This window comes from Sus scrofa, chromosome 6 (assembly GCF_000003025.6).
Source record: "Sus scrofa isolate TJ Tabasco breed Duroc chromosome 6, Sscrofa11.1, whole genome shotgun sequence".
NCBI lineage: Eukaryota > Metazoa > Chordata > Mammalia > Artiodactyla > Suidae > Sus > Sus scrofa.
Genome location: NC_010448.4, coordinates 160603496 through 161126359, shown reverse-complemented (window position 1 = coordinate 161126359; position 522864 = coordinate 160603496). Strand labels below are relative to the sequence as shown.

General features: G+C 39.9%; 4 protein-coding genes and 3 long non-coding RNA genes across 19 annotated transcripts; 3 read left to right on the top strand and 4 right to left on the bottom strand.

Moving 5' to 3' along the window:
- On the top strand, positions 27363 to 140810 carry C6H1orf185. The gene is made up of 7 exons (XR_002345416.1): positions 27363 to 27656; positions 27732 to 27822; positions 35674 to 35772; positions 106681 to 106786; positions 113332 to 113467; positions 138768 to 138804; positions 139973 to 140810. It is a non-coding gene; the product is annotated as a chromosome 6 C1orf185 homolog (long non-coding RNA).
- RNF11 (ring finger protein 11) lies at positions 214647 to 250492 on the top strand. Its single transcript, XM_003482086.4, has 3 exons — positions 214647 to 215306; positions 246581 to 246750; positions 248378 to 250492. The coding sequence occupies exons 1-3, from the start codon at positions 215184 to 215186 to the stop codon at positions 248547 to 248549; spliced, it is 465 nt and encodes a 154-aa protein (XP_003482134.1). The 5' UTR covers positions 214647 to 215183; the 3' UTR covers positions 248550 to 250492.
- TTC39A (tetratricopeptide repeat domain 39A) lies at positions 271862 to 319726 on the bottom strand. 7 transcript variants are annotated; one of them, XM_021096670.1, is made up of 18 exons: positions 319592 to 319726; positions 301192 to 301296; positions 295512 to 295643; positions 294594 to 294670; positions 293391 to 293458; positions 291455 to 291519; positions 289282 to 289381; positions 287672 to 287737; positions 285812 to 285920; positions 285344 to 285411; positions 285204 to 285263; positions 284358 to 284519; positions 279387 to 279478; positions 277408 to 277528; positions 275172 to 275283; positions 274636 to 274750; positions 273429 to 273545; positions 271862 to 272919 (listed from the first exon to the last, which is right to left on the bottom strand). In XM_021096670.1, exons 1-18 carry the CDS (start codon positions 319642 to 319644, stop codon positions 272796 to 272798), a joined length of 1746 nt encoding a protein of 581 aa, XP_020952329.1. In that variant the 5' UTR covers positions 319645 to 319726; the 3' UTR covers positions 271862 to 272795. The 7 variants fall into 7 exon arrangements, with proteins under 7 accessions (XP_020952329.1, XP_020952331.1, XP_020952330.1 ...); XM_021096672.1 differs by lacking the exon at positions 319592 to 319726 and adding an exon at positions 309403 to 309521; XM_021096671.1 differs by lacking the exon at positions 319592 to 319726 and adding an exon at positions 308954 to 309073.
- Positions 310011 to 315186, top strand: LOC102158077. The gene is made up of 4 exons (XR_002345206.1): positions 310011 to 310308; positions 312005 to 312090; positions 312367 to 312561; positions 312924 to 315186. It is a non-coding gene; the product is annotated as an uncharacterized LOC102158077 (long non-coding RNA).
- EPS15 (epidermal growth factor receptor pathway substrate 15) lies at positions 333844 to 472542 on the bottom strand. Of its 7 annotated transcripts, none has more exons than XM_013999405.2 (25): positions 472290 to 472542; positions 438614 to 438655; positions 435189 to 435278; positions 433496 to 433543; positions 429985 to 430080; positions 426806 to 426871; positions 425191 to 425316; positions 422770 to 422829; positions 413688 to 413891; positions 412721 to 412866; positions 410553 to 410709; positions 405574 to 405659; positions 387705 to 387777; positions 374289 to 374450; positions 373690 to 373887; positions 364390 to 364593; positions 362222 to 362338; positions 361984 to 362074; positions 358933 to 358968; positions 357387 to 357520; positions 352700 to 352769; positions 343379 to 343455; positions 341906 to 342068; positions 338764 to 338954; positions 334017 to 336451 (listed from the first exon to the last, which is right to left on the bottom strand). In XM_013999405.2, the coding sequence occupies exons 1-25, from the start codon at positions 472320 to 472322 to the stop codon at positions 336305 to 336307; spliced, it is 2817 nt and encodes a 938-aa protein (XP_013854859.1). In that variant the 5' UTR covers positions 472323 to 472542; the 3' UTR covers positions 334017 to 336304. The 7 variants fall into 7 exon arrangements, with proteins under 7 accessions (XP_020952326.1, XP_013854860.1, XP_013854859.1 ...); XM_005665438.3 differs by having other exon boundaries at positions 413802 to 413891; positions 472290 to 472472; XM_021096667.1 differs by lacking the exon at positions 364390 to 364593 and having other exon boundaries at positions 333844 to 336451; positions 413802 to 413891; positions 472290 to 472465.
- LOC110261231 lies at positions 500858 to 503071 on the bottom strand. The gene is made up of 2 exons (XR_002345205.1): positions 502247 to 503071; positions 500858 to 501223 (listed from the first exon to the last, which is right to left on the bottom strand). It is a non-coding gene; the product is annotated as an uncharacterized LOC110261231 (long non-coding RNA).
- Positions 503090 to 522515, bottom strand: LOC100736720 (calreticulin-like). Its single transcript, XM_021097626.1, has 8 exons — positions 522347 to 522515; positions 518003 to 518079; positions 517872 to 517897; positions 514979 to 515090; positions 513998 to 514141; positions 510115 to 510207; positions 504713 to 504925; positions 503090 to 503562 (listed from the first exon to the last, which is right to left on the bottom strand). The coding sequence occupies exons 1-8, from the start codon at positions 522513 to 522515 to the stop codon at positions 503464 to 503466; spliced, it is 933 nt and encodes a 310-aa protein (XP_020953285.1). The 3' UTR covers positions 503090 to 503463.

The following is a 522864-nucleotide window of genomic DNA, read 5'->3' as shown; positions in this document are numbered from 1 at the left end:
GACATTCCCAGGCTGGGGGTAAAATTGGAGTTATAGCTGCCAGCTGACGCCGCAGCTACAGTAATGCAGGATCTGAGCTGAGTCTGCAACCTACACCACAGGTCCCCAAAAAGCTGGATCTCTGATCCACTGTGTGAGGCCAGGGATCAAATCCGCATCCTCATGGATACTAGTAGGATTTGCTTCCGCTGCGCCACAACAGGAACTCCCAAAAGTAGGGTCTTGAAGAATTATTTGTAATCTATGTTATCAGCAGTATTATTCACTATGGCTAAAATGTGGAAGCAACCCAAGTGTCCATTGATGGATAAATGGATAAACAAATGTGGTACATACATACAATGGAATATTATTCAGCCTTAAAAAGAAAAAAAAATCTGAAATATGGTATACCATGGATGAACTTTGAGAACATCATGCTAATTGAAATATCAGACACGAGAAAATAAATATTGTATGATTATACTTACATGAGATACATATAGTAGTGAAAATTTTAGAGACAAAAAGAATGGTGGTTTCCAGGTTGTGGGAAGAGGGTAGAATGGGGGGTTATTGTTTAATGGGTATAGTACTTCAGTCTTACAAGCTGAAAAGAGCTATGGAGATGGATAGTTGCCTGGCATAGCATGTGATGGTTATACAACATTATGAATTATTTAATACCATTGAACTATACACCTAAAAACGGTTAAGACTGGTAAATTCTATGTCAAGTATATTTTACCATAATAAAAAAATGAACAATGCATATATGTATGCATGTGTGTAGAGAGAGTGAAAGAAAAGAGTGATAAGGAAATAGTACCAAAATAGTAAAAATTAGTGAATTTGAAGATATAAAACTTTGTACTATGCTTTATACTCTTTTTTGGCTTGAAATATTTCAAAATAATATATTTTTAAAAAGATATCAATTCCCCATAGTCATCAAAAATTCCTTTACCAGTGTCTCTGCATTAGATGAATATATGATTTGATGATAAATAGTGAGAAAAGACTATTGGAGGAAAGAGGCAGTAACTGAAGTGTTGCAAAATTCAGAGTAAGTCCAAAAGAATATAGGATTTCTGAATAGTTAAATCACCAACACAGAATTTATAAATGGCATCTCTTAAGAATAATATCCAAATGACATTCCATTAATTAGCATTAATAGAATAGATAATATTGGAAATAGATACTAGATTAAAATCTGGGAGAGTATATACATTTTAAAAGTAAGTACTTAAAGTTCTTTTTATAAGGTTTCTTGATAACTAACCCAGAAATGAGGCAGAAAACATATTAGACTTATATCCCAGAGAAAGAAATGGCAAAATCTTGTGGTAGGTTAAGTCATGTCAAATAAAGAGCTGGGGAAATCAAAGAAGACTTCAAATTTCAACCTGAGCTAACTAATAACAACTGTACATCATCACAGAAAAAATGCAAAAAGATACGAGTTTAGTGATACATTTTTAAAATGACTTTTAGGTGTCTGTAGGGAATCCAATCAGAGCACTTTCACACTTCCTCTTTTCCACTGTCAAAAATTTCACTTCATTTTTCCCATTTCCTAGTTTCCTTCTTTAGTTGTTTTCTTAAATTTCAATGTATTCCTGCTGAATACATCTGACTATTTTTGGAGATTCTTCCCACTCACTCATCAAATTTTCCTTTGGATTTTTCCTTCAAAATACTTCCTTAAAATGATTATATTAGATATTTCATCAACAAAACCATTATTACTATGGCTATAGTGAACTCCAATTACAACAGCCTAAACATTATTAATGATTACATTTGGTTGACTATAAATAATAGTTAATTGTTATAGACTATACCAAATTCTATCTACTGTGCACACATTTTTTTTTTTTAATAATTGGTTTCTGCCATTTGGGTAATTTTTGTTGTTTTAGACAGTCTTAGTTGCTCAAGTTGCCATAACAAAGTACCATGGACTGAGTAGCTCAAACAGCAGACATTTACTTAATCACAGTTCTAGAGGCTGTGAGGCCAAAATCAGGATTACTAGTATAATCAGATTCTGGCGAGAACTTTTCCCCACTTGCGGAAGGCCATCTCTGGGTTTGTCCTTACACGGTGGAAAGAGAGAGGAGCTAGCTCTCTGGTGTCTTGTAAGAGCACTTATCTCATCATGAGGCCTCCTTTCATGGTCTCATCCAAACCTATTTCCCTAAAGCCTCATCTCTAAATATCATCACCCCAGAGGTTCAGCCTTCAATGTATGAATTCTGGGGGGATACAATTCAGTCCATAGCAAAGACCTAGGCTACATGTACTATTAACTAACACTAATTAATGGAATGCCACTTGGATATTTAATTCTGGCAGTAAAGATGGGACAAGAGGTCATCAAAAAAATCCATTAATTTGTAAAATATAAAAGGTTCAACTTATGTCTTAGCAATTTTGCATATCCTTTCATTGTTTAATAGTTTCTCTGAATATGTTTACAATCAAAAAAACACTTTAATACTATAATACCACAAATATAATAATCTGAACAACATGTGAAATGCATAAATGAGTATTACAGAAAGGGAATGAAAATTTGATGGTAATTTTGTCACATACAATGGTATGCTGAGCATTTTCCTCCCTTTTAATTTTCAAATTCTCATGTTAACATGTTAACCATGGCACCATCTTGTGGATATTTATTAAATAGCTGAATTGTGCAAACATTCATGTAAAGATACTGAAAATGAAGGTATTTCTGAGAAAAAAAGAAAGTAATCTTACTCAATCTTTATTTATTTATTTATTTATTTTGCTTTTTAGGGCTGTACCCGCGATATGGAGGTTTCCAGGCTGGGAGTCCAGTCGGAGCTGTAGCTGCCGGCCTACACCACAGCCACAGCAACTTGGGATCCCAGCTGTGTCTGCGACCTACACCATAGCTCACAGCAACCCGGGATCCTTAACCCACTGAGTGAGGCCAGGGATGAAATCCAAACCTCATGGTTCCCAGTCAGATTCGTTTTCACTGCACTACAATGGGAATGCCTCAATCTCTTTTAAAGAGCTTCAACTATATAGGTAAATACTCTAACCAACTCCAGCATTACTTTTTCTTTTTAAAGCATTTTCTTTGCTAACTGCTTATATAAAATTTCAAACTGGCCACTTGGTTCTAAATACACCATATAGATTATATTTTAGTGTGTAGAAGATGTGTCTGTATGTTTCCATATATAAATATAAATTTTGTGTATGTTACTGTTTTTTTTTTTTTTTTTTTTTTGTCCTTTTGCTATTTCTTTGTCCCGCGGCATATGGAGGTTCCCAGGCTAGGGGTCCAATCTGAGCTGTAGCCACCGGCCCATGCCAGAGCCACAGCAACGAGGGATCTGAGCCGCGTCTGCAACCTACACCACAGCTCACGGCAACGCCGGATCGTTAACCCACTGAGCAAGGGCAGGGACCGAACCCGCAACCTCATGGTTCTTCGTTAACCACTGCGCCACGACGGGAACTCCTGTTACTGTAATTTTATATTGATTTAGGATAGGATCTGTTAAAATATAGGAATTGATACAGAGTAGGCTTGAAAAAAGAAAAAATGTTTATTAGATCTAAGTTTAATAACTCACTGGCCATGAGTTATTTATTTTTATTTATTTATTTATTTATTTATTGGGTTTTTTTGCCATTTCTTGGGCCGCTCCCGCGTCATATGGAGGTTCCCAGGCTAGGGGTCTAATCAGAGCTGTAGCCGCCGCCGGCCTACACTACAGTCATAGCAATGCTGGATCCGAGCTGCATCTGCGACCTACACCACAGCTCATGGCAATGCCTGATCCTTCACGAGTTATTCATTTTAAATTTAATTTTTCTGAGGTAAGATTAAAAAACTTGTAATTGTCGGAGTTCCTGTCGTGGCGCAGTGGTTGACGAATCCGACTAGGAACCATGAGGTTGCGGGTTCGGTCCCTGCCCTTGCTCAGTGGGTTAACGATCCGGCGTTGCCGTGAGCTGTGGTGTAGGTTGCGGACGCGGCTCGGATCCTGCGTTGCTGTGGCTCTGGCCTAGGCTGGTGGCTCCAGCTCCGATTCAACCCCTAGCCTGGGAACCTCCATATGCCACAGGAGCGGTCCAAGAAATGGCAAAAAGACAAAAACAAACAAACAAACCTGTAATTGTCAAGTGTTAGAGAAGACATACCACAACACACTAAGCTCTGACAATATCAAATCAAAAGCTATATGTTATTTTCAAATGGATTTAAATATTTATTGACTGTGATAGGAAATTATACAGAATATGGTGGTATTTTAATTAGAAAAGTATTGGGAGTTCTCTTGTGGCTCAGCAGGTTAAGGATCCCACACTGTCACTACAGTGGCTCAGGCTTCTGTGGTGGCACATGTTTGATCCCTGACTCAGGAATTTCCACGTGCCATGGGTGCAGACAAAAAAAAAAAAAAAAAAAAAAGAGAGAGAGAGAGAGAGAGAGAAAGCATTAATCACACAATGTTGTAATGACATTCAGAGAGTATACAGAAAAATCATTGGCATAATTAATGCAATTTTTCAAAAAGATTGAAGTGTTTTTCTATAATATTTTCATTACAAAGGTTCAGAACTTAAGACTTTACAATTACCTTTAATTGTAGTGTTTATAGTAGATCCCACTATAGGCTAGGCATTTAGGTACATTCTCTACTATAATCTTTCCCACAATCTTTTGAGTTGGTACTATTATTTCTACTTTGTAGATGAGGAGAATTGAGACTCTGAGTAATTATATAAGTCACTAGGATCACACAACTAGTAAGAAGTCATAGTCATAATTGTGGGTTTTTTTTTTTTAGGATTGCACCCGTGACATATGGAGGTTTCCAGGCTAGAGGTTGATTTGGAGCTGAGCTGCTGACCTACACCACAGTTCACAGCAACACCAGATCCTTAATCCACTGAGTGGGACCCAGGATCGAACCTGCATCCTCATGGATACTAGTTGGGTTAGTTAACCAGTGAGCCATGAGGGGAACTCCAAGAAGTCATAATTGTAATCCAAGTCTTCAAAGCCCACATTCTTGTCATAACACAAAACTGCTTCTTAGAAATTCAGATAAATATCAGAAATTTTAATCCAGAGATTAAAATATAATTTAAAAATCTGTTTACTGAAAGTCTAAGGGTATACCAAGATAACTGTTTTAATTTTCCATATGTTTAATTTTTAATGGACTCAATATTATTGCATTTTGAGAAAAAATTCTTCCAAAAATACAATAAAAGTATAGGGGAATTCCCTGGTGGCTCAGCAGGTTAAGGATCTGGCATTGTCATTGCTGTGGCTCTGGTTACTGCTATGATGCAGGTTTGAACCATGGCCTGGAAACTTTTGCTTTTTTTAGGGCTGCACCTGTGGCATACGGAAGTTCCCAGGCTAGGGGTCAAATCTGAGCTATAGCTGCCAGTCTACACCACAGCCACAGCAATGTGGAATATGAGCAGCGTCTGTAACCTACACCACATCTCAGGGCAACACTGGATCCTTAACCCACTAAGTGAGGCCAGGGATCAAACCCGCATCCTCATGGATACTACTTGGATTCATTCCACTGCACCACAACAAGAACACCCTAGAAATAACCTCTTAACCATTATTTTTATTAAATATTATAGCTTAAAACTTTTTACAAGTCTTTAAAAAATTAAAAAAATATTAAAGACCTTCAATATGAGATCTAAACGCTAAAAAATTGAAATGCATAATACAGTATTGTTAACTATCAGCACAATGAATGCTGTATGATAGTTATTGAGAATATATTCATCTTATGCAACTGAAACTTCAGATCCATTGAACAATTCCTCATTTCCCTTCTCCTCAGCCCCTGGCAACCACCTTTGTATGCCCCATTTCTGAGTTTACTACTTTAGATATCTCATAAAAGTGGAATCATATTGTATTTTTCCCTCTGTGACTGCCTTATCTCACTTAGCATAATTTCTAGGTTTATCCATGTAACAGGATTCTTTCCTTTTTTAAGGCTAAATAACATTCCAATATATATACTGGAATATATAATATTCCATTATATATATATATATATGGTATAACATTCCATCATATATATACACATACATATATATATATATACATATATATTTATAAATATATATATAACCTGTACCTCACATTTCCTTTATCCATTCATCTGTTCATGGATGGATAAAGTTTATTCATTGCAGCAGAGTTTGTATTAGCAAAGGATTGAAAGCAACTTGATATTCATCAGTTGAGATTTCTTGCACATCTTGGCTATTGTGAATAGTGCTGTAATGAACACTGGAGTGTTCATCTGAGATCCAGATTTCAATTCTTTCTGATATATACCCCGAAATATGATTGCCGGATCTTACAGTAAATTCATTTTTATTTCTTGAGGACTCTCCATACTTTTGTCCATACTGGCTGCACTGTTTTACATCACCACTGTAAAAGCATTCCAATTTCTTAATGACAGCCATCCTAATAAGTCTGAAGTGATATCTCACTGTAGTTCCGATTTACATTTCTGATGATAAGTGATACTAAGCATCTTTTCGTATACCTATTGGCTGTTGAATATCTTCTTTGGAGAACTGCCTATTCAAGTTCTTTGCCCATTTAAAAAATGTTTTTTTTGCTGTTATTTTGCAAAGTTTTTTATCTGGTTTAAAAGTGAATCTCCTATAGACAAATGGTTTGCAAATATTTTCTATTCTGTAGGTTGCCTTGTCACCATGTTTATCAGTTTTTTTTTCTTTGCTCTTTTTTTTTCTTTTTGTGCAGAAGCTTTTTTAGTTTAATGTAGTCCCATTTGGCTAATTTTGCTCTTCCTGCTCATGGTTTTTTGTGTCATATGCATGTCAGTATCATATCATATCAATCATCGCCAAGGTCAATGTTATAAAGCTTTTCCCCTCTATTTTCTTCTAGAAGTTTTGCAGTTCCAGGTCTTAATGTTTAAGTCATTAATCCATTTTGAGTTCATTCCATAGATTTATTCACATATGTGTGAAATGACATATGTAGAAGTTTACTCACTGGAGCAGAGTTTGTATTAGCAAAGGATTGAAAGCAACTTGATATTCATCAATTTAGAGCTAGTTATGTTCATATATTCATGGGATGGAAAACTCAGCAGCCATACATATGAAACTGCTGACACTAGTTGCCTGAGGAGAAGGGAACTACAATGGAAGGTAGATATTTCATTATTCACTCACTTGAATCCTTTGAATGTTGAAATGCTTGAATTTACAAGCTCTTAAAAATAAATGAGTTAACTCCCTGCTCCCCAAGCTGTATGCGTCTGCCTGCTCTGATTCCCCAAGGATATTAGACCCAAAACGGGCATGTCTAGGGTGACATACACTCACCCTGGAGATCCAGCTACATGGTGTAGATGATCTTGGCAACACAGTGGCACCCTGGTCCCTGGCCTCCTCATGCCCCAACTCTTTGTAAGATCAGCCTTTACGAGCTCTAGGTTCTTCAGTGTAGATAGGGTCAAGATTGCAGCCTGCAATTTTAAAATGCTAATTTTTTTTTTTTTTTTTTTTTTTTTTTTTTTTTTTTTGTCTTTTTGCCTTTTCTAGGGCTGCTCCTGCGGCATGTGGAGGTTCCCAAGCCAGGGGTTGAATCAGAGCTATAGCCGCCGGCCTACACCAGAGCCACAGCAATGAGGGATCCGAGCTGTATCTGGGACCTACACCACAGCTCACGGCAACGCCGGATCGTTAACCCACTGAGCAAGGCCAGGGACCGAACCCGCAACCTCATGGTTCCTAGTTGGATTCGTTAACCACTGCGCCACGACGGGAACTCCTTAAAATGCTAATTTAAGTCCAACATGGACCCAGAGTGGAGCAGTGACTTGTCCAAGGTCACACAACTCAGTACAGCCCCAGAACTATATCACCTGCCTCCCAGACTGTGGTCTTTTCTTCTGCCCTTCATTGAACACTTTTGTCCTTTGGAAATAAATAAATGAATGAATTTCTAAATGTTGGAGTACTCCAGCCCTCAGTTCTTAGAACACATCATTTTTCATAACTCCAACCTTGACCTCTCCCTTGAACTGCAGTCCTGTTTATCTAACTGCTTCTTTGGCATTTTCACTTGGGTATTCAATAATACATCTCAAAATTATGTATTAAAAACTAGGTTTGATATTTACACTGTGAAATAAAATTCATTTTAATGGCAAGACAAGAAAAATTTAAACATAAAAAATTTTCTCTTCTCTTTGGCCTTCTCCTACCCCTCTATTGTGTGTTGTGTACCTGTATTATACATGGACCAAACCTCCCCCATTAGCAGAAATACCTGCTTAATCATAAAAAGCAACATTCTCCTAGGTCTAGTAAGACTACTCCTTATAGGATAACATTCCTTCTTAATCTTGTAAGGGACCATGATGACCCATTACCCACTACTCTTTAGATCATGTAACCTGTCAATAATATGTCATTTAACGTACAGCCCTCTGTCTCAAAAACTTATATAACTGCTTTGATCTCTAACCAGTAGAACAATTCTCAGAGCTTTCTGAGAGGCTTTTCCTGGGGTTATAATCCTCAATTTGGCTCGAATAAAATTTTCCATTTCTTTTTAGATCAACTGATTAATTTTTTCATGAAAATCCTCAAACCAATTCCTCCTGGCAACTCAGTACTTTCAGTTAAACAGACAAATAAACTTGGTGTTATCTTACGTTTCCTTTCTCTTACATCTCATGCTCAATTAGAGAGAAAATTCTATTGGCTCTGTCTTTAAGATATATCTAGGAGTTCCTATTGTGGCTTAGCAGGCTAAGAACCTGACTAGTATCTATGAAGATGTGGATTTGGTCCCTGGCCTTGCTCAGTGGGTTAAGGATTGCCGTGAGCTGTGGTGTAGGTTGCAGATGCAGCTCGGATCCCGCGTTGATATGGCATAGGTGGGCAGCTGCAGCTCTGATTCGACCTAGACCAGTAATTTCCATATGCCACAGGTGCAGCTCTAAAAAAGAAAAAACAAATATATGTCTAGACTTTTATCATTTTTACAATCCCACCTGTAACCACCCCTGTCCAAACTGTTATCATCTTTTTTCTCAACTAGTTTAGTATCATCCCTTAAGTTATCCCTTTGCTTCTGCTCTTCTCTCCACAGAACCACTTCCTACCGCCCAGACTCTATTCTCAATATACCAGCAGAGTAATCCTGTGAATCTTCATAGAGCCAGATAATGCCACTTCTCTCTTCAAAACTCTCCAATAAATTTCTGTCTCAGAGTAAAACCGAAGTCCCCACTATGATCTAGATGGGCTTTATGATCCAGCATTCCTCTTTTTACTAAACTTATAGTCAACAACTCTACATTTTTCTCACTCTACTCCAGCCATACTGCCCTCCTTGCTGTTCCTTGATATGTCAGGGATGCTCCTGTTTTTAGGGCCATTTGAATCTGCTTTTCCTTCTTCCTGAAATACAATTCCTCCAGAAGTAACATAGTTACTTCTCTCACTTTCCTTAGGCCTTGACATGAAAGCTATCTTCTCAGTGTGGTCTTTTCTAGCCAGTCTATCTAGTCTCTAGTTCAATCCATGTTGCTGCAAATGGCATTAGACATCAGGTTTTTTTTTTTTTTTTTTTTTTTTTTTTCCATTTCTTGGGCTGCTCCCGCGGCACTTGGAGGTTCCCAGGCTAGGAGTCGAATCGGAGCTATAGCTGCCAGTCTACACCAGAGCCACAGTAACGTGGGATCTGAGCCACGTCTGCAACCTACACCACAGCTCATGGCAACGCTGGATCCTCAACCCACTGAGCAAGGGCAGGGATCGAACCCGCAAACTCATGGTTCCTAGTTGGATGCGTTAACCACTGCGCCACGACGGGAACTCTAGACATCAGTTTTTAAAGTGGTGTACCATTCTAGAAATCACCAAGCAAGGCATGGAACTAGCCAGTTAAGCTTTTGTTTTATTTTTTTTTTCACAATTTTATAATGTTCTTACTAAGAAGCAATGTGGCAAGAAGAAAGAAAGAGGACTCAGGAATTAGTCCATGGTTGGAAATTTTTTAAAAATCTTAAACCAATCTTGCTGACTGAAAACCAGGGTCCAAAATATATATCATATATAATTGTAACATGATATATTATAGTCATCATTTATATATTTTATTATATAAATATACCTTTATATATTACATATAAACATATGCTTTTGTATTATAATAAATATTAATTACATAGCAATGACATTATATTAATTATAATAAATATATTATAAATAATATAATCTACATATGTAGGGAGAATATAGATTTATGTATACAGTTTATTATATGAGATTTATAATATATAGATATAAATACAAAGATAAAAGCCTCAGTACCTAGGGCAGACTGTAGATGGAGCTTCTTCCTATGTAAAATACTACCTATTTTATGAAGATTAGGATTAGTATGGACAGCTTCTAGAAATGTTTTGGTGGTAGAAGTTTATCAATAAAGGTACTAGATGAATGAATAAAAAAATTATTCTATTTTAGTTCAAATTTATACTGCATAACCTGATATGTAAGACAGACTATTAGCCAGAAAATTCAGACAGTTCGAAGAGCTACTTCAGAGAGGTTATTTGTTTTCTAGTAAGTTGAGGAAAAATGGATTATTAATTTTTTCCTTTCGATAATTTAACTCAATAATTAATATTCAGGGTTTGGAGTCTTTCAAACTACTACTTGGAACCACAAGTAACTAACAGTAAAATTGCAGACTCAAACAAAAATATAGCATTCTATTATGTTCATTATTTTCCTATTAGCAATCATTTAAGATTTTTATTTTGATATTTGAAAGAGTATTCTCATTCTGTCCATGAGTATTTTGAAATGAGATGAAGTTTTATATCAAAGGTCAGATAACTTAGTTGCTAGTATTTTCCTGACCTTATCTCTCCAGATCAGGGAAAAAACTGGACTAAGGAGAAGGTTCTGGAATCACTGCAGCCATACAGAAATTCCAAATATACACATAAGCCTGAATTATTTCTGTCACTACTTCAGCCTGAATAAGCAAGTGGCAGTACCACAGCCAGTATTTAGGTGGATATGAATGGTGCAAGCAGACTATGTATGGGACACTGGCTGCATAAGCTTACCTCTATTTCATTTCATAAGTCTTACAATATCATGATCTTGTATTTTGTGCAATTAAAAAATCTGAAGGACTTCCTGTTGTGATTCAGCGGGTTACAAACCTAACTAGTATACATAAGGATGTGGGTTCAGTCCCTGGCCTCACTCAGTGGGTTAAGGATCTGGCATTCCTGTGAACTGTGGTGTAGGTCACAGGCATGGCTCAGATCCCACACTGCTGTGGCTGTGGCATAGGCTGGCAGTTGAAGTTCCGATTTGACCCCTGGCCTGGGAACTTCCATATGCCACAGGTGCAGCCCTAAAAAACAAAACAAAACAAAACAAAACTTGATACCTACTAATTTCACATCAAAGTAGGCTTTTATCATACTCAAAAGAGTCTTATTATAGGACTGGACAGAAAGTTTATCACTTATCCCTTCGTTACATATGTGTGGCCATTTTTTCCCCATTCTGACACACTCATACAAGTGACAAGAGAAAATATAAAGAGCTCCACTGAGAAGTGGCACCACTATCTCTTAATAAAAAATTACAAAGTTGGAGTTCCCGTCGTGGCGCAGTGGTTAGCGAATCTGACTAGAAACCATGAGTTTGTGGGTTCGATCCCTGCCCTTGCTTAGTGGGTTAAGGATCCGGCATTGCCATGAGCTGTAGTGTGGGTCGCAGCTGCGGCTCAGATCCCATGTTGCTGTGGCTCTGGCGTAGGCTGGTGGCTACAACTCCGATTAGACCCCTAGCCTGGGAACCTCCATATGCTGCGGGAGCGGCCCAAGAAATGGCAAAGAGACAGAAAAAAAAAAATTACAAATAAAGACTAACTTTATAGGTTTTTCACCTTGTCAGATTCTTCCCATTATACATCATGTGGCAAATAGAGTGGCATTTCTAATGAGTGACAAATACTAAGGCTACTGACAATCTTTGGTTGTATAGTTACCAATACCTCTAAAAACAACAGAAAAACAATGTATGAAAAAGAAAACGAATAGACAAAATGTGATTGCATTTGTATAGGCCTTTTAGAGTTTCTTTGTCAAAACCAAATTTTAATACCCCGGTGCTCCCTCTTTCTGATGTCGCAGGCCCTAAGATGCACAATTTTTTTCTCCTCTGAGTAGTAGCTATGACGACAATCTCATCTCTTAGGATTTTCTTCAGAAGTAGCACAGTGTCCTCAGTTATTATCCATTTTTTTAACCCATAAGCTCCACTACCAGCAATCCACTTGAAGCTTCTTTTTTCTTTCTTTTTTTTTTTTTTGTTTTTTTGTTTTTTAGGTCCACACCCTCGGCATATGGAGGTTCCCAGGCCAGCGATTGAATTGGAGCAGTAGCTGCCGGCCTACACCACAGCCACAGCAACTTGGGATCCCAGCTGTGCCTGTGACCCACACCACAGCTCATGGCAACACTGGATCCTTAACTCACCGAGCAAGGCCAGGGATCAAACCTGCGTCCTCATGGATACTAGTCGGGATTGTTCACTGCTGAACCATGATGGGAACTCCCACCTGAAGCTTCTTGAGGCTATAGTACACCTGTTCAATGGGTTGTCCTCTAGGAAGAGGGTTCTAGCAGGGTGGCTGAAGCCCCAGCTATCTACAGAGATGGTTATTCAACAGACAGGAAAACTGCATTTCCTTGCCATGCCAAGTACTATGGATACAGGAGGTCCTTGATGTTCTTTTTAAGATCTAGCATCTTTCTTCTATTACATTTTCCACTCCTTAGATGTACCAGGCCAGGAGTCCATCAGGATCTCAACTGCTCGAGTAGTTTGGTAATTTTCAAACAAGATAATCTCCAATTTGCAATTTAAGTGGGAAAGAGAAAAGTTTGGGCAAACGATATTGAGGAAAACAGCATCTTACCTCATGTTATAGACATAAAAACAAAGTTTAAAATATAATGTTATATATACTAATTGTCAAATAGTGGCATGTATATCCTAAATGCTATAGAAGTAAAGATTTGAGCTACATAATAAGGGACAAATGATAGCTCAGTCTTAAAGGAAAGGTTGATAAGGAAGGAAAGATAGACAAGATACAGATAAGAAAATCAAGAAGGGAATCATAGTGTGTATACGCATGTCATATGTTGGGAGACAAATTTAAATGTAGTTGAGTGGAATAGGTTTGTAGAGGCCAGACTATAGAGGGCTTTGAAAACCATGGAATTTTTTTTTTTTTTTAGGGCCACACCTGCAGCATATGGGAGTTCCCAGGCTAAGGGTCGAATTGGAGCTGTAGCTGCCACTCTACACCACAGCCACAGCAATGAGGTGCATTAGCGACCACCACAGCTCACAGAAACGCTGGATCCTTAACCCACTGAGTGAGGCTAGGGATCTAACCTGCATCCTCACAGATAATATTTGGGTTCATTACTGCTGAGCCTCCATATGGGAAAGGAACTCCCCGTGGAATATTTTTTTTAACTCAATGAATTGTATTACATTTATAGTTGTAGAATGATCATCACAACGCAATTTTACAGCATTTCCATCTCAAACCCCCAGTCCATTCCCCTACCCAATCTGTCTCCTTTGGAAACTGTAAGTTTTTCAAAGTCTGTGAGTCAGTACCTGTTCCGCAAAGAAGTACACTGTGTCCTTTTTTAGATTCCACATGTAAGTGATAGCATATGAGGTTTGTATCTCACTGTCTGACTAACTTCACTTAGCATGATAATTTCTAGGTTCATCCATGTTGCTGCAAATGTCATTATTTCAGTCCTTTTTAATGGCTGAGTAATATTCCATTGTGCATAGGTACCATATCTTCTTAATCCACTCCTCTGTCAATGGACATTAGATTGTTTCCATGTCTTGGCTATTGTACACAGTGCTGCAATGAACATTGGGGTTCATGTATGTTTTTGAGTCATGGTTTTCTCTGGATAAATGCCCAGGAGTGGGATTGCTAGATCAAATGGTAATTCTATTTTTAGTTTTCTGAGGAATCTCCATACCGTTTTCCACAGTGGGTGCACCAATTTACAATCCCACCAACAGTGTACTAGGGTTCCTTTTTCTCCACACCCTCTCCAACATCTATTTTTTGTAGACTTTTTGATGATGGCCATTCTGGCTGGTACCTCAGAGTAATTTTGATTTGCATTTCTCTAATAATTAGTGATGCTGAACAACTGTTCATGTATTTTTTGGCCATCTGTATGTCTTCTTTGGAGAACTGTCCGTTTTGATTTTCTGCCCATTTTTTAATGGGGCTGTTTGTTTCTTTGATATTGAGCTGCAGAAGGTGTTTATACATTTTGGAGATTAATCCCTTGCCAGTTTTTCATTTGCAAATATTTTCTCCCATTCTGTGGATTGTCTCTTTGTTTTGCTTAGGGTTTCCTTTGCTGTGCAGAAACTTTTAAGTTTAATTAGGTCTTATTTGTTTATTTTTGTTTTTATTGTCATTACTCCAGGAGGTGGATCTGAGAAGATATTGCTGTGGTTTATGTCGGAGAATGTTTGGCCTATATTTTCCTCCAAGAGTTTTATAGTATCTGGTCTTATATTTAGGTATTTAATCCATTTTGAGTTTATTTTTTTGTGTATGGTATTAGGAAGTGTTCTAATTTCATTCTTTTACATGTAGCTGTTCAGTTTTCCCAGCATCACTTCTAGAAGGGACTGTCTTTTCTCCACTGTATATTCTTGCCTCCTTTGTCATAGATTAGTTAACTATAGGTGCATGGGTTTAATTCTGGGTTCTCTATCCTGTTCTACTGATCCATGTTTCTGTTTTTGTGCCAGTACCATACGGTTTTGATGACTGTTGCTTTGTAGTATCGTCTGAAGTCAGGGAGCCTGATTTCTCCAGCTCCATTTTTCTTTCTCAGGATGGCTTTGGCTATTCCGGGTCTTTTGTGCTTCCAAACAAACTTTAAAATATTTTGTTCTAGTTCTCTGAAAAATGTCCTTGGTATTTGATAGGGATTGCACTGAATCTGTAGAATGTCTTGGGTAGTATAGTCATTTCGATAATATTGATTCTTCTAATCCAAGAGCATGGTATATCTCTCCATCTGTTTATGTCATCTTTGATTTCTTTCATCAGCATCTCATAGTTTTCAGAGTACAGGTCTCTTTAGGTAGGTTTATTCCTAAGTATTTTATTCTTTTTGATGCAACGGTAAATGGGATTGTTCCCCTAATTTCTCTTTCTGATGTTCCATTATTAGTATATAGAAATGCAGTCGATTTCTGTGTATTAATTTTGTATCCTATGACTTTGCCAAATTCATTGATGAGCTCTAACAGTTTTCTGGTAGTGTCTTTAGGGTTTACTAAATACAGTATCATGTCATCCACAAACAGTGATAGTTTTACTTCTTCCTTTCCAATTTGGATTCCTTTTATTTCTTTTTCTTCTATAATTGCCATGGCTAGGACTTCCAAAACTATGTTGAATACTACTGGAAAGAGCAGACATCCTTGTTTTGTTTCTGATCTTAGTGGGATTCTTTTAGCTTGTCACCATTGAGGATGATGTTAGCTGAGTGTCACTGGCCCACACCATGGCTATAGCAATGCCAGATCTGAGCCACATCTGTGACCTGCACCACAGCTCAAAACAATCCCAGATCCTTAACCCACTGAGTGACTAGGGATTTTACGTGCATCCTCACGGATGCTAGTCAGATTTGCTTCTGCTGAGCCACAATGGGAACTCCCTATTTTTCTTTTTAGATATTGTGCTATTCATCTTAGTGTGCTTATTCTTTAAATCTTCTAGCTCTTTGTTATACATTTTTTATAACTTCTCAATATGTGCTTCCATTCTTTTTCTGATACATTTGATCATCTTTATTATCATTACTTTGAATTCTTTTTCAGGTATACTGCCTAGTTCCTCTTCATTTAATTGTTTTTTTGTTTTTTTTTTTTGTTTTTTTTTGGTCTTTTTGCCATTTCCTGGGCCGCTCCCACGGCATATGGAGGTTCCCAGGCTAGGGGTCGAATCGGAGCTGTAGCCACCAGCCTACGCCAGAGCCACAGCAACGCAGGATCCAAGCCGAGTCTGCGACCTCCACCACAGCTCACGGCAACACCGGATCGTTAACCCACTGAGCAAGGGCAGGGATTGAACCTTCAACCTCATGGTTTCTAGTCGGATTCGTTAACCACTTCGCCATGACGGGAACTCCCATTTAATTGTTTTTGTGTGTTTTCATCTTTCTTTATCTGAGAGCTATTTCTTTGTCATCTCATATTGTCTAACTTTCTATGTTTGTTGTTTCATTGAGAGTAGGTTTGTAAATGCGGCAGCTGGTATCCTGGAGTTCTTGGGGAGTGGTGGTGCCTCACATGTACCCAGAGCATGTGATGGGAACGTGAGTATGACGGTACCTCACCTGGAGCCAGATGGCTACTAGGGAAGAGGTCCACGAAGGAGTTAGTGGTGGTTCACAGTTCATGGAACTGCTCTTGTAGCAAGGGAGGCAGCAGTGGCTCCCAGGACCTCTCCTCTTAACTGGCAGCTCTCAGGACCCTTTCCTGAAACTGGCAATGTCAGCAGCTGCTCCTGCAGTCCCTGCATTTGCCATGGAGGCTCTCAGGACCACTCTCTGTAGCTATTGGGATGGATGCTGTTCCCTTTGTCCCTCTCCTTGTTAGGTTGCTTGTGGGTGTGCTCTCTGCAGTTGTAGTGGCAGGCAGCATCCCAATGTCCCTCTTTGCTGGGTGGTTTGTGGGAGTGCTCTCCGTAGCTGTGGGGGCAGGTGCCATTCCAATGGTCACTCCCTTTGCTGAGTGGTTTAGAGGAGCACTCTCTGTAGCCACCAGGATGGGTGCTATTTCCATGGTCCCTCCCTTTGCTGGGTGGCTCGTGGGAGAATTCTTTGTAGCTCCAAGGTTGGGGGAAGGGGTTTTTCCCTAGCTGCGTCTAGGCAGCAGCTGCTTGCACTATGGCTCCTGGAGCTGGAGCAGGTAGTTTTCTGCCACCTGAGAGGCACATGGGGAACAAGCCTATAGTGGTAAATCCTGACACTTCCTTCTAGCACCCCCAAACAATGGTGTCTGGCCTCCAAGCCCACCTGGGTTTCCTCAGCTTATACCCTCAAATGTGATTACCCTAGACTCTAGTCCCTCTAGGCTGTTTCCACACGGCCAACCTGGTTTCATTCCCATGGCTGAGTAATATTCCATTGTGTTTTGTGTGTTTGTGTAATCTTCTTTTTGTGTGTGTGTATGTGTGTGTGTATTTTTGACATTTCTTGGGCCACTTCCATGGTATATGGAGGTTCCCAGGCTAGGGGTCGAATCAGAGCTGTAGCTGCCAGCCTACACCAGAGCCACAGCAACGCAGGATTCGAGTCTCGTCTGCGACCTACACCACAGCTCCTGGCAATGCCGGATCCTTAAACCACTGAGCAAGGCCAGGGATCAAACCCGCGACCTCATGGTTTTTAGTTGGATTGGTTAACCACTAAGCCACGATAGGAATTCCCTGTGTAATCTTCTTAATTCATTCATCTATCATTGGGCGCTTCAGTTGCTTTCATATCTTGGCTATTGCAAATAATGTTGTAATGAACATTGGTGGGCATATATCCTTTTAAATTAGTGTTTTTGTTTTCTTTGGGTAAAATAAAATTATATATATATATATTTTATGGTTGCACCAGCAGCTCATGGAAGTTCCTTGGCCAGGGATTTAATCTGAGCTGTAGCTATCAGCCATGCTGCAGCTGTGGCAATGCCAGATCCATTAAACCACTGTTCCAGGCCAGGTGTTAAAGAACCCACACCTCTGCAACCACTGCAATTGCATTCTTCTTTTTTTTTTTTTTTTTTTTGTCTTTTTGCCTTTTCGAGGGCCGCTTCCCACGGCATATGGAGGTTCCCAGGCTAGGGGTCCAATCGGAGCTGTAGCTGCCGGCCTACACCAGAGCCACAGCAGCGCAGGATCCGAGCTGTGTCTGCAACCTACACCACAGCTCACGGTGACGCCGGATCCTTAACGCACTGAGCAAGGCCAGGGATCCAACCCGCAACCTCATGGTTCCTAGTCAGATTCGTTAACCACTGTGCCACGACGGGAACTCCTGCAACTGCATTCTTAAACCACTATGCCACAGTGGGAACTAAAATATAATTGATTTTTGCATATTGATCTTGTGTCTACAACCTTGCTAAACTAGTTTATTAGCCCCAGTAGTTTTTTCATGTGTGTTCACATTTTTAGGATTTTCTGTATATTTGATCATATTCTTTTTCAATTTAGATACCTTTTTTATAAAGTTAAAATATGGTTAACATACAATATTATTCTAGTTTCAGATATATGGCATAGTAATTTGACATTTGACAGTATGAAATGTCCACTGTAATAGGTCTAGAAACCACCTGTTCCCATATGAAGTTACTACAATCTTACAAACCATATTCCTTGTGCTATATATTATATCCTTGTGGCCTATTTTATAACTGGAGGTTTGTACTTCTTAACCCCCTTCACCTATTTCCCTCTGGCAACCATCTGTTGAATCTTCATCTATGACTCTGTTTTTCTTTCATTTGTTTGTTTTGGTTTTTAATTCCACGTATGTGAGATCACTCAGCATTTGGCTTTCTGGCTCTGACTTATTCATTTAGTTTAATACCCTTTAGATCCATTCATGTTGGCAAGAAATGGAGAGATTTCTCTTTTTATGGCTGAGTAATAGTCTGTTGTGTTTTTTGTGTGTGTGTGTGTGTGTGTGTGTAATCTTCTTCATTCATCTATCAATGGACACTTAGGTTGCTTCCACATCTTGGGTACTGTAAATAACGTTGTAATGAACATTGGTGGGCATTATCTTTTCAAGTTAGTGTTTTTGTTTTCTTTGGGTAACCACCCAGAAGAGCAATTGCTGGATCATACGGTGGTTCTATTTTTATTTATTTATTTTTGTCTTTTTAGGGCTGCACCTGTGGCATATGGAGGTGCCCAGGCTAGGGGTCTAATTGGAGCTACAGCTGCTGGCCTATGCCATAGCCACAGCAACGCTAGATCTGAGCCACATCTGCAACCTACACCACAGCTCACAGCAACACTGGATACTTAACCCACTGAATGAGGCCAGGGGTCGAACCCTCAACCTCATGGTTCCTAGTCAGATTTGTTTCCACTGTGCCACAACGGGAACTCCCACAGGTATTTTATTATTGATGCAATTGTAAATGGAATTGTTTTCTTAATTTCTCTTTATGATAGTTCATTATTAGTGTATAGAAAGGTTACAGATTTCTGTACATTAATTGTACAACCTGAAAACCTACTAAATTCATTTATTAGTTCTAACAGGTTTTTTTTTTTGGTATCATTTTCAGGGCTTTCTATATATAGTATTAGGTCATCTGACAACAGTGACAGTTTTACTCCTTCCTTTCCAATTCAGATGCCTTTTTTTTTCTTTTATCTGAATGATGTGGCTAGGACTGCCAATACTATGTATGTTGAATAAAAGTGGCCAGAGTGGGCACCCCTCTTATTCCCAATCATAGAGGAAATGGTTTCAGCTTTTCACTATTGAGTAGATGTTGGCTGTGGGTTTTTCGTAAACAGCTTTTACTGTGTTGAGGTATGTTCCCGCTATACACTTGTTGAGATTTTTTTTTTTTTTTTTGTCTTTTTGGTCTTTTGTTGTTGTTGTTGTTGTTGCTATTTCTTGGGCCGCTCCCGCGGCATATGGAGGTTCCCAGGCTAGGGGTTGAATCGGAGCTGGAGCCACCGGCCTACGCCAGAGGCACAGCAACGCAGGATCCGAGCCGCGTCTGCAACCTACACCACAGCTCACGGCAACGCCGGATCGTTAACCCACTGAGCAAGGGCAGGGACCGAACCCGCAACCTCATGGTTCCTAGTCGGATTCGTTAACCACTGCGCCACGACGGGAACTCCTGAGATTTTTTAAAATCATTAATAGATGTGGAATTTTGTCAAAAGATTTTTCTGCATCTATTGAGAGGCTCACAGGATGTTTATTATTCATTTTTTAATACGGATGTATCACATTGATTGATCTGGGGATACTAAACCACCCCTATATCCCAGGGATAAATCCCATTTGAACATGCTATATGAACTTTCCATTATATTGTTGAATTTTACTGTTGGATAACATTTTGCTGATTTTTGCATGTATGTTAATAAGTGATGTTGGTCCATAATTATTTTATTTTATTTTTTCTAATTTTATTTTCCCACTGTACAGCAAGGGGATCAAGTTATATATACTACATTTTTTTTTCTCCACCCTTTGTTCTGTTGCAACATGAGTATCTAGACAAAGTTCTCAATGCTACTCAGCAGGATCTCCTTGTAAATCTATTCTAAGTTGTGTCTGATAAGCCCAAGCTCCCGATCCCTCCCACTCCCTCCCTCTCCCATCAGGCAGCCACACGTCTATTTTCCCAGTCCATGATTTTCTTTTTTGAGGAGATGTTCATTTGTGCTGGATATTAGATTCCAGTTATAAGTGATGTCATATGGTATTTGTCTTTGTCTTTCTGACTCATTTCAGTCAGTATGAGAGTCTCTAGTTCCATCCACGTTGCTGCAAATGGCATTATGTCATTCCTTTTTATGGCTGAGTAGTATTCCATTGTGTATATATACCACCTCTTCCGAATCCAATCCTCTGTCGATGGACATTTGGGTTGTTTCCATGTCTTGGCTATTGTGAATAGTGCTGCAGTGAACATGCGGGTGCATGTGTCTCTGTTAAGTAGAGTTTTGTCCGGATAGATGCCCAAGAGTGGGATTGCGGGGTCATATGGAAGTTCTATGTATAGATTTCTAAGGTATCTCCAAACTGTTCTCCATAGTGGCTGTACCAGTTTACATTCCCACCAACAGTGCAGGAGGGTTCCCTTTTCTCCACAGCCCCTCCAGCACTTGTTATTTGTCGACTTCTTAATGATGGCCATTCTGACTGGTGTGAGGTGGTATCTCATGGTAGTTTTGATTTGCATTTCTCTTATGATCAGTGATGTTGAGCATTTTTTCATGTGTTTGCTGGCCATCTGTACATCTTCCTTGGAGAAGAGTCTTTTCAGGTCTTCTGCCCATTTTTCCACTGTTTGATTGGCTTTTTTGCTGTTGGGTTGTATAAGTTGCTTATATATTCTAGAGATTAAGCCCTTGTCCATTGCATGGTTTGAAACTATTTTCTCCCATTCTGTAAGTTGTCTTTTTGTTTTCTTTTGGGTTTCCTTTGCAGTGCAAAAGCTTTTCAGTTTGATGAGGTCCCATGGGTTTATTTCTGCTCTTATTTCTATTGCTTTGGGAGACTGACCTGAGAAAATATTCATGATGTTGATGTCATAATTTTCTTTTTATGTGGTGCCTTTGTCTTGGTATCAGAGTGATGCTGGCCTTATAGAATGAGTTTGGAAGTGTTTCTTCCTCTTTAATTTTTTTGGGATATTTTGAGAAGAACAGGTGTTAACTCTTCTTTAAATGTTTTGTAGAATTCACCTGTGAAGATGTTTAATCCAGGACTTTTGTTTTTGGGAGAATTTTTTAAATTACTGTTTCAATTTCACTACTGGTAATCGGTCTGCTCATATTTTATATATTTTTCCTGATTTTGTCTTGGGAGATTGCATATTTCTAGGAATTTACTCATTTCATCTCTGTTCTCCACTTTACTCACATATAATTGTTCATATACTATCTTATGAACCTTTGTATTTCTGTGGTGTTGGTTGTATCTTCTCTTTAATTTCTCATTTATTTATTTATGCTCTGTTTTTTATTGATGAGATTGGCTACCAATTTATAAATTTTCTTTACTTTTCAAAGAATTAGCTCTTAGTTTTATTTATCTTTTATATTGTTTTGTAGTCTCATTTATTTCTACTCTAATCTTTCTTTTTTTTCTTCTACTAACTTTGGATTTTTATTCTTTTTTAGATCCTTTAGGTATAAGGTTAGATTGTTTATTTAAAATCTTTCTTGCTTCTTGATGTAGACATTTATAAACGCCCCTCGTAGAACTGTTTCTGCTATGTCCAAAAGATTTTGAATCATTGTGTTTCCATTTTAATTTATCTCCAGGTATTTTTTGATTTCCTCTTTAATTTCTTTGGTGACCCAGTGATTGTTTAGCAGCATATTGTTTAGCCTCCACATGTTTGGGGATGTTTTTGTTTGTTTGTTTGTTTAGGGCTGCATGTGCAGCATATGTAAGTTCCCAGGCTAGAGGTTGAATCAGAGCTGCAACCTCTAGCCACAGCCACAGAAACACCTGATCTGAGCCATGTCTGCAACCTACACCACAGCTCACAACAACACCAGATCCTTAACCCACTAAGCAGTGCAAGGGATCAAACCCATGTCCTCATGGACACTAGTCAGGTTCATTACTGCTGAGACACAATGGGAATTCCAAATCTCAATAGATTTTAAAAGACAAACATTATATACAAAGTATATTCTCTGCCCAACAGCAAGAAATTAAAATCAACATAATGAAATCTGAAAAATTCACAAAATTGTGGAAAGTAAACAACTTACTTTTTTTTTTTTTTGCTTTTTAGAGCCGCACCTGCGGTACATGGAGGTTCCCAGGCTAGTGGTTGATTTGGAACTACAGCTGCCAGCCTACACCACCGCCACAGCAACACTGGATCCAAGCAGCATCTACAACCTACATCACAGCTCATGGCAACGCCAGATCCTCCTGAGTGAGGCCAGGGATCAAACCCACAGCCTTATGGTTAGTCGGATTTGTTTCTGCTGCGCCACAACAGGAACTCCAAGCGACTTACTTTTAAGCAACCAATGTATTGAAATAGAAATCAAAGGAATTAGAAAATGCTCAAGACAAATGAAAACAAAGCTACAACTTGTGTGATCCAGAGAAAGCAGTGCTAAGCAGGAAATTATAGCTATAAATACATTAGATAGCAAGAAAGAACTGAAGAAACAACCTAACTTTAAAATTTAAGGAATCAGAAAAAGAACAAAGAGCTCAAAAGCTAGCTGAAAGAAGTAAATAATAAAGATAAAAGCAGAAATAAACAACATAGAGAATATTAAAAAAGTAATGAAATCAAAGGTTAATTCTTCAAAAAGATCAGCAATGTTGAGAAACATTTAGGTAGATGAACTAAAAAAAAAGAAAGAGAAAGCTCAAATTACTAAAATCAGAAATGGAAGTGGAGACATTATTACTCACTCTATGGAAAAAAAATATTATGAGCAGAGTTCCTATGTGGGTCAGCAGGTTAAGCATTCAGCATTGTTGCTGCAGTGGCTTATTGCTGCTGCGCCATGGGTTCAGATCCTGGTGTAGGAACTTCCACTTACATAAATTCAAAAAAAAATTATAAGAGAGTATTAAAAAAACTGTATGCCAAAAACTGGGGTAACCTAGATGAAATGGACAAATTCTTATGAACACAAAACCTACCAAGACTAAATCATAAAGTAATAGCAAATCTAAATAGAGCTAACTAGTAAGGATACTGAATCCATAATCAAAAATCTTCTAACAAAGAAAAGCCCTGGACCTGATGGCTCCATTGGAAAACTCCACCAAACATCTATAGAAGAATTAATACCAATCCTTTGGCACATCAAATCCCTTTTGAACATCAAAAGACACAAAACACAGAGTAAAAAAGCAGCCCACGAAAGTGGGAGAAAATATTTACAAATCATGTATCTGATAAAAGATTTATATCCAGAAGAGAGAACTGCATAAACTCAACAACAACAACAACAACAAAACAAATAATCTAGTTCAGTAACGGGCAAAAGCCTTGAACGTCAATATTTCTCCAGTTAATACATACAAATGAGCAATAAATGTATGAAAAGACCTTAATATCACTGGTCATTAAGGAAATGCAAAGCAAAACTACAATGAGATACTACCTTACACTTATAGGATGGCTAATATTAAAAACAACAACTAAATAAACAGAAAACAAGTATTGATGAGGATGTGGAGAAATTGGTACCCTTGTGCACTGTTGGTAGGAATACAAAATGGCACACACTATGGAAAACAGCATGAAGTGTCCTCAAAAATTAAAAATAGAATTACCATATGGTTTGGCAATTCCACTTCTGGGTATATACCTAAAGGGACAGAAAGATGGATCTCAAAGAGACATTTGTACACCAATGTTCACGGCATCATTTTTCTCAATACTCAACATACAGAAACAAGTTAAATGTCCATCAACATATGAATGGCTAAAGAAAATGTGGCATCCATACAATGGAATATTAGTCAGCCTTAAAAAGGAAGGAAATCTACTATATGTTGCAACATGGTTAAGCCTTGAAGTCATTATGCCAAGTGAAGTAAGTCGGTCACAAAAAGAAATACTATATGATTCCACTTATATGAGGTATGAGTTAAAATCATAAAGAAACAAAGTGTAATAATGATTTGCATGGTCTAAGGAAGGAGGAGAATGGGGCATTATTGTTTAATAGATACAGAGTTTCAGTATTACAAGATTAAAAGTGCTGGAGTCCTCCTGTGGCACAGTAGATTTAGAACCTGGTGTTGTCACTGCAGCGGCTTGGGTCACTGCTGCAGTACAGGTTTGATCCCTTCTACATGCCATCGCATGGCCAAAAAAGTAAAATAAAATAAAGAAAAAGGGTTATGGGGATAGATGATGGCGACAGCTGCACAACAATGTGAGTTTATTTAATACTATAAAACTATACACTTAAAAACAGGTAAGATGGTAAATTGTATGTTATGTGTATTTTACAACAACAAAATAAGGCAAATCAAGTAACTTATCAATATCCTTCAACAATTTCCATCTCATTCAGAATAAAGTAGAAGTTCTCATTATGACCCACAAAGCCCTTCGTGATGTGAACCCCCTCACCATGCCAACCTCATCTTACTATCTGTCTACCTCTCCCATATTCTGTTTCTGCCACACTGGCCTCAGGGCCTCTGCATGTGGTATTCCATCTCTTAGAATGCACTTGTCACAGATACCTATTTGGCTCTTTCTCCTGTCTCCTTCAGGTAAAGACCTCCTTGGCTAACCTACCTAAAAATGCAATAATCCCTACCACATACATCTTATCACCATCCACAACTTTACTTTTCTATTTAACACTTAACACCTAACATGCAACATGTTTTGCTGATTTATATTTATCTTGTTTATTGCCTGCATCTCCAACCAGAATGTAAACTCCATGAAGACAGAGACTTTGTCTAATTGATCTTATGTCTCAAACAAAGTAGATCAACAAATTTGTTGGATCAATGAATGAAAGGAGTAGTAAATAAGTTAACCTACATTTTCTATATATTCAAATATGATTCATGAATTTTCACCAGTCTATGTGTTTTTCTGTTTACAGTTATTAAATGCCAGCCTGTGCTTGATAATTATAAGGTAAAACACTGCCTATTTCATGAGCTGTTCTCTTCTCTTTGATGACATAAATGGGGCTAAATGAACTTGGAAGCAAAGGACAAAAACATACAGAAGTATACATGCATAGGCTTTGGAAACAAATAGATTTACATCCCAGATACTCCACTTAATAGGGTAGGGTTTTTAACCTCTACAAGCCTCCATTACCGTAAAGACAGTGTGAAATAGTGGAAAAAGGACACTGGTTTAGGAATCTGAGAGTCTTGGATTCCAATGTAGTTGTGACTTTGGGCAAGTTATTTAATACATTGCTGTCTCAATTTCCTTGTCTACTAAGTGAGGATAATATCTCTTTCAGAGGGTCCTAGTAAAACTGTAAAGCACCTGACACAGAAGGTAACCAGTAAAGGTTCATTCATTAGGATGATCATTAATTTTCTGTGCAAGGTAACTTTTTTCTTTGGTAAGAAGGCACCCTCTAGAGGTAGCAGGTTTGTTTGTTTGATCACTTTACTCTCATAATGAGCTAGGGCGATTGTTTTTCAACATTACTAATAACCCATTTGGCTAGGGACTAAAGCCAGAAGCATATTCCAATTTGCAAGATTTTGCCCACAATATACATTCCTAAGGGAATAGAAGGCATTAGTAAACACTGTCAGCTTACATTTCTTTTGCATCCACTTTCTGTTTTCTATTACAGGTGGAATCTCATTTTAATGAATACCATTTTAAACATCTGTTTCTACATAGTGAGGCTATTTTTGTGTTCTAGGAGATGGGCCATGGGAACTGTGCTTTGTTGACTTGGCTAAAACAAATTCTAAAAAAAAAAAAGAGAGAAAAATTTCTTTCTTTACAAGTACTGTCTATGTAGAAGTTAAGTATTTTAATGAGAGGTAATCATCATTTGTAAATGATGTATCCTGGTCTTGGCTACTTCCAAGAAAACAGAACAAGAGCTAGTGGGTAGAAGGCAAAAGGGATTGGAAAGCAAGAGAAGGTGAACAAAGCCCTTAAGTGAGATCTGTTAGAAAGTACAAACCTTAAGCCAGAACTCCTCTTATAAACATAACCCCTCCTCTTCGAGGGCATACCTCACAAGTTACCTCCTCTACAAAGCTTTTCCAACTCCTTCCAGACAGATAATTCAGTTCTGTTTCCTGTACTCCCACTTGTTCTGAATCTGTGTAGTAGCATTTACCAGTATTCACCTTACACCTTTAAAGAGAATTGTTTTGGGCTCTGGCCCTTTCCTCCACGGAGATTATGAGCTTAATCTCTAATACAAAGATTGATTCAACTTCCTATGACCAAAACCTAGCACAGAGCTTAACACATAATAGATATTTAATAAATTCTCATTGAATTCAATATATATGAAGAAGTATTGATATGCTGAATCCAATATTTTCACCTATCCTGGATGCTCTTTGACAGCAAAAAATAAATATGCTTCATTCCCACAAGACTCAGTGCCACATACTGGTTGAAAAAAATACTGAAATTAATATGACAAAGCTGGTGAAAACCAAAATCAAACTTTTGACTTGAATTTCTTTCAGAACTTGTATGCACAAGTATATCTACTGCATGATGTTGAATTCAATACTAGTAGTAAGCTACTAAAATATATCTGGTGCTCTGGGAAGACCCAGCTACAGGCTCTCATTCTCACCCCCACGCGGGGTAAGGCGGGTGTGTGTGAGAGAGGGCGAGCCAGTAACAGGTACGGCTTGGGTAGAGGAAAACCGGCGTAGCTCCCAGGGCAGGGACTCTGAAGGGCTTGGCACGCCTTTGGCATTTGGGAGGCTGCAGGAGCCAGTTACCTCCAAAGAATGAAAGGCGCGAACTGCGGCAATGGACTCCAAGAAGCCGTCTGCAAGCACGTGGAAGGCTTGGTCCCTTTCCCTCCGATAACACCGGCTCAGGGGCTGGTGCCAACTTGGGCCAGCCATTCTGAACCAAGCTCCAGCTTTCCACCTCCCGGCCCCAGGTCTCTCGCGGTCTTAGCTGGGCTTGGCACCGCTTTCCTGCCGGGTCTACACTCTCTGCCCACGAGGCGGCAGCTTCCGGCGGGCGGCGGAGGCACACCTCGGTTTCCGGAGAGCGAAGCTTGCGCCGCTTTGGTGGTTCGCGTTTTGGGTCCTTTTGCTCCTCCGTTTCCCTAGCAGGTCTTCTCTTTTTCTCCTTGTCTGCTGTTTCAGCAAGCTTCAGATCCTCTGGAAGAAAAAAATGCCTCTGCACCTCTCGCTCCCGGGGAGTACGGCGTCTTCCGTGGAGTCTCCTACTGTAGGTGTGAGTTAGCTACGTGGCACCCACTTTTACCTTCGTTTTCTTTTGTTCCCTTTCTGTGCATCCACTGGGGCTTTAGAATTTTGGAATCAACTTCCCTCTCTGACCTAGAGTTCCTGAAAGAGCCTGTGCTTTAGTTGACTCCTCTGGTTTGCAATGGGAGCCCTTTGCCCAGTTTGTAAGGGAAAGGCCCGAAAATTCTTAGAAGCCTGAAGGAAGTGCTGACTCTAAATTTAAAAAGTTGCCCTATTCATGGAGTTCCTGTTGTGGCTCAGCAGTAATGAATCGGACTCATATCCATGAGGACGCAGGTTCCATTCCTGGCCTCGCTTAGTGGGTTAAAGGATAGGGCCATGTTCTGAGCTGTGGTGTAGATAGCAGATCCCACTCTGATCTGGCCTTGCTGTGGCATAGTGGATTCAGCCCCTAGCCTGGAAACTTCCATTTGCTGGGAGTGCGGTCCTAAAGACAGACAGACAGGCAGACACACACACACACAGACACACACACGCGCGCGCGCGTGCGTGCGCCCTATTCTGGCCTTTCAGAATGGTCATTGGAATAGTGAGATAATGTTCTTTTCCTCTTTCTTACATATGAACATTTTATGAAAAGAAAATGGTTTCTTACCACATGCTAATTAAAGTAATGATCGAGAACCTTTCCTTCATGTATGAGCTTATTTTTGTCAGGGCTGTTATGGAAATGAAGTGTGAACACTTTCAGGGTACAAAGTAATATCTATGGCTAAGTTATTCCCGAAATTAAGATTTGCTGAATTTTACAAAATAGTACAGGTATATCTCAGAGATATTGCAGGTTCAGTTCCAGACTAGCACAATAAAGGAAATAGGGCAATAAAATGAGTCACTTGAGTTTTTTCGTTTTCCAGTGCATATAAAAATTACTGCAGTCTATTAAGTGTGCAGTAGCATTATGTCCAAGAAAATAATGTATCTTAGTTAAAAAATAGTTTATTGCTAAAAATGCTGACCATCACCTGACAATGCAGGGTTGCCACAAACCTTAAGTTTGTGGAAAAAAAAATGCAGTGTCTGTGAAGCACAATAAAATGGGGTATGCATGTATAGCATAGACAGTGAAAAAAGCAACTATTCTACTTGAATATATTTTCCATTATTATAATCCATCAAATATGTTTTTCAAAATATAGTTCATTTTATTTACTGTCAATGATCAGTATTCAAAATCTTTGTATATCTACTCTTTTCTGCGGTTATGCCACATGTAAACTTAATTGAGCCTATCTAATTTGCCTGACCAGTAGGAAAAAGAAAGCTCAAAGTCAGTTAGGAGGTGATATAAATGTAATAGAAGGAGTTACCATCACAGCTCAGTGGTGAATGAACTCAGCTAGAATCCATGAGGATGCAGATTTATTCCTGGCCTTGCTCGGTGGGTTAAGGATCTGGTGTTGCTCTGAGCTGTGGTGTAGGTGGCAAAGGTGGCTTGGATCCTGTGTTGCTATGACTGTGGCGTAGGTCAGCAGCTGCAGCTCCTGTTTGACCCCTAGCTTGGGAACCTCCATAAGCTGCGAGTGTGGCCCTAAAAAGACAAAAAAAATAGAGTGTAGGTTATGTAGATTCAGATGGACCTAAGTTCACTATTTATTAGCTGAGTATGAATTTAAGCAACTTCATTATCATAAGTTGGGTTCCCCCACAACTGAAACCCTGAGACAAGGACTGGGTACAAAGAACTTTATTTAGGAAGCATGATAAGGAAGAGAGGAAATTTTTTTTTTTTTTTTTGTCTTTTTGTTGTTGTTGTTGTTGCTATTTCTTGGGCCGCTCCCTCGGCATATGGAGGTTCCCAGGCTAGGGGTTGAATTGGAGCTGTAGCCACCGGCCTACGCCAGAGCCACAGCAACGTGGGATCCGAGCGGCGTCTGCAACCTACACCACAGCTCACGGCAACGCCGGATCGTCAACCCACTGAGCAAGGCCAGGGATCGAACCCGCAACCTCATGGTTCCTAGTCGGATTCGTTAACCACTGCGCCACGACGGGAACTCCGAAAATTTTTTTTTAAAGTCTGTTAATGATCACTAACAGCAACTGAAATGAGTTCTACTGGCAGTCCTCTGAGAGTCTACAGAGAATAGAACTCAGAACTGTCCCAGTGAGGAACAAGGAAACTGGGATATTTATCCACTAATTCCCTTCCCTCAGCAGTTGAGGATAACTCTTGGGATTGTTAACTCTCTGGTACTTCCCCCGGCAGCTCTCCTTTGAGTATAGCCCACTGCTAGAGAAAATCCTCAGGCAGAAAGACAGATGGTTGAGATAGGAAGCCGCTGGGATGGCCTTCATGGGAACTGACTCTGAAGCCGCAGGTAGCCTCTGTGGTGGGTTGGGGGGGTGGGCACTGAGGATGTCTAACTGTACTAATCGCACCTCCTTTTTTCGATTTTAAGCATACATTGATATTTGATTGTGGTATCACTCTATTTGTGGAACATTCCCATTTCTTCTAGTTTACTTCTGTTCACACACATCACCTGGAAGATGTTCCTAAACGTGGTTACCTACCACCCTGCTCCTTTCCCTAGAATTATTTATGTCTCCCTATTACACCATAATGAGAACAAAGAGTGTAATTTATCTTTCAACAAAAATGTATGAAGCACTGTGACAAACTAGGGAATATAAAGATTAAAAAGAAAGCCCCTTTTGGGATTTTATAATTCAGGCTGAATATAAACCAAAAGTTAAACAACTTTTTTTTTTTTTTTTTTGTCTTTTCTAGGGCATACAGAGGTTCCCAGCTAGGGATCTAATCAGAACTGTAGCCGCTGGCCTATGCCACAGCCACAGCAACGCCAGATCTGAGCCATGTCTGCAAACTACACCACAACTCATGGCAACACCAGATCCTTAACGCACTGAGCAAGGCCAGGGATGGAACCCACAACCTCATGATTCCTAGTTGGATTTGTTAACCACTGAGCCATGATGGGAACTCCCCTAAACAACTTTTAAATACATGATGATACTCAGATAAAGGTAAATGCAAGATTTTAAAGAAGCAAATAGGAGGAGTTAATTAACCCCTCCTGTGAAAATCAGAAAGAGCTTCAGAAGAAAATGTACTTAAGCTTACAATTGATGAATAAGTAGAATTTAGTCTGGAAGGATACAAACCAAACTGTTTATAATAGTTATCTGTGAAGAGGGAAGTGTGTGTGTGTGTGTGTGTGTGTGTGTGTGTGTGTAATTTGGAGGGAAGAGGGCAAGATAAAGGAATATTAACTTTTTATTATATGCTTTGTGTTGTGTGAATCCTTTATAAAGAATGTGTACTCATTTGCTTGTGTAATTAAAGAAAAAAAATTAGCTTGATAAAGGGGGCTGAAGAGAGAACCAGAGAGAAAATAGCAAAGGCAGAGACCTGTTCAGAGGACTGCATCATATTTAGGGAGGTACATGTAGAATAGTATGGCTGTACATGTACCATACTACTAAAGGAAAGTGTCAGGAAATAATGAGACTAAAGGAAAGTGTCAGGAAATTAAAATAGAGAGTTAAATTTGGGCCAAAGCAGATTTGTAGGCTATTGTAGTAGTCAAGTGGAAAAGCATGAGAGCATAAACTAACAAAGGTGAGAGAAGAAGGAGCAGAGGATACCAGAGATAAGAGATAAAAGCTATGTAATTTGGTGCATAGATATAAAAGGTAAATGAGCCTATATCTCAATTGAGTTCTGTGAGAGAATGATGCCTTGTGCATTAAGACATCCATTATATTCAATGAATTAATTTCCGGTTATCTAGAATAGTTTAATTATGTACTGATTCTTGGAAAAATTGAGAAAATGGTCATTAAAATAATTTTCTGTGCTTAGAAAAGAGCCTGGGTTGAAAAAGGCCTTGGTAATTGTGTGGAAGATGGTTGCTTATTATTGGCTAAAATATGTCCTGTATGTACAGAAGTAAATTTGCGTTTGGTTTTCAGTATATTGCATTTGAGGTGTTTATGGGACATTTAGGAGGCGAGATGTGATAGCTAGTTGAGTAAAACATTCTGAATCTTATACTAGGCATATAGACTGGAAAGAAAGTTTCATAAGTCTTCAGGACATGTAAGTTACAGTTAAAGACACAGATTCAGATGGATCACGCAACTAATGTGAGAAAACACAATTTAAAACAGAATCTTAGGGAATTGTGACATTTTGGAGATGAGCATTAGAAGATGAACCTGATAAGACTAAAGCAAGAACCAGAGGAATTTTCTCGTGGCACAGTGGGTTAAGGATCAGGCATTGTCATTGCAGCAGCTTGGGTTGCTGCTGTGGCCTGGATTTGATCCCTGGCCCAGGAACTTCTGGATGCCATGGGCATGGCCAAAAAAAAAAAAAAAAGCAAGAACTGGAAACCTGAAGAAAATTGTGGTATAGAAGCTGAGGAGAAAAAGGATTATAAGAATGGAATGATGGGAGGGTCAACAGTGTCATTACTGCAGAACTGTGTCTGTTGGCCATGGTAATATGGAGATCAGTGTGGACCTTAGGGAGAACAGCTTTAATCATATGGGCAGCAGTAATATCAGAGTGACTTGGAAGGCGAGAAAGCAGAAATAGTGAGATTGAACAACTCTTCCAAGGTGCTTGGCTATCAAGAATGATAAGAGGTTTATTTGTCTTGAAGATGGAAGAGACTTTTATTTTTTTATTTTATTTTATTTTATTTTTTTGTCTTTTGTCTTTTTGTTGTTGTTGTTGTTGCTATTTCTTGGGCCGCTTCCGAGGCATATGGAGGTTCCCAGGCTAGGGGTTGAATCGGAGCTGCAGCCACCGGCCTACGCCAGAGCCACAGCAACGCGGGATCCGAGCCATGTCTGCAACCTACACCACAGCTCACGGCAACGCCGGATCGTTAACCCACTGAGCAAGGGCAGGGACCGAACCCGCAACCTCATGGTTCCTAGTCGGACTCGTTAACCACTGCGCCACGACGGGAACTCCTGGAAGAGACTTTTAAAGAGTAAATTTATATGTTAAGGAAAAAGATAATAAGGGGATGGAGAAGGAATAGTACAGAAGGAAGAGGGAAGTGATGATTAGTGATTCTGAGCTCAGGTGAAACCTTAAATCATAGATAGAAGGGGGATTCTTCCACAGAGCCTGGAAAGAATGAAATAAAGATGAGTACTGATGCAGATTAATTTATGTGGTATGGAGGAAATTAAAGGAGTTTTGGCCTAATGGTTCCAATTTTCTCTATGAAATAGGAAATTAGATCATCTGCTGGCCTAGTGGGAGGAAACAAATAAAAATTTGAATAAAGAGCTGAAATTTTGGAATAGTTACTGAAAAGAATGAAAAAAAGAGGCTAAGATTTATTGAATGTCTAATACGCCAGCCTCTGTGGTGAATGCTTTATATACATTATTGCATTTAATTCTAACAGTCATTACATACATCAAGGGAGGGTCATTTCTCATAGCTAGTAAGTAGCAGAGTCAAAATTTGAATCCAAAGTCTTTCTGGCTTCAGATCCTATGACTAATACACTTCTGGAGTTTAACAAAACCCAAGGGAGTGCAGTTAAACTTGTGGACTACAGGATCTAGTACTGGATAGGAAAAGAAGTAGGGCTGAAAGTAAAGCCAAGGAGTTGGTAATAAATTGAGGGGAAATGGAACGGTCAAAAGCTAGGAAATAGTATGAAGTAAAATTTAAGTTGTAGTGGTAATAATAAGCTAGTAAAAGCTGAAATAATGATCAGAGAAAAGCGTATTATGGTTAAAGAGTAATAATAGGAGTTCGAATTTCAAGGTGAAAAAGTTTGGAACTGAGCTGGGATGGAAGTGGGAGAGGGTGTGGAGAGTGTTTATAACTAGCATTTATTAAGCTTTTAGAATGCTGGATACTGTACTGAGCATTTTATATGCCATATCTTATTTAATACTCACAATCCTTAATAAGGTATATACTGTCATTATTTCCCTTTGGTAGATGAGGTGATTTTGATTGTTACTTGCCTAAATTAAGCTGATGAAATCAGATTTTATAAGGAGCTTCATTTTATGATTAATTTTACTACAGTCTTAGCAGGTTTTTTCTAATGGTATTTTTTTACTCTTAGAATTTTCCAAAGTAATTTTAATCATAATAATTAATGATTTAATATTAATAACAGTGATTTAAAACATCTGCTTAATTATGGTTGTATTTTATTATGTTTTTTATATCAAATAAAAGGGAATCGATATCAATACTGAACTAAACGACTTATCTTGGGCAGCTACCATGTTCAAATTAAGAGCAGGCCACACTTTAAAGAATTTAAGTTATTAAAGGGTTGGGAAGAAAAATTATTTTATGGATGTTAGAAAAGCAGAGTTTCAACAGAAAATATTAAAAAAGGCAAGAACTGGCAATAAAAACTTTGATTTGAAAATATTTTAAGACTCATTTAATATATGGTAAACAAAAAGGATATCAGTGAAACCGTAAAGAAATCTGTTTAAAAACGATAAACACACATGAAAAGATAAACACACAAAAAAACTCAGTTCTATTTCAATGGCAAAAATGATATTGTTGGCAACTATAAGAAATTTGAAGAAATAAATATAATATGTATCAGATTACATATTATGAAGGAATTTTTAATTACCTCAGAAAGAAGGCAGTTGAAAAGAATACCAGTTCAAATATTAACAGTGCGATCTGACACATTGGTTGGCAAATGCATTAAGAAAATCTTGGGATAAAAAAGACTTAGTAAGCATCTCACTATTAAATTTAAGCAGCTTTCTTTAGGACAGTGAAAACAATCATTTCAAATTAAAATTGAAAAAAATAATGTTTTTAGTGCATTGCTAATATTTCTTAAAGATAATTCATCAGAGATTCAGCACGTAGTAACCATATGATCTGTTTGGTTCCCTACATTAAAAAGTGTTCTGTGCTTTAAACATGAAAAAGGAAAAAACATCCATGTTATGGAGGACTATGGTTTTTAAGTAGTTTAATAAATGGTTAAAACACTTGGCAAGTACTCTCAGAGAAATCATTTACCAAAACTTACCCCAAAGGAAAGTAAAAGTCCTTCATTTTTCCAACTTCTGTTAAACAAAAATCAGCTTAAGTTCAAAAAAGTCACCAAGTTACAGAAAATGTAAGTTTGATTGTAATAGAACAAGCATACGCAAGGTAATTCAAGAAAGCTTTATAGTAAAATTAACAACAGATTTTCAAACAGTTTATTTTAAAAAGCAAAAGTAGAGCAGCAGCTTCAGAATTTGTTCAAGAAAATTTAAAATACCTATGTTCATTTAAATTGGCAAAGATTATGAGATTTAAATATAATCATATGATGGCATCTTCAGAACATTTTGAAAATTTCATTCAGATCTGTAAGATAATAAATTTCTAAAGCCAAATGGAAAATTTCACAAAAAAATCAAAAGTTTTATAAGGTATATGTAAATTGATAAGTGGCAGGAATTAATCATAAAAGAGACAGGTACCTAAAGTAAAAAATATTTTGGAAAGCAGCAACATGTAAATTTAGAAATGTGATCTGAAGTCAACATCATATTTAAATAATGTAAATAATATCAAAAAGAGTAATCACTACGTTTATGGGAAAATTCATGTTAGTCTTTTAAATGTTGAATGCATTAATGCTAGAAAGTTGTACTCTTCTGATACATTTATTCTTTTTTATTAACTGCAGAATTGCAGCTAAAGCAGGAAACACGGGGATCTTTTTCACAAAATGTATGCTTTTCTACTGATGGATTTAAAACTTGAAGACTAAGAAGTCTTATGCCAGATAAGTAAGATGAGGAAACCAAGAGTTAATTTTATACTCTCCTTAATACTCATCATCAAAATTGAACTTTCATAAGTACTCCTTCACAACTTTAAGTAAAAGAAAGAAGTATTCCACAGATGATGAAATTGTCACAGTTACTATTGGTAAGATTTCAATCACAATATTTCCTCCTCTGTATGATTGCACATTATTAGTGTTTTTTTTAACATTATTTGTTAATACTCAAAGATTTGAACAAGTAGTCTGTAGTCTGTATGTTTGTCCAGTGATTTCATAGAGTATACTTTTGACAGGCAGTTTTATAATTTTTATAAAAAAAATTTGTCATTATGTTGAAATATTTCCCAGGTTGGTGAAGTTTCTGAAGACATTATTTTTCCAATATGTAATGTAAAATATAAAGGAACTATCATAAGGAATATGGACATCTGAGACCTCCATACATATCTTGAGTGACAAATGAAGGATCAAAGTACTTTTTTTCCCTCCCCACCAATTCTAACAGTTATATGTGTGACAGTACTGCCCATAACAGGACTCCTTTACTTTGTTGTTATTGTTTTGCCCATGCCTGAGAGATGTGGAAGTTCCTCCGGCAGGGATTGAACCCATGCCACAATAACGATCCGAGCCGCTACAATGACAGCGCCAGGGCCTTAACCCATTGTGCCACAAGGGAACTCCCTAACAGGACTCCTTTAAATAAGAGTTTAAGCAGAGTATAAGAGAATCTCACAGTGAGGTTGTAACAAATCTTCTTTTTGGGAACAAGTTATTGGTGAAAAAATTTTAAAAATAATTTTGGGATGTTTATTGCTATTTCTTTTACTATATTGAACATAATAAACGTGTGCTGACAGTATATTCTTTACCCATGTAAATTTTATAAAATTGAATAATATTTGCAGGATTGGTAAGTCTATTTAGAAGGCCAGATGAGGTCTAGGAGAGATTTTCCTTTTTTCCCCGTCGTCTACTCCAAAAATATCTTAACATTGATTGAAAAACGGAGTGAAAATGCTCCATTCTTTTCCGATTAAACAAATAAGGAAGCCTAAACAAAGTTCAATTAGTTTTGTACTCTAGTTTCATAATGATAAAATCCAAGTCATGCAGAATATATGTGGGAGAGCTGAAAAATTGAGCATGGCGCCCCTAAATCCAGCTCCCCTTGTGCAAAGCATGTGCCTGGAACAGAATTGCTTCTCTTGGACATTCTCTGTACCACAGAGACCTTTCTCCTCCTCAAAGTATCTTCTCACCTCTCCCGGTGCCTGGCACATTTTAATCCCCCCATCACTTCCCCTCTATCCCAAGACACTCCAGTTTCCCCTCCTCCCCTCTGTTCTAGGTTGTAGCTTTTCCTCTAACCTGGTTTTATGTCTAGGAAATCAGGCCTCAGTCATGCAATGGTGCATTGTCATTATCATCTCTCTTGCCTTTTTCCTCTGCTGAATAAAGTGTGGAGTAAACTTCAAGTTTTTCTTTCCATCCTCTTTTATTTATTTGGTTTTAGTTCTTATTGGATATTAAAAAAATCAGATATTTCACTGTGAAGATTAATTTTCTTTCAGTAGCCCTCTTCAGACATGCATACAGTATTCATATTCTTACAAACATAATTTTTAGGTATTTTTTATGCTAAAAGAGTATCTGTGTCTACTGACCTTGAATTTTATTGCAAACCTGTCTTCTGTTAACTTTGCCTTTGCAGGTACCATGCCCAGTTGTCTCTTCCTGATTCCTTTTTTTTTTTTTTTTTGTCTTTTTTGCCTTTTCTAGGGCCACTCCATCGGCATATGGAAGTTCCCAGGCTAGGGGTCTAATTGGAGCTGTAGCCGCTAGCCTAAATCAGAGCCACAGCAATGCGGGATCCGAGCCACGACTGCGACCTACACCACAGCTCACGGCAACGCCGGATCCTTAACCCACTGAGCAAGGCCAGGGATGGAACCCGCAACCTCATGGTTCCTAGTCGGATTCATTAACCACTGCGCCACGGCAGGAACTCCTCTTTTTGATTCTTTAGTGTCGTTTTGTTTTTCCTTGATAGAGTGCAGTTAGGGCATTCCTCATCTAGCTCTAAAAGAATTTGTAATTTAGTGAAAGAGGTTAATCTCTCAGCAGCCCTGGTTCCTGATTGGAAATGAGGCTTAGGCAACTCGTTTTGAAGTTTAGCCCATATAGCCAGCACATGATTTTTAGATTGTGTTTATTAGGTAGGGATTGGGCAGGTGTTTATTGAAATTAAGGAAGGACTAAAGTGACCAAAGTGCTCCTGAGGCTGCCAGTATCTTTCAGTTTCTACTTCTGATTTTATGTGATTTTGTAAGACAGATACATATATGAGGTAGGCTGATAGTACTATAGATAAACTACAAACAGCTGAGGTGGGAGCGGAGCAGCAGAATTAATTCCAACTGGTGAAATCTAGGATAGCTTCCTAGAAAAGATGGCATTTATACTGAACCTTTTAAAACAGGCAAGCTTTTGTTTGTCTTTAATCCATTTTAAATTTATTTTTGTGCATGTGTGAGAGGAGTCCAGTTTGATTCTTTTGCATGTAGTTGTCTGGTTTTCCTAATTAAAGAGGCAATCTTTTTCCCATTGTATATTCTTGCCTCCTTTGCCACAGATTAATTGCCATGTAAATATAGTTCGTTTCTGGGCTCTCTATTCTATTCCATCAATTTATGTATCTTTTCTTTTTCTTTTCTTTTCTTTTCTTTTCTTTTCTTTTCTTTTCTTTTCTTTTCTTCTCTTCTCTTCTCTTCTCTTTTCTTTTCTTTCTTTTTTTGCCCCAGTTTTGGCTGCCCTGCGGCATATGGAGCTCCCAGGCCAGGGATCAGATCCAAGCTACAATCTTTTTTTAATTTATTTTTTTATTTTAAATGATTTTTTTCCATTATAGATGGTTTACAGTGTTCTATCAGTTTTCTACTATATCAAGTCACAGTCTTGACCTAAGCTACAGCTGTAGCAATACCAGACCCCCAACCCACTGTGGTGGGCTAGGGATCGAACCTGCCTCCCAGCACTCCCAAAACGCTGCTAATCCTGTTGCGGCACAGTGGGAGCTCCTGTATATCTGTTTTTGTGCCAATATCACACTGTTTTTATTATCATTATTATTATTATTATTTTTAATAGTTATTTCCACAATACAATTTTTTTTCTGCTGTACAGCATGGTGATCCAATTACACATACATGTACACCTTCTATTTTTGCACATTATCATGCTCCATCATGAGTGACTAGACATAGTTCCCAGTGCTACACAGCAGGATCTCATTGCTAATCCATTCCAAAGGCAATAGTTTGTATCTATTAACCCCAAGCTCGCCAACCACCCCATTCCCTTCCCCTCCCCCTTGGCAACCACAAGTCTATTCTCCAAGTCTGTGATTTTCTTTTCTGTGGAAAGGTTCCTTTGTGCCATATATTAGAGTCCAGATATAAGTGATATCATATGGTATTTGGCTTTCTTTTTCTGGCTTATTTCACTCAGTATGAGAGTCTCTAGTTCCATCCATGTTGCTGCAAATGGCATTATTTTGTTCTTTTTTATGGCTGAGTAGTATTCCATTGTGTATATATACCACATCTTCCTAATCCAGTCATCTGTCAATGGACATTTGGGTTGTTTCCATGTCTTGGCTATTGTGAATAGTGCTGCAATGAACATGTGGGTGCACGTGTCTTTTTTAAGGAGAGTTTTGTCTGGATATATGCCAAAGAGTGGGATTGCGGGGTCATATGGTAGTTCTATATATAGATTTCTAAGGTATTGCCATACTGATCTCCATAGCGGTTGTACCAATTTACATTCCCATCAATAGTGCAGGAGGGTTTCCTTTTCTCCACACCCCCTCCAATATTTGTTATTTGCAGACTTACTAATGATGGCCATTCTGACTGGTGTGAGGTGGTTGTTTTGATTATTATAGCTTTATAATATAGTTTGAAACCAGAGAGCATGATACTGCTGGCTTTATTCTTCTCTCTCAAGGTTTGTTTTGGCTCCTGGGGTCTTTTGTATTTCCATAAAAATTTTAGGATTATTCATTCTAGTTCTGTGAAAAATGCTATTGGTGTTTTGATAGGGGTTTACATTAACTCCGTAGATTGCCTTTGGTAGTATGGTCATTTTAGCAATATTAATTCTTCCAACCCATGAATTAGGTATATATTTCTATATTTTCATTATCTTCAATTTCTTTCATCCATGTCTTATAGTTTTCTGAGTACTGGTCTTTTACCTTCTTAGATTTATTCCTAGGCATTTTGTCTTTTTGATGCAATTGTAAATGGGAATGTAATTGTAAATCTTGTTCCTGATCTTAGGGGAAGTTTAAAACTTGAAAACATGAAACTTCTAGGAGAAAATATAGGCAGTAAGCTCTCTGATATTGATTACTGATGTCCTAGTAATATTTTGGGGGAATGTGTCTCCTCTAGCAAGAGAAACAAAAGCAAAAATAAACAAGTGGGACTATATCAAAACCAAAAAGCTTTTGCACGGCAAGGGAAACTATCAACAAAAAACAAAAGGCCACCTACTGAATGGGAGAAGATATTTGTATACAATATACCTGATGAGGGAGTAATATCCAAATTATACAAAGGACTCATACAACTCAACATCAAAAACAAATTAAAAAATGGCAGAAGACCTGAATAGACATTTTTCCAAAGAAGATACACAGATGGCCAACAGGCATATGAGAAGATGCTCAACATCACTAATCACTAGGGAAATGCAGATAAAAACCACACTGGGGCACCACTCATACCTGACAGAATGACTTACCAAAAAGACAACAGAGTTAAGGATACAGCATTGCCATGAGCTGTGGTGTAGGTTGCAGACATGGCTTGGATCCTGTGTTGCAAGTGTTGTCAGAGATATGAAAAAATGGGAACGCTCATGCACTCTTGCTGTGAATGTAAATTTGTGTAGCCACTATGGAAAACAATATGGTTCCTCAAAAAATTAAAAATAGATGTATAGTAATATGATCTAGTAGTTCTACTCCTGGGTTATTTATATAAAGAAAACAAAAACAGTAATTGGAAAAGATAATAAGCACCCCCCCATGTTCATTGCAGCACTATATTCAATAGTCAAGATATGGACATAACCTAAGTGCTGATCTATAGATAAATGAATAAAGAAGATATGATAGATAGATAGATAGATAGATAGATAATCACAATGGACTGTTGTCATTTGCAACAACATGCATGGACCTAGATGGTATTATGCTAAGTGAAATAAATCAGACAAAGACAAATACTGTATGATTTCACTTAAATGTGGAACCTAAAAAATGAAACATGAACAAACATAAAAAAAGAGAAACAGAGTTACAGATATAGAGAACAAATGGATGGTTGCCGGAGAAGAGCAGTAGGAGTAAGAGAAGAAATAAGAGAGATTAAGAGTTGCAAACTTCCAGTTGAAAAATAATTTAGTCATAGGTATTAAATGCACAGTGTGGGAAATATAGTCAATAACTAGATAATATCTTGGTATGGTAACATATCATAACTAGACTTATTGTGATCATTTTGAAATATATAGAACTATGGAGTCATTATTGTTTTTATTTTTTATTTTTTTTGGACACCCTGTGTCATATGGAGTTCCTGGGAAAGGGATCAGATCCCAGCTTTCAGTTGTGACCTGAGCTGCAGCTGTGGCAACGCTGGATCCTTAACCCGTTGTGCTGGGCAGGGGTTCGAACCTGCACCCCAGCGCTTCAAAGACATCACCAAACCCGTTGTGCCACAGAAAGAATTCTTAGAATCATGTTATGTAAGAGGAACTAACATAGTGTTATAGGTTATCTATACTTCAGAAACAAACATACATATAAAAAATGATATCAGATTTATGGTTACTGGAGGCAGGAGGTAGGGAGATAGGGAAATGTATAGATGGTCAAAAGGTACAAACTTCCAATTATAAGATAAATGAATACTAGAGATGTCATGTACAATATGAAAATGAAATTAACACTGCTGTATGTTACGTGTGAAAGTTAAGAAAGTAAATCTTGAGTTATTATAAGAAAAATATTTATTTTTAGGTTTCTCTTTTTTCTATTATAGTTAACATTGTTCTGTCAATTTCTGCTATGTAGCAGTGACCCAGTCTTACACACACACATATATATATGTTGTTTTTCTCACATTATCCTCCATCATGTTCCATCACGAGTAACTAGATATAGTTCCCTGTGTTAATCAACAGGATCTCATTGCTTATCCATTCCAAATGTAAGCGTTTGCATCTACTAACCCCAAACTCCCAGTATATACTACTCCCTCCCTCTCCGCAACCACAAATCTGTTCTCCAAGTCCATGAGTTTGTTTCTTTTCTGTGGAAAGGTTCATTTGTGCTGTATATTAGATTACAGATATGTGATATAATATGGCATTTGTCTTTCTCTTTCTGACTTCAGTTAGTATGAGTCTCTAGTTGCATCCATATTGCTGCAAATGGCATTATTTTGTTCTTTGTTATGGCTGAGTAGTATTCCATTGTGTATATGTGCCACATCTTCTTAATCCATTCATCTGTCAGTGGACATTTAGGTTGTTTCCATGTCTTGGCTATTGTGGATAGTGCTGCAATGAACATGTGGGTGCATGTGTCTTTTTCAAGGAAAGTTTTGTCCAGATATATTCCCAAGAGTGGGATTTCTGGGTCATAAGGTAGTTCTATATTTAGTTTTCTGAGGTACCTCCATTCTGTTTTCCATAGTGGTTGTATCAATTTACATTCCCACCAACAGTGTAGGAGGGTTCCCTTTTCTCCACACCCTCTCCAGCATTTGTTATTTGTGGATTTATTAATGATGGACATTCTGACTGGGTGAAGTGGTATCTCATAGTAGTTTTCATTTGCATTACTGTAGTAATTAGTGATATCGAGCATTTTTTCATGTGCCTGTTGGCCATCTGTGTATCTTCTTTGGAGAAATGTCAATTCAGGTCTTCTGGGTTATTGTTTTTTTAAAAAAATATTTATTTATTTATTTTGCTTTTTAGGGCCACATGTGCGGCATATGGAGGTTCCCAGGCTAGGGATCAAATCGGAGCTGCAGCTGCTGGCCCATGCCACAGCCACAGCAACGTAGGATCTGAGCCGCATCTGCGAACTACACCACAGTTCATGGCAGTGCCAGATCTCCAACCCACTGAGTGAGTCCAGGGATCGAACCCACAACCTCATGGTTCCTAGTTGGGTTTGTTTCCACTGTACCACAATGGGAATTCCAGTTTTTTGTTGTTGAGTTGTGTAAGTTGATGAATATTTTAGAGATTAAACCCTTGTCAGTTGCATCATTTAGAACTATTTTCTCCCATTCTATAGGTTGTCTTTTGTTTTTGTTTTTGTTTTACCATTTCCTATGCAGTGCAAAAGCTTGTCAGTTTGATTAGGTCCCATTGCTTTATTTTTGTTTTTATTCTGTTGCCATGGAAGACAGACCTAAGAAAACATTTGTACTGTTGATGTTGGAGAATGTTTTGCCTATGTTCTCTTCTAGGATTTTTATGGTTTCTTGTCTTATGTTTAAGTCTTTAAGCCATTTTGAATTTATTTTTGTGCGTGTTGTGAGGGTGTGTCCTAGTGTCATTTATTTACATGTAGCTGCCCAGTTTTCCCAGCACCACTTGCTAAAAAGACTGTGTTTTTCCCATTTTATATTCTTGCCTCCTTTTTCAAAGATTAATTGACCACAGGTGTCTAAATTTATTTCTGGGTTCTGTATTCTGTTCCATTGGTTGTATGTCTCTTTTTGTACCAGTACCACAACTGCTTTGATTACTGCAGCTTTGTAGTATTGCCTGAAGTCTAGGAGAATTATCTCTCCTGCTTGGTTTTTGTTCCTCAGGATTGCTTTGGCAATTCTGGGTCTTTTATGTATGGTTCCATATAAACTTTTGGATTGTTTGTTTTAGTTGTCTGAAAAATGTCATGGGTAATTTGATAGGGATTGCATTGAATCTGTAGATTGCTTTGGGTAGTATGGCCACTTTAACAGTATTAATTCTCCAGTCCTGGAGTTCCTGTCATGGTGCAATGGAAATGAATCCAACTAGGAACGATGAGGTTGTGGGTTTGATCCCTGGCCTTGCTCAGTGGATTAAGGATCTGGCATTGCCGTGAACTGTGGTGTAGGTTGCAGATGTGGCTCGGATCTGGCATTGCTGTGGCTGTGGCACAGGCCAGCGGCTACAGCTCCGGTTAGACCCCTAGCCTGGGAACATCCATATGCCACAGGTGTGGCCCTTTTTTAAAAAGACAAAAACACACACACACACAAAAAAAAAAACCCAAAAAAACCCAAACAAAAAGCAATATTAATTCTCCAGTCCAGGAGCTTGGAATATCTTTCCATTTCTTTGAATCTTCTTTAATTTCCTTTATTAATGTTTTATAGTTCTCATCATATAATTCTTTCATTTCCTTCATTAGGTTTATTCCTAGGTATTTAATTTTTGGGGGTGCAATTTTAAAAGGTATATTTTTATATTCTTTTTCTAATACGTTAATATACGTAAATGGAACTATTTCTGAATGTTAATCTTGTATCATGCTACTTTGCTGAATTTGTTGGCCAGTTCGAGTAGTTTTTGTGTGGAGTCCTTAGGATTTTCTATATATAGTATCATGTCATCTACATGGAGTGACAGCTTTACCTCTTCTCTTCCAATTTGGATACCTTTTATTTCTTTAGTTTGTCTGATTGCTGTGGCTAGGACTTCCAAAGTATATTGAATAAAAGTGGTGAGAGTGGTCATCCTTTTCTTACTCCAGATTTTAGCAGGATGGCTCTCAGCTTTTCTCCCTTGAGTGTTATATTGACTGTGAGTTTGACATAAATGGCCTTTATTATTTTAAGGTATATTCCCTCTATACCCACTTTGGTAAGAGTTTCTATTACAAGTGGATGCTGTACTATGTCAAATGGTTTTTCTGCTTCTATTGAGAGGATCATGTGGCTTTTGACTTTTCTTTTGTTAATGTGGTGAATAACGTTGATTGATTTGCATATGTTGGACCATCCTTGTGAACTTGGGATGAATCCCACTTGGTCGTGGTGCATGATCTTTTTTATATGTTGTTGGATTTGATTGGCTAAGATTTTGTTTGAGAATTTTTGTGTCTATATTCATCAAAGATATTGGCCTATAATTTTCTTTTTTGGTAGTATCTTTGGTTTGGGTATTAGAGTGATGGTGGCTTCATAGAATGTCTTTGGGCATGTTCCTTCCTCTTCACTCTTTTTGAAAAGTTTAAGAAGGATGGGTATAGTAAGTTCTTCTTTGTATGTTTGGTAGAATTCACCTGTGAAACCATCTGGTCCTTGACTTTTGTTTATAGGGAGTGTTTTTATGACATATTCAATTTTATTTCTAGTGATTGATCTGTTCAGTTGATCTGTTTCTTCTTGATTCAGCTTTGGCAGGCTGTAAATCTCTAGAAAGTTGTCCATTTCTTCTAGGTTGTCAGATTTGTTGTTATATAATTGTTCATAGTATTCCCTTATGTTTTTTTGTATTTCTGCAGTAGCTGTTGAGATTTCTCTTTTTTCATCTCTTATTTTCATTATTTGAGTTCTTTCTCTCCTCTTCTTGGCAAGTCTGGCCAGAGGTCTGTCAATTTTGTTTACCCTTTCAAAGAACCAGCTCTTGTTTTTATTGACTTTTTTCTGTGGTTTTTTGAATCTCTATTTTGTTGATTTCCTCTCTGATCTTTATGATCCTTCTGCTGACTTTAGGTTGTGTTTGTTCTTCTTTTTCTAATTCGTTTAGGTAGTGGGTTAAGTTGTCCATTTGAGATTTTTCTTCCTTTTTGAGGAAGGCCTGTGTCACTATGAATTTCCCTCTAAGCACTGCTTTTGTGGCATCCCATAGATTTTGAATGGTTGTGTCTTCATTATCTTTTGTCTCAAGATTTTTTTTTTTGTCTTTTTGCCATTTCTTGGGCCGCTCCCGCAGCACATGGAAGTTCCCAGGCTAGTGGTCTAATCGGAGCTGAAGCCGCTGGCCTACACCAGGGCCACAGCAACGCTGGATCCAAGCCATGTCTGCAACCTACAACACAGCTCACAGCAACGCCAGATCATTAACCCACTGAGCAAGGGCAGGGATCGAACCCGCAACCTCATGGTTCCTAGTCAGATTCGTTAACCACTGCACCACAACGGGAACTCCCTGTCTCGAGATATTTTTTAATTTCCGTTTTGATTTCCTCATTGACCCATTGGTGTTTTAGTAGCATGTTGTTCAGTCTCCGTGTAGTCAATTTTTTTCTCATTTCTTTTCCTGTGGTCGATTTCTAGTTTCGTGACATTGTGATCAGAGAAGTTACTTGAAATAGTTTCTATACTCTTAAATTTGTTGAGGTTAGCTTTGTGCCCCAGTATGTGATTGATCCTTGAGAATGTTCCATGTACACTTGAGAAAAATGTATATTCTGATTTTTTTTTTTGTCTTTTGTCTATTTAGGGCTACTCCCACGGCGTATGGAGGTTCCCAGGCTAGGGGTCAAATTGGAGCTGCTGGCCTACACCACAGCCACAGCAATGCAGGATCAAAACCATATCTGCGACCTATACCACAGCTCATGACAACACCCTGTTCCTTAGCCCACTTGAGCAAGGCTAGGGATCAACCCCGTGTACTCATGGATACTAATCTGGTTCGTTAACCACTGAGCCATGATGGGAACTCCTATATTCTATTTTTTTTTTGATGTAATATCCTGAAATGTCAAAGAAGTCTCACTTTTCTACTGTGCCATTTAGGATCTCTGTTGCCTTATTGATTTTCTGTCTAGAGGATCTGTCCATTGATGCCAGTGGGGTGTTAAAGTCTCCTACTATTAATGTATTCTCATCAGTTTCTCCTTTTGTTTCTGTTAGTATTTGTGTATGTATCTGGTTGCTCCTATGTTAGGGGCATATATATTGACCATTGTAATAGCCTCTTCTTGAATGGATCCTTTTATCATTAGTGTCCTTCTTTGTCTTTCTTTATGGCCTTTGTTTTAAATGAAGTCTATTTTGTCTGATATGAATATTGCAACTCCTGCTTTCTTGTCTTGTCCATTGGCATGAAATATCTTTTTCTATCCCCTCATTTTCAATTTGTGTGTGTCATTTGCCCTAAGGTGAGTCTCTCGTAGGCAGCATATAGTAGACTCTTGTTTTTTTAATACAATCTGCCACTCTATGTCTTTTAATTGGAGTGTTCAATTCATTGATATTTAAGGCAGTTAGTGATAAATACGTATTAATTGCAATTTTAAACATTGTTTTCCAGTTTATTCTATGTTTCTCCTTTGTTCCTTTCTTTTTGTAGTTGGATGATTTCCTTTTATTTTATGCTTGTGTCCTTTTTTTTTTAGAAGTTTTTGGGAATGTAATGTTTGGTTTTGATTTGTGGTTGCCCTGTTTTTCAAGTATATTAACCCCTTCCTATATCTGCTTGCTTTAGCCTGATAGTCATATAGACTCAAACGCATTCTAAAAAAAAGAACCTAGATTTTCTTACCTCCTTCCCCACATTTTATGATTTTGAAGTCCTTTATTTATATCTTCATGTTTGTCCTTTTGCTATTCCTTGTGCTTATCATTGCTTTTACAGTGCTTTTTTTTTTCCATTTTAGATCTGTATACTGGCTTATTTAAGTGATTTCTTTCCAGTTGTGTTTTCCTCCATCCTTTTTCTTCTTACTTCTTTGTTATTTAGAGGAGCCCTTTCAGTATTTCTTTTAGACTGGGTTTAGTATTGCTGTACTTCTTTTAGTTTTTGTGTCTTGGAGAAATTCTTTATTTCTCCTTATTTTAAATGCTCTTCTTGCTGGGCAGAGTATTCTAGACTGCAAAATTTTCCCTTTTAGAACTTTGAATATATTTTGTCACTCTCTTCTGGCCTGTAGTGCTTCTGTAGAGAAATTAGCTGATAACCTTATGGGGGTTCCCTTATAATTAACTCTTTGTTTTTCTCTTGATGCCTTTAGAATCCTCTCTTTAACTTTTGCCGTTTTTATTATAATATGTCTTGGTGTGGGCCTGTTTGGGTTCAACTTGTTTGGGGCCCTCTGAACTTCCTGTATCTTGATAACTGTTTCCTTTAGATTTTGAAAGTTTTCAGCCATAATTTCTTCAAATATATTTTCAATCCCCTTTTCATTTTCTTCTCATTCTGGAATCCCTATTATGTGTAGATTGGCCTGCTTTACATTATCCCATAGATCTCTTACATTGCTTTCTTGTTTTTTCATTTGGTTTTCTGTCTGCTGTCCTGATTGGGTGATTTCCATTATTCTATCTTCAGGCCACTAATTCATTCCTCTACATTATTGATTCTGCTCTTCAATGCCTTTAACTCAGCTTGTATCTCTGCAAATGAAGTTTATAATTTTTCTTACCTCTTCCTTATATTTTATCTTTCCTTTCTAAAGTATTCTGCATTACTGTTCATATCCTCTGTTAATTCCTTCAGTATTTTCACTGTCTCTCTTTTTTTTTTTTGTCTTTTTTGCCTTTTCTTGAGCCACTCCCATGGCATATGGAGGTTCCTGGGCTAGGGGTCCAATCGGAGCTGTAGCCACCGGCCCATGCCAGAGCCACAGCAACGTTGGATCCAAGCCGCGTCTGCCCCCCACACCACAGCTCACGGCAACGCCAGATCCTTAACCCACTGAGCAAGGGCAGGGATCGAACCTGAAACCTCATGGTTCCCAGTCAGATTTGTTAACCACTGCGCCACGATGGGAACTCCTCACTGTCTCCTTTTTGAACTCAATGGCTGTTAGACTGCAGAGGTCTGTTTCATTATTTGCTCCTTCAGGTGAATTCTCCTCTTCTTTTAACTGGGAATGTTTCCTGAGCTTCTTCATTTTGCTTATATTTTTCTTATTCTGTGAGTTTAGGGAAAAGCACTACTGTAGTCTTGGAGGGCTATTTCTATGCATGAGTGCCCCTGGGTATTTTGTTAGGGCTTACTCTTTATTTTTAGGGTGCTGCATGTGCCTCCAGGGAGATGGAGGCAATGGGCAGGGCTAGTAGCCAGTGTCTGGTTGCTGGTCTCTTGACATTGGCAAGGACCGTCAGGAAGGTGGTGCATGCTGCTCCTAGATGCAGGACCCTTGGAAGTGACTGTGATCTGGCATATGTAGGCAGTTCATGGAGCATTTGGCAATGGCAGCAACAGGGCAGGTGTGTTCCCAAGGAGTGAGAGCAACAATGGGTGGTGTTCGGTTGCACTGCCTTCTTCTTTGCTGACCTCTGAGGTGACTAGGGCCGCAGGTGGTACCTGTTCACAGACCCCTAGTGGTGGTGGGCCATGCCTCCCTCTGGTGTCTGAGATGACTGCTGCGTTTGTCTCTGCCGGCTGTAGATCTGACAAGAAGTGTCCCCTCCTCCCCTCCCCTGAGAATCTGCCTGTGTGCAGGGAAAGATACTACTATGGTGGTCTGACCCTCCTCGTCTTGACCTTCCCAACAGTGGTGCCTTGCTTCTCCTGTGGGCCCAGACCTCCTCCTGGGTTCCCTTGGCTGTGGCATTCTGCTCCTCAGCCCATGGCTTTCAGCTCTCCAATCTTTCTGTACTGCTCCCTAGCCCATCAGGCTCTCTCCACACAGCCAACCCTAGTCCTCTTCCCAGCACTGACCTCTGAAACCTGAGCCTCAGTGCCCAGCCCCTGCCCGAGTATCTCAGGCTGTGGTGTGAGGGGGTGGTGGTGCAGATGGTCTGTGTGGCTCTTACTCTGGATTGCCCTCCTCAGTCCAGCTGCTGTGCTTTTCTCCAGGGCTTTGAGCTCCTTCCTTCTCAACTTATCTCCCTGTCATTTAGGTAGCTTCCCAGGGTGTGGGTTCCTTTCATCTTAAACAGCTCCCTTTCAGGAGTGCTAGTCCCATTGTCATTCCTTTTCTCTCTCTCTTTTTCCCTTTTGTTCTATCCAGTTATGTGGAGACTTCCTTGCCCTTTTTGGAGGTTTAAATTCCACCAGCATTCAGTAGATGTTCTGTGTGAATCGTTCTACATGTAGATGGGTTTTTTTTTAATGCGTTTGTGAGAGAAGGTGAGTGCCACATCTTACTCCTCTGCCATCTTGATCCTTCCCTCCAGGTTGAGATGAAAAATATTTTTCCTATTTCTTTAATTTTATATCTGTATGAGATGATTAATATTCACCAAACTTGTGGTAATCATTTCATGATGCCTCTAAATCAAATCATTATGCTGTATACTTCAACTTGTACAGTGCTATGTCAATTATATCTCAATAAAACTGGAAGAAAAAAATAGGCAAGGTTTCAACACGTAAAAAAGTGAGTGAAAAGCATTCCAGAGGATGGAATGAGGTAAATGATCACCAAAAATTGAAAACCTAGAGCTAATTCAGAAAGTGGTAAGTATCCTGATGTGAAAAGAATATGTGTAACAAGCAGATAGAGTTTGAAAGATAAGTTGAGGCAAAATCTAATTTGGTAACTAAGGTAGCAGTGCTCTTAAATATTAAAGCATTTACTTGAATCCAAATCCTGCATCTCCAGATCCTATCTTCATTCTTTAGAGCATGTTGCCTGCTTAAAAATAAGGAATTGGTAATGTCTTGGCACATAGTTTATATGCTTTCTTTATTAATGTGTTGACCTAGACCCAAGAGCCATTGAAAGTATTTGAGAAAGGTTTTTTCTTTTTTTCTTATTGTCATCATGTATCTCAGTCTACCTCACAGATCTCTTTCTAGTGTGAAATTAACCGTTGTGCTTTTTTTCCTCCATGTGTAAAAAGACTTCATATCTTGGATATCTATACTCTTCCATTCTTGAACAGAGATAAACTGCCCTTTACCAAAAGGAGAGCTAAGTTGGTTAGAGATTTGGGTATGATATACCTTCAAAGTAAATGTGAATTACATAGAAGAATTTATTTAAATATATATGTTTAATACAAAAATAGCATATTAGTGTTGTGTTGCTACATGCTTAGCACCTTAAAGCAACACAGTTTTGTTATTTCGTAGTTATGATAGGTCAGAACTCTGGGCTTGGATTAACTAGATTCTCCTTAGGGTCCTCCAAGGCTGAATTCAGTGTCTTGGCTGGGACCGTCATCTTATTTGAGTCCGAGGTCTCTTCCAGTTTTACTGGTTCTTAGTAGAATTCAGTCCCTTACATTTCTAGGATTTAAATCCCCACTTTGTAGCTGTCTGTCAGCCAGGAACCAGTCTTGGCTCCTAGTGGTTGACTACCATTCCATGGGACATGGCCCTCTCTACAACATGGCAGTTTGCCCCTTCAAGGGTAGCAGGAGACTCTCTCTAACATCTTCCAACTGTGACCTCTAAATCCTCTTTAGAGGTTACCTGATTAGCTCAGGATCTCTCAAAATAATCTTTGTCTTGATTAACTTAAAGTCAACGGATTATGGGTCTTAATTATATCTGCAAAATCCCTTGACCTTTGCCATAAAGCAATGTAATCACAGAAATAACATCCCATCATATTTACAGGTCCCACCTGCCTCCAAGGAGAGAAGATTATACAGGGCATGTACACCAGAAGAAAGGAATCTTAGGAGCCATCTCAGAATTCTGCCTATCATAATTAGGATTGAGATATAGGAATATTAATTTATAACAGATTAGTGGACTATTGAAAGGACTGTTCTGGGGTTTTTCTCTCGCAATCACCAAGGGCAAAACATTGGATTATAAATTGCTGTGTTCAAAAGACACTGTACTATGCATGAAATAAAAACAAATGGGAGTGAAAAGGGAAAAAGAATGTATAAGAACTGATTTGTCTTAAAGCTGCTAGAGAATTTTTAAGTAGACTGAAGAGAAGAGATGGAATTTGGAAGAAGATACAGAGTAATACAGAGTTCTGCTCCCTCCACTCTGCTCTAGGGAATAGTGTAAAGTGTGTGTGTGTGTGTGTATGTGTGTGTGTGTGTGTGTGATCTGAGGAATCCTAAAGGAGTACAGACACATAGCCTGCTTCTTTGACTAGATTTCTAATAGATAGTAGCCTAAGAGCAGCATCCAGCATTGTTTAGAGAACGAAAGAATGAAGAACCAGAAAAATGGTGGAGTGGCAGCTCTCATTGGGAAAAAGCAGGGACCCTGAGGAAAGCCTGAACCCTGGCTGAATGAGAAGGAAATGTAAAATTCCCATATGCAAATGAGAGGAAGGGAAATGAGAATTGAAGGAGAAAGATGATAATGCACCAGGAGATCTTAATGATGAGGGAGAGGCAAAATGACCCTATGGTATAGGACTTCAGGATGGACTCCTAGATGGAGAATAAGACTGAACCTTCCTCATCAGACACTGCCTATACAGAAAGAAGGGACTACGAGAACATCAGTTATTGTACTAACAGCTTAGGTAAAACCAAGATGGACTACATCCATGGCAGTGAGAACTTGAGTAAATAATCCTAAATTAATTTTTTTAAAGTGATAGAATTGAAATAAAACTACTAGAAACCATCTAGGTTAAGTGTTTTGCCACCAGTAGTCAAACTATAAAGTTTAATTTTTGTCCCCCCCCGAATTTTGTAGATTATTACATGCTTATTAAATATACTGTTAACACAAAAATTCATGTAACAGAGTGCTATAAAGAACTCTTAATGGTGTACGATAACTCTCATCTTTAAACAAATTTATTATTAGTCATCACTTTCTTGAATTCTAAAGGGAAAATAAAGCAGTAGATCTCAGTAATAAAGTTATATACATGTTGCTTAATTCTGATCATCAAAGATTCAGTTTTGCTTTGAAAATAAAAATTTAAGTGACCTATTATTAGTGTTTTTAATCCTACTGGTATTAGATTCATCTTTATAGTCATTAGGACAGTTATAGCAAAAAAGAACTCCATCGTATGTCTGTCTGTTCTTTCTTCACACTCTGTAACATAGACAAAGTTCTTGAGAGATTTCAGTTCAAAGAGGGGCCTTAATAAGCCTTTTATTTATTTTTGTTTCATTGAGATACAGTTGAAATACAGTATCATGTAAGCTTAAGGTGTACAAACATGATGACTCAGTACATGTATGTGTCATGAAATGACTTATCCTAGTATACTTAGCTAACACATCTGTCACCTCTCATAGTAACCTTTTTGGTTTGTGGTGATAACATTTACAATCTACTCTGTGTAACACTGTTGTTAACTCTAAGCACCGTGTTGTACATTAGATCCCTAGATTTATTCCTCTTCTAAGTGAAAGTTTGTACCCTTGACCAATATGTCCCCATTTCCCCCAGCCACCAATCCCTGGTAACCACCATTCTACTCTGTTTCTATGAGACTGGAATTTTAAAGTCCTACATATAAGTAAAATCATATAATGTCTGTCTGTCTTCAATTTACTTCACCTAGTATGATGCCCTCAGAGTCCATCTATGTTGTCACAAATGTCAAATTTTCTTTTTCTATATAGCTGAATAATATTCCATTATGTGTTTTACTGCATTTTCTTTATCCATTCATCCACTTTCGGGTGCTTCACTTGTTTCCATGTCTTGCCTATTGTGAATAATGCTGCAGTGAACATGAGAGGTTCAGGTATTCAAGATATTTCATGTCCTTCAGTTGTATGCTAAGAAGGGGATTGCTGAATCACATGAGAGATCTATTTTTAATTTTTTAAGGACCCTCCATACTGTTTTCCAGTGGATGTACTAATTTATATTCCTACTGGCAGTGTGCAAGTGTTCCCTTTTCTCTACATCCTCACCAACACTTGTTATTTCTTGTCTCTTTGGTAACAGCCATTCTTACGGATGTGAGGTGATATCCCCATTGTGGTTTTGATTTTCATTTCCCTGATGATTAGTGATTTTGAGCATCTTTTCATGTATTTGCTGGACATTTTGGATATCTTCTTTGGCAAAATGTCTATTCAGATCCCCTGCCCATTTCCGTATTAGATTATTTGTTTTTTACTGTTTTCTATGAGTTTCTTATATATTTGGAAAATAAATCCATTAGAAGTGGTAAGAAAATATTGTATCTTATTGTGGGTTGCCTTTTCATTTTGTTTGTTTTTTCTTTTCCTATATAGAAGGATTTTAGTATGATGTAGTCCCACTTGTTTATTTTTGCTTTTGTTGCTGTGCTTTTGGTGTCCTGTTGAAAAAATCATCACCAAGATCAATGTCCAGGAGCTTACCCCTGTTTTCTTCAAGGAGTTTTATAGTTTAATGTCTTAGATTTAAGTTTTTATACATTTCAAATTAATTTCTGTGAGTGGTGTAAGATAGGCGTCTGATTTCATTCCTTTCCAGGTGAATGTCCAGCTTTCCAGCTCTACTTATTGAAGAGACTAGCCTTTTCTCATTGAATATTTTTGGCTACTTTATCAAATTTTAGTTGACTGTACATGCATGGGTTTATTTCTGGGTTTTTAATTCTGTTCCATTAATCTATGTGTGTGTTTTTATGCCAATACCATATATTTTTTAAAAGTATAGTTGATTTACAATATTTATAATATTTACAATGTTATAAGGTTATTATCAAATAAGGTTTATATTTCCCTCTGCTATACAGTATATTCTTGTTGCTTATCTATTTTATACATAATAGTCTGTCACTTTTAACCCCATAATCTGATACCTCATCTTGCCCCTCCCGCCTTTCCACGCTTAACTAGTAACCACTAGTTTGTTCTCTGTGAGTCTCTTTCTGTTTTGTTTTATATATATAAAAATATATATATATATATATATATATATTTTTTTTTTTTTTTTTTTTTTTTTTGCTTTTTAGGGCCCCACCTGAGGTTCCCAGGCTAGGGGTCAAATTGGAGCTGCAGCTGCCAGCTTTCACCACAGCCACAGCAAAGCAGGATCTGAGTTGCATCTGTGACCTATACCACAGTTCACAGCAATGCCAGACTGTTAACCCACTGATCAAGGCCAGGGATCCGACCCCATCCTCATGGATACTAGTCAGGTTCATAACCACTGAGCCACAATAGGAACTCCCTGTTTTGTTATACACTTTTATTTGTTTTATTTTTTTGGATTCTATATGTAAGTAATAACATAGAATATTTGTCTCTGACTTATTTCACTAAACATAATACCCTCTAGGTCCACCCATGTTGTTTCAAATGGCAGACTTTAATTCTTTTTATGGCTGAATAGTATTCCACTGTATGTGTATATCACATCTTTATCCATTCATCTGTTGATGGACACTTGTGTTGCTTCCATGGGTATTGTAAATAATGCTGGATATAAGAGTATGTTTTTTTTTTAATTATAGTTTTTTTGTTTTATTTGGATATAATACCCCAGACTGGAATTTCTGGATCATATGGTAGTTTTAGTTTCAGTTTTTTGAGAAATATCCATAATGTTAGTGGGAATATAAATTAGTACATCCACTGGAAAACAGTATGGAGTTTCCTTAAAAAATTAAAAATAGATCTTTAACATAATTCAGCAATCCCACTTCTTGGTGTACAACTGCAGGAAATGAAATCACTATCTTTTTTATCTTAGCCATTCTTACAGGTGTAAGATGATCTCATTGTGGTTCTTTTATTAATTTTTATTTTATATTGGAGTATATTTGACTTACAGTGTTGTGTTAGTTTCAGGTGTACAACAAAGTGATTCAGTTATCATACCTATATTCTTTTTCAGACTCTTTCCCCATATAGGTTATTACAAAATATTGAGTAGTATTCTTTGTGCAAGCAGTCTTTGTTGATTATCTGTTTTATATATAAGAGTGTGTATGTGTTAATCCCAACTCCTAATTTATCCCTCTCACCACCTTTCTACTTTGGTAACCATAGTGTTTTTTTTCCCCATGTCTGTGAGTCTGTTTCCATTTTGCAAATAAGTTCATTTGTGCAATTTTTTTAGATTCCACATATAAGTGACAGCATATGATATTTGTCTTTCTCATCTGATATACTTCACTTAGATTTGATAATCTCCAGGTCCATCCATGTTTCTGCAAATGGCATTATTTCATTCTTTTTTTATGCTGACTAATATTCCATTATTCACATGTACTGCATCTTCTTTATCCATTCTTCTGTCAGGGAACATTTAGGTGGCTACCATGTCTTGGCTTTTGTAAATAGTCCTGCAGTGAACATAGGGGTGCATGTATTGAATTGCAGTTTTATCTGGATATCTGCCCAGGAGTAGCATTGCTGGATCAAATGGTAATTCTTTTTTTAGTTTTTAGAATCAACCTCCATACTGTCCTTCATAGTGGTTATACCAGGTTACATTCCCACCAACAGTGTAGGAGGGTTCCCTTTTCTCCACACCATCTCCAGGATTTATTGTTTGTGGGCGTTTTGATGATGCCATTCTGACTGGTGTGAGGTGATAGCTCATTGTAGTTTTGATTTGCATTTCTCTAATACTTAATGATGTTGAGCATCTTTTCATGTGCTTTTTGGCCATCTGTGTATCTTCTCTGGAGAAATAAATATTTAGATCTTCTGCCCATTTTTTGATTGGGTTTTTTGGTTTTTGTTATTGAGCTGCATTAGCTGTTTGTATATTTTGGAAATTAATCCCTTGTAGGTTGCTTTGTTTGCAAATATTTTCTCCCATTGTGTGGATTTTCTCTTCATTTTGTTTGTGGTTTCCTTTGCCTTGCAAAATTTTAAAGCTTAATTAGGTCTCATTTGTTTATTTTTGCTTTTATTTCCATTGCTATAGGAAGTGGATCCAAAAAGATGTTGTTGGAGTTCCCGTCGTGGCACAGTGGTTAACGAATCCGACTAGGAACCATGAGGTTGCGGGTTCGATCCCTGCCCTTGCTCAGTGGGTTAATGATTCGGCGTTGCCATGAGCTGTGGTGTAGGTTGCAGACGCGGCTGGGATCCCATGTTGCTGTGCGTCTGGCATAGGCTGGTGGCTACAGCTCCAATTCGACCCCTAGCCTGGGAACCTCCACATGCCGTGGGAGCCGCCCAAGAAATGCCAAAAAAAAAAAAAAAAAAAAAAAAAGAGTTCCAGTTGCTCTGTAACTTTTGGAGTTCCCGTCGTGGCACAGTGGTTAACGAATCCGACTAGGAACCATGAGGTTGTGGGTTCGATCCCTGCCCTTGCTCAGTGGGTTAAGGATCTGGCGTTGCCGTGAGCTGTGGTGTAGGTTGCAGACGCGGCTCGGATCCCGCGTTGCTGTGGCTCTGGCGTAGGCCGGTGGCTACAGCTCCAATTCAACCCCTAGCCTGGGAACCTCCATATGCCGCGGGAGCGGCCCAAGAAATAGCAACAACAACAACAACAACAAAAGACAAAAAGACAAAAAAAAAAAAAAAAAAAAGATGTTGTTGCGTTTTATGTTTCCTCTAAGAGTTTTATAGTACCCAGCCTTACATTTAGGTCTTTAATCCATTTTGAGTTTTTGTGTATAGTATTAGAGACGGTTCTAATTTCATTCTTTTTTTTTTTTTTTTTTGTCTTTTGTTGTTGCTATTTCTTGGGCCGCTCCCGCGGCATATGGAGGTTCCCAGGCTAGGGGTTGAATCGGAGCTGTAGCCACCGGCCTACGCCAGAGCCACAGTAACAGGGGATCCGAGCCGCATCTGCGACCTACACCACAGCTAACGACAACGCTGGATCGTTAACCCACTGAGCAAGGGCAGGGACCGAACCCGCAACCTCATGGTTCCTAGTCGGATTCGTTAACCACTGCGCCACGATGGGAACTCCCCCTAATTTCATTCTTTTACGTGTAGCCATCCAGTTTTCCCAGCACCATTTATTGAAAAGACTGTCTTTTCTCCATTGTATATTCTTGCCTCCTTTGCAGATTAATTGACCTAAGTGAGTGGTTTTATTTCTGGGCTTTCTGTCCTTTTCTATTGTGTATATTTCTTTTTCTGTGCCAGTACCATACTGTTTTAACTACTTTAGTTTTATAGTATAGCCTGAAGTTGGGAGCCTGATTCCTCCAGCCCCATTTTTCTTTCCCAAGATTGCTTTGGCTATTCAGAGTCTTTTTTGTTTCCATACAAATTAAAAATTTTTTTGTTCTAGTTCTGTGAAAATACCATTGTTAATTTGATAGGGATATCATTGAATCTGGAAATTGCCTTGGGTAGTATGGTCATTTTTTTTAACCTTTTATTATTTTTTTTTTCTACTGTACAGCATGGTGACCCAGTTGCACATACATGTATACATTCTTTTTTCTCACATTACATGTTCCATCATAAGTGACTAGACAGAGTTCCCAGTGCTACACAGCAGGATCTCATTGCTAAGCCATTCCAAAGGCAATAGTCTGCATCTGTTAACCCCAAGCTCCCAGTCCATCCCACTCCCTCCCTCTCCCCCTTGGAAACCACAAGTCTGTTCTCCAAGTCCATGATTTCCTTTTCTGTAGAAAGGTTCATTTGTGCCTTATATTAGATTCCAGATATAAGTGATATCATATGGTATTTGTCTTTCCTTTTCTGACTTACCTCACTCAGTATGAGAGTCTCTAGTTCCATCCGTATTGCTACAAATGGCATTATGTCATTCTTTTTAATGGCTGAGTAGTATTCCATTGTGTATATATACCACATCTTCCTAATCCAATTGTCTGTCAGTAGACATTTGGTTTGATTCCATGTCTTGGCTATTGTGAATAGAGCTGCAATGAACATGTGGGTGCATGTGTCTTTTTTAAGGAGAGTTTTGTCTGAATATATGCCCAAGAGTGGGATTGCGGGGTCATATGGTAGTTCTAAGGTATCTCCAAACTGTTCTCCATAGTGGCTATACCAGTTTACATTCCCACCAACAGTGCAGGAGGGTTCCCTTTTCTCCACACCCCCTCCAGCACTTGTTATTTGTGGACTTCTTAATGATGGCCATTCTGACTGGTGTGAGGTGGTATCGCATGGTAGTTTTGATTTGCATTTCTCTAATAATTAGGGATGTTGAGCATTTTTTCATGTGCTTGTTGGCCATCTGTATATCTTTGGAGAAATATCTATTCAGGTCATAATCAATGATGTATGTTCTTATACATATCTAAAATAATTTTTGTGTGTATCTATTGTAGATTTTTGTTTTGCATTTACCAAGAGGTTTTGGTATTGCAGTCTGTATATATACAAGATTGTTTTAAGTTACCAGTCTTTTAATTTTTTTTTTTTGTCTTTTTTTGCTATTTCTTGGGCCGCTCCCGCGGCATATGGAGGTTCCCAGGCTAGGGGTCTAATCGGAGCTGTAGCCACCGGCCTACGCCAGAGCCACAGCAACACAGGATCCGAGCCGCGTCTGCAACCTGCACCACAGCTTACAGCAATGCCAGATCCTTAACCCACTGAGCAAGGGCAGGGATCGAACCCGCAACCTCATGGTTCCTAGTCGGATTCGTTAACCACTGCGCCACGACGGGAACTCCGTCTTTTAATTTTAAATGCCTTTCCAATATCATTCATTTGTACTCTCCTCTTTTCACGATTGCTAGTTTTGATATCACATTTGTGTGTAGCTGATTTCCTACCTTTACTGTTATGTTTGCCTTTACCAGTGAGCTTTCCCATTCATAATTTTGTTTCTAGTTATGGCCTTTTCTTCTCCACCTAGAGAAGTTCTTTTATCAGTTGTTGTAAAGCTTATTTGGTGGTGTCGAATTCTTTTAGCTTTTGCTTGTCTATAAAGCTTTTGATTCCTCTGTAAGATCTAAATGAGAGCCTTGCTTTGTAGAGTATTCTTGGTTGTAATTTTTTCCCATTCATCACTTTAAATAGATAGTGCCCCTTCCTTCTGGCTTGCAGAATTTCTGCAGAAAAATCAGCTGAGAACCTTACGGGGATTCCCTTCTATATTATTTGTTGATTTTCCCTTGTTGCTTTAGTGTAATTTAATTTAATTTAATTTAATTTTTGTCTTTTTAGGGCCACTCCTGTTGCACATGGAAGTTCCCAGGCTAGGGGTTGAATCAGAGCTGCAGCTGCCAGCCTACACCACAAGCACAGCAACATGGGATCAAAGCTGTTTCCGTGACCTACACCATGCTCACAGCAGTGCTAGATCCTTAACCCACTGAGGCCAGGGATAGAACCCACATCCTCATGGATATTAGTTGGGTTCGCTACCGCTGAGCCATGATGGGAACTCCCCCTTGTTGCTCGTAATATTTTCTCTTTGTCTTTAATTTTTGTCTATTTGATTACCATGCATACTGATATGTTCCTCTTTGGTTTTATCCTGTGTGGGATTCTCTTTGCTTCCTGGATTTGGGTGACTGTTTCTTTTCCCATGGTAGGGAATTTTTCACTTATTATCTCTTCAAATATTTTCTTAGGCCCTTTCTCTTTTGCTTCTCCTTCTGGAACCCCTATAATGCCAATGTTGGTGCATTTAATGTTGTCCTAGAGGTCTCTTAAAGTATCCTCATTCATTCTTATTCTTTTTAATTCATTCTCTTCCCTGGCAGTGTTTTCCACCATTCTGTTCTAGCTTACTTATCCATCCTTCTACCTTGTGTATGCTGCTGTTAATTCCTTCTAGTGTATTTTTAATTCCAGTTGTTGTGTTCAACTGTTTTTTTCTTTATATCATCTAGCTCTTTTTAAAAAAAATTTTTATTATGATTGATTTACAATGTTCTGTAAATTTTTGCTGTACAGCAGTGACCCAGTCATATGTATATATATATTCTTTTCCTCACATTATCCTCCATCATGTTGCATTACAAGTGATTAGATACATATTTCCCTGTGCTATGCAGCAGGATCTTATTGCCCATCCACTCTAAATGCAAGAGTTTTCATCTGCTAACTCCAGACTGCCAATCCCTCCTACTCCCTCCACCTGCCCCCTGGCAAACACGAATCTGTCCTACATGTCCATCTTTTCTGTTTTGTAGATACATCATTTGATTCCACATGTAAGTGGTATCATATGGTGTCTGTGTTTTCCCTTCTGACTTACTTCACTCAGTAAGAGTCTCTAGTTCCATCCATGTTACTGCAAATGACCTTTTTTTTTATGGCTGAGTAGTATTCCCTTGTATATATGTACCACATCTTCCTGATCCATTCATCGTTGATGGGCATTTAGGTTGTTTCCATGTCTTGGCTATCGTGAATAGTGCTGTGATGAACATAGGGGTGTGTGTATCCTTTTCATTGAAATTTTTGTCTGGATATATGACCAGGAGTGGGACTGCTGGATCATATGGTAGTTCTATATTCAGTTTTGTGAGGTATTTCCATACTGTTTTCCATAGTAGTTGTACCAGTTTACATTCCCACCAACAGTGTAGAGGGTTCCCTTTTCTCCACATCCTCTCCAGCACTCTTTATTTGTTGACTTGTTAAGGATGGCCACTTTAACTGGTGTGAGGTGGTACCTCATTGTATTTTTTATTTGCATTTCTCTAATAATTAGTAATGTTGAGCATTTTTTCATGTGCCTGCTGGCCATCTGTATGTCTTTGTTGGGGAAAAATGCTCATTTTTCAGTTGGGTTGTTTTTTGTCATTGTTGAGTTGTATGAGTTGTTTATATATTTTGGAGATTAAACCTTTGTCACTGAGTCATTTGTGAAAATTTTCTCCCATTCTGTGGGTTGTTTTTTCTTTTTTTAATAGTTTCCTTTGCTGTGCAGGAGCTTTTGAATTTAATTAGGTCCCATTGGTTTATTTGTGTCTTTATTGTCATTATTCTAGTAGGTGAATCAGACAAGATGTTGCTGTGATTTATATCAAAGAGCGTTCTGCCTATGTTTTCCTCTAGGAGTTTTATATTATCTGGTCTTACATTTAGGTCTTTAATCCATTTTGAGTTTATTTTTGTGTATAGAGTTAGACAATATTCTGATTTCATTGTCTTATATGCAGTTGTCCAGCACCATTTATTGAAGAGACGTTCTTCCCCTGTATGTTCTTGCCTAGTTTGTCATAGATTAATTGGCCATAGGTGTTTGGGTTTATTTCTGGGCTTTCTATCCTGTTCCATTGATCTCTATTTCTCTTTTTGTGCCAGTAGCATACTGTTTTGATGACTGTAGCTTTGTAGTAGAGTCTGAAGTTAGGGAGCTTGATTCCTCCAGTTCCTTTTTTTTTCCTTTTCAATATTTCATTGGCTATTCGAGGTCTTATGTGTTTCCATACAAATTTTAAAATATTTTGTTCTAGTTCTGGAAAGAATGTCATTGGTAATTTGATTGGGATTGCATTGGATCTGTAGATTGCCTAAGGTAATATTGTCATTTTGAGTATATTGATTCTTCCAATCCAAGAGTGTGGCATATTTTTCCATCTATTTGTGTCTTTGATTCTTTCATCAGCATATTATAGTTTTCAGAATATAGGTCTTTTATTTCTTTAGGTAGGTTTATTCCTAGGTATTTTATTCTTTTTGATGTAATGGTAAATGACATTGTTTCTCTAATTTCTCTCTCCAATCTTTCATTGTTAGTATATAGAAATGCAATCAATTTATGTTTATGTATTTTGTATCCTGCAGCTTTGCCAAATTTATTGATGAGCTCTAACAGTTTTCTGATAGTGTCTTTAGGATTTTCTAGGTATAGAATCATGTCATCTGCAAACAGTGATAGTTTTACTTCTTTTCCAATTTTGATTCCTTTTATTTATTTTTCTTCTCTGATTGCCATGGCCAGGACTTCCAAGACTATGTTGAGTAACATTGGTGAAAGAGGACATCCTTGCCTTGTTCCTGATCTTAGTGGAAATGCTTTCAGTTTTTCACCATTGAGAATGATGCTGTGGGTTTGTCATAATTGGCTTTTATTATATTGAGATAGTTCTCCTCTATGCCCACTCTCTAGAGAGTTTTTATCAGGAATGGGTGTTGAGTTTTCTCAAAACCTTTTTCTGCATCTATTGAGATGATCATATGGTTTTTATTTTTCAGTTTGTTGATGTGTTGTATGACATTGATAGATTTGGGACATTGAAGAATCCTTGAATTTCTGGGATAAATCCTACTTGATCATGGTGTATGATCTTTTTAATATATTTTTTTTTGCAGTTTGATAATATTTTGTTGAGAATTTTTGCATCTGTGTTTATCAGTGATATTGGCCTGTAATTTTCTTTTTTTGTGATAACTTTCTCTGGTTTTGGTATCAGGGTAATGGTGCCTTCATAGAATAAGCTTGTGAGTGTTCCTTCCTTTGCAGTTTTCTGGAAAAGTTTCAGAAGAAGAGGTGCTACTCTTCTCTGAATGTTTGGTAGAACTCAGCTGTGAAGCCATCAGGTCCCAGACTTTTGTTTTTTGGAAGTTTTTAAATCACATTTTCAGTTTTAGTACTTGTGATTGGTCTATTCATATTTTCTATTTCTTCCTGGTTCAGTCTTGGTAGGTTATACCTTTGTAAGAATTTGTCCATTTCTTTTCTTTTCTTTATTTATTTATTTTTTGTCTTTTTGCCTTTTCTAGGGCCACTCTTGTGGCACATGGAGGTTCCCAGGCTAGGGGTCCAATTGGAACTGTAGCCGCCAGCCTACACCACAGCCACAGTAACACCAGATCCGAGCCGTGTCTGAACCACACCACAGCTCACAGCAACTCCAGATCCTCAACCCACTGAGCAAGGCCAGGGATCGAACCCGTAACCTCATGTTTCCTAGTCGGATTCGTCAACCACTGAGCCACGACGGGAACTCCTGTCTATTTCTTTTAGGTTGTCCATTTTATTGGCATACAGTTGCTCATAGTAGTCTCTCATGATCCTTTGTATTTCTGCAATGTCAGTTGTAGCTTCTCCTTTTTCTTTTCTAGTTTTATTGATTTGAACCCTCTTTCTTTTTTTCTTGATGAGTCTGGCTAACAGTTTATCAATTTTGTTGATTTTTTCAAAGAACCAACTTTGAGTTTCATTGATCTTCTCAATTGTTTTCTTTGTATCTATGTTATTAATTTCTGTGCTAATCTTTATGATTTTCTTCCTTCTACTAATTTTGGGCTTTGTCTGTTCTTCCTTCTCTAGATATTTAAATTGTAAGGTTAGGTTGTTTATTTGCATTTTTGCTTCTTTCCTGAGATAAGATTGTATTGTTATAAACTTCCCTCTCAGAACTTCTTTTGTTGTGTCCCATAGGTTTTGGATTGTTGTATCTTCGTTGTCATTTGTCTCTATGCATCTTTTAATTTCCTCTTTGATTTCTTCAATGATCCATTGGTTGTTTAGTAGCATATTGTTAGGCTTCCACAAGTTTGTGTTTTTTGCTGTTTTTTTTTTCTTGTAGTTTAATTCTAGTCTCATAGAATTGTGATCAGAAAAAATGCTTGAAATAATTTAAATTTTAAAAAATTTATCAAGGCTTGATCTGTGGCCCAAAATTTGATCTATCCTGGAGAATATTTCGTATGCAATTGAAAAGAAAGTATATTCTGCTGCTTTGGGGTGAAAAGTTCTGTAGCTATCAGTTAATCTATTTGGTATAGCATATAATTACACCTTTGTGTTTCCTTGTTGATTTTCTTTCTGGATGATCTGTCCATTGCTGTAAGTGGTATGTTAAAATCCCCCACTATTATTGTGATACTGTCAATTTCTCTTTATGGCTAGTAGTTGCCTTATATATTGTGCTGCTCCTATGTTGGATGCATATATATTTAAAATTGTTACTTCTTCATGTTGTAATAATCCTTTTAAAAATTTAATTTATTTTTTATTTTTTATATTACTCAATAAATTTATTACATTTATAGTTGTACAGTGATCATCACAACCCAGTTTTATTGCATTTCCACCCCAAACCCCCAGCACATCCTCCCAGCCCCAACCTGTCTCCTTTGGAAACCATAAGTTTTTCAAAGTCCGTGAGTAAGTATCTGTTCTGCAAAGAAGTTCATTCTGTCCTTTTTTCAGATTCCACATATAAGTGATAGCATTTGATTGTCTGACTGACTTCACTCAGCATGATAATTTCTAGGTCCATCTATGTTGCTAAAAATGCCATTATTTCATTCCTTTTAATGGCTGAGTAATATTCCACTTTGTGTATGTGCCACATCTTCTGGATCTACTCCTCTGTTGATGGACATTTCGGTTGTTTCCATGTCTTGGCTATTGAAAATAGTGCTGCAGTGAACATTGGAGTACATGTGTCTTTTCAAGTCATGGTTTTCTCTGGATAGATGCCCAGGAGTGGGATTGCTGGATCAAATGGTAATTCTGTGTTTAGTTTTCTGAGGCATCTCCATACTGTTTTCCACAGTGGTTGCACCAATTTACAATCCCACCAACAGTGTACTAGGGTTCCTTTTTCTCCACACCCTCTCCAGCACTTATTGTTTGTAGACTTTTTGACGATGGCCATTCTGGCTGGTGTAAGGTGGTACCTCAGAGTGGTTTTGATTTACATTTCTCTAATCATGAGTGATGTTGAACATCTTTTCATGTTTTTTTTTTTTTTGGCCACCTGTATGTCTTCTTTGGAGAAGTGTCTGTTTAGATCTTTTGCCCATTTTTTGATGGAGTTGTTTGTTTTTTTGGTATTGAGCAGTAGGAGGTGTTTATAAATTTTGGAGATTAATCCCTTGTCAGTCGATTCATTTGCAAATATTTTTTCCCATTCTGTGGATTTTCTTTTTGTTTTGTTTAGGGTTTCCTTTGCTGTGCAGAAGCTTTTAAGTTAAATTAGGTCCCATTTGTTTATTGTTGTTTTTACCATCATTACTCTAAGAGGTGGATCTGAGAAGATTTTGCTGTTGTTTATGTTGGAGAGTGTTTGGCCTATGTTTTCCTCTAAGAGTTTTATAGTATCTGGCCTTATATTTAGGTCTTTAATCCATTTTGAGTTTATTTTTGTGTATGGTGTTAGGGAGTATTCTAATTTCATTCTTTTCCATGTGGCTGTCCAGTTTTCCCAGCACCACTTATTGAAGGGCTGTCTTTTCTCCACTGAGTATTCTTGCCTCCTTTGTCATAGATTAGTTGGCTGTAGGTGCATTGGTTTAATTCTGGGCTTTCTATCCTGTTCCACTGATCTATATTTCTGTCATTATGTAATATATTTGATCATTATGTAATATTCTTCTTTGTCTTTTATAATATTCTTTATTTTAAAATGTATTTTGTCTAAAATGAGTATAGCTACCCCTGCATTTCTATAATTTCCATTTGCATGTAATGTTTTATTCCATCCCCTCACTTTAAGTCTGCATGTGTTCTTAGATTTGAAGTGGGTCTCCTGTAGACAGCATATATATGGGTCTTGCTTTTGAATCTGTACAGCTAGTCTCTTCCTTTTAGTTGGAAGATGTTTACATTCAGTTAGTTATGGATAAGTATGTATTTATTGTCATTTACTTAATTTTTTTTAGATTGCTGTTTTGGGTCTTTTTTCTTCCTTTTTTTTTGTCTTGTAATTTGCTGGCTGTTTTTAGTGTTACATTTGGCTTGGTTTTTCTTTTTTATGTGTGTTACCATTATAGTTATTTGACTAGTGTTTCCCCTTATATTTTGGTATATCCATCTATATGTGTACAGAAGTGTTTTTGTCTTGCTGATCTCCCTAATTTCAATTGCATTTTCAATGTTCTGCATTTGCCCTCTCCTCTTCTCTTGCTTGCTAGTTTAGATATATTTGTCAGTGGATGATTTCCTATGTTTAAATTGTCTTTGCCTTTACCAGTGAGCATCTTCATTTTTAATATTCTTGTTTCTAATTGTGGTTTTTTTCTTTTCTGCTTAGGGAAGTTCCTTTAGTAGATGATATAGAGCTGGTTTGGAGGTGCTGAATTCTCTTAGCATTAACTTGTCTGTTAAGCTTTTGATCTCTCCATCAAATCTGAATGAGGGCTTTGCTGGGTAGAGTATTCTTGATTCTAGGTTCCTCCTCTTCATCATCTCAAATACGTTTTGCCACTTCTTTCTGGCTTGTAGAATTTCTGCTGAGCGATCAGCTATTATCCTCCTGGAAATTCTCTTATGTGTGACTTGTTGCTTCTCCCTTGTGGCTCTTAATATTTTTTCTTTGTACTTAATTTTTGTCAGTTTGATTAGTATGTGTCTTGCTGTATTTTTTTCTGAGGCTTATTTTGTATGGAATTCTCTGTGTTTCCTGCACTTGAGTGAGTCTTTCCTTTCTCACATTTGGGAAATCTTTGTTTATAATCTCTTCGCATATTTCCTCTGGCCCTTTCTCTCTCTCTTCTCCTTCTGGAACCTCTATGATGTGAATGTTGGTGCATTTAACATTGTCCCAGCGGTCTCTTAGGTTCTCCTTAGTTTTTTTCTTTCTTTTCCCTGTATTCTTTTCTGTAGCAGTGATTTCCACCACTCTGTCTTCCACCTCACTTATTCATTCTTCTGCCTTCGTTAACCTCCTATTGGTTCCTTCTAGATTATTTTTCATTTCAGCTGTTGCACTATGCATTTTGCTCTTCAGATCCTCTAGCTCTTTGTTAAACATCTCTTTTAAGTTCTCCATCAGTGTCTCCATTCTTTTTCCAAGACCTTGGATCATCTTTACCATCATCACTCTGAATTCCTCTTCAGGTAGATTGTCTGTCTCCTCATCATTTAGTGGTTCTTGTGTGTTTTTGTCTTGTTCCTTTGTCTGGAAGCTGCTTCTTTTTCATGTCATAGTATCTACCTCTCTGTTTATTGTCCCCCTGACAGTTGATGTGTAGATGTTGACGCAAGTGCCCAGTTGTGGAGTTCTCAGGGGTGGTAGTGGTTCACGTGTACTTCTTTGCTGGGTAGGCTCTAGGGACTGCTCTCTGTAGATTTAGGAGCAGGTGCTCCTGTTCTCTCGGCACTTTCCTTGTTTGGCCACTAGGGAATCTTTCTTACAAGGTGGTGGGGGCGGGGGGAGGCTTCTCCCTAATTGTTGTTCACAGGCTCTCTCTGTCGTTGGAGAATGTGTGTTTCTGGCAGTCCTTCCCCTTGCCTTGCTGCTGGTATGAGTGCTCTCTGTGGTCCTGCAGATTAGAATCTGGGTTAGTGGGCCTCCTCTGGTTCCCTTGGTGTGCAAAGTGTGCCACTGACATCAGCCTTCACAGGACCACTGGCAGGGGTCCTACATCTTGTGCTTTTCGCCTCTCATGGGAATGGGTGCTGCTGCGCCGGCACAAACCTCTGTAGATTCTCTCGGTAGAGCTGAGATGTCTGTGTTCGCCTGTGTTTTCCCCGCCCAAGCAGGTCACTGCTTTTCTAGGGGGTGGGCGCTGCTGCCAGCAGTTTTTCTGGTGTTCCTTTGCTGGTACAAGGCTTTGTAGATTCTCTGGGCAGAGTCCAGGCACCTGTGTCTTCCCTGATCACCAGGGAGTGGGCGCTGGTGGCCCTCTCGTGGGAATGGGCACCTCTTCTCTGGGAGGAGCTGAGAGCCCTGTGTTTTCCCCGCTTAAGCAGGTTGTTGCTTTTGCAGGAAGTGGGTGCTGCCACCAGCAGCTTTTCTAGTGCTGTCCTGCTGGCTAGAGCCTCTGCAGATTGTCTGGGTGGAGCCAAAGCACCTGTGTTTTCCCTGATCTCATGAGGGATGAGCGCCACCACCACCACCACCACGGGCTGCTCTTCTGGCACAGGTTGGGCTCCACCCACTGGCAGGAACCAGGAACTTATGTTATTCTCCCAGGTGGTTACTCCACATGCTCCAAGAAGTCTGTAGCCCTGAGGGCGGGGCTACTTCCCAGCCATTGCTAGACAGTGGCTACAGTCAAGTGGTTCCTAAGCTGAGGCAGGCAATGTCCTGCAGCTTGAAAAAGTGGGTGTAGGGAACAAGGCTCTAGTGGTGGATACCGCCCCTTCCTTCTAGCACCCCCAAACAATGGCGTCTAGTCTCTGAGCCTGACTGGGTTTCCTCTGCTTAGATGCTCTCCGTTGTGGTTGCCACATACTCTAGTCCCTCCAGACCGTTTCTGCAGGGCCAACCCTGGTTTTTCCCCCATGTAGCCGGCCTCAGCTCCCTCCTCAGGTCTGATCTCTAAGGCCAAAGTTTTAGTTCCCAAAAACATTGGGAACTGCTGGTACCCACCTACGGTTGTCTGTTGCCCACAGCATTGCTGGTACCTGCCTACGGTTGTCTGTTGCCCATAGCACTGACCATTTATGGAAGACTGTCTCCTTTTTAACTGCTTCAGACCATTTGTCTACAGTTCCTCTTCCATTTTTGGCTTACCTTGTCATTGGTGGGGGAACTTCGCAGGGTGAAGGAGCTGTTCCTCTCTCCAGCTCCCTCCTGGGGGAGCAGGTACCTTCTCGTTTCTTCTTGCTTTTTCTCCTGTTCTTCTTCTTTCTTATGTCCTATCTGGTTTTGTAATGTTTTTCTTGTTTTATCGTAATCTTGGGTCTTTTGTCAGTTTTCCGCAAATTTTCTGAGTGAACAGTTCCACATATAGTTGTATTTTCAATGTATTTGTGGGGATAGATGAGCCTTACGTCCTGCTGCTCCGCCATCTTAGACCTCCTCCTTGTCTAGCTCTTTGTTTAACAGTTCTTGTATCTTCTTGGTCTGTGCCTCAATGCTTTTTCAGAGATCTCGCATCACCTTTACTGTCATTACTCTGAATTCTTTATTTTTCCTTTTTATGACTGCAGTTCTGGTATATGGAAGTTCCTGGGCTAAGGGTTGAATTGGAGCTGTAGCTGCCAGTCTATACCACAGCCACGCAATGCCAGATCTAAGCCACATCTGCAAAGTATGCTGCAGTTTGCAGCAAAGCTGGATCCTTAACCCACTGAATGAGGCCAGGAATCAAACCCAAATCCTCACAGACATTATGTCAGGTTCTTAACCCTGAGCCACAATGGGAACTCTGTGAATTTTTTGGGGGGGTATATTGCCTATCTCTACTTAGTTCTTTTGGGTGTTTTTTTTTTTTTTGTCTTTTGTCTTTTTAGGGCCACACCCACGGCATATGGAGGTTCCCAGGCTAGGGGTCTAATCAGAGCTATAGCTGCTGGCCTACGCCACAACCGCAGCAATGGCCAGATCTGAGCCACATCTTTGACCTACACTGCAGCTCACTGCAATGCCAAATCTATAACCCACTGAGCGAGGCCAGGGATAGAACCTGCAGCCTCATGGTTCCTAGTAGGATTGGTTTCTGCTGTGCCATGATGGGAACTCCGTGGGTGTTTTTTGTGTTTTACTTTTTAATCTTGTTCCTTCCTCTGGAACATATTTCTTTGCTCTCTCATTTTTCTAACTTTCTGTGTTGGTGGTGTCTGTTCCATAGGCTGCAGAATTGTAGTTCCACTTGTGTCTGGTGTCTGCTCCCAGTTGGTGAGCCTTGTGCAGAGGTTTGTGCAAGCTTCCTAATTGGAAGGACTGGTGCCTGCCCACTGGTGGATGAAGCTGGGTCTTGTTCCTTGAGTGGGCATGTCTTGGTGTCAAGATGGCAGCCTTTAAGAGAGCTTATGGCAGTAAGCACTCTTTGGCACATCTACCACCAGTGTCTTTGTCCCCACAGTGAGTCAGAGATATCCCCTGCCTCCACAAGAGACCCTCCAGGATCAGCAGGCAGGTCTGGCCCAGGCTTCTATGAAGTCACTGCTTTTTCTCTGGTTCTGGTACTTATGAGACCTTGCGTGTGCCCTCCAAGAGCTGAGTTTCTGTTTTCACAGTCCTATGGAGCTCTTGCGATCAAGCCTTCCTGGTCTTCAAAGCCAAGTGTTCAGGGGGCTCCTCCTCCCAATGCAAGACCCCCAGTCTGGGAAGCCTGACTTGGAACTCAGAACTGTTACTTTTGTGGGAGAACCTCTGCAATGTAATTATTTTCCAGTTTGTGGGTCATCCTCCTGGCAGGTATGGGATTTGATATTATTGTGAATGCACCCTCCTACTGTCTTTTTGTGGTTTATTCTCTGGGTGTAGGATACCTTTTTGAAGGTTCCAGGTTTTTTTTTTAATCTATTGTTATTCAGCAGTCACTTGTGATTTTGGTGTTTTCGTGAGGGGAGGTGAGCTTAAGTCCTTCTTTTCCACCTTCTTGTCTCCAACTCCCTCATTGTGGTTTTGATTTATGTTTCTCTGATAAGCAATGTTGAGAATCATTTCATATGTGTATTAGCCATCTTTATGTTTTCTTTGGAAAAATGTCTATTTGGTTCTTCTGCTCATTTTGGCAGGGTTGTTTTTTTTCATATTGAGTTGTATGAGAATGTTTATATATTTCGGTTATTAACTCCTTTTTATTCATATTATTTGCAAACATTTTTTCTCTTTCTGTAGGTTTTCATTTCATTTGTTCATGGTTTTCTTTGCTGTGTAAAAGCTTCTGAGTTTGATTAGGTCCCATTTGTTTTATTTTTGCTTTTATTTCTTTTGCTTTAGGAGACCAATCTTAAAAAATATTGCTATGATTTATATCAGAGAGTGTTCTCTGTTCTCTTCTAGGAGTTTTGTGGTTTCAAGTTTTAATATATTTTGTTTATTTTTGTATATAGTATGGAAAAATGTTCTAATTTCATTTTTTTATGTGTAGCTGTCCAGTTTTGTTAGCACCACTTATTGAAGAAAGTTTTTTCTCCATTATGCATTCTTGCCCCCTTTTGTAGATTAATTGACTATAAATGTGGGTTTATTTCTAGGCTGTGTATTCTGTTCCATTCATATGTGTGTCTGTTATTCTGCTAGTATCATGCTATTTTGATGACTGTAGCTTTGCAGTGTAGTCTGAAGTCAGGGAGCATGATACTTCCAGCTTTGTTCTTAAGATTGCTTTGGTAATTTGTATCTTCCGTGGTTCTGTATAAATTTTAAGGTTATTTTTTCTAGTTCTGTGAAAAGTGTCATGGGTGTCTTGATAAAGATTATATTACATCTGTAGATTGCTTTGGGCAGTATGGCCATTTTTAACAGTATTCATTCTTCCAATTCATAAACACATGCTGTCTTTCCATTTGTTTATGTCATCTTCACTGTCCTTCATCGCTGTTTCATAGGGTTTTTTGTTGTTGCTTTTTATTTTGTTTTGTTTTGACTGCACCTGAGCCATGACGGGAACTCCCCTTATAGGTTTTAAAGTATAGGCTTTTCACCTCTTTGGCTAAGTTTATTCCTAGGTATTTTATTCTTTTTGATGAGATTTTAAACAGGATTGTTTTCTTGTTTTCTCTTTCTTTTAGTTCACTATTATTGTATAGAATAGCAAAAGATTTATGTAAATTAATCTTGTATCCTGTTTTTGTTATGCTGCCTCTAGATTTACTTCTAATACAAGTAATAGAATACTTGTGAAAATAGCACATTTAAAAAGTAACCTCATCTCTATCCGAGCTCATCAGCTATTACATCTCCTAACTGGGATTACAAGTTAACCAGAAAAATAAAAATCACTTATAACTATGATGGCAGTTCCATCTATTAAATTGTTTAGCATTTCTTGGCTTGACATAATGTAGTCAGTCATGTTTTCTGGCAAATGGGTAAATTTCTGCATAATCTATAAAGAGTCTTCTCTATGCCATAACATTTTTTTTTTTGGCTGCACCTGTGGCATGCAGAAATTCCTGGGCCAGGTATATAACCTGAGCCACAGCAGTGACAATATTGCTGGGTTCTCAGCCCACTGAGCCACCAGGAACTCCTAACTGTCAGAAAGTTTTGGTCCAGGGCAAGGGATGGTAGGAAGTAAGGAAAATATTTCTTCATTTGTGCTTACTTTTATGTTAGATTTTAATTAGTCCTTCTACCTTGTTTCTTTGCTTATCCAATGTGCTTACTCCTTTGTAATAGTCTCCTCAAAACAATAGTTTAAATTGTGTGAAATATTTTTCTTTGTTTATTAATATTGTCATATTAAAATTAATGTTAAGAATAGAATTTTGTTGATAATAAAAGATCAAATGGTAAAGTTTCAGGTTTAGCATTATTAGCTGAATAAATGTCTCATTGAAATTGTGCTATAATAAAACTGTAGTTGGGGTAGCATACAGTCGCTTTTGCTGATCTGTGGCAGGTCAAAAGTAACAAGACATAGTTGTCTGTGAGGAAACTATAGACCCTATTGATAACTATTACTGACACTTGTTTTAACCACATTACCTTGAATGAGGTATGCGAGGCCAGATGCAGATCAAAAGAGATAAACCAGGAAGAGTTTTAAAGTTTATTATACTCAGAACTCCCTGGAAAGAAGAAATATGGCATACAGGCCCATTCAAGGGGAGCACCAGGGCAGGGCATGAGGCAGAGGGAGAGTGGAGAACAATACGCAAGTGCCTCCGTTTTGGTTTCTGTGGGAAGGAATACGATGAATCAGACTAAGCAGACCTAGGATGGGCTGGTTTGAATAATTACTTCAGGTTTTGAAACACAGGGACTATTCTTGGTTGTCTGGTACTTTGGAAATGTGAGAGTCCTGTAAGGGAAGTGGTTGAAAGTATGAATATAATTGGCTCCTCAAGAAAGGGATCCGACCAGCCTCTAGTCAAGGCCTCAAAACTAGGTTGAAACAGTCTTTATGAAAACTATATTATAACAGTGAATATATGTAAATCTTTCACCTATGTATTTTAATGAACAGAATTATGTAAAATATTTAATATATACAAACACATCTATAAGGTTGCTTGCAATAAGGCTTGCTAATGGTATTGATCTGATTCTCTAAGATTCGAAATTTTCTGTTGTAGAATAGATTAGTCTACTTTATTTTTTCCCCTTTTGTTCTTTTACAGTTTTGAGGAGGTTAAATTAATTGATAATCATATGTTTAATCATTTCATAATATATAATGAGTATAATAACATAATTGCATTTTTTTTTGTCTTTTTGCTATTTCTTGGGCTGCTCCCGTGGCATATGGAGGTTTCCAGGCTAGGGGTCCAATTGGAGCTGTAGCCACTGGGCCTACGCCAGAGCCACAGCAACGCAGGATCCAAGCTGTGTCTGTGACCTACACCACAGCTCATGGCAACGCTGGATCGTTAACCCACTGAGCAAGGTCAGGGACCGAACCTGTAACCTCATGGTTCCTAATTGGATTCGTTAACCACTGCGCCACGACGGGAACTCCCATAATTGCATATTTCTTATCAGGATTAGTAAGGAGTAGGAAAAAAAGGAGTAGTACTTTGATAATATTTCATGGCTTTGTAAAAGTGGAGTTCAGTCAGTTCAGTAACAGTTTACCGTAGACATTGCAAGGAAATAAACAGTCACATATTAGGTGGCAATCAGAGGACCAGTCTTAAAGTGTTAATTTAGGATAGGAGAGATCTATAAGCTTGAAAATCCCATTCAAGAGATACTAAAAGTAAAATAAAAATATCCTGGTTAAGAAAATGAAAAACTAACTCAAAAAGCCATATGGATTCGTCTGTTCATTATTTGTGGACCCATATGTTTATTATATGTAATAGCCAAGATAGAAGCAAACTGAGTGTCCATTAATAAATGAATGGATTAAGATATGTGGAGATATACACACACACACGCACATATAAAATACACACACATCACACACACATATGTATGTAATGGAATATTACTCAGCCATAAAAAGAATGAAATCTTGTCATTTGCAACAACATGGATGGACCTAGATGGTATTATGCTAAGTGATATATAAGTCAGAAAGTCAGATATGATATGATTTTATGATTTCACTTATATGTAGAATCTAAAAAAGAAAACAAATTAACAAACAAGAAAAAACAGACATATAGGCACAAACTTGTGGTCACCAGAAGGGAGAGGGGTGAGGGGGTTGGGGGAAATAGGTGCAGGAGATTAAGAGGTACAAACTTCCAGTTTTAAATAAATAGCTCACAGGGATGTAATGGACAGCATAGAGAATATAGTGAATAATATTGCAACACCTTTGTATGGTAATAGATGGTTACTAGGCTTACTGTAATGATAAATTCAGAGTGTATAAATTTTAAATCACTATGCTGTTTACCTGAAACTAATATGATATTGTATGTCAACTATACTTCAATTTAAAAAAAAAAGAATGCCCTTGAGACTTTCTTCTAAACTGGCTAAGCATTTATCTTGTACTTGTAGTTTTGTTCTCTGTGCCCAGACAGCAGTGGTAATTGCTCCTCTAGTAGAATTTGAGTCTGCCTCTTGATTTATAAGCATTTGAGTCCCTTGTTTATTGTTACTCTTAGCTTATGCATCCATTAAGTTCTGACTTAAGTCCTACCTTCTCCTCAGTTTTTTGTTATAAGCAGCTATGTTATGTCAGCCATGTGTAATATACTCTATTGGCTTTGAGATGAGTTTCTAGTTAATCCCCCATCAGAATTTTGTCTTTGTTCTTTTGAGACCCTTTTCCTTCTTACAGGCTCTCCTGGAAAGCATCATCATCCATAACTAGAAGGGAATAGAGTTCAGAAATGAAAAAGCACTAATCTCCAGCTTTTTCTTATATGTTCTGTTATAGATTATCAATACCAGTTTATGAGATTGAGTTGTAAATCATCCTATAAAAACATAGAATCTTGGCTGTTTTGTATAATCAATTTTTTTTTTTGTCTTTTTGCCTTTTCTTGAACTGTGGCATATAGAGGTTCCCAGGCTAGGGATCGAATTGGAGCTGTAGCCACCAGCCTACGCCAGAGCCACAGCAATGCGGGATCCGAGCTATGTCTGCAACCCACCCACAGCTCACGGCAATGCCGGATCGTTAACCCACTGATCAAGGACAGGGATTGAACCCGCAACCTCATGGTTCCTAGTCAGATTCGTTAACCACTGTGCCACGATGGGAACTCCTGTATCATCAATTTTACATCACTCATTAGAAGCAAATTTTTGTCCCTTTGGATAAAAAATTATATTTAAATAACTTATTTTACCTTTTTAGTGGTGCTTTTTAGTGTTTTGAATAGATAATAAATGTACATGGAAAAGAAGTCAAACTATACAAAGGGATACGCACAATTAGAGAATTTAAATTGCATGAGGAATTTGTTTTCTCCTCAAAATTCAATTGAAGACTTTCCAGAATAATACATTACTATTTATTAGTAGTAGTATCGGTATATTTGCATATCTCTCAGATATTTGTTTGAATTTGATAAGCACTAACAACACTTTGAGAAGTTAATGAAAATAATGAAGTGCTATATATTTTATTCCTGTGCCAAATGTCATAAAACTATTTATCAAAAATTATAAAAGATTTTCTCAAAAGCTATTAAATAAATTAATGCCCACCAGAGGATGCTGCAACCTCATGAAGAAGAGAAAACAATAACTTCAATGGTATCACACCTATCTAATTCAAGTCAGGGAAACTAATACTTAAGTACTCATCCTAACCAGTAATATATGCTTATCTTTGGCTTCGATATGTTCATTTTTTGGAAGAAAGTTTACAATAAAGAGAATTTAGAAAAATGCAGAGTAAACTTTAGAGATTAAAATTAGAGGACTGCCTTAGTGAAAGGCAGTAGACTCTTCTTGTATTTGTATAATGAGCTTAAATAACAAAACTGCTTGTATTATTTTGATGCTCTAATAATACAATGTTCAACGCCTTCTACTTCTAAATCCTTAAACAAGACTCCTTAGCATTGTTTTGTAAAAAGTGGCCATATTGATTGAATCGGTAATAAATATAGGCAATATCCCTTTCAAATTGATAATTTAAATCTTTTTATGGATGATAGTATGAAAATACGTATTATCTTGGGGTACTTTTCCAGCCTCCACTTGGTCATAAGGTGATTTTTTCAAGACTTTTATTACTCTCTGAAAGTATCTTACTTGCTTATATATTTATTATTTGTTCTCTTCTACTAAAATATGAGTCCCAGGACCCTCATCTTGTTCCTCAAAGTATTACTGGTTTCAGAATGGAAGATGCTCAATAAATGATGGTGGAATAAATGAATCATGTTCCCATTGTATACCAGTGGTTCTTCAAATGGTAATATAAATAAATCATAGTTCAATCCCTGTTGTGTACTATACTGAAAGAAAAGGATACATTTAAAAGTGCCCAGGGACACAGAGGTAATAACATGGGGCCATATTCTTTGAAGTACTAAGAGAGTTCTAGTGAATTTAAAAACTGTAGAACTAACTTTCAGAAAATATTTAAAGTAGTTTTCAGTAAAAGTCATATAATAGAACTGATAAAGATATAAAAGATAAGAATTAGAAGGAGAAATAAAGACAAAATTTTTACATTTTAGTTAACGTAATTCCCGTAATCAAGCATGAATTTTAGTCTGAACTGTTTTATATTCAAGGCAAAGAAACACTGGGTATATAATTCTTATATCAGAAAAGTGAAAATGTCAGTTGGTCTAAAAGGACTCTTTCTTGATGTTGAATTCTAAAAGTTTATCATAAACCTCTGCAAAGAATGAGAGGAACCAAATAAAATATGAAATGAAAGAGGAGAAATAATAACCAATACCACAGAAATACAAAAAATAAATCATAAGCGAATACTATGAACAGTTTTATACCAACCAATTGGACAACCTAGAAAAAATGGACAAGTTTCCAGAAACATACAGTCTGCCAAAACTGTGTTAAGAAGAAACACTAGCAGCAAAATAGAACCTGTGATTAAAAAAAAACTCCTTGCGAATAAAAGTCCAGGACTGGATAAAGCCACCATCACTCTGATACCAAAACCAGACAAAAGACACTACTAGAAAAGAAAATTACAGACCAATATCTGTGATGAATGTAAATGCAAAAATCCTCAGAAAAATATTAGCAAACTGAATCCAACAATAAATAAAAAGGATTGTACACCATGATCCTTCATGTTGGATTCATGAAGTTGGATTCATTCTGGAAGTGCAAGGATGGTTCAATGCACACAAATCTATCAATGTGATGCACCACATTAACAAAAGGAAAGATAAAAACCATGTCAGTAGACAAAAAACATTCGACAAAATTCAGTGTCTATTCATGATTTAAAAAAACTCCCACCGAAGTGGATATAGAGGGAACATATCTCTTAATACAATACATTTACAACAAACCCTCTGCCAACATAGTATTCAATGGTGAAAAGCTGAAAGCTTTCCTGCTAAATTCAGGAACAAGACAGGGATGCCTACTCTCACCTCTTCTATTCAACATGTTATTGGAAGTCCTGGTAACAGCAGTCAGATAAGAAAAATAAATAAATATCCAGATTGGAAGGGAAGAGGTAGAACTGTCACTGTTTGCAGATGGCATGATGCTCTCTAGAAAGAACCTGCAAAGTCTACTCCCCAAAGTTATTAGAAGTAATAAATGAATTCAGCAAGGTAACAGGATATAAGATTGATATACAGAAATTTGTGACATTTCTTCACACTAACAATGAAATATCCAAAAGAGAAAGCTGAAAAACAAACTTGTGTTAAAATTGCATCAAAAAACCCCTAGGAATGTACAAAGAAGAGGAAAGACGTATATGCTGAAAATTATACGACATTGATAAAGGAAATTGAAGATGTTTCAAAAATGGAAAGATATCCCATGCTCTTTGATTAGGAAATTAATATTGTTAAAATGGCCATGCTACCCAAAGCAATCCACAGATTCAATGTTATCCCTATCAAAATACCTATGACATTTTTCACAGAACTAGAACAGATAATCCTAAAATTTTGTGGAACCGCAAAAGACCTAGAATTGACAGAGAAATCCTGAGGAAAAAGAATAAAGCTAGAGGCATCACCTTTCCAGGCTTCAGATAGGACAAAGCTGCAGTAATCAGAATAGCAGGGTATTGGCACAAAAACAGACATACAGATCAATGGAGCAGAATAGAGAGCCCAGAAATAAACCCACACACTTAATCCGCAATAAAGGAGTCAAGAATATACAATGGAGAAAAGATAATCTCTTCAGCAAATGATGTTGGGAAAGCTGGACAGGCACATGTAAATCAATGAAATTAGAACATTCCCTCACACCAAATAAAAAAATAAACTGAAAATGGATTAAAGACCTAAATATGAGACACAGCATCATAAGAGTCCTAGAAGAGAACATAGGCAAAACATTCTCATACATAAGTCATAGCAATATTTTCTTACATCAGCGTCCTAAGGCAAAAGAAATAAAAGCAAAAATAAATGGGATCTAATCAAACTTAAAAGCTTTTGCATGGCAAAGGAAGCTATCAACAAAATGAAGGCAGCCTACAAATAGGAGAAAATGCTTGCAAATTATGTGAAACACAGGATGTTAATATCCAAAATATACATAAAGCTCAAAGAACTCAATGAATAACCTAATCAAGTAATGGGCAGAAGACCTAAATAGACATTTCTTCAAGGAAGGCATACGGAAGGCCTACAGACGCATGAAAAGATGCTCAACATCACTAATTATTAGAGAAATGCAAATAAAAATCACAGTGAAGTATCACCTCACATCTATCAGACTATCATCACAAAGTCTACAAATAAATTCTGGAGATGGTATGGAGAAAAGTGAACCCTCCTATGCTGTTGGTGGGAATGTAAATTGGAACTATGGAAAACAGTATGGAGTTTCCTTAAAAAACAAAAGTATACCTACCGATATGATTCAGCAGACCCAATCCTGGGCACATATCCAGAAAAGATGAAAATTCTACTTCAAAAAGATACATGCACCCCAGTGTTAGTAGCAGCTCTATAGCAAAGACGTGGAAACCATCCAGGTTCCCATTAGCAGATGATTGGTTTAAGAAGAAGTGATATTGGAAGTTCTCCGTGGTACAGTGGGTTAAAGAACCAGCACTGCTGCAGCTGTTGCCTGGGTTCAGTTCCTGGCCCAGGAACTTCCATATGCCACAGGTGCAGCCGAAAAAAGAGAAGTGATATATATATATAAAAGTAGTATGTAGAAGTGATATGTATATAAATATATACATGTATATTTCTGCCCACACTGGAATATTACTCAGCCAAAAAAAATGAAGTAACCATTTGCAATTTGCAATAACCTGATGGACCTAGAGAATATCATACTAAGTGAAATAAATCAGACAAAGATAGTCCTATGATATGACATATGTGGAATCTAAAAAATTGTACAAATGAATCTATATACAAAACAGAAACAGACTCATAGAAAATAAACTTTTTTTATGGTTACCAAAGAGGAAAAGGAGTGGGGGAAGGATAAATTATAAGTATTTTATGTATAGTAGTATACATAAAATAGATAAGCAGCAATGATTTACTGTAATATAAAGAACTAAATATATTCAATATCTTATATAACCTATAATGGAAAATAATCTGAAAGAAAAAAAATACACATATATATATATATAAAACAATCACAATGCTGCATACCTGAAACACAGTATTATAAATCATCTATACTTCAATAAAAAATAAAAATAAGAAATTTGTCATAGAATTCTTATGTAAGGAACACTTAGATAATATAGTTAATGTATAGATGATTACTCCCCATGTAATCATTTGTGTATTATATCCTTTCTAAAAGAGAAAGACAAAATGTTAAAATATAGCATGAAATTAAAGATGTTTCTGTAGAAATATTAACCTGTTTTGGCTTAGATATATGTTCTCATAGTGTCATTATTAGACTATAAGTAATATTTGGTTATTATAACCATACTATTTCATTTGTTTGCACTGACTTTATGAGCAGCTAGATATTAGTCAAAGCTGTCTGATGAGGATACAGACTAATTTATTATTTATTGAAGGAAAATCCATATGTTTTATGTGTGTTTGATATATACATAATAAAAGTGTATAATCTGTTTTGAAAATTAAGGAGGTTGACTTTTACTCACCAAATTAATAACACAGTTGATAACTTTTTCCAGCTTTTAAAATGTTTTTCATTTTATTAGCTAATTTAATCTTTTCAACCTATAGGCATCCAACCCCACCCCTGCAGTAGATATCAAGAGGCAGAATCAGAATTTATCTCAGAAATTCTGCTTTGAAGTCTGGTTCTTTTCCCCCTTCAAAAACGGATGAATCCCAAGGTTATCTGCAGTGATGACTATGTTTTCTTCTGTATTCAAGTAGCAAGGGGTTTTTATTTGTATTTTTGATTTGTTGCTGTTGTTTTTGTCATTGAATATGGAATATATTATTTTGGCCTGAACTTTTTTCTGAAGAATTGTTATAATTTTGCATTAATCATTAAAGATTTGCATATAGTTTCTACCCATCTATTTTTTTGTTTTTGTTTTTGTTTTTGAGGACCACACCCATGGCATATGGAAGTTCCCAGGCTAGGGGTTGAATCAGAACTATAGCTGCCAGCCTACACCACAGTGACAGCAATGCAGGATCTGAGCCACATCTACGACCTACACCAGAGGCTCATGGCAATGCTGGGTCCTTAACCCACTGAGCAAGGCCAGGGATCACCCCTGTGTCCTCATGGATGCTAGTCAGATTCGTTAACTACTGAGCCATGATGGAAACTCCTGCCCATCTAATTTTTAATATCATGTCCAGATAGACACTGCAGGATGAGCTAGTGATAAAATTTACCCACCCCATGTAAAGTTACGTCTATAATGAATAAAATTAGTACTATCCATTTGAAAATGGGTAGCATTTTTCACAAGTAGAAATGTTTGACATATTTAATAGTTAACTCTTAACTCTTTTTTCCTGATGGTAAGTCTAGGACATTAGCTTTCAGTTGTGTACTGGTCTTTATGTCAGGAATGCAACACAATTTACAACAAAGTCTTAGAGCAAGAACACATTCAGTAACATAATAGAAATAAGAAATAAAGATTCAGAATTGGCAAAATATTTTTTAAAATAGGCAATATTCATATTAACTATATTTAACCTAAAATTTAACTGTGAGCTTCCTAGAAAACAAAATGTGAAAGGAAACATGCTCAACTGCATTATTCTCCTTGATGAAAAGATTTTTTTTTCTTTTTTTGGTATAGATTTTTTTCTTTCTTATGATCAGAACCTTTAAGATTTACTCTCAGTAATGTTCAAATAATATAAGACAATATAATTAACTGTAGTCACCATGCTGTGTATTATATTTCCAGACTCATTTTATAATTGGAGGTTTGTACGTTTTGACCACCTTCATCCATTTCACCCACTCTCTACTTCTGGCAACCACCTATCTATTCTCTGTATTATGGGTTCCAGTTTTTGCTTTTGTTTTCTTTATTTTCTTTCTTTCTTTCTTTCTTTCTTTCTTTCTTTCTTTCTTTCTTTCTTTCTTTCTTTCTTTCTTTCTTTCTTTCTTTCTTTTCCCCACTCTACAGCATGGGGACCAAGTTACACATACATGTATACATATTTTTTCCTCCCATTGTTGTGTTGTGATGTAAGTATCTAGACATAGTTCTCAATGCTACACAGCAGGATCTCATTGTAAATCCATTCCAAGAGCAATAGTTTGTATCCATTAACCCCAAGCTCCCAATCCCTCCCACTCCCTCCCTCTCCCCCGGGGCAGCCACAAGTCCATTCTCCAAGTCCATGATTTTCTTTTCTGTGGAAAGTTTCATTTGTGCCTTATATTAGATTCCAGTTGTAAGTGATATCATATGGTATTTATCTTTCTCTTTCTGACTGATTTCACTCAAGATGAGAGTCTCTAGTTCCATCCATGTTGCTGCAAATGGCATTATTTTGTTCTTTTTTATGGCTGAGTAGTATTCCATTGTGTATATATACCACATCTTCCAAATCCAGTCATCTGTCAATGGATACTTGGGTTGTTTCCATGTCTTGGCTATTGTGAATAGTGTTGCATTGAGCATGAGGGTGCATGTGTCTTTTTCAAGGAAAGTTTTGTCTGGATATATGCCCAAGAGTGGGATTGCAGGGTCATATGGAAGTTCCATGTATAGATTTCTAAGGTATCTCCAAACTGTTCTCCATAGTGGCTATACCAGTTTACATTCCCACCAACAGTGCAGGAGGGTTCCCTTTTCTCCACAGCCCCTCCAGCACTTGTTATTTGTGGACTTACTAATGATGGCCATTCTGGCTGGTTTGAGGTGGTATCTCATGGTAGTTTTGATTTGCATTTCTCTAATAATTAGGGATGTTGAGCATTTTTTCATGTGCTTGTTGGCCATCTATATTTTCCTTGGAGAATCGTCTATTCAAGTCTTTTTTCTTTTTTTTTTTTTTTTTTTTTTCTTTTTGCCATTTCTTGGGCCACTCCCGCGGCATATGGAGGTTCCCAGGCTAGGGGTCTAATCGGAGCTGTAGCCACCGGCCTACGCCAGAACCACAGCAACGGGAGATCCAAGACGTGTCTGCAACCCACACCACAGCTCACTGCAATGCCAGATCCTTAATCCACTGAGCAAGGGCAGGGATCGAACCTGTAACCTCATGGTTCCTAGTTGGATTCGTTAACCACTGCACCACGACAGGAACTCCCCTATTCAAGTCTTTTGCCCATTTTTCCATTGGGTAGTTGGCTTTTTTGCTGTTGAGTTGTATAAGTTGCTTGTATGTCTTAGAGATCGATCAAGCCCTTATCTGTTGCATCATTTGAAATTATTTTCTCCCATTCTGTAAGTTGTCTTTTTGGTTTTTTTCATGGTTTCCTTTGCTGTGCAAAAGCTTATCAGTTTGATTAGGTCCCATTGGTTTATTTTTGCTCTTATTTCTGTTGTCTTGGGAGAAGCTTTTGTTTTCTTTAGATTTCACATATAAATGAGATTATATGGTATTTGTCTTTGTCTGACTTACTACACTTTGTAAGCCATTTGTGATTAAGTTGTCACGAATGTCAAGATTTCTTTGTTTTATGGCTGAATAATATTCCACTGTGTGTGTGCATATAAATATATATAAATAAATATAAATATATATACACACACACACACCCCCCACACACATTTTTTTTACCCCTTTTTTCACTGATGGACACTTAAGTTGCGTCTGTGTCTTGGCTACTGTAAACTGCTGCAGTGAACAGAGAGGTGCATATATCTTTTAGAGATACTGTTTTTGTTTCCTTTGGATAATACCCAGAAGTGGAATAGCTGGATCGTATGACAGTTCTATTTTTAATTTTTACTATTTATTTATTTGGTCTTTTTAGGGCCACACCCATTGCATATGGAGATTCCCAGGCTAGGGGTCTAATCGGAGCTATGGCTGCCAGCCTACGCCACAGCCACAGCAACGCAATGCTAGATACTTAACCCACTGAGCGAGGCCAGGGATTGAACCTGCAACCTCATAGTTCCTATTCAGATTCATTTCCACTGTGCCATGACGAGAACTCCTATTTTTAATTTTTAAAGGGATTTCTATATTGTTTATCACAATGGCTGCACCAGTTTACATTCCCACCAACAGTGCACAGGGATCCTTTTTCTCCACATCCTCACCAACACTTATTTCTTCTTTTTGATTATAGCCATTCTGATAAGCGTGAGGTGATAGCCCCAATGGAGTTTTGATTTGTATTTCCATGATGATTAGCGATTGAGCACCTTTTCATGTACCAGTTAGCCATCCTTCAGATCCTTGGCCCATTTTTAATTAAATTGTTTGTTTTTTGCTGTTGATTTGTACAGATTCTCTATATATTTTGGATATTAACCCCCTATCATATTTGCAAACATATTCTCCCTTTCAGTAGGATGCTTTTTCATTTTGTTGATGATTTCCTTTGCTGTGCAGAGAGAGCTTTTTTGGTTTGATGTAATCCCACTTGTTTATTTTTGCTTTTATTGCATTTGAAAAATTTTTTTAGTTTTTCACATAGGATTTTTTTTTTTTTTTGTCTTTTGTCTTTTTGTCTTTTGTTGTTGTTGTTGTTGCTATTTCTTGGGCCGCTCCCGCGGCGTATGGAGGTTCCCAGGCTAGGGGTCCAATCGGAGCTGTAGCCACCGGCCTACACCAGAGGCACAGCAACGCAGGATCGGAGCCGCGTCTGCAACCTACACCACAGCTCACGGCAACGCCGGATCGTTAACCCACTGAGCAAGGGCAGGGACCGAACCCGCAACCTCATGGTTCCTAGTCGGATTCGTTAACCACTGCGCCACGATGGGAACTCCTCACATAGGATTTTATTAAGAGACTAATGATATGGCAAAATGCATATCCAATAAAGTTTTTATAGCAAATACAATAATATTTCTTGTCAATTCATGCAACTACTGAACCAGGTTATTTAAAAGCAAATTTAAGAAGGAAAATTGGTATATCATCTTCTTTTATATAAGATTGGAATTTTATGCAATTCCTGTAACTATTAGGTTTATAACATTTAAAAATGTTTGTAAGTGGGAGAAAATTCAAATCTAAAGCATGAAATGGACAGAGGTAATCTGAAGTTAAGGATAGTAGACAGAATTGAAAACTGACTATAAGACCTAGATATATACATCATTGAGAATAGAATTCTCATTATTCATGGTAGTTATGTGTGGTGAACACTGAATTAACAAATATTTAAACATTGTTCCTAGGGGAAAATATAGGGTTAAGTTCCTGGAAGCCTCTGTTTACAACATTTTCATCGAACAGTTACTATATTATACTCCTTGTGTGTGCTTTTCTTTAAAGACACTTCATAAGGTATCATGCTGATTCATTAACATTGAACTCACAGCCAGCAGCAGCACTACAGTGCATACTCAAATGAAATCTATCTAGCACCCACATTACCTCCTTAAAGCATATCACAGCCACATTTGCACTTAGGAACACTAGATGGTGTTCTGCATTATGTTTGGGAACCATTTTATTTTATTTTTTAATTAATTTTTTTTTTTTTTTTTTTTTTTTTTTTTGTCTTTTAGAGCCTCACCCACAGCATATGGAAGTTACAAGGCTAGGGGTCGAATCAGAGCTGTAGCCGCCAGCCTACACCACAGATCCTTAACTCACTGAGTGAGGCCACAGATTGAACCCACGTCCTCATGGATACTAGTTGGGTTTGTTACCACTGAGCCACAGCAGGAACTCTGCTTGGGAACCATTTTAAATGAAGAAATCACCAACAAAAAGAAAAAAAATTGTGGTGCAGTATAGATCACAAAAAAGATGTTGTTTATAGTATGAGAGCTACAACAAAAAGACAGACTGTTGCCTTGTTTGACCTCAGGTAAAAATATGCACTTCAACTCAAAATTTTCACCACTCTTGTGATACGCATCTTTGTAAACAAGTGCAAAACCCTGTGGTTATTGATTTTGGGGTTACAGATACATTTTAGTGTGTAGATGAATTCACAGATAGAGAATCAACAAATAATGAGGGTCAACTATAATATCTTTAGCAAGGTTTCAGATCCATATTTCATTGTAGAATTTAAATGGTTCTAAAAACTAACAAAAAAACCCCTCCTGCTCTTCTATTTATTTATTTTTTGACATGTAGCATTTAATTTCTTTTTTATTGTGTTCAAATTATCTCTTTCATCTCTTCTTTAAAAATATTATAATTTATGGAGTTCCCACTGTGGTGCAATGGGATCACTGGTGTCTCTGCAGTGCCAGGACACAGGTTCAATCTCTGGCCTAGCACAGTGAGTTAAAGGATCCAGCATTGCCATAGCTGTGTGTGACATAAGGTCACAACTATAGCTTGGATCTGATCCCTGGCCTGGTAACTCCATATGCAGCAGGGTGGCCCAAAAAGAAGAAATATTTACTATAATTTTTATTTTAAAAAACTTCTTGGAGTTCCCATCATGGCACAGTAATGAATCTGACTACCATCCATGAGCACACAGGTTTGATCCCTGGCCTTGCTCAGTGGGTTAAGGATCTGGCACTGCTGTGGCTGTGGGTAGGCCCCCAGCTGGATCTCGTATTGGACCCCTAGCCTGGGAACTTCCATATATGCAGGCATGGCCCTAAAGAGACAACAAAGTAAATAAAATAAAATAATACTTCTTGAGGAATAATTGAAATATATTTTTAACACCTTTTTTTTTTTTAATTTTTTTTGTCTTTTGTCTTTTTAGAGCCACACCTGCAGCATACGGAGGTTCCCAGGCTAGGGGTCAAATTGGAGCTGTAGCCCCTGGCCTACGTCAGAGCCACAGCAACTCAGGATCCGAGCCGCATCTGCAACCTACACCACAGCTCACTGCAACGCTGGATCCTTAACCCACTGAGCAAAGCCAGGGATCAAACCCACAACCTCGTGGTTCCTAGTCAGATTTGTTTCTGCTGCGCCACGATGGGAACTCCTATTTTTAACAAAGTTTTGACATGGATAAATACACATCACAATCAAGATAATGAGCCTATGCATTACCCCCAAATGTTTTTGTGTACCCTTTTGTAATTCCCCATTCCCACCCTTCCTGTCCCCCATCCAAGTAACCACCCTTCTTCTTTCTGTCACTATAGATTAATTTGCATTTTCTAGAATTTTATGAAGTGGGGTCATATAGCATGAAGCTTTTTATTTTGGGGAAGCTTCTTTCTCTTAGAAGGATTTTTAAGAATCTATTCTTACTGCAGGTATCAGTAGTTTATTTCTCTTTATTGCTAAGAGGTTTACATTGTATGAATGTTTTACAATTTGTTTATTCATTTATCTGTTGATGATCACTGAAGTTGTTTCCAATTTGTAGTAGTTTTCATTGCTGCCTAAAAACTTACTACAATCTTAGCTGCTTAAAACAACACCCATTTATTAGTTTTTAGTTATGTAGGGCATAAATCAAGGCACAGTGTGGCCCGATTCCTCTAATTACAGTATTATAAGGGTGAAAGCAAGGTGTCATTAAAATCAGTGCAAGGAGGCTGCATTCCTTTTTAGTGGCTCTAAGGAGAAATCCACCTCCTACCTCATTTAGGTTGTTGACTGGCTTTAGTTCCTTCTAGTTGTAGAACTGTTGGTCCCTGTTTTCTTGCTGTCTGTCCAGGGCTGCTCTCAGCTGCCATAGGCTGCCTTCACTCTTTGTCACATGGCGCCCTCCGTCTTCAAGCCAGTAGCAGAGAACTTTCATGCGTAAATCTTCCTCATGTTTCAAATCCCTGATATACCAGTCTGACCTCTAGACCTAGATTTAAGGGACTCAAGTGATTAGGTCAGGCCCATTCAAATCTTAATAATCCTTATCTTAAGCTCAACTGATTGGGAACTTTCATAACAGCTACAAAATCTTTTCATAGTAGTACCTAGATTAGTCCTTTTTTAATATCTAGGAAAAGGTAGATTCATGTATACCAGGGGCTGGGAATCTTGGAACCATCTTAGAATTCTGCATCAGTTCTTGGCTATTACAGATAAAGCTGCTATGAAAATTGTATGGACATATATTTCCTTTTCTCTTGGTTAAATATGTAGGAATAAGGTGGGAGAATCAGGTGATAGGTATATGTTTAATTTTTCATATTTTCTAAAACTGAAATTGTTTTCTAAAATAGTTTTAAAAATAGTTTCTGTTTTCTGGAGTTCCCGTCGTGGCGCAGTGGTTAACGAATCCGACTAGGAACCATGAGGTTGCGGGTTCGGTCCCTGCCCTTGCTCAGTGGGTTGACCATCCGGCGTTGCCGTGAGCTGTGATGTAGGTTGCAGACGCGGCTCCGATCCTGCGTTGCTGTGGCTCTGGCGTAGGCCGGTGGCTACAGTTCCGATTCAACCCCTAGCCTGGGAACCTCCATATGCCGTGGGAGCGGCCCAAGAAATAGCAACAATAACAACAACAACAACAAAAAAAAAGACAAAAAAAAATAGTTTCTGTTTTCTGAAGTGGTTGTACCACTCATTTGTACATTCCTACCAGCAAAGTATGAGAGTTCCAGTTCCTTCCCATCTTTGCCAATTTTTGGTATGGTCAATTTTAAAAATTTTGGCTGTCCTAGTGATGTGGAGAATATTGATATGTTTATTTGTCATATGTCTATCTTGTTTGGTGAAGGGTCTGTTCATATAATTTGCTCCTTTTTGAGTTGTTCGTCTTATTGTTGAATTTTGAGAGTTCTTTGTATATTCTGGATATAAGTTCTTAATCAGATATATGCTTTGCCTAGATTTTCTCCCAGTCTGTGACTTGTCTTTTCATTCTCTTAGTAGTGTCTTTTGAAGAACACGTATTTTAAAATTTGATTTGTCTGTCTGTTCTTTTCTGAATTGTGCTTTTTGTGTCATATCTAAGAAATCTTTGCCTAGCTCAGTATCACAAAGATTTCTCTCCTATGTTTTCTCCTAGAAATTTATAGTTTTAGATACAGTTAGGTTTTATCAATTTTGAGTTAAAATTTGTATGAGGTATTTTATCAGTTTTAGATACAAGTTAATTGTTTTTGCATATTGTTATCCAGTTGTTCCAGCACTACTGCTTTGCTTTTGACACTTTGTTAAAACTCAATTGTCTTCTTATGTGTAGATGTATTTCTGAATTCTCTATCCTGTTCCATTTATCTCTTTGTCTATCTTTATGCCAGTAGCATGCTGTTTTGTTTACTGTTTTAATTATAATAATTCTTGAAATCAGGTAGCTCTCCCTCCAATTTTTACTCTTTTTTTTTTTCAGAGATGTTTTAACTATTCTTGGTTCTTTGCATTTCCATATGAATTTTAGCACCACCTTATCAATTTTTACAAGAAAGCCTTTTGGGATTTTGATTAGGATTGTGTTGAAACTATAGATCAATTTAGGGAAAATTGACATTCAGTATAGTAGTATGTCCTTCAAACCATAAGCAACATATCTGTTTATTTAAGTCTCCTTTTATTTGTCTTAACACTATTTTGTAGTTGCCTTTGTACAGATTTTTTGTATCTTTTATCAGATTTCCCCTAAATATTTCATATTATTATGCTGTTGCCAATGGTAATTTTTGAACATTTCAATTTCCAATAGTTTTTGATAGTATATAGAAAAACTTTTTCTTTTGTCTTTTTAAAAAAATTTATTTTATCGTGGTAAGAACACTTAACGTGAGATCTAACCTCATAGAATTTTAAGTGTGTAATACAGTGCTGTGGACTGTAGGCATGATGTTGTACAGCAGCTCTCCAGAACTTACTCATCTTGTGTAGTTAAGACTTTATGACCATTGATTAGCAACTCTACCTTTTCTTCCTTCCTCCAGCTGTTGGCAGCCATCATTCTACTCCTTTCTTGGTCTTTTCTAGGGTGGAACCCATGGCATATGGAGATTCCCAGACTAGGGGTCTAATTGGAGCTGTAGCTGCCAGCCTGCACCACAGCCACAGCAATGTGGGATCTGAGCTGCGTCTGTGACCTACACCACAGCTCACAACAACACTAGATTCTGAACCCACTGAGCGAGGCCAGGGATCGAACCCGCAACCTCATGGTTCCTAGTCGGATTTGTGAACCACTGAGCCGCAATGGGAACTCCCCATGATTCTACTCTTTGAGTCTATGTTTTATTTATTTGTTTGTTTAGTTTTTTGGTTGCGCCTGTGGCATGTGGAAGTTCGAGGGATCAAACCACACCACATCAGTGACCCAAGCCTCAGCAGTGGCAATGCTGGATCCTTAACCTGCTAAGCCACTAGGGAACTCTAGAGTTTGACTGTTTTAGATGCCTCATATAAGTGGAATAACTCAGTATTTGTCCTAATTTGACTGACATATTTCACTTAGGATACTGTACTTCAAGTTCATTCACGTTGTCATAAGTTCCAGGATTTCATTCTTTTTTAAGGCTGAAAAATATTCTATTGTGTATATGTATATACTGCATTTTCTTTATTCACATGTTGATAGACATTTAGTTTTTTTCTTTTCATTTTAGGTATTGTGAATAGTGCTATGACAAATGTTGGGGTGTTAATATCATTTTGAGATCTTGTTTTCATTTCTTTTGGGTAAATACCCATAAGTAGGGTTGCTGAATCATGTGGTGGTTCTAACTTTAATTTTTTTATGATTTTTATTTTTTCCATTTTAGTTTGATTTACAGTGTTCTGTCAATTTCTATTGTACAACAAAGTGACACAGTCATATATATATATTTTTTTTTCTCACATTATCCTCCATCATGTTCCATCACAAGTGACTAGATACAGTTCCCCGTGCAGGATCTCACTGCTTATCCACTCCAAGTACCATAGTCTGCATCTATTAACTGCAAACTCCCAGTCCATCCTATTCCCTCCCCCTTGGCAACCACAAGTCTGTTCTTCAAGTCCATGAATTTTCTGTTGATAACGTTCATTTGTGTCGTACATTAGATTCCAGATATAAGTGATAGCATATGGTATTTGTCTTTTTCTGACTTACTTTACTTAGTTTGAGAGTCTCTAGTTGCATCCATCTTGCTGCAAATGGCATTATTTTGTTCTTTTTTATGGCCAAGTAGTCCATTTTATATATATACCACATCTTCTTAATCCATTCATCCGTTGATGGACATTTAGGTTGTTTTCCATGGCTTGGCTATTGTGAATAGTGAGTGCTGCAGTGAACATATGGGTGCATGTGTCTTTTTCAGTGAAAATTTCGTCTGGATATATGCCCAGGATTGGGATTCCTGGGTCATATGGTAGTTCTATATTTAGTTTCCTGAGGTGCCTCTGCATTGTTTTCCATAGTAGTTGTACCAGTTTACATTCCCATGAACAGTGTTGGAGAGTTCCCTTTTCTCCACACCCTCTCCAGCATTTGTTATTTGTGGACTTGTTAATGATGGCCATTCTGACAGGTGTGAGGTGGTACCTCATAGCAGTTTTGATTTGCATTTCTCTAATAATTAGTGATGCTGAGCATTTTTTTCATGTGCTTGTTGACCATCTGTATATCTTCTTTGGAGAAATGTCTATTCAGGTCTTTTGTCCTTTTTTCAATTGAGTTATTGCTTTTTTTGCTGTTGGGTTGTATAAGTTGTATATTTTAGAGATTAAGCCCTTGTCAGTTGCATCATTTGAAACTATTTTTTCCCATTCTGTAAGTTGTCTTTTTGTTTTTTTCATGGTTTCCTCTGCTGTGCAAAAGCTGGTCAGTTTGATTAGGTACCATTGGTTTATTTTTGCATCTGTTTCTGTTGCCTTGGGAGACTGACCTGAGAAAACATTTGTAAGGTTGATTTCAGAGAATGTTTTGCCTATGTTCTCTTCTAGGAGTTCAATGGTATCTTGTCTTACATTTAAGTCTTTAAGCCATTTTGAGTTCATTTTTGTGCATGGTATGAGGGTGTGTTCCAGTTTCATTGATTTGCTTGCAGCTGTCCAATTTTCCCAACACCACTTGCTGAAAAGGCTGTTTTTATTTCCCGTTTTATATTCTTGCCACCTTTATCAAAGAGTAATTGACTGTAGGTGTCTGGGTTAATTTTAATTTTTTGAGGAATATCTGTATTTTTCTTTTTTCCTTTTTTTTTTGTCTTTTTGTCTTTTTAGGGCCACACTCATGGCATAGGGAGGTTCCCAGGCTAGGGGTCCAATCCAAGTGGTAGCTGCCGGCCTGTGCCAGGGCTACAGCAACACGAGATCTGAGCCACATCTGCTGCCTACACCACAGCTCACAGCAACGCTGGATCCTTAACTCACTGAGAAAGGCCAGGGATCAAATCTGTGAGGAATATCTGTATGTTTCATAGAAGCTGTGCTATTTTGCCTTTCCACTCACAGTGTACAGAGTTCCAGTTTCTTTGCATCCTCTTTTGTGTTATTGTTGTTGTTGAAAATAGCCATTCTAACCAGTGGGAGGTCACATCTTGTTGTGGCTTTGTTTACATTTCCCTAATGGTCAGAGATGTTGAACATCTTTTCATATGCCTATTGGCCATTTATTATCTTCTTTGGAGAAATGTCATTGAAGTCTTTAGCCCATTGTAAGTTGGGTTATTAGGTTTTGTTGCCTTTGAGTTGTAGCTTTTATAAATTGGAAATTAATCCCTTATTGTTTGCAAATATTTTTTTTTCACTCTGCATTTTGCCTTTCACTCTGTTGATTGTCTCCTTTGCAATGCAGTAATTTTTAGTTTGATATGGTTCCATTTGCCTATTTTTTCTTTTGTTATCTATGCTTTTACTGTCATATTCATGAAATAATTGCTAAGACTAACGTCATAAAACTTTTTTTGTATTTTCTTCTAGGAGTTTTACACTTCCAGGAGAAAATTGGTTTTTGTATACTGTTCTTGTATCCTGCAGTCTTATTAAACTCGACTTAATTGTTTTACTAGTTTATTTAAAATTCCACAGGAATTTCTATATATATATGATTATGTTCTCTATGTGTCTTAAACATTTCAAGCTGTTATAACAAAATACCACAAATGAGGTGTATTATAAACGACAGAAATTTATTTCTCACAGTCTGGAAGCTGCAAGTCTGTGATCAGGGTACCCATAAGACCAAGTTTTGTGTCTTGTGAGAGCCATCTTCTTGCTTTTTTTCTGTCCTCAACTGGTGGAAGGAGCTAGGGAGTGCTGTGGAATCTTTTTCATCAGAGTGCTTATCTGTTTCATGAGGACTCCACTTACAGGATGTAACGTGTAGCAATCTCTTGAAGGCCCCACCTCCTGAAACCATCACATTGGGCATTAGGATTTCGACATGTGAATTTGGGAGGCACAAAAACATCCAGACCAAAATGCTAAGAATGTAAACACCTATGTTTTTCTTTTTCTTTTTTTTCAGGGCTGCACTTACAGCATATGGAAGTTTCCAGGCTAGGAGTCAAATTGGAACTGTACCTGCCAGCCTACACCACAGCCACAGCAACATGGGATCCACACTCCATCTGTAACATACACCACACCTCACAGTAACACTGGATCCTTAACCCACTGTGCAAGGCCAGGGATCAAACCCGTGTCACCATGGATACTAGTTGGGTTCATTACTGCTGAGCCACAACAGGAACTCCTGTTTTTTCCTTTTTAATCTAGATGCCATTTATTTCTTTTTCAGGCTGGCTGCACTGGCTAGAACCTTCAGTGCAGTAGTGAATAGAATTAGAAGTATGAACATCCTTGTATTGTCTGATTTTAGGGGAAAAGCATTGAGTCTTTCACCATCAAGTTTGATTTTTTTAAATAAATCATCTTTATTAGTTTGGGGAATCTGATAACTAGAGATCAGGTTAGAGATTCCCTTCTGTCCCAGCTACTGAGAGTTATTTTTAAAAATCAGGAATGGATGTTTCAAATTTCAACTTGTGTCTATTGACATAGATTCCATATTGATCACATGGATTTTCTTTTTTACCTTGTTAATATGGTGAATTGCATTGGTTGGTTTTTTAATGCTAAACCAACTCTGTCTTCTTGGGATAAACTCCACTTAATCACGATGTATTATCCTTTTAACAAAATATTGGATCTAACTTGCTATTATATAATAAATCAGAAAGTATTCTCGGAGTTCCCGTTGTGGCTCAGTGGAAACAAATCTGCTAGGGAGCACTGTGGAATGAATCTGCTAGGGAGCACTAGGAACCATGAGGTTGCGGGTTCAATCCTTGGCCTCGATCAGTGGGTTAAGGGTCCGGCGTTGCCATGAGCAGTGGTGTAGGTCACAGATGTGGCTTGGATCCTGCATTGCTGTGGCTGTGGCATAGTCTGGCAGCCATAGCTGCGATTAGACCCCTAGCCTGGGGCCTGGGAACCTCCATGTGCTATGGGTTCGGCCCTAAAAAGACAAAAAAAAAAAAAAAAAAAAAGAAAGAAAGTATTCTCTTCTCTTCAAATTTTTGGAAGTGGTTGTGTAGAGTGCTAGCTAGTGCTGTTTTTTTTTTTCCTTAAGTATTTGGTAGTATTTACCAACGAAGCACCTGGACGTGGAGTTTTCATTGTAAGAATTTTAACTACAATTTCAATTTCTTTGATAGATGTGTTATCTTCTTATGTTATCTCTTTCTTCTTGAGTGAACTTTGAAAATTTATATCTTTTAAGGAATTTTTTGTCTAAGTTGTTAAGTTTATTAGCATAAAATTGTTTATAACATTGCCTTATTATTCTTTTAATATCTTAGAATCTGTAGTAATGTCACCTCTCTCGTTTCTGTTATTGATAATTTGTGCCTTTTTTCTTCTTATTGATCAGACAGGCTAGAAGTTTATCAATTTTATAAATATCAAAGAACCAGCTTTCTGTTTCATTGATTTTCTCTACTGTTTTTGTTTTCTATTTCATTGGTTTCCACTTTTGTTTTTAAATTTTTTTTTCTGTTTACTTTGCACTTAATTTTCTCTGCTTATTTTAGATTTTAAGATTAGTCATACATTTTTCCTAATATTGTAGGTTTTGGCATTGATTTCCCCCTAAGTCCTGCTTTAGTAGCATCCCACAAATCTTGCTATGTTACGTTGTGTGTCCTTTTTTTTTTTTTTGCCATTTCTTGGGCCGCTCCCGCGGCATATGGAGGTTCCCAGGCTAGGGGTCAAATCGGAGCTGCAGCTGCCAGTATACGCCAGAGCCACAGCAACGCAGGATCCGAGCCGCATCTGCAACCTACACCACAGCTCACGGCAACGCCGGATCCTTAACCCACTGAGCAAGGCTAGGGATCAAACCCGCAACCTCCATGGTTCCTAGTCGGATTCATTACCACTGCGCCACGATGGGCACTCCTGTGTGTCCTTTTATTTGCGTTGAGTTTTCTGTAAATGTCAGTTAGATCCATGATGACCAAAGTTCCCTGGGGATAATCGCAATCCAGGTCAAACCTAAATGTAGAAAGAACATGGAGAAAGGTCTTAGGGAAGGTTTTATGACATCACTTCCACTCAAATTCCATTGATTACTGGTTTTATGATATCACTTCCAGTCAAATTCGCATGGCTTCACCTAATGGTATGGGAAGCTGGGACACGTAGTTTCGCTTTTTGCCTGGGAAGAAGAGGAAATTATATTTGGACAAACAACCAGAGAATCTATGTTCTGTAGAAGAGCTTGTATAAGATAAGAAATACTTGAATCATGGGTATACAGTAAAAATTATAAAGTTATTGGGGCCAGCTGTTCTCTTTGGGGAAACTTTGTAACTGCTGATTCAATTTAATGGATACATATTCACTTAGATTTTCTGTTGCTTCTTGAGTCACTTTTTGTAAGTCACTTTTTAGGTATATATAATTTAGTATAAGTTTTAGAATATATTAGCATAAATTCATTGAAAGTATTTTCTCATTTAAATCTCTGCTATAACTGTAGTCATGTTCTTTATTCATTTTTAGTGTTTACTTGTGCCTTCTTTTTAAAAATTTGGTTAATCTTACTAGAGATTTGTTAATCTTATTAGTCTTTACCTAAAATATTAACATGTTTTTATTAATTTTATTTATTTCCTTCCTCTACATTATTTGGACTTATTTTGCTGGTCTTTTCAACTTATAATTTGAATGCTAGGCTCCTTATTTTTCAGCTTTTTTCCCCCTAATATAGCATTTAGGGCCATACATTTCCCCTGAGTTTGTCTTCATCCTTGTTGCTGCAAGCATTTATACAGAGGGCTTCATTGTTGTTTAGTTTGCTGTGTATTTCCAAATTTCCATTGATTTCTTCAAGGCATGGGTTATTTACACTGTGCTTTGAAATTTGCACAAGTATATGAGCTTTTCTTAGGGTATATATTAGGTTATTAATTTAAAATTAATTATATTATTGTCCGGGAATGTGGTATGTATAATAATGATTCTGTAAAGCTTGTTGAGTCTTGCTGTATGGCCTGGAATATGTTTGAGACGTTGACGAGGCCTGCTTGTCAACCCAGGTCCCGAAGTCAGCGGTGCTGCAGAATAAGAAGAAAGAGACAAAGAAATAGAGTGGGGATCAGGGGGCTACCGCCTTCAAGAGGCAATAGCCACCCTCTGAGCCAACTCATGATTTTATTTACTATTTTCTACTTCCTTGTACGTGCAGGGGATACATCTGTATTTTACTTCAGACTTATTGGAGGCAAGATATGCTAGGACAGTCATTCCTAAGCACATAAAGCAATCATAAATGTTTTAGCCCTCCCAGGCCGTAACTTGTTCTTTGCTTCAAGCCATCTATGGCCTCTCCCATAAATCCCCCAAGGCTCTAGTCCTGAGAATGTCACTGCTTTAACAATCTTGTTTTCAAGATGCCGTTTTTTGATGTTCTCTTTCGTTTTGCCTCAAGGGTCATGAGAGAGTCACAAGACTTTGTGTAAAATATAGACTGACCTCTACAGCCACTCTATGGCGCCAGTCTTTTCTTTCCATTCTTTGTCACGTTGCATATTCATGCCTCCAACAAGATGTCTTTTTCTTTACTATGTTAGTAATTCCTTGTATCATTATCTCATTTGTTCCTTATTCTAATTCTGTGAGACAGATAATATGACTCCTGTTTTTCAAATAAGAACATTAAAATCCAGTCAGCCTAGTAAATAATACTTCCACGTTCATATATCAAGTTAGTTTTTTATCAGTCAGAACAGCCACCAACTAAAAAATTCAATATGGGTCACCTTTTTAATACAAGTTGTATATGAGCCCTGCTTCTATTTCGTTATAGATTTTTAAACCTCAGGGCAAGGATTCACTCTTAGTTAAATGGCTTTTTAACCCTCGTTTGGTGCCTCAAACAGTATCTCACACATATTTGGTGTTCAATAGCTGCTTATTGAATTGGCGTTTCACCTGACACTGAAATCTGACAGTTCTGAAAGAATATAATAAATAAGTAATTTGTGAATACTCAAACAATAAAACAGAACTTTTAGTTCTGGAATCACTGCAAAAAATAATCTGAAAATACTTCTGATGCCGATATGACTGGTTAAATATTATAGACATAGATATGGATGAGTAGCATCTACGTCTATATATGTATACTTATATATCTCTATGTATATGTTGTTCCACGTAGAGAGAGAGATGTTAAAGGATATGCTGGTATCTACATAGAATTAGTTTAAAAGATGAATGCACTGAGAAAGAGGGACCTATAAAGGCAATAAAGTTATAACAGAGAAGTTGGAGGGGGGGAACCAAATGAATTTAGGTTATTTATGCCAAGGTAAGAGAGAGGGAATGGTCAATAGTGACCTTTCAATTTTGTGTTAATGCAGGTATTAATGACCTTGGGAATAGCAGTTGTGAAGATGTGGAAATTCTCATACTAAGAGTTGTGTCTACAAATGATAAGGATCAGTTGTAAATGGGAGGTTGCAGTGGGTAGAGGCAAAGTTTTGTTTATCTTAAGATGGAAGATGGTTTAAATCTTTGGCTAGCTATTTGTTACTCATTCTGTAGGATTCAGCTCAGGTCTTCTCTAAAACACTATTCCTGCACTTGGTCAGACTGCCTTTGTTGTCTTAGTGCTATCAATAGGTCATTATCATAGCAATTAGAATTGTTTAAAGAATATTGTTTAAACGTTGTCCTTTCCAGATTGTAAACTCTATGGCCATGTATTACTTATCTTTGAATCATCAATTCTTGGCAAGGGTTTGGCAGTAGAAAGTTCTCAAATCATGGAGTTCCCGTCATGGTGCAGTGGTTAACGAATCTGACTAGGAACCATGAGGTTGCAGGGTTGGTCTCTGCCCTTGCTCAGTGGGTTGACGATCTGGCGTTGCCTTGAGCTGTGTTGTAGATTGCAGACGCGGCTGGGATCCAGTGTTGCTGTGGCTCTGGCGCAGGCTGGTGGTTATAGCTCCTATTCAACCCCTAGCCTCGGAACCTCCATGTGCCGTGGGAGCGGCCCAAGAAATAGCAAAAAGACAAAAAAAAAAAAAAAAAAAAAAAAAAAGAAAGTTCTGAAATCATGTTTAACTGTTATGGAGCCTTTTTTTTTTTTTAAGTGTCCTATCTTTTTATAGATCTTCCTGTATCTGTATTTCTATTTATTTTTTCCATTTATAATGCCTATAGCACTTTTTTTTTTTTTTTTGTCTGAGTCCGCAGCATGTGGATATTCCCAGGCCAGGGATCAAACGTGGGCCACAGCAGCAGCATGAGCCCCTGCAGGGACAATGCATATAATACTTCTTAATTGCACTTATTCTTTTTTCACATATATGACCTTCCTATTAAACCAAGTACCTATATTACTCATTTTTGTAGCCTAGCATCTAGCACTGTGCCTATCACTTACTCACTGAATCATTTCTCAAATAATCAGCCATTATTTTAAATTCTGAGGATACCATAGTGAAAAAGATTTATCTTCTGGTAGAGAAAGAAGACAACAGACAATAAACCAATAAGTAAAGAAGTTTACTTATTAAAAAAGATTACTTATGATAATTATTAAAGGCAAAGAAACTGTGATATAATAGAATGACTGTCGGAAATGAGGAGTTACTACTTTAGATAGGATACTTAAAGGCAGAGTCAAGCAAGTAGAAATACTACCTTTGTATATAATGTTTCTTTAAATTATGTGTTAACTAAACCTTCAAAGTGAGAGGGGAATCTTAATGATAGGAGCCAACCCTTTTCATTTTACAGACTGATTTAGAGAGAAAGTGTGACTTGTTGGAGGTATCAGGAAATATGTAATTTGTCTTTCTCTTGGTAAAGTGATTTCAAAATTCTTTATACCTCATTGCAGTTCCCCTAAGATGTAAATGGCCCATTTAAACCAAGGATTAGAATGGTGGTCTACTAATGGCACCCATCTTCTTCCCTAATGGCTAAATACAAAAAGAGTAAAGAGGAGGGCAGAGATCTTCAAGAGAAAGCTAAGAGGGCTGTAAACACAGTGGTAATAATAAAGAAACTGCTCCATGGAGATCTAAGTAAAGGAGTCAGGAATAAGAACATTAAATTTTTTTGTTCCTGTAGTTCATTGGTGGCCTAGCAGTTAAGGATTTGTCATTGTCACTCCTGTGGCTTGGGTTCAGTCCCTGACCTGGGAACTTCCTGCATGCCATGGGTACAGCCCTCCCAAATATTTTTTTTTTTTGTTCCTGATTTTTCTAAGATATTCTTGGTACAAAATTTGAATGTTCAGAAAAGCCTGGAATTGAAAAAAATATTTATTTATTTATTTATTGTACTTTTTAGGGCCGCACCCACGGCATATGGAGGATCTCCTGCCTGGGGTCAAATCAGAGCTACAACTGCCGGCCTACACACAACCACAGCAACTCCAGATCCAAGATGCGTCTGTGACCTATACCACAGCCCATGGCAACGCTGGATCCTTAATACACTGAGCAAGGCCAGGGATCAAACCTGCAACCTCATGGTTCCTAGTTGGATTTGTTTCCGCTGTGCCATGATAGGAACTCCTGGAGTAGAAAATTATAACTAATCCCTTACTCCAGGAATAGCCAGTGTTAATTATTTTGCTATATAAATGTATTTCTTCCTTTTTCTTTCCTTTTTTTTTTTCAAAATTGGAATCATATTGTTTTTATATTTTTAAAATATTTGAGAAAATAAGAAAAATTTTAAAAAGACAATAACAGACAGTCATGCAATCTACTAAATAATTTTTTTCCATATAAGCTTCAGATTTTTTAATTTTTTAAAGAAATAAGACATTATAGATTAAAGTCTAGGCTTATATTCCATCCATATTCTCTTCCCTTCATCTCCTCCCTGATAAAACCAATATCATGAGTAAGGTATGTTTTAATACTTCTCTATCACATTAGGTTTTTTTTAATTGAAATTTCATTTTTATTTTTTTACAGAATAAAATACATACATTTAAACACAATTACATTCACACAGATTATTATATCATGGATCTTAAGAAACAGATTAAGTGACTCCCTCTGGAGAAATGGAATGGAAAATATGTTGAGACAAATAAGAAATTTATTCTATACTTTATCCCATTTTATATGGCTTTCATCTTTACTATTTAGTATTATCTATTACATTTCAATTTTTCTTTAAAAATTAGCGTTATATTAAAATTGTTATGCAACTAAAATTTATAAATAAGAAAGCCTTATATACCATTAAATATTTTATATAGCATAATAAAAAGAATAACAACTGGTAAGAACAAAAATAATATACCCTCTGAAAATAAGTAACATATAAAATTCATAAGTTGGTTAAAAAACAGTATAACTATATAAATATGTACTCACAATTTGTTACATCTTGTTGATTTTTCAATATAGGCATTACAACATTCTAGGTGATGTGATAAACAAGACATTATGGACCTTACATTGTGCCATGGAGAGAAATGGTTATTAATAATACATTTGTAGAACTGTATTATTTAATTGTACAGTTGCATTAATTATAATTATCATAAATTCTTTGATCGAGAGGAAGTCAGAATCAGATATAAGAAGAATTCAGAATTCCAAGAATGATGTCAAATGACCCCCTTTATGGTGGATTATGCACTTATTTACTATGAGATATATTTCTTCTCCACAGATTCCTTGTTTGTGTATCAACTGTAGATTTTTGGTTTGCAGTTATTCTGAAGTTTTGATATAAGAGTCCTATATGTATATGAGATTGTTTTAAGTTGTTGTTCTCTTAATTGCAAGTTCATCTCCAGTGTCCTGCATTTGTATCCACCTCTTCTCATGATTTCTGATTTTGGTGGTATAATTGTACATGGATGATTTCGTATCTTTACTGTATATATACCTTTACTGGTGAGCCTTGTCATTTGTGGCATTTTTGTTTCCTGTTGCTGTCCTTTCTCGTCTGCCTAGAGAAGTTCCTTTAGTATTTGTTGTAAGGCTGGTTTAATGTTGCTGAATTCTCTCAACTTTTGCTTATCTGTGAAGGTTTTGATTTCTCCTTCAAATCTGAATGAGAGCTTTGCTGGGTAGAGTAATCTTGGTTGGAGGTTTTTTCCTTTCATCACATTAAGTGTATCATGCCACTCCCTTCTGGCCTGCAGAGTTTCTGCTGAAAAATCTGCCAATAACCTTATTGGAGTTCCCTTATGTGTTACTTGTTTCTTTTCCCTAGCTGCTTTCAAGATTTTCTCATTGTCTTTAATTTTGGTCAGTTTGATTAATATGTGTCTCGGGGTGTTCCTCCTTGGGTTTATTTTGTATGGTACTCGTTGTGCTTCCTGGATTTGAGTGAGTGGTTCCTTTCCCATGTTAGGGAAGTTTTTGGCTATTATCTCTTAGAATATTTTTTCTGTCTCCTTCTCTCTCTCTTCTCCTTCTGGCACCCCTGTAATACGGATGTTGGAGCATTTAATGTTGTCCCAGAGTTCTCTGAGACTCTCTTCATTTGTTTTCAATCTTTTTTCTCTTTTCTGTACTGCATCCATAATTTCCACTAATCTGTCCTCCACTTCGCTTATTCGTTCTTTTGCCTCCTGTATTCTGCTGTTAGCTGCTTCTAGTGAATTTTTTATTTCAGTTATTGTATTTTGCATCTCTTCTTGTTTAAGTTTTATATGTTGTATCTCTTTGGTCAGCATTTCCTGTAAGTTATCCATCTTTGCCTCCAGTTTATTTCCAATGTCTCGCATCATCTTTAGCACCAACAGTCTAAAGTCTTTTTCCTGGAGGCTAAGAACCTCCTCCTTGCTTAGCTAATTTTCTGGGGTTTTTCCTTTCTCCCTCAACTGAATTATAGTTCTCTGTCTTTTCATTTTGATAGGTTTTTGGTGTGGTGACTATCTTACAGATGATAGAGTTGTAGCCTCTCTTACTTCTGATGTCTGCCCCCCTGTGGCTGAAGTCAGTATGGGGGCTTGCTATAGGCTTCCTGATGGGAGGGGCTGATGCCTGCCCACTGGTAGGTGGAGCTGATTCCTATCCCTCTGGTGGGTGGGGCTTAGTCTCTGGATGGGATTAGAGGCAGCTGTGTGCCTGAGAGGTCTTCAGGTAGCCTGTTTACTGAGGGGCGGGGCTGCGATACCACCTGGATTGTTGTTTGCCCTGGGACTTCTCAGCACTGACTGATGGGTGGGGCCAGATTTTCCCAAAATGGCCACCTCCAGAGAAAGGCAGCTGCCAAATATTCCCGAGAGCTTTTCTTTCCATGTCCTTCCTTCAGAACAAGCCATATTCACCCCTGTTTTCCCAGGATGTCCTCCAAGAACTGTGGTCAGGTTTGACCCAGATTCCCATGGAGACTTTGCTTTGCCCTGGGACCCAGTGCACGTGAAAGTCCATGTGCACCTTTTAAGAATGGGGTCTCCATTTCCCCCAGTCCTGTGGATCCTGCGCACAAGCCCCACTGGTCTTCAATGCCAGATGCTCCGGGGCTCTTTCTCCCAGTGCCAGATCCCCACACGTGAGAGTTTGATGTGTGGCTCAGAATTCTCACTCCTGTAGGTGAGTCTCTGTGAACGAGCTAGTTTCCAGTCTCTGGAGCTTCCCACCCCAGAGGTATGGGGTTGTTTATATCGTGAAATTGCTCTTCCTACCTCTTGATGTGGCCTCCTCTTTTTCTTCTGGAGTAGGGTATCTTTTTTAAGGTTTCTGGTCCATTTGGGTGAAGAGTGCTCAGTCTTTAGTTGTGAATTTTGTTGTTTTTAGGAGAGAAGTTGGGCTCCAGTCCTTCTATTCCACCATCTTAATCCCATCTCCTAATAGTTCTATATTTAGTTTCCTGAGGTACCGCCATACTGTTTTCCATATTGGTTTTACCAATTTACATTACCACCAATAGTGAAGGAGAGTTCCCTTTTCTCCACACCCTCTCCAGAATTACAATGGTGCTCTCATTGTAATTTTGATTTGCATTTCTCTATTGATTAGTGATGTTGAGCATTTTTTCATGTGCATACTGGCCATCCATGTGTCTTTGGAGAAATGTCTATTTAGGTCTTCTGCCCATTTTTCAGTTGGGTTGTTTGTTTCAGTACTTGTGATTGGTCTATTCCTGTTTTCTGTTTCTTCCTGATGTACCTTTGTAAGAATCTCTCCATTTCTTCTAGGTTGTCCATTTTATTGGCATATGGTTGTTTTTAGTAGTGTCTTATGATCCTTTCTATTTCTGTGGTGTCTGTTGTAAGGTAGTTTCTTATAAATTTCAATATGTACTTGCCACATGATCCCATTGAAATAAAAACTTACGTTCAAACAAATGCCTGTATGTTAATGCATAGAATGCTTTATTCCTAACAACTTCAAATTGGAAACAACCAAATATTTCTCACCTAGGAAATAAACTGTAGTACATCTGTAAAGTAGAATATTACTCAGCAATTAAAAAAAAAAACTGCTGATACATGGAACAACATAGATGAATTTCAGATGCATTATGCTGTTTTGTTCTGTTTTATTTTTTGTCTTTTTTGGGGCCATGCCATGACATATGGAAGTTCCCAGTCTAGGGGTTGAATCAGACCTGCAGCTGCTGGCCTATGCCACAGCCACAGCCATGTCAGACCTGAACTGAGTCTGCAACCTACACCACAGCTCACAGCAATGCCAGATCCTTAACCCTCAGAATGAGGCCAGGGATCGAAGTCACATCCTTATGGGTTCTAGTTGAGTTTGTTACCACTGAGCCACAATGGGAGCTCTGCATTATGCTAAGTTTAAAAATGTACAGACTCAGGAGTTCCCATTGTGTCTCAGTGGTTAATGAATCTGACTAGGAACCATGAGGTTGCAGGTTCAATCCCTGGCCTTGCTCAGTGGGTTAAGGATCTGGCATTGCCGTGAGCTGTGGTGTAGGTCACAGACGCGGCTTGGATCTGGCATTGCTGTGGCTGTGGTGTAGGCTGGCGGCTACAGCTGTGATTCGACCCCTAGCCTGGGAACCTCCATATGCCGCAGCAGCAGCCGAAGAAATGGCAAAAAAACCAAAACCAACCAAACAAACAAAAAAACAGACTCAAAAGACAACATGCTGTAATATTCCATTAATACTCTAGAAAAGGTAAAAGTATAAGGATAGAGAATGGGGATGGAAAAGAATCAGTGGTTGCCAGCAGTGAGTACTTAACCACTAAGAGGCTGTACAGGGAAATGTTTGGGGGTGATGAAATTTTTCTGTAACTTGATTGTGGTGATTAAACACTTTTTATATTTGTCAAAACTTGCAGAACTACATGTACACGTAAGGGAATTTTACTATGTGCGAATTTTAAAATGTTTTTAAAGAAACCTTCTTAGTCTACATTTCTGAATATTATTTCTCTGCTAATTCTCTATTCTCTCTTTTTATGTTTTATACTCTTAATATTTTCCAAATCTCCTTTTTTTTTTTTTTTTTTTTGTCTTTTTAGGGTTGCACCCATGGCATATGGTGGTTCCCAGGACAGGGGTTGAATCAGAGCTGTAGCCACTGGCCTACACCACAGCCACAGCAATGCCAGAGCGAAGCCACATCTGCAGCCTACACCACAACTCGTGGCAATGCCAGATCCTTAACGCACTGAGTGAGGCCAGGGATCAAACTTGTGTCCTGTGGATACCAGTCAGATTCATTTCTGCTGAGCCACGATGAGAACTCCCCCATAATTTCTTTATTCCACTTTTCATTTCTTTATATAGTTGTGAGAATCTCTCAGTATTATCTTCATTTTATTCTTTGTTTTTAAAGAAGAATTTATCTTAGAATGTTTTAATACAGGTTTTCCCTTATGGTGTAATAGGTTAAGGATCTGGCATTGTCATTGCAGTGGCTTAATTCACTGCTGTGTTGTAGATTCAATGCCTGGCCCAGGAACTTCCATTTGGGCATGGCCAATTTTTTTTAAATTTATAATTTCCAAGATTCCTCCTTGCTTTTTTTTTTGAGTTGGTCATTTACTGTGCCAGAGGATGGCTTGGTATGAGTACTGTCTCACTGATTTACTTTGCTTCTTCTAGTTAATCCCTGCTTCCAGGTTTTAGTACCTAGCTTGCCTGTGGTTTTAGCTCCTACTCATTTCTTTGTGTGGCTTTTCTTCTTTTGTCCATATCTTTTATAGTTAAAACTATATCTTTTATAGTTAAAAAGACATGGATTTTATCTATCTTGCTTTTGTCACTTAATACTGTCTGATATTTCCTTATATCATTATATCTGTGATTCTCAACTGAGGGCAGTTCTGCTCCTCAGAATAATTTGATAATACCTGGAGATATCTTTGTTACAGTGCACAGGACACTGCCTCACAACAGTTTATCTGGTCAAAAATATCTCTATCTTTTCATATATAACACAGCATAATTTATTTAATTGACTCCCTAATGTGAGGCATTTGGAGGGTTTTTTTGTGTGTTTAAGTATCACTTTGATAAATAGCCTTATATTACCTTTTGTACCATTAATTCCTAAATGTACATATTTCTGAACCAAAAGAAAATTAAGATTTGAGAGGTACCATTGAGAAAGCTGGAAATTATTTAGCAAACAATAAAAATACAGGAACAAACAGTCTTTATCATGTCATACCTTTAGTGGAACTTATAATATGTGCACACATAAATATATTCTATTAGTTTTTACTTTTTAACCTCTTTTCCCCACCAAATAATATACTCCTAAATTGTCTTAAGACTCCTAAAGTTCTATACAGCCTCTGTGAAAGATTTCTACAGCTTGATTTCTGCTTAGGTAGCAGATTTCAGAATCTTAATGGATACGAGACCAATCTTACTATAAATATCTCATGCTTTCTTTATTCTTTTTAATACACACCAGTATTAAGATGTTTGGTAGCAGGAATAATATAATAAAAAAAAGAGAGTACTGCTTTTAATTACTTCACTTACTTCTTTCCCTCGGCCTTAATTTTATCATCTATAAAATGAAGGAGTTATGCAGTCCCTATGGGCTTTTCCGTTATAAACCTGTGATATACTATCATTTACATTGCTTACATTTAGCTTTTGGCTATGATCTTTCACTGTTTCTGGGATGAAGTAGGGATGAAATATTTAAAGATTTCTAAGATTTAAAAAAATTCCTCCTGTTTGTCCTTTATTACCCTCATCTATCACCTGGTAGTGGTTGATAATACAGATCTTAAAATGGGAAGTTTCTTATGCTGGAGGACAACAAAGGATGATAGTGGAAAAATAGCCTAATAATTCATAGCTGGACTGGAAATGGAGGAAACTGGATAAGAAAAAAGGAGGTGACAGCTGTAAAAAAAAAAAAAAAAATCCCACAAAACCTAGGAATTAAATTTTGGCAGGGTCAAAGAAATGTGCCCTGGGCCCTAATCAGCATAAGGCTCCATGTAATTCTCAAACACAGTTTCTTGAAGTTTATTAGGATGGGACAGGATCAGAATTCAGATCTCCCTACTTGCTAGTTAATGTGTTAAACACTACTCAATGTAATATCATTTGAAATATTGTCATTTAATTTTACATAGAGAACGAATATATATGCATGAAATAATCTTTTATGATTTATCTGTATAGGTTTTTTTAACCACTTAACCTATTTTCTGGCTGCTGGTGCTGTTACTTTGGGAATTGGTTTCTTTGCTTTGGCATCAGCTTTGTGGTTCCTGATTTGCAAACGAAGGTAAGATTTATTAGAATATTTAACTTTTTTTTTTTTTTTTGTCTTTTTGCCTTTTCTAGGGCTGCTCCCGTGGCATATGGAGGTTCCCAGGCTAGGGGTCTAATTGGAGCTGTGTCTGCGACCTACACCACAGCTCACAGCAGCACTGGATCCTTAACCCACTGAGCGAGGCCAGGGATTGAACCCACAACCTCATGGTTCCTAGTCAGATTCATTAACCACTGAGGCACAACGGAAACTCCAGAATATTTAACTTTTTTTCTTTTAAAAATTCAGTGAATGGCTTTCTCAAATGGTGTTAAATTTAATAGCTATAATGGTACTGATTATGTATTTTGATTGGGGAGAGAAACTACAAGTTTAAAATAGCATGAAAAGAATATCCTTGAAGTATAATAGTCTAAGTAATATAATAGCAGTCTTCATGCGTTAAAATTTTAAGGAATAATGAGATGTAATTTATTCTGTAAAAGACATGACTTTGAATTATAATAAAAGGCTGTAAAATTAAAAATTTTTCTACTACAAATTTGGAAGTCAGAAACATTACTGAAAGCGAAAGGCTCTCTCTTTACTACATATTTAAGAAAAGAGCTGACAGAATGCTCTGGTATGATCTAAATGTAGTCTTTTGCCAGAGATGGAAAAAAGATACTTGATACCTCAGTTCTTCCCAGCTCTAAAATTTGGTGTTTTTAATGATTTAATTGGTTCAGTACTTACTTTATCTGATGTTAAGAATGTAAATTGTAATATAATCTTCCCATACACTCTTCCAGTATCCCATTTCAGCAAATGGATGCATATTATCTATACATTTGCACAAGTCTGAAAACTGGCAATTATTCACTAATTCATTCTTAAAGCAAAAATTTATTGGTGCCTGCCATTGTTCTAGGTACTGAGGATACAACTGTGAACAAGTCAGATGAGGTTCCTGTTTCATAGATTTGCAGTGCCACTGGGAGGAGACAGATAATTAACGAATAAAGTGGTCAGGCAATGTCTCTTCAAGCGGGTCGTATTTACGACTTGAATTAAAAGAAAGAGCCAGACATCTGCCGCCCTTGTGGGAGAGCTTTTTTTCTACACTAATGGGATAGCAAGTGGGAATGATCTTGATATTGTTCAGTAAACAGAAGGAAGTTCAGTGGGAATATGGCTGAAGGCAGAGAGGGAAATGATGAGATCAAGGAGGTAGATAGGGGTCAGATCACATAGAAATTTGCAGGCTAGAACATGGAGTTTAGGTTTTATTTTTCTGCCATCAGAAGGTTTTAAGCAAGGGAATGACAATATCATCATAACGATAGCTAACATCAAGTATTTACTACATACTAGAAGACTACAATGCCACCTACAGATGTTTACATTTTGATAACACTTTTTACATTTTGAGATGTAGATTTTAAGTCTACGATGTAGAATTCCAAATATATATTCCCATGTAACCATGACTCTAGTCAAGAGACAGAACTTTTCCATCATGCTGCAAGGTTCCCTCATCCTCCTTTCCAGGCATCACTCCCCACCTTCCACCTAGAGGTAATTAATGTTCTGATTTTTATCACCATAGATTAATGTTATCTATTCTTGAACTTTATATAAATTAAATCATATGGACTTTTTTATGTCTGATTTTTTTTTACTTAGCATAATATTTTTGAGATTCACTTGTGTTACATTTATCTGTATTTCATTGTTTTTATTAATGAGTAGTATTCCATTGTATGAATTTACCTCAGTTTGATTATCCATATCTCTGTTAATTGGACATTCACATCATTTCCAATTGTAGCCCTTTGGAATAAAGCTGCTATGAACAGTCTGGTATAAATCTTTTTGTTCATGTGCTTTTCCTTCTCTTGAGTAAATACCTAAGAGTTGAACTGCTGGGTCATATGTTTAACTTTATAAGTATCTGCTAAACAGTTTTCCAAGATGGATGTATACTACCATCAGCAATGTGGGAGAGTTCTGATTCACATTTTCAAAATAACTTTTCTTATGTCTGAGAGACAAGTTAGGAGGCTATTACACAGTCCAGGTTAGGGATGATAGTGTCTTAGACTAATATGGAAGTAGATGAGATGAAAAGAAAGGGTTGGGGAGTTCCCATCGTGGCGCAGTGTTTAATGAATCCAACTAGGAACCATGAAGTTGTGGGTTCGATCCCTGCCCTTGCTCAGTGGGTTAACAATCTGGCATTGCCGTGAGCTGTGGTGTAGGTTGCAGACGCGGCTCGGATCCTGAGTTGCTGTGGCTCTGGCGTAGGCCAGGGGCTACAGCTCCAATTTGACCCCTAGCCTGGGAACCTCCGTATGCCATGGGAGTGGCCCACGAAATAGCAAAAAGACAAAAAGACAAAAAAAAAAAAAAGAGAGAGAGAAGAAAAGAAAGGGTTGGTATATGTTTTGCAGGTAAAGCTAGTAAAGCTAGAGGTGAGGGAAGCGAAGTGGCAGAGTTAATGCTGACACCTACCATGAGCAACTGAAAGTTGATTGTGCCGTTTATTGAGATGAGGAAGTAAGAGTGGGGAACAAGTTGAGGGAGTAATGATAATCTAGGGGTTGTATTTTGGGTGTAAGTTTGAAAGCCTATGAGACATCCAACTGGAAATGTCAAAGAGATAGTCAGATACACATGTATGAGCTTCAGGAGAGAAGTCCAGGCTGAGGATTTAGGTTATCAACATATAGAAAATATCTAAAGTCATACAACTAGATGAGACTAACCAGGGAGTGATTGTTGTAAGAGAAGAAAAAAGCATAGGACTGTTTTCTTCAGTTTACCAACATTTAGAAATCTTAAAAAAAAAAGAGTAGGAAGAATCAATAACATCTGAGAAGGAAAAGCTAAAAAGTGTGTGGTATCAAGGAAGTCAAAATTAGAAAATATTTCAAGGAGGAGGCAATGGGCAGTTATGTTGAAAGTACTTAGGCAATTGAGAAAGACAGGATGGAGAAATGATTTTTGGATTTAACAACATGGAAGTTATTGGTGGCCTTAAACAGTTTAGTGGAGTGATGGTTCAGAAGCTTACCTTTGAGTAAAACACAAGAATTGAGAAAACTGAGACTAGTATGTACATCTCTTTTAATACGATTTTTCTTTGAAGGGAAATTGATAAAAGGGGAAGGAACTGGAGGAAAATGGGAGGTTAAGGAAGGACTGATTTATTTTATGTATTTATTTATTATTTTTTTTATTACTCAAATGAATTTATCACATCTGTAGTTGTATAATGATCATAACAATCTGATTTCACAGGATTTCCATCCCACAGCCCAAGCAGATCCCCCCACCCCCCAAACTGTCTCCTCCGGAAACCATAAGTTTTTCAATGTCTGTGAGTCAGCATCTGTTCTGCAAAGAAGTTCCGTCTGTCCTTTTTTCAGATTCCACATGTCAGTGAAAGCATTTGATGTTGGTGTCTCATTGTATGGCTGACTTCACTTAGCATGATAGTTTCTAGGTCCATCCATGTTGCTAAAAATGCTGGTATTTCGTTCTTTTTGATGGCTGAGTAATATTCCATTGTGTATATGTACCACATCTTCTGGATCCACTCCTCTGTTGATGGACATTTCGGTTGTTTCCATGTCTTGGATATTGTAAATAGTGCTGCAATGAACATTGAAGTACATGTGTCTCTGCGAGTTGTGGTTTTCTCTGTGGTTTTCAGTGGGACTGCTGGATCAAATGGTAGTTTTATGTTTAGTTTACTGAGGATCTCCATACTGTTTTCCACAGTGGTTGCACCAATTTACAATCCCACCAACAGTGTACTAGGGTTCCTTTTTCTCCACACCCTCTCTAGCACTTATTGTTTGTAGACTTTTGGATGATGGCCATTCTGGCTGGTGTAAGGTGGTACCTCAGAGTGGTTTTGATTTACATTTCTCTAATAATGAGTGACGCTGAACATCTTTTCATGTGTTTCTTGGCCATCTGTATGGGGAAGGACTGATGTATTTTGACTTTTCCTCTGAAAAGACATGGAAGCCATGCTTGATATCTCCCTCTCTCTTTCCCACACCTACCAAATTTGAACCATCACCTACTTCTATTTATTTTACCTTATAAATTGCTCAAGTCTATCCATTTCTCCCCATTACCAATGCCACCACATTATCCAATGTATTAACCCCCACAGAGGCTCCTAGAGTAGGAGTTATAACCGATCCTTTACCTTCATTGTGTCCTCATTTACTCTCTTCTTCACACTTTAGCCAGATAGTTTCCAAATTCACATCTGATCAAGTCACCCTTCCACCCCATTCCCACTATATTATAAGTGACTTCCTGGTGCTTTTAGGATAAAGACAAAACAACATGACTTCTAAGGTACACGATCTGCTCATGCATACTTTCTAATGTCATCTCCCACTTTCCCTCTTGGTTTCTGTACTTTAGCTATCCTGTCCTAATCTGGTCAGTAGGTCCTTATACCTGATATTCTCTCTGACTAGCATATTCTTACTCCTACAACTCCCCTGCTCCACTACACTGTATCTAATAACTTCCCCCATTTCTTCGGATGCCCAATTCAATCATCCCTTCCTCAGAAAAGCCTTCCCTGACTTCTCTGACCAGGTTAATTCTATTTCATATCTATTCACACAGTAGCAAGGTAGCTTTCCTTGATAACACTTTCCACAGTTGTAATTTTTCATTTCTTGTCATTATTTTATTAATATCTATCTCCCTTACTAGTGTTTAAGCTCCATGAGAGCAATGACAGTTCCCTGAGGGTAGTGCCTGTGCCTTTTTTCACCTGCCACAATATATACAATATCCAGCATAATGCCTGCCACATAGTAAGTACTGAATGAATATTTGCTAAGTGAACTGAATTTAAAAAAAATGAATGGATTCTGGAGTTTCCGTTGTGACTCAGCGAATAGCAAACCCAACTAGTATCCCATGAGGATATGGTTAGATCCATGGCCTCACTCAGTGGGTTAAGGATTTGGTGTGGCCGTGAGCTGTGGTGTAGGTTGCAGACGTGGCTGAGATCCAGCATTGCTGTGGCTGTGGTGTAGGCCAACAGCTGAAGCTCTGATTCAACCTCTAGCCTGGGAAGCTTTATATGCCACACATGAGGCCCCGAAAAGTGAAAAAAAGAATGAATTCTAATTGTTAATACCTCATTAACTAACATAATATGATCTCAAATTAATTTGGAAAATTTCTAGTACCTCAGAGAAAGGAAATGGCAATGAGAATTCTTTTTTTTTTTTTTTTGTCTTTTTAGGGCCTCATCTGCGGCTTATGGAAGTTCCTGGACTAGAGGTCGAATTGGAGCTGTAACTGCTGGCCACAGCCACAACCACAGCCACAGCCACAGCAACAAGCTGTGTCTGTGACCTACACCACAGCTGACGGCAAGGCTGGATCCTTAAACCCACTGAGCAAGGCCAGGGATCAAACTGGCATCCTCGCGGATACTAGTCGAATTCATTAACCACTGAGCCACGACGGGAACTCCAATGAGCATTCTTTTTTTAAATAGTTTAGAATTACTATTAAAAAATGCATTCCGGATTAAGAAGATGTGGTATATATACACAATGGAATACTACCCAGCCATAAAAAAGAACAAAATAATGCCATTTGCAGCAACATGAATGGAACTAGAGACTCTCATACTAAATGAAGTAAATCTGAAAGAGAAGGACAAATACCATATCATATCACTTATCTGGAATCTAATATGCAGCACAAATAAACCTCTCCACAGAAAAGAAACTCATGGACTTGGAGAATAGACTTGTGGTTGCCAAGGGAAAGGGGGGGAGGGTAGGATGGACCTGGGAATCTGGGGTTAATAGATGCAAACTATTGCCTTTGGAATGGATAAGTAATGACGGAGGATGATGTGAGAAAAAGAATGTGTATGTGTGTGTGTGTGACTGAGTCACTGCTGTACAATAGAAAATTGTCAGAACACTGTAAACCAAGTATAATGGAAAAAATAAAAATCATTTAAAAAATATATTCCTTTATATTTAACTGTCTTTAATCAGCTGGGGGTTTGCTTGCTGCTTCATTATTTCTAACTCTCAAAATTGTTTATGGTTGCGTGCATAAAGACCACAGGTACTCTTCCCTTGTAAGTCATCCGTTTCAATTCAGTTTCTTTCCACTCATTTTTGCCAGAGCTATTATTAAATATAAAATTGGCCAAGTTTTATTTCATTTCATCCCCTTTGCCATTAAAGGCAAATCTATGAAAAGAATAGTTGACATTAAAGTCAATCGGTTACCTCATAACCAGAGAAAAGGTTATGAAAAACTCTTGGTTAATCTTCAAAATGGAAATGTCAACCCTGTGAAGAAGTAGCTTAGCTTACATTCTATGAAAAAAATAGGTGTAATTAAATCAATAACATATGAGAAGGGAATATATGATTTGTGCTTTTATAAATAAATATGTAGTAATATATTTGTTCTGATTTAAAAACTTTTGTGTAGAATTGTTGGAAACTATCAATTGGTTTATAATACATGTTTAATAATATCCTCTGTAAAATATTTTTCAGAGAAATATTTCAAGATACCAAACTTAAAGCAACTGATGAGAGATGCAAGCAAAGACCATCAAAGGCGAAGATTAAATCTCATTCTCAGTGTGTTTTTATTTCTCGAAATTTTCATACTGGAAGTGTCCAGTTACAGGTAGAGTTTAATGTTTTATAGCAATCTTTTCAAATAATTTCTCTTGACACCATATCATTAGCATTGTTGTCTTTAAATTTAAGAGTATCCACTGTCATTTTTAAATTTGAGGGACAATAACAAGGAGCTAAATTTAAATTACCCAAAATAATGGGAGTTTATCTTATAGGAAACTGAAAAACTAAATGAAAATATCTCCTTCTACAGTTGCTTCTCTGTATCTCTGGCCCGAGAATCTATATTCCTCATATTGGAATTGTTATAGGGATAAAGATAAATGGCATAAGAAAAACAAAGCAAAATTGCCGGACCTATAAGAAGGAAGAGATTTGGAGATAAGAGGATACTCAGATAACCAAGTAACCTAACCAAACCAACTAATTGAAATTTAATACAATTGAACAAGGTTTTATTAAGTCCTCATTACATTCTGAGCTCTGGGCTCTCCCTATTGAGGATAGTAAGATACCAATCCTACCTTGGAAGTGCTAGGGCAGTATCAGTGGGAAATGCAGACACATTTAACTTTGTATTACCTATACCGTTGTATGAACGTGTAAAACAAGGGAGACCCTGGCAGAAATGAAAAACTATGATATAGCTAAACAGTGTATTATTAAATTTTATGATTTTGGACTCCATGTCTAATTATATTCTTCCCTTGTTGCTTGTGCTATTACATTTCTGAGATTAATCCAGGTTGGTGCATGTTGTTCATTACTTTTTTGTTGTCTTATGGTATTTTATGGAATGAATATGTCAAATTTTATGTTAAGGACATTTGGGTTGTTTTCAGTTTTCTTTTTAAGGGAAATTTTCATAGGGAATGTACCTAGCGGTGGAATTGCTAACTCATGGGGTTCGTGCATGTTCAATATTACTAGATAATTTCAAATTATTTTCCAAAGTAGCTTTATCAGTATACATTCCCCTGAGGCATGCATAATTGCTAGGATTGCTCCATATGAACAAATTGCTCCATATGAACAAATACTTACATTTTTAGGCTTGTAAATGTTTAACAATCTGATGGATGTGTAATAATATCTTACTGTAGTTTTTCTTAATAGACTATTTTTTAAGTGGTTTTAGGTACACAATAAAATTGAGAAGAAAGCATAGAGTTCTCACATATCCCTTGCCCCCACATAAGTACCACTATCAACATCCTACACCAGAGTGGTACATTTGTTACAACTGTTGAACCAACATTGACACATCATCACCCAAAGTCCAGTGTTTACATTAGGATTCACCTTTGAATCCTATATTCTATGGTTTTGGACATATATGTGGAGACAGACAGACACATACACACACAGGGACAGACAGAGAGACAGAGACAGAGAGTTGCATTATAGTATCATATACAATAGTTTTACTATTCTAAAAATCTTTTAGTTTCATGACTATTCATCCTTCCCAACCAGTTATCATTTAACTCTTTCCATAGTTCTGCCTTATATAGTTGGAATAATAAGGCATGTTGCCTTTTTAGGCTTCTTTCTCTTATTAATACTCATTTAGATTTCCCTGTCTTTTCAAAGCTTGATAGCGTATTTATTTTGGCACTGAATAATATTCCATTGTATTTATCTACCTCAATTTATTTATTCACTCACTGAAGGACATCTTGGTTGCTTCCAGGTTTTGGCAATTATGAATTAAGCAGCTATAAATATTCATGTGCAGGTTTTTGTGTGGACATATTTTCAGCTCATTTGGGTAACTACCAAGGAACATGATTGCTGGATTGAATGGTAAGAGAGATTTAGTTTTGTAAGAAACTGCCAAACTGTTTGCCAAAGTGGCTGTACCGTTTTGCATTCACACCAGCAATGAGTAAGAGTTCCTATTTCTCTACATCCTCACCAGCACTTGGTGTTGTCAGTGTTTTGGAATTTTGCCATTATAATAGGTGTATAGTAGTATTTTGTTGGTTTAATTTTTCATCTCCCTAATGATGCATGATGCTGAATATCTTTTCATATGTTTATGTACCATCTGTATGTATCTTTTTTTAGTGAGGTTCAGCTCTTTTGCCCATTTTTAAAATTGGGTTGTTTGTTTTCATATTGTTGTAGTTTAAGAGTTCTTTTATATTTTAAATACTAGTGTTTTATTAGATATGTCTTTTGCAAACACTTTTATCCAGTTTGTGGCTTGTCTTCTCATTCTCTTGATATCTCACTATAGTTTTGATTTGTATTTTCCTGCTAAAATATGAGGTGATCGTCTTTTCTAAAGTTCATTGGCCATTATGGTTTTCTCTTGGTAAAATGTCTATTCACATCTTTTACCTCTTTAAAAAGAATGGAGGAAGGGATATATATATATGTGTGTGTGTGTGTGCGTGTGTATATGCACACACAGTTTATATATATATGTATACACATAGTTTGTATATATATATGTGTAGTTTATATATATAAACTGATTTATCTTGCTCTATACCTGAAACTAACACAGCTTTGTAAATCAACTATACTCCAATAAGATTTATTAAAAAACTTTTACCGCTTTTTCTATTACTTTGTCTTTATATTACTAAACTTTAAAAGTTATTTATATGGATACATAATATTTTTTCAGTTATGTTAATTTTGATATCTTCATCAATTTTGTGGCTTTTGTTTTCACTGTTCTTTTTAAATTGAAGTATAGTTGACTTCCAATATTGTATTTCAGGTGTATAGCAAAGCATATATATATCTATATATATATACACACACACACACACAAAGTGATTCAGCATTTATATATATATATATATATATATATATATATATATAATATGTATTATTTTTCAAATTCTTTTCCATTGCAGGTTATTAGAAGATACTGAATATAGTTTCCTATGCTATTAAGTAAATCCTTGTTGTTTATCTATTTTATATATATGTAGTGATATGTATCTTTTAATCCCATACTCCTATTTATCCCTCCTCTTTGTTAACCATAAATTACCCTTTGGTAACCATAAGTTTGTTTTCTGTGTCTGTGAGTCTGTTTCCGATTTTGTTTTCACTATTTTATCTTGTGTTCTGATGAACAAAAAAATTCTTTAATTTTCAATGTAAACTAATTTCTTAGCCCTTCCTTTTATTACATTTTTCTTCCCTACTCTAAAGTCATAACGATACTCTTCTATGTTGTCTTCTAAGAGTTTTATAGTTTTGACTGTATAGATCTTTAGTCTGTCTAGAATTGATTTCTGTGTTTGGTATAAATAGCAGTCCAATTTAACTTTTTCCCCATATGTTTGCCCAGCTGCCTAGTAGCATTTATTGAAATTCTTTTGGAATTTTGAAGGGAACTGCAGTGCAATTTTAGATCAAGTGGGTAAAAACGAATTCTTTATAATATTAAGTTTTCTAATCTATAAGCATAGTGTTTCTCTGTTTTTACGTTATCTTTAATATCTTTCAGTGAAACTTCATAATTACTTTATAAAAGACTTGCACATCTTATACTAACCTTTATTACAGGAAATTGTATATGTTTATGCTTTTATGATATGATTTTAAGTAAATTGCTTTGGAATAACAGATTTAGAGGACAGTTCCAAAGGTAATACAGCACAGAGTTCTCTTGAACTTGACTTATTTTACCCCTGTGTTAAACGTCTGCTTACCATGACCCATTTGTCAAAACCAGGAAACCAACATTGGTACATCGTTATTAACCAACCTCCAGACTCTATTTGGGTTTCTCCAGTTTTTACTTGAATTTACTTTTGCTCCTTCAAGTCCTAATCCAGAATTTCTTCTGCTCTGTCACTGTATCTCAGACTTTCCATGTTTTGCCTCAGAGCTTTTACAGTTTTAAGGAGTACTGGTCATGTATTTTGTAAAGTGTTTCCTCAATTTGGATTTATCTTATGTTTTTCTTGTTTTTATACTGGGTATATGGATTTGGGGAAAGAATACCACTGAAGTGGTTTTTAAAATATTGGTGTTTAATTACCTACAATGGAATGCAAGACCTTAGATGTTCCACTCACTGCATGCTGACAAGTGTATTTTTCAACAACGCCCAAACAAGAATCAGAATGTTTTTATGGGAGTTTCCATCGTGGCACAGTGGTTAAAGAGTCCGACTGGGAACCATGAGGTTGCGGGTTTGATCCCTGGCCCTGCTCAGTGAGTTGAGGATCTGGCGTTGCTGTGATTTGTGGTGTAGGTCGCAGACGTGGCTCGGATCCCACGTTGCTGTGACTCTGGCGTAGGCCGGCGGCTACAGCTCTGATTAGACCCCTAGCCTGGGAACCTCCACATGCCACGGGTGCAGCCCTAGAAAAGCAAAAAGACAAAAAATATATGTATATATTTTTATGATCTGAATAAGTTCCCTCATGTCCCCTTCTAGTTTCTCTAACCGTTCCACGTAAGCGCTTTCTGATTTCTGTCAACAAAGTTTAATTTTTATCTGTTCCTAGATTTTATCCAAATAAAATCATGTAATATGTATCTTTCACATATGGTTTTCACTTAATACAATTTTGAGGGATTCACTCATGTTACCTTATGTGTTAGAAACTGTGTTCTTTCTTGCAGTAAGTAGTGTTCCATTTTATGAATATACAATAACATGTTTATGTATATAAACATTGTTTTATTGATGGACATTTGTTCAGTTTTTAATTAGTATGAATTGATTTATGTACTTTTAGTAAATATATATTTTCATTTTTCTTGGAAAAGATAACTGACTATGGAATTGGTGGGGCTTGAATAAATGTATGTGTATCTTTATAAGAAACTACTATGGAGTTCCCGTCGTGGCGCAGTGGTTAACAAATCTGACTAGGAACCATGAGATTTCAGGTTCGATCCCTGGCCTTGCTCAGTGGGTTAAGGATCCGGCGTTGCCGTGAGCTGTGGTGTAGGTTGCAGAGGCGGCTCGGATCCAGCGTTGCTGTGACTCTGGTGTAGGCTGGTGGCTGCAGCTCCGATTCAACCCCTAACCTGGGAACCTCCATATGCTGTAGGAGTGGCCCTGGAAAAAAAAAGGCAAAAAGACAAAAAAAGAAAAAAGAAAAGAAAACTGCTTATAATTTATTTCCCTCTTATCAACAATAAGTGAGTGTTCTAGTTGCTCCACATCCTTGTCAGCATTTCATGTTACAAGTGTTTTTTATTTTAGCCATTCTAATGTGTGTGAAGTGACATTTCAATATGCTTTTAATTTACATTTTTCTGATAACTAATGATGTTGAGCACCTTTTCATGCTTTGCTTGGCCAGTTTGTAAATTCTTTTAATTTTTAAAAAATCTTTAAATTTTAAAAATTTATTTATTTATTTTTTTGGCTATGGCTGTGGCATGTGGAAGTTCCCAGGCCAGGGATCAAACCCAGTCCTCAGCAGTGACAAAACTGAATCCTTAACCTCTAGGTCACCTGGGAATTCTATGTGCCTAATATTTTTGTGGCCTACTTGCTCAAGTTTTTGCTCATTTTTAAAATTGAGTTATTGGTTTTGTTTTGTTTGTTTTTTAAATAAATGACATGTAGGAGTTATTGATACAATTTGGATATCAGTCTATTGTAAGATATATATATTGTGAATGATTTTTTCCAGACTGTGGCTTGTCTGTTAATTTTTATAATGGTATCAGTTTGTAGGCAGAAAGTTTTAATGTTTATAAAGACCAGTCTATGGTTTTTTTCTTTTAAAAGAAACTTTAAAAGAAATGTGTATCCTATGTAACAAATATTTATCTTCCTAATTTTGTAAAGATACTCTAGGAGTTTCCGTCATGGCTCAGTGGTTAACAAATCCGACTAGGAACCACGAGGTTGTGGGTTCAACCCCTGGCCTTGCTCAGTGGGTTAAGGAGCCTGCATTGCCATGAGCTGTGGTGTAGGTTGCAGACGCAGCTCGGATCCTGTGTTGCTGTGGCTGTGGCGTAAGCCGGTGGCTACAGCTCCAATTAGATCCCTAGCCTGGGAATGTCCATATGCTGAAGGAGCAGCCCTAGAAAAAGGCAAAAAGACAAAAAAGAAAAAAAAAAGAAAAGATATTCTATATTTTCTTTTATATTTGCTATATGATATTGGGTTTTATGTTTAGGTCTGTGAGGTAATAAAGGTCAAGGTTCATTACTTTCCATGATGATATCCAGTTGCTCCAGAAAATTTTGTAAAAGAGACTTTCTTTCCCCATTGAACTAATTAGTCACTTAGAAAAATCAATCTACTGTACATGTGGTTGGTTTATTTGTTGAATTCTGTACTCTTTTTAGTGAACTATTTGTCCTTAAATAATGCTACACTGTCTTAATTACTGTAGCCTTATAGTTAAGGAAGCATGTATGGTGTAAGTCCTCCAGCTTTATTCTTCTTTGTTCAAGAATATTTTGGCTATTCTAGATGCTTTATTTTTCCATATAATTTATTATTTATTTATTTAATTTTTGATTTTTAGGGCTGTAGCCATGGCATATGGATGTTCCCAAGCAAGGGGATGGAATCAGAGCAACCGCTGTCATCCTATAATAGCTCACAGCAACGCTGGATCCCCAACCCACTGAGTGAGGTCGGGGATTGAACCTCTGCCCTCGTGGATACTAGTCAGATCCGATTCTCCTGTGCCATAACCAGAATGCCTCAGTATAATTTAGAAAGCAGCTTATTTAGTTCTTCTAAAAGGCCTGCTTGGATTTGTATTGGACTGGCATTGAATCTATAAGTCATTTTAGGGAGAAGGGATATCTTAACAATGATTCTTCCAATCTATGAGGATAATATTACTCTACTTTTATTGACTTCTTTAATTTATTTGTGTTCTTTTTTATGGCATTCTCTTATTTTATTGGGAAAAAAGAAATTACACTACATACCATGGTTTGTTCTTAATGAATTCATATTGGAACCTAGTATTTACTTCATTCTTTTCTGTATATAGTATTCTTTTTTTTCCCACTGTACAGCATGGGGATCAAGTTATCCTTACATGTATACACTTTTCCCCCTACCCTTTATTCTGTTGCAATATGAGAATATAGACATAGTTCTCAATGCTACTCAGCAGGATCTCCTTGTAAATCTATTCTAAGTTGTATCTGATAACCCCAAGCTCCCAATCCCTCCCACTCCCATCTGGCAGCCACACGTCTATTCTCCAAGTCCATGATTTTCTTTTCTGAGGAGATGTTCATTTGTGCTGGATATTAGATTCCAGTTATAAGTGATATCATATGGTATTTGTCTTTGTCTTTCTGGCTCATTTCACTCAGTATGAGATTCTCTAGTTCCATCCATGTTGCTGCAAATGGCATTATGTCATTCTTTTTTATGGCTGAGTAGTATTCCATTGTGTATATATACCACATCTTCCGAATCCAATCCTCTGTCGATGGACATTTGGGTTGTTCCCATGTCCTGGCTATTGTGAATAGTGCTACAGTGAACATGCGGGTGCATGTGTCTCTTTTAAGTAGAGTTTTGTCCGGATATATGCCCAAGAGTGGGATTGTGGGGTCATATGGAAGTTCTATGTATAGATTTCTAAGGTATCTCCAAACTGTTCTCCATAGTGGCTGTACCAGTTTACATTCCCACCAACAGTGCAGGAGGGTTCCCTTTTCTCCACAGCCCCTCCAGCACTTGTTATTTGTCGACTTCTTAATGATGGCCATTCTGACTGGTGTGAGGTGGTATCTCATGGTAGTTTTGATTTGCATTTCTCTTATGATCAGTGATGTTGAGCATTTTCTCATGTGTTTGCTGGCCATCTGTACATCTTCCTCGGAGAACAGTCTATTCGGGTCTTTTGCCCATTTTTTCCATTGATTGATTGGCTTTTTTGCTGTTGGGTTGTATAAGTTGCTTATATATTCTAGAGATTAAGCCCTTGTCTGTTGCATGGTTTGAAACTATTTTCTCCCATTCTGTAAGTTGTCTTTTTGTTTTCTTTTGGGTTTCCTTTGCTGTGCAAAAGCTTTTCAGTTTGATGAGGTCCCATGGGTTTATTTCTGCTCTTATTTCTATTGCTTTGGGAGACTGACCTGAGAAAATATTCATGATGTTGATGTCAGAGAGTGTTTTGCCTATGTTCTCTCCCAGGAGTTTGATGGTGTCCTGTCTTATATTTAAGTCTTTCAGCCATTTTGAGTTTATTTTTGTGCATGGTGTGAGGGTGTGTTCTAATTTTATTGCTTTGCATGCAGCTAAGTGTTCTTTTAGTTTAGTTCATGGTTTTCAGTATAGAAGTCCTTCACATTTGTTTTATATTTATTTATAGGTATTTTAATGCTATGGTTAAATAGTATTGATTTAAAATTTTTATTTCCTGGTTGTTTGTTGTTAGTAAATATAAATACAATGGATTTATTTTACATTATTATGAATTACAGATCAAAAAGTTACCAAAAATTTACAAATATGCCCTGTATACCCATCACTCACGTCACTCAATAATATATTTCATAAGTATAGTTTATGAAAAGTACACTTTATACTTTGTTATAAATATACATTATCAAAACCAGAAAATTTAGACTATAAATGTTACTCAAAGTTTACCAGTTTTTTCATGTACTCACTTGTTGTTGTCCCTGTACATAATTCTGTGACATCATATGTGCAGATTTGCATGACCACTGCCACAATCAACATACAGAATTGTTCCATCACCATAAAGGATCTCCCTCATGTTCACTCCCTTCCTCCTTTTCCCTAACCCCTAGAAACCACTGACCTGTTCTCCATCGCTATAATTTCATCATTTCTGGAATGTTATGTAAATCGAATCATATAGCATGTGGCCTTTTGAGATTGGCTTTTCTTCACTAGGCATAATACCCTTGAGATTGCTCCAAATCACTGCATGTATCAGTAGTTTTTTAACTTTTTTATTGCTGAGTAGTATAATATCATGTGGATATACCACAATTTGTTTAACCCTTCATCAATTGAGGAATGTTTGGGTTGTTTCCAATTACAGGCTATTACAAATGATACCATGAACATTTGTGTATGAGCTTTTCTATAAATGTTAGTTTTAATTTCTCTAGAATAAATGCCCAGAAATGCAGTTAGTGGGTTTTGTGGCATGTTTAATTTTTAAAGAAACTACCAGATTAATTTCCAGATTGTACTATATTACATACCCACCAGTAATTTATAAGAGAATCATGTTTCCACATCCTCATTACTATTTGGTCTTAGCAGTATTTTAAATTTTAGCCATTCAAAATATGTTTACTAATTTAATTTGCATTTCTTTAATAGGTAGTGATGTTGAACAGCTTTTCATATTTGCCATTGATATAACTTCTTTGGTAAAGAGTCTGTTCAAGTCTTTTATGCATTTTCTAAGTGGATTATCTTTCTATGTAATTTAGAGTGTTATTTGTATATTCTCTATACAAATCTTTCTGTCAGACATATGATTTACAAATATTTTCTCCCATTTGATGACTTGTGCTTTCATCCTCTCAATAGACAGTTTTGCAAAGTATACGTTTTTAATTTTGGTAAAGACCAGTTTATCCATTTCTCCTTTTTGGATCATGCTTTTAGTGTCATGTCCAAGAACTCTTAACCTAACCCAAGGTCACAAGGATTTGCTTCTACGTTCTTTTCTAAAAGTTTCTTAGTTTTAGGTTGTTTTATGTATACTAGCTTTATTGAGTTATGATTCACAAACCATGCAATTTGCCCTTTTAAAGTATATAATTCAGTGCGTTTTTTCTTTAGGTATTCACAGAGTTGTAGAACCATTTTCATAATCACTTTACAACACTTGTATCACTTCCAAAAGAAACCCAATACCCTTAGCAACCACTGCCCTCCGTTTTTCCACAACCCTCCAAGCCAAGACAACCACTAATCTACTTTCTGTATCTATAGATTTGTCTATTCTTGACATTTCTTTTTTTTAATGTTTTTTTTTTATTTTCCCACTGTACAGCAAGGGGATCAAGTTATCCTTACATGTATACATTACATTTACATTTTTTCCCCACCCTTTGTTCTGTTGCAACATGAGTATCTAGACAAAGTTCTCAATGCTACTCAGCAGGATCTCCTTGTAAATCTATTCTAAGTTGTATCTGATAACCTCAAGCTCCCAATCCCTCCCACTCCCTCCCTCTCCCATCAGGCAGCCACACGTCTTTTCTCCAAATCCATGATTTTCTTTTCTGTGGAGATGTTCATTTGTGCTGGATATCAGATTCCAGTTATAAGTGATATCATATGGTGTTTTGTCTTTGTCTTTCTGGCTCATTTCACTCAGTATGAGATTCTCTAGTTCCATCCATGTTGCTGCAAATGGCATTACGTCGTTCTTTTTTATGGCCGAGTAGTATTCCATTTGTATATATACCACATCTTCCGGATCCAATCCTCTGTTGATGGACATTTGGGTTGTTTCCATGTCCTGGCTATTGTGAACAGTGCTGCAGTGAACATGCAGGTGCATGTGTCTCTTTTAAGTAGAGTTTTGGACATTACTTTTTCCCCAAAGATTTTCTTTATTTTTTTTTCTAAAAGTTTTGTAGTTTTGCATTTTATATGTAAATCCATGATTCATTTTTTTTTTCATTTTTTAAAAAAGTTTTGTTGAAGTATAGTTGATTTACAATGTTATGGTAATTTCTGCTGTACAACAAAGTGATTCATTTATACGTATACACACATCCATTCTTTCTCATATTCTTTTCCCATATCGATTATCACAGAATATTAGGTAGAGTTCCCCATATTATACAGCAGGTCCCCGTTGGCCAGTCATTCCATATAACACAGTGTGCATATACCAGTAGAAATATACAACGTATGGTCTCTTGAATCTTCCACCTTTCATTTAGCATAATGTATTCAGGGTCCATCTGTGTTACTTCATTTATCAGTAACATTGTTTTATTTTTCTATGGCTGAAAATATTCCATTGAATTGATATATAACGTTTTGTTTATACATTTATTGGCTGAAGGGCATTTGGGTTGTTTCCACTTCTTTTATTCCTTTTGAGGGATGCACCTGCAGCATTTGGAAGTTCCCAGGCTAGGGGTCGAATTTGAGCTGCACCTGTCAACCTACACCACAGCTGCAGCAACTCCAGCTCCTATCCGCATCTGCAACCACAGCTCATGGCAACACTGGATCCTTAACCCACTGAATGAGGCCAGGGATTGAACCTGTGTCCTCATGGATACTAGTTGGCTTCTTAACCCACTGTTCCACAATTGGAACTCCTCCATTTCTTGACTGTTATGAATAATGGTGCTATGAACATTCATATATACAAGTTTTTGCGTGTATATAATGTTTTCATTTCTCTTGAGTATATACATAGGAATGGAAAAGCTTTGTCTTATGGGAACTCTATGTTTAGTCTTTGGACAACTGCCAGACTGTTTTCCAAAGTGCCTGTACCATTTTATAACCCCAAAGGCAGTGTATGAAGGTTCTAATATGTCATATCCTCGTTAACATTTATTTCCTGTCTTTTCTTTATTATCGTTATTTTAGTGGGCATCAAGTTTTATCTCACCATGTTTTGAGTTGCATTTCATTAAAGCCTAATGATGTTGAAAACCATTTAATGTGCACATTGGATATTTGTATATCTTCTTTAGAGAAATATCTATTCAGAAGCTTTGTCCGTTTTTTTTTTTTTCCATTTGGGTTATTGAGTTTTGTTTCTTTTGGGGTTTTTTTGTTTGTTTGTTTGTTTGTTTGTTTTTCTTTTTACGGCTGCACTTGTGGCATGTGGAGCTTCCCAGGCTAGGGGTCGAATCAGAGCTACAGCTGCTGGCCTACGCCCCAGCCCCAGCAATGCAGGATGCAAAATGTGTGCTACCTATATCACAGCTCACGGCAGTGCCAGATCCTTAACCCACTGAGCGAGGCCAACAGTCAAACCTGGAACTTCATGATTCCTAGTCAATTTTGTTTCTGCTGCACCACATGGGGATTTCAGGTTGTAAGAGTTTTTTATATACTCTCAATACAAATTCTATATCAGATGTATGATTTGTAAAAATTTTCTCCCATTTTATGAGTTGTCTTTTCACTTTCTTATGGTGGTGTTTGAAGAATGAAAGTTTTTAATTTTCAAAAGTCCAATTTATCCATTTTTTGTTGTTGTTGCTTGTATCTTTGGTGTCATAGCTATAATCATTCCCTAAACTGAAGTTGTCAAGATTTATGCCTATGCACATGAAAAGATGCTTGACATCACTAATTATTAGAGAAATGCAAATCAAAACTATAGTGAGGTTCTACCTCACACCAGTCAGAATGGCCAGCATTAAAAAGTCTACAGAGTTCCTGCTATGGTATATAGTGAGTTAAGAATCCAGCTGCAGCAGCTTGGGTTACTGCAGAGGCACAGGTTCAATCCCTGGCCCAGCACAGTGGGTTAAAGGATCTGGCATTGCTACAGCTGTGGCATAGGTCACAGCCGTAGTTCATATTCAGTCCCTGGCCCAGGACCTTCCATATGCTGAGGGTGTAGTCATAAGAAAAAAAAAAAGTCTACAAATAACAAATGCTGGAGAAGGTGTGGAGAAACAGCAACCGTCCTACACTGTTGATGGAAATGTAAGTTGGTGCAGCCACTATGTAAAATAGCATGGGGATTCTTAAAAAAAAAAAAAAAAAAAAAAAAAGAGTTGCTCTGTGATCCAGCAGTCCCTCTGCTGGGCATATATCCAGCAAAACCAGAGTTCAAAAAGATACATGCACACATATGTTCAGAACAGCACTATTTACAATAGCCAAGACATGGAAACAACCTAAATGATGTCCATCAACAGATAAATGGATAAAGAACATGTGGTGTATATACCCTGTGGTGAAAGCTGCAACATTAATCTTAACTTTAGAAAACGCTTTCTCAAGCTAGGAATTATAGCAGTGTTACTTAAAATTAAAATGAGCTTGAGCCTATCTGCCGTAGCTCAGTTATAGAAAGGCAAGTCAATTATTTCTGTTGTAAAAGATTTCCAGTTTCTAGGAGTCATAGTTTCTCTCACGCTAAGACTTTTCTGAGGTAAATCCTTTTGTTGTTTTGTTGATAACTTTGATAACCTTAAGAGTGTAAGTTTTTGAGGAATCCCAACGTTAAGACTCAACCATTTTCAGCATTATTGATTGAATATATCAGTTTATATTATGTGCTAAATTACTGTGCTGTGGACTTCCCTTGTGGCACAGAGTTGAGGATTCACTGTTGTCACTGCAGTGGCTCAAGTCACAGCTGTGGCATGGGTTCGATCCCTGCCCTGGGAACTTCCACATGCCATGGGTGTGACCAGAAATAAATAAATTACTATGCCATGTGCTGTTTTATTGTTTTGGGGAAAAACCTGTGTACACACACACACATACACACACACACACACACACAAGAATACTGCTCAGCCATAAAAAAGAATGCAATAATAGCATTTGCAGCAACATGGATGGACCTACAAATTATCTTATTAAGTAAGTCAGAAAGAGAAAGACAAATATCATATGATAGCACTTACATGCAGAATCTGAAATATGGCATAAATGAACCAATTATGAAACAGAAACAGACTCACAGACGTAGAGAATAGACTGTGGTTGCCAAAAGGGGAGAGGAGAAGGAGAGATGGAGAAAATATGAAAAAGAATATATATTGCATATATTAAATATATATAACTGAATCACTTTGCTGTACATAAGAAATTAACATTGTAAATCAACTATATTTGAATAAAAATAAATTTAAAATTTTTATCCTTGGAGAAGATGATGGAGAAGTAGGACATGAAGCTCTCCTACTCCCACAAATACATCGAAAAAATACCACATGTAGAACAATTTGCACAGAAAATTTGCTGAATGCTGACAAAAGACCTCAGAATTCTGAGAGTGCTAGAAAATCTTCATGAAACTGAGTAGGACAAAAGAAAAATGGAAAAGAGAGAGAAAAAGAGAAAGGAAGCAGGATGGGACCTACACCCCTAGGAGGGAGCTGGAAAGAATAAAAGCTCCTACTCACTGGGAAGTACCCCTACCAGCAAGATCTGCTGGAACAGAGGAAGAACTTTAGAGTCTTTGAGGAGAATACAGCATTTGGTTTGAAGCAATTAAAACAGAAAGAGTTCTCCACAGTCAGTGCTACTGCCCTGCACTTCCCCACTGTCCACTGGAATGGCAGGGGTTAGAAACTGAAACTTGGGCTTTGGAGATCAGACTCAAGAGAGCTAGGGTTGACCGTAGGGGAAAAAACTGGAGTTGGCTGTGCAGAAACAGCCTAGAGGGACTAGAGTCTAAGGTGATTACATTTGAGGGTGTAAGCTGAGAAAACCCAGATGGGCTTGGAGGCCAGGTACCATTGTTTGGAGGTGCTAGAGGGAAGGGTTGGGATCCACCACTACAACCTTGTTCCCTGCATGCGCTCTAAGGCAGTAGGACACCACCTGCTCCAGCTCCAGGATCCATAGCCTGAGAAGCTGCTGCCTAGCAACAACTCGGGGGCAGCCCCCACCCTTGGGAATACAGAGACCATTTCCACAAGCTGCCTAGCAAAGGGAGGGTCCATGGGAAGAGCATCCAACCCTGAGGCTACAGAGAACAGTCCTGAAAGCCTCCCTGGCAAAGGGAGGGACAGCAAGAGCAGCTGATGACATTGTAGCCTGCAGGAAATGATCCTGATGGCTGCCTGGAAGTGGGAGGGGTCATGGAGCTGCTGCAACCCCCCACCTCCACGACAAGAGCAGTCCCATAAACTGTGAACCACTGCCTCCCTCATGGACCCCATCCCTCACAGCTATCTGGCTCAAGGAGAGGTAGTGTGATACTCCTGCTCCCATCACATGCTCTGGATAAATGTGAGGCACCACCACATGTACTGGGCACCAGCTTCTGCATCTACACACCTACTCTCAAGGAGACAATAAACATAGAAAGTTAGACAATGTGAGATGACAAAAAAATAGCTTTCAGACAAAGATGAAAACACACAAAAGCCATTAAATGAAGAGGAGATAGGCAATCTACCTGAAAAAGAATTCAGAGTGATAATAGTAAAGATGATCAAAGATATCAGAAAAATATTGGAGGCATAGATTGAGAGGTTACAAGAAATGTATAACAAAGAGCTAGAAGATTTGAAGAATAAGCACACTAAGATGAATAGCACAATATCTAAAATTAAAAATACATTAGAAGGAATCAATAGCAGGATAATGGAGGTAGAAGAACAAGTGAGTGAGGTGGAAGACAGTGGTGAAATCACTGCCACAGAAAAGAATAAAGAAAAAATAAAAGAATCAATAGTCTAGGAGTCCTCTGGGACAACATTAAACATAAAAATTTTCACATCATAGGGGTTCCAGAGGAGAAAAGAGGACCAGAGGAAATATTTGAAGAGATTATAGCTGAAAACTTCCCTAATATGGAAAAGGAAGCACTCACTAAAGTCGAGGAAGCACAGAGAATACCATACAGGATAAACACAAGGAAAAATAGCAAGAAACATACTCATCAAACTGAAAAAAAGTTCTAGCCACAAGGGGAAGGCAATAAATAACATACAAGGAAACTCCTCATAAGAATAACAGCTGATTTTTCGGCAGAAATTCTGCAAGCTAGAATAATGGCAAGATATATTTAAGGTGATGAAGGGGAGGAACATTAGAACCAAGCATGTTCTAACCAGCAAGGATCTCACTCAGATTTGATGGATGGAGTTCCCGTCATGGCTCAGTGATTGACAAACGCAACTAGCATCCATGAGCATGCAGGTTTGATCCCTGGCCTCACTCCGTAGGTTAAGGATCTGGCATTGCCCTGAGCTGTGGTGTAGGTCACAGACGGGGCTCATATCCTGTGTTGCTGTGGCTGTGGTGTAGGCTGGCAGCTACAGCTCCGATTCAACCCCTAGCCTGGGAACCTCCATATGCCGTGTGTGTGGGGGGGTGGTCCTAAAAAAACCAAAAGACAAAAAAAAAAAAAAAAGATTTGATGGAGAGATTGGAGAGATCAAAAACTTTTCAGACGAGTATAAGCTAAGAGAATTCAGGACCTCCAAACTAGGTTTACAACAGCTACTAAAGGAACTTCTCTAGACAGAAAAGAAAAGGCCACAATTAGAAACAAGAAAATTACAAATGAGGCATTCCCATTGTGGCTAAGTGGTAACTAACCCAACTAGTATCCATGAAGATGTGGGTTCAATCCCTGGCACCACTCAGTGGGTTAACACTATAGCATTGCTGTGAGCTGTGGTGTAGGTCATAGATCTGGCATTGCCATGGTTGTGGCATTAGGCCAGCGGCTACAGCTCAGATTTGACTTCTAGCCTGGGAACCTCTGTATGCCACAGGTGTGGCCCTAAAAATACCAAAAAAAAAAAAAGTAAGAAATCACCCTTTGACACATATATCAAAACTAGCAAGCATGAGAAGAGAACAAATGCAGAACATTGAAAATGCACTTGAAGTTAAGAGATCAACTAAAACAATTCTGTACATATTCAGATTACTATATAAAATCTTGTGATAGAACATGTCGGAAGATAATATAAAAAAGAATGTATATGTATGTACTGAGTCACTTTGCTTTATAGCAGAAATTGACAGAACATTGTAAATCAACTGTAATAAAAAAACTTTTTTAATCTAATAAGAACCAAAAACCAAAAAACTGCATTAGACAGACCATAAAAAAAGAGAAAACCAAATACAACACTAAATATAGTCAACACATCAAGAAAGAGAACAAAAGCAGCAAAGAAAAAAGATCTAGGAGTTCCCGTCGTGGCTCAGTAGTTAATGAATCTGGCTAGGAACGATGAGGTTGCGGGTTCGATCCCTGCCCTTGCTCAGTGGGTTAATGATCTGGCGTTGCTGTGAGCTGTGGTGTAGGTCGCAGACGTGGCTCGGATCCTGTGTTGCTGTGGCTCTGGCGTGGGCTGGCAGCTATAGCTCCGATTCGACCCCTAGCCTGGGAACCTCCATATGCCGTGAGAGAGGCCCAAGAAATAGCAAAAAGACAAAAAAAAAAAAAAGAAAAAGAAAAAAGATCTAAAATAAATCCAAAACATTAAGAAATTGGCAATAAGTACATATATATCCATAATTACAGTGAACGTAAATGGATTAAACGCTGCAACCAAAAAACATAGACTGGCCTAATGGGTACAAAACAAGACCCATATATATGTTGATTATAAGAAAGGGGAAGGAAGAAGGTATTACACGCAAATGGAAATCAAAGGAAAGCTGGAGTAGCAATACTCTTATCGGGCAAAATAGACTTTAAAATAAAGGTCACAAGAGACAAAGACACTACATGATGGTCAAACGGGCAATCCAAGAAGAAGATATGACAATTGTATATACACATACACCCTACATAGGAACACCACAATATATAAGGCAACTGCTAACAGCCATAAAAGGAGAAATCAGCAGTAATTTAGTAATAGTGGGGGACTTTAACGCTCCACTTATCTCAATGAACATATCATCCAGACGGAAAATTGAAAAAGGAACATAGGCCTTAAATGACATGCTAGGCTGGATAGACTTAATTGATATTTACAGAACATTCCATTCCAAAGCAGCAGAATATACATTCAACTCAAGTGCATGCAACATTCTCCAGGATAGATCACTTCTTGGGCCACAGATCAAACCTCGGTAAATTTTTAAAAATTGAAATTATATCAGGCATTTTCTCCAACCACAACGCTATGAGACTAGAAATCAGCTACAAGAAGTAAATAGCAAAACCCCCAGAAACTCCTGGAAACTAAACAATATGCTACTAAACAACCAGTGGAACAGTGAAGAAATAAAAAGGGAAATTGAAAGATATTAGGAGAAAATGACATTGAACATAACAAAATCCCAAATCTATAGAATATAGCAAAGGCAGTTCTGAGAGGGAAGTCTAGAGCAATGTAAGCTTATTTCAGTAAACAAGAAAAATCTCAAATATCCTAACCTTACACCTAAACAACTAAAAGGGGAAGAACAGACACTGCCCAAAATTAGTAGAAGGAAAGAAATCATAAAGATCAGAGCATAAATAAAAGAGACCAAGAAAACAATAGAGAAGATCAATGAGACCAAAAATTGGTTCCTCAAAAATATAAAAAATAAAAAAATAAATGTTTAGCTAGACTCATCAAGAAAAAAAAAGGTTTTAAATAAAATTAGAAATGAAAAAGCAGAACTGTCACTATAGAAGTACAAAGGATCATAAGTGACTACTATAAGCAAATATATGTTAATAAAATGGACAGCCTAGAAGAAATGGACAGATTCTTACAAAAATACACTCTTTCAAGACTGAACCAGGATGAAACAAAATATGAATAGACTAATCACAAGTACTGAAATTGAAACTGTGATTGCAAAACTTCCAAAAAACAAGTCCGGGACCTAATGGCTTCACAGGCAAATTCTGTCAAACATTCATGGAAGAGTTAACTCCTTTTGAAACTCTTCCAGTATTTGCAGAGGAAGGGAACACTCCCAAACTCAAACTGGACAGCTGGAAATCTACATGTAAAATAAAGAAATTAGAACATTCTCTAACACCATACACAAAAATTAACTCAAAATGGATTAAAGACCTAAATGTAAGGCCAGATACTATAAAACTCCTAGGGGAAAACACTGGCAGAACATTCTTTGACATAAATTGCAGCAATATTTTGTTTGATCCACCTCCAAGAATAATGACAATAAAGACAGAAATAAACCAGTGGGACCTAATTAATCTCAAAAGCTTTTGCACAGCAAAAGAAACCATAAACAAAAAAATGAAAAGACAACACACAGAATGGGAGAAAATCTTGGCAAACTATGCACCCGATAAAGGCTTAATCTCCAAAATGTAGAAAACAACTCATACAACTCAACAACGGCAAAAAAAAACCCCGAACAACCCAATCAAAAAATGGGCATGCAGCTAGAGATTCTCATAGAAAGTGAAGTCAGAAAGAGAAAGATAAATATCATATGATATCACTTATGTGGAATCTAAAATACGGCACAAACATACCTATCTACAGAACAGAAACATTCATAAACATGGAAAACAGACTTCTTGTTGCCAAGGGGGAAGGAGGAGGGAGTGGGGTGGACTGGGAATTTGGGGTTAGTAGATGCAAACTATTAACGTTTAGAATGGATAAGCAATGAGATCCTACTCTACAGCACAGGGAGTTATATCCACTCTTGGAATAGACCATGATGGAAGATAATATGAGAAAAAGAATGTATATGTCTTTGTAAACACACACACACACACACACACACACACACACACACACACACACACACACACACACACACACATGACTGGGTCACTATGCTCTACAGCAGAAACTGGCACAACATTGTAAATCAACTACACTTTAATTAAATATAAAAATGGACCACTGTGGAAAACAGTATGGAGATGCCTCAGAAAAGACAAGAATTACCATTTGATCCAGCAATCCCACTCCTGGGCACCTATCCAGAGAAAAACATGACTTGAAAAGAAACATGTACTCCAGTGTTCATTGCAGCACTATATACAATAGCCAATAGCCAAGACATGGAAACAACCTAAATGTCCGTTGACAGAGGAGTGATCAAGAAGATGTGGTACATATACACAACGGAATATTACTCAGCCATTAAAAGGAATGAAATATCAGCATCTGCAGCAACATGGATGAACCTAGAAATTATCATGCTAAGTGAGGTCAATCAGACAATGAGACACCAACATCAAATGCTATCACTTACATGTGGAATCTGAAAAAAGGACAGATTGAACTTCTTTGCAGAACAGATACTGACTCACAGACTTTGAAAAACTTACGGTTTCCAAATGAGACAGTTTGGGGGGTGGAGGATGCACTGAGGGTTTGGATGGAAATGCTATAAAATTTGGTTTGATGATTGTTGTACAACTATAAATGTAATAAAATTAATTTAAAAAAATGGGAGTTTCTGTTGTGGCTCAGCAGTAACGAAACTGATTAGTAACCATGAGGACCCAGGTTTGATCCCTGGCCTTCAGTGGGTTAAGGGTCTGGCATTACTGTGAGCTGTGGTGTAGATTGCAGACATGGCTCTGATCTGGTGTTGCTGTGGCTGTGGCATAGGCCAGAAGCTGCAGCTCCAATTCAACCCCTAGCCTGGGAACTTATATTTGCCATGGGTGTGGCCCTAAAAAGATAAATAATAGAACTACCATATGACCCAGCAATCCCACTCTTGGGCACATATCTGGACAAAACTTTCCTTGAAAAAGATACATGCACTCATATGCTCATTGCAGCACTATTCACAATAGCCAAGACACGGAAACAACCTCAATATCCCATCGACAGATGAATGGATTAGGAAAATGTGGTATATATACGCAATGGAATACTACTCAGCCATAAAAAAGAACGAGGTAATGCCATTTGCAGCAATGTGGATGGAACTAGAGACTCTCATACTAAGTAAGTCAGAAAGAGACAAATAACATGATCTCACATATCTGAAATATATGGCACAAATAAAGCTTTCCACAGATATAAATAAATAAATAAATAAGTATGCATATGTTTTATTCTGTTTAATAGTTTTAGCTCTTATATATAAATGGTCCATTTTGAGCTAGTTTTTTTTTTAATATGGTTTGTGGTATGGGTCCAGCTTCATATATTTGTGTATATGTCTAGTTGTCCCAACACCATTTGTTGAAAAGACTGTTCTTTTCCCATCAAATTGTCTTATCACCCTTATCAAAAATCAAGTGATTGTAAATAAGAGCATTTGTTCGTGGAATTTCAGTTCTCTTCTGTTGATCTACATATCCATCCTTATACCAATACCACTCTCTCAATACTGTAGTTTGTAGTAAGTTTTGATATTAGGAAAGTTCTCCACTTTTTTTTTCAAGATTGTTTTGGATATTACCATTTTACTTTGCATGTTCCTACCTTTGATCCATTTTTAGTTATTTTTTTACGGTTTAAATCAAATTTGTTTTGGGGGTATTGATGTCTAATTGTTCCAGCATTATTTATTAAAAAGACTATACTCTTCCATTGAATTTCTTTTGCAGCTTTTGTCAAAAAATCTGTTCAGCATATATATGAGTCTCTTTCTGGATTCTGCTTCTCTTCTTTCATTGACCTATGTGTCTATCTCTGCCACACTCTGGCTATATAGTAAAGTATAAAATTAAACAGCATAATTTCTCTAATTTCATTCTTTTTCAACATTGTTTTATGTTTTCCTCTTCTTGTGAGTGTCTATAAATTTTAAAGTAAACTTATCTCTAGCTAGAAATAATCTTGTTGAGATCATTATGAGAATAACAACTGTAGATTAGTTTGTAGTGAATTGCCATCTTTATTACAATTGACCTGTGTTCTGTGATCTTTATAAATAAATGTATTTATTCTAGGAGTTTTTTTGAGGACCGCAAAAGGTTTCTTCATACACAATTATGTCATCTGTGAAAAATGTCAGTTTTATATCTTTTCCAATCTTTATGCTTTTATTTTATTTTTTCATCTTATTATATCTGGTAAGACTTCCAGTATAATGATAAATACAGGTAGTGAGAGCAGCTACCCTTTTATATTATGATCTTGAGAGAATACATCAACTCTTCATCATTAAATAGGAGGTTAGCTTTAGGATTTTAATAGCATATTGTCAGATTGAGGACATTCCCTTCATTTCTAGTTTATTGAGAGGTTTTTCTGGTTGTTTTTTAGTTTGTTTTGCCACAAAGTTTTACTGAATTTTGCTTTTTCTGCGTCTTTTGAAATTGTTCACGAGGGTTTTTTCTTTTATTTTCTTAATATGAATTACATGAATTTCAAGTGTTAAACCAACCATATATTCCTGGAATAAACTCCACTGGATTCGATTTAATAGTATATTTTAATTTTTGCATCTATGTTGAGGGATATTATTTTGTAATTTTCTTATCTTGTAATATTTTATTAGGTTTCAATATCACAGTAATTCTGGTCACAAAGCAGTTGAGAGATGTTTCCTGTTCTTCTACATTCTGAAAAAATTTTGTGTTGTAGAATTCTTCAAGAGAATATTTTTTCCTGTGAATTTAGCCCTTTTAATAAATATGTGACTATTTAAATGTTCTACTTTGTATGCTTTAGAAGTCTTTTTCAGTGAATTTATCCATTTTATCTAGTTGTTAAATTTATTAGCAGAAAGTTTTAAATCGTTTCCTCTTATTATCTTTCTAAAATCTATAGAATCTTAGTGGTGGCACTCTTTTTATTCCTGATTATATTTCTGTTTTCTAAATCAGTCTTGCCTGGAGTTTTACATTTTATCATTCTTAGATTTTTATTCTTTTATAGTATAAACATTTAATATTTAAATTTTCCCCTAAGCACTTTTGTTGCATCCCACAACTTTAATGTTTTGTTTTCATAATTATTTAGTTTAAAATAGCTTAAAATGTTCTTTATTTGTCCTTGAATGATACTGACATTTTTGAAGAATATAAGCCAATTTTTTTGTTGTTGTTGTTACTATTTCTTGGGCCGCACCCGCGGCATGTGGAGGTTCCCAGGCTAGGGGTCGAATCGGAGCTGGAGCCACCGGCCTACGCCAGAGCCACAGCAACGCGGGATCTGAGCCGCATCTGCAACCTAACACCACAGCTCACAGCAACGCCGGATCGTTAACCCACTGAGCAAGGGCAGGGACCGAACCCGCAACCTCATGGTTCCTAGTCGGATTCGTTAACCACTGCGCCACGACGGGAACTCCATAAGCCAATTATTTTATAAATCATAGAATGTTCCTAATGTGGCTTTTCCTTATGGCAGATTTAGTTTATCACATCTGAAAGCATGCACTGTACATCTGCTCTTTACTACTGATTTTATTTGTTCACACAATCAAGGTGATGTCTGTTCTTCCCTCACTGTATTATTTCTGTTTGTACTCTTGCAATTAATAAACGATCTGTGTGATAACACTTTGAAAACATTTAAATATCCTTCTCTCATCAAACTCTACTTACTATCTATATATTGTTGCTTGATCTAATCTTTACAAAACTGTAACAAAATGAAGATTTTCTTTTTTTTTCTTTCTTTCTTCTTCTTCTTTTTTTTTTTTTTCAGGGCATACGGAGGTTGCCAGGCTTGGGTTCCAATCGGAGCTACAGCTGCCGGCCTACACCCCGGCCACAGCAATGCAGGATCCCAGCCACATCTGTGACCTACACCATAGCTCACACCGCCAGATCCTTAACCCACTGAGAGAGGCCAGGGATTGAACCCATAACCTCGTGGTTCCTAGTTGGATTCGTTTCCACTGTGCCACAATGGGAACTCCAAAATGAGGATTTTCTAATTCTACCAATCTCATCCATATTTGACATTTGGCTTTCTACTGTAAGGAAGAAACTTTCCCTCCTTCCTCATTTTATTTATTTATTATCAATATAGATTCAATGATTTCTATTTTATTCAGCAGATTATAATCCATTACTATCATTATTTTGATGCTCAAAATTTCCTAAATTTAACCAGTGATCCACTTGTTCAATATTATTCCTCTGTCTTTTTATGTCCCCATCATTTTTTGAGTCCTTATTTCTGATACTATAGCATCTTTTCTGAAAGAATACTCATTGTATTACTATCTATGTATAACATATTTAACTATTTCCTTACTCTTAGAATTTTAAATTGTAGATTTAAAAAATGCTAAACAGTGTTAGGATGATGAACATTCTGGTAGCTGAATATTTACACAAACCCAAAATTATTTACCTGGCATAATAAATTTCTAAAAGTGCAGAGTTCCTGTTGTGTAACTGCAGAAATGAATCTGACTAGTGTCCATGAGGATGCAGGTTCAATCCATGGCCTTGCTCAGTGGATCGGGGATCCAGTGTTGCCATGATCTGTGGTGTAGGTCGCAGGTGCAGATCCTGCATTGCTGTGGCTGTGGTGTAGGCCAGTAGCTGTAGCTCTGATTTGACCCCTAGCCTGGGAACCTCCATATGCCGCACATGTGGCCCTAAAAGAAGGGCAAAAAAATAAAATAAAATAAAATAATAAATTTCTGAAAGTGGATTTGTTAAATTGCCCTCCAGAAAAATTTTACGTATTTATATGTAGCAATATGTAAGAATGCCCATTTTGTCATTCCCTTCGTTGCCTAGAGTTTTAATCAATCTGTGGCCCTCAGACCAACAATATCAGCATCACCTGGGAGCCAAGGTGAGTTAGAAATGCAGAATTTCAGACCCTACCACAGACCTACTGAGTTAGAATCTACATTTTAACAAGTTCCCCCAGGTAAAACATAGATAAACACACATGAAAATCTGAGAAGCAATGTTCTGTTTATTCAGGAGTCACAAATTCAATTGGTCCTAAGTCCAGGCAAGGTGAATCAAGGAGCCTATACTGGCATTTATATTAATAAAAGGTGAAAATGACTGAAAAGTAAAGTAGGTTGTGTGAACGTGCTTATGTGTTATCCTACATATATGAACACCTTATGTATATTTCTATCCTAACAAGCCTTTTGGACTACTAGGACAATGAAGATCAGCATAGTGTGCTAACACTGTTCCCCCAGAACATAGAAGACAGTCTTATTACTTCTCCAGCTTCATCTTCACTCACGGCATACCAAACACGCCGTGCACTAGCCCATTGTTTATCTAGTGATCTAAGGAAAAGCTGAACTGAATCAGAACCACTTGTGGAGTGTGTTACAAAGCAGACTCCTACACCCCACTGAATCAGCATTTAATAAGCACACCAGGTGATTCTGATGCCCTGGGTTTGAGAGCAGCTACACCACTGTGCTACCCAGAACACATCTGGAATGTATTGTTTGATCAAATATTTTATTTGCTTCAAAAGAATAGCTGCATTTTTATAAAAGCCTTCAGCCAGAATTCACTTTGTTGTTGTTGTTAGTTAATAGAATAAGTAAGTCTAGGAATTATAATCACTTTTTTAAGCCCTCTCTAGTTCTAACCAAGAGACTTAAGTTAGTGAGGATGGAGAGAAATAATCCTGTTGAACTTTATTTCACCCTTTCATTCCCTATCCTGGAGACTGCCTTCTTGAACCAATTCACATTCTTCTCAGATGATAGCTCAACACATTTTCTTTCCTGTAAATATATTTTGGTGAAATAAATTTATATCATGGGAAAAAACAGGATTCTATCAAAAATTCAGTATGATGTTAAAAATGTATTGTTATTCTTATATAGGTATATATCAAATATATGAAAGAAATTGTTTTAAAACTATTCATTTTTAAAACATAAATAACATTTTTTTGTGTAGGAGGAGCAAAGAAGAAAGGAAACAGCACGTATAAAAGGTATTTTTCTCAATTTATTAAAAGAAATCATAATCAGCTTCTAGCAATTCATATCTTAAAGAATCAAGAGACTATCCTAAATGTTATCTAAATATTTTTTAAAACCATAAAAAAATTCAAGGGAAACTTTGATTTATTGGTATATGAATGGGCATTTTTTTAAGAAAATGAACCTTGCAGTGTCCTATCAAGTTAAAATGTGAACTATTAATTTTTTTTTCATATGTATACCCAGAGATATCATAGTCAATGCCATGTAGTAATGATGGAGACTCAAAAGACATACATGAGGGTTTTGTAACCTTTGCATATTGACCTATTACCTCAAAATATTACCCTCCTACATAATTGTAGAAATGCCAAATATAAAATGTAACAAAGTATTTTAGACAACTTTAAAATAAATGTTATATAGTAATATAAAAAAATAATATGTAAAATATTATAAAAATATTTTATAATGTATAAATGTGATATTTTCCAAAACTTAACATTTTTTATTTACCAACTGTGGAGCATAAATAATGTAATGAGAGAAGCTGAGACTTAGGGTAACACAGTTCTATATTGAGGTCCACTTCGTATCTGATTTTGGTGGGTCAGATCTCTAAGTCTCAGTCTTAGCTTTTGTGAAGTGGAGCTAATAACTACCTCAAAGAATAACTGAGAGGATAAATGAGATCTGGAAGTATATCGAACTGCTCTGTAAATTGTAAGGCACAATGTTGGTCATTACTTGGTATAAAGTGAACTCAGGCCCTTTCCATTGTGGATCAAACATTTTGTAATCTACCTGCTTAAGAAGGCATTATTTTAAAATATAGTTTTGAAAAATAAGATAATATTTAGCTATTTAAGAACCTACCCACCATTTCTGATTTTAAGGGACATTCCAGAACTGAGATTTCTAGCCTGTTTAGAATTTTCTCCTATTAAAACAAGTTGACTTTATTTAGAATAGACTTTTATACTCTTGATTATCATGAAAATGTTTCTGATTCCCAGTTACATGTACAGATGATGATAGTAACTCAGAATTTTCACTCTAGCATCATCATGTTCATTAAAACCATTAACAGAGTTTGAATTTTAAAAAGTAACATTATTCTTATAATTAAGATTTTGCTTGTGAATATGTAATATTCATAGTAAATCTAATTTTTTACAGCAATTAAAGATCACTCTAAAGATGAATTCTGCCTTGCAACAAAAAAGGTCATTTGTGATCCCTCAGAGACTAGCTCGGCAACAAATCCCAGCAGTGTTACCTTAAGCTTATCAACATTGCCATCTGATTCTTATTACAGCCAAAGTATAGAAGTAGCTGATGACTGGTTTTCTGATGATCCTCTAGCAAAAAAGAGTCCTCCAGTGCCTTTTCTCGGGGAGCCTCTAATGGAAAAAGTATTTTCATACTTATCAACCATTCCACTAGAAGAATGTACTGGAAATGTACTAAATATGACACTTTATGATGATCAGAAAGATGGCAGCATTAAGGAAATATTTACACGAAGAAATACAGAGGTTGAAATACAAAACCTTCAACATAATATTGAATGACTTTTTTCTTTTGAAACTTTGTGTACTCTGAAATCATGTAAAGTTAAAACTGAATTACCAACTTCCGAGTCTCTTAACATGCCCATACTAATATTGCTTTTCTTGTTCTTTATGATAGAGTGGTTCTACTTACCTTGCCGATTATTTCTAGAAATGAAATTATAAGAACTAGAGCAATATCAAAGGACATAGTAAATAATACAAATGTATTTCAACACATAGAAGAAATAATTTAAGAAATCTTCAGCACAAATACATTTTTAGTAAAACATTCACAGCATTTCTTTATACTTTAGATATTTTTAGTTTTATTTCAATGTGGGTAAGGCTGGGTAGAATACTTCCATCACCGCTGCTGAATTTTAAATAAATCACCATTTAAATCTTTATCTATCTATCTATCTATCTATCTATCTATCTATCTATCTATCTATCTATCTATTTGGGCTACAGGTGCAGCATATAGAAGTTCCCACGCTAGGGGTTGAATCAGAGCTACAGCCACCAGCCTACTCCACAGCAACTCAGGATCCGAACTGTATCTGTGACCTATACCACAGCTCACAGCAGTGCTGGATTCTTAACTCACTGAGTGAGGCCAGGGATCGAACCCACATCCTCATGGATACTAGTTGGTTTTGTTTCCACTGAGCAACAACAGGAATTCCACCATTTAAATCTTTTTATGTCATGATTTTTTTTCTTTTCTTTTTATTTTTTTTATATAATGATTTTAATTTTTTTTCCATTACAGCTGGTTTAGTGTTCTGTCAATTTTCTACTATACAGCATGGCGACCCAGTTACACATACATGTATACATGTCATGATTTTTGTAAGCAGTATAATTTTGCACCTCTAGGGGACCCTGGAACACTGTGAAGAATCCAGAAAATAATTTTCTTTCTTTTTTTTTTTTTTCTTAGAAATCCTTAAGGGGGCAGGCACGCTGCAATTAATAGCAAAACCTCTACGCTGTATTGTCACTGCTGCAGTCTGGGTTGCTGCTGTAGTGCTTATTGGAGCCTTGGCCCAGAAACTTACACATGGTGTATATATGTGCTATAGGGCTGCCATGTCCAACCTTGTGGTTTAGGAAGAAAAAAACAGCAAATCTGCAGTGAGAGAGAGCAGTGAAATATTTACAAAGTGAAGAAAAGATATAAGAGGTCAGGAGAATGTGATTCTTGGCTTTCTCACAGTGCTACATTCCCTTATTCCATGAATCCTGCTCTTGCTTAGTAAGGCACACTTGTATCCTAACTATAAATTCCCTTTTTGGCTTGAGCTAAGAAGATTTGACTTCTTTTACTGGCCATCATTCTCAAGGCCTGTTTTTAACTTTTTTCCTTAGCTTTGGTAAAGTATCCTTGTAATTTTTAAATTATGCTTTCTGTATAAAACAAGAATTTGTTTCTTGTGCTATAACTGAGGCATCCTAACCAAATTCGTAGTCATTATAAATGAGAAGAGATCTTCACACTTAAAGTAATTTTTACACTGTAGTGATATAATAAATTGATAATTTTCACAACCTAATACATTTACTTGTTTATTAAAATGTTACTTTGTATCATAGGTATATTTGTTGTTCTCTTTGAAAAGCCTAATGAGTATTACATGTGAAATTACAAGTCTAAAATAATCTTATTTTCAAGAACTGTGAAGGATTTTTCACCATCTGTACCAGCTGACAAGTTAACTTGCAACAGTTTCATGTCTCTTAGGTCAGTGACAAAGGACAGTTTATTATTCATAGCAATAGCAATAGCAGAGTATCTTCATTTTTGCATCATTTCCTGATCCTAGTTCTTACAGGGCAGTGAGAAGAGGCCCAAATAACACCCACCTGGTGGACTGCATAACAGGAAAGTGACTCTGAGTTTGGGGAACCAAGTATTTTATAATGGGCAGTAAGCATGCCTACCCTTTACACCATAGGAAGCCACAATATATTTCAGGACTATTTGCTTAAAAAGAGTTTGGCATTCTGTGTCTCTGCTTACAAGCATGAAGAAATACAAGAGATCCATAATTAACATTGCCATACAATATTGGTTACAGTTTTTTTTTAATCATAAATACCTGGAAACTAACTCAAGTGTGCTTAGGAAAAATTACACTATTCGTAAATAGATTTCAAATAATGGGTAAGCAACTAAATACAGGAAGCATAAGATTGTAACTGGGCCTCAGAAGCAGATAGAACAGGCTCAAAATCCATCAGGACTTTCTCCTTTTCATACTAGTCAAGTTTTGATGAGGGAAAATGAATCACTATCACATATGAGAAAGGGATTTATTATAGGAATTATATCTTAGGTAGTTGTAGGAGAAGCTGGGGAAATGAAGGTTTAGGAGAGAAGTTGGAGAATCAGAGGAGTCATCAGTCAGATAATCCAAGAATCCACCTTGTCCAACTGCCACAATGAGACTGAGGAGGAAAGGCTTCTGGGAATGTCTATAGGAAGCTGTACCTGGGTAGCAACTGCCTTGACAGTATTCTGCCAAGCATCTGCTGGTAACCCGGGGACCACTGTTTGTCAACAGGGTCAGCAATTAGGAGTAAAATCTGGCCATTTGGAAGAAGAACCAGAAACATGGCAGAGGAGAGTGAGGACAATTTGGACCCACTATTCTCTCTGCTGTTACCACATCTAAGCATGATGACCTTCACAGAGTAATGGCTTTGCTAATTCTGCCTTCCAAATATTACACAAATTCCTCTCTTGGCCAACTTTAACCCAGAATCATACGGGGAAAAAAATACTGGGAAACAGAATTCTAGCTTAATGAGTTAACAGAGTACAAACCACTTTGAGTCCACTCATCATCATCAATTTGGCATTTATTAACACAGCTGTATTTAAAACTTCTGTTTAAAAAATATCAATCATGTTCCTTGATGCTAGATCCCTTCTATAACAAGCAGTGCACCAAAACTCTCCCCAGTGGAGGATTCAAACCCCACATGTCACTTTATCCATCTTTGTGTGAAGTTCCTCATCTAGAGAGAGAGAGATCTCCACTGACATTCTGTAAACTAAATAGTGAAATATAAAGTTAGCCACTGTTCACATGTGCTAGATAGTAAGAGAATGAGATAAGGAAAGGAAAGAAAAAGAACTGGCATATATATTCATTTCAAAGTCAGATTGAGGGAGGGGATTAAGATGGCAGAACAGAAGGACTGGAGCTCAACTTCTTTCCTAAAAAAAAACAAAATTTACAACCAAATGCTGAGCAATCTTCAACCAAATGCACTGGAAACTTTCAAAAAGATATCCTACCCCAAAAGACAAAGAGGAGGCCACATCAAGATGTTGGAGGGGATATTACGTGGTATAAGCAACCCCATACCTCCCAGGTGGGAAGCCCCACAGACTGGAAAGTAACTGGTATGCAGAGACTCACCTACAGGAGTGAGAGTTCTGAGCCCCACGTCAAACTCCCATGTGTGGGAATCTGGCCCTGGGAGAAAGAGCCGCGGAGCATGTGGCATTGAAGGCCAGTGGGGCTTGTGTGCAGGAGCTCCACAGGACTGGGGGAAATGGAGACCCCATTCTTAAAAGGGGCACACAGACTTTCACGTGCACTGGGTCCTAGGGCAAAGCAAAGTCTCCATAGGAATCTGGGTCAAACCTGACCACAGTTCTTGGAGGACCTCCTAGGAAAACGGGTGAATATGGCTTGTTGTGGGGGAAGGACATTGGAAGCAAAGCTCTCAGGAATATTCCACAGCATGCCTTTCTCTGGGGGTAGCCATTTTGGGAAAATCTGACCCCACTCATCAGACAGTGCTGAGAAGTCCCAGGGCAAACAACAATCCAGGTGGGATTACAGCCATGCCCCTCAGTAAACAGGCTGCCTACAGACTCTCCAAGCACACAGCTGCCTCTAATCTCACCCAGAGGCAAAGCCCCACCCACCAGAGGGATAGGAATCAGCTCCACCTACCAGTGGGCAGGCATCAGCCCCTCCCATCAGGAAGCCTACAGCAAGCCCCCATACTGACTTCAGCCACAAGGGGGGCAGATATCAGAAGTAAGAGGGGCTACAACTGTATTATCTGCAAAAAGGTCACCACACCAAAAACCTATAAATATGAAAAGACAGAGAACTATAACTCAGATGAGGGAGGAAGAAAAACCCCCAGAAAATCAGCTAAGTGATGAGATTCTCAGCCTCCAGTAAAAAGACTTTAGACTGTTGATGCTGAAGAAGATGCAAGACACTGGAAATAAACTGGAGGCAAAGATGGATAATTTACAGGAAATACTGAGCAAAGAGATGTAAGATATAAAACAAGAAGAGAATGCAAAATACAATAACTGAAATAAAAAATACAGCTAACAGCAGATTACAGGAGGCAGAAGAACGAATAAGCGAGGTGGAAGACAGATTAGTGGACATTACAGATGCAGAACAGAAAAGAGAAAAAAGATTTAAAACAAATGAAGAGAGTCTCAGAGAACTCTGCGAGAATGTTAAATGCCCCAACATCCATATTATAGGGGTGCTAAAAGGAGAATAGAGAGAGAGGGGAACAAAAAAATATTCCAAGAGATAATAGCCGAAAACTTCCCTAACATGGGAAAGGAACCACTCACTCAAATCCAGGAAGCACAACGTACAGTACCATACAAAATAAACCCAAGGAGGAATACCCCGAGACACATATTAATCAAATGGACAAAAATTAAAGAGAAAATCTTGAGAGCAGCTAGGGAAAAGAAACAAATAACACATAAAGGAACCCCAATAAGGTTATTGGCAGATTTTTCAGCAGAAACTCTGCAGGCCAGAAGGGAGTGGCATGATATACTTAATGTGATGAAAGGAAAAAACTTCCAACCAAGATTACATTACCCAGCAAGGCTCTCATTCAGATTGGAAGGAGATATCAAAAGCTTCACAGATAAGCAAAGGCTAAGAGAATTCAGCAACACTAAACTTGCCTTACAACAAATACTAAAGGGAATTCTCTAGACAGAAAAGAAAAGGCTGCAACCAGAAACAAAAATATCATAAAGGACAAGGCTCACCAGTAAAGGTATATATACAGTAAAGATACGAAATCATCCATGTACAATTATACCACTAAAATCAGAAATCGTGATAAGAGAAGGGTACAAATGCAGGACACTGGAGATGCACTTGCAATTAAGAGACCAACAAAACAATCTTGTATACACAGAGAGTCTTATATCAAAACTTCAGAATAACTGCAAACCAAAAATCTACAGTCAATACACAAACAAATAAGAAAAATCAACTCAAGTACAAGACTAACGATAGTCATCAAACCACAAGAGGAGAGAACAGAAGAAGAAAAAAGACCAACAAAAACAAATCCAAAGCAATTAATAAAAATGACAATAAGGACATACATATCAATAGTTACCTTAAATGTTCATGGACTAAATGCCCCAACTGAAAGATAAAGACTTGCTGAATGGCTACAAAAACAAGACCCATTTATATGTTGTCTTCAAGAGACCCACTTCACTTCTTGGGACACATACAAATTGAAAGTGAAGAAAATATTCCATGCAAAAGGGAATCAAAAGAAAGCTGGAGTAGCAATACTCATATCAGACAAAATAGACTTTAAAATGAAGAATATTTTAAGGGACAAGGAAGGTCACTACATAATCATCAAAGGATCAATCCAAGAAGAAGATATACCAATTTTAAATATCTACACACCCAACATAGGTTCACCACAATATATAAGGCAACTGCTAACAACCTTAAAAGGAGAAGTCGACAATAACACAATAATAGTGGGGGAATTTAACACCCCATTTACTGCAATGGACAGAGCATCCAGACAGAAAATCAATAAGGAAACACAGGCCCTGAATAAAGCATTAGACCAGATGGACTTAATAGATATTTATGGGATATTCCATCCCAAAGCAACAAAATACACATTCTTCTCAAGTGCACATGGAACATTCTCTAAGATTGATCACATCCTGGGCTACAAATCCAACCTTGATAACTTTAAGAAAATTGAAATCATATCAAGCATCTTTTCTGACCACAATGCTATACAACTGGAAACCAACAACAAGAAAAAATCTGCAAAAAACACAAACACGTGGAGACTAAATAACATGCTACTAAACAACCAGTGGATCACTGAAGAAATCAAAGAGGAAATTTAAAAATACCTACAAGCAAATGACAACAAAGATACGACACTCCAAAACCTATGGGATGCAGCAAAAGCCATTCTAAGAGGAAAGTTTATAGCAATACAAGCCCACCTCAGGAAACAAGAAAAAGCGCAAATAAACAAGCTAACTTCACATCTAAAGCAGCTAGAGAGAGAACAGACAAGACCTAAAGTTAGTAGAAGGAAAGCCATAATAAAGATCAGAGCAGAAATCAATGAAATAGAAACAAAGAAAACCATAGAAAAGATCAATGAAACGAAAAGCTGGTTCTTTGAAAAGATCAACAAAATTGATAAACCCCTAGCCAGACTTATCAAGCAAAAAAGAGGACTCAAATCAATAAAATTAGAAATGAAAAAGGAGAAGTAACAACAGATATCACAGAAATACAAAGGATCCTAAGAGACTACTACATGCAACTATATCCCAATAAAACAGAAAACCTAGAAGAAATAGACAAATTCTTACAAAAGTACAATCTTCCTAGACTAAATCAAGATGTAATAGAAAAGATGAACGGATCAATCACGAGATCTGAAATTGAAACTGTGATTAAAAAACTTCCAACAAACAAAAGAAGAACAGGACCAGATGGCTTCCCAGGCGAATTCTATCAAACATTTAGAGAAGAGCTAACACCTCTCCTTCTGAAACTATTCCAAAAGATGGCAGATGGAGGAACACTCCCAAACTCATTCTGTGAGGCCACCATCATCCTGATACCAAAACCAGACAAAGATACCACAAAAAAAGAAAACTACAGGCCAATTTCACTGATGAACATTGATGCAAAAATCCTCAACAAAATACTAGCAAACTGCATCCAACAATACATTAAAAGGATTGTACATCATGATCAAGTGGGATTTATCAAGGGTTCTTCAACATCCGCAAATCCATCAGTGTGATACACCACATTAACAAACTGAAGAATAAAAACCATATGATCCTCTCAATAGACGCGGAAAAAGCCTTTGGCAAAATCCAACACCTATTTCTGATAAAAACCCTTCAGAAAGTGGGCATAGAGGGAACCTACCTCAACATGATAAAGGCCATATATGACAAACCCACAGCGAACATCATTCTCAATGGTGAAAAGCTGAAAGAATTCCTGCTGAGATCGGGAACAAGAGAAGGATGTCTGCTCTCGCCACTATTCTTCAACATGGTTCTGGAAGTCCTAGCCACAGCAATCAGAGAAGTAAAAGAAATAAAAGGAATCCAAATTGGAAAAGAAGAAGTAAAACTATCCCTATTTGCAGATGACATTATACTATACCTAGAGAATCCTAAAGACTCTACCAGAAAACTGTTAAGAGCTCATCCACGAATTTGGCAAAGTAGCAGGATACAAAATCAATGCACAGAAATCTGCAGCATTTCTATATACTAACAATGAAAGAGCAGAAAAAGAAATTAGGGAAGCAATCCCATTTACCATCACATCCAAAAGAATAAAATACCTAGGAGTAAACTATCTAAAGAGACAAAAGACCTGTACTCTGAAAACTCTAAGACACTGAAAGAAATCAAAGATGACAAAAATACATGGAAAGACATGCCATGCTCGTGGATTGGAAAAGTTAATATTATGAAAATGACTATACTACCCAAGGCAATCTACAGATTCAATGAAATCCCTATCAAATTACCAAGGACATTTTTCACAGAACTCGAACAAAATATTTTAAAGTTTGTTTGGAAGCACAAAAGACCCAGAATAGCCAAATACATCCTGAAAAAGAAAAATGGAGCTGGAGGAATCAGGCTCCTGGACTTCAGACTATACTACAAAGCTGCAGCCATCAAAACAGTATGGTGCTGGCACAAAGACAGACATATAGATCAGTGGAACAGGATAGAAAGCCCAGAATTAAACCCACGCACCTACAGCCAACTAATACGTGACAAAGAAGGCAAGAATATACAATGGAGAAAGGACAGCTTGTTCAATAAGTGGGGCTGGGAAAACTGGACAGCCACGTGGAAAAGAATGAAATTAGAACACTCCCTAACACCATACACAAAAATAAACTCCAAATGGATTAAAGACATAGATATAAAACCAGACACTCTAAAACTCCTAGAGGAAAACATAGGCCAAACACTCTCTGACATAAACGACAGCAACATCTGAGATCCACCTCTTAGAGTAATGACAGTAAAAACAAAAATAAACAAATGGGACCTAATCAAACTTAAAAGCTTCTGCACAGCAAAGGAAACCCTAAACAAAACAAAAAGGAAATCCACAGAATGGGAGAAAATCTTTGCAAATGAATCGACTGACAAGAGATTAATCTCCAGAATTTATAAACACCTTCTGCAGCGCCATACCAAAAAAACAACCCCATCCAAAAATGGGCAGAAGATCTAAACAGATAGTTCTCCAGAGAAGACACACGGATGGCCAAAAAACACATGAAAAGGATGTTCAACATCACTCATTATTAGAGAAATGCAAATCAAAACCACGATGAGGTACCACCTCACACCAGCCAGAATGGCCATCATCCAAAAGTCTACAAACAATAAGTGCTAGAGAGGGTATGGAGGAAAAGGAACCCTATTACACTGTTGGTGGGATTGTAAATTGGTGCAACCACTGTGGAAAACAGTATGGAGATGCCTCAGAAAACTAAAAATAGAATTACCATTTGATCTAGCAATCCCACTCTTGGGCATCCATCTAGAGAAAACCATGACTCGCAAAGACACACGTACTCCAATGATCATTGCAGCACTATTTACAATAGCCAAGACATGGAAACAACCTAAATGTCCATCAACAGAGGAGTGGATCAAGATGATTTGGTACATATACACAATGGAATATTACTCAGCCATTAAAAGGAACGAAATACTGGCAGCATTTTTAGCAACATGGATGGACCTAGAAATTATCTTGCTGAGTGAAGTCAGTCAGACAATGAGATACCAACATCAAATGCTTTCACTGCCATGTGGAATCTGAAAAAAGGATGGAATGAACTTCTTTGCAGAACAGATACTGACTCACAGACTTTGAAAAACTTATGGTTTCAAAAGGAGATAGCTTGGGGATGCAGTGTGGTTTTGGAATGGAAATCCTATAAAATTGGTTTGTGATGATCATTGTATAAGTATAAATGTATTAAATTCATTGAGTAATAAAAAATTTTCCATCTCTTAAAAAAAAGTCAGAGTGAAATGCCTGTAACTACTACATCATTTTTTGTGACTTGTCACATGATCACAGCTGAGACAGAAGGTAAAATACTGCTGGATTACCAGGAGTAAGAAAAGAGTCACTCTCTTATTCACCCCTCTTTCTCGGACCTGAGAATCCTGGTCAAGAGATAACAAGCATAATATCTTGATATCTGAAAATATACCACAGCCTGGAGGATATTGTCTGGGCCATGAAAAACTGGGGTCTTCAGAAAGCTCCATCCCACCACACACCATTCAGTCAGGTTCTGGTTTCAAGTAATGAGAAAAAAATGGTAAGAAAAGTTAATTTTATGAACATTACCCTACTGACACACCTCATTTGATGTAAAGTAAAATTATTTTCTGGTCAGAAGCCATCCTGTGTGAATATCATGATGGTGAATAAGGTATCCTGAAGTCCATGGATAGTGGTCATGGGAGAAGCACTGCAGTCTGGAAAGGCAAATCCATATCCAAAGTGAGTGCATAGTACGGTGATAACACAGGTGGTATCTTTCACATGGTAGAAGTGATCCAAGGGGAGTTCCCATTGTGGCTCCACAGTGTAAGAACCTGACTAGTATCCATGAGGTTGTGGCTTTGATGCCTGGCTTTATTCAGTAGGTTAAGCATTCAGCATTGCAGTGAGCTGTGGTGTAGGTCACAGATGTGGCTCAGATCTGGCATTGCTAAGGCAGTGATGTAGGCCAACTGCTGCAGCTCCCATTTGACCCCTAGCCTGGGAACTTCCATATGTGGCAGGTGGAGCAATAAAAAGAAAAAAAAGTGATCCAAGTAATCAGCCTGTTACTAGGTGGCTGACTTATACTCTCCACAGGGAATGGAGAGCCAGTGTTAGTCTCTGCTGTTAGTGGATTGGGCTCTCAGAAGTGGCTGTAGTCATTATCAGCCTTGGAGAGTGGAAGTCCAGGTTCCCAATCCCAGGAGAAAATTTCATTCCTTGTTCATGAGTCCAATGGGCAAGGACAAGTGTTTCTGTCTGACATCCATGAAAACAGATCATTTTGTCCACTTAATTATTAACATCTTCCTGTTACTGCCTTTCAGGAAGCATTTACAAGGAGCTCAAATTTATCTTACATTTTGTGTCCATACAGAGACATCCATCTGTCTTCCTTAGACTCCTTGTCACTAATTTTCCAACTGTACTCCTTACAAGTCCCCAGCCATCTAGCCAAACCATTCGTCACTGCCAATGAATCACTGAAAATCTATAGTCTGAACGTTTATTCTTTCAGGCTACACAAATAAGTCACTGCTCAAAATTACGCCTACTGAGATATTTTTTCACTACTGCCCATCAGAGCCATACATGAGCAGGACTATGGTACTCCAGCTGGGAATTTGCAGTGGCTACTGGCATATCATGCAGAGCTATCTGTGAAGCAGACTGAAGTATTTCTTCCTCAGAAAACTTGAATAGACATTTTTCAAAAAAAAAAAAAAAAAAAGACATGCAGAAGGCCGAGCACCTCAAAAGGTGCTCATTACTAATCATCAAGAAAATGCAAATCAAAATCATAATGAGATATTGTTACCTCACACCTATGAGAATGGCTCTTATCAAGAAGACAAGAAACAAATGTTGCTGAGGATGTGGAGAAAAGGGCACCCTTGTCCACTGTTGGTAGGAATGTAAGCTGGGATAGCCATTATGGAAAACAATATGGAGGACTCTAAGAAAAATGAGAAACGAGTTCCCGTGTGGCACAGCAGAGATGAATCTGACTAGTATCCATAAGGATGCAGGTTCGATCCCTGGCCTCGCTCAGTGGGTTAGGGGTGCGGCGTTGCTGTGGCTGTGGTATATAGGCTAGCAGATCTAGTTCTGATTTGACCCCTAGCCTGGGAACTTCCATTTGCCACAGTGTGGCCCTAAAAAAAAAAGAAAAGAAAAAGGAAAAGAAAAGCTATAGAACTGCTAGCAATTCCACTCCTGGATAAATATCTAAAGAAAACAAAACCACTAATTTAAAAAGATGGATGTGCCCAGTGTGTGTTTGTAGCATTATGTACAATAGCCAAGATATGGAAGCAACCCAAGTGTTGTGCCCATCAGTAGATAAATGGATAAAGAAGATATGTTATATATAAACAATGGAACATTTCTCAGCCATAAAAAAGAATGAAATTTGCCATTTGTGATAATATGGATGAACCTAAAGAGTATTATGCTAAGTGAAATAGGTCAGACAGATAAAGATAGATACTGTATGCTTTCACTCATATGCGGAATATTAAAAATAAATAATTGAACAAAGAAAACAAAACAGATTCATAGATATAGAGAAAAAACTGGTAGTTGCCAGAGGGGAAGGGAGTGGAGGATTGGGCAAAATAGGTAAAGGGGATTAAGAGGTACATGCTTTTAGCTATAAAATAAAGTCACAGTATGTAATGTACACACAGGCAATAATATTGTAACAACTTTGCATAGTGACAGATGGTAAATGGACTTTGGGATTGTTTCATAATATATAAAAATATCAAATTACTCTGTTGTATACCTGAAAGTAATGTTATTGTATGTCACAACTTGATTAAAATAGATATATAATATACAAAAAAATTATCTGACCCCTTTTAAGTATGTATCCATATACACAGACACATTTATTTGTAAAGGCTTTCATTGTGGATGAATTGGATCAGTTTTGGAACCTAGGCTATTTGCCAAGCTGAAGCCATAGGTTGTGAAATAATTTTTTTTTTTTTTATTTTTTTTTTTTAGGGCCACACCTGTGGCATATGGAAGTTCCTGGGCTGGGGTGGAATCGCAGCTACAGCTGCCAGCCTACACCATAGCCACAGCAATGCAGGATGTGAGCCGCACCACAGCTTGCAGCAACACTGGATCCCCGACCCACAGAGCGGGGCCAGGGATTGAACCAGCATCCTCATGGATACTAGTCAGGTTCATTTCTGCTGCACCACAATGGGAACTCCTATCTCTGAAAGTTTTGATGTCCACTTTAGCTAACCTTAAATACACTGAATTAAACCCACACAAGTGAGACTATAGTCTGTTTACTGATGCTACAGTCTATTTTCTGGTGACCAAAATATCAAAATGCAATTAATACAGTGCTTATAAAGCCTTTATTATTACTCCTGCCCCTAAAGATGATACAATTCTGTGTGGTCAAGTATTTGTACTCATTCTGGACTGAGGCATTTCAGTGTCCTTGGTTTTTTAATATAACTCTCTTTACAGCCATGTTGAGAGTAAAAATAAATAATTTTTGCTGTCTTTTCAACTATTTCTGGATAAGAGATTTTAATAAAAACAAAAATTGGTTTTGCTTATAATATAAAACATGGAGTTGATCTTTCCAGGGTCAGAGATAATTAATATTTTTACTATATACTTTGATAGATTATTTTCTTACCAAACTGGCTAACAAGTATTTTTACATGTTTGTAAGCAAATGTACTTTCACAGCATACCCCTTGTGTATATGTAAAGATAAATATTTAATTCCACTGTTCCCTTTTAACTGACAAAGAAAGAAAGTGAAAACTAGAAACAATGGTAAAACTTTACTTGCTGTTCTGGTCCTGATTGTAACCACCTTCGGCCAGTCACATTCCTACTCAAATAAACCTTCCCAAGAGAATACAACAGGATGAGATTCTGAAATCACTTTCAGTATTCCCTTTAAGGTATTTGCTGGTGCATCAAGTAGTAAGTGTAAAACTTTTATTTGATAATTAATATAACTGTGGATGGCTTATTATTTTGTTTTTAATTATGTGGATTATATTTAGGCAATTCAAAAGTGTGTTCTTGGCTTTAGATGCTAAGTGATATTGCACAGTTGTCACTTTATTGAATGTGTACAGCAGTCCCATGACATTTATAAAGTGTACCCTTGTGTAGCTTCTGGTTCTAGAATTAAAAATGATCTGTTATCATACATACAAAAAATTATTTGTATATCAGTCCCCACTGTTAGATGATGAGCTTCTTAAAAGTAGGGCTTGTCTCTTTTTAATGTTTCTATATCAAAGACTTATTAGTACAATGATGCATGGTGCCTAGTAGAAGTATAATCATTTGAGAATTCAGAATTAGTCCAGTTAGCTCTTACTCCAAAATATATTTGAAGTATATTCTCTTCTGTCTCATCTGTTGCAGCTCTAAGTCATCATTTTATCTTGCCTAATTACTGCAAGTTTTATCATCTCCTTGATTTTTTTCCTTTTCTTTGAACAATTCATTCTCTATACAACATCCAGAGTAATATTTCAAAACATAAATCAGATTATCACAATCCCCTTATCAATGTCTATTTTGGTACCGTTAATTTTCAGTTCCTTATCATTTTCTGTTCAGCTTTATATGAGGCAACTCTTTCCTGCCTCATTGACTTCATTTCAAACCACCTTCCTGTAGGAATTCTCCTGTGACATAGCAAGTCAAGAATCTGGCATTGTCACTGTAGCAGCTCGGGTTTGATCCCTGGCCAGCGAACTTCCATATGCCATGAGTGTGTCCAAAATAACCAATCAAAACAAAACAAACCACTTTCCTATAGCTTAGTACATTTCTAACCACCCTGGCCATTCTGCTTCTCAAATATATCACGCTTATTTCTGCATTAGGCCTTTGTGTTATTCCTTCTGCTTTTAATGATCTGCTTATAGAGTTTTGCATGACTGACTCCTCAAATATCACTTTCTTAGAGGGATCTTAGCTGATCTTCATGCAGAGTAGGATCACCTAGTGTGGTATTGGGTTGGAATGTGAGGTATGTATATATGTATATGTATTTTGTGTGTGTGTGTGTGCGTTTGTTTATTTACACTGATACCTCTACTACTATTCTTAGTATTAGCATATTCATACTACATATATTAATACTGATACCTCATTCCAGTGGCAGTGAGCACAGTTGATGCCCAGATCTTGGTTTCTAATAACTATTCCCTATTCAATGGAAACGACATTCCTTAAAGAAATGGCTAATGCTAGGATGGGAGCAAGGAAAGTACAAACTGAGCATGGAACATTTTACTGTGCCTAAAGTAAGGAAGTGCTCATAAATTAATGGGACCATGCCAAAAGGACACCCAAACCAGCATGAAGGGACTCCACTGGCAAAATTCAGGAAAATTTGAAATCAAAATGAACAATAATAGACTATAATATACTGAATAAAAAAGAATCCTGAGTCCATATTGATAACTTTAAAAAAAATTTAAAGGGGATAATGACCAAAAGCTGAGTAATAAATGTAGAAAGAATGATAAAATTAGGAAATCACTATTTTGCAACCTCTTTATCAATAACTGATTTATGCAACAAGTCAGTGTACACATTAAGATTGTTGAGAACATGATATCCACAGACTCAGTCGTCCACAGATTATATATAAAAAGAGAAGAAAGTACACTTACAATGGGAAAAAAATGATCAAAGTGATCAAACAAGTGATCAAACCAAGTGATCAAAATTATATCACGCCAAATTGGACCAACTGACATTATTTGCCACTTGATAAGCTGTACTGAGGACACACCAATTCTGATGTAGTATTCCTGACCCTATTCCCAAATTTGAATTATTCAAGAAAACAATAAAATAAATCCAAATCAAGGGATGTTCTATAATACAGCTGGCCTGGATTCTTCAAGAATGCTAATGTCATGAAAGACTAGTGAAAGGCTAAGGAATTGTTCTTTATTAAATGATACTAAAGAAACATGTCAACTAACATGTGGTGCTTGGTTGGATTCTGGATGTCACACACACACACACACACACACACAGAGCTATAAAGAATATTGTCAGGACACTTGGGGAAATTTGAATATGAACTGTAAGAATAATATTGAATCAATGTTAAATTTCATATGTAATAATTTTATTGTGATAATGTAGGAGAACATCCTCATGCTTAAGAGTCACATGTTGAAGTATTTAGGAATGCTGTATTTCTATAACATAATTATTCATTTTACCATCCAGAACTAGAAGCCCCAGTCACTACCTGATAATAAAAGGATAAAATAAGAGTTTTAATAAGATTGGCTTAGAAGTGATATGTAAATGGACTTCAGGGAAATTATTTAAGAACTTGTGTACTATGGAGTTCCCATTGTGGCTCAGCAGTAATGAGCCTGACTAGTATTCATGAGGATGCAGTTTTGATCCCTGGCCTTGCTCAGTGGGTTACAGACCCAGCATTGCCATGAGCTGTGGTGTAGGTCACAGATGCAGCCTGGATCTGGCATTGCTGTTGCTGTGGTATAGGCTGGCAGCTGCAGCTCCAATTTGACCCCAGCCTGGGAAATTCCATATACCATGGGTGCAGCCCTTAAAAAAAAAAAAAAAAAAGGAACTTGTGTAGTGTAATAGAAGCAATCTTAGATGAATCTTAATCTATGACCAGTGTTTTCTTGGCAGAGAAGTAGGAGAAGAGCAACACAGGCAGAAGAGTTAGCATTACACAGGTAAAGTGAGCAGAGAGATTATTTGAAGATTAAATTGTAGTCTAATGTAGCATTAGTCAGAGTCTTGTAAGGGACAGAATGATGGGCAATAAGACTATAAAAATAGATTACAGCCAGTTTGTGGAGGACTTGGAATGCTAAGTTAAGATTAGGCAATAGGTGCCATAAAATATTTTTAAGGAGAGAAAGATTCTGGAAATAAAATAATAGAAGAGTATTGAAACTTTTTTCTATACCCAAGATCAAAATTGAAATTTTTAAAATTCAAGATATAGAAAGTTTTCATTTTAAGTCTATAAATAAAAAATGCTGGAGAGAGTATGGAGAAAAGGGAACCCTCCTACACTGTTGGTGACAATGTAAATTTGTACAATCACTATGGACAGCAGTATGGAGGTTCCTCAGAAAACTAAATACAGAACTACCATATGATCCAGCAATCCCACTCATGGAATATACCTGGACAAAATAGTGATTCAAAGGGGTACTTGCACCTCCCTCCACAATGTTCCTTGCAGCACTATTCACAATAACCAAGACATGGAAACAACCTAAATGTTCATCAGTAGATGATTGGGTTAAGAAGATGTGCTATATATGTACAATAGAATACTACTCAACCATGAGAAAGAATGAAATAATGCCATTTGCAGCAACATGGATGCAACTAGAGATTCTCATACTAAGTGAAGTAAGTCAGAAAGAGAAAGATAAATACCATATGATGTCACTTGTATGTGGAATCTGAAATATGGCACAGAGAATTCCCGTTATGGCGCAGTGGAAACCAATCCGACTAGGAACCATGAGGTTGTGGGTTCAATTCCTGGCCTCGCTCAGTGGGTTAAGGATCTGGCATTGACGTGAGCTGTGGTGTAGGTTGCAGACATGGCTTGGATCTGGCATTGCTGTGGCTGTGGTATAGGCCAGTGGCTATAGCTCCAATTAGACCCCTAGCCTGGAAACCTCCATATGCCACGGGTGCAGCCCTAAAATAAATAAATCAATAAATAAAAAAGATAAAAAAATGGCACAAATGAATCTATCTACAAAACAGGAACAGACCCATGGACAAGAAGAATAGACTTGCAGATGCCAGGATGGAAGGGAGAGAATGGAGTGGGAGTTTGAGGGTACTAGATGCAGACTGTTAAATTTAGAATGAATAGACAATGAGTTCCTACTGTATAGTACAGGGAACTATATCCAATCTCCTGGGATAAACCATAATGGAAAGGGATATTTTAAAAATGTGTATATGTGTATAACTAAGTCACTTTGCTATACAACAGAAATTAGCACAACATTGTAAATCAACTATAATTAAAAATAAAATAAATAAATAGCAAGTTTTCATTTTAAAGGGTAAATACTATTTCCCTGTCATTTTTCCTAAATTTAGATTATTAAAGTCATAAATGACATTGTATGCTTTAATAAAACAAAGTAACACAGAAAATTTCAGGAAATTAATATTCTTGCAGAGATCTAAACTTGCCAGCTGGTTTATTTCTCCTCAGATAGGTATTTCATATATCAAAATATTTTGTACCTTTCCTCAAATATGCTAAAAGATGTATTTTTGAGTGTTCAGTCTGATTATTTGTGTAACTTCTGAATATTTATAATTGTGTTTCATTTGCAGGGTTTCTAAGTTCAGAGGGATAATGATTATTTTTTTAGAATCTGTTTTTTAATTCTTCTATTCAGAAGCACAAAAGAGTCTTTGTTTCGGTCTTAACAACACTATTTTTTTATTAGGATTTTACCAATATGCCTCTCTCTTTGCTGGTGTTATTCTTATATACACACATAGAAAAGCTAGACCAACAAAAATACAATGAAAGAGGCATTTCTCACTTACTAAATTAAGCAAACAGGAGGTTTTGAAACATAATAAACAAATTTTTTCATAGAAATCAAATCAAATACTAGAATATGCAGTTACACTGAAAATAAGTAGTACCCTTTCCTGGATGATGGAAGGAAGAACCGATAAAATCAGTTGTAGGAGGAACAAAAGCTTGGAATCTCCACTAATGTGAGGTCTTTCAAACAGTGAACTACTTAAATTATTTAATTTCTGAGTCCTTTTGGAAATGTATTCTTCATATTTGATGCATATATCTTATACATTGATGCTATACAGGATTGTATACCAAAATAGGCAGTGTATACAGTCTTGACTTAGCATTTTAAATGGTAATTTTGAGTACATTAAATTTTGACTGAGGCCTAAATTTAAATGTAATTATTCCCTCTCCCCATCTACCATTAGGATTCAACTGTATACTTACCTCTTCATTCCTAAAAGAGTTTCATTTAAAAGAACAAAAAGAGGGAGTTCCTGTTGTGTCTCAGTGGGTTACAAACTGGTATCCATGAGGATGCGATTTTGATCCCTGGCCTCTCTCAGTGGGTGAAGGATCTGGTGTTGCCAAGAGCTGTGGTGTAGGTCACAGAAGTGACCCACATCCCACGTTGCTGTAGCTGTGGCATAGGCTGGTGGCTGCATCTCTGATTTGACCCCTCACCTAGGAACTTCCATATGTTGTAGGCGTGGCCCTAAAAAAAAAAAAAAAAAGAACAAAAAGAGAAAAATACAAACTAAGAGTTTCATTTAATTTGTTAATTTTTTGTGAAAATTATTTCTGGCAGCATTTATTTTCTAAAGAGAAATGCCAGTGTTTATTTACCAAAGTAATAGTAATACTATTTAAAGTGTTAACCTAGGAATTCCTGTTGTGGTGCAGCAATAACGAATCTGACTAGTAATCACGAAGAAATGGGTTCCATCCCTGGCCTCACTCAGCAGGTTAAGGATCTGGCAGTGCCACGAGCAGTGGTATAGGTTGCAGATGCAGCTTGTATCCCATGTTGCTGTGGCTGTGGTGTAGGCTGGCAGCTGTAGCTCCACTTGGACCCCTAGCCTGGGAACTTCCATATGCCACGGGTCCAGCCCTAAAAAGCAAAAAAAAAAAAAAAAAGAAAAAAAAGAAAAAAGAAAAGCGTTTACCTAATGGCTTTCTATTCTGTTTTATTGATCTATATACAAGTACCTACTGTTTTGCTTACTGTAGCTTTGTAGTGTAGTCTGAAGGCAGGTAGGCTGATTTCCTCCAATTCCTTTTTCTTTCTCAGCATTGCTTTGGCTATTCAGGGACTTTTGTATTTCCATACAAATTAAAATTTTTTTTTGTTCTAGTTCTGTGAAAAAAATGACAATTGGTACTTTGATAAGGAGTGCATTGCATCTGTAGATTGCCTGGGCAGTATATTCATTTTGACAATATTGATTCTTTCAATGCAAGAACATGATGTATCTTTCCATCTGTTTGTGTTATCTTTGATTTCTTTAAACAGCATCTCATAATTTATGGAATACAGGTCTTTTGCCTCCTTAGGTAAGTTTATTCCTAGGTATTTTATTCTTTTTGATGTGAGAGTGAATGGGACTATTTCCTTAATTTCTCTCTCTGATCTTTCATTGCTAGTGTATAGAAATTTGAGAGATTTCTGTGTATTAATAAACCCACACATCTGTGGTCAACTAATCTATGACAAAGGAGGCAAAAATATACAATGGAGGAAAGATAGTCTCTTTAATAAGTGATTCTGGAAAAACTGGACGGCTACATGTAAAATAATAAAATTAGAACACTTTCTAACACCATACACAAAAATAAACTCAAAATGCATTAAAGACCTAACTGTAAGACTGGATACTATAAAACTTAGAGGAAAACATAGGCAGAACATTCTTTGATAGAATGTGCTGCAATATTTTTTCAGATTCACCTTCTAGAGTAATGAAAATAAAAATAAACAAATGTAACCTATTCAAACTTAAAAGCTTTTGCACAACAAAGGAAACCATAAACAAAACAAAAAGACAACCCACAGAATGGGAGAAAATCTTTACAAATGAAGTGACTGACAAGAAATTAACCTCCAAAAGATACAAACAACTCATGCAGCTCAATATCAAAAAACCAAACAACCCAATCAAAAAATGGGCAGAAGACAAATATAACTTCCCCAAAGAAGACATACAGATGGTTAGAAAATGCACGAAAAGATGCTCAACATCTTTTATTAGAGAGACGCAAGTCAAAACTACAATGAGGTATCACTTCACACTGGTACAATGGGCATCACTGAAAAGCAATCCCTCCTACACTCTTGGTTGGAATTGGTACAATCACTTGTGGAGGTTCCTCAAAAAAACCAAAATAGAATTACTATATGATCCTGCAATCCCACTCCTGGGCATAATAGTCAGAGAAAATCATATTCAAAAAGATGCATGAACCCAAATGTTCATTGTAGCACTATTTACAATAGCCAAGACAGAGGAAGTGTCCATCAACAGAGGGGTGGATAAAGAAGATGTGGTACATATATACAATGGAATATTACCCAGCCATAAAAAAGAATGAAATAATGCCATTTGCAGCAACATGGATGGACCTAGAGATTATCATACTAGGTGAATTAAGTCAGGGAAAGACAAACATCATATATTTATCATTTATATGTGGAATCTAAAAAAAAAGGATACAAATGAACTTATAAAATAGAAACAGATTTACAAACTTCAAAAAAAAACTGGTTCGGAAGGGGACAGGTGTGTGTGGGGGGATTGGCACAGGCACACCGTTGTACATGGAGTGGATGGTCAATGGGGAACTGCTGTATAGCATAGGGAACTCTACCCAGTATCCTGTGATAACCTACGTGGAAAAGGAATATGAAAAAGAATGGATATGTGTATTTGTATAACTGAATCACTTTGTTGTACAGCAGAAATTATCACAACATTGTAAATCAACTATAATTTAATAAAACTTTTTAAATGAAAGAATAAATATAAAGCAGTTTACCTATTGGAACTGGAAATGTATATTTTCAGAAACTCATTGGGTTAACTTTTGATAATACTTTGGCGGGATATAAGTGCTATTGTTCCTCAGGTAAATATGAATAATAATTAACAAATTAATGTTAAAATAATATTCATCTTAAATAATACATGTTAAAATGCTTCCATATGAAAGAGTATAAGACATGATAGCAATACCTAAAAGACGAAGAAGCAAAATTAATAATAATTGTGCACAAACAAAAAAACTTCTGCAAAAGAAAGCACTGTTATTATTTTTGTTATTGTTGTCATCAAGGGGAAAATGTACAGCCCAATGTTTTATATTCCCAAGGATTATCATTATACAAAAATATAGCGAGTAAAGACTTGAAAACAATGGGAAGAAAAGGAGAATACTTGTTGAGTTGGGATTTAGAGATTGTTTCTATTTCTAAAAAATTTTAGAATTTAATTAGCAATAAACATTATTGGAGTTCTCTTGTGGCACAGGGGATTAAGGCTCCGGTGTTGTCACTGCAGCAGCTGGCTCAGTTGCTGCTGTGGGCCACATCTGATCCCTGGCCTGGGAACTTTGGCGTGCCAGGGACACCACCAAAAAAAAAAAAAAAAAAAAAAAAAAGAAAGAAAGAAAGAAATGTTATTAGAATTCTATTTATAAAGCAAGTTAAAGATCAGCCTTGGATTTCCCATTGTGGCTTAGCAGAAACAAATCCAATCAGTATCCATGAGGACGTGGGTTTAGTCCCTGGGCCCCACTCAGTGGGTTAAGGAACCAGCTTTGCCGTGAACTGCAGTGTAGGTTGCAGATGCAGCTCAGATCTTGTGTTGCTGTGGGTGTGGTGTAGGCTGGCAGCTGCAGCTCCAATTCAACCCCTAGCCTGGGAAAGTCCATATGCCTCAAGTGCAGCCCTATAAAATAAATTTTTTTAAAAATCAATCTTTATTTTGCTATGTTAAAGAGAGAGGGAATATATATATATATTTGCTTTTTAGGGCCGCACCTGCAGCATATGGAGGTTTCCAGACTAGGGGTCAAATTGGAGCTACAGCTGCCAGCCTATACCACAGCCACAGCAACACAGGATCCTTAACCCACTGAGTGAGGCCAGGGATTGAATCCACCACTTCATGGCTACTAGTTGGATTTGTTTCTGCTGCACCACAACAGGAACTCCAAGAACATACTTTGAAACTTTTAAAAATATTGAAAATAAAGAAAATGAAATCTTAAAATATTCTTTAAAAAACACTTCAATCAAACTGTTCTTTTAATCAAAGAGACTGTCCATCTTCCTCAGGGCGGGAAGAAAACAAAGGATTGAGATGAAAGCACTCTTTGATTTGTCCAAAAAGGATTTAGGCACTTAAAAATTCCATATGCTTTTATAACCTTTTGATTTATTTAGTCTTATGTTTCTTGGCATAGTTGAAACTCCCATAGCTGGTCTTCGTAAGAGGTGTGTGCTTACATTAATAGAAGAAAGGAACATGTGTAAAAGGACTGCCACATTAATTTTCTATTTTGGATAATTTTTTAAGAGGCTAATAATGCTTTTTTTGCTTTTTACTTTTTTTCTTTATTCAACTTTTGAGAGAAATTTTGCAATTTTTCATTTTTCAAAAGCTTAAAATAATGTCTTGGATGCAAAGTTTGAATCATGTAATAAAGAGTATCACGTTTTCAGAACCATAGGCAAAAACTTGCTCCTGGGATCCAGATATGAAGGGGACAAGAGAGACAACCTCAAAGATGGAGAAGAATCAGCTGCTGCTGCTGAATCTCTCCTAAGTTTTGTTTTGTTTTACTTTTTAGGGCTGCACCTGCGGCATATGAAGGTTCCCAGGCTAGGGGTCCAATCGGAGCTACAGCTGCCAGCCTACACCACAGCTCACAGCAATCCCGGATCCTTAACCCACTGAGCCCTTGCTCAGGGATTGAACCCTCAATCTCATGGTTCCTAGTTGGATTTGTTTCCACTGCACCACAACGGGAACTCCTGAATCTCCTGAGATCTTTATTGACCCAGAAAGTCAGTCACAATCCTGAGCCACAGAGACCGAAATGGAGGCCCTTTTCATTTTGACATTCTCCTTTGCCTCAGGTGAGAACTTCCAGAATTATCCTTCTGTGTATTTGAGGAGGTGATGAGGGCAGACATTTGGCAGGAGGTTGTGAGATGGAGGAGACATGGATTATACTTTCTAGTTTCGCTTGGTATGGTGCTGCAGTGAAGAACTTTTTGGAGCGGCAAACAGAAAATCCCCCTTCTTAAATGAGGAGAAATGCAGGTATGGTAAATGTGTATCCTTATGACTGCCAAGCCCTTTCCCCTTCTTTGAAATCTCCCCCAGCTTCAGCACTTTTTGTAGGGGTTAGATGGCCAGGGCTGTACTAGGTGACCCTTCCTCAGCATCCTTTGGACTACAGCAGAAAAGATCAGAGTTCACACCTGGTCCAAGTTGAGTCAAATTCTTTTTCTCTTAGAAATTTCAAGTTGGCAGTCAAAGGTGATAGGATTCAACTGGGGAAACCAGAAGTTGTCTGCATGTACTACCAAACTGGAGGGTTGCTGGGCTTTTTCAGGATGTCTGTGTGAGGGTGAGGGCAGGTCAGGGCCAATTAAGGCCAGGCATTCTGAGTTTGAATTCTGCCTCTCCCACTTACTCCATGTGTAACAGGGTGCCTAGTAGTCTTCTCCAAGGCTAAGTTTCCGAATGAAAAAAGATGCAGTAAAAGGTACTTAAAGGTGCTTACCTTACAGCACTGATGAAATAAGTGATATGAAATCATTGCAGTTGGCCATGGGGAATGTTTTTGTAATGAATAAAATAGAAAATATCAGACCACAGAACACATAGTAAGGCTCAGTATTTTTTGTGAAATTTTGCTTCAGATGTATATTTATATAAATGTGTGTGTACACTGGATCAAGCTGTAAAGTGTATTTCTTACTATAGGTGTGGTGTTTTTTTCCTTACATTTAAAACCAGTGCTGCTAAGCATATGATCCAGGGACACCTACATTAGAATCATCTGGATGCCTGTTAAAAATAGAGATTCTTGAACTCCACTGCCCAGAATCAGAATTTCTGAGGGTACAGTTCAGGCATTTCAGCTAGTTCTCCAGGTAAGCCTCACACACACTGAAACTTGAGAACCAGTGCTTTAAATCTACAGAAAGCATCCAAACGTTAGCTGTTATTATATAATTAAACTCATTCCTTCATTCAAATACAGCTGTGCTAGGAGCTCTGTGACAGGCATAGAGGAGGGGGTAGTTAATCTATTTTGAGTAACGTAGCACCTATCAACATAGTGCTCTGGTATTTTGGTTGGTCTGAAATGTTTTGTTGCATTTGACTTCTTGTTTATAAAAGTAATTATCTCGAGGGCAGAAACTCCCAACCATGATACCTCAAAGAATTCAGAGAGGTTCCCAAGGTGTTGATCCCCCAGTTCTCAGAAAGTTGAATTATGAGAAGGCTCCCCATATTTACCCCAGTGTGTCATTTCGGGGAGAACTACCAAAAGCACAGAATGGTTAAAAAAATGTGATTAATAGTCCAATGTGGATTAGAATTGATATACGCTAAACTTGCTGCTTAAAATGTGGTCCATGGACCAGAAGCACTGGCATCATTTGGAAGTTTGTTAGGAATGCAGAATCGCAGGCCCACCCCATACCTACGTTGAGATTTGAGAAGCAATGTAATCAGTTACCTAACTATTGCCAAAAACTTTACACAAAGGTAATAATTCTCTGAAGAATAATTACTTAAAGTCTACCCACTGTCCCCTCAGCAAAAACACTGGTATATTGGGCTGACTCTAAAATCATGTAACTGTAGGTATGTTTGAAAATTCAAAGTAGAGGAAGATTTGTTCACAATAAAAAACATTCATAAATCTATTCCCTTTACTTCTCTAAAACATAAAAATACACATATTTTACAAAATTGGATTCACACCATATATAAAGGATTTATGTCTTACTCTTTTCAATTAATTTATCACAACTATTTTTAGAAGTGCTTTAAGAAAGTAGATAGAAGATACCTATTTAAGAGTCCCTTCGTACTGTAAATAAGGTAAAATAATGAATGTAGGCAGGCCATATATATGACATCCAATTCTAAAATGTCAGCATTTAACTATTACATTTAGAATGGATAAGTAGGAGTTCCCGTTGTGGCGCAGTGGTTAACGAATCCGGCTAGGAACCATGAGGTTGCGGGTTCGGTCCCTGGCCTTGCTCAGTGGGTTAAGGATCTGGTGTTTCCATGAGCTGTGGTGTAGGTTGCAGACGTGACTCAGTTCCTGCATTGCTGTGGTGTAGGCTGGCAGCTAGCTGGCAGCTGTAGCTCCGATTGGACCCCTAGCCTGGGAAGTTCCACATGCCATGAGCGTTGCCCTAAAAAGCAAAAAATAAAAAAATAAAAGAATGGATAAGCAACAAGTTCCTACTATATAACACGGGAAACTATATTCAGTCTCTTGGGATAGACCATGATGGAAAAGAGTATTAAAAAAGAATATATGTATATGTACACACGTATATGTATGACTGAATCACTTTTACTATACAGCAGAAATTGGTACAACATTCTATATCAACTATAATAGTCAGCATTTAAAATGGCAACAAACAAAGGGTGGGGGGAAAAATGTATACATGTAAGGATAACTTGATCCCCTTACTGTACAGTGGGAAAAAATAAATTATATTTTAAAAAGGCCTTAAATATTATTTTGTTTAAGCTTTTTAGTTACGGTTAGAGAAATTTAAGCCCAGGAAGCAAAAGTGACTCATCAAAGTAATTTGTTCAGGTAAACAAATTTATTGATTTAACTATTACTATGTTTCAGGACCTGTGGCAAGGTTGCCTGGAATTGTAGGGTTCCAGAGACATGGGATTTTCAGTGCTAAACTGGCAAACTCCCAAGGAAACCTAAAGGTTGGACATCTTATTGCCATTGATTGGACATCTTATTGTTCTGGCATTAGAGACAGAACAGTTTATGAGATCTGGCCTGTGCTCTCAAGTTGGAGAGACAGCAGATCACAGAAGTATGGTGTAAGAAGTATCAGAAGAGCACTCAGACTGTGAATGAGACCCTGAGATCCTGAAACCCATAGGACAAGAAGGGAGTTAATGAAATAAATCCAGAGTGGGGATAGAACGGTTCAGAAAGCATTCTGCACTGCAAGATCACTACAATAAAAGATAGTACTGAAAAATAGTACTAAGAATTTACTGTGCCAGGCAGTATGCTATTTATCATATCCTTCAGTTTTCACAACCCCATAGGTTTGGATTTGTCTTAACAAGTAATAGAGATGCCACTGGAGGGTTTTAGTACGAGAGTTAATATGATTGTGTACTTTAAAGATAAAGGAAAACTCTGGCAATATGTCAAATGCCTTTTAAAAAACTCACTACATATATGCTATTTTGAAATATCTATAATTAACATCATTCCCCAACCCCAGTTTCATAAAGGAGATTCCAGATTCCCATTACAGTTTAAAACCAAGTTTGTCTAATACTTTGACTTTTCTATTCTGTTTCTATTTCTTCTATTGGCTTTCTACAAATATACAAAATTCTGTAAGAAAGTTGTGTTATTGGGTTTTATAACCCAGTCTCCCTGTTGACTGTGTATCTGTAAAACAGCAGCCATTTGACATCCAGCAGAAATGACTGCTTTAGATCTTTACAGTAATTCTTTTTGTTTTGTTTTTAGGAAAATCAGAGGTCTTTGCCCCTGGATTATAATAACTTATAAAATGTTCAAGTGCATATACGACCCAGTTATTGGGTCATGTAAATTGTAACCAAAGAAATATTTTCATACTTACAGTCACCATTCATTGGCGTTGTTCCATTCCTTCCTCACCAAGCCATTTGCATTCATTAAGTGGACAGCTGTTTAAATTTCATTATAGAATTATCCAGACTTTCATTTCCTGTTATGCCCATAGCCATAAAAGTGAGCTTTATTATTATCACTTATCAGTAATAATTAGGAATGTCATGTCTCTACAACTTGTGGATTGCCTAAGTCCTTGACAGGTTGGCTCCCAACTGCTCCAAATGAATGCCTGGCAGAAGCAGCCGTGAGAGGTGCACCATGTGAGCCAACCCCTGTAGGACAGTAGGCAGAGTCATTCACTCATTTAACAAATACCCAGTGGCCCTTGCTCCAAATCAGCTCTGTGCTTGGGAGAGAGATGCTAACATAGACCCTGATGGATCCCAAGATTCCCCTGGTCTGGTGAGGGAGATATTTGACAGCTGAGGCAACACCTCTACCTTAAAACAAACCTTAAGTGTAATTACAGTGGTACATGCCATAAAAGCAGAAGAAAATACCAATTATAATTGAGATAATTCAGGTAGACATCTTGGAGATGATACCATTTGGCCTGAAAAGGACCTGAGTTCCATGATGGCAGGATTATTTTCTGTTTTGTTGACGATTCTATCCTAAATTCCTACAGCTGTGACTGGCACATAATAAATGCTTAGCTATTGAATGAATGAGTAGATCTTGAAATCAATATGAACTTTAATAACAAAAAAGGCAAGGAAAAAGCATTTCCCTTTTGAAAAGGCTTGTCCTCAAAACTATGATTTATTACCATTTGTTCACTCTTGATTCCCCACTATCTGTGCCCTGTCCTCTGCTCCAGAGTTATCGCCATGTATCTCATCTTGAGCCTAATGTTAGGGTATATAGATGTCCGGTGTGGAACTAGACCATCTGTATTTCACCTATCTGTCCAAGAAATACAACATATTACGTTATGGTGTGAATTGTTCATGTACCAGCTAACAAAATATATGTTACTAATGAACGTACTGATCCTGTATATATGTTTTTCAAATTGGGATCCATTCAGTTTTACATAACAGAAAATTCAATTCAAATTGGCTTAACTAATGGGATTAAGCAATAGGGCAAAGTTCAGGGCGGTTCAGTCAGAGCTTTTCCTCAGTTGCTCTTCAGCTGTCTCATCTCTGACCACCATGTATTTAGACTGTAACCCTTGGACTGGCTTCCCCAGTGGGCACAAATTAGCAGCTAGTAGAAAGGAAATGACATGCTTTCTTGCTCATGTGCAGGGAGAGAAAGCATTGATTCTCAAAACTAGTGAAAAGTCCCAAACTTGACCAAACCACCACTGAACTGCTTTCTCTAGACAGAAACTGCCAGATTTGACTGATTTACACATGATTTACCAGAACAAATCGTTGTTATCAAGGTGCTTAAGACTACTTGGCTTCTGTCCGTCAGAGACACCGCTAGAGCTGTGGTTGGCATCAAGCACACAAGGAAGGAGTAGCTCCCAGAGGAAAATATGATTAGGAAGGGGAATGGGAAGGCAGATGCTAGATAGGCAACTACATTACTTTTTTGATCGGCAAATATACATCAGCTATTACTAGCATTTTTGTGGAGGTCATTTGGAATTCCTACCAGCTGTAAAACTACAAACACATCTGAGCTTTCTTTTACCATTGCCCCATCACATATTCAGCTCTCTTGCCCCACTTTTTGCCAGAAAACTCTTATTGACCGTTAAGAATTACACTTCCCTGGGAAGGTTTCTCTGACTCTCACACTGGTCAGGCAGTGACACAACACTCTCACAGGCCTCTGGTTTTCCTCCAGGGCAGCATTCGAAACACTGAGGATGTGTTTGTTTCCATGTTTGACTTTCCCACAGGTGGGGTTCTTCTCAAGGATTGTGTTATCAGATGCTGCGGCTGCAAATAACAGAAACGTAACGCAAACTGACTTAAAGAGAATTTATTATCTCTCAAAGTAGAAATTTCTTTTTTTTTTTTTTCCTTTTGCCTTTTCTGGGGCCGCTCCCATGGCATATGGAGATTCCAAGGCTAGGGGTCTAATTGGAGCTGTAGCCACCAGCCTACGCCAAAGACACAGCAACGTGGGATCCAAGCCATGTCTGCAGGCTACACCACAGCTCACGGCAACTCCAGATCCTTAACCCACTGAGCAAGGTCAGGGATCGAACCCACAACCTCATGGTTCCCAGTCAGAGTTGTTAACCAATGAGCCGCAACAGGAACTCCAAGAAATTTCTATTTCTATTTTCTAGGGAAGGCTCTAGGATTGGTTGATACAGTAGTTCAACTCTGTCATCAAGAATCCATGTTCTTTCCGTTTCTCTGCCATCTTTAGAGTTAACTTCATACTCCTTCATCCTTCAGCATCACATAATCCAGAGAAAGATGAGTTCTATTTCTTTGGAATAAGGAAACATACCCCAGAAACTCCCTAGAAGACTTTCCCTCATCTTCCCCTGAATCAGTCACCATCAAGAGGAATAGTATTACCACAAAGAGTTCAGTTAATTATCCAAAGTAAGGGGGAAATTGGCAGCTATTCATGTGAATCACTACAGAAAGGTCTTGTTGTCACTCATCCCCTTGACTCTTGACACTCTGTAGCTCTGTGCATCTGCCTTTGTGACTCCATTTCCCACCCTACCCAGAAACTCACCAACGTGGTCACACCCTAGACCCTAACCTTAACCAATAAATGCATCCCTCCATAATTACAGTTTCAAGCAAGCATCTCACTCTCTGATGGCCTGTATTTCCATTTCACTTTAACACTCCAACTCCAGCAGTCTTTCATTCATTAGTGGTTATTAGGACCACTAATGTCTAACTTATACTCACAGATATTCCTACCACCTTTTCACTGTCCCTCACCCCTTTGTGTCCTCATTTCCTTCATGTCCTCCATACCCAGCTTAAATTTCATGGCCCATGATTATAATCACCCCCTGGCTTATACTATCAACTTCCTTGCCGGACTTCAGTGCATGAAACGTTTAGGTGCAGCTACAGCTCTGCCCATGCCAATCTCAGCTTATTCTGTGCACCAAGACCCTTAAGTGTGGCTAGTCAAAAACACACAACAATGTCAATTAGTCTTTACTCTCTCTCTCTTTCTTTTTGGCCTTGCTCCCAGCATGTGGAATTTCCCAGGCCAGAGATAGAACCTGCACCACAGCAGCAACCCAAGCCACTACAGTGACAACACTGGATCCTTAACCCAAAGCACCAAAAAGGAACTTCATGTCTTACTCTTTTCTTTCTTTTTTTTTAATTTATTTTTTTCCCACTGTGCAGCATAGGGATCAAATTATCCTTACATGTATACATTTTTCCCCCACCCTTTGTTCTATTGCAATATGAGTATCTAGACATAGTTCTCAATGCTACACAGCAGGATATCCTTGTAAATCTATTCTAAGTTGTATCTGATAACCCCAAGCTCCCAATCCCTCCCACTCCCTCCCTCTCCCATCAGGCTGCCACAAGTTTATTCTCCAAGTCCATGATTTTCTTTTCTGAGGAGATGTTCATTTGTGCTGGATATCAGATTCCAGTTATAAGTGATATCATATGGTATTTGTCTTTGTCTTTCTGGCTCATTTCACTCAGTATGAGATTCTCTAGTTCCATCCATGTTGCTGCAAGTGGCATTATGTCATTCTTTTTTATGGCTGAGTAGTATTCCATTGTGTATATATACCACATCTTCCAAATCCAATCCTCTGTCGATGGACATTTGGGTTGTTCCCATGTCTTGGCTATTGTGAATAGTGCTGCAGTGAACATGCGAGTGCATGTGTTTCTTTTAAGTAGAGTTTTGTCTGGATATATGCCCAAGAGTGGGATTGCGGGGTCATATGGAAGTTCTATGTATAGATTTCTAAGGTATCTCCAAACTGTTCTCCATAGTGGCTGTACCAGTTTACATTCCCACCAACAGTGCAGGAGGGTTCCCTTTTCTCCACACCCCCTCCAGCACTTGTTATTTGTGGACTTCTTAATGATGGCCATTCTGACTGGTGTGAGGTGGTATCACATGGTAGTTTTGATTTGCATTTCTCTTATGATCAGCGATGTTGAGCATTTTTTCATGTGTTTTCTGGCCATCTGTACATCTTCCTCGGAGAACAGTCTATTCGGGTCTTTTGCCCATTTTTCCATTGATTGATTGGCTTTTTTGCTGTTGGGTTGTATAAGTTGCTTATATATTCTAGAGATTAAGCCCTTGTCCATTGCATGGTTTGAAACTATTTTCTCCCATTCTGTAAATTGTCTTTTTGTTTTCTTTTGGGTTTCCTTTGCTGTGCAAAAGCTTTTCAGTTTGATGAGGTCCCATGGGTTTATTTTTGCTCTAATTTCTATTGCTTTGGGAGACTGACCTGAGAAAATATTCATGATGTTGATGTCAGAGAGTGTTTTGCCTATGTTCTCTCCCAGGAGTTTGGTGGTGTCCTGTCGTATATTTAAGTCTTTCAGCCATTTTGAGTTTATTTTTGTGCATGGTGTGAGGGTGTGTTCTAATTTCATTGCTTTGCATGCAGCTGTCCAGGTTTATCAGCACTGCTTGCTGAATAGACTTTCTTTTTCCCATTTTATGTTCTTGCCTCCCTTGTCAAAGATTAACTGACCATAGGTGTCAGGGTTTATTTCCGGATTCTCTATTCTGTTCCATTGGTCTGTCTGTCTGTTTTGATACCAGTACCACACTGTTTTAGTGACTGTGGCTTTGTAATATTTCTTGAAGTCTGGGAGTGTTATGCCTCCTGCTTGGTTTTTGTTTCTCAGAATTGCTGTGGCGATTCTGGGTCTTTCGTGGTTCCATATAAATGTTTGGATTGTTTGTTCTAGTTCTGTGAAAAATGTCATGGGTAATTTGATAGGGATTGCATTGAATCTGTAGATTGCTTTGGGTAGTATGGCCATTTTACAATATTGATTTTCCCAATCCATGAACATGGAATATCTTTCCATTTCTTTACATCTTCTTTGATTTCTTTGATTAAAGTTTTATAGTTCTCAGCATATAAGTCCTTTACCTCCTTGGTCAGGTGTATTCCGAGGTATTTGATTTTGTGAAGTGCAATTTGAAAAGGTATTGTGTTTTTGTATTCCTTTTCTAATATTTCATTGCTGATATACAGAAATGCGACTGACTTCTGAATGTTAATCTTATATCCTGCTACCTTGCTGAATTTATGAATCAGTTCAGGTAGTTTTTGGGTTGAGTCATTAGGGTTTTCTATGTATAGTATCATGTCGTCTGCGTACAGTGACAGTTTTATCCTTCTCTTCCTATATGGATGCCTTTTATTTCTTTTGTTTGTCTAATTGCTGTGGCTAGGACTTCCAAAACGATGTTGAAGAGCAGTGGTGAGAGTGGGCATCCCTGTCTTGTTCCAGATTTGAGTGAGAAGGCTTTCAGTTTTTCTCCATTGAGTATTATATTTGCTGTGGGTTTATCATAAATGGCTTTATGTTCAGAAATGTTCCCTCTATACCCACTTTGGTGAGGGTCTTGATCATGAATGAATGTTGGACTTTGTCAAATGCTTTTTCTGTGTCTATTGAGATGATCATGTGATTTTTGACTTTTCTTTTGTTAATGTGGTGTATGACGTTGATTGATTTGCGTATGTTGAACCATCCTTGTGAACCTGGGATGAACCCTACCTGGTCATGGTGTATGATTTTTTTGATCTGTTGTTGGATTCGGTTGGCTAAGATTTTGTTGAGAATTTTTGCATCTATATTCATCAATGATATTAGCCAATAGTTTTATTTTTTGGTGGTATCTTTGTCTGGTTTTAGAATTAGGGTGATGGTGGCATCATAGAATGTCTTTGGGAGTATTCCTTCTTCTTCGACCTTTTGAAAGAGTTTAAGGAGGATGGGCATCAGTTCCTCTTTATATGTTTGATAGAATTCACCTGTGAAGCCATCTGGTCCTGGACTTTTATTTGTAGGGAGTGTTTTTATGACTTCTTCAATTTTATTTCTAGTGATTGGTCTGTTCAGTTGGTCTGTTTCTTCTTGATTCAGTTTTGGCAGGCTGTATGACTCTAGAAAATTGTCCATTTCTTCCAGATTGTCAGATTTGTTGGCATATAGTTGTTCATAGTATTCTCTTATGATTTTTTGTATTTCTGCAGTATCCATTGTGATTTCTCCTTTTTCATTTATAATTTTGGTTATTTGGGTTCTTTCTCTCCTCTTTTTAGTGAGTCTGGCCAGGGGTTTGTCAATTTTGTTCACCTTTTCAAAGAACCAGTTCTTAGTTTTATTAATTTTCTCTATTTTTTTTTGAATCTCTATTTTATTGATTTCTTCTTTGATCTTTATATTAGGTCTTTTTTGTTCTTTTTCTAATTCATTTAGGTGGAGGGTTAAGTTGTCAATTTGGGATCTTTCTTCTTTTTTGAGAAAGGCCTGTATTGCTATAAATTTACCTCTGAGCACTGCTTTTGCAGCATCCCATAGATTTTGAGAGGTTATGTCTTCATTATCATTTGTTTCAAGGTATTTTTAAATTTCCTTCTTGATTTCCTCATTGACCCATTGGTTTTTTAGTAGCATGTTGTTTAGTCTCCATGTAGTAGGTTTTTTCTCATTTCTTTTCCCATGGTTAATTTCTAATTTCATGGCATTGTGGTCAGAGAGGATACTTGAGATAATTTCTATGCTCCTGAATTTGTTGAGGTTAGCTTTGTGTCCCAGTATGTGGTCGATTCTTGAGAATGTTTCATGTGTATTTGAGAAGAATGTGTATTCTTATTTTTTTGGATGTAGTGTCCTGAAGATATCAATGAAGTCTAACTTTTCTATTGTTTCCTTTAGGATCTCTGTTGCTTTATTGGTTTTCTGTCCAGAGGATCTGTCCATTGGTGTGAGTGGGGTATTAAGGTCTCCTACTATGATTGTATTCCCATCAATTTCTCCCTTTATGTCTGTTAATATTTGTTGTATGTATCTGGGTGCTTCTGTATTTGGGGCATATATGTTGATGATAGTAACTTTACTCTTTTCTTAATAGGTCTTTAATGCTGAACAGTAAAGCTGCTCAACAATCACAGTACATTTCACTAGTCCATTTTGTCTTTCACTCTCCTAGATCACTCATCTCCTAAAACCCCCAACACCACCTTTCATGTGCTCAATTTTTGCTGCTTATTCTGCTTATTTTATTGAGAAAAGAAAGGTGACTAGAAGAGAACTTATTTAGCTTTCTACCACAACGTTTAGCCACCCAGCTGTGTCTGTGCCCATACCCACTGCTTTCTCAATTAATGTGGATTCAGTCTGTGAAAATAACAGACCCATCCCTCTTCATGTAGTAGAACCCACCCCTTGTCAGTAACTCAAGGTTATTGTCCCAGCAATTCTCCCATCTTCTATTGGCATCACCAATATTTTCTTTTTCTGCTAACTCGGTTGTTCTCAACCACAGGTGATTTTGCCCATTCCCTTCCCCAAATCTCTCAGGGAACATTTGGCAATATCTAGAGACCCTTATGGTTATCACAACTTGGGAAGTGGGAGGTTGGGCGGAGGGAAGCTCCTGGCATCGAGTGGATAGAATGCCAGGGATGCTATGTTTGGAATCTTATAATGCAAAAGAGAGCCCTCCATAACAAAAAATTATTCAGCAGCAATTGTCAGTTGTGCCAAAGTTGAGATCATTCCTACAGGCACACACACACACATACACACGTGCTGCCATTTCTCCCGTATTAAACTCCTGTCCTAGAGTTGCCGTTGTGGTTCAGTGGGTTAAAAACCCTGCTAGTATCCATGAGCATATTGGTTTGATCCCTGGCCTCACTCAGTGGGTTAGGGATTCAGCGTTGCCATGAGCTATGGTGTAGGTCACAGATGCAGCTTGGATCTGGCAGTGTTGTGGCTATGGCTGTGGCAACTATGTGGCTGGCAACTATGGCTCCAAGTCAACCACTAGCCTGGGAACTTCCATATACTGCAGGTGCAGCCCTAAAAAGACAATCAATCAATCAGTAAACTCCTATCCCTCTCCAAACCCCACATTCCCTTCCATCTTCAACCCTATTGTTCCTTTACTGCAAAACTCCTCAAAAGTCTTCTCTAATCTCACTTTCTTGCTTCTAATATCACATAAACTTTTCCAGTCTGGCTATGCCACCAATGTTCCATCAGAATTTCTCTGTCAAGGTCACCAATGACCCCCATATTTCTAAGTCCAACAGTCAGGTCTCAGCAGCACATAATTGATCACTTCCTTTTCCTATAAACATTTCCTTTATTTGATTCCTAAAGTCTACCCTCTCCTTTTTTTCTTTCTAATTTTAATAATTCTTCCTCAGTAATCTTTTCTGGTGTCTTATGTCCTGACCTCTAAATCTTGGAGTTCCCAGAGCTCAATCCTTAGACCTTTTTCTTGTAAATACTCACTTACTTGGTCACCTCATGTAGCTTCAAATAATCATCTACATGCTGATCAATCCCAAATTTTTTATCTCTTACCTGGACCTCTCCCCTAAACTCCAGACCCATGTAAACAATTGCTTACTCATCATCTCCACCTGAATATTTAATATGCATTTAAAGCTTGGCATGTTCAAACTGGCTCCAGATCTTTACCTTAAAACCTGCTTCTTCCTCAGTCTTATTCACCACAGTAAATTACAATTCCATCTTTCCATTTCCTTCGGGTCAATCTTGATGTCATTTTTGACTTCACTGTTCTAGACCTCGATTTGATCCACCAGAAAACTTATCAGTCTCTATCTTTACAATACAGTGTATCCAGAATCAGACCGCTCACTACCTCTACTGCTATCATCCTGATCCTAGCTACCCTTGTCTCTCTCCTACAATCCCCCCTAATTGGTCTCCCTACTTCTACCTTTATCTTCCTTCAGCCTGTTATTAACATAGCAACCAAAATGGAAATGTGACATCATAAAGTAGATGATATCACTTCTTGGTTCAAAAACCATCCAGTGACTACCCATTTCTCTCAGAATAAGAGTCAAAATTCTAACTGGACAGTTGCATGTAAATCAATGAAACTGGAACACCCCCTCACACCATGCACAAAAATAAACTCAAAATGGCTTAAAGACTTAAATGTAAGACAAGACACCATCAAACTCCTAGAAGAGAACATAGGCAAAACATTTTCTGATATCAACCTTACAAATGTTTTCTCAGGTCAGTCTTCCAAAGCAACAGAAATAAAAGCAAAAATAAACCAATGGGACCTAATCAAACTGACAAGCTTTTGCACAGCAAAGGAAACCACAAAAAAAAAAAACCCAAAAAGATGACTTACAGAATGGGAGAATGCAACTGACAAGGGCTTAATCTCTAAAATATACAAACAACTTACACAACTCAACAACAACAAAAAAGCTAACAACCCAATTGAAAAATAAGCAAAAGACCTGAATAGACATTTCTCCAAAGAAGATATACAGATGGCCAACAAGCATGTGAAAAAATGCTCAACATCACTGATTATTAGAGAAATGCAACACCAAAACCACTATGAGGTACCACCTCACACCAGTCAGAATGCCATTATTAATAAGTCCGCAAATAACAAATGCTAGGTGCAGAGAAAAGGGAACCCCCTGCACTGTTGGTGGGAGTGTAAAATGGTACAACCAATATGGAAGACAGTATGGAGGTATCTTAGAAAACTATGCATATAACTATCATATGACCCAGCAATCCCACTCTTGGGCATGTATCCAGACAAAAGTTTCCTTGAAAAAGACACATGCACCTATATGTTCACTGCAGCACTATTCACAATAGCCAAGATATGGAAACAACCCAAATGTCCATCGACAGAGGATTGGATTTGGAAGATGTGGTATACATACACAATGGAATACTACTCAGCCATACAAAAGAACAAAAAAATGCCATTTGTAGCAACATGGGTGGAACTAGAGACTCTAGTCAGAAGTAAGTCAGAAAGACAAAGACCACATGATATCACTTATATCTGGAATCTAATAAATGGCACGAATGAACCTATCTACAGAAAAGAAACAAACTCATGGACTTGGAGAACAGACTTGTGGTTGCCAAGGGGGAGTGGGAGGGAGTGTGATGGACTGGGAGTTTGGAGTTAATAAGATGCAAACTATTGCATTTGGAGTGGATAAGCAATGAGATCCTGCTGTATAACACAGGGAGCTATATCTAGTCACTTCTGATGGAACATAATGGAGGATAATTTGAGAAAAAGAATATATATATGTGTGTGTGTATGTGGTGTGTGAGACTGGGTCACTTTGCTGTACAGTAGAAATTGACAACACTGTAAACCAACTATAATGGGAAAAAATTAAAATCATTTTAAAAAGTTAAAAAATTAAAAAAAAAAAAACTCCTGATACTCCTCAGAGCAAAGATGATATTTGACTTCTCTGTGTCCCTAGTACTTAGGCTGGGGCCCAGCTTCTCTATAAAGGGTACTTGGACTAAACTTTTGCCTATTTCTACCTTATTTACAGCCATTTTAATAGACCTCATTCTCTCCATATTACCACAAAGCCACCATAATACCTTAGTAAATTTATTAGTAGACATTTCTCTGTGGTGTTGTGATTAAGAGCAGAGGCTTTGGAATCCAACAGACTGAGTCCTGGCTCTGTAACTTAAGTGGTTATATAACTTTGGACAAGATACTTAACCTCTATAGTATCTTCCCTTTCTCTACTGGTAAAATGGAAATAATGCCACAGAAAGTTACGGTGAAGATTAAACTCTATAATGTATACTCATCTCTAGACTTAGTTATCTACTATCGTTATCTCTCTATTATCTCTATTAACATGCACATAATAGTTCAATGCATGATAATGCTAATATTCTCTAGCCAATGATAATAATAATAATACAACTATGAGTATCATGTGGGTCAGGAAGTATGTTTCTAGCATCTAGAGAGTACAGCCTTTGTGAGGGAAGGAAATGATGATGGGAATGGTGATGCCAGTTTAGGACCACATTATGAAGGATAAAGGAGTTTAGCCTTTATTCTTTGGATAATGAAGAATAATCAACTGGCTATGTAACACCTTAAAGCAAAGAGCAAGTTAAAGATGATGTTTGTGGGTACCAAATGAGAAAGGCCAGGAGAGCTATGTGGGGCCGTGTTAACAACTCACTGAACTTCACGGTGACTGACATCAGTAATGCGCTCAGGCTATAGTTACATGATGTCAGCTTTTCAAAAGAAAACGGAAAACTTCAGTCAAACATCTGGTTGTTTAGTCTACTGAACATCAAAGAACTGGCTGTTCTGAAACTTTCAGATGTTTGGCTGGAGAGTTTAGTTTTCATCTTCTTCTAAGGGGCCTGGTAGACACAATCACTATGATTTTTGTCAGCTTTAGGCTCGAGGGTTTTTTTTTTTAATTATAAAAACATTTTTATGACAACATAAAAGGAATTTTTTACAAAGAAAAACAAAACCTTTCTAATTCTACCTCTCTAAAACAACTGGTTTTGTTTTTGCATAATCCCTTTAGAGTATATAAAGTTTACATTGCTTATCCACAGTGAACATATGTTTGTATCCTTTGCTTTGCACTTAGGGTTATATTGTAATATTTAAATGTTAACATAAGTCATGTTTGAAAATAATTACTATATAATATTATTAACTGATGTATTAGACATCTACTGAATTTTAACATCTTGAGATTGTTGGAAATTTTTGTTGCTTCTAATTTTTAATTAAAATGAATAACTTTTTTGTTTATTGATTTTCCCTTTAAAAATTTTCATATGATAACCTATTAAAGGTATTAAAGTATTTTTATGACTCAATATAGATTTATATATTCCAAAAAATTATATTAATTTGTATTGATAACAACTATGAATGAGTTGCCTAGTTTACCACAATCTTATTAACATCGATGTTATAACTTCAATGCTTTAAATTTTGACTAGTTGAACCAGTTCTAACATAACATATAAGTAAAATGTTATTATACATGTTATATATGTAATATATAACACATATATGGTTTCTATATAGTATGTATATATATTATAATCTATACATGTGCTTATCTCTTCTCTCCCAAAAGATAAAAAAAATGAGAACAAATTATTGTTTTAAAGGCATCAACTCACAGTGAAAGAGAATGAAAGAGAAGTTGTTTGTAGACACATTTTTAGGAGTGGGGAAAGTTAGCAGAATTGAGAAAGCTGAAGTATATGCTAAGAGGAGATTCCAATGAGAAGCCACAGAAACAAATAAGAATAATATATTATTATATATCTTACTAGATGTTCAGACATTGTTCTAAGCATTTTACCTATACAAACTCATTTAATACAGCATCCTTTGAGATAGATACTATTATTTTAACCACTTTACAAATGAGGAAATTGAAGCATGAGGTCAAATAATTTGTCCCAGGTCACATAGCCAGATTTCAAGCCCAGGCATTGTTATTCCCTTAACAATGACGTTGTACTGACTCTTGGGAAAGGCTGAGTGATTTGAGGCACTGGAACTATGGAAGGCAGTGGGGAGGTGTGACGACTGTAAAGAGAGAAGTTAGACCAGAAGGTTCCTTCTCCCAACTCAATCAGCCAGGCTGATATATCTCTCTACCCTGGCAGGAAACCAGAGATTTGACCTAAGGAAAAAATGAGCCTGAGGGGCCAAAGCCCCAATGAATTAGGCCCTGTAGAAGGAGGAGAGAGGTACCAAGAGGAAACAGGAATTAAATGAATGTCTACTTACTGAATGGCCTTTGGCCCCCTTGCCCTACTCAGCTTAGAGTACTTGGATGGGCAGGCAGTCACACCTGCTTCTGTTACTCAAGAGAAGAGAGTAGAGAAACTGACCAGTTTCAGAAAATAGGACTGTAAGTACTGAAACTTTGGGGTCCCCAGCAAGATGATTAGGTAGCCTCCATATTACTCTATAGTGAAGCCACCAATCAACAAATTCCATCTATTCACACAGAGCTTCCATGTGACTTTTTAGTAACTTACTGCTGAGTATGAAAGGCTGCAAAATTTCACCAGTTATTTGAAAAGAGAGTGCAAAGTGAGAGATAACAAAAAGCAACAAATGGAAAATGAAACTCAGGGAAACAAATTAGGAAAAAGAAGAAAATTTTTATTTATTTATTTTTTTATTTTTATTTATTTATTTTTTTTTTTGTCTTTTGTCTTTTTTGTTGTTGTTGTTGTTGCTATTTCTTGGGCCGCTCCCGCGGCATATGGAGGTTCCCAGGCTAGGGGTCGAATCAGAGCTGTAGCCACCGGCCTACACCAGAGCCACAGCAACACGGGATCCGAGCCGCGTCTGCAACCTACACCACAGCTCACGGCAACGCCGGATCGTTAACCCACTGAGCAAGGACAGGGACCGAACCCGCAACCTCCTGGTTCCTAGTCGGATTCGTTAACCACTGCGCCACGACGGGAACCCCCAGAAAATTTTTAAATGATCATCAGTGTATCTCGATAAAAACAGATATTGCATTCATGAAACAAGACTCATCGAAATGACATTAAATTTCTCACGGCAAAAACTAGAAATAAAGTAGCAATGCCTTAAAAGTTCTGTGCAAAAATTATTTTCAACCTAGAATTCTATATCCGGAGGACTACTAATCAAGTGTGAAGATAAAATTGAGACCTACTGAGACTTGCGAAGACTTTTTAAAAATTACTTTCTATACTTCTTTTCCAGGAAGCTACTATATGATACGTGCCACCAAAATGAGGGAGTAAAGGAATTCCCATTGTGGCACAGTGGAAATGAATCCAGCTAGTATCCATGAGGATGGGGGTTCAATCCCTGGCCTTGTTCAATGGGTGGGAGATCCAGCGTTGTTTTGAGCTGTGGTGTAGGTCGCAGATGCGGTTGTAGCTCTGACTGGACCCCTAGTCTGGGAATTTCCACATGGCACAGGTGCAGCCCTAAAAAGCAAAAAAAAAAGCAAAAAAAAAAAGGAAAGAAAGAAAAAAGAGAGAGAACAAGAAATATGGGATTGGTAAAACAGGACATGTAACACAGGAGAGAGGCAAGGAGAATCCCTATAAAGATTATCAATGGAAAGCCCAGGATGACCACTATTTAGCATGTATAAAGATTGGAACAGGAGAATGTAGGGCTCCAGGACTTATATCTTCAGGAAAATATATGGAACAGATAAATTATCAGATATATTTGATATTGTATGAAATAGTGACACAGATAACTAAGCAGATGAAAAAATAGTTATCTCCAGTAAGAAAAGTATGCACAAGAAAGAAATATAATTGCACCACAGTGCTTAGCTTAGCAGTAACTAATACATACAGTAATTCAAAAAGTGAATTTTTATTTAGTCAAAAGTTATATTTTAACTACTTAAGGGAAAGAAAATAGGAGTCTAGGGTGGTGGAAGAGGGCTGAATCCTCATCTTCCAAAATAGGAATTTGAAAGATAATGTCTAAAATTGATAAATCAAAAACAATCAATATAAGCATATTTGTTTTTCTGTTTTGTTTTGTTTTGTTTTAAGGCCAGCATATGGGACGTTCCCCAGGCTAGGAGTCCAATAGCTGCAGCTGCAAGCCTCACCACAGCTACAGCAATGCCTTATTCTTAACCCACTGAGCAAGGCCAGGGATCGAACCCGCATCCTCATGGATACTAGTTGGGTTGGTTACTACTGAGCCACGACAGGAACTCCACATATTAGTTTTTAATGGAAATAAATACCAGAAGAAATAGCTAAAAGAGTTTGGGTAGGGGGTTTGAGGTTAAGGATGGATGGGACTGGAGATTAGGGGTTTTCATTAGAAGCCTTATAGCATTATTTGACTTTATAAACAGCTTGAATGTATTACTTTTATTACTTTTTAAATTTTAAAATAATTTAAAAACATCATCTCATTTTCATTTGAATTTCCTTAACTGAAGCTTTTTTTATTATAAGTTTATATGCTCACTGCCAGTTATTTAACAAATATTTATGTATGAATTTGGTGTCTGGCCTAGAACTGGAAATAAATAAATGACCAAAATTACAGCTTTACAGAGTTCCCCAGTGGCTTAGTGGGTTAAGGATCCAGCATTGTCACTTCTGTGGCCTGGATTTGATCCCTAGCCCAGAACTTCGGCATGCTGTGGGCACAGCCAAAAAAAAAAAAAAAAAAAAAAAAAAAAAAATTACAGCTTTATCCTTAAAGATACAGCTCACAGCACAGGTAAGGGAAAAAGAAAAATAATCGACTATTTAGTATTGCATCAATCTATCAAAGTATTGCATCTATCAAGTTTTTCTTCAGTCTATGAAACAGATGACAGTTACTATAATGGAGAAATAGGGAGGCATTACGCAAGCGGAAAGGAGTGCATATCTAGCTGTGCCTTGGAAGGGGTGGATCTGAGAGGCTTCACAGAGGAGGATAATGTTTCCAGGCAAATGGAATTGATGTGAAAAGGGCTGGAGGTGTCAGCATGTTCCTTTATCCCATTTGTGAAGACTGGAAAATAGGATGTGCGGAATGTGGGATCTGCCTCAGCTTTTGTTCAGTTTTATCTGTGTTGAATCAAGTTTTGTGGCCTCCTGTGGACATTTTCTGATCTCAGAAAAGTTCCTGTTATTAAAATGCAGCTGGTGTCCTGTCTTTGAGGAAAAAGGAAGGCAAACGGCTATGGATGGCACATTGTCACAAATGGGAAGGCCAGAAAAACACTCAAGTGTTTAAACTTTTTTGGTACGTGTACCCTCTCATAGTCTCAGTGTGTCTGATTTGTCCTGTGTGGAAGACCACTGAGTTATAGGCAGAGTTCCTGACCTTCCAAATTATGAAAATAGGCTTTTTATCCAAGCCTCTCCAAACAAAACCAGCAACATCTAATTATCTTTCACAATATTTTGCCCAGTAGGAAACAGACATTAGCTATGAAGATAAGCACTAGTCCACACGTTCTTCAGTTCCCTTTCTTCCTGTCCCCACGACCAGCATCCTAATTCAGGCCTTGCTCTCAGACACTGCAACTGAGCCCTGACTCCCTTCTCTGTGCCTCTAGCCTCTTGCATTCAGTCCACTGTTCCTTGCTACCAGATTACTCTTTCTAAAATACAGACCTAATCATGGCATTCCTTTGATTTAAAAAAAAAGGAAAAAGAAAAACAACTTCAATGCCTCCCCATAGCCTACAAGATCAAGTCCAAACTCTTTTGTCTAGCATCCAAGCCTTTTATTAGCTGGCCACAAACCACATTTCTAGCACCCTCTTCTATCATTCTTCTTTCATTTTCTCTCTCTACTTCCTACCACACACACACACACACACACACACACACACACACACACACACACACACACAATGTTCTTTATCTAAATTTCCTTAAACTTCCCTGAAACCCTATTCTTAGAGCACAGTGAACTTTCATGCCATCAAACATGTGCATGTATTTTTCTCTCTTAAATGCCCTTTGGCCCTCAAATCTTCTCCCTATCTTAAGGCCCAGTTTAAATGTCCCTAGTTATGGTTAAAAGCAGATTACTAAATACGTGACTGGAACAAATTACCTAGGCTCTCTTTGCTTTAGAAATAAAAATAGAAAATAATAGTACCCAAATTGATGTAAATGTGTAATAGAATTCATTTTTTAAGTAAAGAGAAAAATGTATAGCAAAAAAAAAAAAAAAGAAAAGAAAGAAAGAAAATAATAGTACCTGTTTCACAGGGTTGTTGCTGCGAGATATAAGTAGCACGTGTCAAATACTTGGAACGATGCTGCATGTAGTCAGAGCTCAATGAATGTCAGCTCTGGCTTAAAATAATGATAAATTAATAATAAATAAACGAATTTTTTTGTCTTTTTTTTTAGAGCCACACCTGAGGCATATGGAAGCTACCAGGCTAGGGGTCCAATCCAAGTTGTAGCCGCCAGCCTACGCCTGAGCCCCAGCAACTTGGGATCCAAGCTGCGTCTGCGATCTACACCACAGCTCACGGCAATACGGGATCCTTAACCCACTAAGCGAAGCCAGGGATCAAACCCCAATCCTCTTGGATACTAGTCGGGTTTGTTAACTGCCAAGCCATGACAGGAACTCCAGAATAAACAAATTAAACATCCTCTTTTCTGAGAAGCTTTATTCACTTCTCTAAGAAAATTAATAATTCCTTCTATTTCCCCCAAGGGAAATTAATCATAAGCAATTTATATTGCTTATGACATTTACTATTTTCTTTCTTTTCTTTTTTTTTTCGTTTTTTGCTTTTTAGGCCCATGCTCGCAGCATATAGAGGTTCCCAGCAAGGGATGAATCAGAGCTGCAACTGCTGACCAAACCACAGTCACAGCAATGCCAGATCTGAGCCACATCTGCAACCTACACCACAGCTCACGGCAATGCTGGATTCTTAACCCGCTGAGCGAGGCCAGGAATGGAAACTGTATCCTCATGGACGCTAGTCAGATCTGATTCCCCTGAGCCACGACAGGAACTCCTGCCATTTACTTTCACATCACGTCCACTTTATACAATTTCAACCATGTAGAATGTGTTCAAAATGATTTTTAAAATAAAGTTATATTTACTTCTGAAGTCTTTTAAAATGTAGGTTCAAAGCTGTTAGGCATAAATTCAAATCCAGAATCAGCCATCTACCAATGATATGACCTTGGATAAGTAACAAAACCTGTTTCTATATGTATAAAAAGAAGAATTATGTCATTCATCTGGCTGAGGATTCATTAATAATTTTCTTTCCAAGTTCTCCTAGGATTTACAGATTAAGCCTAAAACACTTGACCAGGCACACAAGTCTCTCCGCCATTTGGTCCTTGTCTACATTTCCAGCTTCATCTCACCCATTCTCTCTGTACTTGCTACTTTAACAATTCTGAAATGCTTGCAGTTTCATAAGCTGTCCAGGTTTTTGCCTCTCTGTATGTGCTGTTCATGCTGCCTGCAGTGTCCTTCCCTTCACTTCTGCTTACCCAGTTCTTTGTCATTCAAAACTCATTAAAATGTTTATTGACCTAATATGTGTTCTATGTACCTCTGGTCATTCAACTGATGTCTAAAGCACCCACTGCCTTCAACTACATCAGAACTGGTAATCAGAGCTGTTGAGGCCCTTAGAGTTCACCTAACCTAGCCCAGTACTGCCTAAGCTGAAGCAATAGTTCTAGAGGGAAGAGACTGACCCAAGGTCATGGAGCTCTCAGTTTTCTACTGCTGTGTCACAGACTATCCCAAAGTTCAGTGGCTTAGATCAACAACCATGTTATTGTTCCTCACAATTTTGTGAGTCAGGAATGTAGTCAGGGCTAGGCTAGTTGCTTCTTCTGCTCCACATGGAGTCAAGTGAGGTCACTCAGTGGTATTCATTTTGCTTCACTCAATTCCTTGAGCTTTGGCAGGAATGGCTGGAAAGCTGGCTTGATTTGGCCCCTTCTCCACCTTCAGATAGTCTGAGTGTGCTCTCTCCAGCTGAGTTCACGGTAGCTCAGGGCTCAAGGAGAAAATGTTCTTAGGAGACAGGAAGTGGAAGCTACCAGTGTCTTTAGACTTGGGCTTGGAAACTAGCACGGTATCACCTCTGCAGTATTCTATTGGTCAAGACAATCATAGAGCTCATTCAGACTCCAGAAAAAGAGACCTGTGTCCCATCTGTCAATGGGAGAAGGATCAAAGAATTTACAGTCATCTTTAATTTGTCACCACCTGTCCTCTGGCCACAAGTTATTTACACTGTTCCCACATACAAAATACTTTCACATCCTTAAAGGACCTACCCTTCAAAACTCAGCCTATGATAGTATCAGATTCAGGATCAAGGTCTATGATCTCATCATCCGAATAAGTTACAGGCATGGATGAGCTTCCTCAGATGTAGTTCCTGCAATGAAGCTTCTTGAGCATTGTTCCTTTCCATTGAAGAGCACTGAACTAAAGAGAAACATTATCATCCCCACATATACCCAACTATAATGGTGACACAGGCATAAAGTAACTGCATTAGATACTCCTGTTCAAAAGGGGGTGGTGGTGGGTAGAAGTAATGGAAGCACAAGGAAGCCACTGGTGCATAGAAATTCTGAAACCTAGACAAACACATGAAGCCAGCTCTCTGATTAAGACCTAGTTCTGCTCCCTGGGAGTGAGTCTCTGTGACTTGATTCTGCCCTCTGAGTCACCCTTCTTTTTCTGAAAGAAATAGCCCATTTTTATGGTTGAGTAGTTTTCTCAGCCTGCTCTCTGCTAATGGTAGACTGGGAGTCCAAAAATTTCTTTTCATTTCATATTGTCTCTGTTAGTTTCAGGCTAATGCAATCCTTTTAAAATTTGAGGAGTTTCCTGTGTATCAAATTATACTCTGCTCCATCATCCAAAAAACACACTCACAAATCCCTTTCAGATACTTTCTCAACCTTGGGCCCCCTGTGAACCTGCTGTGCACTCTAAGAAATTATACTGTTTAACACAGACGGTCCATGAGGCACAGCATTGAGATCCTTAGATTTTTTTCCTCTAGGAATAACCTTGAAATGTTCTATGAGATAGTGCCTTAAATCCTTTTGACCTACACTGTTGGTGGGAATGTAAATCGGTGCAGCCACTGTGGAAAACATTACTGTGTTTCCTCAAAAAATTAAAATAGAACCATGATATGATCCAGCTATCCCAGGTCTGGGTATTTATCCAGAGAATATGAAAACACTAATTAAAGGAATTCCCATTGTGGCTCAGCGGTAATGAATCCAACGAGTATCCATGAGGACAAGGGTTTGATCCCTGGCCTCGCTCAATGGGTTAAGGATCTGGCATTGCCATGAGCTGTGGTGTAGGTCGCAGACATAGCTTGGATCCTTCATTGCTATGGGTGGCAGAGGCCAACAGCTGTAACTCCAATTAGAGCCCTAGACAGGAAATTTCCATATGTCATGGGTGCAGCTCCAAAAAGAGAAAAAGAAAAAGAAACCACCAAGATCTTCTTTTAAAAAACCCACTAATTATAAAAAGATACATATACCCCTATGTTCATCACAGTGTTATGTATAATAGCTAAGATACAGAAATAGCTTAAGTGCCCATCAACAGATGAATGGATAAAAAGAGATATGGTGTGTATGTATGTGTGAATACTACTCAGCTATAAAAAGATGAAATCTTGCCACACGTGAGTGGACCTTAAGAGTATTGTGCTAAGTGAAATAAGTCAGAGAAAGACAAATATGTGATTTCATTCATATGTGGAATATAAAAATAAAGCAAAAACAATCACATAGAATGGAGAACAAAGTAGTGTTTAAGCAGAGGAGAAGGGGTGTGGCAGGGAGGATGAAATAAGTGAAGAGAATCAACTGCATGGTGATGGGTGGAAACTAAACTTTGGTGGTAAGCACACTGTAATGTATGCGGAAGTTCAAATATAATGTGGAGTTCCCGTCGTGGCACAGTGGTTGACGAATCCAACTAGGAACCATGAGGTTGCGGGTTCGGTTCCTGCCCTTGCTCAGTGGGTTAACGATCCGGCGTTGCCGTGAGCTGTGGTGTAGGTTGCAGATGCGGCTCAGATCCCGTGTTGCTGTGGCTTTGGCGTAGGCTGGCAGCTATAGCTCCAATTTGACCCCTAGCCTGGGAACCTCCATATGCCGCAGGATGGGCCCAAGAAATGGGCCAAAAAAGACAAAAAAAAAAAAAAAGAAATATAATGTTGTATACATGACTTATAAACCAACCTCAATTTCAAAATACTTCTGAGGTCTTAACTAAAGACTTTACAGTTGCATCCTTGACTTGTCTTTACCCCGTGGTCTCATTTTGCTGGCAGCACCTGAGATTTGATCAGGCCTTTTTTTTTTTCCTTTGAGATCCTGTGCTGGCTGGAAATACAATTCTTGGCTCTTCTTTAGTTTACCTCTCTCTTCTCATATTTTATTATAAATAACTAGAACAAGCCAGGTGACACTTTGGACTCTCTGCTGGAAACTCCCCAACCAGATCCTCAAGTCCACTAGGTACCTTTCTATTTTCCATATTACCACGAGTAATCATGTTGCCAAACTTCCGCTAGTTTTCAATAACAATTCTTTGCCTGTTCTGAAAATGATCACCAATAATCTCCTCTAGGTCCTTCTGCTTTCACTAATAGATGCCCCAAGGTCTTTCAAGTTCCCACCCTTTGCCCTATCTCAAAGCCAGTGTCACATGTTTATAGAGTTTTTGGTTATAGGAGTGCCCAGTTCCCAGTTATCAACTTCCGTCTGGTTATCAGTTGTTGCCTAACAAACTATCCCCAAACTTAGTAGCTTTAAAAAAAATCATTTTATCTCTAGATTTTTGGGGTCAGTATTTGGTGTAAAGCTTGAATAACCAGTTCTTAAGTTCCACGTTAAATGAACTGGGGTCAGTTGATGGCAGTTGGGCTAGTCTCAAGGATCCAACACAGCTTCACTCACATGACTGAGATAATGGCAAGGACAGCTGGAAGGCAGGATTTGGCGAAGCCCTTGTCCCTCTCTTGAAGCCTGGGCTCAGTCAGCCCCTTCATTCTGCATGTAATCTCAAAGCCTATTCATAAGATGTGTCCAGAAGGGATGTCAAACATCTCACATGACACCCAAGGATCCAAGAGGCCGTGTTCCAAGAGATGGGAGATGGAAGCTTTGCATTTTTTAAGTTCTGGGCTTGGAAACTGGCAGTGTCATTTCTGCCATATTTTATTTATTAGCTAAAGCAGTCATAGAGTCTGCTCAGATTCAAGGGGAAAGGACATGGAAGTCATCTCTTTTTTTTAACTCAATGGATTTTATTATATTTATAGTTGTACAATGATCATCACAACACAATTTCACAGCAGTTCCATCCCAAAACCTCAGCCCATCCCTCCCTCATGCCAAACTGCCTCCTTTGGAAACCATAAGTTTTTCAAAGTCTGTGAATCAGTATCTGTTCTGCAAAGATCATTGTATGCTTTTTTTAGATTCCACATATAAGTAATAGCATAGGACATTTTTGTCTCACTGTCTGACTAATTTCATTTAGCATGATAATTTCTAGGTCCATCCATGTTGCTGCAAATGTCATTATTTCAGTCCTTTTTATGGCTGAGTAACATTCCATTGTGTATATGTACCACATCTTCTTCTTCTTCTTTTTCTTTCTTTTTTTTTTTTTTTTTTTTTTTGTCTTTTGTCTTTTTGCCTTTTCTAGGGCCACTCCTGGGACATATGGAGGTTCCCAGGCTAGGGGTCTAATCAGAGCTGCAGCCCCCGACCTATGCCAGAGCCACAGCAACTCAGGATCTGAGCCACGTCTGTGACCTACACCACAGCTCATGGGAACACCGGATCATTAACACACTGAGCAAGGCCAGGGATCAAACCTGCAACCTCATGGTTCCTGGTCAGATACGTTAACCACTGCGCCACGACGGGAACTCCGTGCCACATCTTCTTTATACACTCCTCTTTCGATGGACATTTAGGTTGTTTCCATGTCTTGGCTATTGAAAATAGTGCTGCAATGAACACTGGAGTACGTGTGTCTTTGCGAGTCATGGTTTTCTCTGGAAAGATGCCCAGGAGTGGGACTGCTGGATCCAATGGTAGTTCTATGTTTAGTTTTCTGAGGAATCTCCATACTGTTTTCCACAGTGGTTGAACCAACTTACAATCCCACCGACAGTGTCATAGGGTTCCTTTTTCTCCACACCCTCTCCAGCACTTATTTTTTGTAGACTTTTTGATGATGGCCATTTTGGCTGGTGTAAGGTGGTACCTCAGAGTAGTTTTGATTTGCATTTCTCTAATAATGAGTGATGTTGAACATCTTTTCATGTGTTTTTTTGGCCACCTGTATGTCTTCTTTGGAGAACTGTCTGTTTAGATCTTCTGCCCATTTTTTCTTTTAGGCCCGCACCCGTGGCACAGGGAGGTTCCCAGGCTAGGCGTCTAATTGGAGCTGTAGCTGCCAGCCTATGCCAGAGCCACAGCAACGCCAGATCTGAGCCGCATCTGTGACCTACACCACAGCTCATGGCAACGCTGGATCCTTAATGCACTGAGTGAGGCCAGGGATCGAACCCACAACCTCATGGTTCCTAGTCAGGTTCATTTCCACTGTGCCACGACAGGAGCTCCTTTTTTTTTTTTTTCTTCTGTACATTTTTTGATGGGGTTGTTTGGGTTTTTTGGGGGGTATTGAGCTGCAGAAGGTGTTTATATATTTTGGAGATGAATTCCTTGTTGGTCACTTCATTTGAAAATATTTTTTCCCATGTTATGGGTTATCCTTTCATTTTGTTTAGAATTTCCATTGCTGTGCAAAAACTTTTAAGTTTAATTATGTCCCATTTTTATTGTTGTTTTTACTGTCATTACTCTAAGAGGTGGATCTGAGAAGATATTGCTATGGTTTATGTCAGAGAATGTTTGGCCTATGTTTTCCTCTAAGGATTTTAAAGTATCTTGTCTTATATTCAGGTCTTTAATCCAGTCAGTTTATTTTTGTGTATGGTGTCAGGAAGTGTTCTAATTTCATTCTGTTACATGTAGCTGTTCAGTTTTACCAGCACCACTTATTGAAGGGACTGTCTTTTCTCCACTGTATATTCTAGCCTCTTTTGTCATAGATTAGTTGACTGTAGGTGTGTGGGTTTAATTCTGAGATTTCTATCCTATTCCACTGATCTATATTTCTTTTTTTGTGCCAGTACCATACGGTTTTGATGACTGTAGCTTTGTAGTACAGTCTGAGGTCAGGGAGCCTGATTCCTCCAGCTCCATTTTTCATTCTCAGGATGGCTTTGGCTATTCTGGGTCCTTTGTGCTTTCAAACAAACTTTGAAATATTTTGTTCTAGTTCTATAAAAAATGTCCTTGGTAATTTGATAGGGATTGCATTGAATCTGCAGATTGCCTTAGGTAGTATAGTCATTTTGATAATATCGATTCTTCCAATCCAAGAGTATGGTATATCTTTCCATCTGTCTGTGTCATCTTTGGTTTCTTTCATCAGCATCTTATAGTTTTCAGAGTACTTTTCAGAGACAAGGTCTTTTGTCTCTTTAGATAGGATAATTCCTAGGTACTTTATTCTTTTTGATGCAATGGTAAACAGAATTGCTTCCCTAATTTCTCTTTCTGATCTTTCATTGTCAATATATAGAAATGCATTTGATTTCTGTGTATTAATCTTGCATGCTGCGACTTTACCAAATTCATTGATGAGCTCTAATAGTTTTCTGGTAGCATCTTTAGGATTTTTTAGGTATACTATCATATCATCTGCAAACAGTGATAGTTTTACTTCTTCCTTTCCAATTTGGATTCCTTTTATTTCTTTTTCTTCTATAATTGCCATGGCTAGGATTTCCAAAACTATGTTGAACACTAGGGGTGAGAGTGGACGTCCTTGTCTTGTTCCTGATCTTAGTGAGAATTAGTTCAGCTTTTCACTATTGAGAGTAATGTTAGCTGTGGGTTTGTCATATATGGCTTTTATTATGTTGAGGTGGGTTCCCTCTATGCCTACTTTCTGGAGGTTTTTTTTTTTAATCAGAAATGGGTATTGGATTTTGTCAAAAAGCTTTTTCTGCATCTACTGCGAGGATTATATGGTTTTTATTCTTCAGTTTGTTAATGTGGTATATCACACTGATTGATTTGTGGATATTGAAAAATCCTTGCGTCCCTGGGATAAATCTTACTTGATCATGGTGTATGATCCTTTTAATGTTTGCTGGATTCAGCTTGCTAGCATTTTGTTGAGGATTTTTGCATCTTATGCTCATCAGTGATATTGGCCTATAATTTTCTCTTTTTTTGGTGGCATCTTTGTCTGGTTTTAGTATCAGGGTGATGGTGGCCTCATAGAATGGTTTGGAGTATTCCTTTCTCTGCAGTTTTTTGGAATAGTTTCAGGAGGATAGGTGTTAGCTCTTCTCTAAATTTTTTTTTTTTGTCTTTTGTCTTTTTTGTTGTTGTTTTGTTGTTGTTGTTGTTGTTGCTATTTCTTGGGCCGCTCCCGCGGCATATGGAGGTTCCCAGGCTAGGGGTTGAATCAGAGCTGTAGCCACCGGCCTACGCCAGAGCCACAGCAACGCAGGATCCGAGCCGCGTCTGCAACCTACACCACAGCTCACGGCAACGCCGGATCGTTAACCCACTGAGCAAGGGCAGGGACCGAACCCGCAACCTCATGGTTTCTAGTCAGATTCGTTAACCACTGTGCCACAACGGGAACTCCATCTCTTCTCTAAATTTTTGATAGAATTTGCCTGTGGTCCTGAACTTTTGTTTGTTGGAAGTTTTTTAGTCACAGTTTCAATTTCAGTACTTGTGACTGGTCCATTCATCTTTTCTATTTCTTCGTTAAGTCTTGGAAAATTGTACTTTTCTAAGAATTTGTCCATTTCTTCTAGGTTTTCTGTTTTATTGGGATATAGTTGCATGTAGTAGTCTCTTATGATCCTTTGTATTTCTGTGATGTCTGTTGTAACTTCTTTTTCATTTCTAATTTTATTGATTTGAGTCTTCTCTCTTTTTTTCTTGATAAGTCTGGCTAAGGGCTTATCAATTTTGTTGGTCTTTTCATAGAACCAGCTTTTAGTTTCATTGATCTTTTCTATGGTTTTCTTCATTTCTATTTATTTCTGCTCCGATTTTTATGATTTCTCCCCTTCTGATAACTTTAGGTGTTCTCTGTTCGCTCTCTAGTTGCTTTAGATGTAAAGTTAGGTTGTTTCTTTGAGCTTTTTCTTGTTTCCTGAGGTAGGGTTGTTATTGCTCTAAACTTCCCTCTTAGAACTGGTTTTGCTGCATCCCACAGGTTTTGGATTGTTGTGTCTTTGTTGTTGTTTGCTTCTAGGTATTTTTTAATTTCCTCTTTGATTTATTTAGTGATCCATTGGTTGTTTAGTAGCATATTGTTTAGTCTCCATGTGTTTGTGTTTTTTGCATTTTTTCCTTGTTGTTCATTTCCAGTTGTATAGTGTGTAGTCGGAATAGATGCTTGATGTGATTTCAGTTTTCTTAAATTTACCAAGGCTTGATTTGTGGTCCAGAATGTGACCAATCCTAGAGAATGTTCTGTGTTTGCTTGTGAAGAATGTGGTCCAGAATGTGACCAATCCTAGAGAATGTTCTGTGTGTGCTTGCAAAGAATGTGTATTCTACTGCTTTTGGATGGAATGTTCTATAAATATCTGTTAAGTCCATCTGGTCTAATGCAGCATTTAAGGCCTGTGTTTCCTTGCTGATTTCTGTCTGAATTATCTGTCCATTGCTGTATGTAGGGTGTTAAAGTCCCCTTCTATTATTGTGTTATTGTCAATTTCTCCTTTTCAGGTTATTAGCAGGTGCCTTATATATTGAGGTGATCCTATATGGGTGTATATGTATTTACAATTGTTAAATCTTCTTCTTGGATTGATCCTTCAATCATTATGTAATGTCCTTCTTTGTATTTTATAATATCCTTTATTTTAAGGTCTCTTTTTTTTCTGATATGAGTGCTGCTACTCCAGCTTTCTTTTGATTCTGTTTGCATGGAATATTTTCTTCCATCCTCTCACTTTCAATTTGTATGTGTCCCTAGAACTGAAGTGGGCCTCTTGAAGACAGCATATGTATGGGTCTTGCTTTTGTATCCATTCAGCCAGTCTATGTCTTTTGGTTGGGGCATTTAGTCCATTTACATTTAAGGTAATTATTGATGTGTATGTTCTTATTGCCATTTTACTAACTGTTTTGGATTTGTTTTTGTTGGTCTTTTTTCTTCTCTTGTTCTCTTCTCTTGTGGTTTGATGACTATCTTTAGTGTTGTATTTGGATTGATTTTTCTTATTTGTGTGTGTATCTATTGTAAACTTTTGGTTTTCAGTGACCATGGCATATTTGATATAGGAGTCTGTATGTATACAAGATTGTTTTAAGTTGCTGGTCTCTTAATTGTAAGTGCATCTACAGTGTCCTGCATTCATATCCTCCTCTTCTCACGATTTCTGGTTTTGGTAGCATATTTTTGTGTGTGTATGATTTCCTACCTTTACTGTGTGTGTGCCTTTACCAGTGAGTCTTGTCATTTGTAATATTTTTGTTTCTAGTTGTGGCCTTTTCTTTTCCACCTAGAGAAGTTCCTTTAGTGTTTGTTGTAAAGTTGGCTTAGTGGTGCTGAATTCTCTTAGCTTTTGCTTGTCTGTAAAGCTTTTGATTTCTCCTTCAAATCTGAAAGAGAGCCTTGCTGGGTAGACTAATCTTGGTTGGAGGTTTCACCTTTTCACCACTTTAAGTATATCGTGCCACTCCCTCTGGCCTGCAGAGTTTCTCTGCTGAAAAATCTGCCAAAAATCTTATCAGGGTTCCCTTGTATGTTATTTGTTTCTTATTCCCAGCTGCCTTCAATATTTTTTCTTTGTCTTTAATTTTGTTCAGTTTGATTAATATGTATCTTGGGGTGTTCCTCCCTGGGTTTGTTTTATATGGTACTCATTGTGATTCCTGGATTTGAGTGAGTGATTCCTTTCCCATGTTAGGGATGTTTTTAGCTATTATCTATTCAAATATTTTCTCTGTTCCTTTCTCTCTCTCTTCTCCTTCTGGCACCCCTATCATATTGATGTTGGTACATTTAATGTTGTCCCAAAATTCTTTGAGACTGTCATTTCTTTTCAATCTTTTTTCTTTTTTCTGTTCCACATCAGTGATTTGCACTAGTCTTTCCTCCACTTCACTTATTTGTTCTTCTGCCTCCTGTAATCTGCCATTGGTTGCTTCTAATGAATTTTTACTATGGTTACTGTATTTTGAATTTCTCCTTGCTTAGTCCTTAAATCTTTTATTTCTTTGCTCAATGTTTCATGTAATTTATCAATCTTTGCCTCCAGTTTATTTCCAAGATCTTGAATCATCTTAACTATCACCAGTCTAATATCTTTTTCACGGAGGTTTGTATTCTCCACATTACTTAGCTATTTTTCTGGGGATTTTTCTTGTTCCTTTATCTGTGTCGTAATTGTCTGCCTTTTCATTTTGTATAGACTTTTGGTGTGGTCTCCTTTTTGCAGACAACAGGGTTGTGGTTACATCACACAACCCTGTCTTGATTCTGATGTCTGCCTCCCTTGTGGCTGAAGTTGGTATGGGGCCTTGCTGCAGGCTTCCTGATGGGAGGGACTGGTGCCTGCACACTGGGGTAGAGCTGAGTCTTATCCCTCTGGTGGTTGGGGCTTTACCTCTGGGTGATATGAGGCAGCTGTGTGCCTGGGAGGTCTTTAGTCAGCCTGTTTGCTGATGGGTGGGGCTGTGTTCCCACCTGGATTATTGCTTGGCTTGGGGTTGCTCAGGTCTGATGGGTGGGGCCAGATTTTTCCAAAACGGCCTCCTCTAGAGGAGCACACACTGATGATTATTCCCGAGGCCTTTGCCTCCAATGCCCTTCCTTCATAACGAGCTATGGTCACCTCCTCTTTTCCCAGGAGATCCTCTAAGAACTGCAGGAAGTTCTGACCTGGATTCCTATGGAGTCTCTGCTTTGCCCTGGGACCCAGTGCACATGAAAGCCTGTGTGTGCCTTTCGAGAATGGAGTCTCCATTTCTCCCAGTCCCGTGGAGCTCCTGAGCACAAGCCCTGATGCCCCTTAATGCCAAATGTTCCAAGAGCTCCTCCCCCCAGTGCCAGATCCCCAGGCATGGGAACCTGACATGGGGCACTCCCATTGGTGAGCCTCTGTGATACGGTTACTTTCCAGTCTGCGGACTGCCCACCCAGTGAGTGTGGGGTTGCTTATATCACGTAATCACCCCACCTACCATCTTGATGTGGCCACCTCTTTGCTTCTGCAGTAGGATATCTTTTTTGATAGTTTGCAGTCTATTTGGTTGTAATTTAGTTGCTTTTATGAGAGAAGGTGAGCTCCAGTCCTTCTACTCTGCCGTCTTAATCCCATCTCTGGACATCATCTCTTAGTAGGAGGAACATCAAAGAATTTGTGGCCTTAATCTGCCACATAGAGAAAGTTAACAGGAAAACAAAGAGTTGAAACCAGAAATTCTGTCTCCAGACACATGCATGTATCATAACATTCATTCTGTCATTCAGTCATTCGTGATTTGAGAAACATTTCTGAAATGCAGCTGTTAAGTACCATGTTAGAAGCCAAGACAAGATATAAGTATTTTTTAAAAGGTATAAACTCTATTCTAGGATAGCCCACAGTCTAATGAGGTCAGTCAAGGTGTTCATAGGTAATGCTAGATGCTATTGATTAGGGAACACAGAAGAGAGAGAGAATATTTGCAGCTGGGAGGAGGGAGCATTGGGACAGCTTCCTAGAGAAATGAACTTAGGGCTGAATTTTAAAAGCTGAAGAGAATTTGCCAAGAAAAGACAGTGAAAAACTTTCTAGGCATGGGCCAAGAAGCAGAGTGAGAGAGCATGGTATGTTTGGGAAACACTGAGGAGTTCACATTACTGACATTGAGAATATGCGGATTATAAACCTGTAATTATTTTTAATGTTTTTTTAATGAGGCAGTCAAAGCAGCTGATTGGAGACTTCATTTCAACTTAATGTTTTCCCTATTGATGATTCTAAGAGTTGTGACTCCAGAGTTTTCTTGCTAGCTTGCTTGCTTTTGTCTTTTGGGGGCCACACCCACGGCACATGGAGATTCCCAGGCTAGAGGTCAAATCAGAGCTACAGCTGCTGGCCTACACCACAGCCACAGCAATGCCAGATCTGAGCCGTGTCTGTGACCTACACCACAGCTCATAGCAACACCGATCTCCAACCTACTACTCAGTGAGGCTAGGGATTGAACCTGCATCCTCATGGATATTAGTCAGATTCTTTTCCACTAAGAAAACTTCCAGAGTTTTCTTTCTGTGTTTCTATTTGCAACCTGTGTTTCTATTTCCCACCCTGTTTCTTTATTAAATCATGGCAATAGGAGTTCCTGTAGTGGCGCAGCAGAAACGAATCCAACTAGGAACCATAAGGTTGCAGGTTTGATCCCTGGCCTCACTCAGTGGGTTAATGATCCAGTGCTGCCGTGAGCTGTGGTGTAGGTTGCAGACGCGGCTCAGATCTCATGTCTCTCATGTCGCTGTGGCTCTGGCGTAGGCCGGCGGCTACAGCTCAGATTCACCCCCTAGCCTGGGAACCTCCACGTACCATGGGTGGGGCCCTAGAAAATACAGAAAGACAAAAAAAGAATCATGGCAATAGGATTAGAAGAAAATAAGGTCATTTAATGTTCTCTATTTACATCCAGAGTATAAACTATCTTCCAACATGTGTGAAACTCTGGGTAATGGACTATATCATAAATATTAATCATGCCTTTTTATATGGTTATTTGAAGACTACACCTTAAGCCTGACCTCAGTCCTTACTGGAGTGGAGATTGATGTTGTGCAACTAAGAGGTTATTTTACTTGGCATTGGACTCTGATGTACGAAGTCAGTGACCCATTCCAGTACCTGTCCCCTGCAATGCCTTTGTGAAAATTGAAACATATACATCCTCTGGGAAGATACAGCCCCACCCCAGGTTTCTGTGGCTTAAAGAGTAGAGCAGGGCCTGAATTTCAGCTGCCACTTGTTTCCTGCCTCCGGCACCTTTGTGACATGGACAAAATGTATGACTCTATGTTCTGGCTTTGCCTGGTTATTGGTGTTCTGTTGTTAAATTCAGAACATTGCCTGTGGACATAGACCGGAGAAGCTAGTTTCCGTCCCCTTTTCCCCACATCCCTTGATTATAACATATTCTGTGACTTACTGTTCCAACACTAAGCAAATCCTTATCCTTTTCTGTCCTTATATTTTAGAAAAGCTCCAGGCACTGTTCCTTCCTATCCTGGAATGTAGATCCCATTTAAACAAGTTTGGCAAGGATAATATCCATACTTTCAACTGCCTCGGGAAAATGACTTTAAAAAAATTTTTTTCAGTACATAAACTATTTTGAAACACCAGTATCAGGAATAAAGAGAAACAGGGAGTGAGGACATGGCTGGCAATCCTATCTCCTATCACATAAACTATTTTCATTTTTCCACATTACCTTAGTGACCATTGTCTCGAAGTTTCTAAAGTCCAAACTCTGTCCACATGTATGTCATTTTTCATTGTTTTAATGACAGAACACAATTCATTTTATTTTCTGTACTTTTTACTAAATAGAATTTCCCAAGAAAATTTTATGTTTTACTTGTGCATATATCCAACAAATATTTACAGCTTTTATTAAAGTATAGTTGATTTACAATATCGTGTCAATTTCTGCTGTACAGCAAAGTGATTCAGATATATATATTATTAAAGGCATGATTAATATATATATTATTCTTTTTCATACTCTTTTCCATTATGGTTTATCTCAGGATATTGACTGTAGTTCCCTGTGCTATACAATAGGACCTTGTTGTTTATTTATTTTACATATAATAATTTGCATCTGCTAGCCCCAAACTCCCAGTCCATTCATCCCCCACCCTCTTCCCCCTTGGCCACCCCAAGTCTCTTTTTTATGCCTGTGGGTCTGTTTCTGTTTTGTAGATAAGTTCGTTTGTGCCATATTTTGGATTCCACATATAAGTGATATTATATGGTATTTGTCTTTCTCATTCTGACTTACTTCACTTAGTATGATCATTTCTAGGTCCATCCATTGTTGCTGCAAATAGCATTATTTCAAAATTCTTTTTTATGGAAGAACAGTATTGCATTTTATATATGTATCACATCTTTTTTAATCCATTTATCTGTCAGGGGACTTTTAGTTTGTTTCCATGCTTTGGCTATTGTGAATAGTACTGCTGTGAACATAGGGGTACATGTATCTTTTCGAATTATAGTTTTGTCTGGATATATGCTCAGGTATGGGATTCCTGGATAATATGGCAATTTTTTGTTGTTGTTGTTCATTTTTTTTTTCTTTTGTCTTTTTGCAATTTCTTGGGCCGCTCCCGCGGCATATGGAGGTTCCCAGGCTAGGGGTCGAATCAGAGCTGGAGCCACCGGCCTACACCAGAGCCACAGCAACGCGGGATTCGAGCCGCGTCTGCAATCTACACCACAGCTCACGGCAACGCCGGATCATTAACCCACTGAGCAAGGGCAGGGACCAAACCCGCAACCTCATGGTTCCTAGTCGGACTCGTTAACCACTGCGCCACGACGGGAACTCCTCATATGGCAATTTTATTGTTAGTTTTTTGAGGAATCTCCATGCTGTTTTCTATAGTGGCTGGACCAACTTACATTCCCACCAATAGTGTAAGAAGGTTCCCTTTTCTCCACACCCTCTCCAGCATTTGTTTTATTTATAGACTTTTTTCTTTTTTTGGCCGTGCCCACAGCATATGGAAGTTCCTGGGCCAGGGATGAAATCGAAACCATACCTACAGCCTACACTGCAGCTGCAGCAATGCTGGATCCTTAACCCACTGTCCCACAGTGGGAACTCCCATTTGTGGACTTTTTAATGAGGGCCATCTTGACTGGTATGAGCTGATGGCTTATTGAAATTTTGATTTGGATTTCTCTAATAGTTAGCAATGTTGAGCATCTTTTCATGTGCCTATTGGCCATCTGTATGTCTTTGGAGAAATGTCTATTTAGATCTTTTGCCCATTTTTTGATTGGTTTGTTTGGTTTGTTATTGTTGAATTGTATGAGCTGTTTCCGTATTTTGGAAATTAAGCCCTTGTTGGTACCATCCTTTGTAGATGCTTTCTCCTATTCCATGGGTTGTCTTTTTGTTTCGTTTGTGGTTTCTCTTGCTGTGCAAAATCTTGTAAGTTTGATTAGGTCCCATTTGTTTATTTTTGTTTTTATTTCTATTTCTTCGGGAGACTGACCCAAGAAAGCATTGGTACAATTTATGTCAGAGAATGTTTTGCCTATGATCTCTTCTGGAGTTTTATGGTGTCGTGACTTATGCTTAAGTCTTTAGGCTATTTTGAGTTTATTTTCGTGTATCGTGTATGAGTGTGTTCTAATGTCATTGTTCTACACGTGGCTGTCCAGCTTTCCCAACACCACTTGAAGAGACTTTTTCCCATTGTGTATTCTTGCCTCATTTGTCAAAGATTAATTGACTATAAGTGTACTATAAGTGTATGGGTTTATTTTGGGACTATCTATTCTGTTCCATTGATCTATATGTCTGTTTTTGTGCCAGTACTATGCTGTTTTGATCACTCCAGCTTTGTAGTATAGTCTGAAATCTGAAGAATTATGCCTCCAGTTTTGTTCTTTTTCCTCAGGATTGCTTTGGCAATTCTGGATCTTTTGCGGTGTCATATAAATTTTAGGATTATTTGTTTTAGTTCTGAGAAAAATGTCATGAGTAATTTGGTAGAGATTGCATTAAATCTGTAGATTGTTTTGGGTAGTATGGCCATCTTGACAATATTAATTCTTCTAATCCAGAGCATGGGTTATCTTTCCATTTCTTTGAATCATCTTTAACTTCCTTTATTAATTTACATTGTCCTTGTAATTTTCTAGACTCTATTTTATTTTTACTTTATTTTTTTAGGGCCACACATGCAGCATAGGGAAGTTCCCAGGCTAGGGGTTGAATCAGAGCTGCAGCTGCTGGCCTAGGCCACAACCACAGCAATGAGGGATCTGAGCCGTGTCTGAAACCTACACTACAGCTCACAGCAACACTGGATCCTTAACCCACTGAGGAGGCCACGATCAAACCCACATCCTCATGGATGCTAATTGGGACCATTACTGCTGAGCCACAATAGGAACTCCTGTCAGACTATATTTTATTTATTTTTTATTTACTTATTTTTTGTCTTTTTTTGGTCAGGGGCACACCCACAGCATATAGAGGTTCCCAGGATAGGGGTCTCATCAGAGCTACAGCTGCTGGCCTACGCCAGAGCCACAGCAATGCCAAATCTGAGCCTCGTCTGCGACCTACACCACAGCTCACGGCAATGCCAGATCCTTAACCCACTGAGCAAGGCCAGGGATCTAACCTGCATCCTCGTGGTTCCTAGTTGGATTTGTTTCTACTGTGCCATGATGGGAACTCCAGACTCTGTTTTAGATGCTGAGGATTCATTATTGAATATGACAAAGCCCTTACCCTATGGACTTAATTCCACTGAGAGAGACATACAATGAACAATACATATACAGTAAAATGTCAGGTGCTATAAAGCAAAGCAAAGCAAGGCAAGGGAACAGAGAGTAATGTTTTAGAGAATGACCATCTTAGAAAATACCTCTTGAAGTAAATGCACAATTACTTAATCATTTCCCTATGATCAAACATTTAGATCATTTTTTCTGAGATTGTGAAATAAATATATATATATATTTAATTAAAAATTTTTCTTTAGAATTAAACTCCAAAAGAGTATGACAGTCTTACTGTAAAGATTGTAATCACCATAATTCATTTTCCAGAGGGCAAAATGTTATCAAGAGAGGATTCTGGGAAGATGGCAAAGTATAAAGCACCAGGGTTCTGCCTTCCCACTGAGACAATTTCTGCACTAGCAGAATCTGCTTCATGTAACTATTTGGAACTTTGGAGTCTGTTGGAGGGCTGCTTGCAAATTCCAGAGGAAGAGTTGGAAGGTAAACTGTCATTAATTTCAATCAATTCCAGCTCTTATCACAGAGGCAGGTATCTATCCCCCACCCTCAGCAGTAGCAGCTGTGGCACATGTTCCTAGAGCAGCTTGAACACAGCCTGCAGGAGCCAGGGTGAGCAAAAATGGACCCCGTCCTCCAAATATTGGGGATCTGGGCTCTGATCACTGTTTGCTTCTTCTGGTCAAAGAGGTGCAGACAAAGAGGCAGCAGTAGTTGCTGCACCTCCCACCCTGTTGCAAGCCCCTATTCATATAGCTAACTTCCAGGAAATTTAAAGAGCTGGCACTCCTTTTTGCTGCCTCGCTCATTTTTCTCTTTTCCTTCTGATCAAATTGAAGGTTAAATATAAGGTTCCACAACAAGAGTTGGAGACTTCAATAACCCACTCCCAATAATGGATAGAACAACCAGACAGAAGACAAGTAAGGAAATAAAGGACAACAAAATAAACCAACTAGATCCAACAGACATAAACATAACACTCTGCAACAACAACAACATATATTCTTCGTGAAGTGCATGTTGGACATTTTTTCTAGGCTATACCACGTGTAAGGCCACAAATTAAATCTCAATAGATTTAAAAAGATAAATATGTCAAGTATCTTCTCTATCCACAGCAGGCTAAAGTTAGAAACCTAAAACCAAAGGAAAATTGGAAAAGTCACAAAATTATGCCTATAAACACGCTTTTAAACCATTAATAGATTAAAGAAATCACAAGAGAAATTAGGAAATACTTAGAGATGAAGGACTAAACACAACACAACAAAACTTATAAAACCCAGTGAAATCAGTGTTAAGGGGAAAATCTGTAGCCATAAATATATTAAAAAACAAGAAAGATCTCAAATCAACAACGTAACTTTACAACTTAAGGAACTAGAAAAAGAAAAGCAGGAGTTCCCATTGTGGCTCAGTGGTTAGTGAATCCGACTAGAAACCATGAGGTTGCGGGTTTGATCCCTGGCCTTGCTCAGCGGGTTAAAGATCCGGTGTTGCCGTGAGCTGTGGTGTAGATTGCAGACGCGGCTTGGATCTGGTGTTGCTGTGCCTCTGGCGTAGGCCAGCAGCTATAGCTCTAATCAGACCCCCAGCCTGGGAACCTCTATATGCCATGGGTGCGGCCCTAGAAAAGACCAAAAAACAAAAAACAAAAAAGAAAAACAAACTAAACCTAAAGCTAGCAGAACAAAAAAGAAATAATATAGAGCAGAGATAAATAAAACAGAGAATATACAAACAATGGGAAAAAAATCAATGAAACCAAAAGTTGCTTCAGAAAAAAATTAACAAAGTTGACAAACCTCTAGCTAGAAGGACCAAAAAAGAAAGAAGATTCAAATTACTAAAATCGGAAATGAAAGTTGGGACATAACTATAGATTCTACAGAAAAAACAGATTACTATTAACAAGTATATAATAACAAATTGGATTATCAAGATGAAATGGCCCTGGATTTCCTGACACGGATTAAGAATCTGACTATAGGAGTTCCTGTCGTGGCACAATGATTAACAAATCCGACTAGGAACCATGAGGTTGCAGGTTTGATCCCTAGCCTTGCTCAGCAGGTTAAGGATCTGTCATTGCCATGAGCTGTGGTGTAGGTTGCAGACGCGGCTCAGATCTGGCACTGCTGTGGCTCTGGCATAGGCCGGCACCTACAGCTCCAATTGGACCCCTAGCTTGGGAACCTCCATATGCTGCAGGAGCAGCCCTAGAAAAGGCAAAAAAAAAAAAAAGAAAAAGAAAAAGAATCTGACTATAGTGCCTGGAGTCACTGCAGAGGTGCAAGTTCCATTCCCAGCCTGGTGCAGTGAGTTAAGGATCTAGCATTGCTGCAGCTGTGGCAAAAATGCAAAAGTTGCAGCTCTAGCTTGGACTTGATCCCTGGCCTGGGAACTCCATATGCTGTGGGTGTGGCCAAAAAAGATGATAGAGGCAAATGACTAGAAAAATAACCCAAGACTAAATAGACCTGTAGAAGTTCCCATTGTGGTATAATGGGTTAAGAATCTGATTGTGGGAGTTCCCATCCTGGCTCAGTGGAAACAAATCTGACTAGTATCCATGAAGATGCAGTTTTGATCCCTGGCCTTGCACAGTGGGTTAAGATCCAGCATTACCGTGAACTGTGGTGTAGGTCACAGACACGGCTAGGATCTGGTATGGCTATGGTTGTCGCATAGGCCATTATCTACAGCTCCAATTTGACCCCTAGCCTGGGAACCTCCATAAGCTGTGGCTGTGGCCCTAAAAAGACAAAAAAAAAAAATTGACTGTGGCAGCTTGCATCACTTTGGAGGAGCAGGTTCAGTCTCCAGCCCAATGCAGTGGGTTAAAGGATCCAGCATTGCTGCAGCTGCAGCTGCAGCTTGGATTCAATCCCCGGCCCAGGAATTTCCATATACTAGTGGTGTGGCCATTAAAAAAATAATAAAATAAAATAGACTTATAACTAGTAAGGAGACTGAATTCACAATCAGAAGTATTCCCACAAAGAATGCTGTAGACCTGATAGCTTCACTGGTGAATTCTACCGAACATTTATTTAGAGAAGAACTAATACCAATCCTTCCCAAACTTTTGCAAAAAAAAGTGAAGAGGAGAGAATACATCCTAACCCATTCCAGGAGGCCAGCATTACCCTAATACCAGAACCCAACAAAGACACTACAAAAAAACAAAAGATCAATATCCCTTATGAATGTTAATGCAAAAATCCTCAACAAAACACTAGCAAACCAAATTCAGCAACATATTAGAAGGATTATACACCAAGACCAAGTGCAGTTCATTCCTGGAATACAAGGATGTTTCACTATATGAAAAACAATCAATATAATACATCATATTAATAGAATGAAAGAGGAGAAACACACATGATCATCTCAACTGATACAGAAAAAGCATTTGACAAATTCAACACCCATTCATGATTAAAAAAAAACAACAACACTCAAACACTGTGAATATAAGGAAATGACCCCAACATAATAAAAATTGTATACAAAAAACCCACAGCTAATGTCATACTGGATGGTGAAAGACTGAAAACATTTTTTGTAAGTTCAGGAACAAGGTAAGGATGGATGCCCACTTTTACCAATTTTCTTCATCATAGTATTGAAAGTTCTAGCCAGAGCAATTAGGTAAGAAAAAGAAATAAAAGCATCTACATTGGAAAGGATGAAGTAAAAGTATCTCTATTTGCAAATGGTATAATCTTATATGTAGGAAATCCTAAAGATTCCACAAAAACCCTGTTAGAACTAATTAATTAATTCAGCAAAGAAACAGGATACAAAGTCAATACAAAAAGCAGTTGCATTTCTATATACTAAGAATGAACAATTTGAACATTACAAAAAACCAATCCCTTTACAATAGCATCAAAAAAGAATAAAACACTGAGGAATTAAATTAACGAAGAAGGGTTAAGTACAATGAAAACTACAAAACATTGCTGAAAGAAATTAAATAAGATGTAAATAAATGGAAACACATCTTATATTCTTGGAATGGAAAATTTAATATTGTTAATATGTCAATACTACCCAAAGCAATCTGCAGACTCAGTGTAATTCCTACAAAAATACAAACTAGCTATTTTTTGCAGTAATCGAAAAAAGCATACTAAAATTCATATGGCATCTCTAGGGACCTAAGTAGTTAAAATGATCTCGGAAAAGGAGAACAAAACTGGAGGACTCTACATCTTACTTTAAAAACTTAACTACAGGAGTTTCTTGGGGGTTTTGTTTGTGCTGCAGCAATCAAAACAATGTGGTACTGGCATAAATACAGACATATAGGCCAATGGAATAGAATATGGGCCCAGAAATAAACCATCATATACATGGTCAAATGATTTTTGACAAGATTGCATAGTCCACTCAGTGAGAAAAGGACAGTCTTTTTAATAAATGGTTCTGGGGAAAATGTATATGAAAAATAATAAAGTTGGACCTATAGCTAACACTGTATTTTTCAAAATTCCAAATGGATCAATAACCTAACTGTAAGACCTAAAACAACAAAACTCTTATAAGAAAACATGGACAAAAGCTTCACAACATTGAACTTGAAAATGATTTCTTAGCTGTGACACCAAGAGCATAAGTAATAAAAGAAAAATCAGACAAATTGTACTTCATGAAAATTTAAAAATTTTGTGTATCAAAAGGTACTACAGTAGAGTAAAAAGGAAAACAACCAAATAAAAGAAAATATTTGCAAATCATTTGTCTGGTAAGGCAATAAAAAAACATAGAGAACTTCTAAAACTCAACAATAAAAAACCCACCTGATTCAAAAATGGGCAAAGTACTTGAATAGGCATTTTTCCAAAGAAGATAGACAAATAGCCAAGAAGCATATGAAAAGATGCTCAGCATCATTGATCATTAAAAAAGTGTAAACCAAAACCATAATGAGATATGATCTCACACTTAATATGTGTGAGGCATAATGATGATGTCTATCAGAAAAACAGAAAACAGCCAGTGTTGGCAAGGATGTGGAAAAATTTGAACCCTTGTGCACAGCAATAACTGGAGAGTTATTGTTTAATAGGTATAGAGTTTCAGTTTTACAAGATGAAAAGAGTTATGGGAATTGATAGTGGTGATGGGTGTACGATAATGTGAAGGTATTTAAAATCTCTGAACTGTACACTTAAAAATGGTTAAGATGGAAAATTTTGTGTTATGTGTATTTTAGCACAATTTTTTAAAATTGGAAAAGAATGTTATCAAGAGTCTAGATATGTTCTGTTTGCAGTTTCCCAGTGGGTCATGGCATTTCTCTCTACTATGCCTTTATCCAAGTTCTCCTTTCTGCCTGAGTCCTTTGGTTTCAGTCCTCTCCAGCTGCTCTCAGTCATTCTATAAAACTCAAGGGTCAAGAATATATATATGTTTTTTGTCTTTTTCTAGGCCTGCACCTGTGGCATATGGAGGTTCCCAGGCTAGGGGTCTAATCAGAGCTGTAGCCATCAGCCTATGCCACAGCCACAGCAACTCCAGATCCAAGCCATGTCTGTAACCTACACCACAGCTCATGGCAATGCCAGATCCTTAACCCACTGAACGAGGCCAGGGATCGAACCTGCAATCTCATGGTTCCTAGTCGGATTCATTAATCACTGAGCTACAGTGGGAACTCTGAAATAACTATACTTCTAAGAAAAATGTTCTACAATTTCATAATATCTCTTTACTATCTGGCCTCACTTTGCTAGAAATGAACAGATCTAGTAGGCAGAAAATCTGTAAGCACATAGTTCAACTCAGCAATGTCATCAATCAAATGGGTATATTGGATATCTATAGACTACTTTATCCAACAACAGCAGAATACATATTCTTTTCAAGCTCTCATAAAACATTGGCCAAGACAAACCACATTGTGAATTAGAAAATACCTCAACAAATTTAAAAAAAATCATACAATGTCTGCTCTCAAACCACAATGGAATTAAATTAGAAACCAATAACAGAAAGATAGCTGGAAAATCCCTAAATAACAAAAACATGAGTCAAAGAAGAAAGCTCAGTAGAAATTAAGCAATATTTTGAACTAAAGGAAAATGAAAACAGGACTTATCAAAATCTGTGGAATATAGCAAAAACACCATTTAGAGGGAAATTTAGAGTATTGAATGCATATACTAGGAAAGAAGGAAGATCTAAAATCAGTCACCTAGTTTCCACCTTAGGAAACTAGAAAAAGAAGAGAAAATTAAATCCAAAGTAAATAGAAGAAAAGAAATAATAAAAATAAGAGCAGAAATCAATGAAATTGAAAACAGGAAATCAGTAGAGAAAAATCAATGAAATCAAAAGTCAGTTCTTTTAAAATATAATAAAGTCAATAAGCCAAGCTAACTAAGAAAAGAGTGGAAACAAATTATTAACATCAGATATGAGATAAGGGACAACACTACAGATCACATCAACATTAACAGGTTAATAAAGGAATACTATGAATAATCTTATGTCCACATATTTGATAACCTGGATGAAATGGACCAATTCTTTGAAAAACACAACCTGTCAAAACTCACACAAAGAGTAATAGACAATATGAATAGGTCTATATCTATTAAAGAAATTGAATTAATAATTAACAACCTTACAAGAAAGCACCAGGCACAGATGGGTTTACTGGTGAATCATTTTAAATATTTAATTAAGAAATTATGCCAATTCTTTTAATCTCTTTCAGAAGATAGAGCAGCAGGAATACTTCCTAATTCATCCTATGATGCATTACTCTATTACCAAAATCAGAAAATACATTACAAGAAAAGAAAATTGACAAGTATCTCTCATGAGCATAGATGCAAAAAAATCTTCAAAAAAAATTGCTAAATAGAACCAATGCATTAAAAAAAAAAACACAACTATATACTGAGTGACATTTATCCCAGATATGCAAGGCCACTTCAACATTTGAAATTAATTAATGTAATCCATCACATTAACAGGCTACAGAAGAAAAATCGCAGGAACACATCAATAGATTTAGAAAAAGCATTTGACCAAATCCAATACCCATACATGATAAATATTCTCAGTAAACTAGGACTAGAAGGAAACTTCCTGAACTGTATAAAGAATATCTATTAAAAAAAACAAACTTAAAGTAACATTATACTGAATGGTGAGATGCCAGAGTTCCCATCTTGACTTAGCAGTTAGCGAACCCAACTAGCATCCATGAGGATGCTAGGGGCTCAGCACTAACAAGACTGAGTTAAAAGCTCTAGCGATCTTATCCCTAGCCTTGCTCAGTAGGTTAAGGATCTGGCGTTGCCGTGAGCTGCAGTGCAGGTTACAAACATGGCTTGGAATAGGCTGGCAGCTACAGCTCTGATTGGACCCTTAGTCTGGGAACCTCCATATGCCATGGGTGTGGCCCTAAAAAAACCAAAAATACAAAAAAAAAAAAAAAAAAAAGAATGTTGAGATGCCAACATTGGTGAGAAGCTTTTCCACAGAGATAAGGAACAAGGAAAAGATGTATCATCTCACCACTGCTTTGCAGCATTGCATTTGAAGTCCTAGGTATTGCAATAAGATAAAAGGAAATCAAAGTTATATGGATTGAGAGAGTGGAAATGAAATTGACTTTTGTAAATAAAAGACATGTCATCTCTATGGAAAATCCAAAGAATCAACAACAACAAAAAAAGCCTCCTGGAACTAAGAGGTGATTATAGTAGGATTGGAGGATATAATGTCAACATATAAAAGTCAATCACTTTCCTATATAACTAACAATGAATGAGTAGAATTTGAAATTAAAAACACAATATCAGGAGTTCCCTTTGTGGTGCAGCAAAAACAAATCCGACTAGTAACCATGAGGTTGCGGGTTCGATCCCTGCTCCCTCAGTGAGTTAAGGGTCTGGTGTTGCCATGAGCTGTGGTGTAGGCCGCAGATGCGGCTTGGATCCTGTGTTGCTGTGGCTATGGTATAGGCCAGCAGCTGTAGCTCCAATTCAACCCCTAGCCTGGAAACCTCCATGTGCGACAGGTATGGCTCTGAGAAGCAAAAAATAAAAAATAAAAAACCACAATATCATTTACATTAGCACCCCCAAAATGAAATACTTATGTACATATCTAATAAAATATGTACAAGATCTACATTAAAAAAACTACAAAATTGTGATTAATGAAGTCAAAGAAGAACTAAGGTAAATGGAGCAATAGTCCACGTTCATGGGTGGCAAGACTCAATATTGTCAAGATGTAAGTTCTTTCCACTTGATCTATAGCTTCAATGCAATTCCAATCAAAATCCCAGAAAGTTATTTTGTGGATACCCACAAACTGATTCTGAAATTTTTAAGGAGAGGCAAAAGGCCCATAATAGTCAACAGATTATTGAAAAAGAAGAGGGAAGTTGGAGGACTGATGCTATCCAAATTCAAGACTTACTGTAAAGTTGCAGTAATGAAGAAAATACGATATTGGTGAAAGAATAGGTTAATAGAACAGAATAGAGACCCAGATGGTCCCACACAAATACAATCAACTTATCTTTCACAAAAGAGCAAAGGAGGAGTTCCCGTTGTGGCACAGTGGTTAACGAATCTGACCAGGAACCATGAGGTTTCGGGTTTGATCCCTGGCCTTGCTCAACAGGTTAAGGATCCAGCATTGCCATGAACTGTGGTGTAGGTTGCAGACGCGGTTCAGATCTGGCATTGCTGTGGCTGTGGCGTAGGCCAGAGGCTACAGCTCCGATTGGACCCCTATCCCGGGAACCTCCATGTGCCACAGGAGCAGCTGTAAAAAGGCAGAGACAAAAAAATAAATAAATAAATAAATAAGAGCAAAGGAAATACAATGGAGAAAGGGTAGTTTTTTCCAACAAATGTTATTAGAACAACTGGACCCACATGTGAAAAAATGGATCTAGACCCAGGTCTTATACCCTTCACAAAAATTTACTCAAAATGGATCACAAATAAATGTAAAATGCAAATATATAAAACTCCTAGAAGATAGCACAGGAGAAAATCTAGTTGGCTTTGGATTTGGTGATGATTTTTTAGATACAATCCATGAAAGACTTGATGAGCTGGCGTTCATTAAAATTAAAAAATTTTGGAGTTCCTGATTTAGTGCAGTGGGTTAAAGATCCAATGTTGTCTCTGTGGTGGTACAGGTTCAATTCCTGACCCAGCACAGTATGATAAGGATCCAGCATGGCCACAACTGTGGTGAAGGTTACAACTGCAGCTCACATTTGATCCCTAGCCTGGGAACTTACATATGCCTCAGGTGCAGCCAAAAAAGAAAAAAAAATAAGTTAAACTAAAAATTTCTGCTGTGCAAAAGATGCTGTCAAAAGAATGAAAAGACAAGCTTCAGACTGGGAAGAAATATTTGCAAAAGATAATGTCTGACAATGGACTGTTCTCTAAAATGTATAAAGAACTCTTGTAACTCAACAACAAGAAAATAATCCTTTTTTTAGGATTAAAAAAAAAAAACCTCACCAGTTACAATATACAAATGGCAAATAAACATATGAAAGGAAAATTTCAGGGAAATGGAAATTAAATGAGATACTATTACACACCTATTAGAATTGCTGGTAGGATTGCAAAATGGTACAGTCACTTTGGAAGACAGTTTAGTACTTTCTTGCAAAACTAAACATACTTTTATCCATACAATCTAGTAATTCTGCTCCTTGGTATTATCCAAATTAATTGAAAACTTATGTTCAAGTAAAAACCTGCAGACTGTGGGCATGTAAAATGGTATAGCTACTGTGGAAAAACAGTACGGCAGTTTCTCAAAAAATCAAACATAGATTTACCATATGATCCAGGAATTCCACTTTTGGATATTTAAACAAATCAGAGTCTTGAGGAGATATTTGTACTCCATGTTCATAGCAGCAACATAATAGCCAAAATATGGAAACAAATATAAATGAATGCATAAGCAAAATCTTGTACGTACATACAGTGGAACATTATTCAATCTTACAAAGGAAGGAAATTCTTCAATATGCCATACCATGGATGAATCTTGAAGATACTATGCTAAGTGAAATAAGCCAGTCGTAAAAGGACAAACACTATATGATTATACTTATATGAGATACTTAGTTTGAGTGGTCAAAAATCACAGAGACAGAAAGTATGGTGGTGGTTGCTGGGGCTAAGGGGAGGGAAGAATGGCGAGTTAAATTTAATGGATGATTTCAGTTTTACAAGATGAAAAGCATTCTGCAGATGAATGGTGCTAATGTTTGCATGATATTATGAATTTATTTTAATACTGACCTGTATACTTAAAAATGGTTAAGGTGGTAAATTTTAAGGTGGTATATTTTACTACAATTTAAAACACTGGAAAAAAGAAAACCCTGTAGACAAATGTTTATAGCAGCTTTATTCATAATTACCAAAACTTGGAAACAACTAAGATGCATTTCAGTAGGTGAATGAATAAATAAACTATGGGACTTTCAGAGAGTAGAATATTATTCAGTGCTAAAAAGAAATGAGTTATCAAGCCATGGATAGACACAAAGTAACCTTAATTACATATCACTAAGTGAAAGAAGCCAATGTAAAAGACTACATGCTGTATAATTCTAAATATATGACAATTTGGAAAAGGTAAAACTGTGGAGACTACTAAGTAATCAGTGGTTGCCAGGAGTTAGGGGCAAGAGAGAAGTGAATAGACTGAGCCCAGAAGGCTTACAGCAGTGAAACTATTCTATATGATGCTATAATAGTAGATAGACATCGTTATAAATTTGTCCAAAGCCATAAAATGTACAACATCAAAAGTGAACCCTAACATAAGCAAGGATTTTGTGTGATAGTTCATCAATTGTAACAAAAGTACCAGGTGCAGGATTTTGATAATGGGGGAGGCTATGCATGTATGAGGAGGAGTATATGGTAAATCTCTGTACCTTCTGCTCAATTTTGATGTGAACCTAAAAATGGTCTAAAAAATAGTCTATTTAAAAAAATCTGGTGCAACAGAAGATACTAGATTCTCATATCTGCTTCTGCGTTAGATCTGTCAGAGAAAACCAGAACAAGATAAGTTAAAGCAATGAAGGCAAATTTTATTCAGGAACTATTGCAGTAGGGGAAAAGAGAACTCAGCATGGAACTGGACTCCATTCTGAATACAAAAAGGACAAGTGGAGATTTATGGGCAAGGAACAGGGTGGGACATAATAGGGAAAATTACAAAGAGGAAACATCAGGGATAAAAGGGAATTTTGGCTAAACCCATTGATAGGATTTTTGCTGAAGGCAGGCCAAGGTGGCCAGATACTGAAGGAGGGGAATTCTGGCTAAACTGATTCAGCTAGATTCTTTCTAAAACTAGAATAAGTGGGCCAAGGACAGAACCCAAGGTTAGGGCCTTGAGGGCTTAGGGAGCTTGTCTAGAGTTGGGTCTTGGAAAATCTTTGTCACTTCAATATTCTTGTTACTTTTTCCATTTAAAATTAGTTCTTGGCGTTCCTCCTGTGGCACAGTGGATTAAGAATCTGACTGTAGCAGCTTAAGTCGCTGTGGAGGTACAGATTCGATCCCCAGCAAGTGGGTTACGGATCTGGTGCAGATGCAGCTCAGATTCAGTCCCTGGCCCAGGAACTTCCATATGCTCCAGTAAGGAATTAAAAAAAGAATAAAGAAAAAGAAAAGAAAAAAAAACCCTCTGGCTTACGAAGAAAGATTATTGTATAGCTACTTCCTTACAAACATATATGTGGATGCCAAAGGCATTTTTTCAAGATAAGTCTTCCCCCATTCCCCTGTTTTTATACTCTGAGAAAGGAATATCAGGATGAAAAAAGATGTAGTTCCTTTCCACAACTGGCGTATAATAAAGGTAACTGGTATATAATTCAAATCCTGGCTCTACCCCTCAATAGCCATGTGAAGCCATGTTTCTATTCCTGTAAAACAGGAATGTCAATACAAACCTTTCAGTGCCCAGGCTAATAAATGGAAATTATGACTTTATATCTATCTATCTTTCTTTCTATCATCTCTCCTCCCAAAACCTTTGATGAGGGTGGCAAAAGAACTTGTCTGTTTACTTTTCTTTCCAGCTGGACTCTGGGCTCCATCAAGAACAAGCTATGTTTCCCTAGTGCCTAGTATAGGGTCTAGTGTGAAAAAGAAAAAGAAAAAAAATCAGTAAATGATGAATGAAAGGAAAGAGAGTCAAGACTCACTTTTTGTCTTCTTGTCGAATGAATAACCATTAGGAACATTCTCATCCTTCTTATTTCTTTCCTTTACATACATTGCTTCTTGGGCTCTTGGTTCATTCAACTAAGAAGAGAGACTACTCTCCCTTAAGCAATGTGCCAGGCCCTGCACAGAGGAGAGACAGATGATTCAGCTTGATCAGACTGTAATAGAGAAAAGCTCAGGGAGAGGCAACTAGGCAACCAGACTCCACGATTAGGAGAGGCTTCCCAGTGGAACCAAAGTTGAGTCCAGGAAGGACAAGTGGGGATAATGTTTAGCTTGATGGGAGGTATAAGGTCAGAAGTGGGCGGAAGTGAGTTTCTGTCAGAGAAACAGTGTGGGTAAAGCCTTAGCGTTTTAACTTTTAAAAGGTAAAAGTTATCCCTTCTAGATAACTGGACTACTTTATTTAGGCATCCTAGAGTGTAGAATATGTCAGGGAACAATGTCTAATGAGATCGAGGAGGTAGCCAGATTTGTAAACCATTTAAGAATTAATGCTTAGCCATAACAGCATTGGGAAGCCATTGAAGATTTTAAAAAGTTTAAATTCCCCCTAGGGACATCAGCTTTACATTTTAAAAAGAAAACTGGACTGAACAAATAGTGGATTGAATAGGGGCAATGGTGAATGCAGGGGGAAGGGTTCCAAGTACAACAATAGAAATATGATGGTAACTTGTACTATGGTGGTGGGAATGGAAAGAAATAGAGCATTCAAGAACTATGTCTAGATACTCATGTTGCAACAGAACAAAGGGTGGGGGAAAAAACCTAATTGTAATGTATACATGTAAGGATAACCTGACCCCCTTGCTGTACAGTGGGAAAAAAAAAAAAAAGAAATAGAGCATTCAGTTAGTATAGTTGGAAGAAGAATCTTTCTGGCTGTGATATAGGAGGATCAGGAAGCGATTGGGGAGCTAGGAAAGTTTCCTTAATGAGTCTGGACTTTATTTGAAGGGATAAATGGTAAACCTTTTAATATGTTAATAATGGGAGTGATCCATTCAAATACGGGTTCATAAATAGATAACTAGGCAGAAGGTCGTGAGAAGACTGACAAAACAGCGTACAGGTGTGAAGTGAGGCAAGCGGGGAGGGAGCAGTGGATGTGGGGAGGCAAGGAGACCCAAGAGAGCTTTCAGAGGTTTCGGTCCCCAGCTAATTGTCGGAGAAGCAGAGACTGACGCAGCCCGGGGAACAGCTGTTGGGAACCGGGTAGGCGGGGCCGGCGCCGCCTACACCTCCCAACGCCGGGGGCGGGACCAGGGCACGCACGGCGGCGTGACGCAGGGCCGCAGCTGGCCTCGTTCTGGCCGCCGCCGCCGCTTTGAGGCGGTGTAGGATGAGGCCCGCGGCTGCGGCTCCGGCGTCGGCGGGGGCAGCAGCAGCTGAGGCAGCAGCTGAGGGAGCCGCGACGGCCGCGCCCCCCCCTCCTGACCTGGATTAGGCCCAACAGCTTCGTGGCCGCCGCCGCCCCGCGGGGGGGCGGGGTGGGGAAGTTCTTCGTCTCCCCGCCCCCCCCCCCCCCCGCCGCCGCCGCCGCCGCCGCCGCCTCGTAGGAGGCAGCCGCCGCCTCGTAGGAGGCAACCGCCGCGACCCCAGCCGAGCCCGCGGCCCAGCCTTAAGCCCCCAACCCCGGGGGCTGGCATGAGCGGCCCTTCGGCGGCGCCGGGGGGCGGGGGAGCCGCTGCCGCCTGAGCCCCGGCCTGCCACTCGACCCCACGTCGCTGACCGGGGCTGACCGCAGAGCGTGCGAAGGACCCCGCCGCTGCTTTCTTCCTCCCCTAGATCACACACCCCAACCCCAGAAGATGGGGAACTGCCTCAAATCCCCCACTTCAGATGACATCTCCCTGCTTCACGAGTCTCAGTCCGACCGGGCTAGCTTTGGCGAGGGGACGGAGCCGGATCAGGAGCCGCCGCCGCCATATCAGGTACGGAGGGTGTGTGTGGGGAAGGGGGGTGCGAGGAGCAGAGGCAGCTCTGGCCGAGGTCGTGGGGGCTTCGGGCTGTCACTGCCCTTGGTTTCGGTAAGACCTGGCCTCAGGGGCACTGACACGCTTAGGACTGAATTTGAGGGCGACTGCTCTTCACTTCCAGAAATAGGGGGACTCTTTCACCTCGATGTGGGGATGGTACTTCTGTCCTTGAGTTCTGAAATTCGGATATATGATTATGTCCCCTTGGCCGGTGGCTAGTGGTTAGCTTGTGGAGTTTGGAAGTGACATTTTCCTGCCTTTATGTCTGAGTCGTGGAGTCTGAACTGTGAGGTTTGGAGACGATTGCCACATCGCATCGCCAGGTGCGATGAATTATGGGTTGTGGATAGGTGGTTAACCCCCACCTCATTTATACTTCCAAGTGTGACCATCCTTTCCTCCCTACCTTGTTTGGATTAATTGGATCTGGTAGGATTAATTGGATCTGGTAAGCATTCATTTCTCCCTCAGCTCGGGAGATTTTCAGGTAGTTTTTTTGGTTCGAGCAGCACCAAGGATTACTTGTTTATATATATAGTAAATTAAAAATTTTAATCCTTAATCCTTTTGCTCCACCCCTATGACACACCTTTTAAACGCGCTGACTTAATAGAACGTGATTATCTTGAACTCTGGAAACCTTTAAACCTTACTTGAGAAATACCTTCTCTTACTTGTGGTTCTCCCTTTGTATCAAAGGCTTCTCTCCCAAACAGCTTCATTGCCTTTTGCACAGCAGTCAGCAGCTTCAGCTGTCTTTACACAATTAGTAAAGAGCTAAAGACCTCTTTAGAAAATTCAAAATAGATACGTAGATACTATAATACATAATATTTATGTATATATATAAACCTTTTGTCTAGTTTTTCAGTTTTAAATGATGTTGATTAAAAACTTTTTTCCCAGAAGGACTTGGATAGTTAAGTGCCTTAATTTTTTTCCTGAACAGGGTTTAGTTTTCTCCTTTGTTGTTTCATGTGGTGACATCATTATCTAGTGTTGTTCTTTTCTCATACCTATGTAAATCAGTGCCTCATCACACCAGAAAAACCTGATCACATATGCTAGTTTCCTGAATAAAACCCTTCGGAAACCTTTCATATATACCAGTAAAGTCCAGTCTTACTGTGGCATACAGAAACCTCCATGGTTTATTTTTCACATTCATATTCCTGGCCTATCAAATACAGCAGTCTGTTCACACCTCTCTGCCTTAGCTCCTTCCTCTGCTTGGAGCCCTTTCCCCAAGGTCGGCCAGGTGAACCTCTGATCCTCTTTGAGAACTCATCTGTATCTGAAGTCCCTACATTCCCCTCCCTTACACCTTGAATCCATCACTCCCTTCTTTGTGCCCCCGCCCCACAACCCTCTACACTTCCATAAGCAGCATATAGAATACTTAAGTGTTATCCTTGTTTAGTTAGATGTGTGTCTCATTCTTGAGGCATTTCTCTCTTCCAGTATAAGCTGCATGCAGGTAGGGTCCCCATGGTTCCTGTGTGTTGTATGCCCACCGTCTGGCTCAGTAACTGTGAAATAAATGACGACTGTAAGCCTTTGAGAATAGAGACAATGTCCCCAATGAATGAATTAATGAATTTGAATTCAGTATTAGTTTTGTAAGTTTATACACCCATTTCTTCCAAAGAATTCTCACAAGAGAAGTCTTAAAAAATTCAAAATAAATCTGGATGTTGTTCTGAATCTTTGAAGCAAGTACATTGTTTATATTTCACTCTTGGTTTTCTTCATAAATGCTATAGGTCATTGTGCTTATTTCAGTTTCATAAGCATATTTTCTTAGATGTTTGATATTTATTTCAAAATCTCCTGTGTTCCCTAGCCACCTTCCAGGAAAGTCAAATATCTTTGACTTACTGCCCTCTTTCTCTTATGTCCTTATGGTAATACAGTGTTAAGGATAACTTTTTTAGAATTTGTGGAGATCGTATTTGCCTATTCGAGGAGGATAAGGTAGAGTTTTTGTTGGTATCATGAAGAAACTTTTTTTGAAACATGTTATTTGTGACAGTGGGAGTTTTTTGTGGTTGCCCCTTCTTGAAATGAATAACCCAGATACTGATATGCAAATTTAGTATCAGTTGGAACGGAGTAATTTCTTTAAAAGACAGGAGCATAAAAAGAAACTTTCGTAGAAAAAAATTTTGTCTTACTTAAAGGAATGGTAAATTTAAAAACGGTAAATTCAAACGATCTAAAAGATCTAAGAAATACCAATCCAAGGTAAATGATTTACATTTTCATTAAACAGAACTTTTTTTCTTCAAAAATAATGTATAATTAACAGGACTATGGAAATAATTGGATTATTTCTTTAAAAATGGTTGCAGCTACCATAGGATTTTTTTTTAATTGTAGAAGAAACTAATTATATGGAGTTCCCGTCGTGGCTCAGTGGTTAACGAATTGGACTAGGAACCATGAGGTTGTGGATTTGATCTCTGGCCTCGTTCAGTGGATTAAGGATCCGGCATTGCCATGAGCTGTGGTGTTAGGTCGCAGACGCGCAGACGCGGCGGCTTGGATCCCGCATTGCTGTGGCTCTGGTGTAGGCCGGAGGCCACAGCTCCGATTAGATCCCTAGCCTGGGAACCTCCATTTGCCCAGGAATCGACCCTAGAAAATGCAAAAAAGACAAAAGAAGAAAAAGAGAGAAACTGATTATACAACTGATTATAAAAGAAGACATTTGGTATTTTTCTGTAGTGAGCAGTTGAAGGATATCCTTTGTGTTGCACAATGTACATATATGCCAAGAGCTCTATATAGTAAACTTCTAAAAGTTCTTGTTATTTCCTATTAGCAGGATCTGAGATTTGTTTTATCTATTTATTTTTAAAAGTAAGCACTGCAGTTATGGTCAGAGTTTATGGCAAGTACATATTTCCCTTTTGGGTTTCTTTAGTAGCCTCCCAGCTGGTCTCCCTGTGTCCCACCCTTGCCTTGCTTTTAGTCTATCCTTGTTCCTAGGCTACTCCAGGGCCTTTGCCGTGGTTGTTTCTGTACTAAGATTACTCTTCCTCAGGGTGTCATCCTGGCTGACTCCTTCACCTTCAAGGCTTTACTCAAATGACACCTTCTTAAACCCTCTCTGATCACCCTGTTTAAAGTTGTGCATGCCTTACTTAGCACCCTGGAATTCTCTCCCTTACCCTGTTGTATTATTTTCCCCATAGCACTAATCACTTTCTAAGATATTATCTTATTATCTGACTCCTCCCACTAGGTGGTAGACTCCCCAAGGGAAGGCTTTTTTTGGTTTTGTTTTTTGTTTTTCTTCAAAGTAGTTTCTCTGGAGTTCCTGTTGTGGGCAGCGGAAACAATCCGACTAGGAACCATGAGGTTGCAGGTTCAGATCCCTGGCCTCTCTCATTGGGTTAAGGATCTGGCATTGCTGTGGCCCTGGCGTAGACCAGCAGCAATAGCTCTGATTGGACCCCTAGCCTGGGAACCTCCATATGCTGTGGGTAAAGACAAAAAAAAAGACCAAAAAAAAACCCCAAAAAAGTTGTTGTTTCTCAAGTGCCTAGAACAGTGCCTGGCACACATTAGGTACTTAGTTATTGATTGAATGATTGGATTTCTTTTAAATGAATTAATGTATTTATTTTGAGGCAAGTGCAGTTCAATGTCTTAATGAACTATGCATATTTCTAGTGCCTTTTCCCTTTATGGATCATTTCTAAGGAATAAATCCTAAAAAAAAAGTCCCAATAATATTAAATACATAAATTAGTTTAAAATAATTTGATAAAACAATTCACTGTTGATATTCTACAGCAAAATGTTTATCTTATGAGAAAGTACTCAAATCTTTGTCCTTAAAAAAATTTGAGGGAAGGGGGTTAGAGCTTTTCTTGAATTAGAAGGTAAAAAACAAAGAAATTTGGCGTACCCTCTATTCTTTACTTCCTGAATGTTTAAAAGTATACAGAGGAAGTCTGCCCATCAAGGGCAGTCCTAGAAGAGTTGTGAGGAGGGTAAGTCTTGAAAGGCTGGGGAATGAAGGAGAAAGGGCCAGGTAGGTAACCCAACCCTGAAAGGTGTTAAGTGAGCAGACTGAGATGCCATTGTTACTCTGAGACCCCCATTTCTTACAGATTGGTTCAAGAGTGGCACTGTTAAAAAGTTAACATTCATCGACAACAACAAAAACAACTTTACATTATTTTTATTTGAGTATATATGTATGTATATAAATGAAGTGGTGTCTCTCAGTTTTGCAATAGTTACATAGTTTGAGATTTACTAATCTCTTCCTTCTGCCCTACATTTTGTGATTAATACATTTGAGCTTTTAAAATCAGAAGAAAATAAGTGACTGCTAATAGTTCATATCCTGGTTGTCACATGTAAAACATCAAGAGATTTTATCAGATTATGTTGTATTTTGAGGAACTTCTTTCGTAAATAACAAAACAACACTTTGGTTATTTCAAATTGTGACTGAAAGGTACTTTTTTTTTTAAGGCTTAGTCCCTCCTGTAGAACTCATTAAAAGTAATCCCTCTTCTTTCAAAATCTAGAGTATACTTATTTTTCAGCATTCAAAGCTGTAATAATACCTTGTTTTTCTGCTATCTTATGAAGTTATATTCAGGTAATTGAAGGGTTTTTTTATGTATTAGTATTTTGGTTACCATTTTGTTGGCAATTACTTCAAAATGTATCTCACGTATCTTACTCTTTTTGAACAAATTATATAACTTAAAAAAAAACTCTTTGGGTGAAATTTTATCCCCGTCTTCTTCAAGTTTACCTTTTCACTGAGGTGCACATCAACTCCAGCCTCTTTAATAAAGTCTTCATTGACCATTTTCTCCTTTTCCTGATTTCTTCAGATACATTACTTTTGGTTTGTAATGTTTATCTGGAAATCATATATATTACATTACTAATTAGCTCTTGGTGCTTTAACATTTCTTATTTTTTTAGATTACAATTTTCTTAAAAGTGAGAATAATGTGTTAAGATTTTAAGTCTCGGAGTTCCCGTCATGGCACAGCAGAAACGAATCCGACTAGGAACCATGAGGTTTTGCGTTCTATCCCTGGCCTTGCTCAGTGGGTTAAGGATCCGGCATTGCCATGAGCTGTGGTGTAGGGCGCAGATGTGGCTGGGATCCTGCGTGGCTGTGGCTGGGGTGTAGGCCGGCAGCTGTAGCTCCGATTAGACCCCTAGCCTGGGAACCTCCACATGCCACGAGTGTGGCCCTAAAAAGACCAAAGATAAAAAAAAAAAAAGATTTTAAGTCTCTCAGCAGAGTGGAAGGCTCCTTACCTACTGTAGATACCTGGTGTCTAATTTAGAACTCTGCCTTCTCCCTCTTACACCATCACCACCTCAATTGAAGTCTTCATTACCTCTCTTGGTAACCTAATTGATGTCTCTTCTCCCCATTCATTTCATTCTTTTTTTTTTTTTTTTTTTTGTCTTTTTGTTGTTGTTGTTGTTGCTATTTCTTGGGCCACTCCCTCGGCATATGGAGGTTCCCAGGCTAGGGGTTGAATCAGAGCTGTAGCCACCGGCCTACGCCAGAGCCACAGCAACACGGGATCCGGGCCGCATCTGCAACCTACACCACAGCTCACGGCAACGCCGGATCGTTAACCCACTGAGCAAGGGCAGGGACCGAACCCACAACCTCATGGTTCCTAGTCGGATTCGTTAACCACTGCGCCACGACGGGAACTCCCTCATTTCATTCTCTGCTGCTCAATAAATTCTGTCTCAATGAGGCTCCCTTGCTCTTAGTCCTTAATGATTCTTCATGATCATTACTGAAAATCTCATTCATATATAATCTAGCTTCTTATATACTGTTCCAGCTTTTTGTAGTCTTGTGCAAAACCTATACTCTCAATACAACAGCTTGCTGTATTCTGTATATGCCTTTTGCTTTGCATCCTCTGCCTTTTGCTCATTCTATTCCCATTTACTGCCCAGCATACTATTCCTTTAATAGTTCCTTATATATATATATATATATATAAAATTTCTAGCTTGCAACATTCAGCTCAAATGTTATGAGTCCATTTCTGATCTCCCCTAACATGAATAACTTCTTAATCTGAACTCATTTAGCAATTTAGCACTTTTGTTTATTACTCTTAGGACACTTTATGCTTCCTATTTGATTTTAATTATTTATAACAATGTCACCTCTGCCCTACTTGGTAGAATACAAGTCTTATGATTCACCTTTGCATTGTTAGACCTATGCTTTTCACATAGCAGGCACTCTAATACTTGAGTAACTGAAAATCAGTTAACTGTGTTTTTCTGTGAGTATGAAGTTTTATGGTTGTTTGCTTCATGTGAATTGTTCCCAGAATCCTTTGCTTTAGTGTTTGGCCTTTGTACTTCAAAAGGGTTCTTTCTGCCACTTTTCTTTCCTACATTAACTTTTATTTGACTATATTCAGTTTTGTCCTGTCACTTCTAATTTATAATGTGCTTTTGAGTCCAGTCTGTGTTCTGTGTAGTTCAGCTTGCCTCATCTTTTTTTTTTTTTTTTAAATAAATAAGCAAAGATGTTTGCTTATTTACTTGTAACCATTGTTGCAGGGGGTTGGGTTTTGTTATATGCATCATCTCCCACTTTGGTTGTCCTTTAATTAAAGCTGATTCTTTGCCATTAAGAATGTATGAGCACCTTTAAGAGTAGGACAGTGTGTGTCAGAGTTTAATTCTAGAGCTAATTATAGGGTAACTTGAGAAGATAGGGGTAATGAGTACTTGGTACATAGATCTGAGAACTTTTCTAAATAGAAAAATTGTCACAGAATGGCTACTAGGTTCTTCCTGACTTTTTTCTTCAGCTTGTACCATTTCTGTCTTTTGTCTCTACTGTGCCAAGTTAAATTTCTAGAAATGATGGAGTAAAAAGAGGATGATTGTAACTACAATTGGAATTAGATGTTATATTTCTTTGTCATCTTGCCTCATCTTTGCCTTTTTTTAAAAAATTTTAAGCCATTTCTGAATATAATTATCTTCTGTTCCTTCAAGCAGAGAGTTAAGGATGATGTATTTCTGTCCTGTATCAAAGAGCTTATTAAAAAATAGGCTGTAAAAATTTCTAGAAGTTGATTCCCTGTAACTTTTTTTTTTTTTTTTAATGGCTGCATCCACAGTGTGTGAAAGTTCCTGAGCCAGGGATTGAATCTGAGCCATAGCTGTGGCATTGCTAGATCCTTTAACCTACTATGCCTGAGTGGGCATCAAATCTTTGCCTCTGCAGCCACCCGAGCTGCTACAGTCAGATTACTTAACCCACTGCAACGCAGTGGGAACTCCCTTTTCAATAACTCTTAATATTGAATTTAACAGATACTTGTGATATTGTTAACATGCTCAGAATTCAGGATTTTGGCATTTTTAATATAAATGAAATTAAGAGTGAGGTGGTAAAGATACTAAAGACTCATAGTGGAAATGTGAGGAGAAGCCAGCTTGTAGGTAGCCAAAGTGTGTGCGTATTTTTCTCTCTTTATGGCCTCCCCTGCGGCATACGGAAGTTCCCAGGCTAGGATTTGAATTGGAGCTGCAGCTTCGGCCTGTGCCACAGCCATGGAAACAGTGGATCTGAACTACCTCTGTGACCCATGCCACAGCTTGTGGCAATGAGATATCCTTAACCCACTGAGCAAGGCCAGGACCCACATCATTACAGAGACAGTGTTGGTCCTTAACCCACTGAGCCACAATGGGAACTCCAACATGTGTGCGTTTTTAATGGCAGAAGAGATTGCTTATGTACGATTGAAAGTAAAGTGATAAGGGAGAACTAAATATATATTCTGCTCTTGGGGAATCTCCTCAACCTTTTGGCTTTGATATTTGATTTGACTTTATGGTATGTTGCTTTTGAGCTCCTTACTGTAACTGATTAAAAATATTTTGAGTTCATTTTAATATGAATGCACATATATCTGTCTTTTAATTAAATAGCCAACTTAGAGTGTGCTCCCAGGGGACAGTTGAGTAATTATGTTGTTACTTAGTCCAGAGAGCATACTGTAAGGTAACTAAGGGCTCTGAAAGTGTGGAAATGAAAAAAGTGATCCTTCAGATATATTTGTTCCTAAATATGTTAAAACTCTTTGAATTCTTACGAAGCTGAATAGCTTTAAGAAGATTGAGACTTTTATAACTGACCCAAGTAGTTAAAATTACATGTAATTGTGTATAACAGTTTAACTCTTAGTTTACCATAAACTGAGCAGCAAGGCTTTAAGGATAAAAACCAGGACACTTGATAACTCATTTCTTCTACAGATCAGTATGTAAAATGAGTCCTTTACCCCTAAGGAGCTACCACTTTTTTTTTTTTTTTTGACTGCACCCATGGGTTAAACCTCTTTTCAGGCCAGGGATTGAACCTGTGCCGTAGTAGGGACAACATTGGATCCTTGACCCCACCAGGGAACTCCCAGGAGCTACCACTTTAAGGGGACAAGATTAACGTATGTATACATGAAGCATTTTATATTCAGTGTAAAACAGCATAATTAAGTAAATACCAAGGAACACAACTGCTGGATTGTGTAATTAAGTAAATACTAAGGAACGCAACTGCTGGATTGTATATGGTAAGAGTAAGAAACTGCCAAAAGTCTTTTAAAGTGGCTGTGTCATTTTATATTCCCACCAGCAGTAAAAGAGAGTTCCTGTTGCTCCATCTACATCCTTACCAGCATTTGGTATTGTCAAGTGTTTTTGGATTTTCACCATTCTAATAGGTGTATGGTGGTATTTTTGTTTGCTTGTTTTAATTTGCAGTTCCCAGTGTTTCTCAGTGTGTCCACCTCTACCCCCTAAGGTGGGACAGGATGGCAAGAGGAGAGTGGAGTTGGATATTTCTTTTAGATTTTTATTTTTTTATTTTGATTTTTTGGCTTTTCTAAGGCCACACCCTCTGGCATATGGAGGTTCCCAGCGAGGGGTCTAATTGGAGCTGTAGCCGCTGGCCTACACCACAGCCACAGCCACACCAGATCTGAGCCATGTCTGCAACCTATACCACAGCTCACTGCAACGCGGGATCCTTAACCCACTGAGCAAGGCCAGGGATTGAACCCACAACCTCATGATTCCTAGTCGGATTCGTTAACCGCTGAGCCACGATGGGAACTCCAAGAGATGGATATTTCTTTTCCTCCAGGTGGAAAGCTAGAGCCAGCCGGATTTACTTGACTATTTCCTTTCCTCAGATAGTTTAGGCTAATAAAACCCCAGTAGGTTGGCCCTGGCAAAGTAGTTTATCCTGAGGGCAGGCCTTGTTAAGAATAGAATGCTCTGACTATATCAAAATGGTTCTTTCCCTCTCCTCCTCTTGGGAGGATGAGGGGATTTTTTTTTTTTTTTTTTTTTTTTTTTAAGGGCTGTACCTGGTGCATATGGAAGTTCCCAGGCTGGGGGTCTGATCAGAGCAGTGGCTACTGGCCTACAGCACAGCCATAGCAACTTGGTTTCCGAGCCACATCTGATCTACGCCACAGCTCACAGCAACGCTAGATCCTTAACCCCTGAGCGAGGCCAGGGATCGAACCCGTATGCTCATGGATACTAGTCGGTTCATTACTGCTGAGCCATGACAGGAACTCCAAGGGGATTTTTCTAGTATTCATTGTGAGGACCTTGTAAAGTTCATGGGATTAAAACTTACAGATTTGGGAGTTCCCGTCGTGGCGCAGTGGTTAACGAATCCGACTAGGAACCATGAGGTTGCGGGTTCGGTCCCTGCCCTTGCTCAGTGGGTTAACGATCCGGCGTTGCCGTGAGCTGTGGTGTAGATTGCAGATGCGGCTCGGATCCCGTGTTGCTGTGGCTCTGGCGTAGGCTGGCAGCTATAGCTCCGATTCAACCCCTAGCCTGGGAACCTCCATATGTCACGGGAGCGGCCCAAAGAAATAGCAAAAAAAAAAAAAAAACAACTTACAGATTTAATGTGGGGTCTTGCTGGAGTTTTTTTCTTTTTCTTTTGCCTGCATCTGCGGTTTGTGAAAGTTCCCAGGCCAGGGATGGAACCTGCACCACAGCAGTGACCCAAGCTACTGCAGTGACAATGCCAGGTCCTTAACCCACTGAGGTACAAGGGAACTCATCGCTAGAGCTTTTAACTCAGTCTTGTTAACGCTGAGCCCCTAGCAATCATACAGTCCTCAGCAGAATTAGAGTTTTCGGTTTTCCTACCCCAGCACTGGTTCTGCTCACAGGTTTCTGCTCTGGTAAGTTGTGATTTTCTCTATCCATCTGTCTCTTATTTAGGGGTCAGCAGTTTGTTCCTCTGTGACCTCAGATCTCTGACAGAGCTAAGAAGAGTTTTTTTGTTTTTTTTTTTTTCTTTTCAATTAGTTCTGGATTTTTTTGTTTTTGGTGTAGGTGGTATGGTGTCTTTTAAGCTTACCTGCCAGATCAGAAACTGGAAGTTTTTAATTTTCAACATAATTCTATGAAAGTGAATGTTATTCCCATCTTATGAAAAAAACAGGCTTAGCAGTAGAGCTAGGTGGCAGAGATAATTGCACAGTATGGCAGAGGAATAGTAGAATCAAAATAGATAATGATACATTTGACTCAAAGGTAGTCATGAGATGGGAACCTGAGAGTCCTTTTCCAGTAGAGTGAATCTGTTAGAAGAATGGGATGTTAGAATGAAGTGATTTATACAGTGGTTATTGAGGTAATGAGACTCCTTTGTAATAAAATGGGTCTTCTAAAAATATCTCAAATCATAATAAAGGTAGGTTTCATATAGCACAGCAGTGTTCTGCAAAATCGGCAAAAATACATCTGTGCATAACATCTATTTTGTCATTTGAAAATAAACAGCCCTGCCACTCAGCAAGGTACTAAAGTTAGCAAAGTGTGTTTTTGGTTGGTGTTCCAATGTCCTCTTTCTATCCTCAATTGGTAATTTCCCCTTTCACTTTCTTTTCTCCCTTAGGTGATCAGGGCTCCTTGTCTCTTTCCTAAATAAGAGATGGTACTTTTGTCATTAATTGCACCAATTCCTGCTTAAGGCTAATATTGAGAGTGTGTTTATTTAGCATTATCTCTCCAGTAGTCATTTGTATCCTAGTTTCTTGCCTCTTACTGTGATATTTTTTGAAATGTAGAAGTATTGGAAGTAGATTTGAAGCTAAGAGGGCCCTGAGGCCATGGGTACTGATAAGTAGTCCATTGAAGGTAATGGAGGAACAAGGAGGTCTAAAAAAAAAAGACTTAAAAAAGGTGAGGTATTAAGCTCACACAGGAGAATCATTGGATCCAGTTGTAGAAAGTACAACTACAATTTAAGTGGAATTTTCCAGTTCAGACAATTTATTTTGGATAGATAAGTTTTGGATAGAAAACCTTCTAAAATAGGTTTTATGTTTTTACAATTTGTTTTGGATAGAAAACCTTCTAAAACAGGTTTTATATTTTTAAAATTTTTTATTCCAATAAACTATCTTTGGTAACAATGTCTTTTTTTAATTTTTTTTTTTTTTTTGGTGTTTTTTGTCTTTTTAGGGCCACACCCGTGGCAGATGGAGGTTCCCAAGCTAGGGGTCCATTCGGAGCTGTTGCTGCCAGCCTATGCCAGAGCCACAGCAATGCCAGATCCGAGCCACGTCTGTGACCTAAACCACAGCTCAAGGCAGTGCCGGATCCTTAACCCACTGATGAGGCCAGGGATCGAACCCTCAACCTCATGGTTCCTAGTTGGATTCGTTTCCACTGCGCCATGACAGGAGCTCCAACAGTGTCTTAACTAAGACTAATTCCCAAACTGGCTCTTTGCAGACTTCTCAACCCTCCCTTTTCATTCTCACTCCTTAACACAAATCACTGAAGTTTAACTTCTTTTTTTTTTTTTTTTTTTCCTTTTTTTAGGGCTGCACTGGCAGCATATGGGGGTGCCCATGCTAGGGGTCAAATCAAAGCTTTATCTGCCAGCCTACACCATGGCCACAGCAATGCCAGATCTGAGCTGTGTCTGCAACCTACTCCACAGCTCAGGAACGCTGGATCCCCAACCCACTGAGCAAGGCCAGGGATCAAACCTGCATCCTCATGGATGGTAGTCACATTCGGTAACCATTGAGGCTTGATGGGAACTCCTGAAGTTTAACTTCTCAACAGGTTTTCATTTTACTGATTCAAAATTATTAGATCAGTTTACTCTGTAGGTACCTCAGAGTCTTAAATTATGTAGGAATATTTGTGTTACTGGGTAAAGTCCATTCTGCTTTTAATTCTTGTACCTGCATTTTATTATTTTTTTTCCACTGTCTTCCCATTGTTGGATGGTTCTTCATCTGTTAATGCATCTCTCCTTGCAGCACTTTTTCTTTTAATATTCTGCGTATTGGGAAGCTAGATAATTAGGCTTGTCATGGTATTTCCTAGCAGCTGCCTGTAGAGCCCAGAGGCCTCTAGTATACAGGCATTCTCTAAGTTGCAGGTCCTGAGCGCCTATCTCTGCTGCCAGAAACCGCAAAGCCTTTGGGGTTTGAGCCGCAGAGTTCTGATAGGTGTGTGGTATAGGAATTCAGTTAAATTTTGCTGTTTCAACACTGTTAGGTAAATTGTAGACCTCATTTAAGATTAGGTAGTGTGAAATGGAGTCATTTTTAAATGTCTGAAATTCTCGAGTCTATTGAAAATTAACTTCAAGCATAATTTCTTTATCTGTGGACTTCAGACTTTATTTTTTTGGCAAATCACAATAAATAAGTACATTTTATACCATGTTTCAGTTTATAAAAACGGAGGCAAGTTTCTTAAAACAGTATTATCCCTTACTATTACATATTCTCTTTCATTTTCTAAAAAGTCTTAGCTTTGACCCTCTAAAACTGACTTTATAATCTATAGTGTTCATGACCTGCAGTTCGGAAGAAGACTCCAAGGTACAGGGAACATAAGGTTATGAAATACAATTAAAATATTTTATATATTTGGCATTTCAAACAAAATCTCTAGGAATCCAAACTTGCCTCTCTAAAAAGAGCATTTTAGAGAAGTGGGGACATGTTTGTTCTCTGGGAATAGCCATTAAGTTGCTTGTTCCAGGACCTTTGCATTTATTATCTTTATAAGGATTTTGGACTTTATTCTAGAACAGTGGCAAGCTAGCCAGTGAAGGATTTGGGGGGGGGGTAATTAAATTTGATTTGCATTTTTAAAGGGGTCTCTGAGAACAAGTTGGAAGAGGGTATTATTTAGGAAGCCACTGCATTGGCAGATACTGTTAGCTTGGGTGTTAGCAATAGAGATGAAGAGTTATAGACAAATTCTGTTGAAAATCAAGAGACAAAACAGCAGAACTTAGTAATGGATTGTATGGTAAGAATTTTTCCAGGAGATTTAAGATGCAGACACATCAGGAACAGATTGTTTTGGAAGAAGATTGACTGAAGGAAGGGTAAGGAATAGGACAGTAATGGGATGTGGAATTGAAAGTGGTTCACTTTGTTTAGTGAGAAATACTTAGTTATGTTTTTAAGCTGATGGGAAGAATCCAGTGAAAAAGAAGTTGAAGAGAGAAGGCAGCAAAAATCTGTAGTATAAGGTTTCTGAAAAGGTAGAAACAGATGGACTCCAGGGGTAGTAGGATTGGCCTACACTGAAGAAAACAAAATCTTTAATGGGTGAGTCATCTTACCTTCTAACCACTCAGTTCCACATCCAGTAGGCAACTAATGTTAATGGTTTTTGTGTATCCTTTAAGAGATTTTATACATACGCTAACAAATACAGATAATCCTTCCTGACCCATTTACACCAAAAATAGCCCACCATACACACAGTTCTGCACCTTGTCCTTTTTTTTCCCCACTTAACTTTATCTTAAAGCTTTTTCAGTACATAAAGCTTCATTCTTCTCTGCGGCTGCATAGTATTCATTGTGCATACTGTTATTTATCTAACCAGTTCCCTACTTGATGTACATTTAATGCCTCTGTTTTAACAAGGCGGAAAGATTAGCACATGGGCAAGACAGTTTTTTTTTTTGGTCTTTTTAGGGCCTCACACAAGGCATATGGAAGTTGAGTTGAGTTGGAGCTGCAGCTGCTGGCCTGTGCCACAGCCACAGCAGTGACAGATCCAGGCCATGCCTGCAACCTGCAGTGCAGCTCACAGCAATGTGGCATCTTTAACCCACTGAGCGGAGCCAGGGATTGAACCTGCATTTTCATGGATACCAGGTTCCTTACTGCTGAGCCACAGAGGGAACTCCAGCACTGTATGTTTGACTCTGGGAGAAGTTAAGGGGTCCAAATGATCTGGTACACAGAGCTAGGCAGTCCATTTTGGGCCAGCAGATTCAATTTTAATATTTAGGTTAAAGAGGTAATAGCAGGAATTTAAATACCTCACCTAGGGAAATCAGGCCAGGTCAGTAAACTAGATGGAGGTAAGGGAGTCACTGGATTAGTTGGCGACAACAGCCAGGAAAGTTCCTTAAACTGTGTGTTTCATCAATCAAAAGTCACTTTTAGAAATCACTGTTTAATATTGAAGAATTAGGACTATTTTGGGTAGCATCAAATTGGGGCCCTTCATTCAAGGTTAAATGGATCTAGTCTATCTAAAGGGCAGGGAGCCCTTTAGGGCAAAGATTGTGTTTGGGGGAGTTCCTGTCTGGCTCAGTGGTAACAAACTTGGATCCTGTGTGGCTGTGGCTGTGGCTTAGGCCAGCAGCTGCAGCTCCAATTCGACCCCTGGCCAGGGAACTTCCGTATGCCTCAAATGTGGCCATAAAAAGCAATAAATAAATAAATATCATGCCTGATGTGTATCGCTATCTGGAGATTGTCCCTTTTTTCTATGTTGTCTTCCTTTTTTCAGAGGGTCCAATAAACGCAAATCATTAGTTCTAGAGACTTGTTCTGTTACTCAAAGAGTTTATTAAATTCTAACCCACTTACCAACAGCAAAAGCAAGGCAGTTGTATTCTACTAACACTTTTGTCTTTTTGCCATTTCTTGGGCCGCTCCTGTGGCATATGGAGGTTCCCAGGCTAGGGGTTGAATCAGAGCTGTAGCCACTGGCCTATACCAGAGCCACAGCAACGTGGGATCCAAGCCATGTCTGCAACCTACACCACAGCTCCCAGCAACACCGGATCATTAACCCACTGAGTGAAGCCAGGGATAGAACCACATCCTCATGGTTCCTAGTCGGATACGCTGACCACTGAGCCACGACGGGAACTCTGTACTGACACTTTTTAATTGTATCTTTCCCTAGTTGAGCTGATTCCTCTAACATTTATGAAATTAGAATAGTATGATGCTTTGTATCACTTTTTACCAAATACCCAGATGTATAGCCTGAGAACTTCCATGTGCTGCAGTTGCAGCCCTAAAAAGCAAAAAAAAGAAATTGTTTGGATTCATAATCTCTGTAATAAGTCATTACTGCCTAGTTTCTAAAGAATTTCAGTTTTCGGAGTTCCCGTCGTGGCGCAGTGGTTAACGAGTCCGACTAGGAACCATGAGGTTGCGGGTTCGGTCCCTGCCCTTGCTCAGTAGGTTAACGATCCGGCGTTGCCATGAGCTGTGGTGTGGGTTGCAGACGCGGCTCGGATCCTGCGTTGCTGTGGCTCTGGCGTAGGCCAGTGGCTCCAGCTCCGATTCGACCCCTAGCCTGGGAACCTCCATATGCCTCGGGAGCGGCCCAAAGAAATAGCAAAGACAAAAAAAAAAAAAAAAAGAATGTCAGTTTTCTATGTTTCGGTTATTGGTTATAGAACTTGTAATTTTAATATAAAATAGAAAAATTGATAAAGCCTAAATTATAAATTTGTTTGCTGTGACTTAAGGCATCTGTGAATAGCTGTATAGTTTTTCAGTTAACTTTAATGGGCCTGGGAGGTTGCTCTAACTGTTGGTAGCATGGGCCAAGAATAAGATCAAACATGAAACAGTACAAAAGTTATTAGGGTGGTAGGTGTTAGAGGAGGCTCGAAGTGAGACAGCTATCTTTTGGTTACAGTTGTGTGAGAGGCCACATTGAGAGACTGGATTTCCTTTATCTCCTTGTTTGAATTTTTTTTTTTTTGTTTTGCTTTTTAGGGCTGCACCTGGAGCACATGAAGGTTCCCAGGCTAGGGGTCGAATCAGAGCTACAGCTGCCAGGCTACACCAGAGCCATAGCTACACCAGATCCAAGCCGTGTCTGCCACTTACACCACAGCTCACGGCAGTGCCGGATTCTTAACCCACTGAGCGAGGCCAGAGATCGAACCCGAAACCTCATGGTTCCTAGTCGGGTTTGCTCTGAAGACGGGAACTCCTGAATTATTTTCTTATATTCCTCAACTGTTTTTTTTAATTGTTTGTTTCTGTGGCAGCCATTCAAGTTCACACAAGTGTCTTTTAACCCTTTCTTTGTGTAATAACTCTTGAGAAACTGAAAACGTAAATCCTCTTCGGATGCATTGAGTTTTGCATGCAATTTCAAGGAGTTTATGAATCCTTTTATGCTCAGACTGCAGTTAACAACCTCTGGTCTAGCTCAAATTTCTTTTCTTTCTTTTGTTGCCTTCTTCGGTATATGTTTTTAAAAACCATTAAAACTAAATCCATTGTTTGTATTCTCCTGTGCATTTAGATTATTTCTTGATATTCCAGGATGCATTTCTTGATTCTTGATGGTGGTGGGGGTAGAGGAGATGGTGAGATGTGTTCCTCACCTAGGAATTGTACCAGAGATCATTTTATGAAAAAACAGTGTGCTGATGGTTTCAGTTGGAAAATAACTTGTAAATATCTGGCTGATGAGTAGATAGCCTTGCTTAGGGCAGCTTTACATTTGGGTTCTAAGATTAGTAACTCTCTAGTAATCTTAAACTTTGTTTTACTTATATTTGTATTAGGAAGACTTTTTTTTTGAGATTTATTACTAAAAGGACTTAAGCACTCTGTATTTCATATTTTGCTACCCTCCATTTCTCTTAACTAGAGATTTCCTGATGACCTGACCCCTGGAATTGAGCTTGAGGAAGAATCTAAAGATTAAACCTGATTTTCCAGTTTAAGACTCATAGGTGCTGGTACTTGGCATGATCTGAGGAGTCTAGTGGACAGATAACAGCATCTCACTATTTTTTTTTCTTTTTTTGGCTATACCCATGGCATGAGGAAATTCCTGGGCCAAGGATCAAACCTGCAATGTAGTTGTGACTTTTGCCACAGTTAATGGCAACACGAGATTCTTAACCTGCTGCACCACAAAAGAACTTCCAGCATCTCACTGTTTATTTAATACAATCTCAACGTTGAGGTCCAGAGCATTCTCAGTATCTGTGTCTTAAAGAGGCAATTAATAGTTTTTCTTGTGTTAGGGAGTATTGTGTGAAACAGTGTGAACAGTTAGAAGGCAAATATTAGGGATATGGTATTGAGTAAATAGTCCATTAAAAAAATAAGAACCGGCTGTGTAGAAGATTCAGCAGCTGATTTGACTAGAGGATGTAGGAAAACCTATAGGGTCATACCAATTTTTTTTTAGGCCTCCTGAAGAGACCCTGCTTGCTTGAGATAAGCAATCTTAAAATCCTTACTTCTTTAACCTCCACTCCAAAATATTTCACTAGGCTTCTTGGAAAAATCTCACATTAAAATAGAGACCTTGGAGTTCCTGCTGTGGTACAGTTTTAAGGGTCTGACTGCAATGACTTGGGTTGCTGCTAAGATGTGGCTTTGATCTCTGGCCTGGCGCATTGGGTTAAAGGATCGATCCAGTATTGCTGCAGCTGCTGCTTGGATTCAGTCCTTGGCCCAAGAACTTCTATATGCCACAGGTATGGCATGAAAAAAAAAATAGGCCTTTTTAAAAGAATTTTCAGCGCCTGGTGCTGGGACACCAGCATATTCACATACAAGGAATGAAGTTGGACCCCTTTTGCTCCCCTTATACCAAAATTAACTCAGTGGTTTATATATGTAAATATGGGAGTTAAAACTATAGAACTCTTAAAAACATAGAAGTGTAAGTCTCTTTGACCTTGGATTAAGCAAGGCCTTCTTAGATATGATACAAAAAGCACCAATGACCAAAAAAAAAAAATTAAATGGATATCATCAGAATTAAAAACTTGCTTCAGAGGATACCAGGAAGTGAAAAGACAGCCCATAGAATGCAAGAAAGTATTTGCAGGAGTTCCCACTGGCATAGTTGGTTAATGATCCAGCTTGTCTCTGTGGAGCCACTGGTTTAATTGCCAGCCTGGCCCAGTGGGTTAGGGATCTGGAGTTGCTGTAGTTGTGGTTTGGATTCGATCCCTGGCCACCTGGAATTTTCATATGCTGCAGGTGTGACCGAAAAAGGAAAAAAAAAGTATTTGCACATATGACAAGGAACCAATGTCCAGGATATATACAGAATTCTTACAACTCAGTGAAGACCAAATCCCAATTTTTAAAAGAGGTTCTCCAAAGAAGATATACAGATGACAAATCAGCACATGAAAAGTTGTTTGACACCATTTGCTCTCAGGGAAATGCAAATCAAAACCACTGATTATAGGGTGGCTATAATTTAAATTTAAAAAGAGAAACAGACATAAGATTTGGCAATGATGTGGATAAATTGGGAGTAATCGCTGTACGCTTCTGGTAGGAATGTAAAATGGTTCAAGTGCTTTGGCGGTTCATCAAAAGATTGAACATAGAATAGCAGTTCTGCTCTTAGGTGTACACACAAGGGAAATGAACACACGTCCACACGGAAACTTGTACACAAATGCTCACAGCAGTATGTATATTCATAATAGCCAAAAAAAGTGGAAACAACCCAAATGTCCATCAGCTAATTAATGGCTAAACAGAATGTGGTATATACATACAATGCAATATTATTCAGCAATAAAAAGGAATGAGGTTCTGATACATGCTACAACATGGGTGAATTTTAAAACCATGCTGACTTTTTAGGTTGCCAAAGACCATATTAGTATTATTCCATTTAGATGAAACATCCAGAAGAGGCAAATCTATAGAAATGGAAAGCAGGCTAGTGGTTCCTTAGGGCTGGGGAATTTGGGGGGAAATGGGGAATGACTGCCAAATGATGTGGGACTATGGGAGATGATGAATATGTTCTGAAATTGTGATGATGGTTGTATGAACGTAACCAAAAACCATTGAATTGTATACTTTAAATGGATTAATTATATTGTGTGAAATATATCTCAGTAAAGGTATTATAGTAAATGTAGGCCTTTAACCTTATAGTATGAATGTAGCAATACAAAAACAACTCAGAACAATCTAGTTGCCAGTGGGAATAGGAGGGGGGTGGGGCAAGATAGGGGTGTGAGATGAAGATATAAACTACTCTAAAATAAACAACAAAGATATATTATACTGCATAGGGAAATACAGTCATTGTTTCGTAATAACATTGAATGACTGTGCTGTATACCTGAAACTAATATTGTAAATTGTAAATTAACCGTGGTTCAACAACAAAAACCTATTAGATTCAAGAAATATTCTCCTAGAGAGTTTTGCAGAACTCTTATCTTAGAACTGAAGTTTGCCAGTTTTTAGAGGAAATTCATTTTTATTGGTGATGTTAGCCCTGGTCCTTCAAGAAAATAACTTAAAGGTATCTGTTATAGAACTCGGTGCAATAAATGCAATAACAGACTTCCTGAGCTTCAGAGGCAGTCCTTGGCTGCTACAGACATTCTTTTTGGAATTAATACCTTTTTAAGTTTTCATACTTTAACTCCTTACAGGTTTAAGTTTTCATCTTTTAACTTCTTACGGGCTATGCATATTCTGACTCTGGTTTTGCAAAGAACTCTTGGGTTTATTACTGTTAGCTTTCAAGTAGTTTGAAATGGTTCCAACAATAACTCACGTGCTCCATCAGAGAAATATCTTTTGGCCTACAGCCACCCTGGATATCTGCCCCACTGGTAAGCAATTCATTGTCAGTGAGTGGGTACCATTTTCTCTCTGGAAACCAGGTTGCTTGGGGAGAAGGAAAAGGTGGTCATTTAGTAAAGAAAATAGTCATGGTGCTTAAGAGACTCTATTAGACGAAGTTAACTCAGAGGAAAGGTGCTTTATTTAAATGATGTATATGTGGATTAGAATTAGAAAGCTGTCAGGGAACTAAGGCAGCCACTTTCTTCCATTTCTCTTACCCCAGGAGCCTTAGGGTCTGTCTGTCTGGTGTTTTTTGTTTTTGTTTTTGGTAAGATTTTTATTTTTTCTATTATAGTTGATTCACAATGTTCTGTCTATTTGTGCTATACAGCAAAGTGACCCAGGCATACATATATATACATTCTTTTTCTCACATTATCGTCCATCATGTTCTATCACAAGTGACTAGATATAGTTCCCTGTGCTGTACAGCAGGATCTTATTGCTTATCCACTCCAAATGCAAGAGTTTGCATCTACTAATCCCAAACTCCCAGTCCATCTTACACCTCCCACTCCCCCTTGGCAACCATAAGTCTGTTCTCCAAGTCCATGAGTTTGTTTCTTTTCTATAGATAAGTTCATTTGTTCCGTTTATTAGATTCCAGTTATAAGTGATAGCATATGATATTTGTGTCTCTTTCTATGACTTACTTAGTATGACAGTCTCCAGTTGCTGCAAATGGCATTATTTTTTTCTTTTGTATGGGTGAGTAGTATTCCATTGTGTATATATACCACACCACATCTTCTTAATCCATTCATCTGTCAGTGGACACTTAGGTTGTTTCCATGTCTTGGCTATTGTGAATAGTGCTGCAATGAACATAGGGGTGCATGTATCTTTTTCAATGAAAGTTTTATCCAGATATATGCCCAGGAGTGGGATTGCTGGGTCGTATGGTAGTTTTGTATGTAGTTTTCTGAGCTTTAGGGTTTTTCATTTGTGGGCTTTCCTAATGTCTGCTTCACTCAGCATCTCTTCTTTTTTTTTTTTTTTTTTTTTTTTGACCGAGTCCAAGGCACGTGGAAGTTCCCCGGCCATGGGACCAAACCCTGTGCCACAGCAACGATCCAAGCTGCTGCAATGACAGCGCCAGATCCTTAACCCACTGCACCATAAGAGAACTCCTCACTCAGCATTTCTAATCAGTCTTTAATACCATCAGTTTCCTCAAAACCTCAGTTTGCACATGCCTCTTAGTTGCTACTCAGTGACCTTTGAGGTCAATTGATTCATTTTTTGAATTGTAATTCTAAGAGAAGACAATCTGTTGGTTCAGCCTCTCTTCACCAGTCAGGAAGTGCAAGTCGTCAAATGTTGACTATCCTGTGGGTCCACTGGAGTGTATGCTTGTCCAGGCAATTGCCAGGTCAGGAGCAGTTTAGGGATAGTAGAGCCATGATTGAGGTAATCATCTTCTCTTATTTGCTGTCTCTGTATCCCCCTATTATATGGGATTTAGGCTTTATAAGGACAGAGACCGCATCTGTCTTGGTTTACCGGTATTATCTCCCTTGCCTAAAACCATCTGAAATGTGGTTGTGTATTCAAGAAATACTGTAATTTGTGCCCAGTCTCAAAATATGACCTTGATTTCTGTTATCTTGACCTTTGGATAGATTTAATCTAGTAATTTACTAATGCTGAGTGCCTGTGGGGATAATGCCTACCAGCCCTGCACCAGTTAGGATACTGTGTATAACCCTGTGTAAGTGCTTAGTGAATATCTATGTAGTAAATGAAAAAAAGCCAACTTTTTCTTTCTTTCTTTCTTTCTTTTTTAAAGCAAACAAAACCACAACCCTGGAAACAGGGCTCTTTTCCCACGCAGATCACTCTGGTTTGTATATTTTCTCATTAAACGTATCATTTGTCAATATCTGGGATGCTGGCCTTTTTTCCCTCTGTATGTGTAATTGTTATCCTTCATGGTTCAAGAACTGCATTAATGCTGATCTTTGGGGTTTGGTTGGCTCGTTTGTTGGTTTGGGTTTTTTTTTTTTTTTTTTTTTTTTGGTTAAGATTCATTGACTATCAGAGTTAGAATATGCATTAAGACCATTGATTCCAAATCCTCCATTTTATGGCCTTAAGTTTCAGTCTGGCAAAATTCAGAAAAAACATTCCCAGTAGGAGACTGCAGCTGGGGAGGGGGTGTTGCCAGCAGCAGCTTGTAAGGCTGTAAGGAGAAAATCAGAAGAGCTGACTCTTATTTCCTACTGGAGCAAAGGATACAGCTTTTGGTGACAAGCTGCATTCTTTAGCAGTGACTTTATTTTTCCTTCGCCACAAACCAGACTTGTACTATTTCCAGCCTCAGCACATTATTTAGGCACTTCCCCACTGCATTGTTTTATTTAGTTTCTGAAATTGTATCATATTCCCTAAACTGGGTCCAACTTTTAATTTAGCGCCTTACTTCAGATAGACATGTTTACACTTTAATCTGTTTCTGTCTTTCTTGATTTGTAGACCCCTTGAGATTGTGGTCCATTTTATTTTTCACAACATTCATCATTGTATAGATGCTTCATTATTTATTAACAACTGGAATGCTTCAGATTTTTCTCATCAGAAGGTCAAACCTTGTTTTTTTGTGTGACTAGCCCTGTCTTTTGAAAATTTTGCTCAGCCTCAGCATATTTTGTAATCCTTTGTTCCTTTATTATTCTGACCCTTTCTGTGATACTGCGTTTCTTTCCCTGAGTGACATTTTAATTTAAAATTACTGTCTTTCTTTACAGCAAATGCTATTCCTTGGATTCTCCTCAGGTTTTGTTGTTTTTGTGGTTGTTGTAAGACATTTAAGTAGATGATGGGGATAAAGGGAGGGGGGGAAGAGGTTTCTACCTTGGATGACTAGGGGTGTCATTATAAGAAGACCCAGATAACGAACGCTGTCACAGTTGGTACTTACATTTTCTTTCCTTTTTTTTTTGGTCTTTTTGCCATTTCTTGGGCTGCTCCCACAACATATGGAGGTTCCCAGGCTAGGGGTCCAATCCAAGCTGTAGCCACCAGCCTACGCCAGATCCACAGCAAGGCAGGATCCGAGCTGCATCTGCAACCCACACCACAGCTCACGGCAACGCCGTATCCTTAACCCACTGAGCAAGGCCAGGGATGGAACCCACAACCTCATGGTTCCTTGTCAGATCCATTAACCACTGAGCCACGATGGGACCTCCTGGTACTTATATTTTCTTAGCTATTCCTTATAACACTCTTTTTAAAGATAGGTATTCTATTCATTTTTGATGAAGAACCTTAGGCTTAGTAATTTGCCTATAGTCACTTACCTAATAAATGCCAGAGGTAAATTCTATGATACGTCTCTGTTCCTTCCACAGTACTTTGCTATTATTAACCTAGGTAGAGGGCATAGAAATTCTCAGTTTGAGAAGGATTGTGGAAGTAGAAAGAGACATAGTTCAGCACATAACATCTCTGTGTCAAAGGTGTTTTTCTCTGTGATAAAGAATAAATGTTCAAAATATTCTTTTAAATTGTTTTGAAAAAAGAAATAAAACACATGTACTGTATAACTGCCACTGTCAAAACACACCTTTCCACAAAGCATTTCTAATGTACATCAGTATATAAACTATTTGAAAACAAAGGAGTCAATGCAGGCACTATCCGTCCATCACTTAACATTATTTAGAATGTCAATTCCATTGGAGGAGTCATAGATCTTAGCATATAAATATAATCACATCTATGATTTATTACTGCAAAAGAATTCCCTTATGTTAAAGGGAAAAGGTGCATAAGTTCATAGGAAAAGGCACAGACTTCCAAGAGTTCTCTCCTAATTAAGTCATGTAGAATGTGCTTAATTCTCCAGCATTGAATTGTGCCAACATGTGTGAGGTGTTGTCTACCAGGGAAGCCCAAAAGTACTGCCTAGCATATACTAAAATTCCAGACTCTCAAAGGGAAAGCAGGTGTTGAGCATAAATCATATTGTTCACACAGAGAGTTTAGGGACAGTGAGCCATCAACATTCAAGGGAATGTTGAAAATTTGTCTTGGAATCCAAATCTTTTAAATTGCTGTTTTTATATCTTGTTTGTTCAGTATCTTCTAGCTGGCCTTGGAAGCAAGATTCCATTTTGCTTAGAAAATGACATTGGATCTCTAGTTACTAAACGATTAATAACTCATACTTTAGATCATTTCAGATAAGTATGATGGGAATTTGTGCATGTACGGTAAGAGGGGTAAGGCCATCTTTAAAATATCAGGAGTTCTTAGTCACTTCCTTCCCTATAGAGGGTTTCTGAAAAGTTGCATGTGAACTGAAATTAGAATGGTGAATCATTCTAAGTATCTAGAGGGATCTTTTGGTTTAACAACAACAACAAAAAAAATGCCAAGTAGAGTACCTCCGTAATGTGTATGAGATTTTTGCTTATCTATTAATATGTTTCTTCATGAGGTAGAGCTTTCCTTCTCTGTTCTACTTTCTTTGTTCTCTGTACCCATATGTGAACCATAAGACTAAAGAAATCTAGCCTTTTTAAAAAGCACATGCTTAAAGATTATTACTTCTCAAACAGTTTGGGTCATTTTATTTGTAGTTGGTATGTGTCAAGGATTTAGGAGTCCCTTATTACCCATAGTCTTATACTAGTTGTTCTTCTGACTTCATATGAGTCATAACTTGTTGTGGATAGCATCTCAAGACTGGTCAGTTGGACTGGGACTGAGAATCAGAAAAGTAGACTGGGAATTGTAATTCAAGGGTTGAAGATCTGAGCTGGTAGGGGTTACAGCAGAGTCCAATGAACTTCTTATATTCAGAGACTAGCCAGAAAGCCAGGACCAAAGCCAGGGGCAACAGCAGCTTGAAGTCTGCAAACCAGAGTTATTTGGGAAGAAAGCAAAGGGTTAGAATAACTTATAAATGTTGATATTTACAAAGCTCTCTGGTATTATTTTATTTGACTGTATCATCACCCTCTAAAGTGGTGCTATTGTCTCCTTTATTCAAAGATATTAAGAGACTTGGTTTATGTCACTACAGTAAGTATCAGAGACTCAAAATCTTATAATTTAATTTTTCAGACTGAAAATCCCATATTTGTAGGTAGTCGTGGTTTTAAAACTGTGTTCCACTGATTGCTAGGGTTCTACAAAGGTACTTCAGGTAGGGATGAGGCTGGGGGACTCTCATCCCTCCTAGGTCACATTCCATCCCAGTCCCATTCCACTATTTGACCTTCTCCAATTTTATGATAAGAACTACCTAAAGGTAGTTCCCATTGTGGCTCAGTGGTAACAAATCTGACTAGTTATCCATAAGGACACAGGTTCGATCCCTGGCCCTGCCCAGTGGGTTAAGGGTCCAGTGTTGCTGTGAGCTGCTGAGTAGATCATAGATGTGACTCAGATCTGGCATGGCTGTGGCTGTGGTGTAGGCCAGCAACTATAACTCTTATTCACCCCCTAGCCATTTGAACTTCCATATGCTGCTAGTATGGCCCTAAAAAGACCAAAAAAAAGAACTACCTAAAATAGCCAGCAAGAGTTCCAGGACCGGCAGAGAAAGCATGATTAGATAAAATTTGGAATTTATTTTTCTATTTAGTCATCTGCTTTACAGACACAATTTAGAGATTGATTTGATCAAGTTCCTTGAAGTTTTTCTTGTTTTAATTAATGGCTGCACCTGTGGTATATGGAAGTTCCTGGGCCAGGGGTTGAATCTGAGCCTCCGCTACATCACAGCTGTGGCAGTGCCGGATCCTTAACCCACTAACTGGGTGGGGATTGAGGTACAGTCTGCAGTGACCTGAGCTGCTCTAGTTGGATTCTTAACCCACTGTGCCACAATAGGAACTGGTTCCTTGAAATTATTAAATTCTAAAAATTGTTGCAATTATAAAATCTTTTTGCAAGTGAAAAACCTTTCTTAGAAATTCCCTCCCGACCCCCCCATTTTTGGCCACCCTGAGGCATATGAAGTTCCCAGGCCAGGGGTCAGATCTGAACCACAGTCATGACCTAAGCCACAGTTGCAGCAACACCGAATCCTCAACCCACTGTACCAGGCCAGGGATCGAACCCACGTTCCAGTGCTCCCTAGATGCCGCTGATCCCATTGTGCCATAGCGGGAACTCCTAGAAATTCCTTATTTTGATGGCTGTCTTAAATGTCATTTCAGTATAATGTAAATGGACAAAACCCAAATCATTTAATTTAAAATCTTCTTGCTGTCCATCAACCAAGCATGGTATAGTGAAAATTGCGGGCTTAAAAGGAAGCCCAGAACTTTCCAACATTGTCAGTAATCATGTGACTATAGGCAGACTTGGGCCTATAAAATGGGAGAGTTGTTCTTAAGTGAATTCTGAGATTCTTTTCTGAAAAGTTTTGCTTACCTCTGCCATAGTCTAGTTCCATTTCTTCTTTTTTTTAAAAATTAATTTTTCTCTTTATAGCTGGTTTACAGTGTTCTGTCAATTTTCTGCTGTACAGTATGTTGACCCGATTACCATTTCTTCTTTTTTTTTTTATCTTTTTAAAAAAAGGTTTTTTTTTAATGGTCACACCTGAGTCATATGGAAGTTCCCAGGCCAGGGGTTGAATTGGAGCTGCAGCTACCAGCCTACGGCACAGCCATAGCAAAGCCAGATCCGAGTCATGTCTCCAACCTGTGCCACAGCTTGTGGCAACTCCAGATTCTTAGCCCACTGAGCAAGGCCAGGGACCAAGCCTACATACATCCTCACAGAGACTAGTTAGGTTCTTAACCTACTGAACCACAACAGGAATTCCATCTTTTTAAATTAAATTTTATTTCATTTTCTTCTTCTTTGAGGCATAGTTGACACTAAAATTGAAAATTCAACACATTTTTTAAAACTTTGGAATACTTTCTATAGTTATATAATAGTAGGGCTGTAATAATAGCAGGTAACATTTATTTAATGAGCTTTTGTATGTGTATCTCTTGCTGTACCAGGACAACACTTGGAATTCTCATCTAATTCTTACAGTAGTCCAAGTACCTTACACATGGAGGAACTGAGGCTCATAACAGTTGAGTAACTTGGTCAGTGTGTTGTGACTAATAAGTGACGGAACAGGGACAGTCTTTTTTACTATGAACTATAAAGCCCTTCTGTATTCAAAGTTCACCTACTAGGTATAAATGCTCCAAGAGATGAATATCTATCCAAACCAGAGGTGCTAGTTCTGGCTGTGCTAGAGAAATGGAGTCAGTTTTGTACTTACCTTCCTCTGTGAAAACTGAAAGAATTTGACAGTCTTCTCTCTCTTGATGACTGCACTTGTTAACTGAAATTTCACTGTATAATTGTTTGAATACTTTTATAGGTAGACACCTATGTAATTAAGCTGAGTCTAGAGGCAGAGTCTATCAATTTTGAGTGGCAGGGAGGAGGATTGGAGAAACCTTTCTGTCAACAACCCACCAGACAAGGTAAAATGTGGACCAATAGCCCTTCAGGAGAAGGTTGGGAAATAGCACCAACAAAGGCAATGAGATGGACACAGTGTGAAACTTACAGGAAACAGCTAATTGGGCTGTAGTCATAGGTATAGCTCTTCAAATGAAATGTTAATTATAATAGCTACTATTTATTGAGTTACTGCCATTCTGAAGTTCACTGTCTTTCTTTCCATTTAAGTCTTATAGCAGCCATATAAAGTAGGGTAATCAGATAGGTTAAATCACTTGAACATGGTCACTCTAAGTGGCAGAGGACTACCTTAGACTCAAGATTATCTTCATCCAAGAGCCATATTTAATGATAATGTCATATCATTACATATAATATGAACTAAAGTATTTGGATGAAGAATATAGTTCTGATAAGCATTCACATGCTTGGTTATTATTTCCTAAGTAATGAGCTACAAGTATGAAAGTAGCCATTGATTTTATGTGGAAATTCATAAAACATGAAACTTTGAACTACTGGCATTTTACTTGTACCAAAGAATATAATCTTGATTATTTGATAAAGAATTTACTGTGTTTTGAGGTCTTTATAAATTTGTTCTCAATCTCAGAGAAAAGGCATAAAGTCTTAAGTTGAATTGCCTTTGATAAGAAACTATTGTCGGAAAAGGGGTTTACTAAATTAGTCTGACAAGACGAATGGATTAAGAAGATGTGGTACATATATACAATAGAATAGTACTCAGCTATTAAAAAGAACAAAATCATGCCATTTGAAGCCAACATGGATGCAACTAGAGATTCGCATACCAAGTGAAGCAAGCCAGAAAGAGAAAGACAAGTGCCATATGACATCACTTATCTAAAATACGGCACAAATGGACATATCTACAGAACAGAAACTGACTCACAGACATAAAGAACAGACTTGTGGTTGCCCCAAGGGAGGGGGAGGGAGTGGGGTGGACTGGGAGTTTGGGGATAGTAGATGCAAACTATTGCACTTGGGATGGATAAGCAGTGAGGTCCTACTGTATAACAGAGGGAACCTTATCCAGTCTCTTGGGATAGACCATGATGGAAGATAATGAGAAAAAGAATGTGTATGTGTGTATGTATGTGTGTGTGTATACATATATATATGTATCTATATGAGTGGGTCACTATGCTGTACAGCAGAAATTGACACAACACTGCAAATCAGCTATACTCTAATAAAATAAAAATGCAAGTTGAAAAAAAACTTGTTTGAATAGGGAAAATGTTTGAGAAATATTTGAGAATGAACAGTTCTCTTGGGAAAATATTTGAGAATGAATCGTTAACATGCATATTTATTTGTAAACTGCATGCATGTACTATTTTACTATTAAACCAAGTGCATAAAATACAATTTAAAAATCAAAATTTTTAAAAAAGAGGTTACCTAAAGAAAAAGATATTTCTGCTATGTAAAAAAAAAGGGGGGTGTTAAAATAATGCTAATTTAAAGGGGCATAATTATATCTTTAAGAGACACTGTGGTAAAGTGTATTTTTCTTTTTTTTTTCTTTTTTTGTTTTTTGTGTTTTTAGGGCTGCACCTGTGGCATATGGAAATTCCCAGGCTAGGGGTCTAATTGGAGCTGTTGCTGCCAGCCTATGCCAGAGCCACAGCAACACCAGATCCGAGTTGAGTCTGTGACCTACACCACAGCTCATGGCAACACCAGATCCTTAACCCACTGAGCAAGGGCAGGGACCGAACCGCAACCTCATGGTTCCTAGTCAGATTCGTTTCTGCTGCACAATGGGAACTCCTCTTTTTCTTTGAATTAAATATTTCAGTATTTGAGCTTAATTTATCTATGTCTCTGGGATTTTCTCCTAAGATTTCTCTTTGAAAAGGATATTCATACTTGAGGCCTTGTAAAGTCTTTCATTATGGGTGCTCTCTCTGTTATTTTATTTTGAAACCCAGAAGCCTTTGGCTCAAAACAGCCTCATTTGATGCTAGTTATGGATATTTATGGAAGATATTTAACAGAATTTTTTTAAAGCTTAACACAAATTTAGCAATTATTCCTGGAATCATAATCTCATAATTGTAAATGTTGGCTGCCATTGTAAACAAATACTTAAATATTAGAGATCCTACAGGATGAATGGAAATAAGGTTTGCTAATGTAATGTGAGTAGGTAGTTGTGATTTTAACATAAAATTTCCTGTGAAAATTTCATACATGGATTCAGAGCGTTATGCCTAAGTCAATTTATTCAGTAGAGATGTTGCCTGAAACACCATATTAGATGGCTCAGAAATGGCTCTAGCCACAGTGAATTCACTAGGTCAGAGATGCACTATCTTCTTGGCATTCATTAAGGTCTCAGATGTCTCAGAGTTTTTTCTAGTATCTTTTCTAAAGTAGCATCCTCCATCAATCTAGGTACTTTTTTTTATTTACTCTTCATTCTCCATTACCTAGCATGTAATAGATATTTAAGTATTTGTTGAAAGAATTTATAGAGTGTGAATAAAATTATTTCATGACAGTAACAATTGACTCTTGAACAACACACGTTTGAACTGCATGGGACCACTTATGCAGATTTTTTTTTTTTTCCAACAAATACATGCTATAGTACTGCATGATCTGTGGTTGGTTGACTCCTCAGATGTGTATTCTATTTGAAAGGAAAGAGCTCAGTGGATTATCATATCCAAATATAAGTATCCTAAAACCTAAAAGGAATGTTACAGAAGTTTATTGCAACATCGTCCAGTCTTTCCAAATAAATAATAATTTTAAAGTTATTGTTTAGGAGGAGTTCCCATCGTGGCGCAGTGGTTAACAAATCCGACTAGGAACCATGAGGTCGCGGGTTCGGTTCCTGCCCTTGCTCAGTGGGTTAAGGATCCGGCGTTGCCGTGAGCTGTGGTGTAGGTTGCAGACGCGGCTCGGATCCTGCATTGCTGTGGCTCTGGTGTAGGCCAGTGGCTCCAGCTCCTATTCGACCCCTAGCCTGGGAACCTCCATATGCCGAGGGAGTGGCCCAAGAAATAGCAAAAAGACAAAAAAAAAATTTAAAAATAAAGTTATTGTCTATATGGAAAGAAACAAGTTTGCAAATAAGGAGACTCTGTAATGGCCAATTCTAATGTAAATAATGGTATACTGAGGTCACAATACTCTGTTATGGCCTATAGAATATTGAATACAGGGAGTTCTTGTCATGGCTCAGTGGAAATGAATTTGACCAGGAACCATGAGGTTACAGGTTCGGTCCCTGCCCTTGCTCAGTGGGTTAAGGATCCGGCATTGCCGTGAGCTGTGGTGTGGGTTGCAGACACGACTCGGATCTGGCGTTGCTGTGGCTTTGGCGTAGGCTAGCAGCAACAGCTCCGATTAGACCCCTGGGAACTTCCATATGCCATGGGCACAGCCCTAAGAAGACCCCCCCCCCAAAAAAAAATATTGGATACGGTCCTACAATATCGAATATTGAATATGGCCTACAGAATATTGAATTATTGGTTAATTAATTACATTGATTTATCTGTGTGTCAGGAATGAATATATCTAGGTTATATGGTCTTCCTGTAGAAATACTTCAGGTAACATTTCTGAAAAACATGCTAGTTTTTCAGTAAAGTTTTGTGTTTATATCCGTTAAACACGTGATATGCTAGAAGTTAAGGCAGGGTAAAACAGAATCTCACGTTTCTGCATACTTATCCGGTCTCCTTCTCCCAAAGCTCCCTACCCCAGCCAAAAAAAGAAACAAAAGGAAAGCATTACTGCAGGATACATATTTTTTAAAAATAATTCTTTTCTCCATTTTTTAAAATTTAGGAACAAGTTCCAGTTCCGGTCTATCATCCAACACCTAGCCAGACTCGCCTAGCAACTCAGCTGACTGAAGAGGAACAAATTAGGATAGCTCAAAGAATAGGCCTTATACAGCATCTGCCTAAAGGAGTTTATGACCCTGGAAGAGATGGATCAGAAAAAAAGATCCGGGAGTAAGTTTAATTTATACATGTTTTTAAGGTCTATCTTCAGAGATTTGTTTTTAAAAAATATTATCCTGCATTTGGAAGCAGATATTTAATCAGTTTGTGCAAGAAAATATTTAGAGGTAGCAATTAAGAAATTTTCATATTAAAGTAGGTAAGAAGTAACTGATGGTGCAACTTCTGTTTTTTATGTTGCCTATGTCCATTTGGATGACAGTGTCAGTTAAAAATGATTCACCTAGTGATAATAAGTGTGAACTAGTGCCAACATTGCTGGTGGCCTTTTCGTCTAGGAAAGAAATTTGGCAATATGTCAAGAACTTTTATTTATTTATTTATTTGTCTTTTTTTTTTTTTTTTTTTTTTTTTTTTTTTGTTGCTATTTCTTGGGCCGCTCCCGCGGCATATGGAGGTTCCCAGGCTAGGGGTCCAATTGGAGCTGTAGCCACCGGCCTACGCCAGAGCCACAGCAACGCGGGATCCGAGCCGTGTCTGCAACCTACACCACAGCTCACGGCAACGCCGGATCGTTAACCCACTGAGCAAGGGCAGGGACCGAACCCGCGACCTCATGGTTCCTAGTCGGATTCGTTAACCACTGCGCCACGACGGGAACTCCTCAAGAACTTTTAGACCTAAACTATTTGAGAGAGTTAATTCTAGAATCTGTCCAAAAATACATAACTCACTCCAACCCCTAGAGCTTTATGTACAAAGATATTCACCGTAAGTTGGGTTTTTAAATTTGTTTTGATTTGTTTGTTTGTTTTTTGGTGGTTTTTTTTCGGGGGGGGGGGGGGGCTGTGTCCACAGCATACAAAAAGTTCCCAGGCCAGGGACCAAACCAGTGCCACATCAGTGACCTGAGCCGCTGCAGTGACAATGCTGAATCCTTAACCCACTGCACCATAAGGGAACTGCCAGCATAGTTTTATTTAGTGGAAAACTACAGTAGAGGAATAGTTAAGTAAATTGAGGTGTAGGATATTTTGAACAGTTATGCAGCCATTAAAATTGTTTGCTAAGAGTTTTAGTGATATGAGGAAAATCTTACCTAGAGTATTGATTTCTGAAACATTGCAGAGTTGGGTTCTTCTTGAATCTGTAGAAAGGTATAGTGAGCTTTAAACTGGGGTTAATGAAGAGACCTTTAGGCTGCAACAGCCCAGTAAGTACACTGAAATTAGTGGTTCTGTTTTTACATATAGTAATTAAAGTGAAAACTGTCTTACTCCTGGATTTACACTAAAAACTCCTTTCAAGTAAACAAAATTAATCTAACATGATTCCTACTTACTAAGCTTCACATTCTCCTTCAGGTGTCTTCTGTCATCTGTAGCTGTTTCACAAGCACAGTGCTAGCAATGGACCTGATCCCCATGTGATACTGTTTTTGTTGCCCTGTTCATTGCTCTCAAAGGCTTTAAATTCCCAGGTGATTGAAATAAGAGATTGTGCTAGGTAACACTTATTAGGAAAAAATTCAGTCTGCTTGCTTAGGTAGTAGGATGATAGGCAGGATATTTTCTTCTGTTCATTTTAACACTGTCTTTATACTAGGTATGTTAAAGAGTTCTATGTAGATCACATCTTTAAAAATGCGTTCTGATTTCTTTGCCTTCGCCCTCAACAGGTGTGTGATCTGTATGATGGACTTTGTTTATGGGGACCCAATTCGATTTCTGCCGTGCATGCACATCTATCACCTGGACTGTATAGATGACTGGTTGATGAGATCCTTCACGTGCCCCTCCTGCATGGAGCCAGTTGATGCAGCACTGCTTTCATCCTACGAGACTAATTGAGCCAGGGTCTCTCATCTGACTTCAAGTGAACCATCATTTTTGGTGGTTTTGATCTTTTGTCACTGAGCCCAAAGAGCCAGGGATTAGGAATTAAGATCATGCACAAAAGTTTCCTAAAAATTCCTGAATGGCTGCAGATGTTGGGGAAAAGTACGTGATATTTTAGAAACTTAGGGGGGAAAGTAGGATGGTATTTTTATGTAAAGCCTTGACCCAGTGTTTAAAAATATAATTGTATCTAGATATTGCTCCAGTACATAGGAATTGTGTAAAGTGTTACAGCAGCTGTATATGTTTAAATTGTGTGTCTTGAAGATTAGGAAAAAGATAGTGGTTGTTTTTCCTAAATGAAATAACTTTCTTCCCCTCACCTAAATTCTTTTCAGAAGTTGCTGGCATTTGGGTCAAGGTTTTATTAAAAGCTACATTTTATAACACTGGCACAAAAAAAAGTAGTTTCAAGCTTGTTTGCACAGTTCTTTTTTTCCATTGGAAATGGAATTCATTGCCTTAGGTCTTTTAAAATAGTGTATTATCGTTGGGGCTGGCTCTGTGCTTGAAAACCAGTTTATTTATAACCTGTTATAAGTGCTAAATCTGTTTGCAGTTAGGAAATGCAGAATTCAAAGTGATCTCCTAGCTTGTAAGCAAACTGAGATGCACTATCCCTTTTCTATTAAAAAAAAAAAGTTGAATGAGTTAATGTGTCAAGAAACCAACTCTAGTAAAGTGGGGTTTAATATTACCCTTTCCTGTATGTGTTTTATCTAATTTTGGTTGTTAATATGGTGATAATTAAAAGTCAAGGTAAACTTTAAATATTAAGATTTCTGAAATTGAGCTTGAATTATGCCACCATGCTTATGTAAAAATGAAAGTGGCACCATGATAAAACTGAGAAGTTTCTCAGTTGTAGCAATTTTGATTTATTCTTTCCTGTGACCTTCTTCCCTGTTGTCTTGAACCATAGCAAAAGGATACTGCATCTCTTATCTGTAGTGCTGAGGTTTTTGAAGTTATAAAAAACACATCTCAGTCTCTCTTTCTTGGAAGGAAAGTCCTGCTAATTGACAGTTCTAAGCAGAGAGAATTAAGATAATTGTGTTTCATGTTTTGCACACAAATGCAGAATTTGTATAACCACATGACTTCATAGTTGTGATCTCAAAGAAGGAATTTCTCCTTTATCTTTTTCTTGCAGTTCATGTAAGAACACTCTGAATCTCTGAGCTTCTGAAGTGTTAGAGGTAGATAGAGACGACCTAGTAAAGATGTAGTTGTAATGTTTTATCCATTTAGCATGGGTTTCTTTTTCTTTATGTACTCTAAGGTGACATATTTGTTCAGCTCAGTGATATTACAGCTAAAGAAGTCATTCATTAGCAAAAAGAGAAGCAATCTCAACAAATCAGAAATGTTTCTTATTATTTTATATTGAGTTGAATATTTGCCTCTTAACACTTTTCTACATAGAAAACACAAGTCTCTTGAAGGGTTCTTCATAATTGCGTTGTAGAAGAATTTAGTATGTCATAAGCACTTCTTAAAGAATTGACATTCAACTGTAGTAGTATCTGTGTTGGTTAATTTTCTTCTGAGCCCCATTATGAGTTTGAGAAAAATTGAAAGAAATTAGATCATCTGGTTCTGTTAAATTGTTACATGTATCTTGCTTAAGTTTTTGTTCATTAATTTATATCCACCCAATTACATAAAGCAAATTTGGAGGAAACATCTGAAGTTGTGCAATATTTTCAGTGATATTACTTTATGTTTGTGTTTTAGAAACATGTCTGTCATCAAGTGTTACAGTCAAACTTTTTTTCTAGATTGTTAAAATTAGTAAATGAGCTTTTTTTTTTAATCATCTTCTATGTTGCTGTTAGTCTCTATTACAAGGCTTCTTTCACAGAAGTTTGGCAATAATATTGAAGGAACCAGGATTGAGCTGAATGCCTGTTTTTTTTTTAAAATAGATACTTTGTATTCTTTAATTTTGATCTCCACATACCATGTTAAGAAAAATAAATTTTGGCTTTTACCAAGTTAAATAAAGTTTTAATGCAGTTGTAAAGTTAGAATTGATTACATAAGAATACTCTCCCAAGATATCTAATCCTTTCTTTATAAAACACACAGGTATAAATTTAATTTTTTTTTTTCTTTTTCTTTTTTAGAGCCACACTTGTGGTATTTGGAAGATCTCAGGCTAGGGTCAAATCAGAGCTGCCGCTGCTGGCCCATATCACACCCATAGCAGTGCCAGATCCAAGCCGTGTCTGTGACCTATAAGACAGCTCATGGCAATGCCAGATTCTCAACGCACTGAGTGGGGCCAGGTATCAAATCTGTATCCTCATCATTGCTAGTTGGGTTTGTAACCTGCTGATCCACAATGGGAATTCTCTAATTTTAAATTTCTAGGTATATATACTTTGGGGGAAGTGTTTTTTATGACTTGGTAATACTATCTAATCATAAATTTATAAGCGCTATAGCTTCTTAATTTTCTACAGGCAGATAATAGGCGCAGCATATTTAGATTTGGGAAAGCTGTGTTCAGGCTTGGCTGTAGGGTTTGAAATGTCTGAAAAGCATGACCAGGAAAAAAATAGAAGACTCTTACTCTTTTAAATGTAAATGAAACAAGTTGAAATACTTTTAGAAACTTATAGTTTGGTTCACACAAACTTTTAAATCCTATGAGTGTTCTTTTATAGGGCATCTCTTAAACAGGTATTAGAAGACTCTCCCACTCCTTTTGGTGCCTGTGTGTTATAAAACAGAATACAGTGAACATCAAGGTAGCAAATTCTCTGTGTACAAAACTCCTTCTTAAGGAAGCATGCATTTTTAAAAAGGAAGAACAATGAAGGAGTCCAAAGCAGAGCTGCCTGTGGTCCTGAGACTGAAAATGGCAAACAGAAAAGAAGGTAAGTTTCTTTGGCATAATTCAGAAATGCGGGCAGTTGGCCATGTTCGCTTACACAGGCGTTGGCTAGCAATCAGTTTTTCAGAGTCAACCGATGACACTTGCTTCTGAATACATTATAGCTAATATAGCAACCTCAAGTAATTTTTGTAAGCCTTTAATATTGAAATTGATAGACCTGAGAAAAGGTGGGTTTTTGGTTAACATCTCCTGAACATCATTACCGATTCTCCCACTCAGTGTTTAAGGTGAGATTTTCATGAGAGCTATCAAGAAATGGTCTCTGAAAGAGTTTTTTCTCAGTTCTGTATTGTCAGACTGTGTATTTGCTTATGGTCAAGCACTGGTTTAATGCTTGGAATACAAGTTTAGACAGGGCTTTAGCTTCTGGTAATTCAAGTGAAACATAAAGGTTTAATGGAATAACTGTAATTGCATTATATAAACACCTTAAAACAGTACTTTTGCTAAGTGATTTGAAAGAGACACTAAGTTAATTTTATGTGTTTAGGGAAAGTTAATGACTCTTAGCTCTTTCTGCACATAAAGTATTGGTTTTAACTAGAGAAAAATAACCATCTTTTTTAAGTTTCCAGGAATTAGTTTATAATACCTTGTTTATATCAAAATGGCATAGAAATTAGTGAATGGATAAGGCACCTGTATCTGGGGAATATAAAATACACTTTGTAATTCCTATTCTGAGGACCTCTGAGTCTTTTTAAAAACGTCCCACAATAAGATGATTAACCCTGTTAACCTAACCAGTTCTTTTCCAAACCATACAAGGGTATTTTAAAAAATAACAGAAGTACTGGATGCTTGTTTGTTCAGATATTGATTATCCTGATAGGAGTATCCAGATGTTGCTTTTCCATTTTTCCTTTGGCTGTTTTCTTGCTTTTTAGCATAGAAACAGAAAATCCATATGAAGTCCTTTGCAACCCATTTCCTGATCCATAAAATTTTTGTTAGAGGTTTTTAATAAAATTTTACAAAAGGGGCTTGGATTTATCTGCACATTTTAATTGTCCACATTGTTCTTATTCGCTTAATTACCCTGAGCAGTAGACATTAGCCCAGAACAGTAACCAGGTCCATCTGATTAAACTAAAATCATTTACTATTTCATCAAGCTTTTAAGGAGACTTGAAGAGAGATACTAACTTTCTTTTGTGTTTTTGTTTCCTGAGAAAAATTACTGTCCATTGGAAGATTTGGTCATCTTTGGATGCTTTCCATAGGAAGTTTGTTTTTCTCTGCATATGAATAAAACAGCATTATCAATAAGGCACAGATTTTAGGCATCTAAAACTGTGATAAAAGGATGAGTAGTGCCTGTTTGCTTTGAATACCTCCTGTAGTGTCAGTGCTTACAGATTAGATTTCTTGGAGCTGAGAAAAAGAAACTGAGGATTTACCTCAAGAGTCTGGTCATAGTGGTGAACTAGGAATGTTTATGAGAAGATTTGGTTATCTTAGCAAGTGACCGCCCCAGCTTTTCTCTGGGCACCACATAGTAGTTTTAGTCAATTGTGATGCAAAAGTCCAAGTCTTAGGTATTGTGTGAATTGGGAAGCCTAAGCTTTGCTATCAAAAAGACATGTAGAATGGCTTTCAGCACTGTCCATACCAGAGGTATGGAAATAAACGGAATTCCACCAATTCAGAATCAGAGCTAATTTCTTCAGCTTTGAAACGGTGCAGAATAATGATCCTCTATGAGGGTAGCTGAACTCAGCGGACGTTACGAAGTTAGTAGTTGCAATTTTAGGGTATGCAGTGAAGGGAAGTTGTTTCTCACAAACTATTTGTCCTCATGGCCCTTGATAATCATTATATAATGTCACTTTGATTCAAGGAATAACAGCCATTCTTCTCAGTAGTGAGATGAGCATGGCATTTTCAGATTGGTCATTGTTATAAATCTTGTTCTTAGTATTATTTCTGATTCTTTGAGTTAATGGCATTAAAGTTAACTGAAGTAAGAAACATTTATGGGAGTTCTCATCGTGGCGCAGTGGTTAACGAATCCCAACTAGGAACCCTGAGGTTGCAGGTTCGATGCCTGGCCTTGCTCAGTGGGTTAAGGATGTGGTGCTGCTATGAGCTGTGTGTGGGTTGCAGATGTGGCTGTGGCACAGGCTGGCAGCTGTAACTCCAATTAGACCCCTAGCCTGGGAACTTCCATATGCTGTGGGTGTGGCCCAGAAAAGAAAAGAAAAAAATTTATGAGTTTTGATTTTGAAAAACTTGGGTTTCTAATATCTCATGGAGAGTAAAGAATATGAAATGCCAACTCACACTAAGCCTGATTATCACTTAGTATATATTGAAAGTATTTTTGCCACAAGTCTGGTAGTTGATGAAATGAAAATGAGGTGTTTTTATAAAAAATTAACACAAAGCAGAAACAATTGGTTCTGTTGGCCTTTGGCATGGCATCAGCTTCCCAGCTTCCATGTTTATTCCTATATATTATACATTCTTCACTCAGCAGTTAAAATAATTTTGAGTAAATAGATGTTATTCCTCTGCTTAGAATCTTAATTGCTTCCCATTTTTCAGAGGATAAAATCCAAACTTCGACATTTTTGTGTGTGCTTGCTAAAATGCCAAGCTCTTTCTTGTCTCAGGTCTTTTGTAGCTTCTGTCCTGTAGTTCATTTCCCCAGATAGTTCGGATAGTTGGTTTCTTATCCTCTGGACCAGCATCTCCTGTTTATTTACTCCGTGGCTATGATTTTTAAAAAAACTTACTATTATAGCTGATTTACAATGTTCTGTCAATTTCTGCTGTACGGTAAAGTGACCCAGTCATACATATACATACATTCTTTTTCTTAGATTATCCTCCATCCTGTTCCATCACAAGTGACTAGGTAAAGTGCCCTGTGCCATATAGCAGGATCTCATTGCTTATCCACTAGAAATGCTACATTTTGCATCTATTACCCCCAGACTCCCAGTCCATCACATTCCCTCCCCCTCTTCCTCCCTCCCCCTTGGCAACCATAAGTGCTTCATGTCCCTGAGTTTCTTTTCTGCAGGTAGGTTCATTGGGGCTGAAAGTAGATCCCAGATGTGAGTGATATCATACGATATTTGTCTTTCTTTTTCTGACTCATTTATTACGAGAGTCTCTAGTTGCATCCGTGTTGCTGCAAGTGGCATTATTTTGTTCCTTTTATGGCTGAGTAGCATCCCATTGTGTATACTACCACATTTTCTTAACCCATTCATCTGTCAGTGGACGTTTAGGTTGTTTCCATGCCTTGGCTATTGTGAATAGTACTGCAGTGAATATAGGCGTGCATGGATCTATCTCAAGGAAAGTTTTGTCCAGACATGTGCCCAGGAGTGGGATTGCTAGATCACATGGTAGTTCTGTATTTAGTTTTCTGAGGTACATCCATGCTGCTTTCCGTAGTACCAGTTTACATTCCCACCAACAGTGCAGGAGGGTTCCCTTTTCTCCACACCCTCTCCAGCGCTTGTTACTCGTAGGCTTGCTGAGGATGGCCATTCTGAACAATGTGAGGTGGTACCTCATGATAGTTTGGACTTGCATTTCTCTAATAATTAGTGATGTTGAGCGTTGTTTCCTGTCCTTGTAGGCCATCTGTATGTCTTCTTTGGAGAAATGTCTGGTCAGGTCTCCTGCCCATTTTTCAGTTGAGGTGTTTTGTTTTTCGCTGTTGTGTTGTATGCGTTGGTAGCATATTTTGGAGCTGAGGACCTTGTCAGTTGCATCATTTGAAACTATTTTCTCCCATTCCTTAGGCTGTCTTTTTGTTTTATTTATGGTGTCTTGCTGTGCAAAAGCTTGTAGGTGTCATTAGGTCCCATTGGCTTATTTTTGTTTGTATTTCCGTTGCCTCGGGAGCCTGACCTAAGAAGACATTGGTATGATTTACGTCAGAGAATGTTTTGCCTCCATTCTCTTCTGGGAGTTTTTGGTGACTTGTCCTATGTTTATAAGCCATTTTGAGTTTATTTTTGTGCGTGGTGTGAGGGTGTGGTCTGGCTTCATTGATTTACACACAGCTGTCCGGTTTTGCCAGCACCACTTGCTGAAGAGACTCCTTTTTTCCCATTTTATATTCTTGCCTCCTTTGTTGAAGAGTCATTGACCACGGGTGTCTGGGTTTATTTCTGGGTGCTCTGTTCTGTCCCATTGGTCTGTATGTCTGTTTTTGTACCAGTACCACACTGTGTTGATGACGGCAGCTTTGTCATAGTGTCTGAAGTCTGGGAGAGTTAGGCCTTCTGCTTGGTTTTTGTTCCTCGGGATTGCTTTGGCGATTCTGGGTCTTTTGTGTATGGTTCCATATAAATTTCTGGATTGTTTGTTCTAGTTCTGTGAAAAATATCGTGGGTAATTTGATAGGGATTGCACTGAATCTGTAGGTTGCTTTGGGGTAGTATGACCGTTTTGACGACGTTAATTCTTCCAACCCAGGAGCATGGAGCAGCTTTCCGTTTCTTTGAATCCTCTTTAACTTCCTTGATAGAACGTTTTGTAGTTCTCAGCACCTAAGTCTTTCACCTCCTTGGTCAGGATTAGTCCTAGGTGTTTAATTTTGGGAGGTGCGATTTTAGAAGGTATTGTGTTCTTATGTTCCTTTTCTAATATCATTGGTAACACAGAAGTGCAACCGACTGCCGAATGTTAATCTTGTATCCTGCCACGTTGCTGACTTCATTGATCAGTTCAGGTAGTTTTTGTGTGGAGTCCTTAGGGTTTTCTATGTGTTGTATCATGTCATCTGCATGGAGTGACAACTTTACCTCGTCCCTTCCAGTTTTGGATACCTTTCATTTCTTCTGCTTGTCTGCTTGCTGTGGCTAGGACTTGCAATACTATGTTGAATAAAAGTGGTGAGAGTCTTGTTCCAGGTTTTAGCGGGAAGGCTTTAAGCTTTTCTCCCTTGAGTGCTATACTGGCTGTGAGTCTGTCCTAAAGGGCTTTGATTATGGTAAGGTATGTTCCCTCTATACCCACCTTAGTAAGAGTTTTTATCACGAGTGGATGCTGGATTTTGTCAAATGCTTTTTCTGCATCTGTTGAGATGATCATGTGGCTTTTTTGACTTTGCTTTTGTTGATGTGGTGAATGACCTTGATTGATTGCATTTGTTAAACCATCCCTGTGAACTTGAGATGAATCCCGCTTGGTTGTGGTGTATCATCTCTTTTATATGTTGTTGGATTTGGTTGGCTGAGATTTTGTTGAGAATTTTTGTATCTGTATTCATCAAAGATATTGGCCTATACTTTTCTTTCTTGGTAGTATCTTTGTCTGGTTTGGGTATTAGAGTGATGGTGGCTTCGTAGAATGTCTTTGGGCGTGTTCCTTCCTCTTCACCGTTTTTGAAAAGTTTAAGAAGGATGGGTATAGTAAGTTCTTCTTTGTATGTCGGGTAGAATTTTGCGCATGAAGCCATCCGGTCCTGGACTTTTCTTTGTCGGGAGTGTTTTTATGACATCATCAACTTCCTTTCTAGTGATTGGTCTGTTCAGTTGATCTATTTCTTCTTCTTTTCTTTTTGTCTTTTGTCCTTTTAGGGCTGCACCTGTGGCATTTGGGGGGTCTAATTGGAGCTATAGCTGCTGGCCTACATCAGAGCCACAGCAATGCCAGATCCAAGCCGCGTCTGTGACCTACGCCACAGTTCACGTCAATGTCAGATCCTTAACCCACTGAATGAGGCCAGGGATTGATCCCACAACCTCATGTTCCTAGTCGGATTCATTTCCTCTGAGCCACGATTAGAACTCCAAATCTATTTCTTCTTGATTGAGTTTTGGTGAGCTGTCTGTCTCTCGAAAGTTGTCTGTATCTTCTAGGTTGTCAAATTTGTTGGCATATAATTGTTCATAGTATTTTCTTATGGTTTTTTGTACTTCTGCCATATCTGTTGAGGTTTCTCCTTTTCATCTCTTATTTTAATTGTTTGAGTTCTTTCTCTCCTCTTCTTGGTGAGTCTGGCCAGATGTTTGTCAATTTTGTTTATCCTTTCAAAGAACCAGCTCTTGGTTTTTCTAATTGATTTTTTTTTCTATTGTTTTTTTGGGTCTCTATTTTATTGATTTCCTCTCTGATCTTTATGATTTCCTTCCTTCTGCTGACTTTACATTTTATTCTTCTTTTTCTAAAACTTCTAGGTGGGTAAAGTTGTCAATTTGATTTTATTTCTTTTTTGTGCAAGGCCTGTATTGCTATGAACTTCTCTCTAAGCACTGCTTTTGTGGCATCTCATAGATTTTGAATCGTTGTGTTTACAGTATCATTTGTCTCCAGGTATTTTTTAATTCCTTGTTGACCCAGTCACTTGGTTAGTTAGTGCGTGTAGTCAGTTTTTTCTCATTTCTTTTCCTGTGGTTGATTTCTAGTTTCATGCTATTGTAGTCAGAGAAGTTACGTGAAATAATTTCTGTACTCTTATATTTGTTGGTGTTAGTTTTGTACCCCTGTATATGGTCAGTCCTTGAGAATGTTCCATGTGCACTTGAAAAAAAATGTATATGCTGTTCTCTTGGATGCTGTGTCCTGAAAATGTTAATTAGGTCTAACTTTTCTATCGTATCCTTTAGAATCTCTGTTGCCTTATTGATTTTCTGTCTAGAGGATCTGTCCATTGACATCAGTGGGGTTTTAAAGTCTCCTATTATTGTATTCCTGTCAATTTCTCCTTTTATGTCTGTTAGTATTTGTTTTATGTATTTGGGTGCTCCTATATTGGGGACATATATATTGACATAATATTCTCTTCTTGAATGGATCCTTTTATCATTAAATAGTGTCCTTCTTTTTCTTCAGGGCCTTTGTTTTTTTTTTGTTGTTGTTTTTTTGTTGTTTTTTTTTTTTGTCTTTTTTTTGTCTTTTTGTCCTTTGTTGTTGTTGTTGCTATTTCTTGGGCCGCTCCTGCGGCATATGGAGTTTCCCAGGCTAGGGGTTGAATCGGAGCTGTAGCCACCGGCCTACGCCAGAGCCACAGCAACGCGGGATCCGAGCCGCGTCTGCAACCTACACCACAGCTCACAGCAACGCCGGATCGTCAACCCACTGAGCAAGGGCAGGGACCGAACCCGCAACCTCATGGTTCCTAGTCGGATTCGTTAACCACTGCGCCACGACGGGAACTCCGGCCTTTGTTTTAAATTCTGTTTTGTCTGATATGAGTATTACAACTCCTGCTTTCTTGTCTTTTCCATTCACATGAAATGTCTTTTTCTATCCCCTCACTTTAAATTTATATGTGTCCTTTGCCCTAAGGTCTCTTCCGGGCAGCATATAGTAGAGACTTGTTTTTTTATCCAGTCTGCCACTCTGTGTCTTTCTATTGGAGTATTCAGTCCACTGGCGTTTAGGCTAATATTAAAAAATAATGTATGTATGGCCATTTTAAACCTTGTTTTCAAGTTGACTCCATGTTTCTCCTTTGTTCTTTTCTTTTTTTGGTTGAATGATTTCTTGTTATGCTTGTGTCCTCTTCCTTTTAGTTTTTGTGAAGGTATTGTTTGCTTTTGGTTTATGGTTGCACTGTTTTTCAAGTATGTTAACTCCTTCCTATATCTGCTTGCTTTAGCCTGATAATCATATAGGCTCAAATATACTCTTAAAAAAAAAAAAAAAAAGAGCCTAGATTTTCTTCCTTTCCTTCCCCACATTTTATGATTTTGAAGTCCTTTTTTTAATATCATCATGTTTGTCCTTTTGCTGTTGGCTTGTGCTTGTCATTGCTTTTACAATACTTTTTTTTCCCTTTTAGATCTGTATACTGGCTTATTTAAGTGACTGCTCTCCATTTGTGATTTCCTCCATCCTATTTTTTCTGACATCTTTTTTATTTAGAGGAGTCCTTTCAGTATTTCTTTTAGAATGGGTTTAGTATTGCTATACTCTTTTAGGTTTTTTTTATAAATTCTTTATTTCTCCCTATGTAAAATGATATTCTTGCTGGGTAGAACAGTCTAGACTGCAAATTTCCCTTTTAGAACTTTGAATATATCTTTTTTTTTTTTTTTTTTTTTTTTTTTTTTTGGTCTTTTTAGGGCCTCACACACAGCATTTGGAGGTTTCCAGGCCAGGGGTTGAACCAGAGCTGCTGGCCTACACCACAGCCACAGCAATGCCATGTCTGTGACCTATATACCACAGCTCATGGCAACATTGGCTCCCCAACCCACTGAGCGAGGTCAGGGATTGAACCCCCGTCCTCATGGATACTAGTTGGGTTCGTTAACCACTGAGGTACAACAGGAACTCCAAAACTTTGAATATACCTTGCCACTCTCTTCTGGCCTGTAGTATTTCTGTTGAGAAATTAGCTGATATCCTTATGGGGGTTCCTTTATAATTAACTCTTAGTTTTTCTCTTGCTGCCTTTAGAATCCTTTCTTTATTTTTAACATTTGCCATTTTTATTATAATACGTCTTGGTGTGGGCCTGTTTGGGTTCAACTTGTTCAACTTGTGCTTCCTTATCTTGCTGTTTCCTTTAGATTTGGAAAGTTTTCAGCCATAATTTCTTCAAATATATTTTCAATCCCCTTTTCTTTTTCTTCTCTTTATGGAGTCCCTATTATGCATAGATTGACCTGCTTTATATTATCCCATAGATCACGTATATTGCTTTCATGTTTTTTCATTTTTTTTTTTTCTGTCTGCTATTCTGCTTGGGTGATTTCCATTATTCTATCTTCCAGGCCACTGATTCATTCCTCTGCATTATTCATTCTGCTCTTCAGTGCTTTTAACTCAGCTTGTTTCTCTGCAAATGAATTTTCCAATTTTTCTTTGCTCTTCTTTATATTTTCTAGTTCCTTTCTAAAGTAATCTGTATTACTGTTCATATCTACTCTTCATTCTTTCATATTCACTCTTAATTGCTTTAGTATTTTCACTCTCTCCTTTTTGGACTCAGTGTCTGTTAGACTGCAGAGGTCTGTTTCATTATTTGCTCCTTTAAATGAATTCTCCTGTTCTGTTACCTGGGAACGGTTCCTGAGCTTCTTCATTTTACTCAGATTTTTCTTATCTGAGTTTAGGGAAAACAACTACTTTAGTCTTAGAGGGCTGTTTATATCCATGAGTGCCCCTGGGTAGTTTATGAGGGCTTAATATTTATTTTTGGCATGAGGGCTGCTTTGGTGTGTCTTCCCTCAGTGTGTGCAGGCTGTTATCCCCTTGACAGGGTGCTTTATGTGCGTCCATGGAGATGGTCAGTGGGCCAGGCTAGTAGCCATTGCCTGGTTGCTGGGCCCTTGACAGTGACAGAGACCTGCAGCGAGGTGGCACAGGCTGTTCCTAGTTGTAAGGCCCTGGGAAGTGACAGTATTCTCAAGCAGGTGTAGGCAGCACCCTGAGTGTTTGGCAGTGGCAGCAGCAGGACATGTGTGTTCCCAGGGGAGCGAGAGCAACAACAGGTGGTGCTTGGTTGCAGTGGTTGCCCCTGTGGTGTGCCAACTTCTGAGGTGACTGGGGCCGAATGTGTGCCTGTTCACAGACCCCTAGTGGTGGCGGGCCATGCCCACCTCTGGTGTCAAAATGACTGCCGTGGTTTGCCCCGCTGCCTACAGACCATGCAAGAGGCACTACATCACACTTAGCCTGCACAAGAGGTACCTGGCCACCCATAGCCTATGCCAGAAGTGCCCCGCTCTTTGAGAGTCTGTGCATGCACAGGGAAAGATATTCCTATGGTGGTCCACCCCTCCCTCTCTCGCCCTCCCCAACAGTGCTGGCTTGCTTCTCCCGAGGCTTGCTTCTCCTGTGGGCCCAGACCTCTTCCTCGGTTCCCTTGGCTGTGGCACTCCACTCCCTAGCCTCTCAGGCTATCTCCAAACGGCCAACCCTAGTTCTCTCCCCAAACTGACCTCCGGAGCCTGAGTCTCAGCACCCAGCCCCTGCCCGAGCGTCTCAGGCTGTGGTGTCCTGGGAGGTGGTACCAGTGGTCTCCGCAGCGCTCCTGCTGCTTTGCCCTCCTCAGTCCAGCTGCTGCGCTCTTCTGCCAGGCTTTGAGGTCTCTCCGTCTCAGCCGATCTCACTGTTGGTTCAGCAGCTTCCCAGGGTCTGGGTTCCTTTCCTCTTTCACAGCTCCCTCTCAGGAGTGCTAATCCTCTCCTGATTGATTTTCTCTCTCATTTTTCTTTTTGTTCCACCAGTTATGTGGAGGGTTTCTTGCCCTTTTTGGAGGTTTCAGGCCTTCTGCAAGCATTCAGTTGATGTTCTCTGCAAATCATTCTACATGTAGATGGGGTTTTTTTTTTTTTTTTTTTTGATGTTTCGTGGGAGAAGGTGAGCACCACGTCTTACTCCTCCACCATTTTGATCGCTTCCTCTATAATTTACTTGTATTTGTCTCCATGGGTGGAGGACATTGGGTACTCAACAGGTATATTTATTTATTGCTTTTCAGGGCCACACCCGTGGCCTGTGGAGGTTCCCAGGCTACAAGTACAATTGGAGCTACAGCTGCCAGCCCACGCCATAGCCACAGCAATGCCAGATCCAAGCCGCATCTGCAATCTACACTACAGCTTAAGGTGACACCAGATCCTTAACCCACTGGGCGAGGCCAGGGATTGAACCCACAACCTCATGTTCCTAGTCAGATTGGTTTCCACTGTGCCACGATGGGAACTCCATCAACAGATATTTATTAAATGAAGGGAATAAGAGAAGCCCTAAGGAATCCGAGCATTTCTGATAAAGAGGGAGCCACCATCTAGGAGGTTCTCCTTGGAAAAGAGGGATCTTTTAATGATTTTTAAGGGTGACAAGGAGAAGGGCAAAGACAAAGCTCTTCCTGAATGGGCAGCTTTCTGATAAGCCTTATCTCTAACCTGTACTGCCCTCATCCTCCCGTTCACCTGGGAATGGGCAGGTCAGAGTTCTTGTCTATCAACTTTGAAAGAAAGAACATGTAGTGGATACATGTTTTTGTCTGCCCAGTACCCCATCTTTTTTAGTAATAACCCCCAACTCAGCATGTAACCCAAGATGAACTAGTTGTTGTACCTCACTCCCTTTCCAAGGCAGTGGTTCTCGAACTTCAGTGTGCATCAGATCCACCTGGAGGACTTGTTCAGGTTGCTTTTACTTGGCCTCACCCCTACATTGAGGGGGGTGTGTGTGTGTGTGTGTGCGCGCGCGCGATAATTTGCATTTCTAACAAATTCCCTGATATATCTAATGCAGATTTGGGAACCACTGGTCTAAGGGATGGACATTTGAGCCAAGTCAGACTAATCAGAGTCCTTATCTGATATTTTTAATACTGCAGGTAGGAAAAGGAGCTCTTTTCTTCTGGTTGCAAAGCTTTAAAGTTTAAGGTCTGAACTGCCATGCAGAGAAGCCAGTTCACAAGAGTAAACCTAACACGAGCAAAGCCAAGAGATGGAGAAGGCCTAATGGACACACTTAAAGCCCTTGATTCATTCATCCCCAAGGCCAAACTCACCACTGTCTTCACAATAAATTTATCCTCTTAATATGCCTAGGGGCTGTGATGGGCTATTTATTTGCTTAGGTGATTTCTTTTTGTCCTCAGCAGCCCTGTGAAGCAATCAGCATTAGCACCATTTTATAGGAGAATAAACTGATTCTCAAAGCTGTAAAGTAATTCCAACCAAATTTGAGTTCAGTCTGTACTTTCATGCATTATCTCATGTAATTAATATATTTTAAAGATAGTATTTTCAGTAGATCAGGCTTTTCTCTTTTATGAATTTGCCCATCACCTCTTTTCCATAGATAGTTGTCTGAAAGTCACCTCTAGCCCAAGGGTAACAGACTTCTGGTCCATGGAACACTTTGACCCACAGATGTGATGTTTGGCCAGCAAGCACTCATAAGGGCTTAAAATTCTGAGGGGGTCTTCAACATCATATGCTTCCCAGTTTGCCAGTGTACCTGCCTCTCATTGTCTTACCAGACCTCTTCTATCATGTTTTGCTACCCCCTCAAGCCTCAGGCCAGACCCTCTGCATCTGTTCATTTCCCAGCTCTGGAGTAGCTGCCTGGAATTCTCCCTATGCTTACTGGGACTAGATCATGCCTTTTCCTTCAACATCCTAATGATTTTATGGACAAATAGGGTTGCTTAAAGATTGACTTTTTTTTTTTTGGCTTTGTCCATTTTGACCCTGCCCCTGCCTCATGATGCCAGGTGCCATGGGGAAAAGCATGCCACACTGACATATGCCTTATGTGCTTCAAGCCAAGGATTTCTGGTGTTTGGGTTATGAGCTAGTACCCTCTCCATATCAGCAGTTTAGCAAAGCACGAGCTTCAGGGTTCAACTGCCTGGCTTCAGAGATTGCTGCTGCATAATAGCTGTGTGATCTTAGGCAAATTCATTAACCTATCTCACAGTTTTTTTCATCTGTAAAAGGGGCTACTATAGAATAGCCCTCCTTCATAGGATAGTTTTGAGGATTAGATACATGTAAAGTGCGTAGAATCACAGTAAGTGGTCAGCACTTAATTAGTATCATTCCATCCAGAGTTTTGTGTTATGAATGAAGTGTTCTTTAATGATGTGAAGAATAACGAAACCATCCAATCCAGTCATTTGTGAGGTGTCAGCTGTGATGTATCTGATTAAACTCGAATGTCAACTTTTTTTTCTTTTATTTATGTATTTTTTTTTCTGCTGTGCAGCATGGGGACCAGGTTACACATAACATGTACACGTACCTTTTCCTGCCATTGTTGTGTTGCGATGTAAGAATCAACTTTCAGAAGTACATAGCGATCTTCTGTAATTGTTTGTCTTCCCAAAGTAAGGGCCCTATTACATCTTGTCACTTAAGAGCTGACTAAACAGTAGAAGCAGCTCATAGATTGCTCACTTAGAAATGGATTTTTCAAGCCACCAAATGAGGCTCCTTGTCTGTGGACTTACTCTCTTGGCAGTAATGAACTTTGTACCAGATTTCCACAGAGCTGTGCCACTTGGAAAGATGCATCTGAGGATGAGGGTGAGAAATTCCCATTTGCTGCTTGGTTGTCAGAATCTAGGTACCTTTCATTTATTACTGAATTAGTGCGATGGTGCTAAGGACCTAAGAAAACTGTTCAAAAGGCACAGACACTGTGAGTTTTAAGTTTGAAGCAAACAAGACAGTTGTCCACCCTATATCATCTTATTTTTTTATTACTCAATGAATTTTATTACATTTATAGTTGTACAACAATCATAACCAAATTTTATAGCATTTCCATCCCAAACCCCCAACGCATCCCCCCACACCCCAACCTGTCTCTTTTGGAAACCATAAATTTTTCAAAGTCTATGAGTCAGTATCTGTTCTGCAAAGAAGTTCATTGTGTCCTTTTTTTAGATTCCACATGTAAGTGATAGCATATGATGTTGGTGTCTAACTTCACTTAGTATGATAATTACTAGGTTCATCCATGTTGCTGCAAATGCTGTTATTTCTTTCCTTTTAATGGCTGAGTAATATTCCATTGTATATGTGTACCATATCATCTTTACTCCTTGGACATTTAGGTTGTTTCCATGTCTTGGCTATTGCAAATAGTGCTGCAATGAACACTGGAGTACATGTATCTCTTTGAGTCATGGTTTTCTCTTGATAGATGCCCAGGAGTGGGATTGCTAGATCAAATGATAGTTCTGTGTTTAGTTTTCTGAGGAATCTCCATACTGTTTTCCACAGTGGTTGCACCAATTTACATTCCTACCAACAGTGCAGGAGGGTTCCCTTTTCTCCGTACCCTCTCCAGCATTTATTGTTTGTAGACTTTTTGATGATGCCTATTCTGGTCAGTGTAAGGTGGTAGGTACCTCACAGTGGTTTTGATTTGCATTTCTCTAAAAGTGAGTGATGTTGACCATCTTTTCATGTGTTTTTTGGGCCATCTGTATGTCTTCTTTGGAGAATTGTCTGTTTAGGTCTTCTGCCCATTTTTTGATGGTTTTTTTTTTTTTTTTTTGGTATTGAGATGCAGAAGGTGTTTATAAATTTTGGAGATGAATCCCTTGTCAGTTGCTTCATTTGCAAATATTTTCTCCCATTCTGAAGGCTGTCTTTTTATTTTGTTTAGGGTTTCCTTTGCTGTGCAGCAACTTTTTAATTAAGTCTCATTTGTTTATTTTTGTTTTTATTGTCATTACTCTAGGAGATGGATCTGAGAAGATATTGCTGTGGTTTATGTCAGAGTGTGTGGCCTATATTTTCCTCTAAGAATTTTATATTTAGGCCTTTAATCCATTTTGAGTTTATTTTTGTGTCTGTTGTTAGGGAATGTTCTAATTTCATTCTTTTACATGTGGCTGTCCAGTTTTCCCAGCACCAGTTACTGAAGGGGCTATCTTTTCTCCATTGTATATTCTTGCTTCCTTTGTCATAGATTAGTTGACTGTAGGTACCTGGTTTAATTCTGGGCTTTCTATCCTATTCCATTGATCTGTATTTCTGTCTTTGTGCCAGTGCCATATGGTTTTGATGACTGTAGCTTTATCTGAAGTCAGGGAGCCTGATTCCTCCAGCTCCATGTTTCTTTCTCAGGATGGCTTTGGCTGTTGTGGGTCTTTTGTGCTTCCAAACAAACTTCTAAAATATTTTGTTCCAGTTCTGTGAAAACATTTCCTTGGCACCCCTGTCATCTTAAAAGAAATAAACTTGGGAGTAACTCCAGAGAAAAGTATATTTGGGTTTTATTCCTTTGTTGAATGATTCAAACACTCAGCAGACTGGGGCTTTTTAAAATTCTCCTGGTGCCATTCTTAACTTGCTGAGAATATCCCACCTGGACCTCAGCCAAGTGTTTGGTTAGCATTGACCTTTTAGGGTCCTGGCTTTGCTATCAGGTTGTGGCTTTTTTTGCTGTGAATGACGATAGCTGTCTTGGAAACACTCCCATTCTAACTTGAGAGATAAGGAATAGGGAATCCTGCCAACACATGGGAGAACTGATAGGGACCAGCACACTGCTGGAAGCCACCCTTGCCAGTTCAAGGCTTGGGACCAGTTGCCAATGGCCTCTTCAGACCATATGACACATTTGCTGCTTCCCAACAACTGAGTTCCTCCGTATGGCACAGGATTCAGACTTCCTACAAATGAGGATTATTTGCTCTCTGGGGTCCTGAGCTACTGTGGAGGCCCCTGATTGAGGAGGCCTATCACTTTTGGTAAGCTGCTTGGGAACACAAGGCTTAGACAAAAGGTAGGAAGGATATGTCTGTTGCCCCTTTTTTAGAGATGAAAGCCCAGAAACAGACTTGACCAGAAGTAGAACTGTTGGCAATAGGAAAGACCCTTAATCTAGTCTAAATTACTAATTTTTATAGGGTCCATGACTTTCCCAAGGTCATTCTGAAAAGCATTAGCAAAGGAGAAACTAGAATTCAGGTCCTATTATTTCTAGGCCAAAACTTTCCACCTAATCAGCTGCCTCTTCAGGGCATATATGAGCTGGAAAGGTCTTCAGTGTTAGAGAAGCAATGACCAGAAATTGTTGAAGACATAATGAAGAGAGCGTGACAGAATTGTCAACTTCAGAGGCCTCTACACAAGGATATGGTAGGGTCAGATACCCAACTTTTTTCACCTGCTTTCACATACATTTTTTGATAGATTAGCTCAAGCAGCAGGTGGGATAAAGAAGGCAAACGCTGCAGATTTCCCTTATCAGCCAGACTGCAGCCAGGGCAGCAGGTAGAGGTAAAGGTGAGGGGAGCTAATTAATGGAGCCTAGCACGAATCGCAACAAGGAAACCATCCTGGCATAAAAATTTAAAAATAAACACACCTAAAATGGACAAGGAGATGAAACTTTTTTGTAAATGGCAATTTTGCAAATTACATGTTAGGTATCCTGTGACTAGTGCTGCTTTTCTACTGTAGTAGGTAGCATTCTAATGTGAGGGAGCCACAGCAGGCCACCCTCCCTCAGCAGCCTGGCTCTAGTCACACCTTTCACCCTGCCCTGTCCAACCTGGAAAAAGGCTAGGCTCCTAGCATCCAGGCTTTGGAGGAGAGACCTTGCAAAGGACTTGCCCACTGTTACAAAGCATTTGTTGTCTAACAATATGAGAAATCTTTTTTTTCATAGCATTTCTGCTCTAACATTACTAAGTGCAAAAGAGGATCTTGGGTGAGGACTTTCTGGTTTTCCTAATGAGAATACACTCTACCTAAAACCCATGACTTCATTCAGTATCAGTCACAGGAAGCTGGTTGTATTAACCCACCCAGTCCCTGGCAAATGCTCAAGAGTATAAGACAAATGCTCAAAAGTATTTAATACAGCAGGCTGGAAGATGGAAAAGTTGTCTGCAGTTGCCACTTACAGAAACTGCATTCCTGTGTTTGAGGAATCACATTTTCACAGATGAATATTTTTACCAGGGAAATGGTTAAGTTGAAGATGCTATTGTTAGATTGTGAATGGTAAGACTGGTGTCGTCACTGAACTTGAGCCCTAAAATTGAGATGGATTTAGGGGCCAGAAAGTGTTGCAAATAGCCTGTACTCAGCTCCAACTCATGCTTGCCTTGTGGGGATGAGGCCCAGTGTTGCCATTAAAAAAAATTTTTTTTTATTAGAGTTGATTTACAGTGTTCTCTCAATTTCTGTTGTAAAGTGACCCAGTCATACATATACATAACATTCTTTTTCTCACATTATCCTCCATCATGTTCCATCATAGGTGATTAGATATAGTTTCCTCTGCTATACAGCAGGATCTCGTTGCTTATCCACTCCAAATGCTATGGTTTATGTCTACTAACCCCAAACTCTCCGTCCATCACACTCCCTTGCCCCTTGGCAACCATAAGTGCTTCATGTCCCTGAGTTTCTTTTCTGCAGGTAGGTTCATTGGGGCTGAAAGTAGATCCCAGATGTGAGTGATATCATATGATATTTGTCTTTCTCTTTCTGACTCATTTATTATGAGAGTCTCTAGTTGCATCCGTGTTGCTGCAAGTGGCATTATTTTGTTCCTTTTATGGCTGAGTAGCATCCCATTGTGTATACTACCACATTTTCTTAACCCATTCATCTGTCAGTGGACGTTTAGGTTGTTTCCATGCCTTGGCTATTGTGAATAGTACTGCAATGAATATAGGCGTGCATGGATCTATCTCAAGGAAAGTTTTGTCCAGACATGTGCCCAGGAGTGGGATTGCTAGATCACATGGTAGTTCTGTATTTAGTTTTCTGAGGTACATCCATGCTGCTTTCCGTAGTACCAGTTTACATTCCCACCAACAGTGCAGGAGGGTTCCCTTTTCTCCACACCCTCTCCAGCGCTTGTTACTCGTAGGCTTGCTGAGGATGGCCATTCTGAACAATGTGAGGTGGTACCTCATGATAGTTTGGACTTGCATTTCTCTAATAATTAGTGATGTTGAGCGTTGTTTCCTGTCCTTGTAGGCCATCTGTATGTCTTCTTTGGAGAAATGTCTGGTCAGGTCTCCTGCCCATTTTTCAGTTGAGGTGTTTTGTTTTTCGCTGTTGTGTTGTATGCGTTGGTAGCATATTTTGGAGCTGAGGACCTTGTCAGTTGCATCATTTGAAACTATTTTCTCCCATTCCTTAGGCTGTCTTTTTGTTTTATTTATGGTGTCTTGCTGTGCAAAAGCTTGTAGGTGTCATTAGGTCCCATTGGCTTATTTTTGTTTGTATTTCCGTTGCCTCGGGAGCCTGACCTAAGAAGACATTGGTATGATTTACGTCAGAGAATGTTTTGCCTCCATTCTCTTCTGGGAGTTTTTGGTGACTTGTCCTATGTTTATAAGCCATTTTGAGTTTATTTTTGTGCGTGGTGTGAGGGTGTGGTCTGGCTTCATTGATTTACACACAGCTGTCCGGTTTTGCCAGCACCACTTGCTGAAGAGACTCCTTTTTTCCCATTTTATATTCTTGCCTCCTTTGTTGAAGAGTCATTGACCACTGGTGTCTGGGTTTATTTCTGGGTGCTCTGTTCTGTCCCATTGGTCTGTATGTCTGTTTTTGTACCAGTACCACACTGTGTTGATGACGGCAGCTTTGTCATAGTGTCTGAAGTCTGGGAGAGTTAGGCCTTCTGCTTGGTTTTTGTTCCTCGGGATTGCTTTGGCGATTCTGGGTCTTTTATGTATGGTTCCACATAAATTTCTGGATTGTTTGTCCTAGTTCTGTGAAAAATATCGTGGGTAATTTGATAGGGATTGCACTGAATCTGTAGGTTGCTTTGGGGTAGTATGACCGTTTTGACGACGTTAATTCTTCCAACCCAGGAGCATGGAGCAGCTTTCCGTTTCTTTGAATCCTCTTTAACTTCCTTGATAGAACGTTTTGTAGTTCTCAGCACCTAAGTCTTTCACCTCCTTGGTCAGGATTAGTCCTAGGTGTTTAATTTTGGGAGGTGCGATTTTAGAAGGTATTGCGTTCTTATGTTCCTTTCCTGATGTCGTTAGTAACACAGAAGTGCAACCGACTGCCGAATGTTAATCTTGTATCCTGCCACGTTGCTGACTTCATTGATCAGTTCAGGTAGTTTTTGTGTGGAGTCCTTAGGGTTTTCTATGTATCGTATCATGTCATCTGCATGGAGTGACAACTTTACCTCGTCCCTTCCAGTTTTGGATACCTTTCATTTCTTCTGCTTGCTGTGGCTAGGACTTGCAATACTATGTTGAATAAAAGTGGTGAGAGTCTTGTTCCAGGTTTTAGCGGGAAGGCTTTAAGCTTTTCTCCCTTGAGTGCTATACTGGCTGTGAGTCTGTCCTAAAGGGCTTTGATTATGGTAAGGTATGTTCCCTCTATACCCACCTTAGTAAGAGTTTTTATCACGAGTGGATGCTGGATTTTGTCAAATGCTTTTTCTGCATCTATTGAGATGATCATGTGGCTTTTTGACTTTGCTTTTGTTGATGTGGTGAATGACCTTGATTGATTGCATTTGTTAAACCATCCCTGTGAACTTGAGATGAATCCCGCTTGGTTGTGGTGTATCATCTCTTTTATATGTTGTTGGATTTGGTTGGCTGAGATTTTGTTGAGAATTTTTGTATCTGTATTCATCAAAGATACTGGCCTATAATTTTCTTTCTTGGTAGTATCTTTGTCTGGTTTGGGTATTAGAGTGATGGTGGCTTCGTAGAATGTCTTTGGGCATGTTCCTTCCTCTTCACCCTTTTTGAAAAGTTTAAGAAGGATGGGTATAGTAAGTTCTTCTTTGTATGTCGGGTAGAATTTTGCGCATGAAGCCATCCGGTCCTGGACTTTTCTTTGTCGGGAGTGTTTTTATGACATCATCAACTTCCTTTCTAGTGATTGGTCTGTTCAGTTGATCTATTTATTCTTGATTCAGTTTTGGTGGGCTGTAAGTCTCTAGAAAATTGTCCATTCTTCTAGCTTGTCAAATTTGTTGGTATATAATTGTTCATAGTATTCTCTTAATGATATTTTGTTATTTTGCAGTATCTGTTGGGATTTCTCCTTTTTCACTTCTTAGTTTGAGTTCTTTTTCTCTTCTTGAGGAGTCTGGCCAGACGTTTGTCAATTTTGTTTATCCTTTCAAAGAACCAGCTCTTGTTTTTTTATTGATTTTTTTCCTATTGTTTTTTGAGTCTCTGTTTTATTGATTTCCTCTCTGATCTTTATGATTTCCTTCCTTCTGCTGACTTTAGGTTTTATTCTTCTTTTTCTAAATCTTCTAGGTGGCGGGTAAAGTTGTTAAATTTTTTTTTTCTTTTTTTGGGGCAAGGCCTGTATTGCTATGAACTCTAAGCACTGCTTTTGTGGCCTCTCATAGATTTTGAATGGTTGTGTGTTAATGTTGCCTTTTTTTTTGGCAGCGCCCATGGCATGCAGAATTTCCTGGGCCAGGGATCAAGCCTGTGCCACAGCAGCAACCCAATCCAACACTGGATCCTTCACCTGCTGTGCCACAAGGGAAATCCAGATTTTTTTTTTAAATAAGAGACCAAAAACAAGATTTGTGAATGATAGTAACTTATTCTAAAAATTTTTGAACATTATGTTTTCTAAATAAAACATGCCCGGGTCATATGGCTTCTGACCCAAACTTTCTGCCCTGCCCAAGAATTCAAGCAACATGTATTTTATTGAAATAGTTGTTGGATGGAGTTCCCATCATGGCACAGTGGAAACAAATCCAACTAGGAACCACGAGGTTGCAGGTTTGATCCCTGGCCTCGCTCAGTGGGTTAAGAATCCAGCATTGCCGTGAGCTGTGGTATAGTTTACAGATGTGGCTTGGATCTAGTTGCTGTGGCGTAGGCTGGCAGCTGTAGGTGCAATTCGACCCCTAGCCTGGGAACCTCCATATGCCATGGGTGCAGCCCTCAAAAAGATAAAAAAGACAAAAAGAAAAAAAAAAGAAATAGATGTTGCATGATCTCTTAAGTGTATAAGTTTTATTACTTAAATATCTCTTTTTACTTAAATCTAAAACATATACAATAGGCCAAGAATAACCATTCTAAGAAAAAATGCTGTCTGTAAATAAATGTACCTCCAAGTGAAGTACAGAAGAGTTTTATGTTCGTTTATAAATGAATCCCAGTGGTTTCAGTTCGGCACACAGCAAGGATGCAGACTGGTGTCTGAGAAACTACCTGCCAAACTTCTTGGCTTTGGCACAGAAAGAGTCTCACTTGGGGTTCCCCTTCCGTCAGGCCCTGGAATCACCATTCCTTACTAGTGGAGACTGATTTTTTTTTTCTACAGATGGACTCAAAATTATCTCACTAAAAAGACATGTTTGATTTTTTTTTTAAATTGTAAAGTTAGTTAAAAGGATGTGAAAATGAAGCATAAGAAGGAAGATGGTAAGGTAGCAGGAGTGTGTGTGAAACCTCTTGACGCCCCAGAAGCCTCAAAGCCGGTCGTGCAGATCCTCCTCTGGGGCCTTCCAGCCCTGGAAGCAGAACCCTCCCTGAAGTCTGAACAGCACTTTGGCCTTTGGCATCATATAAATTTACCCCCACATCAGTATGGGTTAAAACAATGATTTACATGTGGCTAGTTGGTGGTTTTTTAAAAGCCAGCTTTGATCCCATCAGTGTATTTCTAAGGAAAATGTAAACGCTTCATACATTCTCTTAAACATCACAGTGAAACAAGTACCCGTATACAGGACAGGGCAAGCAGAGGGCCCCACCTAGTCTGGCCTTCGCAAACGCCCTTGGCCACACTGGTGAAAATGCCGGCTTGGCTTCTGCACCCATACCTATGTCGTGCCATCCCACTGGAGCACCGGTGGACCCTAAAGGCAGGGGGAGGGGATCTTTTTGAAACCTTTCCAGGAGCTCCGTCCGGAAACTACAGGGACACTGACGAGACCATGGATCTGTTGCCATTCTCTAAGGAAGACTTGGCTTGGAGTGTGGCTGCCTGGATTCGAAAATGTGTCCTTGACTCCATGGAATAATTCTTATAGTTCTGCCTAGGAGAGAACAGAGAATCAGACACGTGAGGCTGCTCCAGCAAGTGCTTTTCCTTTCGTCTGAACTGTGGGAGCCCACTAGCCAAGAAATACTTTTAGAGGCTTAAATCTCTACCGCGTTGGGCACTACTTGAGTATTAGGGATTACCTGTTACCATGCCCTCTGGAACCATTCTTGATCCTGCTGGGTCCCTAAGCTTGAAGGAGTGGTTTCGAGAAGTAGATCCATGGGCTGGAAGGCAGGAGGACACCTGCACCTTCACACCAGCCCGGCTTGTGGTGTGACTCTGGGTACCTCTATCCCTGCTTCTGGGGCTTCAATTCCTCATTGATAAACTGAGGAAGAATCCTCCCTATGGCAGGTGGGAGCTGCATTCCCCAGGGACATGGGCTGCCCATACTGCCCTTCCAGCGCCCTCCTTTACTGCTGCCTGGCTGCCTCTGCCCCTGCCTGGGCCATGCTCAGGGGGAACCAAGGACAAACCAAGGTTAATCCGCTGCCAACTCACTTGGCAGTTTCCAAGAGTTTTACGGCCTCTTCATTTCTGCCTTGCTCCATGAACAGCAGGGCCAGCTCCAGCAGGGCATTTGGGATCAGGTAGTGATCGTATTTAATCTTCTTTTCACTGCAGGACAGAGGAGTACATGGCTTACTCTGCTCTTGAGACCTCCTTCAGGCACCTCCCTCAGACTCCTCCTGAGCCTCTCCCAGACCCAGGGTCTTGGATTGCCTGCTCTGAATTCCAGTAATGGGAAGGGTCCCGCTACCTAGCTCCAGAAAGGCTTGAGATCCACAACAGATCTTTTTAATCGTCTGCACCTGGGCCCCTAATCCGTGATGGCCTATGGCTCATATGGCATGTCCTTAGCCCATCCCACCTCAGTCCCCAATCCTCCCTTTTCAGGTTTATTGAGAAGGCTACTGTCTCCCGCTGGCCCCCCCTCACCCACCCTTCATGCTACCATAGAGAGAGAGACATCTCTCTCAAGACCCAAATCTTCCCTGCCCAGGATCATTCTGAGCTCTTTTCTGTCTACAGGGTAGAGTTCAGACTTGTAAGCGAGACATCCGAGCTCTTCTCAGTCTCACCCGCTGCCCGCCCCCCACCCCCGCCACCAAACCGCCCCATTTTGTCTGCAACCCCTTCCCTCTACAACTTCTCCCAGGCAAGGAAGGACCTGATCACTGTCACCAAGCTCAGGTGTCTTTCCTGTGTGCAGGCATCTGCACATGCAGTACCTACTCCACTTCAAACTCCTTCTCCCTTATTTCTCTACCTGATAAACTTCCCAGTTTAAATGGCATCCCTGGAAAGCCTTTCCTAGTATCTCTCATTAGGTTTAGGTCCCTCCTGCAGGCACCTCCTGTCCTCTTCTTTCCTCTAGCACAGCCCTCACCACACCAGATCGAGTTGCCTATAGCTGTCTCTAATGTCTGCATGGCCCAAGCACAGAGTTGTTAAATTAGGACATTATGGACGGTTCCTCTCCTGTAGGTGGGCAGTCTGGTGGCCCTGGAGGACAAGGTCTGAACGATCTGTGCCCAGCAAGGGTCCTGGCATAGAGTAGACACCAGTACATGTGCAGGGAGCAGAGGTAGGCTGGCATCAGGCACTGGAGTGTGCATAACGAAAGAGAAACCCAGAAGATTCTACCCCGGAGGCCCAGACCCAGCAGTTCGCCATCTGGAGCGGGAACAGCCACAGAGGCACTTACTTGGCAAAGATGCTCCTGAAATTCTCCTCTGCCTCCTGGACGCGGCCCAGGTATTTGAGACACAGGCCTTTGAGCAGCTTCACCAGGCACTCGTCATCCACGGAGTACTCATTCTCTGAGAAGAGGGGAGTAAGCAGAGAAGATGGGTTTGTTCGTCTCTTCAACAGTTACTCATGGAGCCCTTACTTTGTGCTGAGCCCTGGGGACACAGGTGACTCAAAAATGGTCCCTGTCCTCAGGGAGCTCACATCTAGGAAGGAAAGACAGGTACTGAGACAATGACAATACAGTGAAATCAGGACTGAGTGAAGGAAGCCCCGGGGGTTGTGGGAGCTCAGAAGAGGCCTTGACCCTACCTGGGGACAAGGAAACAGCTTCTTGGAGGAGCTGCCATTGAAGCTCAGTCTAGAAAGGCAAAGGATGGTTACCAGGGTAAAGAAGTGAGGAAGGACAATTTTTTGGTACAGGGGACCTTCAACTATAAAGACCTGTGGTCTGACCCAGCCTGGCAGGTTCAAGGGCCTGGGGGTAGTCACCTGGGCCCTCTTCCAGCATCTCTTCAGCCTTGGTGATAATCTCAAGTATGCCGTCTGTGAGTTCCGGCTGCTTCCCAATCACAGCGTAGCCATTCCAAATGTACATCATTTCCTGGGGGCAGGGGAGCAAGTCAATCCTAGGTTTCCTCCCCATGGGGCCTCAGTTTACCCATCTGTAGAAAGGGCAGCTCAAATCAGAGGATAGCTAAAGGCCCTTATAGCTCTATCTACCAGTCTCAGCCCAGCCTCTGAAGCTGTGTGTGGGCTTAAAGGAATTATGGGGCAGCCTTATCTCTTACTTATTGAGGTCTCTCTTTAACCTAATGAGGATTTAAGATGGACCCATATTCTCACTCTTCAGCTCATAGCTGCAAATAGTTTTCAGTTACATTTATGCTCATGGCTTTGTGGGGCACTATTCTGCTCTCTTGCAACCTTTCTGTGTCCAAACTCTCCCCATCCTTCAAGGACCAGGTCATGCCCCACACTCTCCAAGAAGTCCAGCTCCTTCCTCCAGTTAACAGGGCCTCCTGTATTGGAGGAACCATAATTTACTTAAGTGCTTCAGAAACTTAAGACTATGTCACCTCTCCTATTCTGCCAAAGCATTGGGCTTGAGTTAACATCTTGAAAACTATGAAACATACCTGATTCCCTTCTTTGCCTTGACTGCCAGGAAGCTCAGAATACTAAAATTTTCATTCTAGTAATTCTGTTAGTTTAGATAAGCATTTCCTAAACAAACCAGGCAATGGATATGAAAATGATTTGTATACATACAGTTTTAGAAAGACTTTTGTTACGGTTCTTATTGTATTCTAGGGAGGGATTTTAAGTTTAGACAAGTATTTATCAATCATTATATGGTCCCAAGTTGGCAAACGGTCCATTAAAAAAAAGAGTTCTGTGCCAAATCAGGGAAAAACTGCATTGTCAGGCTTCTTGGAGATGTACCATGCAAATTTGCATATAAAGACTCTACGAAAGTCTATAGCATATAAACTTTGTTTAGGCCAGTCTTTCCCAAGTGCATTTAATCACCAACATAATTTTCTGCACAAACAGCATTGGAGATTTTAGTTTTGGAAATTCTCCCCTATATGTTTAGTACAGTCGCTTCCCAACCCTTCCTCACATCTCCAACCATTTGATAACAGCTTTGTTGTATATTTTAAACTATAAAATATTTCAAAATTGGTTTAAAGATCTTCAGGATACAAGCGCTAAATAAATTCTATATAAAAACTGAACTTCTTGATTGCTAAAGTGTTGTATCAGCTGATTCTCACAACTGCTCTATGAATTAGGCAAGGTATCCATTATTCACATTCGGGGAAACCCTGTGCGGGGCCATACAGTCGGTGAATGGCAGAACGAGGTCTGAAGCAGCACCCTCTCCACCCTTCTGGCTGCCCTGCCTGTTTGAATAACAAGAACTCTTAACAAACTAGAATCTTTTCTGACGCCTGCTCAGATCATGCATGGAAGTAGCATCATAACAGTGATTCAGAATACTGGCTCTGGAACCAGGCTGCCTGGATTCAGATTTCTGACTACCTCACTAGCAGTGCGACTTAGACAAGTTACTTTATCCTTCTTCTTATATCCTAGCTACTTATTAGATATTTTATCTTTCTACTTATTATCCCCTCTATAAAATGGAGATAACACCAGCACCTACTCAGAGGGTGCTGCTGTTGTGAGGAGCAAGTGAGGCAACAAGGCGATGGGTATGAGGAGCCTTGAATATAGCAAGGGCCCACTAACAATGCCAGCCTTTACTGTTATTTCAGAACTGACTATAACATGGTCCTGGCCTCAGAAAAGCTTGGTCCAGTGAGGAAGGGGCAGTACCAACAATAATTATGATCATGTGACAAGACAGGAACGGACAGGTGGGAACACAAACAAGTGAGTGATGCCTCTGCCTGGGCACAGGGGTGTGGGGCTGTCTTGGAGGGCTGCTCTTTCTGTCCTGAGATACCTGCAGCCTGCTCACCTGTCTCCCCACCCTCTTCCCTAGCAGACCAGTGCCTTCTCAGCGGTGGAGGCAGGCTCAAACTCCTCTATGTCTCCACTCAGTGCCAGGTGAATTGCGAGCTCCTCTCCAGGCCCCTGAGGCATAAAGGTCATTTTCCCTCATTGACTCCCCCACCCCAGGGTCAGTGGCTATAACCTTGGCTCTCAGTTAATCCCCACGATCTTAAACGGGAGCCATTTAAGACCCTCTACTCACCAGAGCAGGAACTGGCAATGAGATAGGTTTGGGGGAGAGGTAGCGTCTGGACTTCCGGATGGCAAACTTCTCTGTGGGTAGAGACTTCCCAGCGATCTTGAGCTTCAGGCCTGGCACAGCTCTGCAGAAGAGATGAGGAGGGTGAGAGAGGGTGAGAAAAAGCTAAAAAGTTCTGGGAGTCCCCAGTCTGCCTAGCCTCTGCTTGGCTGCTCTCTGGGCCTCAGTTTCCCATCTATATAATGAGAGTGCTGGACTCAGGGCCTGCCCCAAGACCTGCCCACTGCCTATGGCTAGGCAGAGAGCCCCCCCACGCAAGCAGGCAGAGGTGAGAATGCACACGACTCCCCCAGACCTGCTCTGCCTTCTAGCTGTCTCTCCTCTACTCCCAGACCCCTTTCCTGAGGGCCCAGCAGAAGTCCGACCCCAGGTTCACAGAGGAGACTAACACAGAGAAAGAGAAGGCCCTGCCCAAGCCTGCACAGTGCAAACTTTAACTTTGGCCATGTGAGCTGTGGCCTCTTCAACTGCTTCCGGGTTAGAGTAAGACGGGGTATGCAGCTGGGCAAGCCTCCACATCTGGGGCCTCGCCCACCCTCTATCGCTGCCACAGTCATGAGGTATGGCTGTGACCTTCAGACCTGAGCTGTCCAGGCCCAGGAAACAGCTGGACCTCGCTGTGAGGCCCCTGCCACACACCTTCCCCACTCACTCACTGTGGAACCTCTCTGGGCCAACTTCTCACCCCTGGAATGGAGATGATGATATGAAGGGGAACAGAAGTCATCACCCCAAATATGCCTCTTTGGCATAGAGATTGTTTTAGGTTGATGGTTTTTAAGAAACAGCAGTCACAAAAGCTCTGAAAACCTGGTAGAAATTACTTTTTGGAGGAGACATTTCTACCTATAAAAGAAGTCTGCATTTGCAAGGCTGTCTCTCTGTACCAGGAAGCAGAGGATAACTAGAGCTCTAGAACTGTATTAATGGTGAAGGCAGAAACTTAAACTTAATACCCTATCTTACCTGAAAACCTCCTGTAACTGGTTCCCCGTCCCCCAAATCTTTTGTCTTTTCACTGAGACAGTATTTAAAGTAATGGCTTGGGCTGCTTCAGAGAATTACTCAGTTTCCTTCATCTCTCCACTGCATACAGGAGTTACTAGACTTTTGTTTGCTTTTCTCCTGTTAATCTGTCTTATCAGGAGGGCCTCAGCCAAAAACCTAGAAGGATGGAGGAGAAATTACTCTTCCTTCAGAGGCTTACCCTCACAGACCTTCTGGAAGAGTTACACAAATGGAGAAAGAATCACGTGGTGAATGATGTGCCCCGGGGTTGTGACAGCCCACGAAGCTTGAGCTACCACCATTTCCATGTCTGAAAGTTGGGGCTGACTCCCGGCAGGACTAGAAGAAAGCCTTGGCTCCATCCTCAGCTGCCATGGCTGAACCCTGCGCCAGGCCTCTCAGAGGAGGCAAACACAGCAGTGCAGATAAGAATAAAAGCAGCCTCCACTTAGTGGCTCCAGGCCCTATGCCAGGCTCTTTAAATCTATTCTCTATTTGATTTGCCACGAACCTTGCAAAGCAGAGGTTGTTATTCCCGTTTTGTAGATGCTGGAATTGTCCAAGATGACACAGCTAACAAATGGCAGAGGCTAAGTCTAATCCTGTTTGTTTGATTCCAAGTCTGTGGTTTTCTGAGTGTATCAGGTTAACTCAGCAGAAGGAACCTCTCTGGACTTCAGTGTCCACATCTGTCCTACCCCCAGATGAAAGTGCTTCCGTGTAAAGGATGTTGATAAAACCACTTTTGCGAAAGAAAACCTCTGAACAGACGAAGGACTAACGAGCAGCGGCAGTAGGAGGGGGTGACAGGCATGTGGGGGGACCCTGGCAGAGGGTCAGGGGGCGCAGAGCCCAGGAGATGACAACCACACCACCTCCCTCTGCTCAGGGGAGGGTGCAATGGTCAGACCCACCGAAACAACTCCACCTCGTCATCCCCGAATGGCTTGTGGTCGTCCTTCCCGAACATGCTGAGGTAGGCGGCTTTCATGTAGATGTAGGTGGCCTGTGAGCGGAGAGTAGAGTCAGGTAGGAGCACCCCGCCCTCCAGTCACAGTCCCAAACTGCGCAGACACCACACCGGGACCTCACTGTGGCCCAGGGAGAGCTAACAGTACATTATCCTCAAGCCCAGCGGAAGAAACCGGGGAAGAAGCGGAGGCAGCTGAGGACTTGAGCCGGGAGTGAATTCCACGATGCGCCGTGTTTAGGCAGCTGCTCTCCCCACTCGGAAGCAGCAGGGTGGACTCAAGAGCTAGTGGGTGTATGAGCCTGTGCTGAGGACAGGGGCGCAGAGACGGGGTCGCGGGGCTCCTGGGAAGCAGCTGTGGCAGACTGGGCCCTCGAATGCCGAGGGTACGATTCACAGAGACAGAAAAAGGGAACAGCCTGTTCAAAGCCAGAGACGGCAGAGATGTCTAAGTAGGACACGAATCAGCGGCAGAAAGCCTGGGATGTGTAAAAGAAGAGGTATGAGGCCAGAAGAATGAGCAGGAACCCGGGTCAGGGCTCAGCTCAGGGTCCCTTGGTGACACTGCCTACTGTGTGCCAGGTACTTTACGGGCATCACCTCACTTGATCGCAAAGACGATGCCCGGAAGCAAGCTGTATCCCACCTCTGCTCCCTGGGACCGCAGAGCTGAACAGGGACAGAAGTGGGAATGACCTCGGATTGGTGTGGCTTCAGGGGCCTTGCCAACAGGATCCACAGCTGCCAGTGACAAGGGAGGGGCCGCTCCGCAGAGTGCCCCCCCTCCACCTCCGCCCCAGAGAATCCATCCCTGAAAGCCGCACCCCTTTGCCTGAAGTCTGTGCCCGGGAGCCTGGCTCGGTGCTGCCCTCCAGTGGCGGAGTCTTGAATAACAGTCACCTGGGGCTGCTACCCAGGAACCAGCTCAGAAAGAAACGGAGGGGGAAGGAAGCAGGCCATCCTCGAGTCCAGTCTTTGCAGAAGGTGGAAAGCCACATGCACCTGGCAACCCCCCTCAGGGTGAATCCCAGGGCTACTCCCATTCCACTCTGCCCTCAGCACCTCAGTCTGCCCTTCACAAAAAGAGGAGAAGCTGGTCAGTGCGGGGTGTGCTGAGCAGCAGCTCCCTCAGTGAAATCTGTTCCCTGTCCCATCTCTAACCTGGCGGTGTCAACTGTGCCGGCTCCCTCTCCCTGCCCTGCTAGTGAGCCACCAAGTCCTCAAGATTTTACCTGCTATTTGGCTCTCAAATCTCACGGGCCCTGCCCCATCCTTCACCTGTTATTGCACCAGCCTCCACGCTGTCTCCCTGCTCCAGGCCACCAGCGATGCCTTTCTACTGCCCTAGTGCACGTGGTCTGCCAACGGATCTGCTCCCACTCCTGCCCCCGCAAGCCACTCTCGCAGCATCGCCACTCTGACTTTTGAAACTCAGATCATGTCAATCACTCCTGAAAGTCTTCCCCTCATGTCCCATCGCACTCAGGATAACAGCCAAATTCCCTGTCATGGCCTGTGGGGCCCTATCCAGCCTCCCCCCAGCTTCCTCTCCACCGTCATCTCCCACTGCTGCCCCCTCATTCATATCTTCTGGCCACACTGGTCTCCAGGCTGTTTCCAGAACACATCAACTCACGGCTTCAGCTTCCTCCTCCACTCCCCCTGCATCTACCGTGCTCTTTGCCTGGAACATTCTTAACTGAGATGGCCACATGGCTTGCTCCTTCACCCCATTTCTTCTCAGACAGCCCTCCCTGGCCACGCTGTTCCATCATGCCCTCCATCATGCCCAGCATCCTTACCTGGACTCTTTGCTTTTTAGGACCACACCCTCGGCATAAGGAGGTTCCCAGGCCAGGGGTCGAATCAGAGCTGCAGCTGCTGGCCTACACCACGGTCACAGCAACACCAGATCTGAGCCTCCTCTGCGACCTACACCACAGCTCACGGCAAGGCCAGATCCTTAGCCCACTGAGCGGGGTCAAGGATCGAACCCCCATCCTCATGGATACTAGTTGGGTTTGTTATTGCTGAGCCACAATGGGAACTCTAAGGACTGAGTTTTCTTTATGGCACTCACCAGAACCTGACATTGTCTCACACTGCACAGGTATTTGTTTCTTGTCTCCTACCATTAGAACACAAGCCTTGAGGGATCCTTTGCTTGGTTCGCTGCCATGTCCTGCCCGAGAATGGGATCTGGTGTGACTGCAGGAGGATCTCTTAAGGCACGAATCTAAGCCACAAGCATCAGGGGGATTCCCTACTGTCAGACTAGCGCCCAGACAGCCGCTCATGACCTGCTTTCCTGGCTCCTCCTCTTCTGGCCACTTATTTCCCATCATTCCTTAAACTCACCTAGGCCTTGGCCTGTGCTGTCCCTGTCCCTGGAATGCCACTGTCCCTTCTCTGCCGGGCTCATCCTCAAAGAGCCTTCTGCTATGCCCCCTGGACAGCACACCCCCAGTGAGTCAAAGAGAATTAGGACGCATGCAGTGACCGACAGCTGCGAGACCCACACATGTCCAAGTCATCAAGGGAGGTTACGGAGCCACACTGATGGAAACAGCAGCCCCTTCTCTGATGCGAGTCACCAGAGTTACCTGTTTGCCTATTGACCCCATATACTTATTGTGCTGGATAATCCTACCAGGCTTTGTGCAGTCAGACGGCCCTTGTTCTCAAGAAGCTTCCATAAATGGCTTAGCGGGACGGTCTCTCCGCAGTCCCCTTGCGTGTTCACCCACAAACCTTCATCTGCTGGCCCAGAACCTCTTGGCAGCACCCTAGCTTCCGAGCCTTTGGCCCTGGTTGCTCTCTTGGTTTGGGATGCCCTCCCACTTCCTCCCCTCCACCACCCTAACTCCTCCTCCTTCAAGGTTCAATTCAGACGTCTGCCTTTCCAGAGGCCTCCCCTGTCCTCCTTGCTGGGCTGCTCAGGGCTGCCTCTGAGCTCCCCTCAGATGCCCCCCTTACAGCACTGAGCACACAGGTGTCACCAGCTTGTTTCTGGCCATTCCAAGCTGCATGCAGTGGGGAACACATGACAGGCCCACAGGGACAACTCGGCATGGTACAGGCAGGGAAGGGTGCTGAGCAGAGGGGCCGACATAGATGGCTGTGCCCACAGGCCACCTCCCTAGAGCTGGAGGTTGGTGGACGCTGGTGGCCGAGTGCTGGAGATTAGGAATGAATGAGGCCCCAGCACTGGGGGAGCCACACCCCACTTTCCAGGAAATGCTTCTGAGGAAAGCATTGCAGAGGGAAGGGGGCTGGCCACCCAACGTTGCGCAGGGCTGGAGGCTGCACCGACGTCCTGCCAGGCTTCCCGACGCCTGGGAGGCCTGGCCCTCCCTCTGCTTCTCACAGCTGTGTGGACCGCAGGCCTCGTCTTCCCCAGGGAGGTGGGCCCAGCTGCCTGCCTCACTCCACACAAGCCTTCTAGGTCCCTTTAGTATAAAAAGGTTCCCCAAGGGTGTGTTGGGAGTGGGAGAGAATGAGGAATGAATGCTGGGCCCACAGGGGCTGGGCCGAAGGAAGTGCCTTCAACAGCAGGGCGGTCTCGGGCCAGCTGGGCCTCCTCGGGGGATGTGAGGAGCAAGGGGAAAGCAGAGGCCTCTGAGTTACGCAGACCCGCCTTCAAATCCAGTGTCTGTCGTCAGCAGCTGTGTGGCCCAGGAAAGTCACATGCCCTCTCTTAGCCTCGGTGACCCGCAGGTGCCTCTCGGAGATGACGTCTCCTTCACTGGCTGTGACGTGGAGGGACGGCCAGTGCTGGGCACACAGTCAGAGCTCAGCCTACCTGCCCTGACCAGATACTTCCCGTGAAACTTGGGCCGCAGGCAGGGAGACTCAAAAGGAACTTCCAAGCAGAGGTGGGGAAGGCAGGAGAGACAGGGATTTAAGGCCACTGAGACCCAAGTGCTGTGGATTTGACAGTACCTGATGCCCTGTGATGATCTAGATAATTCTAAGAGTGCTGGATCAGAATTCTGTGCTAGGATCACTCTGTGATAATGGCCAGGACTTACTTCACCGCTTACCACGATGTTCTAACCTATGCTGAGCATCTGTTCTGCTTTGTTCTGCCTACGTGGCAGCTCTTTAATGCCCACCCCCAACAAACACTTATCCTGGGGACATCGCCTCATTTTCCTTCTGAAGAACTACCCCTCTCCCAGCTCCTGATCTGTGAGGAGAATTCCCCCACCTCGTCTGCGGGCACTGACGCAGGAACCAATGAGGCTGTACTGTGGGACTGTGGGTGAGGATGTGAGTTGGAGGCAGGCAGACCATTGCCACCCCTCTGGCACATGGAGAGAACCTGTCTGCATCACAAAGATGTCATAGAGAAGAGCACAGTACCAGATGGAAAAAACAAGCCCAGCTGACATAATCTGAATTCCTGGATTCAGCCCTACCTGAAGGCAGATGCACCTAGACTCTTCAGTTACATGAACCAATAAGCCTTCTGTATTTATACTCACCAAATTCAGTACTATGTCCACAGCTCCATGTGACTTTTTACATTTAAACTAATTCAAATGCAAATTGAAACCATCCAGTTTCCCAACTGCAATAGGTAGGTTTCAAGGGCTCAGTGTGCACAGAGGGCTGGGGGCTGCTGCCCTGGACAGGGCGGACATAGAACATTTCTACCCTAACAGAAAGCTCTGTTGGGCAACACTCACCTAGACGGTGGGAGCCTCCCCTGTGACTAAAAGTCTCCTTAGACACACTGCAGTTCTAAAAGTTCTCTGCTCCTCATGGCCTTGAGTTCCTTCCAACCCCGAGGCCTAGTGGAATTCACGGTGTTGCTTAAATTCTAGCTGAGCCGTCTGTGTTCACTGTGGGTGGTGGCCCTTGGTGTGGGTTGGCCCGGCCCCACCTCCCCCGACACCGGGTGTCAGCGCACCTTGGACCAGGAGTTCTCCTTGCTGAGCAGGTCTGCGTAGAAGTAAGACATCTTCCACTGGCCCTTATAGGTGAAGCACCACATCAGCTCCCAGTAGCACATGTGATGGAACTGCTTCCAGTGCTGCTGGGCCTCACAGCACTCCTCGAACCTCCGGATGGCCTGTGGGCACCGCTCATCAGCCTCGGTGCTGGCCCCGCATCTGCACCCACACCCACGCCTGCCCGCACTCCGCGCCCTCCGTCCCAGCCTCCTGCCGCCCACAGTGACGCAGGAAGTGGTAAAGTCAGACAATGATGCCTATTCCTCAGAGCAAACTCTGAAGGTTTCAGCAGCTCCGGAGAATTGACCCATCCCAGCAGGGCCGGCGGGAGACCCCGGAGCTCCCAGTCAGGAGTCCAGCCCAGGCCTTGGCTTCGTGCTGGGGACTCTGCCAGGACTGTGGCCGTCCCAGCTTTCACCCCCTTGAAGGCTCCCTGCCCCTGCGCAGCCCAGACCCCTTAGCCAGGCCGGCAAGGGGCCAGCCTCACCCTCGGCACCCCCTCCCCCCTTCACCAGGTTCCAGCCCGTCGCCACGCCCGGGAGAGCAGGTCTTCCCTCGCCTCTGCCTTCCTCGGGGATGCTGCAGCCCCACGTCTCCCTGTCACACCCTCCTCGCCACAAACGCCGCCGCGTGCGCCCCGTCTGTCTTCCCCGACTGTCTCGTCCAAGGGCCTCTCCCGCCCCCGCTCCTCTCTGCGGGCCCCTCGCCGTCTGCCCCTCCCCGAGTCCCCCTCTGTGTGTGTCTCCCTACTGCCCTGGGGACCCGACAGGCCTCCAGCCCTGGCCTGGACGCCCACGACTCACCACGTCGATGTTGCCTTTAATAGCTTCGATCCGCCCCGCAAAGAACAGGAAGATGGCGCCCTGCAAGGACAGGCGCGTGGGTCCCCGGGGGTCCGCGGGGCCCACGTGGGCTGGGGAGCCTGCCAGCAGGTGGGGCTCACCTTTGGGTATCGCTTCAGGTAGGGCTTCAAGAGCTTCTCTGCCTCCTCGATGTTGACGTTCCCGGTGCCTAGAGGAGGTGAGGGGACAATAGCACACGTCACCATCCTCCCTGGTGACCCTCCCAGCAACCTACCAGGGGCTTCCCAGCGTCTCCGTTTCCCCTCCAGGAACGGGGGTGATAGTTCCACCGCCAGGGTGATGCAAGGGCTGAATAGCTAGTAGAGCCTAAGCATCCTCACACCCCCTACAAGGTGGGCGGGGCCACCCCCACTTCGCAGATGAGAAAACTGAGGCGGGAACCCAGTCGCACTGTGAGGAGGTGAATGGTCTGAGGCCAGGCCCAGGACAGTGGATGCAGTTTCAGTGCCCCGTCCCCGGTCCTGGAGGGCCCGAGCAGGGTCTGCAGCCCCCAGCCCTCTCACCCCCTGCTCTCAGAGCCCACCAACGCCCAGAGGCCCAGCACCTACCGAGCACGAAGGTGAGGAAGGTGTGGTAGCAGAGCAGCAGCATGACACAGAGCACAGCGCGGAAGCTGTGCCCCGCTGCCCCCTCCTCCAGCTGCAGCAGCCCGTAGTCCTGGGGAAAGACAGGACAGGCTGAGGCCAGCAAGGCTTGAGCTCCCCAGGGGAGGTTGCTGGACAGCGGTGGGGGCCATGTGGCTGTGGCAGGGACCAGACAGACTGGACTCCAAGTCTGGAGCACTGGCGGCCGGGCCAGGGGCTCCCAGGCTGTGCAACCCCTGACAAGGGCCCGCCCCTCTAGGTGCCTCAGCGACCTTGCTGGGGACAGAGGATACTGCTGCAACGGCCAGGGCGAAGGGTCCCGGTGTCCCCGCCTCCACAACACCCTCGTCCCCACCTGCTAGGTCCCAGTGGTTGGTGCCAAGGCCCCGAGCAGCCCCAAGTCTGGTGGGGAGTAGGAGGCAGCTAGCCCTAACCACAGGCTTGGGGCGCAGATAGGGCCCTGAGGACTGTCCCCTGTCTCGCCGCCTGTAGTCCGGCTCTCCATCCTCCAGCGTGTTCCTGTTCTTTCTAATGTACAAACCTGACACGGCTCCCCCTGCCTTGGACCCTCCAGAGCCCCCTCACCTTTGGGATAAATGCCACGACGGAGCCGGTGCAGGAGGCTTCTCTTGCTCTGGCCTCGCCACCCTCTCCTCCTGGCCAGGCAGGCCACACTGTCCCCTCTCTCACGTTCTTCCCTCCCATCACCGTCCTGAAAGCCTACCTATGACCCAAGGGCCTCCTTAAGAAAACGAAGCTGAAAGGGGCCTTCAGAGCCTCTAACGAGGGTTTCCTCAGGCCTGGGCCGTGGACCACGGTGGCAACGGAGCTCGTACAGGTCGGCAGACAGGCATGAGGAAGCACAGAGTCCTGGGCGAGGGTCTTTCCTCCCCAGAGCCCGTCTGTCCCCCTGACGGTGTCCAGGAAAAAGATGTTGGTGTGTATCCCTGTGCACAGACACACAGCCAGGCTGTGAGCTTTCTCAGAGTGCTTGCTCCTTGCAGGATTTGTTGTTATGATTCTGCTCTTATCGTACCATGTAACGTGTTTTCTGTGGAGTAATACTTTCTTTAAATAAATTTAAATATGAACCACATTTGAAAAAACAATACATAAATAATAAAATAGATGTCCATGGACATGGCAAAAACCAGGAAGGGCCAGAGAAAGCCCAAGTTTGAGAAACACTGACCTGATCTAGAAAAAAGCCCCTTGTTCTATAGAAAAGAGGCCCAGGGGAGGGCAGATTTTGCTCAGAGCCACAGGGGGAAGGGGGCTGGGCCTGACTTACCCAGGGCTCCTGACTCCCAGGTGAGTGCTCCTCGCACCACACAGGGCCTCTTCCACGAGGGAGCCCTTCCCGATCTACCTGGCATTCAGCTTCCTGCCCGCAGTAAAACCTCTGGGTGCTTGAGTCCTCTGGTTCCCGCCCTCAGGGCCCAATGCACAGGAGGGCTTCCCTCGGGTACTTTCCAGAGCAGGGAACGGTCCCAAGCGAAGGGGAGAAGGACCAGGTCCTGACACCTTCCGGCTCAGAGACTATGACCCCAGCCCGCTGCATGGAGCTGTTCTTCACACCCACCCTCACCTGGAGCCTCTCTACCTGGGAGGGGCCAGGCAGGGACTGTTGGCCCCCTCTGCAGGAGAGGAGACTGAGGCCAGAGGTTTGGGCCTTGCCCAGGGCCACCCGACAACGGAGACTGAACCAGGACTGGACTGAGATGGGGGCACAGATAGGGCTGTGTCCAACTGCACCCTGTCCAGCTGAGTTCCAGCCCTCAGGCCCTCTGAGGGGGCTGGGAGCCCCAGAAGGAAGGTGGTTACCTTGTTCCCTGAAAACCCCACGAACTCCAGCAGCCGCAGGATCCGAGTAGGAAGCATGGACAGCGTCTGCGGGAAGAGGGCGGTGGGCATGGGAAGGGCTGGCAGCTGCCGCTCCCAATCTCCAAACCTCCAGAGCCCGGGGGGTAAGTCCCAGAGGTGCAGGCCCTGACTCTGGAATGCCCACGAGGAGGCCCCAGGTTTTCTTTTTTTGTTTGTTTGTTTTTTAGGGCTGAACCTGCGGCATCTGGAGGTTCCCAGGCTAGGGATCCAATCGGAGCTATAGCTGCCGGCCTACACCACAGCCACAGCAACGCCGGATCCGAGCCGCATCTGTGACCTACACCACAGCTCACAGCAATGCCGGATCCTTAACCCACTGAGCAAGGCCAGGGATCGAACCCACAACCTCATGGTTCCTATCAGATTCACTTCCACTGCACCATGATGGGAACTTCAGGCCCCAGGTTTCTGAAGGCCAAGTTCCTGAGACAGAGAGACATTACACGTGACAATTAGGAGCAGACTGTGTCTAAATTCTAGTGCCACCAGTCCCAGCAAGGTCACCTGGGGCAGTCAGGTTTCATCGCTATGCCTCCGTTTCCTCATCTGTAAAGTGGAAATATTAATACCCCCTACCAGATAGATGAGATTTCTTTATGTCAAGCATGTAATGGGGCCTGCACCTAGCAGTTAGCTATCAATGTTATTACACCGAATCCCTACTTTGTCCTAGGGCCTCTGTCATTGCCTTTGATCCTCAGAACAGACCCGCAAAGGGATTACTGCTGCTTTCGACAGATGGAGAAACAGAGGCACAGATAAACGACAGGATATGCCTAAGGGTACACAGCTCGGCAGAGGTGGAGCCAACTCCTGAACCCAAGACAGTCTGCCTATAACCCGCTAAAGTAGCTGATGTACTTGGCAGCTTGTATTTCTCAGCACTTGGGCCAGGATCACTGCTCCCATTTTACTTATGAGGAATCTGGAACCCAGAGAGGAGCAAGGACCCACCCCTGGAAGGACAAAGCCACCCCCTGCCATCACACATGCACTTCGAATAAGTTCCTGGCCACCCAGGACCAGGCACGACTCCTCCAAGCCTCCCTACCTCAGCTCATACTGTTCCCTTTGCCTAGATGCACTTCCTGCCTGGAAAACTTCCCCTGTGGATCCTTTAAGATCCAACTCAAATACTATCCCCCGCCCCCAGAAACCCTCCCCTACTCTCCCCAGGAAGGAGTCCTAGCTCTCTGCTCCTTGTGGGTCAGCTATTCCCAGGCCTGTCTCCTCGGCCACTGCTCCATGTTCACCCACCAGCTCTCCAGGGAGGAAAAGGCACCATAAACGCTGCCACCATAGTGGATTCCAAGTTTTCAACTTGCCTTGGGAAGAAATGCCAGGAAGGGACTCTGGAGCCTGCACCAGCACCGCGCCCCCGCCCCAGCTGTAAGCCCCCCAGGCTGGCAACATGTCTGCTTCATCACGGGGGCCCCGGGCTGGCCTAGGGCGCAGGACAGTAGCCCAGCAGACACCATGTGTAGGGCAGGGACATGCAGGAGAGATTAATCTTGAACCCAGACAGACACGGGGAGGGCACGCCCACTCACCAGGTTGAAGGCTCCCACGCCAAGCTTCACCCCTCCTTCAAAGTGCCCGTGGTTCTCCCCCCTGCAGTACTGCGAGGACTGCACGAGGCTGTCCAGCTCCCTGCAGAGGGGGTAAAGGCTGCTTCAGCCCGTTTAGGGGTGGGTCCACTCCAGCTGGGCTGAAGCTGCCCCCATTCCCAGCTGATCTCACAGCTCCTTGGCAGTGGGTGTTTCACAGTCTGGCAACCCAGAGCACGGAGACTTGAGGACTTTCTGGCCGCATCTCCCACCATGATGACACGCCCCTTGCTCTTGCATTTCAGCCGTTGCACACCCGCCTTACCCAACATCTAGGCCCTTGCTCGTGCCCTGCGTTGTGTCTAGAACAGTTTCTTAGCTCTGCACTCCTGACATTTTCAGCTGGGTAAGTTCTTTGTTCGGGTGGGGGCGGGAGGCTGTCGGGTGCGTCCTGGGATGTTCGGCAGCATCCCTGGCCTCTACCCACTGGATTCTAGGAGCAGCCTCCCCCAAGTGTGACAACCAAAATGTCTCGAGACGTTGCCGAATGTCCCCTGGGGGAAACTGCCCCTGCTGAGAACCGCTGGGCCAACGCCAACACCACCTCTCAGAGAAAGTCCTCCTGGAGTCTCTGGTTGGAATCCAACCCTCTTTCTTCTGGTCCCCAAGGGCACAGAGCCCACAGCCCAGCCCACCTGGGGCAGTCAGGGGCTTTGGCGACGAGCCTGCCCCCTTCCCGGGCCGTGAGGATCTTGGGGATGTCCACCCAGCAAACACAGGCTGAGGCTCTTTGTGCCAAACACTGAAGGACAGCAGGGAGCAAAGCCACCACGCTGCTGTCCTCACAACTCTCCCACTCTAGGGGCAGATTCCTGCTGAGTCATGTGAGGATGAGGAGGAACCCTGGGGCCCGACCTAGGCTGGGGCTCTGGGAAGGTGTCCTCAAGGAGCTGGCAGTGGAGCTGAAACCTGAGGGATGAGGCAGAGTCAGCCTGGCACAGAGAGTTCTTGGCCTCATGTCCAAAGGCCTTGCAGTAGGAACAAGCTGGCATGTTTGAAAAGCTGAGGGAAGGCCCAAATGTCTTGGGCAGAATGGGACAGGAGATGTGGCTAAGAGGACAGGGGGATGCCCAGGAATGACTCAGCAATGACCCAGGGCTTTATTCTAAGAGCGAGAGGGGTCCCAGGGGTTGGCAGGGGGTGACCTGACCAGGTTTGTGCTTTACAAACATCACGCCGGCAGCTGGGGAGACCAGAGGGGCCAGCACCCTTGTCTGGTTCCCCTGAATGACAGCAGCAGAGACCCACAAAGTAACGTGGTGCCCACGTACCCATGGTGTGTTAAACCCCAGCAGTACTTTGACATCAGACTCACAATCTCTCTGCAGGGAAACAGCCACATTAAGTGGGGAAAATAAAGATGACAGTCTCAAGTCAATTCAACTCTTAATGGGAAAGGAGTTTTAATGCCAAAGTTGGGGAGACCAAGAGCTTCTCTAATGTTGGAACTGTAGATACAGATTGTGGCACCATGTTGGGTCAAAGCCCTGGGTTGCGTCTATATGCTTTTGCTCCATAAACACAGCCTATGCATGACCCAGGGCTGAGTCAGCATGGAAGTGATCTGGCCCTCAAGGAGCTCCCAGTGTGGGGAGGGTGTGGGTGTGTGTGTGTGTGTGTGTGTGTGTGTGTGTGTGTGTGTGTGTCGGAGAGGGAGGGAGGGAGGGAGGGAGGGAGAGAGGGAGAGAGAGAGAGAGAGCGCGCGAGCGAGAGCGCGTCAGCCATCCTTGTGTAATGGAAGTGAAGTTCAAGGAAGGCTTCATGGGGAAAGTGGCATTTGGATGGGGCCTTAACAGCCATGTAGGAGTTCTACTGCTGTGCTCAAAATTACTGTTCCTGTGTCTTCCCCCCACCCCAACCAGACTGAGCTGTTTGTACAGAATGTTTTCCCCTAGCTCAGAGTCAGGCACAGAGTCAGCACTCGGGGGGACCAAATGAACAGATACACCCCTAAAAAAAAGTAGAATAATATTCCAGAAAACTGAGTTTCTGAGGGTGCAGAGATCTATCTGAGGTCACACGGCATTCTGAGTTTCCATCTACCTCCCACAGAGCAGCCTGAGGGGCACAGAGTAGGGGTGCCGCCGCCCCAGGCCCCCCAGCCAGCCCCACTCACTTGTAGGTCTGGTAGCTGTTTCGCACTTTGATGCCGCCCTTGATGAAGCTCACCATGTTCTCGTCCTGCGGGGGGAGAGATGCTAAGAGCGGGGCCTGGGTGGGGAGCCACCGGCATGAGACAGCTCGGGCAAGGCTCAGGGTCCTGCCTGCCCCTCTCTGGGCCCAGCTTTAGGAGGGGCCCAGCTTGGGTGGGGTCAGAGGTCAGCCAAACCAGGGACTTGAGATGAGGATCTTCCTTGCCGAATAAGACCTCCAAAATGCCCCGGGCTGGACCACGACCTCCTTCCCCAGGCTCACGTATCCACATACTAGGTACGTGGAGAAAGCCTGGCGGAAACGCTCCTTCTCCAGGTGGAGGAACTGTGGGGATGGAAGAGAGACGTTCCTTTTGGGATCGTTTGTGTTTTTCACATCAAGCAGGTATTTAACACGTGTAATTTAAAGCACCAATACCTGGAGCCCACGTGGCAGTCCCACGCCCAGGTGGACTCCCAGGAGAAATGGATGAGCACCTTCAAGAATGCTCAGAGCACCACTGTTCACAGCAGCTGGGAAGCAGAAACAATGCGATGTCCCCAGCAGGAGGATGGATAAACAAACCGGCGTATTCACGGGAGGGAGCCTCACACAGCTGCATGGGTTGCGGGAGGAAAGCAAGTCCCCCTCCGCTCGCGGTCTTCAGGAGCGCAAAGATAACTAACACATGTCAACAGGCGCTTCGACCATGAATAGGAAGCTGAGAAAACTATTTTAAAAAGTAGGGTGGGGGTGATAAATCCAAAACTCTAGGAAGTGGTTTCCCTGGAGAAAGGGAGGCAGAGGGCAAGGGGACTTGCCAGCAGGGCTCTGTTCTCTGGTTGGGTGGGGAGTATTATTATGTATAATAACAGAGCAAATAAACGAAGGAAGGGAAAGGCCATTTATGGTGCAGTTATTACAGCGATCCTAACAAAGAATTAGGATTAAGCCAATTCTAATCAACTGGAGTCCAAAAAGAGAAAAATAGCTATTTAAAACAGCACCTCGGGAGTTCCCATTGTGGCTCAGCGTTACACGCCCAACGAGCATCCATGAGGATGCAGTTCGATCCCTGGCCTCGCCAGTGGGTTAAGGGTCCTGTGCAGTATGGCTGTGGTGTAGGCCAGCAGCTGCAGCTGCAGTTCGACCCCTGGCCTGGGAACTTCCATATGCCACAGGCCACTTTTTGTGGCCCTGAAAAGTGACACGCAAACAAAACCCAGCACCCCAACAGTAAAATTGACATGTGCCTCTCCCCCCCCAGTACACCTATTTACAGACGGTTATTTGTTGTCATTGTAATCCAGGCTCTTGGGGCAAAATCACGAGGTGATGGTGATTTCCACCGTGGTGAGAGGAGCACGGGCTGACTCGGCCAGACCGGGTTCAAACCCCAGCTCTGACACCTGCTGACCACGGGACCTGGGAAAGCAGTTCCTCCCTCTAATCTTCCCCTTCACAGGTCTGGTTAAATAATGATTAAATAATACATGTGAACGTAGGTTAAAAATACACATGCAGTATGTATAAGGTATGTACTAACAACAGGCCTATGACATACATACAAAACCTGGTATGTTGTAGGTCAGCTCCTTGAATGAATCAAGGTTGATTCATTCAGACTTGTTTGTTGAATGAATCAACTGTAAAGCAGGCGTGGTGACAACGGCTGTCCCCGTGACAGGGAAACAGCAGTCACGAGACGGAGGGGCATCTCTGGCAGGGCACCGTGTGGAGGGGAAAGCCCTTCGCCCCTGCCACTGAGCCTGCCCGGGGCCAGGAGTGTTGGGGTGACTGAGCCTTCGTCCTCGCCTCGACTGCGAGGGGCTGAGGCTGCCTGAGTCCCTTGGGGCTAAGACACGGTGAACCGTCTCCTGAACACCCCCAGGCTGTCCGTAAAAGGACCGGGCTCCTACCTGCAGGAAGGTCAGGGCTGCTCTCTGTAGCAGGCACTCTGCGTAGCAGACCTCAGCGTGGATCTCCTCTGCGGGGAGAAAACGAAGCCCTGCAGCCTCCTGGGAGTCTCAGCAGGAGGCGAGGGCCCAGCGGGTCTCATCCCACTTCCCAAAAGGCAGCGGGAGCCTGAGCCAGCCTCCTCCACCCACCTTCTGTCACAGGTTCCCTCACCTCACGGCACTCACCATGCCCCAAATTACTTACATTCCTCCACCACCCCCAGCCCCACCCACAGCACGTCAGCCCAGGGCCCTGGGCCTTGCTCTCTTGTCCTCCTGCGCTGGGTGGGATGGATAAACTCGGGGCAGCTCCAGTCCCTGGCGGTAAGGAAGGAGACCTAACACAGCTCGAGGAGTCAGCAAAGCCTTCCAGGAGGGCACCGGGGTTGAAAAAGGGATGGAGGGATGAGGCAGGAAGAGCTCTTCTGGCAGAGGCCCAGGAGAGCCAAACTACTCAGATATTCGCGGACAGCGGAGCCACAGAGGGCAGAAGTAGGGTGAGAGGGAGCGATGGGGGCAGAGGTCTGGCTGCCAAGGGCCTTGAACACTGGTGGAGGACCCCAGATGCGGTCCTGTGGGCGGGAGAGAGCCATGGAAGGCGGGAAGACGAAGGTGGCACTGCCACATGCTTTGCTTCGAGCTGGAACCTTCGGGGCTCTGGAGGTGGGTATGGCTGTCAGCCCCTGCCTCCAGGACTGCCACATGAGGTCATGGCACAAAGATGCCACATGGCTCAGGCAGCCCAGACCTTCTCTCCCACTGCCCTCGGCTGTCTCCTCGCAGTGTGCCAGCCCCTCACATTCCCTCTGGGGCATGCGTGAGATCACCACGACAGGAAACCACAGGACCTAACTGCCCACTTGGTCCTAAGCCCACCCTGGCTTGAGGCGCAAAGGGCATGACTTTGTGACAGCATTTTCGTTCCTCGATTTCCAGGCCTTCGGGAGGTCAGGCTGTCAGGTACGTCTCCCCTCCCCTCCCCCTCCCCCAAGACCACTCCTCAAACGGGCCCCACATCGGACCTGCCCAAGTCCCAGCATCTCGACTGGGCCTGGCCCCCCTGGGCGACCACCGGGAGGACAACTGCCCCTTCCCCACCAGCAGCCCAGCCCCGGCTTGGAACCAGGCAGCAAGGCTGAGAGGACATCATCCCGGGTGCCACACCTTCCGTGAACTGGTCCAGGGTGGGCCGGTGCACCAGGCTGCTGAAGGAGTCGGTTACAGAGGACTTCCTCCGGTGCCTGAGGAGGTAAAGGCGCGCGTGTCATTCAGGGAGGGGGCGGGGAGCCCTGGGCACCTCCGACCACACCTCCCGCGCCCCTCCCCATAGACGCCACCTACCAAACGCCTGGCAACTCCCCCAAATCCAGGCTTTCTCACACCCTTGCCTTGCCGCTGCCTCTTCTGGGAGCCCCCTTGCCCTGCTCCTTCTGCCCTGGCCAGTTTCTAGTCACCCTACAGACTCAGTTCTGGCATCACCTCCTCCAGGAAGCCTGTCCTGCTCCTCCGGCTGAACCCCCAAACCCCACAAGCTTCCTGGCATCATGCCAGGAGGTCACTATCTGTGCCTATCTCCCCAGTCAGGCAGTTCAGGGGCCAGAAGGGCCGGGGTCTGATGATGGCCAGTGCCCAGCACCAGGCCTGGGCTGGGGCAGGTGGGAGATGTCCCGGTAAGTGAAGACTCCACCTGTGTGCCAACGCATTCGAGCAGCTCACGTGTACTGAACACCAACTGTGCCCCAGGGTCCATAACTGATGTCTTCATTCAGTCTCCACAACAACCCTGTCATCCCACCCACTTTACAGATGGGGAGGACTGAGTATGGAGAGGGACCCGCCCAAGGTCAGAGAGTCATTAGGTGCCAGGGCCAGGAGTCATCTCCCGATCCAGCCTGGTCCCTGGAAGCCCTCAGGGATGGGCTCACACGACATGGCTCCCCGGACACTGCTAACAAGAGACAGTTTTCAGAACTTGGGGACACACCATTTTAGCCAAAAGGAGCAGCACTAATAGCAGCATTTTGGGCACTGGGATAGGCCAAGGTGACAGAAGGCTGGGCCTGCCCTCCCCATGGCCCCAACCTCTGACAGAGCGACTGCGCCTCCTTCATCATGTTGCCAGCCAGTAGGATGTCCTGGGGGTCAAAGGTCATCATGGCCTGCATCTCCAGGATGGTGGCGTATGTCAGCGAGTGGTACATGCTCTCCTTGGTTCTGCCAGAGAGAAGGGACATGAGCGCATCAACTCCTAGAATCCAAGGGAGTTGGGGTCTGACCCTGTGCCGTCACCCATCCCCTCCCCCATCTCGGGTTGGGGGAAACGCAGGTCCAGAGGTGGGAAGGGACCTGCCCAAGGGCTGACCCTTCCACTGATGCTCAGAAGGCCTCGGACCCTGGCTCCTCTTCCCGCTGAGTGGCCTGAAATGTCTTTCCAAATCATCCACTCCATACGGATGGCAGGAGCAGGGCTGCTGTCAGGGCTCCCAAAGGGCTGAGGCCATCGTCCCCGCACCCGGGGCCTATCCTCACCCTCGGCCCCAGGTGCCACAGGCTGAGCCAAGTCCTGTCTGTGGGGTCTCTTCTACCCTCAAGCTCCACCCTGGGCTTGTCCATCCCTGTGAGTGCCCTTTACCTCCCTGCTCTGCCACCTCCTGCCTCTCCCCTTCCCACCATCTGATCACGTGGCTCTCCTGTTAGCCCCTCCTGCGGCTGCCACTCCCCAGGAGGTAACACCGAGGCTGAGGCCCCACAGGTGGCAGGCTCCACCGCTTCTCCAGCCCAGCTCTTGGCACTTCTGCTTCTGCTCCACCGTCTGGTCACATTCAAGACTGTGCCCACACGGAACCACAACACTTGCAAGAAAAGGCCAACTCTCCCTCTTCCTGGCTTTTGTCCATATTGTTCCCTCAGCTTAAAATGCCCTTTCCTACCCCCACCTTCCCCGACTCATCTGTCAAGGCCCCCACCGCCTCCAAGGCCACTGGGCATTCAGAGCTCCCTCCCCAGGGAGCACGTGTCTAAAACCAGCCCAGGTCACAATGAACCTTAACCAGCAGAGGCTCAGCTCTTGCCCAGAATGTGGGCACCTCAAGGACAGAGCTGGTGTGGGGTGTATCTCTGTGTCACCCCCAGTGTGACAGGGCCGGGGGGACCAGCCTCAGGAAGCCTCTGCCTCCTGGCTCTCTGCTCCTCCCCGGTCCCAGACCTTTCAGCTGTGGGGGGAGGAGGGTGGCATTCAGCCTAACGCATGCAGAGGGCAACAGGCAAGGAGGGATGGCACCAGTGCAGGCCCTCTCCGAACGGGGGCAGTCACATGTCCAGGCCTTGATTTATGCTTCTGCAAAACAGGGGCGATAATGCCAGCCCACGTGATCTGTGTTGCTGGCTGGGGGCAACCCTGCCTGGCACCCAGGAGATGTGCAGTGGTTTTGGCCTCCCCTCCTCCACCCCCTTATTAACTGCTTCCCAAACTCCTCAGTGCCAGGCTTACGCTGGGAACTTCAGGCGAGAAAGAGAGAACAAAGCTTTATAGACTGTTCTATTGTAAAATCACAAGCCTTTCTCATTCATAAAACACCTCTGTAAACTGAGTTGCTTTTTTGCTCCTGGGCAATTCTCAGGTGATACCCTCCTTGGAAGTCAAAGGTTTATGAAGGAAACCAGCCCTGGTGGCCGTCAGGACACCTCCCAGTCTTTGCGAAAACTGCTTTATCTGAGGGTAGTTGCTTGTGGGAAGGAAGCCTCGGCCTGCAGCGGGGACAGACGCAGGCTTCAGTCTCTCAGACACAGTTACCTGCTGTGTGATCCTGGTGAGTCCTATGGCCTCTCCGGGCCTCCGGTTTCTCCTCTGAAAATGGCTACCAGAGTCCTTCTCTCCCAGGACATTGAGGGCTTAAACAGGGTGCCCAGAGCAAGGCCAGGACACTGATGTTCAAGAAATGTGAGTCTGAGTCCCTCTGTGTCCTGCCAGGGTTAAGGGTCACTGCCCCACATAAAAACTTTCTGCCTGAGGAGGGTTCCCCGGCAGCACACAGACACATCCCCATATAATCTCCTCTCCCAGGCCTCTCCGCTCTCCCCTCCCCGCCTTCACCACCTCAGGGCCTGGGCCTGAGACTCAGCCCCACCAGCCCAGCCCAGGGGGAGGGACAACCCTGCCTGTGCAGTTGGCAGGCAAAGTGGAATTTCTAGTCTGAGGCCCTAGGCCCTGACAGGTGCCTGCAGTGGGAGTCCTAGCCTCTTCTCAGCCCACTACCTGGAAGCCCCCCAACCATGGTCTGGACTGGGATTCAGGGCCCGTGTTGTAACAACCCCCCAGACATGGCACCTCATTTGCCCTCCACAAAGTTCTTATACATTCGGCAGACTCCTGGGAGTAACAAGCCTCTCCCCTCTGAGCTTGACCCAGCTCTGGGACACGGTGCCCACTGGGGTCTCACCTGCCAGGCCTAGACCAGCTGTCCAGATGGTGAGGGCACTGGAAGAGCCTTCAGAAGAAGAGGGTGTTGGCTTAGGGACTCCTTGGCCACCTGGAGGTCAGCTAAGCCCAGTGGCCTCCAGCCCTTCCCTCCCCTGCCAGCAGCCAGGACTCAGCCTTGTCAGGTGCCTGGCAGCCATCCTTGTCCCCACATTCATGCCTACTGACTCTGCCCACCCTGCTCTTCCTGGATCTCCTCTAGTCCCAGCCCAAGGCCTCTCTGGGTGAGGCTGCCCTAGGCTGAAGAGCCACTTTCCTGCTGCCCTCCTCTTCAGCCCGAACACTTTCTGAGGGACTCCTATGCCCCTCGTCCACCTCCCGTCATCCTGCTCTCTCCCTTCCGGGACCTGCCCCAGCTTTTCCACCCCGGCCAGGCTGAGTGTCTCTGTTCCTCGAATACACTACACCCACATTCACGGCCGGGCCTTTGCACAGGCGGTTCCTCCACTTGGACATGCTCTCTCCACCTGGCTGACTCCTTCTCACCCAGTCTAGCTCAGCTTAAATGTCACTTCCTCCAGGAAAACTCCCAGGGCTGGCTTTACGGGTGTGCAATCTGTGCAGATACAGAGTCCCATGCCCCCAAAGGCCCCATGCTTGGTTTAATGCCCTGCTGTCACCATCTTGAGCTCCTTAGTAAATTTCTGATCAAAGGATCCCACCCTTTCACACTGCAATGTGCCCAGGAATTATGTGGCTGGTCCCAAAGCCTTCCTGACCAGCCCCCTTCCCACATGAGCTGGGGTCCCTGCATAACTCTCAGCACCAGCCCTTATTACTTATCACTTGTTTCACTGGTTCCCTGAGGAACCCCAAGAACAGCCCATACCTCGCTCCACACGGTGGCCCCAGCACCTACACACTGCCGGGCACATGAGGACACGTGTCAGGTGCTGCGGAATGAACCCGCCATGGCCAACCATGCTCTGCCATGGATCACAACTTGACAGTGCTGCCACCACACTCTTGCTGCAGACCCTGCAACCTCAAGCCCAGACCCCCTCCGAGGGTGGGGATGAGGCGTGGGGATTGCTCGCGGAGGGACTGTTGTAAAATGCATGGCCATCAAGCCCCGAAACCCCCTTCCCCCCCCAAGAAGCTGGGCCATGGACCCCCAACGGAACAAGGGGTCAGCCAGGTCTAGAGAAATGGAGCAGGTCAGGCTTGGGGTCTTGGGGAAAGCGGTCCCCCTGCTCTAGCACTTGCTTTCCCTGGGGGAACCAGCTGTGGCAGAGGACAACCTAGTGCTGAAAAGAGGGGATGCGGCCAGTAGGCAGCAGACCTGATTAGACCCCTGGTCCCTCACCGCTACCCCAATCCCAGAATTCAGGCCACCAGGGCTTCTCTGTCCAGTTTGAGAAACGGAGGATTCCTCCCCGGAGAAGCGAATATCTGGGGCCAGCTCTCTGCCAGACCATCCAAAAGCTGATCCCACCAATGACAGGGCTCCTTGGGCCAGACATGCTGGCAGGCCTCGGAGTGAACGTGCTCTTAAATGTGACCAGACAGACAGCAGGGACCATCGGGCATTTCAGGAAAGCACCCCCACGAGGAGAGGATTTCCTCCCCATTAAACAGAGAAAGGAAACCTGGAGAAAGCCAAGATTATGGAGGAAAAGAATACAATATTTTTAAAAGAGATAACATCCTGTGATAATAGTAATAACAATACATACTTATTAGCGTGCTTGTTCCATGAGAGGCCCTATCCTCAGGACACTCCTATTTTAAATAGAGATACAAAGCACAGAGTGCACTCATAAACCAGGAATAAAATGTTACAGGGAAAAAAAAAGAACATCCAGAGAACACCGAGGAGTCCTCGGGAATGAATCATATGCTTACACACCAAAAAAGAAAAGTCAATGGGTTTAACGATAAGGTTGAGGAACTCTTCCAAAAATCAGAGGGAAAACAGATTAAGATGATGGCAAAGGACGGGGTGGGCAGAGAAGCAGCTTAGAACTGATCCAGGAAGTCCAGTGTCTGACTTAAAGAAGGAACAAGAAAGGGAAACAGAACATGGAGGGATCGTACGAGAGAACTTCCTAGAACTGCGTTTCCAAATTAAAAAATACCCAGTGAAAAGACCTACATTCTGGCACATCGTTGTGAAATTTCCGGTGGATAAAAGACGAGATCCTAAACGCCTCTGGAAAAGGAAAAAAAGATCCTGTGCCAAGTCAGAAGAATTAGGGTTCCCCAGATACAGGGGATGCCAGAAAACAACACCTTCAGAATTCTGAGGGGAAGATTATACTCATGCAAAATGGCTTAGGAAGTTTCTAGAGGACATGCGCTAGCAAAACGAAGGAGGATTCGAGAGAGAAGAGGCCAGGGCACGTAAACAGGAGAGAAGCACATGGGGGTTTCAGGAGCCAGCTGGAAGGGGGCCAATAAATGGGCCTGTCCCCCAGGGAACAGGTTTCCAGGAAAAGGAGGGACTGAGGGCTTACCTGATACGTCTGAGCATTTAGGGAAAACCTCATGACTTGATGGAGGAGTTACAAGAGTTCAGGATAAACAGCAAATTAGGCAAATGAAAAAAACAAGACAATTATTAACCCCAGAAAGGAAATGCAATCTTACAGTGTAAGACTTGTCTCTGCAATGAGCACAATTATACGGTTAAAATAATGAAAATACTGAGTACTGATTGAGCCAAATGTTGTGATATAATGATGGGGGAGCAGTAGGCGGGGGGGGGGGGCAGGGTATAAAAAAGGTCAATTTTGGTCAACCATCAGGTGATGTTTAAAAGCGAAACCTTTACCAAGAATGAATTTTATGCTATGGGAATTATATCTCGACTTCAGTTTTTAAAAAATTGAAAAAAGCGTAGGTTAAAAAAAAAGAGCAGTGTAAGTGTATTATTGAGAAAGTCCACCCCAGAAGGCATGGCTAAATTACTGTCATCATTGCCCTAAAAGGCTTGAATAAAAGCAACTCAAGGCTTCAGCGCTGTGGAGGAAAATAATGAAAAGGGGCTGTTTTCGAGCAGGATTCAGAAATCAAAGCGGAGAAAGACAGCATGAACCTGAGGGGAAGGAAGTCACAGTGACCTTGAGGGCCCGGCTGCTCAGGGCTGCGGGAGGGGGAACCTTCGCCACTTTTATGGGATTCTCAGGGGTCATCGTGACCCAGGAGGCCGAAGGACCTCAGTTACACAAGTTTTCTCTCACACCAGACCTCTGGTTCTGCACCCAGCACCCCCATCCCTACAAGCACACACACGCACACACACAGGCACACACCCTCCATGTCCAGCCTGGGCTTGGGCCTCACCTGGGCTTGAGGTAGCTGAGTGCTTCTGAGAACTGGTTGGTGAGAAAGAGGTCCAGGGCGGTCATGCACTGGTCTAAGGCCTCATGGAGACTGCTCACAGGAGTCCTGATGGGAGAGACATGGGTGTGACCCGGCACCCTCAACCCCAGTCCTGGCCGGAACAGAGCCTCTCAGGGCCCAGGACCTCCCTGGTGGTCCTGGGATGCCTGTCATGAGCTCCTCCAGGCCGCCCACTCTGTACTAAGACACGGGTCAATTTGCACCCACCTCTATGTGTTCTCAAAGGGGGAGGGGGAGCAGAAGGGTGGTGTCATCTGAAATCTGGTGGAGGGGGTGGGGGAGGGGCTGAGGGCGGGGTGTATGGGTGCTGGGAAGCCTCAGGAACAAACTCCTCTTACCCCTCACCAGGGTAAAAGGAGCCTTTGTGTCCCTTCTGGCCCCTTGGGCTTTTCTGCCCCAATTGGAGAGCTCAGCCCACCCACTAATCCCACCTCGGTGCTTCTTATCCTCCCCCTTCTCCTGGCCTCCTCAGGCCTGCACGATAGAACCCCTTGGGCACGGTCACCATGGGCCACAGAGGGCAGCCAGCCTGTGAGGGCTGTCTGGGGCCACTTTCCCACTGGTACCTTCTGTACACCGTGCACCCGACATCCTCGCAGTCCTTACACCTCTTTAGCTCTTATCACCCTCTGATTTCTGTTTTTTAACTTATTTTTGTGTTTATTGTCCATCTCCCTCCATTAAAACCTGAGCTTCCTGAGAACAGGAATCTTTGTTTTGTTCACTGCTGTATCACCAGCGTCTACTGTCTGGTACAAAATGGGTTTTTAAATATAGGTTAAATAAAGCTTAAATATAGCATAAATATAGGTTAAGTCAGTGAATGAATGAAGGAAGAGTCTTAGACTAGGAGAGCAAATTCCTGACCTTTCTGAGCCTCAGCTTGCCATCTGAAAGATGAGAGATGATTCCCCAAATCCTATCTGATGGCCTTGGGAATGTCTCTTCTCAAGGCGTCTCTTGTGAGTAGAGAAGATTCCATAAAGGGTCTTGATGATTTTGCTGAAAGGAGATCCTTCTCCTGAAAGGTTAGCTAAAAGTTCCTTCTCTACCAGGTAAACTCCTACACACACTTAAGGCCCAGCTCTGATGTCTCCTCCTCCGTGATGCAGCAGCAGAACTTCCCAGGCAAAACGAAGCATGTTTTGGTCAAACCTGAACTCCTGTTTGTTCTCGCCCAGTCTCTGCCACCTCAGTAAATACCCCTCTACCAAGTTTCTCAAGCCAGAAAGAGTCATCCTTGACACATGCTCCCCTGGCCTCCATCAGGTACTCCATCAGTAAGTCCGCTCAATTCACCTCCCACACACCTCCCGCTCCGCCCCTTTCGACACCCCCGGGCCCCCCAGTCTAGGCTACTACCCTCTTTACCCAGGTCTGATGGAGACTCCCTCTCCTGGTTCTTCTCTCTCTCATCCCATTTTATTCTAAATTTCATGTCTTTCAGCTCGCTTTGCCATCTCTTTCTCTCTGTGAGACTAATTTCTCTAGATCTTTCATTCCACAAAGTTTTTTTAGCTGTGTCTCATCTGCTACTTAACCTGTCTACTGAGTTTTTCATTTCCATGATTTTTATTTCACATCTCCAGAAATTACACCTGGTTCTTTTTCAAATCTGTGTGGTCATTTTGGGCAGTATTTTGTTTCCAGCTTATTGTTGCAAGTCTATCTTTGGTTTCTTTACACATTTTAAATATAGTCAGTTATAATCAATGTCTCATCATTCTAGGATCTTAGACTCTAATTCTGGTATTTCTTGCTTCCGGTGTCTATTGCTCACAGTGACGTGTTTCCTTGTGTGTTTTGTAATTTTTACCATGAGCTCCTACTTAACCAATCCCAAAGGGATCTTAAAATGAGGATCTCTTCCTCTAGAGAGGATTTTCATTTACTTCAGCCAAGTTCCCTGGGGTGCTACCATCCTAAAGTTTAGCATTACCAGGACCACAGAGGTGATGTATATTCAAACCTGAAAATTTTGTGAGGGCAGAGCCGTATGTATAATTTTCTAGGGAATGTCTTCGTCCCCACCAGAACTTCTGTCTCCCTTTGTGGGTGGGAGGTTCTTTTTTTCTGGGCAATGCCTCTATTTGCGGAGGACACCCTCTGAAGGTGCCAGATTTGTGTGGTGGGAGAGAGGCTAAGCTCCAACTCCTCACACCATTCTTCACCAGACCCAAGACCTTCTTTCCCATCCCTTAAATGCCATTACAACTCCAGGCTCTAGGAGTTCCCGTCATGGCTCAGTGGTTAACGAATTCGACTAGGAACCATGAGGTTGCGGGTTCGATCCCTGGCTTTGCTCAGTGGGTAAAGGATCCGGCGTTGCCGTGAGCTGCGGTGTAGGTTGCAGATGCAGCTCGGCTCCCACATTTCTCTGGTGTAGGCCAGCGGCTACAGTTCCAATTAGACCCCTAGCCTGGGAACCTCCATATGCTATGGGAGCGGCCCAAGAAATGGCAAAAAGAAAAAAAGAAAAAAAAAGCAAAAAACAATAAACTCCAGGTTCTAGGTTTCTGGAATCTGTAAATTCCCCCAGGTTGCCATGACTTCATCTCATTTTCCAACCTCATTTATGGCTCCTTCTTCATCCTTGGCTTGGGAGGATGTTGCTTCTGTGGGAGCTCAGGAATGTCTTTCAAAGGATGTAGAGCTCATCCAGACTTTAGGTAGATTTTTTTTTTTTTTTAAGGGAGCATGTAGGAAGCATTAGTCCCTTTACTCTGTCCCTCTAATGAGAGCCAAAATTATCTTTTAAAACCCAAATCTGACCATGTCACATCTGGACTTGAAATCCTTCTCTGCTTTCCCATTACTCTGAGGATAAAGACAAGTTTCTTTCGGGAGCCAAAAGGTCCCCTCTTCATGTGGCAGGGACAGTGTCTTCCTCTGCCCAGGGAGTGGTATTCAGTCCATTCATCTCTGTTCGATGAACCAATGCAGAGGCAGCGAGCACCTCCTCACCTGGGCACTTAACTGGTGTTCTCTCTTTGAACCCTCACAAAGCCTTGTAAAGCGGGGTTAGTATCTCCAATGCAGATGAGGAGACTGAGGCACAGAGGAGAGGTGACCTCCTCTGGCCAAGGTCACATGCCCAAGCATGGTTTCTAACCTAAGTTTCTGCCTGAGCCAGTGTCCACCAGCTCAGTCCCAGAGAGTCAAACCCATTGTCCTGGATTCTTCCCCTCTAATCAGTTCCAGAGTCAAGAGCTTACCTCCCATTTCTGCGCACATCCCACCCACACCCCCAGCCCCGCCTCCATCAAGAAAGGGGTTCTACCTGGAGAGAAAGATGCACAGATGGAGGGGCAGACAGCACAGAAGCACATATCCCCTCCCCTGGCAGCCCTGGCACCTCTTCCCCTTAACTGCAGTGAGGTGGGTCTTCGAAGACCTCTCCAGACAGGCAGCTGCTCCGGGGTGGCCCTGGGGCTGATTTTCTCCTTCCTGCTCTCCTCCAAATACCCAGTCAGCTCCAGCTCTGGGCCAGGTCTGGGGCCAGACTCTGGAGAAGAAATTGGACCCAGACCCAGGCTTGTCCTTGAGGAGCTCAGAGGCTACAGGAGGCAGAGGCAGGGACAACCAGAGCCATCAGGGGAATCATTGGGGGGCTGAGGAGGCCCGGAAGTGAGGGTGGGGCAATTCAGGAAGCTTTCTGGATATGATGGCCTGTACAGAGGACAAGATGGAAAAAGAAGTCCCAGAAGGGGAAGAGAGTGTGAACATAGGGAGGGAGGTATGACACCATAGTGAGGAGGGGGCACAAGCTGTCATGGGGCAGGCGGGGACGACAGAGGCTCTGGAAGGCCTGTAGGTCAAGGGGTGAGGTGGGGGTTGCAGATGGTTGGGGAGCTCAAGTAACCTGGAGACACTGGCCCCATCTGACTTAATGACAGCATCAGCAACCCTCATCGGAGTTCCCTTGTGCTCCAGTGGGTTAAGGATTCAGTGCTGTCACTGCAGTGGCTCAGATCACTGCTGTGGCGTGGGTTTGATCCCTGGCTGGGGAACTTCCATATGCCATAGGTGTGGCCAAAAAACAAAGAAACCAAAAAAAAAAGAAAAAAAAAAAAAACAAAACCCATCACCACCAGGAGGATATCACTTCAAGTTATCTAAATTGATGACTGTGCTATATCATTCAATCCTCCCACCAGCCCCAAGAGTCAGGTGCTCTTATCTGCATTTGACAGATAAGGAAGTGAAGACAGTGCAAACAGAAACCTGGGAGAAGACAGAAATACCTTCTGCAAAAGCAACCTGCCAAACCTTTCCCCTCCGCTGGCTATGCCTGAGGTTCCCACTTCTCTGCAGGCTGTCCCATGGCTTTAAGGCCCTTCTGCTCCAAGCCACCCTGCTAGGGCCCAGGACAATATATTCCTGGGATCCCCAGTGGTGATGGTGGCCTCTTGACTGTGCCAGGTGGTAACTCTGGCATGGGGAGGATGCTGAGCTGGACAGTGTGGAGCATGGCTGGTAAGACAACTAACGCCAGGTTATTTAGTGGGGGAGGAGGCCTGAAGCCAAAGTGAAAAGAGAGCTGAAAGGTGGGAGGGGGTGTCAGACCTGGAGCCCCACACTCTCCACCTTCCTCCCACTTCCCTGCGCAGTCTGCCTGGAGGATGCTCCCTTAGTGCCTGATGGGCAGAGCTGGGGGACTCTCGTCTTGCAGGAGACAGAAAACCCTCCGACCCTGACCCCAGTGGGGGTGGCAATGGAGGCAGGGCAAGGCAGCCACTCAGCAGACTGGAGTCAGCCTTCTGCTCCAGCATTCAGGACGAGCTTTGGCTCAGGGGGTGAGGCAATCTGTCCACAGGGACCTGTTGCTCTCACAGTGAACTTTCTAATGGCAAAGAGGATTATGATTCTGCTTCCAGAGTCACCCTGAGCTGTGCATAAGGCGAGGACCATGTGGCAGGGAGTGATGTGGTGTGGCCTAGGCAGTGTGGAATTTTGAAAGCAGACAACCCTGGAGTCAAGCTGCAGCTCAGCAATAACTTGCTAGAGAAACTTGGGAAGGTTCCTTAACCTCTAGGAGCCTCAGTTTCCTTATCAATGAAATGGGAATGACAGTACCTGCCTCCCAGGGTTGCTGGGAAGAATGACTGAGACAGTGTAAAGCACAATAAGAAGTACTCAGGAAATCTTAGCAATTTTTCCCCTAAGATTATGCCTTTCCATCATTTCTTTTACCAAACAGCACCACTTTTACAATGAAAATAAGTAACTTTAAAAGACTGGGTGCACATAATCCTATGACACAGCAATTCTACTCCTACCTGGCAACCTGGAAGAAAACTCACATATGTGCAAAGGACAATCATTCGAAAATATTCATTGTTTGAATAGCAAGACACTGGGAACCCCCTCAATGTCCATCAAGAAGCCCGGGTAAATAAATAAATGACAGACTTTACATCGGGTGGCATATCATACATCAGGGCAAGTAGGGATCAGGGCTTCAAGAATCAAGAGGGCTAAATCTCAGAAACCTAAAGCTGAGTGAGAAAAATCAAGCTGCAGAAGGATTCATGCTGTATGACTCCATTTACAGATAAAAATTAAAAAACAAACATATTTTTTCTTATACTCTAACCCTCAGCAAAATCAAAACAGAGAAATGATAAAATCAAAATTCAGGATGGTGATTATCTCTGTAGAGGGAGAGAGGATGGTCCACAGGGGCTTCAATGGTCTCTGCCATGGTTTATTTCTTAAAAAAGAATATGAACTAAATGGGGCACAATGTTAATATCTGAAAAAAACTTGTGACAAGGGCATGGAGTCATTTTACTATGTGCTGTATGTTTCTGAAGGCTGAACTTGTTTCATAATTTTTGAAGTGGTAGAGATTTAAATCTTCGTTTGTTCACCACTGACCATCATACATGGAGCTGGGCCCAGAGCAAACCTTGGGAGTGTTTGTTGAGTGACTGAATGAGTGTCTATGATGAAGGTAGAACTGCTTTGCTGCTGCTCTTCTCAGACTCCACCAGAATGGCACTGACCAGGGCCAGGGGCAAATGGACTTGGAGGGCCTGCAGGTGGGCAGGTATGGTTTGGTACGAGGGCAACTTGACAGTGCTAGGGGGGCAAGCTCACTGCCTTGGAGGTCCAAGGAGGAGCCAGAGGAACACAGGGTTGTAAAGGGGGCTCAGACAGGGATGTGAGTGTGCAAGGAAGAAGGATGAATGTGGGTTCTAGTCTGGGAGTTCAGGATTATTTGATAGGTGCCCTGCTCCACTCCTGCCTTCTCTCCTGAAAGCCATTTTTCTTTTTTTATTTTATTTTATTTTATTTATTTATTTTTGTCTTTTTGCTATTTCTTGGGCCGCTCCCGGGGCATATGGAAATTCCCAGGCTAGGGGTCTAATGGGAGCCGTAGCCACCAGCCTACACCAGAGCCACAGCAACGCGTGATCCGAGCCGTGTCTGCAACCTGTACCACAGCTCACAGCAACGCCGGATCGTCAACCCACTGAGCAAGGGCAGGGACCGAACCCGCAACCTCATGGTTCCTAGTCGGATTCGTTAACCACTGCGCCACGACAGGAACTCCGTGAAAGCCATTTTTCTGAGCCCAGTGGGGTGGAGCTCAGGGCTGGGCAGAAGATACATAACCACTTCCAGATTTACCAAGACCAGCCCAGCCTCCCTGTATTTTCCAAAGGAGGGACCAGAAGTCTAGGGAGGATAAAGGACTTGGCTAAAGTCATATCAAAAAATGACAAAGTCTCACTAGGCGCCCCTCCCCAGGGTGTCCCTCAGCCACCCACCTTCCAAGCCCTCAGCGCAGGACATGCGCAGGCCCTGTGGAGGCCTCCAGCTGACAGCTGGCATCAGCCTTGCCACCCCTCTGTTCAAGTGTCAGCCCTGGCCCTTGGTAAATATTGTCCCTGTTGGTGAGGCTCCAGGCCAAACGGCACTCCTCCCAGTTCACCTGGGCCGGATCCCCACCCAGCAACCTCCCAGCAGAGCAGGCTCCCAGCAGCGGGGCTCCCAGGCCATGGCCACTGGGGCCCAGGAACGGTCAAGAGCGGCTCCGGTTCTGCCAGCAGTTAGCAGCTGGCACTGCTGCAGGGGCAGAGCAGGGGTCCTACAGGGTCCCTCAGCGGTATGAACATTAGGGTCAGCACCCACCTTTACCACCCCTGCCCCTGTTGCGCCCAATGGACTCGGCCGGTTCCTATCTTAGCCTTTCAACTCTTCCCAACATCCCTGAGGGCGAAGTCATGTCTGGCATCAGAAAAAGCTGGGTTCAAATCGCGGGCGCGCCTCTCGCCTCCTGGGAGACCTAAGACGAGTCATTTAAGAGCCATCTATGCCTCAGTGTCCTCACCTGTAATGCACTTGATAATAGGAACCCCCCGCAGGAGTAAACGCCACGAGCGGAAGAGGGCGTCTCTGACGTGGCTGTGGCCACCGCTTCCTCAGAAAGTTGGGACCCAGAGGGGAGTCACTGACTCAGGGCCCCCGGGGCCTCCACAGCCCCCGCACAGCCCCCCACTCCCCGGGCTCCGCCCAGCTCCCTGGCGGCGGCGGCGGCACCCGGAGGCCTGGAGGCGGGGGCGAAGGGCGGCCCCGCAGGGGCTGGAAGCCGCAGTGCGGGCCCCGGGGAGGCCCGGCCCGGCGCCGCCCCCCGCCCCCCGCCCCGGGCTCATTCCGGCCCGCGCCCCCCGGGGCCGCCCCGCCGCGCACTTACCCCGCGGGCAGCGCGCCCGGAGCGCCGGCCGTGCTCATCGCCGAGCGGGGCGGGCAGCCTGCCCCCGCCGCACGCCAGCCGCGGCCCAGGTGCTGCCGCCGGAACCCGGAGCGGGCGCTGTGCGGCCGAGCCGCGGACGCGGCGGCCGGGGAGGGGCGCGCCGGGGGCGGGGAAGGCGGCGGGGCCGGGCCGGGCCTCGGTCTGCCCACCGGCGCAGTGGGGCCAGGCCACCGCCCGCCCGCAGAAGTCGGCCCCGCCCTCGGGTCCGACAGGTGAGAGCGCGGGGCGCCCAAGGTCGGCCCGGCCCATAGCCGAGAACCCGCTGCGCGCGGCCCCCGGGAGCGGGCGCTCGCACCTTCCTCGCTGGGCCCAGAAAGTTCTCCTGGACCCGAGGTCCACCTCCCTGCCACTCTCCCCTCCCCGCAGCGCCCGCCCCGCAGCGCCCCCACCTGAGCCCTTGGTCGTCCTACTGCATTGGTGGGGGGCGTTCAGGCAGAGAAAGACGCGACTTCCAGAGGCCGCCCTGGATTTTCCTCCCACCCTCTTGCCCACAGCTTGACTGTGTGTGCAGGAGACCACAGGAGGAAAATAACGCGGTTTAGCACCACTGCTAGCCAGCATCTCGCACTCGCCTTCTCAAATAATCCCCACAGCGGCCACTTTAGGAATGGGGAGACTGAGGCACGGAGTTCAGGTGACTTGCTGAAGGCCGCTCATCTAATAAATGGCAAGTCGCTGTTGGAACCCAGCGCTCCCGACTCCAAAGTGCACACTCTTGCCCTCTTGGTCCCCACTCTCCTGAATCCTCAGGGCTTAGGTGGGGTCACCTATAACATTCCTCAGATGCCTACTGTGTGCCCAGCTCTGAGGTACACGTCTAGGACTAAGGCTGAAGCCGACTGGTCTCCTGGCAGAAAGGCCACTGGCCCATGAGGAGTTAACCAGCTACCCACCTCCAGGCCCCAGATGCTCTTAATCATGACTCATCAGAGCACGTGGCTGTCGTTAGAGCTGCCCCTTCACAAAGGCAGGGGACAGGAGGAGGAGGGACTCCAGCACCCCTGGATCAGCGCTCAGCTCCAGGATGTCAGAAAAGGAAACAGGAGGAGCCTGTAGAAGCAGCCATGATAGAAAGAGGGCTTTACTAGGTTCTGGGAGAGCCAGGCAGATGGGGCCTGGTAGCAGAGGGGAGAGGTTTAGGGCATTACTGTTTAAATCTAAACAAGTGTCTAGAAAGATAGTGAGTTGTTCTTCTGCCCATCTGCAACCAGAGGCCAACGCTTACTTGCAAGGATCATCCCATCTCTGGGATTCTGACGCAGGCATGGAAAAGATAATTAACTACAAGGAGCGGGGTAAGATAACATCTGCCAGCACCTATAGAAGTCCAGATAAGGGAGAGTACAGCATAGGCTGGAGGAGCCCGGGGGCTTCCTGGAGAAGCCAGGGCACACAGTTAAGTCTTTTTCTTTTCTTTTCTTTCTTTTTTGGCTTTTTAGGGCTGTACCCGCGGCATATGGAAGTTCCCAGTCTAGGGGGTCAAATCGGAGCTGTAGCCGCCAGCTCACACCACAGCCATAGCAACACAAGATCCAAGCATCTGCGACCTATACAGATTATGGCAACTCCAGGTCCTTAACCTACTGAGCAAGGCCAGGGATTGACCCTGCATCCTCATGGATACTAGTCAGGTTTGTTACTGCTGAGCCACAGTGGAAATTCCAGAGTTGGGTCTTGAAGTTTGTATTATTTCTGCACAAAGGCGGAGGTAGAGAAAGGGTGTACCTGATGGGGACATGGATGAAAAAGCATGGAGCTGGGCAAGGGCATACTGGTGACAGCTGGAGTTTGTGAAGCTGGTGAGAAGACCAGCAATGTGTCTAAGGAGGAGCCTGGGAGAGGAGGCTGGGGGGCTCTTGTCACATGCCATGCTTTCAGGTCTCTGGGCATTTGTACATGCTATTCCCTCTGCCTGGAACATACCTTCTTCTCTGATCACATATTATTCATTCATTCAACCAGGAGACAAGCCAGAAGCTTACAATTCAAAGGCTTCTTTAAATAAATAAATAAATACAGGAGGTCCCGTTGTGGCTCAGTGGTTAATGAATCTGACTAGGAACCCTGAGGTTGCAGGTTCGATCCCTGACCTTGCTCAATGGGTTAAGGATCCGGCATTGCCGTGAGCTATGGTGTAGTTCACAGACACAGCTCAGATCCCGAGTTGCTGTGGCTCTGGTGTAGGCCAGTGGCAACAGCTCTGATTAGACCCCTAGCCTGGGAACCTCCATATGGCACAGAAGCAGCCCTAGAAATGGCAAAAAGATAAAAAAGAAAAAAAAAGAAAAAAAGAAAACCAAATTTATCACCATAAAACTGCCAAGGTCCTCCCAGAGCTAGAGAGGGCTAGGAGAGTAGGGGTTCTGAAGCATTAGGCTATTAGCTTCAAGATAAACCCTTACTGTATTTAACCATCATTTATTAAAACCCTGCCATGTGCAAAAGCTCCTGTTCGCTCTTTAGGTTTCAGTTCAGATGCCTCCTCTTACAGGAGGCCCTTCTTCCCTGAATGTGTCAGGGGCTTCCTGGGTACACACTGCTCTAAGCCCCTCTGACCTCCCCTACTCGCCCTGGGATAACACCATCTGTGTGTGGTCGGGGGGTGTGAAGTTGGTTTGTGACTGTCACTGCTGTCAGTCAGACTGGGAGCTTCTGGAGGGTAAGGCCTAGTCATAGCTCTGTGTCGGTGCCTGACTAATCACCAATAATATGAACACTGCGCCTAGCACTTTACCATTTTCCTCTGAGGTAATGATTATAATGATGACTGATGTTCATCAGAGGCTTATTATGTGCCACACACGTTAAACGGATTATCCCATTTAATGCCCAGTTTTAACCACCTCTCTGAGCCTCAGTTTCTGCATCAGTAACATGGAAACACTGCCTGCTTCCAAGGGTCATTGTGAGGAATAAGAATTCACATGTGTAAAATGCTCAGAATAGTGGTGGTGGTACCACGGTGATACTATTATTCTCCCCCTTTTACAGATGAGAACTGAGGCTCAGCTCTGCCTTCAGAGCTGGAACCCTGCCCATGCCACCACAGCGGTAGTGATGCTGGAGCCACTCACCTGGTGAGTCAGAAGATCAGGAGGGTTCCACCTGGCCAGTTCTAGGTCCCCAGGAGCTCTGGCCCAGACCCAACCCTGGGGGGCCTGTGAGTCACCATTATTTCTGCCTCCCAACCCAGGTGACCCTGCTCAGGTCACCTGCTCATTCCCACCAAGGCCTGCGGACTGGGAGAACATCCTAAGTCCTGGATTCCTTCCTCCTCTGCCAGGGGACCTGGTGCTTTGTGCCTAGGAGATGGTAGGTATGCTTTCCTCTCTCATTTTCTCCCCAACCCGCAGGAACAAACCACTGGGCTCACTGCACGTGTCAGCAGCCCTGTGGACTTGATAAAGACTGCTTTCACTGATACCATCTCTCAGCTTATTAAGGCCTTAAAAATAATAAAAAGAAGACCTTCAATAAGCATCTGCTTAGTGAAACCTTACTGGAATTCTCCAAAAAGCTCCAGAGTAGCTTCATCTCCCATCCTACAGGTGAGAAAACTGAGGCTTGAACCCAAGTGTGACTTGGACTCAGGTCTCGCCATATCTAGCCTGGTGTCAACTCTTTATCCTGTAGAGAAAAGGTGTGGAATTGGGGTGGCGTGGGGGTCACAGAAGCAGGGGTGTGAGCATGTGAAAAGGGATGCCATTGTCGAAACAGCTTAAGCTCTCCATGTCCCAGCCCTCCCATCAGTAAACCTGGGATAATAGTGCCACCCTCTGCAGGATGCTGGTGGGCTTACTGAGCATTACTTGGGTGACCCCCTCATCCCTTCCCTATTCTTAGCTGCCTTCTAGGCCTTTCCCTGGCACGAAGTGCCCCTAACCTCATCCCCACCTTGCTGTCTCTACAGCCCAGGATCCCCTCTTCAAGTCTTTGAAGCCCTCCCAGCCCGCTAAGAATGAGTCCGGCCCCGCCCAGCAGGTCACAGGCCTGGGCTCGTTAATAATTCACAAGTAAACAGGCCCATCCACAAAGAGCCCTCGTAGAGGGCTGAACAAGTCACAGTTCTTCAGTATTCCCTGGAGAGGGGCCCTGAGGGAGGACCAGGCCTGCTCCTTGGGCTGGGCCCTCCCTCACCATGGACTCTGGCCACTACTAGCTGTGTAACCTTGGACAAGTCACTATCTCACTCTGGCCCTCAGTTTCTCTCTTCCCACAAAATATAAAGGAGGGAGCAGACTGGACCAGGAGGTCAAAGGCACCTCCCGCTCTGATGTTCTCGGCTCTGGGATCTGAGCTCTTCTACTAAAGTCTGGTCTCTAGGAGCTGCTAAGCTTGGGTCTAAGGAAGGAGCCCCTGGTCAGGCACAAGGGACCAAGAACAATTTTGACTGAAAAGAAGATGCAGAATGCTAATGAGAGGCTTCTGGCACTGAGTGGCATCCTGTCAGAAGTTAGAACTTGGGCTACAGATTCAGGAAGATCCAGCTGGATTCCTGGCCCCACCATGTCCTAGCCCTGTAGTCCCAAGCTGGGAAGGGAATGGTGCAGGGAGCAGGTTTGCAAGCCAAGCCGTATACGCCAGCTCTGGCACCCTGAACCAATGATTTCACCTCTGAAATGGGGACATTGATGGCAGCAACCTCACTGGGTTGTTGCAAGGATTAAATGAGGTAATATACAGGCACAAACGAACCTATCTACAAAACAGAAATAGAGTCACAGACAAAGAGAAGACTGTGGTTGCCAAGAGGGTGGGGAAGGGAGGGGGATGGACAGGGAGTTTGGGGTTGGTAGAGGCAAACCATTATATTTAGAATGGATAAGCAAGGAGGTCCTACTGTATAGAACAGGGAGCTATATCCTGTCTCATTCAGTCTCTTGGGATAGACTATGATGGAAGATACTATGAGAAAAATAATTGTATGTATGTATACACACACACACACATATACATGTGAATGGATCACTATGTTGTACAGCAGAAATTGACACAACACTGTAAATCAAATATACTCTAATGGATTTTTTTTTTAAAAAATGAGGCAATATACATAAAGCACTTGGAATGGGGCCATATCATTAATCTTTGGGTTTAGTGTCCTCGCCCATAAAGCAGGGATAACAAGATTGTCATGAGCATTAAATAAGCAAATGGACTCAAAAGAGCTTTGGAACAAGGCTGTCCAGAAAAGAAGGGTTTCCCCTCTGATGTACCAACCCCAGACCTGGCCAGGTCCACAAGGACAGAGCAGCATCCATCAGACACCTACGACGTGCCCTCAGGCCAAATGTGCTGCCTCACTCACTGCTGGTGAAAGTAGAAAGTGGCACCTCTTTCTGAAAGGCAATTGGAATTATGGGCTGAAAGCCTTAGAAAGATGACCCGGTAGCACCTGTGCAGCAAATATCTTTTGTTTGCTGTTGTTGTTTTTAGCAAACCTGTCTTTTTTTTTTTTTTCTTTTTTTTTCCTGCTTTTTAGGGCCGCATTAGCAGCATATGGAGATTCCCAGGCTAGGGGTTCAATCAGAGCTATAGCTGCTGCAGCTACACCAGATCTGAGCCACATCTGCAACCGACACCACAGCTCACAGAAATGCCCGATCCTTAACCCACTGAGTGAGGCCAGGGATCGAACCCTCAACCTCACGGTTCTTAGTCAGATTCGTTTCTGCTGGGCCATGCCAGGAACTCCAGCAAACATGTCTTAAGAAATAATCACAGACATAAAGATTTATGGTACAAGGATGTTCATCACAGTGTTTCCTATAATAAAGGTAGAGCTGGAAATGACCCAAGTGCCCATCCATAAGGAATTAGTTCAATGAATTATAATGTATTTAGAGAGTGAACTAACCCACTAACCCCATTCTGCTATACCCTTTGTAACACAGAGGGATGACTGCTAAATAAATAAATAAATAAATAAATAAATAAAACCCTTGTTCTCACTCTCCTAATTCCTTTGTTCTGTGTTATTTTTCCATAGCACTGTCTGACATCTTGTATATTTTGTTTATTCATTTAGTCTGTCACCCCCTATTAAATTCTGTGCTCCACAAGGAGGTTTTTTTGTTTGTTTGTTTGTTTGTTTTATCACTTTGTTCTCAGTGCCCAGCATAGTGCCTGGTACATTGTAGGTGCTCAATAAATGTTTACCGCATGAATGAGCTTTTGAAAAGGTAGAAAAATACAAAAAAAAAAAGCAGAGTACAAAATTATACAACTAGTGCTAAAAAGAAAACCCCAATGTCTGTGCATTTGAGGAAGTATGAGGCGGTCTCCATGTCCTCAACTCTTAGAGTTGGAGACAACGAGCCCCCTGGTCAGAGTTGTAGGCGCTGAAGGTGACAATGCATGTCAAGTCAGCGCATAGCCAAGGGCAGATCTCGCTGTCATTACAGATCACCTAGGCCGCAGCCTGGCAGGGGATGGGGCATCCTGGAGGCGGAGGCCTAGTTCAGAGGGTGTCCAGGGAGAGAAGCTGGGGCTAGAGGGAGCAGGGGCAAGTGAAGAAGGAGAAGGGTGACGATTTGAGTGCAGCGCTGTGGGCTGTGCCTAGGGAGCCGCCACCCCCCTTTGACGGCCTGGCCTGTGCTCAGGGACAGTGCTTAGGTGCGCCCTTCAGACACCTACTTGTACAGGAAGTACTCAGCCACCCACTTTCTTGGAAAGATAGCAGAGTTGCTTCAGTCTGACACCTAGAACTCTCTCTGGGGGAGGGTGTTTCTTCCTGGAAGATGACTGGTTGCAGGGGTTGGTTCTGGCCAGAGTCGTCTCTGAGAGGGAGAAAGGGGCACACCTGATGCTGTGGGAGGGAACTAGCAGGGACAAACTTCCTCCAAAGGGGGAAGAAGGGAGTAAAAGGAATAGACCTGACTCAGGTCTACCTGGACAGGGGGCCTGATGTCACATCCACCGTCATAGGTCCTAATATAATTGTCCTGGTTAAACAGAACAGCCAGTTAGTAGGCTGCGGGAAGGATTTTTCCCTGGAAGCAGTGGGTTTCTGCACTGCTCTTCACCTGGGAAAGGGCTGATCCTGGGAAAGGAAAGGTATGGTTGTCTTGGGTTAAGCAAGAAATATCCTCCTCTCTCTTGGGAGAGAAGATGCTGAAAGTCCTACATCAGGCCCTCCCGGAAGTGGAAATTTTGCAGGAAGGCTCCTTCCAGGATGGCTGAGGGCTCATAGAGGAGCCAGAGAATCATAAAATTCTGTTGCTCATCACTTGCTTCCTAAGGTGCAGAGGCTCACATGGGTCAGGGGGCTGGATCAAGGTCATAGAGCCAGTATGTAGGTGGCAGAACAGGGGCTGAACACCCTGCCAACCCCTCACCCTTTGGCCAGGCTGTGGGAAACACAGCAGTGTGGTGGGTGAGGCCTGAGGGTGGAGAAGTCACAGGGCCTGAGCTGAGAGAATGGAGACCTGGCTTGTGGCCTCAGGTGTGAGACCTTCTGAGGGCAACTGGGAGTCAGAATTCCTGGGTATTTGCATCCAGTAAGTTCCAGCTGAAGTATAAAGGCGCATGTTCAGGCCCTCACCTACACTCCTTCGCACAGGCCCCTGCGGGGATGTGGAGGCTGAGTCCCTTCTCCCCGTCCTCTTCACTGTCTCTCACCTCCCTCCCACATTAGTGGCCCTGGGTCTTCACCTCTTCTCAGTTTAGCTTCCTTTCCCTGCTTCCCTCTAGTCTCTAATTCACAGCCCAGCACCCATCCTGGATTGTCATGTTGGCTCTCCCGGTGTTAAACGGTCTGGTCTGTCCTCAGCAAAATCTTTTCTCCATGGGGTAGCACAGCCATCTTTAAAAATGTAACCCCCTTCCCCAAGGCCCTCTAGTGGCTTCCCAAGACACACTGAAAATCAAACTCGGCCCTCTCCTGAGCAGCCTGCCTCCAGGATCCCAGCGGGCGGGGGATCCTCAATGACCCACACACCTCTCTGCTCCTCGGACACACCTCAGGCTTTGACAGGAGCTCTCCTTACTTGCTAGGAATGCTGGATGGATTTTACTGTCCATCACATCGCTTTATCTTAAACCCTACACAGCATCTGTTTCTGGCATTTACTTGTTTATTTGCATACTTGTTTTGCCTGTCTTTCCGCTAGAATGTGGTCTCCTAAGAGCAGTGACTTGTATGCCTGAAGTAACCCCACATCCCCGGCACCTAGTACAATGCCTGGAACATGGTATGTGCTCAACCATGTTTGTTGAAAGACTGAATGAGAGCTCTGAGAGGGAAGCAAAGATGCCGGAGTTCTGAAGGCCCCTGAGCCTGACTCAAGGGTGGCGTCAGAAAGGCCCTTTAAAGGAGGTCACCTAAAGTAAGTCAGACAGAAAGACAAATACCATATGATATCACTTACATGTGGAATCTAAAATATGATACAAATGATCCTATCTACAAAACAGAAATGGACTCCCAGACATAAAAACTGACGGTTACCAGGGAGTTCTCTGATGGCCTAGCGGGTTGAGGCTCCTGCGTTCTCACCGCTGTGGCTCTGGTTGCTGCTGTGCGGCATAGGTTCAATCCCTGGCCCAGGAATTCCCACATACTGCCTGTGTGGCAAAAAAGAAAAAAAAATACAAAAAATAAAAAAACAAGAGAGAACCTGAAATAAACGTTGCAACTCTCATTTAAAAAAACAAACAAACAAACAAAAAAACAACTTACGGTTACCAAAGGGGAAAAGGGGTAGGGGAGGGATAAAGTAGGAGTTTGGGATTAGCAGATACACACTACTGTATATAAAAAAGATAAACAACAAGGTCCTACTGTATAGCACTGGGAACTATATTCAATATCTTATAATAAACCATAATGGATAGAATATGAAAGAGAATACATACATACACATATATGTGTACACATATACACACACATAGATAAATATATATACATATAAACTAAATCACTTTGCTCTACACCAGAAATGAACACAACATTGTAAATCAACTATACTACAATCGGAAAAGTCAAAACCAAAAAACAAGCCTCTGCTGTTAGACATCAGGACAAAGCCCCCCTCTGGTGTTAGAAGTCAGGATAGTAGTTACCTTCGGGGTTGTGACTGGGAGGGGCACAAGGGAGACCCCAGGAGCTTGGAACAGTCTGTGTCTTGATCTGGGTGCTGGTTCTATGGGTGTGTGCACAAAAATTTTAATATAAAAATAAGAAGAGGTCACCCAAAGTTGAATCTTACAGGGTGAATGTCAGGAGTGGAGGATGGCATTACAGGCAGAGGTAGCTCTGAGCAGCCCAGCACAGTTGGGAGAGCCCTACAAAGCCAGTCATTGCTGCTGGACCAGGGTGACGGGCAGGGAGTGATGGGAAGTGGGCCTGGACCTCTGCCCTTGAGAGCCTTGAACTTTAACCTCTAGGTGATAGAGAACCACGGAAGAGTTTTAAAGCAGAAAAATGACACGGACTGGTTTGTGCTTTAGAAAAGACCAGACGAAAGGATGCCTAGAAAGGGAGAGACAGGAGGAAATGCGAAAGTTGGACACTGCTGCAATAGTCCATGGGGCATGAACAGCTAGCTCTGAGAGACATCAAAAAGATAAAGTCAGCACAACTTGGAGACCAGGGTGGAGGTGAGGGAGGGAGGTGAGAGGGATGACTCCCAGGTTCTGGGCTTGAGCAACTGGGTGGATGACTATGCCATTCACTGACATGGGGATACAGGAGGAGGAACAGGTTTGGATGTGAAGTCTAAGATGTGCAGTCTAATTTGGGGCTTGCCAAGTGCGATGTGCTCATAGGACAGTCAGATGGGGGCATTGGGAGGGCAGTCAGATTGCTCTTCTCCAGGGAGAAGCAGGATGACCTTTAAATATATAAAGGAAAGGAACTGGGGGGGGGGGGTGTCAAAGCTACAAGGAGAGATTAGGGCTGTCCCCTTTTCCTTTTTTCATGGGAACTCATCTGGAGACACCAACTCACTCGGGAGCTGGGGACAGGCGGGGAATTGGAGTTGACACACAGGAAGCAATGACACATCCCTGAAAGGTTGACCTTGGAGGAGCTGTCACACATTTTCACCATGGACGGGCACTGGGACCCAGGATTTCCCTCCGCACTGTTGCCCCAGATGTGGACAATCCCTAGGGCGGAGTGGGGGTTGTTAGCGTGTCTGCCTTCACCTGTCCAGGCACAGGGAGTGCCCATATCTCTGCTCAGGCTGCGCTGGGGAGGACCAGGTGCGTGAGCGGCACTGCTGCGGGGAGATGCAGCTGCCCAAACCTGACTCCCAGCTCGCCCGAGATCCAGCTCACCTGAGCTGCCCTCGCAGGTGGCCCACAAGTTGCGGAAGCGGGTCTCGGAGGGGGCTGGGGTGGGGCCCTACTTCGTCACCCCCACCCCCCGGCCCATAACGCGCGAGCAGGGGACACGTGGCGGGTGAGAGGAGCCGGGCTGCCTCACCCCGGACGCTCCGGCCGTTACCCCGCGCCCAGCAGCGCGCACGCTGCTCTCTCCAGCTGTGTCCCCTCAGCTGCCCCTCGCGTCGGCTGTTCCCCAGCAGCCCTTGTCCCATCCGCGCCTCCCGCCGAGTCCCCGCCCCCGCCTGGTACCTGCGGTCGCTTTTCCCGGAGGCTGCCCTCTTCCAAGCGGTCAGAAAAGCCATGGACGCGGGCCGGACTCGGAGAGGGGCGCGGGCGGCCCCTCGTGGCAGCAGCGGCGGCAGCGGCCGCTTGGGCGGCAGCACCTGGACGGGGTGGGAGGGGCGGGACCTTTGGCTCCGCCCCGCCGCGGTCGAGCACCTCCCTGCCTGGCAAGGGCGTCTGTCCCGGGAGCGGACCTGGGATCCCAAGACAGTCCGCCTTCCGTCCAGAGCCCTTGGGGCTCACTTTAGACACAAGGAGAGACTGAGGCCCACCATGGACCGCCAGGGATCTGTCCCAGGTCACATAAAGGGCCAGTGGCAGCACCAGGACCTGTCCTTCCCCACCCGCCCCCGACTCCCAGTGTAGAGCCCGGCCTCAGTATCTATGGATGGTGGCGTCATCAACGCCCTTCCCTCCTGCCTTGCCAGGGTTGTACCTGATTGGAATCAGGGGCTTGGGACTGGCCTCAAGCGTAGAGCACAGAGGAGGAGGGACAGGCGAGGGGTCAGAAAGATAGAAAAGAGCTGCCTGGGCCTGGGAGTGGAGGCTGCTGGCCAGGCAAGGTACTGGGACATAGCCCTCTTCACAGGCTTCTGGATCCCAGCACCCCTGTGGGAGGAGCATGAGCTCCTCATCTTACCTAGGGTTATGGGCAGTTTTTTTTTGGGGGGGGTCTTTTTAGGGCCTCTCTGGAGGTATATGGAGGTTCCCAGGCTAGGGGTGGAATTGCAGCTGAAGCCGCTGGTCTGCGCCACAGCCCAGCAACGCTGGAGCCAAGCTGCGTCTGCGACTTACACCACAGGTGAAGGCCATGCCTAATACTTAACCCATTGAGCAAGGCCAGGGATCAAAACTGCGTCCCCATGGATGCTAGTCAGACTGGTTTCCACTGAGCTACCATGGGAGCTCCCATTTTAACTTTTTATTTTAAACAACCAGCAAGTAGAAGAATCAGCTGGAGTAAGGTGAGCCCCTAGCTGTGCAGTCCAGCAGGCTCTCCTAGGAGACTCACAAGGAGCAAGAGAACCCCTTGAGTAGGTGTTTGAGAAGGATCACTCCCAGGTCCAGCGTGAAGGATGGATCCAGGGGTCTCTGGAAGCATCTGTGAGGGAGGATGGAGGCTGAATTCAGGGCGGGGCAAGGTGACCAAGGACGATGTCTGTCTCCTTTTGGGCTGGGTCTGTACCCTAGGCTTTGCGAAACACAAATTGTGTGTCTAATAAGTGGTGACTAATTCTAGTGTGACAAGCCCTAAACCAGGTGTTTTACGCACATTCTCATTTAATTTCATCTTACTAAAATACTCCCATTTTACAGTTGATGAAACAGGTTCAGAGGGGTTAACTGACTTCCCTGAGACCAAGCCTAACACCAGATCTGTTAGCCCCATCTGGTGGTTCCTCTCCACCTTGCCTGTGGTCTGCAGGTGGACTGGACATGGAGTGGGAGGTCAGGGCAGAGCAGAGGGCAGAAGCCTCAATGATCATCTGGGCAGTTGCTCTCACTTTTCCTTGGTACGCAGCAGAGAAAATACGACCTTTCCCTCTTTTTCTGAGCATTCATGTCATAGTCTTGGCAGATCAGCAAGGGCCCGAGAATGCTGCCTATCTGACCGCAAGGCTAGAGCTTCCAGATCTGGAAATTCCAGTTACAATGCACCCCGGGGCCCAAACCTCTCAGCTTACAGAGGTTTGCCCAGCTTGGAAGCACTGGGTCCTGCAGATAGCCAACTTCCTCCTGGGCTCACAGGCATGGATACCAACAAGGCCTCAGAAGCCTGGTCTCAGAAGCCAGAGCCCAGGTTTAAGTCCCACCCAGCCTCCAAGCTCACAGCCAACATCACTGCCCCAGGGAGTCCTTCTGTATCTCCCCAGTGGAGGACTATCTTCCTCTTTAGCGGTTACTTTTTTTTTTTTACAGTTGATTTACAATGCTGTGGCAATTTCTGCTGTACAGTAAAGTGCCTCAGTCATATATATATGTGCGTGTGTGTATATACATATATAAATACATTTCTTCTTTTTATATTGTTTTCCATCATGATCTAGCCCAGGATATATATATAGTGGATACAGTGCCCTGTGCTTCACAGTAGGACCTAATTGCTTATCCATTCTAAATATAATAGTTTGCATCTACTAACCCCAAACTCTCAGCTTATCTTACTCCCTCCTCCCTCCCCCTCGGCAACTACAAATCTGTTTTCCATGTCTGTGAATCCGTTTGTTTTGTAGATAGATTCATTTGTGTCATATTTAATTTATTTATTTATTGTCTTTTTAGGGCCATACCCGCTGCACGTGGAGATTCCTGGGCTAGGGGTTGAATTGGAGCTGCAGCCCCTGGCCTACGCCACAGCCACACCAATGTGGGATCCGAGCCGCATCTGCGACTTACACCACTGCTCAAGGCAACACGGGACCCTTAACCCACTGAGCAAGGCCAGGGATGGAACCCTCATCCTCATGGATACCAGTCGGGTTTGTTAACAGCTGAGCCACGATAGGAACTGCCCTTTGTGTCATATTTTAGATTGCATATGTAAGTGATATCATATGGTACCTGTCATTCTCTGACTTACTTTACTTAGTATGATAATCTCTAGTTGCATACATGTTGCTGAAAATTGCATGATTTCATTCTTTTCTATGGCTGAGTAGTATTCCATTGTATATGAGTACCACAGCTATTGATGGACATTTAGGTTATTTCCATTTCTTGGCTATTGTGAATAGTGCTGCAATGAACATAGGGGGTGCATGTATTTTTTTGAATGAAAGTTTTGTTCAGATATATGCCTAGGAGTGGGATTGCTGGATCATATGGTAATTCTAAATTTAGTTTTCTGAGGTACCTCCATACTGCTTTCCACAGTGGTTGTACCACTTTACATTCCTGCCAACAGTATTGGAGAATTCCCTTTTCTCCATACCCTCTTCAGCATTTGTTATTTGTAGACTAATTTTCTAAAAAATGTATTTATTACTCTATTTTCCAGATTTTTTCTAGTTACTCTTATTTATTTATTTGCCCAATGAATAATTTTTTTTTAGCCACATGTGCCGCATATGGAAATTCCTGGGCTAGGGTCAAATTGGAGCTGCAACTGCCAGCCTATGCCACAGCCACAGCAATGCCAGATCCAAGCCACAATTGCAACCAATGCCAGATCCTTAACCCACTGAATAAGACCAGGGATCAAACCTGCATCCTCACAGGTACTATGTTGGGTTCTTAACCCACTGAGCCATAATTTATTAATGATGGCTATTCTGACTGGTGTGAAGTGGTTGATATTCACTGTAGTTTTGATTTGCATTTTTCTAATAATTAGCCATGTTGAACATCTTTTCATGTGCCTACTGTCCATCTATCCATATGTGTTCTTTGCAGAGATGTCTTCTGCCTGTTTTTCGATTGGTTTTGTTTTTTTGTTGTTGAGTTGTATGAGTTGTTTGTATATTTGGAGGATTAGGCATAGGCATTTGCAATAATTTTCTCTTGTTCTGTAGGTTGTCTTTTCTTTTTTTATGGTTTCCTTTGCAAAAGCTCATAAGTTTGATTAGATTCCATTTGTTTATTTTTGTTTTTATTTCTATGGCCTTAAAAAAACATTTGCATGGTTTATGTCAGAGAATGTTCTGCCTATGCTCTCTTCTAGGGGTTTTATGATGTCGTGTCTTATGCTTATGTCTTTATGCCATTTTGAGTTTACTTCTGTACATGGCATGAGGGTGTGTTCTCATTTCATTGGTTTACAAGCAGCTGTCCACTTTTCCCAGCACCGCTTGCTGAAGGGACCATCTTTTTCCCATTTTATATCTTTGCCTTTGCTGAAAATTAACTGACTGTAAGTGTCTGGGTTTATTTGTGGGCTCTCTATTCTGCTCCATTGATCTGTATTTTTGTTTTTGTACCAGTACCATACTGTTTTGATTACTATAGCTTTTTAATATTGTCTGAAGTCAGGAAGATTTATGCCTCCTGCTTGTTTTTTTTCCCCCTCTCAGGATTACTTCAGCAATTCTGGGTCTTTAATGGTTCCCTATTAATTTTTGGATTATTCTAGTTTTGTGAAAAATGTCATAGGTAATTTGATAGGGTTCACATTAAATCTTTAGATTGCTTTGGGTAATATGGCCATTTTAACAATACTAATTCTTCCAGTCCAGGAGCATAGGGTATCTTTTGATTTCTTTGAATCTTACTTAATTTCTTTTACTAATATTTAATGGTTTGTAACATTTAAGTCTTTCATCTCCCTGGTCAGGTTTATTCCCAGTTTTTTTTTTTTTGCGGGGGGGAGTGCAATTTTAAAAGGTATTGTTTTTTACACTCCTTTTCTGATATTTCATTGTTAGTATACATAAATACAACTGATTTATGATTGTTCATCTTGTATCCTGCTACTTTGCTGAATTTGTCTATTAGATTAGGTAGTTTTGGGGTGGAGTCCCTAAGGTTTTCTATATAGAGTGTCATGTCATTTACATATAGTGACAATTTTACCTCTTCTCTATTTGGATACCATTTATTGTTTTATTTTTTTGTCTGATTGCTGCGGCTAGGATTTCCAATAATATGCTGAAAAAAAGTGATGAGAGTGGGCATCCATGTCTTGTTTCAGATTTTAAAAAGTGGTGAGAATGGGCATCTATGTTTTGTTTCAGATTTTAGTGAGAAGCCTTTCAGGTTTTCTCCATTGAGTATTATATTGACTGTGGGTTTGTCATAAGTGGCTTTTTATTATGTTGAGATATGTTCTCTCTATACCCACTTTGTTAAGAGTTTTCATCATGAGTGGATGTTGAATTTTGTCAGATGCTTTGTATGCATCTTTTGGGATGATCATGTGATTTTTGACTTATGCTAATGTGGTGTACGACATTGATTTGTGTTTTGTACCATCCTTGTGAATTTGGGATGAATCCCACTTGGTTGTGGTGTATGATCTTTTTTGTGTATTGTTGGATTTGGTTTGCTAAAATATTGTTGAGAATTCTTGCATCTATATTCATCAAAGACACTGGCCTAAAATTTTCTCTTTTGGTTGTATCTGTCTCTTTTTGGTATTAGGGTGAGGATGGCTTCATAGAATGTCTTTGGAAGCATTCCCTCCTCTTCGATCTTTTAATCTTTTGGAAGAGTTTAAGGATTGATGTTAAGTTTTTCTTTGTATGTTTGGTAGAATTCACCTGCAAAACCATCTGGTGCTGGACTTTTGTTTGTAGGGAGGGTTTTTTTGTTTGTTTGTTTGTTTTTTTTTAATGGTTGCCTCTGTGGCATATGGAAGTTTCCAGTCCAGGGGTTGAATCGGAGCTGCAAGGCTTATGCCACAGCCATGGCAATACTGGATCTGAGTTGCATCTGTGACCTATGCCACAGTTTGTGGCAATGCTGGATCCTTAATTCACTGTAGGGAGTTTTGGTTTTTTTTTTTTTTAATTACATACTCTATTTCAGTTCTAGTGATTAGTCTGTTCATGTTATCTACTTCTTCTTGATTCAATTTTGGTGGGCTATTTCTAGAAAGTCCATTTCTTTTAGGTTGTCGAATTTGTTGGCATATAATTGTTCACAGTATTCTCTTTTTTTTTTTTTTTTTTCCTTTCTAGGGCCACACCTGCGGCATATGGAGGTTCCCAGGCTAGGGGTTTAATTAGAGCTGTAGCCGCTGGCCTATGCCAGAGCCACAGCAACGCGGAATCTGAGCCACGTCTGTGACCTACACCACAACTCATGGCAATGCTGGATCCTTAACCCACTGAGCAAGGCCAGGGATCGAACCCGCAACCTCACGGTTCCTAGTCGGATTCGTTAACCACTGTGCCTCTTATGGTTTTTTAAATTTCTGCAATACCAGTTGAAATTTCACATTTTTCTTTTTTCCCCATTTTTTCATTTCTTACTTTGTTTATTGGGGTTCTCTCTCTTTCCTTCTTGATGAGCCTGGCCAGAGGTCTGTCAGTTTTGTTTATCCTTTCAAAGAACTAGCTTTTGGTTTTATTGCTTTTTTTTCTATTAGTTTTTAAATCTCTATTTCCTCTCTGATCTTTATTATTTCCTTTCTTCTGCTGACTTTAGGTTTTGCTTGTTCTTCTTTTTCTAATTCTTTTAGGTGGTAGGTGAGGTTGTTTGAGATTTTACTTGTTTTTTTGAGGATAGAGGTTACATTCTTACCTTTCTCACAGCATTCGTACTATGTATTTTTAAATCTTTATATCAGTGACCATATTAGTCTCACTCTTCAGATTTCTATCCGAAGGTACAGAGTGTCTCACACTTGTGTCTTCCACGGAGCCTATCACTATCATTACACACAGTAGGTGCTCAGTGTTGAGAGAAAGAAGGAATATTTATTAAGTTTCTACTCAGTGGCAGCTACCTCCTGAGGGCCACTACTTTTAATCTGGGCAACTCTGTTTTGAGAATGTTTGACTCAAAAGTTTAGAAATGTTCTTGAGGTCAAATCAGGAACTGGGATTCAATACAGGGTTCTTAAACTTTAAGGCTTTTTTCCTGTTCTTTTTCTTTGACATCCTGACACCTTCTTTATCATCATCATTTGTTTACAACTTTGTTGGGCATTATTCTAAACCCTTCACATGTACCAACTCATTTCATTCTCAAAACAATCCTATCAGGGATATTCTTACAGTTTCAGTTTTTACAGCTAAGAAAGTGAGGCAGAGGATTAAGCAATCTGCTCAAGGTCACAAAGACTAGTTAAGTGGCAGATCTAGGATTCAACCTAAGTTGGATCCTAGTCTGTATCTCAATGCCAGCCCTGGTCTGCCTGCCACACAGGCTCTTAAAATGCACACAGCATTTATGAACCACTTTTCCAAAGCTTATCTTATTTTGAATCTCCTAACAACCCCAAGGCAGACCAGGTTTTATTACTTCCCTTGCTCTGGAGCCAGACTGCCGGGGTTAGAATCTTGGCCTCACCACTTGACGCTGTGTGGAACTTCAGGAAAGTTACTTAACCTCTCTGTGCTTCAGTTTTCTTATCTGTAAAATGAAGATAATACCAAAACTTAGCACAAGGGTTGTTGTGAGCACTAAATGAGTTAATGCAAATGAAAGAGAATAGTGCTGGATACATAGTGTGTGTTCTGTGCACCTCCACTATGTGATAATTTATCCAGAATCAGTGGGGGATGTTTAGTATCAATAAACTTTCAGGAGAACTGTAGTTTATTCCCTTAATTAATCATATACAGACATTTCCCTAAAATGTATTAACTTTTCTGTCTTCTTAAACACTGGTGTGACAGCTCTTACTGCCATATAACAGGAATGCAGACTTTATATCCATCATCTTTAATCCTCACAATAATCCTGTGAAGTAACTGTTATTCCCACTGAGGACCAGAGAGGTTAAGAGATTTACCCAAAGCCACACAGATAGCAAATGGTAAGGACAGGAAACTTCTCGAGAAGCTGTGACACATCAGGGTTTTCTTTGAGAACATCAGTTCCTGCTTGGGGCCCAGGGCTGCTGTGTTTGATCTCTGTTGATACTTAGGCTCCAAGGGCTGCTTTTGGGGCCAGAAGTGCAAAAGGCAGCCTGGGGTGCAGGAAGAGCAGGGCTGAGGCAACGGGGCTGGAGCCTGGCTTGTTCTCGACTAGGTTGGGGGGCCTTGGGCAAGTCATTTCCATCTCACTATACCTCATGTGTTCTATCAGTTATAGCGTTGTGAGGATTAAGTAATGTATACTAAATAGCCTTAGACCAGGCTCAGAGAAGATCCTCCGTAAATGTCAGCAATTTTTCTTTTTACAAAACAACTCAATCTTCTCAAGTTCTGACTCCAAAGGAAACAGAAAGGAGAGGCTGAAACTAAGTCTTTAGGTCCTGGGCAGCTGAACACATTCTATACACTTACTGGAGCGGGGAAGAAAAACAGGTGGCGTCTTTCAGCAAAGACACACTCTCCCCTCCATGAGATAATCTTTACATTATTATCCTGGATACACAACAGTAAGACCCACCTTTCTTACTTGAAAAGAGGTATTTTTTTTTAATAATTGATTTACAATGCTCTGTCAAATTTTGCTGTACAGCAAAGTGACCCAGCTATCTATCTATCTATCTATCTATCTATCTATCTATCTATCTATCTATCTATCTCACATTATCCTCCATCATATTCCATCACAAGTGACTAGATACGGTTTCCTGTACCATATAGCAGGACCTCATTGCCTATCCACTCTAAATGTAACAGTATCTACTAACTCCAAACTCCCAGTCCATCTTACTGCCCTCCCCCCCCGGGATCCACAAGTCTGTTCTCCATGTCCATGAGTTTGTGTCGAAAAGAAGTATTAAAAAAAAAAAAATCAGTGACTTGCATTTTGTCTTGTGACCCAGTACATACTCAAAAACAAATTCTACTTTACGATTTTTAAAATGCTGATCATTAACACACTGAAAAATTTACAAATGAAATATATAAGATTTGCTTTACCATAACATGAGAAAGAGGGTAGGAATATAGATGAAATAAGATTGAATATGAATTGTATTTACTGAAGCTAATTATTGGTATATGGGTTCATTATACTTAACATGCATACCTCTTTTTGTTATATTTTTTTTTTACTGAGCTTTGCTTTATTGTGCTTTGGAGATACTGTATTTTTTTATAATTTAAAGGTCGTGGCAACCCTGCAGTGAGCAAGTCTACCAGCACCATTTTAGCATTTGCTCACTTTCTGTCTTTTGTGTCACTGTTTGATACTTCTTGGAGTATTTCAAACCTATTTTTTTTTCTTTTTCCTTTTTTTTTTTTTTAGGGCTGCACCTGCAGCATATGTAGTTCCCAGGCTACGGGTCAAATCAGAGCTGTAGCTGCCAGCCTATACCATAGCCACAGCAATGCCAGATCTGAGCCTTGTCTGCAACCTATACCACAGCTCACAGCAACACCGGTCCTTAACCCACTGAGCAAGGCCAGGGATCGAACCCACATCCTCATGGATACTAGTCAGGTTTGTAACCAGCTGAGCCACAATGTGAACTCCCTCAAACTTTTTCATTATTATTACTTTTGTTATATGATCTGTGATCAGGGATCTTTGATATTACAGTTATAATTGTTTTGGTATTTTTTTTTTAGCAATAAAGTATTTTTAAGTTAACATATTGTTTCTTTTTTGTCTTTTTTTTTTTTTTTTGATTTTTAGGGCCACACCTGCAGCATATGGAGGTTCCCAGGCTAAGGGCTGAATTGGAGCTATAGCCTCTGGCCTACGCCACAGCCACAGCCACACCAGATCCAAGCCACGTCTGCGACCTACACCACAACTCATGGCAATGCTGGATCTTCAACCTACTGAGCAAGGCCAGGAATTGAACCTGCGTCCTCATGAATGCTAGTCAGATTCTGCATAGCTGCGATGGGACCTCCAACTTAAGATATTGTTTTCTTAGACATAATGCTATTTATTGCATAGACGACAATGTAGTGTAAACATAACTTATATGCACTGGGAAACCAAATAAATCATGTAACTCGCTTTATTAAATCATTCACTCCACTGTAGTGGTCTGGAACCAAACCCACACTCTCTCCAAGATATACCTGTGCTACTGTTTACATTTTTTCCATGCTGCTTAATTCACTAAGCTGATTTCGTGGCCCAACTAATGTATTACAACCTGTTGTTTTAAAAATGTCAAGTTAGAGAGTAAAATTATGCACATTCCCAAAGGATTCCATACACTAAAATCATATTAGAATAACTTTATTTCCTTCAAGTAGCATTTTCTCAGGGTTTAAAAGGGAAAAAAACCCAGCTTACATATTCAAGCCATTATTGATGAAATACCAATCAGAAATTAAAGTTGTGAAGGAAAAGCCTTCTAAGGGGCTAGGATTTTACCCTGAATGTGATGGCAATCAGGGGCATGTCTTATTATAGAAGTGATAGGGCAGATTGTGATTCTAGAAGAATCTGACTGCCACATGGAGGACAGTCTGGAGGCAGAGAGAAAAAGAGAGATTGGTGGCAAGGAGGTTAGGAGGCTTTGGGAAGAATCTAAAGAGGAATGATGAAGACCTGAACTGGAGCAGTGGTGATGGGGACAGAGAAGACAGAGCTGAGAACGGTCAGATCAAGTTGATGGCTTGGAGGAGGATGAGTCAAGCAGAAGACCTGGCACATACACACTCATGAATGACATGATCAACGAAAGGGTGAAGTCAGAGCCCAGGGACTGAGGTGTTTCACTAAAAACTAAGAAACTGGGGAAAGTCTGCCTTAGGAGGAGTTAAATATTGAGGCCACATGCATGATGAAAGCAAAGATAGGCAAAGTCACCCCAAAGAGCATGTAGCTACTCAACCAGCCAAACCAGACTGTAACCTGATTAAAAATATTAGTCTAAAAAAGGGTTCATCAGAGGGTCAAGGCAACCCTGGCGGCAGAGTGAGGGTTCTCAGGGGTAGGAGGTTTCCAGGCACCCACAGGGAGAAGGAATCGCCTGTCTTCTAACCCACCGGATCCGTAAACCAAGTGTGGGCAGTCCAAGCACTACGGCAACTTTTACTGGAAACTGATAGTCTGGTCTCTACATCAGTCCCTGTGAACTTGCTTAATGGGAGCTCTGTCTTTTACTGGTGAAATTGGGTTTCTAAACTTGAAGGTCAGACCTTGGGTAAGGCTGAAATCACTAAAATAATGAATGTCACTGAAGTGTGGCTTCCCGGGAGACTATATGCCAGCCTTTCCCAGTTAATAGAGCCCTGGCATCAAACGATGTGGCCTTGTGAAAGCTGTTATTATTATTATTTTTAATTTCAACAGTTGTTATCTATGCTTTTACTAATGCAAAGAGCAGAACAGAGTGTCCTAGGGACACCGGCCAGAGCTTTCCTCTCCTTCCTTCAGGTGTCCTGGCATGCCCATCACCACCTTCAGCATGCTGTGCTGTGGAACTGACTCTAAAGTAATGTCTATCTCCCACTCACACCACTGAGGCCAAGGCCCTTGTACAGGTCTTCCCTGTCCTTGACCCAGCACAGCACCCAGAACACAATAAGCCTTGGCAAGGGTGAATGGAAAGCCAATGAACTTCTCACTGTGCGCTTCCAAAACTCAGATAATAAAGGGCTTTCTGGCATTAAGAGGGACACTGCTGATCCATGCATCAAAAGCATTTTAATATAAGTTTTCTTCAGCAGAGCGGAGTGACTGAACATGGATTCTGCAGCTACACTGCCTGGGTCTGAATCCTAGCTCTGACACTTTTTAGCTCTGTGATTTGGGCAAGCTGTGAAACCCTTCTGTACCTCAGCTTTCTCATCTGTAAACTATGAAGAACAGTACCTAACTTAAAGAACTGTTACGGAGAATAAGATGAATCAGTATACAGATCTTCCTTGACTTATGATGGGGTTATGTTCCCATAAACCCACTGTAACTTGAAAATATCCCAAGTCAAAAGCGCATTTAATACACCTAAGCTACCAAACATTAGCGCTTGGCCTCGCTTACCTTAAACATGCTCAGAACACTTACATTAACCTTCATTTGGGCAAAACCATCTAACACACAGCCTAATTTATAACAAAGTTTTGAATACCTCACATAACTTACTGGATACTGTAGTGAAAATGAAAACCAGAATGGTTGTGTACTGAAAGGTTGTAAGCTTTTCACCTTTGTGATCGTGTGGCTGACTGGGAGCTATGGCTGATGTCCAGCATCACCAGAGGGGACACTGTTAGCCCGGGAAAAGATAAAAATTCAAAATTCAAGGTACAGTTCTTACTGAAGGAGTTGTTACTTTTGTACCATCATAAAGTAAAAAAAAAATCGAACCATCATGAAAGTTGGGGACCGTTTGTAAATAAAGTGTTTCAAACAGTACTGGCACACAGTAAGTGCTGTTAGCTTGCAATTATTATTATTTTTAAAAACTCTACCCACAAGCAAGACTGGAGGTGCTTTACATTATGAAGCAGAATCCACAGGTCAAGTACGGAATGACAAGGTGCAATAAATGAGTAGATCTAATAAAAGGCACAGGAGAACAGAGACTTCTATCCTAGTCATTCTCCAAGTGAGGTCCCTGAGCCAGCAACTTTAGCATTACATGGGAAATGGGAACGCATCAGAAATTCAGATTCTTGGGTCCCACTCTAGACCTACTGACATCAGAACCTTTGGGGTGGTCTGTACTTTCACAAGCCCTCCAGGGGATCCTGATGCTTGCTGAAGCTTGCAACCATGGCTTTCCTCTCACCACCCACATGTGACCAGCCTCTCAGGCCTGCTAATTCTCTTCAAGCAGTTCCCTTCTCTCTGGCCTCAGCCACAGTCATGTTTTAGGTCCTTACCATCTCAGCTGAATGACTCCGAAAGCCTTCACCCGCTCGCCTTACCTTACCTAGTTTCCTCCTAAAGCAATCCCCCAGATGACCAATGAGCTCTTTCTTACATATGAACACAAACGCTTCACTCTTTTGCCCACAATCCTAAACTCTAGTCACACTGAACCACTTCAATACTTGATGCTTGCTGGCACACTCTTTCATGTCCTACCTCTTTGTCTTTCTACAAACATGGCTTCTGCTAAAATGCCTTGTCCCTTCATCTGTGTGGCAAACTCTCCAAAACATTAATTATTTTTGTTTTTGCTAGCTTCATGGTTTTTTTTTGTGTGTGTGTCTTTTTGGGGCCGCACCCGCAGCATATGGAGGTTCCCAGACTAGGGGTGCAGTTGGAGCTGTAGCTGCAAGCCTACGCCAGAGCCACAGCAACGCCAGATCTGAGCTGCGTCTGCAACCTACACCATAGCTCACGGCAATGCTGGATCCCCAACCCACTGAGTGAGGCCAGGGATTGAACCCGCAACCTCATGGTTCCTAGTCGGACTCATTTCCACTGCACCACGATGGGAACTCTAGCTTCATGGTTTTAAAATTTGTATTTCCTTTTCTTTTGACCATGCCCATGTCATGTGGAAGTTCCAGGCCAAAAATCAAACCCATGCCACGGTAGTGACCTGAGCTGCTGCTGTGGTAACAAAGACAGATCCTTAACTAATTGTGCTAGGAAAACTCCTGAAATTTGTATTTCTTTAATAAGAGAAAGATTGGCTATCCCCCCACATTTGTATTTATCATTTATGGTAATATTAATAACTAACAGTGGTTAAATGCTTTCATGTGTCAGAAACTATTCTAAATCCTGGTAAGGATTAAAAAGGAAAATGAATTGAGAAATGTTTTATAAGATACTATGTGCTCTGTAGTAGGTTTATTTCATTAATCCTCAAGAGCAGACATTACATGGATGATTCTATTTATGCTATTTCTCCTTTGGCTTCTCATTTTTAACAGGAATAGAGAGTAGTGGTCAGAAGAGTAAAGCCAGCCTTCTGGGTTCAAATTCCAGCTGTCACTTACTAGCTACATAACTGTGGCCTAGTCAGGACACCTTCTCCGTAAAATGGAGACAAAAATGGTACCTATACATTACAGGTTTTTTTTTTTTTTTTAAAGAATTAAATGAAATAATATACGCAAAGCAGTAAGGATTCTGCCTGGAATTTAATATATGTTACTTGTTGTTATTATTTATCATGCCCTGTTCCTAGTATTTCCTATAAGCAATCCCCCCGAGAAGAAACAAAGCACAGTAACCTGGAGAGACTTCATATTTTAGAATCAGAGAGACCAGAATTCAATTCCTGGCTCATCTACTACTTAGCTGTATTATCAGAAGCACATTATTTCAACTTTTTAGAATCTCAGTTTCCCCATTTCTAGAACAGACGATAGTAACAGTACTATTTAGGGCTGCTGTGAAGATTAAACAAGAGAAACACACATAAAGTGCTTAGTATAGCGCATTCAATGACCAATAGCCATCTTCACTATTAATAATAACATGGCTGAATTTGTTTAATTAAAGTAAGTAATACTAAAAAGCTGTCCAACTCAAATTCTTCAGAACCATCCTGATGAGGAAAATGAGGCTCAGGGAAGCCAGATATAACGCTGTCCAAGTCTCTTTTCCAGAAATGGCAGACCAGGGATTCAGTCCCAGGATTGCGTGAATTTTCTACAGCACAGTGCCCGCCTAGAGTCCATGTCACAAATCCTTACTCAACAAACACATACAAACCACCTATGATTCAGGCACGGTCTCTATGCACACACATTTCCTACCACTCTCTCACAAAAACAGGACGTGATAACTGAAAATAAGAGTTAACATTTATTGAGTATTTATTCTACACCAGGTACTGTCTCAAGCACTTTACACATATTCATCTGTGCTGACTGTATGCCTACCCCTCCGTGGACACAGCATGGACATAACAGAGAACCATGCAAAACTCCATTTCAGATAGGACGGACGGATAGTATGGTTTATTATTACTGAAAGTTTATTGTTCTCATAATTACAGGCTACAATTTAGAAGTTTGAAACAGAGGAGAAAGTTCTATAAAGAGAACTCAAACTTGAACAAGTAGGTAGAAGATGGTTAAAACTTTGTAAGTAGTGCCACTTAGCTCTCCGAATACTTATCTGTCCTTTCCAAGCACAGGCTCTGGAGTCAGTCAACAACGTAAAATATAATCACAAATAACTCTAAGACATTCATCCTACACAAGTGAGCATGGAGATTTAGATATATATATATATATATATTTTTATATAATATATACATACTTTCATATTATATTGGTCCACTGAGTATACACATTTTAACAAAAGATAAGAATCTATGTAATCCAGTTAAACACACATAAGATTAGGGTATATTTATTACATCAAAAGTTGGTGTTTTTAAGTTACAGATATTTAGTATTTTCCAGAGTGTTTTTTAATTAAAAAAAAAAAAAAAAGATTTTAAAACCATTTCAAACATCTGTTCATTTTCCCAGTGCAAAAGGTTGTTCAAGTCAACTTACCTTTTCTCCTCAAATGTAAGGGGAAGAAAAAAAACCCAAAAACCACTACCTATCACAAGTCCCAACACTACCTTCTCAATCAACTTTTTGCAGTATACCCTTATTACTGAATTTGTTCATCAAAATTAAAGCCTTGTGATTATGATTCAGCCCTTGCTTCACATGTATGACTTCCATGCCGAGATGTTCCAATTTATAAAAGTAGAAAAAAGTTAGCAGTGCAAGAAAGTGGTTTAAGTTTTTTGAAATGCAGCAGTCCAATTGTGTGGAGAGAAAAAAAGCACCATTTCAAGATGAAATGAACTGGATATTTGGGGATTTATTCATAGGCTAGACAATCAGCCACCCTGATTAACACAGATCAATAATACCACCTTTACTTGGTGACCACAGGGACATTTAATTAGTTTTTAGGTGCATTTTCCTTTATCTTCGTTTTCAATACATTATTTTAGTAACTGATGTTAAAAAAATTAAGATTACTTTATAATTTACAGCCTACTTCAGAGTCCCTTTTAAATTCAGCTTGTCTGCTAGGTCAGTTTTACAGGAGACAACTTCTAAGACATAAAGAACTTTGATAATCTGTCAGGTCTCTTCTCTCCCAATTAAAAAAAAAACATATTTTTTGCTAGCCTGCCAATTTTATAGGTGAAAAACATGAAGATAATAAACTATTCTAATCCACAAAGATGGGAAAAAAATAATATGATTTAATAATGTCACTTTTTTCATTTGTATTCAGTGAATGTTTTTACATTTCAAGTAACTGCGTCTTCATTAAAGAAAACAAAATATATATATATATACAAAAAGTTAAAGTACCTTCCAGTTCTAGCCTGCTAAGGTTTCTTCTTCAAAAGTATAAAAATAAACCTACCATGAACTAAAGAGGACAGTGCCATAGGAATGGCAGAATGGCTGCCATAAGATTTTTGCTTACCTTGTATTATATTGATGGGTATAATTTAGGTGATAATTTTTCTCCACTCTCTAGCACTTAAAATTATGAAGAGGTATCTGTTTATCTAAAATTCTTTAAATTCAGAGAAAAAATTTTTTAAATATATTTCACACATGAGGCTTTAACATTTTTTATTTAGGAAAAGATGGAGTCTGAAGCTATAATGGGTCAATCTAAAGCATCCCTTTTTCAATAGGGGAGTCAATTTATGCAAAATATTTTTTCTTGTCTATAAAAACCAAACTGAACAGTACTCTGATTATAAGGAAATACAAATATGTACTTTTAAACTACCCAATTTGTTTTACTGTAAAAGAAACAGGATGTTCTTTCCCTTCCCCTCTCTCAACTATTTAAATCCAGGGAGAATACTGCCAACTTTAAGAACCCCACTAGCTATCATTAGAGTAACTACAGAACAAGGGTAGCACAGGGGTGAAACTACTTCTCTATATTCCAGAAGGCAGAAGCTTGGGTGCTCTAGCTTTACAAGTAAAAGGAGCACAGGCAGGCAAAAGCTCACACTAAATGCACACCAGAACAGGGGCCTAGGTGAAGTTGTCTGAGTTACTGCTTTTACGGGGGTCGGGGTAGGGCGCGGGGGGAGACAAATCTGAAATGGAGTTAAAAAACAAAACAAAACTTTTTGTCACATTTACAGGAATCTCAAACCTTTTGTTTTCCCATGCTTGTAGGGAGTTTTGGTACACACTGTAAATAGCTTCAGTATTCGGGAGGGAGGGTACTGTGTGGCTGACCAAAGGACAGGAGAATTCTTCATGCTTCTGAGATCTCAGATTTGCTGAGTGCAATAGCCAGTTCCAAGTCTTCCTGCTCTTGCTGATTAAGTCGGGCAAGCCTCTGCTCTTCCTCTCTCTCGCTTTCTCTCTTGGCCCATTCAATCATATCTTCTTCAGAGGGGTACTGCCATTTAAGTCAAATGAACAAACAAATGAACAGCTTCATGAGTGGTACAAATACAAAGAAAAGAAGGAAAAAGAGGCTTCACAAAAGGACACTTAACTCCTTGTTTCACCTAAAGGACTCTGGAAATAGTCTTGCTACTTGCTAATTTTTTTTTTCTGGAAACATGTTTAATTAGTTACTAAAATATGATTTAATTTTAAAAATTAATGCAGTCTACAGACAGTGAGTCTATAAAACTAAATATTAAAACATCATTTTAAAACATAGACGTTCTTAAGGTGGATTAGGAGATTTAAAAAGAGGAGAGGGCTGCCATTTTAATCTGACATAAAATAGTTACTATTTCCACTTCGGCGAGCATCTTCACATGATAAATCATCTTCAACTTAATCCCACTGGTGATTTCCTACCTCACCCCAGCCCTTCAGGTACAAAAAACTATGAAGCAAAGAATATGCTATACATAAATTTTGCTATATGCAAAATAAGAGGACTACGTATACTAAACAAGATGTGGATCTAATCATCTTAAAAAATGTATTATAAAGATTTTGGCTGGCTATTGAAAACTCTTTGACCCCGTCTAAATAAAATCATAATGCTGATAATTATTAGGTCAAGGAAATATTTTTATTCATCCAAAACAGCAATCATGGCAGATTCTAACTTAAATGCTACTTGGTTTCAAGTCCTCTCAGATAAAAGAAAACTGTAATAGCATTAGTACTATAAAATGAAATGAAAGAAACTGTCAGGCTTTTTGAAAATGGTAGCTTTTTCCCTAGTTACCATTCCCTAATTCTAGGGCATTAGATGGCCTATGAAACTTATAACACTTAACAAATCTTTCATAATGAAAAAATGAAGATACTTTATTATGAGCTGCTTAATGCTATACTACATTGAGATTCTGGAGTATGAAATAAGCAAAATGCCTTAGCTATTATTCAAGACTCATTCCAACCATATTTAATAGTTAAGATATTAATATCACACAAATACCAGAAGGTTTTTTTTTTTTTTTTAAGAGGATTATACTAAGAGTAGCAATTCTGGATACTCTGCTTATAACAATTTAAATTCCATCTAACAAATGTTAAATCATTATAATTCCAACACTTCATTTTCCAATAGTCAAAATACTGATTCCTAGCCTGTTCCTTCATGTTCAAAAGAAGCCACTGAAACTTAAGAGTTCAGATTCAAAAGCTGGATAGTCCAGCCTAGTTCTGTCTGCCTTAGCTGCATGCAGATTCCTGCCTACCTCCTTTCTAACTAGAAATGGTTGCAGGTTGGGTGACCCAATGCTGCGAAGGGGGAGGCATTAGGCAGACTGTGGTCAAGAGTCACCTGGCCTTGAGATCTCTTATTTCCAAAATCATCTCAAGGGCTTAAGGTGTTAAGCAGAGGAAAATGGCTTTGTTATAGAGAGTGATAATGAAGGTTATTTTCCCTGAAAAACATCTGGGAAAGTGAAAGTTACTCTAAGAATAGTATTAAAAAGAAAAAATTTTGTTTTTTAATCTAAACAGTGATGGAATACAGGTCATTGCTTAATACGGACTGACACCACAGTTGGTTCCCCCATTTCTGTGATCTTAGAGGCCTATGCCCTTATCAGAGCATCCTTTCATTATTTTTACTGGTCTGCCTATTTTAGTCAGCTCTGGGAGGATGAAGAATAAATACGGAAGGCTAGTAAGTAAGTGCCCTTCAAATAAAAGACTGTTTAGACCTTGACTATCATATTTATTTAAATAAAACCAACATTTACTTTTTAAAAACACTATTACATGAAACCAGAATTTTACTTTCTGTTCAAAGTATTCCTGGTCCTATCTCCTCATATAATAAAAGCTGCTGACTGGTTTCCACAAATCATCAAGGCTTCACACATAAACACACATACATGGTTACAAATACACAAACTCATTATTGCTATTATGCATCCAGAGGGCATACAGCAAATGACTCTTTAATGGTTCATTATCCATAATAATTTGCTAAATGGTAATTGTCAGAATTTTATTTATATTGTTTACCAAGACTAAGAGAAGGGTTTTATAAAATAACTGGAATATATTCCAGGAATTAAGACTATTAAAATCATTTGTGCAGAGAAGTATTTTTAGAATAATCAAACAGGTTTTTTTTTTTTTTGATTGGGGGAAGAATACAGATTATTTTTAATATGCTGGTAAATTTAGCTGAAATAATGCAAATTTGGTAGATTCCAGAATAATCTCTGAAAACTCTTCGAACTGAAAATGGAAAGATTTTTCCCCAATCAGCCCATTTGCAGTACTTACAGCACTGAAGTTAGCAAAATTGCTTGGGTCAGCCTCTTTATTGGTAGTGCCAGTAGTAGGAGAAGCAGTGAATGGATCGCAAAACATATCAGGATCTTTTTCTTTGGGGCTATCATTGCCTGGGAAAGGCTGAAATGGATCATTCAGTTTAAAGGAATCAGAAGAATCCAATTTGTTGATGGGTCTTTTCCCTGGATCAAAATCATTACAATTAACTCAACCGGAAAATACGGCAAACACAAACACACAAGAACATGAACACAGGGAGCATTAAAGAACTAGGGGTGGGGAATGGAATCAGTACCTAATAACTAAAAAACTTTTTTTTTTTTTTTTTGGCTGCACCTGTGGCATGTAGACGTTCTGGAGCCAGGGACTGAACCCAAGCCACGGCAGTGACAATGCCAAGTCCTTAATCACTAGGCTACCAGGGAACTCCCTGAAACATATTCTTAATATGGTCTTAAATGGCCACAACCAAGAGTCTGTCCTCAAAATTGTCACAGACAACCTGGTACATTCTTTCCAGCTCATGTAGCTAAATGGAAAAAATAGTAAAGGGGGAGGCAATGGGCCAGTAATCTTACTTGCCCAGAGAGTTATCCTTCTCGTTCACAAAGTAGCATGTTCCCAAGGAGAGTGAGAGGAGAGGATAAAACAAGAGGAAAATGACAGAGAATAATGACAGAAATGGCCTCTGCCATTACAACCTTTGCCTGACACAGGTATCCTTTAGTGGTACTAAGGCCAAATGATCTTTTTAAAAAATGCCACTATTCTTCTGATTTTTCTCTGGATCTATATGCAACACTTGGGAGCATGATATTAAAAACCACCCTGGCAAAATACACCTACTTCTTGCTATCTAGAATATTTCAAACTGAAGAATACACTTGATCTTAGCCAAAAGGCTGAGAAGCAATCATACTGAAGAATAAAGAGAATGTTTGGAAGCCCAGGGCCTAAATCTTGGTAGTTGTCGATAAACTAATCTTTGACCAAACAACAACATACTGTTGCTCATGAATTCATCACCATTTTCAAACAACGTTTCTAATTTTAAAGACTTAAACTTAGTACTTCTGAAGAAAGGATAGTAAGAAAAGGTGTTAAGATATACTCAAATCTTTTTTTTTTCCCTTCTTTTTTTCTCTTTGCCTTTTCTAGGGCCACTTCCCGTGGCACATGGAGGTTCCCAGGCTAGGAGTCTAATCGGATCTGTAGCCGCTGGCCTACGCCAGAGGCGCAGCGATGCCAGATCTGAGCTGCTGTCTGCAACCTACACCACAGTTCACGGCAATGGTGGATCCTTAACCCACTGAGCAAGGCCAGAGATCGAACCCGCAACCTATGGTTCCTAGTCAGAGTTGTTAACCACTGCGCCATGATGGGAACTCCAAGACATACTCAAACCTGATGTTCTAAGCTGGTAACAGCAATGATAAAAGATGTTCATATCTCGTTCATCTCCATGGATCTGACCAACAATCATGCGACGACAGGCAACATCGCAGTCACTGCCACCGTCTAACAGCTCAGGTAGCGGAGGCTCAGACATATGTGAAGTTACACACTCAAGATCAGAGAGCTACTCAGAGGATATCCAGAATTAGAACTATCCTTCTCTCCCGGATTTTTCTACAAGTGACACATATTCCCTTTGCTGAAGTCTTAGATGTAGTTACAGCACTGGTGTATTAGTTTACTCAGGATTTGAAATACCTTCACCGTTTGGCATCCTACAGGTGTTAAACTTAAATGAGCAAATCGACTCTCATACTTCTTTCTTCTTTTTGTGGTCGTACCCGTGGCATATGGAAGTTCCCAAGCCAGGGGTCCAATTGGAGCTGCAGCTGGGGCTTATGCCACATCTGCGACCTATGCTACAGATTACAGCAATGCCAGATCCTCAACCCACTGAGCAAGGCCAGGGACTGAACCCACATCCTCGCAAGTCTGCCTAATACCATTAAGAGGTTATTATGAAAAGACAATAAAAATCTCCAACTACTGTGGCTGAAAATTTACCAAGGAATGACAGATGATTAAGATGTGTCTTCTCACATAACAACCTGGCAGCACTATGACTCCTCAGGGGATTGCCTTCTTACCAATTCTCATGAACTTTATTATCTTCATTAAAAACAAACAAAACCTGGAGTTCCCGTCATGGCTCAGTGGTTAATGAATCCGACTAGGAACCATGGGGTTGCGGGGTCAATTCCTAGCCTTGCTCAGTGGGTTAAGGATCCAGCATTGCCATGAGCTGTGGTGTAGGTTGCAGATGTGGCTCAGATATCTGGCACTGCTGTGGCTGTGGCGTAGGCCGGCGGCTACAGCTCCGATTGGACTTCTAGCCCGGGAACCTCCATATGCCGAGGGAGCAGCCCTAGAAAAGGAAAAAAAACAAAACACCTTTCTTTTGTACAGTGCAAAACAAAACAAAAAACAACAAAAAAGTAGTAAGAATTTGTTTCTGGACCAAAAACATCACTTTTATAAAATAAAGGAGTCTCTTATTAAGTGAGGTAAAATATTTTAAGAAAAACAGTATTTTCTTTTAAAACTGCTGACATCTGGGAGTTCCTGTTGTAGCTCAGCAAGTTAAGAATCCGACACGTCTCTGTGAAGATGCAGACTGGATCCCTGGCCTCATTCAGTAGGTTAAGAATCTGGCATTGCCACGAGCAATTGCCATTGCATAGGTCGCAGATGCAGCTCAGATTTGGTGTTGCCATTGCTGTGATGTAGGCCCAGGGAACTTCCAAATGCCACAGGTGTGGCCGTAAAAAAAAAAAAAAAACCAAAACCAAAGTGCAGGAAACTGCTATTCAGATGGTAATCAATGAGCTTCCAAAAAGGAAGCGATTTCACTGATTCTTTCCTTTTTTCATTTACTGCCTCTCTAGAAAGAAATGACTAATAAAGGTAGTTCATGACAGTTACACAGGCTGGACTCTTAGGGACATGTCTGTAATTCTGCATTGAGGTCGGGACAGAACATAGCAGTAGTAGGCTTTGGCCGTCTTTTTTCAAACTTGTTTTAAGACCCTTTACATAAAGTCTACAAATAAGGCCCACACAATACTTTTCATAAGGAAAAGGAATGCAGTTGATTTAGGAAAGGTACCAACTCTCGTACCAGGTGGTGGTGGGCAGGGTCTGGTTGGAGTTCCGATCTTTGGTGGCAGTGCTGGGGGTACATCTTCACTTTTGACAGATGCTTCCTCAAGTACATTTTTTGTAAGGACCACAGTGCCGACAGAGCTTGATGTGGCTGAACTAAAAGGATCTTCATTGTTGACCTTGGTATGAAAAGAAATATTATACACAGTTATATATATTATACCAACTAAACTCTATACGGTTATGCAGCATTTGGAAGAATGATCTTCAGTATTATACGACTTTCAACTCTAGTTTTTAACCGTTGCATTCAGGACCAAAACAGGAAAAGAAAAAAAAAAAAAAAAAGCTTTACTTGTTCTATATAAGCAGTGATTATAACATACTACTTATTAAGAGTGACAGATCAGACCAAAACAAGCCAATTCTGAATTAAAGGTTTGTCAAGCCTCTGGTGAAACAAAACCACCGAGGTTCATTTTAAAGTAACTAACATACATCTTTATTCCAGTAAATATCTTATCCAAATGATAAAGAAAAAAAAATACTGCTGCCACGATTCCTGGTGCACTTAAATAAAGACTCAGTACTAATGCCAAAGAAAAAGGTATCGTGAAAAACATTAAAGACAACTTGAAAGTTCATTTTTTAAAGCTAACTGATCCCACAGAATGACAAGTCTCACTGTGGTTCTAAAGTCCTGGCCTTTCTAATGCATGGAGTAATGCAGGATTCCCTTTCCTCTAATGACGCGGACGTCACGTTTTAGGCCAGTATTTAAAGCAGCATGACCGACATTTTGGGCTGGACATAATTTCCACTGTGGGGGCCGGACAGTGCACTGCAGGATGTTTCACAGCAGCCCTGGTCTCTGTCCACTAGATATGAATAGCCTTCTTCCTTGGCTGTCACAACCCCAAATGTCTCTAGACATTGCTAAATGTCCTGGAGATGGGAGTAGGGGGGTAACCCCCAGGTGGGCACCAGTGATAGAGACCATTTGACATACACTCGGCTTTTACTCTTTCGGCCTGAATCAATCCTAGGGCTATGCTGGGAAACAGGCAGTGGACACATAGCACTGGGCTATCTAGTTATCTCAATGCTAACCCTAATAGCCTTAGAACATGAATTCAAGTAACCAGTGCAGATAAGATGGTAAAATTCATCCTGAGAATGCTCAGGTTTTACAGCTATTGACCCAGAGAGCGAACAGGCAGGAAATGCAGTTCAACTGCAAGAAACATGTTTAAAAAGACAGGAAAGTCTGAAAGTTGTTGAGCAAATTATAATTATCTGTACCATCATCACTGTCTTTGTGTACAGAAATGTCTACTGTGTTCATTTCTGTCTGAAATCAACATTTGCTGTGACTTAGACTGAAATCAAGTTGCAATGCCTATAAGAGGGTTGTAAAATCGAAAGGAAGGATTGCCCCTTTGGCAGAAACACCGTATATTTTACTTTCTCACTAATTACTGTAAATTACCTTTGACAATGTGCTGAAGTCGGCAAATCCACCTTCAAATGACTCACTTCCGAAAACAGAAGCAAAGGGGTCTGTGGCTAAAATGAAAAAAGAAAATCAATAAAATAGAACAGAGAGATCCTATTTCGTGTCTTCTTTTGATTGGTAACTTCAGACAAATAAAAACATCTAGTCCCAAATATCAGTCTTGAATTTATTTTTGTTTGTTTGTTTTGCTTTTTAGGGCTGCACCCAGGGCATATGGAGGTTCCCGGGCTAGGGGTCGAATCGGAGCTACTGCCGCCAGCCTAGGCCACAGCCACAGCAACACAGGATCCTTAACCCACTGAGCGAGGCTGGGGATTGAACTGGCAACCTCATGCATCAAACCTGCATCTCCTCAATGACCTGAGCTGTTGCAACTGGATTCTTAACCTATCTCATCACAATGGCAACTCTGAATAAAGCAATCTTAGGAACTCCCACTGTGTCACAATGGGATCAGGGGCATCTCTGGTACACCGGGGCTCAGGTTTAATCCCCAGCTTGGCACGGTAGGTTAAGAATCTGGTGTTGCTGCAGCTGAGGTGTAGGTTTAAACTGCGGCTTGGATCCAATCCCCAGCTCAGGAACTCCATAAGCCTCGGGGTAGCCAAGAAGAAAAAGAAAAATCAGGAGTTCCTGTGGTGGTTTAGAGGAAATGTATCTGACTAGCATCCATGAAGACAAAGGTTCGATCCTTGGCCTCACTCAGTGGGTTAAGGATCTGGTGTTGCTGTGAGCTGTGGTGTAGGTCGCAGATGCAGCACAGGTTTGACGTCACTGTGGCTATGGCTGTGGCTGGCAGCTGTAGCTCCGATTCGACCCCTAGCCTGGGAACCTCCATATACCTCAGGGGCAGCCCTAAAAAAAAAAGAGAGAAAAAAGAAAAAATCATCATCAACAAAACCAATCTTCAATGAACTATGAGAGAGGTATGAAACCCCTGTAGCAGAAGTCACTAATTGTCTAGGAGAATTGGGAAAAACATCAAAGGACCTATTACATTTGAGCTAGGTCTTTTAAATAAAGGATAGAGTTTGCTAAATAGATGGAGTGGGGGAGAGAAAACTATTCCAGACAGAAGGAACAGTTACTGCAAAAGCAGTATTTAATCACTGCTCCACAGACATGAGAAGTTATCTGCTTCATCACAGTACGCTTACCAAATGGACTAACATTACCAGCTGGAATAAAATGATTTACTTTAAGATAGGCCTTGCCTGTTCAGACATAAGAGCTACCAATAAAGTCAAAGAATATTTATGGGAATTGCTGCTTGACATAGGGAAGGAGAAACAAAGGAAGAAAAGGAAAGAGAGCATCAAAGGAGGGTGAGACAGAGCAAAGAGGCACAGAAAATACTCCTTGTTCTTCCTCAACTCTTCATCTTTAACTCAAATCAGTTTTAGAACGAAAGTGTGCTCCCCAACCCATTTACATCTGTAAAGTGTGCCTTTGCCTCTAACAAGGCGTATGCCACGGACATACACAGAAGAGGGGCAGGGAATATATATTATTTTTGTTTGGCTTGTAAGCAAGACTGTCGTGGGGTGGGTAGAAGCACAGAGAAAAATCAGTCTCTTAGGGATATACTAACAACTCTAAACCTGAAGAGGATGTTGAAAGTCCAGAGTTACAGGAAATCCCACAGGTTTAGCCATAAAAATGCCTTTGTATTACTACATATCTGCTGAGTCCCACAGCCTGAGGCCCAGCCTCGTCGTGGGTGCTGTTTCAGGCTTTCCCTTCTTTTTCCTCCTCTTCCTATAACTCCTGATGCAGTGGCAGCTGGGGTACAGCCCGAGCACTATGCAGACACTCTCCTGATTGGCAGAAGGGTGATGATGGAAAAGGAGTTGGGCTCATTTCATTGGAGGAATCAAAAGCTCTGCTTCATCCTCTGCTCTGCCACTGTCCCACAGCTCGGACAAGCAGTCATAATGTACGTCGCAACAGTACTGAGTCAGGTCAGGTTTGACTAAAATATTATGAGGTGTACACTGTGAAAGACATTAATAAAAAACACGACATTTGTGTATGACGAATATGCTATACATTTACTAGAGTTTTTCTACACTTTCTTCATCAGAATAAGTGATCAATTCAGCATTGCTCCAAACACTGGGGAATGTATCCCAGATGAATGACAAAGCACTTTTGCCCAAATCAGGAAAATAAGAATTTGGAAAGAACTTAGATACTGATCACGGGTGATATGAAGCAGAGGCCTGTCCAGAAACTGGAAGGACTCACTGAGTGTGCACCTGTTCAGATTGTTTGTGAGACTCTGGTCAGGAGTCCCAGAAATACTGACAGCGAAGCTCAGCTGGCGGCTTTCTTCCGCTGGACGCACCCAGAAGCTCTGTGTCAGCAGAATCAGGCTTTGAATGTGAACCTGATCTCATTAGCACCCTCTCCTCCCCAAGAATAAAGGTTATGATCACTTTGGAAAAACACACTGAAGCACAATTTAAAAAATCATCTATAATCTCATTGGCAGAAATAATCCTGAGCAGAGGGGTTGAGGAACGGGCACCATGGGTGAAGGAGATCCATAACCTTGTATGGCAACAGATGAAAAACAGACTTATTGGGGTGATCATTTTGCAGTGCATTTAAATGTTGAATTATTTTGCTGTACACTTGAATCTAACATAATGTTGTGTATCAATGGAAGTAGTTCCATTTTAAAGGAAAGAAGCCTTACCAATATTTTAGCATACTGCTTTAACAGCTTTTCTTCTTAGTATTTTTTCTATTATATATTTGAGATCATACAATGCTGACATACTTTTCTTTGTGAGGTGCGAATGATAAAGCTACATTTTAGGGGTATCACTTTTTAGCCCCCTTACCCTGATTTAATTCGTAGCATTCAACAGTATCTGACATATGACATACTTGTTTACATAAGCTCTGCACGGAAGGAACTTTGTTTTGTTCACTACTGTATCCTCAAGGCCTAGCACTAGGTCGGGCAGATAGGAGACACTCATATTTACTGAAAATATTGAGAGAAAAAAATGACAAAAACCATCTATTTACTATGGATCTTCTAGACAAATACCATAACATTTCTTAGCACAACCAGCTGACTAACAAAGAATTAAGGGAGGCTCACAAATAATCCCCAGGGAACAGCTGTCAACCAGAGAATCCTGGGAGGAGGAAGAAACCCCTTTCCCCGGTGACCCGTTCAAAACTGCTAAGACAATGAAACTCATGCTCACAGAAAACTTTTAAGAGACACTCATGGGGAGTTTCCATTGTGGCTCAGCAGGTTAAGAGCCCGACTAGTATCCATGAGGATGCGGGTTTGACCTCTGGCCTCCCTTAGTGGGTTAAGGATCCGGGGTTGCCATGAGCTGTGGATCACAGACTCGAGTCACAGACTTGGCTTGGATCCTGCGTTGCTGTGGCTATAGGGTAGAACGGCAGCTGCAGCTCCAATTCAGTCCCTAGCCTGGGAACTTCCAAATGCCACAGGTGGGGCCCTAAGTTAAAAAAAAAAAAAAAAAAAAAAAAAAGATATTCATGAAGAATCTGAGTCGTAGATGTTCGTCATTCATAAAGGGTCTACGTTCTCCAGTTTCCAGTTAGTTCACTCACTCACTGACCCACTAACCCACTTACATTTACTGAGCCTCTACTATGCTCAAGCCTAGGTACTAAGGGAAATAAGATACAACATCTACCTTCGAGGAACTCATGATTTAAGCAAGGAGATACAGGCACATAACTGGTACACAGTAGGTGTTAGAGTTCAAAGAAAGTAAAGCAGAAGTAACACCTAGGTTTCAGTGGAAGGGGCAAAAAAGTTTTACAAAAACAAACAAACAAACAAAGAAACACCTTTTATTTTCTTTTACTTGTGGATGAATAGAAGTGGGAGAAGAGAGAGCTATACACTTGTTATACACCTGCTCATGCACACACATTTTTCCACTCAAAAGTCAAGTGGGGGAGTTCCTGTCGTGGCGCAGTGGTTAACGAATCCGACTAGGAACCATGAGGTTGCGGGTTCAATCCCTGCCCTTGCTCAGTGGGTTAACGATCCGGCGTTGCCGTGAGCTGTGGTGTAGGTCGCAGACACGGCTCGGATCCCATATCACTGTTGCTGTGGCTCTGGCCTAGGCCAGCAGCTGCAGCTCTGATTTGACCCCTAGCCTGGGAACCTCCATACGACGCGGGAGCGGCCCAAGAAATGGCAAAAAGACAAAAAACAAACAAACAAACAAACAAAATAAATAAATAAATAAATAAATTTACTGGATCTTAAGTGAGAACCAAAGCTGCAAAAAAAAAAAAAGTCAAGTGGCCTTGAAGACACAGTCATGGCCTGTGGTTTGTGGAAATGGAGGAAATTAGAGAAGAAACGGGAAAGAAAGCAGAGGCTAAGAATTATAAAATACAGGATCACCTGCATGCTTAGCCTGAGACGTTGCCTGTAAAAACGAAGTCCTACTTGGCATTTTACGGATGCTGACGTCCAAGATGCTCTGGAGACGCCCTGTGCTCTCTTATATAGCCTCAGAATGTTATAAAACTTAAGAACTGGAAAGGTTCTACGTTTTCTTAGTCAGGAGTTACTAAAATATTCCATGCAAAAATTTTTCTGGCACCAGAACTAATCTCATTTATAATGAAGTGTAAAAAGAACATTTACAAGTCAAAATAAAGTATATGTAGGAACTGAGTAGTCTAAATTTGCTTTTTCTCTAAGTTTTCTTTCTTTGTCTACAGTTGGAAGTTGGACTCAAGCATCCATGTCCTACTGATGATAATCCCTCTCTAGACTGTTTGTACTTCCATTCAATTCAAAATCTTATGACAGTTTAGCAGATTTAAGACAAATCATTTACTCATTTTTTTCGGCAGTCAATTGGCAAGGCTTTGCTATGCCCCGGAAGCTCTGGGGTGAGAGAGTATGGATGCAACTAGGATGACTCGCAGACAGTGATGCTAGCTGGGATAGCATGGTCATGCCAGATGGGACAGATGGGAAGGCTGATGGGACAGCAGAGATGGGATATTCAGAGGTTGCTCAGTACTGTTTTACATTTCTTAGAGTGGACAACTTTACCTTCAGACATAGATCTGCACCACATTACAGACAACATATTAAAGAATACAGAATATATAAATGTTTATAACAATATAAAATCTACAAATATAAATAATAATAAAATCATATATACACACAGATATGGAGCACAGGACTACTGACTTGGATTTGTTAGTAATATGATCAAATGTTAACAAAGGTAATTCCAGCAGTCATGCAGGTGACAGATCATCAGGTAAAGAGCCTGGAGGCAGTTTAATATCATAACCCAGGTAACACACGATGAGGGCCCAAACAAAGCTGCGTATAAGGAAGAAAAGGCAATCAGGGTCCACTCGGGGGTAAAACAGTAAGACTCGACTATTCACTGGAGGTGAGGAATGACAGAGAAGATGTCTAGGATGACTGGCTGAGGGCCAATAATAGAGTCATTAGTATAGCAAGCGGAATACGAAGGCAGAATGTAAAAACTTCTGCTTTTTGTAGAATGAAGAATGTAGAAAGTAGAATATAAAAACCTTTGCTTTTTGTTATTGTTTGTACTATACTTTGCAGGAGAGGCTAATTGAAAAAGACGACTGCCAGTTTTAAGCATTGCTGAGCTTGACATATACGGAGAAACATCCAGCAGGTAACCTGAAGGTACTGGAGGCTCAGGAGAGAGTTCGGGGATGGGGGACTAAATACCTAGGTGTCATCAGGAAGCAGGCTGTAGTTGAAGACACAGAGGTGAACACCACCACCACAGGAAGTGTGTACTGAGAGAAGAGCAGAAGCACCAGGCTAAATATGGAACTAAAAAGACAGCCTCTACTCTTTAGCTCTTTCTCCAGAACACTGAGATTATTCTCCTGTTCTTGTTCTGAATAAAAGGAGACACCTGTCCCAGATACCTCCTGGGAGCAAACTTGCCTGAAGGAACAGAGAAGAGCACAATATAGGGCAACAGAATTTTGTGTGTGTGTGCCGTATCTGAGGCCTGCAGAAGCTGCCGGGCCAGAGACTGAACCCCAGCCACAGCAGTGACAATGCTGAATCCTTCACTTCTAGGCCACCAGAGAACTCCAGGAAAACTTTTTAGAACATACTGGATCAGTAGTTTTGGCAAAGTATGATTCACAAACCCCAGAAGACCAAGACCCATTAGGGAGGTCTGAAAGGTCAAACTATCTTCAGCCATGAAAACATACAAAAAGCAAACAATTGTCCTTAAAAAATGGGCAAAGTACCTGACTAGATATTTCTTCAAAGATGTACAAATAGCCAAGACGCATGTGAAAAGATGCTCAACATCACTAGTCATTACAGAAATGCAAATCAAATCAATAAGCTGCCACTTCACATCCATTAAGATGGCTATTATAAAAAACAAACAAACAAATAGAAAGTCGTAAATGTTGACATGGATGTAGAGAAACTCCAAGCCTGTAACGTACCCAGGTATGGTTTAAGTGAGTAAAAAGATCTAAGTTCCTGTGCAGTTCAAAATCTAGTGGGAGGAAGAAGAGACAGATAAAAGAAAAAGAATTTATACAGTACACTGGAAAGTACTAAGTCAAAATAAAATAAGAAAGAGTAGAGAACAGTATAGTGGGAGTGCTGGGCTAGGTAAGAAGGCCACATTTTGGCAAAAATTTGTTAGAGGTAATGGAGATTATCAAGTGGATAATTATCCAAGGAATAGGGAACAGCTAAGGGACAAAGGGCCTAAGGAACACCAGCCTGATTTTTGAGCAACAGCAAGAACGGCAGTGTGGCTGAAGCAGAAGAGAATAATGATGAGATATTATAAGACAGGTTTAGCCCATTGTATGGCTTTTACTGGCTGTAATTTGAATGCAGAACCAGTAAGATTTCCTGATACATTAGAGATAGAGTATTATAAAAAAAAGAAGAACCAAGGATGATTCTAAGGTTTTAGATCTTAGCAATGCTAAAGATGAAACTGCCAGCAATTAAGACAGGGAAAGATTCAAGAGAGGCAGGTTTGGGGAGGAAGATTAGGTGTCTGGTGGTAGACGTGTTGAGTTAGATATCTATGAGATATCTGAGTGGAGATGCCAATAGGTAGTTGGATATATGAGTCTAGAATTCAGGGGGAAAATGTGGCTAGCTAGAAATCAGCATAGAGAGAGTATAAAAGCATGAGACCAGATGAGATCCCCAAGGAGGACAGAGAGAGAAGAAAAGACGTCTGGAGCCTCAGACCTAGAGCAATACCACATAAAGCAGCTGGGAAAAGAGGACACACCAGCAAAGGAGACAGAGGAGTGACTGAAGGGGTTGGTGGGAAACCCGAGACACCTTCTTTACCCTGTGAAAGGGCTTCATCTCCCATTTCTCCATCTTCCTTGTCTGTACTTTAAACATAATACCAACGATCTCAGGGAGTGGCTGTGAGAATTCACCCAGACCACATGCAGGAAAATGGCTGGCACATGGAGGCTGGAGTCAAGCAAGGACCCAATAAACGGTATCTACTACGGTGATGACACACGACAACGAATCTTCATCCCCTTTCAGGCTACTGTAGTCACTCCCTCTGCCACTCTATAGGAAAGAGCTAGGAACTGGGACGGAAGAGAAGACCAACGACGGCAACAGACACCTCGAGTGAAAGGGCAATCTACCACGTCAGCCTTAACCTGACTATTCCTCTATCTCGAAATACGCTTTACTAAAATGCCTGTTTTTCTTTGAACATGCCAACTATGTCCCACCTCCATCCCTTGCTCATGTTATCTCTTTGATCTACCACTCTCCAAATCTACTTAGGCAGCCCATTCTTTCAAGGCACACCACAAAAGCCACCTTCTGCTCTGAAATCATTCATGATTTGCCCCAAATGGAGGTGATATCCCGTTCCTTTACACTTCTGCAGCCTTAATGCACTCCTATGGCATTTACCATTCCTTAGGGTGGGCAATCTAGAGTTAATTATAAATATACTAACCTTTCATTTTATTTTTCTACATTATCCTTTCTAATCACACAATAGTCCTTGCAACAATTAATTCATCAGCTCAATGAGTCTAAAAAAACACACATATTTTTAAAAAGATATAATTTAACTGCTAATAGCACAATGAGCCTTTCAGAAATCTTATTTCCCCGTCATTCTACACTTGATCTTAGCCAAAAGGCCGAGAAGCGATTCCCTGTCATTCTAAATTTTGGGTTAAATCAAAACCCGGCACTACATTAAATCTTGTTTTTTACATATCTGCTTTTTACATTTCTTCTTCTTGTTACTCATGTTGAAAGTTAATTTTCAAGCTGAAAACAAATAATGCACACTGTTAAATCTCATCTTGCTACAATTTGTACCAAAAATCCAAATCATAAATGCATTTCTACTACTCTTTCTCTACTCACAATCCTCAATTTATAGTAGTCAGCAAATTTCTGTGCTGAAGAACTCACTCTACTTTTACTTGGAAAAATAAAGCATCTTATTTTCAGGATGATATTGAAGTTATTCACATGTTTGAGTCTATTTCTCTCCAATTCCCCACTCTTCTACACAAGAGCTGGTCTGTTTTATTTTTAAATGTATAGTGAGAAAGAAGTAACTAAGTAACTCTACTTAGTTGAAAAGGCTTTTAGACTTAGGTTTGAATTTTGGATTCACCTGGTTCAAATCTAGTACACTGTATAACCTTGATCAAGTTATTTAATGTTCTGGTCCTCAGTTTCCTGATCTTTCCTGATCTTTAAAATGGGAATATTACTCAAAAGGTTATTAGAAGAATAAATGAAAAATTAGATCCATAAATAAAAGCATAAAGATTGAATGCTAGAATGACTTTTAGCTCTTCTCTGTATTATTAACAGACTCCATGTACCATTTGTAAAGCCATGATCATCACCGATGGGAAGCCACTAATTTTTAAATTTAAGTCAAGACCATAGTCGCCAATGCTGATTTTGAAACTGCCAAGCAACACTACCTTTTATAGAACAGAAACAACTTTTATTGATTTTACCGACATTGGGTAGCGTACATATTAAGACCCTTAGCATGAACAATAAAGGAGATAATGAATGAAATGTAGAAAGTGACACACAAATACTCATCATCATTATTATTGGTAGAATGCAATTAGATATAACTATGCAATAATTTTAAAGCCATCAGTAAGTAAATAGGACAAATATATTTGAAGACCAAAAAAAGAAGCTTAAAGAAAGGGTAATGTTTACTGTTCAAAGAAACTGATAAATTATTTCCTTACCTGAATCGCTTGCTGCAACAACAACTGTTCCACCAGGAGCAAAAGGATCATTGTGCTTTAATGTTTCTACCTAAACAAATTACACAAAATCATGACTGAAAGAGGCAGCATTTCATAGCTAATACCTCACTGCCACACCAAAGAAAATATTCTTTATAAACTCTAAATTAATTAAGGAATGCAAGGCATTAGGAACAAATGCTTCCCCCTACTGATCTGCAATCTTATTAAATTAAAACATATCGCCTTCTAATCTTTTCTTTTTTAAATTTTATGGCCGCCACCATGGCATCTGGAAGTTACCGAGCCACAGATTGAATCCAGGCCACAACTGCGACTCATGCTGCAGCTGCAGCAACACCAGATCCTTTAACCCACCACACCAGGGTAGGGTTCAGACCCACACCTCCATGGTGATTTGAGCCACTGCCGTCAGGTTCTTAACCCATTGCACCACAAAGGGAACTCCTCATTTTCTAATCTTTTACTATGAAACATAACATACATTCGGAAAAGTGTATGAAACTCGAATACAGTTTAACAGATAAGTATCAACTGAACACTTATGGAATCACCTCCTGGGACGCTGCCAAGCCCTTAGAAAACTCCATGTGCGCCTCTCCAATCACAGTGCCATCTCCCCCCTCTGCAGAGATAACCATTATCCTGGCATTGGTGGTATCCATTTCTTTCCCTCATGATTTTGCTACTTGTATAGGTGCACACTATTTTAGCTTTCCTTTTGAAATTAGTTTAGATTTCTAGAGCAGATGTAAAGATAGTACAGAGACTCCCCATATGCCCTTCACCCAGCTTCCTCTAATTTTATTGAGTACATGAGAGAGAAAGAGTCTTCTGGTAAAATAATTCAGCCACTTTCAGTAATAAGCCATGTAAAAATTGGGATCAAGGCAAGGGTGAGTGAGGGAGGACTTTACCAGAAGCCAGCGTTTCTGACTATTGAACTGCCTTCCTACTTTACTTTGGTTTTAAATCACAGTCAAATAAATTGCATGTTTAGGAAGAAAACTGCACTTTTTCTTTCTGGCAGCAGGCTCTTTTTAAGAGGCCAGTCAAAAGCCCTGGTTACAATTAGACAAAAGGAGCACAAAAAGAGTTTTGTAATATTTATCTCCTACTCGGACTCACAACCATCCATATTATCTGTATTATAGGCTCTATTTCTAATCATCAGAAAGTTGGATATTACAACTGAATGTCAAAGGGCTGCAGAGCTCAGTAAAACGGGTGTATCTGAAGAGAAAAGCAATGATGCGACTTAGATTCTCTTTTTATAAAAGAGGACCCATTAAAACTACTAGCAGGAAGAAATACTACTAGTGATGTTTTCAGAACTGAAAATGACAGTACTTATTTTAACTGATGCTTTTTTAACTTACATTTTTATAAAATGAACACACTTTATACTTTGATTATCTGCTGAATGAATAAATATCTATCAAGGGGGAAAAAAAATCCAGCTGGTCTGGATAGCAAAGTAACTTTCCGTGGCTCTTAATAGTCAAAATACCAGTGTGAGGAGTTCCCATTTTGGCTCAGCGGGTTAAGAACCTGACTAGTATCCATGAGGATGTGGGTTTAATCCCTGTCCTTGCTCAGTGGCTTAAGGATCCAGTGTTGCTGCAAGCTGCAGCATACGTAGCAGGCACGATTCGGATCTGGCATTGCTGTGACTGTGGTGTAGGCCGGCAGATGCAGCTCTGATTTAACCCCTAGCCTGATTTAACCCCATATGCCACAACTAGAGCAGTAAAAAGAAAAAAACAAAACAACAATAACAACAACAAAAACAGTGTGTGAGACAGTCACTGATATGATAACTTAAGTCATTAAATATTATTGCTCCATTTTGAGGGAAGGAAAAACCAACAGGCCTGGGTTGTTGTTTTTTTTCCTTTTTTCTTTTTAGGGCTACATCCATGGCATATGGAAGTTCCCAGGCTAGGGATGGAATCAGAGCTACAGCTGCCACCTACACCAGAGACACAGCAATGTGTGATCTGAGCCGCATCTGTGACCTGCATGACAGCTCACAGCAATGCCAGATCCCTGACCCAATGAGTGAGGCCAGGGATTAAACCCACATCCTCATGGATACTAGTTGGATTTGTCTCTGCTGCACCACAACAGGAACTCCCACAGGCCTGGTTTTTAACAATAGCTTTCAGGTTTTACTATTACAGACAGAAATAGAACAAGTATGCCTACATGTGTGTTAGGTTTCATTTCTATTCCTTTATCATACACTGTGAAACCACTTTAGAAGGCCATTGGGACAGCAAAGGGAACAGGATGGATTGTGCAGGCCATGTTTATGTTATGTTCAGTTTGATAACATGTTTAGTTTATGTTATGTTCAGTTTGATAACATGTTCAGTTTGATAACATGTTTATGTTATGTTCAGTTTGATAATTAAGCAATTTAGTACATGAAAGTAATTTTCATTACTAAAATTTAGATGGTATGATTTAACACATGAAAAGAGCTTAGCATCATGCCTGGCACATCGAAAAGATCAGATAAATGTAACTGTTATTATATACCAACGTGGTGTTTAGTTCAGTTCCTTTCTTTTGGCCATGCCCAAGGCATGCAGAAGTTCCTGGTCCAGGGATCAAACCCACACCACAGCAGTGACTTGAGCCACCACAGTGACAATGCCAGATCCTTAACCTGCTGAGCCACCACGGAACTCCAAGTTTAGTTTTGTTCTGAATGGAGAAATTAAAAGCTGTCAGCAAGGGCAAGATGGCTTTCAAAAACTGAGGAGAAAAAGGAAAAAGTAAGTAGAAGGAATAGTAGAAAAATTTCACTAGGGAGAGAAACAAAAGAAATTTATTTTTAAATTAGGAAGAGCTGCTTTGGCTTTTTTTACTCTAAACCAATGAGTGGATAATGAGAGGCTAAAATAAGGTGAGAGGAAAAGAATTCAGGTTGCAGCCAATTTGAAAAGAATTTGGCAAATGGGTCTACACTGCAAACTAAGTGTTAGAGGAAAACAGAGTATCCAGTAGCCGGTAGAAACCACAAATATTCAGTTACAGAGGCATTTGCTTACTTTCACATCAGTGGAAAATACCAGGTGTTGGCCAAGTAGCTCTTTGCTGAATACAGTAAGGAGGCAATTCATGAAGACCAAAGTCTATTATTCTTAAAAGAATTAAGTACTCTTTTAAGGAAGTATTCTTAATCTAAGAGTGCTAAAAGACAACATTTCTGCTTCACAGGTCTATCAATCAACTGTTCCTTTCTAGGTCTGGTTTACTTATATACATGAAATAACATGCCTCAAAAAACTGGCCTTCAATAAAAATTAAAAAAACAAAACAAGAAAACATACAAAAAACCTCCTCCAAAACCATCCATAACCACCCATGAAATTGGGTGATAGATACACTAAAGTTAAAATATTTTATTATATTACTCTATTCTGCATGTGTTTAACTATCTATAATATAAAGGTTTTGTTTTTCAAAGCCTCTAGATGATAAAACACTTAGATGTATGAGTGCAGTTAACGTTAATTTTTCTGAGTTCCAGTGTCCTCACTGTCAAATAGGGACACCAACACCTCCTCTGCAAGACTGATGCGAAGATCAGAAACTATGAATGTAAAGCACACAGAAGTACCTGAATCATAGTATACGATTATTAAATAGTGATTGCATGGTGATTGCTACCCAATGTTTACTATCAAGAGAGGTGGCGTTTACTGGGAATCTATACTTCTTTATAAGAATAATATCCCAGATGTGTCTATAACAGTGATTTAAAAAAATCAATACTGTTCCTTTTAAATTGATTTCATTATTTCAATAACACATACCAACCATTTCTAAAAAGCTTTACTAAAGACTGGTTTATGCATTTCTAATCACTTATCTTTAATATCCCCAAACGGGATAATATCTGGTCCTCTGGAGGGTGCACTTGATATCTGGATGACACGAGTTATTCTACTCAATTCCTGTGGGTGCTTGAGGTGTCTGAACTAAAAAGTAGATGGGTTTGATGAGACTGAAATTTTTATGGAGTCCTTCAGACGTCATCTAAAGGAGGATTCTTTCAGCACTGTGCATTTCAAGAAAGTCACTTAACTCATCTATTTGCATATGGAACCCAAAAGATCCACTATATACTTAGTATCTTAAAGACAAAATAAACTAGGCCAATTAATCCTTCACTTGCATCATATATGCCTGATATTTCCATGTGGAAGGAGCAGGACTTACCAGGAAGGTGTATGATTCTCTTTCCTAGGAGTTAGTGGCAGTTTGGTAAATAATTTTCTTGTCTAGAGTACTGAATTATTTATAGCCTTCAGATTTGAAAGATGATTCAAATAGTAATCTACTTCATAGGTAAACTGCTTATCATTTTTTTTCATTGTCTCTTTTCCCTTTTATTTTCTGACCATCAAGCTGAAGTTAACATATATTTATCAACCCACCTAATCCTAACCACAGTGCAGGCAAGGATATGTGCTAAATGTTTTATAAGACATTGCTTCTACCCTCAAGGAATCTACTATCTAGCAATAATTAATGATTTTGTTATTTCACCAGTTTTCTACTCAATAAACTGCCTGCTTTTACAAATGAAACAAACAAAAACTCACTCAGAACATCTGTTATCCATTTAACAGTTTTTAACCCTCCTACTTACCGATGTGGTACTATTGCTGGCCACACTGAAAGGGTCAGTACTTGAAGTTGCAAAAGGGTCAGTAGAAGATTGTTTGAAGAAACAGTCGGATGCAAATGGATCTGAACCTTTGAAAGGATCACCTCCAAATGGATCTGAGAAAATACAACACAAATATGAGAGACTAAAAAATTATTACGCTAAATTTCCTGTCACCTAAAGGCATGACAACTGCCCTAATTAAAAGACATTTTGAACTGCTGAAGAATCTAAATTAGGTACTTTATGACTATTTGGTCATCAAGAAGTATAGACAGGGAGTTCCCATGGCGGCTCAGCAGAAACAAATCTGACCAGTATCCATGAGGACACAGGTTCAATTCCTGGCCTTGCTCAGTGCGTTAAGGAACCGGCATTGCTGTGAGCTGTGGTGTGGGTTCTAGAAGCGGCTTGGATCCCGCATTGCTGTGGTATAGGCTGGCAGCTACAACTCCGATTCAACCCCTAGGCTGGGAACCTCCATATGCCATGGGTGCAGCCCTAAAAAAGACCAAAAAAAAAAAGTATAGACAGTTGCATTTAGCTGAATAGCTTTAATTAACATTCTTTCCTATGTGTTCATCATTCACTCAAAGCAAATCAATACTTCCAACACTTACTGCACAAATGTTACCTATATGCCAGATTTAAATAATTCCTCTAGCTGGTGACTCTAATTTTGGGGGTAGGGAGATGAATACAGATTCCTCTGTGGTTTTGATAAGAGACAAACAGTCTTTCACCTAATAAACTTACTTTTTAAAATTAGCATATAATTATTTCAAGTGATCCCAATTTAAGACCCTTATTCTATGCTATCATAACTAAAGAAACAACAAAAGCTTCTGAATGTATTTCTCTCTCTGAGCTCGAGGGTAACGGCCAATAGTTTGGAACAGGTTTGGGAAGAATAATAAATGGGGTCCTATTGTACAGCGCAGGGAACTCTGTATGACTGGGTCATTCTGCTGCACAACAGAAACTGAAGAAACAGTGTAAATCCACTATACTTTAATTTTAAAATAATAAATGGTAAACAAGATTGGCTTTATCCTAATGTAAAAACTCCAGAGAAAGATTATCTTAAAAAGCCTGACATTTAGTAATTTTTAAGGTGTTTACTTTTCCCCTATTTATTCAAATAGGCTGTTATTTTAAGAAAATAAAAGTTCTAAACTCTATAGTAGTGTATTATCACTATATTCAGCTAATCCTTAGCTAATAAGGAGAAATCAGTGTAAATATTACTAAAAGCATCAAAGTATAAACAGTAATACCATTTTCTATAATGTATAGCTAACAGTCTATTAAGCAAATTCATAAAACTCTACCACATTTTCTCTGAAAATGAAAATACCAGGCACATATAACATCTTAACGAAGCCTTAGGTTGATTTCAAGAGTGAACTTTTTAAAAGTCCATTTCCTATGACTACTCAACTGTGATTTCTTATTCCTAAATATAACAGAAGCTTATAATTAAGTGGAATCAAATTAAAGCCAAAATGGACCTCAAGAATATACTAACCAATTTTCCCAAAAGGATCATCCTTGAAAGGATCACCTGTGATAAAATAAATAAGCAGAAAACAAAATAATAATTACTGTTGTGGCACCATTACTTACGGGGTAGCTTTAAAACAAAGAAAAGTTTGTTTCAGTAACTAAAGAAGATAAGACAATGAATACCATGTGCCTTTAGGAAATGTTTACAATAGTAAAGAGAAAGGACAGGACGTCAACATACCTTATAATAGAGGCAAATCTGAATTAGAGCCACACTTACCTCTTGACCATAAGCTGAGGTTAACAGATGGAGGGGAAAGGCAGTCATGACAGCAAGAACGATACTCACAAAATCTCTACTTTTCACAGGAGTACTGGATGGGTATTACCATCACCACTTTAGAATCAAAGACACTGAGCTTCACTGAAGTAAAATTTTTAAAAATGTTTACAGAACTGAAGAGTCTTGAAATAAATCCTGACACATTTACGGTCATTTAATTTTTGATAAGACTATGAAGACAATGCAATGGAGGGAAAGAAAAGTTTTCTCATTAAGGGGTGCTGAGACAACTGTACATCCACATGTAAAAGAATAAAGTTGGATCGCTATCTCGTAGCATACACAGAATTAACTCAAAATTGATCAAACACCTAAATATAACAGTTAAAACTACAAAAGTCTTAGAAGAAAACATGAGTCAGTCTTCATGACTTTGCATCTTAGATATGACATCAAAAGCACAAGTGAGGGGGTGGGGGGATGTGCTGGGGTTGTAGGATGGAAATCCTATAAAAATGGATTGTGATGATCATTGTACAACTACAAACGTAATAAATTCATTGAGTAATTAAAAAAACAAAAGCACAAGTGAAAAAAGAAAAAAAACCAGATAAATTAGACCTCATCAAAATTACAACACTGAATACAGGAAACTATTTGCAAATCATATGCTTGCTATTCAGAACATGTAAAGAATTCTTACAAGTCAACAAAAAAAGGGACAAACAACCCAATTTTTAAATGGGCAAATGATTTGAATAAAACATTTCTCCAAAGAAGATATATGAACGGCCCATGAGCACGTAGAGATGTTCAACAACAGACAAATCAAACCCAAATAAGACACCACTTCTACCCACTAGGATGGCTATAATCAAAAGGCTAGATAGTAACAAGCATTGGCAAAGATACGGAAAAACCGCAACCCACATACATCACCGGTGGGAATGTATAAGGGTACAGCCACTCCGGAAAGCAGCCCGGCAGTTCCTCAAATGATTAAACATAGAAAATCATGATCTGACATATACCCTGGAGAAATGAGAACATATGTGCACACAAAAATTTGCACATAAATGTTCATAGTAGCATTATTCATAACAGTGAAAAAAACCGGGAACAACTCAAATGTCTACCAGTGAATAAGTAAAATGCAGTATATCCGTCCAGTATAATAATATTCATCAGTAAAAAGGAATGAAATACTGATACTTAAGTGACTCTTAAAAACACTAGGCTAAGTAAAAGAAGCCAGACATAAAAAGAAACATATATTGGGGTTCTCTTGTGGTACAGGGACTGGCGTTGGCACTGTAGTGGGTTGGGCGCTGCTGTAGTGTGGGTTTGATACCTGGCCCAGGACCTTGTGCCTGCCACAGGCAGAGCCCCCCCCCCCCATAGTGTATCATTTCATACATATGAAAATCCATAGAGACAGAAAGTAGATTAGTGGCTGCCTAGAATTAGGGGTTAGGAGAACTGGAAGTGACTTATAATGGGTATGGAGCTGCTCTGTGGGGTGATTAAAAGTGTTCCAAAATGATTTTAGTGAGGATTATACAGCTCTGTGAATGTACACAAACCATTTAATTGTATACTTCAAATGCTCAATTTATACATCTTTTAACATTTTATATCTATCGGTAAAGATGTTTCTTTTAAAAAGAGTTCTAGGAGTTCCCGTCGTGGTTCAGTGGTTAACGAATCTGACTAGGAACCATGAGGTTGCAGGTTCAATCCCTGGCCTTGCTCAGTGGGTTAAGAATCCGGCATTGCTGTGAGCTGTGGTGTAGGCTGGTGGCTACAGCTCCGATTCAGCCCCTAGCCTGGGAACCTCCACATGCCATGCCGCAGGAGCAGCTCAAGAAATGGCAAAAAAAGAAAAAAAAAAAAAAAAAAAAAAGAGAGTTCTAATTTCTAGGCTCATTTCTGTCTTGACTCTAAGCAAATTCTTCTATTTATATGCCTCAGTTTCTCATCTTTAGAACTGATAAAAACTGAGGTATCAGTTTCACAAGGTGAGTTTGGAAATAAATAAAAAGCAAAAAGAGCTTTGACACAAGTAGTACTTAATGTAGTTTACAATGACATCAGATATTTTAATTTTTTAAACTTATGTTTCTTCAGTTAAGACTGTTGGCACCTTAAGAGTAGGAATTTGGGCTGCTAACCACTGTTTTAAAAGCATGGTGTTGGCACTTTTGGTAAATAATTGTTGGTTGACTTAAGAATGCCCAATTTCCTTTCTTTCTTTTGGCCCCTATTCTGACAAAGAAGCATACTCTTAATCAGGGGTTCTTAAGACATAACCCAAGACTTAGTTCTGGGATTTAGTTGCCTAAAAGAGGACAAATACTAAAATCTGAGCATATAAATCCTCATTCTCCCTTCTACTTTTGTTTTAACAAGTAGGTTCTCAAAGCCTAATTCTTACATAGTTTATGCATTAATTAATTAAGCCTTTCTGATAGAGAGCTCCCCTTGTGGCTCACTGATAACGAACCTGACTAGTATCCATGAGGATGTGGGTTTGATCCCCAGCCTCACTCAGTGGGTTAAGGATCCGGCATTGCCATGAGCTGTGATGTAGGTCACAGATGTGGCTCGGATCCCAAGTTGCTGTGGCTGCGGTGTAGGCCGGCAGCTGCAGCTAGAATTTGACCTTTAGCCTGAGAACTTCCATATGGTGTGGTCTTTTTAGGTGTGGCCCTAAAAAGACAAAACAAAAACAAAAACAGAAACAAAAAAGCCTTTCTGATAAATCAATAATATAAAAATAAGAATACTTACTGCCAACAAAAGGATCAGACTGGAAAAAATCCAAGTTTGAATCTGCAACTGGATTTGTCAGTGAACTTGATTCTACATTAAATGGATCTTCCTGAAAATAATTTTAAATTAAAAAAAAAAGCTTTAGAAACCAAAGTTTTTACATTTTAAAATAAAATAACATGTTGCCTAAAGTAATGTATCAAAACCCATCTTGGGAAGCCAGTGATAAGAACATTTACATATAAAATTATTTTACCTCTTTTGAATGTCCGTCACTATTAAATTCAGGACAAACTTTTTCATTAACAGTTGCAGTCACCACTTCGTTTTCATCAGTCACACCAGAAGGCAGTATTTCAGGACTACTTCTTGCCTACAAAATATTAATTCTGCATGGACTAACAATGTATTTTCTACTTGGCAGAGGAAACTGACAAAAAATAGCCAAAAATTACTAAAAAATTTAAAAAGACAAACAGAACTTATTCACCGAATGCCTGCCTCTATATAATCTTTCTTAGGAAAATGGTATCACCAAGCATCAAAGTCGGTCAAGGCCATACAACACTGTAAATCGACCATAATAAAAATTAAAATAAAATTAAAATAAAATTACAACACTGTAAATCAACTGTACTCTAATAAAAATAAAACAAAAGGCCAGAAAAAAAAAATTTTCAAGGCCAGAAAACTTCAGGTCTTCCTTAACTACTTCCCTTTGGTCGTTCCCAAGCTAGATTCCAAGTCTTGCTGAGTCTACCTCCTACCTTGTTCTCAAATCCTTCCCTCTTCCCTCTCCCTACTGTCACTATCATCCACTTACCATATCATCATTTCTGGTCCAGATTACTGTAGTAATAACCTTCCAACTGCCTTCCTGCCTCTAATGTGTCCTTCCATTGATCCTTCTTAGAGTAGGCAAAGTAATAGATCTAAAAAGTGAATCTGATCCTGACCCTCTGGTTTAAAGTCCTTCAAGGGGCTTCCCACTGCTTTCTGGATTTAGATCAGTAGATAGTAAGGCTTAAGAAGTGGCCTGGATGGAGTTCCCTTATGGTGCAGCAGGTTAAGGATCTGGGGTTGTCACTGCAGCAGCTTAGGTCAATGTTGTGGCAAGGCTACAATCTGTGGCCCAGGAACTTCCCCATGCTGCAGGCAAGGTCAAAAAAAAAGTGGAAGGGGCAATGTTCATTTCATACACCCTGTATCTTAGAAGGATAACTTAGTAATTTGCATTTTGCACTTAAAGGAATATCGTGTAATATATCCAAGACTACAGTATCTAAATAAAATCAAGTCTGTTAATTTTCCATTCTTAATATCTCTGAAATTTGTATTCTTCTCATCATCCCTCCTGTAATTGGTTAAGTCTAGGTTAAAACAATTCTTACAGAAACCATTCCAACAGTCTCTCAATATATCCCTGTGTGTCCAGTCCTGCTCTCCGTTATCCACATTTTCTAAAAGGTAAATTTAATCTTGTCACTTTTTGCTTAAAAATTCAATGGCTACTCACTGTAATAAGACAAATTCCCCAATGCTTCAAGATGAATCCAAATGTCTTACTCTCCGGCCCTTTCTGACCTAAAAGTGGTCATTTTTATCCAGGTACACATCATAATCACCCACAGAATTTGTTTTTAAAATGTATGTACTTGGCTCCAACCCAGACACTATAGTTCAACAAGTTTGGAGGGGGTCACAGACACCTCTATTCTGCTTAAGTACCAGAGCCTCATCTCCCACCAATACACTTCCCACTAGCAAAAAATATCCTCCGACAGCTTCTCATGACCTTGTACAGTGTATTTTTTCCCATCTCATACCTATGCTTATGCGAGGAATGTACCACCTTCTCCTTTGTTAACCCCTCCACACTTGAAAGGTCACATGTAAAACTTTCCTTCCAACATCTCTGAGCCTCCTCTAAGCTGCTCTACCTGAATACCTTATGCTTACTTTTTCATAGCCTTTTAACCTGGTGTCACACACACAGCTAGGCTGTATGCTTGACAGGGTTAAAGGTCTTTTCTCTCTGCAGCTTTCACGCTAACACTACTGCACACTTGCATTAGCTGGTAGTCTCCAAATAATTAGTAAATAAATGTCCTCAACATTATGAAATAGAGAATTACTTGCAGCTTTGGGTGAGAGTACTTAAAAACTATTTTAAAAAGTTACTATCTATAGAACCACTGTTTCGAAAACATGCTCTGTAACAAATGGATCATTAAAAATTACATTTTTACATTAGGTAAAACTGTGAGAACCCACTCTCTGTCTCTCAAAAAAAAAAAATCTCAATTGTCCCAGATGAAGCAAGGTCACATATTTATATTAGGTATGATGTCAACAAAACTTTGATCTGAGTCAATGTTTTTTTCCTGAAGACGATTGTGAAAGTTAAGGAGCTATTAGACTCACTGGGGACTCCTGATGTATGGGCTCAGACTCTAGGTTGCTCTGGCCTTCAGCGTGCTCATTAAGATTGGCTGTTTCACTGCTGCTGGTGCTGAGGCTGCAATAATCTGTAGTGCCATTTACAAGAATGCTGTGTGGGCTACTGCACCAATTTGATTGATTATTATTGTTTTCCAGTTCTTTCATTTCCATCAGTTTCATTTGTAACTGTCAAGACAAAGTATAATACAAAACAGAATTTATTACTAGAAAGACATGTAACATAAAAATAACTATATGCTTAGACTTGGTCAAGAATAAATTTGCTTCCATTAAGGAGAAATCTCAGGAAATGCAGCATGACTTAAAGAAAAAATTTCAGTAATCCATCCCAGTAAGCTTTCCTCTGGAAATTTCAGTATATAGGGGTTTGCTTTTGTACATCTTTTGACAGCTCCAAGAAGTTTAATTCAAATATGTGCAAATTAATTAGAAAAGGGGTCAGGGCATTGGGAAAAAGATAGCAAAGTGGTAGAGCAAAAGAAGATTTTGTGATGAAGATTTAGGAGAGTTAAATGAAATAGAAGGATAGCACATGAGACTTTGCAGCCAGCCACACTCCTAATGGGCAGGAGAGAAGTGAAGATAAAGGGGAAATGAGCCAGTGTCCTACCCCCTGGCATGACTTATTAATGGGCTAGAGCCCTAGGAGGTAGTCTCTAAATCTAAGTTATACCAAATATGTTAAATAAAGGACACCAAAATTTTTTTGATCCCAATATCCAAGTGACTTTATAAACCTGGGACAACAGTGGGACACAAAAGGTGGTACGCAATAAATTGCAATATATATATATAAAGAAAAATGTTGGGGATGAGAAGAAAAAAAATGCTTATTTATATTTTGTATCTATCTCCAACATCTAGGACAATGATGTAAACTATAAGAGCTAATATATGTTCACTAAAAAACACAAGTATTATGCTTGTAAATTTAAACAGTGGGCATCAGTAGCATATATAAATACATATCAAACTACACTGTATTTATCTTTTGTCTTTTTTGTTGTTGTTGTTGTTGTTGTTGTTGTTGTTGTTGTTGCTATTTCTTGGGCCGCTCCCACGGCATATGGAGGTTCCCAGGCTAGGGGTCCAATCGGAGCTGTAGCCACCGGCCTACGCCAGAGCCACAGCAACGCGGGATCCGAGCCGCGTCTGCAACCTACACCACAGCTCACGGCAACGCCGGATCGTTAACCCACTGAGCAAGGGCAGGGATTGAACCCGCAACCTCATGGTTCCTAGTCGGATTCGTTAACCACTGCACCACGACGGGAACTCCCAAACTACACTGTATTTAGAATTTAAAATAACAATCCAAAAATACTACACATTTGCAACATACAGCATATGTATTATATATTCCTAGAGCACTGGCTTATAAACTTGTTTTTATGTAAATCCATAGAAATAAATAGCTTTTACACAAAGTAATATTTATCCTTACTACATGTGATGCATGCTGATATTTCCTATCCTCTTTTAATTCATTTAAAAAATTTATCACGAGCACTGAATCAATTTTAATATCCACCATGATCTTGCAGTCTAAAATTCAAAACATTAATACTGAAATGATATCCATCATACAGATGAGGCAGTAGGTTAAAATACTTGCCTTTCAAAGACTTCTGTCTAGGATGGTTTATTCCTTACAGTTATTTCTGAGACAATCAGTAGAATTTTGAACAAAACTAGGTTTTCCTTTGTCTGACTCTCCCATGCACCTGTCACTAAGCCTGTGTTCTTCCTTACTTTCTAATAAACTTAGAGGATAAGGTGGGAAAAAAATCACACAACTAGCACAAGCTCTTTGCAAATTGTGCAAGAAAAGTGCAATAAACATTCAGAAAGACAGAAAAACTTGTTTAAATAGTATATATTGAATAAGCAAGTTACACAGAGTGAAGGTTAAAGGTTCTTTGCTCTTTTCTTGCAAACACAAGGTAAAAAGTAAAAACAAACAAAATTAGCAAGTCAGAAAAATTTTCTTTAGTTATTCCTTTTCCCAGAAGAGCTATAGTTAAGCCTTAGAGAGCAATGAAAGTCTCAGGCTAATTCAAAACCAAATTTTCATCTTACAGACTCATGGAAATACACTGCCCTCTGTGGGAAAGATACACTAGTCACTGAGTCAAGCAGAAGAAATTGGTATGTTTGTTCTTAAAGTTTGGAGATGAGACACAAAGATCTAATTCCTTTCACAGATACCAATCATATTCTGGCACACTTGGTAGTACAGCTTGCTAAGACTATTTTCCATGCTGAAAGACATCGTTTTTTTTCCCTCTTTCTGATAATTTATAATATCCAGAGCCCTTTCTACTCCTCTTATTTATGCTCCTTCCTTTGAAAGAAATCCCCTTTCAAAAAAGTCAAAGAAAAGAAAATGAAAAGACAAGTCAAAGACAAGTCAGAGACTGGGAGAAACTATTTGCAAGTCAAATATCTGAGAAAGGACTTTATCTCCAGATTACATACACACACACACACACACATATATATTTAAAGCTCTTGTAATTTAATAGTAACAAGATAACTCAATTTTTTAAAATGGGCAAAATACTTAAACAGATATTTTATCCAAGAGGATATATTAATGGCTAATAAGTACATGGAAAGATCATCAACATCATGAGTCATTAGAGAACTGCAAATTAAAAACTATGAGGTAACACTTTATACCTACTACAATCATTATACATTGACTGCCAAAAAGACAGTCAATAAATGTGTTGGTAAGAATGTGGAGAAATCGGAAGGAACCCTTCTAGGCTGTTACAGGGAGTATAAAATGCTACAACCATTTTGGAAAATAGTTTGGCAATTTAAAGTTTAAAGTTAAATAAAAAAGTTTAACATAACTTTGCAATATTATCAACTATTAGATAACCAGGTGAAATGAAAACATGTACCTACACAAAGAACTGTATGCAAAGACAAACACAAATCATAGCAGGATTATTCCTAATGATCAACAAGTAGAAGGAATCCAAATGCCCATTAACTGGTGAATGGATAAACAAAATACCTTATACAATGGACCATAACGTTGATACATGCTACAACATGGATAAGCCTTAAAAACATTATACTAAGTGAAAGAAACCACATGAGAAAAACCAGTGTTTGATTTCCTTTATATGAAATGCTCAAAAAGGAAAATCTGTAGAAGCAGAAAGTAGGTTAGCAGTTACCTGGGGTAAGGGTGGGGTCTGACTATAAATGACCACAAGGAGTGATGGAAATGTTCTAAAACTAGACTCTGATGTTCAAACAGCTCTAAATTTACTGAAAATCACTGAACTGTATCTTTAAAAGCAGTTAATTTCATGGTCTATGAATCATACTTTAAAAACAATTTTTTAGGAGTTCCTGCTGTGGCTCAGTGGTTAACGAATCTGACTAGAAACCATGAGGTTGTGGGTTCGATCCCTGGCCTCGCTCAGTGGGTTAAGGATCTGGCATTGCTGTGAGCTGTAGTGTAGGCTGGCAGCTACAGCTCCGATTAGACCCCTAGCCTGGGAATCTCCATATGCCTCAGGAGCAAAAAGACAAAAAAAAAAAGAATTTTTTTTTAAACTCCAAAAGTATTTTATTTATTATTAAAGTATAGTTGATTTACAGTATTTTGTCAAGTTCTGTTATACAACAAAGTGACCCAATCACACACATTTCCCTGTGCTGTACAGTAGGATCCCATTGCCCATCCATTCCAAATATAATAGTTTGCATCCCCCCAATGCCCAAATTGCCCATCCATCCCACTCCCTCCCCTTCCCACTGTCCTGGGAAACCACAAGTCTGCTCTTCTTGGCCATGATCTGTTTCTGTTTTGTTCGCTTGTTTGTTTGTTTTGTTATTTTTAGATAGGATCATCTGTTCCATATTTTAGATTCCACAAATAAGTGCTAGCATACAGTGTTCATCTTTTTCTTTCTGGCTTATTTCACTTGGCATGAGAGCCTCTAGTTCATCCATGTTGCTGCAAATGGCATTAATTTGCTCTTTTTTATGGATGAGTAATCTTCCATTGCACATATCTTAATCCATTCATCATCTGTCCATGGACATTTAAGTTGTTTCCATGTCTTGGCTGCTGTGAATAGTGTTGCTATGAACACAGTGTTACAGGTATCTTTTTCTAAGTATCTTTTGTATCTTTTTGAGAGTTTTGCCAGGATACATGCCCAGCAGTGGAATTGCTGGATCGTACCGTAGCTTTATATTTGGTTTCCCGAGGTACTTCCATACTGTTTTCCATAGTGGTTATAGCAATTTACATTCCCATCAACAGTGGAGGAGGGTACCTTTTTCTCAACACCCTCTCCAGTATTTGCTATTTATTGACTTGTTAATGACTGCCATTCTGACTGGTGTGAGGTGGTACCTTCATTTCAGTTTTGATTTGCATTTCTCTAATAATTAGCGATATTGAGCATTCATTCACATGCTTATTGGCCATCCGTATGTCTTCTTTGGATAAATGTCTATTTAGATCTTCTGCCCATTTTTCAATTTGGTTGTTTAGTTTTTTGTCGTTGAGTTGCATGAATTGTTGTATATTTTGGAGATTAGGCCCTTGTCTGTTGCATTGTTAGCAAAGATTTTCTCTTATTCTTCCAGTCTTTTCAGTTTTGTTTTGTTTTTTTTTTTTGTCTTTTTGTTTGTTTAGTTTGTTCATGTGATTCTTTAGTTTGTTCATGTGATGTATCACAATGATAGATCTGCAGATACAGAAGAATCCTTGCATCCCTGGAATAAATCCTACTTGATCATGGTGTACGATCCTTTTAATATACACTTGGATTTGGTCTGCTAGTATTTTGTTGAGGATTTTTGCTTCTATGTTCATCAGTGATATTGATCTGTAATTTTCTTTTTTTGTGGCATTTTTGTCTGGTTTTGGCATCAGGGTGATGGTGGCCTCACAGAATGAGCTTGGGAGTGTTCTTTCCTCTGCTATTTTTTGAAAGAGTTTCAGAAGAATAGGTTTTAACTCTTTTCTGAATATTTGATAGAATTCACCTGTGTAGCCATTGGGTCCTGGACTTTTGTTTTTTGGAAGGTTTTTAATAATATATTCAATTTTGTTACTTGTGATTGGTTCATATTTTCAGTTTCTTCCTGATTCAGACTTGGTAGGTTGTACCTTTGTAAGCATCTGTCCATTTCTTCTAGGTTGTCCAATTTATTGGTGTATAGTTGCCTACAGTAGTCTCCTATAAGCATAAGAGATCATATTTCTGTGGAATCAGTTGTAATTTCTCCTTTTTCATTTCTAATTTTATTGATTTGAGCCCTCTCCCATTTTTTCTTGATGAGTCTGGCTAAAGGTTTATATATTTTGGTGATCTTTTCAAAGAACCAACTTTTGGTTTCATTGATGTTCTCTATTGTTTTCTTTGTCTCTACTTCATTTACTTCTGCTCTGATCTTAAGGATTTCTTTCCTTCTGCTAATTTTGGGCTTTGTTATTCCTTCTCTAATTGTTTTAGGTGCAAGTTTAGGTTATTTGAGCTTTTTCTTCTTTCCTGAGGTAAGACTGTATTGTTATAAACTTCCCTCTCAGAACTACTTTTGCTGTGTCCCATAGATTTTGGCTTGTTGTATCTTTGTTGTCATTTGTCCCTAAGGATCTTTTGATTTCTTCAATGATCCTTTGGTTGTTCAGTAGCATATTGTTTAGCTTCCAGGAGTTTGTGTTTTTTGCTGTTTTTTTCTTGTACTTGATTTACAGTCTCATAGCATTGTGGTTGGAGAAAATGCATGGGATAATTTCAACTTTTTAAAATTTACCAAGGCTTGATCTGTGGCCCCAAATGTAATCTATCTTGGAGAATGTTCCATGTGCACTTGAGAAGAATGCATATTCTGTGGGTTTGGGATAGAATGTTCTATAAATACCAGTTAGATCTATCTGGTCTAGAGTATCATTTAAGGCCTATGTTTCCCTGTTGATTCTCTGTCTGGATGATCTGTCTCTTGATATAAGTGGGGTGTTAGAGTCCCCCGCTATTATTGTGCTACTGTTGATCTCTTCTTTTATGGCTGTCAGCAGTTACCTTATATGTTGAGGTGCTCCTATGTTAGGTGCATATATATTTACAATTGTTATTTCTTCTTCTTGGATTGATCCTTTATTAGGTAGTGCCCTTCTTTGTCTCTTGTGATTTCTTTATCTTAGAGTCAATTTTGTCTGATATGAGTACTGCTACTCCTGCTTTCCTTTGATTTCCATTTGCATGTAATATTTTCTTCCATCCTCTCACTTTCAGTCTGTATGTGTCCTTGGGTCTGAAGTGGGTCTCTTTTAAACAGTATATATTTGGGTCTTCTTTTTGTATTCCAATGCCCAGTTCGTGTCTTTTGGTTGGAGCATTTAATCCATTTACATTCAGTGTAATTATGTGTAAGTACGTATTTATTGCCATTTTGTTAACTGCTTTGAATTGTTACTTTGAATCTTTTTTTCCCCCTTCCCTTCTTTTGTTGTCTTCTCTGTGATTTGTTGACTCTAGTATCGTGTTTGGATTGCTTTTTCTTTTTTATATGTATGTCTATTGTACTTATTTTGGTTTGTGGCTCTCTTATTTTTGAATGAATTTTTGATGTTTTGCATTTGTGTTCTTTTCTCATGTCCGCTAGTTTTGATATCATTTTTTTCAATGGGTGATTTGCTACCTTTATATTATCTTTGTCTTTACCACTGACTTTTCTCTTTTGAAAATTTCTTTTTTTAGTTGTGGCTTTTTCCTTTTTGCTTAGAGAAGTTCCTTTAGTAGTTGCTATAGAGCTGGTTTGGAGTTGCTGAATTCTTTTAGCTTTTGTTTGTCTGAAAAGCTTTTGATCTATCCTTCAAATCTGAATGAGAGCCTTGCTGGGTATAGTATTCTTGGTTCTAGGTTCCTCCCCTCCATCACCTTAAATATATCTTGCCACTCCCTTCTAGCTTGCTAGCTTTCTCTACTGAAAGATCGGCTATTATCCTTATGGGATTCCTTTGTACGTTATTTGTTGCTGTTCCCTTGATGCTTTTAATATTTTTTTCTTTATATTTAATTTTTGTCAGTTTAATTAGTACGTGTCTCACTGTGTTTCTCTTTGGGTTCATCCTGTGTGGGTTCCTCTGTGTTTCCTTGACTTGAGTGAGTGTCTCCTTTCCCATATTAGGGAAATTTTCAACTATAATCTCTTCAAATATTTTCTCTGGCCCCTTTTCCTCTCTCTTCTCCTCCAGGAACCCCTATGATGTGAATTTTGGTACTTTAATGTTGTCCCTGAGATCTCCTAGAGTCTCCTCAGTTCTTTTCCTTTATGCTTTTCTGCAGCAGTGATCTCCACCACTCTGTCTTCTACATCACTTATTTATTCTTCTACCTCCATTATCTGGCTATTGATTCCTTCTAGTATATTCTTCATTTCAGATACTGTGCTATCCATCTTACTTTGCTTATTCTTTAGGTCCTCTAGCTCTCTGTTGAACATTTCTCATAACTTCTCTATTTTCTCTATTATTTCTCAAAACTTCTCTGTCTCCATCTTTTTTCCAAGGTCTCGGATCATCTTTACCATCATCACTCTGAATTCTTTTTCAGGTAGATGGTCTGTCTCCTCTTAATTTAGTTGTTTTTGTCTTCTTCCTTTGTCTGAAGGTTATTTCTTTGTTGTCTCATAATGTTTAACTTTCTATATTTATTGTCCCCTTAATGACAGGTATGTAGATGCCATGACCACTGCCTTGTCTTGAAGTTCATAAAGGTGTTAGTGGCTCACATGTATCTAGAGCACGTGATGGGAGCGGTGGTATTATGTTACCTTCCTTGAAACCAGAGAGTTGTTATGCATGGGGTCCGTGTAAATCTTGGTAGCAGTTCATGGTTCACAGGACTGCTTTTTGGCGGTGGGGGGAGGTCAGTGTGGATTCACCTGATATCATTCCCACTAGGATAACTTTCTTTTGGGTTTCCTACCTATTTATTGAGTACCTACACTGGGACAAGAACTGTAGCAAATGATAGGGGGGAAATGTATGTTTCTAGACCAAAAGGCTCTGTCTACTGAGGGAGACAAACACATAAACAAATGTGCAGGGGAAATGTTACAATTGCTGTAAGAGAGTACAACGTCCAATAAAGGCAGGGTTCAGAAAATGCCACAAAGCAATAAGAGGTTAAGCTATGTCCTAGAAGAAGAGTGAGTAGGTATTCATTCACCTGCTAGACTAGGTTTTAGAAGATCGACTCTAGGCTGTGGATCTTTTGAAAGCTGTGTAATCATAAGCAAGTTGCTTAACCTTCCATGACTTCAGTTTGTTGAAATTCAAAATGAAAGGAATGGGCTATATGATCTCTATGCATATCCAACCATCTTATTATCATTCTATAAAATATTATTTTCCATTTATGGAATTTGAGAAAGAGCAAAGCAAAGGATCTATATACTGGATCTATCACAACACTGCATATTTATCTATATAACGAATAATTTCCTAATTACAAAAAAATAAAGGTTTCCAAATAAGCAAAACTGGTTTCAAGATTAGAATCCCAAAAGGGAAGACACTGGATTATTATTTACACAAGTAGGAGTTTCCATTGTGGCACAGCGGTAATGAACCCTACTAGTATCTAGGAAGACACTGGTTTGATACCTGGCCACACTCAGTGGGTTAGGGATCCGGCACTGCCGTGAGCTGTGGTGTAGGTTACAGATGCCTGGATCCAGCATTGCTGCAGCTGTGGTATAGGCTGGTATCTATAGCTCCGATTTGACCCCTAGCCTAGGAACTTCCATATGCTTCAGGGGCAGCCATAAAAAGACAAAAAAAAAAAAAAAAAAAAAAAAAGTAAGCAACACTTACTAAGCACTTATTTACCAAACACTATGCTAAAATATCTCATTAGTTTTACCTCATTTAAACCTTACAGCAGCCCTAAGAGGTAGGGGTACTGTTAATTCTCCAATTCTGAAGATAAGGAAGCTGATACAAAGATGATTCAGGCAGCAAGTGGCAAAGCCAGCACCTAAACCTAAACCATTTCCCTTGTAATTTCTGCACTCTTGACCACAACTCCAGTGATAATCATGAGATGTACAAGATGTATTAGAGCTTTAACTTATGAGAGGTGACAAGAAACCTATTTGTATAAAATCACTGAAAATGAATAATAAACTAGGCAGAAGGAGAAGAAACAGAAGTTGAAAAGATATTATTCACTGTAAGGATGTGAGTGCCCATTTCTTGCTGCCACAAAGACTTACTGAACTGATTTCCTGCTGTGAATCTTGCAGGTGCTGCTGAAGAGGTCCCAGCTGAGCCTTCCCTGACTCCACACTCTCCTCCAACTCTGCAGTTTCTTGCTGTAGACGACTCAGCTCTTCCCTAGCTTTGGCCAGCTCTTCTTCGTAAGTGGAGATCTGTGATTCTTGACTCGTTATTTCAGCTTTTAGGGATGAGATCTATAATATGGAGGTGAATGAAAAGAAAGTGGGATTAAAAAAAAGAGATGTCATGAAAATGTTCCATAATGCAATGTTTGTTTAATTTAATATTTTGGTGGGAGTTTTTTGATGTTTATTTTTGGTAAAAAAAAAAAAAAAAAAAAAAAGGTGGGGGGGTGGTGGTAACTGGGATTGACAGAGGAGAGTTGAAGGCATAGGTACCATACCTCCAACTAAAACTGGGAGAAAATGGTATATGAAGAGTCATTTCCCTTGTAATTTCTGGATGAACCACGCCCCATCTCCTTCATGCTCCCAAACTAGACTGCTACTTAACAGCAAGCAGAAAATAGTTCCAATTTAAGCCAGCAAAAGCAACTAGGTATAGACATAGGCAGTAGTAAACCACCAGACTGTACCAGCTGGGCCTCTTCAGCACACTTCTTTCTGACTTCCTGCAGTTGCTCCTCCAGCTGGGCCTTCTGCTCATCCAGTCCATCAAGGAGTTCCTGTACTTGCTGTTTCTGGGCCTGTAGTTTTTGCAGATTAGTATTCTCCCTCTGAACTTCATCTTGAAGATCCTGAAATACAAGAAAAGTAACATATTTATTACCCTTGGACACAGGTGAACATTAATAATGTTTAAAAGCCTAATCTTTAGGGAAGATAAAGTCTCCTCTTATTAAGTATATTGGTGGATTGGAGGACTCATGGCTTTTAAATGCAATCTTTGCCTGAGGATTTCTCTCCTAAATTCTAGATTCAGAAATCCAATTTGCTCACTTTGCTGTACACCTGAAACTAATACAACATTGTAAGTCAACTAGACTCCGAAAAAGTTAAAAAAAAAATCCAATTTGCTTATTCAAATCTGTCCGTGGATGTCTGATGGACTTCTCTAACATCAACAACAGAACTCCTGGCATTTCCCCTCCACCTGCCCAAATCTACTTCATCCTCCAACTCTCCCCTCTCAGTTTCTCTGGGCAAAACATCCAGCATCTTTGATTCTTATCTTTCACATCTCATCTCCAACCTGTCAGCAAATCTTGTTGCTTCTTCCTTTACAATTTATTTTACAACTGGCCACATTTTTCTTCATCCGTGGTCCAAGTCTCTCTCCTCTCTCTCCTGGATTGCTGCCTTCTGACTGGTTTCCTTGCTCCCACCCATGGTGCCTTCCAGTTTACTTTCAGCACAGTAGCCACTTTTAAAACCCTATGTCAGATGATGTCATTCCTCTACGCAAAACTCTGCACTGACTCCCCACCTCCCTTACTGGAAATAAACGAAGTCTTTACCGGGATCCTATGTGATCCCACCTCCCAGATTCTTTTCCTGCTCTTCCTCTTGCTCACTCTATTTCAGCCACACTGGCATCACTGCTGTTTCTTAAACATGCTGGATATGCTTCCTTCTCAGGATCTTTCACTGATTATCCCCTCTTCCTAGAAAGTTCTTCCACTAGGAATCGACATGTTTCAACCCCTCATCTTTTTGAAGTCTTTGCTCAACTGTTAACTTCTCAGTGAGGCTTTCCTCACCACCACCCACCGCCATCTCCCTTCACTAATTCTCCTTCGTCTACAGGATATCATTTTTATTTATTTTCTAGAACAGCTTTATTGAGATAATTCACATACTGTACAATGCACCCATTGAAAGTGTACAAGTCAATGGTTTTTTTTTTAATAATTTTTTAATCATTTATTTATATATATATGTTTTTTTCCTACTGGATTTTAGTATATTTATAGAGCTGTGCAACCATGACCACAACAATTTTAGAACATTTTTCTTACCCCCAAAAGAAACTCTATACCTATTAGTAAGTTGCTCCCTATTTCCCTCCTGATCATCCCAGCCCTTGGCAAATCTACTTTTTATCTCCATAGCTTTGTCTATTCTGGATATTTTATATGAATGGAATCATGTAACGTGTACTTTTTTTGTTTGGCTTCTTTGTGACTTTCCATGTTTTCAAGTTATCTCTGAGTTGGCATAAAATAATATATTTAAATAGCTTTATGAGGTATAATTTATACATAGCACAAAATTTGCCCATTACAGGTATACAATTCAGTAAGTTTTAGTAAATATATACAGTTGTGCAATGATCAGTTTTAAAACATTTCCATCACCTAAAAAGTGCCTGTATACTCTTTGGCGTCAATTCTCAATGCCATTTTAAGCCCCAGACAACCAATGATCTGCTTTCTGTTGCTATACTTTTTCCTTTCATAGACATTTCACATAAATAGAATCATATAATATGTAGTCTATTATACCCAGCTTCTTACACCTCATGGAATATTTTTGAGATTCATCCATATCATTGCATATAAAAGTAGTTTGTTCTTTTTTATTGCTGAGTAGTATTCCATCATATGGATATACATTTGATGGACATTGAGACTGATCCCAGTGATAGAACAAATTTCCTTCCACTAGAATGTACGCCCCAAGAGTACAGGGATAGTCGTGAGTTTTGTTCACTGCTATGTTCCCGGTTCCCAATATACAAAAGGTACTTCACCACCTATTTAGTGAAGGATGAATAACTTCAGACAGATGTCATGTCTCTCCTAATTACTCTATGTACTCCAATAAAAATCCTAACAAGATTTTTCAAGGGTCTTGACAAGTTGATTCTAAGACGTATTTGGAAGAATAAAGAAAAAAACAAAAAAAGTACTGTAAAATGTTAAAGGACTTACCCTACAAGATAATAAGAATTACTGGAAAACCAAAGTAATTAAGGCTGCTTGGTTTGGTGGAAGGATAGATAAACAGATCAATGGAACAGAAAAATTTAAACATACAGAATCTAGATGTACACAGAAAATATGATAAGACATAATGTTAAAACTGATTGGAGGAAAGGAGAATTAGCTATTCAGTAAATAATGCTGGGCATACCCATGTGGCAAAAAAGAAAAAAAGTTAAGTCACCAATACCAAAAGGGAAAAAAATATTCCAGGTATATTACAGGCCTAAATATGAAAGACAAAAATTTTAAATGTACAGAAGAAAATACAGATAGATCTCAGTGTCAGAATGAATTTCTTAAAATAAGATAAACCATTTTGAAAATTATATATTTATTTATTCATGTGTATGCCAGACTTCATTCTTAATGATAAAGGTTACATAGATTTTAAAAATACAATGGGGGCGTTCCCGTCCTGGCTCAGTGGTTAATGAATCCGACTAGAAACCATGAGGTTGTGGGTTCAATCCCTGGCCTTGCTCAGTGGGTTATGGATCCGGCATTGCCGTGAGCTGTGGTGTACACTGCAGACGAGGCTTGAAACCCGAGTTGCTGTGTCTCTGGCGTAGGCCAGGGGCTACAGCTCTGATTAGACCCCTAGCCTGGGAACCTCCATATGCTGCAGGAGTGGCCCTAGAAATAGCAAAAAGACAAAAATAAATAAATAAATAAATAAATAAATAAATAAAAATACAATGGGAAATCTCTGTATCTTCTGCGTAATTTTTCTGTGGACCTAAAACTGCTCTAAAAAATAGAGTTTACTTTTGGAGTTCCCGTCATGCCTCAGTGGTTAATGAATCTGACTAGCATCCATGAGGACACAGGTTCGATCCCTGGCCACGCTCAGTGGTTTAAAGATCCGGCATTTCTGTAAGCTGTGGGATAGGCCACAGATGCGACTGGGTTCTGGTGTTGCTGTGGCTGTGGTGTAGGCCAGCAGCTGTAGCTCCGATTTGACCCCTAGCCTGGGAACCTCCATATGCCATGAGTGCGGCCCTAAAAAGCAAAAAAAAAAAAAAAAAAAGTTTAAAAAAAATAAAAAATAAAGTCTACTTTAAAAAAATACAGGAGTTCCTGTTGTGGTGCAGTGGAAACGAATCTGAATTGTAACCATGAGGATGCCAGTTCGATCCCTGGCCTCACTCAGTGGGTCAGGGATCTGGCGTTGCCATGAACTGTGGTGTAGGTCACAGATGTGGCTTGGATCCCACATTGCTGTGGCTGTGGCATAGGCCAGCAGCTGCAGTTCTGATTGGACCCCTAGCCTGGGAACTTCCTTATGCTGTGGGTGTGGCCTTAAAAAGCAAAAAAAAAAAAAAAAAAAAAAAAGGAGACTTGGGAGAAAGATGAAAGCAACTACTGCCATTATGATACTACCATGAAACACAGCAGCCAAGATGGCTTGATTTACATATCCTCCAATTGGGGTTCCTCATCTGAACCACAGAAAATCATCTGAGGGACTATTTTCCCAGTTCTCTGAAGAACGGTACATTACTAGTATCACTGCAGATGCACAGGAGCGAGGTTAATTCATTATACATAAAGGATTTCATCCGGAATTAGGACTTGATTCTCTCCAGGAACCATACATGAGAAAGAAGAATGGATTGATAAGGCTTGTCCACAAGAGGTGGGCAGAGACCTCAGAGAGGGTGAAGTAAAACTGTGAACACAAATTTCTAATGGTAACAGTATTTTAAAGATAACATACTATTCAAAGGCCCCAATGATCATGCATCAGAATAAGAACTAAGACAAGAAGAAAAACTTATCAGAAGAAGGTCTCTGAATTATCGCATGATTTATACAAGGTAGCATTATCATCATCATGATAGCAAACATTTTCAAAAGCCCTTACAATGTGCTGGATACTGTTACAGGATCTTTACAAATATTAACTGATTTATAACTCACATGACAAATCTATGAGGTAGGTACTATCATTATTCACATTTTACATTTAAGAAAACTGAAGCCCAGATGAGCAAGTAACTTGTTAAAAGTTATAGTCAACAGGTAATAGATTCAAACTAGGTTCTGATTCCAGAGTCTGAGCTCTGCTATATACTATGCTATCTATTGTCTGTAGACTAAATGTCTCACACGTGTGCCACTATTTTTCAAATATATGTAGATGCTTGAATGATTAAATAAAACACTGAACAATGTTTTTCTTTTTTAACTTTATGAATAATGTTTTTAATAATTTGCTTTTTATGTTATATTCTGCTCAACCAGCGGATTAATTTAAAAGTACAACTACCACCATGCTGCTTTCCTTTAAAAATTCCCTTAAAAGGCCCAACACAATGGATGATAATAAAAGACTCTTCCTGGGCTAACATTACATTAAGTCTAAGTGATTATAGGTTCATAATGGTAAATTCTGCTACGACTTTATCATTAATTTACCAGCATGCCTAAATTTTTTTCATGCCTAAGTTTTTAACCTTGTCTACACTGTTAACTGATGCACACTCAAAAGGAGATACAGCTTAGATATGCACCTGGCACTGGCTCTCAATAAATACATACTAGTTTTCATTGTCCCTCCCTTGATTCATAATTTGCTTTTTCTGCCTTGTTTCTTCCTACTCCAAATGTCCAATTTTCTTAAAAAAAATAACTCACTGCAAAGGAGATTTTTGTTAATCACTCTATTTCAAAAATATATGATAGTTTCCTCTTAGCTAAAGGACAAGGTAAAACAGGCTACAAGATACATTAGAACCTTCAATTCTGGGACCCATGTTATCCTTCCTCGTCTACTGCCTTCTTCTCCTCATGTTTACCTGTGCCCCCTCTTCAGCAGACCCTCTTCTTTCTCCAATCAAAAGTATACTTCAATGTCCCTGTGCCCTTCCTTAGGCCATCTGCTCTGCCTTGAATGCCTTTCCACAGCACTGCTACCTAGAAGTTTACTTTTCATTCTTCAAGGTGCAGCCAAATTTAGTTTCCTCTGACCACCCTGAGTTTCCTTTACCTGTGCTCTTACAGCAGTTTGTACCCAACCTCTATTATTACTCCACTGTATTACAGTTATCTCTAAATGATACACTGCTGAAGGACAGGGCCAATGCCTCATCTTTCTTAGAGGTTCCACAACCTAGGACAATGCTTAGCATGTTTAATTAATTAGGCAATGATTTGTAACTATCGCAAGGATTCTAGTATCTGGGAGAAATTATTAGGACATGTGCCTAAGGCTGACAGAAAGGCCTGTACATTCTCTCAGCATACTATGAAAAGTTTCATTCTGCATTTAAACTAGAAAAAAATATTACAACTATATTCAAACTGACCTATAAAAATGTTTTTGTTAAATTAATATCTAAATTTCTATAGGGATTCAATATTGGTACAGTCTATAGACCAAAACTGATTTGACATTTAAAATTTCCCATTATAAGGAAATAATCTTTACTGCTTTGGCATGTCACTGTGGTCATACAGACCTTTCTTATGTTTTAAACTTATCTATTTTTTTTTTACATTATACTATATACACTCTTCTTACTCTTCAGGAAAGCAGAATGAGAGCTTCACTTTAACCAAGTAGCTTGAAAAACGACCGTGCTCTGAAAAATTCTCATGATTCAAATGTAATTTTTTTAATGGCCGCACCTGCAGCACATGGAAGTTCCTGGACCAGAGATGGAATTCGAGCCACAACTGCGAGCTACACCACAACTGTGGTATTGCTGGATCCTTTAATCCACTGCACCAGGCCAGAGGTTGAACTTGAACCTCTGCAGTAATCTAAGCCACTTCAGTTGGATTTTTACCCCGCTGTGCCACAGCGGGAACTCCTGAAGTAATTTTATATTTGGGAAAATAATCTATTGACAGTACTCTGTTCATAAAATTATTATATAGTTAATACATAATGATAATGTTGGTCCAAAAAGCATTTTTTAAGGATCTTGGAAAAATTTTTTCTTTCCCTTCAATGGGTTCATGAAATGTAAAATTGTGGGATTTCTATTTATATTTTTCTTTATTTTACAAGTTTACTATGGACCCATATTACTTTTATAATCAGAAAATGTCAAGTTTGCAGTTTTTAAAGTATCACATATCTCTCATGGTTTCATCCCAGTATATAAATAGTCTGACATGACTGAATTCTTATGTAAGAAGTACCAATAGTAGATTCAATGCTGGTTTCCTTTAATAAAAATGAACCAGTTTTCAAAACTCATATTTTTAGTGAGCCTAGAAAATAGGTTTATGCAAAAGGAAAGGGAATAAGCAAGCCAATATAATATTTATTCATTCCTGCCCTTTCTCTTCCAAAGAGCAAACACATTCATTCAAATTTCCCAACCTTGCTTCTTAGCTGCAGTAAAAATCTACATAGTAACACAAAAGTACAGGCCTTAAGGGAAAAGTTATTGAGAAAATACCTCACATTGGTGATATATTTTAAGCTGGGTAGAGGTCCATATTAAAATTAATTATAACTAATGTTTCTCTACGTCTACTCTAAATATGAAAAAGATCTTTAAAAAAATTCCAACACTAATCCATACACACAAAGGTCTTCTTCAGTAAGCAAACTTAGTATTATTCAACTGCACAAAATAAAAATGAACAGATGCAAACATACATGCTGACAAGAATAAGAATCAAATTTCACTGTAAAATTATTTGATAAGGCTACGACTCCTTGTAATGCAATTTTCACAAAAATTTCATATCCAGATATTGGCTATTTTATTTCGGTACAGATTTGTTTATCCTGAGACTAAATGAAGGCAACAGATGTACCTTCCCTCCCTGACCCCTACCTATTAACCCTTGACTAGGGCAGTTGCAGATTCTCTTAGCAAAGAGTGCTTTACACTAAACTAGGGCTGTAGTTTTCTTTTACCCTTAAGGTAACCCTTTGGGAAAATGCTTTCCTGAATTAGTGTACAACCTCGGCACCATCGAATACCACCCCACTACGCGGACGAGTAAAGACATTTGCAGATGCCTTCCTAGTTATGCTCTATTTTCCCTGATCATGCTCTACTTGCCCACCTGTACCATTAACAGCAAAAGAAAGGAGGACAGCAGCAGTGAGCAAATGGCAAGGATACAGTGAACAAGACTACTGTAATGCATTGCCAAGGTTTGTTTAAGAAAAACACCAAAGCAAGCCTCACCCAAGGTTCCTCCTCCAGGAATGAAGGGATCCTTGCCCTGGGATCTTGGTAAAAATAAATTTCAAGGAAAATGTCCTATTTTCTAGAAATTAAACAAGTTAAAGAAAATTATAAGCTTGCCCCATCCCTCCACACTTCATGAAGCACTATGGGGGGTAGTGGAAATAAAATTTAAGTGAGTAAAAAATAAACAAAAAGGACAGTAACTTATGAATAAAACTGTTACTTAAGAAAGCCAAAGCAGGAGTTCCTGGTGTAGCTTGGTGGTAACAAACCCAACTGGTATCCATGACGATGTGGGTTCAAGCCCTGGCCTCAGTAGGTTAAGGATCTAGCACTGCCATGAGCTGTGATGTAGGTCGCCGACTGGGCTCAGATCCAGGGTTGCCGTGGCTGCAATGTAGGCCGGCAGCTGCAGCTCTGATTCAACTCCTAGCCTGGGAACTTCCATATGCTGTAGGTGAGGGCTCCCTGGAGCCCGTCAAAAAAAAGCAAAAAACAAAAACAAAAAAACCCCCAAAGCATAGGTATAGTATATCTATAACAATACACTAGTATATATCCATACCTAAAGAATTATTAAAGAGAATAAGGGGAATTCTAAGTATTTTGGTAATCTTACAGAAAATGCTAATGATTCAATTGATTTTTTTAAAAGTTCTATACACTAATCCAAAAACTAGAAATAATCAGGTACATTTAGTTATGTTGGCCTAATTCTCAAATGGAAGTTATAGGAATACTCTTAATATAAAATAGGACCAACTATAGAGCAAGATGTTTAAGTCAAAGACCAGAGAGAGGGCGTTCCCGTCATGGCTCAGTGGCTAACAAACCCGACTAGCATCCATGAGGAAGCAGGTCTGATCCCTGGCTTCACTCAGTGGGTCAAGGATCCAGCATTGCCGTGAGTTGTGGTGTAGATGCAGACACAGCTCAGATCCTGTGTTGCTGTGGTGTAGGCTGGCAGCTGCAGCTCCGACTTATCCCTAGCCTGGGAACGTCCATATGCCGCAGGTGCGGCCCTAAAAAGACAAAAAGACCAAAATAAAAAATAAAAAACGAAGACCAGAGAGAGGGAGTCTATTAAACTAGGGTAGGTGTTAGAAAAACTCCCTAACAGCCTGCTGTTATTGCTCAATCATATGCTTCTCAGCATGTTCTAAGAGCATTATCACTAGAAAAAGAATGTTGAGCTCATGTATCTAATTTTATTTCCACCCAAAATAAGTCATCCCTTTTCATCTAGGAAAAAAAAAAAAACTAAGTGAATTAACATTTAAAAAAAAAAAAACATGGGCAATTACTATAAACTACTAAATATTTATTGATAAAGTATAAATAATTGGGAGCTTCTCTTTCACGAAGGTAGTATGAACAATATGGAAAAGTCTGACTCTTTGCAATACCAACTGTGCTCCCAATCCTTTCTGCCTGTGCTTTCTGGATGTATCTTCTCCTATTTTTAATTTCATGCACAAAATTAAAGTCTATTCATTTCTACTGTCAATAGCTTCCTTAAATTTACCTCCATCTAAGAATATATTACTATATATAGTGAAAGATCTGATCCAAGGTACAATTTCTAAGCTTAAGGAGCTCACAATATAGGCTGTAAGAAGCTGGAATCTGTAACATACATACTAAACTAGTATACTAAGATAATACGCTAGACGTGCCATATAAGTGGATACACACTCCTCTGGGAGTTTCAACACAGGAAAGACAGATGTAGACTACGGGGATATAGAGAAGGGAAAGTTTAGAGAAGTGTTGAGATTTGAGCTAGATGTTAAGGCATGGGTAGAATTCACAAGAGCAGGGAAGCAGGGAATATTCTAGACTGCAACAGCAAAAGGTGGGAATAAGGAAGAGAATATATGGCACACAGTTCAGAGACAGACAATCAAAAACTAAGTACTATAGGAGTGTGGTCTCTATTTTATCTTTTTTTCCACTTTCAATATTCCCATGAGGTATGACATCCTCCCACTATTAACAGAGGCAGTGGGCAGCAGTACAGATTTTCACATCTGAGACTCACGATACTAAAACTGGTTTAGAAAGAAGGCAAGAAAATGATGGAGTAAACACTTACAACTTGAAAAATTTCAGTGGAGTAAGCACTTACACTTTCAAATTTTCAGATGTTAGGTGATAAGGGCAGCAGTAATAGAAAGAAATACGCTTGACAAATAGGGAAGTTCAAATCCTGAAGCCAATTTTTTCAACAATATGGGACTCATTTTAGTCATATTGGCTTTGAAATGATAAACATCAAAATGCCTAACCAGAGATGTGAGACTGAACTCAAGAGAGTTAAGTAAGGGCTTGGTAAATATTTGGGAGTCATCAGAATATGGATGACAGGGGTATTGAAAAAAAGACAGAGGGTGAGTGGGAAGTATGTCTGTCCATCCATGGCAGAGGCAACAGAAGCAAGGGGTCAGAGAGGTAGGCAGGGCTACGACTATGTAGGAGAATGCAAGCCAAGAAATCTGTAACTAGTGCAGGAAGGACCAATGGATTTGGCCTTAAGATTATTCCTGGTCTGGGGAGAAAAATTAAGCACAGCAGCATGGGCGAACAGGAAAATAAATAGCGTTTCTGCAAGGATAGGAAGGGGGAAAAGGGCCACAAAAGGAACAAAAATTGAGAAAAATAGGTCGGGAGCTAGAGTGGCAGCAATAGGAAAAAAAAAAAAAAGTATTTTAAAACTGGTGAGCGCTATACGCAGATAGCCTGATGTGAAGATAGAAGTCAGAGAAGAAGGAGCATGATGATCAAGAGTAACAAGGAGACAGCAGTTTTATGTAGAATAATACTATTAACTGGAACACGTACTGAACTCTTAGCCTGTGACAATCACTCTCAGGTACTTTACAGCAAACTCTTCCCTGTTACAGAAGAGAAAACTAACGTGTAGAGGGGTTAAATTTCTCACTTAGAATCACAAACCTCGAAAGAGCAAAAACCAGGAACTGAATTCAAGTTTCTCTGATATCAAGTCATTCTTAGAAACGTCTATGCTAAAATGATGAAAGCATACATATGAGGGTGAATTCCTAAATATTTGTTGACCACTCTGAAGAAAATGTTAATAAAATTGTACATATGCAGATTAAGGTAGGAAAGAACGTGGGTCTACCTTCTCCCTGTAACAACAGTAAGACGTGCACATCATAAACATTTGAGACAGAATGGCCTTTTATGGTTTTTCTGCCCTTGGGCCACTTTGGGCCTAACTTCTGCATAGAACTTGATGAACTAGCAGTATATCTCACAAGAGTTAACAGTGCCCATCTCAGAATTTGAAAATAATACTTGGTTTGGTCTCCAAGAAAAAAAAAATACTGAACTGTTTAAGTTTTCAAGATGGTATTCATGGAGATCATTAATTAATTTAGAAATTAATTATGTAGTAGTTTCCTATTTTAACTGAATTAAGAATCTACATAAATGTTAAAAAAGAACTAGTCTTTTGACACTTGGGTCACATCTAAAGAGGCTCAAAAGTCTGGTTTCTCTGCTTGAGATATGAGCTTACATAATCACTATCTGACTTTATAAACATGGAGAAAAGGAGGACACTTAGGAAAGCCACGTTTGGATGAGGCAGACAGACAGACACTTATTGATAGGTCAAAGTTCCCTTCTGTCACCCGACACCTTCATTTTGGCATTTTTCATTAGCACCTACATTAGAAAGTGGTATCAAAAAGAAACACTGAAGTTCTTTGATTCTGAAATTTATTAATTATGTTTAAGATAAATGCAACAAATATAATTCTTTATATTTATTAATAAGCTTTAGTAGAATGCCTTCTGCCAGAGAAATCAGAAAATAAGCACTAGGAGTTGAAGTCAGTTACAGATCTTAATTACCTGTGTTATTCCCAGTCTGTGCCTTATTACCAATGGGTAAATCAAAGTTAACCCAATAAGTGATGAAATATACTTATTACCACCTTCAGGTAAGTTGTCCTGCTTCAGAAAATTGAAAATAATCATTGAACTGAAAAGTTTTAATTACTCGTCAGTGTCAATTACCCATGTCATTCTTAGTCTAGTGTCTTCATTCACTACCATGGATAATACAAAGATACCTGTACTCAGCTGGTATGAGTAATGAATCTACTAATGCAAAGCTTTAATCCAGTGTTCTTTTCCAACGAACTTTATGCTCAACCACTACAACCCGGCCTGTACTACCCATGCTCTAAGACACCTTCTACTTACAGCACCTTATGCAAAAAAATTCAACAATTTAGACTTCCTCTGCCAAACATATGTTTTGGATTCAGCAAAGCTTAAAACTAGACATATACCTTACCATCACCACTAAGTAAAGAAGGACAAACATACAACAAAGAAATTTTAACTGTAACAAAACTTCTATAAATACAAGAAATCAAATATTCAAGGACAGGTCAATTAGCCTGAAAAAAATGATGCAAATTTTAGTGTTCTTCCAAATTGGCTATTTAAAAGTCACATCCTCAAAAGATGTAGTAGTGAAAACCCATAGATTGTTTTACAAATAATAAAATATTGTCTACTGTAAAAAATCTTTGTACTTTCAAACATTATCTGACTAAATTTAGAAGCTGTCCAATATTGTATCAGTAACTATCTCTATCCAGATTGAGAAAACTTCTCTAGATGATTTTATCTTCCATTCTTAAAGCTATTTTCAGCAACAACTGCTTAAGGTCGATATGACTCTTTTGCATTTCTCAGGAAGCTCAAAAATTGCACAAAAATAATGTAATTGAGGCAACTAGTCCCTGTGTTACTAACACAAAGAAAAATATCTTAGTGATGGTCTCCTGACTTTGCATCAAAAATTCCAATATATACACATTTAAGTGCAATAGCAGAATGAACTTCTAACAGAAGTCTCTCTCTCCCTGTGGCTTCTTCCTCAATCCCTCAATAAATCATTTCCCCCACCCTACCACAGTCCACCTGATAGACAATCTCTGGTGAATGTGCTACATGAAAACAAAATCATGGATCTAACAATTTCAGAGCTTTCGTCTATTGGAAACTACCAGGACAAAGAAATCCAACATACAAGTAACATGTTAAGAAATGCCCATCTATGAGCCCTTACTGGCAACTGCTATCAGTGCTTCGACATCCAACATCCTGTATGTGCTGGTGCAGCATTCAAGAAACGGTGCCCCAATAACATGGTTACATGCATTGCTTATTGCTCTAAATGCAACGCTGCCCAATTTTCTATATTTTTAATGTTTGAAGCACCTCTTTTGTGCCATTTCCCAATCAGAAACTGAGGTTTTATTGTCCTTTCCCATTTGTAAAATGAAGCTACTTTAACACTGCACATAGTGAAAATAAATTAAATCTCTTTATGCCAAAGTTTAAGATATCCTGGCTACTAAGCAACTTATAAAAGGCTATTTTAAATTGTTCCATAACGTTTCCTGCCCTGACAGTATTATGAGAGAGCGTCTCATAACACTAGGTCCACCAGCGAACAAAATCTCACATCCATGAAAAAGCAATTTGCGTTTTCATGATGATGATGATGATGATGATTTCACTCATTTAATTTCACTGGTGTAATAATATTTATATCGTAAGTCATTCAAACTGAACCTTTAAGGATATAATATGTAGATAAATATCATCCTAAAATACTTTAAAAACTAGAAATTTATGTCAAAAAATACTGCTTTATCATTGTAGTGTAATCTTTGCAGGCCAGAATTAGGTGAGAAATAATCATTCTGCAAAAGATAAATATTTATATCACATAAATAATAGGTATTCCCTTGACCTACTCATCAACACCACAACCGTCACATAGTAAATGACCCCATACAATTAAAATAATCCTCCTAAATCAGAAACAGAACACTGAATGTTATAGTTCACATACCTGAACCTCGCTTGTTCTCTGTTTAATAGTATCTTCTTTTTCCTTAAGGTCCTGTTCCACATTATTCTTTTCCCTAGAAGACCAGCAAACAATGCAAGAATATTTGAGAACATCAGCTACAGCCGGTATGCTTATCCATCCTCCTAATCCTGAATCGCTTTTTAAATACATAGTGAAACATTCAATTTTTAAATGCAGGGCAGATTTTTCTACCCTCTTTTAATTATTTATGGAATAGAAATCAATATAAGCTCTGTTTGTAAAAAAAAAAAATCGCTTTCTCACTAAAATGTGGTGAAAAGAGAATAGATTAAAAAAGGAAGAGGAGAAAAATAATCAATGAAACACTCAGGTTTCTCTGATCTCACTGTTGCTATGGAAATGCTGTCCAATGAAAATTGCTGGTGAAAAAAAGGAGGGGTTGCATCAGCTCTATAAGCTTAACCCTTAAGTACCACTGTCAAGTGAAATGAAAATGGCTAAGAGAAACAGTCAACAATATTAAGGAAAAGAACATTTACTGAAGTGTTAATTTCCCCTTAAATCACTTGTGAACACCAATTTTAGAATGAAACAGCAGAGAAAATAGAAAAGATTGTCAATGCACAGGCCATTTGCTCTACTAAACATCACATCTGCTCAAAAGCTATTTTAGGACCACCTATCAATACCAACTGATCAAATATATAAAACAATGTATACTAAAAAAGAATCATCAGCATTTATCTCTATTCCTCAGATCAAACATGCTAGGATCCACTTTTACTTGGACACTCATCTAAAATCTTATGTGCTTCCATAAGCGCTGGATTCCTAGTGAATGAATCTTAAGCAAACTTAGATTCAGAATTACAAAACAGGTTTTTTTTTTTTTATGTAATAAATTTAAATGCTCATTTATATTGAAATCTCTTCCCATCCCACTCACCCACACACTTCTCCCTTTACTTTCTTTTCTTTTCCACAAAATAAGAGAAAAAGCCGTAGAATTCTATAGCAATACATTTCTGAGGTGGGGGATAGGTAAAAGGCGGCATCATGAAGGAGGGCGGCAGCATTCAAGAAGTTCTCCAGACTAGTACTATAGAGTTTCTTCTAAGAGCTTCATGACTGTATTTCAGTTTTGTCCCAAACATAACCCAAAGCCAAGCTCAGGCTCCATTAAGCTGAGGTATAAAAGTGAGAAAATTATACCAAAGGACATATTTAAGAGACAGCTGCATGCTACATTTATATTTCTCATCTTTTTAAGGTGAGATTTTATTTATTTATTTATTTATTTTTTTTTTTTGCCATTTTCTTGGACCACTCCCTCAGCATGTGGAGGTTCCCAGGCTAGGGGTCTAATTGGAGCTGTAGCCACCAGCCTAGGCCAGAGCCACAGCAACGCGGGATCCAAGCCGCGTCTGCAATCTTCACCACAGCTCACAGCAACGCCGGATCCTTAGCCCACTGAGCAAGGCCAGGGATCGAACCCACAACCTCATGGTTCCTAGTCGGATTCGTTAACCACTGAGCCACGATGGGAACTCCATAAGGTGAGATTTTAAATACAGACAAAACTCAACTTGTTTTGGATATGTAGGTGCAATGTTCTTAAGATTTGTATGGGAGAAAAAAAAGTACAGTAACAAAGCATTTGTATACTGTTACTTTACTTTAAACACTTGAGATGGCTTCATCACATGGGTCAAAATGTTGGTCAAGATGTTGTGGAGATTTCAAACATTCTCCTACCAAGCGAATCACTGTTGCAGCTCAGTACTCCCATACCTCAATCTACTTATTATGCAAAGGTCACGCCCCACTTCCAACCCTTATAAAATTAGGCAAAATTGAAAAATAGAAAAACACAGGAAGAAAAACCTGAATATACTTGACAAATTCTGCAAGTTCAAACCAGAAAATTTTTTCTTTCCTCATTATGTGAGCAGAAGAGTGTTTTCAGTCCTACTGCAGCAAGTCAAAGATCAGTCACATGAAAAAGAAGCCCCCTCCTCCAACCCATCCTCAGAGGCATTCCATACAAGGTCATCATCAACTCAGCTCCTCATTTCTGACAGTAGATTTAACAAAAACAGAAAACGCTGCATTGTATCACAGACCAAAATTCCACACCCTAATGTGCATGTCTGCATTCAATCCTTTCTGCTTTGCTGTTCATTCCTGTTACTGAGAGTATCTGTTCAGAAGATCAAGTGTGAACACAGGAAAACAGGGTTGCAGGAAGGCAGTGAGCTGACTTAGCACAGCCAAGACACAAGACTGGGAGAGAAAAAGAAGGAAGCCCACTTAGTGAAAAAAGACTGCAAAGGACTGTCAGCTCTAACCAGCAAATAAAGTCTATTGTTTGGGTAAAATGCAGGAAGCTTAGAAAGTACAAATTTCTCTTCATGATTTTGGGTGTTGGAGGGGTGGGGAGCGGTGGTGATGTCTTCAAACATCCTAAAGATTATTCCCAACTAAATAAAATATGGGAATATTTAGGGATTGATTTATCTTAGTCCGAGATCAATTAAATTTTCAATCTACTTTTATCCAGTAAGATTGTGCTCTCATAATAACTTCTTTTATTATCAAAACCAAGTACTATAACATGTATTACTAAATAGAAATCTTTAAGAATAGTAAAACGAATAGTTATACTTTCTATAAAAAATATTATGAATGAAAATCTGACCTATAAATCAGACTGAAAATCAAATAATTTTCTCATTCAATGATCATTTTGGAGATGCTAAATTGTTATTCTGTGGTATTCCACTGACTGTTAGCCTCCACAGCTGTCCTTCTCATTGCAGGCCAGCAGATATATCTAAACACACATTTACATAACAATGTTTGGCCACACTCCTTACGTTCTCCTCTCTTTCAAACAAAAGGTACATTTTTTCTAAAAGTGATGGATATACATCCAATACATGATTGTTCAAGCATTCTGTTTATTATCAGTAATTTTACAACTTAATTCTTTGCAAGATTCTGTGTGGTTAGATGTAGTTTCCTAAGGTGCCTATCAATATATGTGGATAAGACAGACATAATATATATCTCAAAGACAGGTGTGTAAGCATTTTGCCCAAAACGCTGCTCAGCTGGGATATCAGGAAAAGCTACTGCCTTCAGCTTACTAACTTTGAGAATAGGGACATGATCCTACACACCTTCCGTCTGAGACTCTCTCTCTGGCCCTGCTCACTCCCCAGATGATGGCACATCCGAAGAATCCACAAATACCCAAGCCAGAAAGAAAGGCCAGAGAGAGCTCTCTCATGTTCAAAAAATGACTCTTCTGATTCCGAGAACCTAGTATTTACCTGAACAAGCAAGAAAAGCAAAGCCCAAGCTAAACTTCCAGTATATTTTTCTAAACAATCCTGAAATTTATAAAAATCCTTTGGGGTACATTTAACCCTAAAAGTGTTCTTATTATTGAATAGCTTTAACTGGAAATAAATCCGACAAGCAAACACAGAAAAGTACGCCTTTTTTATTATTATTATTAATTTTTTTTGTCTTTTTGCCATTTTTAGGGCCGCTCCCACAACACATGGAGGTTCCCAGGCTAGGGGTCTAATCGGAGCTGTAGCTGCCGGCCTACACCAGATCCACAGCAATGCGGGATCCAAGCCATGTCTGCGACCTACACCACAACTCACGGCAATGCCAGATCCTTAACCCACTGAGCAAGGGCAGGGATCGAACCCGCAACCTCATGGTTCCTAGTCGGATTCGTTAACCACTGCGCCACAATGGGAACTCCAAAAGTACACCATTATTATGTAGTCTTCAGCACCTGCGTCTTATGGACAACAAGAAAAATGGGACTAAAAACTGGAGACCTAGATTCTAATCTAGCTCTGCCATGAAATAACTTTTCTGACTCTTGTTAAGTCACATGACTGTTCAGGCTTCAATATCAGTTTTTACTATGCAGATGCTAATATCTCTACCTAAGGTCTTAAGATATGCAAGGTGAAATGTGTATCATGTAATTTTTTTAAAAAAGGCAGGCTTTAAGCCTATGCTATGGTTTTGCTTTACTCAATATTACCATTACTCAGAATTTTAAATAATATTGATGGAGTAATCTTTAAATTTGCTAAAAGGAATTATGGGGTACAAAAAGTCTATAAAACATTAATCTTGTCTAAATAACTCAAAATAACCACCTTCTACTTTTAGCAACTCATTACATAGTTTTCAAAACATAAGACTCAGAGTAAAACAGGCCAGAATTCAAATACTGGCTCCATCACAGGTCATCTTTGTTGAATCACTGAGCAACAGCTATTTGTTGTGGCTGACCCACCCCTCTCCTAGGACTCAGCGATCCATCTTTTAGGAGACTGCTTCTCTTTCTCTATTATCTTCCTACCCTTATAGTTCAAGTGGAAGATGCCACCTTTTTACGGACTCAACCTCTCTGAGCAATAACTGGCCAGGGATAAGCTCCTGATCAAAACTTAACCAGCACAGTTCCCAACTTCATAATTATGGGATTACCTCAAAACTGGGCCCAGGACCAAAGCCAAGGCAGTTGAAATCTTTATCTAGGATGCCTTTATTTGGAATTAATGGAAAAATCATTATTACCACTATCATGGCTACTACTACGACTACTACTGACAATAATTATTATAGAAACCAGCACTTATTAAGTGTTTACTACATGATAGGTATTAAGTGATAAGTACTTTACATGGATTGTCTCATTCATTCTTAAGAAAAATCATTCTTATGAAATGATGAAAAAAGACAAACATGCATCTAGGTATTGTTGCCATTTGTTGTCAGTCTAAAGAAGAATACAATTTTTACACAAAGACGCTGCGGTGAAATGCAGGGAAGAGAGAGGCTTTTTTTTTCTTTTTTTTCTGGCTGTGCCCATGGCATATAAAAGTTGCTGGGCCAGAGATCAACCCCACACCACAGCAGCTGCAGTGACAATACCAGAATCTTAACCTACTGCACCACAAGAGAACACCAGGTAGGGCTTAAGCCCTGGCTCTTATCACCCTCTATGATAGCTACTTTTATGTATTAACTTGTCTAGGCCATGATACTCAGATATTTGGTCAAACACCAGTCTGGATGCTGCTGTGGAGGTATTCAGGTAAAATTAACATTTAAATCAGTAAATGTTAATTTGAGTAAAGTAGATACTCTCTATCGTGTGGTGGGCCTCATCCAAGTTTAAGGCCTTAAGAGAAAAAAACTAAGGGTTCCCCCAAGAAAGAGGCAATTCTATTTCCAGACTGTCTTCAGACTTGAGCTCATCAACTCTGGCCTCAATCTCCAAGACTATCAGCCTATTCTACAGATTTTAGAGTCGCCAGCTCCACAAGCACACGAGCCAATTCCTCAAAGCAAACTGAAGATAATATCTACCTTACATAACATATGTGAGGATTGTTGTGAGGAGTGAAAAAGAAAATACACAATGGAACCAAATATATCCTTATGCAACTTTAAGACCTACCTATTGGTTTAACATACAAATACTGAATTCTACTACATACCTGCCACTGCTACACTTTAGGGATACAAAAAACAATGAGATAGGAACTTGCCAGTAAGCATATGTGAGGGGTTGGGCAGGAAAACATAAAAGGATAATTACAATTCAGTGTACTGTGTGCTATCACAGGTAAGTACATGGTGCTCTGGAAACACAGAAGATGGGTACCTACTTCCCTGGAGAGGGTCAGAATAGGCTTCTTTGTGATCAGTGAAGGCAGGATCATAACTGCAAAAAAAAAAGCTGTGCAGACTAAGTGGTATGTTATCATATGGTATTTCAAAAGAAATTATTCCAGCCTGAGAATGCTTTGTGAAGGAGATGAGACTTCGGGTAAGCCTTAAAGAAAAGAAGGAATGTTGGGTAGAAAAATGGCACATCAAATGCAAGGAGCTTATGCAAGAAAACAAAGAGCATGTTAGCAAAATGGCAACTAAGAGGTAAGCCAGGAAGAAAACTTCCCAAATTTGATAAAATACACAAATCTACCCAGGAAGCTAAATGAATTCCAAGCAGGAAAACTCAAAGAAACCCACACGGAGACAATCATAATCAAATTGTTGAAAGATAACGACAGAATCTCGAAAGCAGTAAGAAAAGACTGTTCATGCACGAGGGATCAGCAAAATGGTTATCAGTGGATTTCTCAGTAGAAATTCTGAAGGCCAGAAGCAGTAGGATGACATATTTTAAATGCTGAAAGTAAAAAACAACAACAACAGAAAAACCTGTCAACTGAAAATAATCTATCTGGCAAAACTGTCCTTCAAAAATGAGGGAGAAATTAAGATATTCCCAGATAAACAAAAGCTGGAGATTTTATTACCATTAGACCTGTGCTATAAGAAATGCTAAAGAAAGTCCTTCAGGTTGAAATGAAAGGAGGCTACTAGACCATAACTTAAAGCCATATGAAGATGTTTACTAAAGATATCCAGTGAAGACAGATGCACAGAAAAAACCAAAAATCAGTATTGTCGTAATTTTAGTTTACAACACCCCTTTATATTTTCAGTAAGATTTAAGACAAATGCATGAAAATAGTAATAAATCTATATTAGTTGATACATATGGATAAAGACATAATTTATGACATCAACAACATAAAGTGGAAATAATAGGGTTACAGGAGTAGAATTTTGTATACAAATTATATTAAGTTGATATCAAGTTCAATTAATGATAATGTTTTGGAGATGAAGAGTGGTGATAGCTGCATAACAGTGTAAATACACCTATACCACTGATCTCCATACTTAAAAATGGTCAACTATGTATATTTCACCATGACAAAAAATTAATAAAAAAGAAAAAAGAAACCAGAGGGGTGAGAAAATTCTAGATAGTAGACTAATTTTATCTAAGATGGAGGGGTTATATGTGACGAAATAAAGCTTGAATGATAGATAAGGGTAAGATTATAAAAGAACTTCAGTACTAGGTAAAGACATATAGATTTTTAATATACAGGCAATGGGAGTCCCTAAAGATTTCTGAGCTGTGCTTTTTTGAACTCTGAATGGCATTTTTAACAACACAGCTCTGCTTTCTCTGCTAGCTTCTGCTTTGTAGGAGAAGAGAGGAAGCAGAAGCTCCTGTTACTGAGAAAGCTGACGACAACTGTTAAAAAGACAATAGAACACTCTGACTCTGCTTATCTTGAGAACTGTCAAAAGTCTTGAGCTAGATTACAGTAACAACTATAGACAGTTGATGAGAAATTCCTGGCTTGCAATTTAAACCAGTCTGAAAGTTAGATGGTCTTTCACTCTAAGAATTCATATTTAGTTGACAAAAACTTAAGTCAAAGTTTGTAAGTAGACATTGATTTGAATCTTAAGTTTTTAATTTCTCTAAAAGTTGCCTTAAATATATAATTACTGTATGACTATGTATTATTTCATTCTTTTAACTGTTATTGAATATCTACCATATGCCAAATAAGATTAAACTTGGGCCCCTACTTATTGTTTTCTGGGAAAATGAGCATAGCCACTAAGCATAAAATTGTTAAGATTAACTGCTATAAAAGTTTAAGTGCATTTGGTCCTATGGGAATAACCAAACTTTTGAGTTCTAAGAGGCTGGCTGTTTTAATGAGTCTTATTTTTGAAAAATAAGTCAGAATACCTTCATGGGCACAAATTGTTGAAAGGAAAGCCTAAATGGAATCAGGAAAAACAGTCTGTGTGGTATTGCTCACATGACTACCACCCTGTCAGTGGCAGGATCCAAAATCACATGGTTCATTTTTTTAAAGGAGAAATATTTATGCAGCATCCCTTGTGATTTCTCCTTTTTCATTCCTTATTTTGTTTATTTGGGGAACAGTATGGAGGTACCTTAGAAATCTATACATAGAACTACCATATGACCCAGCCATCCCACTCTTGAGCATATATCCAGACAAAACTTTCCTTAAAAAAGACACATGCATCCACATGTTCATTGCAGCTCTATGCACAACAGTCAAGACATGGAAACAACCCAATGTCCATTAACAGACGACTGGACTAGGAAGATGTGGTACATATACACAATGGAATACTACTCAGCCATAAAAAAGAACAAAATAATGCCATTTGCAGCAACACGGATGGAACTAGAGACTCTCATACTGAGTGAAGTAAGTCAGAAAGAGAAAGACAAATACCACATGATATCACTCATATCTGGTATCTAATATACAGCACAAATAAACCTTTCCACAGAAAAGAAAATCATGGACTTGGAAAATAGACTTGTGGTTGCCCGGGGGGAGGGGGAGGGAGTGAGAGGGATTGGGAGCTTAGGGTTAATGGATACAAACTATTGATTTTGGAATGGATTAACAATGAGATCCTGCTGTGTTGCACTGAGAACTATGTCTAGATACTTAGAACGCAGCATGACAATGGGAGAAAAAATTATGTATACATGTATGTGTAACTGGGTCCCCATGCTGTACAGTGGGAAAAAACAAGTGTGTTGGGGGAAATAACAATAAAAAATAAATTTAAAAAAAGTAAACAAGAAATAAAAGTATTTTGCAAACCCCTAATAATTAGTTTATTCTACTTATCTCGTAGGAAAAAAAGAGATGAAAAAGCTGACAGGAAAGAAATGTAAGACCAAGATTTAGTTTTCTTAATTTAAAAAAGGGGAACAAAATTGATGGGGAGGACTCATTTATATTACCTCTAGAAACACTTCAGGACAGTGCCTAGCACACAGTAAGTACTTAATAAATGTCAGCTATCATCATCATCATCCAGTCTACTAATGTAAAAGTATAACACTTAATGGCTTTTTGGAAAGACGCGATCAAATGTCCAGAGTGATGGCAGTTAGCACTTAAATATGTTGGTAAAGACTGATTCCTAAATCCTCAGGAGCTGAAATTTCTTGGTAGATATTTTTGGTTCCCAAAGACAAAGTGAAACACACCCTTAATAACTTTTGCTTGCTTGCTTGCTTATTTATTTATCTATTTATTTATTTATTTTTAGGGCCTTACCCGCAGCATATGGAAGTTCCCAGACTATGGGTTGAATCAGAGCTACAGCTGCCAGTGTATGCCACAGCCACAGCAACACCAGGTCCCAGTCGTGGCTGTGACCTATGCCTGCAGCTCACAATGGCAGGCATATGCTGGATCCTTAACCCACTGAGTGAGGCCAGGAATTGAACCCACATCCTCATGGATACCAGTCAGGTTCTGAGCCACAATGGGAACTCCCAACTACTGCTCTCTTAAAAGAGGTAAGAGCCCCTTAATAAGCTACCAGTCCCACAAAATAATGCAAAGCAAGTTAAAATGTATTTTTATAGAAACCAATTGATTCAGACCAGAGTGATCCATTAGAAATATAAAGTAAGGAGTTCCCGTCGTGACGCAGTGGTTAACGAATCCGACTAGGAACCATGAGGTTGCGGGTTCGGTCCCTGCCCTTGCTCAGTGGGTTAACGATCCGGCGTTGCCGTGAGTTGTGGTGTAGGTTGCAGACGCGGCTCGGATCCTGCGTTGCTGTGGCTCTGGCGTAGGCTAGTGGCTACAGCTCCGATTCAACCCCTAGCCTGGGAACCTCCATATGCCGCTGGAGCGGCCCAAAGAAATAGCAAAAAGACAAAAAAAAAAAAAAAAAAAAAAAGAAATATAAAGTAAGCCACATATATAATATTAAATGATCTATATATTAAAAAGTAAAAAGAAGCAAGTGAAATTTATTTTAATAAATTTAATCCAAGGTACCCAAAATATTAATATTCTTCTGAAATTCAGTATATGATACTAACAGCACATCTTAATTTGGATCAATTATTTCAAGTGCTTATACCCACATGTAGCTAGTGGCTACTGTATTAGCACGGACACAGACTTGAGCAAGGAGGGTTTCAAATAAGGGAAGTCTCTCTAAGCAGAGGTCTTAAATGATGAACCATGTACTTCAGGTGAAAATGAATTAAGCTGCCTCCTTATTACCAGAAAATATGCATGCTACAACCTACAGCTTATTCGATCAGTAACACCACTGCTGAGGAAGTCACAATTGAGATTTTCTAGCATCAATACACTACAGGGCCAGGAACAGCTCAGGTTGGATTTCATAAGCAAAAGAATTCCAGATCTCAGAGTGTAAGCAATGCTCTCTCCAGAGCTAAGGGTTTCTCACAGTATTTGAATTGAACTAAACCAAAAATATATTTTAAAAAAAAATCAAACCATATGCTAACATTGCCATAAATATTTTCTAAATAAACAGTTCTTAAATATGATTGAGATAGAGATCTATATATTTAGGAACACAGTTCCAATCTCCAACTAGTGAAGAAAGCATTCATGCAAGCTAATAACTCCAACCAATGTCTGCTGAGCCCCTTGCAGTGAATGCTATGCTCTGAGTGCTGAGCTAGGTTTGTGGAATGATTATAATTACCAATATGCATTGAGAATTTACGATGTTTATAGTTTCAGGTACTATACTAGGCATTTTAGATGGTAATATTCATATTTCCATTTTATGGATGAAGAAACTGAGGCAAAGACAGTTAAGGAATTTGTCTAAGTCACGAGGAGTCAAACCAGACAATCTGGTTAGAATGTTCATGGTCTGAAATAAATATCATAGCCTAATTAGAAATAAGGAGACAGCTGGTGCTATCACACAATGCTCAGAGGCTAATGGGGAAAGAAATGTAATTCAGAACTGTCAGCGTTCTGAGAGAAGGAGATTGAGTGCTTTCTGAGCTGAGGTGGATACCAAGGAAAGTTTCTTAAAAAAGACTTGCCCATTCCTCATCTGAAAAATCAGGATAAAACTGCTTACCCTTCAGCTATGCTGCAAAAATTGAATAAGAAAATTTATAAAAAACAAACAAACATAGCACAATGCCTAATCACTATTACTGTAATCATCTATCCTGTTTACTGGCCCAAGACCAGAATGACACACTGGTCTGACAGGACGTAGCTTTTACTTCCTGATATTAGTGCTAAAAGGACAGAGACAGGAAGGAAGGAGAAGCTGGTAGACGATAAATAAATATTTTAACTCCAGCCTCAGCATAAACTACCACCACCACACTATCTAAGTGACTGAAGCAATTTCTCAATACGTTTCGCCTTTCCACTGCCAAGAACTTCTCTATTTACTTTCAGAATAAGGGTTCTTAAAAATGAGTCTGCAAGAGTCTAGGAACTCCTGAAATAAATGCAAAATGGTGTACATGGATGCATACATTCTTTTTTTTCTGGAGGCAAACTCTAATAGCCTTCAACAGATTCTCACAGGAAATCCTTGACACAAGAACAGGTTGGCAAAATATGAAAAATCAGTCCAGGAACCTTTGTGTCCCTGTGAGGATTAAAAACTCTGTCTATTAAATCTTCTTCTATAGCCTTCAAAATAAGCTATTACTCAGAGATCTTTTGCTTTATTTCAACATTTAGTGATGGTTTCTAGTCTACTATAAACTTTGCAGGAATTAATCTGGGAAACATTCTAATATTTATAACATATTTTGATTTATTCATTCAACCAACTAACCTATACTGAAATTTTGTGGTGTCAGGCACTGTGTGCATTAATTTCCAGACATATCCAACAGAATAAGACATGGTCCCTGCCCTGAAAGAGTACAAATTTGAAAAAAAAAAATTAAAAAAAAATCATGCTAAAATATGGTGAGTACTATGATAAAAGAATTATGTCTCTAAGTAGAAAGTAAAAAACAACTACCAATCAAGGTTTTAGGGACAGTTTGATAAAGATGATATTTAAGCTGGGCCTTAAAGAATGAATAAAAGTTTATAAGGTAAAAGGCATGCTTAGGCAAAAGGGAACAATAGGATCAGAGGCACAGAAGAATAAAAATTGGCAGCATGCTGAGATGAGAGGTAATAAGCCCACCCATCATATGGCTGGAGAAGAGGAATGAAATTCAAATGGTAGATTGGAGCATTATGCTGAAAACTGAGAAAGTATACAAGAGCAAACACACAGTGACTGTTGTAGGAGCTTTAGAGTACCGTGGTGGGAGATGATTCTACTTTATTGTGGGAGGTGTCTGAGTCAAAAGAATGTTAAGGATGCCAAGAGAACACCACAAAGGAAAAGACTTTATGCCATACTCAGAAAAGTGAGAGAAGTCCAGTTGGGGATGGGGAGTCCCTAAGGAATCACAATTTTATTTTATATATCAGTTGGAGGAAGGATGGTCTCAAGGAATGAAGAAAAAATTCAAAGCAGACAGTCAATTAGGAGGTTACAACAGTGATCCAGGTAAGAGGTAAAAGCTAAAACTAAGAAAAAGCAGAAAGGACAAGACAGTTCAACATTATTGAAAAAGTAATTTTCTCTGTAATCTATTATACAAGCTATATATATATATATATATATATATATATATATATACACATATACATACATACATACATACATATATATATATACACACACACACACACACACACGCTACATCTGTTATGTAAGCTAAGCAGCAGGGATTTAACAGTGAAGAAGCAAACAGCCCCTATGATTAAGAAGTACATATTTCAGTGAGATATCCAAATAAAGCAGACAACCATAATAAAGGATGGTAAATGCTATGACAAGTGTAAACTTAAAAACTGGAGTTCCCTGGTGGCTCAGTGGGTTAGGGATCCAGCATTGTTGTTGTGGCTCAGGCTGCTGCTGGAGTGCGGGTTTGAGCTTTGGTCCCAGAACTTTTGCATATCATAGGCATGGCCAAAAAAAAAAAAAAAAAAAAAAAAGTCACAATATAACATAGACTCTTTTTTCCTTTAGGGCTGCACTCACGTCATATGGAGGTTCCCAGGCTAGAGATCCAATTGGAGCTATAGTCGCCGGTCCACGCCAGGGCCAGAGCAATGTGGGATCCCAGCTGTATATGCAACTTACACCACAGTTCATGGCAATGCCGGATCCTTAACTCACTGAGCAAGGCCAGGGATCGAACCCTCATCTTCAAGGATGCTAGGTGGGTTTGTTAACTGCTGAGCCACTACAGGAACTCCAAGATAGACTCTTAAAGTTACAAATATCACATCTCAAGTTAAAAATATCATACCAATTTAATCTGATAGATTATAATTTAAATCCCTATATAGCAAATGTTGAGGGAATCTCATAAAAATTTGAAGAAACTTGGAGTTCCCTGGTGGCTGGCTGGGTTAAGCAACCTGGTGGTGTCAATGCTGTGGCTCTGGTTGCTGCTGTGGTGAGGATTTGATTTCTGGTCTGGAATCTTGGCATGCCTCAGACACAGGCAAAAAAAATTAAAGAAAAAAAATGACAAAAAGCCATTCTGCCTCATGTTCTTAAGGTCTTATACTTTCAACTAGACTAGAAACTTTGGCGAATAAGATATGAAAACATCTTATTTTCCGACAGACAACAAAGAACATTCTCTACCCAAACAACTCTTAAGGTTGTAACATAGCTTTTTATATTTTCACTGATTTTCAGTGCTCAAAATGTTATTCTAAGAAATATTCTTTTCTTTATTGTGCTTTTCTGTATTTTCCAATTTTTATGAGTATTATAACCATAACTAAGGGGGAAAAATGAATCTCGGAAAGCACCATATTCAGTACATATTCATCACAATTCCATATTCTGCATGTTATTTATTTGCAGATTTGGTTCCTGGACTAAAATTAGATATCTTATCTGAAAGGCAAATGAATTAAAAAAATCTGTTTAAATTATTTTTTTCCTGTTTTGTGTCATACACATCACATCCTGATATATTAATAAAAGATTTAAAGGCTAAAAGGTAGTACCATGGCACAGAAAATATTGTGTTCACAACAGCAAAGCCAAGGTTTATAATGTAATATCTTAAAGACTTGGTGGTAGTGACCTAACACAGCCATTTAAAAAGTGAATTTTAAAAACCATAATTTTAGCATAGGTAGATAAGTCTTACTATGACATTACTGAAGTTGACAGATGATGGGAAGTTCACCTACACTGTCGATCTCGCCTAAAATAAAAGCCTAGGGAAAACATTTTCACAAGTGTCAAATCAGGTATTATACATTTATAAAATGTGACTACAACATAAAACTTAAGGTTTTACGGCACTATGATTTTCTGAATTAAAAAAGATAGTCATAAAATATGAGATATGTTCTGTTTTATGTAGTTAGCAACAATTCACTATATTGACGGACACCAGTATAATTTAATATTATGGTAACTAAAAGTGAAAGATCAGTTGATCAAAATGTAACTAATATTACAAATCCTTATATTAGTAAGAACATTTTAAGTACACTGCTCTATTTCCTATTAAAACTCAGTACAAAAAACACTTCATATGTTAAATAACTACTGTTGAAATCAAGCAAGCCCTAGAAGACTGGGATATGTGTCTGTTTTCATAGGCTTGAGAGATACAAATGATGAGTATTTTCAAATCTAGGTACAATTCAATGCACATTTATCATAAGGCAAGCAAACATGTTAGTGGACCACCTATAAACCAAATGAAAATGAAGTCTATGACCTATTATAGACTGAGTAATCACGTTTACTTCTATTATGAACCAAAGTAGAAGTGTTCTAAATCTTTTTTTTTTGTATTTTTTTTTATTTCCCCAATACATTATTTTTTTTTCTACTGTACAGCATGGTGACCCAGTTACACATACATGCATACGTTCTTTTTTCTCACATTATCATGCTCCATCATAAGTGACTAGACATAGTTCCCTGTGCTACACAGCAGGTTCTCATTGCTAATCCATTCCAAAGGCAACAGTATGCATCTATTAACCCCAAGCTCCCCATCCATCCCACTGCCCCCCCTCCCCCCGGGCAACCACAAGTCCATAATTTTCTTTTCTGTGGAAAGGTTCATTTGTGCCATATATTAGATTTCAGATATAAGTGATATCATATGGTATTTGTCTTTCTCTTTCAGACTTACTTCACTCAATATGAGAGTCTCTAGTTCCATCCATGTTGCCGCAAATGGCATCATGGCTGAGTAGTATTCCGTTGTGTATATACACCACATCTTCCTAATCCAATCATCTGTTGACAGCCATTTGGGTTGTTTCTAAATCTTTATGAGAAGCTGACATACATAAAAGAAAAATGCAGAACTAGAACTTATACAACCACGTTTGGGTGCTAGCCAGCACTTCTGCTGACTTGACGTATGACTCTGAATTTGACTTTTTTCCCCCATAAGTAAAAAGGAACTTGAATTACATAATCTTCAAGGGTTTGTTTTTGTTTGTTTTTTACTTTCTAGAATTCCAATATTAGAAGCTTTATGTCATAGGCAAAGGCTAATTTTTGAGCTAGAAATGAGATTTTGGTAAAACTCAGTAGACTGCAGATGAAAGTTCCCAGGCTAGGGGCTGAATCAGAGCTACAGCTGCTGGCTTACATCACAGCCACAGTAACGCCAGATCTGAGCCACATCCAAGTCTGTGACCTACACCACGGCTCACGGCCACACCAGATCCTTAACCCACTGAGCAAGGCCAGGGATCAAACCCGCATCCTCATAGATCCAAAGGGAACTCTCAACAATGACATTTTAAAAGGTGCCCACACTCATATATCTGAAGAAAACTATAATTCAAAAAGATACATGTACCCCTATGTTCACAGCAGCACTATTCACAATAGCCAAGACATGGAACGAACCTAAATATCCATCTACAGATGAAGGGATAAAGAAATACAATGGAATATTACTCAGCCATAAAAAGAATGAAATACTGCCATTTGCAGCAGAAGGACCTAGACATTATCCTACTAAGTAAATCAGAAAGAGAAAAACAAATACTATATGTTATCACATATGTGGAATCTAAAATATGACACAAATTAACTTATTTGAAAAACAGAAACAAATTCACATAGAGAACAGATCTGTGATTGTCAGGGGGGAAGTGGTGGAGAAGGATGGACTGGGAATTTGGGATTAGCAGATATAAACTATTATACGTAGAACAGATAAACAACAAGGTCCTATTGCATAGCACAGGGAACTATATTCAACATCCAGTGGCAAAACATAATGGAAAAGAGTATGAAAAAGAATGTGTTTATATGATCTGAATCACTCCTCTGCATAGCAGAAACTAACACAACACTGTAAATCAATTATACTTCAATAAAATAAACTTTTAAAAAGGTGCCTAAGACTAAGTTTATTAAATGTCAAGACATACTGTTCAAATAGGTAGATGATACTAAGAGTAAACACTGAAATCACTGTGGATTTGAAGCTATACTGTCTTCTGTAGACATTTATCCCCAGAATTCATTCCTCCTCTGGCCAAATTTTCATGTGGGGACACCCCTTCCTCTATGTGGTCTTGGTGGCAAATTATTGCCCCTCCCCACCACTCCCAGGACAGAATTCATGACAAATTAGCAAACTGTACATCCCAGGCCACTGTTTCAGAAGTAGGTATGACCCTAAACCAGTCCAATCAGATTGAATCTTACGGCTTCTGCAGGAACTGCTAGAAGAAAGGCACTCCACTAAATTTGAAATAATAAGTATATGAGACTAAGATGTACAATAACCTGACAACATTATAGGAAAGTCTGTCTGAGAATGGAACAACCCAGTGGAAGTGGAAATAAGAAATGGAACAAGAGAATTGTATCATCTGAGCCTCTGTACAAAGCTAAACCTTGAGCCATCCCTACCCTCTCAGAGGTTTTAGTTTCACAACTGAATAAATTCACTCTCACCTAAGTTAGCTTGGGTTGAGTTCTTTCTTGCAACTTAAAAAAATTCATAACTTAGTTTCTCTACAAAAATCTCAATGTAGTTTCATGGAGGAGGAAAGATTATTCCCGAGTTCTTGCCATATAACCAGATAAATCATTTAATCTCCTATGTCTTAATATCATTAATAAAATAAGTTAGTCATTATCTGCTTTAAAGTGTTCTGAAGGTTAAAAAAGTTTGTAATAAGTAAAATGATATTTAAATTCAATGCCCTAGTAAATGGAAAAATAGTTTTGCTTTTTTTTTTTTTTTGATCCTGCTTGCAGCATGTGGAATTTCCCAGGCCTGAGACTGAACCTGAAACACAGCAGTGACAAGACCAAATCCTTAACTGCTAGGGCACCAGGGAACTCCACAGTCTCACTTTCTCACATGTAATTTTAGGAGGTCATTTTTACAATGAATATTATTACAAAATTTCTAGGGAACAAAGGAGTTAGGAAATACCAATAGTATCTGCTCTATTTAGATTCAAATCTAACTGTAAGCAAGTTTGTTCCACACAGATGTGTGTAAAAAAGAAGATTCAACTCCAAATAAAATAGTACGGAGATCAAGTATTAGTTCTACTGCTGACAGGTTTTGTATAACTTTATGTAAAATAACCTTTTTAAGCATCTTAACTCCACACCTGTAAAATAGGAACAATAATATCTATCTCAAGTCATTAGCACTAACAGTTAATGAAAGTTCTCGGCCTGGTGCCTGCATTCTTTCCATAAAATGTATTAAGTAATAATGTTTTCCTAATATGTTATTCAAACACCTAAAGTTGGAAGAAAACTGTATTTTATTCATTCCAAGATACATATATTTTACTTACCAAAATCAAATAGTACCATATAGCTGATGAAAGGACAATATTTGTTTGGCAGGGATTTTTCTTTTTTTCATGCTACACAAGAAAATAATATATCCTGCAATTAAAGGTTGCCTTAGATTTAATAAGGCATACCAACTCCCATTTGAAGAACCATCATATTTAATCAAATAAAGTAGTATTTACCAAGATATACATGAGAAAGAGAAAAGAATATGTGTGTGTATTTACATAGTCAGGTGTGATCTTACGTTACATACCTCTGTAGGTCAACTATTTCATTGTTAAGGGTATCTAGCTCCTTAATAGCAGAGAAATCTGCAGCAGAACTTGATCCTACGATGTTCTAAAAACAGAAAGTTCACAATTATACCATTATTACTATAAAACTGTATACAGCAAAGCATGACAAATGTCTAAAAGCAATATATGGATACATATTTTATGGTATTACAAACACTCAATTCATTTAAGAAAGCCATATCTAGTACAATTTTACACACACACACACAGAGTTATATACTAAGACATTTTCCCTTAATCTCTCTAAAAGCTGTTGTTCTCTAATATGTACCACAACTTCTGATCCCAATGTCTTCATCGCTTGATCTAAGCCTGTCTAGAATGTTGCAGTAAAGCAGACATCAGATTTATAAACTAATTCTTCCACTGAAGCACACATTTCTTGGGGAGGTGAGTGGTGATTTATTTGTAGTTGTATCATCTGGTACAGCATAAGCATGCACATTTTTGTTGGAATCACGGAATTATAATGGTGGTTGATTTTATTTAATTCAACAAATATTTAACTTTTGTTAAATACTTTTAGTGTACACTCTACTTAAAGTAAAACCATTTGGTCAGCATGGTCCATAGTAAATACCAGTATCACCATATACGAAACTGTCTTCATATGACATCTCTTACATATGGTTTTCTTTCAATAATGAAGGTGTCAAAATTGGCCTCTGAAAGGTATCTACATTTAGAAAACCTAGCTGGGTTTATTCTGGGCTCTGATATTTCACTAGCTACATAAACTTCACTGCAAAATAGACAACGCATCTCTGCCCTTCCCATTTTACAAATTAAATGAAATACTGCATATGAGGTCACTCTGCAAACATTATGATATTTTCTAAGTATAAGCTATTATTATTATTAACTTCCTCAATAGAACATATTCTTAAAAAGATGGATGACTTGCTTCCACACTGGCTCAGTCTCCTTTGTGAATTTTTTTTTAAATGGCCACACCCACGGTATACAACAGTTCCTGGGCCAGGGATTGAATCTAAACCACAGCAGTGACCTATGCCGTAGCTGTGGCAACACCACATCCTTTAACCCACTGTAGTGCCCTGGGGATCGAAAGCATGCCTCCACAGTGACCCAGCCACTGCAATCAGATTCTTAACCCACCGCACCACAGCAGGAACTCCCTGTGAACCACTTTTGATGCCTTATATAGCTGCCTGAAGTCAGGGCCAAAAGACAACTGCTCCCTCAAACACGTGGCCTACACCCAATGCTACAACCAGGTTGACAAGTAACAGAATTATCATTAGGAAATGTTAAAACTGAGGCCTGAACATGTAAAACTAAGATATTTTGAGGACCTTATTAACAGAATATAAATTATATTGCTGTGAACTTAATATATGTAACCAACTTGCACAACAGAGGAAGAAACCTAAAAGTTCACAGTATCCCATCTGCTCCTGTCTATGCAACGGTTTACAATCTACTAAATACTTTCAAATCCATTAGTCAAGTCTCAAAACCAATCTGAAAACTGGGCTGTATGTAGAGAAGGTATTATCATTTACCCTATTTTATTTATTTATTTATCTTTGTCTTTTTAGGGCCGCACCTGTGGCATATGGAGGTTCCTAGGTTAGGGGTTGAATCGGAGCTGTAGCTACTGGCCTACACCACGGCCACAGCAACACCAGATCTGAGTCATGTCTGTGACCTACACCACAGCTCATGGCAATGCTGGATCCTTAATCCACTGAGCGAGGCTGGGGATCGAACCTGCGTCCTCATGGATGCTAGTCAGATTCGTTTTCACTGAGCCACGATGGGAACTTCATTAACCCCATTTTAGAGCTAAGGAAACATATTAAATGACTTAAAGTTGAGCCCAGCTAACAAGTGATACTGATCAGGAAACTTCTAATTAAATTCAAGCACTACCTCACATTATGCCCCTTGGCACCTGCATATTAAGATTATTTAGATAAATGAAACCCCCATTACGCTAAAAGCCAACTTGATAAACAGACACATCAACAAAATTTGGTAAATAATTCTATATTTCTTTATGCTACACTGCATAATAGCCCTCATGTTTTTGTTTTTGTTTTTTTTCTTTCTTTTTGGCTATGCCCGTGGCATGTGGAAGTTTCCAGACCAGGGATCAAACCCACGCCACAGCAGTGACCCAATCCATAGCAGTGGCAATGCTGGATCTTTAACCCACAATGCCACCAGGGAACTCCTGTTTTGTTTTGTTTTGACTTCAATACCAAAACTCATCTATTAGGATTCAATTAATGCTAGTCTCCATTTCATATTAACTATAGATTTATACCAAATATACTTCTTACTGTTTTACCATGTTTCACTGATACACAGACCCTTAATCATTCTAAATTAGGTTGGAAATTTTAAAATGGATTTCTGAATGTTACAAGCATTCACTAGGATTTTAATTCTGTCCAAACCTGACTTATGAGCTAAGTCAGGCCAGACAACTGAAAAGGTGAACGAAATGAAAAAGTAGCACTTAGTCTCACTTCTATCACCAAGGGTAACTTAACATCACCTAAATGCTACTGAGAAATTTGCTATCAGAGGTGCAAGCAAACCAAGAAACTCATGACTTCCACACCTCTTCCGTCACTAACTCAAAAAAAGTGACTCATATTTGACAGTCTTTCACTATTAAAAATATCATCAAATAAGAAGAGTGAGACAAATAAGTTTAACTTCAAACAAGTTATAAGGTGATACCACAGATGATTCAGAATGAAGACTAGTGTACTTAGTTGGTATAGATTGTGTCTCTCTTCAATTGCTGACATAAAAATTAATCTCCCATTCTAAAGCAATAAAATGGCATGCAATCAGGAAGCATGGAAAAAGCTCAGCTAACAGTATATAAGGTATAAGAAGGGCATCTGAAGAAAAAAGTATCCTGCCCCCTTCTTGCAAAATATTTTTCTCACTGTTTTGTGCATTACACGAAAGTTCCACTTTGGTGATTTTAAGTGGATCAGAGTGCCTAAGGAAGGCAAGTTAAAATGCACACAAGGACCAAGTGACAGACATGTGACAAAAGCATGCTGTTTAGCTATTTTCTCTGCATCAACTTTGCTGAACAGAAAACCCTTTAATTTCAAAATGTATCTTGTAAACCAAAAACTGTAATGCTAAAAAAGGCATAAAGTAAAGCTCTAACCTTGAGAGAGTAGGGTTAAGAAACTGACAGTACAAGAAAGGCGAAAAGCAGAGGGCTGCAGAATGGAAAAAATAGTCCAAACTAGAAAAAACACAGAAGAAAGGAAAGCAACATTCAAAAAAGGATTAGTTAAAGCTGCAAAAAATGCAGTTCTAAAAAAATTAGATTATAAAAGAGAAAAGAGATCATTTGAAAGACAAATGCAAATTTTAAAGGTTAAAATTTTTGGTTAATAGATGACAGTGATAAAATCCCATTTTAATGAATTTAATACTGATATTTGATATAGACAAAGTTACCTATGCTCTAGTGAAAGGACTTCAGACAAATCTACTAAATTAAAAATTCTGTATAGCAGATGCAACTCGAAGTATCTAATAATGTTACAGAAACTTCAATGAACAAACATAATTTGCTATAGAAAGTTCTGCCATATCTGTATTTTGTGTTGGTGGAAGACTCAGTGGATCTAAAAAGGCAACAAGGGGGGGGGAAACAGTGTACACAGGTGACAAGAAAAGATGGAACACCACAGCATCCCATAACTGATACACAGTTACAGCAGGGGCATAATACCAATTTGCAACCTTTAACTTTCTTGGTGGCATCATTTTTAACCTTCTCTACAGCTTAGGGAGCCCATGTCCTACATTACAAGATAACTCAAAAATTCATGAAAAGCTCCTCCCAAAAAAACCAAAAAGCAGATAATCAAATATTTATTTTATTTAAAAATAAGGATTAAAAACTCTTACACATAACTTCTGTGCTTAGTGGCTATTAATTTCCATTTAGTTGACTTAGGAAAAAAAAATCTAATTTTGGCTTTTATTATATTTGTTAAAATGGGATTTTTTTTAACCTGTGACAAAATTAATGCAAGACTAAAATATTCTGTTGACATTTTAAAGAGAATTCTCCTATACCAAACAGATATATATATATATATATATATATGAAATATATATATGTGTGTGTGTGTGTATATATATATATATATATATATATGGAGAATAACCACAGCAATGTTACTTTGTAGGTCACAAAAGATTTAAAGATACAAAGCATGTATTTTTAAAGGCAAAAGCCACTAGAGTATGCGAAGTCCTTTTAAAGCTCTATTACTAAGGCCAAGATATTACAAACCACTATGTAAGGAAGGGTTTCTAGATAAGAGAAAAATCAACATTACTAAAACATGTAGTATAAAAAATTCCCATTCTTGCCCAGAAACCAAAAGTAGCCAAAACCTACTTCTAGCTGTTCAAATATGAAATCTGATATTATGCTTGGGAATCTAGGGTCATCTATATGGCAAACAACACCCAGACTTTTCCTCAACATGTTTTTTTTTTCCTTTTTTTTAATGTAAAATCAACAAATCTCCTAGATTTTGTTTTCAAATCTGTATTTTCTCCAAGAATGAATCATCAAATGAAACACAATAATTTCTTCAGATTTCACCTAAAATTTACACTCTATTCATAAAAACTAATTTGTAAATCCAGGAGGGGAAAAACAAGATCACATTTTTCCAATTTTAAGACTGGAAAATATGGTTGCCATATGCATAACGAATGGTGGGATAAACAATTATGTCATACAAGGCATTCAAAACATATTTTAGGCACAAACCAAACCACAAACAGTATATTGCTCTGTTCCTAGCCAGATACATTTTCTCTACTATTCCATACAAATCAAGTCTGTCAGCTGACATAGCATTTGTTCCTTTCTGTTAATGTACTTAGGTTTTCTTTTAAGTGGTCTTACCTTCTGCAAAGTGGCCCTATCTGATGGTGGAATCATCTCAGGAGAAAGAATGTGAGGAGGATCAATACCCTTTATTAACTTTTGATTGATTAAGTGAAAAGCCAAGGCAAACTGATCTTTTGAAAGCTTCCCACAGTCCTTTGTGTCACATAATGCCCTGTACAAATACACAAAATGAACAATAGATAAATGCCACAACTACCATTCTAAAAATCCAAGGGAAAAGTAATATGACTATGTAGCTTTTAAAAAAATGATCAGTTGGGGGAATTCCCTTCATGGCTCAGAGGTTAACAAACCCGACTAGGATCCATGAGGATGTGGGTTCGATCCCTGGCCTTGATCAGTGGGTTAAGGATCCAGCGTTGCTGTGCTGTGGTGTAGGCCAGCTATAGCTCCAATTCAACCCCTAGCCTGGGAATTTCCCTATGTCGCGGGTGCAGCCCTAACTAAAAAGAAAAACAAAAACGATGAGTTGAATTAAAAAAGAAAGTCACACCAACTTGTAGCTAAAACTCATTGAAATGTTGGAGGAGATTTGATGGCTAAAATGATAAGAAGAGACTGTTCACCTTCGTGGTGAGCAGGGGCCTCAAATTTGGGTTTGCTCTGTGCTTTCTTACCAATTTCCAAAACTGCCATAGAGTAAAAGTTGTGGTGAGCCAAAGAATTCCAACATTCTCTACTCCCAACATTTCAACATTAAAAGTGGAGCGTGCATTGTGGCTCAGCGAGTTAAGAACCCAACACAGTCTCTGTGAGGAAGTAGGTTCAATCTCTGGCCTCTCTCAGTGGGTTAAGGATCCCAAGTTGCTGTGGCTGTGGTGTAGGCTGGCAGCTGCAGCTCTGATTCAACCCCTAGCCTGGGAATTTCCATATGCCACAGGTGCAGCTATAAAAAAGAAAAAATAAAGATGTCAAAAGTGAAACCTAAGTTTCAACAATTTTGGTTCATTAATAGCATTAGAACAATTCTAAAATATTCCATGTCAGCGGCTTCCTGTAACTTTTGAAGTTGGAGGATATAAGGATCACCAAGTCAAAGCAAAAAACAACACCTGGAGATTACATGCAAAGAGAAGGCAGCAGCCTGGGAACTTTTACAAAATCACTTGAAGAGAAATAGCAAATGTTTTATTTTATTTGCTTTTTCTCTTTTTGCTTGTTCCTTTCTTTCTCTATCTCTCTGTCTTTCTTTTTTTGAAGTCCAGCTTCCTAAAATCCTGATCTATTTGATTCACTGAAAGCTAATGTGCATGACAAAAAGACTATGGGCTATGGTGTCAAACTGTGAATTCCAGCTTCTCTACTTATTTGTTCCTGTGACGGTCACGTTTTTTAACCTCTCCAAGCCTGAGTTCCTTTACTTATAAAGTGGAGGTAACACCTATCTTTCAAGGTGACTGTGAGAACTAAAGACAAAGTACATAAAAAAGGTTTGTGTATAATACCGAGCTCATGACAGATGCCATTTATTCAGCACCAGTGCCTAGCCTAGGCACCTGAAAGTGGCAGCTATTACTAGTTAAAAATATTTAATCTTTCTCAGTCTTAGGTTCTTGTTCCTTTTAAAGCAGATCCTTTGTTCTTTTCTAAGTTCCTCTTTGCAACTACGTGGTTCCACTTCTGATATCTGCTGCCCCTTGAAAACCTCAAGATAATTTGTGGTACAGTCAGATGGATTGACAGCAGGCACACTACAATGTATTTTCATCACACAGTATCTCAATGTGAAATTCACTACAGACACCGAAATTTGTCTTTTTTTAAAGGACCAAGTGTGCAGTTCCCATGTAAATGTATAAAAGTGTATATATACCCTAGAGAATTATAGAAGTACACCTTGATGACTTGTTTTTTATATTGTTTAAATTTCAGAATTTGGGATTTTTCCTTAAAACCTGAACTTTAATTGATATAAACCAATGCTGAATTTTAATATTCTAATAACCATTAACTGACACTGTCAATCTAATAAAAGTACAGGTGACCCATTCTCAAGATTTTGTTCATTATCCAAAAGAAATCATGACACTTAATTTTTCTCTACGAAGAATTCTAAAACAAAAACTGTCCTACCTAGAAATGTTTAAAAATAGCAATGGACAAAACTAGAGTTAACACAAAACCATATTTGTTTTTTTAGATCAATTTAAATAAAATCTTACCAAATATGGGCTAATAAGGCAGAAGGTAAACCTGTCTTTAGGAAGATTTCACGAACTTCCAATCCAGACACAAAGCCATCCATATCTTTATCGGTTTTCAAGAAGATTTCATCATATTTAGCTTTTTCCGCAGGGGACACAACCCACTACAGGGGGGAAAAAAAAAAAAAAATATATATATATATATATATGTATCATTTCTGCCAAAATGAAACAAGTGTCACTCTTTCAACCCATGACAGTATCTGTCAAATTCTGAGCAATTCTACCCAACTAACCACAGCAACTTCCACCACACCCCAAGTGAAATGCCGTGATGAAAAGAAAATTACAGAAGAAAAATATAGGTCAGCTACAGGGACTGTATTTACAGATGTCACCTTATTTTTAAGTAACGAGTAAATTCAAGCACAGTTAACTCTTGACTTATGAATGACCACATTAAGATGTGAGAGTCTATATAAACAAAATATTCAGAAAATTCTAAAACTCCATTTTTTCATAATTTCATTCTGCATTCTCAATTGTAGCCAAATTGGTTGATTTGCATATCTCATCATTTTCCTTTATTCGACCTAATAAGAAGTAGGCTGCAGGAAAAAAAAGGCCTTAGACAACCCAAAATTGGCTAATATGATCCCAAAGAATCAAGAGTTAACTAAAGATTTAAAAAAAAAAAAAAAAAATCTGTTAACTACGCCCGAGCAAGCATGCTGATTAGCATGGAGTATCTTCAGTCTCCAACTTTAATTTCAGGCAGATCAAGGCAAAGGCAATGAAACATCCACGTGACCTAAGTAAGGCCAATGCAGAAGAATTATCTGTCTCTCTAGGATGTCACATTAGTTTCAACCAGAGGGAGCTCTAAATCTTCGATCCCTTTGATTGTTCCTTCTATCTTTCATCAAGCGAACAACTATTAAATGCCATGCAAGAAAAAAGCCCTTTAACGCTTATAAATCTATACCTGTCTTAATGGTGCTTTGGTTGGTAAAATGCCTACAGGTGGTAAGGAGTGGTAAGGTTCCTTGGCTGATGCTGAAGAAGAAGGGATCAACCGCATAGGGCCTGAGATACTGACCGTTTTCCTCTTAGAAGGTGGCACCAAGGCTGGAGGCAAGGACATTGGCACAGGTTCTTTCTCCAGTGCGCAGTATACCAAAAACATGGCCTTCAAAACAGATGAACCAGGGTCATATACATTAAAATCATTTAACAATATCCACCCCTGAACTGATTACTGTTCAACAAAAAAGCACCTTCAAACTGCCGCAAAAACTTGTATTAAGAAATTAGGCTGGGAAGGAAAGAAGAAGAAAAGGGGGAGAGATACAAGGAAGGAGGGGAAAAAAGGAAATAAATCAAAGCTAAGCAACTTTTAGGAAGATACTCTGAGCAGTAAAAACTTAAGACACATACCCTTCAACTAAAGTTCATGTAATGTCAAAAGAAAACAACCTGGGGAAAAATATTTGCAAAGAAAGAACTCCTAGAAATTAAGAGAATATATACAATATACAAAGAATTCCTCGAAATTAAGAGAATAAACAAACTCCAATAGAAAAATGGACTTAAGAGTATTAACAGATACTTTATAAAAAGTAAATACTACAAAAGGCCCATTCTTTAACCTATAAAAATAAGCTCACTTTACTCACAAGAAAATGTCATTGAAACTATACTCCTGTGGCTCAGCAGTTTAAGAATCCAACTAGTTTCCATGAGGATGTGGATTCAATCCCTGGCCTTGCTCAGTGGGTTAAGGATCCGGTATTGCCACAAGCTGTGTTGGAGGTCGAAGATGGGGCTCAGATCCTGCATTGCTGTGGCTGTGGTATAGGCCAGGCAGCTGCAGCTCCAATTTCACTCCTAGCCTGGGAACTTCCATATGCCACAAGTGCAGCCCTAAAAAGAAAAAAGAAATATATATATATAATATATAAAATATAAATATATAATATATATAAATATATAATATATAAAATATAAATATAACATAAAATATATAAAATATTGGTCATCACCTAGTGGTAAAAATCCAAAATTTCATAACATAATTTGTTAGCTAGATTGAGCAAAGAGGCACTCTCAAACATTGCTAGTAGGAACTCAAACTGGTACCAAGCCTAGTGAAGGCATTTTGGCAACATCTACCAAATTATTTATTTCCCCTTTCGCTCAGCAATTTGACAAAAAATACAGTGTTGAACAATATGTATGTATAATAATGTGTAACCTTTCGTGGTAAAGGGATACTAATTATTCATATTTGTTTGTGTCTGTATTAAGACATTCTAGGAGGATAAACAAGAAATATGGGATAAATAAGAAAAGTGGTTGGTCACAGAGTTGGTGCAAATGAAGCACTTGAGGGCAGGAATGGGACTGACTTTTTTTTTGGCCGCACTTGCAATGTGTGGAGTTTCAGCGGCAGGGATCAAACCCATGCCACAGCAGCAACCCAAGCCATAGCAGTGACAACACCAGGTCCTTAACCTGATGAACCACCAGGGAACTCTGGGGCTGACATTTTTTTTCCACTGAATATCTTCTTATATTGTACTGATTTCTAAACCATGAGAATGTATTACTTATTAAAACTATTTTTAATTATTAAATACATAACACACAAACTTTCTATCTCCAAAAGACTGAAACTCCAGGTAGAAAACAATCTGGCTAGCACATACTTTCAACCAAATTCACAATATATGCAATATTATTAGATTGGCACTGAGCTAAAAGAACTGACTAACATGCACATTAAAGGTCAGCATTCCTCTTGCGGCAGATGGGAGTCATTTCCTGGAAAAGTGGACACTTGAAGCAAAAGAGCTATGTCAGCCATCTGCTGCCAATAGACAACACATTTTTTGAAAGTTAAAAAAACGTATCATTAAGTTCATGTTGCCTTGAAAACAGTTTCCCTGACAAAACTGAAGTCAAAAAATTTTCCACCAAGTAAAAGAGAAAGTGAACAACAGTATACTTTTGGGTTAAGATTTTGTTTGTTCTTATTATACTGTACTTTATCCTAATCAAAGTGTGCTGTTGAAACACATACAGCACCTAAATCAAATGACGTATCACATTTGCCAAAAAAAAAATCTGGCTGGCAACTAGTTTTTAAACTGGAATGTACTGTGTACTAGCGAATGCATTTGCACAGCTAGAGACAGACACTTAACTTAAGAAGCATTTCAAATATGTTTTGATGATTTCAAATTAAAAGCATCAAAATATACCTAAGCTTCCTCAAGGACAGAGATAGCAGGGTACAAGGGGACCTAGTTTCACTGCTGTGGTCACTTACCACCAGCGGCTCATTTTCTTTGATTTTTTTTATCTTCTATGCTTTTAGGGAGTATGTCTCAAATTTTAGTGGCCATCAGTATCACCTGGAGGGCTTGTGAAAACACAGGTTTTCTAACCCAAGCACAGAGATTCTTATTCAGTTGGTCTGAGGTAAGGCCTGAGAATATGCATTTCTAATAAGTTATCTGATGTTCATGCTGTTTGTGGGAGATGTTGACGTTGTTTGTAGAACAACATATTTTGAGAACCTGTCATTTAGGAGTTCCCTTAGCAGTTTTATTCACTTGCTGGCCTACTCAATCAGTTGAACTACAGGTTATAATTTCTTAACGGTAGCAATCTATAATGAAAATATCATGCACTTGTTGTGTTTTCCAAGTAACAGAAGTTCCCTTCACCAATGTAGTTCAACAAACATTTACCAAAAATTTCTAGCCACCAGGAACTGTGCTATGTATCAGAAATAGAAAAGTGAAAAAAAAACAAACAAACAAAAAAAAAACCTCATTTTTCAACCCAACAGAAACAGCAGCAAACATATAAAAAGTAAGTTTCAATGCAATGTACACATGTTGAGAGAAGAAGTTGGGGGGATGGGCCCTTAATCAATCTGAGTGCCAAAAACTCTTCACATCATCAAGATCCAACAAAAGCTACTGGCAAAAATGTACACCACTTTCAGTCTAAGAATTTATCTGACAGAAAAATTTAAGGCTTACTAATAATGTAAAAACCACTGCCAAAAAATAGATAGACAGGAAGACAGAATACAAAGTAAAAAGGACATGAGGCTACCTCTCCAAAGAGGAGAGAAGGATAAGGGGGAAATTATAGTGGAGGAACCTGGCAAATACCATCTTAATCAAGTGACAAAGGTTAATACCCCCCCATGAAGGTGATTTGAAAGGTATCTCACATCTGCGGTATTCTTTCCAAAAACCTACCCCCCTAGTCTAATGATGAGAAAAACATCAGACAAATCTAGGTTGGAAGACATTCTGCAGAATACCTAGCTAGTACTCCTTGACAATGTCAAAGTTATAGAAAAAAAGGCAAGACTGAGAAACTATCATAGACCAGAGAGACTGAGGAGACATGGCAATTAAATGCAGTGTGGTAGCCTAGACTGGATCCACTGGAAACGCTACTAAAATCCAAATAAAGTCTAGAATTCAATTAATGGTAATGCACCAGTGTTGGTTTTAGGTTTGATATATGTACCATGGCAACGTAATACGCTAATAATAGGGGAAATGAGGCAAGGAGTACTGAGGAATTCGCTGTACTCTCTGCAACTTACCTGTAAATTTAAAACCATTCCAAAATTTAAAGTTTCTTTTTTTAAAAAACCCAACAAACAAAAACCAAAAACAGCATGATCTAGAAGTCCCAGGTTCAGCCCTGGCTCTGCCACTAACTGATGTGCTTAGAGGAGCTAATTTATAGGACCTTGTCCAAATCCGAAAATCTATGAAAAAATAAAAATATATGAAAAAGCATAAGCATAAGCTCATTTACCAAATACTAAATTACTAGATTTAGGGGTCTTCCAAGTTTAAAAGGTGTGGTTTCAGCCTCAATAAAACAAGGAATTATGTCACAAAATAGGACTGTACCCTGGTGGAACTCATGCCAACAAAGAAGACAATATACTTTAACATGATTCATAGTCATTTCCCTTCGTTCAGTACCAATACCATAATTTTATATATTTTCTGAGTTTTCAAACTGACACCAGAGAGGAAAATCTGACCTTTTGCAAAATGTCCCCTAATGCCTTGTCACTGACTCTCTACTAAGCTAAATAAGTCGTAAGTAAACTCATGAAGATGTATTTCCAATACCCTCGTACCCTAGTCATGAAATTCATCAATGAGCAAACAGAATACTAGTAGCAGTCAAAGATATTTTAAATTAGGTACATACACACATACCCCTCTCAAAAGTCATTTTAGTTTTGGCCAGAACAACCAAGGCATGCCAAGGTCCGACCTTTATAAATTCAAATTTTAGTGGCCATCAGTATCACCTGGATTGAAAAATAAATAAACTCAAAGATATTCTATATTCTGGATTTTCAATTAAACCACTAGGTTTCAGAGAATATGAAAAAGAATTTACATTTGAAAAGAAAATGAGGACTGTTCATCAAAGGTTCACATGGCAGCAGAAGTTATACAAGTTAAAATCTCACTAACTTCGACTTTATTCTTTTCTAATTCTAATTAAAAAAAAATAAACCAACCAAAAATCCCATTTATGGTATAAAAGGAAAGAAAGAAATTGGTTAAGAATTTTAAAGATAAGCCTTAAACATACAGATTTAGGTTAAATCAAATTTTGGTTCATTAGTGAAATAAGAAGTTGGTTATTCTTTTTAAAAATCCATATTTTAACTCAAGAAGCCCAAATTAGAATTTCTCACTAACTTCATTTTTATTTATTCTCATTGAAAAAATAAACACAGACCAGATACTGGGTCTTTGAAACAAACATAAAGCATCATTTTATCCGTAAGAAAATGGGTAAGAATTTTAGAGGTAAATCTTAGACATAAATATTATTATGTTCAATACAGTTTTGATTAATTAGGAAAATACTATTTTAAAAGAAAAAAGCTATGTTATACTTCAACAAACGAAAAAAACTGGCAGAGTATAAACTGTCGTACTCCAAAAGAAATGATCATATGAATAAGCACATTATCTTTACATTTCATTACTTAGGAAGGTAATTTTAAATGTTTACGTATTCCACTATTACAGGAGTATTTTGAAACAGATCAATTTTCAAAGAAGAATGAGATCAACTCTTAAAATCCAGTTTTTAAAAATACTGATGCTTATAAATAAAAATCAATAACTTGCAGTTTCAGTTACACTGGTGACGTTGTGGTAATGATAATTTTTAAAAACAGTGTGGACTGTGTTGCCCCATTCATGAAAGTAAGATGGAAAAAGATCTATCAGGCAAACTACCAAAAGAATGCTAGTGAAACTATTAATACTGACAAAAGGAAATTAAATTAAAAGTGACAAAAGAAAATCTTAAAACCAAAAGAATTAAACTGAGTAAAACACAGAAGTTCAGTTACAAAAAAAAGTTCTAAAATCTTCTGGAATTGGGAGGTGAAGGGGAAAGAAATGAAAATAATCCACAGGTCTTGTATTTTAGTTGAAGAAAGCTAACAATCTTGTTTTCAAATATTAGAGAAAAAAGTATGGTAAGTACAGGCAAAAATGCAATAATCGTTAATGGAATAAATGTAACAGAATTTCCACATTAATAAGGGGGGAAAATGAATGAATCACAACCTGATAATCAGCACCAATAAGGAACAGAAAAAAAGAGAAAATAATAATGTAAAATAAATAGGATATGGTAGGGGGAATCAAATCAATATACAGGCCATTATCTTAAAAAACAAAAACTGTCGGAGTTCCCGTCGTGGCGCAGTGGTTAACGAATCCGACTAGGAACCATGAGGTTGCGGGTTCGGTCCTTGCCCTTGCTCAGTGGGTTAATGATCTGGCGTTGCCGTGAGCTGTGGTTTAGGTTGCAGATGCGGCTCAGATCCTGCATTGCTGTGGCTCTGGCGTAGGCCGGCGGCTACAGCTCTGATTGGACCCCTAGCCTGGGAACCTCCATATGCCGCAGGAGCAGCCCAAGAAATAGCAACAAGATGGAAAAAAAAAAAAAAAAAACTGTCATATGAAGTAAAAAATTAAAATTTTTAGGAGATATATTTTAAACATAAGAAATATCAAGTAATTCAAATAAAAAGAGAACACGAAGCAGAATTAACATCACACAAGCTGGAATTCAAAATTCAAGGCACTAAGCAAGATAAAGTTGGAAAAAAATTCTGAGGAATGCATACAGAAAAAAATCAAACATGGCAAAAATGGTTAAAATTACTAAATCTAGGAGAAGGTATATGGATGTTCATTAGTTTTTAAAGCAGTAATTTCCAACAGATGTGTTGTTCACACTGAAATTATTCTTTTAATAATACTTTACTGTCATTTTTTTAAAAAGTTGCCTAAGAGAAGGCGTCAGGGCGCAAAAACTGTTTACTCACTTACCTTAGCAAATACTACTGCTTCATCAAATTAAGATAATGCTATGGTCTACCTATATCATGCCCATACAAACGCTCCTTTGAAATTTATAATTTTTGTCTTCATAAGAAAAACATCCCCCCCACATCTTACTAATGCAAAGATTCTTAACACAAAACCCATTTATAAAAAAGGCAACACTCTATAGACTAACAGTCTTTCAAATGTATCAACAGCCAAATCTCTTCAACATGCCACTTTTCCCCTAAACATCCCACACTGACTCAATCCTTGATATACAACTGATAACTTCTGTCCCCATTGTGAGGGGGTATTCCCTGCCATTCCCTACTATCACTCCTATTAAAATTTAAACAACCTATGACTATCAACCCAAGTCACTTTACAATTCTATTTCTGTATATATATTTTTAAAATACAATAAAATGTATTCTGCCTATTTCATTTTGCTCTTTGGATATAAATAGCAGAATACAATTTATGAAAGAGCAAAGAAAGAAAAGCAAGGAAAAGGAGAAACTGAAACATAGTCAATAAAATTAACACAATGGATTTACAGAAATCTAATATCTTTTGAACAGATATGTTGACATATCCAGAAAACAAATGTAAAAACAAGTTGTGACCTTGGCAACAAAGAAAACCTTAACAAATTTTTAAAGACCACATTCTCTATTCATAATCTAACCAAGTTGAGAGGTAACAAAGGTTACAAAGGTAACAAAAACCAAACATACTATTTTTTTTTTTTTTTTTTTTGTCTTTTTGTTATTTCTTGGGCCACTCCCGCGGCATATGGAGGTTCCCAGGCTAGGGGTTGAATCGGAGCTGTAGCCACCGGCCTACGCCAGAGCCACAGCAATGTGGGATCCAAGCCGCGTCTGTGACCTACACCACAGCTCATGGCAACGCCAGATCGTTAACCCACTGAGCAAGGGCAGGGACCGAACCCGCAACCTCATGGTTCCTAGTCGGATTCGTTAACCACTGCGCCACGACGGGAACTCCCAAACATACTATTTTGAAGTTATAAAACATATTCCTAAACAGATGACCAAAGAAAAAAATTGTTTTTCTTTTTATGGCCACATCTGAGGCATATGGAAGTTCCCGGCCTAGGGGTCAAATTGGAGCTGAAGCTGAGGCCTACACCACAGCAATGCAGGATCCAAGCCACATCTGTGATCTATGCTGCAGCTTGTGGTAATGATGAATCCTTAACCCACTGAGTGAAGCCAGGAATCAAACCCAAATCCTCGCAGACACAATGTCAGGTTCTTTTTTTTGCCTTTTTAGGGCATGTCAGGTTCTTAATCCGCAGAGCCACAATGGAAATTTCAGAGAATTTTAAATCATCTAAAAAGTAGTGAAAAGATGAATACTTTGAACTATTATCTATAGAATCAAGCTATACCTATATTCAGGGGGAAATAAATCCTTCAAGTGTTTTCAATATTAAGGATGGGAGTTCCCATCGTGGCGCAGTGGTTAACGAATCCGACTGGGAACCATGAGGTTGCGGGTCCGATTCCTGGCCTTGTTCAGTGGGTTAAGGATCTGGGGTGGTGTAGATCACACACGCAGTTCAGATCCCGCATTGCTACAGCTCTGCTGTATGCTGGTGGCTACAGCTCTGATTAGACCCCTAGCCTGGGAAACTCCATATGCCACGGGAGAGGCTCTAGAAAAGGCAAAAAGACAAAAAAAAAAAAAAAAAAAGATGAAAACTAAAGGGACTTAGTACTCATCTTCAGAAAATTAAATAAGATAAATCAAAAGAAACTAGAAAGAATTAAGATAAAAGAGGAAAAGGCTGAAATAGAAAGTCAAAACACAATAGAAAAGATAAAAATAAATCCAAAATATGGCTCTTTCAAAAGATAAGCTAGATAAAATGAAATTAAACAAAAAATCAGAAGAAGCAAAAATAAATAAGATTTGGGAAGAGAAAGGAGCACAACCAACCACAAGTCCAGAAGAGATTAAAAGAATGATACATATCTGTGGTATGTTTGAAAATCAAAGAAACAGACAATTCCTTAGCAAAATAAAGAGAGAAAACCTGAAAAGACTAATCATCAAATAAGAGATTATAAAGAGAAGATTAGAGATTCACCATCTATGTGGTAATAGCAGTTTTATCTAACCTTTAAGGAAGCAATGGAAACAACTGTATATGGAATTAATTATCCAATGATTAAGAACAACATGTCTTCAGACAAGATGTCAAAACTTTCTCTGCCTTCATAAGTAAGGTAAAACTACAGTTATTCATGTTTTCCTTTAATTAAATAAAAGAGAAAATCTGTAGATATATTTGAAGTAAAGTTATTCCATAGCAGAAACAGGTACTGAGATGCCTGGTTAAGCTGAGACACAAAAGTTATACTACTCAGCATCTTTACAGTGCATTACCCAAAGCAAATATTCTCATGTACCTCAAAGACAAATAAAATGAAGATGGCAAAAACATTCACACTCTATTATCCATTTGCTCAAAAATATTTATTGAGTACCTATAAATTCTAGTTAAAAATAGTCACACCAACAATCCTAAGAGGAATTTTCCTCTACAGATAAACAAAAAGGGGAAATTTTCACTTAAGAAAACCATTAAGATGTTTAAGATTTTAAAAGCATTAGGTTACTTACAACTGCAAACTCATCTCTGTCAAGCATCCCATCATGGTCAATATCACTCAACTCCCAAACCTTAAAAAGAAAAGAAACGGGAAAGATCAACATTCTTTCACTTCGTGTGCTACTTATAAACATCGAACACATCCAATCACACACACAAATGTTTTAGGGAAAAAGTTTAGCCTAAACATTATAACGCCTATTTCTCTAAGAAATTTTAATTATAAAAGAAAAAAAAAAGAAATTTCAATTATGATGATCGCTTTATTATATCACTATTATATGCTATATTAACATTAATGTAAAAAGAAGTACTCATTCCTAATACCAAGTACTCTTTAAATAGAAATTCCTGTACAAATTTTTAAAGAAAATATTTTGTTCCTCTCAAGTAAGAAAACAATTATGTAACACCGTACTTTAAACAACTACAATGCTTTTCCACAAACACCTCAGTTAATTCATGCAACAACTCCAAGTGGTACTAAAAAACCTGGTTTAGAACTGAGACTACATGACTTATATAGGATCATGCAACTATTATCAAGTAACAGAATCAGTTTTCAATGCGAAGACTTCCAATGAAGCCCATTACTGTTTTCCCTATAATACAGAATCTCTAATCAACTGAAAGAAATAGCTAATGAATACTGTATTACAAATCATTAGCCAACTAATGTCCAGGGCATAAAAAGCAAAAATAAAATCTAAAAGGCCCTGGTATAGTTGGTCTAAATCTAGAGTATATTCCATAGCGTTAGACCAGTTATAAACTGTTAAATCCTTGAAACGAAGGTATTTAAGTTATTCAACAACATTTTACTTGGAGTAAGAAAAGAAGGTGTACTTGTGAGAGAAAGGAATAAAATAAGCAAGTGCCTGGTCACTGAGTGCCTTGAAGAGAGTTTATTTAGACTTCATCTTAAATGCAATGGGAAGCTATCGGAGCTGCAGCCACCGGCCTAGGCCAGAGCCACAGCAACACGAGATCCGAGCCGCGTCTGCAACCTACACCACAGCTCACAGCAACGCCGGATCCTCAACCCACTGAGCAAGGCGAGGGATTGAACCCGCAACCTCATGGTCCCTAGTCGGAACCGTTAAGCACTGAGCCACGACGGGAACTCCAGAAGGTAACTTTTAAGTCAAAAAATAATAAGATTATTTTTATAGTTTAGAAATCTCACATGACCAAACGGTGGAGAAATAAATAGTGGGAAACGACACTAGAAAACAGCTTTTAAATTAATGTTTACTGACCACCTAAACTACATAACAATGACCTAGTAGTACGACACCTGGTGGTGTGGTGAAATCCTTATCGTCATCCTGATCATGGCAGCTGGCATTCAGAGAGTGCGCACCAAGTGCTGTGCTAGGTACTCCATACACAGTATCGCATTTAATCTGTACAACCCTGTAAACTGGGAGCCATTCTCATTTTAAAGGTTATAAAATTGAGACATGTGAGACATGGTTTCCTAATGATTTGCCTAAGGTCACACAGTTAAGAAAATAGTTAAAAAAGAAAGACAGAAAGACAGACAGACAGAAAGAAAGAAAGCAAAGAAGAAAATGATGTAGCCAGGATTTGATCCTATGTAACCTAAGCATGGAATTCAAGGGCTAGAAGTTTAATAAGAGCAGACAGGGTCTGAAATATAAAGAGGAGTAGAGAGAAATCACTATGGAAACAGCACCAAAGTGGCTACAGTAGGTAAATCCCAGCTAAAGCTGGGATCCTGAAATTATGATGACACCAATCTTACCAGACTTTCTCAGTAGTCCATATACAACCACAGACAGAGAAGGCAGGTAATTAGCTTCAAGCAAAGCTGGATATTCACCAGGCAAGAAGTTAGAAAACATGGCAAAGGAAGCTAAAGATACCATAGACCAAAATGGATAAGGTCCATCCAACCCAAGATGGATGAGGAAAAAAGTCAATTCCAAAGTTGTGGAAAAGAGAAGAGTCTGAAATTTAAAGGTCTTGATGAGGTCAAAGAATTAGTCTTGCAAGTAATCTAGAAAGACAAGAAGTTGTCTTTGGAGAATTTATGATTTCAGAGATGGAACTATTCCTTATAACCAGGCCCCATGATATAGCCACAGAGTAGACAGCACATGTAGAATAGTGACTGTCCTTGGAAATTAAGTCAAGGAATTAGGAGGCCAGAGCACAAAGCACAAAGAGAAAAGCCCCTACCTCAGAGGATTACATATATAGCTAATTCCAAACACATATTTAGAAGGAGTTACCAAAGGAAGAGAGAAATTGGTAATAATTTTATATATTAAGTTGGAATACAAAACATTCTGTAATACCAAACTTCAAAATAAGATCTGTGTGTTTTTTTAACAATGAGCTATAACGTTCCTGGCAGATATAAAATTGAAATATACAAAAATTACATTTAGAATCTAATATCTTACTCTTCCAAGAATATCCACAGGTAACTTAGAGTTGAGCAACACTGGTTTCACTTTATCACCAGACAGAAATCCATTCACTGGGCTTAAACTGTCAAAAATTGCATCATATTTGGCCTTATCTTCAGACTATAATATAAAAAAGATCACAAGTTAAAATAAAGGTGAAAGGAATTTAACTGCAGTTATAAAAATAAAATCCTCAAAGATAGACATTTTTAAAACTATCACTTAAAAAAACATTTTTCAATTTCCTTAACATATAGTATAATAAGTAATAATTTAAAAAGTACTCTACATAAGAGTATAGAATCCTCTCCATTCCATTTGTAGCTGGAACACTATCTTTGCCTTTAACTGTTAGGTTAAAATAAAAAAATTTTGGAGTTCCCGTCGTGGTTCAGTGGTTAACGAATCCAACTAGGAACCATGAGGTTGTGGGTTAGATCCCTGGCCTCATGTAGTGGCTTAAGGATCTGGCGTTGCCGTGAGCTGTGATGCAGGTTGCAGACATGGCTTGGATCCCACGTTGCTGTGGCTCTGGCGTAGGCCAGCAGCTACAGCTCCGATTAGACCCCTAGCCTGGGAACTGCCATATGCTGCAGGAGCGGCCCTAAAAAGACAAAAAAAAAAAAAATTTAATAAGAGTAGGGCCTTGAGAAGAGAATCTAGTCCGATCCTCTCACTCAAACAGACCCAAAGCAATGAAATAACTTTTATAAGAACACATAGTTACTGACATTGTATGACTTCCTAAACATGGTATTTGTCACATTTCAAACTCAAAAATTTTTAAATCACTGCCATATGAATAAACATTAAATTCCCCCATTTTTCCGAAAGCAGGATTTGGTTTATTTAGCAATAATAAGGCATTTCCAAAATTTCAGAACGTTATTTGTATAACATAAAACACTACTGTTCATGATTTGCCAAGTCAAGGCCAGACCCCTACATTTTTTAAAGTTTTAACGTGTGTACATGTATAACAATCACTTTGTTATACAGCAGAAATTATCACATTATAAATAACTGTACTTCAAAAAAACTTAATAAAGTTAATAGAACACAGGCATACAGAGGCATAGAAAACAAAATGATTTTCTGACAAAACTGTACACATTTATTATAGGTTATTTGATCTGCTATATTCTATTTTTACATTATGACTTTTAAAATTTGATAAAATAGCTATAACCATTTTGGTGCCTCCAAGTAACTGCACTGCAAAATATCCATTTCAGAAAAAAAATTTCACACAGAATTGTCTGTTTTAGAACCATAAAGAGAATATCTAGTTAAGTAGAATTTTTAAACAAGAAATAATACTAGTGAGGTGAACTACCTAATTTATCAAATATTTTAGTTAATACAGGATTATGACATCACCATTTTCAGTTTACACTGTAACAGAAATGAGATTAAGCCAATACCAAATGTCACAAAATGACTGACAGAGCTGTAAGGGCCCTCAAGCAATTTCTAGTATTAGTATTTCCTCTATAATAAAAAACAAAAGTCTAATGCAGACCGTAAATACTTTGAAGTGGCAGGAGAGGATTATGAAGGTAGGAAGCAAAGTGGGGTAAAAGAGAGACTAGTTACGAAGTTTACTTACTTTTACAGCCCATGGGAGCTCAACTGCAGAAGTTCCACTGATTAACAAAGGACTACTAGTATCATGCTAAAAAGGAAAGTACAGAACATGAAAGGTTGAAATTCTCGAATCATTAAACAATGAGGAGAAAGGAATGTTTGGATTTAAATACAGTCAGACAAAATGTTGGCTCCCAATGCACACAGGACACTACTTTACATTAACTGTATTAGACGTTCATCTAAGAACAAATGAAATAAAAGCTGAGTTAGCTGAGTTAGTTACAAAAATGACTGTGGAGCACTACCTCAATCATGTAGATTTTACAGAAGAAATCCTACTACTATTGAGATCAAGATAAAGTTATGTGAATGTATTAAAAATATTTATGGCTCTGTTAATTGATGACTTTTCCCCGACACTATTTCAGGAAAGTAAACTGAGACAAGAACTCAACTTAAGATTTCTAAATCACAGAGTTCCTGTTGTGGTTCAGCGGGTTAGAATCTGACCTGTATCCATGAGGATGTGGGTCTGATCTCTAGCCTCGCTCAGTGGGTTAAAGGATCTGGTGTTGCCACGAGCTGTGGTGGTCACAGTCACGGCTTGGATCCCACATTGCTGTGGCTGTGGCTGTGGTTGTGGTGTAGGCCAGCAGCTGCAGCTTCAATTCAACCCCTACCCTGGGAACTTCCATATACCACAGAAGTGGCCCTAAAAAGAAAAAAAAAAAAAATTTCTAAATCACAAGTATACGAGCCTATCAAAAGCATGTCCAAGTTATTATGTTTCCTTGCTTGCAGAGACAGATGAATATATCTGAAAAAATTTTATAACAATATAGTTAGGCAATAAATCCCTAAATTAACCCTCTGACTCAACAAGTGAAATTAGAAGTACAGAAATTCTCAAAACTGAAGTTAAATTCATAATATTCAGAACAAATAATTTTAAAATACTGAATTTAAAAACAAGTAAGAAGAGCCATGAAACTTCTGAAAAAAGCAATAGGCTGGGGGGACTAGCCCTATGAGATATAAATTACCAACTATGGTAACTGAAACAATGTGAGACCAGCATATGGATAAATAGATCAATGGGTGTGAACAGAAAAATCCAGAAAAAAACCAAAAATATACATTAGAATTTAGCATAATTGAGGCAGCACTTCAAATCAGTAAGGAAAAGATCAATTATTCAATAAACTGGATTAGGTCTACCTTTTAAGGTAGCCATCTTGAAAAAAACATATATTTGAGTTCATATTCATACCTTTACAACAGGACTAACTAATGTAAATGTAAACAAAGAAAGCACAAAAAAATTAAATCCTAATAAATCATTTACATATGACTTCCTTAAAGAAAAAATTACCACAAAGTCAAGAGACAAATGACAAACTGGGAAAAAAAAATCTGCAACTCATTACAGACGAAGAACTATTTTCCTAATATATAAAGAGCCTCCCATCCAAGTACTAACCAGGCCTGATCCTGCTTAGCTTCCGAGATCAGACAAGATCAGGCACATTCAGGGTGGTATGGCCATAGACAACCCACAAATAAATGCTGGAGGGAGTGTGGAGAAAAGGGAACCCTCCTGCAGTTGGTGGGAATGTAAGCTGGTAAAACCACTATGGAGAACAGTATGGAGGTACCTTAGAAAACTACACATAGAACTACCATATGACCCAGCAATCCCACTCTTGGGCATACATCCAGACAAAACTTTCCCTAAAAAAAGACACATGCACCTGCATGTACATTGCAGCTCTATTCACAATAGCCAAGACATGGAAACAACCCAAATGTCCATCGACAGATGACTGGATTAGGAAGACGTGGTATATACAAATACACACGCGCGCACACACACACACACACACACACACACACACACACACACACACACACACAATGGAATACTACTCAGCCATAAAAAAGAATGACATAATGCCATTTGCAGCAACATGGATGGAACCAGAGACTCTCATACTGAGTGAAGTAAGTCAGAAAGAGAAAGACAAATACCATATGATATCACTTATATCTGGAATCTAATATATGGCACAAACGAATCTTTCCACAGCAAAGAGACTCATTGACTTGGAGAACAGACTTGTGGCTGCCAAGGGGGAGGGGAAGGAAGTGGATGGAAGGAGAGCTTGGGGTTAATAGATACAGACAATTGCCTTTGGACTGTATTAGCAATGAGAGCCTGCTGTGTAGTACTGGGAATTATGTCTAGTCACTTATGATGGGGCATGATAATGTGAGAAGAAAGAATGTATACATGTATGTGTAACTGGGTCACCATGCTGTACAGAGGAAAAAAAATAATGTATTGGGGAAATAAAAAAATAAATAAATAAAGAGCCTCTAGAATTCAATTAAAAAAAAGATCAAAAGCAAAAAAAAAAAAAAAAAAAGGCAAAGGCTATAAACAAACATTTCACCTAAAGGCAATGCAAATGGCTCATAAGCACTTACTCAACTTCACTCCATAAAACCAAAAGGGCAAATGAAAACTGCACTTACATTCTATTTTTCACCTATCAAATTGGCAAGGACCACAAGTTTGACAACAGTAGCAAAAGTACACTCAACCAACTGCTGGGGGAAATGTGAATGAATCAATCACTGCAGAAGACAAGTTGATATTATATGTGAAAACTACAATACACAAACTTTGGAAGCAGCAATTCCACTTCTGAGAATTTACACATATAAATATATTTCTGCACATGCGAAATGACAGAGACTCAAAGTTATTATTCACTATAGCATTTTTAAAAAAATAAAAGTCTAGAAACAAGCAAGAGGCCTATTGATGGGAAATTAAATAAATTATGTTAAATACAAGCAAGTATGAGACACTATGTAGCTACAAAAAAAGAATGAGGAAGCTTTTATGTGATGATACCTAAGACATACTAAGTTATGAAAAAGGTACAAAATCATGTGTATAGTATGCTACAATTAATGTAAACTGAGGAAATAGGTTTTTTATTTCTTTATATACACATATAATAACTTCAGAAGATACACAAGAAACTACTAACAGCAATAGCCATTAAGAAAGAAAATCAGGTAGCTCAGCAAGAGAGGTTGGGGAAATTTTTTTTTAATATAGTAAACTTCAATTTTCAAATCATGTTTTTTTAAAACTAAATTCAATTTAAATTTAAAAGCATTTCTTACAAATCTTGGTGGAGGAACAGCCAGGTTCAAGCTATTCAGTGAAACCTCCAATCCATTCTGGGCACATGCCACAAGACGCAAAGCAACAAAGAATTCCTAAGAAAGAAAAGTAGGAAGATTAAGGGCATTATCTATCCATCCATTCATCTATCCACCCATCCGTCTATCTATACACACACATTCTTTTAATCTGAACATATAAAAACAATTCACACCTATTCCAAGATATTTACCTAACAGTGAATATAACAGGAGTTCCCATTGTGGCTCAGTGGTTAACGAATCCGACTGGGAACCAGGAGGTTGCGGGTTTGATCCCTGCCCTTGCTCAGTGGGTTAAGGATCTGCCGTTGCCATGAGCTGTGGTGTAGGCTGCAGATGTGGCTCGGATCCTGCGTTGCTGTGGCTCTGGTGTAGGCCGGCAGCTATAGCTCCGATTAAACCCCTAGCCTGGGAACCTCCATATGCTGCAGGAGCGGCCCTAGAAAAGGCAAAAAGACAAAAAAACAAACAAACAAAACTCAACAGTGAATATAATAGCACATTTACTTGAAAAACCACTTGCTCTAAAATTGAGAAGAGTACTACATACAAAGATGTCCCTAATATTATAAATAGCAAAAAAAATAATAATAATAATAATAATATAAATGGGAAAATAATTAAACCCTGATAGACACACAGACACTGAAGCAACTGTTTTTCAGCTATTCCAAGTCTGAGAATAAACATTAACAAAATCCTTTATTTCAGTCATGATTACCTGAAATTTGTCAAAACTCTAGTACAATTGCTGATGCAATCTTATACTGCTTATCTCTTGTTCTCATCTACAACCTTCCTATTCAATTCTTAACCTATTCCTAGAAACCTGCAGGTTGTCTGTTTATAAGTTTCTTGAAAGAAAAAAAAATACTCTTTCAAGATCTCCCCTTCTCTTTTCATTCAGTCCACAAGCTTCTATGCAATCTAACTTCAACTTCCTCCATGCCACCATAAGCTCAAGAAACAACTGCCTGTGTCACAAATAACCTCCCAGCTGCCAAATACAATAGACTCTTTAAAAAAAAAAAAAAAAAAAAAAAAAAAAAAAGCCTCATCCTATTTGTTCTTTTTTCAGCCTGGACTCTACAGTCCTCCCTGAAGCACCCCTCTACCTGCATAATTTCATAAAGCTCTCCTAGTTCTCCTCCGACCTTTCGCGCATCTTCTATTGGAGTCCATGCCTCCTCCAACCTTTAAGTCCTGGAACTAAGTAATCATTTTTCTCTTCTCATGCTACATGAGATTCAATTACTCTTAGGTAATCAGGTCCTCTCCCATAGTATGGATGGGCTCTGAAGTGAAATAGTCCTGCATTCAATCTAGTTCTACTATTAGTTGTTTTTTTTTTTTTTAAGTCTTTAAAAGAGGGGCAAATATCTACCTTGCAATGTATTTTGAGGAACAAAATTAAAACCAAACTATAGGAAGAAAGCACCTACTATCATTTTTGGCACATACTCAATAATAATTATTGGTTTATTTTCTTAATTTCATGTTAATTAAAAAACTTTTATTCCTCTAATGCAAACATAAAAGTTTAACTGCAGACCCATAAATCCAGCCACTTGGATATAACAAAGACAACACAAAACTCAACATCCGAAGTTCAGGAATAGTGATGAAGAATTAATTTTACTATAAACTCATGAAGATAGGGACCACATTCTGTCACGTTCATGTCTGTATTTCCAAAGCCTATCTCAAAATAGGTACCCAACAAATATTTGCTGGCTGAGTACAGAGCACCCTGGATGCCCATATGAATTTAGTTTTCCAGTGTTTCCCATGTACCGAATTGGCTCTTCTGCCCAAGGGCTCCAATAGGGACTATAATCTAGCCCTGAAATCTTAAGAGACTGCCTGCCTTGGAGTTCTCCCTGTAGCACAATGGGATCGGTGGCCTCTTGGGAGCGGTGGGACACAGGTTCGATCCCTGGCCCACCACAGTGGGTTAAGGATCCGGCATTGCTGCAGCTGCGGCTTAGGTAGCAACTGCGGCTCGAGTATGACCCCTGGCCTGGGCACTCAACATGCCACGGGGTGGCCAAAAAGGAAAAAAAAAAAAAAGGAGAGACACTAACTCCCTCAAACTAAATTTTTCCATCTTTTTTGAGTCTGCTTCAGCTATCCCCATACAGGGAATGAGTTGTGAATAGCTGGGCTCAACCAATGTATCAGTATGTAGAAAGCTCTGAATTTAATCCTCTAGAACTCTGAAATTCATCCCCAATAAGCAGAACTTTAAAATACTCTGATGGTGTCCAAAACCCATACCTACCTTCACATATTTCTGGTCTAAGGTTTACTTCTGGCCTATAAATCATTTGGTTTATATCCCAGAGGTAAGACCTAGACCATAATACACTGTAGTCAGGTTTGATTAGCTAAGAGCGTCCTTTCAAATGTATAAAGCAATACCATCTTAACACATAACTAATAAAATCTGCTTTTATTTATAACCTGGTACACATAAGAAATGTAATTAATAGGACACAAAACAAAAAAAAGTCTCCGTGAATAACTAAGAAAAATTCTCCTACGGTATTGTTTGAGTATGTCCTCCTCACCAGATTCATATATTGAAATCTTAACTCCCAAAAATAATGGTATTGAGACAGGCTGGGACCTGGGGCCTGGGACTCTTTGCTATAGTGACTGCACCTGGACAAATGTCTCCTCCAGCAACAAAATACAGAGAAACTATAAGAGATTAAAAATAACTGTGTATGTGCAGTTGGAGCAAATTATAAAAACAGGATACAAAACCCAACTACCACTTCTGAGGAGCCAGAAGTAAAAGCAGGGTACGACTCGTGAGCCCTGTGCACACCACCACCAAGGGGGTGGGCAGACCACCTAAGCCACCCCTCTGGCCAGACCCCTAGATCTACTCCTACCCTCACCCCATATAAGGAACCAGATAGTCCCCTCTCTGGGAGCAAACAAGGGAACCTTCCTGCTGCAGCAGGAGCCCCAATAAAGCCTTGTCTGAATTTCTTGTTTTGCCTCTTACCAATATCTGTTGATTAAGGAGGCCAAGAACCCTGACAGAAATCACTAGCATGTTCTACCATGTGAGGATAAACAAGAAATCTGCAACCTAGAAGAAAGCTCTCACTAGAAACATGTTGGCGTAGTGACCTCAGACCTCCAGCCTCCACAACCGTGAGCAGTAAATTTCTGCTGTTTATAAGTCAACCACTTTGTGGTATTTTGTTACAGCAGCCCAAACAAAGACACTCCAGGACTAATGTCACCAAATTAACACAAACCTTTGGGAATTAGGTACTTTAATATCTAATGATTGGAAGTATTTTCATTGTTACAACACTTGCCCTTGCAAAGCCCTAACTTTGGTAAAAAAAAAAATTTTTTTTTTTTTTTTTAGTTTAAAAATACAAAAACTGCTATCTGTTTTTTATTCTGAATCACTCAAAAATTTTTCATATTAATCTCTGAATCTTACTTGTTTGCTCAGGATACCTTTGCCATCTGTGTCAGCTAAATCCCAGATCTGAAATTTAGAAGAAGAAAAAAAAGTATCAATCTCTATTTTATTTCTGCGGTTTATTTTATTCATTCATTCATTCATTCATTCATTTATTTGTTTATATTTTTTTGTCTTTTTGCCATTTCTTGGGCCGCTCCCGAGGCATGTTGGGGTTCCCAGGCTAGGGGTCCAATCAGAGCTGTAGCCGCCAGCCTACGCCAGAGCCACAGCAACGTGGGATCCGAGCCATGTCTGCGACCTACACCACAGCTCACGGCAATGCCGGATCATCAACCCACTGAGCAAGGCCAGGGATCGAACCGCAACCTCATGGTTCCCAGTCGGATTCGTTAACCACTGCGCTACGACGGGAACGCCTCAATCTCTATTTTAAACAAAAATCATCTTAAAGATAAATTAAAGCCCTGCAAGTCACAGCTTCATGTTCTTTGGCAGTCAGATTTAAGAATCACAGAATTAGGAGTTCCCTCAAGGCTTGGTGGGTTAAGGATCTGGGGTTGTCACTGTTTAGGCTCTGGTGATGGCTGTGCTGCAGGTTTGATCCCTGGCCCGGGAACTTTCGCATGCCATAGGCACAGCCAAAAAAATAAAAGAATCATAGAATTAAAAGTGGAAAGATGGAGTTTCCATCGTGGCTCAGTGGTTAACGAATCCAACTAGGAACCATGAGGTTGCAGGTTCGATCCCTGGCCTTGCTCAGTGGATTAAGGATCCAGTGTTGCCATGGGTTGTGGTATAGGTCACAGACTTGGCTTGGATCCTGTGTTGCTGTGGCTGTGGCGTAGGCTGGCGGCTACAGCTCCGATTGGATCCCTAGCCTGGGAACATCCATATGCCGAGGGAGGGGTCCAAGAAAATGGCAAAAAGACCAAAAAAAAAAAAAAAAAAAAAAAAAAAAAGTGGAAAGAAACCTTAAAGATAATTTAGTGTAACCCTATATAAAGATATGAAAGGTCCAGTGAGGTTAAGCGACTAACTCAAGAACATTTAAGGCATCAAAGAAAGAAATAAAACCCAAGTTCTAACTTTCAGTCCAATTCCTTTTACATTAACCCAGGTTCTAACTCCAAGTGCAATACTCTCTCTACAAGAACATGATATTAAAATGATAGTCTTTCTTATGGATAAGTTGAAATGGTTAATGTTTATTTATGAATAATTAAATTATTAATAATGATTATTTTTTAGGGTTTAAATACATATCAATATTATGTACAAGGATTTGCAAGATCAAGCCAAGAGAGGGACTTTCTACGTCTTTGTGCTCTTTCCTAAGCCTTTTATCCCCTACTCCACTTACCACATATTAAATCTGGTGAGAGACAGTTATAACACAGGAAGCAGGGATAGAGCAAATTCTGAGTGGGTGGCAAGGTTTCCAGTCTGCACTGTTTCTTCCCACAATACCCAAATGTACTATTACTTCCTCATTTCATCCTACTAAAAAGTAATGTCTTCTAAAAATGTGAAAAGCACCTTATTTTTCAAGAGCGTAAACTGACACACCAGAAATCCCCTCCATTGCATTACTGTAACTTCTTATATGACTCAGTTCTACGTTTCTTGATGCTATCTTTCTAAATTTGCATCTAATTTACCTACACTACTAAATATTCATTATAATCTAGTTACAATGAAAAAGTACTACCTTTCCAAGTATCAGGTCTGGAAGTCCTGATTTTTTCAGGAACACAGCAGCATCAGAAGCCAATACCCTTCCAGTACTGCCCGAATCAACCTGAAAAGATACAAACCATAAGCTGATGATAAACATAAAGATAAAATTATCACCATTTACCTGCCTTCCTCCCTGTGACTTGGGAAAGGGCGTTTTCAAAAGGGGAGCAGGAATCTTTTGACTAACAAAGGCCACGGAATCTGTGGAGGGCCATATGAGAAGAGTACCATCTAGACAGCACTGGCAATTTAGATTGTCTTTATCACACCCATTACACAAATGATAAAACTGAAGCTCAGAGGAAGTAGAACAAATTAGTGGAGACACAACATTAGCACTATCTTCTGACTCCAAGTTTTCTATAGCTGCCATTTAAATTCTGATAAAGTTAAATGGCAATAGGAGGAAAAGGGTAGTAGTTTCTGCAGAGGTCTTTTGACAAATGGGAATAGCTGCACAGTTATCTTTTTTCAAATACGTTTAAATAATTAACTTCTGCTTTTATACTTACCTGCAAGAAACCACAGCACATTTTATTCAAAAAAAAAAAAATCAAAGCAATATCAGTTCTAAAACCAGCAATGATTCCATTATAAACTTAGAGAAATATTTAAACATCTGTTAAGTTCCTAAAGCACATTAAGGGAAACACATCATTTTAACTGATGGGGACTTTCCTTTAAGACAGAATGAGGTCACCAAGAACAGAAAAACAGTTCAAAAAAACAATGACTCTAACTTTTGCAGAGATTTCTTAAAGTTCTATTTATAAAAAATGAAAAGTAAATTTTGAAAAGTCATGGGAGTGGTAACATCATACTAGGATATTTGTGAGCTAGCTGTTTCTCTACTTTAAGATAAAGTCTGCTATAAACATACAAAACACGCCAGACAGACCAATCCAGCAAAGAAGCAAAAGAGAAATCCTTTCTTTCAAGTGCTAGGGATAAATCAGGCAGTCAGGAAAAAAGAAAGAATTGCCTAATCTAAATTTGGGGTAACAGGGAAGTACCAAAAGAGTTGGGAAATTTGTCTCTAGGATTCTCCAAAACTCCTTTTCTTTGCCCACTGCTCGACCAATGTGGGAGAAAAAAAGGAATAACTATCCCCACACAGCCTAAAAACAGAGGCACTGAGGGAAACACTGATCAAACTCTTGTGAAGTATTTATGTACTCTATCCAAGAGAATCTATCTTCCATTCTTTTGGTTACCATTAAAAAAAAAAAAAAAAAGGCCATTTAGTCTTTGTCATCTATAGGCACTTTCTGTTGCACTCTGACGCTTGCCTAAAGGCTCTGCCATGAGCTACAAGCCAGAATCTGTGTACCAAAGTCTCAGAGCCGTGTGTAAAGTACTGTATTACATACTCTGAACTATTAACACTTCAAAATACAGACTTTTAGGGAAAGATTTCTGGGCTGACAGCACTTAGACAACTTTCAGACTGTATGGTAAACTAAGTCAGAATTCCAGAACTTTGTATTCAGGAAGTAGATACATCTCATGAAAGCAAACTCCTAACCCAAGAGGCAAGAGAACAAGAATTAATTACACAGGACTGAATGAAGTATTAGCGAAAATTCAATTTTGATTATTTATGTGGAATATGGTTGGTATTATTTTTAATATTCTATTTTTTTTTTAAAGGAGATCTTACAACTTTTCTTCCTTTTTTTTTTTTTTTTTGTCTTTTTGTGATTTCTTGGGCCGCTCCTGTGGCATATGGAGGTTCCCAGGCTAGGGGTCTAATCGGAGCTGTTGCTGCCAGCCTACGCCAGAGCCAAAGCAACGCAGGATCCGAGCCGCATCTGCAACCTACACCAAAGCTCACGGCAACGCCGGATCCTTAACCCACTGAGCAAGGGCAGGGATCGAACCCGCAACCTCATGGTTCCTAGTTGGATTCGTTAACCACTGCGCCACGATAGGAACTCCATATTCTATTGTCTAATGGATATGTGGAAAAGCCCTTTCTTTTTCTTCTTACTCTGTCTCCCTCAGTTTAGTAGGCTCTGCTTTTGTAAACCAAATGAAAAAGTTTTCAATGGTATCTGATTCTCACTGACCCTTCAGAAGTCAAAAATAAATCCTTTAACTGAATGTCTTCACTTTTTATAGCAATATAGCTATTAAATAAGTTAATTAACAATTTGTTCTCCTTTTTATCAGGAACTGGTTGAGTAAACCAATTGTACAAAAACAAGACCATATGTGAGAATGATTCTCTTTTAATCAGACAGAATAAGCCAGTATCAAGGACCAAGGATTAGCTGGGTATAGAGCCAATGTCTACAAAGCCCCACAAGAAGACTGGCCTGCAACCTGGTTTGTAAGGTCTGTGCCTCTCAAGTGGTAAAGCAAGGTCACTTAGCAGGCTAGGAAATTTAGCAGATACAGGAAACCAAGATGAGATAAATGTACTCAAGTTTATATGTATAACCTGTGAAATATAAAGAAGAGAATTTCTGAAGTTTGGATCCTAGGCTCAGGATAGAGGAATAAATAACAGGCTTTAAAACGTACAATCTGAGATTCTTTAGAAATTTCAAGCAAAAATTAATTCTCTGGCCTTAGAAATTGTTAAAGACTAAATGTATGGCTCTAGATTTGCAACTGACTCCCAAGGAGAGTTATGATGGTTCATTAACACTTGCTGCAACTATATAGATAACCGGTTCAAATATAATGAGACCAGCCTTTTCTGTAATCATGATCACAAGGTGAAAAAATTATTAAGAAAAATGATCTGATGTTGGAAATGGGCCAATAAGACTGTCTCTTAGGAGATTATCTATGGTATGTATCTTTGACTTTCTATCAACTAGATTATTTTACACTCTGTATGGGTAGAGGTTAAATTATAGAAAACTGATAGTGACAGAATGATTTCTGTCCACACCAATGAAATGAATTTTCTCTCATGGAGAATATAAATTTCTGTAACTCACATTCCCATTTTTACATTTTACTGTTCTCCCAATAATTTATGAGCTGAATAAAAAATCCTTGACACATGTTCATTTTATATTTGTATGAGAGTCATGGTTTAACTTTATTAAAATTAAACTTTAATGTCTTAAAAATAACATAAAATCATTCCTATTTAGCTAATAAATTAATTTGGATGTTTATATCTGGAGGAATAAACCTAGTGCTACATGGATTTTTCAGATAAGATATTTACGATAATTAAGTGTTTGGGCATAATTATCTTTCCTTCATCTTTCTGAGAGCTTGTCAAAAGCATTAATCAAAGCAGGAGGTTAAAGCACAAGAAAATGAAAACAACAAATGTCAAAATCATTCAGCTGGCTGCATGTATAAAATTAAGAAGTTGAAAGTATATTCTATGTTCAATCTAAGAAGACAAAAAAAAAAAAACAAACGTCTTACCTGTCTATAGTATTTTTCATATAGAGGATTCCCACTTGATAACTAAAATAAATAAATAATTAGAAATTAAATGCTATTCAATAACTTCTATTAATATATTTGCATTCATTCAACAGATACTAGGAACAAAGATGAATACGATTAAAATATCCTTGATTTCAAAAAGTTTTGTTTCTTTTTGGGTCAGGGAGGGGAAAATGATTAAAGGTAGCCACATGGATTACTTCAAGAGTCAGGTAGACAATAAATTATTTAAATAAAAATTTTTAAATGATTTATGACACCAGAATACCTTTCCCCATGTAAAATTTTACTCAGAAACCCAACATATAACAAATTAGGGATAAAACAATTTGATTAAAGATCAACTGAAATTCCTAACACCTAAAGCATTCATCCTCTAGCCAAGTGCCCAAGGTACCTATGAATACAATTCAAAAACCACTTCAATAAAATATTCAAATGAATACACAAACTAATGTACAAAATACGATATAATGAAATCTGAAATGCTTGTAGGCAGGGAGTGCTGTTCGATTCATACCACAGTTCAAAGGGTTCCCTGGTCAGCTGACAAACAGATCCATGTATCACCTGAAACACAGCTTAGGAGCATCAATTTTTGGAGGCTCAGGTTTGCATGATATATACATGGATGTGTTAAGAGTGTTCTGGGACCAGGAAGAGAGTCTCAGAAGGCTTCCCAGGGGCAACATCAGTGCAGAAATTTGATGTATGGGAGCGTAGGGGAGAAGGTGATTCTATACAGAGGTTAACAGCATGCACAAAACCACACAAAAGCAAGCTCAGTTCTGTTTGAAAAGAACAATAAGGAGTTCTGGATGGGGACAAGATTAGAAATAAGATCATGACGTGTTACAGAAGACAACTCATGAAGGGCTTCATTTGCCATGATAAAAATAAAGAAAATAAGGATGAAAGGGGTGACAAATTCAAGAGCTATTAACTTGGTATTAGTTCTAAGTAACTTTTTTATATGGGAAGAGGCAAAAAGATGGAATGCAGAGGGTTAATTAGAAAATAATGTTAATGGCCCTGCAGAGGACCTGAACACAGGCAATGGCAAAAAAGACGGGTGTGGTTTGAAGAAAAACGTTTAAAACACATTGGACAGCACTTACTAAGTAGATGAAGGGGCAGGAGAGGCTTGGTTAGAAATACAAAGATAAATAGGGGAAAAAATCTTCAAGCATCAAAGTTGGACTGGGTACAAAACTAGATTAAGAAACCAACATTCATTGTGCCTACTAAGTGCTTTACAAATACTACCACACTTAACCCTTATAAGCCATAAATTATCATCCCAGTATGCAAATAAAGAAATCTCCTGTAAAAGTTAATTTTACATGTCAATTTGACTAGGCAAGGGTACCCAGTTGTTTGGTCAAACACCAGTCTGGATGTTACTGTTAAAGGTATTTTTAAAGATGTGATTAACATGTAAGGCAGTAAACCATAAGTAAAGCAGATGACCCTCCAATACTGTGGGCAGGCCAGCTGAACCCTCAGAGAGAAGAGACTGAGGTCCCCTGAAAAAGAAGGAATTCTGCCTCCAGAATGTCCTCAGACTCAGTGGCAACATCTACTCTTCCCTGAGTTCCCAGCCTGCCCTGCTGATTGAGGACTTACCAGCCTCCACAGTCATAAAAGCCAATTCCTTAAAATTAATCAATCAGTGTGTGTGTCTCTGTTCTGTTGGTCTGCTTCTCTGGAGAACTCTAATACATCTAGACTCAGGGAGGTTACTTGTCTAAGCTTTTAAGTGGCAGAGCCTGGACTTGAACGCAGGTCTGGCCCACTCTAAGCTCCATGCTCTTTCCCATATGCCTTGCTTTTCTCAGGACAAAACAACCTGTTGTCTCGACATCCATCCACCACTTGTATCAAACTTCCTGTTTTCTTAAATGAACTATTATTTTCAATCACTACACTAAAATAAACCAAAATGAATTTAGCATACCTCTACTGTATACACCTAACTTCTGTCCAAGAAATCAGCTAGTAATATGTAAGTGTTCTAAATCAATTGAACAAGTGATGAAATCATCAAGGACTAGTGATATTCCACCTTTTTCCCGACTCTTTACAGGTAAAACATAAATAACACCTTTTCAAGGACAGCATACAAAAGACTCACTGAAAAGTAACCCTCAGACATAAGCAATCATGGACAGCTAACTCTTTAAGTCTTTCAAGACAGTGGAAGAAGTATTTGGTATGCCAGTCAGTACAGTGACATGTGCAACGACCCGCAAGATGTATCAGGCCACCAGCCAGTAAAGTAAGAGAAATTATAGGTTAGGTGCAAATGAAGTACGTGTGAGGAATTAATAGTCTAAAATCTCTTCAGGTGGTTTTATAGTTTTGATATTTATGGCATGGTATAATTCTACAACTGTTTACTGTGTTGTCTGACAATCTTTTTTTTTTTTTTTTTTTTGTCTTTTTGCCATTTTTAGGGCCACTCCCATGGCATATGGAGGTTCCCAGGCTAGGGGCTGAATCAGAGCTGTAGCCACCGGCCTATGCCACAGCCACAGCAATGCGGGATCCGAGCCACATCTGCAGCCTACACCACAGCTCACGGCAACGCCGGATCCTTAACCCACTGAGCAAGGCCAGGGATCGAACCTGCAACCTCATCGTTCCTAGTTGGATTCGTTAACCACTGAGCCACAATGGGAACTCCTGACAATCATTTCTGTAAAATAAATACTTTCAGGTGCAATGAGCTAAAGTGAATAAACTGTATATTTGATACAAAATTATGTACTAAATTTTCACCTAGAAAATGAATAGATAATTTGCATAAAACTTTTGAGATTATTTTTATTTATCATTGAGTTCTAACGACATCACTATAATGAGTTAGCTGCAAATGCCAAAACTTATAAATGTTTTTATATATTCATAGTTAAAAGTTTAAGGATAAAAACGATACTGAAAACAAAAAAAAACTTCAACACGGCAATATGTGCTCTATACTTGTAACCTGTCATCATAATTTAAAGGCTAGAATCTTTGAAAGATTGACTCTATAAACCCAACTAAGAATCTCAGTATTAAAACTTTTTGAAAACAGGTCCTCTAAAAACTGGTTGCATATTGCTAAAAATCAGTGAGAAAGCCTTTTTTTTTAAATTGTTATTTCCCCAATGCAATTTTTTTTTCTACTGTACACCATGGTGACCCAGTTACACATACATGTACACATTCTTTTTTCTCATGTTATCATACTCCATCATAAGTGAGTAGACATAGTTCCCAGGAAAAAGCCTCAATCAAAGATTAAAGTTCAATGAATAAAGAGCCAAAAAAACAAAAACAAAAAACCTTTTAGCTATTAAAGCTTTTAGCAAATACCAATTATTAAATGGAAAGTTTGCCAAGACATTGAAACATATCCCTCAAAAGCAAGGCAAGAACTGAATAATGTAATGATAACAGCTCAAAGAGAATACAAGATTTAATTTTGAAATTCTATCATTATACTTAGGAAGGAATTCTTGAAGTTCCACCAAAAGAGTTTTCCTATTTTTAACTGGATAAATTTATATTCTATACTGGAATGAAATGAAATTACAGAAAGCCTACAATTTCGCAGCATCTGAATTTAGCAGAACATGTAAAATAACCATAAATAGAGATGACTTGTATGACAAGATTTGTCTTATTAAAAATTTATAAAAGAGTACCTTTAATAGAGGCAAAAAGACAATGCCTGTGAAAATACTGAGGCTAATAAATTTATAGTTTTCAATAAGAAAAAAATAGAATATTCCCCACTTAATAAAAACCTTCCTGAGTTAGGCAGCTACACCACAACATATATAGAGAGTATATTAGCAATTCAAAATACTACTGGTTATGAAAAGAGTCAACAACTACAAACCATAAAATGTAACTGAAAAATGCCATAGACAACTTTATAAAAAAAAATTAAAACTGCTTAAACTACACTGGGAAATAATGACATTGTTCAGAGATTCAGATATGGCTAAGAAGCTGACAAAAATGATTATTACCAACAATAATTATTCTGCTATGTTTTTGTTTTTTGTCTTTTTGGGGCTGCTCCCTCGGCACATGGAGGTTCCCAGGCTAAGCGTAGAATTGGAGCTGCAGCTGCTGGCCTACACCACAGCCATATCAATACAGGATCTGAGCCACATCTGCGACCTACACCACAGCCCACAGCAACACCGGATCCTTAACCCACTGAGTGAGGGCAGGGATTGAACCTACATCCCCCTGGATACTAGTTGGGGTTTGTTAACGGCTAAGCCACGACGGGAACTCCATATTCTGCTACGTTTTTAAATATTCTTGTAATTAATGTAAAGACTTTATTTTGTTGTGACCTAGAACAAATACTATTTAACGATCTATCAATGTAACAAAACCATTTTGATGGCCAAAAAAAATTTTTTCAAAAAACTTGGAAAACTAAACATTTGAAATGTCCCTTTCATTCTCAAACATGTTCCAGTTTGAATAAAAACTTATATATTAGCCCTACTTCCAGACAAGAGTGTAAATACTTTGCTAGAGAAAGCAAATTTCTGTTCGCTTGGTTTGGCTTCACCCACAGCCTGTGGAAGTTCCTTGGCCAGGGATTGAACCCAAGCCACAGCAGTGACAATACCAGATCCTTAACTACTAGGCCACCAGGGTACTCACAGAGAAAGCAAATGAAATACATTGCATTACTAACAAGGAGTTAATTTTAAAGACAATTCAGTTGAATTTTTAGCACCTAGAGAAAAAAATTCATAAATAGTAAGAAATTCTGAACTCCAAACTGTACCTCATTAATCATCACATTTCAGGCTCACTGGTTACCACGTAAACACATCTGAGAAGGCATTGGCTCAACAAGTGTTCTAGAGTACATCCTGTGCTGCTTAACTATGCTAATGCGATACAACTAAGTGCAACTGGAAAAAGCCATCCAAGTTGGCAATTCATTCATCAAGCAAGATGACCAAAGAGTGTGTTTGGTGTGGCTTGGAAAATCTGGGGGTTTTTTTTAAACTGAAATGTCATTTTAGATGTCAAAAAAAAATCGCATATACAGAACACAAATAATGAATGCACAGAGGAGAAAATTTGAACGGCATAGAGAAAATGGTAACAACAATTATTTCCAGATAAATAATTCCAGACAATGGAATTATAAATGATTTTTACATCTTCTATTCTGTGTTTTCTGAAAACTTATTTTATAATAGGCACTTCTCACTTTTATAATTAGAAGAAAACAATAAAGCTATTTTCAATTGGGGGAAAAATGTAAAATCTAAAACCTGCAATCAGTATGCAAAATTACACATGAATTTTTAGGAACTAATAAATTAATTTCTCAAGGAAAACTTTTAAATTAAAGTTATCAAAATTACAATCTGACTTAAAAATTCTAACATTATAATTTAAAATCAATTATTTATTCACTGGCTATACCATAAACTCTTATCAGTTGTCAGAAAGAAAAATATTCATAAATGTAAGAATTTCTTCTAAAGAGCAAACAGCTATTACTACTCTGAAAAAAAGCGTTAAGTGCTTGTAAATGAGAGATGTGACTTTTGTAAAAACACTCATATTTTGGTATTAGATAGACCTAGATTCAAAGCCTATTCCCCTACTTCTTAGCTGTATAATCTTATTTCACTTCTTTGAAAAGGCTGCCTCCTTGTCTATAAAGTACTAATAATATCTATTCTTCATAGGCTTTGTATGAATTAAATTAATTGAATTAAAAAGAGATGGCTAATTCCCTAATATCCTTGCTTCTCTTCTTTCTTTGGTAATAATACCCCTGAGCCTTACTCAGACATATGGACACCTAGCTAAAGTTACAGCCTCTCTTGCAATTCTAGTTTCCCTCAATGGAACGTGAAAGGAAGTAATGTGTCCAACTCCCAGGTTGCACACCTACAGGAAAATGCCTTCTACCTCCCAGTCCCTCTTCCAGCTCGTCAGAATGCAGATATGGTGGCAAAACGTGAAGCAGCTACCCAGACTGAGAGATGGAAAACATAGTTGAGGCGTTCCCATCATGGCTCAGTGGCTAATGAATCCAACTAGGAACCATGAGGTTGCGGGTTCGATCCCTGGCCTCGCTCAGTGGGTTAAGGATCTGGCATTGCCGTGAGCTGTGGTATGGGTCACAGACACCGCTCGGATCCCGCGTTGCTGTGGCTGTGGCTGTGGCTGTGGCGAAGGCTAGTAGCTACAGCTCCAATTAGACCCCTAGCCTGAGAACCTCCATACGACGCCAGTGCGGCCCTACAGGACACAAAAAGACAAAACAAACAAACAAAAACTGCATAAGCACAGAACTATATACATACACACAAATAAGTATTTATAAAACTGATGACATCTGAATAAAGTATGTGAATTGTGCCAATGGTAATTTCCTGATCTTGCTATTAAACTACAGGAATATACAGTGTTCCAACAATCGGGGACAATTAAGTGAAGGGTATAGAACCCCTCTGTACCACTTTTTGCAACCTCCCATGAAGAGACAGTGTTGAAAACCATGGTGAAGTTAGAAGGAAGGTAGCAATCCAAAGAAAAACAACATTGTGCATAAAAGCAAATAGATATAGAAGTCTGCATAGTGAAAGGAGACAATAAAACAGATTTTATTCTTTCAACTAAATCACTCAAAATCTTTTTAGTTTTGTTTTCTCTAAAAATTTAAGAATATGATTAACAATTCAGTACTAGTGCGCATTTTTTAAAAAAAAATCATTAAAATGCATACAATTTTCAGAGTTCCCACTGTGGCTCAGCGAGTTAAGAACCCAACATAGTGTCCACAAGGATGTGGGTTCGATCCCTGGCCTTGCTCAGTAAGTTAAGGACCCAGTGTTACTGCAAGTTGTAGCACAGGTCGAAGATGCTGCTCGGATCCCAGATTGCTGTGGCTGTGGCACAGGCTGGTAGCTGCAGCTCTGATTTGACCCCTAGCCCAGTAATTTCCATATGCCATGGGTGTGGCCCTAAAGATAAAAAATTAAAAAAAATTTTTTAAGCATACAATTTTCTGGGGAATCTTCCATGCATGTATTCCTCACACATTAACACAGAAAAATTCAGCTATTTAGAATTCAGCCTTCTAGTACTCCAATTTCAAGAGCAACCAAAAAGAGAACTAGTCACTATATCCTTTCAACTCCACCACAACTATCACCACCACCTCTCTAATGGTGGAACAGCAACTCCTAAGACCAAATACCAAATGAAGGAAACCAGAAGAGCCTATGCTTTTACACACATACATTTACATGATGTGAATGGCTTGCAGGGAAAGAGAGCAAAACCTTCTGAGTTTAAGGAGACAAAAGAATAAAAGATTAAAAGGACTTTAAGTAGGCAGTACAGCTGTATTACTACTGAAAAACAATAGGCATAAACAGACCAAACCAGCAACTCAAACCAATAATGGACTAGCTTTTATTAAATCCAGTTCAATCTGATAAAAAATCTAGGTGGCAGACCAACAAAGAATGAATAATAGACTTCTGGTGTCTCATCAGAAGGCAGTGAGTCCACATATACCATTCTTGCCAGCCCCAAATAAACAGAAATCACTGAGAGAAGCACTGTCTTTAAGTATGAACAACTAACATATGGATTTATAAAAATGCATAGAAGGAACAAATGAAACAAAATAACCACTTCCTCCGTTTGTACAGCACTTTGTGTCTTACAAAGGATATTCACAATCTCTTTCATGTCATTTTCTACACTTGCCAGATGATCACGCGAATTCCCATGGATCAAATACCACATTTATGCTGATGAATATCAATTGTTATCTTCCGTTCTGACCTCTTCTCTGAACTCTAAACTTACATGTTAACCATCTACTTCCATCTCCACTTGGATGTTTCCCAAACATCTAAGAGAACTTGTATTTTTTTCCTCCAAAAACCTATTCCACTTCCAACACCAACCATCTAGGTGCACAAGTCAAATACGTTAAGAGTGAGCTATCCCTCACTCTCAATTTTCAATCCATCATATGCACCAAGTGCTATCAACTCTAATATCAAAACATGTTGAATCCACCTACCTCTCTCCATGTCTTAGTTCATATCTCATCTTGACTATCAGAACCTTCTATCCATCCTCTCTGCTTTTATTCTTGTCTCTATTTTCCTCCACAGATTGCAGAGTATATTTAAATATAAAAAGGACATAACAGTCCCCCATGTAACATTAAGCCATTAATGGCTTCTCATTTGACAAAAAATTAAATCCAAATTCCATGACATGGCTTTGAGTCCTTGCATGATCCAGGCTCTGCTCACCTCACTTAAGAGGCTACTAACTTCACTCTGAGATTTCAGTTCTAAAAGAACAAACTCTGCCCCAACTCACACCTTTTCATATATTCTCTCTTCCAGAAAAGCACAGTTGGTGTCTTCATTTTCTTTAGGACTTAGCTTAAATATTACCCACGCAGAGACTTTTTTGGATCATCATAATACAGGCCCTTTTTAAAAATTTCTACTTCCTAGCCTTGCTTGTTTCCTTCAGGGACCTGTTACAACTTTTGTCTGTTTGCTTTTTTGTTGTTGTTGTCCTCACTATAATATTTGTTCCACGAGAGCAGAAAATCACATTCATCTTGTTCATCATCAAATCCCCAATACCTCACACAATACCTACAATAGAAGCCCTCAAAAAAATATAAATATGAGTTGAATGAATGATCATTAGTGAAATTCCTTCTTGCAGTCAATTCTCAAAATATTGCTGGGAGTATAAATTAATTTACTCAACATTTATTGATAACCTATCACTTGCCAAAGACTGAGATAGACACAGTGATGATGAGATAGGCAAAAACCTCAAAGATGAGATAGGCACAGTGATACAGCCCTTGCTCTCAAGTTTACTAGTCCAGCACAAAAAGAAAAAAGCAAGCAAGTCCTTTTTCCTCAATCGCTTCTGAGAAAGTTCCCACCACCCCCTACATGAAATAACACCTGGTCCTCTCCTGAGCAAGCCAGACAGTCTTTTCTAAGAATGTTACCTCTAACTCCTCAATTTAAGTGAAACAATCACTCACCTCCCTAGAAGCCCTCTCAAATAGCTGCAGTCCAGCTTTAATCACTCGCCTATCTCCGGTTCTAGAAATTTTAGGATTAAAATCCTCTTTGCTCATCTGTGAGGCTTATCCACATCGTCTTTGTGGATAAACAAAACACAAAATAAAGCTCTACTCTTTTGAGGCTCTTTTCAGCAGAATTACCCTCTCCTCTTCCTTATCACTGATACCGTTTAACCTCCTGGTCTCTCTCCATCATTCATCTAAGGCTTTGGCAATGGCTGTCTTCCTCTCCACCTTAAACCTCCATGAAAATCTGGCTTCTTACTTCCTTGACTTCCTTGACTCCAGCGGTCTCTCTAAACACAGTTAGACAATGTGCCACCAATGTGGACACAGTCACCTGTTCCTGCCATGGTAACATCCTTCCTGGCCCTCCTACCTTTATCTGAAACCATCCAAAATCACTATTTCAAGCATCTTGTCCTCCAACCACAATCTCTTCTTTCAAGTTATGATCCTTTAACTTCTTGCCCACGGACCCTTTCATTTGGACTGTAAGCCATCAGACCAGACCCTCGCTTTATGTTCCTCCTCATTCAGTTTATATTCTATGGTACATCTTTTCAATAATCCTCCTGTCAATAACGTTAATTCCCTTGATCCTCCTGTCTGTTGGTCACAGCAGTATAGCAAAACTCCAAATCTGGAAGAACCCAACTATCCTCTTTCTATGCAGCTAAAAAAGTCACTCAAAAAAACAGACTGGTATAACTATAGATTTACGATCACTGCATTAATGATCACTGTATTAGTAATCACTGTATTGCTAGGACTGCCATAAAAAAAAGTACCGCAAACTAGGTGGCTCAGAAGAACAGAAATTTATTGTCTCACAGTCTGGAGGCCAGAAGTCCAAAAACAAGCTCCCTCTAAAGGCACTAGGAAGGGATTTACTCCAGGCGTCCCTTCTTTTTCTGGTAATTCCTTGGCATGTGGCAGCCTAACTCCAATCTCCACATAACATTCTCCCTGTGTGTCTGTGTCCAAATTTGTTCCTTTGATGAGGATACCAGCCCACTCCACTCCAGTATGACCTCATTTTAACTGATACATCAGTAATGACTCTAAGTAAACATATAAATTGAGGAAAGGACACAATTCAACCCATGACAATCAGGAGCCTCAAAAAAAAAAAAAAAAAAAAAAAAACTTTTTTTAAATCAAAACTACTCTTCAGGCTACTTTTCATAACAACTATTTCAAGGAGAAACATGACCTTATTTAGTCCAATCAGAAAAAAATCAGCTATTTTGTGGGAGCTACCAGAAAAGAGGCTCTCTTTTTCACTGGTTTGGAATTATAAAGTATACAAACTTTAAGCTTTTACTGCTCATTTTAGTACATAATAGGAAAGCTTACCTGAGACTGGAGGCAAGAGATGAAGGAAAAGCTGAATAGTGCTTTCACTGAGACCCTAACACATCTGAAGCCAGCTCTACTCCTGGACCTATCAATCACATAAACTAACAAAGTTCCTTTCTACTTAAGACAGTTCGAACTGCCACTTCCTATTATCTGCACAAAAGAGTTCTGATATAAGAATGAATAAAATTGGCTGACAGCCATTCGAAAAAAAAAACCCATTGAAATAATGCCATTTGTAGCAATGTGAATGGACCTAGAGATTATCATTAACATGATAATAATTAATGATAATAATTTACTCAATAGTGACATAAATCAGACAAAGACAGATATCATATGATATCACTTACATGTGGAATCTAATTAAAATGATACAAAAGAACTTATTTACCAAACATAAATAGTTAAAAATCAAACTTATGGTTACCAAAGGTGAAATGTTAGCAGAGAGAGATAAATTAGGAGTTTGAGATTAACATAAACAGACTTCTATATGTCAAATAGATATTACTATAATCTACTCAATATTCTCTAATAACCTATATGGGCAAAGAAGAGCGATGGAATGGATATATGTATAATTGAGTCACTTTGCTGTACATCTGAAACTAATATAACACTGTAAGTCAACTATACTGTAACACAGGTTTTTTAGGAGTTCCTGTTGTGGTGGAGCAGAAATGAATCCGACTAGTAACCACGAGGTGGTGGGTTCGATCCCTGGCCTCGCTCAGTGGAGTCAGGATCCCACATTGCTGTGGCTGTGGTGTAGGCCAGCAGCTGCAGCTCTGATTGGACTCCTAGCCTGGAACCCTCCATATGCTGCAGGTACGGCCATAAACAGCAAAAAAACAAACAAAATTTTTTTTAAAAACTGGCTGATAGAGTTTTATACTTCTTGACTAGTATTTGGAACCATATAGACCTAACCAATGAATATAAACCAACAGAAATCTTTTTGCTATTTCAATTCTTCTCATATTATAGACCTAACATTTTCAAAAATACATCCACAATTTTATCTCAAGTATAATTTGAAATAAACATCATTTCCCATATAAATCAATTTCTTAAAATGAACTGAAAAAAACATACATCTTGCATGTTTATTAGTTGTCTTATTTCTCATTCCCAAAACAGCAAAGAATTTAGTAAAAAGAATTTTCATCAATGTGTTGATATAAAATGGGAGAGGTCAAATCCTCAGAGATTACTGTTGATACCCAATTAGGTGGGATAATTAATAAACTAGAACTGATAGATTTGCTTAGTAAAGTTGACCTGTATTAGCTATAGGTAAACAAACATGCTGAAATTTAACACAGACAAATGAAGAGTAGATAGGGAAAAAAATATAAGCTTTGCACAAATGAAACAAACAAACAAAATGTTCAATTAATGGAGTTCCAAGAGACCCCAAAGAACCGGCCATAAAATGTTGCTTGTAAAAAAGACAAGTTAAATTATAAAGTATGAGCTTAAATACACTACATTTTAAAGTCATACATACACAAACATCATCATTTTATAGCTTCATAGTAAATAACATATTGAATCCTTTTTGAGCATTTCCTACACACCAGGTACTAGTCTTAACCACTTTACCAGCTGAGTCCATTTATCCCGACAAGGTCCATGCTCTTAAATCCATTTTATAGGAATATGAGGAACGTAAGACATTAACAAGTTGAGTAGCTAACTGAAATTCACACATCTATTTAAGAGCAGGCATCAGGAGTCAAATCCGAGAAGTCTAATTGCAGGACTTCGCTCTTAATCCTTAGGTCTCTTGCCTCTATTATCAATGCTGTTGTCCTTACCATCATCTTATTAGCATCTTTTATATGCAGTGTATCATTTGACCCTCCATAATAATCAGAGAGGTATTACTATATTTTCCAATTCTAAGACAATTTTATTTTATTTTTTTGTCTTTTTGCTATTTCTTGGGCCGTTCCCACGGCATATGGAGGTTCCCAGGCTAGGGGTCGAATCGGAGCTGTAGCTACTGGCCTTCACCAGAGCCACAGCAACGCGGGATCCGAGCCGCGTCTGCAACCTACACCACAGCTCTTGGCAACCCCGGATCGTCACCCCACTGAGCAAGGGCAGGGACCGAACCCACAACCTCATGGTTCCTAGTCGGATTCGTTAACCACTGCGCCACGATGGGAACTCCAATTCTAAGACAATTTTAGTTGTAAGGGCCACCATCTAATTAACACAACTTAGTAAAAATAAAGATAATTTAAAAGAATAGTTTTTTTATTGCTAACCACAATTGCATACATTTATCCATCATTTTTCCTCTAATATCACAAACATTAAGTCAGAGCACCGTTCTACAGTTTTCATTGCACAACTCTTTCACTCTTGGTTAATGTTATTCCTAAGTATTTTTATTCTCTTTGATGATAATATAGATGGAACTGTTTTCTTAAATGTCTTTCTGAACTGTTTTTTGCTAATATATAAAAATGCAGCTGTGTGTTCATCTTGTATCCTGCAACCTTGTTGAATTTATTAGCTCTAACATTACGTTTGTGGAATCTTTAGGGTTTTCAACATTTAAGAAGTCAGAAGGAGTTCCAGTCATGGCTCAGCAGAAACGAATCTGACTAGCATCTGTGAGGACATAGGTTCGATCCCTGGCCTCACTCAGTGGGTTAAGGATCTGGCACTGACATTAGCTGCAGTGTAGGTCACAGATGAGGCACAGATTTGATGTCGCTGTGGCTATGGCTGTGGCTGGAAGCCGTAGCTCCGATTTGACCCCTAGCCTGGGAGCCTCCATATGCCACGGATGCAGCCCTAAAAAAAGACAAAAAAAAAAAAAAAAAAAAAAAGGAAATCATAGGGAGTTCCTATTGTGGCTCAGCAGTAATGAACCCAACGAGGATTCATGAGAATGCAAGTTCGATCCCTTGCCTCACTCAGTAAGTTAAGGATCTGACGTTGCCATGAGCTATGGTGTCTATACACATAAACATGTATTAAGGGGGGAGATGTCATATTATTTACCACAATAAATTTTTTTAAAAATCATGTCACCCCAAAACAAATAATTTTACTTCTTCCTTTCTTTTATTTCTTTTTCTTGCCTAACTGCCCTAGCTAGAACTTCCAGTACTATAATGAAAAGAAGTGGTAAAAGCCAGCATCTTCATCTTGTCCTGACCAAAGAGTAAAAGGCTTTTTGTTTTTCATCATTTAGTATGACGTTAGCTGTGGGGTTTTCACTTACGACCTGTATCGTACTGAGGAAGTTCCTTTGTATTTCTAGTTTGCTGAATACTTTTTTATCATGAAAGGGTGTTGAATTTTCTGCATCAATTCAGATCATTACAATTTTTCACCTTCGTTCTATTAAAGTGGTGTATTACACTGACTGGTTTTCATATGACGAACCATCCCTGCAAGTGCTTCATTGTCTTTTCCTGGAAATTAACTGAAAAGCCAGGAAATACAAAACATCCTTTTCGGCCCCACTGAACCTGTGACTGGAAAAATACCATCAGCTTACCTATACCTAAACATGAAAAGATCTGTTCCTCTTCAATCAGTAGTTTAATAAGATACTAGCAGTGTGTTACCTTCAGCTATACACATTCCACCAATCTGTTATTTGCCCTACTTAGCAAACTCTTCTTTTAAAAACGCAAATATTGCTCTGGGGGTTGTCCACTGCTATAATTGCTTCTCTCTGAAAGATAGTAGAAACAAGAATTTCTACTATGGATTGAGATCCCTTCGTGGCTCAGGGGTAACGAACCCAACATCCATGAGGATGCAGGTTCGATCCCTGGCCTTGCTCAGTGGGTTAAGGATCCGGTGCTGCCATGCGCTGTGGTGTAGGTTGAAGATGTGGCTTGGATACTGCATTGTTGTGGCTGTGGCATAGGCTGGCAGCTACAGCTCTGATTCAACCCCTAGCTCAGGAACTTCCATATGCCGCAAGTGCAGCACCCCCACCCAAAAAAAAAAAAAAAAGAATTTTTACTATGGAATTTGAGAAAGAGATAATTTTGGTGCATGGGTACAGAGATAACACTCATCCAATCTGAATTTCAAGTATTCTGTATAATTATTGGACCATATGTTTTGATTTCTAGTTGAGAAAATATTATAGCTGATTGGAGCACTTATATGAACATTAGATTTGAAATGGTGCTGCTGAGGAAAAGCAGTTAGGAGGGTGAAGATTATCTAATATAAACAAGATTCTACTGTATAGCACAGGGAACTATATTCAGTATCCCATAATAAACCATAATGGGAAAGAACATGAAAAAGAATACATATATGTATATGTATAACAGAATCACTTTGCTGTACAGCAGTAATTAACACCACATTGTAAGTCAACTATACTTTAATACATTTTTAAAATATATCTAATATGCCCTATTAAAGCTCCCAGTTCAAGGTCTATTGGAATATTTTGTAAATATGTTTTATATATACTATATAGCCTATGGGATTCAGTAGAAGACTCAACGTATTAACATTTAACACACCACTCATTCAAACAACTGCTGATCTCTCATATGTTATTACACTGGGCACTCCTGATACAGAGATGAACAAACAGGAGAACTTACTTGACCTCCTGGAACTTAATCTTAAGAGAGAGGAAAAAAAGAGAGAGAGAAATTATACCACAATGGCTAAATACAAAAATGTATTTAAGGCACTAAGCTGTCAGACAAACAAAAAAGTATTCAAATAAATTATATTTAGACTATCAATCTTACCAAGCAGAAGTTAAGTACAGATAGAGGAAATATGAAGTCAAAAAACTTGGCTGTTCATTCTTTCCTCATTTATTGAAACATCTGTTGTACATCTATATGCCTAGATGGTGGTAATGATAAAATAAATAAGGAACTATAGTCCCTGATATTGAGAACTCAGACCAGTGGGAAAAAAGGACAGTAACAATCCACTGCAATAAGTGCATCAAGAGGGAGCAAACACTGTTGCTATGGGATCAGAGATACCTAAGGGAGAAGAAAAGGAAATGTCAATAAAGCCTTGTCTGAATTATTTCATGACAAACTTAAGAAAAAGCTGAGGATGTCCCTTCCAGGTGACACCTAAACTAAATCATAAAAGAACTAGTCAAGCAAATACAAAGAGGACTCCAATCTCAAGACTTATATACCTGCTGTTTCCTCTACCTGTAATATCTCCATAGATATTCATAAGGCTCACTTCTTATTTCATTCAGGTTTCTTTTGGCGGGGGGGCCTTTTTGGGGCCACACCTGTGGTATATGGAGGCTCCCAGGCTAGGAGTCCAGCCTACACCAGAGCCACAACAATGCTGGATCCTTAACCCACTGACAAGGCCAGGGATAGAACCTACAACCTCACAGATGCTGGTCGGGCTCATTAACCACTGAGCCACGATGGGAACTCCTTTCATTTGTATTTCTGAGCTAATGTAATATCCTCAGTGAGGCCTTTCTGGCAACCCTATCTAGAGTGCCACCTTACAACACTCTTCCCTCATCCTATTTTATTATTCTCCCTAGCTCTTATCACTATCTGGCATATTTATTATTTGTCTCTATTGGCCTCCCTCACTAGAAATATTAACCCATGAGGCCAGTGACTTGTCTTGTTCACTATGTAATATCAAAATATAGACATCTTAAGACAGAGGGAAAAAAAGAGAGAGAAATTATAACCCAATGGCTCAATACTCAGTAAGTACTCAGTATTTCTCAAATGAATAAAGCAAAAGAGAGGAATGAATTTCAGGCTCAGCAAGAAACATATAGAAGAATGGTAAGAGAAAAAGGCCCTGGCTGGGTGCTCTTGATCAACAATAATTCTAACAGTAAACATTTACATTTAAGGACGTATGGGCCAGGCACTATTCTCAGCACTTTACTTGTATTATAGCATCTAACTGCCACAACTCTGTAAACACCCTTATCACACTTTACAATGAAGAATCTGAAACACAAAGAGATTAAATGACTTGACCAAATTCACGTGGCTAGTAAATGTCAGAACTAGAATTCCAAGCCATGAGGTACAACGCCAGAGCTCATTCTTTTTTTTTTATAATGATTTTTATTTTTTCCATTACAGCTGATTTACAGTGTTCTGTCAATTTTCTACTGCACAGCAAGGTGACCGAGTCACACATACATGTATACATTCTTTTTTCTCACATTATCATGCTCCATCACAAGTCACCAGACATAGTTCCCAGTGCTATACAGCAAGATCCCAGAGCTCATCCTTAGCAAATGCCCCCAAACAGAGGAAACTAACAATCTCTCAGGGTTGTTTCCACAAATGGTAGGAGGTAAGGGAGAAAGGGAGGGAGGAAAGAAGGAAGAAAGGGGGAAGGAAGGGAGGGAGGAAGAAAAAATATCTATCAAAAGCAGTCTGTGAATATGACATGGTTCATATATTTAAAACCCTGTATATATTATTCATTAGTAGCATTACTAGATTTTTTAAAATATGAACTATATTTACCATGAAAAAGGCTACATAAATTCCCCAAACTCTGTATTTCAGATTCTGATTCAGAATAGGATTGGGGTGAGATCAAACAATTCACATTTCTAAGAAGTTCTCAGGTGTTGCTGATAGTACAGGACCATTTTCAAGAAACCCTGAGCTACATAACCCAAATGTCAATTAAACCCCTTTCAAATAATACTAGGTTTCCTAAATAATCAATGGCTGAACTAGGCACCTTCAAGGTACTAAATATATCCTTTTCCCCAAAGATCAAGAACAAGACAAGAATGTCCACTCTGGATACTTCTAACCAGCATTGTACTGGAGTTTCTAGGAAGGGAAATTAGTTAAGAACAAGAAATAAAAGGCATCCAGACTGGAAAAAAGGAGGTAAAACTATCTCTATTCACACATGACATGCTCTATTACATAAAAAATCCTCCACTAAAAAACTACTAGAACTAATAAATGAGTTCAGCAAGGTTGGAGAATACAAGGACAATATAAAAAAAAATGGAATTTTTTATAATTGCAATGTACAAGATAAAAATGCAATCAAGAAACCAATTCTAGGAGTTCCTGTCATGGCTCAGTGGTTAAAAACCCAACTAGTAACCATGAGGTTTGGGGTTCGATCCCTGGTGCCACTCAGTGAGTTAATGATCCAGAGCTGCCGTGAGCTGTAGTGTAGGTCACAAACGCAGCTTGGATCATGTGTTGCTGTGGCTGTGGCGTAGGCCGGCAGCCACAGCTCCAATTAGACCCCTAGCCTGGGAACCTCCATATGCTGCGCGTGTGTGCGGCCCTAAAAAGGAAAGAAAGAAAAGAAAAGAAAAGAAAGAAATTTCACTTACACAATGGAATATTACATTGCCACGTTGCCATAAAAAAGAATGAAATAATACCATTGCAGCAACATGAATGTTAGATATCACCATAGTATGTGAAATAAATAAGCCAAGCAGAGAAAGACAAACGTTATATGATACTGCTTATATATGAAATTTAAAAAAAGACACAAATGAACTTATATACAAACTGAAACAGACTCACAAAGAAAATAAATTTATGGTTACCAAAGGGGAAAGAGGGGAAGGGATAAATTAGGATTTGGGGATTAACATATGCACATTACCACATATAAAACAGACAACCACAAAAGAAGTATAGCACAAAGAACTATACTCAATATATTATAATAATCTATAAGGGAAAAGAATCGGAAAAAGAATATATACATGATATATCAAAGGGTCACTTTTGCTGTACACCCAAAACAAAATATTGTAAATCAACTATACTTCAATAAAATTTTTTAATTTAAAGAAATCAATTCCATTCAAATAACTGATTTCTAATCACATCAAAAAGAATAAAATACTTAATAAATTTAATAAGTAGAAAACTCATACTCTTAAGTCTACAAGATACTGAACAAAATTATATACATAAATGGAAAAAAATCCCATGTTTATGGATCAGAAGACTTAACATTATTAAGATAGCAATACTCCCAAACTAATCTACAGAATCAATGCAATCTCTGAGAATTCCAAATGACTTCCTTGTAGAAATTGGAAGGCAATTCTAAAAGCCATATGGAATTACAAGGAACACGGAATAGCCAAACAACTGTGAAAAAGAAAAACAAAGTTAACAGACTAACACTTTCAAATTTCAAAACTGTGTATAAAACAATCATAATCAAGACAGTGCTATACTACACAAGGAGAGACATACAGATTAAAAGAACAGAATTAAAGAATCCAGAGATAAACTCATACATCTATGGTCAACTGATCTTTGAGATCATTCAATGTGCAAAGAAGAGTCTTTTCAACAAACAGTGCTGTGACAACTGTATATCCATGCAAAAGCTCAAAGCCGGGACATTATCTCACGTCATGTATAAAAATTAACGTAATCCAGATCAAAGACCTAAATGTAAAAGCTAAAATTATAAAACCCTTAGAAGAAAACATAGGGATAAATCTGCATCACCTGAGATTTGCCAAGGGGCTGTCAGATATGACACAAAAAGCACAAGTAGCAAAAGAAAAAATAGATAAACTGGATTCATCAAAATTTTAAAGTTTTGTGTATCAAAGGACATTATTAAGAGAGGAGAAAAACAATCAACAGAATGGAGAAAATATTTGCAAACAGCCTTTAAGGGACATATCTAGAATAAAAAAACTCTCATAACTCAATATTAAAACACAACGCTTGGAGTTCCCGTTGTGGCGCAGTGGTTGATGAATCAGACTAGGAACCATGAGGTTGCAGGTTTGATCCCTGGCCTTGCTCAGTGGGTTGGGGATCTGGCATTGCTGTGAGCTGTGGTGTAGGTCACAGAGGCGGCTCAGATCCCGCATTGCTGTGGTGCTGGCATAGGCCAGTGGCTACAGCTCCGATTAGACCCCTAGCCTGGGAACTCCATATGCCACGGGTGCGGCCCTAGAAAAAAAAAGGCAAAAAGACAAAAAAAATAATAATAATAATAATACACAACGCAATTTAAAATGGGCAAAGGATAAGAATAGACATTTCTCCAAAGAAGATAAACAAATGGCTCATAAGCACATGAAAAGCACTGCCATGATGAGATGCTACTTCACACCCACTAGGATGGCCAGAATTGAAAAATCAGATAGTAACAATTATTTGAGAGGACGTGGAGAAATCCTCATTCTCATACACTGCTGGTGGGGAATATAAAATGGTGCAGCTGCTTTGGAAAATAGGCTGGCAGTTCCTCAAACAATTAAACATAGAGTTCCTATATGGCTTGATATGTATCCAGCAGAAATGAAATGTTCATTTATAATAGCCGAAAGGTGGAAACAACCCAAATGTCCATCAGTGGACAAATGGATAAACAATAAATAATAAACATGGTATAACAATAATTGTGATATAACAATAAAACGGAGTATTAGTCATAAAGAGATAATAAAGTACTGATACTTGTTACAACTTGGATAAACCTCAAAAACATTATGTTAAGTGAAAGAAGCCAGTCACCAGAGTCCATGTATGATTCTATTCATACAAAGATCAGAATAGGTAAATCTACCAAGACAGAAGTAGATTAGTGGCTTCTTAGGGCTGGAGAAAACATGAAGAAGGGATGATACCTAAGGGGTACAAGGTTTCTCTTTTAGGTGATAGAAATGCTCCAAAATTAACCGTGGTCATAGTTGCACACAACCATGAATAGACTAAAAACCACTGAACTGTACATTTCAAATGGATAAATTATATAATATGTGATTTTTATGTCAATGTGGCTGTTTTAAAAGTATTTATTTATTTATTTTTTGTCTTTTGTCTTTTTAGGGCTACACCACAGCATATGGAGGTTCCCAGGTTAGGGGTCCAATCGGAGCTGTAGCTGCTGACCTATGCCACAGCCACAGCAACGCGGGATCCAAGCCATGTCTGTGACCTACACCACAGCTCACGGCAACGTTGGATCCTTAACCCACTAAGTGAGGCCAGGAATCCATATCCTCGTGGTTACTAGTCGGGTTCATTAACCACTGAGCCACCACAGAAACTCCATATTTTTTTTTTAATTTAAAGAAATAACAAGGCAAGAAACTCATAGAAAAATCTCTTAACAGGTAAAGTTTTGTGTATCAAAGGACATTATTAATAATTTTTACACATATTATAAATGCAGTACTTCCAGTACTTTTTTAAAGTGTATGATATGGTTCATATTTCTAAATGCAGATTTAGTTTAAAAAATTATTAACTTTTTAGTGAGGTTATAGGAAAGTAACTCTTGTCTACCTCAACCTGTAAACACTGGTACCAGTAAAATTCCTCTACTTAAATAAGGAAGAAATCCGTTGTTGAAAAGCTGTGAAGGTATAAAAGAAAAACCCTGCCAAGCACAGAGACAAACCAGGACATTTCAAGCAAGTCTAGCTCAAAGCACAAGCAACAGAGTTAAGTTTCTGAACCATTTTAAAGAGCCAGATGGTCCAGAATCCACCCCCCAGATCTTAAAAGGGCCTGCCTAAAAGTGTGCCAGGAAAAAACAAACAAACAAACAAACAAACAAAAACAAAGACTAGAATGTAGAGTACAGAATGTAGAGTGTAGAGTACAGACTAAGAACGAAAACAACCTGCAAAAAAAAGATGTATGCAAACTGCAATCATCCAAACTTCTTCAAGCTCACAACTTTTAATGCCAGTTTCCTAGGCTAAGTGAACTTCATAACCTGTAAGTGGTCGTTACAGCCGAATTAAATAAATTTAATCCCTTCACAATAGTTTTTTGAGGTTACTGCTCCTGAGTAAATTACTGCTGCTGTCTGCTTTGCCACTCAAGATCTATAAATATAACTAAATGAAATTTAATTTCAAAACTCAAGGGTATACATAGAAAAATTACTCAATTATAGTAAATACTATTTACAACTACAAAAAAGGATTCACCAAATGGCATGTCAAATGTCATCTGCAACAGCATTAATTATAATTGATACATAAACTATCTGTAGTCATAAGGGTTTGATTAACTACAAAACATCCAATCAATAAAGACATTAAAAAGATGTTACAAAGGCCAAAATAGGAAGAAAACACCTATAATGTTAAGTTAAAGAAAACAAAGTTATACTTTGTGTGTGTGCACTTGCACACACTCGTGTGAAAGAGAGAAACAGACATGGAGGGCGGGGGGTGGGGGGAGAAAGGTGAAGGGGAACTCAGGAGAGAAGTTATAACCTACATGTTAAAAACATGTAAAGAAAAAAAAAAGAAAACTAAAATTTAAAGAATGGGGTGGGAGTTCCTGTTGTGGCTCAGCAGTAACAAACCCAACTGGCATCCACGAGGATACAGGTTTGATCCCTGGCCTCACTCACTGGGTTAAGGATTCGGCATTGCTGTGAGCTGCAGTGCAGACTGCAAATGTGAGCTGTGGTATAGGTTGCAAATGTGGCTCAGATCCTATGTTACTGTGGCTGTGGTGTAGACCAGCAGCTGCAGCTCCTATTCAATCCTTGGCCTGGGAACTTCAATATGCTGTGGGTGCAGCCCTAAAAAAGCAAAAAGCAAAAAAAAAAAAAAAAAGAATGGACTGGATGGTGACTGACCCATGCTTTTTCCTGCTATAGTTCTCCATGTTTCAAGTTTTCTTAAGGAGTGAAAATTTTGGAAGTGAAAAAAAATTAATATTATTTATGTGAATTGTGCATTTAAGTATCAATAATATTACTGAATGTTTCCTATGTTCTAATAATACATATATCATACATAAGGAAAAGGAAGTCAGAGAGTTTAAATAACTTGCCACTGGTCACCAAGAGAGATTATAAATGCCAAAGGGAGAATTCAAATCCAGGTTTGCCTTGTACTAAGTTTAGCGTCCTTCCTGCGATATAAAAACTTGATACTCTGATTATTTTAACATCCTATTTTTGAGCAGGTCAAAGATCCTTTGATTCTATCTTTGAAACTCCTTCCTAATGTCTTATAATCTAGTTTTAAAAAGTCTTGCTTTAGGAGTTCCAATTCTGGCTCAGTATGTAACAAACCCGACTACTATCCATGAGGACATGGGTTTGATTCCTAGGCTCACTCAGTGGATTACGGATCCAACACTGCTATGAGCTATGGTGTAGTTCACAGATGTGGCTTGGTTCCCACACTGCTGTGGCTGTGGTTAGGCTGGCAACTGCAACTATGATTCGACCCCTAGCCTGGGAACATTTATATGCTGCAGTTGCAGCCCTAAAAAAAAAGCAAAGAAAAAAAATTCTTGCTTTATTACAAAGAAAAAAGCGGAGAATAAATCATAAGAAAATGGATATTATATCCCCCAATGTGGATTTTATGCACCAAAATACAATTTGACTTGAATCAAATGTTCCTATGGTTTTATATTGTCCTTTTAAGTACAATTTAAAATGTCATCTACAGTATCAATCTTGGATACTGCAAAACAATGAAAACATTAAAAACTAAGTTACCACAAAAAGTTCCATCAGAATCAGAATACTCCACAGCCCCCAAGGGTCTTACTTCCATCATCCTCTATCACAGTACTTATTACCCCACAGAGTCAGTGTTTATCTCCCTAAAAGACTAAATGGTACTTCAGTGCATGAGTCCAGGTCTTATTCTCTTTGTACATCCCAGGCCTAATACAGTGGGGACACAACATGCAAGACATTTTTAGTAAATGCGTTCCAAAATAAAAGAGGATCAACCAGTAATAACAATGGAAGCACCTTTAATGTATGTAAGTTTCATAGTTTCAGCAGACACATAATGACGTAACAGTGTTGTACCAAGTCAACACAAGACGGAATGAAGTTACCAATAACCCCTGGTACCATGATTTATGAAAAGTCTAGTTAAATGAAACATCTCATAAAAATAAATGGCCCTGTAACTAACTAAAATCTATCAGTCATAAGTATTTGCCCAGTGATGGTACTAACTGTTGCTGCTGTTATTATTAATGGCCGTGACCACTTAAACTGATCCTGGACATTTATAACCACTATTTCACAGATTTTTTCATAACAAATTCTACAGGTTAAGTTTATTCACCATTTTAGGGTTTAAAAAAAAAAAAAAGAGCCTAAGAGACGTGTTATACAATCAAATAAAAGATTTAAATGAAGACGTTCTGATGGTAAAGCCCAAGATCTCCTGTTATTTCACTCTAGTTCTCAACAATGTTCATATCCAGAGCCTGAGAAATCCTTAGACTCAGCAGTTCTAAATTTTACTTAAGAGTAGATATATATTTTTTAGGGAAATTCTTCTCTGATATATGGTATCACCTTTAGTAATAAGATACTGAAGGAACTCCAAGTTCAAACTACCACGTCCAAGAGAAGAGTAAATAATGGCATGATGTACACTAACCTAGATAAGCTATTTTCACAAGTAACAAACTCCTAGAGTTTTCAAAATGTAAAACTACCTTCTATCATGTCTACAAAAGCCCTCCACTACAACTTGGTACAACAATCACTTTCTAGAAATGTGGTCTATGCAATGAAAAGTTGATTTTCAGCTAAGATATTACAGCCTAGAGCATGTGCTCAGTTATAGTTGAGGCATGGCATCATAATTAGCTCTGTCAGAGCGATTTTGCCCTTAGAAATACAGACTCAGAGTTCCCGTCGTGGCGTAGTGGTTAACGAATCCAACTAGGAACCATAAGCTTGTGGGTTCGGTTCCTGCCCTTGCTCAGTGGTTAAGGATCCAGCGTTGCCGTGAGCTGTGGTGTAGGTTGTAGACACAGCTCGGATCCTGCGTTGCTGTGGCTCTGGTGTAGGCCAGTGGCTACGGCTCCGATTCAACCCCTAGTCTGGGAATCTCCATATGCCACGGGAGCGGCCCTAGAAAAAGGCAAAAAGACAAAAAGAAAAAGAAATACAGACTCATTCAACTTATATGAGCTGTTTACACTACCTAGGTTATAATCCTGGCTCTACCACTTAGCAGTAGTTTGACCTTGAACAAATTACTTCACCTCTGTGCCTAAATTTTTTCTTTTTATAAAACAAGAATAATAAGGATGATCTGGTTATCAGGCTCTAAGGTTGACTGAAAACAGGATTTTTGCTGACAAATTTTAAGTGCTCAATAAGCAGTTATTATTATCCCAATGTCGACCTCTTCTCTCATATGCACACAGACATACATTCACACACAGACTCCACTCTCCCAATAATTTGTTGGTGCAAATGGCATCATTCCATTCTTTTTATAGCTGTGACTGAATGAATATATACATACACATATATATATGCTACTTCTTTTTTTTTTTTTTTTTGCTATTTCTTTGGGCCGCTCCCGCGGCATATGGAGGTTCCCAGGCTAGGGGTCTAATCGGAGCTGTAGCTACCGGCCTATGCCTATGCCTATGCCACAGCCACAGCCACACGGGATCCGAGCTGCGTCTGCAACCTACACCACAGCTCACGGCAACGCTGGATCCTTAACCCACTGAGCAAGGCCAGGGATCGAACCCGCAACCTCACAGTTCCTAGTCGGATTTGCTAACCATTTAGCCACGATGGGAACTCCTATATATGCTACCTCTTTATTCATGCTTTGCTTTATAGACACTTAGGTTGCTTCTATATCTTAACTGTAAATAATGCTATAAACATTGCAGTGCCTGTATCTTTTCAAATTAGTGTTTTGGGTTTTTTTGGATGTATACTCAGGAGTGGAACTGTTGGGTCATACGGTAGTTCCATTTTTAGTTTTTTGAGAAACCTCCATTCTGTTTTCCATAGTGACTGCATCAATTTACATTCTACCAACAGTGTACAAAGGTTTCCTTTTCTCCACATCCTCACCAACATGTACTATTTTGTGTTCTTTTTGAAGACAGCCACTCTGATAGGTGTCAGGTGATATTTCACTGTGGTTACGATCTGCATTTCCCTAATGATTAGTGATACTGAGCATCTTTTCACGTGCCTGTTGGCCATCTGCATGTGCTATTTGGAAAAATGTCTATTCGGTTCCTCTGCCCATTTTTTAATTGGGTTTTTTTTTAGGGTTTTGTTCTTTGTTTTGGCTGCACCTGCGGCATGTGGAAGCTCCTGGGACAGGGATCCAAACTGCCACAGCAGTGACCTGAGCCACTGCAGTGACAATGCCAGACCCCTAATCCACCACAAGAGAACTCCAGATTGTTTTTATGATATTTAGTTGTATAAGCTGTTTATATATTTTGAACATTAACCCCTTATTGGTCATATTATTTATAAATATTTTCTCCCATTCAGTAGGTTATCTCTGTTTTGTTGATTGTTTCCTCTGCTGTGCAAACGCTTTTAAATTTGTCCCATTTTTTTATTTTGCTTTTATTTTCATTACGCTAGAATGTGGGTGCAAAAAGATGTTGCTACAATTTATGTCAAAGGGTGTTTCTGCCTATGTTTTCCTTTAGGAGTTTAATGGTTTCAGTTCTTACATTTAGGTCTTTATTCCATTTTGAGTTTAGTATTGTATGTGGTATTAAAGAATGTTCTAATTTCATTCTTTTACATGCAGCTGTCCAGTTCCCTGTATCACTTATTGAAGAGACAGATTTTTCTCCACTGTATAGTCTTGCCTCCTTTGTCATAGATTAACTGATCATAAATGCATGGATTTATTTCTGGGTTCTCTATTCTGTTCCATTGATCTATGTGTCTGTTTTAGTGCCAGTACCACACTGTTTTGATTACAGTAGCTTTATAGTACCAAATTTTTATTTTATTTTTTTTTTTTTTTTTTTTGTCTTTTTGCTATTTCTTTGGGCCGCTCCCGCGGCATATGGAGGTTCCCAGGCTAGGGGTCCAATTGGGGCTGTAGCCACCAGCCTACGCCAGAGCCACAGCAACACGGGATCCGAGCCGCGTCTGCAACCTACACCACAGCTCACGGCAACGCCGGATCGTTAACCCACAGAGCAAGGGCAGGGACCGAACCCACAGCCTCGTGGTTCCTAGTCGGATTCGTCAACCACTGCGCCACGACAGGAACTCCCAAATTTTTATTTTTAATTGCACTTGTGATTCAATATGCCTCATCTCAACCTTTTGTACAAAATACATAAAAAGCTCACATTTATGTGATAGAAAAGCATAGTGCACGAGGCCAAAAGAGGTCAAATTTCAACAAATATTATTATATTCCAGGTTAACAAAGATCAAAATTTTCATATTATGTTGATAGGGAAAGGCAGAAACACTGTTGTTGGTATAACCTTTCTGAATGCAAATCAGCAGTATCTATCTAAATTAAAAATATCCTTTGGGAGTTATAGCTGTGGCGCAGTGGGTTCAGAATCCGACTATAGCAGCTTAGGTCACTGTGGAGGCACGGGATTGATCCCTGGCCCAGTGCAATGGGTTAAAGGATCTGGCATTGCCGCGCATTGCAACTGTGGCTCAAATTCAATCCCTGGCTTGGGAACGTCCACATGCCATGGGTGCACCACAAAAAAAAAAAAAAAAAAAAAAGACCTTTGGCCCCAAAATTATCATTACCAAAAATGAAGGCACATACACCTGTGCACAAAGACATGTAAAGGAATATTCACTGCAGCACTGGTGGTAATACCAAAAATTGGAAACAACACAGAAGTCCATCACCAGGACTAGTTAAATAAATTATAGTATATTCATATATAAAGGAATATTCTAAAATTTTGGAAATAATGAGGGACATCTATATGTGTATATACAGAGCAATCTCCTAGATTAAGCTAAAAAAAACAGTAAAGCCACAAAACATGCAGCTTACTCCAAAGAACTATATATATACATACAATATACACAGCATATCAAACATATATAGGTTTCATATACACATAATTTTTTGCATAATATATCAGAGACTATTGCTGGAAATACACACAAGAAACGGCAAGAAAAAAAAAAAGAAAAAAAGAAACAGTAAGAATGACTGCCTCTGGTAAGGGGATTGAGGGCCAAAAGCAGGATGGAGACTTTCACTGTTATGTGTGAATTTTTTTTTTAACATGGATTTATGCTGGCTCTTTTATTTACTGACTATAAAACTTAAGTCACAAATTCTGAGCCTCGGTATTCTCCAATTTGAAATGATGATAATAATAGCCTAGCTCATGGGTTATTATGAACATCAAACGAGGAACATAAACCTTTGGTAAATTATAAAGCAGCACACGAAATTATAAATTAATCCTCTGACTGAATTCTCCAAACCAATTATAACAATAATTATTATTATCATTCTTCTGACCAATTTCTCTAAAGCCAAAGCTAGGAATGTTTAAGATGAAAGGTGAATGTAGATGCCATCTTAGAACACAAATTCTTACTTTATATATACAGCTACTTTATTTTCTAATTGAAGTATAGTTGATATAAAATATTATAAATAGTTATTGATTTCAATTTAAAAAGCTGAATCTTCTGAGTAGTTGTGATACAGAAATGCTAAATCAGCTGGTTACAGAAGAAATACACAGTCACTGTTGAAAAGAATATAAATAAAAACTATAACCATACTATCATAAAACCTTGTGGGTTTTTTGGTTCTTCCAGTCTTTTTTTCTATGCATGCTTAACTGGATTAGACCATCTGTCCAAATAAAATGTTTCCACTTACTGGTAACAGAGCATGCAAATTACAACATTCCTCAGATAACTAAAAGCTCCTAAACACAATTTTTAATGAAGGTATAATATTTTATCTTGTTGATGACAGTTCAACTATTTTAAAATGAAATTCCAGTGTATGGGTTTGCCTAATGAACTCTGCCTAGATTAATTTTTCATTTATTTCTACCGATTCTCCAAATTAACAGATCTTGATCGATGGGTCTTTTCCCTCCCTGCCTCTCTTTCCTCCCTCCCCTCTTTTAAGCCATTTTCCTGCTTTTCGTTTCCAGAACTCCAATTTTCTTTAGACCAAAATTCGCAAAACAAAGAAGCATGTGTGTATTTAAAATTTCTTGAAGAGCAAGTAAAAACACCTTAGATTGAACCCTTAAATCAGACTATTAATGAGAGAGGTAAGAACTATGATTCGTTACTAAATAAAGATGTTCAATCTTCTTGGACTACATGTTAGTCTGTTATTATTTTCTATCTGCTAACAGAGAGAAAACAAAAGAATTCACTCTTAGGCTATTCCTGGGAGACTCTCTATTGGACAAACCAACTGTTCCTAATTAATTTTAACTATGACGGCTCCTCCCAAATGCTGAACATTCCAAACCATTTTGAAAACTGTTAGATATCGTTCAAAGAAACTAAGAGTTCCTGAGTACATTGTACTGCAATTGCAAGCAAAAAAGAAAAATACCATTAATGTGCCAGTCCTATAGTAGGAACTCCAATAATTTGTCATGTTGAAAAAAAATTCCTTTTCTGCTTCTGAGAATATGTTGTAATTTTCATACTCTGCCTTGTATTTACCATCATTATTTAAACCAGATGCTTATCAACACATTCTGTATACTTTTTAAAAATGAAACTGAAAATAAACACCAGAAACTATAAAATTATGGGAGATTTTTTCCAATTTCCAAATTTTCTATGATGCAGTTATATCACTCTTGCAATTTAAAATTAGCATTAAGAGAAAAAATATTCTCATAGTATTTATTGTTTTTGATCATATACATTCTAAAAGGTTTTTTCCCTTTTTCTTTCTTTTTTTTTTAATAGCCACACCTGCGGCATAAGGAAGTATCCAGGCTAGGGGTTGAACTGGAGCTGCAGCTGCAGGCCTGGGCCACAGCAACACCAAATCCAAGCCACATCTACAACCTACACCACAGCTTGTGACAACTCAGGATCCCCAGCCCCTGAATGAAGCCAGGGATTGAACCCACACCCTCATGGACACTTCGGTGGGTTCCTGACCTACTGAGCCGCAACAGGAAGGAACCTAAAGGCTTTTTATTATTAAAAAAAGAACCCCTGGAGTTCCCGTCATGGCTCAGTGGTTAACGAATCTGACCAGGAACCATGAAGTTGTGCGTTCGATCCCTGGCCTTGCTCAGTGGGTTAAGGATCCAGTGTTGCCATGAGCTGTGGTGTGGGTCGCAGACACAGCTCGGACCCCCTGTTGCTGTGGCTGTGGCGTTGGTCAATGGCTACAGCTCCGATTAGACCCCTAGCCTGGGAACTTCCATATGTGGCTGGGGTGGCTCAAGAAAAGGCAAAAAGACAAAAAAAAAAAAAAAAAAAAAAAAGAATCCCTGATAAAATAAGAAAACTTCAACATAAAGCTGAACTGCTGGAGTATTATTTAAAATATCATTTTATGTATGCCATCTTTCGATAAAATAAAATCTTTATCATCATCAAGAGCACGACTTGCCAGAGTTCCCGTTGTGGCTCAGCAGTAAGGAACGTGACTAGTACCCATGAGGACACAGGTTTGATCCCTGGCCCCACTCTGGGTTAAGGATCCCCCACTGCTGTAAGCCGCAGGGTAGGTCACGGATGAGGCTCGGATCTGGCATTGACATGGTGGGGTGTAGGCCAGCAGCTGCAACTCATTTCGACCTCCAGTCTGAGAACATCTATATGCCACAGATTAGGCCTTTAAAAAACAAACAACAACAAAAAAACAGCACTACTTGCCCACTCACAACTATACTGTCGAGATACCATGAAAGGAACTAGAGATTCAGAAGTAAAAGACACTGTTTCCATCCTCAAGAAATTTAGGACCTAATTAGGAAAACAGGGCAGATAATGAAAAAAAAAAAAGAAGAAAAACTACAAGGGAACAATGGACATGCCAAGCATCTAGTACACAGAGAAGTATAGCAGACAGCTTTTAAAGTCCTACAGACCTTCGTCTTCGATCTACCACTTACTAATTTATGCAAATTACTTCCCTCACTTGTAAAATGGAGTGTTAAGTGAAGTACAATTCCTGTCATATAATAACACCCAAAGAGAATCATAATAATATTATTAGATACAGGCTTAAAGAAGAAATGGGCAATCAACCAAGTTTAAAAAGAGGAAGTATCTTTTTTGTAATCTACCACCCTAGGTAAAAAAAATCACAAGCTCTTTCTCACTCAAGTTTTAACTTACAAGAAGAAAATAGAACACCTAGTGAAGAAAACTGAAATCAGAAAACACAGACGCTATATAGCACTAAAGTGCCCTAGGAAAGTCACCACCAGATCTCCAAATCATAGAATATGATCTAGAAAAAAGAATGTTAGTTGGAAAGGCCTTTAGATCAGCTAATTCAAACTCTCCAACTAAAATGTAAGCTCCATGTTTTGTTTGTCTTCAGGCTCCAAGCTGTCGTCTATTCTGTTCATTAGTATATCCTCAGTACCTAGAATAATTCCGAGCACATAATGAATGTTCAATAAATATTTGTTGAATGACTTTTAAAGCTAAGAAAACTGGCCCTGGAGACAACTCAATGACATAGTTCGCTCTTGGCAGAGCTGGGACTGAAACTAATGTTTTCATTATTCTAGCATCCTATCCTGTCTAGATGCTAGGCTATGATAATTTAGATAATTTATTCTGGTGGTGGAGGAGTTGGAAGGCCGGTTGGCAGGCAAGGGAAAGAGGAAGGAAAGAGTAAATTATTTTTCATGTGTTTTTCCCCCAATTGTCAGTTTTGCTTAATTGATGAAGGCAGAAAATTATAGACAATCCTAGCAGAGTGCATAGCACATACTAAAAACTTAACAAATACTGAATAAATGAACTTATTCCAAAACTATTATTATCTCATAACTAGAGGCAGAAACTAACTCCAGCATCTGTTTAATCTTTGTAACTGCCATAGAGTCCTTTAGGTTTTCCAGCTATTAATCACTTTCTTCCAGATGGGCAGTGAAGGAGAGAGATGAAGTGAAAGAAGTCCCTGCCCTGAAGCATACCTATGTCTGTGTGTGCTGGGGGTGGAGTGGGGGTTGGTGTGATAGTAAACAGATCAATAATGAATGTGAAACCAGGTTGCATTGTTATTTCAGATTATTTGCCTCAAGCAGATAAAAAAATCAAAAAACACAAATCAGCCAAGTTTTTAAATAACAAGGAGGCACATTATAACAAATATATTAACATTTGGGAAGGTTCTTTTTCCTGAGCCTTTACAGTATATCTTATTCTCTCTTAATGTCTTAAAATCAAAATATTCTAAATTGATTTATTTAGATTTTCAATGTAAATGAACCATCAATGTTTGTTCTCTCATATGTGAAACACTGAAGGATTATATTCCTGATTCAGTATTTACTCTGTGTACAGGTTAATATTTAAATATATAACTGCAAGAACATACTTAAATTATTTAACTGTCTATAAAACTGACAGAGCCTGAAGAAAATATCCAGAGATGAATGAGAGTAAATAGAAACTAAAAACACAGTCTTACAGGAAGAGAATAAAGTAAGCACAAAACTAGGAAGCAAATCTATACAAGTCCTCAGGAGAACAAAATCTTCAGGAAAGGAAAACTCCTGCTGGAAATGGCTAACAGAGCCAGACAGCAACAGCCTGCCTAAAGGATCTTGTTTAATGGGTATCACTAACTAGACTATTAAAAAGTGAGCGCCCACTCCAAAAAAGTGAACACTCAAAAGTCAATGTTGCCATTTCTCAAATTTCAGGAATACCCTTACAAAGAGATTTGCCACCAAGACAAAATCCCCACATTCCAAGTATTCTTCCCCATTATGTGCTTGTCAAAATAGGATAAGCAACACCAGAGTGGGAAATAAACACACTTCACTTATGAAGCTGATAATTCCTGCAAGCTGAAGTTAATTTTTATTTTACCTGAGGCACGTGTTTACAATGTGATTCCTGGTTCCTGGGGAGAATATTTTTCACTCAGTCTATCTTAGAATGCTTGGCAAAATGCCCCCACGTCTCTTGCTCCCAACACGGAAAACTCTCCAGCCCAAATGTATAACCTATCCCCGTGTTTTGCCTTAGAAGCCCTGACAAATCCAGGCCAAGGAGACTACAAGGTGGCAGGGAAATACTACAGGGCAGGCAGGAAGGCTTGCATGGGCCCCAGCACAGAGGTGCAGAGCCACCAGCTCACTCGGGAGAAAGCAGGCTGAAAAGTAAGGCTGGGGTGGGTTTGGTCAAAAAAGTGGAAAGGGACTGACAGGTGCACATCCCCTCATCATCCTGTACATCATGGAAAGATTACAACAAGCTTTCTTTACAGAGAGGGGGGCACGAGGCTCCCAGGGAGAGTGAGGTTGAGCAGTTTTACGGGAAGCACGAGGACTGGGCTCTGAAGGAAGCAGAAAGGCAAGGAAAAGACCCTGAAAACAGGTTTTGGTGAAGATTCCCCCAGGATGAGCAAGTCGTTCCCAGCACCGAGACTGGAGGAACCATCACACCTGTTAAAGGATGACTCCCTGTTATCCGCGTGGACAGCGATGTTGACCCCACAGAGTAGGAGTGGTAGCACAACTGAGGGAAAGACTGAATCTGGGGATCTGACGCCGCACGAAACCTGATCAGGAGGGGAAGAGGCTGAATCCCAGGACGGGGCCAGCAGGGCAAGGGTGCGTGCGCTCCGGTGGGATGAGACTTATTTGGAAGAGAGCTGACTTAAGGAAACTACTGGGGAAGAGAGGGCTATCGCCGGACTCCAGCAGGAAAAGGCCGGTTTAGAAAGGAAAGCCTGGCTCGGAGGGGTCCTGGGTGTCCGGCTCGGGAAGGCGAGCCTCGTGAGGGACCGGGGCTGAGCCGGGGGGGCTGAGGCTGATCCGCGCGAGCTCAACAGGAGCTCACCTGGGGAGCGTGTGGCCTGGAAGGAGGAAACTTCCTGGGTGGGTGAAGGCGGACCGGAGTGAGAGAGGTGGGCACCGACCGAGCGGGGCGAGGGGCACCGAGGGGTCGAGGGGAGTGGGCGCCGCCTGGGGCGGCGCCGGGGCGCAAACTGGCCGGGGCGGGGTCTGGGCAGCCGCCGCGAAGCTGCCGGCTCGGGATGGCGCCCTCCCCCCGTCACACTCGCACACACACACGCGCGCACACACACACACAGACACGCGCGCGCGCGCTCCGTCTCGGTCGCCCCGCCCGCCCGCCCGGGCCCGAGAGAAACTGCCCGGGTCGGTGAACCACAGGGCAGTGGGGGAGGGGGCCAGGGACACCGGCCGACCAGCCCACTGGACGGGCGGGCCGCGTTACCTGTGTCAGGGAAAGCTGGGCCGCCGCAGCCATGGTGTTTCCATCATGCACGGGAGGAGAAGGAAGGACGAGCGGACGGGGTCTCCGGGGGAGGAGGAGGCGGAGGGAGCGGCCGGAGGCGAGGCCCGGGCAGGCGGGCGTCTCCCCGAACTTCGACAACTTCCCTCCTCTCGCCCGCCCCGCCCCGCCTGGCCCCGCCCGCCCGGCGCAGGCCGCGGCGGCCCCCAAATCCTGGCGCCGGAGTTGTTGCCACCGGACCGGAGCCTACTCTTGGGGCCGCCGGAGAAAACCCGGCCCGTAAAGAAATGAAGGTGGGCGGCCTGTGAAGATAGAGGCAGAGGCCGCTCTCCATTGTCCCGAGAACTTTAAGCAAGTCACCTGCCAACTCTAAGCTTCTGCTTCTGAAAAAAGGGGGAAATTATATCCAAAGTCCAGATTGCTTGTGAGGATTAAATGAGATCTTTATAAGAAATAACAGCACTTTATATATGTCAGAATCTATGTTAGACGCTTTATTTTTTAATTGTATAAATGAAGGGACTGAGACATAAATATATTGCACAAGTGAGGAAACTGAAACACAAATAGGTGTCACACGTAAGCTGGTTCGATAGCTGGTGAAGTAGAATCCACGTCTGACTCCAAAACTTTTCATTTAACCACCTGCTATTACAGTGTGATACCAACAAAGAAGACTCTAAAGTCATTCCCTCCGGGAGCTAGAGTCTACCTGGGAGGGGGAAAGAATGCTTTCCTGACCCACTTGCTGCCTCCCACACTCAGATTGTTCCATAAATGAGCACTGGGAGCTGCTCAGGTGCCTGCCGCATTCCTAAATCCTCCCCGGGTCCACCTGACAAACTCCTCTTACGTTCTCCAGAAACAACTCAAGGATCACGTCCTGTCCTTCGCAAAGCATCTCCCGACCTCCGCAAGTCGGAGCTACACACTCCTCTTTTTAACACTTCTTCTCTACGTTATGAAGTCACCACCCTGATGACCGTTTCCATCTGTCTGCTCTCTCGACTGGGAGCCTCAATGATAAGGACTGTTTCTGATACATAGAATGTGTTAGGTGTTCATTATAAGGCCTTAATTCCTGCCAAGTCAAACATGACACAGACTACACTTTCTTTGTCTCTTTTTAGGGCTGCACCTGCTGCATATGGAGGTTCCCAGGCTAGGGGCCAAATCGGAGCTGCAGCTGCCGGCCTATGCCACAGCTGCAGCAATGCCAGATCCGAGCCGCATCAGCGAACCACACCGCAGTTCACGGCAAAACTGGATGCTCAATCTGCTGAGCGAGGTCAGGGGTCAAACTTGCACCCTCATGGTTACTAGTCAGATTCGTTTTTCACTGAGCCATGACTGAAACTCCTATACTTTCTTTTTGTTTGTTTGTTTTGCTATTTCTTGAGCTGCTCCCGCAGCATATGGAGTTTCCCAGGCTAGAGGTCCAGTGGGAGCTATAGCCAACGGCCTACGCCAGAGCCACAGGAAGATGGGATCCCAGACGCGTCTGCAACCTACACCACAGCTCACGGCAACGCCGGATCCTCAACCCACTGAGCAAGGCCAGGGATAGAACCCTCAACCTCATGGTTCCTCGTCGGATTCGTTAACCACTGAGCCACGACAGGAACTCCAAGACTACACTTTCTTATGCTGCCTTCTTCACTTGAAATAACCAACCAGTTACTTGAAATCCTAATCTATAAAGACTTGGCTTGGGAGTTCCCAATGTGGCTCAGTGGAAACGATCGACTAGGAACCATGAGGTTTCAGGTTTGATCCCTGGGTTCGCTCAGTGGGTTAAGGATCCAGCATTGCTGTAAGTTGTGGGTAGTCGCATTCTTGGCTCACATCTGGTGTGGCTGTGGCATAGGCTGGCAGTTGTGGCTCCAATTTGACCCCTAGTCTGGGAATTTCCATATGCCCTGAGTGCAGCTCTAGAAAGCAAAAGCGGGAAAAAAAAAAAAAAAAAAAAGACTTGACTTGGAGTATGTGCCTGCCATCTACTTCAAGAAGCCTTCTAGGAAATCACACCCCACCTTAGCTGCTCTGATATGATCCTAACACTCTGACTTGTTTTTAAGAGTTAGTTGAGAGGCTTTTCTTCTTTTTTTTTTTTTTTTTAATTTGCTTTTTAGGGCCACACTGGTGGCATATGGAAGTTTCCAGGCCAGGGGTCAAAGTGGAACTACAGCTGCTGGCCTATGCTACAGCCACAGCAATGCCAAATCCAAGGTCTTGTCTTGGACCCACACCACAGCTCATGGCAATGCCAGATCCCCGACCTGCTAGCAAGGCCAGGAATGGAACCCAAATCCTCATGGTTACTAGTCAGATTCGTTTCCACCTCGCCACAATGGGAACTCCTGAGGGGGGTTTTCTATATCCCCACTAGACTGTAAAACCCATGAGGACAGAAGGCCAACTCCCAACTTCATCCCTCTCACAATTTGACCTAGCACAGAGAAGGCATCAGTAAATGTTTTTGCCAAGAATGGGTCTTCCTTTCTCAATCGTAATGGCTTCCCACAACAATGAAACACAACTCTATCAGGCCCACACCCCTATTATCATAATGGTCTCCATCTGATGCACCCTGAGGACCCACTGAACAAGGCCCAGGATGGAGGCAGCCCCACAAAAGGTTTTAGACCTTAACACCACAGGCAAACCATCCCAGAAATGCCCTCAGAAATTCCTGACTCTACTCAGGTCCCTTTTTACAAGGTCCATCCAACAAAGAGCCACTACTATGCTGGTCTCGTGAGCAACCACGTCTTCAAGAGAGTCTTCTTTGATCTCTTTTTGCTGTTATTCTTTTTAACTTAAGGGAGAAGGAGAAATACAATTTTAAATTATTCCCCACTCTCCTGGTACATTTATCAGCTCTAACCACCACTGATGTTTCTACTCTACTTTTCTAATTTACATCATCACTTTTGGACTTCACGACAATTCTGAAATGTAATAATCACCATACTCATTTTATAGATGAGGTAACTAAAGGTCCCAGAGGGTAGGTGATTCTCCCACGGTTATAAGCCAATAACCAAAATAGTACAGCATAGTGGAATAAATAGGGCTTGGACCTCAGAAAGTCCAGGTTCTAATCCTGTTTCTACTATTTACTATTCCTACAACCTTAGGATTATTGTGAGGCTGTATGAGATAACATGTATGGAAATACCTAAAGATGTAGATACATGGGTTTAGTTAAGAAATCTTAAAGTCATAGGATAAATGGCTTTTGGGAGTACAGATTCACTTGCTGTTCAAGGAGACTCTTCCAAACCATACGAGATACAAGATATTGCTCTTGGTGACAGGGACACTTGGGAGTCCCTGGTATATAGAGTTTCCTAGAACTCAGTGTGGAGTAGTGAGGAGAATATTTGAGTCAATGTATAGTATTAGACAAATCATTTACTCTGTTTGAGCCTCCACTCCTCATGTATTAAAAAATGAGCCAATTGATGTGGAAAATTTGAGGAACTGTAAGGAATCATTATTGTGTGATTTATATTAAGTCAAAAGCAACACATATTTGTATAGTATTGCTTTTCATGGTTTATAAATGTTTTTATATACAGTATCTAGTACAACTCCTGGAGTTGAATAGGTATATGATAAAAGTTTGTTGAACTGAACTGACTGCATAGACTCATGTGTAGTTATTATTTGGATCCTTATTTTAACTCAATTTCAGAGATAAGAGACCCGAAGAACAAATACTTTATAAATAATTTGTTTAAGTAAGCTCAGAGCAGTTTTCAGCCTTGGTTAAAAGATTTAATAATAATAATAATAATAATAATAATAAGACCCCTAAGCAAGGGAAGACTGCTTGTATGGGAATTGCCCCCAGCTCCCTTCCAGACCACCAGTAATTTGTATTGGCTTCTTTCTTTGCTCATTTGCTTTTGGTTTAAATTAAAAACTTGATGGGAGTGATGGGCCAAACTCCCAAAAAGGCCTAGAGCTTCCGGGACTGAAATTTTTTTTTTTTTTTTTTTTTTTTTAGGGCCAACCCTGTGGCACATGGAAGTTCTCGGGCTAGGGCCTGAATCGGAGCTGTATCTGCCATGTATCTGCCTACGATGCCAGAGTCACAGCAACACCAGATCCGAGTCGTGTCTGCAACCTACACCACAGCTCTCAGCAATGCCAGATCTTTAATCCACTGGGCAAGGCCAGGGATTGAACCCACATCCTTACAGATACTAGTCAGGTTCTTAAACCACTGAGCCACAATGGGAACTTCTGAATTTTTTTCTTTTAGATGACACACCGATGACAGTTTGCAAATGTGTGCCCCAGATCTTATCAAAACACTGGGTCATATCCCAAATCTATTTTAGGAGAGTAAAATGTAGCTAATGGAAGCTATGTTATAATCTAATTGATTGTAACAAGAATGAGCTTCATGGAGCAGACAAAAAGTATTTACCTGTTTTTTCTAGGGCAACTTAATGTCTCTGGGTCTCTAAGCTTCATATTCCTCATGTATACATTGGAGATAATAATACCTACCTTGTAAGGATGGTGTAAGGATTAGAAATCAAGCATAAATGTCTTTTTAAAGAGCTTGGCCTGAAATGGGTATTCAGTAAATGGCAGCTGTAAGGATACTATTCTTCAAGATCCCCATTTAACTCTGCCTATCAAACAACCCCCCAATTACTAAGTCAGTTTTGCAGATACATTAACTATTAGAAAGGAGTACCTTGAATAGCTGATAACCATATCCCTGGAAAAGTAGTTGTTTTCCTAGGTAAATAAATTGTATATAATGACTTAAATCTGGATACTGATAACCAACAATCGCTGCTTTCATGTGCATGATTTCACTTAATCCTCACTATTAGGGTTATTATTAATTTTATGTAATAGAAGAGGAATTTGTCAAATTCAGAGTGACAAGGCTAGGAATTATACATGGATGTTCGGACTCATATGTGCTTCTTACACTAGGACATGTTGCTGGTGTCTTGAAGGCATTGATCACTCCCAAGAAACTTCATGAAATGAAGCTTTTGATCATGAAAAGTTGAAGATGAGGCTCCAGATTTGTAGTAACCCTAAACCCAAGATGATCTTAGAGAAGAAAACTTATGAACAGTGTTTTCATCAGCCCATCTTTCTATTTCACCGTCCTGCTCTAACTCTCCCTCCCCAACCCACCCTTAAGAGACAGCACAGTTGCACAGCTACTTTTATTTCTTTATTTTTCAACTTTGGGAGGTGACTGCTATCAGCTCTTCTTGAACACTGCACGTCTGTGATGTCAGCTTTTAGAAATGCAGGATGATTGATCGAAACTATGGGGAAAAAAAAAAGCTATGAGGAGTTCTCTGAATATACAAAGAACCAGTTTATTGGCATGAGACTTTGAGAAAGCCCTTCTATATAAATGGTGCTAAGCCACCAAAAAAAAAAAATTATACTACAATTGTAATGGTAATCTGGAGCTCATGCTTCCAAGCTGCTGGTTTCATAAATATAGCCCATTATTGTTCATGTTTGCCCAGGGCAGAAAAAATATGTGAGGCTGCACAATAATAACAATTGTGCTGCACAAATAACTGTCCCTGTGCCAGGGACTGAAAAGAACAAGCAGTGAGAGATTTTTAAATACCACACACCCAGGGTGTGATAGGACAGTTCAAAATTATAGGCACTGCTAATTTTTCAGGGCAAGGGAGAGTCCAGGGAAGAGACTGAATTTAGAACTGGGAAGGCCCACCTTGGTCCAGTCTTGGCTCTGCAACTTCCTAATTTTGTGACTTTGGACAAGTCAAAGAACTATACAAATCCATGGTTTCCTCTCCCTTATTATTATTGGGGGGTTGGGGTGTTGTTTTTTGGTCTTTTTAGGGCTGCACCTACAGCAAATGGAAGTTCCCAGGCTAGGGGTTGAACTGGAGCTGTAGCCGCCAGACTGTACCAAGCCACAGCAATGTGGGATCTGAGCCATGTCTGCGACCTACACAGCAGCTCACGGCAATGCCAGATCCTTAACCCACTGAGCGAGACCAGGGATAGAACCTGCATCCTTATGCATACTAGTCAGGTTTGTTACCACTGAACCACGACGGAACTCCATTCCCCTCCTTTTTTTTCCCCTTTTCTAGGGCTGCTCCCGCAGCATATGGAGGTGCCCAGGCTAGGGGCCAAATAGGAGCTGTAGCTGCCGGCTTATGCCAGAGCCACAGCAATGCGGGATCTGAGTCACATCTGCAACCTACACCATAGCTCACAGCAATGCCAGATCCTTAACCCACTGAGCAAGGCCAGGGGTCGAACCCGCAACCTCATGGTTCCCAGTCGGATTCGTTAACCACTGCATCACGACGGGAACTCCATTCCGCTCCTTTAAACTGAAGGTAATAAGAGCACCTACCTTGTAGTGCTATTATGATGATTAAATGAGGTTTCATGTGAAAGCATTTAGCTTGATACCTGGCACACAGCAGAGACTAGGTGTTAGCTCCTTTTGCTTCCTACTGGAGAATATTTAGAATTTAAGAAGCCAGAAAGGAGTTCCCACTGTGGCTCAATGGGTTAAGAACCCATGAGGGTTCAGATTCGATTCCTAGCCTTGATCAGTGAGTTAAGGATCCGGCATTGCCACAAACTTCAGCATAGGTCACAGATGTGGCTGGGATCCTGCATTGCTATGGCTATGGCATAGGCTGGCAGCTGCAGTTCTGGTTCAACCCTTAGCCTGTGAATTTCCATATGCCACTGGTGCAGTCCTAAAAAGACCCCCCCACCCCCCCAAAAAAAGCCAGAAACAAAATAGAAATCAATTTTAAAGATCTCCAGTGGTCTTTCAAAGCCTACCTTAAAGGTTTCTTTTTAAATAAAACTTATTCATTTAGGAGTTCCTGTCATGGCTCAGTGGTCAACAAATCCGACTAGGAACCATGAGGTTGAGGGTTCGATCCCTGGCCTTGCTCAGTGGGTTAAGGATCTGGTGTTACTGTGAGCTGTGGTGTAGGTCGCAGATGCGGCTCAGATTCCGCATTGCTGTGGCTGTGGCATAGGCGGGCAGCTACAGCTCGGATTAGACCCCTAGCCTGGGAACCTCCGTATGCCACAGGAGCGGCCCTAGAAAAGACAAAAAACAAAAACAAAAACAAACTTATTCATTTATTAGTAGTATGTATGGAGTTCTCTAGAGCAGGAGGGTTGTTACATTTGTGTTCCTAAAATTCCACTGGCTTCTAGTGAGCAGGCAAATACACAATTTCACACTTGTCCCATTTCCTTCCTTTTTCTTTCTTTCTTTACGAAGGGTCCTACAAGCTATAAGAAATGAAAAGAACACGATGGGAAAGAAAATATTTACACTTAAGGCTGCAGATCCTTTCATCTGCAGATTTCAAAGCATCACTAATCACTAATCACTAATTACAAGCCCTGCTTAGCATGTGGGAATGCTGAGACACCATCAAATTAAGAAGCTTGCCCTAAATCACAAGGCAAGTCTGCAGATGGGCTGCAGACAGAACAAAGCTGTCCTGTTTGCCAGCCTTGGGCTCTAAAGTAGGGCATATGAGAGTCAACAGAGGCTTCAAGCAATGAGGAGAAAGTTTGGGGAACTCTGATTCTGTACCTTTGAATTATTGCAGTGACAAGAGCATGGGCTTTAGAGTAAAATTTAACTTCAAATCTCAGCTCAGCCCCTTACTAAATATGTAACCTCAGTGAAATCATGAATTAAGGCTTAGTTTCCTTCTTTGCGAAATGGGGATATTAATTCTTACTTCCAAGGGTTTGGAGAAAGCTAAAGGATGCAACTATTGTGAAAGAGCCTACTAACAGTGTCCTGCACTTAGAAGGTTCATGTACGTAGAGAAAACTAAGACACCCTACATGGACATGTAATGACAAACAGACAACTATTTCAGTCAAAGATCTTCTAAGCCACAATCACAGTTGTGTCTAAATGTAAAACCATGGCTGTGTATTGAACATCTCATAACACAGATAGAGGATGCCTTGTTTGGACTTTCATCGCTTTTCTTCCTTGATTCTGTGCTTTCTTTCATAGCCCAAGTCCAAGCTATCAGCAAGTTTTTTTTGGCTCAACCGCAATATACATCTGAAATTCCAATTCTATTTTCAAAATATGTTCCCGATCTGACTGTTTCTATCTTTACTGCCATCATCACCTTTCTCATGAACCACTGCTACAGCTCTTTCACTAATGTCCCCAATTCCATGTTTGCCCCTACGTCATAGACAGGAAGATCTTTTAAAAGCAGACATCAGGTCTGGTCATTTGTCTGTTTAAAACCCTCCAGGGGACTTCCCATCAAATTCCTGACCATTGGCCTACAGTGCAGCCAGATTTTCCCAGGTGAAGTTTGTGTCAGCAAAGCAAGGAAAAGCAAGTATTTTCTGGGCATGTTGAGATGTTTGGTGAAATTAAGCACAGTGAGGATGGAAGGGGAGAAACTAGCAGAGGATGGAGGAGAAGATGTTAGAAAATACCTAGAGGGACTCGTGGCTGAGCCAGAAGAGGCTTAGAGAAATGTCTGTCTGGAGATTCCCAGAGATGCAAAATCACCACTGGAAGCAAATGGGGAAATTATTGTTTTGTGTTGATAGTATTTTAAAATCTAGTGGCCTTGATTTTTTTTAAAAGCACAGTGAGGAACCTATTATACCTTTCTAAGAGGGAGTCAGGTTTATGGGCCAGGAATCCTGACAGGGACAAGAGGATGGGCTTTGGAATCAGAAAATTTGAGATTGAATCATTTAGGCTATAACATCATAGACAAGTTATTGAACGTCTTTGAGCCTCAGTTTTACGCAAACTATATCAAAGTGATTAATAAAATTAAATATATACCATGATGGAAGATGATATAAGAAAAGGAATGCGGAGTTCCTGTCGTGACGCAGAGGAAACAAGTCTGACAAGCAACCATGAGGTTGCAGGTTCGATCCCTGGCCTCGCTCAGTGGGTTAAGGATCGGGTGTTGCTGTGAGCTGTGGTGTAAGTGGAAGACACGGCTTGAATCTGGCATTGCTGTGGCTGTGGCGTAGGCTGGTGGCTACAGCTCCGATTGGACCCCTAGCCTGGGAACCTCCCTTAGCCTCGGGCATGGCCCTAAAAAGACAAAAGCCAAAAGAAAAAAAAAAAAAGGGAATGTAGAGAATTCCCTTTGTGGCTCAGTGGAAACGAACCTGACTAGTATCCATGAGGATGCGAGTTCAATCCCTGGCCTCGCTCAGAGGGTTAAGGATCCAGTGTGGCCATCCAGTAGAGCAGGTCAAAGATGCGACTCGGACCCCGAGTTGCTGTAGTTGTGGTGTAGGCAGGCAGCTGCAGCTTCGATTTGACCTCTAGCCTTGGAACTTCCATATGTCACAGGTGCAACCCTGAAAAAAAAAAAAAAAAAAAAAAAAAAGAAGGAAAGGAATGTGTATATATATTGAGGAAGTGATTAAGTCACTTTGCTGTACAGCAGAAATCAGCACAATATTGTAAATCAACTATACTTTAATTAAAAAATTAAAAAATAAAATAGACAATGCTTGTAAAGCACTTTGCGCAGTGCCTGGCACATGAGAAACGGAATAAGTACTCAGAAAGTAGGGACTCATATTCTGGTTATGACAGTGATGATGAAAGATTTGGTTATCTTTATAAGTCCTGTGTTCCTTGGCTTTACTGATAAACATTGTGTCTACTCCCTAACAGAGATCTGAAGTAAGCCTGTCAAATTTTAAAAGTCTGAGGAGACTGTCCCAATTCACAGCAACATTTAGTATAAGAGATACAAAAAGGGGCACCAGAGTCTCTATCTGCTACGTCCCCCAGCCCAGAAAATCGAGGTATATGAGTATGCAAAGTATGTCAGTAGCGTCATGTTTGCATTTAACTCTATATAGATGTTATTATGCACCCTTGGTGCTCAGTGTTTAAGAAGGGGGTTTTTGTTGTTGTTTTTCAATGTTTTGTTTTTGTTTTTCAATGTTATCTCTATAAGCAAGCCAGAGTTCAGCTGATGTTCAACCAAAGGAGCAAGGATTTGATCTAAGCCCCCCCACCACAAAAAAAAAAAAAAAAAACCTGGCTGAGTTGAGATTATGCAGACATAATGCATCTTTATATGATACTGAATAATTTCATGAATTTTTCAGGGATAATTTTGACGAAATACAAATTTTGCTTTACTTACTAACTGTAAACATAGCCTCAAGTGAGATACATTTTTTTTTTCCCACAAAATTATACAGTATAAGTAGGGAAAATGAAGGAAGTAAATCAAGTAAAAGTATAGATTTAATGTCAAAATAGTATGGGTTCAAATTCTGGCTCTGCTCCTGGGAATCTGGGCAAGTTATTTAACCAGTCTGTCTCTCATGTGAGAAATGAGGATGATAACCTTTAGTTCATTGAGCAATTATAAGGACGAAATGATATTTTATATAAAGTTCTTAAGACAGTGCTAACTACACAACAAGCATTCAAAGAGCTAATTACAGAGTTCCCATTGTGGCTCAGGGGGTTAAGGACCTGATGTTCTTTCTGTGAGGATGCAGATTCGATCCCTGGCCTTGCTCAGCGGGTTAAGAATCCAGCATTGCCATAAGCTGCAGCGCTGTTTGCTGAAGTTTGCAGATGCAGCACAGATCCTATGTTGCTGTGGCTGTGGCTGTGGCATAAGCCTCAGCTGCAACTCTGATTCGACCCCTGGCTCAGGAACTTCCGTATGCCTCAGGTATGGCCATAAAAAGAAAGAAAAAAAAAGAGCTACTTTTTAAGTTTTTGTTATATCAAAATGTGGCGGAGTCTAGAAAATTATCAATACTGAAGACTTGGATTAAAAAAAAAACTCAATGGTTTTTGAAAGACTATAGAGCTGAAATTTCTATTTAAAAAAAACATTCCTATAATTAAATATCCACCCAAAGATTATTGTGGAAAAAATTTTTTTATTATTTAAAACAGCAGATTCTGATCACAACTTCAGTGGTAATTATCTTAGGCCCAAACAACATCCTGCAACTCCTAGCCTCATGGGCTTATTCTCAGACCACTGATTAGAACTCCTAAGGACGGGTTTACTGAAGAATGGGACTTAGGAAGAGCAGATCATTCGACTTTCTCTCATTCATTCAATTAAGGTTTCATCACATATGCCTTAAGCACTCGGCAAGGCAGAGGAGTCCCAGAAGTTGAAAAAGACTTAGTTCCCACTCTCAAGGAGCACACAGCCTAGAAAGGAAGACAGACAGGTAAAATGGCAGTTATAAATGCAAAGTTATAAAGTTGAGAAGAACACGATCCCCGTGATGTGAAACACACTGGAAGAACACAACATCTGTACTGTGGGGCCGGGAGAAACTTCCCAGTAGAAGCCGTGTGTAAACTGAGACTTGAAGTGGGAGTAGCAATTTTTTTGGTGAAGCAAGAGGTGGATGGAGAAGCAGGTGTACCAGGCAGAGGGAATAATGTGTACAAAAGTCCAGAAGCAAAAGAGAGCAAAAACTGGGAAAAGTATTGTAATTCAGTTGGGTTGCATTTTCGCTTGTAAGGCTCCTAGGCTAGGGTGAGAGGCACACTGGCCTCATAAACTAATAAGTGAAGTGAAGTGTTCCTTTTAAGGGCAACATGGAGTCAGGGAGAGCTCCAGGAAAAGGAAATAAAAATTGTTTTAGAAAAGTCACTCTCAGGAGGGCCCGCTGTGGCTCAGAGGGTTAAGAAATCAACACAGTGTCCACGAGGATGTGGGTTCGATCCTTGCCCTCACTCAATGGATTAAGGCTCCAGTGTTGGCGTGAGCTGCAGCGTAAGTCACAGATGTAGCTTATATCTGGCATTGCCATGGCTGTGACATAGGCTGGCAGCAGCAGCTCCAATGTGACCCCTTGCCCAGGAACTTCCATACGCTGCAGGTGCAGCCCTAAAAAGAAAAAGAAATTGTTTACAAAAGCATTGAAAAGACAAAATACTCAAGAATAAATTTAACAGAAGTATAAGAAACTGAAATTTCAGTTTCAGTTTTTATTTTTATTTATTTATTTATTTATTTTTGTCTTTTTGCCATTTCTTGGGCTGCTCCCGTGGCATATGGAGGTTCCCAGGCTAGGGGTCGAGTTGGAGCTGTAGCCACTGTCCTACACCAGAGCCACAGCAACGCGGGATCTGAGCTGCGTCTGCAACCTACACCACAGCTCACAGCAACGCTGGATCCTTAACCCACTGAGCATGGGCAGGGATCGAACCCTTAACCTAATGGTTCCTAGTCGGATTAGTTAACCACTGCGCCACGATGGGAACTCCTCAATTTCAGTTTTTAACTGAAAATTACAATGCATCCTTGAAAGAAATTTTAAAAGAGGTACAAAAAAAAAAGAGAGTGCCCCGTGGCACAGTGGTTTAAGGATCCTGCAGTGTCACTACGTTCTGCAGGAGCAGCCAAAAAAAAAAGTTCTAAATGGAAAAACTCCTCATGTTCATGCATTAGAAAACTTAAGTTTAAGATGGCAACTCCAAGTTGATCTACAGATTCAGTGCAAGTCCTATCAGAATCCCACCTGATTTCTTTGCAGAAACCAACAATTCTAAAATTCCTATGGAACTGCAAAGGACTCAAGCTTGAAAATGAAGAGTTGAAAGACATACTTTTCGGATTTCAAACTTACCGCAAAAGTACAATAATCAAGTTAGTGAGGTACTGGCATAGGAGAGACATATGAATCAATGGAATTAGAAATGATACTTCAAAAATAAGACCGCAGGAGTTCCCATTGTGGCACAGTGGAAACAGAATCCAACTAGGAACCGTGAGGTTGCAGGTTCGATCCCTGGCCTTGCTCAGTGGGTTAAGGATCTGGCGTTGCCATGAGCTGTGGTGTAGGTCACAGACACGGCTCGGATCCCGAGCCGCTGTAGCTGTGGTATAGGCCAGCAGCTGTAGTTCCGACTCAACCCCAGCCTGGGAACCTCCATATGCTGCGGGTGTGGCCTTAAAAAGCAGCCAAAAAAAAAAAAAGCCCATATAATTATGGTCAAGTGATTTTTCACAAGATTGCCAAAACAATTCAATGAAATGGAAGAATAATCTTTTCAATAAATGGTACTGGAGCAACCAGATGTCCACATGAAAAAGAGTGAAGGTGGACCCCACCTCAAAGATGCCATATAAAAAACTAACTCAAAGTAGATCATTGATATAAATGTAAGACTATATAGCTCTTGGCAAAAACTAAGAAGAAGAAAAAAATAGATGGGGAGTTCCTGTTATGTCTCAGTGCTAACAAGCCCGATTAATATACAAAAGGATGTGGGTTCAACCCCTGGCCTCACTCAGTGGGTTAAGGATCTGGTGTTACCATGAGCTACGGGTGTAGATCACAGACTTGGCTCAGATCTGGAGTTGCTGTGGCTGTGGGGTAGGCTGGCAGCTGCAGCTCTGATTGGACCCTTAAACTGGACTTTTCCAAATGCTGCAGGTGTGGCCCTAAAAAGAGAAAAAGATGTAAATCTTCATGATCTTGGATTAGGTGAAGATTTCTTAGATGTAACACCAAAAGCATAAGCAGCAAAAAGAAAATAGGTAAACTGAATTTCATCAAAATTAAAAACGTGTTTCGATGGGCACCATCAAGAAATTGAAAAGGCAATTCAAGGAATGGGGAAAAAAATTTGCAAAGCAGATATCTCATAAATGAGTTACCCAGAATATACAAAGAACTATTATAACTCAACCAATTAGAAGTGGATAAAAGATTTGAATCAACATTCCTTCAAAGAATACATATATATATATACACACACGAATAACCAAAAAGTACACAAAAAGATGCTCAATGTTATTAGTCATTTGAGAAGTACAAATCAAAATCACAATGAAATACTGCTTCGCATCTGCTAAAATGGCTATAACTTTAAAAACAGGAGTATTATTCAGCAATAAAAAAAGAATGAACCTGATACTAGACACAGCATGGATAAACCTTGAAAACATTATGCTAAGATAAAGAAGCCAAAAGCAAAAGACCACATTTTGTACGACTCCATTTATATGAAAGGTCCAGAAAGGGCAAATCCATGGAGACAGAAAGCAGATTAGCAGTTGTCAGCAGCTGGGGGTAGAGGAAGAGGAGAGTGACTGGGTACCAGGTTTCTTTGAGGGTGATGAAAATGGTCTGTAATTAGACAATGGTGATGGTCGTGCAACTCTTGAGTATAGAGAAAAAAGAAACACTTAAATGTACAGACACACAGGAGAAAAGTTACTCTGCTCTATGTAAAGGGTGAAGCAGTGGAGTCAGGGAGGCTTTAGATTTCCTGGTAAGGGTTATTGAAGAGAGGCAGAGGCAGTGGTGACAAACTTAAGAAGACTGAGTACAGGGACATAGATAAAGAGGGCATACCATGGTGGTTAAAGTCGTGGGTCTTAAATGTAATTGTAATGTATACATGTAAGGATAACCTGACCCCCTTGCTGTACAGTGGGAAAATAAAAAAATTATTAAAAATAAAATAAAATAAAATAAAGTCGTGGGTCTTAAAGAAAAAGACACCTTAATTTCAACCTCAGCTCTGCCACTTATTCTTTGTGTGATTTAAGGTTAGTTTCTTAGCCTATCTGAGCTTTGGTTCCCTCATTTATAAAATGGAACAGTGCTGGGCACTGTTCTAGGTACACAGTATAGAACAGCAGACAAAACAGACAGAATTTGCCTTCATGTAGTTTATATTTCAATGGTGACAATTATATAAGCTATATACAAAAGTATAAATAAATAAATGACAAATTATATTTATAATTTACAGATTCTATTTCTACCAACATGATTATGTACATCTATATAGTTCATATATGCACTATATGTATATAATCATAAGCTGATTTGGAGAAAAATACGTTAGGGAAGGAAGATGGATAGATGAGAGCCGATATGAGAAGGGGAGAGGTTGAGCGTCTAGGGTGGTCAGAGAAGTTCCCATGGAGAGGAAAACATTTGAGAAAAGACTTGAAGTAAGAAAGTGACCAAGAGTATATCTAGGATGGGGAGTAGTCAAGGTAAAAGAAACCAGCAGATTTGAGGCAGGGGTCTGCCTGAGGAGTTTGAGAAACATCCAGGAAGCCAATGGCCGGAGCAGAGCGAGGGAAAGGGTGAATGATTAAGAAAGGAAGTCAGAGAGGTTATGGGGTCCCATATGAAGTGGGACATGGTCTTGTAGGCCGTTTTAAAGACTTTGCCTTTTATTCTGAATGAAATGGAGAGTTTTGAGCAGAGAAAGAACATGCTGTAGCTTAGGTTTAAAGAAGATTATTTAGGAGTTCCCGTCGTGGCGCATTGGATTAAGGATCTAACATTGTCACTACAGTGGCTCTTGTTGATGCCGTGGCGTGGGTTAAATACATGGCCTTGGAATTTCCACATGCCACAGGCACAACCAAAAAAAAAAAAATTATTTGGACTACTGTGGGAAAAAGGGATCCTAAGTAAACAAGGGCAGAAATTGGTATAACAAATGTGAAATTGTTACAGTAATCCAAATATGATGATGGGGAGTTCCCGTCGTGGCGCAGTGGTTAACGAATCCGACTAGGAACCATGAGGTTGCGGGTTCGGTCCCTGCCCTTGCTCAGTGGGTTAAGGATCCGGCGTTGCCGTGAGCTGTGGTGTAGGTTGCAGACGCGGCTTAGATCCCGCGTTGCTGTGGCTCTGGCATAGGCGGGGGGCTACAGCTCCGATTCGACCCCTAGCCGGGGAATCTCCATGTGACTCGGGAGCGGCCCAAAGAAACAGCAAAAAAAAAAAAAAGACCAAAAAAAAAAAAAAGATTGATAAATATGATGATGGATGATAGTTTGGGGCAGGGTGTTAGCACTGGAGATAAAGGAGGTAGGAAGTTGTCAGATTTGTATATATTTTGAAGTTAGGGCCCACTGGACTTGCTCAAGGATTAACTCTCCTTAATATGAGAGAAAGAAAAGAGTTAAGGAGGATGCCAGTTTTTTTTTGTCTGAGCAACTGGAGTGATGGAATTGCCTTTTACTAAGATAAAGAAGACCGTGTGAGAAACCAATGTGGGGAGAAAGACTTTGGTCATGGAGTAGGTTTAAGACACCTTTTTAGACACACACAACGGAATGTTAGAGATGAAAGTGGAATGAGTGTGGCGTTCAGGAGAGAGGCCTGAGGTAGCATATCCTTGCATATGTGGGCATTTTAAGCCATGAGACTGGGTGGGACCCTCTGTCCGATGAATGTCTGTAGATCCAAGGAGTCCTACTACTGAACCCTGCGCCCCTCCAATGTTCTAGCTCAGGGGAATGAAGAACTGCAAAGGAAACTGCAAAGGAGCAGCAGTGAGCTTAGAGGAAAACCAGGAGAGTATGGTGTCTGTCCTGGAGCTGAATCAAGAAAAGCTCTTCAGGAGGAAATAAGGAAGGCAGGAGTGAGCAGATGTGTCAAACCTGATCATAGGGCGAGTTTGATGAGGACTGAAATTGACCTCCGATTTGTCAGAGCGGAGGTCTGTGGTGTCCTTAGTAAGAACAATTCCAGTTAAGAAAAGGGGTCAAGCCTGATTAAAGTGGGCTCAGGAGAGAATGAAAAGAAAGGACGTGGTGTCAGGGAATACAGATTATCCTTCAGAGATGGTTAGTTGACATGGAAAGCAAGAAATAGGGTGGTAACTGAAAGGGGATATGGAGTCAAGAGTGACTTCTTTTTTGTAGGATGAGAAGGAACGTGGTACTTTTTTAAGCTGATGGGATGATCCTTTGGAACGTGAAGTATTGATGATAGAGGTCAGAGAGAGAACAGATGGCACGTAGGGGGAATGATGGGCTCTTAAGTACCAAAGGCAGGATGGAGTATGCTGCTATGGGGGCCGATGGGGGAGCTATCTGGTGAGAGGGAAACGGCCTGGGAAGTCGCTAGAAGTTTGAGGAAAGAAAAGGTGTGAAATAATCATTTAGGGAGAGTGGATGGACTTTCAAAATAAAATGATTCCCAGGGAGCACCAAAGGCCCCCTTGAGGTTAATGAAGTTCAAGAGTCCAGCTGACACTGTTGTGAGTTTTTCTGCATCTACTTTTCCAAAGGTTAAAATGTAAGCGAAGCGTTAGATTGTCCAGGGTAGGAATTTTGTGAGGCAAAATAACACAGTGAGAGAGGCAAGCGAGGAGACATATCAAGGGAATGATTATAACATTGGACCTTGGAAGTGAAGTGGGTAAAAATAGAAGTGAGAGAATATGAAACAGTAAGCGTTGGCGAATAGGTGTTAGGATCACTAGACGGTAGAGCTGGGGCGGGGGTGGGAGGGTCAAAGAACTGCTAGAGTGAGTCAGCTAGATAGACAAGAGAGGTAGAAAGTTAAGAAAGATTTTTGCTAGATCAATAATAAATGGAAACAATCCCTAAAATAATAGTCGTAGTAAGACCTCAAAGTGCTCACTATATAGTGGGGAGGACAAAGCAGAATGAAATGAATGGAATGGTGCATGCAATGGCTGGGCCCAAAAAAAGTCTTCAAGTAAGTGTGAGGGTCAGATAAAGGAAAGTTTGCAAACAAGGTGGCATTTGAGATGAGCCTGGAAATGGAGCAAGTGCAGAGCATAGTCTGATAAAACAGTTATATGCAGCAAGTGTTCAGTACAAGTGTTCAGTTGGACCATGGGTCAGGTGCTATGTCAAGAGAGGAAACTAGAGAACAGGCTGGGGCCGGGTTACGAGATCTTTGAAAATGCCAAGCAGATGCCTGAGCATTTTTTGAAGGTAATAGTGAGGTTAGGGGTCCTTCTATATAGTTGAGTCCATTTATTAGCATGATATGAAGTCATATTGGTTTCTGTATTTTTGATCAGTTTAAAGTCTTTCTTCTCAGGAGTTCCCTGGTGGCCTAGTAGATTAAAGATCCACTGCCGTGGTACAAGTTCCATCCCCTAACCCAGGAAATTTTGTGTGCCATGTGGCTGACAAAAAGGACTTTCTTCTCCATTATGTACTTAGGTCATTTTTTTTTTTTTCTTTTTAGGGCTGCACCTGCGACATATGAAGGTTCCCAGGCTAGGGGTTGAATCAGAGCTGCAGCTGCCAGCCTATGCCACAGGCACAACAGCACCAGACCTGAGCCATGTCTGCAACCTATACCAAAGCTCATGGCAACGCAGGATCCTTAACCCACTGAGTGGGACCAGGGATCAAATCTGCATCCTCATGGATACTAGTCAGGTTCCTTACTGCTGAGCCACAATGGGAACTCCTATTTAGGTCCTATTTAGAATTTTTACATTTCGCTAGGATTTCCTGATTGTCCTTTTATTTCCCCTCTACTGCACTGATACTGCTATTTCTTTTCAAACAGTGTGCTGCTACATGCCCATTCACTTTCTCTCCAGTAGACTTCAATTCCATCTCCCAGTGTTGGTAGGAAAGCCGAGCATGTGATATCTTATGAGTCTGAAACTCCTGCTAGAAAGTTGTGGGAAATAGGCTGCCTATGATTAGCACTCTGCTGTCCAGAGCATAGGACTGGTTGCAGCAGATAAAGTGGAAGGTAAAAAGTCACATTCTCCAAGGTCAAGGAAGACAGAGAGGTACAGTCTTGCAACTGAGGTATGACAGGTTTTTCACGCACTCAGTATCAATACCAATAACGAGGCCAATCTCTTCCCAAGCTATTTTTATGATGTCATTTGAAGCAACCACAAACTCTGTCTTCACAGACTAACCTGATAAGTGTTGAAACCTGGGGGGGAGGTTATCACAGACTAACCTGATAAGTGTTGAAACCTGGGGGGGAGGTTATCACAGACTAACCTGATAAGTGTTGAAACCTGGGTGGGGGGAGGTAGGGTGCCTTCCAGCTCTGGTCTGCTCTAGTTTTTCTGTTATCATTTATTCTTTATTAAACTTATAACACGTGGCAGGCACTTTTCCAAGCATGTGTGAGACTCCCTTCACTCCCCCTGCCCAACTCCTGTTATGAATTATGTTGGGCTTTTCTTGTGTAAAACATTTGAAAAAAAATAGTGTGTTAGAAGGAGGTTTATTTCATGTAACGCATTTGAAAGAAAATCATGTAAAGGGTTTTGTTTGTTTTGTTTTGGTTTGGTTTGGTTCCGCAGCTAAAACAATAAAACCACCAGAAAGGCAGACAGCGTCATTTTGTACTGCCCTCAAGTGGTGACCCAAATGTCTTTTCCTGTTTGCAGTTTAAGGGGAAAAAATGGGTTTTCAGAAATGCTCACAAGTATCTAAAGGTAGGAGCGCTGAATCTCTCTTCTTAAGAAGGAGTTGCTGAGGCCCATCCTTGTTGTCATCAGCATGCAAACCTCTCCTAGTTTCTCTTGTCTTTGAAGAGCTATTTTACAACCCTGACTCTCTGGTTCTATTTCTCTGCTCCCCTTCAGAGCCAAATTTCTCTAAAGAATTATCTGCTTACTGTTTCTGCTTACTCATCTCCAATTTATTGTTAAACTTTTTACTCTAAAGTAATTCCAAACTTTCAGAAGAGTTGTAAGAATATTACAGAGAATTCCCATATACTCTTCACCCAGGTTAACCAAAAGTTAATATTTTGCCATAGTCTCTTTATCTAAGTGTGAATGTATGTACAGAGGGGGGAGTCCTTTTTTTTGGCCACCCCCCTGGCATATGGAGCTTCCAGGCCAGGGATCAGATCTGAGCCACAGATGCGACCCAAGCTTCAGCTGCAGCAACTACTGTTGCCTGCCTCCAGGGATTGAACCTTTGTCGCAACACTGCCAAGAGGCCAATGATCCCGCAGAGCCAGTTGCACCACAGTGGGAACTCCTGGAGGGGGGAGTTCTGAACCATTAGAATTGTAGTATTTACCCCAATGCTGTAAATATTTCAGTGTGTGTTTTGTAAGAACGAGGACATTCGTTACGTACCTATTTATTCCTCTCCTCACCTCCCACCCCCAATATGATGATTAAATTCAAGAAATTTAACATTGATATAATCCTTCTATGTAGTCCATATTCCAAGTTCACTTCTTGGTCTGATAACCGCCTACGTAGCAGTTTTCCCTCCTTTACAGGGTCTGATCTGGTGCCTGACCCCTAATTATGCATTGCATTGAACTCTCCTGACTCCTCAGTTTCTTTTAATCTAAAATAGATTGTTATTCATGATACTGACTTTAAAAAAAAGTTCAAGCCAGTGTTTTGTAGAATTTCCTTCTATTTGGGTTTGTGGTCCTATTTCCTTATGATGAGATTTACAGTTTTCTTTCTTTTTTCTTTTTTTTTAGAGTGGACAGGAATACTACCTACAGGATGTTCTGTCCTTAGTGTCACATGAGGAGTAACATGGTGTTACCTGGTCCCATTATTGATGATATTTATTTCGATCAGTTGGTTAAGGTGGTATCTTCCAGATATCATCACTGTAAAGTTAGCGTTTTTTCCCCTATGTCAGTAACGAGTAATCCATGGAGAAGTACCCTGAGACTATGTAAATATCCTGTTCCTCTTCAAAACTTTTGCCCAAAGTTTTCACCATTCACCGGTAATTCTTGCCTGAGTCAATTACTACGATAATTGCAAAATGGTGATTCTTTAGCACCATTGTTTCACCTACATTTTTTTTTTTAGGACCGCTCCCCTGTCATATGGAGGTTCCCAGGCTAGGGGTCCAATTGAAGCTATTGCTGCCAGCCTATGCCACAGCCACAGCAACCAGCAACGCTGGATCCACTGATCGAGGCCGGGGATCGAACCCACCTCACGGTTCCTGGCCAGATTTGTTTCCACTGGGCCACGATGGGAACTCCTCATCTACATTTTTTGGCTAGCATTCTACGGTAAGCAAGATCTTGCCCCTCTCTCCTATATGTTTATTTATTTATTTATTTTTAGGGCCACACCCAAGCATATGGAAGTTCCCAGGCTAGGGGTCGAATTGGAGTTGTAACTGCTGGCCTACACCACAGCCACAGCAACCAGCAACTCCAGATCCCAGCCACATCTGCGACCTATACCCCAGCTCACAGCAATGCCAGAACCTTAACCCACTGAGCGAGGCCAGGGATCAAACCCTTGTGCTCATGGATGCTAGTCAGGTTTGTTACTGCTGGGCCACAATGGGAACACCCTCTCCTTTGATTTATGTGTTTATTTATTATCATCAGTACAAAACTCATGGATTCTTATTTTATTTAACAGGTTATAATTCATTATTGTCATTATTCATTTTATTCTTCCACTTGTCATAGATTTGGCCAGTGAAAGCTCCTCTAATCCGGCTTCAGTGTCCTTCAGATACATACTTTTTTAAAAAATAGCATTTCCTTGCTTTCTGGTACAATACAATGTTCCGGGTTAATCTTGTACTTCCCTGTCCAGCCTTGGACATCCCCCTCTCCAAAAGAACACTCCTTTTAGTGGAGAATGGTATTTAGAAAGCAAAATCTGGGCACCAGATACATCCATTGCTACTGTGGACTAATTGCTTCCGGGCCCTTTAAGTAAACAGAGCCAAGGAGGAAAGGCAACTTAATATAGTTGAACTATTTTTAATCATGAATTCACTACTGGTACCTCTCATTCCAATTCACCACCACAGGTTTCTTTCTGTTATTCCTGATTTGCATTTCCCTTTTCCCACAGTTGAGAACTTTGGCTTCCAATAGCATCCATGGCTTTTTTTTTTTTTAATTGACATCTTTTTTTCATTTGTTCACTGTTATGATACATACAAAATATTTCCAGAATTGCTATATCCATTCCACTAAAGAAAATAATCTATGAAATAGGGTTCAATAATTGCAGTTCTGTTTTGTTTTTAGACTAAGGGAATATGGTCAAAATCTTGTGTTTAAAAGCTATTTGGATTCATTTTTTATCTTCCTTCAGAGTGGTTATATTACTTATTTAAATGTCGTTAGGGGAGTTCCTGGTGCAGCAGAAACAAATCCAACTAGGACCCATTTTCGGGTTGTGGGTTCCGATCCCTGGCCTCATTCATTGGGTTAAGGATCTGGCATTGCCGTGAGCTGTGATGCAGCTCGCAGACGTGGCTCCGATCCTCTGTTGCTGTGTCTGTGGCATAGGCTGGCAGCTGTAGCTCTGATTAGACCCCTAGCCTGGGAACCTCCATATGCCGCCAGTGTGGCCCTAAAAAGAAAACAAAATAATAGCAAATGTAGTTAGACTTATTCGTGTCTGTTTATGTTCAGTTTTAGGATCCCTTTCATTCTTGTTGATTGTCCAGTCAACACTGTCCAAAAGTCAAATCCATAAACAACACACATGGAACACTTCATGAAGGTGTGTGTCATCTGTATGTAGGAGTTGTTTTCTGTGTTGTTGGAGTTTCACTATATGTGCTGACAAAGTAAGAATACCTCCAGCTCACAGCTGTAGCTCTGCTTCAGCCCCTAGCCTGGGAGCTTCCATATGCTGCCAGTGCAGCCCTAAAAACAACAACAACGGAGTTCCTATTGTGGCGCAGTGGTTAACGAATCCGACTAGGAACTGTGAGGTTGCGGGTTCGATCCCTGGCCTTGCTCAGTGGGTTAAGGCTCCGGCGTTGCCGTGAGCTGTGGTGTAGGTTGCAGACAAGGCTTGGATCCTGTGTTGCTGTGGCTGTGGCATAGGCCGGTGGCTACAGCTCCGATTTGACCCCTAGCCTTGGAACCTCCAAATGCCGCAGGAATGGCCCTAGAAAAGACAAAAATAAATGAATAAATAAATAAAAATTAAAAAATAACAAAAAGAATACCTCCAGTTCATTTTTCAACCCACTGTATGCTTACTTAAGACCCCTCACCCGATACACACTTCAATGAAGTGGCTCTTATGAAGATCACTAGTGACCAACATCTTTCTATCATTTTATTTGACCTTTCCACACTCTGCTGACCTCTGCAGTATTCTTGAAACACTCTCCTCTCTTGGTTTCTGATACCCTTCTCTTCTGGTTTTACTCTCTGCTCACAGGTCTCTCCTCATTCCCCATGTCTATTCAAACACCCTGCAATGTGCTGCTCCTCGGGCCTCATGGCTCCCTTCGCTTCCCTCTGTGTAGTCCCTTCCTAGCCCATCTCAACCACGGCTGAGCCCACGAATGCTGGCGTGGTAATGACTTCCAAAGAGCTGTCTTCACCCCAGACCTCTCTCTGGTCTCGAAACTTAGAACTACCTGCCGAACTGACACCCACTTAAAGAGCTCAGTGACATCTTCAGTTTAACATGTTTAAAATAGGACTCCTCATCTCCCTGTCCAACCCTCTTCCCCAGGCTCCTCTCTCTCAGTAAATACCGCCGCCAATCTGCCTGGTTGCTCTATAGTCAGAAACCTAGGAGACCGTCTTGATTCCTCTATTTCCTTCAGACACAATGTCCAGTCCATCTGCAAAATAAGAAAACCTTACCTCCTGGACTTCCTGTCGTGGCACAATGGTTAACAAATCCGACTAGGATCCATGAGGTTGTGGGTTCGATCCCTGGCCTTGCTCAGTGGGTTAAGGATCTGGCATTGCCATGAGCTGTGGTGTGGGTCTCAGACGCGGCTCCGATCCTGCTTTGCTGTGGCTCTGGCGTAGGCCGGCGGCTACAGTTCCGATTAGACCTCTAGCCTGGGAACTCCACATGCTGAGGGTGCGGCCCTAGAAAAGGCAAAAAGACAAAAAAAAAAAAAAAGAAAGAAAGAAAGAAAGAAAACTTTACCTCCAAAAATAAGTCAGAGGAGTCCATTTTTATGTCTCCATTACTATCTCTTCACTCATCAGCTCTCACCCAGACTCATCAAATTCATCACTAGCCTCTCATTTATCCCCAACACATTCATTCTCCATTTAGTAGCTACCATGACCTTTTTGAAAACACATAATATAAGCGTACATATATCAGGTGTTTGTTATGTGTCAAGAACAGCTGTAAGCACTTTACATATATTTAATCTTCACAACCACTCTGCGAAGTAAAAACCAACTTATCTTAATTTTATAGACAGGGAAACTGTAGCACAGAGACATTAAGTAATGGCCCCAGGTCCCACAGCTGGTAAATAGTAGAACTTGGGCTTGAACCTAGACTGACTTTTTAGCCTTTGCGCTTACCTACCACATGACACGGGATCATGTTCTTACCCAACCTCAAATATTTTCAGGACTTCTCTCTACACAGGGACTAAATACCCAGCTCCATTTCAAGGCCTGCTGAGTCCTTTGACGTGCTTCTTGCTTACTCCTCCAAACTCATCTCATGCTGCTTCCCTTTCCTTCACTTCCCTCTAACCACAGGGCTTGTTTTGTTGCTTTCTAGCTTCTTTGAACGTAAGTCCTTTCCTGCCAGCAGACATTACACATCCTCTGCCTTAAATACCCTTCTCCCTGCCCCTTCTCATTCTACAGGTCTCACTTTAGTTGTCTGTTCTGAGGGCATCTCCCCCACGACGGTGTTTCTTAAGGAGCTTCCCTCCTGGTATGTTCTACGTAAGCCGCGTACTTGTTTTCTTTTTAGTCCTTACAGAAATTTGTAATTTTATACATTTGTTTGGTTACCTGTTTTGCCTCTCTTCCCTACTAAAATTAAGGTTAGCTGTGAATGCAGAGGCTGAGTCTTAGTCACTTTTATCCATTCAGAGCCTAATGCAGTGCCTAGTTCATGGAAGGAACTCTAGAAATATCTGTTGAATAAATGCATCTCTTTTGCTACATCACTGCTTCCACTCACTCCTAATTCTGCTTCCTCAGCACTGTGGTTTATCCCAGCCCAGGCTCGGTTTTCTCCCATACATACCCCTCCTCGACCTCATGATCTCTCCTTTTGTTTATAGTTCTTATTGCTACTAATTGCCTCAATCACTTCATGTTTCCCAACTCAAACTCCTGAGAGAGAACTATTGCTTTGTTCAACTCGTTTTTAGAAGCCAGGCCATATTTGTGGGTTGCTGGCAAGCTCATGGGTTGCTTGCCTTTGGGTCAGATTCCCAGTCCCGGTCTAAACAGCTGTGTTTGGCAGGGTGTGGGGTGGTGATGGCCTACATAGTACTGTTTCATTTCCTTTCTGGGACTTTCATCTTGACTCATAACCCAGAGCACTGTCAGACCCATCATTTGAATGTCCAGTGAAATGTTCTAAAGGAGCTTGATGATACTTGAACTTCCCCCTAAGGCAGAGCAATCGTAAACCTATTCTGGTAAACACGGTAGGTTCATTACTATCTTTCACTTTAGTCCGAATCTAGATTTTCATATATGAAGGGCAGAATTCTCAACTTCAGTTGCCCATAAAGAACAATATTTCCCATGAGACTTTATCATTCTGGCAAGTATTCCCGGTCCAAACTATGAAGACATAGGGCTTTGAGGGAGACAGTGGTTCATATCTAAGGAAACAGAGCAATGCAATGTACTACAGAGATGAGAAAGAACCTATACTCAACCTAGCCATGATGCACCAGAATGGAAATTAGTAAGTGCTCAATAAAGAGATTTTGAATCTGACAAGCTAAAGAGCATTTATATATAAAGGCCAGAGCATTTTATATATAATCTTATTTAATCCTACCACAACTTTAAAAGGCGGGTCTTCTTATAACCTTCATTTTTCAAGATCAGAGAGTTAAAGTGACCTGAGTAAGGTCACACATCTAATGTGACGTAGAGAAGGAAGTGGAGCCCAGTAGGGCACCATTGCACCAAGCTTTCAGCTGTGTGCAGTCTGATGAGTCTACTAGCAAGTTATGCTGTCCTGCAACTTCAGGATTGTTTGAATGGAAACTGACGACCAGGTCAAATATGATCCTCACATCTGGGACCTTCATTATTCATAGGAAAGGAAAATCAATTCTACAGACACCAGCACAATTTAGGAAGAAAGCTGGCTAGGATGGTACTTCCCCATGTAACAATACAGAAAAATATCAACATCTAAACAAATGATACCACGAGAGGAATGTAAGAGCAATAATAACTAATCTTTGCACAGCACTTTATGATTAACAAGGGACAGTCCTCCTATTACCCAATTTGTTCCTCAGATCACCCTTTTGTGATAGTTATTATCATTGCCATTTCACAGATGAAGAAACTGAGGTTTTAAAAAGTTAATGCAGTATGAAGTGTGGACATATATTATTTTGTGGTCTCCCAGCCTCCATTCCACCTTTTTTTTTCTTTTAAGATTTTTATTTTTATTGCTGTACCCATGGTGTATGGAAGTTCCTGGCCAGAAATTGAATATGAGCCACAGCTGCAACTTAGGTTGCAGCCACAGCAATGCCAGACCCTTTACCCCAGCCGGGGGTTGGAACCCAGGCCTGCACAGAGACCCAAACTGCTACGATCAGATTCTTAACCCACTGTGCCACAGCAGGAACTCCTCCTCCTTTTGTTAACGATACTCTGTGTTTTCTTTGGAGATAAAACACCTTCTACCACAGCAACATGATTGGATCAGCATGTGCACATGGTACATCAGATCTCTAAGCATCACCCTTAGAACTTTTGTTTGGGCTTTTGTTCAAACTGCTGAGATGGAGGAACTCTCCTAAGCCTACGGATATGAAGTTAATGGCTACCACCACAGGAAAAAAAATTATGTATAAATTTTAAACTCACAGAAGAAAATTCAGCCTAGCCAATAGAAAGCAAAAATGCAAAACTGGAAACATAAGCCTCCCAGACTTCAGAATATACTATAGACAGAGCTGCAATAATCAAAACACATGGTACTGGCACAAAAAAGGACACATAGCTCAATGGAACAGAATAGAGAGCTCCGAATAAACCTAAATACTTATGATCAATTAATCTTTGACAAAAGAGGCAAGAATATACAATGGACAAAAGACAGTGTCTTCAGCAAGTGATGTTGGAAAAGCTGGACAGCTGCATATAAATCATTGAAGTTAGAACACACTCTCACTCCATACATAAAAATAAACTCAAAATGCCTTAACAACTTGGAAGTTGCTGCTGCGACCCAGCAGGTGTTGTTTCTGTGGCAGCATAGGTTTGATCCCCAGCATGGCATAGTGGGTTAAAGGATCTAATGTTGCCACAGCTGTGGCGTAGGTTGCAGCTGCTGCTCGGATTCAATCCCTGGCCTGGTCATAAAAAAAAGTCTACAGGAGTTCCCGTGGTGGCCCAGTGGTTAATGAATCCGACTAGGAACCATGAGGTTGCAGGTTTGATCCCTGCCTAGCCTTGCTCAGTGGGTTAAGGATCTGGTGTTGCCGTGAGCTGTGGTGTAGGTCGGTGGCTACAGCTCCGATTCGACCCCTAGCCTGGGAACCTCCATATGCTGCGGGAGCAGCCCTAGAAATGCCAAAAAGACAAAAAAATAAAAAATAAAAAATAAAAAAATAAAAGTCTACAAATAATAAATGCTGGAGAGGGTGTGGAGAAAAGGGATCCCGCTTACATTTTTGGTGGGAATGTATATTTGTGCAGCCACTATGGAGAACAGTGCGGAGGTTCCTTAAAAAACTGAAAACAGAGTAACTATATGATCGAGCAAGCCCACTCCTGGGCATTTATCCAGTGAAAACTCTTAATTTAAAACGACACATGTACCCCAGTGTTCAGAGCAGCCCTATTTACAACAGCCAAGACATAGAAGCAACCTAAATGCTTCATATATATATGAATCACTTTGGTACACACTAGAAATTAGCACAACACTGTAAATTCGCTATGTTTCAATAAATAATAAAGAAAGCAGAGGAATACTCTGGTAGCCTAGTGGGTTAAGGATCTAGTGTTGTCACTGATATGTCTCAGCTCACTGCTGTGACATGGGTTTGATGCCTGGCCTGGGAACCTCCAAATGCCACAACTACGGCTGAAAAAAAAAAGCAGAAATGGAGGTTAAAAATAAAAAAATAGGAGTTCTCTGTGCCATAGCAGGTTAAGGATCTGGTATAATCACTGCAGTGGCTCTGGCTTGGGAACCTCCACATGCCATGGGCATGGCCAAAATAAAATAACAAATAACAAATAATAAGAATATATAGAACATGGATGGCAGGATTAACTCTTCATATATTACATTAAATGCAATATATTAATCTCACCAATTGGATTTTTAAAATTATATCCAACAATAAATTGGTCATCAGAGACACACTTAAAACATAAGGAGATAGAAAGACTTAAAAAAAAAAAAATGAAAGAAAACACACCAGGAAAACATGAACTGGGTTGTGATTGTAATATCTGTCAGAAAGGAATTTATTTTTTTTTGTTTTTGTCTTTTTGCCATTTCTTGGGCCACTGCCTCAGCATATGGAGGTTCCCAGGCTAGAGGTCTAATCGGAGCTGTAGCCACCGGCCTACGCCAGAGCCACAGCAACGCGGGATCCGAGCCGCATCTGCGACCCACACCACAGCTCACGGCAACGCTGGATCCTTAACCCACTGAGCAAGGCCAGGGATCGAACCCACAACCTCATGGTTCCTAGATGGATTCATTAACCACTGAGCCATGACGGAAACTGCAGGAATTTTATTTTATTTTTAAATTTTATTGGAATGTAGTTGACTTACAATGTTGTATTAGTTTCAAGAATGCAGCAAACAGGAAGGAATTGTAGTCTTAAAAGATAATAAATGATAAAAAGTCACTACATATTCATAAGCAGTAGGCACATACAAATGCGACAGGTAAAACACACAGATGCACCTAATTATATAGTCTTAAAATATACAGAACTTCAGGGAGAAATAGATAGATGCATAATTGTAGCTGAAGACTTTGATAATCCCCCCCAGAAACTAATATATCAAGGCCTCAATTACCATATTTTATCACTTCTACACCTTATACAAGACTGGCTTGAGGAGGACTAAAAATGTAATAAATATGAAAAACAAAATTATAGAAGAAAAATATAGGAAAAACTCAATTTGGAGGTGTACAGCTCAGTGGCAGAATGGTGGTGATCAAAAGACAAGTCCTGGAAGGAAACAGAAAAAAAGTTCAGTCTATATTCAGAATGGATGGAACTATGCATGGATATTTTTTCTTGTAAATTACATTAAATTATGAAATAACATTTGTACAATCGATGAAAATAAAGGCAAAAAATTAACTAAGGGAAAACAGCAGCTTTAACAAAATACATTCAAATGGACCTTTACTGTTCACTCCTCCTCCAAAATTCTGCATGAAAAATCAGTATCTTCATCTGGTGATATTTGAAAATATGTAACAATTGGTAGACCAATCAGAGCAGACATTGGTAGGAAATGATGCTATCAGACTGGCATCCCTAAAATATAGATTCTTCACACACCAGCCCTTCAGCCCAAGACAATGCTCAGATTCAGCAATTGAACACTTGCTCTTTTTCACCCTGGGAAGATATAAAGGTGAAGGGTGCCAAAATATGCTCCTCCAAAATATGCCACTTTGGCATAAGGATTTTTTCGAGCTGAAGGCATTTGAAAAACAGCAGATACAAAAGGGACACTGTGATCTCCCCTTTCCTCCTGAGCACAGGAGATAAAACTCCCATGTAGGAGCTGCCCTCCACATACCAGGAGAAAAGAAACAGTCTTATCAAGCTGAGACCAAGAGCGTTCTACACAAACTGACATTGTTAAAATAACTCTTATCATCTTTCAGCCTCCCTGTGTTAGTTACTTTCCCACAGCTGCCCCTCTTGGCTTAACTCAGCATTAAAGCATTTAGGTTTTGCCACTTCTTTGGTTCTTTGTTTCCTTATGGGGGTTCTTGTGTCACATAAAACTTACATTAAATAGAAGTTCCCACTGTGCCCTAGAGGGTTAATGATCTGGCTTGTCTCTGTGGAGGCGCTGGTTCTCTGCCTGGCCCAGAGAAGTGGGTTAAAGATCGAGCATTGCCGCAGTTATCATATAGGCTGCAGGTGTGGCTCGGATTCGACCCCAAGGCCTGGGAACTTCCATATACTGCAAATGGCACAAAAAAGGGGAAAAAAAAAAAAAGCAGAACTTACATTAAATAAATTTGAATGTTTTCTCTTGTTAATCTGTCTTATGTCAATGAAATTCTCAGGTCCAACTGAAGACCCTAAAAGGGTAGAGGTAAAGTTTTGCCTCCTCTGCAAAGGCAAGTTTCCCAAACAAGAATATTTCAATGATTGTAGTGCCCAGAAACTACAGCAGACACCAATCTACAAGAAAGAAGGAAGAAGGAATTCTTGCTGCTCCTCCCTGACCTCACCACCCCACTCCTATTACCCAGGTGCCATGCTCTTTGACTCTGAAATATGGTTCACACATATCCTTCTCCAACAGACAGACTTTTATTTTTCAAGAGCTGATTCAAAAATTACTTTGTTCATGAACTCTTCCTGAGACCACCAGCCAGAGTTGCGTTCACTCTTTCAACTAATATTTATTGAGCATCTACTATGTTCCAGACCCAAATTTGTAGCTCTATGCTATCATTTGATAATTGTGTCTGGGCCTGACTCTCCAGCTAGACTGGGATTAGTCCTTGGTGTAGTCCCAGTAAAATAAAGGAAGGAAGGAAGGTGCAGCATTTAATCCTCACAGACAAGCCTGCAACTGTGAAAAATGAGGCACAGGAAAGTTAGACTACCGGCCCAAGGTAATACAGCGGTGGACCAAGACTCAATCATGGTGGCCTTAAACACCTGGCAACCACATTAGTTGTATCACTTCTTAATATGAAAAAGCTTTTACACTTCACTCAACTACTTGTTTGTTTGTTTGCCCACAGCAAGTGTAAGTTCTCCAGCCAGGGATCAAACCCACTTCACAGCAGTGACAGGAGGAGCCACAGCGGTGACAACGCCAAATCCTTAACCTGCTGAGCCACCAGGGAACACGTGTTTGTCTTTTTTTTTCTTTTTTTTTGAGAAAATTGTTAAAAGAGGAAAATTACTTTGTGATTATTTTTCTCTAAAGGATATTTTTTTCTATGTGTGACTGGCCTACTATCCGTATTCTAGAGCAACAGATGTTTACTCATCCATTCGACACACAGCCTAATGCAATGGAAGGATGATCTTTGGAGTCAGACAAACTTGAGTTCAGATACTGGCCCCACCCCTTACTGGCTTTTTAACCCTGAGCAAGTGACTTGCCAGCTCTTAGTTTCTGATTCTGTAAAAGGAAGATAATAATGATATTTTCTACAATACCTGCTATGAGGATTAAATGAGCACATCGCAGGAACTCCTCAAATTTATGGGAAAGCGCTTGTGATCTGTAAATTGCTGCATGAATGCACATAATAATGTTGTGAGCCAGTGGTACAGGAAAGATAAATGTAAAGCCAGCAAACCTGCAACAAGTAACAATTAATCAGAAATTAGGGGAGTTCCTGTTGTAGCTCAGGGGATAACCCAACTGGTATCCATGAGGACTCGGGTTTGATCCCTGGTTTTGCTCAGTGGGTTAAGGATCCAGCGTTGCTGTGAGCTGTGGTATAGCTCAAAGACTTGGCTCAGATCCAGTGCTGCTGTGGCGTAGGCCAGCAGCTGTAGCTCTGTTTCGAACCCTAGGAACTTCTATATGCCGCAGGCGTGGCCTGGAAAAGACAAGAAAATAAAAAAAAAATTAGGTCACGAAACAGCAGAGAAGCAAAAGGAATTTCATAAAGTATCTTTGTTTATGTTAAGAGGAAGTCTGATTTTAGGTGCTTGATACACCTACAAGAAGAAAACAACATTGCCCCTAAACGCAACTATCAGAAATGCTTGGTAAGGAGTTCCCGTCATGCCTCAGTGGAAATGAATGACTGGTATCCATGAGGACGCAGGTTCGATCCCTGGCCTTACTCAGTGGGTTAAGGATCTGGTGTTGCTGTGAGCTGTGGTGTAGGTCGCAGATGTGGCTTGGGTCTGGCGTTGCTGTGGCTGTGGCGTAGGCCGGCAGCTACAGCTCTGATTTGACCCATAGCCTGGGAATCTCCATACGCCGCAGGTGTGGCCCTAAAAAAAAAAAAAAAAAAAGAAATGTTCAGGAAATACCAAATAATATACTCAAAATAAAACCACTGAATATACTGGAATAAATTGAAAGTGAGGTTCATGTGTATACAGAAGCTTTTTTACTGTTAGTTAATTTCATAAATATCATGATGATAAGTAGGAATAGCTACTATTTGTTGACTGTATTTATATCAGGCACTTTACACACATAGCTAATTTAACCCTTATGACAACCTTATAAAATAGGAATTATCACTCCCTTTCCATTGATAAGAAAATAAAAGACCCAAGAGGTGATGCACCTTTCCCAAAGTCATACAGAGCAAACGAGATGGGACAGAAATATAAATCTAATGTTCATTCAAAGAGCAAGTTATTTTGCGCCCCAGATTTTGCCAGCCTCATGAACATTTTTCCTTCTATGCAATATGGTTTGCCTCTGAGCAGTAACCACTTTTTACCCAGTTACAGTTTATCCTTCTGGTCAACGTGGACTTTTACATGTTTATCCAGAAATGCTCTTTCAGCATCATCTTCCTTCAGCTGCCTGTTAGTTCCTGATTCCTCAGCTGAATCCTCTTCACTTCCCTCTTCTTCAGTTCCCCCGATGTCACCTTCCCTTTCCTTCTCTTTTTCATTCTTCTTCTTGGCCTCTTCTTGTTGTTTTCTTTTTTCCATTTCTTCATGCAGTTCTCTCCGTTGCTTCTCTATGTCCTATTTAGAGTGTGGAATTTCAAAATAATTTACAGATGGTATAAACAAAGTTAACTCCCTTTAGGAATGTTTGGCATCTTCCCACACGCTTTAAGATTTCTGGTATGGTGTTTATTTACACACAAGTTTTCACTGTGTGTGGGGTGGAGAGAAATGTGTGAATGTGTGAGTGTGTGTGTGTGTGTGTGAGAGAGAGAGAGAGAGAGAGAGAGAGAGAGATCTGATCATAAATAAAATTGGCCTGGATTCAATAAACATTTCCCAAATGCCTTCAGCACAACTAAGCACGGTGAGAGACATTTGCACATATTTCTATGACTCACAGCAATAGCTGAAGTTAAGTGTTACTAGTCCCAATTTCTAGATGAGGGATATGAGGTTCAGACTGATTAGGTGTCTTGTCCAAGCTGTACAGCTAGTGAGTGGTAGAACTAGCATTAGAAACCAGATTTTGTGGCCCCCGAGTTTGGCCCTCCTTCTGCTATAGCACAGAAAAACAATTTTTATAGAACTCTTTGAATTTGCTTTTGAACTGTAACCAGTTCAAACTTACATTAGGTCAGAAATGGGACTTCTGTGTTCCTTAATGTGTTCATCCAAATTCTAGAATTTGATCTTTACAGCCAGCTTCATAAATTTTTCTACTCAGAAGGGCCTCAAAGAAAGGACAGAATGCAAACTCCTCTAGGGCTTTAATTCTCACCTAGAGAATCTAGGCCAAATAGTCTTTTACCCAGGGAACAAAACTACACTGAGAACCTGCATGCCCAGAAGGCTGGAGACTTTAACAATCCTACTGGGACCAAGGCTTGACTTCTTGTTGTGATTCCCACAGTATTAGGGAGAAAATTTCTTTCTCAGTTGGGTCTTCGTTTTCTTTCTTTTCTTTTTCTTTTTTTGGGCCATACCCGCAGCATATAGAAGTTCCCAGGCTAGGGGTCAAATCAGAGCTGCAGCTCCTGGCCTACACCACAGCCACAGCAACGCCAGATCTGTGACCTACACCACAGCTCATGACAACACTGGATCTTTTAACCCACTGCGCGAGGCCAGGGATGGAATCTGCATCCTCACGGATACTAGCTGGATTCTAAACATGCTGAGCCCCAGCAGGAACTCCAGCTCTTCATTTTATTATGCCTGGAAAGCACTGGCTACAGTTAGTGTCTCTATTTCTCACTTCCGTCTGTGCTCTGCTAATTGGTTTCCTCACTCCACTCTCTACCAAAACAGTTCTTGCCAAAGGTAACCAAAGACCCCAACTCTACCAACTCCTCAAGCCCACTCAGACCTATAACCATCTATTGAGCCATTTTCCTTTCGTTAGACCTCAACCAACTCATGCCTTCACTTTCCTCTTTATTTTTATGTGATTACCCTCTTGGAAATATCCTTGGCTCCCTCACCCTTCCATCCCTTAGTTGGGCAAATCCTCTAAGTCTGGATTTAGGATTAAATCCAACTTGCTACACCCGCATCTAAGCAGAGAAAATGGCTAGAGAAAATAATAAAAACAAACTGATTATTCTCATATTAAACTCATTATAGCTGAACTCAAGTGAGCCCTTAGCGCTAAGTGGTGAGCCTTCTATGTTGCTATGGTGGATTTGCTCTCCTCTCCTTTTCTCCTGGAGCCATGCTGGGCTTTCTCAGAGCTGCTCTGCACTTGGTCATAATTCCTACCCAATCTTTCTTTTCCTCTGTCCTCTCACAGGTGCCTATGCCTCCATCCTCTACCCTGCATCTTTCCCAGGCATTATCCCCAATAAATGGCTTACATTTCTAACACCTTCTTCTTGGTGTCTGCTTCCTAGAGAATCCAACTACATATGCTCCCAGCACCACATCGACCCACCTGCCTGTATTTATTCTTATATAGTCATTCTTCATCCCTGTGATTATGGATGAAATATCCATACTCCTGTAGAAAGCCAACCCATCTTCTGGGCACCGGATCTCATCCACTCTCATGTTCTCTAGGACAGTGCTCCAGAAATTCTCTTTTTTCTCTCCTTTATTGCTTTTCTCTTTATTGTATCATCCCCATTAACATACAAGCAGGCAGAAAAATGTACTATATATAAAAATCTTGACCAACATTTCCCTCTACCTACCATCCTATTCTGTCTAACTTTTTTATAGCAAAACTCCTCAAAAGCCTAGTTTATACTTGCTTTTTCTACTTGTTCTCCTTCCATTCTTTCTTTCTTTTTCTTCTTTTTTGGCCATGCCCAGGGTAGGCAGAAGTTCCCTGGGCCAGGGATAGAACCCACACCACAGCAGTGAGCCAAGCCACAGCAGTAACAATGCTGTGTCTTTAACCTGCTGAGCCACCAGGAACTCCTTTCCATTCTTTTTTGAACCCATTTTTTCCCTATACCTCTCCACTGAAACTGCTCTTCTCAGAGTTGCCCGTGAACTCCATATTACCAAATTCGGTGGTCCGTTCTCAGTCCTCATCTTTCTTGACCATTTGACACAAATGACCACTGTTTTTCCCCTTAAAACACTTTCTTCACTTGGCCTACAGGATACTGTCCCAGTTCTCTTCCAACCTTGCTGGCTACTCTTTCTCCTTTCTGTGCCGGTTCTACGTTATCTCCCTCATCTCGAAATATAGAAAAATATATACCCACTCCTTATGAGATTTCATCCAGCTTCATGGGGCTTTAAGTATTACGCATAGAACGTTGACTCACAAATTTATATCTCTTATTCAGACTATATCCAATGGCCTCATTGGCATGTGGACTTCTAAGAATCATATCTGATTTAACAATTATGTAATTTATTTCTCTCCCCACTCTTACCCCAAATTTATTTCTTCCTTGTTCTTCCCTATCTTAATAACTCCATCCTTCTGATCACTGGGGTCAAAATCCTTGGAGCCATCTCTGTTTGCTCTCACTCATGTTTTATATCACTCCTGTGGCTTTTGCCTTTACAATGGATCTAGAATCTGAGCATTTCTCCCTCTCTATCACTACTACCTGTTCCGGTCTTTGTTCCACCACAGTATTTTTTTTTTTTTTTTTTTTTGCTATAGTCCTTTGCAACACAGCAGCCAGAATAACATCTTAATCTCTGAACCGGTTCATGTCAAACCTTTGCTAAAAATGGCTCTGATGGCTCCCCATTTTATTCAGAAATGGCCCCAACTGCTCTCATTCTTTCTCACTCAGCTCTAGTTACACTGCCCTTCTTATTCTTTCTTGGACAAGCAGATTAGGCTAATACTTCAGGAACTTGGCATTTTCTATTCTCTCTACCAGAATGCTTTTTTTTCCTGGACACCTGTGGTTTTTGCTCCTTTCTTTTCCTAAATCTCTTCAATGTTACCTATTCACCAAGGTCTCTCCTGACCAAAGAGCAAAACCCCCATGTTCACAGCCTACTCTACTGCTGTACTGTTCTCTGTAGCTTACCTCACTTATATATATGCACTTCTTTATATGCTTCCTGTCGGTCTCCGCTGACTGAATATAAGCCCCATGAGGGCAGAAATGTCTCTGTTTTATTTCACTGGTATATCCCCCCCCCACTACAACAGTGTTTTGAACAAGCACTCAACAAAATATTTGCCAAGTGAATATATAAGTTATTAATAATAAGTACCATGTATTGAACACTTATGCTATGCTAGGAACTTGTAACTGTTATCATCACCCCCAATTTATAGATGAGGAGACTGAAGATCAGAGAGGTTAAATAACTTGCCCAAGGTCATACAGCTGGTAAGTAATGGAGCCTGGATTTGAACTAAGCAATGTAGCTCTAAAACTCATGTTCCTAAACAATATGCATTATTTCTTTAATAAAATAATATTAGACGATAAGCTCAAAGTAAAAGAAAAACAAAAAAACAAAACGAAACCCCTAGGAGTTCCCATTGTGGCTCAGATACAAGTTGACTCGTATCCATGAGGACACAGGTTCGATCCCTGGGCCCACTCAGTGGGTTAAGGATCCAGCGTTGCCATGAGCTGTGTGTGGAGTAGGTTGCAGACGAAGCTTGGATCCTACATTGCTGTGGCTATGGTGTAGGCCAGCAGCTGTAGCTCTGATTTGACCCCTAGCCTAAACTTCCATATGCCTTGGGTGTGGCCCTAAAAAAACAAAACAAAAAAACAAAAAAAAAAAAACTAAAACGTGTAAAAAAGTCTAATTTTTGTTTTTTCCATGATGACTACATCAATGCTTCTCTGAAAATATTAAAATATCAAAGTTCTCTCAAAAATTTCTTTTAAATGCCTACGCTTTGCTGGTGCTCTAAGCATTAGCTTAGTCTGCCTTTTGGGTAATCAAGCACTGGTCACAAACCTATTTGAATGGCCCTTCCTACAGAACCAGGACGTCTGGATGAAGGATGACGCCACTGAGAAGGCTTTGCCACAAAGCCCTACTTTGTCACAAGTACCCCTCCGCCCATAAAACAGTTCTAGGAGAGCAGGGAAGCTGGTAAACAGCACCAATACCTTCCTTCCTTTTCCAAGTCTTCCTTCAGAAGTGGGTTCAGTGATTCCCTTCCAGATCACACACTGTAAGCAGCGATTGTGACACAGAAGGAATGTGAATTCTAATTCGACAAGTTAAAAGTTGTTTGTGACCTTGCACAGTTTATATATACTCTCTGAATCTCAGTTCCTACATCTGAAAAATGGGAATAATAATATGTCTTGCTGGGGAGTTCCCATTGTGGCTCAGTGGCAACAAACCTGACTAGCATCCATGAGGACGTGGGTTCAATCCCTGGCCTCACACCATGGGTTAAGGATCTGGTGTTGCTATGAGCTGTGGTATAAGTCATAGATGTAGCTTGGATCCTGTGTTGCTGTGGATGTGGTGTATGCTGGTAGCTGTAGGTCTGATTAGATCCCTAGCCTGGGAACTTCCATATGCCTCGAATGCAGTCCTAAAAAGCAAAGCAAAAAATGTGTGTGTGTGTGTGTGTGTGTGTGTGTGTGTGTGTGTGTCTTGGGTTGTTTTAAGGGCTAAGTGGGAAGACTTGGAAAGTGTTCACAGAGTCAAGTGCAAGATTGTAAATGTCCAAGGAGTCCTTTATCCTGACTCTCAGGGCCATGTAACCAGCAAATGAGACAGCGACTGGGAGACCAATTTTTAAAAGGCAAAGAACAGTGCATAACTGAGGAGTCAGACATGTGGAACTCAGGGCGGGTGGGGAATCTTACTTTTCTTATTCCTTGGGTCTTATTTCCAACCACTTCCGCAAACTTTTCATCATTTGTAAGAAGGAAATTGTCAAAGATGCTTCCTGATTTCACCTGTTGAAATGAAAACAATGGGATTATTACAACTAGGCTGAAGGACTTTAAAAAATCAACTGGAAGCTTTGTTGAATGCAAATTCCCAGGCCAAAGGCCCAGAGATTTTAATCAATAATTGAGGTGCAGTGAGGAAATACAAAGATGATTAATAATACAGAGGATCAGAATGCTGTACTGCCTTAGCTGATCTGCTCTAGAAAGAAGTTAATTTGTTTCTCAAGGTTCTGTGCTCCCCAAGCCTCTGACCACTATTTTAGAGGACTGTGCAGAAATTTTCATCACTCTGCTAGGCTCCAAGATGCCGCCCAGTGGTTCTTGTCACAGCTCACACTGACAACATCTACCCCAGCTGCCACATATAGATGCCCTTTTTAAAGTTATCTCCTTAATATAATCAGAAAAACTAAAAGAATATAGGGAAAAGAAAAGGTTTGACAAGAAGTAAAGCACAACTTAGATTCTCTACTATATTTCTCTATTTTCTCAAGATATTTATTTAATATTTACAAATAAAGAAAAAAGATGAATTAAGTCAACGACAAATAGTAAGTTCAGTGTTTACTGATTTAATGATGAAGGAACAGAATAGAAAGAGCAGAAGTCATCGAGTCAGACAGACCAGCTCAACTACATACTAGCTGTGTGACTTTGGGGAAGTTGCTCAACTCCTCTGAGTCCATTCCCTCATAACTAAAGTATTAAAAATAACTCCCTCGCAGTGTTGTCACCGGCATTAGAAATAATACATGTAAAGCACAGTGTCTAGCAAATAACAGTCATTCAATAAGTTGTAACAGTTATTATCATAACTTTTCAGTATCTAGATATGTTTCAAAAGAAGCAAAAGGAAGTTCACTGTGGATTTTTTTACTTTAGCACTATGTTAAATAAATCAACAAGTTAATTGACCAAGAGAAAGTTTGCAGCATGAGCAATCATGTGTCCCTTCCCCAGGTTTTGAAAAATGTTTTGTTTTGTTTGACCTTTTAAATAAGAAAGACTTTTATGTGGCTCACATCATCCCACCAACACTGCCTTTAGCAGAAAAATAAATGACAAAATAGTACGTTGAGTAGAGATTGTTATTTTTCCCATGAGCCATTTTAAAACTTGGTTTTAATAATTCCTTAAGCAATTAAATGTTTCTTCTTTACCTTTGGGATTGTTTCCTCTTTTGAGTTATCAGCAGTCTTGGCTAGAGAATTGCTCAGGTGCTGGCTCTTCCATTTTTCGTACTCTGATGAGAAATGTTTTTAATGTCCCCTGTTCTCTTTGGTGCCCCCTCCCCCATCCCACTTACACCAAACTCGAGGCTCTGCCTAGAACTGAGAATCAGGATCTTCCTAAAACTCAATAGCCAAGTGACTTGGTCTACGCATATCCTCTCTGTGTCTCCATGTTTTTATCTGGAAGGTGGAGAAAATGTCATTTCCCTGCTTTCTTCATACAGTTCTCAGAAGAAAAGAACAAGTGAGAAAGAGCTTTGTGAGACTGTAAAGTCTGTAGAAGTTTTGCTTTTCAGGGGCACACTCATGGCATGTGGAAGTTCCCAGGCTAGGGGTCAAATTGGAGCTGCAGCTGCTGGCCTACACCACAGCCACAGTAGCTCATGATCTGAGCCACGTCTGTGACCCACGCCAGAGCTCACAGCAATGCTGGATCCTTAACCCACTGAGCGAGGCCAGGGATTGAACGTGCATCCTCACATATACTTGTCAGGTTCATTACCACTGAGCTACAACAGGAACTCAAAAGCCTGTAAAAGTTAATTCACTGAAAGTTACCTGCTTACCTGTGATACCCTACTTGAATCATAAAATAGAAAGAGTACAGGTTTGGGCACTTCTAGCTACAGGATCTTGATAAGTCAAGTCACCTCTGAGCCTCCCCACCTCCTGATCAGTAAAACAGAGATGATACGTCTCACCATACAGCCTCACAGGGCTGTGACACAAATCATATGACCTAAGGAATGTCAATGTGCTTTGCGTTAGAGCTGGGCTGTCCTCTTTGCATTTTGTGTCACTGTTCCTTCAAAGATCATAAAGAGTCCTAAAGCAAAGAGAAAGAATTTTCTTTGTTCACTGCCTTCTCCTCCTAGCCTCCGTCCCAATGAAAGAATGCAGTTCCTTCTGCCTAAGGGAAAATAAAAGGAAAGGAAAGGACAGCAAAAGAAAAGGGATTGTGTATGGAAATGTCAAAACGGACAGCAGGATGGGTCAGGGACTAAGCAGGAAGCTAGCTAGACTAGCTAGACCAGCTAGCTAGACTAGGACCTGATCAGGAGGGCAATGGACTCCCAGAGAAAGCTGGAATCCCAGGCTTGGAAATTCCCACCCATCTCTAAGCTGAGAGTCACTAGGCTTTTTTGATAAGGTGCTGGGACCCCGTAATAAACTGGATGTGCCGGCTGGCTGAGTAGGTAGGGTGGAGTAGCACTTGTGAGTGCCAGACTCAATTAGAACTTGAAAGGAAAGGATTCCTGCAAGGGTGAGGTCAGCATGGCACAGAACTGTGTCGCAAGAGGAAAGAAAAGATAAAAGAGATAATCCTGGAGTCTGAGAAATGCAGTCTCTCAGGCTTCATCCCAGACCTGCTGAATTAGAATCTGTATTTTATTAAGCTCCTGAGTGATGTACGTGCCTGTTAAAGTTTGAGAAGCACTCCTTCAGCATGGTTTAAATTCTCAAACAGAAAGCTTTGCCTACTTGAGGAGGAAGATAGAATGCAGAGTGATTAGTGCCAAATAATTTTAAAATTTTGTAGATGAACAAAGATACAGTTTATAGTGGGTGCCTTAATGTTATCAGTGGAAAAAGAAAACCAATGCATTTCAAGGGAACAATCAGATTAGGCATATTAATACGACCACATATTTTTACAAGATGTAAAAAGTTCCCATAATTTATTAAAAAGGGATAACTGAAAAAAAGGAGAGATAACCATGGGAACTTGTACCTCAAACCTGGGCCTCCGCAGTGACCCTGCAGTCAGATTCTTAACTTACAGTGCCACAGCAGGATCTCCCTGGGGATTTTGATATTTCAAAGTTTTACCACACCTTTGATTTCCTTTTATTTCCAGAACCCCACAACATTCATATAGGATGGGCCTGGCAGTATAAAGTATTAGAACCCTGAATCTAGCCTCAGAAAAGTCTGATTCTGGAGTTTCCATTGTGGCTCAGTGGTTAATGAACCTGACTAGCATCCACGAGGATGCAGGTTCGATCCCTGGCCTTGCTCAGTGGGTTAAGGATCTGGTGTTGCTGTGAGCTGTGGTGTAGATCACCAATGCGGCTCAGATCCGGTGTTGCTGTGGCTGTGGTGTAGGCTGGCAGCTGCAGTTCTGATTGGACCCCTAGCCTGGAGACCTCCATATGCCATAGGTATGGCCCTAAAATGACAAAAGACAAAAGACAAAAAAAAAAAGAAAAAAAAAAAGAAGAAAGAAAAGCCTGACTCAAATTCTAGTTTTTCTGCTGACCAGACGTGTCTTCGGGCAAATTAGCTAACTTTTCTGAATATCAGTTTTCACATTTATAAATAAAAAATTTCATTTGCGGTCTCTGAAACAATGTTTGGGACATGGCAGAGACTCAATCAATTTTAGCTACGAAAATTACTAGAGTATATAAAATCAGCCCCATTTTAAAGATGAGCAGTTTGAAATTTAGAAAGATCAAGACTCATTCAAGTCGTTATAATTTCCAGCCTGGAGCTCTTTCTACTTTGTGGAAGCTTTAGAGGAATTGTTGTTCAGTGGCTCGGAGCCCAGAGAACTTTACCTGCCAAAGGTCCAGGCCGAGGACACTGATGTTGTAATAGTGACAAATGGTGGGATCAGGCTTATATTTAGGGTTGTCTATTTCTGGATGAATCCATTCCCCCTGGTAATTGGGATTGTCAATGATCTGGGGTTTCCATTGTCCCTAAGCAAAGAACCAGAGTAAGTGTGGTATTAGTATTTTTTCATTCTTCACATGCAGTCAGAAAGGCCAATCGATTTATAAAGATAGTTGTGTATTAGGCATAAGGATTCAGAGCAGGATATCTGGGGCTTCCTTCCCCTTCTTTGAATTGAGTTGATGCTGATGACTCTTCCCAAGATCCCTTTTCTACCCAGAGGAACCCAAACGAGGTGGCAGAAACCCATTCTGAGCCTGGTACCTGCTCTCTGCAAAAGTTTTGTCTATGGAGTTCAGAAAGTTTAGCTTCAGGGAACACCACTAAGGATTCTGCACTGGGGGCCATTCTCTTCCCTGAAAGCAGCACAGGAAACTGTGGCCAAATAAAAACCATGCTTGCTTCAGTCAGTTTTACCTCCGGGCCATTTAAGAGTTGATTCCTTAATTAGCTCCCTCTCGCTCCTGACGGGAGGTCAGGACTTAGCTAAAGAAGCTCCTCCCCTCCCCCCAACACCTTTCGGCTCACTCATGTCTCACCCTTCCCCTTTTGGGACCACCTCTGCGACTTCTGGTTCCTGACCCAGACCCATTTCCTGTTTTGACAATGTTCCTTTGGATGCTTTCCAGCACTCTGCACAAACCCCTTGCCTGGATCTCTGCTTCTGAGCATCCACCTCGACCAGCCCACCTTCTCCCAGATGGGCACAGCTCTGAGAGCGGGGTCTGGATGTGGCTCCTTAGAGAAGGAGCTGGGGAAAAGGAGGAGGAGACTACAGGACCTCAGTGTTTCCGTCCTGTAAATGAACATTTACATCCCTCCTGCCTTATCTCTTACACCAACTGGAAGGGGAGGCTGCTCACCTTATACTTCAGGTTTGGTATCAGAGGCCCTTCCCACTCCCCATCCATTGCCTCATTCCAGTCCTCTGGCTTTTTGGCATTCGGGTCTGGGATGAATTCAGTCTTCCCGGTCCTAAAACAAAATGTTCCTCCATGAGGATGGGGAGGGGGCGGGGAATGGAATGAAACTGGGGTCCAGAGTACAGCTGGGTTGGACCTGCTACCCTACCCCTGCCCCCCTCTGGTCCTCACCCCTAGGAAAGCCCAGCTCAGGACTGCAGACAAATCCAAGACACCCAGCAAAGAAAAAGACTTCCATCAACTCCAGCCTCTCTGCAAATTCCCTATCCTTCTGACCTTGAGAATTCTGAGTTCAAATAAGACGGGAATTTCCCTTATCTTTGGAACTCTCTTGTCCCCAGTCATGCGCCCCTATTCTCAGAACAAGCCTTCTAGCCTGGGTCTGTCTTCCTGAAGGCCTCTCTTAGTGACCCGCCTTGTACCCCAGGGTGCTCCCTGACCTGGATCAGTCCTCCCTTGCACCCCAAGTCCTTTCTATCTCCTAAAACAGTGCTCCAAGTCACTGCCGACTCCAACTTTCATTATTTCCTCTGCTGTGGAGCCTCCAAAGTTTTGCTCTGTCTACCTGGCAGTTCACCTTGGTGCTGGCCATTTGCCCAGACTGACCAAAGGCTTCAATGTCAAGTGCACTAGACTCAGAGTCCTGCCTCAGTATTGCGAATTGCAGAGCTCCCTGGCCCCTGGGCTGTTTCAGCTGCTTCGCGGTTCCTGAGACATTAACAGTCAGCATCCGATTCTGGGGGTTACAGTTTTGATAGAGCCCAGACTAACTATCGAGTTTCTACCTTTTCTAGGACGACTGAACAGGGAGCACAGCGGCCTGCAGCCTCTCTCCTCTCCCCCAGGCCTTGAGCCAATCCTGACTACCTCAGATACACAGTCCTCACCAGGAGGCTGCTCTGAGCCTGCCTGCCAGCCTGGAAATAACCTAGTCTCTCCTTTTCCTGTTGCTGAAGGTCCAGATACTGCCCAATCACCTGCTTTAATTCCCTGACTATACTCCCTGCCCCTGGAATTGGAGCCCACTGAGTCTCCCTACACATGGCTGGCCCGCTGGCCACCTCTCTGCAGGCTTCTCCTTAGTGAATGGATTCTCGCTGCTGGGTGCCCTGCTGCTCCATGCTTAACTCTGAGCATCTTTTCTTCATCAGGCTGAATCTGCCCTGACCTGTGAAGCAGCAGCACAGCAGGGGAAGTCCTCCAGGGCCTGGCTCCAACAGACCATTCCAACTTATTCCAACCACTCTCTACCTTGAATTTTTTTTAAATCAGGGCTTTCTATCCTTTTTTATTTTAACTCAGTGAGTTTTATTGTATTTATAGTTGTGGGATGATCATCACAACCCAATTTTACAGCGTTTCCATCCTAAATCCCCAGCCCACCCATCCCTCCCCCACAACCTGTCTCCTTGGGAAACCATAAGTTTTTGAAAATCTGTGAGTCAGTATCTGTTCTGCAAAGAAGTTCACTGTGTCCTTTTTAAAAAGATTCCACATATAAGTGATAGCACATGACGTTTGTGTCTCACTAACTGCACTTAGCATGACAATTTCTAGGTCCATCCATGTTGCTTTATTGAATTTTATGCTCCCCAAACACTAAATTGCTACTTCTTTACATAACCAGTTACTTTCACCTAACTGTTCCACCTTTATTCCTGCTGTTCTCAGTCTCTGCAATGTCTTTCTTCCAACTCAATTTCCATTGCTCTAATGAATTCACTGTTTGAAATTCAGTACATGGGAGTTCCCGTTGTGGCTCAGTGGTTAACAAATCCGACTAGGAACTGTGAGGTTGCGGGTTCGATCCCTGGCCTTGCTCAGTGGGTTAAAGACCCGGCATTGCTGTGAGCTGTGGTGTAGGTTGCAGACACGGCTCGGATCCCACATCGCTGTGGCTCTGGTGAAGGCCAGTAGCTACAGCTCCGATTAGACCCCTAGCCTGGGAACCTCCACATGCCACAAGTGCAGCCCTAGAAAGACCAAAAAAAAAAAAAAAGAGAGAGAGAAATTCAGTACATGGCTAATATATAAATGCCATATATTAAGGGCTTATTATGTAGTCATTTAATCTTCACAACAACCTTCACCCATAGATACTATAATACCCCCTGCTAAGTAACTGACTTTCATAATAGCAGTTGTGCTCCTTGCTCAAGGTCTGTTTATAGGCGGCGTTTCATGGTTAGTAAATGGTGGACCTCAGATACAAACCTGTATCTGTCTGACTCCATATTTCCAACCCCAAGGTTAACCCAGTCCTCATTGCCTCTTCCTTCCCAGACCACCAGCTGCACCCCAGCTCGGACTGGGTTAGAAGCCTGTTTGGGGCTCCCAAAGGATTTGGCTTCCCTTTTACCACTAATTACACAGTGTGACCTTCATCTGGGTACTTGCCTGCATTCCTCACTAGACTCTGAATCCCAGGAGGATTCTCGGTCCCTGGATTGTTCTCTTCATAGCTCTATCCAGTGCAGCCTTCCAGTGAGTGTTAATAAATCAGTGAGTATACCCCATATATTTCCCATATTAATAACTTTGCAGTCAAAGAGATACAGGTTCAAATGTTGGTGCTAAAGTATGTGTGCTCGGGCAAGTCACTTCATTTTCTAAGCATCAGTTTCCTTATCTTCATGGAAGCTGCCCGAAGAAGCAACAGAACCTCAGCAAAAGTGAGGTGCTTCCCTATTCCCTCCATGACTCTTTGATACCGATACTTAGCCGGACCCCTCCTTGAGGGATTGATGTCCCTGGTTTCTGCTCCATTGTTCCCAGCCTCCTTGGTCCAACCTCACAGCTGAGACCCCCACCTGCTTCCCAAACACCCTCTGACCTCAGGTTTCTTATCTTCAGGATCCTCTACTTGCAGACGTTCATCCATTTCCTTGGTTTCTGGGCATAGGGGTCTTTGATCTTCCTGGGAGGCAAGAAGGCCCAGTCATCCTCCAGATCCCCAGCTGCTACTTGCTGGTTGTCTATTTTGACCTCATAAGTAGCATTAGGGTGAATAATCAGAGTGTACAGGTGAGTGTCTTTATGATCTAGAAAGGGAAGGAGGATTATTTCAGTTCCCTATTGGACCTCAAGCACTAAATGCATGACCTGAAACAGACAATCAGCTCCTGAATGCCACCTCCCATATGTTCACAAACATTCTTTACCACATCCCTCGTCCCATTTCTCTGGGAAAGAGACTTAGGGTCTCATTCTCCTAAGTAGACACTCCCCTGGGCTCCCCCAGCTCCCATCCTTCCCTCCATCACAGCAATGGTCAATCCCTGATTTTGTCTGTTTTACTGTCTGTCCCACCAGGCTCTGAGTTTCTCAACAGTGGGATCATGTCTGATTCATCCAATGTATCTGCAGGTTCCAGGACAAGGCCTACTCTGAGGAGGATCCCAGGGAGCCCATGAATGTATAGCCCCGGTACAGTCCTGTTAGGAAAGGACCTTGCCCGGAACATAAGTTCTCCTTTGACCCAGGACCTAGGGGCTTCATTAGACTCAGTCTCTACCTCTCTCTTCTGCTCTAGTTGTGCCAAATTTCTTGCAGTGCCACTCTTTCTAAAGTCTTCTTGACGTTTCTCATGTGATTACCTCTTTCAGTAGCTCAATCCTCCCTAAAATTGTCACCTTCCTTTACAAGGCTAATTATTCATGGTCATGATTCAAACCTTGGCACAGGGGAAACCTCTATGAAACATTTCTTAAGCCACCAGTTTGGGTCAGGGGCTTCCTCTGTGCTCCTAGAGCCTAGTTATACTAGGCAGTCATTCTCCTTTGCTTGACTCTTACCTTCACTGGATTCTGAGTTCTGTGAAGTCAGAGGCCATGCCTGGATCACTCTAGCCCCAGCCTAAGGCCCAGCACAGAGCTGACATTCAGTGATTTCCTATCGAGCTGCTGATGAAATCCAGCCACTATCCTCCGGCCAACCTAGATCTCTCTAACCCCGATGTTACTAGGTAAACTCACCACCCACTTCTAAGTGCAGCACTCCCCACCTGCCCTATCTCTTCCAACATCTAGCAGTGGGAAACCAAGCCATGCTGAGCATTGTTCTAAGAGACAAACTTATATGACTTCCTCAGCTTTCAGATCAATTGCATCTATGTGAACTCCTATACTTTAGAGCACTTCCCTAAGTCAGTTTTCTAATCTGCAAAATGGAGATGATAGGATTGAATTTATAAGGTCTTTGAAAGGATTAAATCCGATAACATATACAAAATGGTTATCCTCCCTTGAGGTTGAGGACCAGCCCGCACACTCACCCTGCACTTGATAGTCTTGTTGTTCTCATGGTATTTCCCTTGATAGCAAAGGATGACTCCTACTTTGTTGTTGCCAAAGCCACAGATGTCAAGGCCTGGAAATTAAATCCCAATGCATGGGTTTTTTTTTTTTTTGTCTTTTTTTGTCTTTTTGTCTTTTTGCCATTTTGCCATTTCTTGGGCTGCTCCCGTGGCATATGGAGGTTCCCAGGCCAGGGGTTGAATCGGAGCTGTAGCCGCCGGCCTACACCAGAGCCACAGCAACGCAGGATCCAAGCCGTGTCTGCAACCTACACCACAGCTCACAGCAACGCCGGATCGTTAACCCACTGAGCAAGGCCAGGGATCAAACCCACAACCTCATGGTTCCTAGTCGGATTCGTTAACCACTGTGCCATGACGGGAACTCCCCAGTGCATGGTTTTATACCACTTTTAGGCAGTCATCCTGTCCTGTGGCCAAGACAGACATAGTCTGTGTAATCATCAGGGTCCCAGTAGGAAATAGATAGCACACAAATATTTAGGAATATTTGAGGAGAATTTAATAAAGGGATTATTTTAAATGGTAGGAGCAGGGCACTGAGAAAATATAAGGAATAGTGCTATGCTCTGGACCAGCAGCAGTAGGGCTATTCCTGTCCCTAGGTTTGAAGGGCCCAGGAGAAGGGGTGGTTACCAGAGCCCAGAAGAGAGAGTCCTGCAGAGAGGGCATCCAGGAGAGAAGCTGTGACTTTAAGTCAAGGGACACAAGTCTCCTCCCTCGCTGCTATCTTCTGCCAGGGCTCCCGTTGACCAAACCAAACTTGAGGCCCCTTCTACGCCAGGTACTTTATACCACGCCACTGAATTCTCACAACAAGTAGGTATTACCCTCTCTGCTTTTAGCTGGGAAAATTGTGGCTCAGGAAAGTTAAGCAACTTGCAAAAAGCCCAACAGTTAATAATTAGCATTGCTGGGATCTAAACCCAAGCCTACCTAGAAATAGAGCCTGCAGCTCTTTCTGCCTTGTGAAAACTTTAGAGGAAACTGTTGATCTGTGACTCTGAGCCCAGACAACCTAACCTGATAAAGGTCCAAAAAATAGGTTTTAACCTAGTTTTTCAACCTAAATTCCCACATTCTTGCTCTCTCTCTCTCACACACACACACACACAATGTGCTCTGGCCACACTAGTCTCATCATTTTTCTACCTGCGTTTGAATTTCATGGCTCTGAGATTTTGTACGTGCAGTTTCCTTTGCCCTCATTACATTTCTTCCATTTCCTTTTCTGCTTATTAAAATCCAACCTATTCCTCAAAGAATAATTAATACCTTTTCCAAAAAGCCCCAGTTGGACTAAGTCATGCTATCTTTTGCGATCTCATAGAATCTCATCAATATCTTTTTTCAATATCTTTTTTAAAGTATGTCTTTCTTTCTTTTAAAAAAAAATGATTCATATACCTGTGTCCCCACAAAAGAGAAGGCAATAGGGTAGAGTAGAAAAAGCCCAGGCTTTACAGCCAGACAGACTGAATTCAAAATACCTTGGGCAAATTTCTGGCCTTTGTTTTCTCATCTGTAAATGGAGATGATAACAGCCCAAACTTGTTGGGTTGTTTGAGCATCAAATAAATGAAAAGAAAAAAATCACATTAAAAAAACCCCTATTTATAATTTCCCTACGACAACCATCACGTACATATAATTTCCTCGGAGAAGGGTGGATTCTGGAGAAAACAGAGATGAGCAGACACACATTTTAGACCCGCAGAGTGCTGTAGTGGTCTGTACAAGAGAGGGATTGAAGATAAGAAAAGAGATAAATAAGAAAGAGAGTTGAGGGAGAAGAGAAGAAAAAGGGTGAAGCCGCTGAGGAGGAGGATTTTGGTGAGGGCTTGAAGAGAGAGATATGAAGCTTCTTGGAAAAAGATAAAAAAATATTAAAATTTTAAGGAAATGTGGCTGTATGATGTGGTTTAATCCTTTCCTCTAAATTTGTGCAAAAACAGTCAGTAAAGTCCACATTCTTCATCAGTGATTTGGGAGTTGAATTAACTGCTGTTGTTTCTTGGGTTTGGGTTTTGCTTTTTTTTGTTGTTGTTGTTTTGTTTTGTTTTTTGCTTTTTGGTTTTTTTGTTCATTTGTTTTTGCTGTTGTTTTTTGCCTCTGCCCACAGCATGTGGAAATTTTTGGGCCAGGGATCAAACCCATGCCATAGCAGCAACCCAAGCCACTGCAGCTGACAATGCTGGATCCATAGCCCACATGCCATTTCTTGAGTTTTTTCATCTCCACCACGTTGTAACTGTGCTTAGGGTAGGAGCTAAGTAAGAGCTGGCCTGTACCCAAGGAGGCCTAGTGACATCCTGAGGTTACAGATGCAACACTCTGGATGCACTACAGATGTTCAAAATGGGTGACTTCCCTGACCTTCCATGCCTCTCTCCCTGAAGGCAGGAACCTCCTTCAGCGCACAATGCCTTATTGTAGGAGGGACATTTGAGGGTATCTATAGGTTCTGATCCCAGGAACTAGGGAATGTCCTTCTGTACTACAGTCTTGTTAATACCATGTGACGTCCACCTCTGTTCTATTTATATTAACATTTAGGTTTAGAGCTGCTTCTCTCAAGTCTTTGAAGAGTCTTACTGCGGAGGGAAGTAGAGCCATCACACTAGAAACTTGCTGTTCCAGGCCCCTCTGAGCCGTTTCTACAACTACAGTGGCTCTCATTAAGACCTCATGGGGAAAAAAAAAAATGAGTTCCCGTCATGGCTCAGTGGTTAACGAACTCAACTAGCATCCACGAGGATATGGGTTAGATCCCTGGCCTTGCTCAGTGGGTTAAGGATCTGGTGTAGGTCGCAGACATGGCTCAGATCCTATGTTTCTGTGGCTGTGATGTAGGCCAGCGGCTACAGCTCAGATTGGACCCCTAGCCTGGGAACCTCCATATGCCATGGGTGTGGCCCTAAAAAGACAAAAAGACAAAAAAAAAAAAAAAAAGACTTCATGGGGCTGATAGCGACTGCCATCAAAGAGCTTACCAAACATGATGTAATACTCAGAGTGCATATCCTCCTGGTTCAAGGTGTCAGGAAAGAGTTTCACATACCTGCCACCACAATCAATGCCTTGCTCATATTTTACTGAAAACTGAACCACCAAGGTCTCGTTCTCATTGCTGAATGGTTGAGAGGGCATAAAACTTGGCATCTTCGCTGGTCTGGAGACCTAAGAGCACAGAATCTTTAGGCTTAAATACCCTAAAAGCAGCCAGAGAATCCCAGCACTTGCTCTCACTAATTTCTGGTACTTTCTCACACAACAACTTCGTGCCAAGTGCTATGCTAGATGCTTTACACACATCTTAGTCAAGCCTCGGAGCAACCCTGCAAAACAGGTATTATTTTCACTTTTACAAATTGGGAATCTGAGTCATGGGAAGGTGAAGTGACCTGCCTAGGGCCACATGGCTAGTGAGGAACTAAACCAGGATTTTTTGGAGGGCTGCACCTGCAGCATGTGGAAGTTCCTGGGCCAGGAACCCTAGCCACAGCACTGA

What these genes read in the sequence shown, in the direction of transcription:
- RNF11 (XM_003482086.4), top strand. Translation starts at nt 215,184, where the DNA reads ATGGGGAACTGCCTCAAATCCCCCACTTCAGATGACATCTCCCTGCTT. An exon ending in AGCCGCCGCCGCCATATCAG is followed by an intron (nt 215,307 to 246,580) that starts GTACGGAGGGTG and finishes TTTAAAATTTAG; the next exon opens with GAACAAGTTCCAGTTCCGGT. An exon ending in TCAGAAAAAAAGATCCGGGA is followed by an intron (nt 246,751 to 248,377) that starts GTAAGTTTAATT and finishes CGCCCTCAACAG; the next exon opens with GTGTGTGATCTGTATGATGG.
- TTC39A (XM_021096670.1), bottom strand. Translation starts at nt 319,644, where the DNA reads ATGGCTTTTCTGACCGCTTGGAAGAGGGCAGCCTCCGGGAAAAGCGAC. An exon ending in CCTGGACCAGTTCACGGAAG is followed by an intron (nt 293,459 to 294,593) that starts GTGTGGCACCCG and finishes TTCTCCCCGCAG; the next exon opens with AGGAGATCCACGCTGAGGTC. An exon ending in AAACTCTTGGAAACTGCCAA is followed by an intron (nt 272,920 to 273,428) that starts GTGAGTTGGCAG and finishes GTTCTCTCCTAG; the next exon opens with GCAGAACTATAAGAATTATT.
- EPS15 (XM_013999405.2), bottom strand. Translation starts at nt 472,322, where the DNA reads ATGGCTGCGGCGGCCCAGCTTTCCCTGACACAG. An exon ending in GCCTTATTAGCCCATATTTG is followed by an intron (nt 410,710 to 412,720) that starts GTAAGATTTTAT and finishes GTATTTGTACAG; the next exon opens with GGCATTATGTGACACAAAGG. An exon ending in CACAGCAGGAAATCAGTTCA is followed by an intron (nt 364,594 to 373,689) that starts GTAAGTCTTTGT and finishes TTGTCTTGACAG; the next exon opens with TTACAAATGAAACTGATGGA.
- LOC100736720 (XM_021097626.1), bottom strand. Translation starts at nt 522,515, where the DNA reads ATGCCAAGTTTTATGCCCTCTCAACCATTCAGCAATGAGAACGAGACC. An exon ending in TACCAAACCTGAAGTATAAG is followed by an intron (nt 514,142 to 514,978) that starts GTGAGCAGCCTC and finishes TTCTTTGCTTAG; the next exon opens with GGACAATGGAAACCCCAGAT. An exon ending in TCGGCCTGGACCTTTGGCAG is followed by an intron (nt 510,208 to 513,997) that starts GTAAAGTTCTCT and finishes TCATTTCAACAG; the next exon opens with GTGAAATCAGGAAGCATCTT.